The 576,716-nt window shown below is 43.8% G+C and overlaps 1 protein-coding gene across 1 annotated transcript; it reads right to left on the bottom strand.

Annotated features, from left to right (window-relative positions):
• Window positions 1-185,065: 185,065 nt before the first annotated feature.
• Window positions 185,066-479,203, bottom strand: SLC17A6 (solute carrier family 17 member 6). The gene is made up of 12 exons (XM_085643618.1): window positions 477,605-479,203; window positions 473,750-474,002; window positions 471,762-471,880; window positions 345,128-345,242; window positions 314,984-315,071; window positions 314,788-314,874; window positions 279,360-279,502; window positions 265,299-265,448; window positions 225,245-225,377; window positions 223,930-224,040; window positions 192,742-192,869; window positions 185,066-188,212 (listed from the first exon to the last, which is right to left on the bottom strand). Exons 1-12 carry the CDS (start codon window positions 477,688-477,690, stop codon window positions 187,874-187,876), a joined length of 1,752 nt encoding a protein of 583 aa, XP_085499744.1. The 5' UTR covers window positions 477,691-479,203; the 3' UTR covers window positions 185,066-187,873.
• Window positions 479,204-576,716: the final 97,513 nt, after the last annotated feature.

The following is a 576,716-nucleotide window of genomic DNA, read 5'->3' as shown; positions in this document are numbered from 1 at the left end:
CGACATTGTTTAATGAAAGTTGCAGAGCAAGTTTCAAGGAAACAAAGATAAGGTGCACAATATTTTGGAACACTGTATCCTTCAACGTTGAACAAAACCAAACAGCTAATACATAGGACTTTCGTGCTACTCAGCTATGGCAGATATTATCCCTAACCACTCCAGACGTCTTATGGAGTTTTATGAGAAGAGGGTCTCTGAGAAAAGCATGACTGAGTTACTTCAGTATCTAGTGTTAAATTAGTGCCTTACCAAATCATAGGGCGCCATGTAGTGTAGTTCCTATATCCCTGATATGCTCTGCGCATTGGAATAACATACAATATAGATTTGACATAGGACTAAGGTCAGTATGTCTCTATCGAGTATATTAAACGTAATTACTTGTGTGTGCCAGCTAACTCAGAGGTCACTAGAAACTTCTCGAATATAAAAGAAGGGATTAGTCGCTGACAACCGCATAAACATGACAACTTTTTTCCTTTTAGAATCGGAACAGTCTCAGAATCGTGGAAACAATAGATAACAGTTTCACTCAGTCAATCGTGCATGCTTCATTTCTTCAGAGTTGCACAGAAATAGAGAGACGGGCGTTTCAATAAAAGAGTTTATTGAACAGTCTTATTTCTCATGCAAGAGATATGAATTGCTACAATCGTAAGACAGACTGCACAGTACAATATGTACGAGGATAGCAGTAAGATAAAATAATACTGCAATAGCATGGTTTGTAGCTATGACATATATTAATCAAAATACATACATAAATAACATAAGCTAAAATGTGATACTCATCTAATGCTTCTAAATTGTTCTGCCCCAGTGTACCTAACCTAAGTGCAGTACGAGGTTTGAAGTAGGTGCCATTTCTAAAGTATAGGTAGCTATATTTTAGTTTAGCCAAGAGTTGCCAAAGTTTCTCTAAGTTCTTAGTCAGCTCCATTCCTTAGAATGAGAGGGATTGGAATCTCTTTTCTGGACTCGATAGTCTAACCCCCACAAGGGAAGTCAGAGAGCACTGGAGCTGGAACTCGATCTCCTTCTAAACTTGCCGTGGCAAACCGCATAGTCTGGGTTGGATCGAATCCTCCGGGAACTACAATTTGCCAGGGCAAGTGCTGGTATATTTATACCTTGAAGGTGTCTAGGAATACTAGCATTGACGTAAAAGTCAGACAGAGGAACGTCATGAATGAACCCCTAAGGAATAGATGTTCATGCATACTTAATGAGTTCTAAGAGAAATCAATATTCAAGCTGAGGGAAATTCCTAAAGGCTTAAGGGTATGGTTTTCCAAGAATTCGTTGTGACGTGGATGAACGGATGTAGGTGGCCATGCCTGTATTTGGTTTGTATGGACAATGTCTAAATAAGGGGCAGATTTCTATGTCCAAATACGGGCAATGTGAATTGTACCTATAAAAGGGCATAAATCAGGAAACCTATATACGGAATCTAAATCTGCACACAACAATGGGTGCAGAAAGAAGCAGGAGGGATGCAGAAAGAAGTAACGGGGTGCCAAAGAGGCAAGAAAGATGCAGAAAGAAGCAAGTGAAGTGCAGAAAGAGGCAGCAGAGGTGCAGAAAGATGCAAGAGTGGTGCAGAAACAAGCAGTAGAAGTGCAGAAAGAGGCAAGTGAGGTGCAGAAAGAAGCAAGAGCAGTGCAGAAAGAACCAACAGAGGTGCATAAAGAGGCAAGAGGGGTGCAGCAAGAGGTAGGAGAGGTGCACAAAGAGGAAAGAGATGTACAGAAAGAGGCAGGAGGGGTGCAAAAAGAAGGTGGAGAAGTGTAGAAAGAGGCAAGAGAATTGCTGAAAGAAGCAACAGAGGCGTAGAAAGAAGAAAGAGAAGTGCAGAAAGATGCAACAGAGGTTAAAGAAAGAGGCAAAACTGGTACAGAAAGAGGGAAGAGTAGGTGTAGAAAGAGGCAAGAGAGTTGCACAAGTAGGGAAGAGGGGTGCAAAAAGAGGCAGGAGGGGTGAAGAAAAAATTAACAGAGGTGTGGAAAGAGGCAAGAGAGGTGCAGAAAGAAGTAAGAGTGGCTTGCACACCATTAGTACCAATTTAATACCCACATTTAGCAGTAAGTAACAGGTGACCATTCCAGCTTTGCAAAGGGCCTTCCACCATGCTGGATCACTTGTCGCTGCATTTTTGGTAACATTTGATCCATTTGAGCTACAAACAAGGCTTTTATTGTTCAAATCTCCAGATTAGGCAGCAGATGATGAATTAGGTGGCTAATGTGGAAAATGTATAACTGTGCAAAACTTGGTGCAGCCAAACAGTCGCATAGTTCCAGTGGCCCTGCTCATACCTCCAACTAGGTCCAGAAGTGCTCCTCATTGATTCCTTCTTTTTTTGTCTCATTGAGTTCATAGTTTAGCTTCCATTGAAATGAGGAAGACTAAACCTGAGGTTACCACTCTACAACACAGACTACCATACCACATAATTACTCTCAATAACACATAATCCCACTCTACATAATTCCTATAAAATAAATACCACATACTTTCTATCCACATAATTTCCAAGCACAACGTACCACATAATTACACTACACACAACGTACATCCACTCCACTCTGAAAACTATTATTAAAAAACTTTTACATTTACATCACTAATAGCTCTAACTCTCACAAATGCGAAACCTATTACATTGCAAACACTTCTTTAACTAGTAGTTGTGTTTGCAGGGTGGTGGGGAAAGGGTGCTGGGCCTCCTACCAGCGCTCAGGAATTCCGCTGCATAGGACTTATAGGAGGTACCAGGAGGGCTTCTTGGCCCCCAAATTCCCGCAGGAGTAAATTGGACTCATCCCCATCCCGTAGTCTGCCAGGAGGTGCGTTTGCAGAGTGGTAGAGAATGGGGGGGCATGGCCTCTGAAGAAGTCTTAGCAATCCCACTGTGTGGGACTTACTGGAGGTAATAAGAGGGGTAGTTGGCCCCCAAGGACATCCTTGGGGGCCGACTAACCCTACTATTACCTCCAGTAAGTCCCACACAGCAGGACTGCTAAGTTCTCATAGCAGGCCACGCCCCCTTTGCCCACCACTCTGCAAATGCACTCCCTGGCGCGCTCTTGAAAGCAGATTGAAGTCCCCTTTGCTGTTGGGGGTCCTTTTGGGGCCAACTAGCCTACCTCTTTCCTCTAGGAAGTCCCACACAGTGGGATTGCTAAGAGGTGGACACAGGCCACGCCCTCTTCCTCCACCAAACTGCAAATGCGCCTCCTGGCGCACTCTTGGTTGGTTTATGAAGTGCCCTTTCCTCCTGAGGGACCCTGGGGGCCAACTAGCCCTCCTGTTACATCCAGAAAGCCCCATACAGCTAGATTGCTGAGAGTGCTCAAAGGCCATGCCCTCTTTTTACATAAGTCAACAAAACGCGACTCGTGGTGCACTGCTGCTTGGGGGATGAAGTCCACTTGTGTCCTGAGGTCCTCAGGACACAAGAGGACCTCATCGCCTCACCAGCAGTGTGCCAAGAGGCGCGTTTGCAGAGTGGTGTAAGAAGGGGCCTGGCCTCAGACCACCTCTCTGCAATCCAGCTGTGTGGTGCTTACTGGAGGTACCTGGTGGGCTAGTTGACCCCCAGGGACCCTCAGTATTCATGGGGACTTAATTCCCCAATTTAGAACGCACCAGGGGGTGTGTTTGCAGAATTGTGCAGCGAGGGGGAGGGGCCTCCGGCGAGATGCTGGCTTTTTTTTAAAAAACATTTCTTTGTAGGGGGCTGTGGAGCCCCCATTATTTCAATATGTTTTGGGCCCTGGGGGATGCACATTTTAAACAAAAAAAAATGGGAAGAGGGCAATTTCAGGCCCCAGGGACCCCATCCCCCGGGGCATGGCCAGACTTGTTTTTTTAAAATAAATTTGGAGGGGGGCTGTGTGGCCCCATGGCACACAATCCCCGGGGCTTGGCCATTATTTATCTTATTTTAATTTTGAGGAGGGGGGCATGCGGCCCCCTCCACAGGCTGATTTTGGCCCCGGGGACCCTAAGCCCCGTGGCCCGGCCATTCATTTCTTTTTAAAAAGGGAGGGGGCCTGCATGACCCCCCTCTCGGGCCACATCTAGACCCGGGAGCCCCATCCCCCGAGGCCGGCCCTTATCATTGGGGACCGTGCTGGGAGTCCCAATGCCCCCACGGTCCCAGCCAGCTCCCTGCCTCCTGCGGGAGCCGGCATTGCTTTTGCACAAGGGGAGCGGCTGACATGCAGCTCCCCTTGTGCAAAAGCAATTCTGCTTTGCTTTTTGGAACGAGAGGAGGTTTCCTGCTCTTAGATCCAAAAACCAAAGCAGAGTTTGCTATGACAGGGCAGGAGCCACGTATTGTGTAACCCCATTTTTGTAATGGCTACCAGAGCAAACAGCAATGTCCCGGGGTGGGCACCCCGGGACATTTCAGGAGCCGGCCCTTCGAGGTGGCAGTCCCCTGGGCCATCAAGGACTTCAGGAGGGGGGCCACGCGGCCCCCTCCCAACTATTTAAAGTCCTGGGGAAGTGGTAGTCCCCGGGCCCCGCATTTGAATATTTAATGCCCTGGGGAGGTGGAGGCCCCCAGGGCAGAGTGGGGGGGGCAGGAGCCCTCCAGACTTTTCTATTTTAATATAAGCCCCGGGGAGGTGGCGGTCCCCGGTGCAGCATGGGGGGGCAGGAGCCCCCCACTGCGTATTTTATTAAAAGCCCCGGGGAGATGGCGGTCCCCAGGGCTGCGGGGGGGTTGCATGCCTCCTGCGCATAATGAATAAAGTCCTGGGGAGGTGGCAGTCCCCAGGGCTTCGGGGGCCCCCGTGGGCACCCGCTAATTAACTGCACATTGACCCGGGGACCTGACCCATAAGGGGACTTATACAAAACGAAGCGCGAGAGACCGTGGTTCATTTTTTTTTCTTTTTCTCAGAAAATTGCTCTTTTTTGGGCCTGGGGGTCCTTGTGGGACCCCCTGAGCAGGCCTAGGGGGTCAGGGTGTTTCTACCCTACCCCCTTTTCTTGTTTTTCAACCTTTTTTCCACTGTTTTCTTGTGACTTGTTAACTGAGTCACAAGATGGCTGCCAACACTTCCTGGTTTGGAGTGTTGACAACCAATCAGAAGTCAGTCACATGTATACCCCCACTTTTTGCTGGTGTTTCACTGTTTTTCCACTTTAGTCTGGCTGGGACCCTGCTATTCAGGGCCCCAGCCTAGCTGCTTCCTCTCTAAATTGATTACATGTACATTAGGTTCATCACAGATTGGATTCTGGAGTGCTCTTATAAGTCCCTAGTATATGGTATACTATGTACCCAGGGCATAGGTACCCCAGAGGCCTACCAGGGGCTGAAGCATGTATTATGCCACCCCTGGAAAGCCACCCAAAATGACACCACAGGTCTGCTACTGCAGCCTGGGTAAGGTGGTGCATGCACCCCTTACTGTGATATAGCTTACCTATATCACTATATACATACACACATATAAACCTATAAGTCACTGCTATGGCAGGCCTGATCAATCCTTAAGGCAGAGTGCTTGGTTATTATGTGAGAGGGTGCCCCTGCATGAGCAGAGCCCCTTTGCAGCGTTTAGAGACCTTTCTCTGATGCTGTTTGCAATGCAACCTGACCATATACTCGTGCATTAGAACCTTGCGGTAAATGCTAACTTTGGGATGGCTGCACAGAAACATGTCGTGTTTGGTGTCAAACGCATTTGAATCCTAGCCCCCCGCCAGTTCTGGTGGCAGGGGTAGAATTCCACCCTTCTAGAGGGAAAGACATGACAGTACTGGGTTACCCGATAGAAACTTAACAGAGCTCTGGCATCACAAAATGGATGCTGCAGCCACAGACACGGGTCTGGCCTCCTGCTGTTGACCGAATCTCCGGCAGGGGAGGCCTAGACAATAGGTTTCCTGTCACAGGGAGGTGTAACCACCTCCCAGACAGGCTTATGTGTATTGGGGCTGGGTGGGAGCACTCTCTGAGTGCTTTGAAGTCCTGCACTGGGAGCACATTTGGTGTCCCTGTGCATAGTCCAGCTCAAACCGGTTCAGGGGCTTCCAGCCCCTGCTCTGGCATGAAACTGGACAAAGGAAATGGGTGTAGCCACCCCTCTTTCCAAACTCTCCCTTAGGTGGGTCTCCAGAGCTAGTCCAACCTCTTCCTTAGGTATAAGTAAGGAACCTCTGTAACCAGAGCTTTAGATATCCCTGGACGAAACTCTGAAGCTGAATCCTGGAACTTCGATGCGCTACTCAAGACTCGAGGATGGAAGAAATCTCCCTTGGGGTCAAGGAGTGACTCCCCTGCTTGGCAGGCACCAAAAAAGCAATTTGCCGGTCTGCATTATCGAAGCTCACGCCAGACTCCAAAGTATTTGCAGCCCAGGAAGAGGATTTCTAAACGTCCCAGAGGCTGACCCGAGTCCCTGGCAAAGCTGAGACCTGCAGCCCTCGTGAGTAGCTTGGAACCGGAACTCCTGGTCACCGTGCATTTCTTCAAGTGCATCAACTTCTCGACATCTCTTGAAGTCGTGCTTGGGCTGACTTGTAGCCCCCACCTCGAGCACTGAATCCACTGAAGATTGACGGCCTGGTCACTCCGAGTGACCCGTGGGCTACCATTTTGTGTCTCGTCTTGAGGTCCCTTCGCGATCCTTGGTCCGTGGATTGGTGGGTCCCTGAGAGGGTAACTTTGAATTTCCTTGGACTTCCCTGGTTGCTCCAGATGTGCCCCAACTCCTTACCAAGTAGTGAGTCCCACAGACCTTGCTGGTCTGCACCAAAGCATCTTTCTCGTTTCTGCGTGGGTTGCTGTTGCCAAGGCTTATTGTGTCCAATCTGGGCATCTGCCTATCACCTTCCTGGTCACTGGCTAGTGACCCAGATTCTGTCCCCTCTGCTTTCAGGTTCTTATCATCTTCGATCCAGGCTTGGATCTCTTCGGACACTTTGCATCTTCCAGGCAGCAGCACTTCTTCACCAGCTCCCATTGAAATCGACGACGCGACCCGACACCAAAAGACACCTATGCACCCGGCTTCCCTGGGTGAGGTAACACGAATACTCCGGTGCTCCCGTGGGTGTTTCCTTGGGGTCCCAGCAATTCTACAGGCTCTAGGCCTTGTGTCTAGTTAAGTCGTCGTTCTTATACCACTATTTTAGTATATGGTTTGGCTCGCCCCTAGGGCTTGACGTGTATTTGTGCTATTTTACTGTAATAATTGAAGTGTAACTTATGTTTTTTGACCTCTAGTCTCATAAAGAGACTAGGAGGGTGTGTTTAGTAATAAATACATATATTTTATATATATACCTGGTGTGCATATCTTTCATTTAGGCACTCAAGAGATTATAGACTGGTAAAACAAGCTGCTTTTAATTCCTTCAAGACTTAGCCTGAAGGCTGCTCTCCATAGCTACCACTAGGATAGCTTTCAATACAGGTTGTCTTTAACCTATAACCAACAAGGGGTTGTTTGGACTGGTACAGGGTGCCCATTATAACTAGTGTCCAGCATATACCAGGCCAAAATCTCACATTGGGGTGCAGCATGTGGAATTCCAGCTTGCTATTGTTTTACCAGATAATCTTAATTGAGTAACTAGCTGAAAACCACTAAAGGTACCCTAGGTACATATAATTCAAGCTTTATAATAACAGTAAGTTCTACTGAAGGTAGAGTTGTGTGTTAAGGGCTTAGCACATAAGTTGTGTGTTAAGGGCTTAGCACACCCTTTCTACAACTCAAGAGAGTTTATTAGGCCACACTAGAGTAGGTAATGCAATACACCACACCACACTAGTAATGTCTTCAAGGCCAGGAACCAGTAGGTCCCTGCCAGAAGCAAATGGGCTTCTAAATTCCCAGTATGATAACCTCCCATTCATGGAATTGAGAGCATTATGTACAACTAGGAAACTGAAGACAGGCAAAAGTCCAACCACCCAGCATCTCATAGAGGTACTCAGGCTGGATGATCTCAGCAGATCTATAGGATCTGAAGGGGTAGGCAGAGTGGGTGGGACAGCACCTGAGGAAAGGCCTAGGGGTGTGACTCCCCATGACCTGACCTCTGAGGCTGGCCAGGCAGATGACAATGATCTGGACCTGGAAAATTCAATTCCCCTAGACAGTGATGGAGAGGACCATAATGGGCCCCTCTTTGTCCCTCCTGGGAGAGTTGGTGGTGGGCCTAGAAGGTCAAGATCTCCCTCAGTGGAGTCTAACCATTCTAACTCATCTATAGGGACCTCAATCTCCTCTCATGGAGGGAAACCTCTCAAGAGAGAAGGGAGAGACTGCTCAAGTATGAGGAAGCTCATCTTGAAATCAGAAGAAAGCAGGTAGCCCTAGATTAGGAGGCCCTAGAGCTCTACAGAGCTAGGAAAAAGATGGGACTAGAGTCCCATGGTGGCAGCAACATCCCTAGAGAGAGGGAGAGGTCTCATGACCATAGAAACCTGAATAAGATTGTCCCTCCCTACCAGAGTGGGGATGACATCCACAAATGGATAACTGCACTGGAAAGGGCCTGTAAAGTACAAAGGGTCCCCCAGGAGCAGTGGGCAGCAATCTTATGGCTCTCCTTTGCAGACAAAGGTAGAGATAAGTTCCTCACTGTTAGAGAGGAAGATGCTGATGATTATACCAGTCTGAAAAGTGCATTGATTAAAGGGTTTGGCCTAACCACTGAACAATACAGGTTGAATTTCAGAGATACTCAAAAGGCACAGAATCAAGACTGGGTAGACTTTGTAGATTGTGCTACCAAGGCTCTGGAAGGTTGGTTACTTGGCAGAAAAGTGCATGACTTTAAAGGATCGTACAATTTAATTATGAGGGAGCAGATCCTTAATAATTGTCAGAATCAACTGTTGCACCAGTACCTGGTAGACTCAGTTCTGACCTCTAGCCAAGAATTGGCAAAGAAGACAGACAAGTGGGTCAGAACCAGGGTGAGGCAGAAGGTACAGAACCAAGGTGGTGAACTCAAGAAGCAAGATCCTAAAAACTCTGACAACTGTGGGGAGAAGGGTAAAGACCAGAAGTCTTCACAAGGTCCCCCAAAATCTTCTTCAGGTGGGGATTCACAGTCTAACAAGGTAAAAGGCCAAAAGAAACCATGGTGCAAAATCTGTAAGCAGAAAACTCACTGGACCAGTGACTGCACCAAGTGCAAAGAATCTACTCCAGCCACCATTGCCCCTAAGGCAACTGTTCCCCTTAGTACAGCTATAATTGGTGGTGGTAATGTTCAGAATAAGGGTGTGGTAGGGTTGACCCTGGGTTCTGAGATGGACTCTGGCCTAGTCAGAGTTCCAACTCAGGCTGTGCTAGTCTGTGATGGGGGTATGGATATGTCCCCCTTTGTGAGCCATAGTAATTTGGGCAAATATAGACAACAGCCTTTGATAAATGGAAGAGAGGCTTTGGCATTCAGGGACACAGGAGCACGTGTCACAATGGTGACAAAAGATCTTGTGGATCCTGGGCACATTATTCTTGGTGAGATGTACCAAGTGACCAATGCTAGCAATGTCAGAACAGACCATTCTCTGGCAGTTGTAAACTTCTCCTGGGAAGAGGTAACTGGCCTTAAGAAGGTTGTGGTACGTGCAGACCTACCAGTGCAGTGCTTGCTTGGCAACGATCTGGAAACTTCAGCTTGGGCTGAAGTGGAGCTCAGGACACATACAGAAATGTTAGAGATCCCTGATCATGTCTTTGCTGTGACCAGGTCACAGGCCAAAATGTCTTACACTGGACAGGCCCTGGATTCTGGAATAATGGACCAGGTGCCTCCCAAGAGGAGAAGCAGTAGGGTAAAGGCAGTGCGGTCCCCCCTTACTCAGAATGCCGATCAGTCTCCTCAGGGAGATGATCTTGAGCCTGAAGAATGAACTGTCCCAGAGGAGCTTGAACCTGACCAGGTTGAGTTCTTGCGGACAGGGGACCAGTCCAGGTCTGACCTGAGCCAGGAGCAGAAAACCTGCCCCTCTCTTGAACCCCTCAGAAAGCAAGCTGATGATGAGGCTGCTGGGAATGCTAGTGGCACCCATAGGATATATTGGGATGATGGACTCCTTTACTCAGAGAGTAGAGACCCCAAGCCTGGTGCATCCAGGAGGTTGGTTATACCTCTGAAGTTTAGGGGCTTCCTATTGACAATAGCCTATGATATTCCTCTAGCAGGACACCTGGTCCAGAACAAGACTTGGGACAGAATTGTCCCTCACCTTCACTGGCCCCACATGTCTGAAAACACTAAGGAGTTTTGTCGCTACTGTGTGACCTGCCAAGCCAGTGGAAAGGCAGGTGGAACCACAAATGCCCCCCTGATACCACTACCTGTGGTGGGATTTCCCTTCGAGAGCGTTGGGATTGACATTGTTGGTCCCATGGATACTCAGACAGCATCTGGGCACAGGTTTATACTGGTGATGGTGGACCATGCCATCAGGTACCCACAAGCAATTCCCCTAAGGACCACTACAGCACCTGTGGTGGCAAGAGCTCTCTTGGGTGTATTCTCAAGAGTAGGCTTTCTTAAAAAGTTAGTATCCGACAGGGAAGCAAACTTTATGTCTAGTTACTTGACTGCTATGTGGTAGGAGTGTGGAGTGAACTACAAGTTCACCACACCCTATCACCCACAAAGCAATTATTTAGTTGAGAGATTCAACAAAACCTTAAAGGGCATGATTAAACTTCTCCCAGAGAAGCTTAGGCGCAGATGGGACATCCTTTTGCCCTGACTTTTGTTTGCCTACAGGGAGGTGCCACAAAAGGGTATTGGTTACAGCCCTTTTGAACTTTTGTTAGGCCATCCTGTTAGGGGTCCTTTGTGTCTGGTGAAGGAGGGATGGGAGTTACCTCTCAAACCTCCTAAACAGGACATAGTGGACTATGTATTTGGTCTCTGCTCCAGGATGGCTGAGTAGATTATAAAGGCAACTAAAAACTTTGAGGCTAGCCAGGAATTACAAAAGGCCTGGCATGACCAAAAGGCTGTACTGACTGTTTACCAGCCAGGACAGAAAGTGTGGGTGTTGGAGCCTGTGGCCCCAGCAGCCCTCCAGGACAAATGGAGTGGCTCCCATACAAGTGTTGAACAGAAAGGAGAGGTCACCTACTTGGTAGACCTTGGAACCCCTAGGAGTCCCCACAGGTTACTTCATGTCAACAGACTAAAACAATATATTGACAGGGCAGACATGGGACTCCTCATGGCTACTGATGAAGGACAGGAGGAAGAGAGTGACCCACTCCCTGACCTGCTTTCTCAGAACCCTGATGATGGGTCAGTTGATGGTGTAGCCTTGGCAGGCAGCCTCACTGCCCAGCAGCAAACTGACTGCAGAAAACTTCTCAGCCACTTCAGACATAAGTTTTCTCGGACTCCAAGTCAGACCACCTGGTGCACTCATGAAGTGGGCACTGGGGACAGACTGCCTGTGAAGAATCAGATCTACAGGCAACTTGACCATGTCAGGGACTGTATAAGGACAGAAGTCCAAAAGATGTTGGATTTGGGAGTTGTTGAACCCTCAGATAGCCCTTGGGCTAGCCCAGTAGTCCTGGTACCTAAACCTCACACCAAAGATGGCAAGAGAGAGATGAGGTTTTGTGTGGATTACAGGGGTCTCAATGCAGTCACTAGGACGGATGCCCATCCCATCCCCAGGGCAGAAGAGCTAATAGATATTGTGGCCTCAGCCAAGTTTCTAAGCACATTTGACCTGACAGCTGGCTACTGGCAGATCAGACTGGCTGATGATGCAAAACCAAAGACAGAATTTTCTACCCAAAGTGGGCACTATCAATTTGTGGTAATGCCCTTTGGTTTCAAGAATGCACCTGCCACTTTCCAAAGATTGGTGAATCAGGACCTTACAGGCCTGGAAGACTATAGTTCAGCGTATCTAGATGATATTGCTGTCTTTAGCTCCACCTGGGAGGATCACCTGGTCCACCTGAGGAATGTTTTGGAGGCCCTGCAAAAAGCAGGCCTAACTATCAAGGCTACTAAGTGCCAGATAGGGCAGAGTCAGGTTGTATACCTGGGCCACCTTGTAGGTGGAGGCCAGGTTCAACCATTGCCGAGAAAAATCCAGACCATAATGGACTGGGTTGCTCCCACTACCCAAACTCAGGTGAGAGCCTTCTTAGGCTTGACTGGGTACTATAGAAGATTTGTCAAGGGGTATGGATCAATAGTGACACCCCTGAATGACTTGGGGGCATATGTATCAAACTCCCCTTTAGCGAATCTCAATTTGCGAGATTTTGCGATTCGCAAAATCAGATTCGCTAAACGGGATGTATAAAAAAAATCGCTAATCATTTGCGAGTCCTTAAAAATCGCAAATAATTCGCAGAATCCCGTATTGCGATTTCTTAATAGCGAAATTCGCTAAATAAGAAATCGCAAAAACGGGAATCTGCAAGCCTGGTGCAGGCTGATGACATCACAAACAGGAAACTGTAGTGATTGCCTGCACCTGCTCACCTGAGCCACACCCAGAGGCTGCTTGTGGAGTGTGAGGAGGCTTTCCTGGAGACAGCAACCAGCAATGGATCCCAAACAAAACCAGCAGGGCAAAGATGCAGAAAAAAGAAAGAGAAAACACAAGTTTTCAGAAAAGGAGCAGGAGGTCCTCATTGAGGAGATGGTCTGCAGCCATGAGCTCCTGTTTGGGAAGAAGGCACTCAAAGTCCCAGAGGCCAGGAAGAGGAAAATCTGGCTGGAAATACAGAGCAAGGTGAATGCTGTTGGAGTCACCACACGCACCATCGAGGAGCTGCGCAAGCGGTGGTATGATATGCGCCAGAGGTCCAAGGAGAGGGTGGCAGCCAGACTCAAGGATGCCACTCAGACTGGAGGAGGACCATCCACTGCAGAGCAGCCAACCCCCCATGAGGAGCTCGTGGAGTCAACCCTCCTGCCTGAGAGCGTTGGTGGTGTGGCTGCAATCGACAGCTCCGACCCCTCATCCAGCAGACAAGGTAAGATGCATGCCAAATCACCCTGCACTCCTCCCCATCCCTTGCACACTCCCCCAAATGCGCATAGTTAACTCCCAACATGCCAATCCAGCCCAGGTCTTACAGCACACCCAGCAATGCATCATGGTACTCGTAGTACTGTGTCTGACTGTGTGTCCATGACACCATCACAAGTAAATGCAACATATGTGTTTTGGGGATCATTGAATAGAAATGTGTCAGAGGTTAGCCGTCAAAGATTTGTAACTTTATTGAGTGCCACATGCAGACAGTAACACAAACTCATATAGTCCCCCTTACATCCACAGCACCCGCCATGCCACAAGAAGACAGCGCTGAGGGAGAGGAGCCTGCAGACCCTGCGGACTCCAGCGATGAGACAGAGCAGCAGCCAATTCAGCGCAGGAAGCGCGCACATGTGCCCCCACTGCCTCCATTTGAGGATGAAGTCCCAGCAACAGGCGATGACACCGACAGGAGAGAGGGGAGTCAGGGTGTGAAAGACATGCCCCGTCATGACGCACCAACACCAAGGCAAAGGGAACAGGCCATTTCCAGGTCAAGGCCCAGGAGCAGCACTGCAAGAGAAGGAGAAGGCACCGTGTTCTCCGGCTTGGAACAGTGCATGTTGCAGGAACAGCGCCTGCAAAGCAAGGCAATGCGGTCAATGAATCGCCAGCTAGGCCGCCTACATCAGGACAATCGCAACATGGTAGCGGCAATACGAGAGCTCTGTGCCACTTTGAGGGACACCCAAGCTGCCAATGACAGGGCTGGACGACGTGCCAATGCACGGCTACACAATTATACTAAGGCAGTCAACCGCCTCTGCACCACCACCAGCGCACTCACACGCAGAAGCGTAACCATGCAGGTGGACATGGCACATTGCTGCCAGGACATAGCATGAGGGCTGGCGCAGGTGACCACTGCTGTGGAACAGCTGCAGACAGCCAATGCAGGTGGCAGCGCACTAATGGCCTCTGCTGAGAGTGAGGACACATCGAGTCGCAGCAGCATCACTCCAACCTTGCCAGGTGAAAGACGCCGCAGTGGCAGACAGGTAGCAGGCCAAGGGCGCACCATGGGGGTCAACCACCCTGGACGGCACCGACGGAGGTGATCATCTGCGGGGACACTGACTGCAACACGGGTGCATTAACCCGCAAAAGGCTGTTTGCCCTATTTCTTGTGCCTTCTCTGCACTGTGTGTACAACATGTGCTGGGGACAATTACAATTTCTCTCATGTTAAGTGTGATTAAACACTTGACACATCATCAGGCTTTGTAGTCTCATTTCCTCAATACTCACCTAAAAGTAGTTTTGTGTGATCTCAGTCCGTCTCTGGCGTCCAGCAGCTGCCCCAACTCCTGGTGCTGGTCTGGCAGGGGGAGCAGGGCGCTCGTCATCCGATGTGTCTGTATCGGTCACATCAATTGTGGTGCCTTTCCTCATTGCCATGTTATGTAGCATTGCACAGCTTGCCACGATTTTACAGCAGGTCTCAGGGCTGTATTGCAGTGCGCCTCCACTTTTATGCAGGCACCTGAAGCGGCTCTTCAGGATTCCGAAGGTTCGCTCAATGACACAGCATGTAGATCTGTGTGCCCTGTTGTAGCTCCTCTCACTTGCATTTGCAGGATCCAGGTATGGGGTCAGGATGAAGTCGCGCACTGCATAGGCACTGTCACCTGCATGGAAAAAAACACAATAGGTGAGTCAATGTCCCCCCCCTCAACTGATGTAGTGGATGTATTGATGTGTGCAATGTATTTACCGAGCAGGTACCCCTCCCCAAACTCTCCAGCACTCAGACGTCTGTGTATTCCACTGTGTCGGAAGATGAAGGAGTCATGTGTACTGCCGGGGTATTTGGCTACGATGTCGGTGATGTGATACTTAGCGTTGCACACAATCTGTATGTTGAGGGAATGGTAGCATTTCCGATTCCTGTAGACATATTCAGTTTCTGCTGGGGGTGTGATGGCCACATGGGTCCCGTCAATGCAGCCGATGACGTGGGGGAAACGTGCAATCTGGTAGAAGTCCAGTATCATTTGTTGTAATGCCTGTTGGGTGGTGGGGAAGTAAATGTGATGTGGGAGCCTCAGTAGCATTGCATCTAGGAAGGCATGGAAGAAGCGCGAAAGTGCACTCTGTGACACCCCACCAACCTCCGCTATGACCCGTTGAAAACTCCCTGACGCCAGGAGGTGCAGGGAGCACAGGACCTGCACATGTGTGGGAATTGTTTGTGTCCTGCGAGTAGGGTGCTCCAAGTGGGGTTTCAGCTCCTCAATCAGGTCCATTATGGTCTGTGGGTGCAGTCTGTACTTGTCATAGATCTCCTCTTCAGTGTTCTGTAACAGGGTGATGCGCAGCCTGAAGATACGTTCCTGTCTCATTCTCCTGTGTGCAAGGGCCCGAATACGCAGCCTCCTGGCTATCACGTACATTGCAGCCATTGTGGGTGTGTTTGTTGCATTGTGGGCTGGTTTTTGTACCTTGCACCAGTTTACCACCTGCAAGCAATTGGTGTTAATAGCGATTTCTTAATTAGCGAATTTCGTGAAATCGCAATTTGCGATTTTTTCATACATGTGTTTGCGATTTCTTAGCTAGCGATTTCTTGTTAGCGATATTCGCAACGCTAAGGAATCGCAAATTAGGTATTCGCTAGGAAATTCGCAGTTTTCTTGTTTCGCAGCCTAAGAAATCGCTAATTTAGCGATTTCTTATTTTTCAGTTTGGAAGTGTGTCATACATATGAAATAGCGAAAAATTAGTCGCAAACGCTGTTTTTTGCAAATCGCAGCGTTTGCGACTAATTTTTGCTTTCATACATATGCCCCTTAACCTCTAAGAAAATGCCCAAAAATGTTCAGTGGACAGTTAGCTGTCAAAAGGCATTTGATGACCTGAAGCAGGTCATGTGCACTGCTCCCATTCTGCAAAGTCCTGACTACTCCAAAAAGTTCATTATCCAACCAGATGCATCTGAGTTGGGGGTAGGGGCTGTACTGTCACAGTTGAATGATGAAGGTCAGGATCAGCCAGTAGCTTTCATAAGCAGAAGGCTGACCCCCAGAGAGAAACGTTGGTCAGCCATTGAGAGGGAGGCCTTTGCTGTGGTTTTTGCTCTGAAGACGTTGAGGCCATACTTGTTTGGTACTCACTTCATTGTTCAGACAGACCATAAGCCCCTCTTATGGCTAAAACAGATGAAGGGTGAAAACCCTAAACTTCTCAGGTGGTCCATTTCCCTACAGGGGATGGATTATACAGTGGGAAATAGACCTGGGAGTAACCATGCCAATGCAGATGGACTCTCGAGATATTTCCACTTAGAATATGAAGATTCAACTGGTCAAGGTTAGTTTAATGGCCGCGGCAGGACCGGAAGCTGTGCGTGTCGGTGCGGGGCTCCCGTGAGCCGATGGGAGCCCCGGAGCTTATGACACAAGGGAGGGCTGGAGCCCACCCCGCCTCCCAGATCAGGAGAGAGGAGCCCCGGGTCCCAGGAGGGGACCCGGGTGAAGAAAAAGCATCTGTCCAATTACGAGATACGCTGATTCTTTGAGGAGGGCGGGACCACCCAAGCCCGGTCACGTGGTGAGCGTGATTACGCTCATATCCACGAAAAACAACAGTCGCGCTGTTGCGGTGCTGAGTCGACGCCAGACACGGACGCATTTACGGTGGGTCCCGATGCATGATTTTTAAGAAAGGGCACTCGTTTTAATAAAAGGGATGGGAACCCGTGCTAGCACAATTCGAGTGGGAATCCAGGCCACAATGCAACCAACTGGGCAGGCACGAACTTGACAAGAGGAGGCTACTGTAATGGGACAGGGCTCACCCGACCTGACGCCGAGTACTAGTTACACCCAAAGAGGTACACAATAGAAAGGTAGATATATAATAAGATTGAGACACAGGAGTGATAACAACCCATGATACGAGTAGTGGCAGGTATCTGGTAAATGAATTCCCTAAAGTCTCGTGACTCTTATTGTGTATTACAGACTCACGATAGGAGTCGAGTGGATGAGCCTTGAATGAGTGATCGCAGCCACAATGACTCGAGGGTAAAGGTATGCCCATGGTGGGCAATATCCCGGTAAATACGGTGGATGATATGTAATTCGGAATGCAGTACATACTGCATCAGCTTCTTTTTAAACCGGTTGCCAACTAAGTTTGCTATGTGTTGTTTGTCTATCTTTTGTCTCTAACAGAATTGTTTTTAACTGACAAAAACAGTGGTGCAGGGTGGAATGACAATACCCCACGCCCTGAAGAAGTTGCCGTGAGTTTATCCAAAAGGCAATGAAACATGTCGGCATTTTAAATACGAGCAGTCACACAGCATAGAATAAAAAAATGCAAGCCAGTGTGATCTAGCTCAAACTTGTATATAATTGTGGGGCTTAACGTGGTGCACGGATCACTGCACAGTTTTTTGCTCTTTTACCACACACCCTAGCACTTTGCTTTTTGGGTTATTAGCCATTCATTTTCTTCCTACACCTATTTCTTTTTCTGGAGTGTTGGTAGCTGATGATGAGATCTTGAGGTAGCAGGCGAGTACCTTCCTGCTTTATCCTCCTTGGTGTTGCTACCGTGAGGCACCAACACTCCTTTCCACACTTTTTTCACCACATCTGGGTGTTGGAGACACAAGTTTTTAGGCATATAGATAGCTTTCTTGTCTTACCTCGTATGAAAAACACTTGTCTTTTCTTTTCTTTTATTAGTGAGCCACACCAATATGTAGCATAGATGATATAATCACTTGCTCTACAGACTGTCTACAATATATGACAACTGGAATGGATATATGAATTATGTGCTCACTGTGTGAACAGGTCCTTTTTTGTATACTGTGTAAATAGTCCCCTGTAAAATTCTGCCCAGTGCCAGTTGGCACCGTGTAAATTATGTGATTATCATCTAATGTGTTTATTATAATACAAAAGCTATTTTTTATATATAACCTTGTGTGGAGTTTCTTTTGTGGTAGGCCTAGGGTGTTGTTGCTGTGTGCGCGCGCAAACGCTTTACACATTGCCTCCGGGATAAGCCTGACTGCTCGTGCCAAGCTACCAAGGGGGTGAGCAGGGGTTATATTTGGCGTGTAACTCCCCAGCCCTGACTTAGAGTGGTGGTTTCTGCCTGGCTTTGGCGCAAGTCCTAGCCAACCAGAAATCCCATTTCTAACAACGGTGCTTTTAAAATATAAAATGGAATGTTGTATATATGTTATATGCTTGTAAATTAAGTTTTCCCAAATCAGTACTATGTTTAAAAATGGTATATTCTTAAAAATTATTACTAATATAATTGGAAATGGGTTTTTGAACTCCCGTAAGGGTTTGCACCGTTACACCGCGACTCCACTCCGCTACAGGACAAGATTGGGATCTTTTAGAATAGTTTAATAAAGGGTTAATATGAAATATCCCATAGAATTGTTTTTAGATTTTTACAAAATGAAGGGAGTATTTTGATTAGTTTCTTACATTCATTTCTGTGGAAAAGAAAGGAAAAATTTGGCATTACTGGTTTTTCCTTATTGAGAGTGGTCCATCACCTTTATTTTGAGGGAAAGAAAATTATATGAGTTACTGATATTTTCCTGTTCTACAACAGGATTTCAGAGGTAAGTTACAAATGTGTAAGGTGTATGATGTATGGTGTAGGAGTGTTTCAGTGATTGTAATTATATGTTTAACTTTGAGATGCATTATTTCTAAAAGTTGAGAAGCATTACAGAAATGTCTGGTTTAAAACACGTTATATGTTATATGTTATAAAGGGTTTTATACCGCGCTCAAATACTCAAGAGTGTCCTGGCGCGTACAGTTACCAAAGCCCAATAGAGCGGAAAGTATGAGTTGTCTAGTTGAAAAGAAACGTTTTAAGTTCTTTCTTAAAAAGTCTAAAGTCCTGAATGTGCCGTTGTTCCATAGGGAGAGAGTTCCAAGCCATAGCTGCTTTAACAGAGACGGACTGACCTCCCAACCGTGACCTACGGAATCGGGGGATAATCATCAGTCGTTGGGAGGCTGAACGCAAAGATCTGCCGGGGCCATAGAAGGCAAACCGCTTCCTAATGTACGTTGGCCCCAGACCATGCAGGGCTCTGTGAGCCAGCGTGAGAGCTTTAAATTGCACTCTCTGGGCCACAGGAAGCCAGTGCAGGTCTCGTAGATGCTGTCTTACGCTAGATCTTCTAGAGATGTTAAACAGAAGTCTAGCCGCGGCATTCTGTATGGTCTGCAATTTTCTTAGCAAATATCCCAGGATACCAATGTAGAGCGCATTGGCATAATCAATGCGAGAAAGAATGAGTGTGTGGGCAAACATTTCTTTGGCCGGCATGGGAAGCAAGGGGAAGAACCTTCTAAGTGACTTAAGGGTGCCAAAACAGACTCTGGTGAGTTTCTTAATTTGCACCGAAAACCGAAGGTCTTCACCAAACAAAACATGTTACCAAATGCAGGAGCATACGTGTATTATACTCTATATATAATTGTACAGAAATGAAGATTGCTAATAAGTTGTATATACTGATATCTGTGCTTGAAACTAAAAGTGTTTTCTGTGAAATTTTGAATGCTTGACTGGTACCATGTCTCAGGTTTGTTTGTAGTTTTCTGTGTTATTTGACGCATGTCATGCAGGTATTGATTATGATTTAAATGAAATTCGGTATTTCATACCCCTAGACAAATATTGGAAGAGCTACTTTAGGATTCTGTTTCACAAGCAAAGATCAGTTAGGTAGACAGGGTTTATGAAACCAATTTAACACAGTTTCATCTCTGACTGCGCTGTATAGTAAGTAGAAAAAGAGATCCACATAGTTTCTTTTGCAAACATATTTGCACAGCATAATATGTGAAATAGAGGTACTGTTGTATGAATACTATACTTTGCTTGCGTTATCTCATTCTTGAAAGGCATTGAGACAATTATTGGTGTGTCTAGAAACATGGCGACACTAATATGACTCCAATGGGGAGCGATGCTTTTTTCATTCTATTAGCTAGGCTGGTATAATTAAATCAGTTGAACACACATGTTTATGCCTGAGTGCCCTGTGTAATCAGCAGACAGTAATTCATGTAGGTTCTTCTACATATATTTGTAAAGTATGTGGTGTCAAACAGTAGTAGTCTGGTACGTATAGGCTTGTTTGAATGTATTATATGGCCTCTAAAAAGGCACTGACACAGTCATTGAGGTCTGTAGAAAGATGCTGACATTCACAAGAGTGGCATGACAGGAGTCAGCCTTTCATTTTGTCTTAGACCTGGCACTTATCTCTCTGTAATGAAACTGGTAGAGAAAAGTCAGGTTTAAAGCATGGTTCCAGATGCTATATTCTAGTCCATATAAGTCTTTTCATAGTTAAGCTAAGAGGAGTCCATAGATAGTAAGGTCTGTGCTATAAACTGAAAGTGTACACTGTCAAGTTTGAATGTCTGACCTGTACCATGCCTCAGGTGCAGCTGATAAGCCTAATTTAAAAACTATACAGTCTTTTATATCACTGCACAAATCTCTAGGATTGAGCCCCAAAAGCATAGATGTCCTGGCTAGGCAGGTATTAGTTGAACACACACCTTCATACCTGGCTGCTTTCTGTAATGAGTAGAAAATGATTCATACAGCCTTTTGGACAGACATTTAGAAAGTATGCGTTGTAAAATTGAGATAGTGTTTCATCTATAAGCTTCTTTACGTATGTCCTCTCCTCTCTAAAAGGTACACACAAACTCATGAAGGTGTTCAGAAAGATATTGATTTTCACAAGAGTGACATGAAGGAGATGGTGTTCAATTTTGGCTTAGGCCTGGCATTGACAGCTCTAACTCTGTAATGAAAGTAGTAGAGAAAAGTGTCTCAATGCTACCATGTGTCATGTGTGTGTGTACTTCTATGTGTAGTCTGACATGTGTGGCGCAGCTGATGACCCTACCTTAAAAACTATGCAGTCTTTCCGGCACAAATCTTGTCAAAGCTACTTCAGCATTCAGTCCCCGAAGAATGAGACTCACAAGAGTGGCATGACAAGAGTTGGCATTTCATTTTGGTGTAGGCCTGGCATTCTGACCTCTGACTCTCTAACGAAACTGCTAGAGAAAAGTAAGGGTTAAAACATGTTAGCAGATGTATTAATCTGTATCCCAGTCCATATAAGTCTCTGCAAAGGTACTCTCCAAGTAGGCCATAGATAGTGAGGTGTGCTCTGACAAGTTTGAATGTCTGACTGCTACCATATGTCAGGTATGTGTGTACTTCTACGTGTAGTCTGATATGTGTTGTGCAGCTGATGATCCCAACTTATAACAATGCAGTTTATCATACCTCTTTTTTGTAGAAACAAAGAAGAGCCCCTTAAGACCAAAGGAATAGGGCACTATACAGTGGTAAGGGAACAGTATCCTTTGGACTAGTTTCCAATATCCAGTAATCAATCAGTCTACACAATCCATTCAACCTAATTTATACCTTCCATAAAGTCTCATTCACACTTGAGAAGAATGTGCCATATATTTTCCAAAGATAATCAAACCACATAGGTATGCGAAAATATAAATCGATGTATTTGTTAAAAAGTTATAAAATCAAACTCTGGTTTAAAAAAAGAGCAGTGTATCTAAATGACACAGTCCCTAGTGTTACTCCTCAACAGTATTCACAGTAGCCCAATACATAATCACAAAATCCTAACCAAGAATTAATAAACAATTGTATAAAAAACAAATTAAAGAGAGTACAAAAAATAGCAAACACAATATGTCATTTACATGCTACACATCCGTATTACAGCAGTGACATAGGTGTTGATCCTGGTATTATTGGCTTTTTCAAATACTCATTGACCACATCCTCTTTCACAGATTGTGCACTTATTTGAGCGTCAACGCGTTTCGATGGATATATTATGCCACCATCTTTTTCAAGACAAATGTTATGACTCTCTTGAACATAAACTTTAAGCGTTTTGATGATTTAAAAACACCTAATGTTGGCAAAACTAATCGTTCCAGCAATACTGGGCAGACGATTTACGGGGTGATTGATGGTTTTTTATATCCTCTCTTAAGTCCCGAAACCACAGTAGTATATCTGAGTGATCCCTGATTAGGCCCAGATATCTGTATCTGTAACCTTTACTTTAGACAGTTGGCCCATGACATTCCACTGTCAATTGTAAGCGGATTCTTCTACTCATTTGGCACAGACTATTCTGGAACCGTAGATTTTTTTCTTTTTTCTCTCTCTCGGGGGACTAAATCACTGTTTACCCCTAGCAGGTTATTCGGATATAACGTCCTTCATAAATCCACCCTTTGCAATTAGGGTTTAGAATTGCCGCTCGCTTCAGCGTGGTATCATCACCCTGTGGAAAAATGGTTAGTCATACCTCTGCACACATTTTGTCAGAGCTTCTACAGCCTTCAGTCGCAGAAGCACAGATCTCTTACCTAGGTAGGCATCACAGAAGGACTCAAATACAGAGTTCAATACCTGCCTGCTTTGTATAATGGGCAGAAAGTAATCCATACATCTTCTTCTACACACATTTAGAGAGTATGTGGTGTGAAACAGAGGTACTCTAGTACCTATGTGCTTCTTTACATGTGTCATCTCAGCCCAAAAAGGCATGGACACACTCATTGAGATTTTCAGAAAGACGATGAGTCTCACATGAGTGGCATGACGTAGACCTGGCATTGTGAGCTGTCACTCTCTAATGAAACGGCAGGAGAAAAGTGAGGTTTAAAACATATTGACAGATGTATTAATCTATATTCTAGTCCATATGAGTCTCTTGAAAGGTACACTTCAAGTAAGCCATAGATAGTTAGGTGTCTGCTTTAAACTGAATGCGCACTCTGTCAAGTATGAATTTATGACTGCTATCGTGTCTCAGGTATGTCTCTGCGTTTACTTGTAGTTTGCCACTTGTGGTACAGCTGATGACCCTAAGTTTAGAAACTGTGTAGTTTATCATACAGCTGCACAAATAGATACTTTACCTTTCAGTCCCAAAACTATAGATGCGTTAGCTAGGTAGGCATCACAAAAGCACTCCAACGGTTATTTGCATGCCTGCCTGCCCTGTTTTATGACTAGAAAGTGATACATGCAGCTTCTTTTTCAAACATTATACAGAGAATGTGCTGTGAAGCGGAAGTAGTCTAATATATTTAGGCTTCTTTACATGTGTTATCTCACCCCTAAATGCCACAGATATACTTATTGAAGTTTACAAAGATGTTGAGACTCACAAGAGTGGCATGACAAAGGTTGGTCTTTCTTTTTGGCGTAGGCCTGGCATTGTGAGCTCTGAGCCTCTAACAAAACTACTAGATAAAAGTGAAACATGTTGGCAGTTGTATTAACCTATATCATAGTGCATATAAGTCTCTGTAAAGGTACACTCCAAGTAGGCTGCAGGTAGTTTGGTTAGTCCTTTAAAGAGAAAGCATACTCTGTCAAGTTTGAATGTGTGAGTGCTACCTTGTCTTAGGTATGTGTGTACTTCTACGTGTAGTCTGACACGTGTTGTGCAGCTGTTGACCCTATGTTAATAACTATGCAGTTTATCATACCTCTGCACAAATCTTGTCAGAGCTGCTACAGCATTCAGTCGCAGAAGCACAGATACCTCACATAGGCAGGTGGCACAGAAGCACTTCAATACAGAGTTTAATACCTGCATGCCCTGTAAAATGAGTTCAAATTAATCTATACAGACTCTTTTATAAACATTCTGAGAGAATACGGTGCGAACTAGAAGTAAACTACCTATAGACTTCTTTACACGTATCATCTTACTGCTAAAAGGCAGAGACACACTCATTGAGATGTTTTTAAAGATGGTGAGAGTCATAAGAGTGGTTTTAAAAATACAGTGTTCGCTTTATTTTGCTGCCCACATTGATCTCAGGTGTCCCCCCGGTCCGCCGCGGCTTGTGCCTATCGTGCGGAGGGGTAAAACACCCAGCTTACACATACTCACTTCCTGTGAGTTGATCAGGCCAGCTTTCTAGTTGTGGTTGCTGCTGTCGCGGTCCCGCCCACTCCCGGCATATCACGAGTGCGCAGAGCGGACGCGCGCAGCAGAATACCTCCTCAGACCTTCTGAAAATCCAAGTCAATCTCAGCACGATTATTTTAACATTTATTACAACATTTTAGCGTGTTTCTAAAACTGCTTTGTGTGCTTTTTAAAAATACAGTGTTCGCTTTATTTTGCTGCCCACATTGATCTCAGGTGTCCCCCCGGTCCGCCGCGGCTTGTGCCGATCGTGCGGAGGGGTAAAACACCCAGCTTACACATACTCACTTCCTGTGAGTTGATCAGGTCAGCTTTCTAGTTGTGGTTGCTGCTGTCGCGGTCCCGCCCTCTCCCGGCATATCACGAGTGCGCAGAGCGGACGCGCGCAGCGGGCGCACCAAAGGCGCGCCAAAGGCAAGCCCGTCTGCGCCCGTCCGCGCCTGACCGCCGCCAGTCGCCGGGATTGCTGCTTGATTTTACATTTGGTCCTTCTGTAGCTTCTTCTCCATGGCGCTTCTCCAATACTCAAGCTCTGAGCTTCATGCATTGAATACTGCTCGCTCAACCTTCAGCTTACCTGACAATTTTTCCTCCTCCCTTTGTTATTCCCTCTCCAATCAGTCCTTCAACCTCTGCCGTCACCCACTAAAAGTGAGCACTTGCATTACCACCAAATCACTCCCTGAACCCAAGTTTCTAACTTGCCTGTACTGCAATGCTCGATCCCTCCCTAAACATCAATTAGAAATCTGGGCGCTTCTTGATGCAGATAAGCCAGACTTGTGTTTCATTACTGAAACCTGGCTTTCAGACTCTGCATTACCCGACATTGCTGTCGCCCTTCCCCATGAAAACAAAATCTCGAGGCTGGATAGAACGAATAAAAAAGGTGGAGGAATTGCAATCGCCTACAGGTCGAACATCAAACTTCACCTTACTGATTCTCTTCTTGCTGATTGGGGCGAAATTTGTACCTTCACAATTACCCTGGGGAGTAAAGAGTCTTGGAAAGGAGCCCTCCTCTATAGGCCACCTGGAACCAAAACGAGCCTTGTAAATAAACTCACAGAAACTATTGCCTCCCTTGCTCTTTCCTCTGACAACTTCTTTCTCCTAGGAGATTTCAATTATCACGCCGAATCTCTACAGGACCATCACACAAACGAACTCATCACAAGTATGAACACATTAGGCCTAAACCAACTAGTGACCGGCCCCACTCATACTGCCGGTCACACTCTGGATCTCTTATTTACCAAATCCAATAAAATAAAACTGGATCAACTTTTACCGGTCCTCTGGTCCGACCACTACACCATCAAATTCCTGATCCACCTTAACTCAATCCCTTCCCCTCCCAAGAAAAGACTCAGCACAAGTAGACCTTGGAATAAGATTAGTCCGGAAGCCTTTTCCACACATTTTTCCCCTACACCCATTGTACCTCTAACTGATCCTTATCAAGCGGCGACTTATCTTGACCAAGCTATTACCGCAGTTCTAGATACCATTGCCCAAAGTAAACCCAGCAGATGTCCAATTAAACTATCCCCTTGGTTCACCCCTGAACTCAAAATAATGAAATCTGCTGTCAGGGTTCTTGAACGTAAATGGAGGCATTCTAAAAACCCCGACGACAGAATACAATATAAAAATTCCCATCGCCAATACATGAGGGAAATTGCCTCTGCAAAATAGTCTATCTGGGTGCCAGGATAGATCGGGCAGCTAACTCCCATAGAGAACTCTATAAAATAGTCAAAGAATTCTCCAGTCCTGCATCCTGTCTACCTGCCACAGTCGCATCCTATGAATGGGTCAATACTCTCTCTTCATTCTTTTATAACAAAGTAAATGATATTTATAAAGCTTTTGTCAACTCCGCCCCCACTGACCTACCTTGTAAGCAGCCAATAAGCTTAATTCTTCCCACTCCGTCGACCATTTTGAAGGATTTCCACTCATTCACAGAACTTGATGTAACATCTACATTGTCTAGAATTACTTCTGGCTCCCCCACCGATCCGGCATCTTCTTCAATTATTTCCAAAGTTGCCCCCATTCTCATTCCTTACTTGACCAGAACCCTTAATCTTACACTCTCCCAATCGACCGTGCCCTCTCACTGGAAGAAAGCCGTCATCAGACCCATTCTGAAAAAACCATCTGCTGACCCAACTCTGCCTCTAAACTACCGCCCCATTTCCCTCCTTCCCTTGTTTGGAAAGGTCCTGGAATCTCTGGTCAATTCCCAACTCACCAAACACTTAGAAACCAACAAACTGTTGGATCCCTCTCAGTCTGGATTCAGAGCTTTTCACAGCACTGAAACTGCTCTAATTGAAATGGTGGATAACATAAGACTCTCCCTCGATATAAAACAGCCCTCCATCCTGGTTTTACTCGATTTGTCTGCTGCCTTCGACACCATCTCACATAGTATTCTTCTGAAACGCCTTGTGGAGGCGGGTGTCGAAGGCTCAGCTTTAATGTGGATCAAAAGTTTTCTGACTGGACGTAGCTCTAAAGTTCAAGTCGACAGATTCTCCTCTTCGGATCAGGAAGTAGACAAGGGCGTACCACAAGGCTCCATATTAAGCCCCACGCTCTTTAATCTCTATGTGTCTCCCTTGGCTAGATTAATCAAAGCTCACGGTTTTGAAACAGTGTCCTATGCCGATGACACACAAATTCTCATCACACTTGGAACTGATCCCACCAATGTCAAACTCAGATTCCAACAATGTATGATTACAGTAAAAGAATGGATGTCAAATAATTATCTGTTACTTAATGCAGATAAAACAGAGATACTACTTTTCGGAAACACTCACAAATCTTGGAGCGACGACTGGTGGCCTCCAACCTTAGGCCCGTGCCCCCCTCCCAAAACGTCAGCCCGAAATCTTGGGATAGTGTTGGACAACAAACTATCTATGTCTGACCATATTAATAGTATTGTACGCTCCAGTTCCGGGCTTATGCGTAACCTGAAGAAAATTTTCAAATGGATCCCTCTTCCCTCCCGTTTGCCCCTAGTCCAGGGACTAATTATCAGCCGCCTGGACTATGGTAATGCGCTCTTTGCAGCCATTAATGAAAATCTTTTGAACAAACTCCAGGTCCTGCAAAACACTGCTGCTAGGATGGTCCTCGATCTCCCCTCTCGCACCTCCTCGGCCCCCAGTTAGAGGTCGTTACATTGGCTTCCTATAAAAAAGCGTATCAAATTTAAACTCTTTTGCCTGGTTCATAAAACTTTAAACGGCAAAGGCCCTCTATATCTCGCCAACAAGCTCAGAGCCTATCATTCGACTAGAACTCTCAGATCATCCTGCAAGCACCTCCTCTCCGTCCCCGAAGTTCGGACGGTCAGAAACGGAGATAGATCCTTTTCTAAAATAGCCCCGCTGATCTGGAACTCTCTCCCTCTTCCTATGAGACTTGAATCTAACCATTTGAAGTTCCGTAAACTTCTGAAAACCTGGTTATTTTAACATTGTCTGACCACGTGTTCATCTTTGGAGTTTCTGCGGGCGCTTTGAAACCTGCGGGTGATTTACGCGACTTATAAATGCCAATACAAATACAAATACAAATACATAACAGGAGTCGGTCTTTCATTTTGGTGTAGGCCTGGCGTTGTGAGGTCTGACTCTGTAATTAAAGTAGTAGAGAAAATTGAGGGTTAGAACAGGTTGGCAGATGTATTAATCTCTGTTCCAGTCCATATAAGTCTGTGCAAAGGTACATTCATCTAGGCTGTAGATAGTGAAGTGACTGCTTTAAATTGAAAGCATACTCTGTCAAGTTTGAATGTCTTACTGCTACCATGTTACAGGTATATGTGTACCTCTACATGTACTCTCAGACACGTTGTGCACCTGCTGACCCTAACTTAAAAACTATGCAGTTTATCTCACTGTTGCACAAATGTTGTAAGAGCTACTACCGCATTGAGTCATAGAAGCACAGATCTATTATTTAGGTAGACATCACAGAAGCACTCGAATATAGAATAGCGGCTGCACTGTAAAATTACCTTAAAGTAAACCATATAGCTTATTTTACAAGTATTTTGAGAGCATGCGTTGTGAAACAGAGGTAGTGTAATAGCTATAGGCTTCTTTACATGTGTCATCTCACTCCTAAAAGGCGCAGAAACGCTCATTGAAATATTTAGAAAGATTGTGAGAGTCGCAGGAGTGTCAATACAGGAGTTGGGCTTTCATTTTAGTGTAGGCCTGCCATTGTGAGCTCTGACTCTGTCATGAAAGTAGTACAGAAAAGTGAAGTTTGAAACATGTTGGCCGAAGTATTAACATGTATCCCACACTAAATAAGTCTCTCCAGAGGCACACTTGAAGTAGGCCATAGATAGTGAGGAGAGTGATTTAAATTGGCAGCATACTCTCTCAAGTTTGAACATCTAACTGCTACCATGTCTGAGGTATGTGTGCACTTCTATGTGTACCCTGTTATGTGTGGTGCAGCTGATCAGTCTAGCTTAAAAACTTTAGGGACTATTATATCTCTTCACAAATGTTGTCACAGCTACTTCAGCATTTAGTCCCAGAAACACAGATCTCTTAGCTAGGCAGGCATCATAATAACAATTGGACACACATGTTCATACCCAACAGCGCAGTGTAATGAGCAGAAACTGATACATACAGCTTCTTGTACAGACATTTAGAAAGCATGTGGTGTCTAACAGGGGTAGTCTAGTACATACATAGTTGTTAAAATGTTAATTTGCCTCTAGAATGCACTGACACACTCACTGAGGTCTCTATATACATACTGGCATTCATCAGAGTGGTATGACAGGAGTCAGCCTTTTATTTTGGCATAGGCCTAGCATTGTGACTTCTGTCTCTCTACTGAAAGTGATGGAGAAACGTAAGGTGTGAAGCATGTTCCTAGATGTATTAACCTCTATCCTAGTCCATGTAAGTCTCTGCATAGATATTCTGAGAGTAGGCCGCAGATAGTAAAGTGTATACTTTAAACTGATAGCATACTGTGTCATATTTGAATGTGTGACTGCTACCATGTTTCAGGTGTGTCTGCACTTCAACGGTAGTCTGATATGTGTGATGCAGCTTGAGAGATCAACTTAAAAACTATTCAGCCCATTATATGTCTGCACAAATCTTATCAGAGCTACTCAGGGGTGGTTTCTTTATTTGGGAGCGGAGGCATTGCCCCCCTGTTTATTTTGTTGCACCTAGGTCCCATAATTGTTTTGATTCAATATTGGTTTTTTTTAGCTAGCCACAGCAGTGCACTGCTTGTTTTATTGAGGCACAGCGAGTTTCCTTTCAGCATGAGTAAGGAGGGACGTGAATGGTGCTGGGGCTTACTTAAACAGGTTCAGAGAGACAGCTGGGCCTTGGAGTGAAGTGCGCATGTCAGACTGGACAGGTTCCATTGCTGTGCCCAGCCCAACATGAGCACTTGAACCCTCTCCTATTTGTGTAATGTTAGGAACCCGGGGGATTAAAGCCACAGCCCGAATCTCCTGAGGAGTGCTGCGTTCACCTAACCATGCCAATCCTCGGACTGCACCCATGCTACAGCATAAACAGCAAGGGAGCAGCTTCAACATTGGCTCAGAGTCAGGTGATGTGGGGGAGGGACTGGCGGGAGACACCAGAGACCTGAGAATTCAGAGGGATTGTGAAGGGGCAGCATTTTAAGGACAAAAGGCAGCTTGCCAAGTTACCCAAAGAGGAAACATGCCTACAAACAAAAGGAAGTATCATACACACTGCCCAGACCAGAGAACCAAGGGGGAAGCCCAGAAGATTAGAGGTGTTGTGCCCAGATATATAACAGAAAACATGCTCAGCCTCCGAAGCACAGTGGCCGACCTGGTTCATCACAGCAGAACTGGGTAAGTCAAAAGAGAACCTCGATTCCTGGACCATGCTTCAACTTTAGGGAAGTTAAAAAGTTGGCCACTGAGTCCCAGCTTGCCTTTTCTGTGGTGGTACATAGGGTTAAACCTCGCAGCCTCCACGCCCCCCTACCTACTCTTAATGTGCCCACTCCTTCAAGTTTGTAGAGCCTTGGAACGATTAATTTTGAAGCTGACGAGCGTGTGTACATCCACTTACTACAGTGTAATATGTGGAACTGTGCCGGCATACAACAGTGTTTGGGTCCACTTCACCCACGGGGTATCGGGATGTAAATAAAGTATGTGCCACTTGTCTGTCCAGGATTGAGGCCCCTGTCTACAAAGATAATGTGTGTCTTCTTAATTAGAAGTTGCTCCCCAAGCTTTCCGATGTGTCTTCAATCCCTGCTAGCCAAGCGATGTACACAGGATTTCAACCCTTTTTAACAGTTTTTAAAATTTCTTATCTGTAATGTTATGCTTTGTATAATTACTCATTGTGTACAACTTTATATCTACATCACTGATACATTTGATCTGTATGTAAAGAGCTAAGTAATTACCAAAGCAACAAACACTATTGGAAAAATATACAATACAAAAGTTGGTAGTAGAGTTCCCTACAGGGAAAAACCGCACATCAAAGGAAGCAGTGTAGTAAATGACAAATAAACATGTGAAAAGTAATCAAATGCAAAAGTATTGGGGTGCTCGAGTAGCTAAAGCACCTACTACCAAATGGTGCTATCGGCAGGTTACAAGTAACATGGACATGAACATTAAAAAAGAAGCTGTTACTGCACACCCTTATTAATTACAATAAAGCCAAAATAAGCATATTCGATATTTGTTTGTCATAACATATGATGATCAGTCCCTAGAGTCATAAGGCGAGTGTGGTATATTCCAATCTTGTAGGGTCTTCAGAAGTAATCCATGAACACCTTCTGTTGAATAGTTTTTTTTATTGTTGTAAAAGAAATTCCCAGCAATTACTGAAGCCAACACGTGTTTCGTCTGTACATCTCTGTATTCAGACTTTGTCAAGGCTGGAAAAATAAACATTTATATAATCAATAAATTACTATGTCTTACATCGTGATATAGATACTACTATTATCAGTGAGACAAAAAATCCCTCAGCTAAAATTCCAATCGTGTTGTTAATGAAAAAAAGATGGAAAAGACCTTGTGATATAAGGACTAGTAGCCCAAGTGCGAAATTTGCAACTACCATAGTTGTTATCCAGGAGTGAAAGTGCAACACCCAGTGAAAGTCAAAGAATGGAACAACTAAAGCCTGTGAATAGAAGCAGGAAATTATAGAAGAAAGAAAATGAACATAGATAAAGAACCACACCCTACAGTGTAGAGCACGCTATGTGAAAGACTATTGAACACATAAGATTCACAAGAGACCAGGTACGCGAATCATATGGTTGTATGAAAACATGTGTAACCCCGAGTGATCCAAACAACCAAATATTGTAAAAAATGAAAGGGCATTCAACACCCACCGCAAAGGCAATATTGTAGGCCGACGGTCCGCGGCACAACGGATGATCAGTACGGGTGTCGGTCTAATCTGTACTTAAAATGATCCTGAGTTCAGACCGCAATGCTATTGCATAGAAAACAACTGTATAAAGATAATGTAACAATATTGACATCAAGCGTATACATAACATATCATAACACAAGACTTACCAACTTAATGTGTCACTAGACCAGTAGTTTAATAGACCTCCTCACTTCGGATTCATGCAAGCGCTCACAGTCTTATATATAACAATTAGGCCAAACCGTCCATAATTACCTGATGTTATAGGTCATAGATCATACTACATTCTAAAAAAACACCCTGTGGTTCATGCGTTGTTAACTGAAACTGATCCTATGGCAAGATCTCAACTGTATATAGATATTATACAAGCCTAAATATAACCATGTTCAAGACACCAACGTGCATTACTACTCACCGTAAGAAGCAATGGCGAATATACAGCTAAAAACGTCTCCAAATATTAATATCATACCCGTACCCCGTTCATCTTGGCCAACTCAAGCGCAGTCCTACAACAAAAATTTAAACACAATGATGGCCCCTACAGGTTTAGTGGAAACCTTGTGTTGAAATACACAACACGCCAGCAAATTACTCACCCAAAATTCGGTCGCTAATGAAATAAGAACTAATGTAAGTGAACTGCAGTGGCGTACTTACTCAAATATGAATAAGATAATTACTCAAGCACCGGCTCCTGAAATAGTGAAGGAAAATCGAAGAGCCACACCTTGATAAGTCGGTCACCTATATTAAAAACAAATTAACAAAGATGCTGCCGCCCACAGAATATCAGGTAGCAAATACCCCCATAGACCCACCGAGACTCACTTTGCAAGCACTGAAGTAGACTGTACGATAACGAATTTGCGTCGCCATATTGGACGTAAAATATACGCACGGGTGTCTTATGACCCAGGGGACACATGATGTGCTACGCGTTCTATACACAGCATTCTAAAAAGAATAGAACGAAAGAGATCGCCATCTTGGAAATAGCAAACTTCATGAAAAATAAGCGTAAATTAGCTCTCTGCACATGAAAAAAAGTAGAAAACTCTGCCTGATTAAAGCACGAATCAGTTAATCCCAAATGGCATAATAAAATGTGCGGTATTGTTTTTGGATGCAAAAAAAACCCTCATCCTGGGAAAAGCATAGTTACCAATACTGCGGGCAACGTGACTGTCTTCACGTATAAGAAAGTCGAAAACCATGCCCAGATTAAAAACGAGTCCATGTATCTCGTTTGAACATATTTGTGATGTAAGGTAATCCCAAACAAGCGTCTCACACTATGTGTGAGATAATATTAAAACCAAGGATTACTCAAGAAAGCATATGTAATGACACACATTGAAAAGTATAACATGATATCATTTGTCCGCAAGGGCATTGATAGAAGCCTCATTCCCAATAGGGCGGTGATACCAGCCCATTGGGGTGCGCAAAGAACGAGGGCGAGCAACGGCGGCTTAGAGTCACCTAAGGGACCATACTTTGTCACATAATCATAGTGAGTATAGGTAAGTAAACTATGTGAAACACTGAAATGTCATAATCCAAGTTGTAACCATACTTACAACTGAACAAACCTTAGCGAAAAGCTCTAGAATGGGAAAGAGTCGAATCAAATAATCTGTGAAGAAAAAACACAGTGAAGCATAGGAAATTCCAGGAGTCACCACAATATATTAGATACAACCCCATGTTGAAGATAAGTGAAAAAGAAATAAGTATCCTTAAACATATGTCTTAATAATAAAACAATACATATATGGAGGTAATCACGAATAAGATCAGAATCAACTAGATCCAGTTTTATGGACATGTACATAAATAATACCCCCCAAAGGCCCACCGAGACTCACCTTGCAAACACTGAAGTAGACAACACACCGGTCGTTTGTGTAGCTATCCGTAGACTGTACGATAGCGAATTTGTTTTGCCATATTGGATGTAAAATATACACACGGGTGTCATATGACCCAGGGGACACGTGATGTGCTACGCGTTCTATACACAGCATTCTAAGGTGAATAGAACGAAAGACTTCCCGAAAAGTAAGAGTAAATTAGCTCTCGGCACATGAAAAAAAGTAGAAAACCGTGCCTGATTAAAGCACAAATCAGTTAATCCCAAATGGAATAATAAAATGTGCAGTATTGTTTTACAACGTGAAAAAAACCTCATCCTGGGAATAGCATAGTTACCAATACTGCGGGCAACGTGACTGTCTTCACGTATAGGAAAGTCGAAAACCATGCCCAGATTAAAAATGAGTCCATGTATCTCATTTGCACATATGTGTGATGTATGGCAATCCCAAACAACCTGCATTAGAATGACACTAAAGATCCCTAAGTCAACGCCATCAAAGACCTCCTAACCGACCAAGCCCTGACTCAAGCCTGCTCTCTGCCAACCCACTCAAAAGGGGCCATCCTTGACTGGATCATTTCTAAGGAATCCTCAGTCAAGCTTATGTCCATAGACCCCTGTGACTGGTCTGACCACCAGTCCATCTCCTTCATTTTACCTGGGACCAGCAAGACTAAGACACCGCAACCGGTGATTCCCTAATTCTGGACCAGAGACACTAAGAACCTCGACCTTATGGAACAAGAGGCTTGCTGCAAATCTGACCTCCCCCCCCTTCGCACATAACCACGGTCAGCAACCTAAATGAGCATTACTCGTCATCTATATCAATCATTCTGGATGACCTTGCCCCTCTAAAACTAAAAAGAACACAAATCAAAGACAGGAACCCCTAGTTCACTGGTTCCCTCAACATGGAGAGGAGATCCCTGCGGCAATTTGAAAGAAACTGGAGACAACACCCCTCTGCTATGCATCTAAAACTTCTCCGCCAGGCGAGAAACTCCTACAACAAGCACATCCTCAATTCAAAAAAAGAATATTTTAGAACGGAATTGGGGAATGCCAAGAATAGACCACAAATCTCTAATATCGTCAGAGGAATTCTCCTCTTTCTTTGCTGACAAAATCACGGCATTAGGAATTGAACTCAGTACTGCCACCCACTCTCAACCCCTTCCGGACCTGCCCCCTTTTTCTGCACCACCCCCTCTGGCCTCACCTAAAAACAACGCCCGCTGGACTGACTTCGAATATTATGACGAAGACTCCATCTCCAAAATCCTCTCTATCCTAAACCCAAATAACCACTTTAATGACCCGCTACCTTCCAACTGCCTCACTGCTGCCTCCCAATCCATTGTTCCTTGCTGGACTGCAATAATAAATGCCTCTCTCCAGCAGGGCTCGATTCCGGACCCTTTGAAAGCCGGCCAAGTCCTCCCTATTTTAAAAAAACCCATCACTGGATCCAGCCTCCCCCGACAATTTCAGACCTATCTCCAATATCCCACTATTAGCCAAGGTACTGGAGAAGTGTGTACAACAGTGATTCTGGGCAAATCACTTAATCTCCCCGTGCCTAACATATACCTGATTAGATTCGGGTCAGGTTTGCGATATATATAACTCTGCAAAAAAAAAAAAGTCAGCACGTCAACAACTTCCACCTACTTGATGACTTCCAATCTGGATTCAGACCGGGGCATTGCACTGAAACTACTATGCTCCACATCGTGGACGATGCCCTCCAAGCCCTAGACCAAGGCAAAACCTGCCTTCTAATCCTCTTAGATCTATCCTCCGCCTTCGATACGGTCAAGCATGATAAACTACTTGAACGCCTCAATCTCAGGATGGGTCTGGATGGTGTGGTCCCAGAATGGTTCAGGTCCTTCCTCCATAACCGATCTCGGAGATTCCTCGTTAACGGCAACATATCAGCTCCCAACCCGGTCACGGTTGGAGTCCCCCAAGGCTCAACCCTGTCCCTCACCCTCTTTAATCTTTACTTAAAGCCACTCACCGAAGTTCTTCGTACCGCCAACATCTCTTACCATATGTACGCGGACGATACCCAAATATACATCGATATCTCTTCGCTCGAGGAGCTCCTCTCCCTGAACGAGACCCTGAAAATGAATGTCCATTGGCTAGCCGCTAACCAACTCAAACTCAACACAAAGAAAACTGAATTTCTCCTAATCTCCCCTTCAACCCAGAGATTCAGATGTGGATCAAGGCCATCACAGCCCTAAACTGCCCGCCGACCATTGTGGACTCTGCTAAATCCCTGGGCATAATCCTTAACTGTAACCTGAACATGCAAGACTGTATTAACTCGATGGCTAAAGCAGCTAGATTCCACCTGAGCTACCCATGGAAGCTGAAACCTTTCATCGATGCTCCTGACTTAAAAATGGCAGTTCAAGCACTAGCCATCTCTAGACTGGAATATGGATGTTCCACCCTTACTGGTCTACCCAAGATCTCCCTAGCACCTTTAAAAGCTTGCCTCAACGCGCCCGCCAGACTACTCACCGGCACCAGGAAATTCAACCACATCTCTCCTCATATGAAAGCGCTGAACTGGCTCCCTCTAGAGGCCAGAATTCAGTTGAAACTGGCATGCATTACACACAAGGCTCTATACTCAAACTCCCCTGCTTATCTGGCACAGAAACTAGTGGTATTTGGAGGAAGCAGGAACTCCCGGTCCACTAGAAACTTCTTACTCCAACCCGCCTTTTTTCAGAAAAAAAGAACCTACAATAGGGCGTTCACCGGGGCAGCACCAAGAATTTGGAACTCTTTCCCACCCACCATCAGAAGAATCCCTTCTCTAGCACGTTTCAAGAAGGAGGCCAAAACCTTCCTCATGGGTAAATTCCTCATCTAATGCCTGCCCTCACCCACCACACTGTGCCTGATGAATCTAAGACTAGCGCTTCTTCCCCAGATCACCAACTCTCCCCGCAGAGAATATGTGGGGCCTTTGTTTCTACTGACTTTAACTATGATTGCAATCATACATTTTTATCCCCCTTTTACCCCTATATTCTCAACACCCCTGCCCCTCGCAAACCTTTTGTATAGTTTTGTATATTTCTGCACTTTAACCTTTGTTTGTTCACCTTTGTATATCATGTAAAGCGCTCTGATACCCTCACGGGTCAAGTTCGCGAGCTATAAGACACTAAGTAAATAAATATAAATAAATTAATTAATTAATTAATATTGTGGGTGAAACTCAAATTGTATTCATTGTTGTTCAAATACGTAATGTAGTCTTCCAAGTTCTTATTTTCCCCACCCCAAATCATCAAGGTGTCATCGATAAAATGACCCCAATAGACAATATGGTTCATCAAGATAGATGGGCAAGATCTCCGAATGTGTTGTTCCTCATAAAAGCCCATGTAGATGTTGGCAAATGAAGGAGAAAACTTAGCCCCCATAGCTACACCTGAGTGCTGTCTGTACCAGTTTTCATTATGTTTAAAAAATGTATTCTCCAAGCACAATGTGGTGAGTCTAATACCATTTTTGTATGGGTGCAAGGGAAGCTGGCATCAGCTGTTATTAATCCATGTATCATTTTATCAGTCTGGGTGCAGCCATACACATGTCTGCAAGGTGTGATTGGTGTTGTCAGGGCTAGCATCTTTCTGATGGCAAACAGCACCTATATTGTTTGTGACACCTGCACCCCTCTGCCCCATGATGCGCTCACATGAGATTACACTGGGTCGGGCTCTGCTGCAAAGGCATCATTGTGGCGCTATTCCTGGAGTTCTATGATCACCCTCACCCTAGTGGGGCTCCAAGGGTGTCCACTTGAGTCAAATAGTACACACAGTCAATCCTCCCCGTTAGAAGCATTGTGGTTTATTGGTTTGTGAGACTGAAGGGAAGGTGTGGGAGGGAGGTGGGGGCAGCTGCAAGTGAGGGGCCAGCTGCCCAGTGTCTTTGTGTTTCATCAGACATGCACTCGTTTGGAAAAAGTGATGCAGACAGGGTGCTTGGATAACAGTTACAACCTCTGTGCCAGTTGTCAATAGGTGGGTATCTTTGGCAGTTGCAGACTCCAAGCTGATCAGGGCTCCCACTTCTGCGACAATGAGAAATATCCAATGTTTGCAGAGGCAGCACAAGTCTCTGGGCACCCAGGGGAATCAAACATTGGTGTGTAAGTCCAACGGGATAGCAATTCTTTGACACAGAAAGAGTAAGAAACGTATTGCTCAGGAACACGAGTGGCTTGAATTTCTGCTCTGTTCAGGGTCGGATTGGCCTATTGCCAGGGTCACTAGAATTATGCGATTTTGTGGCAGACAGTTAAACCAGATAATATGATTTGCCACATGTTCCCTATTAGCTATCCAATCCAATCCAATCAGCTTTATTCGACAAAAGTCATAAAAGCGATACAGAACAGCACAGGTACAAAATACACAATAAAACAATCTAAAAATGTTACTATTAAAATATGTACATATTTTTAAAAAGCAATTAATATACACAGAAATCATTAAGGGTAACATCCAAGGTATCTAACGCTACTAGCTAGAGCGCTTAAATCTAATTACCCATGCCCACCCCAGGAATTTGGCCAAGGCCACAACAATGACTGGGTCTGTGCAGGTGCGAAGGAGTCTTAAAGCTTCTACACTCCGTCTTGTGCCCAGTAATTTGCAAACGGGTCTCAACCATATGCGCCTCGGGGCCGCATAAGCAGGGCAGGCAAAAAACATATGTGCAAGGGTTTCTACCTGAGATTCACAATAAGAACATAGATTGGTACTTATAGGCTTCCATCTGGCTGAAAAGCACTTTAAGGGCAACACTCCCACCCGCATCTGAAAAAATAATTTTCTATCGAGCACTTTAGTAATAAGATCCCAAAAGTGTTCTAACCTTGGGACTGGTTTAATACTCAGAAATTCATCAGTTAATGAGAGGGATTTAGTTTCATGGAAAACCTTGGCATTTACCAACTCCCAATATTTTTCTTTCATGTGGACTTTAGATGGAAAGGTAGCAGCCAGGGGGTTCTCCCAGAGATCACTCATCCCAAGTGCCACGAGGGATTTTCTAGTCTCGTTGAGCCAAACAATCTTCCGGGAGCCCACCAAAGACATTATATCCAGAAAACCCTCCGCATAATGGGCTAACTCCGGAGTAGTCCACAGGCGACGCCAATATAAAATAGGACGAAGCCTGGCTATATCGGCTATTGAATTTTTCCCAAGGTCGTATCTTAAAGGAACAATGGGCGTGCTCTGGGGGAGGGAGGTAATGCTACGCAAGAACCTGTTTTCCGAGGTAACTAAAGGAGACAGGTTCTCGTAGCCCCACAGCTCAGCTCCGTAGAGGGCCGAGCTCACCGCTTTTGCACTATACACCTGGAGCACTGGTCGGATAGGCTTCGAGGGGGACTTTTTAAATTCGCCAACAAGAGCTCCAGCAATTTGCCTGAGTTTTAAGGTAGACATATCACGCTGTAGTTTCCACGAAAAGTTATTTTGGATGTTAACACCTAAGTAGTTAAAAGCCTGTACTTGTTCAAGTGGATTTTTAGATAAAACAAAACTATTTTTAAAAAGTTTGTGAGGCCTGAATACCATAAGCTTGGTTTTTTTAATGTTCACCTCAAGGCCTCGATCAACACAAAAGGTCTCGAATATATCCAATGAACGCTGAAGGCCGCAGGGTGTTTTAGCAATTAAAAGCGTGTCGTCAGCGAACATTAGGATAGGGACCTTAGTGTTGCCAAGAATGGGTGCGTCTACATGGGCCTCCAAAAGTCGTTCCGCTATGTTGTTAATAAATAATGAAAATAGCGTTGGGGCCATAGCACAACCTTGCCTGACGCCTCTTTGAACGGGGAAATCCTCAGTGGTTATACCCTGCCCTCCCCATCTGATTCTGGCAGAGTTGTCCGCGTGGAGCCTCTGGATCAAGGACAACAAGCCGCCATGTATCCCTAAATCTTTTAATGTCAACCAAAGTTTGGGACGCGGTACCAGATCGAATGCAGCCCTGAGATCCACAAACACCGCATACAAACTCCCCTTGCCCAGAACAACCGTCTTCCAATAGAGGAGTACAAAGCGGAATACTTGGTCGATAGTACTAGTGTACTGACGGAAACCCGCCTGAAAAGAAGATAAGATATTGTTTGACGCCATCCAGAGATGGACACGGTTAAGGATCAACCTACCCGTGATCTTCTGGATGGCGTCAATCAAACTAATAGGCCGGTAATTCTCCGGGAGTGAGCGATCCCCCTTTTTGTACACCGGGATTATTTCCGCGGCTTTCCAAGAATTAGGGATAGGGGCACCGTGAGCCAGCGCATTAGCAATCAGCTGGATGTATCTCCCCCATCTAGGCTTATCATACAGGAAGATATCCGCAGGTACACCATCCGGGCCGGGTGCTTTTCCGGATGCCACCCCCAACAATGCTGTGTTCACCTCAGAACTAGTAAAATCATCCTCATCATTGAACAACTGGTAAGACCCCGGGCTTTCAAGGGGGTCAATGGGTGCAGCATATTGGGGTTTAAAATACTCGACCCATTTTTCTTGGGAAACATTATTTTGAGGGCCCTCTGGATGACCACCGGAACCCCACTTTACAATACTCCAAAACAATTTACAATTGTTCTGGAGGCTTGCTTCAAGGAGGTCCTCCCATTTTTTCCCATCCCAAATGCGTTTGGCTCTAGCTACACAGTTCTTATAAATAATTCTTCTATGGCGAACTAGGGAAACATCCCCGCCTTTCAAAGCGTTCCCCAGTAGAAGTCTAGCTTCCCTACAATCCTTGTTGTACCATGATGCTTGATGGATAACTCCTCTTGATCCTGATCTAGCTTTAGTGAGAAAATGGGACTTCAGATTCGTAAATAAACTATTATGCACAGATGTTACGTCCCATAGATTACCATAGGAGGCTAGAACTGACTCCATAGTAAGAATGGAACCATCTACCTCTTCCTGGATTTGAGCTAGAATAGCTGGGTTTCCCATAAGTCCAGACCATTTCAAACGGCGCATATCATTAGAAGGGACCACCTCAGGGGGGCTCGGCTCCCCAACCCTGTCAGTGCCACTATCAGCCTTCCACCATCTATGCCATAAGCAGAGAGGGTTATGGTCACTCTCCGGGAGAGGAACAATCTTCATATCGACAAGGGAGTGCCATAATTTCATATCGGCCAAAATATAATCTATTCTGCTCCTAGATATTCCATTATCAAAAGTACAAGCACCCTCGCGGTCGCTAGGCATTCTGCCGTTCAGAGCCCTCAAACCTCTATCCATACAAAGGGAATTAAGCTGAATGGCCACTTCCGGCCATCTAGATAGGGTGGATATCTCCAGGGATGGGATACCCCAACTTAACTCTTCAATTTCCTGCTTATCCCATTTATTTTCAAGAAGAGGTTCAAACGTTATATTAAAATCACCTGCTATGATGACAAAGGTATCAGCTGAGTACAAATCCAGCAAGCTAAATAAATCGTCAATGACCTTGGACTTAACACCCCTACAACTTCTTATATACACATTGTAAATATCAATTTTACCTATTGGTCCCAATTCGAGTCTCAACAATTGGATATCACTATTACCCGTATGTAAAAGCTTGGTGGGCAGGGACAAGTGATTTCTTAGCCAAATAGTTAGGCCCCCTGGTGGCCGCCCATGAGATCCCTTAATTGCCGGGATGTGGAAATTTAGATACCCCACACAAAAGCGTGGCTCTAAAAGCCATGTCTCCTGAAATAAACAAATGTCCATTGTATTGATAAATGAGACCCAATCGGCAATAGCCAGCTTCGAGTTTAGCCCAGCAATATTCCAAGAACATAGGGAGCCATGGAGCGAGGCATTGCCAACTGGAACAGGGGTAGTAGGCTGCTCATCTGATAAAAGATCACCAAGGGGTTGGACTGTCCCCTGATTTAGGTCTATAACAGGAGTATGATGGAAAGTATTAGGGGCAAAAATAACAGGGCACACAGGACGGGAATTAGGATCAATACAAGGACCTGCCATACTAGGCAATTGGTCACTGGTCCCGACCCGGGCACCTCTGGTCCACTGGCCAGCTATCCCCTCATCATGAAGTCAGTCTATATTATCCAAGGGAGAATCAGCCACCCCCCTGGTGCTACAAATTCCCCTCTTGGGCCCGCATAGATCGTGCGGAAGGCAACTACGCAATTGAATGGAGGAGCCTTCCGGCGGGCTAGATCTAAACTCCATGAGTAGAAGATTTTCAGCAAGGTAGGTATTACTAAGAGTTAGTTCAATACAATCCACGGAGGCCCTAGGTGTAGAAAGTCTAATGGCTCTAGAAATATCTTCCCTGATGACTGAGCGACAACCCCTGACGTGTCTCAGCCAATGGATCGCTTTGTTAGTAAGTGACTCAGGAGACTCAGTGCCACTAAATGAAGTCAGTTTGGGGACGTTGGTCATAAAGATTTTATTGGATTGATCCATTGCATTGCCCTTGGACTGGGCAGTAGATTGGATAGTATTGTTACCCCGGCCAGCCAAAAATCCCTGGTCTGTTTTAACGGGGTCATTACCCACCCCCAGCCTCTTGGTGCAACTTGACTGCACATGCAGCATACTATTACCATTAGCTATTGAACGGCCTAAAGGTTGCTTCGTTCCAGTCTTAACAGCATTGCTATATAAGTCAATGTCTTGGTGGCGGGAGTTGGGGGGACCCAGACAAACACCCTGGGAACCTACTGGGTCTATTAGAACAGGTAAAGTAGAACTTAATGCGGAGCCAGGGGTAGTAGAAGGAACAGCAAGACTAAGCCCAACTTTACTAGTCAAAGACTCTACCACTGATTTCAATGAGCTAATTTCGTCTCTCAGCGACTTAACCATCTTAATAAGGTCGTGTACAATATTACTAGGTAACTCGGCAGAGTTACCAAAAGGGGTGTTAGAGGAGCTTGACAGGGGGTCGGGTGTAGCCACATAACTATCTTCCTGCTCATGCAGCAATGGAGAAAACCTATTATGGCAAAGTACAGTAGGAACACATTCCCCAGGAGCAACTGCATGAGCTGCATGAAACAATGGGGAGTTATCCTCAACAACCAGAACCTCGGGAACAGACGTTCTGTTTGCACCTAATGAGGGCTTAGGTCGAAACATTTCCGGGACAACAAAAGCTGGCGCAGGAATTACATGCCCAGGGACGATAGAGGGGGATGGGGGAACAACAACCCGGTTATCGGCCACCAAAGGCTGGTTACACTCCAATATTGCCTCACACTCCCCCACCAAATCGTCAATGCGCGACAGAGTCCCTATCGGGTCGGGCTGTTTAGTAGCACGTCGAGACTTCTTAAGTTTCCGTACTTTGGGCAAGGAACCACAACCCCCTGTGCCCCCGGAGTTCTCAACTAGCTTTCTCTTGCCCATATCAACACACGACACACGACCTTTAGGTTAGATGGACAACAGGGCAGAGTCTCTGGGCACGATGTATAGTCACCTTGTAACGCCGAACTGCTCCTTACGGCGACAGACTCCCAGACCAAGAGGGGTGGCCCAGCCCAGCCTCCTCCGGCCCCGGACGGCCACAGACGGTCCCGCCCTTGTCCCGGGCTTCTCCCGCGCGCGTCCCGCGACGCGGAGGGAGCTGCGGGCTTTTAGCGCGCCTCCGGGCGCGTGGATGGCGTCAGACGGGTGCTGGGGCGCCTGGGAAGTGTAGTTTCCTGGTTCTCCGGCCGCTAGATAGAATGGCGGCAGCGAGGGAGACCCGATGTGTAGGAAGCCCAGGAGCCCAGGAGCAGCTGTAGCAGGGCAGGTGATTGCGTGCGCCAGCAGGGACCCAGCAAGCAGATTTCGCAGGTCCGTTTCAAGTTACCCGCTGCCCCGAGGGAGCTGCGGGCTTTTAGCGCGCCTCCGGGCGCGTGGATGGCGTCAGACGGGCGCTGGGGCGCCTGGGAAGTGTAGTTTCCTGGTTCTCCGGCCGCTAGATAGAATGGCGGCAGCGAGGGAGACCCGATGTGTAGGAAGCCCAGGAGCCCAGGAGCAGCTGTAGCAGGGCAGGTGATTGCGTGCGCCAGCAGGGACCCAGCAAGCAGATTTCGCAGGTCCGTTTCAAGTTACCCGCTCCCCCGAGGGAGCTGCGGGCTTTTAGCGCGCCTCCGGGCGCGTGGATGGCGTCAGACGGGCGCTGGGGCGCCTGGGAAGTGTAGTTTCCTGGTTCTCCGGCCGCTAGATAGAATGGCGGCAGCGAGGGAGACCCGATGTGTAGGAAGCCCAGGAGCCCAGGAGCAGCTGTAGCAGGGCAGGTGATTGCGTGCGCCAGCAGGGACCCAGCAAGCAGATTTCGCAGGTCCGTTTCAAGTTACCCGCTCCCCCGAGGGAGCTGCGGGCTTTTAGCGCGCCTCCGGGCGCGTGGATGGCGTCAGACGGGCGCTGGGGCGCCTGGGAAGTGTAGTTTCCTGGTTCTCCGGCCGCTAGATAGAATGGCGGCAGCGAGGGAGACCCGATGTGTAGGAAGCCCAGGAGCCCAGGAGCAGCTGTAGCAGGGCAGGTGATTGCGTGCGCCAGCAGGGACCCAGCAAGCAGATTTCGCAGGTCCGTTTCAAGTTACCCGCTCCCCCGAGGGAGCTGCGGGCTTTTAGCGCGCCTCCGGGCGCGTGGATGGCGTCAGACGGGCGCTGGGGCGCCTGGGAAGTGTAGTTTCCTGGTTCTCCGGCCGCTAGATAGAATGGCGGCAGCGAGGGAGACCCGATGTGTAGGAAGCCCAGGAGCCCAGGAGCAGCTGTAGCAGGGCAGGTGATTGCGTGCGCCAGCAGGGACCCAGCAAGCAGATTTCGCAGGTCCGTTTCAAGTTACCCGCTCCCCCGAGGGAGCTGCGGGCTTTTAGCGCGCCTCCGGGCGCGTGGATGGCGTCAGACGGGCGCTGGGGCGCCTGGGAAGTGTAGTTTCCTGGTTCTCCGGCCGCTAGATAGAATGGCGGCAGCGAGGGAGACCCGATGTGTAGGAAGCCCAGGAGCCCAGGAGCAGCTGTAGCAGGGCAGGTGATTGCGTGCGCCAGCAGGGACCCAGCAAGCAGATTTCGCAGGTCCGTTTCAAGTTACCCGCTCCCCCGAGGGAGCTGCGGGCTTTTAGCGCGCCTCCGGGCGCGTGGATGGCGTCAGACGGGCGCTGGGGCGCCTGGGAAGTGTAGTTTCCTGGTTCTCCGGCCGCTAGATAGAATGGCGGCAGCGAGGGAGACCCGATGTGTAGGAAGCCCAGGAGCCCAGGAGCAGCTGTAGCAGGGCAGGTGATTGCGTGCGCCAGCAGGGACCCAGCAAGCAGATTTCGCAGGTCCGTTTCAAGTTACCCGCTCCCCCGAGGGAGCTGCGGGCTTTTAGCGCGCCTCCGGGCGCGTGGATGGCGCCAGACGGGCGCTGGGGCGCCTGGGAAGTGTAGTTTCCTGGTTCTCCGGCCGCTAGATAGAATGGCGGCAGCGAGGGAGACCCGATGTGTAGGAAGCCCAGGAGCCCAGGAGCAGCTGTAGCAGGACAGGTGATTGCGTGCGCCAGCAGGGACCCAGCAAGCAGATTTCGCAGGTCCGTTTCAAGTTACCCTATTAGCTATCATGTGCTGCATAATCAGCAGATTGAAAACAAAAATTCGAGCTCAAAAGAATAAAGTGACTAAAAACATTGCAACACGTGCTGCCATGCAGTGCCCTTCGCATAGGTTGATTGATGACCTTTCTGTTGCTTATTACTATTGTTGGGTATTAAACTGGTACTAAGAAGGGGAAAACTGGGCCCATTGAGACAAGTGTAAAAATGGCAAAATATGATCACCAAATGTGCAGCATTATGCTGTACATTTTGCTTTTCCTTGCTGCATAATTTAGTCAACCCTGCGCATAATTCTGTAAAAGACTGTCTCAATCTTTCTCCCTCAATGGTGGATAAAATGAGTGCCAATGAGTCGTGGAAATAACACAGATCTGTATGCAGCAGCAGTGATGTTATCGTCCCTCTAATGCATTTTAGTTAGGGGGCTCCTCCTTTTTGTACAGCACCATGCCCTGCCTCCATAATCCCCTAAATCGTATAAGAGGTATTATTCGCTTGTTCCGACCCCTAGTCCTATTCCTTTGAGGAATCCTGGATTTAGGTTTTTATGTTACACCTGCGATGGCTCAAATGAGGGTTTTGTTGTAAAGATGTTAAGGATGAGTGCTGAGGACCACACAGAGGATATGACGCAACAGGTGTAGACTTGCAGGTTCATTTGTCCTGACAGTTTCCCTGATGCCCAGTGTACTTAATGGTCCCTAGTCTTTTTTTTTCTTTACAATTTTATATGGTGCAAACTCAAGTGATGGAGAGCGTTCACCTTTTGCCCACTCTTTTTTTCACTCTCTGCAGATCAGATGGAACAAAATTACAAACTGAAATTACAAACCTCAAAGCAGGTCAAATATCTATTTCAGGAAGAACTTATACAAAACTGCCTGTCATTTTTCATGAAGGAGCTACAATAACATCTGGTCACTACACTGTGTTTTTGAAATGTAAATGCAGATGGGCACATTGCAATTATACCAACTTGAAATTCAAATGTAGATTGTCTCCTCAGCTAGCTAATTCCTATACGTTATTTCTGCAGCCAAAAGTTTGAAAAAAATAATTCGGCCTAAGGGGGGGTGATGTCAATAAAAAACAGAATGGATTGGATTATACCAGTATATATAATTCAGTTATTTTGTCTAATGAATACAGCATTTTCAAGATTAACTTGAAAAAACAAGCAGAATATATATTTCTTTTCAATACTGTACCAGGTAAAATAGCAAACCTGTTTTAAAATCTATTTAAGTTAAGTAGGAGAGTTAATATAGGTGAAACAAATAATAAATTAGTGATTTCTTGTTTTCTTGGTATGTTGTTTTGCGGATTCCTTGGGATTTTTACGATGTACCTGGAGATTTTATCTTATGCCATTCCTTTGTATTTTCCCTTTTGGGTTACACCCATTTGGTACGCTGAAACTCAATAAAATGTGTTGTTTAAAAGACAATTTGTAGTGAGCATAAAGCATAGTTACACACATTTATAATGATGTACTATGCACTTTTTTTATACAATCCATACGGTTGTTTTTTCTCTGTTCAATGATGATACCATGTTCAAATCACCATGTATGGTGAAGTTATGTGAAATCTGAGAACAGTAAAAAAGGGAAGCTGATACTGCTATCTAATTATAATACAATGTCCCTTTTTTGAAAAATGTAGTGTTAATGTTTTTTATTATAACATGCTTATATATTCCATTTTGTTTTTTCTTCTAAATAGCAGTCCCAGAAGCATGGGTCTCTTTCCTAGGCATACCTCATGGAAGCACTTGAACAAATGGTTCAATTCCTCGCTGCTCTGTATAATAAGGAGAAAGTGATCCATGCAGCTTCTTCTACACATATACACCGAGGATATGATGTAAAACAGACATAGTTTAGTACTTATAGGTCACTTTACATGTGTTATTTCATCTGTAAAAGGCACTGACACTCATTGAGGTGTCTAGAAAGATGCTGACACTTCTAAGAGTGGAATGAGAGGAGATAATATTTCATTTTGGGGCATGTCTGGCATTGTGAGTTCCATCTCTCTAATGAAACAGGAGGAAAATGCAAGGTTTAAAACAAGTCGCCTAGTGTATTAACCTATAAACTAGTCCAAATATTTCTTCTCAAAGGCACACCGGAAGCGGGCCACAGATAACGATGTGTTTGCTTGAAACTGAAAGCATATTCTGTCAAGTTTCAATGTGGGAATGCTACCATGTCTCAGGTCTGTTTGTACTTCAACATTTACTCTGACATTTGCCCTGAACCTTATGACCTTATCTTAAACACTATACACTTTATCATTGCGCTGGACAAATATTGTCAGTTACTTCAGCATGCCATCCCAGAAGCACAGAGCCCTTAGCTATACAGGCCTCATAGCAGCACTTGAATACACAGCTTCATACCTCGGTGTTCTGTATAATAAGTAGAAAGTGACACATGCAACTTCTTCTAAACACATTTACAGAGCTTGTGGTCTCAAACAAAGGTAATCTAGTTTATAAAGGTTTCTTTATACGTGTCATGTCACCCTTAAAAGGCACCGCCACACTCAATGAGAACTCTGGAGATATGCTGACAATAATAAAAAAGTCATGACAGGAGCTGCTCATTCGTTTTGGGTTACACCTGCCACTGTCAGCTCTAACTCACTAATTAAAATCATTGACAAATCTGAGGATTAAAAAATGTTCCCAAGTCTATTAACCACTATCATAGTCCATTCAACTGTCTAGAAAGGTACATTGCCAGTAGGCCGTACATAGTGATATGAGTTCTTGAAACTATAAACATATTCTATTAAATTTGCCTGTCTGATTGCTACCATGTCTCATCTATAACTGTACTTCGACATGTAGTCTCAGACGTGTGGCGTAACTGCTGATTCTAAGTTGAAAACTCAATGGTCTATGATACCCCTGAGTAAATAATGACAGAGAAATTCCACCTTTCAGTCCAATCAGAACACATCTTATTTATAATCAACCCTTGTGAAAGCACTCAACCACAAAGCTTCATATACCACTACCCTGGATAATAAACAGAATGTCGTCCATGTAGCTCTTCTAAATACATTTACAGAGCATGTGGTGTGAAATAGAGTTAGTCTACTGCCATTAGACTACTTTTCATGTGTTACCTAACCCCTAAACGACACTGACACACTAATTGAGATCTCTAGAGAGATGCTGACAGTAATAGGAGTGTATGAGAGGAGTCGACCTATCATTTTGAGTTATGCATGACACTGTCAGCTCTGTGTTGCTAATCAGACTCATTGACAAATCTGAGGTTTAAAATATGTTCCCAAGTCTATTAACCACTTTGGTAGTTCATATAATTCTGTAGGAAGGTACAGTGTAAGTAGGTTGTAGTTATATAAAGTCTGACACATGCTGCAGCTAATGAACATAACTTGAAAACTCAATTTTCTATTATAGCCATGGGCAAATATTTACAAAGCTATTTTATCTTTCAATCTAAGAACCACACGACTCTTTTCTAAGGATGTCTCATGAAAAGTACAAAATCATGAAGCTTCCTACTGAGCTGCTGGGTATAACAAGTAGAACGTCATCCATACAGGTTCTTTTACGCACATTTACAGAGAATGCGGTATTAAACAGAGGTAGTCTACTGCCTATAGGCTACTTTACATGAATCATCTCACCTCTAAAAGGCACTGACACACTCTTTTGTGTGTGGAGTGTTATATAACTCGACCTAAACCCGAAGGTATCAGAGCGCTTTACACGAGCACTAGTTACATTACAGACGGACACAGTCATTTTTGTTAGGCACGGGGAGATTAAGTGATTTGCCTAGGATCACAGAATGTTAAGCTTCCCTGCTGAGACTTGAAACAGGTTCCCCAGCTCTGAGGTCGACCTCCCTAGCAGTTAGGTGACATTCTCTCCCCACTCATTGAGATCTCTGGAGACATCCTGACAGTAATAACAGTGGCATGACAGGAGATGGCACTTCCGTTGGGATCACACCTGACACTGTGAGCTCTGTCTCTCAAATCAAACAGGTAGGGAAATATATGATTGAAAACATGCACAGAGCTGTGTTAACGCCTATCCTACTATAGATAAATCTTTGCAAAGGTAGACAACAAATAGGCCATAGATGGCGATGTCTGTGCTTGTAACTGGAAATGTATTCTGTCAAGTCTGAATGTCTGACTACTACCATGAGTTAGGTATGACTGAACTTCTACATCTAATGTAAGACATGTGGTGCACCTACTACCTATTCACTCATCAAATCACCCAGGCAATAGTCATTCAGTAATAGAATTAGCTTAGCACTACTCACATACTCTAACAATCACCCTGCCACTAGTACTGGAGTCATTCCACAACCCATACTCTACTCATGCACTCATCCAATCACCAGTGCACTACTAATGCATTCTTACACTATCGGTCCACTAATGCAATCACCCAGACTGTACCCATGCACTCATATAACCAAATAAGCACAAGCTAATCTTTCTTACAGCCACTCAGACACTATCTATGCAGTTGTACAATCATCCACCAGATTTTATGTAGTTGGAATCACCCAAACACTACTTCTACACTAACTGAATCACCCACAAACTACACATTCTCTTATCCTAACACCAAAAACTACCATTGCAGTCATACAATCAACATGGTACTACACATTCACTAATCCCAAAAAAACAGACACTACCCAAGCAGACATACAATCACCCAGTCAGTACCCATGTATTGATCCAATCACTCAGGCAGTACCCACACACTTGTCCTGTCACATAAATACTTCTTCTCCGATCCTCTTGAGGGCACCTTGCCACGTAGAGAGCAGGTGACTTTCCTCACATTCACCTTTTTCTCACTTACAGGGATATTGAAAAGGTCCAAACAATACTTTCTTTTCATTTTTTTACAGGTTCTTCAACCTCCTCAATGTCTTCCAGCTCTTCTTCTTCTTGCAAATGTGGACATGCCATTTCCTTTTTTGTAAACAAGTTGGTTAAAAACACCAAGAAAGATAAAATATATGTGCAGACAATACAAAAAGATGTCCACAGATGCAGACACACCCAAATGAAGAAAAACGAAACAGGTATTGGATCCTCCTTCTAACAGAATGAAAACATTTTTAAACAATAAAAGCTTTCTTTCTGTGTGACATGACTTCGCGACGGGTTCAGGTCCCTATTGCGTATATATGGTATGCAAGAGACTGGCCTGGTATATGATGCAAACTTATGCAAGTGGGCACCCTGCACCAGTCCAGACAACCCTTGTGGTGATTTTAATGGTCTTAAACATACTTAGAAAGCTCTCTAGGGGATAGCTGTGGAAAGCAGCCTTCATGTTTAGTCCAGAAGGAGCAACTTGTTTTACCAGAACATAATCTTATAGGTATTGATTAAGTGAAAAAGAACCATGCAGTGTATTTATAAAAATATGTATTTATTATAAGACACTAACTAACACATACAGCTATCTCCTAGCTGGAGATATACACAATGCACACAATACTTTACGATAGAAATAGGTAAGTAGCACAGAATACACAGTGGTCACCAGGGGGAGACTAAACCATATACTAAAATAGTGGTATGCAAACCACGACTCGAGTCAAGACTATACCCTGAAGGTGTAGAAGTGATGGGGACCGAAGGAACCACCCAAGGTAAGTAACCAGGAGCCCCACGGAGGCCGTGTGCTGAGTGTGAACACAACCGCGGGATTAATGCAAGTCAATAAGTAAGTTGTGGTTGCAATTTTAAAGAAAGAGGACCCTTCCGAGTGGACCCTGAAGAAACCCCGTGAAAGACAAGAGGTTGGAGAGCCACCCCACCCGTGGATACCTTAAGAACCAGGATACCTGCACCAGGGAAGCCGGGTGCATAGGTGTAAAGTGGCATCGGAAACAGTCGTCAAACTCAATGGGAGACTTCACGAAGATTCCGCTGCTGGAGTAGGTGAAAGTGTCCGGTGGAACCTAAAGGTGGATCCAGGATATGAAGAACCTACAAGCAGAGGAGACAGAGTCTATGCCACTCAGCCGGGACCAGGAGGCATGGAAGACGAATGCCCACAGATGTCGGGTGTTGCATGAGAGCTGACGGTGACCTTGAAACTTCATCTATGTGGACCAGGAGCTGTTCATGAGCTGTCCCACATCGGATGTCGAGAGTTGAGGGGACAGTGTCCGTCGTGAGCATCAACAAGTCTTGGCAACTGCAACCGACAAAGGAATAGAAAAAGGTGCAATGTCGAGACCAGCAAGGTCCAGGATACTCACTACAAGCAGGGGAGTCAGGGCAGGCCCTGAACAATCATGGGAGTCCAAAAGAGTTAAGAGGTGACCGTCAACAGGACCGACAGGCGGGAGGCACTGGAGTCACAGAGCACCTCGAGCAGCTCACCAAAGATGCAAGCCCACGATACAAGGGATATGGTGAGGAGGAAGATCTTAGTCACTGGAGATGCTTGAGGTTAGGGCTACTTGAAGCCCGAAGATCTTGATGGAAGGAAGTCAACAAGCCTTTGCAACGGCAAGTCAAGGAGGTGCACAGGGGTTCGGTTCCCGTGGCTCTGATGAGCGATACTGGCCTCAAACTTGGTGAGAGAACAGGGCAGGCCTTGGGGGATGTGAAGAACTACCACCTGTGTTACTGAGCCCTTCAGAGTCTGTGGGAGCCCAGGATCAGCAAACCGGTCAGCTTAGTTGCAGTGCCTGCAGATGCAGGCAAGTGACTCCTTCACTTCAAGGGAGATTCCTTCAGTTGTCTTCGATGCCCATAGACTTTGGAAGGTTTGCTGTATGGAGCACAGGCATGAAAGTTGCAGCAGACGAGCAGGGCAGGGTGATCAGTAGCAGCAGGATTCTTCCTGGTTGCAGCCTTGATACCTAGAGTGAAGTCCAGCGAAGTCCAGCGAAGTCCTTAGTGCCCAGATGGTCGAAGTTGAAGTGGTGTCTGAATTGGATCGTGTCCCAAAACAAATCTGGGGACCCACCCTGAGGTAAGCCCTTAAGTACCCTAAGGAAAGGGTTGGGACGATCCAAGGGTCTCTCCCTGATGAGGGCCGGACAAGGGGGAGGATACTCCCCTGTTCTTTTGTCCAGTTTCGTGCCAGAGCGGGAGCCAAAGGCTCCCTAAACTGGTTTGAACTGGACTGTGCATGAAGGGCACCAAATGTACCCTGCATGCGGACTATGTGGCGCTGGCAAGTGCTCCCACCCTGTCCCAATACACTAAACCCTGTCTGGGAACTGGTTATACCTCCATGTGATAGGATGCCTATTGTTCTGCCTTCCTCTGCTTGAGGTGGGCTCAGCAGCACTGGGGCAGAATTGTGTCTCTGGTAAGCAGCAGCCATGATGAGCTGTCTGGGTATAGAAGACTGGTACCAGGAGCAGTGCCGGTCTAACAGAGGGCCTTTACAGTGCTTGGAATCATACATCCCACACATATGATTCCAACATGTTTGATACCAGACATGACAGGGTTCGTTACAGCCAGTTTCGAGATGGTCATCTCGTAATGACTCAGTGCCCCTCTATATGTTATATGGCTGTCTCACTTATAACCCGGGAGAATGGACTCCGAAGGCTGTAGGGTTGTCCTGCTCATGCAGGGGCACCCTCACACTTAGACCAGAGAAACACCCTGCCTTCAGGATTACAAAGGCCTGCTGTAGGGGTGACTTATAGACCCACCTATAAGATTATGTTAAGAGCAGTGACCTTAGATATAGGTAAACCTATATCTTTCATAAGTGGTGCTAGCACCAGCTTACACAGGCTGCAATGGCAGGCCTGTAGGGATAGTTTGGATGGTCTCCCATAAGTGGCATAATACATGCTTCAGCCTATGGGGGACCTCTGGGGTACCTATGCCCTGGGTACCTTAGTATAATATACTAGGGACTTATAAGGGTACCCCAGTATCTAATCTGAGAGGTACCTTCGTAATTACCATTACAATTTAGGGAAGAAAGCAGAGAGACTGGGGTCCTGATTAGCAGGATCTCAGTAAGACTAGTCAGAAACAGCATTACATTAAGCAAAAAGTGGGGGTAACCATAGAAACAGATCCTACACAACCCCCCAAACATAAGGAAATGAGACTAACCTTGCCCAGTTGAGTCTTGATTTTCTAAGTGGAAATATCTGGAGAGTTCTTCTGCATTGGTGTGGTTACTCCCAGGTCCATGTTCCACTGTATAGTCCATCCACAGTAAGGAAATTGACCACCTCAACAGTTTGGAATTTTCACTCTTCATCTGTTTAAGCCAAAAGCGAGGCTTGTGGTCTGTCTGAACAATGAAGTGAGTGCCAAACTGGTATGGCCTCAACTTCTTCTGGGCCCAGACCACAACAAAGGCTTCCCTCTCAATGGCTGACCAACGTTTCTTCCTGGGGGTCAACCTCCTGCTGATAAAAGCTACGGGTTGATCCTTGCCCTCTGCATTAATTTGTGATAACACAGCTCCTACCCTATCTCAGGTGCATCCGTCTGGACAATCAAAGTTTTGAAGTAATCATGACTTTGCAGGATGGGAGCAGTGCACATGGCCTGCTTTAGGTCATCAAATGCCTTTTGACAGGTTACTGTCCAATGAACTTTCCTGGGCATTTTTTTATGTCATGTCATTCAGGGAAGTCACAATGGACCCATATCCCTTCATAAATCTTCTGTAGTACACAGTCAGGCCCAAGAAAGTTCTGACCTGAGTCTGGGTAGTAAGAGCAACCCAGTCCAATCTACTTATCATTTCATGGTAAATGCATTACGTGTCAAAGGAATTGCATGATAAAGGATAAGCTGTAAAGGAATGTGTGGTTTTGCATGCGTTGTCATTTCATTCAACTCAATTTTAAAATTCCCTTGTCCTAAACATTTGGTAAAATTCTGACTTCATCAATAATTTGTATTTTGATACCTACTATAAACAGTGGCTTGTCATCCTCTTCTTATTTTATCTGAATATCAGCGTTTCCCATAGAACAGCTACAGCCCTAACAGTGGAAATAGCTTTTGGGGGGTATTCTGTAGGTGCATGCCACCATTAGATTCTTGCATGTGTAATTTTTAAATTCTAGGCACTCTACCTTGTGGGACCTACTTAACTGACTTATTTAACATTTAGAAGTAACGCTGTTTCCTGTCAAAAAGGGTTATTTTGAAAAGTTAGACTGCAGGTCAAAAGCTGCAAGGGTCTTGAAGCCTTTTTTTTGGTATTCTCTTGTGAATGGTACAAAAAGTGCTGCAGTCCACAGATGACACTTGAGATTTCATGCCATTGGCGTATTTTCCTAAACCGTATACTTTGCGCTTGCTTTAAAGTTGAATAAATATATTAATATATGTCAATTGGAGATTATCCATTGTCATCATTTCGTAGGGGTTAAAGCATATATATATGCACTGGTACTTGAGCAGCAGTGACCCTCATGTTCAAGAGTTAAAAAAACAGCAATAGCAGTCAGCAAAGAATATGGGTGCCCTTGCGGAAAGAGGCACTTTTTCACAGTGAGTTATCAATTTTGCTATACTACTGTAATGATCTTGAATTTGACCTTTGCACTTTAGTAATACATTTGTGTAAGTATGTTTATTAATATGGCTATATTAAATAATGTATTATTGAGATTCACTTATTTTCACTACCATGGCATAAACATATTAATGCTTCCATTTAGCAGCTGCACACTCAGGGAGACCACCTTCTTCAATCTGAAGACCGACAACCTCATAAAGGACCTCCTTAATGACAGCCCACCACACACTGCTCCCCATACGGTTTTCACCCCGTTATTTACACCCATCCCATGCCTTTCCCCCCCTAAGGCCTGCCCCAAAAACAAGGCAGCGTGGTCTTCCTTTGAGACGTACACTGAAGACGACCTAGGCAAGATCCTCAACAACCTGAAACCGGCCAATCATTTCACTGACCCCCTCCCGGCTAATGCAGTCAAAGCCCTTTCACCGTGGCTCCTTCCACTCTGGACCAAAATCATTAACAGCTCACTCCAACAAGGCTGCATCCCGGACTCCCTCAAAGTAGGCCAAGTCTCACCTATCCTAAAGAAACTCACTGCGGACCCCTCTGACCTCAACAACTACCGTCCCATTTCCAATATCCCCACTTTGGCCAAATTGCTAGAAAAATGTGTAAACGGGCAACTGACCAATCACATGGATCACTTCAACCTACTAAATAAACACCAATCAGGCTTCAGAGCGGGTCACAGCACTGAATCGGCCATGACACACATTCTTGATGATGCGCTACAAATCCTTGACCAGAATGGTTCGTGCTTACTCATCTTACTAGACCTCTCATCAGCCTTTGATACGGTCAAACACCAGAAACTATTAGATCTCCTGGAGCATAGGATGGGTCTGTCTGGCACAGTGCTAAAATGGTTTACATCCTTCCTGAATAACCGTTCACAAAAATTCAAGGTCAACAACGCGCTCTCCAATGCCTCCCCTGTATCTCTTGGGGTGCCGCAAGGGTCCGCACTCTCACCGTCCTTATTCAACCTGTTCATGGAACCGCTCACTGAAATCCTGCAAACATCCAATGTTCAATTTCATATGTATGCAAACGACACACAACTATACCTCAAGATCAATTCCATAGAGGACATTAATTTGCTCAACTCCACACTCATGATCACCCAGTCTTGGTTATCAGAAAATCACCTCAAACTCAACGCATTAAAAACAGAATTTCTCCTCATAGCACCACCGGCCAAGATCCCTCTAATGCATGACCTGATCAAACAACTCTCCGCGTTCAACGTACAACCAACTATCGTGGATTCTGCAAAATCTTTGGGGATCACTCTCGACAGCAATCTCATGATGCAAAAACACATCAGTAACGCCACAAAGAGAGCTAATTTCCAGATAAGTACCCTAAGGAAGCTGAAACCCTTCCTACCAATCGAGGACCTCAAGTTGGCTGTACAAGCCCTAGTTCTCCCTTGTGTGGATTACGGAAGCGTCTCCCTGTGTGGGCTACCAAAAGCCGCAACAGCGCCCTTAAGAGCGTCTATCAACGCTGCGGCAAGACTCATCACTGGCTCGAAAAGAACTGCACACATTACCCCTGACTTAAAATCCTTGAATTGGCTTCCATTTGAAGCTAGAATCCACCTAAAAGTGGCGTGCATGACTCATAAAGCCTTACACCACAACTCTCCCAGCTACCTCGCGCAGAAACTGACAATCTCTGGTGGTCTACGGACTTCCAGGAGTGCCGAAAACCTTTTACTGAAACCTCAAAGGTTCAACAAAAAGAAAACATATAATCGATCCTTCTCTGGGATGGCGCCCAAAATTTGGAACACTCTTCCCCCCGAAACCAGACGGAATGCCTCCTCCGCCGCTTTCAAAAAAGAAGTCAAAGCGCTTCTCATGGCAAAATTTACTTGAGCTCTTTCCCTTCAGAACTGAGTTCGCTAGTTCCTGTCTTATGTGACAGCACCATGTTGTAATCCCTCTAAACCACTATATTTGCCCTCATCATGGTTTTTATATGTTTGTTCACTTGCTTATCTCTGTTTTTTGTTCCTCTTATAGGCTGCTGTTATGTAAAGCGCTCTGATATCCGCAAGGATCTTGTTCGCGCTCTATAAAACTTTCTAAATAAATAAATAAATAAATAAATGGTGATGATGGTGGCAGACCACTCTCAAATTAAACAGATGAAGTGCCAAACAGTATAAAGGTCATTTCTCAGGCCACATGGGTTTCTCTTGATCTGAGTAGTAGGCAAGCCAACCAGGTGCTGGACCAGCACATTAAAAGCAGGAACAAGGAAAAACAAAACAACACAAAGGTAGCACTGTGAGGGAGTGTACTTACCAGACAGTCACTGTTGAACCCGACCTCCTTTGTGTGGTTGTCCCCCAACTTTATGCCTTCTAGCATAAAGTTGGGGGACAACCCCTGTGTTGCTGACAATATTTTTGCTAGATTTAGTGTTGTTAACCAGTGCAAAAGTGCGTATGCTCTCCGCTTTAAACCTGGTAAAATTGGCTTTGACCCAATTGGCCTATATAATTCACTTGTAAGTCCCTGGTAAAATGGTACTACATGCACCTTGGGCCTGTTAATTAAATGCTAGTGGACCTGCAGCACTTATAGTGCCACCCATTTAAGTCGAACAAAGCAAATACAAGGAGATGAGGGACGGAGCGCTGAAACTTTGCAGACACTCACCCCCAGTCACAGATCTGGGTTGAATCCATCATCATTCTTTAGCTAACTTCACCACCTCAGATCAGACCCAGCTATATGCAAATCAGTCTTGACCCTGTGCCTCAATGGGAACAGTCCAGCCCAAACTGCCAAGCCAGGTCTTCCCTGAACCGGAAACAAGCATCCTGGGACTGGTTTTTGAGTAACACCCTTCATCAGCCAGGCTAACTTGAATCCAGTGGCAAAGTGAGCAAAGGACCCACATCTGGGTGGGCATACCCAGTGACTGGGGGTGAGTGTCTGAAACATTTCAGCGCTCCGTCCATTATCTCCTTGTTTTTGCTTTGTTCACCCATTTAAGTAGCACTTTAAACATACCTCAGGCCTGCCATTGCAGCCTGTGTCTGCAATTTTAAACTGCCATTTAGATGTGGCAAAATACACTTTTTAACAGACCTCTCTGTTCTATAGGTAACCAGTGAAGCTGTCGAAGAAGGTCAGAGGCATGACAATGTTTAGGTAGTGCAAAAAGCGTGTGGGCAGCCGCAGTCTGAGCCCATTGAAGCCGTTTAGTCACAGCTTTGTTCGAGTCAAGTAGTAGCCCACTGCAATAGTCCAAACATGACAGCACGGCAGAAGACCAAAACAGGTACCTGCCACAGCCTTAGCCTGCAGTTCGAATGAAAGGGTGCTGTCCATCAACACTCCCAGTTTCTTAACTACACTTTTTGGCTTGGGAGGGGGCCTAGGGCTTTAGGCCACCATTGATTGCCCCATAGGTGGGTATCGCAACTCACCAAAAGCACTTCTGATTTTGCAGAATTCAGTTGCAAATAGTTATTGGTCATCCATTCAGAGATGGCTGTAAGTTCACCTTGGAATTTTGCCTGGTCTTGTTTAGTATTGCTGGAGAAGGTAAATACCATTTGGGTATCATCGGCGTATGATAACATAGCCATGTTCCGGGCTTTGGCCAGCAGGCCTAGGGGAGGACATAAATGTTAAATAGAGTGGGGCTTAGGGCAGACCCCTGAGGAACATCACAGCCTAGAGGATGGACATTGGAGGTGTAGGGGGCAGAGACCTGAAAGGACCGATCGGTCATTAAGGATGCAAACCAGGCCAAGACCTTGCCATTGACCCCGATCTCCTCTAGCCGATATAGCAAAATCCTATGGGAGACCGTATCGAAGGCCGCACTGAGATCCAGCAGGATCAGTGCCTAGGTTCTACCCTCATCCATAGCAGACCGTAGCTGCTCTGTGACTGGCAGTAGCGCCAATTCTGTACTATGTTTAGGCCGGAAGCCGTTTTGTGACTATTCAAGGATCCGGTTAGCTTCTAAGTATTGTGTTAGGATGGAGTTGACATGAGACTCCATAATTTTAGCAAGGTACGGGAGCAAACATATAGGGCAATCATTTTCAAGCATAGACGCATCCAGTGTTGTTTTTTTTTGCAGGGGATAACTTTGGCATGCTTCCAGGACTTAGGGATCACTGCAGCCGATAGTGACCTGTTGATCAGCTCTTGGCCCTCCGAGAGGAGGCAATCATGAAATTTCCTAAAGAGGTCAGGTTTTAGTGGGTCCTCAGGGAAGCCTGAGTTAACCTTGGCCAATAGGCTCTCCGTATCTTTAGGGGACATGGGCAGATGGTCCTGAAGGAAGTGGGGCATAACTGCCGGGGTAGTATTCCTCTGATTAGCGGAAGAAGCCTTCTCCGCACAGAATGTGCCATAGATGCGATCCACTTTGCTGATAAAATATTTTGCAAGTGTCTCGCATTGCAAGTTGGAGGATATAGCCTTATCATCAGTTAGCGGGGGTTTTACCAATTCCTTTATAAGGGAGAAAATGGATTTGGTTGGTTTGCTGCTGGTGGAAATCATATTAGCATAGAACTTTGCTTCCGTATTTCGGACCAGTTTGAGGTACAATTTACCTGCGATCCTGTAAATAGATTTCATTGTGAGATTATAGGAACTTTAACATGCCCTTTCTAGAATTTAAAAAATTTTCTTTTCTATATTCAGAGACTTGTTGTACCATGCATGGGTTTGAGTACGCTTGGCCTGAGTAATTTTTTTTGGAATGCAACAATCTAGTGCAATATTGACCTAGCCTCTAAAGGCAGCATCCGATGTCTCTATATCTGTAGGCCAGACTGGGTGGTGCGAGTTTAAACAGGTTGTGAAAGTTGTAGGGTTTAGTTTGTGCCATTGGGTGCTTCATAGAAGGCGGACAAGAGAGTTGCAGGTGGGAACCTTATACACAGAGATGCAGAGAGATGAGAGAGTGATCGGTCCAGAGCATCAGAAGGGGAGGATTAGACTCCATAGACTCTAGGTTCGGAAATACGGGGTCAAGAAGGTGGTCAACTACATGGGTTTGCCCCTCGATCAGCTGCCTCAGCTGACATGTGGCCATATCTCCCAGGAAGCTGATCATCTCCTGGGACTCCTGGCAGTCAAGATGTAAGTTAAGGTCTCAGAAAATGCTAACATTTGGCAGTCTCTAATGTTAGCGTGGCTGTGGTATTGGTTAGAGCTTCTTGGAATACTTTTGAGACGCCCGGTGGGCAATATATAAGCAGCCCAGACGGTGTGAAGTTGTGTGTCAGTTCAATCTTAAAAGGAGCACTTTCACAGTCAGGGATATTCTGCGGAATGAGGCTACAGGAGTACCCTGACTTGAGTATGATAGCGCAAGCTTTATAATGGTATAGTCAGATTTTTAGTCACAATTCTGAAAATGCCACTTTTAGAACGTTGGCATTGCCTTGTCCTACCCATTTGGTGTCTGCAGCCTGATCCTGTGTCACATAGCTAGGTGTAGCTTGGAGTTGGTCTTTGGGTATTGCTCCCAGATGGTGAAATAAAGGGAAGCTAGGTGTTGGCAGAATGGACAACTCTGAGTTGATGAGGGGGAGCTGTCACCCACCACACTTGCACACTACTAAGGCTTTGCCTGAGCACTCTCACAAGGTTTTTGACACTAGTCCATTGTGGATCCAGACACTCTGTGGCAGTGAGGAAGGAGATTCCAAACACTTCTGGGTATGGAAACCTCCAGAACCTTCTCCTACTTTAAAGTGGGCTACAGGTATAAATATTGGACTCTTAGACCCAACTCTTCTGTACACATCTGGACCTGTGGGAAAACTCAGAAGAAGGAAAGATGTGCTTGTCTGCAAGAAGGACTGCAACTCTGATGCCTTACTGCCTGCTGCCTAAGTGAAGGACTAGACCTGTTTCTTGAACCCAAGACTACCAGAGTGACTCTAAGGGCTAGTTGGCTGGCCACCTGACTACAGCCTCAGGGACAGAAGGCCCCAAACACTTTGAACCAAGCACCTTGACTCTGCCTGCTATGAGTGCCATCCTCCCAAGTGGTGCCACCCCAGTACTGGATCCTTGGAAGTGGGCCTGAAAGTGCACTGCCAGCCCAAATGTGGTCCCAGCAGAGCTGACGCATTGGAGCCACAGGCTGATAAATCCCAGACCAGAAACTCAGCATTGGAGCAGCTGCATCTGGATTGCTGCGTGGTGTTCCTTCAGGGCAGTCCTTCGCATCCCCGCCTGAAGCCTTCCAGGAACCACCTCTGTGTAATGCTTCCTCGACGCCGGTCTTTGCACCACAAGCCGCTGGTCAATGGCATTCTCAATGACAACACGGGACTCTGCATCCCCAGCCCTGCAGCTTTTTCAGAAGCATATTGTGTGCGATGCATCTTGACACAGAACTCTGTCTCACAAGCCCCTCAATGACGGTATCCTCGATGATGACACTGGACCTCACATTGCAGGAATCACCATTGTGTAACTCATCCTTGACTTAGGACTTCACAAGGCTCCACAATCAAGTTTTAAGAAACTCTTGTTCAGTGGGCCTAACTGCATACTAGTAACCGGCCTGCCTTCCATTGTGATCAACCTCAACTTGTTACTTTGTCATGGTCTGCTGTAACTAGTTAACCACAGTAAGCAGTTTGTGCTTTTTGGCTCTATTTTGCTTAAAACTTTAAAATTGCATATCTACGGTTCTACTAATTGGATTTGTGTTGGGTTATGTTGTGCTTTGATTTTATTACTGTTTGAAGTGCTGCATAAATACTGTGTCTAAGTTAAGCCTGACTGCTTTTGTGACAAACTACCAAATGGTTCAGCACAAGTTAATTCGGGGTTTGCTTGTGACTTCACCCTGACAAGAATTGTGGTTGCTGCTTGAGTAGGGTTTCACCCCCCTCAACTAGTAGCCCAATATCTTATTCACCAATAATATCATCTGCACTTGTAAAAGCTATTTTTTTGGCCAGTCCTCTTCTGGTATGTGGAGGGTAATGCACAGACCAGATACTTTTACAGGAGATTGAAATATTTAAAAAGCACGTTCCCATGTGACATTTTAACCTCCTGAGAAGGCTAACTAGCTCATAAACCAGCAACTTTGGTGTGAGGTTGAAATCTCGTCAGAGCAGGCTTTCTTAATAGTCTCTATCAAGACTTACCAGTTTATGAACTTCTTGATATACTGCAGGGATGGCATGCAACAGCTACCAGAGAAAGAGCTACTTGGAACAACTGATGATGCACAGGGGTATTCTCGAACGAGGGAGTGTGTGAAATGTATAAATGACAAAAGACATTTTGGATTATCATCTAACTCTATTTTTATATTTTTCAAATGAATTAACAGAATAGAGCTATGGCTTTGTGTGTATTAGACTTACTATTACATTCCCATGGAAATTCACTTGATTGATGCTGATCAAATCAAGACTCAAAGACCACCTATTGTAACTTCACAATTCAAGCGATCTTCTAACATGTTTGCTGTCGGGTATACTTTGCCTGTATATTTTATATTGTATAATGTGCTCATATTCATGTATAAATGTGCTTTCCCTATAAAATGCATATCAGGCCTTGCATATGCCTATTGAACCTAGTCATTGTGGTTCACTGACAGAATATCGACACCTAAAATATCCCCATACCACAATATCGAGTTATAAATATCGATGCCAAAAATATTGATCCCCTATATTTATACTGGTAAGTACAGTAATATCGGGGGGGAAATATCGATGTCATAAATATAGTTGTACAAAATATTGTTTTTTTATATATATGAAATAAGATAACAATTAAATATATTAAATAATATAATTAATTTTAAAAAATAATTATATTCAATATACATTTTAACAAATATAACAAATAGACTTAATTTAAAAAAGTTAAACACATATATAATAATTAAGATATATAAAGTTACTTTAAAACAATGAATAAACTATTAATTGTAATATATTTTACAATTATATAAAAATGTAACACATAAATATATATATACATATACCAATAGCATAAAATATATTTTTTTAAACCATTCCATTATAAATTAAGACATTAAACTATTTAAATCTCTTTAAAACTCACATTTCCCCCTCCAGACAGTGCAACAGTAGGGAAAGCGTTGGATAGCAGAGGGGGAACAGAATTACTATTCTCACTCAATTCAGTGCAACAGTAGGGGAGTGTTGGATGGTGAAGAGATAAAATGTACTGCTCCTACTCCAGTCAGTGCAACAGTAGGGAAAGTGCTGGATAGGAGAAGGGTAAAAATTACTATTCCCACTCCAGCGATTGCATCAGCAGAGAAAGTGTTAGATAGCAGAGGGATAAAATGTACTATTCCCACTCCAGTCAATGAAACAGTAGGCAAAGTGTTGTATAGCAGAGGGGTAAAATATACTATTCCCAATCCAGTCAGTGCAACAGTAGGGAAAGTGTTGGATAGCAGAGGGGTAAAAATGACTATTTCCACTCCAGCGAGTGCAACAGTACGGAAAGTGTTGGATAGCGGAGGGATGAAATGTAATATTCCCACTCTAGTCAGTGCAACAGTGGGGAAAGTGTTGGATAGCGGAGGGGTAAAAATTACTATTCTCACTCCAGTGAGTGAAACAGAAGGGAAAGTGTTGGATTGCGGAGAGGTAAAATTTACCATACCCTCTCCAGTCATTTCAAAATTAAAAACAAACAAATTGTCAACAAGAACAAAAATATTTGTAAAAACAAAATAAATGAAATAAAAATATTAATAATTAAAATATATTTAATATTAAATAAATAAAAAATTATAATGTTAAATACATATCACAAATACCTGCAAATAATAAGTAAAATGAAAAATAATTTTCAAACAAATAAATATTTTTATTTAGAAATTATTTATGAACAAAACCATTATTACATAAATGTAGTTTATTTACTTACTATCGTATACACCACACAATTCACAACCCATATCTAATTTGTTTTTAAATGTACTACCATAATTAACATAATTAATTATTGATTAAATAAAAATAAATAACTTCCCACCTTTTACTTTTATAAACCCAAGACCCACACCCAAAAAAAATATAATTAAACAAATCAAATTAATTATTAATGATTTATTGTTAATATCAACTAATTATTACTTGCTTGAAAATAAATTACTCCCCACCATTTACCCCAATAAACTCCACATCCCGTACCTAAAAAGAATTACAAAATTACCATAATTAATTGCCAAATAATGAATATTAATTAAAAACCAATTGATAATTAATTAAAAATAAATTACGTTCCACCTTATACCACTATAAACCACGCAACCCACACATAAAATTTACAAAATAAAAACAGAATTAACACTATAAAATCTGAATTAAATTAATATTAACAAAAAAAATTATCATTAATTTATCATGAATACATTTCTTCCCACTCTATTCCCCTATAAACCCACAACCAGCTACAGAACTAAAAAACACATTTAATTAAAATAAAATTGATTACCACAAAAACTTTAACACATATATGTAAGAGCATAATCAATAATTCTATAAAAAAATACATCACACACATTTAAAATATATACTAAAATGCTTCAAACTAATTTAAAAAATCGATATTTTAAACAAAAATATTTTTGCAACCGATATTAATGACTTCTATATTTTCGAGAACGATCTTTCTTATCTTAAATTCAATATTCTTGACCACGATATTCTTGTTGTCAATATTTTTGTGTCACAATATTTGCAACTCGATATTTGTGTAGGTCAACATTCACAACTCGATATTTTGTCTAAATATCATTCTTTGTAACTGCCACCACCCAGCAAAAACTCTAGAAACCCTGAAATGTGTAACCTCTATATTATCCATGTAACTGCAACCTGATCTATGATACCCATGTAACTACATAGCTATGTCTTCCATTTCTTGTTCTGGAGGGAAGAAACAATAAAGTTGGAAGGTGTTAAACTTCTGGTAAAAGTGTACTTAAACGTACTCTAACTCTAGCTTTTATATGTTCATACTTTAATGAATTATCAAACCTTGGGGGCAAATATACAAAGCATTCAGGCAACTCAGTGCAGGAACCAAAGGTGTTGTGTTGCACTGTCTGAAAGGGAGGGAGAAGGGCAGCACTATGTCGCTCTGCTGGAACATTTTAGGCACCATGGTGAAAAGGTGGTTGCGTGATATAAAGCATAGATTGTCCACTTGAAGTGGGTCTTTGCAGCACAAAATGCTATCCTTTAACATAGTTCAACACTGGTGTACCTTCATATATCTACTGTACAGTACAGCACACATGCAAAATTAGAAAGGCTTGAAAAAAGAAAACTTTTCTCTAAGGTTACGCCAGCCTCGATGAGGCGTAGTTTTATGGCACAAATCCCTGTCTAGAAATGTTAGCAGATAGGGATTTTCATCAATAACTATGAATAGTTGCATGGGAATGCCCATGTACAGTGCCCCCTTGATATGAAATAGCACTAAGTAGCACAGAGAGCTACTTTAATCATTACTTTCGGGCCAATTGCGAAGTAAATCCCAAAATCAATATGTAACGCTGGCTTGCATCACTTTTGTGACACTAACCAAGAGAAAGTGTTGATAAATTTGGGCACTGATTTGTAGGCTCCTTTATGCAGACACTTGTTACATTCCACTGAGAATGACAGACTTCCCAAATGAAAAGAAAACAGCCATTCATACACTTACTCACTCAAACATGTACTCACTCACCCTCTCACACTGATGAAGAAGACACAGTGACACAGGCAGTCGAGGAACACGAAGAAGTCCCCAAAGGCAGATTCTTACAGACATAAGAATGATATCATCTTGTTACCACCAGAGTGCAAGGAAAAAAAGAAAAAATATGAATTTTTTATGTCCACGGCATAGATATGTGGAAAATGACTGCGAACAAGGAGCAACATGGTGAATGAGGCAGAGGTTTTTCCTCATATACTGCTCGGTGTATTTGACCTTGCTTCTTAATATTATGAGCAATATTTATCAAACATTGACGCAACACAATCCCCCAAGCCACCTTGCTGTGCTGCACTGCGTAAAATGGCAGGAATGCACCGTATTTACCATTATAATGTGCATTCCTGTTGTTTCCTATTGCTGGCACACTTTTGGCTGCCTAGCGCTAATGCAGACACTCCTGCGTTGTGTTGCGTTGTAGGCAGGAATGCATCACACCTAGAAAGAGGAAGCAATGAGGAGAAATAAAGATATTTCTCCTTGTTGTGTCTTTGGTGGGTAGGTGTAAAATTCTGACACATTCCTATGTCTACTAATGTTGGTAAATCTGGGAACGTGTCAGAATCCATTGTGGATGTGTGGGAACACCCATGCTGCATCCATGGCAAAGCTCCCTGCCGTGGAGTAACGCCAAGCTGCGATTTGCGCTACCTTGCGTTACTCTAGATTTATCCAGCCATTTAGGGTCACCTCTTGCGTGGATTATTAAATCTCATTTAGGTTTTGCGTAGCCCTTCCTTCCCTTTGCGTGGCACAAGGGTGATGCAAAAGCTTGATAAATAAGCCCCTATATCTTTATGCCCTACAACAGGACGCTGCAGTCATCATTATTTTGCTACTTGTTTGCCTTACGCAGAAGTTTAACTCTTCACATCTTCACCAGAACCATTCTTTTTAAGAATCTTTTTTGTAATAAAACATGCTGGCTTTCTACACACAATAGAAACTATTTAGCTATTCATAACATGTACTTGATTTATTTTTTTTTTAATCAGGCTCTTGCTGTATGTTTTTACAGTGAGTACTTCCCTTTAATTTAACACAATTCTATTTCGGAATATTATATGTTTTAGAGTCCACGAATCTTTGTTCGTGTGTGTGTGCGCGAGCGTGTGCCCCTGCACTGGATGTCGGCTTTAACTCATTTAGTGAGCCATGTGATGCGGGCTTGCCATGGCAACCCTGCTTTTTATTGAAGAGTAGAAATGAAAAGCATTGAAATCCCATAAAACTCAGGGACGCACGTGCATCCACGTGCCCATCGGCCCGCTGCCCGACCCTGTTTCTTTCATTTTAGCCATCTGCCCGCAGTGTGACATGTGCAACCTGCGGTTCACAAGTTCAGGTCGCTGTAAGAGTGAGTCGGGTCGCCATTCTTCTAGAATTCATTGAAGAACAAAATGAATGGCATGCGAAGGTCGGAAATTTCTTGTACACGAAGGACGGACCTTTCGATCTTGATAGAACATATCAACACCAGCAATTTATCATTTATCGAATGGGTTTCGTTGGATATTTTAAATATGTCTTTCCTTATTTTTTATCTCTGTCATACAAGTCAAGAATCTGATATTTCATCAGTTTTTTTCACGATGTCATTTTTGTCAGGGCAACAATGATTAATTGTTAATTAATTATTTTTTATTGGAGGCTAGAATATCTTATCTAAATACGTGTTTAAAATAGGCGCCGTTTAGCGTTGTCACTGTCAGCGATCCTGCGTGAGTGTTCCTTTCATCTTGTAAAAGTGACGTACACCTGCCGTATTTCGTGACGTACACCTGCCGTATTTCGTGACGTACACCTGCCGTATTTCAATGCACGGGCCTCTGCGCAGTGATAACGCAGCACTTCTTCGCCGCGTCTGTTCCCTCATCATATTTGCTGAGTGAGTCGCCTGCAGTAAGTGGATTCCAAAGTGGCATTTTCATCGTTTCCTAATGAGGTAATTCTAGTGTCTGCAGCCCTGCTTCTCACGTGCATTGTGCTCATAATGGCGCCATCTCATTTGAGCTGCCCTCCCCAAGCCGCGCAGCAGCGGGGGGTACCCGTAATCTCATTCACAGCGCATTACTGCCCGTCTTCAAGGGGCATTCGCTGCCCAGCCACTGAAAGCAATCCGTGTCTGCGTGTTTTAAGCACGTGTTAGAGTGCGCTGCAAAATATTGATCCTATCGCTTCACTGATTAAAGACGGAAAAATACAATCTCTAGTGCCGCTCCTATTTGTGGCTCGACGTAGACAGGCCAAAGGGCACGTACAAATATCCAGAACACATGCACAGGAACACTAATGCTTATTTAATAAATAAAACATCAAACCTTGCAAATTAGAAACAGGTTCAGACGTTCAGAAATGCCAATTGTTTTCGCTTCATATCACCTAAGCAGAGTTGTAGTGCGAAATTTGTATTTATGAAGTGTTTAAGTGCATTGCTCATTCCCCAACATAAAATGGTACTTCACTATGTATTATTCGTTTTCACTGCTGATGCACTGTACACATGTTTCTGGCCGTTTTATATTTAAAAGGTTGTCGCTGTGCTAACATTGAGAGTGTGAGTACAAGATTTGAAAATGGCAATTTGGCAATATGAGTAATTGATTAAGGATGTAGAAAGCATCTATTTACAAAAGCCTTCCTGTGCAAAAGTAGACATGGCCCTAAGATAAAGTCAGTGGTTTTTCACAGACAATGTCAAGGCAACATTCTACTGAGCGGTTGCAGGAAGCAGATATGGTCTAAGAAGTCTCAGTACTTTTAAGTTGCATGGGCAGCAGCAGGTGGTGAATAATTTGGTAAAATTATTTAGTTTTTTAAAAGCACGCTTTCTACCAAGTTTGAGCCAGGGTGGACTAATGCGAATATAGGCCATTGCATTTTAACAGGCTGAGAAGTTCTTAGGAACATTTGGGTTGCTTCTAAATACCATTTCCAAATAACAAGCCTGGCACAATATTTGTCTTAATAGCAAAATAGTGCCAACTCGGATCTTTCCATATGTTTCTGGCATAGCTTCTGGCAATGAATGGGGACTTCTTATGATGCATATGCAGTTGTCCCCCAGGGAACTCAGGTTAGAAGGAACAATCTTCTGTTTCCCTTCAAAGCTGAGGGCGTCTCAGATAGTCAGCAATGCTATGAGCAGCATTAAGAATATTATGTTCCCATGGATCAGTCCCGTCTGCACTTTCAGTGATGCCCAGCACTCTTAAATTGTTTCTTCTCAGACGATTTTCTAGATGTTCGAGTTTCCACTGAGTGTCCTTCATCTGGGATTCAAGGACTAAGTTGCCTTTTCACTGCCTGCTGCTTCAGTCTCTGGTGTCCTCACCCTGTTTTCCATCTCTGCAATTCACTCCATAAATTTAGAGCAAGTTATTGCTGCCCTCCGAATCGCTGCTTGTGTCTTTCTATTTGTTGTTTATGCTTTCCAGCTCTTCTAGCGCTTCTCCTCCCTATGAGCCATGATACTCTGATAGATTATTTCCAGTGTTGGGGTATCTGGAAAGGTTGACCCCTCCAATCCCTCTGCATCTTGCCCAGCTTGGTTTTATTCTCTGATGCTCAGTGTGCCTTTATAGCTCTATTGTAAATCACAGGGTGTCTTTTTGCTCACTGTTGTGAGTTCACCTTGTTGAGCTCCCGAGGGACACAGGGATTCTGCTTTATCTAGAGGGGAATTTTCATTACTAGTAACGTTATCTTGAGAATGCCTCCTACCCAAGGAATCTCCAATTGAGTCCAGCTAACTTTCGGGACCATCTGAGTGATCAGAGAGAGAAAAGAAGAGCTCTACTACATCCACACCAGGCCGTGTGCCAAATTGATTGGGCCCGTTCTTACTCAGCTTTTGCAGACCCCCATCATTTGTCTCAATGGTTTTGACATTTTCCTTGAAGGCGCTTTGTTGGTGACTGCTTGAGTCTGGTTCACTGGGTACGGCCTGCTGATTTCCTCGCAGACTCTCATCTTGTGCAACAATCACTTTTTCTCCAGAAGAATTACCACTCTTCTCCATACTCACAGTTTTGTGCCCAATTCCTCTGGAGTTAGACGCCTGATCAGATATTACAGGCTGTGTCTGCTGTGGCACTTCCATAAACAACTGACCTTTTGCCCCACTTGGGCCCACCAGCTTTGTGAGATTTTGTTGCGCCTGTCTCATTTGTGAACATTTGTTGTTTCTCAAATCCTTATCACAAACTGGGATCTCCAATGTTTTTTTTTTTTAAATCCGATACTGCTTCTGCCATTTTTTTGAGCCTCTAGAACCACCGGGTTCCATTGATGTTGTATCTGTTGATTTCTTCAGTGCCTCACTCCGTCTTTGGCCAGCCTTGGCATTGGGTGCATTGACTCCAACCTGAGCTTTGACCCCCTGTATATCCTTAGGTGCCATACTCCCCCTAGGATGTCTTGGAGAGAAGGATACCCAAATAAAGCTCCACTTCTAACTACTCAAACAAGCTGTGCTGTGAATGGCCCACACCAATAGCATGCCCAAGGTCAGAGCCTGCCTTGCCGCACCTCCTTAGCCTCAATGGCCATCCCTTGACTCCTGATCGGTGATGTCGGCAGGGCGCCCAATACATAACAGACACATCCACATCCGACCGCCTTCCTATTTAGGCTGCTGCATAAACCGAACCGCGACTGCAGAGACTGCTCGCAACACACCAGGAGCTGCACCGGCCGCTCACACAGCCGCCTTCTTTTTGACCCCTATTTAAGATGTTTTTTCCGAATTGGCCACCTAGAATTGGGAGAATGACATTCAAAGAGCACACTGATTCCTCGTTAAGCAAAACCCACAATGTTTAAATGAGGGATCCAAACCTAGGACCATATTTGTTTGCTTTGGGAACTTTCTCCTTTACCAAGCAATGTTTGAAGCTGCACGTCCAGATCAGAAACAAACCTTCATTAACTGCTATTTTTTGTAAGACCTTATTTTTGCAACACTACTGTGGAAAGAAGATGGAGATTGAGACAAATGATTCACCCCTTCCAGAACAAGGGGTGACAGTTGTTTATATAGTAAACCCTGCTAAATTGAAGCTGTTAATCCAGGATAAAACCCACTATTTTTCATCAGAAATCAAAGCTTAGGAATTCCTTGAGACTCTCCAATCATTGGGCTAATAGCTAGCCTTTGACCAAAGCAGTGGTTTAGGGAGATGGCTAATGCGATTAGTCTGGGTGGGTCCTTTCTCCCTATATGGAAGGTGATCTACACAGGATTAGGTATATGACAGATGGAATACTATTAGGTTGGTTTTGCTTTGCTGTATGATTTCGATGTTGTGTTTTTTTTTTAATGACAGCGCTGTTTAAACTTTAATGGACCAAGTTGTTCTGTCCCCCTTGATTGGATGGTGGAATGGGGTAGAAGGAGGGGGAGTGGTTGCGTTAGGGGAGAGGGGAAGGGAAAGGGTCACCAACCCAGATGGGAATGGGTTAAAGGCTTTTCATAGTGGTGTGCTGATCAGTTGTTTTGAAGATGTCCTTTTTCGTGGCTTAGTGAATATAGTGATTGTGGTGGAACAATTAAGAATAAGATGGCAAATACGGATTACAGACAATATTGGGGGGTAGTAGGATATGTATAGCTATACTTATTATGTGTGGTTTAAATGACAGAGCCAAGCGATGTAGGGTGGCTTCCGTTTTTAAGACGTGGACATTTGATATCATTTGTCTCCAAGAGACTCATCCCCCCTGGTGTAAACAGAGTGTTTTTTCTGACAATTGATTGGACCTGCTGGATTGCACACAACAGGGGTTAACATCTAGTGGGGTTGTTATTCCAGTGAAAAAATCCTGCTGTGCAGTGCTCCAGAAATGATTGAATAAGAGAGGTATGTGGGTAATTTTAGACTGCAAGGTTGGGGGATGGCATTTTGCGCTGTGCTAAATCTATAGAGGAAACACAGATGAGGTCGATATGCTGGATGTTTTGAATTTCGAATTGTCAAACTGGCTGTCACCACTGATAATCTGTGAAGACTTTAATATTCATCTAGGGGTCGGCAATAGGCTGGATGGATGTCAAACATATGTGTTAGACTTGGCATCTATGGCGTGGTTTCTCATGACTTTTTGCCGCTACCTCCTGTATTTTTGATGCTTTGCCGGATTTTGTTTTTTTGCTGGCTTAGATGCTTTGGGCACTTTGCCACTGCTGATCAGTGGGAAAGTGCTCTCTTTGTACAATGTAATTACAATTGGTTCTCCCGGATTGGCATATTTGACTTACTTGTAAGTCCCTAGTAAAGTGCACTGAAGTGTGCCAGTGACTGCAAATAAAGTGCTACTAGTGGGCCTGGAGCACTGATTGTGCCACCCACATGAGTAGCCCAGAAAAGGTATCTCAGACCTGTCATTGCAGTGTCTGTGCGCAGTTGTTAACCCACATATCGACTTGGTAAGTCCTAATCTTCCCTTTTCCTACATGTAAGGTACCCCATGGTAGGCCCAAGGTACCCCCCTGGGCAGGGTGCAGTGTATGTGAAAGTTAGGACATGTACTGGTGTGTGTGACATGCCCTGATATTGAAATACTGCCAATTTAGTTTTTCTCTATTGAAAGGCTATCTTGCCCCATAGGGTAGAATGGGAAATGCTTTGTAACATCTTCCAACCATAATTTCCCACTGGTACAAGATGGAGAAATAAAGTTTAGGCTCTCTGTGTGTCTCTGCCTGTTTGTGTATTAACTGTCCAGTTTTGGAGTGACAGGGGCTGGGATGTGCATTCACTGTAGACAGTCACTGTGGGGGTTTAGGTATGCCTGACCCTTTCTGGATGACTAACCGGTGAGCTGAATAAGCCATGGCTGAATTTAGAGTAGTAGTAGGAGATTTCCTTGTACCTGAATAGGGCCTGTCTCCCGTGCACAATGCTGTCTTCACCCCTGTGGTCATACTGCACCAGTGAGGACAGAACTGGTTTGGATTTGACTCAGAGACCCTTGCACAAAGAGAACAAAGACATTTTGGGGTATAAGTATTAGACCAAAAACCCCAGAGATTTAGTCTACTTCTGGAATCAAGAGGAAACTTTGTCAAGGAGAAGAGCTGGAGAAACTGGAGGAGTACTGCCCCTTTGCTGTGTGCTGTCTGGGTTTGGCCTGCATAGTTGCTTCTGCCAAGGAAAAGACAAGGACTTTGCTGTGTGATGTGTCCCCCTGCTTGAGGAAGATCTCCAAGGGCTTGAGTGGAGCTTGCCTCCTGTTCTGAAGTCTCAGGGACACAAAGACTTCACCCCAGCTCCCCTGAACTTCCTTGCTGGGAGTTTTGACCTGCCAAGATGTGCCTGTGACTGTGTTGGGCCTCTGGAGGTTGTTCCTGCTGTTGGAAGTTGGAAAACCAATGCAGCTACAAGAAAATTGACACATCGCTCTTCTTGCGGCTGTTTTTCTGATGCGTTACAACAAACAAATGATGGACGGAAGGCTGACAATGCAGACATTCTCCCCCAGTCAAGAGATCTGGGTTAAATCCATCGTTCTTTTGCCCACTACGCCACCCCAGTTCAGACATGGCCATATGCAAATCAGTCTTGACCCTGTGCCTCATGGGAACAGTCCAGTCCGAACTGCCAAACCATGTCTTCCCTGGACCGGAATCAAGCATCCTAGGACCGGTTTCTGGCTATCAGCCGTCATCAGCCAGGATAGCTTGACTCCAGTGGCGTAGTGAGCACGGGTCCCACGTCTGGGAATACCCATCCCACTTAGGGCGAAAAGCGTTACAACAAACAAATGATGGACGGAATGCTGACAATGCAGACATTCTCCCCCAGTCAAGAGATCTGGGTTAAATCCATCGTTCTTTTGCCCACTACGCCACCCCAGTTCAGACATGGCCATATGCAAATCAGTCTTGACCCTGTGCCTCATGGGAACAGTCCAGCCCGAACTGCCAAACCATGTCTTCCCTGGACCGGAATCAAGCATCCTAGGACCGGTTTCTGGCTATCAGCCGTCATCAGCCAGGATAGCTTGACTCCAGTGGCGTAGTGAGCACGGGTCTCACGTCTGGGAATACCCATCCCACTTAGGGCGAAAAGCGTTACAACAAACAAATGATGGACGGAATGCTGACAATGCAGACATTCTCCCCCAGTCAAGAGATCTGGGTTAAATCCATCGATCTTTTGCCCACTACGCCACCCCAGTTCAGACATGGCCATATGCAAATCAGTCTTGACCCTGTGCGTCATGGGAACAGTCCAGCCCGAACTGCCAAACCATGTCTTCCCTGGACCGGAATCAAGCATCCTAGGACTGGTTTCTGGCTATCAGCCGTCATCAGCCAGGATAGCTTGACTCCAGTGGCGTAGTGAGCATGGGTCCCACGTCTGGGAATACCCATCCCACTTAGGGCGAAAAGCGTTACAACAAACAAATGATGGACAGAATGCTGACAATGCAGACATTCTCCCCCAGTCAAGAGATCTGGGTTAAATCCATCGTTCTTTAGCCCACTACGCCACCCCAGTTCAGACATGGCCATATGCAAATCAGTCTTGACCCTGTGCCTCATGGGAACAGTCCAGCCCGAACTGCCAAACCACGTCTTCCCTGGACCGGAATTAAGCATCCTAGGACCGGTTTCTGGCTATCAGCCGTCATCAGCCAGGATAGCTTGACTCCAGTGGCGTAGTGAGCATGGGTCCCACGTCTGGGAATACCCATCCCACTTAGGGCGAAAAGCGTTGCAACAAACAAATGATGGACGGAATGCTGACAATGCAGACATTCTCCCCCAGTCAAGAGATCTGGGTTAAATCCATCGTTCTTTTGCCCACTACGCCACCCCAGTTCAGACATGGCCATATGCAAATCAGTCTTGACCCTGTGCCTCATGGGAACAGTCCAGCCCGAACTGCCAAACCATGTCTTCCCTGGACCGGAATCAAGCATCCTAGGACCGGTTTCTGGCTATCAGCCGTCATCAGCCAGGATAGCTTGACTCCAGTGGCGTAGTGAGCACGGGTCCCACGTCTGGGAATACCCGTCCCACTTAGGGCGAAAAGCGTTACAACAAACAAATGATGGACGGAATGCTGACAATGCAGACATTCTCCCCCAGTCAAGAGATCTGGGTTAAATCCATCGTTCTTTTGCCCACTACGCCACCCCAGTTCAGACATGGCCATATGCAAATCAGTCTTGACCCTGTGCCTCATGGGAACAGTCCAGCCCGAACTGCCAAACCATGTCTTCCCTGGACCGGAATCAAGCATCCTAGGACCGGTTTCTGGCTATCAGCCGTCATCAGCCAGGATAGCTTGACTCCAGTGGCGTAGTGAGCACGGGTCCCACGTCTGGGAATACCCTTCCCACTTAGGGAGAAAAGCGTTACAACAAACAAATGATGGACGGAATGCTGACAATGCAGACATTCTCCCCCAGTCAAGAGATCTGGGTTAAATCCATCGTTCTTTTGCCCACTACGCCACCCCAGTTCAGACATGGCCATATGCAAATCAGTCTTGACCCTGTGCCTCATGGGAACAGTCCAGCCCGAACTGCCAAACCATGTCTTCCCTGGACCGGAATCAAGCATCCTAGGACCGGTTTCTGGCTATCAGCCGTCATCAGCCAGGATAGCTTGACTCCAGTGGCGTAGTGAGCATGGGTCTCACGTCTGGGAATACCCATCCCACTTAGGGCGAAAAGCTTTACAACAAACAAATGATGGACGGAATGCTGACAATGCAGACATTCTCCCCCAGTCGAGAGATCTGGGTTAAATCCATCGTTCTTTTGCCCACTACGCCACCCCAGTTCAGAAATGGCCATATGCAAATCAGTCTTGACCCTGTGCCTCATGGGAACAGTCCAGCCCGAACTGCCAAACCATGTCTTCCCTGGACCGGAATCAAGCATCCTAGGACCGGTTTCTGGCTATCAGCCGTCATCAGCCAGGATAGCTTGACTCCAGTGGCGTAGTGAGCACGGGTCCCACGTCTGGGAATACCCTTCCCACTTAGGGCGAAAAGCGTTACAACAAACAAATGATGGACGGAATGCTGACAATGCAGACATTCTCCCCCAGTCAAGAGATCTGGGTTAAATCCATCGTTCTTTTGCCCACTACGCCACCCCAGTTCAGACATGGCTTGGCAGTTCGGGCTGGACTGTTCCCATGAGGCACAGGGTCAGACTGATTTGCATATGGCCATGTCTGAACTGGGGTGGCAGAGTGGGCTAAAGAACGGTGATGGATTAAACCCAGATCAGTTGACTGGGGGTGAGCGCTTGCAATGTTCAACACTCCGTCCATCATTTCCTTTGGTTTTTGCTTTGTTCGCCATAAGTTGGCAGGGTATGCTCAGACGTGAGTCCCTTGCTCACTTTGCCACTGGATTCAAGCAAGCCTGGCTGAAGACGGCTGAAATGCCAGAAACCGGTCCTAGGAAGCTTGTTTCCGGTCCAGGGAAGACATGGCTTGGCAGTTCGGGCTGGACTGTTCCCATGAGGCACAGGGTCAGACTGATTTGCATATGGCCATGTCTGAACTGGGGTGGCAGAGTGGGCTAAAGAACGGTGATGGATTAAACCCAGATCAGTTGACTGGGGGTGAGTGCTTGCAATGTTCAACACTCCGTCCATCATTTCCTTTGGTTTTTGCTTTGTTTTTCTGATGCAGCACCACTGTGAGAGAAGAATCTCCACTCATCACCCCGCCGCTACTGAAACAGACGCAGCACCTGTCGCAGAGGCATCGAGGGATCACAGCTAAAAAAAATGTCTTAGCCCCACTTGACGCTGCCCTATCGATCGCTGACGCATTCTGGATTTCCACTCATCGTCCCTGTGCGGCAAGTTTTTCTGATGCATCACCCTACTGACCAGAACCCAATCAGAATCGACACATCACTTCCCCCTATAGACCGGATTTGACGCATCACTTCTGCAGCGTGCAGCAGCATGTCGCATTGCCTCCCCATGGTCTCAGGAACTGATGCATCTTTTTGGTTTTTTTACGCTTCCCATCTCTGCGACTTTTTGGCTTTGCGAACTTTGTCGCAATTACAGGAACTTTGAGAGAAATCATGCATCCATAGTATTCTATGGGCCAAGTTTTTTAAGATCATTTAAAAATCATATTCTTATTACATGTATGTTGGATTTTTGTCGTTTTGGTCTTGTTTGAATTTAGATAAAGATACTTTATTTTTCTAAACTGGTATGGTGTCCATTTGTGGCGTTATCACTATATTACTGTGTGTTTTGAGGACAAATACTTTACACATTGCCTTTGGGTAAGTCTGTCTGCTCGTGCCAAGCTACCCAGGGGGTGAGACGGGGGTTATCTAAAGTGTATATCCCCCTTACCCTGACTAGAAGCAGGGGTCCATATTTGGACAAAGGTACCTACCTCTGCCAACTAGAGACCCCATTTCTAACATATGAAGGGAGGAAGCCCTTTCTTTTTAAGGTTTCTCTACTGTCTGGTGAATTATCATGGTTCGGATGATATTTGGGGGAAATGTATAGCTTCTGACCCAGGTTATACCTTTCTCTCATGCACGCACAACAAATTGGTTTGTTTAGATTATTTATTTACTTCCAAGGTACTTAGTAATCAAATTACAATTGAGAGATATCCTAGGATCCTATCAGATCCAATCCCTTTGGCTATAGAGGTCCCAATTGAAGGAGTGTATATAATTAGAGCTAATCGGACGTTTGATAAAAAGCTCTTGTGTAACAAGGAGTATGTAGATCATATGCGGAAATGAATTGTCCAATTTTTAGAGATCAATAGGGGATCAGCCAAAGGGACAGTGGTCTGGAATTAATTAAAGGCCGGGATCAGCAGAGAAACTTTGAGCTATACATTACACCAAGAAAAGAAGAAACATAGAGAGATTCTGATTTTATCTAATGATCTTTCAGCTTTAGAGGAACTCGAGGTCCAGTGATTTCTCATAGATTGAGTAATAATGAGGTTCAGAAGAAAATAGCAGATGTAAGATCTAAAATTACGCAGTATTTTAGTAAGGAGGTTGCTGCCAAGTTCCATACACTGAAAATGGAGTGTTATGAATATGGAGAGAATGTGGGTCTTCGCCTGGCTCTTCGGGCCCAGCACAGGGAGGTGGTAATGGGGTTTGTGGCAATTGAAGATGAGCAGGGATCTAAACAAATTTTACTCAGTGAAATTGTTCACATTTTTAAAGATCTTTATGAGAAACTTTATAAACAGGAAGGTGGACCTTTGGGGGCAGGCTGTAACGAGGTCTTACAAGTAATTGACAAGGTCAAACTTAGCCCAGCGGATCGGATCCTTTTAGATTAACCAAGTTCTGGAGATTAAATCATAGCAGCTCATTAGCTGCTGGGAAGGCAATGGTCCCAATAATATTCCTCTGGATCTGTATAAGGCATTTTATAAAGAACTTGCAGAAGCTATGTTGTCGATTTTTCAAAAAGCGCAGGCAGGGGAGACACCAGCTTAATGGGAGGCAACTCATATGGTTGTATTTAATAAACAAAATAAACCCCCATTGAATCTAGGGTCATTTAGACCAATAACATTAACTGTGACTCCAAAATATATTAAAAATTGTTGGCCAATCAGCTGGGCAGTATTATCTCTATGCTAGTATCATCTAGTCAACACAGATTTATCCCGGGCCGTGGGACATTCATCATATTAAAAAAGTAATCAATCTATTTGACATTGCTAAAACCACCAGTTAAAATATGGATCTGATTTTATCAGACACCAAAAAGGCATTTGACCGGGTGTCATGGACCTTTTTGTGTGCAACATTAGGGAGATATGGATTTGGCCCAGGATTTGCTGGAGCTATTAAATCACTATATGTTGACCCCACAGCCAAATTACGGATTATGGGGATAGAAACGAAAGAACTCTGCATCTCCAGAGGGACAAGATAAGGCTGTCCATGCTCACCACTTCATTTTACCCTGTATATCGACCTTTTTATTACAATGTTGGAAAGGAATCAGCAGAGTAAGCCAATATCTGTAGAGCAAGGAGAATATAGGGTAGGCCTGGGCGGTAAATTCCGTTCCGCTCGTGGAATTCGCTGAATTTTGCGCTCCACGGAGAATGCGGAATTGCCCAAAATTCCGCGATCTGCGGATACGGGGAATTTTTTGCTTGTTCGCACTTTCAAAATGCGTGTTTATGAGATATTTCTCCCCGAGCATGCAAACAGCGTTCGTGAACAGTAAAAAAGCATCACGAAAGGGCGGAACAAGCAATTCCACGTGTTCGCGGAACTTTTGCATGCTCGCGGAGATTTTTTACGGTTTCGCGGAGCTTTGCGTAGCGCGACTACGCAAATTCCACCTACCCCTAATATAGAGTATTAACATATGCAGATGACATAGCAATTTATTACAACACCCTCAGCATGCTTTGGGAGAGAAGTGGAAAAAACAAAGATATTTGGGGCTTCCTCAGGGTATAAATTGAATCCCAAATAGTATGTATTTGCAACACTGGGAGATTTGATATTTGCGTGGTGGAAGAAGCAACCTATTTGGGGATTCGGATTTCATCAGCTGTTAGCATATAGTAGATTTAAACATGACTCCCCAGACACATTCAATTGAACAGGAACTCAGGAGATTGAATCGTTCCCATCTGTCACTGGTGGGAAGGGGAACATTTTAAAAATGACTATTTTACCCAAATTATTATATCTATTCAGGGGAATCACATTGGAATTCAAATTGCAAGTCACTAGGGAAAATCAAGCATGCGTGCTATGGCTTTCTGTGGGGATTCAAAAAAATAATTAGGGCCTCTAAATATATGACTCTTCTCAAGGATCTGGAGGATGGCGTATACCGAATATAGCCCTGTATTATTGGGCATGTATGCTGAAAAATGTGGGATTAATAACTGGAAGTCCATGCACGCTTACACCAGACAAGTCCCCATCAATGTAAGAGCTGATGGTTGAAAAGGCTAAAGGCTATCTCCTAAAAAACGTTGAACCCAGCTATTACAAGAAAACAAAATTAAAAGTTTTGCAAGGGGCATTCCGATTGTGACAGCATCTCAAAAAGAAACAGAAAATTCCCAAACATAATTATTATACTCCTCTTTGGGGGACACCGTCATTACCAATGATATTTCAAGATCTGACGGTTAGGAATTGGAGACAGGGAGAGATTTTAAAATTAGGGGATTTGTTCAATGGAGAACAACTTTTCATGTGGGGATCTTCAGGAGAAATTTGGGCTTACTAAATAGCATTTCATAAAATATCTCCTGATCCGGGACTACATCAGTAAATTGTATGGGATCTCAGGGTCAATTACTAAGATCCCTATCATAGAGGCAATTGATAAGAGGGTTAATATTGGCGCCCTCTATGATTTATTGGTACAAGAATTGTCAGATGATTTGCCAAAATGCCAAGTGGGAGAAGAGGCTAAGTGTGGAGAATCACTGGATATAGGTAGCAAAGTACTCTTAATAGTCGGAATAAAGAGCCAACACTTTAAAACAATTTTTGATCTGTATTATTCCCCAGATACATTATTTAAGTGGGGTAGGAGAGATAACGATTGTTGTCATCACTATGACACTGGACCTGCCGAAATTTTATTCATGTCTGTTATTAAGATCTCTTTATTAGGCCTGGGCTAAAATTCCGTTCCGCTCGCGGAAATTGCGATAATGTGACATTTTCGCATTCTGCAGAGAGCGCGAAAATGTCAAAATTTTCACAATCCGCATTTTACCGGAAATTTTTTGCTTGCTCGCGCTGTAAAATAATACATTCTCACGTGCGCGCGATCGCCGACAAATTTTCCCGAGCCGGTCGCGTTCTCCACGAGATGTTGGATTGTTGGTAGCCATTTGCGCTGTCTCGCGACAGTTTGCGCCCGCAGTAACGTCATTCGTCGCGCGATCATGTCTTTCTTCTTGCGATCATGCACCCCGAGACAAGTGAAAAGAAGATGGCCGCGTCCGTGAGCAACTGCATGAGTAAGTTGGCTAGACGCGACCACGCAGAAAATACCGTGAACGGGCGGGAAAAAAACTTCCGTATCTTCGCGATATTTCCGTGTGTTTGCGGAGATTTTTAACATTTTTGCGATAATTTGCGAAAGTGAATTTAGCAAATTCCGCCCACCCCTACTCATTATCAAGAGACTGATAACATTTTTGAGCAGGTTTCCTGGGGCCAGATCAAAACCAATGTTACATTGGAGGTATTAGGGGTGGTAGAGAACTCGACAGAGAATTGGCTAGACAAAATACAGGAGTATATGGTTTTCATTGCTATGGCAGTTACATGAATGTGTCTTGCTACAAGATAGTTAAATCCTGATCCCCCCACATTTTTGCTATTTACAATATGGAGACCACGCTGTATGAGTGTGAAGGATGAAAAGCGCAGAAATGAGGGGCTCAGATTTGGGGCTCTGTTATAAAATGGATAGAGGGTCTGGCTGATGACCATATGGTTGGGTCCTATCCACAGACAAGGTGATTGGGGTGGAGTGTATGTATTATGATTCTCCATTGGGCTATCCACATTAACTTGCTGAATATGCTAGGGATGTTGCGGCATAAGCCTGATGTTGATGTTTTAGATGGAACTACTCCTTGTAGATAGTAACATTATTATGGAGGTTTTTCATGATTAATTTCTGTAATTACTGTCTGCAGCACCCACACTTTTCTCTCTTTTTGGGATCTCCAATTCTCTGCACTATCGTGTACTGTACTGTTTAATATTTGTAGTCTAGATATACTATACTTTATAACATTTATGTCTAAATTTGTACAGCTGCGAAAAATCCATCTGTTTTATTCCTGAAGAGGAGAATTGATCACTGTTATTTGTGGATTATAATCTATTTGGAGAAATGTTTCACTTGGTGTTAAACCGATTGCTGCTTCAGTGGTGGATTTAAATGTAATAAAATCATTTAAAAAATATATATAAATATATATATAAATATATCAAAAACCATCACTAACATATAAACACATAAGACATCAATAAAAAATCAAATCTTCTTAGTTAATTTCTTTTTGTTGTTATTTATTTTGCTTAAGCAGTCAAAAAGAACATTACAATTAGAATCAAAACAGAATACAACCTAAAATTCAGCATAATAAATATATTTAACAACACACCGATGTGAAATCTATACACATCTATAGAAATACAAATTATATTTCCCTCCATGTTCTCTATACATTCTCCTTTAGGGGCTACAGAAACCTTACAACATCTGGTATTCACAGGCAGTCTCCCATTCAGGTACTAACCAGGCCCGACCCTACTTAACTTCAGAAATCAATTAAGCACATATCTACCTTCTCCACAAGCAGTTAGCCTACCACCTTTTTTCTTTTACAGTACCTATACACCTATTTACCTATTTATTTAAGCAAATATGCTTCAGTTAAAATTTTGAAAAATAAAAGCTCATTTACGTCTGATAGTCTCTTGATTTTGTGTTCTTTTGTCATCTTCTAAAGTTAGCACCTACACTTCCACAAAAATAATTCTATATCGGTGAAAAATTATTTCCATTATTTAAACTCAAGTAAAAACTTCCAATTGGTTTTTCAATATTTCAATATTTTATTATTTAATTCTATAGTTCTCACCTTATAACGATTTTAATCTCCAAGTTCTAAGTTCATCATTGTCAGTATTTCTTAATTTATTGAATTCCCCTTGATAAGGTCTGTGAAAAGTAAATAGAACACTTATAAATTTCCTTTCCTTGGCCTCAACCTTCAATTTTTATTATTAATACACTTATGACAGTTAGTTAACTAGCCACTTAACCCTCTCCTTTATACATTCTATATTAGAGCCAGCGAATATGTCCTTACACTTATAAATCCCTTAAACCTGCAGTTCCCTCCCCAAGGAAATTATATTTTATCAAGTTAGAAAATATGTCATTAAGTTCCTCTATCCTTAAATAGCACCAGTCTCACCATAGTGGATAAGTTATGTCCCTACCCTGTACTTTTACCTCCATTCAGATTGGAAGCCTTCCCGTCCTTCTCATTCTGAATCCTAACGCGTACTGAGCACTTTGCTTTCCTGCCCTTAAATACCCTCTAGATTGTTTTATTATCTGCACCTGTTTGGGCGCGAAATTCAATTATGCGCGTATGTATATTCTTTCTGAGCGTTCATTCCGTGTGTCATTAAAAAAGAGAACGCTGTACCCAGGATGTCTACTTTCTGTAATTTCAAAATTCTACACATTAATTGCCCCTTCTCGTACCCAATCTTTCAAAAAGAAAAAAAGAAAAAAGAGAGAAATATGTTTTTCTTTATGAATGAACCCTGGCATTGCCGGGATTTGAACTCTCAGCACTTGGATAAATATACACTTTCCTTAAGTTATTAAGCTACCGCCTTCTCACGTTGTTGCTAGTATCCAGGATATCTATGTTCTCTAATTGCGAAATTTCTACAAGTTAGTTATTCCTTCTCATGCCTAATTTCCAAATAAAAAGGGAAAAGAATTGCTTGTTTAAAATTATTCATTACGAACCCTGGCATTGCCGAGATTCGAACTCTCAGCACATGAATAGATAAACACTTCCCTTAAGCTATTAAACTATTTCCCTCTCACGTGGTTTCTAATATTTTTAATGGGAACTTAGCGATTACTTACATATTGCCCAATCATAAAACGTAACATTTATCTGTAGATTTTTTTAGAACAAACCTTTGTTTTTTTGTTATATCAGCATTTAGATTATTTTTTTCCAATTGTTTGGTTCTATAACTTAATTAAAATTGTTGCGAACAAAAATAATATAATGAAATTATTAATAGGTTGCATTCTCCAGAATCGAACTCCCATAATGTGAAGACGTTTATCTTATTTAGTGGCTAGTGCTAATTCTCTTAACATAATTATCTTTTTTCTTAAACAGTATAGGTACTCTTTAATATAATCTTCTTAGAGGGGAGAGTATTTTATCTCCTAGTTTTGGTTTCTCAATTTTGAATATGAACTTGTTGAGCCTGCGCTTATCTATACACTGTGGTAATAATTACTTTTCATGATCCGAATGTATAATCTGATTGATATATTCTTCTGAATTCAGTCTATTCTATCAGATTAAAGTATATAAATTGAGATGCATATTGAAGCCATATTGAACAGTACTTAATTTATTGATCCAGGTTTCTCTACTCCTTAGTTTGCCTTCTAGATCAACACCTCACCAGCTAAGGTGACCTGTTCTATTCCAATAAATCTGATTCCTCCAATTTCCGTCAGTGTATGGTTTTCTTTGAAATGTACCGCCATAGGGTATTTCAAATCACAATTCTTAATAGCCCTAATGTGTTCCATCAATCTAATTTTTAACTTCCTTACTGATGACCCTTCATACATTTTGCCACATATGCATGTCATTATATAAACACAATTGTTAGTATTGCAATTTATAAATGAACCAATTTTGAACACTTTCTGATGCCCGCTATCATGAAAAGTTTATGTTTTATCTACTATATGCTTACAGCATATACAGTGATTACATCTGTAAGAACCAGTTGGCAGTACATTACTTATCGTTGCCCTACTGGATACATTCGGGATTTCAAAACTCACTGTGTCACTGGGACTCAATGCATTTCTCAAAGTTGGTGCCTTTTTATATACCATGGTCGATTATTTCTGCACTATTCTCGCTATATCTTTATCTAGGGTTAGTACTTCCCAATGTTTACATAACGTATTGAAAACTCTAGCATTCCCTTCACTGTAGGTAGTGATATACCGTATCAAATCATCAATACCCCCAGAAAGCTTAGTTTTATCCCTTAGTAGTTAATTGCGTGTTACTTTCTGAGCCCTTAATCTTGCTTTCGCTACACAGCCTTTCTCATAACCTCTTCTTAAGAATCTCTCACTGATCTCTTATGTAACACCATCATACTCTCTTTCTTTACTACAATTTCTTTTTGCACGTAAAAATTCCCCATATAGAATATTATCAATTTGTCTTTTCAGGTGTCCTGACCTAGCGTGCAATATCAAATTTACTGATGTAGATTTTCTGTGTAGTGTAGATTCAATGTGACTCTCTGAAACATACATTTCTACATCCAAAAATACAATACTTACTTTGCTGTAGTCTAAAGTTAATGAACAGGTCAGGGAGGGAGGACCTCTGTGCACTTAAAAGGCAAGTCAGTGAGATCCCCCCACTTCAAAGGCACCACTGGGTATAAGGACTGGACCAAAGACACGACCATGACAAAACACTCCTGGTCCCATGGATACTCTGCCAGAAAGAGGGAATGCTGTGCTACTGAAAGGACTGTTACTCTGCTGGACTGCTTCTCTCGAAGAACTGCAGCTCTGCTGTGCTGACCAGCTGCTGTCCTTGCCTGGGTGAGAAGGACTGGACCTGCATCTCTTGAACCCAGAGTGACTACAAGGGCAAGTTGGTTGTCCTCATGATCTGAAGCCTCAGGGACATAATAGTCTTTCAACAAAGTTTTATCTTGACTTTGATATCTGTGAATCTACCCTGCAAAGGTTTTCCACCCCAGTCTTGGACCCTTGGAAGTGGGCCTAAAGTGCTTAGCAGCAGAACCTACGCATGTTCTCTACTGAGCGGTGTGTCCTCGAGCCAAACTGATGCATCTCCTTTGCTGAGTGATGCATCCTTGAGCAAAACCAATGCATCGCTGCTGCTGCATGGATTGGACCTGGAGCAGAAGGTCCACATCAACCTCACAGTCCTCAGAACGGACGCAACACCTAAAGCGTAGCACATCTCCAACCCAGGTCTTTGCATCTCTGGTTGACTTCCGCTCAACGATGGTGTCGGCCTCCTCATCGCTGCCTCACAACTCTTTGGAGCCAATGCATCGGCAACTGCGCCCTGCATCATCGACGTTCGAACTTCGCATGTCAAGCCCCATCACTGGGATCCTTGACATCAACACAATGAAGTACTGGGTATTTTAGTCCCAGCGGTGCAGGGGCACACACCCTAAGACTTCGGGGTTTCACCCTGTTCCGGACCTACAGAAACACAGAGTCTTCTGGGTGAAGTCAAAGAATCGTTTATTGGCTGCAGACCAATGACAGATATCCTAGAAGTACAACAGCGTGTATGTTCTCAGGAGACTGCTGAAAATCATAGGAACGGACTTCATCTTAAATACAAAATATCATGCTCCAGGCATACATTCCTTGGTTTATGATACGGCAATATGCAAGTGTACATTACAAAGAAAAGGCAGAGTCATGATGACCATCCCACATTCCAGTTCGGCCAGCCCACAATGATTTACACCGGAAGGTTCAGATCCCATGTTTGAAGTAAATAGACCCCCCAATAAACATGAGCATCTCCTGTTTTGGGAAACAAGTAATAAAGCAAGAACAAGCAGGTATAGAAGAGATTAGCCGGGGGATTGTGTAGAATGAAAGGGTTTTATGACGGGCCAAGCCCTGATACGAATCACAGGTGGACGGAGGAAGGGGAGCTCGTGAGACCGGTTTGACCCGGGGCAGCAGAGCCAGCTGCCCAGGTCACAGAGAAGTCAGAGGGAAAGCTCATGTACTGTGAGGCCCGTATTTAACTCCATCATAGCCTTATGTGAGGGCAATGACAAGATGGCCACTGCTTCCAAAATGGAACCCGCGTAGTTGAGCAGAATACGTGTACACAGTGCGTTCGTGACTAGAACGACACGCAAAGCACTCGTACGTGCCGCATTTACCATTTGCGGTTCGCTAATATCAAGATAGACAGGGGTAGGGCCCTGTCCCCTACGCGGTTCCCGAATATCAAAGTACGACAGACCCTCCTTTTGCCCTTACATAGGCAATCACTATACTCATCTTAATCCGAGTCTAGGTCAATGTTCCCAAAGTCATGGAGATGTTGCTGTAGCATCATCCTATTACTTAGCTCGTCCCTTGATACAGGTTTCCTTACACATAAGGTAGCACAGAGGCCACATATCGCGGGAGCACACTGTATACACAGACAGAACAGGAAAAGAATGGCTAAGATCATTCCAATGACCATCAGAACTTTCCAACCCCAGGCAGATATCAATTCCCAGAACCATCCCATCAGTGACCAATCTCCCTTATCCACGTGTATGGCTTCAGATATTTTATGGAGTTTGGAGATGGCTTGATACACTGTTGGAGCATTATCTGGTATGAAAATGCAGCAACTGGATTGGATGACTTTGCATACCCCACCGCGGTCTGCAAGAATAACGTCTAGGACCATGCGGTTCTGCAAAGTCATAAGGCGATCCGCTTGGAGCTCAGCTGTCAAATTACTAAGGGCACCAGCCGTTACATTGACGGTGGATTCAACCACACGAGTCAGCTGTCTCAGGTTCCTACTATTGACCATAGGTCCCCAAAACGGCAGGAAACCCAAGAAGAAGTCTCCTGCTTCCTGACCGGCAGTGTCCTCCTTACTGATCACACCTCTCACAACTCTGGTCTTGTGATAATCAGAGGCGGCAGTAAATGTCGGCGGTAGCAAGTTCGCAATATAACATGTGCCCGAGAAATCAGGGGGCAACCATGTATATGCTCGGTCATGACAGATGAAATATGTGCCCTTAGCAGCCAAAAACGCAGGGGAAAACTGTGACGGGAAAGTGTACGTTTCAGTACAGTCACTTCTTCCCAGCTGAGCCCTAGGATTCTGACCATTACCCTGTAAGCAGAACCGACCCATGTGGGGTACAACCCAGATTGGAGATGAGATTTTCCGCTGTCTTTCACCCAGACTGATACTATACCCCGTCGCGTTCCATCCCATATAAGGTCTCAGCTCTTCTTTGGGAATGGATGAGTATGCATTAATATCTCTACTCATGTCGGCAACTCCTTTCATCAAAGCCTTATTATTGGTGATGGGTCTAATGGAACGCGGTTGGCGAGGGGAGTACGTATCTAGAGCATAGAGAAACATGGTTTGGAATGCCCATGACGATCCATTGTAACTGTATGGTAGCACCAGGTAGGGAATACCCTTGTTAATGGTATGTGGCATTAACCCACAGACCCAGCAATTGGTCGTATTCATTACCAGTTGGTGCTGGTGCAAGAGTTGGATAAACGAGTTATTTACGAACTCTGATCGTCGGGTCTGTTCGTGCTCAGGCAAAGGGTGAAAAGAATGAGAGGAGGCAGTAGAAAGAAGTATAGGCTGTTGAGTGGGTGCAATGGGTTTTGGAGCAGAGAAAAACACAGATCCTACAATAAACATTATGATACTACACAGTGTAAAAAGGCACAAAAAGACGAAACATTTACTTTTTACAATTCTACACATCTTGGCTTGAAAGCTCATTTCCTCAATCGGTCTCTCCATCTTACAAAACTCCATCCTCTACTCGGGCCGCTCGCGGTGGATGAGTTTCTTCTGCTAAGGGGCACGCCTGTCAGTCCAGGGAAACGCCCTAGACCAACCAGAACCGTCGACCTAGCGTCTTCGGCCTGTACCCCAAAGTCTTGGCACCGCGACCCTGCGGCAGAACCCGGATGGTGGTTCGAAAAACAAAAATCAAGAAAGTCCTTCAGATGGGAGAGCAAAAAATGTCAAAAGGGAAATAATGAGGGAATCTTTATTTGTCCATGGGTCTAGGTCTCAAATTATAGCGGAGACGGCCAGGTGTTGTTTGGTCTTGAAAAAGAAGTTCAGGCTCAGTGGTGTCCAGTCGATTTGATGGCGGCACAGCTTCCTGCAGAATATTGTCACTCTCTTGGACTGAAGCTGTGTCTTTTATGCGTGCATCACTGAATGGTACAAAACGAGGTATAATGTCTGTCTCTGAGTCGGTGATACCCTCGTTGACCCACTGGTCATATGGCAGAGGCAAGGGGACTACCTTGCAGTGTGTACCATGAATCCAGTGCTTCTTCCCTTTCACTCGCACTGCTGATCTTGTCGAGAGAAGAACAAGATGAGGGCCAATCCAGCGAGGCTCGCCGTTGCCCTTACGCTGGAAATTCCGTACTAGGACCCACGAACCAGGGTTGATGGGGTGTCCAGGAGGTTCAGAGGCTTGGGGAAGAGTATCATGTACCTGTTGGTGCAAAACACGCAGTTTAACAGTCAAATCATACAGGTAATCGAGCAGCACTGGGTGCTCTATCTCACTAAACTTGGTGGGCCTTGGCACACCCCATACATTAGCCGGGCGGCCAAAGACCACCTCGTAGGGACTAAGTCCCACTCGTGAGTGTATCGTCATTCTGGTGGACAAGAGTGCTAGAGGCAGGGCATCAGGCCATTTAAGACCAGTGCTCGCCTGAATTTTGGCCAACTTGAGCTTTAAGGCTCCATTGTAGCGTTCAACCAGTCCAGCTGATTGGGGGTGATTTGCTGCGTGAAACTTCTGCCTTATGCCTAAGCCTTCACATACATTCTTCATCACTTTACCCACAAACTCACTCCCGTTATCACACCACACCATTCTCGGCATCCCAAACCTGGGGAAAAACTCCTTCACAAGGGCTTTGGCAGTGGATAGGGCAGTGTTATCTTTCAGAGGATAAGCCTCTACCCATTTGGAAAAAGCACAAACAACCACCAATACATATTTCAGGTTGTTGCACCTTTCCATGTGAATAAAGTCCAGCTGCAAAACTTCGAATGGACATGATGGGGGTGCAAAGTGACCGGCCGGAGTTGGGATTCCCCTACCAGGGTTGTACTTCAAGCATACCATGCAATTCTTGACCACATTCTCTGCACATTTGGGAATCCCAGCATTCTGCCATACTGGAGCCAACAACTTACAGATACCTTTTGTACTGATATGCGCCATTCCATGCGCCATAGTAACCACTGGAAGCACATATGCATCAGGCAACAACCATCGTCTATGTTCTGTCAGATCAATCCAACAACCATTCTCATCCAACTTACCCATACTCTTTCTCCACTTGCTTAACTCTTCTTCTGTAGCTTCAGCTTGAAGCGACTTCACACTCTCTATTGTGTTCTCACACATTCCCACATCATTAACCCATCTTGCGGGGCCTGCAACATACATTCTAGTCTTCACATTCTGTGCGGTTTCTCTCGCGGTCTCATCAGCAAACGCATTCCCTCGTCCAACATCATCGGTGACTTTCTTGTGCGCACTGCATTTCATGATCGCAACTTGCAACGGTAGAGTCAGTGACTCAAGGAGATCATTCACCAACTTGCCATTCTGAATTTTAGCTCCATGCGACGTCAGGAACCCACGCTCCTTCCACAATCGCCCAAAACTATGAGCCACGCCAAAGGCGTATTGGCTATCTGTGTATATGTTCACTCTCATTCCTTCAGACAACACGCATGCTCTCGTGAGGGCAATCAATTCTGCTGCTTGGGCCGAATTATGTGGCACTCGTGCAGTTTCCACGACCGTATGTAAAGTCGTGATAGCATATGCAGCAGTCGTGTCACCATTAGGGAGCTTGAAACAGGACCCATCTACCCATAAAGTGCCGTCACACTCAGTCAGGGGAGTATCTTTGAGATCTACTCTCCCTTTCGTCTCTTCTTCTGTCCTGAACAGACAATCATGTTGCTCAATCTCATCTGAGTCTGCTGGAATCGGCAATAATGTGGCTGGATTCAGTGTATTGCATCTTCTTATGTGTATGTGATTCGCTAACAGTGTGAGCTCGTAGCCCGATAGGCGTGCACTAGTCAAGTGTTGTGTCTTGGTTCTATTTAATAATGTGTCTACAGCGTGTGGAACCATGACAATCAGTGTGTTGTCCATTACCAGACCAGCAGATTGTCGGATAGACATCGCTGCAGCAGCTGTCGCTCTCAGACAGCTTGGCAATGCCCTCGCTACAGGGTCCAAGGTGGATGAAAAATATGCGCATGGGCGCGGTCTGTCGCCAAAAGGCTGTGTTAACACTGACAACGCACATCCATCTTTCTCGTGAACATACAATGTAAAAGGCTTACTGTAGTCGGGAGTACCCAACACAGGAGCTGAACACAACGCATTGCGCAATTCCACAAAACTTTTCTGGCACTCTTCAGACCATGGGATAGGATTCGGTGTGTCTTTGCATGTTAAGGCTAATAAAGGTTTCGCCAACAAAGAAAAACTAGGGATCCAATGCCTACAGTATGAGGTAATGCCCAAGAAAGCACGCACTTCTCTCTGTGTTTTCGGCACACTCAACTGTGCAATGGCTTGAATTCTCTCTGGGGTCAGTTTCCTTCCCTCCTTCGATAAGAGATGACCTAAGTAGGTCACTTCTTGTCGACAATATTGCAGCTTAGAGAGAGACACTTTGTGATGGTAAGTTGACAAATGGCGCAACAGTGACAATGTGGCGTCTTTACAGATCTTCTCAGTATCCGCGGCGATCAGTAAATCGTCCACGTACTGGATCAGGATAGCGCCACTAGGTAAAACAAGTGCATCAAGCTGCGCTTTCAGAGCTTGACTATATATGGATGGACTCTCACAGTAGCCTTGGGGAGCGCGTTTGAAGCGGAAGCTTCGGCCTCCCAGACTAAAACCAAAAATGTCTCTGCTTTCTTCTGCAATTGGGATACTAAAGAAAGCATTCTTTAGATCGATCACTGAAAACCATGCAGCAGAGGCTGGAATCATCGTTAACAAGGCAGTTATATCGGGGACAACCGGAAACTGAGGCACAACAATCTTATTAACCTCTCTGAGATCAATCACAAATCTGTAAACAGGTGGCTGTGAAGGGTCAGTTCGCTTTAAGACAGGTAAAATCGGGCTATTGCAAACGTTGCCTCTTGTCTCTTCAATCACACCCTTATTAATCAGGTCGCTGACAATGTCTAACAATGCTTTCTGCCCTTCATTAGAGATCTTGTACTGGGGAATACGTGGCAGTCTAACATTAGCTTTTAGAGTCACCACATATGGTGGTATTTCCAAGAGGCCCACATCATTGGGACCAGTAGCCCAAAGGGCATCCGGAAGGGATGACAATTCAGGTGGCATCGTGTTTTTAGACAAATACATTGGGGAAACCACTTTCTTGCCTAATGTAAGTTGTACTCCTGAAGGAGAACAATACAGTGTAGCGTGCAATCTTTTCAACAAATCTAATCCCAGCAAATTCTCACCACAACCTGTTGTCAGGATCAGGGGCGCTTTCAGCTCACAAGGGCCAACAGAAAGTGACATGGGACTGGAAATCGGGTTCCTAACTGGGGCGCCAGAAAAACCTACTGAAACATTTATATCGCCAGACAAAGGTGCGCCAGGGAGTTTGGAATGCATAATTGAACTCTTTGCAGCACCAGTGTCTAGCAGAAAAGGCTCCGTTACATTTGCTGTAGTTACCTCAACATACGGTCCACTCTGATCCACTGGCACTGAAACAACTCCCTCTCTCTGTCTATGGCTGTCCTAGTAACCATTATTCTCTGCATCACCGTCTTCTGCATAATAATCATTAGTGTAATACTGGGCCGTATTACCAGTCGCTTTGGCTTGCTGATCAAAACTATTAATTGCGCTTTGGGGCGGAAGAGGACGCGCATTTTGGGGAACACTTCCACGCCCTCTGCCTCTAGGAGCTTGCTGACCACCTCTACCTCTGGCGCCATACGTATTACCATTCCGTTGCATTAATTTAGGACAACTATATTTAAAATGACCTTCCTCTTTGCAGTATGAACATTGGTTGGGACCTACAGGGACACGTGGTTGATAATACCCGTTCATTTGCTGGTTTGTCTGAAATTGTTGGGGTTGGTGATAGACACCTTGGGGTTGTCTATAATTATTACCACCGCCACGTGGTGGATAGGCCTGCTGTAAAAGAACCTTCGTCTTTAGTTCCTTCGTTTTCTTCTCCGTCCTATCTTTCTCGTCTTTATCTCTGTTTTCATAATACTGTGCAGTAGCCAGTATTTGCGCTGAAGAGGAAACAGCCCAAGAACTCTCTGAATCTTTCAACTTCTTACACAGGTCAGGGAGTAAATTCTGCACAAACTTGTCCACAAACAACCGTTGTCCACCCTCAGTACTCATATCTTGCCCACTGTGATCAATAAACGTTTCCTCAAACCTAGTAAAGAAGTCTGAAACTGTCTCATCTTTCTTTTGCTTGCATGCAGATAACTTGTCCCAATTTACGCGCATCGCAGGCATTATTGTCTTCATATACGTAATGATTCTACCAGGCAATTCAGCTACTAAAGGTTCTGGTTTCGCGCCACCAGTTTGTCTAGCATCAGCAGCAACAATGTTAGCCCATGTATCCCCTAGTTCTGCATTGTGATCTACATTACGAATTGATCCCCATAGAGGCTGTGGAACGACATTACCAAACAACATGTCTATATCGGCCAGATTCATGACACATGACCCTGCCGTCTGTGACAACTCTTTATAATAACCTGCTGGGTTTTTGCGGGGATCAGGCAAGGACTGCTTAAGCGCTAACACCTCAGAGCGCTTCCATGGAACGTGAACCCAAACACGTTGGAAATGCGCTGGCACAGCGGGGTTAGCACCGACAGCTGCAACTGCTTCCTTCCATACCGGGGGAACTTCTCGCATAGGGTATTGTCGCGCTTTCGCCTTACTCCCCACAAGGACCTCATGTTCAAACAATGACTGTTGGAAGTCGTCATTCCTGAAGGACAGTACAATCGCAACTGCTTTATCTACTTCGCGGTCCACAATTACACCAGTTCCAAAATCGTACCTCACTCTACACAATTCCTGCGGATTCGGATTTCTACCACTATCCTCCAATTCTTCACAAAGAATTTCGCACATTTTCTCAAATACGTATCTCTGTTTTGGGGCATCCCATTGATGGAACGTGTTAACAACCGATTCCACATCATACAGTGAAGGAAAAACGATCCATCTGCGCGCCATGTGATCTATTACCTTTTTCTCATCGGGGTTAGGCAATTGGCTGCGCAACTGCTTACGCTGTACACCAGGAGTTGCACCAGATGACCCAAAGAGAGGCGACATTAATGTAGTAACCACATTAGCTAAACGCTGTCGCGCTGAAGGAGAAGCTGAAGCGAGAACAGGGGGAAAAACAGAGGGAAGAAAAGAGGATGTAGAGACAGGTACTGGAGTGGTAGAAGGAAGAGTGTTAGGGGAGGCAGTTACTGGATTAAGCAAAGGCGCAGGAAGTGCGGGGGCAGTTGGAAGCACTACTAGAGGCGCTTGCGAGGACTGCGCTACAGGAACAGGAACTGGATGCAAAGCAACTGGCGGTTGCGGCAAGGCTTGCAGTATATGCGCTGGAGGCGGCATATTTACAAGCTGGGGAGGCGCCGTGGCAGTTTGAGCATACGGGGGTGGCGAACTCAACAAATGTGACATCAAGGGATCTTTCTCCTTCTCTTCTGACTCATCCTGCTTAGAATATGGCAAAGCCGGGTAACATTTGTCAATCCCTAGCTTACGCTGCCTGTGCAATTGCTCATTCATTTGCTCCTCTTCATTGTCTTTAAATTGTACAGCTGCTTGCATTACTGACATACCTCTCTCTCTCTTATTCTTCTTCGCTAACTTAATTTCCTTCTGTTTGGCTTCTTTTCGCCATAAGCGGAAAGAGTCAAACATCGCCGGCCGGGCTTTCTTCTTAAACAATTTAATTTCCAGATTATCTAGAATATCGGTATCAAAACTACCATTTTGGGGCCATTTTAAAACACCGTCTTTCCTGGTGTAGTGGATCCACACTTCGTTATATGCAATGGGGCCTACGCCATGTTTCACATAGAGCTCATAAGTTGGAGTTCCAACCGGAGGAACCGGACATGATTCTTCTAGCTGGAAATCTTTCCCACAACCCAAACAGAATAACTTACCAAATAGTCTAGAACCAGGCATCTTCGCTCACTAGTCTAGATCCAAACGTCAAAGGATTATCGATTACGATATTCTCGTGAATACACGAGTCCTCTGGCTTTGGGGTTTGCAAACACCAAATCACCAATTACCAAACCAAACCAAACGATCCCGAGGGATACCAAAACAAATGGGAGACGCTCCACTTATACTTAACTGAATATTGCTGATCGATGGCGTCACCAGAAGACTCTCTCGATTGTTTCGCTCTCTCAAACTCGTCAAGGGTCCAAAACAGGTCGATTAATCAGGGCAGCAGACCTTCGTAGCCGTCGGGACGCGGAGAACCTCGCAGAAAAGACTTTCGGACCACGTCGACATGCAGGGGTCGATGAAGTGGCGGCCTTCCTCCGGAATTTCCACACGAAGCTCCTCACGAACCTCTGGCTTGGACTGGTACCGCTGAAATCGGCCCGAGTTGGGCGCCAAACTGAAGTACTGGGTATTTTAGTCCCAGCGGTGCAGGGGCACACACCCTAAGACTTCGGGGTTTCACCCTGTTCCGGACCTACAGAAACACAGAGTCTTCTGGGTGAAGTCAAAGAATCGTTTATTGGCTGCAGACCAATGACAGATATCCTAGAAGTACAACAGCGTGTATGTTCTCAGGAGACTGCTGAAAATCATAGGAACGGACTTCATCTTAAATACAAAATATCATGCTCCAGGCATACATTCCTTGGTTTATGATACGGCAATATGCAAGTGTACATTACAAAGAAAAGGCAGAGTCATGATGACCATCCCACATTCCAGTTCGGCCAGCCCACAATGATTTACACCGGAAGGTTCAGATCCCATGTTTGAAGTAAATAGACCCCCCAATAAACATGAGCATCTCCTGTTTTGGGAAACAAGTAATAAACCAAGAACAAGCAGGTATAGAAGAGATTAGCCGGGGGATTGTGTAGAATGAAAGGGTTTTATGACGGGCCAAGCCCTGATACGAATCACAGGTGGACGGAGGAAGGGGAGCTCGTGAGACCGGTTTGACCCGGGGCAGCAGAGCCAGCTGCCCAGGTCACAGAGAAGTCAGAGGGAAAGCTCATGTACTGTGAGGCCCGTATTTAACTCCATCATAGCCTTATGTGAGGGCAATGACAAGATGGCCACTGCTTCCAAAATGGAACCCGCGTAGTTGAGCAGAATACGTGTACACAGTGCGTTCGTGACTAGAACGACACGCAAAGCACTCGTACGTGCCGCATTTACCATTTGCGGTTCGCTAATATCAAGATAGACAGGGGTAGGGCCCTGTCCCCTACGCGGTTCCCGAATATCAAAGTACGACAACAATATGACCTCTCAGCACAGCTCTACCACATCGCGTAACCAACGTATCACTTTGGCTGCACGATGCTTCTTCACCTCAGATCCACGCAACGCTCTGCATCCATGATTTAAGGTACTTTGTTAAGCGGACTAACCTTGGTCTCTATAGCCGACTTGCGCTCCATTGTAGTCTGCCTGAACTTGTGACTTTGACCCGGGCTGGCATGACCATACATCCCTTGTTTGTGCTTTGTGCTTTTTGGTGCTATTTTACCCTAAATCTTCACCTTATCAGATTCTTGTAATTTTGGTCTTGATTTATTTATTAAAATCTACTCCATTTTTCTAAACCTACTATGGGATCTTTTTGTGTCGTGTTCACAATTGTTATACTGTTTGAAGTGTTGCACAAATACTTTACACATTACCTCTAAGATTGGCATGCCTGATCTGTGCCAAGCTACCAGAGGGTGATCCCAGGTTAATTTAGGGTTCACCTGCCTCTTACCCTGACTGGGAGTGTGGATTCTGTTTGACCAGGGCTCATGCACCATTTATCCAGTATCCTCATTTTTAATACTGCTAATGAAGGCTACCAGTTGGTCTAGACCCTTCCCATTTAACTAAGACCACAGAATGCCTCCTTCCTAGCCAGAACCCTGTTGATCAACCTCTAAAAGGTTGCAGGGGACTTCTTCAACCCAAAAGGCATCACCCAAAATTGAAAGTGAGCCTCTGGGTCTGAGAATGAAGACCTTTTTTTGCTCTTGCAATCTGCCAGTACCCTAATGTTAAATCAAAAGTACAGAGAATGTTGCCAGCACCCAGTCTGTTTTTGAGCGTTAGAAACAGGACTTTGCAGATGTCACCATTTTAGACTTATAGATGAAAGTTTATTGACTCTGATAATGGACTGGAACCTGCTAACCAGGTCCCAATGCCAGTGCTCTTTTCCCTAAAAGTGATGTGAATTGCTACACCCAATTGGCAAGGTACTTTGCCCCATTATAAGTCCCTAGTATATGGTACCAATGGTACCCAGGGCAAGGGATGTAAAGGGGTCCCTAGGGCTGCAGCACTGGTTATGCCACCCTGTGTGACTCAAGTAAAATTGTGCCTGCAGGTCTGCCATCGCAGCCCTGCACGAGCAGCCTGTTTTCTTGAGAGTGACTCTGCATGCACCATGTGCTGCAGAGCCACACCACTGCCTTAATGTAAGTAAGTCGACTTTTAAGTTTGGCCTCCTAAGCCCAGGAGGTAGAGTGCATTACATTAAAGGTGTGGATATATATGTTTATAAAGCAAGTGATCGCCTGTCTAGAGTAACATTATGGAGCAACCAAATTGTGTTGTGTTTGGTGTCAAACACTGTGCGTTTTCACCCCAAAACGATTCTCGTGTTGAGTGTGAGCTGGCATGCATTGGGGTGCTAACCTGAGTGGGAGCTCCCCAAGGATACAGTGACACAGTGCCTTGGTGGGCTTTCTCGAGCCATTTGCCACCAAGACTAGAGTCTCCCCTCCTGGTAGGTTGTGCTTGCACTTCCCATGGACAGAGAAAAAGACCTGGGCAGGAAGGAGGTCACACCTCCTTCCTCCCGGGATGGCTAGTGTGTACAGTCATCAAGGCAGTGAGCCTCAAAGGCTGTCATAGCCCTTGATGTGTAATTTCCTGTGCCCCAAAAGAGGACAAAGCCCTTCCCACCCTGTCTAGCCAGACAGGTGGGAAAAATAGTTATTCAGGAGACATACACCTCCAAAAGGCTAACCACACCTTTAGGGTTGGCTAGGAGGTCTGTACAGCCAAAGAAGGATTCTCCCATGTGGGAGGAACCTAAATTAGAGGACTCTGGGTAGAAAGGTGATGTACACCCACAGGATGTTGTCACCTCAGGTGCAGGTTAGCCAGAGGGATCAATAGCCCATTGGCACTGTACCTCATACCCTTAACACCCCATACACTAGGACCTCATTTCTGACTTTGAACCTGAGAAGAAGCACAAAAAAGATGCTGTGACCAACGAATGTATGATGATACAACGCAAACATTTACAATGCACACCTTTACAATGCAGTTTTCACATCGCACCATCCATTTTAACGCAGGATTTTACATGTAATACAATCACAATGCATTTTTGGAAACTACATTTACAACGCATTCCATTACAACGCATACCATTACAAGGCATACCATTACAGCGCATATTACTTTTAGGGCAACAGTAGGGTAAGTGTTGGATAGTGTAGGGGTACAAATTACTATTCCCACTCCAGTGAGTGCAACAGTAGGGTAAGTGTTGGATCGTGTAGGGGTAATAATGACTATTCCCACTCCAGTGAGTGAAACAGTAGAGTAAGTGTTGGATAGGGGAGGGGTAACAATTACTATTCCCCATTACTTACCTTATATTGCGTTGTAATGGCATGCGTTGTAGTGACATGCGTTGTAATGACATGCGTTGTAGTGACTTGCGATGTAATGGCTGCGTTGTAATGGCATGCGATGTAAAAGATGTTGCGTTGTAATGACTGCGTTGTAAAGGTAGTGCGATGTAATGACTGCATTGTAAAGGTTGTTTCCCAAAACCGACAGTAGGACTTTGGACTCTGCTGCAGCGCAAAGACATAGCTACCATATACTGGAACTGTGTGTTTGACGTGTGTCCATGGCAAAAGCTCATTGATCCCAGTAAGAGGGACTCCAGTGGGCTGAAGAAACAGAAGCAGACTCACTTGGATAGGTGGTACCAGTACCCTGCAAGCTGCTGGAAAATCGACGTTCTGTGTGAGAAGAATTGCAACCAGCTGGGCTGGTCGAGAGCGAGCTCAAAGAGAAGTGGTGCCCTTCAAGCCCAGAGTAGTAGCAAAGCTTTCACCAAGTTTCAAGCCACGACTTCGCTCCTGTTGACCTTCAGCCACCAAAGTAACCATGGACTACATTTGCCACAACCAAGGCTTGGTGATCGCCAGTCGGGTGATTGACCCCTTGAGTGACATTTCCAGCCTGAGAGCAACTCACAGTGACTGTGATCGACATAAACAACAAGTTGGAATCGTTGAGTGTGTGGTAAAGCATCTTTGATGGGACCTTCCCCGGTGATTTACAGCTGCCAGCTACCTCTATACCTGGAGCAGCCCAGCAAGTAGAAGAAATCCAACTGTTAAGTGAAGTTTTGTCAAGTGCTGCAAGTATGACAGCTCCTGTGGATCCCGGGCAGCACCAAGGACAGCTAAGTCGACTCTGCATCCGGACCCAGACTCCATGGGTTAGGTAACGCAGTAACAACTGCTGGAGCTTTGTCCAGGGGACCGCATGAGCTTATCCTCAGGTAGGCCTGGACATATAACTCCACTATGCTCATGGAGTTTGTGGAATTTGGGCACTCCGCACTCTGCGAAGGAACACATAGTTCCTGAATTCCGCCTTCCCAGGCGCGAGGCAGAGATTTTTATTTCTGTTTGCGCCCTCGAGATTTGTTTTTGCACTCACTCAGTCACACCACAATATACTCGAGCTGCTAGCAAGTTTGTGCATTACTTTGAGCTTGCAGGTACAGCTTCCGACCACAACAGTGCCAATATAGTGTCGATCACAAACTCACCGCTCTAGCATTTTTTGGGTTCGAGAATCAGCGAGAGGCTATTCGAGTAGATTTTCTTCTCCAACGTTCTGTTTGAGTTGTTTTTCGTGTACTAGAAGCCTTTTCCTTTTTTTTCCCAACAGAAAGGAAGTGCCCCAGAGACTTCAACTTCCCTTTCCTGTCCAGCAGGCTCCACCCAGCGCTTTGTCTATCTCTTGGTCACTTTTCATTTGAATTTGGAGCTGGAAGGATAACTCTCCTTGTCTGTTGCATATATACCATTGAATTCAAGTACGTTGTATTTGAGATTTCACAATAAGCTCAAAAACGTTTGTATAATGATGTTGTTTGTTTGATTGGGGGCATACACCAGGATTTATTTGTATTTTTATATGATTTGTAAGATTTATTGTGAAGGGTGGCCTGCAGTTTCAGTAGGGGTCTAGTTATTTGTTTTGCATTTAATTTTTCTTCTTTTGTGAAGGAAAAATGTTGCACAATTTAGTTTGTTTTCTCCATTTTTCTAAAATAAAGGTTGTTTTAATTCAGTACGTGTTCTAGTCTGCCAACAGTCCTTCTAGGCAGTAGGCCCAGTACTTGTCATGGTTGCATGAAACAACTGTTTCTGTTGTATCTGTTGAATTGAAACATAATTAAATCCATAGATGGCATTGGATTAAATTAAAAAAATTGTATTTTTGGGTTATGTCACGTTTTCTTTTTGCAAACAGTGTACAGTGGGGTACTTATATTTGGTGCCTTTGGAGGATGAGTGTTGTTGTAAAAATGTTTAGCCCAATTAGTTTTTGGCATTGCTGAAATAATGCTGTTTTCCTCTGTTTTACCATGCCTCTTGGCCAGTCTGTGAGTGTGTTTGCCATAGGCCACCATTTGTCTTTGTTCCCCATACCACATGGCCAGATGCCATTTCTTTGTATGGACATGTGTTCTTTGTTTTCCATGCCTCCTGCTTGTTGTTGTTTGACCATGCGGCTGGTGGCCATTTTGTGTAGGCAGCCAGTGTGCATTTGCCATAGGCCTGCATGTGCTCTTTCTTTTCCATACCTACTGGTTGTTGTCTCACCAATGGTTGGTGGCCATTTTGTGTACACACAGCAAGGAGCTTCAGAGGGTAAAAAAGACCAGATCGCCCTCCACTCAATAATCAGCATAAATACAAAAAAGACCTGGTCTATGAAGGTGCCTCTCTTCAGGCTGGAATAATCTATATATAAGTAGAGGTAGGGATCCACAATACTTTTATCCCATATACGCCTCTTTTTTCATTAATGAGATAGTAACTTCCTACTTTTTACCTTCAATTAAAAAAATATATATATTTTACAATTGGAAGTCCCCGTATTTTATTACCCCTGACCAACATACAAGGGGAATAGTGTGAAAGGTGCAACAAATTTAAACATCGCAATAAAAAAAATGTGAAAAGGCAAGATGACCCCTCACGTGCGCACCACCAATCGGGCTTACTGGTTGGTACTCACCAGCTGTGCCCACTTTCATCATCATTGGCAGTTATCTTGCCTTATAAAATAATAAATGTAGTGTCCAAACCAAAAGAGAAATGGTGCAATAAAAAGGGTGAAAAAATCACATCCCACGATGCAACCTTGTGAATCTAAAATTGAAGAAAGTTGCACTTTTCTCTATACCCACTTTATTATTCCTTGTGCACTTTATTCAAAATAAAAACGGTTGCTTCTCATGCATATGAGCCAACATGTTTCATTGCCATAACGCTTTGGGGCAATTTCTTCAGGGCAAACAAGGTCTCCTGGCACCAGTAATGGACACTTCAATGTCTTTTTTTCGGAGACTGCCAAGTGTAAAAACAGAGGAAACTCACACAGCAAACCGTTATTCCCATCCACTCTTTCCCTTAGAAGGTTGCAAAACTATCACTCATAACACACGAGTATGTATATTTACCCTAATCGAGCTAAAGTCCTTCGTACCAGCTCTTTTCCATAGGTCACATAAGAGACTCCACCTGTGAGTCCTCTCTGTCAATTGACACTCAACTGTTATGTCAATCTATAAGGTGATACAAAAACCTTATTAATCACATATCCACTTGAAAAGTTCATATCGTAGTCCTTTCTCACATGTAACCTTCGCATATGCTTGGTAAAGAACAAAACTCGATCTCCACACATCCTCTCAAGGTCACACTCCTCGCATAGACCTCTTAAGAAAGTAATTACAACGCACCTACACAATTTACTGCCTTTCAATGTCATCATTTTGCCGGCGTGTCTCCGTTTTAAAATATATAACCGGATTCACGCTCTTCCCCTCGTATAGGACCCTTATAGATACATGGTAGGATGCGTAAATCAAGATTCAGACAGACTCAAAGGGTTGCAATCCTCGTATGCACCTCTTCAAAAGGTATTTTTCACACTCACACGTGGACCGCTGCCTTTCCTTATTATCATATTGCCAGCGCATTTCCGCTTTCTTTTAAAAAAACGAATCTCCGCTTTTTCTTAGAAAAAAACCAAACAAACCAAAGTGTCTCCGCTTTTAAAACAACACGGGTTTCAAGCTCCTGTCTTACAGCAGGAATACCCTTACCGCCCGGGGCCTCACGGAGCACTTCGTCTCAGCCGTTAAATTCTCTCGGCCGGACGCCTCGTATTTCATGCTCTCGCAAGGCAGTCCGGTCACGTGGGACGTCTGCAATCGGTGCCGCCATCTTAGATAGGGATTATTACAATACAAATTTCTGTTGTTATACTATGTAATGATGAAAACGATTGGGCAGACATCTTTATATGTATCGTTTTGTATGCAACCCAAATCATGCATATATTGCCAATATATATAGTTCTTTTTTATGTGTATGCTTTCTTTTTCATGTATTCTTTTTCTTTTTTCAAATCACAACTTTATCAGCAACCCCAAATAACAAACATAGCTTCTTCTTGTCTGCTCTTATCACCGGGGCACAATAACACAGCGATTCCTCAAACTTAAACTTAAGGGAATTTCAAGTGTATCAACTTGGGTCCTGTATCCATTTGCTTTTTATGCACAATTAGGATGTTATCCTCCTTAATTGTGACAGACTTCCTATTTTTCATTTAATGGGGAGTTTACTACATGGGACACCATATATAATATAGTATTGAGTGCATAATACACACTGTATTCATAAGCAAATCTCATATCATATAGTCAAGAGTCATTTCCCATACTACACTCATGGACATCAAAACCTGATCCTACTGCCAGGTGTATAATGGCATTAATTATTTAACCTTGTTCCATTCAATAAATTCATTTATGCCCATTTGGTTACTTTTCTCTTGAAAAATCCAACGGGCCTCTTTTGAAACAAGCAGGCCCTCAATGTTCTGGGGATCCCTCACTATTTCCTTTAGTACTACCCTGGTAAAAGTATGCTTCTGCTCATAACAATGTTGTACTAGTTTAGTGGTTAATTTCCCTATTCCAATAGTGCTAAGGTGTTCCTGCACTCTGACTTTGATCTTTCTGGTGGTGAGTCCTATATATTGCAGACCACATTGTCACGTCAACCTATAGACCACATTCATGGTATTACAGTTACTAAATCGTGTCAGGTGCCACGTTCTGCCAGAATTCAGGACCACACTTGATGTTTTTTTAGTGAGACCACACACCGAACAAGTCCCGCAGGGATAATGTCCAGATGGAACTGTTGTTTCCTTTGGTTGCTGTGGTGATTTCGCCCTAGTATGGACTAACTTGTCCTTTAGGTTACTCGACTTCTTAAAAGCAAATCTTGGAGGAGGCATCTTGAATTCCTTAGTCGACAATAATGCCCAATGTTTTCGTATCGATTGTCGAATTCGGGTGGCCAAAGGATCGAATTTCATCACCACAGGAAGGCATTCATCTTTCACTCTTTCATTCTTCTCCAGTAATACACTGCGTGGAGTGTTTAAAGCATTTTTCTTAGCCTGTCTAATTATCTTATGGGGGTAATGGCTCTTTTTGAGTTTTTCACACAATTCCTCTGATTGTTCAAGATATGATGCAGTAGAGGAACAATTCCTCCGATACCGTAGGAACTGTCCCACCGGTAAATTATCTCTTAAAGCCCTCGGATGGTATGATTGATACAGCAGGAGTGAGTTCCTATCAGTAGTTTTCTGATAAACACCGGTACACAGTGTATTGCCCTCTACACTAATATCTAGATCTAGATACACCGCCTTTTGGCTACTATATGTCCATGTAAATCTTAAGCTGACGTCTTGTTGGTTAAGCCAATTAACAAACTCCAATAGAGTATTCTCTCCTCCTGACCAGATGCAGAACACATCGTCTATATACCGCTTCCAGAGGCGCAAGTTCCTCTGGAAGGGATTAGACTGATGGTAAATGATGTGTTCTTCAAACTGACCTACATAAATGCAGGCCAGACTGGGCGCCATAGTAGCGCCCATAGATGTTCCTATGATTTGTAAATACAAATCATCTTTATAGCTGAAATAGTTTCAAGTCAGGGCAAGTTCTATGCACTGCAGCATAAAAGACTGCAGAGCGTCATAGAACCACTCTTGTTCCCCCAGGGCCTGAACCGCTGCCACCAGCGCGGCATCCTGGGGTATACAAGTATAAAGTGATTCTATGTCAATTGTGACAAGGAATTCACATTCAGGGTCAAAATGCAAGTTCTCCAAGATGTTTAAAATCTCTGTTGTGTCTTTTACAAAAGATTGTTGCTTTATTACCAATTCTCTCAGGAAAAAAAAGGCAAACTGTGACAGGGGCTCCAAAACTGATTGAATCCCTAACACAATTGGCCAGCCAGGGGGAGGACGTTGCTGCTTATGTATTTTCGGTAGGATATAGAAAGCCGGAGTCCTGGGCTTATTATTAATCAGGAACTCTGCTTCTTTAGCTGATATCCATTTGTTTTCTTTTGCAATTCCTACCATCTTTTTTAGGATTTCTTGTAATTCCTTGACCAGATCGTGGGTAAGGGGGTGGTAGTTATTTTGCATCCCCAGTAATCTAGTCACTTCGGCGTCATAATCAATGGAATTCATCACAACCACCGCCCCACCCTTGTCAGCTGTTTTTATGGTAAGCAGGTGGTTGTTCTGCAGGCTTTTAACTGCATCCCAATCCTCACGACTCATATTGCTGAATTTGTGGGATATATTATTTTGTTCAAAAGTAGCAATATCTTGTAACACCCTATTCTCAAAAACCACAACTTCCGGTCCTATCATTGTTATTGGGGGGCAGAACTGGGAAGGTTTTTTTAGGGAGGTGTTTATTAGCGAAGAACTTTTTCAATTTCACCTTTCGCATTGTCTCATGGAATTCTACTCTACATTTAAAGGCATCGTGAGTTGGTGTGGGGACAAACCCAAGAGCTTTATTCAACACCCTTTCCTCACTTACAGTGAGGATATGGTCTGACAAATTCACCACTATGTTATTCATATCTGATTCCGCCCGCGACTGCTTGTTATCCTGGGAGAATGTGTTTGCCATTTCTGGTTCTGATTGTCACGTCCGCGGCCTCTGCCTGTATGACCACCCCCTCTGTTGCCCCTTTGACCTTGTCCTAAAAAAGATCGAAGTAAGGTACCTAAATCTTCGTTACTTTTCTTTTGTTGATTAAACCTCACTCTACTGTGATTACTCTGCTGGCCATCCTCTTCCTCTTCACTAGAGGTATTATTGAAGGTCCAATTAGTAGGAGTACGTCTGGTTTGTTGTCTTCCACCTCTTGCCCGCCCCACTGAATATTGTTTTTCAGGGCCTGTTTGATAATATTTTTCTTCCACATAGGGGAAAGCCCATTCGTGGGAGAATCAATCAAGCTTACGCTTTAGTCCTTTTATTTTTTGGTTGATCATATAATTCTTGTAATCACTAAGATCTTCTTGAATTCTCAAAATGTGTTCTTTGGTGTCCGTGAGAGTCGTATCTCTTTTAATACTCTCTTCTAAGTCGAGAATTTCTTTAAGTAATTCTTCACTCAACCGCTTTGCGGTATTGATTATGAGGATCAGCCAATCACTTGTGCATTTGTTGGCTACGTAACTCCAATCCAATCTGAATTTTTTATCCTCTAAAAAGATTTTCGGTTCGATCCTCACCAAGAGACTAGCCGGGGCTGCTCCTGCTCTCAAATATTCGGTCATAAGCGCCCCATGGAGTGCTATTCTGACCTGCTTTTTCTTAATCGTACTAAGCTTTTCCCATTCCTCCCTTGCTGATGTAACATTCAATAAAGGGGCATCATTTTTTTTATTGCGATGTTTAAATTTGTTGCACCTTTCACACTATTCCCCTTGTATGTTGGTCAGGGGTAATAAAATACGGGGACTTCCAATTGTAAAATAATTTTTTTTTTAAATTGAAGGTAAAAAGTAGGAGGTTACTATCTCATTAATGAAAAAAGAGGCGTATATGGGAGTACAAGTATTGTGGATCCCTACCTCTACTTATATATAGATGATTTCAGCCTGAAGAGAGGCACCTTCACAGACCAGGTCTTTTTTGTATTTATGCTGGCCATTTTGTGTAGCCAACCAGTTTGTTTTTGCCATAGGCCTACATGTTTTATTTGTTGTAGCCATGCCTCCTTGCTGGTTGTTGTTGTTCACCATGTGGCTGGTGGCCATTTTGTGTGGCCAACCAATATGCCTTTGCCATAGGCTTGCAATAATGGATGAGATATCAGTTTAATAATATGCTTGAGGAGCATTGTAATATGTATATAAAAATATGATTTAGATGAACAATGCTTACATATATTACATGCATTTTTTTGTTTTGCACCTCAAGTAAGTTTTCTTTTCATAATCCCATGTAAACATCGGCAATTATTGATTTATTAATTATTATTTTGTTTTATCTTTATAGTTTTTTTATTTTCAATTCACTTCTTTGTATTTTTGTGTTTGAAATTTTAATTAAGTTTTTTATTCCATCATTCAATCACCGTTGGCTCACAGCCGTGAAATAGCCCTCAGAATTTTTAGGTATATAATTCCATTTTCTGTGGACACCCTGGATGCGGTGCGCTTAGAATAGACATATTAGTATAATTCATTTGTGTAATGATAATTATTCCATTTCCCTCTGGAACACATTGCCTGCCATATGCTAATATGGATATGCTCGCTGTGCAAATTGTGAATATGTTTGGTTATCCATGATTGGCATATTTGATTCACTGGTAAGTCCCTAGTAAAGTCCACTGAGTATGCCAGGCCTGTAAATCAAATGTTACTACTAGTGGGCTTGCAGCACTGGTTGTGCCACCCACATGAGTATCCTTGTAAATGTGGCTCAGATCTACCACTGTAGTGTCTGCGCATCCAGTTTTTAACTGCCATGTGACCTGGCAAGTGTGCTTTCCGGGCCACAGGTTGTACAAAAAGGGGGTGAAACTCAGGGTCAGATGGCATTGAGACTCAGGTTCTGGTGTATTGGAAAGGGGTTTATACGGGGCGGCCCTTATCTCTGGTGGGACCGCCTCCAGCAAGGCTGCGTCACTTTCTTCGTCCGTCTGCACCCACCTCAATCGGGCATCAGAGAAGGGAACGAATCAGGGCACCAACTCTCCTTCCTGGTCAGCAATGCCGGCGAGGACCCATCTATCATACGGAAGCGGGAGAGGCACCTTTTTGATGTTAGTCCCATGGACCCAATGCTTTTGGCCATCAAGCTTCACGAAAGTGCGGGTGGTGAGCAGGACAAGCAGAGGCCCTTTCCACCTCGGCTCCAGGCAGTTCTTCAGTTGAAAATTCTTTGCAAGGACAAAATCCCTGGGCTGTATGTGATGCCCAGTCCCCTCTAGTACTGGTTGCAGCATAGCTTGAATCTGTTGGTGGATAGAACGAAGATCTTTAGACAATTCATACAGATCATCTATCAGCAAGGGGTACTCTATCTCGGAAAAGCACTTGGGTCTTGGGACGCCCCAGACATTGGCAGGGTACCCAAAGACCACCTCATACGTGGACAACCTTCTACTAGAATGTGCTGTCGCCCTGGTAGATAATAAAGCCAAAGGTAACGCATCTGGCCATCACAATCCTGTGCTTTCTTGAATCTTTGCTAGTTTCAATTTGAGAGTACCATTGTACTTCTCAACCAGGCCTGCTGACTGGGGGTGGTTTGCTACATGAAACTTCTGCTTAATATGCAAACCTTTGCACACCAATTCAATGACTTTTGAATGGAAGTGACTTCCGTTGTCACTCCCAATCACACGTGGCAATTGCTAGTGCGGGAAGAACTCATTTAAGAGTGCCTTTGCAGTCACCATAGCCGTAATCTCTTAGGTGGGATAAGCCTCAATCTATCTCCATTTCGATGAAATCCATCTGGAGAACCTCGAAAGGGAAGTAGACGGTGCAAAGTTACCTGCGGGTGTAGGAGTACCTTTCCCAGGATTATGCTTCAAACAAATAATGCAGTGTTTCACTAGGTGTGTGGCTATCTTAGAGATAGTATCGTTCTGCCATACTGGGTCCAGTAGCTTTCATATTCCTTAATGTGTGCTGAACCGTGGGCCATGGTAACAACAGGGAGCACATAAGCGTTGGGCTGCAACCATCTCTGCTTCCCAGACAGATCAGGCCAGCACCCATCATCATCCAAACGCCCCGTACTCTCCTCCCATACTGCCAATTCATCTAGGGTCGCCTCACCCTGAATTTTCCTAACATTTTCCAATGTGTCCTCAAACATGCCATTGTCTGGGACCCACCTAGTGGGACCTGCCACAAACATATTTTTCATCTTTGATTGAGCTGTCTCCTTAGCTGTTTGGTCTGCAAACACATTTCCCCTCTCAACATTGTCTGTGATGGCTTTGTGAGTGCTAGATTGTATTATTGCCAACTTATCAGGAAGTGTCAATGCTGATAACAGTCTATGTATCAATTGAACATGCTAGATTCTCAGCCCATGCGAGGTCAAGAACCCTCTCTCCATTTAGAGGCGCCTGAAATTATGGGCCACCTCAAAGACGGACTGGCTGTTGGCTGTTGGTGTAGACATTGACAGTCAGTCCCTCACTCAACTCACAAGCCCTAAGGAAGGCAACCAATTCTGCAGCTTAGGCTGATTGGTATGGGATACGGGTAGTCTCAACTACAGTGTGTAACGTTGGAATTGCATAAGCTGCAGTGGTAGTGCCATCTGGTAGTTTGAAACAAGAGCCATCGACATATAGTTCCCCTTGGGAGTCAGATAAGGGAACATCAGTCAGGTCTACCTGTCCTTTAATTTTTTCCTCAGTCTGAAATAAACAATAATGGACATCATTGTCCTTTTCTTCTGACGGGAAGGATAGTAGTGTGGCTAGGTTCAGAGTAGAACATCGTTTGATGGTAATGTGTGGAGCAAACAAGGTTAATTCATATCCAGTCAGACGTGCACTAGTAAGGTGCTGCATCTTTGTCTATTTCAATAGCGTATCCACAGCATGAGGTACCACTACTGTGAGATCAGTATCAAGGATGAGCCCTGCCGATTGTCCAATAGAAACTGCCCCCGCCGCAGCAGCTCTCAGGCAGCTCAGGAGACCTCTGGCGATGTTATCGAGAATAGCATAGAAATAAGCGCAGAATCTCTGCTTACCACCGAAACCCTGTGTTAGGTCAGAAAGCGCGCAACCATTCACCTTGTGTACGTAGAGCACAAAAGGCTTCTGGTAATCAGGAGTACCAAGCACAGGAGCAGAGCAAAGCCCAACCTATAATTGCTCCAAAGCTTGCTGGCATGCAGATGTCCAAGACAAGGGTTCATGCACATCTTTTGTGGTTGGGTAAAGGAGGGGTTTTGTTAGTAAGGAATAGTTAGGGATCCAGTGACGACAATTAGAAGTTATACCAATGAACGCGCGTACCTCGCGTTGGGTCTTAGGAACAGGCCTATTAGTAATAGCAGCTATGCGTTCAGGTGTTAGTCTGCGGCCCTACTTCAACAGTAGGTGACCTAAATAGGTGAACTCCTGTCGACAATATTGAAATTTTGAAAGTGACACCTTGCGTCCATGGTGTGCCAAATGTAACAGTAATTTAACTGTGGCCTTTTTACAACTGTCTTTAGTGTCCAGAGCCACAAGGAGGTCATCAATGTACTTCAACAGCACGTTACCAGGGGGACCAGGGGGAAGTTTCAAAGAGTCCAATTGAGCTTTCAAAGCTTGACCATAGATACTAGGACTTTCAGTATAGCCTTGTGAAGCATGGCAGAATCTAAAGCTCCTGCCGGCTATTGCAAATCCAAACAGATGTCTTCTATCTGTATGGATCGGAATGCTGAAAAAAGCATTCTTTAAATCGATCACAGAAAATTATTTTCCTGACGGGGGAATCATTGTCAAAATCGCGGTAAAATCTGGAACCACAGGGTACTGGGAAGCCACTATTTTGTTCACCGCTCTAAGGTCAATTACAAAGCGGTTAACATCAGGGTGGGCATTAGAAGAATCCAAGGGTATATTTTTAAGAACAGGAAGAATAGGGCTATTGCACACTTTCACCACTGTCTCCTCAACCACACCAGACTTAATCAAATCCTGTGTTGTTTGCAATAAGGCCTTTTCTCCTGCTTGAGATATCTTGTACTGAGGAATACGTGGCAATACAGCATCGTCCTTAATCTGTGTTGAGACCGGTGGGATCTGGAGTAACTCCACATCCGTGTCTCCTGTAGCCCATAGGGTACATGGCACATCTTTTTACTCAGCGGGGAGGGGTGCATCCATTGCAAGGCATTGCTTGGAGCGGGCCACCTGCAGTCCAAAGGTCATGCAAACACCGTCCAGAGAACAAAAAATTGTCGCAGGTAAGCTTTTTAACAAATCCAATCCCAACAAATTCTCCCCACAATTTGACGTTAATAAAAATGGTGAATTGACCATAAAGGGGCCAATAGTGAGAGCAAGTGGCTTGGAAATAGGGCTAACAACCGGCGCGCCTGAGAAACCCACTGAAACATTGTTTTGGCCAGACAGAACTGCCCCCGGGACCGGTGAACGAGAAACAGAGCTATTCATAGCCCCTGTATCAACTAAAAATTTCTCTGTCGTACCTTGTAAAACCGCAGTGACATAGGGTCGGTGCTGATCTACAGGCACCGGAACTGGTCCCTTACCCTGTCCCAGGCTTTCTTAGCTATAATACAACCCCGTCACCTCATCCATGTCATAGTCATCGTGATAGTACTGTCGGCCTTGGGGTCGTCAAAATAGTTTCCGCTCTGTTGATTGTGTGATGTGTTCTCTGACTGCATCTCTCCTTGGCCTCCTGCTCCTTGTCCACGTCTTCTAAAACCTCAACCTCTTGGGGCCTCACCTTTCTGCAAAATCTCTGGACACTCGTTCTGCCAATGTCTCTCCTGCTTACAGTACGCACATTGATTGAGCCCAATGGGCGCACTCGCAGCATCACCCCTGTGAGACCTGGGTAGCGGATGGGCCAAACCCGAACCTCTTCCTCTTCTACTTCCCCTCGCAACTTGCTGCGTCAACACCCTTGTCTTCAAATCCTTTGACTTTTTCTAAACCCCTTCCCTGTCCTCATTCTCTCTATGTTCGTAGTACTGTGCCATACTCAATATTACTGACAGCAGGAGGTCGTCCAAGTACTTTCCGAAACCTGCAACCATGTTGCAATCTAGGGTAGCAAGTTAGTGACAAACCTTTCAACAAACAAACAAACACCACCCTCCTGTGACAAGTCCAGACCACTAAAGTCTAAAAAAAAACTTCAAATCTGGTAAAGAAATCCGACACGCTTTCATCCTTCTTCTGACGACACACAGTTAACTTATCCCAATCCACTCACTTCAGCGGGATGAGGGAGTGCATGTAATTGATAATACGCTCCGGCAAAGCTAGTAGCTCCCCTTTCGGGCTTATGCTCCTTATCCCATGCCTTGATCTCATCCCATGTGCCACCAAACTCCAGTGCAATACCCTGAATATGAACCTGCCTCCATATATCCACCGGTACCAACTTGCCGAAAAATAACTCTGTCTCCGCTAATGTCATCACTGCGGAGGAGTCCGCCTCCGTCAATTCTTAATAATATGCAGTAGGATTCTTCCGAGGGTCCGACAGCTGGCTTTTTAGAGATAGAGCCTCACTCCTCTTCCAAGGAGTATAGATCCACTGTTCCTGAAACCGAGTGTTGGCTCGTGGTCTAATTACAGTATCCGTCGAGTCGCGCAGTTCTGGTATTTTAGGATGGTAAATGGGATGGACCTCCCTCATGGGGTGCTGTGTCCCAATCGTTTGAACCTTTTGGAGCAGTCTGCCTCGGTAATCCACTAATGCTGTTACATTGCTAAAAACCTCATTGGGGTCCATACCCGTAGCATATACCCTGTCCCGTATGTCATAGATGATCTGCGGTGCAAAACCCTCAAAACACTGTTCTCACCGTCCTATGTCAGTGTGGCTGACATATGCTTAAGGACATGCTGCTGTATGAAGGGCTCATAATCTTTCATCTCACCCCACACATCTTCCACACCATAGATCGCGTTCTGAGCCCACTGAGCTGCTTGATTAGCCACCATTTGCTTTTCCTCATCACCCACACTAGAACGCACCAACACTTTCTCCAGGCAGTCTTGCCCTGCTGCCTAATTCACTTCATGCATCCCATACACAGTTGTTTTGACATTCAACAGTGTTTGGAGGACCAAATTGCCAGTTGGCCTGGCAGATTGTTTGCAAACACTCTGTGTCTTTTAAAAGGGCCCGCAAACCCACCAAGTGAAAACCAAGACAGCCCAAAAGACCATACCAAGACACAGCCCGTCGGCTCATGCCGTTCATGCAAGGCAGTTCGAAAACTGCACCAAGACAGTCCGGAGACTGTACCAAGACACAGCTCGTAGACTTGTGCCGTTCAAGAATGGCACCATTTTTCCAAGAATCAAATCACTCACCTGGTACACTCAGTTCAAGTAAAGTTATTCTCTACTGCCGACTCTTTGGACCAAACGGTCAACCTCAAGGTTTTGCCTTCTCAGGGCCCCAGCTGGTGACCACTAGACGAGGAGTCACCCGATCAGACAGGCTGGGCAGTTGCTAGAACCAAGCTAGATCATGTGGGGTACCCCCAATCCGCTGAACTGAGTGAACGCATTCCCGACCCTGCAACCCATTTGTGGGTGAGTTGGGTCACCTTGCGGGGTCCCCGTTTGGGCACCAACTGAAGAATGAGGGCCTTAGGGGCCACCCAGGTTACTTACAACCACCTGCTATGCCTTCCCAAGTAATGAAGAGTTGGTCAGACAGTAGAGAATACAAACATACATTTATTAGCAATACTCTGCAGAGGAGTACAATCTGACCTGCACCCTATGATGTCTGCCGAGGGACTGACGCCCCAACAGTCTACAACACAGAATGATTCTTGCCTCCACCCACTCCCAGAGTGGATTGTTACCCGCCTGGGCCGAACATGAACAAAGAGGGCACAGAGGGATGAGCTACCACCCGGCAGATGGGTACATGCTATCTGCAACTCGGCAGAGTCGGGGGTGACCACACTAGGCACTTTCTTCACCAACGGGATTTTAATGAATCACAATGCATTTGTTAGAGAAACGGGAGTGCCGGCCGTGTTATTTCTGCTTTATGCACACATCGCTCGATATGTCCGAACAATATGGGCCCCAGGGGGTGAAAAGCCACCAACACACGCACTTACACACATGCAATATCTGATGGGCAATGGTAGCCCTTTGACAAAATGGATATACCGAGGTATCCATACACACACTTTAGTGTCACTTCAGACGACCCGTGCCAAATGGGACACGGATATTGGTCGAGCGCTCACGATAGGGAGTGGGCATTACTGCTGGAATACCCGCGGGAGATATCAAGGAATCCAAAGCTTAAGTTTATACAGCTAATGATAGTTCACCGTATCTGACTCCGCACAAACTGAGTTTAATGTTTCCGGATGTACCGGATAGCTGCCCCCGCTGTTACTCCTCACATGCGTGTCTACTGCATATGTTATGGGACTGTCTGAGGTTGAACCATTACTGGTTATCGGTGCAAGACATGGTACATGCTGTAGCCCCGATACGGAATATTAGAACACTGGAATATTGTTTACTAGGTTTAGGACCTAAGGGAAAGAAGGGAAGCCCTGCCCACAAATTTGCTAACCTTGCACTGATTTTAGCTAAGAGAAACATTACCAGGAAGTGGAAGGCCACTAGATTGCCCTCAGTAATAGGCTGGTACAATGAGGTGCTCAGATGGGGTGGAGCGGAGGGAGCGGAACTTAAGAGGGAGGAGCACAGGGGGCTGCGAAAGATACCCATTTTACTGGAATGGAACACTATGTTGGAAGAATTTGCGGCCCTAGATTTGAAGACGTAGAAGCGGGACACACACATCAGTGCTCAGGGATGGGTCATAATGGTGGGAAGAATCCAGTACAAGATGACATAAATGTTGCATGTATTGTTCAAGACTGGGACTATAAATGTGCCAATATGCATAATTGAATTGTACTGTGTTGTTGACCGGTGAGCATGTATACTAGCTCTCGACTGGAGGGAGACTTCTTTGTTTGACTTATTATTATTGATAATGTAAGGTAACAGATTATAACCACTGCTTATGTGATTTGTGCAGCTGTGAAAATCAATAAATTTATGTTACAAAAACAAATGCTATCTGCAACTCAAGGTTACCGTGCTGAGCCTCAGCGTCTCCTAACGTGGGAGCAGGACTACACACTTGGATAGGTATGCGAGGGCAGAATGGCCTATTTATTAGTACGTCGAGAAACAGCCTTGAACAGAAGAGAAAATAATAACGAAATACAGTGTTGCGCTGAGGCAAGCAATACGAGTAATGATACCTATTTCAGGCACAGTCTAAGCAGCCTAATAAGGATTACGAAATACAAAATGGAGTCACAGGCACTAACTAAATAATAATAATAATAATAATAATACTGCATTTTATAGAGCGCGAACAGCTACCTCGCTAGGAGGTGTCCCGGCGCTAGGAGAGCACAGTCGACCTAGAGGGCAGAAAGGAAGAGTTAGCGGGGTTGAGTGAAGAGCCACGTTTTTAGCATTTTCTTAAAGCAAGATTCAGAAGGGGCCTGCTGGATTACTTGTGGTAAAGTGTTCCATAAAGAGGTAACATTTGCCGAAAAAGTCCGTCCGCCCAGTAGAGCCTTTTTCGTACGTGGGACGGCCAATTGAACGCAGTGCGCGGGTTTGGGAATATCTCTGGAGGCGGTTTTTCAAGTATTCTGGGCAGGAGCCATGCAAAGATCTGAACGCCAGCGTAAGTGCTTTAAATTTTATTCTGCTAGCAACTGGCAACCAGTGCAGTGATCGAAGATGCGGAGAGACTGACTGCTTGAGAGGGATTCGCAGTAGCAATCTCAAAGCCGCATTTTGAACTACCTGAAGTTTTTGCGTCAGATATTTTGGTAGGCCAAGGTAGAGTCCATTGGCGTAATCTGGCCGTGATGTTACAGTGGCATGAATAACCGTTTTCCGGCAGCTCTCCGGGAGGAGTCTCAAAATTTTACGAAGATTTCTCAGTTTGCTCAAGCAGCAGCCGGCGACTTGTTGGATGTGAGAGGTGAAGGACATACTGTCGTCCCACCTCACTCCAAGATTTTTTGCCGTGCGGCTGGGTGAGGGGGCTAGGCCCATCTCCGTCGGCCACCAGAGTTCCGAGGCGGGGGTAGAGCCTCTGCCAAAGAAGATTACTTCAGACTTATTGGCATTTAATTTTAATTTATTTGTGTTCATCCAATGGGCTATGTCTTGAAGACAGCCTTTGAGGTTCGCAAATGACTCCTCCGTCATCTCAGAGTATGGAAATACCAACTGGGTGTCATCGGCATAGGATATTGCCTTGACACCCCAGTTGGCAATCAACGTAAAGAGAGGAGCGAGGTAGATGTTGAACAAGAGGGGGCTGAGAGCCGACCCTTGCGGAACTCCGCAGGTGAGGGCCTTGGGTGCTGAAGAGATCGACCCTAGTGCCACCTTTTGAGTTCTCTGGGCGAGATAGGAATGTATCCATCCCAGTGCCTTATCCTGGATGCCTATCTCGGCCAGGCGATTGAGTAGTCTGGCATGGTCCACCGTATCGAAGGCGGCCGACAGATCCAGGAGTACCAGCATAGCTGAGTTACCTGCATCCATCGACCACCTTATTGACTCGGCTACCTCAATCCGCGCCGTTTCCGTGCTAAAGCCGGGTCAGAAGCCTGACTGTGTCTCATGGAGTACCTTGTTTATTTCTATAAATTTGCTCAGTTGGCGCTGTATGGCTTTCTCCAACATTTTCCCCGGGGCGGCTAGCAATGATATTGGGCGGAGATTACTAAGGTCTTCAGGATCCCCATTAGGTTTTTTCTTTAGTGGGAGGAGAGTGGCGTGTTTCCAGACGTCCGGGAATATACCCGAAGCGATAGATGAGTTCCAAATGTGTTGTAGTGTGGGGGCTACAAACTCAGCTAGAGAACTCCATAATTTAGCTGGGCACGGGTCGTCTGGGGAGCCGGATTTGCAACGGATAAGTTCTTGTTTTACCTCCCTCAGGGAGATATTCATGAACTGGGTGAGGGTCTCACCTGGCTCGTCTTTAATCGGGAGGTCCTGTTTCAGCGTTTTTATTTCTGGTCTAAAAGATTCATACACCTTTTTGATCTTTTGGTCAAAGAACTCAGAAATGTGCTCGCATAGGGTAGATGACGGCGAAACCTCCCTCTCAATGCACTTGGGTTTAAAAAACGACTGTACCACCTTGAAAATCTGTTTGCTTGACTGTTCTGCCTGTAGAATAGTATCCGCATAAAATTGTTTTTTACTTTTTCTAATTGCTTTCCGTAACTTTTTGGAAGCTTCCTTATATATAGTTCTATCTTCCAGGCCGTAGTTTGCTCTCCATCGTCTTTCCAGCTTTTTACAGGCTGCTTTCTCTTTCCTCAGGTCCTGTGAAAACCAGGGAGCCGAGGGGGAGTCTCTCTTTGATAGTGCCCGTGAGGCCGGAGCTATGGTGGAAACCATCTTACTGACCCACTCATTGAGGAGCTGTGCATCTATATTGGCATTGTCAGTCAAAGAAGGGGTAGTTTGTGCCAAAACAGGGCCCATAGTATCGGGGGTCAGTCTTTTCCATTGTCCATTCCACTAAAGCTTTGCACATTACCGGGATAACTCAGTGGGTTGCATAACGTGAATACAAATGGTGTCTATTCAGCCACACACTGCTAACCTAATATAGCATGAAACAAGTGCATTGCAGGGAAGTGATTTTCAAACCTAACACATATGGTAAAGGTGAAACATCACCAAGAGCTCGCATTGGAAATTTAGCCCATCAATGGCATAAATTCTTCGGAGGCATCCATTATCCATTCAGACTAATTGTTCAAAGGTCCTTAGCCAATTTTATCTTGAGGTTCTTCAGTCTACATATGAATGTCTGGGTCCTGAAGATGGTCTTCTAGATGTTTCACAAGATAAGACCGAAACATCAACATATCGAACCCATTTTCTCAAAAATATAGCAATTAATTTATTCAAGACACAAATGATCTTAGCCCTCTTTCTTTATGTGAATGTTGTTTTGTACCCTTTTTTTCTAAATGATTTACTTACATAAATTTGTTTTAAAAAAGCATACACCTGGAGTTTGTTCTTTTTGATATATTCTTGTGTGATTTCCTTAATTGATTTCAATAATTCATATATCTGAGTCCACTAATTTGGGCTCCCACAATTTGTCTTTGATACCTTAAAGGCAGCACTTCAAATTTAAAAGTAAAACAAACTACTTCAGGCATAAATTTGATAAAATACAATAAGTTTCCCATTTATGTTTTTACAAACATACCTACCCTCTCCACCCACAACAGGCCCTCTCCTCTCGCCAAACAAATCACCTGGTCCCCAACCAATGTCCCCAAAAAATGTCCAAAGAAAATGAGTCTGTTTCCCGATCCATTCCTAATTCCCATCCTCCCTACCCACAACAAGTCCCTCCCACCAAAACAAAAGAATTAAAACAAAGAGTAGAAGAAGGCATTATGTGTTTGGGTCCGGAGCTGGTCCAGGCTCTGCTTCATCTTTGCAAGCCGGCTCTCTATAGTGTCCAGCTGCTGCAGGATGTACAATAGCGGCAATGTGGTTGCAGTAGGCCAGGTCAAAAGTTCGGGCCGACCATGATTGAGCACGGGTCATAACAGTCCTAAATAAGTCTCACTCAAGGTTTTTATTTCTCAAGTTTTGTCCCTAGAGCCCTGTTTGTGTGTAAGAGGATGGCCAGGAGCAAGGAGAGCATCACAGGTGGTGTGCAGTTTGGCATGAAGAGCAGGCCGGACGTTGTGGACGGGCATGCTAAAGCCTAGCATTGGCGGTCCACACAGTCGATTGATGCTTGCTGTGTGAAGAGGTGGATTTGCGGCTGCGCACACTGATTTGTTATGCCAGTGGCACAGCTCCGGTGCAGACGGTCCCGTTCGCGGTCTTGAAGAATCCAAAATCATGAATTTAAGGGCTTGAGAGCCACACAAAGGGCCCGGGATCTGAAAGACGCCTCTTGGGGGTCAGGAACCTGCTAAAGATTGGTCTAAAAGCTGCGCAGGAGCCTGTTATGTCCCTGAGGCTCACATCAGGAGTCCAGTAGACTAGTCCTTTTAGTCACTCTTTGGTCCTGGGCTCAACATGGAGTTTGCAAGAACAGTTCTTCTTTCCCAGGCAAGAGGGCAGCAGATCATCACAGCAAGGCAGCTGCTCTCTCAGAGTAGCAGTCCAATAGTGACAATACTTGTAGCAGCACAGCAGTCCTTCTTCATGGTAGAGTGTCCACAGGTCCAGAAGTGTACTAAAGTGGTGCCGTCTGCGGTTACTGGTTCACTGGTTCTCGAATGTGGGAAGAGCTTCTAGAAAATGGTTTTGAAGTGCTAGGAATTTCTGGCCTCCCCTGTCCTGCCTTCAAGCTAGCCGAGGTGACAATGCAGGGTTGTTTGGCTATTTTGTGAAGACAGGACACAGTCTATTCAGGTGTAAGTGAGGCTGGGTCCAGCTCCCCTTGTGTATGGCTGTCTAGCCCAACTGCCAGCTACACCCAGTCATTTGACCAGAAACAGGCGGCAAGCTCCAAATTGCTAAGGCAAGAAAATGCCAACTTACTAATAGTTGCCTTTTCAGAATTGTACTTTAAAATCCAACTTCACCATATGTTAGGATTTTAAATTAGGATTCCATAGACACCAACCATGAACCAGTTATCTCTTCCCATTTGGAAATACACTTAGAAAATATAATAAGGCAACTCGAATGTTATCCTATGGAAGAAATATGACTTGCAGTAGTTACAAACAAATGTTAGAGTTTTTCACTACTAGGACATGTAAAACTTAAAAGGACATGTCCTACTTATTAGGTACATTGCACCCTGCCCTCTGGGTTGTCAAGGGCCTACTCTAGGGGTGACATATGTATTAAAAAGAAAAGTTTGGGCCTGACAAAAGGTTTATTTTCAAGGTTGAAATGGCAGTTTAAGACTGCATACCCAGGCTCTTCAGTGGCAGGGTCCAGAGGCATGGTTAAAGGGCTCCTTAAGTGGGTGTCACAACCAGTGCTGCAGGCTCACTAGTAGCATTTAATTTACCGGCCCTGGGGATTTGTAGTACCACTTTACTAAGGATATATAAACAAATGAAATATGCCATTTGGGGATTAGCAAATATTACCATGTTTTAAGGATAGAGCCCAGACACTTTAGCACTGGTTAGCAGTGGCAAAGTGCGCAAAGTCCTAATGCTAGCAAAATGTGATCAGAAAAAATGGAAGACAAAGGCAAAAAGTTTGGGAGAAGAGCACCCTATAGCCGACAGGTCTAACACATTGAAAATCGTAGAATTGTCACTCATGATGAGTTTAAACCAGGCTGTTCATTAAGTAGTTAATTAATTAAAGTGATTTAAGGTTGAATATTAATAATATTGTTCATTTTGAGGCTATTAAAGGGAAAATATTTCACATCTCATTAGCAAATAATGATAGTGCATACCATAGCTTATATATTGAAGCCTACATTTTATGTCATCAACCAGGTCTTGGAGTTTTCTATTACATTCTAGTTATGGCAACACTAGCCACCTGCAATATGAAAATAGTATAACTACTCAATTGTAATAACATATCACAGTTGAGTTGTAATGTCACAAAGCCTGCTAGCAGAGTAGGCAGTGTGAAGGGATGACCACAAAGCAGAATCACAACTCATTTTGAAATAATGAAATAGAGAAATGACTTTTCTTCTCCCTTGAAGAACTGGCAATGAGGAGGTGTCAGAAATTGAATATTAATTTGAGAGAGAGGTATCCCTGCCAACTCAATAAACCCACTCTGCCTAAGTCAAAACACAGTTCTGAGGGAATATCTGCTCAACCCTGGGTAGCTATGGCATAGGCAGCAGGGAATCCTTAGAGAAGGGTGTGCTCATTTCAAGCAGTACCAACAATTTTGAAGTACAAAACACAACACAGTAACAATTCCTAATCTATTCACGACCAAGTGGGTCATCCTGATCAAAGATTTTACCTTCTGACTTAATCTTTTTTTACAGAAGTCAAAATATTCTAGTCAGGCAAATTCAGAAAGTGTGGTGGGTGATTGTCTCTTAAATTTAGACATGTGTTTGTCAGGCTCCCTATGGAGCTGTTGGTTTTGGCACCAAAAACTTAGAGCAGGACAAACCTGGATTACACAGCTGGAGAGGTTTCTTCGCAGGTCGAATGGATTTGCTGCCTCAACCTAGTCCAAAGTTTTACCTCCAGACATTTTAAGAAGTTGAACTCCTCTAGCGGGGCAAGGCTAGACTCATTGCTCCACAGGGCATACCTTCACTGTGAAGCCCCGTCGATCTAGTTTTTAGCATGGCAAAAGGCTGCATTCCTTACTATATTCTTGTACTCCCCACACCTCCTTTTGCAGCTCTTCTTCTTCTTTGCCTAACACAGAAAGCACTAATTTAAGATGGCTAAACCAAACTGCAATCAGTCAGTGTTCAATCCACTTTCCTATTCAGAGGTGTCCCCTCCCACCTAGCAAAGTTAAAACTGTTTTCTCCTAGTATTGTGTCTCAAGCCAGGCTCTATGAAAGTATCCTGAGAGTGAAGAGGAGAAGCTGTCCTTGCCATCACCAAGTCTAAAGAGACAGAGCTAAAGCAGCTCAGGGTCCCCTGTGTCTCCCAACAATATGCTCTGCAAAGGTCATCAGTCCTTATTTGCAAGGCTCAAAGGTGTCAATGGAATAAGCAAATCTGTAGCAAATTCTGCAAGGCCTCTGGCACTCCCCTACATTTTTACAGCAGGCTTCTTGATTGGTGGTAAGACAGAGCTGGTTGGTGCTGCTATTCTTAAGGCCTCCTACTTATTTAGGGATGCCTCTGTGTGCACCAACCTTTATGTAAGTGACTTGATAAGCTTGCTAAGTAAAGTGCCTTTGTCTATTATAAAGTTGATCAGTTATCACATTTCCCTTGTTTTGAGGCAGAACACCCCTCAATCAGTGTTGATACCCATATTTCAAGTGTTTGTTTGTTTCTGGCCCCTTCCCTTCCTCTTGATTACCAGCTCATTCAGTTGGGGCTAATATTGCTAGGTGCAAAAGGAGGATGCGGGGATGACACTAGCTGTGCTCATACTTGAATGATCCCCTGCTAAGTAGCAAGCAGTTTCTATGAGCCCTCCTTGGGTAACTCCTTCAATTTCGAGCCTTCACTATGCCGGTTTGATTTCCTTATTCAGCACCCACACAGCCCGGCTATACATTTGTCAATTTTGCTGCTATTGGTATTATACTTAAGTGATTAAAATGAGTTGTAGATGGCTTTGTACTTATCCATTTAATCACAGTTCTTTAAGCATCACACACAGAGATCTTAGATGAAAGAGGAGAGGGTCTGGCACTGATCGAGCGCCTCAGGAGTGCATCATTGTTTTTGTACCACCTTCCCTGCCTCCTCACAAGCCCCAAAGCTGTCTGGATCTTGGAGTCTACAGGAGCTGGGTGTAAAGCGTTTCCTGTGCTGCAGGAGAGCATGAGTGTTTTTGCATCATCTCCTCGCCTTCAAGAAGCCCCAAAGAAGTCTGGACCTTGGGGTTCAAAAGAGCTGATCGCAAAGTGCGTTCTGCGCTGTGGGAGAGCATGAGTATGTTCATAGCATGTGATAAATTGGGTGGTTGCTTAAGGAGAGTGTGAGCCCTTCTAAAGCAACAGCCACAATCCTTGTCAGAGTGAACCACAAATGTCACGAAATTAACCAGTGCTTAACCCTTTGATAGATTGGCACAAAAGCAGTCAGGCTTTACTTAATGGAAATGTGTAAATTGTTTATGCAGCTTCCAAACAGTAATCAAGTGAAAACATAACACAATGAAAAGGTACTTTAAATCCTGGTTGCAGAGCTTTGCGAGATTCAGAGGGATGCAGGTGGTGATGCGCGGTCCTGCTTCGGAGATGTGTGACGCAGCGGTGGTTCTGATGAAGCAGTTGATGCAGCTTGTGATGTGAGATCCTGAGTCATTGACAAAGGGTTACGATGCAAACTCCTGCATCGGAGATGTGTCATGTAGCAGCGGTTCCAAAAAGCTGCAGGTTGTGATGTGAGATACTGCATCAGAGATCTATCACACAGTGGTGTTTCCTATGTGGCCCTGAAAGGAAATGAATTGTGCTTCAGCTGTTCTGCCCAAGCGACCACAGCTGCACTGGTAGAGTACCTTCAAGCCCTCTTCAAATAGTCAAGGACTGGGGTGGCAAGATTCACAGCAGGCAGAGTAAATGTAAATGTGATACTTGCATAGCACACTACTCACCCGCAAGGGTCTCAAGGCACTTGTATGAATACCGCTGTGGAACCCATCCTGGCTTTCCCTGTGAGGCGTCCACTCCTGGGCACCCCCAAGGTGGAGGCCAGGCATCCTTAGCGTTGTGGAGATTAAGCAAGCTATTGCCCAGAGTGGGACTCCATAATTGGAATGGGCACCGAGGCGAGAATTATCAGGTCCGTGGAATTTTTGAGCCCAAGACCCGCCGAGGCGGGGAATTGAACCCTGGTCCCGGGCTAGACCTCTGCATCAGGGTCTGCTGCTCTAATCATTGAGCCACCAGAATCCAGGTACTAGGTTCAAGATGGTTGGAGCTTTTTCTTTCAGAACAACTGGCCCTTGGAGTCACCCTGGTGGTCATGGGTACAAGGTCAGTCCTCCTTCCTCAGGTCAGTCCTTTATGTAGCAGGGTAGCCGAGCAGTCCTTCCAGCAGCAGCGCAGCAAAGCAGTCCTTCTTCTGAGTCTTCCACAGGTCCAGAAGTGAACTGTAGAGTGGGTCTGAGAGCCCCCTTTTTATACCTGGTGCGCACTTTGAAGTGGGAGAAGCTTCTGGAATTCCCCTGACAGAGGTGTCTGTATGTAATTTCATTCCTACTTGCCCTGTTCCCAATCTGTTTGGGGGCACAATAGGCTAATGTGAAGTCCTTTGTGTGTGAGCTGGGCCAGAGCCTATGAAGTGCAAGTATGATAGGTGAAAGCTCCGCCCCCCAATAAGCCAGGATGGCCCATCCGGCCAGCGCCCAGACCCTCTATTGTAATGCTGTCTGGAGGCTCTTTACAATGTCCAGTTACCAACTACACCTAGTCATGTGACCCAGGGATTTTCAAAATTGTGACTTAAAATCTGACTTAACCATAAAAGAGGGTTTTAATTACAATTCTCCAGACATAACTTTTCTAGCATCTCCAAATCAAAGTTATCACTTATTAAATGCAACAAGGTAGCACAATGTCACCTTATTACATAAGGCCTTACAATAGTGAAAAACAAATTTGATAGTTTTTCCTTACCAGTACATGTAAAACTTAAAAGTACATGTTCAGTTATTTTTAATACAATACACCCTGGCCTATAGGCTGTGTAGGACCTACACTATGGGTTACTTATATGTATTAAACAGTAAGGTGGAGATCTGGCAAAAGGTTTACTTTGCCAGGTCGAAGTGGCAGTTTAAAACTGCATACACAAGTTGCAATGGCAGGCCTGAGACATATTTTTAATGAGCTACTTAAGTGTTTGGCACAATAAGTGCTGAAAGTCCACTAGTAGAATTTAATTTACATGTCCTCGGTACATGTAGTAACACTTTGCTAGAGACTTACAACTAAATTAAATGTGCCAATTAGGTTCAAGCTGATTCCATTAATGGAGAGAGCACAAGCACTTTAGCACTGACTAGCAGTGGTAAAGTGCACAGAGCCCTAAAAGCCAGCAAAACGGGTTCAGAAAACAAGGGGGGTGTGAAGTCATAAAGTTTGAGGGTGGCCCTGCAGAGAGGGCCAAGTCCAACATTACACCTCGCCAACTTCCTCACAAACCCCAAACAGTCTGGACCTTGGAGTCCACAGGAGCCCATGAAAGACCGTGTCCCATCTGCGGAAGACCATGAGGTTCTTAAGCGGCACCTCCCTCCCTCCTCACTGGCCCCAAAGCAATCTGGACATTGTAGTCCAGAGGAGTCCACAGGAACTGGTTGCAAAGCATGTCCCACTCTTTGGGAGAGCAAAGGTATTTTTGTAGCAGTTCCCCACCTCTCCAAACCTGTCTGGACCTTGTGATCCACAGGAGTTTGTTGCAAAGCACGTCTCCCGCTTTAGGAGGGCATGAGTGTTTTTGCAGTGCCTCCCCTGCCTCCTCACAAACCCCAGGGTAGTCTGGGCATTGGAGTCTACAGGAGCAGGTTGTGTAGCATATTGAGTTATAGACTATTTTGGTCTAATGTTTTTTTTTGGATGCTTCAGGGTGATCCGAAGTCTGTCAATTGAAATTGATTTAACTGGCGCCATTTTGATCTCGTCCCACAGAGATCAAAGTGCATGATGTGTCATAGTGTAATAATCAAAACATTAACAAGGTTTAAAGAATTGGCACAGTCATTTTTTTTTTATAAATTCCAGAAATATAACAAGAATGTTATTTTGTTGTTTTTTAGCAGTCACTCCTAATCACACTTACGGAAACATTTTAACTGCTAATGCAAAGTGCTTGTTGGTTCAAGTATCTAATAGCCAGTTCGTAAGGCTTGGCGATGACACGCTCATAGTTCAATATGAGAGAGTGTGTGAGGCACACTGCAGTTCAATCTCACGAAGATAAAATACATTTATTTGGTTGGAGAAAATGTCTTTGCTTTGGCACAAACGGCGGTGAGGTTCACTTTTTGTTATACCATAATTAATTCTAAGGCACAATTGTCTCCAGGCCAAAAAGAAGGTAGAGAATCCCACCGCAGCATAAAGGATGCATCTGACAAAGAATCCCACGCTGAGAGCAGCCCTCAATGGTTCAGCTGACTTTGCTCTCCTGGGGAATGTCAGTCGCATCACAGGTTTTGATGATGAAGATAGAAATAAAAATGAAAAGGACGGGTGAGCTAAGAGATGAGATAACCAAGGAAGGGGGCAGCAAAAGAGAAATGAATGGTGAGCAATGCTCACAATGACTGCGGCAAAAGGACCAACATGAAGGCCTTCAGTTCACGAGCAGTGGCTACAATGACCAGCGAAAACAGAATATACACGGCATGATTTAATGATGCTGTCGGATGTTTACATGGGTGGATGGGTTGGATGGTGGAAGGGATGATGGAAGGATGAATAGATGGGTGGATTGGTGGGTAGATGACTGCATGGATGGATACTCAAAAAAACAACAGTTCAAGGGGGAGGGTTCAAGGGACAAATTTAAAGACCACTAAGGATTGAATCCCCTACAAAGCACTGTACAAACCAAGAAATCCTAGGGTCTAATCACAAGTCAATAGTACAAGTGAGCCAAACTTTCACAAAAAAAGAAGAAAAAAGAACAAATGAAAATGTGTGGAAACAGAGTAATGTATGCACTAGAGGGGTTTAACTAAGGGCAGATCCCTTTAAGGACGAAATCCCTCACTCACCAATGGTGACATGCTTCATCATAGGGACTCTCCTCCCAAAGGAAAAACCTAGTCCCTTTGAGGGCTACAACCCCCTCACTGTGAGGGAGGAGCTCAGGGATGTTTTAAGTGGAATGTATTGGGTAACCTAAACCCACCTATGATGAGTGTAATGTGTGAGTGAGGACGCAGCGCAAATGATAATAAAGTGTATGTGAGATGTTAAAACTGACTACTAAGCAGAAAAACAATTTTAATCTATATCTGACTAGTGTCAGGATTAAAAAAGCAGTACACAAACGGCATGGATATCAGCCGCTCAAGTGTAAGGACAATTGGTCGACATGTTTCAGCCGTATCAGGCTTTCATCAGGACCTACGCAAAGATTGCTGCTGCTCAAAAAGGTGAGAAAATAATAATAAGTGACTTCAAAGGATATCAAGAACCAAACTCTGGTCTCTTAGTGAGTAGATTTCTTCAAACCTATGGGAGTGAAAAAATATATATATACAATGAATACCAATATGATATATATTAGTGAAACAATTAAAAGGTCAAGGGACCAGACAAAAGTAAACCCAAACAGTGTAACAAAACTCGTACCCACTATTGCTGGGTATGAGACCTCACCTACGCCTGGCAACCGCTCAGGAAGGCAGCACCGCTCTACAGATAAAGGAAGAGAGGAAAACGAACTAGATTGTAAGTCCCTCCATGTACCGACTATAGCATGCAAGATACTGTTTTATCTCATTGCATGAAAGGGACTACATCATCTAGAAAATAAAAAATCTAAAAAAAAATATTTAAAAAAAATATATAAAAAAAAAAGGAGGAATAACTAACAGGAGAAAAAAGAAGCACCCACAGCATACCACCAACTCAGCCTGGAACAGCATTATATTGACCAAAATGACCTGGACTGGTATAGTGGAAATTAAAACTATGGGTACAAAATAGATAATAACGTTGGAGCTATGATTGTAAAGCCCAAAACTACAATAAAACAGCAATGTGTAAGTCTACATGGCCCAAAAAGGTAAAATCAAAAAACGTAGCTAGAGGCATAGCAGGGGCAGTGATGGCGGTCTTACCTGTCCGTCTGTACTTCTTGGCAGAGAGAGCCTGCTGCCGGAGGTAACCATACGTAACAGGGCCCCGCCTTTTATCCCCGGAGTACGTCGCATTGATTACATACACCTGATGGTGTAATCGAGATGAGCCCAGTGGGCGCGTTAGCGCGCCTGCTCACAACCGAGAGATACGTACCGAGCAGCCTGCGCATGTCCGTAAACGGACACTGATTCTATGCGCATGCGGATTTACGTTAGTATGGCTTAACAAAAGCGTCAGAGTGCGCAGGTTCGGTGTCAAAACCTGAACATGCGCGCATGCGTGGAACCATGTAAGTGATGGTATGAGGATCAGTTTATCTAGGAAAACAACTCCCAGGGGCAAAGTACCACATCGACAAACTAAAGATGTATATCGTCCCCCCCAGACCTAAGGAGGACAAGGCTACCACACCAATAAGGGAGTAGCCAACCAGACATAATTAAAGTATTATGCAGAAAAAAGAAGAAAGAACACAACAACCCGCATCCGTCACAGTGTATCATGACGGGAAGGTATCTAAAGTCATCATAATGAACCCGCCCATGAAAAGGAGTGCCTACCCAATAGCAGTATATGGGTCAGATGAAAATCAACACTAGATACAGGATAGATCACATATGTGCAATTATTAATCATTTGTAGTGTCCAGGACAAACCCAAGTGGGTATTAAAGAGAAACCCAAGGAATATCGTCATTCAGACCAGACTCAAAACAGTTGAGCTTAAATACCCAACGTTGTTCTTTTTTAAAAAGAAAAGCTGAGATGTCAGAGATGTGTGAAGGAATAAAGGGTTGTTCAATTACCGTCCACTGTAATTCTTGGGGTGAGTGCTTTGCTGTGACAAAGTGTTGGGTTAGTCTGGTGGATGTTTTCTTGCATCGGATCGTACTTTTGTGTTCCAATATCCTTGTCTTTACTCGTCTGGTGGTCATCCCCACATACCGGAGGTAGCAAGGGCAGGTAATCATGTAAATTACATTACTGCTGTTACAATTCGTGTGGCTCATAAGGGTCCAAGGTCTGGAGGTCCCTATGTCAATTTCAGTGGTGTGTTTGGTATTCCCACATGCCGCACAATCGCCACAGGGGAAATGGCCACGTATTGGAGGGAGATTCCAAAGTGTGTTCTGTTGATTGACTACAACCTCACGTGGGCGGGTGTGTACCAATCGATCCCTGATATTAAAGCTACGTTTAAATGCAAAGAGGGGACGTTCGAGTGGTATCATGTCAATATTCAAGATCTTCCAATTAGATAGAATACATTTTTTGATCTAGTTGGAAAGAGTACAGAGTGTATTGACACACGTGATTCTTTTAGTGGTTTCTTTAGCCTGTCTGGGTTCCAGTAAGGCAGCCCGATTATTGTTTCCTGCACGTTTCAGAGATTGTTTTATCAGTTTCTTGGGGTAATGTCTTACCAAGAGTTGATCTGCTAGATCCTGTGCATGGTCTTTATATTTGGCCATTGTCGTGCAGTTCCTCTTGATCCGCAAGAACTGTCCAAAAGGCAAGTTCTGGCGTAAAGCCTTTGGATGGAAACTGTCAAACAATAACAAAGAGTTCCTAGACATTGGCTTCCTGTACAATTCAGTACTAAGACCACCACCATCTGCAGGGGAAATAAGAACGTCAAGAAACGGCAGGCATGACTTACTGAACTCACAAGTAAAACGAAGAAAGGCATTCTGATTGTTAAGCCAAGTCTTGAACTCATTAATGGAAGCATCAGTACCTGACCAAACCACCAGCACATCGTCGATATAGCGCTTACAACAACGTATATGATGTCTGAATGGATTGAGGGCGCCGAAGATGTGTTCTTGTTCGAACCTATGCATATAGAGGTTGGCCAAGCTGGGGGCAAAGACACTCCCCATTGAGGTCCCGGACACTTGTAAGAAAAGCTGGTCCTCAAATCTGAATTTTTTTTCTTTCATAGCAATCCGGGCACAATTAACAATGAAAGAGATGGGTGTAATGGAATCAGGTACTTTCTCATGTAACAGTGTCTCCACTGTCGCAAGGGTCTCATCTTGTGGAATACAGGTGTAAAGTGATTCCACATCGAATGAGACCAAAAAATCATCCTCTCTATTAAATTCCAAAGTCTCAATTAGATTAAGGGCATCCTTAGTGTCTCTCAAGTATGTGGGCATCTCCAATACCAAAGGATGTAAGAAATGGTCCACAAAAGTAGATAGGGGTTCAAGGAGAGACCCAATCCCAGATATGATGGGACGCCCAGGGGGTGGTCTCAGTGTTTTGTGTACCTTGGGTAGCGTGTAAAAGTAAGGGGTGACAGGATGACTTTTGACTAGATAGCTGGCTTCTTGTCCGGTAATCCAACCATTGGACAAGGCTTCCTCAATCATGGTTTTAATCTCCTTCTCCAATCTTGGAGTGGGATCCTCACGTAGAGGTGTGTAAAATTGAGTATTGTCTAGTTGTTTCATGCATTCTGCACGGTATTGTGAGGTATCCATAACCACAATAGCTCCGCCCTTGTCTGCCGGTTTGATCGTGATGGAGGGATCTGACGCAAGGGACTGCATAGCAGCTTGTTCTTTCTTGTTGAGATTCTGATATTGTCTGGTTCCAATGGTGCACATGTTGGAAACCTGTGAGGTGACTGCTTTTTCAAATGTCAGAACCTGAGGGGGGACCTGACTGGCCAACGGGCAGAACGTGGATTTGTTCTTAAGACCAGTGTTACTGGTGAATCCTTCGTTAGCCTCCAGAGGTTTGTCCCTGAAGAAAAACTCAAGTTGGATCTTGCGAAAGAACTGTGCTAGTTCTGTCCTAATCTGAAAGGCATCACCATTGAAAGTGGGAACGAACCCTAAACCTTTGCTCAAAAGTGCTTCTTGATCTGTGTTGAGATTCTGACTACTCAGATTGATCACTATAGTGTCTCGTTGGTGGAGTTCGTTTCCGTCACGCTCCTGGTTGAGTGGGCCGGTGGATTGTCTGCCCAGTGAACTGTTGTTCTCTGGTTCCGACGTTTTTCTCTTGATCTGGTGCGGCCTGAGCCTAAAAAAGGCTGATTAGTGAAAAATTGAGGCTGGGACTGAAACGGGAACATAGGTCCCTGCGGAGGTAAGCCAGGGTAGTTATAAGGTCCAGGGGTCCACCATGGTGGTAATGGTGGTCCTGGAGGAAAAGGGCCTCCTCTATATCCTCTCCTTTGGCCTTTATTACGGTTGGAGAAACCTCTTGATGAAGGTAAGCCATAATTAGAATTATCAGAGTCAATGGAACCCTCATCACTCCCAGAAGTGGAGTAATTAGACCCATATCGCCTCCCTTGTCGGCTAAACAAAGGGGGCACATAGTCTGTGCTGGTGTAGGGGTAAATTGTCTCCATCGAGAACCGTGCTAAATCTTTTTTGAATTTGTTGATCTTTGTCATTAAGATAGAATCCTTAAATTCCTTGTTGTTTTTGTTACTTTCTTCATTTTGTTTCTTGAATTGTGCACTTGACAAAGTGACCTTGATCTGGGATTCCAAGGATTGGATCTCCACCAGAATCAAATCAGCTACTCGTTTGGCCGTGTTGATAATAAGAATTAGCCAATCACGAGTGCAGCGCCACGCTATCAAGGACCAATCTTTGAGGAAAAGTTTATCCTCAAGAAAAAGCCGAGGATCATTAGTTACTATGAGCCCAGTGGGTGCACTGTTGCCCCTTAAATATTCGGTCATTATGGCACCGCGTATAAATACCCATGAGTGTGATTTCTTGAGTGTCAATAACTTAGACCAATCGTCTCCATGTGATGTGGTACCAGCCTGAAAGGTATCTATAATGCTAGGAGCTGTCAAGATTAATTGGGCCAACTCATCATCAAAGGATAAGCCTGGTCTCTCTGCCATGATGTGACGGAAGAGTCACACAATAGTAAATGATGTAAAAAGTGGTTGCTAATGTATCTCAGCAGTCAATAGAACTCCTTTTTTTATTTTAAAAAAATGTATATATAGGACACCTATTGCAGTACCTATTGAAGAACAAGAAGTGAACCCGCAGCCAGAGCTGCTCAAAGTACTCAAAAAAACAACAGTTCAAGGGGGAGGGTTCAAGGGACAAATTTAAAGACCACTAAGGATTGAATCCCCTACAAAGCACTGTACAAACCAAGAAATCCTAGGGTCTAATCACAAGTCAATAGTACAAGTGAGCCAAACTTTCACAAAAAAAGAAGAAAAAAGAACAAAGGAAAATGTGTGGAAACAGAGTAATGTATGCACTAGAGGGGTTTAACTAAGGGCAGATCCCTTTAAGGACGAAATCCCTCAATCACCAATGGTGACATGCTTCATCATAGGGACTCTCCTCCCAAAGGAAAAACCTAGTTCCTTTGAGGGCTACAACCCCCTCACTGTGAGGGAGGAGCTCAGGGATGTTTTAAGTGGAATGTATTGGGTAACCTAAACCCACCTATGATGAGTGTAATGTGTGAGTGAGGACGCAGCGCAAATGATAATAAAGTGTATGTGAGATGTTAAAACTGACTACTAAGCAGAAAAACAATTTTAATCTATATCTGACTAGTGTCAGGATTAAAAAAGCAGTACACAAACGGCATGGATATCAGCCGCTCAAGTGTAATGACAATTGGTCGACATGTTTCAGCCGTATCAGGCTTTCATCAGGACCTACGCAAAGATTGCTGCTGCTCAAAAAGGTGAGAAAATAATAATAAGTGACTTCAAAGGATATCAAGAACCAAACTCTGGTCTCTTAGTGAGTAGATTTCTTCAAACCTATGGGAGTGAAAAAATATATATATACAATGAATACCAATATGATATATATTAGTGAAACAATTAAAAGGTCAAGGGACCAGACAAAAGTAAACCCAAACAGTGTAACAAAACTCTTACCCGCTATTGCTGGGTATGAGACCTCACCTACGCCTGGCAACCGCTCAGGAAGGGAGCACCGCTCTACACATAAAGGAAGAGAGGAAAATGAACTAGATTGTAAGTCCCTACATGTACCGACTATAGCATGCAAGATACTGTTTTATCTCATTGCATGAAAGGGACTACATCATCTAGAAAATAAAAAATATAAAAAAAAATATTTAAAAAAAATATATATAAAAAAAAAAAAAGGAGCAATAACTAACAGGAGAAAAAAGCACCCACAGCATACCACCAACTCAGCCGTGTGACGTGAGGCTATGTTGATAAAGCCCAAAGGTCTCATGAAACAGCATTATATTGACCAAAATGACCTGGACTGGTATAGTGGAAATAAAAACTATGGGTACAAAATAGAAAATAACGTTGGAGCTATGATTGTAAAGCCCAAAACTACAATAAAACAGCAATGTGTAAGTCTACATGGCCCAAAAAGGTAAAATCAAAAAACGAAGCTAGAGGCATAGCAGGGGCAGTGATGGCGGTCCTACCTGTCTGTCGGTACTTCTTGGCAGAGAGAGCCTGCTGCCGGAGGTAACCAGACGTAACAGGGCCCCGCCTTTTATCCCCGGAGTACGTCGCATTGATTACATACACCTGATGGTGTAATCGAGATGAGCCCAGTGGGCGCGTTAGCGCGCCTGCTCACAACCGAGAGATACGTACCGAGCAGCCTGCGCATGTCCGTAAACGGACACTGATTCTATGCGCATGCGGATTTACGTTAGTGTGGCTTAACAAAAGCGTCAGAGTGCACAGGTTCGGTGTCAAAACCTGAACATGCGCGCATGCGTGGAACCATGTAAGTGATGGTATGAGGATCAGTTTATCTAGGAAAACAACTCCCAGGGGCAAAGTACCACATCGATAAACTAAAGATGTATATCGTCCCCCCAGACCTAAGGAGGACAAGGCTACCACACCAATAAGGGAGTAGCCAACCAGACATAATTAAAGTATTATGCAGAAAAAAGAAGAAAGAACACAACAACCCGCATCCGTCACAGTGTATCATGACGGGACGGTATCTAAAGTCATCATAATGAACCCGCCCATGAAAAGGAGTGCCTACCCAATAGCAGTATATGGGTCAGATGAAAATCAACACTAGATACAGGATAGATCACATATGTGCAATTATTAATCATTTGTAGTGTCCAGGACAAACCCAAGTGGGTATTAAAGAGAAACCCAAGGAATATCGTCATTCAGACCAGACTCAAAACAGTTGAGCTTAAATACCCAACGTTGTTCTTTTTTAAAAAGAAAAGCTGAGATGTCAGAGATGTGTGAAGGAATAAAGGGTTGTTCAATTACCGTCCACTGTAATTCTTGGGGTGAGTGCTTTGCTGTGACAAAGTGTTGGGTTAGTCTGGTGGATGTTTTCTTGCATCGGATCGTACTTTTGTGTTCCAATATCCTTGTCTTTACTCGTCTGGTGGTCATCCCCACATACCGGAGGGAGCAAGGGCAGGTAATCATGTAAATTACATTACTGCTGTTACAATTCGTGTGGCTCATAAGGGTCCAAGGTCTGGAGGTCCCTATGTCAATTTCAGTGGTGTGTTTGGTATTCCCACATGCCGCACAATCGCCACAGGGGAAATGGCCACGTATTGGAGGGAGATTCCAAAGTGTGTTCTGTTGATTGACTACAACCTCACGTGGGCGGGTGTGTACCAATCGATCCCTGATATTAAAGCTACGTTTAAATGCAAAGAGGGAACGTTCCAGTGGTATCATGTCAATATTCAAGATCTTCCAATTAGATAGAATACATTTTTTGATCTAGTTGGAAAGAGTACAGAATGTATTGACACACGTGATTCTTTTAGTGGTTTCTTTAGCCTGTCTGGGTTCCAGTAAGGCAGCCCGATTATTGTTTCCTGCACGTTTCAGAGATTGTTTTATCAGTTTCTTGGGGTAATGTCTTACCAAGAGTTGATCTGCTAGATCCTGTGCATGGTCTTTATATTTGGCCATTGTCGTGCAGTTCCTCTTGATCCGCAAGAACTGTCCAAAAGGCAAGTTCTGGCGTAAAGCCTTTGGATGGAAACTGTCAAACAATAACAAAGAGTTCCTAGACATTGGCTTCCTGTACAATTCAGTACTAAGACCACCACCATCTGCAGGGGAAATAAGAACGTCAAGAAACGGCAGGCATGACTTACTGAACTCACAAGTAAAACGAAGAAAGGCATTCTGATTGTTAAGCCAAGTCTTGAACTCATTAATGGAAGCATCAGTACCTGACCAAACCACCAGCACATCGTCGATATAGCGCTTCCAACAACGTATATGATGTCTGAATGGATTGAGGGCGCCGAAGATGTGTTCTTGTTCGAACCTATGCATATAGAGGTTGGCCAAGCTGGGGGCAAAGACACTCCCCATTGAGGTCCCGGACACTTGTAAGAAAAGCTGGTCCTCAAATCTGAAATTTTTTCTTTCATACCAATCCGGGCACAATTAACAATGAAAGAGATGGGTGTAATGGAATCAGGTACTTTCTCATGTAACAGTGTCTCCACTGTCGCAAGGGTCTCATCCTGTGGAATACATGTGTAAAGTGATTCCACATCGAATGAGACAAAAAATCATCCTCTCTATTAAATTCCAAAGTCTCAATTAGATTAAGGGCATCCTTAGTGTCTTTCAAGTATGTGGGCATCTCCAATACCAGAGGATGTAAGAAATGGTCCACAAAAGTAGATAGGGGTTCAAGGAGAGACCCAATCCCAGATATGATGGGACGCCCAGGGGGTGGTCTCTGTGTTTTGTGTACCTTGGGTAGCGTGTAAAAGTAAGGGGTGACAGGATGACTTTTGACTAGATAGCTGGCTTCTTGTCCGGTAATCCAACCATTGGACAAGGCTTCCTCAATCATGGTTTTAATCTCCTTCTCCAATCTTGGAGTGGGATCCTCGCGTAGAGGTGTGTAAAATTGAGTATTGTCTAGTTGTTTCATGCATTCTGCACGGTATTGTGAGGTATCCATAACCACAATAGCTCCGCCCTTGTCTGCCGGTTTGATCGTGATGGAGGGATCTGACGCAAGGGACTGCATAGCAGCTTGTTCTTTCTTGTTGAGATTCTGATATTGTCTGGTTCCAATGGTGCACATGTTGGAAACCTGTGAGGTGACTGCTTTTTCAAATGTCAGAACCTGAGGGGGGACCTGACTGGCCAACGGGCAGAACGTGGATTTGCTCTTAGGACCAGTGTTACTGGTGAATCCTTCGTTAGCCTCCAGAGGTTTGTCCCTGAAGAAAAACTCAAGTCGGATCTTGCGAAAGAACTGTGCTAGTTCTGTCCTAATCTTAAAGGCATCACCATTGAAAGTGGGAACGAACCCTAAACCTTTGCTCAAAAGTGCTTCTTGATCTGTGTTGAGATTCTGACTACTCAGATTGATCACTATAGTGTCTCGTTGGTGGAGTTCGTTTCCGTCACGCTCCTGGTTGAGTGGGCCGGTGGATTGTCTGCCCAGTGAAGTGTTGTTCTCTGGTTCCGACGTTTTCCTCTTGATCTGGTGCGGCCTGAGCCTAAAAAAGGCTGATTAGTGAAAAATTGAGGCTGGGACTGAAACGGGAACATAGGTCCCTGCGTAGGTAAGCCAGGGTAGTTATAAGGTCCAGGGGTCCACCATGGTGGTAATGGTGGTCCTGGAGGAAAAGGGCCTCCTCTATATCCTCTCCTTTGGCCTTTATTACGGTTGGAGAAACCTCTTGATGAAGGTAAGCCATAATTAGAATTATCAGAGTCAATGGAACCCTCATCACTCCCAGAAGTGGAGTAATTAGACCCATATCGGCTCCCTTGTCGGCTAAACACAGGGGGCACGTAGTCTGTGCTGGTGTAGGGGTAAATTGTCTCCATCGAGAACCGTGCTAAATCTTTTTGAATTTGTTGATCTTTGTCATTAAGATAGAATCCTTAAATTCCTTGTTGTTTTTGTTACTTTCTTCATTTTGTTTCTTGAATTGTGCACTTGACAAAGTGACCTTGATCTGGGATTCCAAGGATTGGATCTCCACCAGAATCAAATCAGCTACTCGTTTGGCCGTGTTGATAATAAGAATTAGCCAATCACGAGTGCAGCGCCACGCTATCAAGGACCAATCTTTGAGGAAAAGTTTATCCTCAAGAAAACCCGAGGGGCATTAGTTACTATGAGCCCAGTGGGTGCACAGTTGCCCCTTAAATATTCGGTCATTATGGCACCGTGTATAAAAACCTGTGAGTTTGATTTCTTGAGTGTCAATAACTTAGACCAATCGTCTCCATGTGATGTGGTACCAGCCTGAAAGGTATCTATAATGCTAGGAGCTGTCAAGATTAATTGGGCCATCTCATCATCAAAGGATAAGCCTGGTCTCTCGGCCATGATGTGACGGAAGAGTCACACAATAGTAAATGATGTAAAAAGTGGTTGCTAATGTATCTCAGCAGTCAACAGAACTCCTTTTTTTTATTTAAAAAAACATGTATATATAGGACACCTATTGCAGTACCTATTGAAGAACAAGAAGTGAACCCGCAGCCAGAGCTGCTCAAAGTACTCAAAAAAACAACAGTTCAAGGGGGAGGGTTCAAGGGACAAATTTAAAGACCACTAAGGATTGAATCCCCTACAAAGCACTGTACAAACCAAGAAATCCTAGGGTCTAATCACAAGTCAATAGTACAAGTGAGCCAAACTTTCACAAAAAAAGAAGAAAAAAGAACAAAGGAAAATGTGTGGAAACAGAGTAATGTATGCACTAGATGGGTTTAACTAAGGGCAGATCCCTTTAAGGACGAAATCCCTCAATCACCAATGGTGACATGCTTCATCATAGGGACTCTCCTCCCAAAGGAAAAACCTAGTTCCTTTGAGGGCTACAACCCCCTCACTGTGAGGGAGGAGCTCAGGGATGTTTTAAGTGGAATGTATTGGGTAACCTAAACCCACCTATGATGAGTGTAATGTGTGAGTGAGGATGCAGCGCAAATGATAATAAAGTGTATGTGAGATGTTAAAACTGACTACTAAGCAGAAAAACAATTTTAATCTATATCTGACTAGTATCAGGATTAAAAAAGCAGTACACAAACGGCATGGATATCAGCCCGCTCAAGTGTAATGACAATTGGTCGACATGTTTCAGCCGTATCAGGCTTTCATCAGGACCTACGCAAAGATTGCTGCTGCTCAAAAAGGTGAGAAAATAATAATAAGTGACTTCAAAGGATATCAAGAACCAAACTCTGGTCTCTTAGTGAGTAGATTTCTTCAAACCTATGGGAGTGAAAAAATATATATATACAATGAATACCAATATGATATATATTAGTGAAACAATTAAAAGGTCAAGGGACCAGACAAAAGTAAACCCACACAGTGTAACAAAACTCTTACCCGCTATTGCTGGGTATGAGACCTCACCTACGCCTGGCAACCGCTCAGGAAGGGAGCACCGCTCTACAGATAAAGGAAGAGAGGAAAACGAACTAGATTGTAAGTCCCTACATGTACCGACTATAGCATGCAAGATACTGTTTTATCTCATTGCATGAAAGGGACTACATCATCTAGAAAATAAAAAATATTTAAAAAAGGAGGAATAACTAACAGGAGAAAAAAGCACCCAGAGCATACCACCAACTCAGCCGTGTGACGTGAGGCTATGTTGATAAAGCCCAAAGGTCTCATGGAACAGCATTATATTGACCAAAATGACCTGGACTGGTATAGTGGAAATTAAAACTATGGGTACAAAATAGATAATAACGTTGGAGCTATGATTGTAAAGCCCAAAACTACAATAAAACAGCAATGTGTAAGTCTACATGGCCCAAAAAGGTAAAATCAAAAAACGAAGCTAGAGGCATAGCAGGGGCAGTGATGGCGGTCTTACCTGTCCGTCAGTACTTCTTGGCAGAGAGAGCCTGCTGCCGGAGGTAACCAGACATAACAGGGCCCCGCCTTTTATCCCCGGAGTACGTCGCATTGATTACATACACCTGATGGTGTAATCGAGATGAGCCCAGTGGGCGCGTTAGCGCGCCTGCTCACAACCGAGAGATACGTACCGAGCAGCCTGCGCATGTCCGTAAACGGACACTGATTCTATGCGCATGCGGATTTACGTTAGTATGGCTTAACAAAAGCGTCAGAGTGCGCAGGTTCGGTGTCAAAACCTGAACATGCGCGCATGCGTGGAACCATGTAAGTGATGGTATGAGGATCAGTTTATCTAGGAAAACAACTCCCAGGGGCAAAGTACCACATCGACAAACTAAAGATGTATATCGTCCCCCCAGACCTATGGAGGACAAGGCTACCACACCAATAAGGGAGTAGCCAACCAGACATAATTAAAGTATTATGCAGAAAAAAGAAGAAAGAACACAACAACCCGCATCCGTCACAGTGTATCATGACGGGAAGGTATCTAAAGTCATCATAATGAACCCGCCCATGAAAAGGAGTGCCTACCCAATAGCAGTATATGGGTCAGATGAAAATCAACACTAGATACAGGATAGATCACATATGTGCAATTATTAATCATTTGTAGTGTCCAGGACAAACCCAAGTGGGTATTAAAGAGAAACCCAAGGAATATCGTCATTCAGACCAGACTCAAAACAGTTGAGCTTAAATACCCAACGTTGTTCTTTTTTAAAAAGAAAAGCTGAGATGTCAGAGATGTGTGAAGGAATAAAGGGTTGTTCAATTACCGTCCACTGTAATTCTTGGGGTGAGTGCTTTGCTGTGACAAAGTGTTGGGTTAGTCTGGTGGATGTTTTCTTGCATCGGATCGTACTTTTGTGTGCATGGATGGATCGTACTTTTGTGTGCATGGATGGATACCCATTGGTGGGGATTAAATCAGGTGAAGGATGAGGTGAATATAGATGGGCTGAGAGAGAGTTCAGAGCGAAGATTCGAATAGGGGATAGATAGACAGACAGATAGATAGATAGATAGATAGATAGATAGATAGATAGATAGATAGATAGATAGATAGATAGATAGATAGATAGATAGATAGATAGATAGATAGATAGATAGATAGATAGATAGATAGATTAAAAATGATGAGTGGGTAGTACATTTATAGACAGTTGAAAATATCGTATTGTATGTTGCATAATTCGGATGCTTCAACGAATGTAACATGCTTCAGAGTAGAAGATGATTTTCTTTTTCTTTTTGCCATTTTTCACTTGCAGCACACCTTGATACATAAAAATGTACATCTCTGCTTCCACTGATTAGGAATGCTACCCGGAGTATTAACTTATTATTCATGTTGGAAAGCAGCAATTGCTGAAAAACGATTCTACTTAACGGGAATTGAATATGTAATGTAACTATTATTTTGTTAACGAGACGCCAAGAATTGTGCCTTTCCAAGTCACCACTGAACATAAATATAGTGCTATTTTGATATGTACAAATAATAGTGATCATTTTTTAAGTGCAAAATAAGTTCAATACATCACAGGAAAGCATTATTCCTACAGTGTTTGGTATTCGATGTGTAAAGAATGTACCCGAAACATTTGCAAAGGGGTCTCGACTCAATCAATAAATCACGCTCTTGCGTCCTCTTACTCTTCTCTGGCAATCAGAGGCTAAATTAAGGACACGTGCAGGCAGATGAAAAGAACGGCCCCCTGTCTGCTCCCAAGGGGGCAGCATCACAGCAACACAAATGACAAAGCATCTCCCCGGCTCACGTCCAGCAGCCTCGCGAGGCCCAGCATATTAAATGCAATCTGCCGCGACTTCAGACCTCTCTCTGCTGTGGGATATTGCCTATAGATTTTCAATCTCAGGAGCTTTCACATAAATAATAAAACCTACATTTCAATCTGTTCTGATGACCTTTCTGTTAAAGCCAAAATATGCAAACATGTGTCTGTCCCTGTGCTATTAGCAGCATCGCTGCGCTATCTGTCCGACTCAATTAGGCCTATGAGTTGGCAAGATTCTCTTTCTGCTGTTCTAGGGACTATTACGGTTACAACCTGCATGTGGATTTTAACATTTATATTAAGACTTTTTTGCGTCTTGGAGGTGCTAGGCGACGCAAAAGATGGCTAAAACCTATACAGTTTTGAATTCGCATGCAGTATGGTTTTAGAGGCATTACATTGTGTCACGGCGTAACCATAGTAACAGTGTGAACTACGGCAACCAAATAGGTGGGGTCTCGTGAGACTTCGCTTGCATAATACATATATTGGCCTTTAAATCAAGATTGGGTGCAAACTTCAAATTTCTGTAAAACTAGTATTCAAGTTGAGTTACGTACAATATAGGTTTTTGCCACCCTCAATTTTTGACATGTCTATACAATCCCTCTTGTTGAGTAGTTGATCTTCCTCCCAGGAAAATCCCCAATAATCTTTTCCATTTTCAGCAGAGCTATCACCGTGGCTTTAACTTCTGTATCTGATTTATGTTACTAACATTCTCTCTCTGAGATATTACTCGGCCTCGGTCCTTGCTATGGGATGGTGGCTGTGTGCATACTCTTTCGTTTGAGAAGCAGGTTGCCTAACAATATGCAGTAACTGTCTTATCCACACCTGTAGCGAGCTTTGCTTAAGACTTGTGATCACGTGATCAGTGCTGCAATTCTCCAGCTCAGCATACTAGGCAAAAAGACTAGATGGTTGTTCAGGCACTGACCGTCGCCGCAGTTGTGAGCAGCCTGGTTAAAAGGATGGATAGAATCCTACACTCATTCCTCGTAAATCAAGCCAAAGATGATTATGGACAGTATCAAATGCTGGCTAGAATTTAGTAAACTCCATAAAGGGCACCCCTTTTTTTAGAGTATATTTCTTTTACCACATATTGTTAGTCTCAGGCTATGGGTGTTTGCAACCAATTTCCGTCCTGATGCCAGCTTTACAGATTACATGATATCGACATCTACGGTAAATAATTTTATAATCAATCATCCATACTAGCCTATAATTACTCGTCAGTGAATCATCACCCTTCTTGATGATTGGTACAATCACAGCGTAAGTCATCATAGAAGGGATCTTTCCCGTGGTTGATCTAAAGCTAACACTGGTACCCACATCTAAGGCTGTACGTGATCAAGAGAGCCGGATCACCGGTCTTATCTTTATGTTAGGTAAGGCATGACCTGCTTCCTCCATTGTAAATGAAGGAACCAGGCAGAGGAACAAGTCGCAGCATTGAGAAATGGGTTTAGAACGATAGGCCGTACTGTGGGATTCAGCAACACATCTGTACAAAATCAGGCAACCAGCTTGTTCCTTTGACATTTATGCGTCATGCTGCTATGGACCTAAAATGTCTTCAATTGCAAGATTTTGTAGCTACTTAAGGTCTTTCCAGGCTCATTGTGCACTGTTTTAGTTTCTCCAAAATTAATTGTTCATATGTAAATATTAACTGCACATTTTCTTCATAGTCCATATAAGCGGTGTCACAAAAACCACAGTCTATTGAGATTTCTCTTGGCAAATCCATATTTCTTGTCAAACCAGAGCTAGTCATAATTAGTACCAGCAGAGAAAAAGGAGAGCTAGTTACATTTTAAAACTGTCTACCAGTGTATGATAAAACATAAAGATGCTCAACTGTTGGACATTTATGGACAAGAATATCAAAACCATTGGTAACACACTTCACACAATCATCAAAAGATCGAAACTCGTGTCAGTTTAGCTCACCCCAAAGCTGTAACATTACATTCCATTATATAATTCTTTGTACATTGTTAGACCTGTCTGCCTTAGCCAACTTTTTGTCTCCCTCCTCCACTATTAAAAAAAGTGTTATAGTTTTACTGAAAGAGGCTGGAAAATACCACACATCGACAAACAATCAGTCAAAAAACATTTTTGTAATAAAATGAAAACTAGTCATGTCAACAGTTGAGAAAACAGGAAATTCCCAGTAACAATATATCATCAAAGCAAACTGGAAATACAAAAAGGAGAACTGAGTGAGGGGGGGGGGGGATAAATGAATAGATTACATCATGGAGAGAAGAAACAGTGCCTAGGTATAACAATGTGCATTTGAGAAAGATAAAAGAAATGCTACTGTAATACATAATAAAGATCAGAGAGTATAATTCAGGGTGGTTTTGTAACTTCCTCCATTGAAATATCTTCAGATAAAAAGCTGAAATTAGTCAAAAATAAAGTAACTGGAGACCCATAAAGGATGTCATTTAACAACAAGTGAAATAGGATAAACATAAGCATTGTCTAATCTATGATTATATTATTCTGAATTCCACCAGTATTTGAAATTAATATCTTTAGCAGAATTCCAAATCATGGAAATTTGTTGAAATGCAATGGAAACGAGAAGGTCAATTAATATATTACCTTGAGCATAGGAAATCCACTATTGAGCACAACAACCCAGGAAGATATTTGTCAGAGAAAACAGAATCACGTCATTAAAAATATCTATTATTTGGGACTAACCCTTCTTCCAAAAATTGCATTCATAAAGACATATTAAAAGCATATGATAAATATCACAATGTTGTTCTTCACAAGACCTACATTTCGATGGGAGGTCAGGATTAAATTGAGATGAAGATCTAGGTGTAATAAGTAGGGGCCAGATGTAGGTAAATCTGAAATACCGATTTCTTACTAGCGAATTTTACCGATTCGCTATAAAGAATTCGGTATTTCCTATGTAAGTAAAGATTCGGTAAAAAATACTGAATCCTTAATATTCCTTATTACCGAATCGGTAATTGTGATTCGGTAATAAGGAATACCTACCCATTCATTTCTATGGGCTAGGAGGCCCATAGGAATGAATGTGAAGACATTCACTATTAGCGATTCGGTATTACCGAATCGCTAATAGCGGAAGCACTTTCAAGGGTGCCAGGGTGTCAAAAGGACAACCTGTTGCACCCCTGAAATGTGCATGTGTGCAGGTGTGACGCACATACATGCCCTAAGGGCATGAATGTGTGCCACATGGCACTTAACAAAAAACAAAAAAGTGATTTTTTAAAGGAAATCGGTAACTACCACTAACTTGAAGTTGGGGGTAATAACCGATTTCTTAAGGCTCAAAAGCACTCTTTAATGTGCTTCCTACATTGCATCTAAGGAATCAGTATTACCGATTCCTTAAATGGCAGAGCAATAAGGAATCGGTATTTACTGATTTCTTATTTACAGATTCCTTACCTACATTAGGAATAGCTAAATACCGGTCATTAACGCTGAAATTTACCGAATTCTGGTGTTACCGACCGGTATTTAGCCACCTACATCTGGCCCAAGGTGTTATAAATAAAATACATTTTTTGTGTAGTATTTACTCCACACAAAGATTTAAATATTCGTAACCAAATTGTGTTCCAACATTCAATGGAAAAAGAAGTGTGAAACTCATATTTTTGTACTAAGTTCTATAAGGGTTTGGAGGTTTTAATGTTTAGTAAATTATTGATGCCTTGGGTGTTAGCTAACAATAAAGGATGTAGTGGGGAAGAATGACGAGAAGAGAGAGAAGTGAGAGTAGAATAGTGTTGGAAAATAGAAGTAATGATTTCTCAAATAAGTTAGATAATTGAAAATGAAATTGAGCTTGGGGAAGTCTACATAGGATTCATTTAATATAATTGATGAACCCATATTATTGCTTTATTTTTCAAGGTTTTCCAAAAATAGTGTTATTATTAATTGTAATATCTTTATTATACCAGATGGAAGATGTAAAAAAACATCTTTTTTATTCTGGATTTGGGAAAAGATCAAAGGCTGTAGTAGTTTACAAGTGTTGGCTATGGTTGCAGTTTTTAGTCTTGCAGGATGTGATGTTAAAAAGATGCACTCATTAGAAGAAAATCAGGAAGTAAAATACAATTCCATATCTATCCATAAAGAAGAATGAGGAGTTAATTGGGAATGAAGCCTGAAAGAAGCTTGTCTTAAATAATATGCGGAATGATATTTTCTAAAATCAGGAAAATTTACACCATGTTCATGTTTACATTTCCTAAGAGAGGAAATAGCTTGTCTAGATATAAAAACGTTAGTAAAACTGAATCAATTTTCTTAAAATACATTCCTGGAATAGGCACGGGAATCATGGAAATCATATATAAAATTATAGATGTAAGAACAGTTTTTATAGAATCTAATCTACCCCACCAAGAAAGGCAAAGAGGGTGCCACTGAGAAGTAAGAGTTGTTAACTTGTGATGAAGTTCTTCAGATCTTTTTTTATGGATTTTAATACTGATTTTTTAAAACAAAATGTTTTATTTTAGAAGGATTAAATGAGAAATGTGAAGATTCAAATGAGTGTACGGTAAAAAATTCTTGTTAAGAGGTAAGATTTCTGCTTTGTCAGAATTAAGTTTGTAGCCAGACAATATGGAACATCACTCCACCTTCTCCAAAACGGAAGGCATAGAAGATTCTGGATTAGACATGTATAAAAGTTTATCATCAGCATATATTGACATCTTAATCTGTTTATCACCAAAACCAGAAAAAGTTTAATTTTGTCTAATTCTATATAAAAAAAATTCTAAGGCAAGGATAAAAAGCAAGGGATAAAGGGGCAACCTTGTCTATGGTTTAAAAATAAACAGAAATGCAATAATTAAAAAAAACACACTATTGGGTGACAAGAAGAAAATAGAAATTATATTAAGCATCATAGGCCCAAAAACCATTGTAAAGTTTAAAAAATAAATTGCCAACCAATTCTATAAAATGCTTTTTCAGCATCAAGGGTCACTGCCACCATTGAGTATGGGAGATCAGCTGCTTTACTGAGAATATTAAGACTCTAGAGGACATCCGACCTTTTAAAAATCCATTCTGCTCTTTACCAATCAAGGATTGTAATAAAGGGTCAACCCATATATCTAGAACATTAGCAGATATTTTATAATCCATTTTTACTAGTGAAATTAGTCTATAATTTTTACATAGTGTCAAGTCTATATTTTCCTTGGGTATAAGACAGATCAATGCATTCTGAAAAGACCCATGAGCAGCCTGAAAAGACCTAAACTAGTGAAACAAGGTCAACAGTTAAAAAATAAAACTTTTGAGAAATGGGAATACAATTCAACAGAACAACCATCAGGACCAGGTGCCTTACACGTTTTTAATAATTGACCTGCTGAGACATTTCATTTTGGGAAATAGGGACTTCCAGGGAATCCAAATTAACAATATTTGATTTCGGAAGGGCTATAAAAGTCGAATGAGTGGCAATATCAAAATCCAAGGGTGGGAGTTCGGTGAATATAGTTGTTTATAAAACAAAGCAAATTCCTTTAACATATCAGTGTCCTTAAATAAAGAAGAACCTTGGTCAGAAATTATAGATTCATTTTCGATTCGTTCTACATTCGGTTTGAAATAGTTAGCCAATAGTTCCTAGATGGTTTTTTTTTACCCCCATAATATATGGCATTACGTTGTAAAATATACGCTGAGACATCCTCCGCAGAAAGAGTATAAAAATTGAGTTTAGCTTAAGCCTATATAATATATTCATCAGATTTACAATAATAAAAAGAATACTCCAGTTTTCCTTTAGTGACGTTATATTCAATGATAATACAGTTAGCTGATGCTCAGAAGGCATCCCACACAATATAAAAAAGGGTGTCCTGAGGATTATTAAGAGGGAAAATCTGTAAATGTTAAGAACTTAGAAGTAAAAGTGGGATCTAAAGACAGAAAATTATTAAAACACCATAGAAAATTATTAAAACATCATTGCTTGTGATGATGTGAATAGGGGTGTAAATCAGAATCAGAAATTACTGGAGCATGGTCAGAGATAGGAATGCAACCGATTTCAGCATGGAGTATGTCTTGTGATAGAGCTTTAGAATTAAATATGTAATCAATGCAAGATTTGGGAATGATGAACGAGTGAGAAGAAGCTGTATTCTCTCAAATTAGTTTAATTAATCTCCAAGAGTCAATATAAGCATGCTTAGAAATTGTAGACTGGAATTGCTTTTGCATGCTATTGGGAATATAATTCAGTCTGGAGTTTCTATCTAGGATAGAGCAATAATTTGATTGCAATCCCCACCCATAAATAAATAATCAGTAGTATATGACATTAGTTTCTTTGATACATCAGACCAAAAGGAATTATTAACCAAGGTAGGACCATAAACATTAAAAATTGCAATAGAGATTTGGTTAATAATTAAAACAACCACTACTCAGCATCACTCTTAATCAGTTTCATGAGAGTTAACTATTACATTTAGTGCTTTATTACACAGAATAATATTAACATTTTTCTTGTGGTGTGCTGGGGATATAAAGAGCGAGCCCACCCAAGCTCTTTTAAGTTTCGATGCTTTGATCTAGGTTGGATGAGACTCTTGTATTATTACTATATCCACTTTAAGTTTGTCTTAATGTGGAAGTTTTTCCTGTCATTTTGTAGGATGACCTAAACCTTAACATTCCATGAACAACTCTGAATGTAGAAGGAATATAGAACATTATAAAGATGCATAACCAAATAAACATCTCTCAAGTAAATGAAAACAAGCACTATATAAAACAGAAGATACAATAAGATATCTGGAAACATCCATGACATTAATTAATTGGATGAAAGCAAAGAGAGAAAGGAGGGAGCATAAGTATGAAAAGGAAGGTGAAGAAAAGAAAGAAACAGGAGAAAGAGAAAAGAAGTAATAGCATAAAAAAGGCAGTACATGACAAGAAAATAATGACTGTAAAATATACCTAAGCAAATAGAAAACATCCAAGGAGTGGGGAAACCACAAAATTGAAAATAGCACATTGTGAATTCCAGAAAAAGAATTATAGCTCCTCTATGTTTTGCAGAAAGTTTATAACCTAGACAATAGCTGCACTGAATATTGAGTAAGGTGGTAGAAGGAATGTCTAAAACCTCTGGTATGGCAGACTTAAATAATGGAACAGGATTAATGCCTTCTATATTTTCTGGGAGTCCATAGATTTGTAAATTCTTCCAGTGGTGTCTATTTATCAAGTCTTTAGTGCGACATTTGAGCGCTACAATGTCCGTTTATAATGATTACATTTCTGATAATGCATCTTATAGATCAGTTAATCACTGCTCAACTTCCAGAAGTCTCTTGTCTAATCAGTACCACTTTTTGTCAAGAGTTTATAAGGTCTAGAAAACTGATTTACTCTACTGAAAGCTCCATTGAGACAAGTGATAAAGGTTTCACTGTAGAGGGTGAGTCCTTCTTAAGTCTATTGTTACTTGCTAATTGTATTTTCACTTTATGCAGGATTTTTAGAAATCACCACAGGTAAGGAAGTACATTTATTGTCATCTATGACAAGACCAATAGTTTCAGTACATTTCTAGGTAAACTCTAGATCAGACACAGAAGAAGTATTTAAGAGCTCTGATTTATTTGTTTTGCCCAAAGGAGCATAGGTATTAATGGAATATGAGTTATAGACCACTATATGAGAGTCAGATATGAGGACAAACCCACATCAATGGCTTTGGCCAGTGAGAAATATAGTCATGAAAAACCAAAGTATAGCAGAGCCAAGAGATATGGGACTCCACACGATAAAAGAGTCAGGGGTAATGGTCACATTATATATAGAGTGGAGGGGGGTGGTAAACTCCGCTCTGCCGACAGAGTTCACTGAGATGTTGTCACTCTGCACTCCACTTGGAGGGTGGAGTTTACCGGCACCCACCACTAATCAGTACCATTATTGCACTTTATCACAAACTATGTTATCATATATCACTGTCATATTAATGGTAGGGAAAGTCAAAGAGGAGCACCTTGTCAACTCAGAGGAATAGATGATTGGTCAGGCTCCCTGGTTGCTTTGGGCAGCTGTTTTAATCTTTCATAGTGGTAGTCGCAATGACTATTGCTAAGTAAATCAATGCTTAGATCAAGAATACTAACCCCTCGGAACCCTGGTCACATGCAATGGACCCTTGCCGGACTCAGTCCCTTCGCTGGCTAGCCCATTCCAGCATGGTGACATGCTTCACTCAATGCTGTCCTCTTTCTATGTCTATGCTCAGCCTGTCCCTCCTGCCTGCACATTGGACGCTCACATTCTTTCAGGAAGGTGGTGATGACTGATACCTAACTTTAACTACCTACTGGCAATTGCCAGTAGGTAAATATATAGATATATATGTATGTTTTCCGAGTGGGGTCAAATAAGAGATGTGTACTGTGAAGATTAGAAGGTTAATTCTGAAATAAATATTAAAATCTTGTGAGACACCTGCAGAATTGTGAAAAGTAGGAAAGTGCCGATGATGTTTGCATACACTCTGGTATGAACACTTGTAACTGTAGGAAGGAGTCTTACTGGAGATAGTGTTTATCAGAGTATAATATTTATGCACATCGCCTTGGTAAGAGTGGTGAGTAGAGTGAAGACACCCTACTATGCACACCATCATCAAAGAGAGGGGTTGTAGTGGGGAGGACAGTCCCTGGACAAAGCATACTATGCATACCTATATATATCTGCATTAATTGCCACACATAAATAAAATTAATTAGACAATAAACAAGGTTTACCACTGAAGGAAAAGCTCATTATTAATGTTTAAAGAATGTTATATATAATAATATGCAAATGCTTTTTTATGTGTACTTAAATTAACGGATACACCAATGTGAGAAAGTGTATTATTGGTTGGGTATGGATAGTAATCCACCACAAGTAATAATTATAGTATTTGTGTTAGGTCTAGTAAAAGTTTTAGTAATTAAAACCTGAGCTCAACTGCTAGTCACAATGGCACAGAGCAAGCAGTTTTAACTTAAGAAAATGTGTAGAGCATTTACAAGTACCAAACCAGTTAAAAGGCGATAACACAACACAATGAAAACCCTCTTTTATTTTCTGCTTGAATCTCCTTCGATACTGTTAGACAGACTCCAACGAGTCCAGTCGGCAGCAGCCAAACTGGCCCTTGGATGGACCAGGAGATCCTCGGCCACCGCTGCCTTGGCCGAGTTGCATTGGCTTCCCTTGAAGCAACGAATTGCCTTCAAGGCCCTTTGCTTGGTCTTCAAGGCACTACACGGTTCAGGACCAAGACCTCTTCAACATCTGTTCTCTTGGTACATCCCTACCAGAACGAAACGATCCGCGACCGCCTGCCTTGTGAAAGTACCCAGATTTAAGAAGGCCAGGATCGGGGGAAGATCTTTCAGAGTAGCTGCCGCCAAGCTCTGGAACAGTCTGCCTGCCGACATTCGCCAAATTCCACAGCTCCTACCTTTCAGGAAACGAATAAAATCATGGCTCTTCCCCCAGCCTTCCACCCCCGCGCCCCCTTAATCAATTCCCATCGCTTCTAACCCAGGAGTAAGCTACCAGCGCCAGGATACCTGCCAGGTGACAGCCGCGCTCTATAAATGTTTTAAATAAATAAATTAAATAAATAATATAGCGTATACTCTGAGTTTTATTCAGCGTATACTTGACCCGAATGTATCAGATATCAGAACTCTTTACATGAGCACCAGTTTTGTCATAGACAGACACATTCATTTTTGGCACGGGGAGATTACGTGATTTTCCCAGAATCACAGGATGTTGAGCACCGTTGCCAATACTGTAGGAGAGTAGGATCTGCTTCACATGTGTACCCCTACTTTGCTGGTGTTTCACTGTTTTTCGACTTTAGTCCGGCTGGGACCCTGCTATTCAGGGCCCCAGCCTAGCTGCTTCCTCACTAAATTGATTACATGTTCTTTAGGTACACTCCTGATTGGATTCTGGGGTACCCTTGTGAGTCCCTAGTATATGGTATACTATGTACCCAGGGCATAGGTACCCCCGAGGTCTACCAGGGGCTGAAGCATGTATTATGCCACCCCTGGGAAGCCCTCCAAAAGGACACCACAGGTCTGCTACTGCAGCCTGGGTAAGGTGGTGCATGTACCCCTTCCTGAGGTATAGGTTCACTATACCTCACCTATTCATATCGTAACTTATCAGTCACCCCTATGGCAGGCCTTATCAATCCTGAAGGTAGGGTGCTTTGTTATATGTGAGAGAGTGCCCAGGCATGAGGTGAGCCCCTCTGCAGCCTTCAGAATCTCTTCTCCGGGGTTGTCAGTGGTGCAGCCTAACCATATACTCTTAAGTGCATTATATCTAAAACGGTTAATGCTAACTTTGGATTGGCTGCACAGAAACATGACGTGTTTGGTGTCAAACACCTTGGAATCATACCCCCACATCAATTCCTGATGTGAGAATATGATCCCACCCTTCTAGAGGGAGAGAAATGGCAGTACTAGTATACCCGGTAGAAACTTAACAGAGCCCTGGCATCACAAAATGGATGCTGCAGCCACAGACACCGGTCTGGCCTCCTGCTGCAGACCGAAAAATCGGCAGGAGAGGCCTGGACAATAGGTTTCCTGTCACAGGGAGGTGTAACCACCTCCCAGTCAGGCTTATGGGTATTGGGGCTGGGTTGGAGCACTCTCTGAGTGCTTTGAAGTCCTGCACTGGGGGGCATATTTGGTGTCCCTGTGCATAGTTCAGCTGAAACCGGTTCAGGGGCTTCCAGCCCCTGCTCTGGCGTGAAACTGGACAAAGGAAATGGGTGTAGCCACCCCTCTTTTCAAACCCTCCCATAGGTGGATCTCTAGAGCTAGTCCAACTCCTTCCTTAGGTATAAGTAAGGACCCTCTGTAACTAGAACATTAGATATCCCTGGACGAAACTCTGAAGCTGAATCCTGGAACTTCAACACGCTATTAAAGACTAGAGGACTGAAGAAATCTCCCTTGGGGTCAAGGAGTGACTCCTCTGCTTGGCAGGCACCAGTGAAGCAATTTTCCGGTCTGCATCTCCGAAGCTCCCACCGGACTCTTGAGTATTTGCAGCCCAGGAAGAGGATTTGCAGACATCTCAAAGGCCGACCCGAGTCCCCAGCAAAGCTGAGACCCACAGCCCTCGTGAGTAGCGTCAAACCGGAACTCCTGGTCACTGTGCACTTTTGCAAGTGCATTGACTTCTCGACATCTCTTGAAGTCTTGCTTGGGGTTACTTGGAACCCCCACCTCAAGCAGAGGATCCACTGAAGATTGTCAGCCTAGACACCCCAAGTGACCCGTGGACCGCCATTTTGTGCGCTCCTTCACGATCTCTGGTCTGTCAACTGGTGGGTCCCTGTGAAGGCAACTTTGATTTTCCTTGGGCTTCCCTGGTTGCTCCAGACATGCCCTGACTCCCTATCAAGTGGTGAGTGCCTTAGACCTTGCTGGTCTGCACCGAAGCATCTTTCTTCTTTTGCGTGGGTTGCTGTTACAAAGGCTTGTTGTGTCCAATCCGGGCACCGATCCTGCAGCACTCATCATCCTTCGTGGGACAGCTCGAATCCAGCTCATGGTTGTCCTCGGTGCCTCCTGGTCCTCGTTGCTGAAGAGTCAAGCTTCACCTTCTTCACCTGAAATCACCCGACATCGATGGGCATACACCTATCATCCTCCTGGTCACTGGCCAATGACCCAGACTCTGTCCCCTCTGCTTTCAGGTTTTTCTCGACTTTGATCCAGGCTTAGATCTCTTCGGATACTTCGCATCTTCCCGGCAGCAGCACTTCTTTGCCAGCTCCCATTGAAATCGACGACGCGACCCAACAGCATTTGACACCTATGCACCCGGCTTCCCTGGGTGAGGTAACTCAAGTACTCCAGTGCTCCCATGGGTGTTGACCCTAGAACTTCCTAAGTCCCAAAGGGTTTGGTCCTGACTCGTTTCTAAGTGTCCCTAATCTTAAAAATCTCACCGCGACTTTCCCCATAGAAGCTAACAGGAGCTCGCGGCTGTGTTCTCACCCTGCACACGGCCCCCGTGGGTCCCCTGTGTCACTACCTTGGGTGGTTCCTTGGGGTCCCAGCAATTCTACAGGCTCTAGGTCTTGTGTCTAGTTAAGTCGTGGTTCTTATACCACTATTTTAGTTTATGGTTTGGCTCGCCCCTAGGGCCTGACGTGTATTTGTGCTATTTTACTGTAATATTTGAAGTGTAACTTATGTGTTTTGACCTCTAGCCTCATAAAGAGACTAGGAAGGTGTGTTTAGAAATAAATACATATATTTTATATATATACCTGATGTGGTTGTCTTTCATTTAGCCATTCAAGAGATTATAGACTGGTAAAACAAGCTGCTTTACATTCCTTCAAGACTGAGCCTGAAGGCTGCTCTCCATAGCTACCACTAGGATAGCATTCAATAAAAGTTGTCTTTAACCTATCATCAATAAGGGGTTGTTTGGACTGGTACAGGGTGCCCACTATAACTAGTGGACAGCATATCCCAGGCCAACTTCTCACAGATACTCGAACCCGATTCCCCAGAATGGAGACATGATTTATTTAATAGTTTTACATGAAAATAGCATCAAAGAGAGTTGAGGGCCAACTACGATCTTCTGGTTGTGTTTCACTGGCACTTAGGCAAAATTTAAGGCTGACTGCGATGAAGTGACCAGATTTGTCCCATTGAAAACGTTACATTTGTACTAAGAAATATTCTTGGAAGTCGAAAGTCCTCAGCAGGTGCCTGAGCATCGTTCAGTCAAAAGTACCTCAGCAGGAAGTGGGCTGTCTTCGGCACTGGTTTGGTGTTGATGGATGTTCAGACTTTTTCTTGGAGCTCTGATTTCCACAACGTGGCACGGCTGCAGTTTGCAGCCAAAACATCAGTGGATTCCGGCATCGAAGTCTTGGTGAAGCACCTTTTGCAAATCGGCTTGGTAGGTTGGTCAAGGTCCCACACTGGTTTTCAGAGCAAAACGTTGGCAAAATGTTTCTAAGTCCAAAGTTTCCCAGGATGTAAGGAGGAGTAAATGTTGACTCAACCACAGGTCCAGGACCTAAGGAACAGAACTTGGGGGTCACAAAGTACTTAAGCAGAAGCCATCAGCATGGTCCAAGTCAGGTCCAGTTGGAAACTGTCATCTGGGCTCTTCAGGAAAAGAGATTCCAGCATCTTGTTTTATTTCTATAGTTTAATAGGAGGTTAACCAAAGGACCCTTGGAGTCTACTTCTTTGTCCTGCGTACAAGTGTGAATAGATACAGGCTTTCAGGTCTACTCACAGTTCAAGTATACAAAATGCAGTCCTTCATCTGTCTTCCACAGGTCTAATAGTGTTCTGATGAGGGTGCTCACGAGTGCTATTTTTATGCCTATCACTAGCCTGTGAGTAGGGGTGACTGCTGGTCCATCCCTAACCAATAGAGAAAAGGTTCCCAGGGGTACCTCTACCCACTTTTGCAGTGGTTCCTATGTGCTCTACTGCAAACAATCCAATGTTGCCCCTCTCTAACTACATCTAACATTGCAGAACCATTCTTCCCCTGTGAAGAGTAAATGCGCCTACCCTAGATGTGTGGCCAGAGAAATGATCCCTGATATTCATCAAAAATAGTACTGGTATCAGCTCTTCTGCCACTGGCTATGGTGGCTGGCCGACTAGAGGGACAAAAGAGGGGGCAGTCCCAGGTGTTAGGTATATCAACCTATGATAGGGTAGGACTCTTTGAAGTTAATTAAATTCCTGGGTGCTGCCCCGATGGTCCTCGTTTTAGAGGAACAGAGCACCTACCCACACCCAAGGCCTTTGTCTCAGCTCTGGGAGTCAGTTCACCTCTCATCAAATTCAGCTCCTGGGTGACAGTAGGAAATTCAGACAAATACAGGTAAATGGTGAATTTTTAAAAGTACCTTTTATAAAATATTTAGTACAAATCCAACTTTACCAGTGAATTGTGCTTGTAATAAATATTTTAAAAAGTCAAAGAATTAATCTTGTGGCTGGTTTCTGGGTGGAGATAACTTTGTAAATTCTAATTATGTTTCCCAATACCCTCCTGTGGAACAGCTAACCGTGCTACAGTGAAAATATTTTTGGGCCTTGTCAATGCAAGGTGATGCTTAACATTTTGGGGGTCATTATGATGTGGGGCGTAATCACTTCCGCCTGACACCTCATCAGTTGAGTTTTGATGCAAATTTCTAGCTACTAAAAAGATAGATAGGGCTTTGGCCCAAAAGATCATGTATTCTTGAGACAGCCATAACATTTGATAAAAGTTCCCTTTTCTCAAAACGTTTTTAATTTTGCATCTGTGTCGAAATGTACAATAGGTTTAAACTGGGTATAAACATAGTATTTTTTTACTGGAAGAGTACCCTTCCAGTACGAAATCCATGCTCAACATCATAGGCATTCCCTTGCACTATGGTGCAAGGGTGTGTGTAGCGCAAGGCAGCCTAAAGTGCACCAGTGCAGTGATGACAGCAGCCGCACCATAACTTAGTGGATATCGCACTGCCCGCATTCCTTCAATTCACACAACACAATGCAGCAGCTTTGATTGCTGGGCACCATTCTGTCCTTTCTAACTGAGGCCCAGATTTATAAACACTTTGCAGGTGTGTGTTACTTTTTTAATACAAATCTGTTGTACAAAGGGTTGTGATAAGATATACAATCCAAGGCGTATCGTGATTTGCATTAGATTGTAGCCCAAAATAACGCAAAGCTAGCATTACTTTGCGTCAAGGGGGCATTCCATGGGTGGTGAATAGACGTTCTCAAGGCAGATGTAATGAGGGGAAAAAAATCAGTTTCTCCTTATATTTCCCACTTTGCAGATGTGTGCATGGAACACCACACATTCAAAGTGGGAAACACCTTAAAGCATGTTTTTATACTGGAAGGGACCCCTTTAAACACAAAATGTGAACGATGGCGCGAGGGTGTCTGCATGGGGGCACTGCAGCCTAAAGTACACCAGCACTGGGAGAGAGAAGAACAGAGCCACATCTTAGCAGATATGGCGCTGTACTTCTCTCTCCCTTTCGCATAAAGAAGCACAGCAGCTTTATTTGCTGCTCTGCGTTGCGTGCATCAAACCTAATTCTGGGCCTCAATCTGCCCCGCAGAGTTTAATCTGCCCACTTCCACTTCATGAGCGGTTGCCACCTGCCCTCAACAGTAACGTAGCCATGTTTTGTGACGAAAGCAGCAGCTACAATGCATCTGTGCATTCTATTGCAGATTGCAAGAGGGGAATCCGACTCACAAGGGATTGCAATGTGTCCGCTGCAATTCGCAGGATCACGTATGAATGGCAAAACGTACTTGTAAATTGCATATTGGTAATTTGCAAAGGCAATATAACCCGTTATGGGTTTGTGAATGAACGTACAGAAGTTGTGTTAATCAGGCTGTTGAAAAGTGGATTATTGGTAGGGGCATTTGTAGGTCTGCCACTGGCAATAAGGCCACTAACACATGATAGGACTCAGCATAGGTCTTAGAAAATTACTCCCATGCTCAACCCTTGGTAACGTGGCTGCAAGAAGACAGGCTTAACCTCAAAGACAGGTATGTAAAGCATTTAAAAACACCATTTCATTAAATAATTAAGACACAACACATAATAAAAATCCAACATCAACTTAACCCCTTCGCTGCTGCGGACATTCCGCTGCAGCGCTGGGGGGGGCAGGGGGGCAGCGCGGCGGGCCTGTGCTCATGACGGAGCCGCTCCGTCATGAGCCACAGTTGAGCTGTGCTCATGACGGAACGGTTCCGTCATGACTCCGCCCATTTGCGTTGTCGCCCCGCACAGGCGGGGAAACAGCGCCGCGCAGGCGGAGCGGCCGCCGGCAGGATTGTCATGACGGAACCGTTCGTCATGAGCACACGACAACCGTGGCTCATGACGGAACGGTTCCGTCATGAGCAGAGAAGGGGTTAAAAACATAGGAAATATTTTTATCTTCAAAATGACACCAAAACGACAAAAATCCAATGTAGGGAACAGGAGAAATGAATTTTCAAAGATGTAATAAAATATAGCACTTAGAAGATTATAGCACCATATTGTGATACCTGCTTGCGATAGACAGGGCCAAAGTCAAAGTTTCAGGCCGGGCGCGATGGAGCCCTGAGCGGCTACAGCTTGCGACAGGTCCCGGTCTCGGTTTCTACTTTCACCCTTAGAAACTTTTCTGGAACTTTTCTTCCCAAGGGCCCTCAAAGCTACCAGCCAGTCCAGATCCGGAGGGGGTTCGCTGGCTTCACTTGTGACGAGGTCCTGGTCAGCTTCCCTAGAGCGGACGTAGAAAATTTCTCAAGATCGCTTCAGCGGGGCAACCCAGGAATCCAGGCCGGCACGCGTTGGAAGGCAAGCTCTCATGGTTGCTCCCGGTCACCATTTCTATGAGCAGACTTAGAAACTTTTCTGGAGCTTTTTCTCGTGGGGTCTCTCGATGCTCCTCATGTAGCCGGATCCGGTGAGGGTTCGCTGGCTTCAGTTTTCTTCTAGTCCCAGTCAAACTCTGGAAGTTGGACCGATGGAGCTTTTAGCAGGACGAACCTAGATGGTTTGGCCGGCTCGCGGTTGAAGGCCGGCGGCCTAGCTGGCCAGGTTGAGTTGGTCCCTCTATGGAGCTTTTTTTCAAAGTTGCTCCAAAGTTCTCCAAAGTTCTCCAAACTTCTTGAACTTCTTCCTGAAGTTCCTCAAGGGGTTCCAGAGTGTCTCAAACTTACTTCAAGGGTCTGGAATCTCCAAGATGGTCCTTGAAAGTTGAGGACGTCAGTTCCCACAATCCCCTGGTACAAAGCCTTACAAATTCACTGATGGTTCTCCAAGGTGTAGATTTAGTTGGTGATGTTCCAGATGAGTTCTTTTAACCTGTAGCTTTCAGGTCATTCTTTTTCAGCAAGATAATCCACAGGGCCTTAGTTTCAGATGGTGCAGTCTTCAGAGGTCAGGCACAGCAAAACTTCTCAACAGGGCACTTCTTGCTTCAGTAAGTTTCAAGCAGCAAATCTGGAGGGCTGTGCCCCTCTCAAATACTTATTCCTAGTTCTCTGGGTCAAGCAGGAGGTCACCTTTGACCAATGGGAGCAGGGTAACTCCTCCAATATATGACCACATCCTGTAGAGTGTGGCATTTTTGTTTGTCCCAGAGTGCATCAAATCTTCCAAATCCATAATGGCTGATTTTTCAGCAAGGTGGTAAGAGCTGGTTAAACACACCCCTAGGATGGCTAATTTACTTAGACTCTCACCCCTGCATCTGCTCATACCTTCCTTAATCCTACCATCTGCCTAACGTGGGAAGTTCAGAGCTGTAAATGACACTGGTCTCTACTCTCCTCTTTGAAAAACATAGTTTACGACTCCTCCCCCTGGCCTGGCATTCCTATGGAACAGCACACTGCCCTGCCAGCAGAGATGGTTAACCCCGTGGGCTCTTTATCACCTCTTCAAGGCAGCCTGGCTAATCCACTTAACACTGACCAATCAGGGCAGACCACTGGAAGGCTGAACTTGGACTTACAAACAAGAACGGCTTATAACTTCTTGTATGTACACTTTAGGAGAAATTCAACAATATGATATTGTTGGATTTATCAATACCATTCTGGGAAAGTCGTTGAACGGCATTTCTAGCCCTCTCCTATCAAGAGTTATTAATCAATAACTTCCTACCATGTTAACCTATGTAACAGGGGATTTGCAATGGGAAAAATGACTTGGGCCATTTTTCCAGCACCAGGACTTACAAAAACATATTTTATAAGTACTTGTGTTATTTCTACAGGACCCCCACCCCTTATGCAACTAGGGGGACTTTAGGGGTTCTGAATCTGTAGAAATATTGCACATCCTCCCTCCACAGTGCTCCTAGCATCAAAGTCGAATTTGAGCAGCACTTTTCCACAATGTGGGAAGTGAAATGTAAAATTTCACTTTACCTAGGCATATACAAACTCATTTTATACGGGTGTACCTTCTAAATACCTGACCCCCACCCCTGGAATACCTAGGGGAGACCCTGGGGGTCCCTAATATGCTAAAACATTGTAGGTTATCCATTTTTAAGTGCCCCAAACACCAAAGTCGAGTTTGGGCACAATTTATCTTTTAAAAGCAGTCCTGGCACCCAGGGCTGTTTTTAAACTGACCTCAGGCTTCAGCAGTGCACACATGAAGGTGCAGAAAAAGGCTGCTGGCATCTAAACTGCCATGCCCCAGGGTACTGGGTACTTCTAGGTAGTTTCAATCTGCCTGTCCTATTATATACTAGGGGACTATAGGGGAGGTCATACCAATCACAGGGGTACCCCTCCATACCCTTGTGTACCCTAGTGCATGTATGTGTTTTAACTGTATTCTAATTTGTCTCTTTCAGCATAGCACTGGCCCTGGGTCAGTCAGAGTCAGTTACCACCAGTACCATTCAGGAAAAAGGTAGGGGGTGCCCAGGACACAGGATGACTTTGCAACACAGGCTCAGTGTGCTTATTTCAACATCAACTGGTTTAAGAGGGAGGAGTTTTTTCTTTGTTAAAGCTGTGCTGCCAGGACTGTCTAAACATTTTAAATCCAATTAGGCAGTAATTGTCCCTGCCTCTATCAGTCTACTAAATTGGTGTAAGCACTGGTTTCACTTCCACAGCTGAGATTTATCTGACCTGAGGGACTGGGAATTCCCTTGTTCATGTCTTTATTCCTCAATGAATTACAACGTCAGAAATGCACAGAAGATTTGCATCTTTTGTCGGCTCTTTTGAAGGGTGTATGGACAGAATGTGTACAGTAATTTAACCGATGAACAACTGGTGATCCGCGGGGTTGCAAATTCCAAACGGGTTGCACAGCCTGATACACTTTAGTGTTAATTAACACTCTTAAACCAAGGTAATCCAATGTATGTCCATTTTATTTCTCACGTTGTTTATCAAAACTAATCCATCACGTCAAAGGTATGAGATTTCATTAAACTTTTGCGTATTTATTTATCCCAGAATTGCCCATCCAGGCCTACTCATGGACACTGAGAAATCTCAGATTCTCCCAATCATCACGAACATATAGCACCCAATGCATTTCGGTTCTTAAATAATCTTCGTCAGGGGTATCTGCAATTTTATAAAAGACACATCTATCAGTCATATATTATACAGTTAACCCACCCAAATCACAGCCTAACAAGTCAGCCCTCCCTTAACCAGAAACATAAGTAAGCAAAACGATAAACCTCCTTCATACTCCTCTATTAACTACTCCAAAATAACCTGTGCCAAGTGAAACGGAAACGTGATAACGTACTATGTTGAACTCCCTCCTCACCAAATCTCCTTTCCCATTGAGTCAAGCACATATGCTGCTTTACAGCGATGTATTATCTTCAGCATTCAAACTCTCCCCAGTTATTACGCCGTTTTAACTTAAGTGCCCTTAATTCCACAACCTACCCTCCGCAACCTCACCCTTTCGGATTTATCTGTTCCTATTTCTCCCTCATGCATACCTGCTATATCAGTTTCACCAAACACAATCCTCCCCGAGTGTGCGCTGTAAGTCTCACCCGCCCAAAATAAACAAAGTGAATTTAAATAAATAGCCCGCCCCTCCCGTGAACCCAACGTAATACATCACATGTTCTAATGATCCACCCCTTTTGATCACCTGACCTCGTCTTCATTACAAACAATATTGCTACTCCAAACTGAATTTAAAATAAACCCCGTACGTTCTAATACATGTTATTATCATAACGGCAAAGAAAAAATTACAAAGAAAAAATTATTCCAATGAGTGATAAATGTGCGTTCTTCCGTGTTCGTGAATTATGGTCCATTGCCTTTGACGTGAACTCATATTCTCCAATTTTAATTATTTTTATCGTCGGGGTGCTAACAGAGTTGGAACGGTGTAGTATAAATTGCAAAGTCAATGATCTGAAGCACACCCTCGTTTTAAACTTTTACGGTTGCTTTTGTCATTTCCTCAAATTTGGCGTGCAGCACCCAAAAGTGCTCCAATCATTTAGCACTTGAATATGTAACAAATTAACAACTGGTGATCCGCGGGGTTGCGAATTCCAAACGGGTTGCACAGCCTGATACACTTTAGTGTTCATTAACACTCTTAAACCATGGTAATCCAATTTTTGTCCATTTTATTTCTCACGTTGTTTATCCAAATTAATCCATCACGTCAAAGGTATGAGATTTCAATAAACTTTTGCTTATTTATTTATCCCAGAATTGCCCATCCAGGCCTTCTCATGGACATTGAGAAAGGAACCGTAAAAGTTTAAAACGAGGGTGTGCTTCAGATCATTGACTTTGCAGTATTTTAACCGGACAGATCACGGAGAGCAAACACCCCTCAGACCTCATGACCATAGACAGATCTTTTTAAAACTCTTAAAACTCTGTCACATAAAATTTAGTATTTTGATAGTATATCAGAATTAATGCACAGGATTTCTTTTTCAAAAGTGTTTTCAGTCAATAATTAAGGGCACTTTAATGTATGTAGTGTCAGTCAGATTTCTTATTTACTTGCATTCATTTAGAGCTATTTATTGGATTGTCGCTAGTAAAAACAAAACTGGAATATTGTCACCATTTTAAAACGGCGACTCCCATGACCCCACCGTGGCACAGGCAATGGGGAGCATGTTCACAGTTGAATTTCCTATAACTTATAGGCGCAGCTCCCCATTTTCATTTTTTCAGGTTTATATAGCATGACCTCGACCCGAAGTTATTGGAGCACTTTAAATCAGCACCAGTTACAATAAACAAGGACACGTTTTTTTTGTACTTAGGCACGAGGAAATTAAATGATTTGCTGGGTTCTCCAGTTCCAAAGTCGGTAGCTCTGGTTACATTCTCTGCTTATTGAACAGTTCAAATTATGAAATTCATCTAAGTGGTGATCAACAATATTTGCCCCTAAACCTAATGGTACACAATTGCTGCATATTGTGTCCCCAGAATACATAGCCATGATATGTAATCATAAGCGGAACTGGTATACATTAAGGTGTATACCAGTTCCCGCTGAAAGGACCGCGCAAATTCAACATTATTCAGATATGTTCATTATTTTGTATGAATGCCACATCTCATGCGAAAATATACCTTTCACAGTGAAGGAACTTCTCAAACGAGATGCAGATAATGGACACAAAGGGGCAAAGTAAAATACACAGCAATAACTAACCACAAGAACATATACCAACATAATCCAGAGGGAACACTGCAGACAAAAGCAGGAATCCCCAAACCAGAATGCTTCAATGTCCTTCCTTAGGACAGAATGATTGGAGTGTGTCAAGAGCACCTCTTTGCATTCATCTCATTAGGGTCATTCTTATAATAGAGTCGTACGAGTCGCAATTTATGCTAGTAACCGGAAGCTTAAAGTGTACAGACCTACTAGGTACTTGTCAACTCACCCGAAGTTTTGCTTCTGACTCAGGTTTAGATAATTGCTTACAATGCATCTACCAGGGTCCTAGTGAAAAGCTCTACTTCTCACTTCCTTAACTGAACATCTTCTCTTAGAGACCCTTCCTTGCTTAGGGAACATACTCAAGCTTAACACGTATGGACTTGCTGTCCCTGCTAATTTCCAATATACTATCACTGTTTTTAACTGGTGGTTTGACAGCATAGACAGTTTTGACATTTTAAGGATATGTTAGATATGCTAATAAGGAGAATAATACAACAGATAGTATTACGTCCTTTCTGCACACTATAAAGATATATAGCAGAGTGCACCCGTCTTTCACTCAAGGAGAGGGCTCTGTGAAGTGTAAAGAAGTTAGAACTGAAGACTGCAGTGGTGCAGCTATCTTGACTGAAAGGAATTGCAGCTTTACTGCCATAGAGATAAACGTTTATTCAGAATAGGCCTATTTTTAGGTCGAGCCTAGAGTCAGCGCAAAAACGCTGCTCTGCAAGACGTGTTGTCTTGGAGAATGAAATAGAAGTCCCACCCACTCCACACCCAAATTTGTCATTGGCTTGTGTCATTGTCCTTCGTAAATGTTGGCTTATGATTCGTAAATAGGCTTGTTAACCTCCCATGGCAACTAGCTCTTTTACTTCGGATTTTACACGGTACGTGTTCTTAAGTCTGTGAGCACTATTTTCTTTATTGAGCTTCTCCACCTGCGTGACGTGCTTTGCTTACATTCACCATACTTCAAGCGGTTATAAAGTCAACCACTCTGTTATAGTCCAGTGGGGCGGGAGCAGAAACTCTCATGTGACAATCTCCAGAAATGAGAGTTTCTGCTCCCGCCCGGTTTTATTTTGTCTACCCAAAATCTAAAAAGGTCACATTTTCAGAATAAAATACCAAACTCTTAGTATTTGTTTACAACTATACAAGTACTCTGTAACAGTCTTCATATTTACGTGACATACAACCTCTGCACCAAGCAGAATTCTGCCTAAAATTGGTAACAATTCCGAGCACGGTCTAACTGTCTTGGCAAAGCCCGAACTCGCTGCATGCAGCTCAACAGGTTTTGTGCAGCGCCCCCCGTCGCCCCTCTTCCGACCCGACTGCCAGCTGTTCTCCTCTCCCCTCAGGCTCCGCCTTTCTCCTGGCTTTGCTTCTCTCCTCCCGGGCTCCCCCTCTCTCCATTCCCTTCATCTTTCTATGAAGACATCCACCACCTTTTTCCTCGCCTGGTGACCATTGTCCCAATTTTATGCTTCGGCAGAAGCCATTGGTTTGTGTGGAGCCCAGACACTTTGTTGTTGTGGTGTGTATATCTTTTCACCTTGGATGCCCACAAACCTTGAATCCTACAACTAAAATATAAGAAAAATATATAAGTATATCAATTCCATATTTACATTTCAATTATATAATTCATTTACAAATAATATTTAATAATGAATCGTTACTTAGTTAAATTCCCACCCTATCCCCCTACAAACCTAGCAGCCCCAACTAAAATATAAGTGAAATAAATCAGTATTCCATAATTTAAATACGTAAGAATAAATTAAATAATGAATATTAAATTGTTAATCACTTAATTACCTTCTCACCCTAGACCCTTACAAACCTAGCTGCCTGCAACTAACCTAAAACTAAAATAAATATGTATTCCATAAATTACATAATTAAAAAACTATTAAATAATTAATTAACTATTGATAATTAATAGTTAATTAAGTATTACTTAATTAACTTTCCGCCCTAATATCACTACAAACTTAACATCCTGCACATTACATATAATAAAAATAGATGAGTATTACATCATTTATATAAGAAATATCAACCATCTAATTAAATAAAATGTATTAAATAATTCATAATTATTACTTAATTCACTTTTCAACCCTAATCTCCCTACAAACTCAACAACCCGCTCCAACACTAAAAGCTACTATTAATAATTAAATAAAAAGTTCTGAATCATTCGAAATTACAAGCTGTAATGTAAAACATTTATAACATTTATAGAAATACAAGTAACAATTCTTTTTTATATATCAACTAAAACATAATAAAATAACTACAGACGATATTTTTAACTACTATATTCCAGGAAACAATATTTAAAACATCGATATACTTTAAAACGATATTACTTACCTCACACAATGATATTCCGATATCTAAGTATCATGATATTTGTGACACTATATTTTATTTCTGATATTTGTCTCCCGATATTTTAAACTCGATATTTTGACTACACTGCCTTTTTCTCTATCTCACATTCTCCTATTTCTCTGTCTCCCTTTAACATATTGTTTAATACTGTTTGGGGCTTGAATTAGCAGAAAATGGGTAATAAAGTAAACAGTTGTTCTGCCCAGGACCTTCTGATGTATATCTTGTCCAAGGACCCCAAAAAGCTGAAGATGACAGCAGTCTAGATGAGTTACCCAAACCTTACATGGCACAGCTTGAGGATCCTTTAAACCTACCAACAGCACAGCAAGTACATTGTGCAGCACAAAACATTTTGGAAACTCCCTGGAGTCATAGTAAATTAAAACATTTGAAGACCGGAATCCTGGATGCAAAAACACACACATTCCAGTCCTTTAAATAAAGTGAGGCACCTACCAGCAATATTCACATAGCTTTACCCTGCACCATATCCAATGTGTAGTGTCCAGTTACAATCAGCGCAATTTCTCACTTACCTAGGGGCATATCTACAACGCGGCGATAGAAAATTATCGCCGCTTTTGCGGCCGTTTTCGACCGAAAAGCGGTGATAATTTTATCGCCTAATTAGCAAGCTCGCGCTAACGCGTGAAACCTTGCGTTAGCGCAGGAATTCCTAACGCCCAGCTTTGCATCTCTAATGAGATGCAAAGTGGGCGTTCCTGACCTGACAGGACAGGAGAAATGTCGCTAAGCGACATTTCTCCTATCATCAAGCCCCACGCCATGAAGCATAGCGGCAAGAAAAGTAGCGATAACCCCTGTTATTGCTACTTTCCTTACTCCTGCTTCAGGACTGACTTACCCATGATATCCTATGGAAGGTGGATATCATGGCTACGTTGGTGAGGTCCTATCAACAAGCTAACGCCACATTTCGTGAGATTATCGCAGGGTTTCCAGCAATAATCTCACGTTAGGCAGTTAGCGCTAGGATTTTTATCGGTCTTGAGATAAGCGTTGCTAATAGCACACTATCTCAGTGATAAAAATCGACGCTAGCCGGCGATAATTATCCTAGCGCTAAGTGCGCTTAGCGATAATTTTCGCCGGTTGTTGCTGATATGCCCCCTACATTTTTAGAACCCCACACACCTAACCAAATGAAAGATCATGAAACAGTCCCTATCAGCCTTCTGTAAGCATGCTTTATTCACTTACAGTAAGCTACACACATGCAGGGATAATTCTTGAAGTCACTCCTCCGCCATCCCGGTCACATTCAGAGTCCTCCACCAAAAGAGTAGCTGCCAAAAGCGACTGACGGAGGTGTTTAAATGATAACTGTGTCCCATAAATTAAAACTTTGCTATCCGTCCTCATAGCCATGGTGCTTAAACCTTCACACTTGACCTGGGAGTTTCAAACCTACGAAAGGGGATAGCAGATCTCACTTTTTCACCTTGATCTTTCACCATGACTCTGATGTTGCAAAGCTTCATTTACATGCTGTTCCATAAGGATGACGAGCCTCCACGTCGCAGACATAACAGAAGCTTGCTTATTTATGTTTTATTTTTCATAACATGCCCCATTCTGAAATGCGATGTTTTTCCTTAAACACTCATATTTTCTCAATGTCTTTTCTCTGGACATATATAAATGTGTTTTGTAACTAGACCCTTTATAATTTAAACATTTGCTGTAAACAACCTGATATATACTTCCCATCATACATCCCTTACTTCATTGTAATATTGCCACATGCCTCTGTCAATATCACTGAAGCTCACACCAAATAAGCAATGTATATTATACTTTTAAATTACTGCCAAAGTACATTTCTAACCATTTCACATTAACTAGCATATGGTAAAATACTTAAATATGTTTGTATTGATATTTTTTTATACTTGTCAAACATATTCTATTGTAGGTAATCATTCTTATTTTGGCCCTTTCTTTCCTTTGTGTGTTTGCAGTTATGAAAATCATGTTTTTCTTATTAATGCAACATCTTATGAGATCTCAATATATGTAAAAGGATATACATGAAAGAATCATGTTAACTTTGCCAATATTCTATATGTTTTAGCTATTACTGTAAAGAAACAAATTATATTTTTACATTGTATGATAAACAGAAACCACACAATGGGCCCATTACGATGTCAGATGGACCGCACCAGACCTGCCGTTGGTTTCGGTACCCTACATCTGACATTGCGGTCCACCCGCCACATTACGATGCAGTGGGCAGAAGCATCGGTCGGAGGGACCGTCCATGGTGCTTCTGAAAGGCTCAAGGAGCCCGTTGGTGCATCGGAAAACACCATAATACCCTAATGACGGCGGAGCTAGGCTTGGCTCCACTGTCGGGATTATAATGAAGGTTTCCGACAGCCCTTTTATGTTGACCATGTGCCTGCCACATGGTGCAGGGATGTTTCAAACTTAAGACAAACTTAAGACAGACTTAAGACAGACTTAAGACAAACTTAAGACAAACTTAAGACAGACTTAAGACAAACTTAAGACAGACATAAGACAGACGTAAGACAGACTTAAGTTAGGATTTTGTCTAAAGTTTGTTTTAAGATTGTCTCAAGTCTGTCTTAAGTCTGTCTTAAGTTTGTGTTAAGTCTGTCTTAAGTCTGTCTTAAGTTTGTCTTAAGTCTGTCTTAAATTTGTCTTAAGACAAACTTAAGACAAAATCCTAACTTCTGTGAATACCAAAAGTAGTAAGTTTAGGATTTTGTCTTAAGTTAGTTCTGTGAATCGGCCCCTACAACTTACTACCATTTTGGTATTCACAGAAGGCACTTACTCATTTCGGTATTCACAGAAGTTAGGACTCCTAACTTTAGGACTCCTAAATGCCTTCTGTGAATAACAAAAGTCTTAAAGTTAGGATTTTTCTCAGTTTAGGAGTAGTAAAGTTAGGACTCCTAACTTTAGTACTCCTAAACTGAGAAAAATCCTAACTTTAAGACTTTCGGTATTCACAGAAGTCATTTAGGAGTCCTAAAGTTAGGAGTCCTAACTTTACTACTCCAAAACTGAGAAAAATCCTAACTTTAAGATTTCGGTATTCACAGAAGTCATTTAGGAGTCCTAAAGTTAGGAGTCCTAACTTTACTACTCCAAAACTGAGAAAAATCCTAACTTAAGACCTCTGCATCAGGGTCTGCCGCTCTAACCATTGAGCCACACTTCTCCACATCAACCTTATACTACCCCTGGTCTAACTACTGGGGTCCCCGTGTTCTGTAAACATACACACACACAAAGGCACACACATTTCCTTGGCCTAAAGAGGGAACATTTGACACTAATGCAATTAAGCATACTAAAACATGTGCTCCATCGCCTCCACCTGGGACAGCTCCAGGTGGCCCGCAGATCGAGGATTCCGCCCACACCCACAGACCAGGCTCAAAACCTTGGCATCAACCTGGACTCCTCGCTCACCATAAACCACCAGATCAATGATGTCTCATCATCCTGCTTCCACACGCTTCGCTTTCTCCGAAAGATCTTTAAGTGGATCCCCATTGAGTCCAAAAATACGGTCACCCATGCACTCATCAGCAGCATACTTGACTACAGCAATACACTCTATGCCAGCATCACCCACAAATTCCTCAAGAAACTGCATATTATTAATAATGCCTCCAAGAGACTCATCCTCAATATCCCCCACCGCAGCCTCATCACCGGCCACCTGAGAGACCTCCTCTGGCTACCAGCCAACAAAAGAATCACCTTCTAACTCCTCACACATCCCTACAAATCCATACACGGTGCAGGACCTGCGTACCGCAACCACTGCCTCACATTCCACGCACCCACCAGAGGACCTCCGCTCAGCCCAACTGGCCCTGGCCGCCATCCCACATATCTGCAAGACCTCAGCTGTAGGAAAATCCTTCTCCTTCCTCACAGCAAAGACCTGGAACACACGGCCTCTCCACCTCAGGCAATCACCGTCACTGCCTCAATTCAGTAAGGACCTGAAGACCTCTACGACTGAAACACAGTGCCTTCGACGGATCAGTAGTCCCCCACACCAGTACCTTGAGACCCTTATGGGTGAGTAGTTGCACTTTACAAGTCACTTGATTGATTGATTGATTGATTGTTTGTATAGCCCTTTATGGCTCCCAGGACACTATTTCTGTGATAGAGCTATCCTGATTGGGTGGAGTTGGCACCGAATTTCATATTCTTTAGTCTAAAAGGAGTTCTCAGTGTTACTAGTTTCTTAACACTGTTGGTATCTGAAAGTAGTGAGATGCGTTGGTCGCTGAGACTGCTGGGTGTGACACAGATGGTACTCTTGGACCCTGGGTATGATACACAATGAGATAAGAACATTTAGACAAAAATGATTTGGAAAACTAGGTGTAACTTGCATGTGGCCAAGAGGGGCTTGTGGTTCTCAAGTTACTCCTTTTTCTGTATATATTACCATTACCTTTGTCCCGGAGCCGATATAGACAGACTATTAGGCTCACTTTGCACTGTGTACAGCACAGAGCTTTAGCTGGTTACAGGATAGCCTGTTCTAGACGCGGCCTAAAAGTTTTTGGATAAAGCAATCATTTTTACTATCTGTTTTTTGTTGAGTTGGTGTAATGTACATATGATATGATGGTGCTACTATTTATTGCAGACTGTATTTAGTACAAGAATTGATACCATGCAGATACAGTCCTGATGTTTCATGCTTTTTCGCCTATGTTGGATTAATTGATTAATTCCCCTGACGATACCGGTTCGCTCCGGTTCACCCTGCTGACTTCAGCTGTGATAATCAAATTTACGACTGCACACGCCAGTCAAGAGGGGCTTCGCCCGAATTACAACGGGTTGCAACAATTACCCTCCGGCCCCATGTGGGTCCCTAAATCGCCGGCACAAGAGAGGCACACTGTCTAAACCAGAAGCCTCTATTAGGATATTAGCTGTCCGAATTACCACGGGTCCTTGCGCCTTGTGCAACTAATACAACTCGACTTGTTCCTTAGCAACGCACCCGCTTTCGAGCTTCGCCCACTTCCCGGGCATCCTGAGCACTCTCGTCCTGATGATGATCTCAATTCTTTGAGATCGAAACGCCGTCGACACGCTCCAACAAAAACGTCATTATTACACTCATTTTATTGCGGAGTTTTGATAATCACTGTTGTTGTTTTTCAATGCGATTTAATTTTAAAATATCACCAGCACTTCCCCACTTCACGCACTTTCACTTCTTGTGTGAGCACTAGAACTACTGTTTAAGTATATGATATTCCATTTATGCAGATATTAAATGTGTTGTTATTTCAAAAACCTTGCGTCCAAATATATATTAAGTACCAAAGTCCCTCCTGGACTTCCTTGCACTAGTTCATCTGATTAATTACTTTTCTGAAATCATCAGTAGCCCAGGCTACCTGAGGACACTTTTGGCCTCTACTAGACCTTTGTTCTACAAATCAACCTTATACTACCCCTGGTCTAACTACTGGGGTCCCATTGTTCTTTAAACATACACACACACAAAGGCACACACATTTCCTTGGCCTAAAGAGGGAACATTTGACACTAATGCAATTAAGCATACTAGAACATGCATACAAACTAAATACACCGGTCAAAGGAGAGACAGGAGAGAGGCCTTACTAGAGCAATGGGCCATCATCAAAGAGGGACAGAATTTAATGAGAGGCTTTTGACAGGGATCAGAGCTTCAACACTTAGTTGATGAGGGGCTGACCAAGAAAAAAGAGACCAAGGCAGCTTGGCACTAACTTAACCAAGACCTTTGGGTGCGCACGAGGGGAGCAAAAACGAGAATGTGCTCTGCTCCACACGAGTGCACAACAAAGGAGAGTTACTCCCAAGGTAGATAGTAGCAAGAGAGGAAGGTGAGATCTTTGTGTACCTCTTTTGCTACCTATTAGCCTGCTGAACTGAAGAAAAGGACAATATGATAGACCTTGGCTGGAGTAAGGATCGTTTGAGCCAGAGGACATGGCTATAGCTGAGAATTGCATTTGGCACAGAGGAAAGGCCAATTGGGACTTTCCCTACATGCAGGAATGCCTCAAAAGATGGGAATGCCATGTCAGGGAGAAACACGTAGAATCACCTGAAGTAAGAATGCACCCTAGAGAAGGGCACGTTGGGGATCATGTATGTGCCATGGACTCAGTTGGATAAAGAGGGGTTAAGGACAAAATTGCCATCATTGCTGGATGGACCAGGGAAATGGATCTCATGTCTGAAGCAGAACACCGTAGGAATCAAGCTAGCGATAGGTGACATTAAGAGCCTGTTAAGTAACCTTATTGGGGAACAGACCAATGTGGTGTTCACCAGATTCCAAATCCCAGCAATCACAGTAATAGATACCCAGCATGATGGGGCCGCATTCAGTTCACACAGGCACCGGATATCAATAGCACTGAGAGATATGGTCCCTGATCACCCAGATGTAAGAGGGATAATGGCAGAGACTATGAAGCCATGGGAGAGCATAACCTATTTCTTGGATAGAATGAGTGAACAATGGGGACAAGAGACAGGACAACCATGGATCGAAAGAGGCTTACAGGTCACATTCTTATACAATATTCTAAAACAAAAGGGTTACCCAACGAGATACATAGCGGGCTGGACAGCGTGGTTTGGTTAGATACCAAACCCTGGCAGGAGATTCAAGCCCACTTATTGTATTACCACAAAAAGAAGTAAGAAAAAGATAGTGAAAACCAGGTGCCCAGAAAGACGCTGCTAAATTGGTCCAACGCAAATTGCAAAAGACCACCATTGAGGGGGCTGCATTGTCTGCCAACATGCAAATGACACCAGTCTTCAGGGGAACTCCACCGCAGAACTCCACAGGGTTCCAACCCAGATATGGCAGTAGAGACCAGGGAGGTTGGCAACAGCCAGACCCTAGGGAGTGTTACTATTGCACAGGCTGGGCCACTTGGCAGACAGATGCCGGGTAGAGGCCTACCATGAGCAGAGTGGATGGGCATAGGCCAGACACCCCAAAACCCCAAGAATGTCCATCCCCAAAATCAAGCCCAAGGGAATCAAAATGCACTCTGTGTTCACTCTCACAGAGGTCCACCATCAACTACAGCCACGCAGTAGGGATCAGGTAGTTGGACAAACACTTGATAGCAACAACCAAAGACAGAAAACTCAGCACATCTGGGGCCACAGCCCCTGCAGGGAAGGGTAAGAGTATGGGGAGTTAGCACCCTCACGCAACCTCAGAACCAAAACTCACAATAGACTAGACAAGTAATAACAATACCACCAACAAAACCCTAGCAGACATCCAATAGCCCCCTCCTTTTGAAAAAAAGAGAGAAACCCTACAGCAATAGGAATCCATAGATTTTATCTTATAGTTCAGGAGCTTTGGGCCGCTATATGTGTTCTGTCGATCATGTATCCTCACTAGTGTTCAACATCAGAGGTGCGTCCGGGAGCTAGGCCTCCACTTTGCTGCTGATCCCCTAGGGCAGGGTTGGCTGGCCAAACCCTAGGGGGTGGGCAGGCTGAAGAAGGGGTGGGGTAGCTCCCAGAAAAAGTATTTAAAAAGCAGACACTCAGATCCCTGCGCCGAAAGTCAATAGGGATGGGATCCTCTCACTCCCTAATCCAGTGTAGTGACTAACAAACGCTCCAAACCATGCATGCACCATCCAGGGAAAGCAGTCGGCCTGACTTCGGGCACCACAAGAGGACATATGTCGGGGTGAAAAGGGCACCACAATCCCTTCACACACATGACAAAGGAGACAGTAGATCATGCAAAACTTAGGCAAGTGCCCAAAACTAAAGGAAAAACAGCCCAAAGTTAGACCAAAAAGAGGTTTCAGGGAAAATGGGGGCTGAGATACCTGGCACCACCAAAGGAGGGTCATGTAGCATGCCACATACCTGGAACTGAGAGATACATACACACATGAATCTTGGGGCACGTTGCAACCACCAGCATGCATGTAGACCAAAAAGATGAAATTAACACCAACAGTGCATCCCTGCACACACCAAGCGAGACACGTCCCTGGAAGAACGAGTAATGCCCATAGAATTCCCGATAAAGCATGGTGTTCTCCATCCCTACACCTCTGAAGAACACATCACAAATATCTTGCACTAATTGAGTCATCCATGTAGGGATAGAAAAGGAGGGAGGGGCTATATGGTTCACAAATGAGACTAAACTGCCTGGATAACAAATAATCTCCCTTTTTCTTCCAGAACTATTCGGTGCCTCACAAAATAGCAACTAGTGGAGTGTGGAAGACACACCCCATGGAAAGAAAAACATTAACCCAGGCAAACCATAAATTACGGCAAACCTGTAATGGTTTTTGAGTTAACAATGAACCAGGTTCTTATCCAAACAGGTCAACCACTGAATCTTCAAGTGCATCAACATCTATATGCGACAGCAAACACCTTAGCCCGTACAAGAAGTTTGCATTTGGCAAGTTGAACTAACACCACAAATTTTTCGTTTGAAATAATAAGGGAAACCACATCCACTGGAGGGACACAGACACCTGCCAGAGGACCCATACCAAGACCTGCAATGTCCAATTAAAAGTTATGTATTATTGTATTGGTATACACCCCCTGCCTATTATGGATGCTACTACAACTATTCACTTCCAAGGAACTGGAGTATATTCAAAAAGTTTGAATGACATGCTTGCATAGGGACCTCTCCCATGTTACCTACATTTACACTATGCAGAACACCAGCATCCCACATGCACTGCACAGCGCCCTCTTGCACAACACATGGTACCAGCACATTACCGCAGTTGGCTCCCATGTTATGTAACTTCACTGATCCCGCATGCAGTAGGCACAGACAGGCTTTACTTATCCCAAGAGGTAGCCCCCAAGAAAGTAAAATGTCTTATGCAATCAGGATAAGGGCTAAGATCCAACACAACAAGGTGGAAATATACAGGGTAGTAGTAAATTTCACCCGATGCGAAACCCACTCAACTGCATTATCCCTCTTCACTGAGCCTAGTAACATCCAAACTGAACTAGATAGTATGTGCAGAAAGGGCACCATATGAGAGGATACTGTTTGGTCTGACGACTTCTCAGAGAAGAGATTCTTGGGGGTAGCAAAACCCCCAAGTCAATCCACAAGCACATGGGCTCCTGCATCCATTAGTGGACCAAGGGTGGCAATTAATGTATCTGGGGCAGTCTTCTTTAGCAACAATTGGTCCCTGCCATGGATTTCTTGTGTAAGGCCTCCCACCTTGAGGATAGGAAGGGGTATCAGGGTATGAGAGCATGTCAATCCCCTGTCAGGATATCTGGGACACCGAGGTGGGTGGATACACTAGAAGCTAGAAGAGAAGGGGCAACCCCCAATTGCACTAACCCCTAATTCTTGTTTTAGAGGTAAAGGAACAGTTCCAAAGGGCAACAATTATAACTGTGGCACAATCATGCATATTTCAGATATGGAATGGGGCACCTCTAAACTGATGGATTTCTGCTGGCAGTGCGGTTTGTTTGCAGACAAATGCAAGAACAGGAAGCTCTAGATCAATCCCACAGAAAGGTGTGCCACACTACAATGGTCCAGGGAGTTTGCCCCGAATAAAGCACCGAGGGGTACGCACTTTCACAAAAACACCGTAAAGGCAGACGCCACATGAGTTAGGAATATATAGCCATTTAGGACACAGCACAAGCAGTGATCATGCTCTCCCCATGTAGGACATCTGGACACGTTACCCAATGACTACATTTTGGTCCAGGCCCACCTGTACTTTCCATTAAGCAATTAATTTATGACTCCAAAGGCATCAACTTACATTCCCTACCATAAATTGACCTCCAGAAATACTTTATTATTTCCGATCAACTCTATAAAAAAAGAGGCCGCAGAGCGATTGTATATTGAGACAGTCCTCAGGCCCTGCACCTGTAACTGTTCTCTTGACCTCTCTGTATAATTGAACTAACTGTTCCTGTTTTGCTGCACACCTCTTGCCTTTTGTTTTATCTAGGTAATTCATGTTCAAGCAACATTTGCTTTGTAAATTAAACAACATCGTTCTGGTCACCTGATGCACCATTGGTATTACATAAACTTACCTCTTCAGGAACTATCGCCGACTTAACGGCACTTTATCACAGCCAAAGTTGCGATAAACTTATCGCCCCAATCACAACCTGGTGTTAACAGCCTACAGCACCAGTTTACCCGTGATAGCAGCCGCAAAAACATTGCCACGGATGACCCCCGCAACTATCGCTAATGAGATGCAGAGTAGGCGTTCCCGTGTCAAAAGCCGCGACAACACCACTCCACAACATTCACAACAAACAGCCAGAACTGCGATAAGAACACAAAACAGGCGATAAGGCGCATTAGCAGCAGGAAAATAACACCTGCTCTGACCTGGTGCTAAGTCGGACCAAAGCCTGTGCCACAAACGGGAGCCTAGCCCACAGCCACATTGGAAGGGCAGCAGATGGCATGGAGCCACTGGTCATGTGGCCCGGACACCCAAGAGGGCCACAACACCCACCGCCACCACCCCAAGACCCCATACAGCACCTGGAACACCCCCTGTGGACAACCACCCAGCAGGACTGACAAAGACAGCGGACCCCCAGTAAACTCACCAGCCTCACAGACCCAACACCTGATAATGTCATTGCCCACTACAGGCTCAAAAGGACAACCATCGCATGCATCATGACCAACAACGCCCAAAAGGCCGACGGCACCAACACAGCGGACAACCAACATTCCACCCCACACAAAGCTGCTTGCTGTGCTGCACCTGTTGGCCCCTGGTATCCCCCAACCGACACCCTCCAGAGTCAGAGGAGTCACACAGCCTGCCACATCCCAGTCCCTCACACCTGTCCTGGACATCACCATCAGCCTGGTACCCCAGTCCCCATACGTCTGACATAATGCGCGGGATCCGCTGGAGACCAAGCAAGGACCATACACAATAGCTGGATGCACGCACATGTTGGGGGCAATCCACAGCACACATGTCCTACCTGTGCCCACTGGTGACACAGCACACAATCACCGCAACAGAAAGCACACATCTAACATCAATGTGCGGGCAACAACCGAACACCGTGGAACCTCCACCGATGTCGCCTACAAATTCCCCGCCAGTGTGCATGATACCTTCATCCTCCGACAGTCCATCAGCACCCAGCGTTACCAGGATGGCACCAAGGGAAATGCAGAGTCCCTTGGCAAGTACAAAATGAACACCTCACCCACCTCAACTCCACAACCATGCAACTCACAACACTGGCAATGCACGTGACACAAAATCACAACCAACATGCAAAACAATATGCCCACCCACCAGACATATCAGAACAACTCACAACGGTAACCTGGGTAAGCCATGAACATGAGCCATCAACGGCATGGCGCCTCAGCCACACAATAGCTGAATGTGGGGAGAGGTGGTAACCAGGCATGTGTGGAGGAGGCAAGTGACCCATGAATGGGAAAGTACACAATGCCAAGTGTGGCAGAGATGTGATGGACAGACTGCAGCATGCAGAACACACCCATGTCCATTGCGACATACACCGCTGGTGTATGGAGTGTAGTGGACAGTGGACGCAACCATGTCACCCCAGCCAGTGGGGGAGCTCGTGGAAACGTTGCCTGTTACGTCCCCCCCGTAAGCGTGAAAGGAGTGGGTTGGCCCAGCATAGGGGTGTGGATAAAAAGCACATAGCCCTGGGCGTGGTTCTCTTCCAGAAAGCCCAACGTCTCTGCCAGGGCGGCGCCACTCACCACGCCACGAGGCCGATGCCATCCTCATGAGCGGAGTTGCCTGAGATCCTGTGTGCATGCCGTACACCCGCCCGCTGGACCCAGAAGCTGTCAGGCCCACCCCTACGCAGCCAGGCCACACTGCTCACCTTCTGACACCGGCGTGTGTCAAGGAGGGCCCACCACGTGCCTGCTCAAGCTCCAAGCCTGAGGGCCGTGTCCTTGGCAGCCTCTCACACCATCACGGCCTCCATGACACAGGCCGGCTGCAGTCCTTTCACATTGACGTACTCTACTGCTGCCTCAGGCCTACACCACGGTCAAGTAGGTCACACATTTGGGACTGAGTCTTGATTACATGATGGCAGAGTACATATGTTCATTGCAGAGTTTACATCAGTGTACTCCCTTCGTCGTGGTGCCACCAACTCATACATAGCATCACAACCACACGTGTCTGTGGGCCTACGCAGATTTTTGCCCTCGGCCTACGCTGTGCGCGAGTAGGTCGAAGAATTGGAACTGAACATTGATTTTTCAACTGCAGATTACATATCTTCGCATGCAAGGAGAGGTGTCAGAGGATGACGCATTGCAGCCCGGAGGTAATAGGCTCATTGTTACGGAGGTGATCGAACACTACCGACAACTGCCCTGTTGCCACTAACTCTGTGCATCGCGAGCCAGCGACAGGTGGCTGTGGGCCCTTGCTGACCGCTGCCCCTGGCCTACACTGCGGTCTAATAGGTCACACACACCTTCGAATTCAGCCTCGATTTATTTATGGAAGACTTCATGTCTTTGTACAGGCCTCATCGCAGACTGCATCCCCTTTCAGCCCCGGTGCCAAGATGTCTATTCCCCGAGACCCATGGGCACTTTCCGGTTGGACTTTGGGGGCGACCGAGTCCATGGACTTGGGGTTTTCGTCAACATCATGGCGGTCATACTGACTTCATGGTGAAAACGATGCCGTGGCATTCCACCCCACCATTTGCTTCTCTCGGATAACGTCAGACCTTTCGCCTCATGCACTGGAGAACACCTTTCACTGTCCTCCACAACACTCCGCAACATACACCTAGGACATCAATGAGGACCCGCTCAGGTCGCATGGCCGAACTGACTGCACCACAAGTCACCGTCCTGTGGCAGGGTGCCTATGTTGGCCGCTGTGCATCCGGGGCCACTAACTCTGTGCTGGTCATGTCCGGGACCCCTTCTTCTGGGGTATTGGATGGCCTCTGAGACGATGGCCTTAGTGTCATCAATGCATTGTGTCTGTGGCCTCTGCACTGTCCCCTGCCTCCGGCCTCATCTGCGGTCCACCAGGGCTCAGACATGAAATCGAGTCCTGACCGGCCCGGACATCGCATCATCGCAGGAGGAACACGCCACCTCCTCCAGGACAACCTCCAGCCGCCATCTGCCAGAGTCGAAATGGTGGTCCTGACAAACCTGCGGAGTTGCAAAACACCTGTCGTGGATGCCATCATCAGACTGATGCCCTGATCATTACTCCAGGTGCCACTGACTCAGTGCCCAGCAAGCCATAGTCCGTTACTGTTTGTGTTTTTTGCTGTGGAGAGGCTACGCAGCAATGTCATCTCAAGCAGTGTGGGAGTCCTGGGACATTGTTGAGGAAGCTGATGCAGGTCTAATATACCACACTGCATCTGCATCAGGAATATCTCAAAGGGACACAATCCAAGACATTTTCTTCACATGAGCTCTCTCATCTCTAGTGCCCCAAACACAGTGCACTGCAACTCATGGACACTTCGGTTTGCATGTTGTGTGTCCTCTGGACTTTCTCCATCTCCGTCCATGTTGCTCAGCAGTTGACTCTGTTATGCAGGTGTTTTCAGTTTCCGTTGCACTGGTGTCCACTGTGTCTGTGCACGCTGGCTTACACTCAACCCACAGGCATCCAGCACAGGCATCACTGTACATGTGGCCCTGCCAATAAAGGGGACGGGCGCACGTGCCTGTAGCCAGTCCAACATGATATCTGCGTGTGTCCCTGTGGTCTTGTTGTATGCATGAGGGTCCTGGGCCCTACGACATTACATTGTGCTGTGTACAGCGGATGCAGACATGCCACCGCAGGCAGCGGGTGGGAGCTGGGAGCTTGGACATGTAGTTTTGTCGTCACTCACTCAATTCGTAAGGAGAGTGGGCTGGGCCGTCGTAGGCAGAGCTGACGTGGGTGTGTGACTGCTATTTGCGTGCCCCAGGGCGTGGTTCTGTACTGTGAATGTGCATCTGCATGTGTCTCTATGGCTGTGTGGGTCTCCTTTTTGGGGTGTGGGTGATCCCTGAAGTTTAATGGACACAAACGTATGTGATCTAGTTCGCCTTCCATGTGTTCGGACCCCAACCATGCCTGTTCGGCCACCTCCTTTTGGCATGCTGACACATGGCAATGGGATGCCATGTATGGGTGGGTGAAGTGTCGTGAGCCAGATGTGCTTGCGGGTGCTTCCTGCTGTGTGGTCTGTTGTAGGCTCTGTGTCCTCCTCCGAGTAGCTTGGCTGCCCGGGTCAAGGTGGTGGGTTGCGTGGGATGTCTATGGTCTGTTGTAGGGCGTCGTTGTTGGAGGTGTGGTGGGCCTCTCCGGCATCACAGATGTGTTGTCTTGTGTGCTCTGCTGGAGGTGTTGTGTGCCCCTATGCAATGTGAAGGGGAGATGCATGTTGACATTGTGTTGACATATATATGTTTGCGCATTGTTCTGGTCTTCATGCAGACTGTATGACAATGTACATTGTGACTGTTTGTGAGGTGCTGAATTCTGCTGTGGGACAGTGTACATTTGGACTACATGACAGGTGTGAGGTCGTACGCGTACATTTCCATTTCACAGTTTCCTGCTTTGTCAGATGTAGTAGGCATGTTTCTGTGCATGTGAGAAGCCAGTTGTGTCCTCTGTTCTGCAGTGTCGGCTATGCGCATTGTACCACATTGGCGTCAATGTGGATGTGCTGTTCTTGCTATGTGTGTGTGCTGCAGTGTGCCAAGGGGATCAGGGACATGATCCTTGGTAATTGTGGGTGTGCAGTGTGCTATGCCTCGTTGTGCATGTGTGCCATTGTGCCCATCTCCCTCGTACCCCTGTCTCTGTTGGTTACTCTCCCTGTTGATGTTGTGTCAGGTCCTCTCGAGCTGTGTCTGTACTCCCTTTTCCTTGCACCATCTCCACACTGATGACTGGGGCCTCGGTTTCCTCCAGCTCCTCCTGTAGCACAGGACTGCCATCTCCTGTCGCCGTTGCTGCCTTCCTGTTGGCAGCGGGTTTGTGCCTGGTTTCGGTTGTCACGTCATGCCGGCGCCTCTTGGCCTCCTGAATTTGGCCTCCTCAGCACTCCGACTGCATTCCAGGTGGTCTGCTTGTGGGTCAGTTGCTGGTAGTGTTCTGTCACCTCCGTGACGCTGGGCTTGTTTTCCTGCTGTCTGCACACCGTCTTCCTTTCCCTCTTCTCCTTGACCTTCCCCGACTCCGTTGTTCCTTGCTGGTGGTCTGTGGGGGTTGTGGGATTTGCGTTGGCCTCTGCGCTGGGTCAGGTTACATTCATGTTGCTACGTGCTTTGGTTTGTTTCTGTTGTATTGTTTCTGTGTTTTTTATGGTGCATTGTCCCGCCAGACGCGTGGTATTTGCAGGTCTGTGGCATTTGCATTTTTGCGGCGTGGCGTTGGAATTTGCGCGGCCATTTGACGCGTTGTCTGGTGACTTTCGCATGCTACCGCCCCATTGTGAATACTTGGTTGGCACGGTGTAATTTTCCCACGTTGGGCTGCGATGTTGAGATTTGCGTTAGGCTACTCTTGCAGTAGTTATCACACATTCTTGTGAATATACCTCTAAGTTGGTTAATCATAAAAGTAAAAGTAATTAAAAGTAGAGGAAATGTGCTTTAATAGGCCTCCTTCTATATTTGAAAAGATTTCTGAGTTTTTATTGATTCACAAACAGCATCACAAGTCATCGTTAAGATCTACAACAGTTAGAGACTTCTATGAGTAATTTTACTAAATTTTTAGGTGGAAACTGGTATTAGCAAGTAAAGAAAAATATGAATTTGCATATTATAGATTTTTCTCGTTGTATACATTTGGAGGAATTCATTGCTACACATCCCTTTGCAATTTTCCTGGTTATTCCTTCCTATTCCAGGGTTGAAATTGCCATACAGAGTGTTTGTATATACACAGAAGCTTCTAGGTTTGCCATTATAGCCCTAAATAGAATGTTGGAAAATCCACCAAGTTTCCAAATGCACTAAACTATTCTTCAATTACACGTATGACTAAAGGTAGACCTTCTGAATCACAAATGTTTATATGTAGTTGCTATACTTGAAAAACAACATTTTACTGCAAAGTATTACTATTACCACAATGGAAACGCCAATATAACAAGTTATCATATATGGATTTTGTTTATATTCTCAAGACAATGCACTACACTACATAGTATTACCTATAAAAAGTAAAATGCATGCTTAAATCTGAGATAATTCTTGCTAAAGGTAGTGCTTTCTGCTCAAGATCTAAATCTTTGTAACTGCTCTGTAGAATGAATCATTAAAACTTCCCATTAGTGAAAGTAAACATGATCTCATCCAAGCAAAGCTCCTAGAACCAATATCACTAAATATCTGTAATGGTAACATACTGCCAAAAATAAAATTGACAAGAACAGTATGCATCTTCAGAGACAAGTACATCCACCTGAATCGATGTTTCTACATATCAGACAGACGGTAATCTTAGGAAGACATGTTAAAAGTAACAGCGTGCAAGTAAAAAGACACATTGAAATTTTGGGCAAAGCACCAACTTAGGGGCAGATTTACAAGAAAGTGATGCATCTGTAGAGATGCGTCACTTTCCCTGCGCCAACATGCCAAATCCTTGCGCCACCATGGATGCGCCGTATTTACAATACGGCGCACCATGGCGCAAGGATTGACAGATGCGTCAGAAATTCTGACGCATCTGTTGACAGAAAAGTCACGCATTGCTGGAGTCGTGTCGGAAGCACGACGCAACTCCAGCAATGCTCAGGGGCGCCCTATGCCTAACATGCTGCGCCACTCCTTACGCCTGCTTCAAGCAGGCGCAGGATTTTGACGCAGCATGGACGTAAAAGTGACTCCGTGAAATCTTGTAGATTTCACTGCGTCACTTTTACAGGGATTCCTGCGACGGAACGCCTACCCTGCATACATTAAACCTGACGCAGCTTTAATGTGGCGCAGAGCTTCACAAAGTGACGCATCTCCCTAGATGCGTCACGTTGTAAATGGGCCGCAAACTTTTACGCTGACGCTGTGTCACAAAAGTGACGCAACGACAGTGCAAAAGTGACGCAAGGGGCTTGTAAATCTGCCCCTGAATGTCTTTATTCATTTTATGCTGCTGTGAAACCAGTAAGCAAAATTTAAAGAAGTCTCACTGATCTGATATTATATGAGAAATGGCTGCTTCAGTATTGTTAGACCTGGAACGCTTGGTGTGGTTTCCTCTGACTTTTTGCCACCTGACCTCCTGTTTTGCTGACTTTGTTTTTGCTGGCTTTAGGATTCTGGATACTTAACCACTGCAAACAAGTGCTAAAATGCACATACTCTCTTCTTAAAACATGGTAACAGTAGCTTATCCATGATTGGCATATTTAATTTACGTGTAAGTCCCTAGTAAAGTGCCCTATATGTGCCCAGGGCCTATAAATTGAATGCTACTAGTAGGCCAGCAGCACTGATTGTGCCACCCACCTAGAATCCCTTTAAACATGGCTCATGCCTGCAATTGCAGAGCCTTGTGTGCAGTTTAAACTTCCATTTTGATCTGGCAAGTTAACCTACTTTCTGGACCTTAACCATCCTTTTTAAGTCTTGCCTGAGCCAGCGCATGCGCTGCTCTGGCGAGAAATTTAATGAGCTAGCTTTAAAAAGCCGACCATAGCTTTTTGTGTGGCCTAGAGCGTTCGGTTACGCGCACAGTTACGAGCAGAGGCGCCATCTGGCTTTCCTCCCTCATCATGGCTCATTAAGTGCATCGCTCGCAGGCACCCTTACAGCCCACGATCGCGATCACTTTTACTTTAACGGCCGCACGGCCGCATCACTTTCACAGCCGCGCGGCCAATGCTTGTTACTCATGTACTTTTGCCCACATTAACACAAACTAACACTTTACCATACCGCACCTACTGATTCCTCCCTCCCTGCCTCCCTCTTTCTTAAGCCCCTTCTGCTTTAGCTACATGCCACTCCTATTTGCTTGCCATCTTCCGCGCTCCTAACCCTCCCTTTTCCATCAAACCCTGTTATTGTAATAATACGCTATACCATTTGCACACCAGACTACCTTACTCTTACCCAACTGCTACTCCCTAGTTCTCTCCCTGCCTGTCTCTGTCTAGTACAGCTTTCATTTTAATATAACAATTTGGCACTTTACTGCAACTTTTGTATTTGTGCTACTTGCCGTTATTGGTTAATTGTTTTTAAATGTTTTTACCATGCTGCATTGTTCGTTATTCCTGTTAAACAATACTACTACGAATAAAACAATTCTTCATTTTCCCTCTACGGATATGCTCACATTTTTTAGCCTGCCATAATTTTACTATCAACATCTTGCCGCTCTATACCTCTTTTGCCACCCCACACTCTTCCTTATCCGTACTCTGCCATTCACCCATACAATCTTCCTTCACACACACAATACTTTTTATATACCATTCTCACATGTTATGTTTTAGCACTCCATACTAACAAGCATTTTTGCTGCATACTCCCACAGCCCGTCGCAGTTTAAACTCACACGTGCTATAAAACTCCATATTGTATTAAAGTAGCAAAGCACTCGCCAGCTGCAATTAACCTCCTCATCTAAGTGCTCCCCTCGCTCCCCAACAACAGTAACTCAGCAAACTCCCTACACGGCCCTCCAATGTGCCGGCGGACTCTTTCTGCTTTGCGCCTCACCTATAACACTCACCACTAACAAACAATTAAATCCTTCGCCATCCTGCAAATACATCACTAGATGTCCCCCTTACCCCGCATGCCCCCTCAACACTCACCCCCTCCATGCTCCTAGCTACCTCTCATAACAATATGCTACCTGGAATCAGTCACCTTTCTCCCTTGCTCTCAGTTCCTAGCACAGCCATTATCAAGCTGTCCCATGCCGCAAGTGTTAAACTAATAAAACAAACTCATCGTTCCTTCTCATTTTTAGCTTAAATGTGCGAGCCACTGCCAAAGTTACTGACAATGTTCAAAGTAGCAACGTTCAAGTACAAACTGTAACCTCACTTGCACACTCAAAGCCGCCCCCCTAACCAACGCCACTTCACTATAAAAACTCAGCAACACCGCTTATCCAACTGCCAAAACAAAAAACTCCACTGCGCATTAACGCAAGCCCCAAAACTCTGCACGCCACGTGTCACACACTTACTCATAATGCTTTACCAAGGACTTACCGTTTTTTAAACTGCTACTCCAATGCTGCTCAGCTTCTCGCCACCTGCCCAAAATTAGTGCACACCTACAAACAACAGCAGTTGTGCACGTGTATAACTCTGTTAGCAGAACTCACAGGACAGGATATGTGCACGCGTACGGCACGCGCCACATTAACACGCCCCTCTTTCTTCCTCGCACAAGTGCAGCGGCGTTAGCAAAACTCAAAGCACAAAAAAAAATGCACCGTCATTGGATCCTTTTTCAAATATATATATACACGTGTGCGGCGCACCTCCATCATCACATTTCTTGCTCGCTCCCTGGCTCTCTGCCACCCCTCTTGTATTATGGTTCAGCTCTACAATCCTGTAATACTAAGTTTACTGTTTACACGTACAGCGGCGTTAACCACCAAAAACACGAAAATATATGCGCCCGTCCTGGAATACCTATTAGATATAAAACGTGTCCTGCGCAAGGCATCATAACACTTCCTACTCGCTCGCTCCCTAGCTCTGTGCCATCCCTTATGTGTTATAGTTAGCTTTCATAGCTGCTAAAGTATCGGATTGCTATATGTGACATCTTCTTAATTTCAAGGTAATTATCACTGACATTTCAAGGACTATCACTGATACTTTCTCGTGAGCAAACTTAAGCAGCGAACATTGGGAACACATTAATATCAAAATGTAATACATATAAACAATAAGGAACTCTAATACAAGTCACATCAGAAGCCACAACCTGTATTACTTTGTTGTCTGCCCCGGTCGTGCATGCTGCCCACTACCTGCAAAGTGCCACCATCATACCAACCGCAGCCTCTCACACAAAGCTACACAACAGGCTCTTCTGACTCAATAATGCTTGGTGCTCTCAAATGTTTTGTTAACAAGCACCAATGTAGCTCTCACAGTCACCTGACCCAAAACAAGTTAGTGCAAGCAACTACTAACACAGCTTACTGTCAATAAGAACACACACTGATGTGTTCGGGGCTGTAACAGGGTAGACAGAGCAGCTCAGAAGATGATAATAACTGTGGCACAACAACAACAAGCCTTGTCATAGCCAATAGGTCTCGCTTTTGGTACCTTATAAGTATTTAGTTATGTAGCACAATATCCTTGGTGCAACAACATCAACTGTTGCATGGCTAAACACTTATGAGGTCCCAAAGGCGAGACCTATTGGCTATGCCAGTGCTTGTTATCCATGCAAGTCAACTCTGAGGTAGGCCCTATGTAGCCCCATGGGCAGGGTGCAGTGTATTTGAAACGTAGGACATGCACTTTTAATTTTTACATGTCCTGGTAGTGAAACTCTCTTAAATTCATTTCTAACTGCTGCAAGGCCTATCTCACTCATAGGTTAACATTGGGATTGCCGTAAACATATTTTAAGTGTAATTTACATTTGGGAGCAGACAGAATTTTTGGAGTTTAGTGTCTCCAAACTCGCAATTTAGAAACACATCTTTAGTAAAGTCAGTTTTTAAATTGCAGGTCTGCAAATGCCACTCTTACAAAGTTGTTATTTTCTTACTTTAACCATTCTGTGCTCTGCCTGTCTCTGAATACACATCTTGGTTAGGGTGACAGCTGGGCCTTGTGCATTCCCTCTAGACAGTCACACAAAGAGAGCTGGGGTATGACTCTAGCATCCTGATGGCCCATCACCAGGCTGATGTACCTTCCTTTGGTAGATTGGGAGGGAGGGCTGACACAGGCCGCATGAATAGAGCTGTGACTGTCTCCACACAAAGGGCTGTGGCCCCCCGTAGTGTGTCTGGAGCCAGGGCAGGACAGGCATGGACCTTGTGATCTTCAAAGGCCTGTTTGTGGTCTCCCCCACTTTAAAGTCATAAATGGGTATATGAAATGGAGCCCTGACACCACAAAATCAGAACTCAACTGGAAGCAAGGTCATTCTGCCAGGAAGAAGAGCTACTGTGATGCAGAAGGGACTGATACTTTGCTGCTTACTCAGCTGTGTTGGCCTGCTACCAGTTATTGCTGTGCTGTAGGAGGGACTGCCACATTGCAACTTGCTATGCTTTGTTGGTCTGCTGGCTGCTGCTCCTTGCCTGGGAATGAGAGGGACTGGTGCTGCTCTCTACATCCTTGAACCCAAGATTCTCCTAGGGCTTGCTGGCTTGCCTCGTGTTCTGCTGGTGCTGCTGGACTCTGCTATCTGTGAGTGCTCCCCTTTCCTGAGCTACCCCCTCAAGTTCTGGGCCCCAGAAGGGGGTTGCCTGCACTACAACACTTTAAAATCAAACCTTTGGGCTCTTCATAACCACGAACAGACCCATTCACTCTTGTCCCGGTCACTTTTGCCTGAAGGATCAGCTCGAGCGGACGCCAGTTCGTCTCTTTGTACCGCAACCTCGCTAATCCTGACTCCGAGGCCCTAGCTCATCTGTCCGCTACGCCTGTGGCTCTTTGCGCCCAATCACCAGTGATGCTCACCATGCTCCTAGCGACAGAGTGCATACTTCTCTGCCAACTAGAGACCCCATTTCTAACAAGTATAAACACAAATAGAATATGGTCTAGAATTACTGTCTTCGTCCTTGTGACTAAAAGAAACAGAGTGAGTAAAATGTGTACAGATGTATAGGATACAGAAATGCCATTAAAAAGTAAAATATTTGAAAGTAAGCAGCTATTATTGCCCTTTGGTTTTACACTCCCTGCTGGCTCTAGTTCCTCTCAATGTTTACTCTGCTTTGCATTCACCTTGTAGTAACAAATTAGATCATTACATTTGATTTGCAGCAGTTACTAACTATCTAAGCTAACGATTTCATTTTAATGTCCATTTTAAACTTTTGCATTGCCAGAACCCTGTTAAAACATTATATTTGTTCAATGTGATTACGCATTGGTGAAGGGAGTCTAAACTACTGACAAGCAGCTCCCACTCAATGAGAAGCAATGAAACACAAATTGTACTATGGCATGTGGTGAATTTCTTGTTTATAATAGACAAAAGACATGAGGAGACACCTGTGTGTACATTTTATTGATTTGTTGAGGTAAATAACTAAATACTGAAAGTTCCTTTAGAAACAAAACTGCTCTTTCACTGATGGGCACACAAGACTTCTTGGTAGATTTAAAATAAATGATCAAATAAAGAACCTTGTTTTTATAAAAGGATAAATATAGCATTTTATTAACACTTTTTGCAGAAACAAAGTGACACAGTCCACATCTTTTCATTAAACACAGCAAAAGCTATGATCACATTTGACATCACTTTGAGGCACAAAGCAAATATTTTAATGGTTTTCCTTAAGGTAATCTATGAATTACATTTGATTTTCAGTCCTCAGGTTGTGTATTGCATTGGCAGGGCCTTTGTCGCCTAGCACAGTACAAAGAACTGCGTAGAAATCCAGAAGGAATCACATACATACATTGATAATGATCCAATTTTCGTTGTGATATGCATTTTATCAGAGAATTGTTCATATTAAGAAAATATGTCCACTATGGATAACTTTTTTTGTCCCAGCATTCGTAAACATCTACAACAAGCTAAATGAAAATAATGTAACAATGCATGAACTTATTGCTTGATACACAAATGTTGCAATTTTTATTGAGTTATTTCAGCCCCTGATGGAGAATGCTAAATAGAAGTAATAAGATTCCTCAATAAACATATTTTGACCACTGAATTATTGTGATGGTTTCAGGAACTCATTTGGCTTCTGCAATGGAGACCATTTACGCTGAACATTTATTATAATTTTCTATCCATTTTACAGAAATCCAAAATATTTCATTATCAAGGGATTCTACAAGGAAGGTACAACAATTCGTACTTTATGAGATTTTGGTATTGCACTAATTCAAAAATTCTGTTGTTTCTATGAAAACAATACACTGAAAAACCTAAATTTGTGGCAACTTGCAAACTTTGCAAAATCATTTAATCATATACTAATTTGCTAGGGAATTGTCCAGCAAGCTGTTCAACATATTCGGTCAGGAACCTGAGGTGGTAAAAATAGTCTGAGAGGATTTTACCCTTGGATTTAAAATTACAGTGCAAAGAATGAAGCATGACTCATATTTTTCTTTATTGATTTGCATGCTGTTTCTTCCATTATTTTGGGAGGTTCGAGAAGTCGGATATACCAAACGTACCTACATGTGTATAAATGTTTAAAACGTCTGGTAATAGCTTTAGGGTACATTTTCACTAGTATCACACAGATTTAAGTGAGCATGTTTATATTACTAAAATCCATTTTGGTAACGCTAGACGGAAATCAATAAAATATAATTTGTAGGAAGATATGAATATTATTTGAACCTAATATTTGGGGTTACATTTCTGATAATGTAATTCTTCTTGATCATATAATGTACTACTACTAGCTCTATCCACAAAGAAAGAACAAATAAATTCCCATACATTTGTTTTTTCCAGGAGGCAAACACTTTTTTTGCGGAGAAACTCTTTTGTCTACATACCCACCGATTCCCATCCGCTTTACCAGCTAGAAACAGAAGTAAATATCAATATCATTTTCAATGTTATAAACTATATGCAGTTGAGTCAATGAATTTCCACAAACATTTGTGTTTTAGTTAAAAATAAGATTTTGCAAGTTTTTGCTGGAACTTGAAAACCCACACCTCTGGGATTTGCCAAGACACAAAAATGCACTATAGAGGTGGTATTTTAAAAGAGCAAATACATATCTGAGTTCAAATTCAAGCTGAATTTGCAATTGTATATGGTGCTATTTGAGCACTGAAGTGATGATTTGATGCACCTTTAGTGCATAAACAGCTTTACAAAGTGGGACAATAAAATAAAGGTATATGGCTCTACAGTCGCTTACGTTTCAATTGTACTGTCAATAAAAATCTGTTATTTAAAATGTTATCAAACAAAAGATAAGTTAACATTTGAAACTACTTACAATGTCTTTCATACTGGAATGCACAACAAATGCATAATAAAAAGTGATATATGGCTGAGATGCATTTTATATACTGTTGGAGCATTGCTGTATTGGCAAATCCACATATGGATATTTGTTCTTGATCAGCTGATGTCAATCAGAAGCTAAGTACATATTTCAAATATGTGTTGCATCAGGGTTTGCTTTTATAAAAATGTAACCAAAACCAATTGTATGTTTTTGCCACATATACTATTTAAGTGTATATATCTTGCCGTAATGACTACAGACGACTTGATGAAAGGAAAAGAACACTTGGAGTCAAATACAATTTAAAAGAAACATCTTTTTTGTACTGCATTACATATATTTACCTTTACCCCAATATATTCATCAAAATTTGCATTGTGGTTATAATAATATTCTTCCATAAATGAGGAGGAAGCATTACTCCCTGAATGAAGTGCTGACTTGATGCTAAATCTACTGTTTAAATCCCTTCTAAAATAAATGCATACATTGACCACAACCAGCTGTCCATAGTTTCCGAAACAGTGTAACAAACGAATAAGTGCAATATCAATTGTTAAGTAGTTTCATTTGGCTACCACTGGCAGCATAATGACATTTTGTTCATTGTGCTTTCATTATTTTAGCTGCTTGTATAAATGTAGGCAGCCATTCCGTACTACAAGTTAAATCAGGATGCTTTGAAATAGCTAATGTTTCAAAGAATATACTTGATTGGAGATGGGAATGTTTACAAATTGTACAGATTGCACTCAATGTTCACATTTTCTGATTCCATTTTTGATAGTATACTCTGGTTCTTAATGTGTTTAATGTTTACTCCACATTTTTGTGCAAACAGTCACAATGGGTTTAATCACAAACACTACAAAATATAGATATATATATATACTATTTAGCTTTGTTAAGAATAGTCCTCTCCTTCCTTATATTGGTACGGTTCTTGTGCTTCTTCTTGTACAAATTCTTCTCGTTTGTCCCATCCACTAGGCCATCCCCCATTGGCTTGGTTTGTAGTAGCACCATAAGACTTTGTTGTACCATAATTTATATAACTTTGAGAAATGTCCCCTGTCTCTTCAGCAAGTTCATCCTCATGTATGAAGCCACACTTTTCATCACTTGTTTGTTCTGGATCAGCCCAGGGCTGCTTATCACCTGAGGCAAATATTCCATAGAATATAACACCTCCATAATGAACTAGTGCAGCAATCAGGAAGACGTACTGCCACTCTTCGCGAGTCTGAAAAAGAAAACAATCACAATAGAGCATGAAAACAGATTGTAGATGGCTCTGGTTTAACCAGAATATTTGTGCACTACAAAGATCTAATGAGAATGTATAACTTAGTGAAAGATAGAAATTGTTCACCAGCCATACACCCTAACCTTGAAATGAATAGCAGTTGAGATTATCTAAATTAATTTCCACAATGAAGCATCATAATACTATGTTCTTGACATAGCATATTGTCAATGGCAACAAAGTCCAGAATATGATGGATACAGGATTATTTGTGTAACTGCCATGTTTCATTGTCTCTTTCATAAGGTGTAGTGTCTAAATGTCTCATGCAATTGACACTCAACTTTTCTAGAAAATTCATGAAACCATGTGTTACGTTGCACATGAACAGCATATTTTACTGTTAATATTAAGATAGCCATATTATATAGTTTTCATGCACAGCTAATACCTATGACCCATGTTTTTTAGATATTGATAACATGAATATCTAACTTGGAAACAGACTTATAGTTATCATTTTCCATCACAAAGTAAGCTATATACACCTCACAGACAGGGTGATGACCCCAAAAAATGTTGGCTACACGAGTTTCTAATATTATGTTTTAAAAAATGAATTTTCCAAACTAAAAGTGTTAATACATCATTATATATCTTACAACACATTAGTAACTTCTTGGATACACACACTTTAACAGCACAATTTTTTATTTAATGATTGCTTTGACTGTGTTTGATCTTCTTGAGCGTACAAGTAGTTCGTCATCACCCCAACACACTTTGTATTTTTTTAGCTTATAAATTCAAAGAGAGTTTTAACCTCTTCGGTGCCCGTGACGAGCTGGACTCGTCATGGGCCGCGGTGGCGCTGTGCCCATGACAAGTCCAGCTCGTCACAAACCCCGCCCGCTAATGTAACGGCCGGCACAGGGCGGGGAAAGGGGCGGGCACCGAAGGGGTTAAGAACAATTGCAAAATCTCCCTGTGACATTTTCATTATCAACACTGGAAACCTCAAAATCAGAGCATGAAACATCTAAAAAAAAAAAAGGATTGTCTACCAGACTGTATCGAGGGAGCATCCAAGCATTTAATCTATCAGTGAACTCTAAAGCCTCATTTATTCACACTCTCTGATACTAATTTGATATTTGTAGCCTTCCCAAGCTCCCTACTAGACACATCACAATGGGGCCTAGAAAAAAGGGGTGTCCGAAATGTAAAATATCCTTATATTTTCCATAGACTTCTTTAAACCATGTTATAGCAAAAACTGCTAAATGGAATTACATCAAATTCGGCAGGAAGCTAGATCTTGGCCCTCAGATTGTGCATTTTGTGATTTGGTGTAGATCTGTTAAGTCTTTTTTGAGATATTAAGGGTCAAAAATAATTGTGTATTCTGGCAGTTGGGCTCATGAGAGTCTCGCAGGTGTCCTGTGAGAGCAAATATTTATAAATGAAGGCCTGTGATTGGTCGAGAGCCAATTTTTCCCATGGGCCTTCACGCTCACTCCTTGCGAGTCTTGCAAGAGTGAACACTCTGATTGGTTGCCTGTTGGAAATTTAGAAATGAAATGGCCGCCATTACTTTGAAAAATTAGAGATGTTTTGGAAATTAAGTAGCAAAAGTCTATATAGGGGGCAGCCGAAAGGCATTCTGTTCCTCTAGATGTAGAGAGGAGTTGTCTAAGGGATGCTAAGTGTCTACTGTGAAAATAATACATGTATGTTGTTTTTGGCTCCCTTGGGATCGTGAATAGTAAAAAGTAGTAAAAGAGTTCAGGATACACTCTACTAGTAGAAACACATAGTATGGTCCTTGTTTTTGAGAGGAAGTGTGTTGAGATAAGTACTGTGATGATTAAAAGGTTAAATCTGTTTTTTTTCTAAATGTTACAATCTCGTGAGACTCTTACAAGAACATGAAAAGTAGGGAGGAGTAGGAAATGTTTGAATACACTCTGGTATGCACACTTGTTACTGACGATAGTGTTTATGAGACTCTACGATTTATTCTCATTGCTTTGAGAAGAGCTGTGAGTAGAGTTAAGGTCATCCAAACACCCTACTATGCTCATCCATCATCTGAGATCGAGATCTGAAAGGAGAGGGCAGTCCCTCCTCACACCCTACTATGCACAGTTATCATTACAGAGGGAGGTCTCAGCAGCGAGGCCAGGCCCTTCACACACCCTGCTATGCACACCTGTCATCTGAAAGAGAGGTTTGAAAGGAGAGGGCAGTCCGTCCCCACACCCTACAATGCACACCTGTCATCTGAGAGAGAGGTCTGAAAGGAGAAGCCAGTCCCTCCACACACCCTACTACACACACCCATAATTGCGAGAATAATAACCCCTAAAAAAAAGTGCTGGTGACATGTATTGATATCAGAGTTACAATAACTGAGCAAATAAACAATTTCTATTGAATATTTATCTTATCTTTAGCACCCTATTTGAGTAAAGAATTTGCATATGGGAAATATGTTTTGGGACCTTGCCCTTTTTTCAGCCTCACTCGATAGATCCTCCCAAAACTTTCCAGGAAGGAGCTGGGATAAATTAATTTTTGGGGGAAAGTTTCGTGAAAATTGGTCAAATGGCTCCAAAGTTATTAGCAATACAAATGCGCTCTTCCAATGGAAATTCTGACCTTACTATTGGCAACTGCCACTGTGTAACACACACACACGCACACACGCATGCACACACACACACCCACACACACACATATACACACACAAAAACAGCTTCCCACTTCAGTGAAAGAGGAGGCAGTAGAAGTAAATCAAATATGTTTAATGGTCAATCAGAACTTAAAGACTCTGTTAGAAAAGCAGACATTTGAGGTGAGCAAATTTAGAGTGTCGCTGGTGTTGAGAGTGCTCTATACTGCCTAAAAAAGATATATATATATATTTCTGTATATTATATATATATTTATATTACAACCACAAAATAACTTCAGCAATAGGGGCTCCAGACCCTAGCAGGGCAGCTCGGCATCACTGGAACAAAGCCACCCATGTATACATAACCACATATACCTCTCTCTGCAGCAGAAAAGAAGTACGCCAAATCCCAGTTACACAGCTTTGAAGTGCTTTATTCACCTCAGAGATATGTTGTATGTTACTCACTAACCCAATGTGTTTCTACTCTCCTGAGCCTTGATCATGGGTGAGCTCTGGATTTTGAAACTGACTACATGTTATAAAGACCGCAGCCGTATTTGTCCATTAGAGTGTGCATGGTGAAAATTACAGTAATTTCAATTTTAGTAAACAGCTTGTTTTTCAATTCAAATTTGCTGTCATAGTAATTATTTCATATTCTTACCAATGCACAAATGTCTCTTGCTATACCTGCTTTTACTTCTGCGCATTTGCGCTCTGCCCAAGTAGAACACTTTCATCTAGCTTCCCTTGCTGGCTTCCACTTCGAATTTCATTGGGCAAAGTCCTGTTATTGTTTCAGCAAGGGCTGGCAGGTCAGGCTCCCTTCATTCATTCTAACCACCAAGTAACTTAGTCAATAGAAGCCTAGTCAGTTCAATTTCAGAGAACAGTTCGTTTTTCAATTCAAATTCAGTGTCTAAAAGCTGTTGTGGTAGTAATTTCATATTCTTACCAATGCACAAATGTCTCAGTCCACAACCCAAACCATCCACTAAATAAGAAAAAATAATTTTTTATACCAGGATCTCACTAACAGAAAGAGATGAGCTGCATACTAAGCTATGAAAGGCAGATATTCAGGTAAGCATCAGAGCAAGAGGAGTCCAAGGAGGTTCGACTTATTACAGATCAAGACTGTGCTTTGATTCCTCTGTTTAGATTTAACTGCAAATCTCATAGGGGAAGGTCAATTTAAGTGCTTAGTTCACAACTTTGCAACTCTTTGTACAAGGATCTCAGAAATCTGAGAGTTTTCAATAAAATAGAAACTTAAATGAGGCTTTCCCTCCCTGTCAAGATACCTCTGGTACTAAACCCCCATCATAAAAGACAGGACACCAAAGAGTACAGCTGGTCCTCACCAAGACGAGCAGTTGGGCTTACATCATGAGCTCTGTGACCCACCACATAACAGATAACACATCTCCAATTGACTTTAAAATAATTTAGCTATTACAAGCACTGCCTCACCAGAACCATTAGTGCTGTGAAGTGCGAGACAACCAAACTGTTAAAAAAGTAATACAATATAAGGTGGCTTTAATGGAGGTTCTAGAAATTAAGGGAATGAGTTAAACAGTTTCTAGGTTGGGCAGCATGTCCAGCCGTCAGGTCCTTAGTGAATTCCACCAAGAGATAGCTATATGTGGAGGAAATGCTTGATCCTTGTTTTCAGCAAGAAGGCTTCCTACAATAAGCTGTAGCGCGACGCAACACAACATTGGTCACATGACTAGCGTGGTGGTTTCAATGAGGTGACAGATTTCTGGGCTATTTCAAGAGTGAGGGAAGAAAAACTTATAATTCAGTATTTATAGATAGTGTAACCCCCAACACATACCTTGTGCTTTGTCATAGCTCCAACAATTATCGGGCACACCATCCCAGATAATGTCCCAACTCCATTAGAAATTCCCATTAGAATGCTGGCATATCTTGGTGCAATATCCAAGTGATTGACATTGAATCCTACAATGAAAGCAATAAATAGCTTAGGTTAGAAATATTACACCAATTTGAATCTAATAAAATGATGTTTATGGCACAATAAAACTGCTTTTGAATTTTGTGTGCTTTCCCATAAATAATACGGGCTATTCATCAATAAGTTCATCACAATTCTAAATGAATAAACTGTCATATGAATAAAAAACATTGCTATTTTAGAATAACAAAATTACAAAGAAAAAATATATGCTCTGATGACCCTAAGAACGTTGGTGTCAATATAACTTCAAACAGATAGATACATGTTTTGAAAAGTGATTCGAGCATGCTGTTATCCTAAAACACTAAATGACCAGAATCCAAATTGCAAAAACATGTTCAATGAAATATTCCATGGCCATACATGCAGATACTTAAAATATTGACCTTTCCTTTCCATGTAACACATGTATTAATGCTGTTCCTTTGATTGACTACAGTATACCTTGGGGTTGGCCTCAAATTGTCTTCTTTTTTTCTAGATGGTCTCTCCTAAACTTCATCTCCTCTTCATTTACCTCTACCACACAAGATTTTTAATGGAAGTGCCACAAGGTACACCCATAAACCCCATGGATTTAATGTATGCATGCAGACACTTGCCCATCTATTTCAATTATTTGGATATTTCGCTTTAGCCGTAACCTGTGCTGAATATATTCCGATTGATATTAGGCTGGACATAGCTCTGCTTTATACTTTCATGGAGCATGGGGGCCATCTAAAAAATACAGGGGCATATTAACAAGTGCTTTATCTCTGCTTTTTTGGCTTTAAAAGCCAAAGAAGCGGAGATAAAAATATCACCCTATCAACAACAGGGTGCTAACATGCAAAATCGCATGTTAGCACCCTTTTTCACTACGCTTCCCTTTGCATCTCTAATGAGATGCAAAGTGGGCGTTCCAGAGCAAAATAATAGGAGAAATGTCACTAAGTGACATTTCTCCTATTAGCAAGCTTCACGCTAACCCTGTTAGAGACAATAAAAGCAGCGCTTACCAAGGTTAACGCTGCTTTTTTACGTCTGCTAATTTTCAGACTTAGCCATGTAATCCAATGGAAGGTGGATTACATGGCTAAGTCCACCATGGGCTATCAACAAGGATATCCCTATCCTTGTAGTTTTATCGCTGCATTACCAGCGATAACCTCCCAAAATGCCGCTATCGCTGGATTTTTTTATCACCTAGGCGGTTAGCGTTGTTAATAACGCGATAACCAGGCAATAATATCCAGCGATAGCGGGGCGTTAAAAAAATTAACGCTAGGCGCCCTTAGCGTTAATTTTCCCTGTTCCTTGTTAATATGCCCCATAGTTTCACTAAACATAACTCTAATAAAGGAAGGTTAGTCTAAGACAGAAATGAGTACATTTGTAGCGGTAGGTGTATGTTGCAATCCATGATATTCCTGCTCAAGTCAATGTGTTAAAATCACTAGGAGCCAGTTTCACAAACATTGAACTCAACACAGTTCAGCAAGCAAAGTAGCTGCACTGTGTTGGGTGAAAGGGAGAGAGTAGAACTGTGGAATATTTGGAAAGAAATGGCGCAGTTCTGGTCATAACCAAGGGGTGCTTGCGTTAATGATCAAGATAGTTTTTGTGCAGGAAACGAGCACCTTCTGCATCAAAAAATGTCCTTTGTGGTTTTTTTCTCTTTGTATGTGTGCTGCAGAATCAACATTTGTGTTGCTTTCTAATTACCAAAAAGGTTTGCGTCTTGTGTGCATCAAAAAAGTGATGCAAACCCAACACAAAGTCTTTGCAAATCTGGGCATAGATGAGGTCCTTGATGGTAGCAGTCTATTCATCCTTTTTCTCTTTCAACTGCAGCTGCTTAGCAAAATGGTACCATTCCTCAATGAAAAGCCTGCATACATTTCAGACTGTATAATGGCCATGGACACCAATTAGGGGTCACCAGAAGTAGCAGCTTAACCTCTGCGACCCCTGTACTGACCTAGCGACCTAGCCAGCTGTGTTGCATGGGTTACCAGCTTTCATCAAGAGCAAAAAGCACATACTGCTCCCCAAGAGCAGTGTTTCCAACCTATAGTTACCACCTCCTCTGCCTCAGCCCTTTAGAGGTAAGTCAGAGGATGTTGAGGGAATAAAGGTCAGCAAAAGGACTGACCTTTCAATCCATTACTTGTCACCTAGTCCCTTGACAGCCACCTATTTCCTGCCGAAGATCTAGAGGGGGGGGGGGCAGTGTGTTTATTTGGCTCAATATGCAAATAACCAGTTCATGCAGAGTAAGGAAAAGTCTGAAAATGACACATGTTGCTTCTGGCCATAACAAAATGGTGAGCTGACATAGTCTTTGCTTCTGGTGAAGTATTCAAAGCTACCAAGTGGGTATATGCACTGTAGAGTGCCACTTGGCCCCTACTGACGAAAGGGTTAAGCACACACCTCGACGCAGTGCGCAGCTGAAAGGGAGAAATGAACATGTAGTGGACTGCTTGAGGCCACACCCAGACAGTGATCATGAGTGCCTGGTGTGAGATGGTGTTCTCCAGTCCATGGCCCACTTGACCCAAGGACCTGGATCATTACACTGGCAACAAGGATGGCTATTTGTGTCACCCTGCTGGCTCATAGTCACCTGAAGCCTGCCCATCTTCCATCTGAGTGCCTTTGACTCCCACCCGCCTCCGCAGGTCCAACCAGCCAACTGGGATGCTCCTCGCGGAGCACAACGTCCTCCATCTGTACCCGCTGGTCCTTCTGTTGCCCGAGTGTGCCGGTTCATCTGGTGCAGACCCATTGTCATACCTGCACTCCCTCACTAACTTCAGGTGCCACCTTCAAATGTTTGAGTCCCTGGCAAGCCTGATCCTGGACCTCATCCTTCCAGGCCCACACTCCACCTGCTAGCCACTAAGTCTCACTGCACCTGCATCCAGAGGAGTTAGCCGCCTACCCAGGCCTCAACAGAGACTATCCTGTGTGATCCTCTCACAAGCATCCCACCTGCTAGCAGCTGCCTTGAGCACCAACTTTACAGCATCTTCTGCTACTAGGGAAGACGTGAGTGTACCACCTGACTACAACCAGCACATGGTTCCATGCCAGGGTGGATAAACAGCATGCAGGAGCTACCGGTCCCCCAGCACCACATGGTCACAGTCCCCTCACGTTGGTGCATATTTTACTGCTGTAAAGCACCCTGGCGGACCTGGCCACAGCCGCACCCAGAAGCACATATGTGTGGGAAGGTTTAACAACTATTTCCGTGCCAGGTGTGAAACAGATGACACAGTGAAGAGGTACCATCTCCTACTCTATGGGGGACAGAAAATCTACAAACCCTTTGAAACCCTGCCACTCACGGTGGCCGAGGACGATTATGACACAGCTGTACGGGCCCTTGATGCATACTTTGACCTGCAGCTCAACCCAGACTGAAAACACCTCACCAGCATGTGTCAATGATGTTCAACCCAATGAAGTGCACACCCAGCTCATCCAAGGCTCCAGGCACACCATCCTTGTGGAAATTTAGCTTGTAACTGAACATTATCTGCGCCATCTTGCCTCTCCCCAGCGCCACACAAAGCGAAACGCACGGCCGCCATTTTAGGCACCCCACTCTCTCCCCGCTCATTCTCGATCGCCAGCGCTTTCCCCTGGCGCTGCGAGCATCCCCTGCGCGCCGGCCACCCCGCTCTCTCATACATGGGCCATAAACCCCCTCATTCTGCGCGACCCTGCCATGGAACCACATCCCACGCCTGACCGACATCCCATACATGGTCGTGCCTCTCTTTGATAACCCCCTTCCTCTGCGCCCCATTGTCCGAACCGATCCCAGGCCATCACCTAGCCCTGCGGATGCAGTTTATTGCCCCTACTGTAAGGGAAACACCCCACATCAAAGGGATTACAGTGGATCAAAGCCCCTACCCCCTGAGACCCGGCCGGTTGCACACACCCCCGGGAATTGGCGGAATGTCTAGCTGCGTGATAGCCATCTCCTACTGTAGATGGGGTGGGGACTTCCACTGTAGATATGTGTGGGAACGAGTTCGAAGTGGGGATTCCGAAGACGTTCTTTTATACATCAAAGTAATCTCAAGAATGTGCCATGTACAATAAACCTGCAATAAAGTCATAAACCTGTGTATAAGAGGCCAGGCCTCAGAGATGCAGTTATAGCACCTCGTGACGATACCTTGCTGTCTGATCTGATGTGTTCTGCTCCGACGGAATAAAACTTTGTTTCCTGCCTTCCAGTCTCCGGCGCCTGCCTCTTTCATTGGTAAATTATCGAATGGTATGAGAGGCGATTACCGCCGGGCAATACTTGAAGGGTTATCGACTGAAACTGCCGCTACCATTTAACATCCTGAGGAAACTCATTCTATGACAAACTGGCATATCACTGGACATCATCCTAGTTCTGGCCTGCTCATGCAATCTCTCCATCAGTCAGGCGGAGGAGATGAAACTGGCCTTCAATCAGATGCCCCATGACCTGGGCACATTAGAACTAGGATCCCTGAGTGTCAAGATGGAGAGGATCAGTGCAGTATATAAAGGGGCCGGCAGACCCCCGACGGTGGCCACACCGACAGCTACCCTGTTCAAGTGTGGAAACAATGGCATGGACAAACAAAAAGCCCCAATTCCAGTGCAAGAGGCCGGCCACATTGAAGTACCTCACGCTGGACAACAACACATCCCATAGGAGCAGCAGTGGGTCCCACTCTATCTCGGGGGACCCCAAAAGTGAAGGTGACGACATCTTCACCTCCCACCTGGAAAACGATTACAAGAAGCCGGCCCCATGTGCACCATCATGGATGGAAATGTGGCGGTGCCTGCCCTGATTGACACAGGGGGCATCTGTTAATATCATGGACTATAGCCAGTACAAGAAGCGTCCTCAGTTGGGAGACCCCAAACCTAAGATCTTTGTATAAAGCAGAACGTGTCCAAAGCGGTTAGTGGGGTCTTCGAGCTGGTCAACACTGGTCATCGAGCAAGGTGACCAAAAACTACAGACCTGCTTCCACTTCACCGAGATATGGACCGGTACGCTCCAGGGATGCCGCACTTCGTTGAACCTGGGAATTGTCTTTTTCGCGGGGCACATACCCACTGATCAAGCAAGCATGATCATGAAGGAATTTCTTAGCCTCTTCCTAGAACTTGATCATCTACTAAACACACAAGTGAGGCTCTACATCGACTTGAGGTGCTGCACCACCAAAGTGTCCTCTTTCACCTTCACACTGAAGTGGAAAAAATGCTGAGGAATCTGGAACAGCTGGTTGTATCTCCCAAGCCAAGACAGAGCTAGTGCACCTCTGTATTGTCATCTGCCTCGTGAACAAGGCGATAGACCATGAGAGACATTTAACTCCGAGAAAGGACAACATCATCTCAGATCTCGACGTGACACAATGGTTCTCCAAGCTAGACCTCAATGCTGGGTATCTCCAGGTCAAACATGACCCCACATGCTGGTATATCACCACATTCTCCACCATTCTCAGCCTCAGAAGGTATGAATGCCTCAATTTTGGCATCTGGTCCGGGGCTGAGGTGTTCCAGATCACCACCAGGGAGGTGCTGTACAGCCTCTCGGGCATACTTAACACTAGCATGCTCATATATTCAACATACTGGAGGAGCATCACAAGTGTCTCCACACCACCCTAGCCCGCTTGACAGAGCACAATCTGACTTTACACAAGGAGAAGTGCTTCTTCTTTGAACAATCAATCAAATTCTTTCAATATATCTTCTACAAAGAAGGAATGCAAATTGAACTGAGGAAGGCAGCAGCCATCCACACTACACCAATGCCCAGAACTGCAAGAGAAGTATGGAGCTTTCTTGGGCCAGCCACATATTGCAGCCGATTCACCCCAAACTTGGCAACCTTGTTGGAACCCCTAAAGGCCCTCACATAGATAAATGTCAAATGGGAATGGACTAACTGGGCGGAGGAGGCCTTCTGACATATAAAAGAAGTGCTCTTGAACGACACCACAATGGCATACTATGACCCCAAATGGAACACAGAGTTGATTTTTGATGCCCCCCTCATTAAGCTAGGGGATGCCCTCATGCAGGTGTCAAGACACAAGATGTGGTTCCTGATTGCATGTACTATTAGAGCGCTCACAGGGACAGAGTCCAGGTAAGTACAGATCGAGAGGGAGGCCATCCAGTGGGGGTTGCCGTCACTGCCATCTGTACTCTTGCAATCACTGCTTCCAGGTCATCACAGACCACAAGTCACTGGTCCCCCTCTTCACTAGCACATCACACAACACGCCTCCCAGGATTGAGCAATGGAAAGTACAGCTATAGATTTACAACTTCACTGTCGTATACAGGCCTGGAGCACCCAACCCTGCAGACTTCTTGTTGAGGTGAGGATGACAAGGACGAGTACAAATGGGCAGAAGAATTTGTTAATGTGGTCATTCAAGAGGCCTGTCCGAGGGTGAGGACATCTGAGAGCATCTGGACAGCAGCCAGCATGGACCCCATTCTCCAGAGGTTGGTGGATGCCTTTTTCAACCTGAAATGAAACAACTTTCTGGATGAGGCAAAGGAATGAAATGCAGAAGATATAGCTGTCCTCACTCAACTATGATGCGTCCACAACGAGCTTAGCTACACCATGGATGGGCTCATGTTTAGAGGCATCTGAATTGTAACTGCAAGATCAATTGTGGTCCACAGTGGCTTACAAGGACCCCAGGCAAGGCCAAGATCAAGGTCAGACTAAGGAGAAACAGTTGGCTCCCTGGTATGAATGTGCTGGTAATTGAGGTAGTTAGCAAGTGTGTCCCATGACAAATCACCACAGGGGGACCTGCACATGCACGAGGGGCCACAGAGGACAGTCTTTGAAGGCTGTGGACCCTCCTCAGCATGGACTTTGGGACATTCCCCAATATGAGATTCACTACTGTCATCATGGATGCCACTCCAAATACCTGGTGGTAGCGGCAACTCAATCTACAGCATTCAATTCTGTGCTCCCAGTGCTCGAGAAAACATTTGCACTGTTCAGACTGCCTCATAGGATCATAACCGACAATGGACTGCCATTACATTGCCTAAACTTCACAAACTATCTCCAAAACCTTGGGGTACACCACAGAAAGGTCACCCTAACGTGGTCCTAGGCCACGGAGACGTGGAATGCTTTCTTGAGAACCCTCAATAAGGCTTTAAGGATAGGAGTAAATCAGGGAGAGTTCCTTGAAGCATTCCTCCAAAACTTCCTGCCTGCAAACCCCCCGCAGCACAACCAGATGTACGCCTGTGGATATCCTCTTAAAGTGACCTGCCAGGGACTGAGTTTAGATGAGGATGCCATGCAGGAGAAGTGTCGTCGGACCAACGCGAAAGCCAGCTGAGTTCAATGGGCTTGTAGACTATCTCTCAGGATGGGGCACATGGGGTTCATTAAAGACCGACAACCTGGGCAAATGTCCCGGACTCCTCTCGAAAGACGCCCATGGCAATCACCTGGATGCAAGGGACCATGGTCACAATGTAACGCTAAGTGGGAAACCGTGACCAGGAACAAGTCCTGATTTAAAAAAAGAACACTAGCAGCATGGCCAGGAATTACTGACCCTCGTCAGCCCCCCTCTGAAGAGAATTGGAGTTGGGACGAAGATGAGCTGCCAGGTCCAGGGATCTGACCACAAACACAGAAAGTTGAACAAGGAACTCGCAGGGTGCTTCCCTGTGCCCTGCTGGGAGCCAAGCACTTTAGTTGGAGGGAAGCAAGGTTTCGGGGGGCACTCGGAGGGCCTAGAACAAATCCACACTATTTTACCACTTAAGGCCAAACACCAAACAAAGCAGGTTCCTCAAAGACTATGTGTGGCGCGATCAAGAGCTGAATGGAGAGCCACTGGGTGACAGAGACATGGCTAAGGACTAATGTGGGGAGGTATGTAGAGTTCCACCTGGCCTTTACTAAGGAAAGGATTAGTCACACACCTGAAGGTTGGGCACAGTCAAAAGGGAAAAATAAATGGGATGTGGACTGCTTCAGGCCATGTCCAAACAGTGAATGTGTCTCATACTATGCACCGGGAGAGGGAGCGCCATTTTCAGCGGCAGGGAATTTACACCATTATCAGCCACAGAAACATATTGTGCATTTGACTAATAATCACCTACCACCATATATATGTACATGGTGCATCGCTTTTGCACCACACATCAGAGTGCATGCGTGACACAACCCTAAAATGAATAACATTTATCAAGCCTCACAGGGCCGCCGTCCATGGCCCTGAGTTGCTTGATAAATCCAGAGTAACGCAATGCAGTGCAAATCGTTGGGTTGTGTTACCCTGCCCCAGGTGGCATTCCATGGTTGGTGCAACACTCATGGATTTTGATGCATTCCCAGATTTACCATTACTGGTAGACCTAGGAATGCACCAAAATGCTATGCCTTCCCAGGGAATGTATAATGAGGACAAATATCTTTATGTCTCCTTGTTTGCTCTTATTTCTTTGTGTGCTGCCTCAAGAGATTGTTTTCTGCAGGTAGGTGTCTCTTCCTGCACAAAAACAATCCTGCTTACAATGCAAGCACCCTTCCACCATGGTGCAAGAGTGCCTGCGTTGGAGCAAGGCAGCAGATTCTGCGCCAGCACTGGGAATATACAGGAATGTGCTGTATTGTGTTAAATGCAGGGCATTCCTGCCCATTCCCTGTCACGCAGCCTAGTGCAGCAGGGTGACTTGCTGTGCTGAGCTACATGACTTCTACCTAAATTTGCCCCCAATGTGTTTTTTTACATTGCAATCCAAAAAGAAACTATAGGGCATATTTATGACATTGTTGGCGCTGGGCAGCTCAGCAAGACACCTTGCTGCGCTGCCATGCATCACAGGGAAAGGGCAGGAATGTGCTGTATTTATCCTATATGGCACATTCCTGTCCTATCCCCTTGCCGTGTTGCCAGTTTATGCAGCCTAGTGCGAATGAAGGCACCCTTGCACCATGTAAGGGTGCCTGTGCTATACGCAGGATTGTTTTTGTGCAGGTAGGAGCACCTTCCTGCACAAAAACAATCCTGAGAGGCTTTTTCCTCAAAGAAAGAGGAAACAATTAGGCAAAAAAAATATTTCTCCTCGGTACGCCTCACCTGGGGAGGCACATCTTTTTGGCGCATTCCAAGGTCTATTCGTTTTATCAGATCGTGGAATGCATCAAAAACCATGGAAGTTAGTTGGTAACACCCCCCACATTGGCCATGGAGCGCCTCCTTTGCGCAGAGTAATGCAACGCAGAAATCTGTGCTGCGTTGCATTACTCCATAAAGTAACTTTGCGTTGCTGCAAAAATATGGTTTAGAAGTTTGAATCATGCATGTTGTTAGACCTGGCATCCTTGGCGTGGTTTCCCCTGACTTTGGTTTTGCTGGCTTAGATGCTTTGGGCACTTTGCCACTGCTGATCAGTGCCAAAGTGCAAGTGCTCCCTGTGTACATTGTTATCGTCATTGGTTATCCATGATTGGCATATTTGCCTTACCAGTAGGTCCCTAGTAAAGTGCACTAAGTGTGCCAGGGCTGGTAATTCAAATGATACTAGTGGGCTTGCAGCACTGATTGTGCCAACCACATGAGCAGCCTTGAAAAGAGGTCTCAGGCCTGCCACCGCAGTGTCTGTGCTCAGTTTGCTAACTGCCATGTTGACCTGGCCAGTGTACCCACTTGCCAGGCTTTACCCTTCCCTTCTCTTACACATAGGGCACCCCTATGGTAAGTCGAACGGTACCCCCCTGGGCAGGGTGCAGTGTATGTAAAAGGTATGACATGTACTGGTGTGTGTACCATGTCCTGAAATACTGCCAATTTCGTTTTTCACTATTGAAAGGCTATCTTGCAGATAAGGACAGAATGGGGAATACTGTGTAACATGGTTACCTGCATATCTTCCCATAGGAGTGAGATAGAAAATTAGAGTCTGGTATCCCTAATCTCAGAATTTAATACCACATCTTTTAGTAAAGATGTTTTTTAAATTCTGTGTTTGAAAATAGCACAATAGCGCCTCCTTTGCGCAGAGTAATGCAACGCAGAAATCTGTGCTGCGTTGCATTACTCCATAAAGTAACTTTGCGTTGCTGCAAAAATATGGTTTAGAAGTTTGAATCATGCATGTTGTTAGACCTGGCATCCTTGGCGTGGTTTCCCCTGACTTTGGTTTTGCTGGCTTAGATGCTTTGGGCACTTTGCCACTGCTGATCAGTGCCAAAGTGCAAGTGCTCCCTGTGTACATTGTTATCGTCATTGGTTATCCATGATTGGCATATTTGCCTTACCAGTAGGTCCCTAGTAAAGTGCACTAAGTGTGCCAGGGCTGGTAATTCAAATGATACTAGTGGGCTTGCAGCACTGATTGTGCCAACCACATGAGCAGCCTTAAAAAGAGGTCTCAGGCCTGCCACCGCAGTGTCTGTGCTCAGTTTGCTAACTGCCATGTTGACCTGGCCAGTGTACCCACTTGCCAGGCTTTACCCTTCCCTTCTCTTACACATAGGGCACCCCTATGGTAAGTCGAACGGTACCCCCCTGGGCAGGGTGCAGTGTATGTAAAAGGTATGACATGTACTGGTGTGTGTACCATGTCCTGAAATACTGCCAATTTCGTTTTTCACTATTGAAAGGCTATCTTGCAGATAAGGACAGAATGGGGAATACTGTGTAACATGGTTACCTGCATATCTTCCCATAGGAGTGAGATAGAAAATTAGAGTCTGGTATCCCTAATCTCAGAATTTAATACCACATCTTTTAGTAAAGATGTTTTTTAAATTCTGTGTTTGAAAATAGCACAATTAGAAAGTGTCTATTTTCTTGTTCGGCCTTTCTCTGTGTCTCTGCCTGTTTGTGGATTGACTGTCTGGCTTTAGAGTGACAGGGGCTGGGGTGGCTCCAAGAGTCTGGGTGAGTCAGCACTAGGCTGAGTAGACCTATCTGCATTTGGAGTGGTGGGAGGAGTAGCACCTGGGCCTGAATAGGGCTGTGCCTGCCTTCGACAATGCTGGCTCCACCTCCTGCGGTGCGTCTGAAGACCCTGGCCCACAATCACAAAGGAAGAAGTTGTGCACGGGCAGTGTGAACCAAGAACTGGCTTGAACTGGGTCCAGGACCCCTAACACATAGAGAACAAAGACTTTTGGGTTATAAAAGTAAGAGCTGAAACCCCTGTAAAATTAGACTACTTTGTGATCAAGAGGATCCTGTTGCCAAAGAGGACAGCTGAAGAGACTGGGGAGAAGTACTGACCTTTCTGTGTGTCTGGGGTTGGCCTGCAGTTTGCTGTTTCTATTGAGGAGAGGACAAAGGGACTTTGCTGTGTGCTGTGTCCCCTTTCTGAAGAAGGACTTTGCTGTGTGCTGTGTCCATCTGAAGAAAAGTCTCCAAGGGCCTGAGAAGAGCTGGCCTCCGATTCTTGAAGTCCCAGAAACAAAAGACTTCACCCTCAGCTTCCTTGCTGGGAGTTCTGACCTGCCAGAAGGTGCCTGTAACTGTGTTTGAGGCCTTTGCTGTTGGAAGCTGGAAGCATGACGCAACGAGGGAGAAGCGTGACGCCGCCGCAGCCAGAGCGCCAGAGGAATCGACGCATCGCCTTCTCTGCGACCCTTTTGTTTGTTTTGCGTTACGCATCCAAGGTACTTTGAGAGTAAAGTGTCGCATTTATCATCTACAAGCTTATTTTTGCAAAAACCTTTTAAACACATTCTACTGAGTATCTGTATGTTGGATTTTTGTTGTTTTGGTCTTGTGTAGTTTAGGTAAAGATATTTTATTTTTCTAAACTGGTGTGGTGTCCATTTGTGTATTTTTCACTGTGTTACTGTGAGTGTTGGTACAAATACTTTACACATTGCCTTTGGGATTAGCCTATCTGCTCGTGCCAAGCTACCAAGGGGGTGAGCAGGGGTTATCTAAAGTGTGTATCGCCCTTACCCTGACTAGAAGCAAGGGTCCTTATTTGGTCAAAGGTACCTACCTCTGCCAACTAGTGACCCCCAGTTCTAATGTACCATGTTACTAGGTGCAAGTATGACTCAAAGCTCTCATAAATATGCCCCTATGAGACTAAAATCCACAGGGTTTAGCTGTTGGAGCCACTCTATGGCTTAGATCCCAGTAACTTAGTGCATGAATTGTACCGCCACATTATATCATTCATCTTCTTACCAGGGCAATGGGAAATGGGAATTTCCAATTTCACAGACAGATAAATCTGAAAAGATAAATGATTGCACAACATGTACAGAAAGGTGTCCTATAAGCTCCTAGTGTTCGTTTTATGCATCGGTGCTTTCACGACTTTTAAACATGCATACCTTTCCCTGAATCCTGAAGGTTGCCTGCAGGCAGTGAGTGATCATAGTGAGGCAGGGCGGAGAAGGGTGCTGAGGAGCAGAAATGGTTAGTATAGTTGAAGAAGAAAAGCATGGTTAAAGAAGGGAGGAAAGAAGGAAAGGATGTCATAGAGGGAAATGAAACGATGAGATGAAGAGGCTGAAAAAAAGCAGAGAGACTGATATCTGTCATTATTCCAAATCAGATGTGAGCGACCCATCCAGCACTACTTTCTCTTTGCATTCTGGTATTTGTAGTTATCCATTTTGAGCTATAATACCAAACTACAAGTACCAAACACAAGAAAAACTGGGCGGATGAACTACTTACAGCAGACATGTTTAGAGACTGGGCAGAGGAACAGAAAAAAACAAGGTAAAAAGGGACTGAGTTTGGGAGAAATGGAAGGTAGAACTGGGACTGCAAATAGAGTAAATAGCAGACAGAAGAAAAGGTAGAAATACAGTTAGGTGGGGAAACGTAATGAGGAATGAAGACAGAGTGAGTAGAGGCAGCAAGCGAATCCCCAGCTTGTTTCTGTTCATGTCCAGTAGCACCAAATCCCTGATGCTATTTTGAGTGATCGCGCAGACATGGCTGGGGTGATTAGTTTCCGTGAGGCTATGCAAAGCTCAAATGTTTATTTATTTGCCGTATCCATATCCTGAAGTGAAGAGTATTTTCATTTGCATCCCACAGAAGGGACATTTTCATTACCGTGGTTGATGTCGGAGGTCACAGCATAGGAATTAAGGATGGGCGGAATTTGCGAAATTGACTTTCTCCAATTAACGCGAAATTGCGCAAAATCTCCGCGAAGATGCAGAGATTACTTTTCCCGCCCGTTCGCGATGTGTTTTTGCATGCTGGCGGGGAAATATATCTCCAACTTGCCCATGCGGTCGCTAATGGGCGCGGCCATCTTGCTCGCGATGCTTATTTCCTGTTCGCGATTGCAATGACGTGTTCGCGATCGCAAACTCTCGCGACCGGCTACCAACAATCCAACATCTTATGGCGCTCGCGAACGTATAGAAAAACTCGTCGGCGAACGCAGGGACCCGGTAAGTCACGACCGCACACGCGAGAATGCATTTTTAAAGCGCAAACAAGAAAAATACTTCCGTTTCGCGGCAGGTTGCGAAAGTTTTGACATTTTCTCGCTCTCCACAGAACGTGAAAATGTCAAAATATCGCAAATTCCGCGAGCGGAACAAAATTTACCACCCAGGTCTAATAGGAATAGCTCTGCTCTTCGAGCTTGTGCGTCCTCCCAAGCCCAAGAAGTAGCTCTGATGTCTGGTTTATCAGGAAGCTGCGGTTTGCTGTTTGGCATCTAACATCTTAAAAACCTTGCAGCCAGGTGTATAGCGCTGCTAGGCCACAGTACAAAGCTTATACGATGTCATTTTAAGCGTTGTCATTGATGTGCTAATGACTAATTTTGAAACCTAACAAATCCTAACTCTTGTTAGTCCCAGAAGGTTGGCAGTGTTGCTAGAGTTGAGGGGGTGATGAGCCTGTGTATGTATTGTGCAGCACCTGTCAATCTTTGCAGTAAGTTCTAAGGGCGAGCAGGTGCATTATATGCATGGACGAGGACCCTCCACGAGCCCTCCCCTGTTGTCATGGTGCCTGCTGATTGTGTGACCTGGAACTTGCTGTAAAATGCTGAATCTGAATTATCAGTTATGACACTGCTATGCACTTTCTAATTTTACCTGGGCCTAGTTACCAGAACGCCTTGCCACGTTATGTAGAGCCAGCACAACTGATCTCGAGAGTATTTCAAAGAGATATTGCCCATGTTAACATAGTTTTACATTCATAAATGTTTCAGTGTTTTCTGTCAAATATTAGCCTTGTACTTACTTGGGGGCATATTTACAAACGCCACTTTGTAAATATTGTCCCCTTTCACACAGGTATCTGCGTGAAAAGGGCGTGCAAAGGGTGTTGCTGTGGGCATTCAACTGCAACACCCATTGCTTTTTTAACGCTGCCCCAGATTTACAAGGATGTGTAAATCTGAGGTAATACCAAAAACTAGCACTACTAAATAGCAGGCGTTGGATTGGCGCAACAAGGAGAAATACATTTATTTCTCCTCATTTTTGCTCTTCCTATATGTGCTGCATTCTGCAGCACACATAGATAGAGTTGTACATAATTTGACAACCGCAGACTGTGGCTGACTTCGGTGGCCAATGTTCCCTCCCTCATTCATCCGGAGACATCTCATTACCAGATGCTTCAATGCCAGATAGCCTAGCAAATCCATTCCCTGGCGGTGCGCATAGACACGCACTCCCATGTCCTCAGCAGTTTATCTTTATCCTTGACGTGCCATCTTGCTACTCTTGCCAGATTAAATCACTGTTCTTTACCCTCACTAAGCGCCCGGCTGGGCCCCATGTGAGCAAAATACCCTTCATTTTCCTCACTTGGTTGGTGTGCACTTCACCATTCTGACTCTAAATTGCTGAAACACTTCAGATGTCCCATATTTTTAGGTCCTGATGAGACCCCCTATTATTTGTGGGGTTGAAATATCGTAAAACCATATCCAGTTCCTGTAAAATAACAAGAAGGCTGGTAAAAACAGGGGCACAGATTTACAAGCCCCTTGCGTGACTTTTGCGCTGCCATTTTTTGACGCAACAGCGGCGCAAACAATGCGGCCTATTTACAACGTGACGCATCTAGGGAGATGCGTCACGTTGTAAAGCCCTGCGTCACATTATACCTGCGTCAGGTATAATGAATGCAGGGTGGGTGTTCACACGCAAGAAGGCCTCGTAAAAGTGACTCCGTGAAATCTACAAGATTTCACTGTGCCACTTTTAGGACGCCACTGCGTCAAAACCTTACGCCTGCTTCAAGCAGGCGTAAGTAGTGATGTAGTGTAGTGGGAATAGGCCTCAACATGCATTGCTGGAGTTGCGTTGTGCTTGCGACACAACTCCAGCAATACGTGACTTTTCCGCCAACAGATGCGTCAGAAATTCTGACACATCTGTCAATCCTTGCGCCATAGTGCGCCGTATTGTAAATACGGCGCATCTATGGTGGCGCAAGGGTTTCTAAGGGTGGCGCAGGGAAAGTGACGCATCTGTACAGATGCGTCACTTTCTTGTAAATCTACCCCATGGTGTATTTCATAATGGTTGTTTCTATGCATTAAGTATTTGATCTCTTAATTGAGTTCAATATGATTGTTTCTCTTTCGGCATCCTTGTGCCAATATTATTTTCCATTTTGCATAGCTATTATCAAGTATATTTTGCATTATCTACAAGAACTACTGTTTCTTTCATATACATTTAGAAAGATGGTATTTTCATGTTCTTAGCATTTTTGTGCCTGTAGCCTATCTTGAGTCACATGACTGGGTGAAGCTAACAGTTAGACTTTGTGAATTCCTCCCAGTCACAAAACAGATGGGTTAGGTGTGCCTGCCTGGGCCATCCAATGGCAGGACGGAGAGGGCGGAGCTGAGCACAGCCCCACTTAGACCTGAATAGCCTGTGTCCTATCTCCACACAAAGGGCCTATTGACCCTGCATTGTCACTTCAACCAGCTTGGTGCCAGGGCTGGGGAGAATGTAAATTTCATGTACTTCAAAGCCACTGTCTAGAAGCTGCTCCCACCATCCTGAATCACGGCACCTGGGTAAAAAAGTAGGACCTCAGACACCAACTCTTCAGTACACTTCTGGACATGTGCATACTCTGATAGGAAGAAGGACTGCTACAAGGACTACCACTCTGCTGAACTGCTGCCCTGCTGTGCTGACCTGATGCCTGCTGCCCTCTGGCCTGCAGAAGAAGAACTGGACCTGCAACTTCATCTTGAACCCAGGGCCCCTGAGTGACTCGAAGGGCTAGATTGATGGCCTCCTCATCTGAGCCTCAGGGACCTAAAAGGGTCCCTATCCCGCTCCTGGACCCAGTTGCACCGAGTTTCAGACCACCAGTTTGTGCCCCTCAGGACCTGGACCCTTGGTGTGGCTCAGTGAGGTTAAATCAAGCTTTTGCATTCTTCATGACTGTGAACAGGGCTGTGCGCACCGAAGACTGCAGAATTCACTTGCACAAAAAACCAGCACAAACCTCTGCCAGCATGTCTCTTCACACTGCAGCATCGAGTGCTTGTGGAGGACCATCAGCATCCACGACGCCTATCCTGCTCTACGCATCACATCATTAGCCTTCCACGATGCTCTCCTTGCTTCTTGCGTACCACTCCAACACAAACAAGACTCTTGGCAAAAAACCTGAGAAGGTAAAACTTCAGTGGGACTAATCTAGAACTGTATCCAACCTGGCCTCCATTGCAGCCGACGTGAACTTTTGACTTTGACCCGGTGCAGTGCGACCAGATAGCACGGTTGGCATGTAATGCCTTTAGATGCTATTTTTACACATTACTCTTTAAAATTCATAAATCCAGTTCTACTGATTGGATTTTTGTTGTTTTTGTCTTGTTTTATGTCTCACATTTTGCTCTACTTTTGTAAAGTGGTGTGTGGTCTTTTTGTGTTCTGTTTTCACTGTTTTACTGTTTGAAGTGTTGCACAAATTCGTTACACAATGCCTCTAAATTAAGCCTGACAAATCTGCCAATTTACTAGGGGTTGAGCACAGGTTAATTTCAAGTTTGTGCCTTACCCTGACAAGGATTGTGGTTGCTTCTTAACCAGGACTCATACCCCAGTCAACCAGAAACCAAATTTCTTATAAAGGCCTACCCTAAAGTTGACTTATATGTATTAAAAAGGAAGATTTAGGATTGGCAAAAGGTTTATTGTGCCTGGTCAAAATAGGAGCTGGAAACGGCACAACAGGCTACAATGGCATGTTTAAAAGGGCTACTTAAGTGGGTGGCAAAATCAGTGCTGCAGACCCACTAGTACCATTTAAGTTTCAGGCCCTGGGTACATGCAGCACCCATTTACTAAGGGACTTGCCAGTAAATTAGATGTGCCATTTGGGTGAAAGCCAATTTTACCATGTTTAAAGGAGAGCGCATGCACGCTACAGCACTGCTTAGCAGTGGTAAAGTGCACAGAGTCCTTAGGCACGCAAAACCAAAATCAGCAAAAATGGAGGAGTAAGGCAAAAAGTTTGGGGGAGAACACCCTAAGGCTGACAGGTCTAACAAATTTCAATACCACCAGCTGGCACTGGGCCCATTTGAGTATCAATCGCTAGCTACTTCACAGCTGCAGCATAAATCAAAGCAAGATCTTGCTGACTTTCTTAACTAGCTGCTTATCCTAGAGACTGGTCACTGCTTATTTAAAGCTTCCATGTCTTTCTTTCTGTTCCTCTCAGCTCAATGTATTGTACATACTTCTATCGCCTTCTGGTAAGTTATAGCTTTACTCCCTTTCATCTTTCCTGTTTTCCCATTCCAACCTTTTTAAGGTCAGTTCATTGCCAGTGACGCTCATTGCATATGTCATGCTGTTGACACAGGAGGGTGCATGAGTACAATGAAGGCTCCAGGTCCTAATTTTGATATGGGGTTTCATATACTCCTTATTCTTGAATTGTTATTCATGAGTCTTCTATCTGGGTTTTGAGACACCCTCCAAGGCTCCATAACACCATCTATTCAATGACGGTCCCTGTTTAGTTCCATTTATGTGAAATATGTATTCTTTCATCCAGTACAATAGTGTAGTTTAAGAATTCCATAATGTTAGTCTGACTCTTTAAATGGTTGTCAGGTGGAACGTTGATTTAGGTATCATCAGCATACATATGGTGCTGTATCTGAGGATGTTCTTGCTTGTGCATCAGTGGATCACTTAAATGTCAATTTTTAATTTCCTCATTGTCTTCATTGATTCCAAAAGGTCTTTTAGCAGGGTGAATTTGAGGTTCTATTGGCTTTTGCTCACAATGCATGGTTTACCCCCATTTTCTTTGAAGATGTTGATCTATTTTATTCAGCCAGAACTAGCATTCCAGGCATTGCTTATTAGCAATGGTCTCTGCAGAGAGCTATCAGACAGGATTGCTTTCAGCCCCTCTGTGCTTAGTATTCTAACTCTTATGCTCCATGTTAGAAACAGGGTTTCTAGTTGGGTAGGGTAGGCACCTGGGCCAGGCAGAACACACCACTCTAGTCAGGGCAAGTAAGTTACACACCAAAGATAACCTGTGCTCACCCTCTGGTAGCTTGATGCAGAGCAGTCAATCATAAGAGGTAATGTATAAAGCATTTGTGCAACACACACACACACACACCAGAAACACAATAAATACACCACAAAAGAGACTCCACACAGATAATATATAAACATATAGACTGTATATTGTACATAAGAAATAGACCAAAATGATATGAATTATAGATACTGTGCATCCCTTGTAATTACTCTGATAATACTCATTGTCCTGGACAATGCAAGGTAAAAACAAAATATATCAGGAAATAATTAGGCAGGTAATACAACTAGAAATGCTTTGCAAATGATACAGGACTAGTAGGTCATCTTAAGGTCTTATGCATTTGTTTACATGCATGAGACAGGTACCCCCCCAAGGATCGCAGTATCTATTTATCTTGGTCCCCAGAACAAGATGTAAAGATAGAGGGTTTTGGTAGGAACACCCATGCCTCGGGGGCTATGCTCGGTCACTGTCAAAGTGCAGCACAGAGCCCCCGCCCCTACCGAGGCTTCTTCTGGAGGCGGGTGAAATGAAGAATGGCAGGAGATTTAAGGCGGGCACAACAGACTCGAGTGTGGCCAAAATTAGTGATGACCGTACTCCCAGCACAACAAAACCAGTGGGCCAATTAGCACACTGTAAACAGCTGGACTGCACCGGTCCAAAGTCAGCAATGTTAGACCGTGGGACATGGTGCTTGTGGTCCATGAATCTCTGCCGCTGATATCGCACTAAGGCTCCTCAGGTTGGGGCTTCGTATTGATGGGGTTGCGAGATGCAGCCATGAGATGTCCCCAGCTGTGATGGCAGAAGGAAGGGGCCCACACTGAGGGAGGCTTCTGCAGTGTGGAGGCTTGGCGCAGCAATGCACCTCTGGATCACCACTGGGGGCAGGGAGGCGGTATCAGTTTTTGCAGGGCAGTTTCCTGGGTTTCTCCCAGCAACATTTCCGCACTCAGAAGCAGCTTACAGTCCAGTGGAGCACCGAACACGCAGTTACCTCGCTGCAAGGGCAATGCTTGTGGGGTGGAAATGCGAGCGGGGTTGCTGCTGTGGGAGGCCGAGAGCGCAGCTCGGTGAGAAGTTGCACGCAAAGACACCAAATTGTAGAGTCTGAGTGCAGCTAGTAGTGAAGGGGTGTAGGAAAGCCCAAATCATGGCGAGTGGGTTGCAGGGAGTGCTCGGACTGAACACTGATGTTGGAAGCTGGTTCTTTATATGGTATACCAAAAAGAAGTATACAGAGCAAAGAGGCTTGGCATTCCCTTACAAGTGGACAGGGGCTTGCTCTACAATCCCAAGGTGCTCTTCTGGGGGTAGTGTATTTGAGCAGCCTTATGCTTATCAGAGGGTAGTGTTAGACATCTTTTGCACACACATAGCCAATAAATGATACACACGAATCAATAAAAAGATCCACATCATTTTATTAAAATAACACTTATCTTTATATAACTTTAGGCACCATGATAATCAAAATCAGGTAAGTACTTTTTAAAATAGCAGGTTTGAAGAAAACAGGTTTTTGATACTTTAAATCATACTTGAACCACTTTGCGGTAATATTAACCTATGGAGGAAAAACATCTATTGCATGCGGGCACTCAACAGCGACTTACGGAACCAATATATAGGACTTAAGGTATGAGGTACGGTCCAAGGCAGCACCAACAGTTCACTTTGGGCAACACTGGGGCAGCTGGGTACAGAGGTGACGTGCCTTACAGTGTTGGGTGCCCCATTCAAGTCTATGGAGATTGGTCCATCGGAAAGGAGGGTGCAGGCTCAGACTTGGGGACCAACAAGGGGGCTCAGGCCTCAGGCCTCACAATGCTTAGGGAATTGGGCACACTGTTGGCTGTTTTCCGCAGGCCAGGGGTGATGGTGCAGAGGTGTCCTTAGGCGTTGAGTTTTCCTCACTGGAAGCAGTCACGATGGAGGGGCCCTGGGAACGGAGGCTGCAGGCGGAATCGGGGAGGCCACAGTGGGCAAGTCCAAGGAAGGCTTGTCTCTGGAGGGCCGGGGGGCACTGTGGTTCCATTGGCCCACTTCAGCTCGGGCTATGAAGAACGGGTGCAGTAGTGCTTTGCTGCACTGGTCTTTTGTGGTTCAAGATTCTCATAGTCTTCTTTCGGTTGACTGCAGGATGGAGGTGTCCCTAGTTCTTTCCTGAAGGCAGGCCTCCCAGGATTTGGTGGCACAGTAGCTGCAGGACAAGACGACTTTTGGTGCACTCTGATGAGAACAGCAGACACGCTGGTGTGGCTGGAACTGGGTCATCTGCTTCTTCCACTGTCTGTACTTTTGAGGCTCTTAAGTGTCCTTCTACATAGGTCAGCAGGAATCTGGTTTCCTGGTGCCAGGGCTCCCCACAATGCTGAATTTAGGGGTGTTAGGGGAATGAAGGGTAGTAGCCAATGGGCTACTTACTGCTGGGGTCACTACACCCCCTATATGACTATTGGAAGAAAAGGGCATAACCGTGTCCCAGAGATCCTAAATTTGCCATCACCAAGATGGTTACTTCTAACACGTTGTATCCACTTTAGGTAAGCCCAGTTCAGGGGTGGTACTTGCCTGATGGTGGACATGCCTGTCTTGCCTAGCTAATTTCCCCACCTGTCCAGGTGCCAAAGGGCTCTGGACAAAGGGGGCCGGCTTCCTCTCATGTGAGAAAAGCCAGATTTGCATACGAAAGACAGTGGGCCTCGTTGAAGCTCCCCAGCCTTGGAATGCTAATCCACAGGTTGGACTGGGGGAAGAAGGGGAGGCTGGCAGTGCAAAGCACCCTCTACTAGAGCAGACTTGTTTTATGGCCACTGGAGAGCAAACAATCTCACCCTTGGGGGTCAGAAACCCATCTCTAGTGGCAGGCAAGCGAAATCCTGTCAGCCAGCACACCAGTAACTGGTAGGTTTTCAGGGGGAACTTCTAAGGGGCCCTCTGTGTGCATGTATTGCTAAATCCAACGCTGGTGTTAGTGTGGGTTTATTAATAGGAGATGTTTGCTACCAAATATCTCAACTTTCAGTGAAGCCATCATGTATCTGGGGAACTAGTTTTCACCAGTGTCCAGCACATGCTTTAACATGGCTTCCGTGATAACTTGTACTAGCAGTAATGGACCTGACCAGCTCGGGGTCATATCTGCTCCTGCAGTTATGCCCTCACATGTAGTATAGAGCACCCTGTCTTAGGGCAGTAAGGCCTGCTGTAGGGGTGACTTCCCTATACTGTATGCAGTGCCTGTTGGCAAGATACACAGGATGTGTGCCATGTGTTTTCAATTTTGTCCTCATCAAGCCACGCTGCCTACAGTGCCAGTTTGCATGAGCTTGGTCAGGGATCCCTTAAAATGGTAACATTTCTGCTGCAGCTCTTAGGGATCCTCTATAGTGCTCAGGCCCTAGGTACCTGGCGCAATATTTACTAGAGACTTACAGAGGGTACTAAGGGTATCGCTAATTGGGTAAACAATTGCACATGTTTGGGAAAGAGATCTGGCACTGAAGACCTGGTCAGAAGGAATCCAGTGCACTACCAGTGGAACTCACATCATATTATAGGCAAAAAACAGGTGTAAACATGTCAAAAAGGGTACTTTCCTACAAATGAGAAGTCTTTTGTGGCCATGACATGTCTAACAGGAGTCAATCTGTACAAGCCCTCAGAGTTCCTGGAGGTAACTGGAGGTAGAAGGTAGGCTTCTTCCTGCCTCAGTGCAGAGGTAGTAGGCAGCAGGCCAACACAGTAGAGCACTATTCAAAGTGGCAGTCCCTCGCTGCAACACATCAGTCAGCTGGTAGTAGGCCAAAACAGCAGAGCAGTGGCAAAGTAGCAGTCCCTCCTGGCAGCGTAGCTCCTCTTAATTGCAAAAGCTCCTCAGGACCCCAGAATATGCTAAAACTTGGAGTCAGAGCCCCTGTACTTAACCTCCAAAATATCTTTGTTCTAGAGGAGACTTCAAAAGAATCCTTAGAAGTGCACACATTCCCTTTCAACTTAGCCCTGGCTCCAGCCATCAGTAGGAGATAAATCAGCCCTTTGTGTGAGGGCAGGACACAGTCTATACAAATGCAGGTATCCCCCGCCTCCCTTTCTCTCAGCCCAGGAATACTATCAGTATGCAGATGAATGCAGATGTAACCCTGTCACACCGAGCCCTTCCTGTGTTGTGGCTGTATGAAAAGTATGTACAAAGTGTAGCTGACAACCAGGCCCAGGCATGGGTTGGAGTCAGGTTGCAAAGCACAAAGAGTCATAAGCACAGATAAATGCTCACTTTCTAAAAGTGCCATTTCTTAAATAGTAATGCAAAATCCAACTACAACAGTAAGCAGGATTTATCACTACCATTCTGAACATACCAAGCATGGCAACACTACTCCTTTCAGATCAGAAATTACGACTTGAACAATTATAAGGGATTTTTCAATGCTAGTCTATGTGAGGAATAGGCCTCACAGTAGTGAGAAACAAAATAGGCTGTTCATCACTACCACGACATGACACACAATAAAGGCACATGCACCTTTTACCTACACAGCACCCTGCCCATAGGGCTACCTACGACTTACCTTAGGGTGACCCATATATAGAAAAAGGTGAGTTTTAGGCTTGACAAGTAGGTTTAAATGCCTCATCAATATGGCAGTAAACTGTTCATGCAATCTCTGCAGTGGCAGGCCTGAGACAGGTTTGAAAGGCTACATCAGTGAGTGTCAAAAGCAGTGCTTCGGGCCCACTAGTAGCATTTAATTTACAGGCCATGTAGATATGGTATACCACTATATATAAGACTTACAAGTAAATTAAATATGCAAAACAGGTGTACACCAATCATACCATGTTTAAAGGAGAGAGCACATGCTCTTATGCATTGTTTAGCAGTGGTAACGTGCCCAGAGTCCTAAAACCAACAGAAAGAGAGTCCGGAAAATAGGAGCAATGAGACAAAAACTTTGGAGATAACCCTGCAAAAAGGGCCAGGTCCAACACTCCATTTATCTATAATGAGGCTTTCGCCATGAGGTGATTCACCTCGTCCCAATGTCATTCCTATAAGCCTTTAACACTAAAACCTATTATGAATATCAGTCAGTAATTGTGCCCCTTGCACCACTATTCTCACTTTATTGAAAAATTCGTAAAACATATTCTGAAGTGTACTTGAATAATATCGAACATTTTGACACTCATTTTGAAAGGAATATTATAGATATCCTACTCTGCTATAGGAACTCTATTAGCTGCTTTCTGTTGTAGGGTCACCTTTGAACCTTGCCCTATTGGAATATAATTATAATGGATTTTTTGTGTATTGCGCTACATACTACGCATCTGCACTTTCTAAGTAGTGCAAATAACAAGTGCTACGATTTCCCAATTTAATTACACACATGTTAACAAATTCAGAAAGAGGGATAGGTTGGATTTATCTTACTCAGATCCTAAATGGTGACCAGAATATCAGATTTTAGAGTAAGTGCAGCATGGATTGGCATTAAAGTGCTCATTTTACTGCCGATCCTGCAAAAATCACCTTAAAACACATTATAAAGTGGCAGTCAAAATAGGAGGAAGTCAATTTGTCTTGTTTTAGAAGGAAATCATTAATGGTGAAAGGCACAATTTCCATCTGATCCTGTCTTGAATTCTGAACAATCGAGGCTATTTCCCAGTGGTCAATGCTTCGGTTTATTAAAATTGTTTGACCCCTCTCAAGCTTCTTTAAAAATAGTTATTGTTAACACCACCTTGTGTTTAAAGCCATGAACGATAGACAGATGTCACAAATATAAATTGGCAAAAAAATAAAAGTGCTTGTTAATTGATTGCACGTTTGTAGATAGTTGAGTGGATCAATGTGAGGTTGAATTATTGGTTGATGGATGGATACAGGGATGAGTGCATGAATGGGTAGAAAGATGAATATGAGTGATTATTGCATTGATGCTGGTTGAATGGATGCATGAATACACAAATGAATGGATGTGTGCATGTTTATATGAAGAGGCAAGGACAATGTGTATGTCTAGTATACGCTGGTGAGGCTGGGGTCGTGAGGTGAGTCCATGGGTAAATTACCAGATGGATAGATGAGTAGACAAATGGTTAAAGGAGGAAACACTACTGTGTGAGTGCCAGGTGGCTTGGGTAGTGGGGATGGTACTGTGGGAAAATTGGCAGTGCATGCAGTACTGACAGTTAATGGGTTAGTGACTGAGAACATGGATGAAAGAGTGAGTGCATGGAGTATGATTAAATGGATGATTGCATAGATTGATGACTAGGTCGTGGGTGAGGGCATGACGGTATAAATGGAGCACGTGCAGTTTGTGGCACACGAACAGCGTGTGGTACAGGGTAGGGTGGGGAATCTGTAGCAAGGAAGATAGCATTTTGACAAGAAAAGATTGTATATGGGGTAGGAATGCGAAATTGGTGACTTATGGGTGCAACAGTGAAAGAGTAAGTGAATGCAAGGATCAGTGAGTGAGTGCATTGATTAATGAATGAACGTTAGTATGTATGAATGAATGGGCAATAGAGTTGGACTAAATGAAAAAATAATTATTTGTAAAAAAACCTTTACACAGCATTGAGATGTGGCTTTCCATTAGCAGAATAAGATGTAAAAGCTATTTCACAATCTGTGAAAAATTATTTCAATTCATCATCCATTGAGTTTCTTGCACGTATGTGCCAGTGCATGTGGATATACACCCAGAATATGTGAAGCAATGGTTCCACAATAACCAGGCAAGCGATATGGCAGAATAAAGCACAATCCTGCTATGGGTGCTATGCCATGAGCAGGTACCCAAAGTCCATCTTGCAGTTTAACCCTAAGATATGTTTTATCACATATGGAAGACTCACCCTGGTGTTTGCAGTTGTATAGCGGTTCACACCTCTAACTTTTCTGTTATAGGCGATCTTAACCTACATTTAGAAAGTGTTTCAGATCCTAATGTGCTATCCTTTCTGGCTGACCTGGCTGCTTGTCAGCTCGAGCAACGAGTTTCAGGCCCCACAAATTTGGCTGGACATTTACTCGATCCTGTTTTTACTAATATATCTTCCCTTGTGGTGCAAGCTCCTGTTCCTATGGATTGGTCCGATCACTACTTAGTCTCTATGGTGATTGATGACATTTTGCCAGTACGCAAGTTAGTTAGCACCTCGTCTTTTAAGCGCCCTTGGCACAAATTGAGCTGGGAACATCTTCAAAGCCATCTTGCGGCTACCTCCCCGGCTATTTCAGTTTACCCTAACGAGGTCTACTCTGCTTTTTCCGATTGGATCACTCGGCCTCTGGATGCTCTTATTCCTGTTAGGTTGTCTAGGAACCGGCGCAATAAACCCAACCCTTGGTATAATGTGAAACTAGTTGCCCTATGTAAGATATGTAAGACGTTGGAGAGAGCCTGGCGGTGGGATTTAGATCCTTCTTCCAAGGCTCTCTATTGCGCTGCCATTAAGCGCTATCATAGGGCCCTCCATGTTGAGCTTGCCACATTTTATGCTGAGCAGATCAGAGGGAGTTCAAATCCGGCTTAGATTATTTTTACTATAGTGACGGAGATTAAAATTCAGAAGGATGCTGTAAATTCAGTGATTACCTCTGATTCGCAGTGCGAAGATCTGGCTAATTTTTTTATCAAAAAGGTTGAGGACATTTATAAAAGCTTCCCTATGGTTCCCATAGGTCCTCCTGAGACCTCTTGTAACCTCGTTGATGGTGTCCTTGAAGCCTTTCCCCCTATAACGCAAGAGGTTTTATTGACACTTTGCTCCAAGGTAAAGTCGGGCTCTCCTGCCGATCCTTTGAAACCGGACCAATTAAAAAAATTGCTATCTACTATCATTCACCCTTTGGAAATGGTGATCAATGGGTCTCTGAGCACAGCGGTTGTGCCCAGGTCCTGGAAGCAGGCCAGGGTACTGCCACTGCTCAAGAAACCATCTTTAGACCCCTATAAACTCGAAAGTTTTCACCCCATTTCGCTTGGATCGCGAAGATCACCGAGGCCTATATCAATTCCCTTCTTATGGATTTTTTTACTGTAAACCAGAGGTTTGATCCCTCTCAAAACGGTTTTCGGCCTGGCCACTGCACTGAGTCAGTGCTTTTGGCCGTGACTGAACATCTGTGGATGGCCTTGGACGCGAGGCAGACGTCGGCACTGATCCTTTTGAATCTTAGTGCCGCGTTTGACACTGTGTCTCATGCCATTTTGCTGAATTGTTTATCTAAGGCGGGAGTTACTGGCCTAGCTCTTGGGTGGCTGTCCTCCTTTCTTGCTGATAAGACGTATCAGGTGGTTGCTCCCCCTTTTTCTTCTGGTGTCTTTCCTATTGGCCAGGGGGTCCCACAGGGCTCGTCCTTGAGACCCTTGCTCTTTAACCATTATGTTCAACCTCTAGCGGATGTTGCCAGGAGCAGAGGGCAGACCATGGTTTCCTATGCCGACAACACTCAGTTGGTGGTGGCTCTCTCGAGTTACCCCGAGCAGGATGCCAGGAAATTTCAGTGTGACCTCTCAGCGATCGCCAAGTGGATGACTGCCAACTGCCTTCAACTGAATACCAACAATGCAGAGGTGTTGTTGGTGGGAAGGAACCATGACTGCTGGAGTGAACTGTGGTGGCCCAAGAGTTTGGGTGCGGCCCCTACCCCAAAGCCTGTAGTGAAGAACCTGGGGTTTTGTATGGACAACTCACTTAACTTCCAGATTCAGACGAAAAGGGTGGCAGGAACCTGTTTCGGTCTATTGTGCGGGCTTAAACCTATTCTGGCCTTTTTTGATGTTTTGACCTGCCAGATTATTATTCAGGCCCTGATTTTGTCCAGGCTGGATTATGCCTGCTCGCTGTACCTGGGAGCGAATAAATCTGAAATTCAGAGGCTACAGAGAGTCCAGAATGCGGCTGTAAGATCTCTTTAGGGCTTGCGCAGAACTTGTTCAGTGACCAGTGCAATTCGCTTCCTCCACTGGTTGCCTGTAAGCAGGCGAATTGAGTTTAAGGCATTGTGTATTGCCTTTAAAATTCTGAAATTGGCATCTCCCCAAATTCTGTCTGACCTTCTTCTACCTTACACTCCTACGCGATCTCTTCGATCTACGGGACAATGTTTGGTAGTGATCCCCGGGTGAGAAGAGTCTGTGCTGGCAGTAGCTCTTTTCGCAATCGAGCTTCCATTCTGTGGAATTCTTTGCCGGCCCGCAATTGTGGGATTACTAATTATTTTCATTTTAGGAGAGCCATTAAGATATTTCTGTTCCCCTCCCTGTAAGCCTTCAGTGTTTTATGCGTACGACTCTTGTGTTGCTTAGCGCCGGGACGCCTCTTAGCTGAGGCAGCTGTCGTGCTCTATAAACCTGTTAACATAACATAACATAAGAAATTGTGCAAGGGGGAATAACAGTACAGACCAATATCAATAAAGATATGGAGCTGCTGTTGTCGCTCAAGTTGCCTGGAGCTATGCACATACCTTTGCACTATATTACAAAGGTGTGTGAGTGGTGTAGCATGGGTTTTTTACTGGACAACTACCCTTCATGGGCAAAAAGCGATTCTAAGAAATAGGGCCCCATTACGAGTTTGGCATATATCCCATGGTACTTGTAATACGGTGGACAGGATATCCGTCACGTTTTTGATGGAGTATCCCATCCGCCAAACTCATAACCAGACCCATAGTTTTCAAACATTGTATATGTGTGGGCAGTGCAGCACACATGCAAATTTCGAAAAGTTTCGAGAAATAAAAACATTTCTCCAAATTAAGACTTGCCTCGAAGAGGTGTTATATTTTTGGGCATAAAACCCCAATCAGCAAATATTACTTGATAATGGTTTGAGTCAGAAATCATGGGTGGTAGCATGTACCAACTATTTGACGCCCTCTTTATTCAAAGTAGTGCAAACCTCACTTTTGTGTTACTTATAGGCAAAGTTGTGCACTGAAAGTAAATAAAAAATCAGAACGTTGAACCTTTTTTCCGTCACTATTTGTTACTAAGCACCCTTCCAAAATGTTGCTAAATCTGCCCCTTCATATCCTCAAGTTACAATTACATTGAGGAATATGAGGAATAATGGCTGAATGAATACATTTTTACATAGCTCAGTAACAATGTTATTGTTGTCACTGCAAACATGAATATAATTAAGATATGTATTGAGTGATTGATATGCTAGTGATTCAGAATCGTAGCTTACAATATGTGCATAATACAATTTTTTATTTAATATGAAAAGATTTCAAAAATACATTTATGGGCATAACTATTGAGTTCCAATGTACCATTGATTTGTGAATAATAGACTTGAAAATCATGTTTGTCTAATTATATATGTTGGCTGTGGTCATTTGATTTTAAATATGGGCAAATAAAAACTGATGAAAATTTTATAAATTGGACTTTAGAATGACTTTTGTCAATGTTATGATGAACTAATATACATGGGACCTTTCAGTGCTGAAAACCTCTTCTTTGGCCTAATTTTGGTTGAGACAATAGTGGGGTGATCTGACTGCATGGTATATTTTCACGCAAATTTACTGTTACTGTTTGGTCAATTCGCCCTAGCACTCTGTAATTATAAGTAAATCCCCATGGAATGGAGAGTTACCATGTTGGTCTGATTTTCCGAACACAAAACCCAGACAGTTTGCCATTCCATGGGGGTTTTACACATACATTTACCAATTGCTCTGAGCTCGTGGTAAATGTATTCAGGAGGTGGTGAATTGGGCGGGCGGGGAGACGACTTGGGGGCTGTAGAGGAGGCAAGTGGAGGTTTTTCCCAACAGGGATAAGCATTGTACGCTTCCACGTTAGATTACACTGGAATGAGTCTTGGCTGCTTCTGCAGCCAAGTCCAGCCTTTTCCCTTTTCCCTGGTCCCTGATTTTTTCATCCCCAAATGCGTTAGGATTCTCAAATAGGTCTTTATGTTTTGACTGATAAATATTATACACAACTGTAAAACCAGTGTTTTTCTAGACTGTTTGGTGTGTGATTAACGTATATGTAGATCCCAAACAAACTAACATAAGTCATTGGAGAGAGGCGATCCTATATAAATTATTGCAAATCTTTATAATCAACTTTCAGAGGTATACTTCAAACCACTTCAAAATGTATGGAACCCAACATTCCATCTGAATACAAGGATGATGCTTACATACATTCATTGGTATCTCTGGCCAAGAGGAGCCAGTTTATAACATGCCTTATCTCCAGTTTATAACATGCCTTATCTCCAGTTATAACATGCCTTATCTCCAGTTTATAACATGCCTTATCTCCAGTTATAACATGGCTTATGTCCAGTTTATAACATGCCTTATCTCCAGTTTATAATATGCCTTATCTCCAGTTTATAACATGCCTTATCTCCAGTTATAACGTGCCTTATGTCCAGTTTATAATATGCCTTATCTCCAGTTTATAACATGCCTTATCTCCAGTTATAACATGCCTTATGTCCAGTTTATAACATGCCTTATCTCCAGTTTATAACATGCCTTATCTCCAGTTTATAACATGCCTTATCTCCAGTTATAACGTGCCTTATGTCCAGTTTATAACATGCCTTATCTCCAGTTTATAACATGCCTTATCTCCAGTTATAACGTGCCTTATGTCCAGTTTATAACATGCCTTATCTCCAGTTTATAACATGCCTTATCTCCAGTTATAACATGCCTTATGTGCAGTTTATAACATGCCGTATCTCCCGTTTATAACATGCCTTATGTCCAGTTTATAACATGCCTTATCTCCAGTTTATAACATGCCTTATCTCCAGTTTATAACATGCCTTATCTCCAGTTATAACATGCCTTATGTCCAGTTTACAACATGCCTTATCTCCAATTTATAACATGCCTTATGTCCAGTTTATAACATGCCTTATCTCCAGTTTATAACATGCCTTATCTCCAGTTTATAACATGCCTTATCTCCAGTTATAACATGCCTTATGTCCAGTTTACAACATGACTTATCTCCAATTTATAACATGCCTTATCTCCAGTTTATAACATGCCTTATCTCTGAATGCTACTGGGTTCAGGATCTTCAATACTGACGTCATAAATGCCTTCATTAGTAGTGATGACAAGTAATAGGTACTGTAGTCTGAATCCCTACAAAATTGCAAGTGCAGAGCCGGAAGTCTTCTGCTTGCCTTGGAAGGAGTTAACCTGTGGAATAAGATTCAGCTCCAATTGTGACAATAAAGGAATCTCCTTTCTTACAAAGTGTTAGAAAACATCATTTATATTACAGTAATTGTATCTTTTCCTAGGTTTTGAGCCACAATCTGTCTTCAGGTATTCACTCTATGTTTTGCTTGACAGCAGGCTCATAGTTTATACTATTATAATAACACACAACATGACATAGGATACACGCTGTGTGTAATACACTAATGGCCAGCACTACTTGTTTACCTGATATGGCAAATCCACTGAAACCTACGGCAAGAATCAAGAACGAAATAGCTACTCCTCTGCTGTGAGAGTACCCCACGACCAGGAGAAGAGTTGCTTCCATGCCAAACCCTAAAAGACAGAGAAAAGAAAACTGAGAGCAGCAACTACATTTATAACACATGAATGTGCCATGAACACAGTGCCATTTTTGAACAGGGCACTGTCAAATTGAATAACAAACTCTACCATACACTTATGATTCCATTAAATGCGTGTATAGCTGTAGCACGCAGCTGCACCAGCAACAATAAAGACAGACCAAATCATGGGTTCTCTAAAAAAATATAAATGTGACATTTACTTTCACATACATTTGGATAATATCTGCTGTGCCCGACATGTATTACTAAAGGTCTGACCTGATGAGAGGAGAAATGTTCGATAATCACACAAGTTAAATCAATATATAGTGTGTCAGCTGCGGTCCGTGCAGGTAACCGCGGTGGGGCAGTGGAGCCGTGTAAGGTGGGATTTCGAGACACGATGCTTAGGAGAAGTTAAATAAATAATTCATTTTCCCTTGGCATCGTACCTCGAAATCCCCCCTTCCACCGCCCCACCGCGATTATCTGCATGGACCGCGGCTGCAGTGTGTCCTAACGGGAATTATTGAGACAGTCTAAGGATATTCCTACTTGGTGAATAAGTGGTAGTGTCACAGATACCTTCATAAAAAGATGAATGCACTGTGAATCTAAATGAGAATGTAGATATTTGGCGATGATGCCGAAAGGCTGACATGCCTTTGGGCCATGTTCTAACACTGGTCTGGGTCATGCTTAGCTGCTGTTATCAGAAGCCTGAGGATGTCTTTGGGAGGGAACGGAGATTTCATGTTGACCCACTGTGCACGCACCAGACCCGGTCACAGCTTAGGAGCGAAAGGCGGCCTTCCAGTAAAGTGGACTGCAGTTAGGGTTAAACTGGTCAGCTATAGGTTGGATCTTCTAAAGTATAATTAGTTCAGACAATGAAGTTGTTATTTTACCTCAACAATCCCAGTGTCACCTTTAATGGATTGACAGCTAATACTATTTGAGTCTGGCCTCATTTTTTTAAAGCAATTGGAACTATTATGTTTTCATTATTTTTCACAATAGTCCTAATGATTCTCGTTGACAAATATTTGGTACCCTTGATTTACCGACTTCTTCACTGTGCATCAGTGATAATCGTCACCAGATGTTGAGATAAGGGATAATGTTGTGCTGATAAGATGCTGAAACTATGGTCTAACTTTCATTACACACATACAATGCAGAGATTGCCTTACCTCCACAGTTCATCATTTTTCTTACAGTGGTGGTTGAAAGGATTTCTTTTCTGCGCAGGAAGTCTGCAATTTGTCCCCCAATAGGCACGATAATTGTCATCACTAAATGTGGCAAGGCAGATAACATACCCACCTAATGAAAGGAAATGGCAAGACACAGGGCTTGACAAATGAGAATGTGAGAAGTCATCCAAGGTTAACACTGAAAAGTATTTGTTTTGTCGGATGCGCATGTACATAACATAACATTGATGTTTGCATTTTAGGAAAAATAATTACAGGGGTAGGTTTGGCTTAATCAGAATTCAACTGCATGTCCAAAATCAATAACTGCTTGCCAGTGGAATAGTACTAGGGTAGGATATCTGGGGGAGCATTACAGAAAGTGTTCCGGGGGCGCAATGGCCATGGGTGCCAGATTTGTGCACCCCAAGGGTACTTTGTATTACAGAAGCGGTCACAGACACTTATGCAGCCCTTTCTGTACTACAGATAGCACCGGCGCACATAAACAGACATATACAAGACTTAATTATTATATAAATGTATCATCAATTATCTTTGTATATTACATTTACAAAATGTCCATGGGGGGTGCTTTCTACACAACTTACAATTTTGCAGCGCTTAGTATGAATCCGCCTCGACCTCTTTCACATTTCTCACTTATGTGTAATTTTCGTACATTCCATGAAGTATCCTTTGTAATCTATGCAAGTTACGAGTAGTCACACATGTCACGTGCAGCATTATCAACAATTTACGATTTTGGATACTGCACAAAATTGCTGGAGCGTTTGAGTGGAAACATATTTTTTCTCAATAAAGATTGTGAATTAGACCTTAAATTGTACATACAGTTTACTACTTACTCGAGCCTTTATATGAGGCAGAATAACCCTCCCATGGGTATATGTAGTATTTACAAAACATAACTATGACAATATTTTGCCCACCTTCTCTTCGGTGAAGTCAAGGTTGGGAGTATTTTAATGGCTGTCTGTGTTTATGGCTGTTATTCTCATTGTAGAGTGTATTGCAGGCTGTAAGATTGTGACTGTTCCCTTGATTACTTAGTCGCCAGTTACGAGTTGGGTGGTGTGCAATTCCCGTCTGGAGTTCTGCTTTCACACGATCATAACTGGTCCATTGTTTCCTTGCCCTTTTGTCCTGGGGTCCAGGATCAATGGATCTAGACCTGATAGTCAGTGGCGGCTGGTGAAATGTTAAAGTGGATGGGCTTAAGTCAAATAAATGAAATTTGGTGAGTAAGCAAAGCAAAGAAGCTTGGTTTTTTCACTGGGGTTTTAGGAGGTTTTCTTCTTGAGAATATTTTATACCTTTGGGAGCAATGGACCACTTTCTAGGACAATGTTTAAAAATATCTTTCTGGTCGCTAAATTGGATAATTGGGTTTTGTTAAAGCAAGAAACCTATCATTAATCCAGTCTGCCCCAGACCAAATTATGGGATCCAAGGCAATTGCCTTATTTCACTAGGCTTCTTTGTCCTTTATCATCACACTGTGTGATCCTAGGCAATTAATTTACTGCACCAAATGTGATGATAAAGGACAGAGAGGCACAGTGAAAGAAAGGGACTTGACTACGGTCACACCATTTGGCCAAGTGGGAAGCGTTGACAAATAGAGCATCTTAAAATACTTCAGTATGGGTTCTAGGCTGAAACCTAATAGACTACAATACTGCACCATCTAGCATCGCAACCCAAGCCAAATGTAAGGAGCACATGATAAATAACTTGTCTTTCTCTGGTTACTGGCATCGTCATCAGGTTGGTGTGGTGAGAGGCTGCCAATTCTAATAAATATACAATCTAATGCACTAAACTGAAATGTTTTGCATGTTAAAGAAGTGCAGTATTTCTTTATCGTGCCGAAGCATTTTATTTTAGTGCATTAACTTGTTACGTTGGTAGTGGCAGCAATGTAATAATTTAAAGCACTACACTTATTTGCTTCAATATGTTAAAGAAATACTGCATTTCTTTAACATGCAAAAGTGTTCCAGTTTAATGCATTAAATTGTTACTCTAGCAGTGGCTTCAGTGTAATAATTTAATAAACTAAACAGAAACAATACCGCATGATAAAGGAAGAGGGCAGAATGCATGCAGGCGCGAGGGCCCGGAGCATGCATCCTGTGCTGGATCATGCGCAGTTAGGCAGTGTTAACTGCACGTGACCCCAGCGTCAGAGACAGGGAGGATTGGCATGCAGCCCGAGCAGGACAGGGCTTAACCCAAGGCGCTGCAAGGAAAGATGCGTGACTCAATTTTGCCCTTGCGCCTCCTCAGATACACTGCGTTTACAATGTGGTGCAAGGATAAACAGATGCATGTCGCATCTGCCGGCGTAAGGTTGGCGCCGTCCTGGAGATGTGTCACGGGCACGACGCAACTCCAGCACTGTTCCAACCCAGCCTATCCTCAACATGGTGCGTCACGCCTTACGCCTGCTTCAAGCAGGCGCGAAGTTTTGACGCAGCGGCGTTGGAAAAGTGACTGAGTGAAATCTTGTAGATTTCACTCAGGCACTTTTCCGAGGCGTTCCTGCGATGGAACGCCCCCCCCCCCGCGCCGGACCGCCCACATGAAACCTGACACAGGCTTCATGTGGCGCAGGGCTTTACAATGTGACGCATCTCCCTAGATGCGTCCCGTTATTAATAGGGCGCAACGTGGCGCATGGTTTACGCCGCCGCTGTGTCACAGAAGTGACGCAACGGCGGCGCAAATGTGGTGTATGGAGCTCGAAAAATGTGCCCCTTTGCTTTTAAGAATAACTGCCATCTTGGAGGAGGAGAAAATTGCCAGTGAGAGTTATCTGACCCAAAGAAAACTCTCAAAATATTTTGCTGACATATCATTGTAGTGAAAGGTATGTGGGTCACATTCAAGTAAATTATTAATTTTTTATTGATACCCTCCAATTGGTTACAAGTTTGACACTTCATGTTGCCCTTGCTGGACCAAATCACTTAAGACACATGCCTTGTATGCAAAGAGAAGATGAGTCCTCGACTGGAAGAGCATTTTTGATTTGACTTTACTTTTGCTTTGAGACTCTGTTGGGCCAGGATTTTATCCCACTGTCATAGAAGCTATCTTCCCAATTTAACTTACTGTCCATTTGGAGTCTTGTGGTTGCTATATTTCTGCACAGTTATGTTATCCTGACAAGAATTTCCTCTGGCCCTTCCTTGGAGATTGGGGCATGATGATGGAACATGTTGCATGATATGAGGTAACACCAAGTAGCTCCACTGAACTCAGTACTGCTACCATCGCACTCATGCAAAGTGATGAAAATCTGAGGTGAGAAGCATCAGAGAACAAACAAAAACTTTATGTAAACAACATGAGCTACTCAGCTCGGAAGAAATCACAGACTCTATTCACTCTGTAAGTTTATGACCAAATGTATCTTTATTACATCTGCAAAGAAAATTCCAAGGCGTTCCTCACAGGTTTAAATGTATTTACTGGTGTGGATTTCTGCATCAGGATTCTAGAGAAATATGCAGTAGTTTATTTCACTCAAAAAGTGGGAAGCGGACATTCCAGAGCATGCTTTGACCTGGAAGTGTCAGCATTCCGACAAATATGTGCATTGTGGGCACTCCAACCTGCTCTCTGACATCTTCTCACCCTGTAAATTATCAGACGGTGTGAGTAACTCTCCTTCCAGAATGTGAAGGGGAACGGGTCACCCCCAAATGTGCTTGGGTGTGTAGAAGAAGAGCTTTCTGAAGAGGGCCCAAAGGATTTCCATGCAGATATGGTCAGAGGTCTTTGACTACCAATGGATAGAGTAACCCCCCTTCCAGAATGTGAAGGGGAACGGGAATGTGCTTGGGTGTGTAGAAGAAGAGCTTTCTGAAGAGGGACAAAGGATTTCCATGCAGATATGGTCAGAGGTCTTTGACTACCAATGGATAGAGTAACCCCCCTTCCAGAATGGGAATTGGAATGAACGATCCCAAGATTTGCTTGCGATGTAAGGGAAGGCCTTTCTTCACATGGAAAAAACGTTTACCTGCAATGTGCATGTTTGGGAATACAAAAAACAGGACCCTCAGGTGGAGGTGTACATTTTCACCAAAACAATTGCAATGGCATAGAGAGCTGCCTTATTCATCAGAGCTACAAAAATGTGGAATATTAGCCCTGAGTAAGCACAAGTAGCTTTCCACGGTTAAACAACGTTGATGCAAAAATGGTTGCACAAATGAGTTGGACTTGCCTTGAGTGTATGAGTAGGGAGTGTTGGATGAAGCTCTGAGTCTCAAGGTAAATCCTCTACCAGGCTCATTACTTGCTCTGTTCAGCTGCAGGCACTTGACAACACTAGGATTCCCTTGAGGTCTTTACCATCCCTATTCATTTCTGATTGAATGGTGGATGTTTTTCAGTTTGTTGTTTTTGGTTCAGTTTGTGGTTTATGCCCATTTTTTAAAGCTTGCATTAGACCTCTTAGTTCAATATTGATAAAGCGTGGTTGTGCCCTAGACTGGCTTACCTCTGAGAGATTTCTCAGACAGAGTACACATTAGGGCCTAGATTTACTATGTGCTGTGCAGGTACTAATGTGGCTCTGTGCAGTTTTGTTGCTATGCCCATGGGTAAGTATATTTGTCATGTATTGTGATGTTTGTTATTAATAATAATATTAGTAGTAGTAGTTGTAGTAGTACAATCATCATTAACATTATTTTTTATTATAATAGTAATATTAATAATGCTAATAATAACAATATTAAAAATAGTTATTGTTGTCGTTATTATTAGTAGTATTATCATTATTATTTCACCAAGAATGGGATAAGGGCTGACTATCCAATCAGAAAGCTTCCCTTTTGAGCAATGTCTACTGGAACAGGCTGGTTCCAAAGGTGTTTTTAGGCTTCCAACTTCTTATCCTTTTTAAGGTGATGCGACCGCTGTCAGTGAAGGTGATGCGACCGCTGTCAGTGAAGGTGATGTGACCGCTGTCAGTGTTTTGCAGATCAGTACATCTGGAGTCATGCTTTGCAGCAACTATATCAGGAATAGCAATATCAAGAGCACCTTCACTACTTCAAATCCTAGCACGTACGTTTTATAACTGGATATATATGTATACATCTATATCTATCTATATCTATCTATTACCTACTGGCGGTCGCCAGTAGGTAGTTATAGTTAGGACCCCTTTTCCATAGGAAATCCGCAACATTCTATTTTGAATAACTTTGGCGCCGGTCGATGAATCCTCGCGAATTTCTCAAAATAGGTGGGGCGCTACGCTCCGCTCCTACCCTGAAAGTCTCGGGGGGATTCGTCAAGCGGGGGCTGAGATAAAAGGGGGGTCCCAAAACGCGTTTTTCCCATGCATTTTTCCATAGGACCTTTAGAACGAGCTACAGCCCGAACGGCTGAACAGAATTACTAGAAATTTGGCAGAGAGGTAGCCATAAGGTCAAGGAAGTGCCTTTTGCAGGTCTGGTGTAAATCTGTTCAGTATTTCCTGAGTAAATAGCATTTAAAAGCATATATATATGTGGGCGGAGCCTAACCACACATCTCATCCTGAGATCTGATTGGCTGTCAGCACTTCATCCAAGAAGTGTTGGCAGCCATCTTGGGACAAATATACATGATAGCACCTCATTAAAAAGCATTGCAGTTAATAGAAGGTTTTAAGACTTTAGTTACATTATAAATCATTTGTTGATGGTACCATACTCATTTTAGGAATTGTGGTATGTTCTAAGGTGATTTCACCATGTGAAAAAGCCTTCTGCTGGGATATCATGATTGAGAGAAAAATATTTTCTCATGCTTTTACCACAGAGGTTTGGAAGGTGATCTATAGGCTAAACTGAGAGCTTATTTTCTGTAAATTCACATTATCTTTCTCAGTCATGTGAGAATGAAGTCTGATATTCTCAGTAAAACATGTACATCCAACAAGGGCAGAGACTGTCAGTTGATTCCTTTGTGTTCTACTGCAGCTTCCCAGAGTGTTCCAAAGAACTACTAGAGCGCTAACAGTCCTACTTATGATAAACGTATGGCACACCTGAAGCCATCTTGCTTGGATTAAAGTGGTAACTCTTAAAACATTTAATTTAAAAAGGAACAAAATGAGGGGGTTCATTTTTCCATAAAAAGTATGATTAGTGCTGCAGAAAGAAAAATGAGGGCACATTTTGAGTGACTTCTCAAATCCTCTTCTATTTCATTAAAAAATTCTGACATGCAGACTGAAACATGCCCTTTCAATACATACCAGCAGCAGTTTTCCCTGGTGAGCAGTAGCTTTACTACAGTGATCTAATGAGCAAAAAGAGTGCTAACATTCTGAATTTATGGCAAATGTGTGACACATCTGAATGCCTTCTTGATGGAATCAAAGTAAAAAACTGAAAGTATTTCCTACTGAGGAGACTGCAGTAAATGAGGAAATTAGGAAACTTCATAACAAATAAGTCTCCCAAGATGGCCACCAGAGACAAAAGAGCCCAAATGTAGCCCAAATATCACCCAGATGTAGCCCAAGTATAGCCCAATGACAGAATGTCCCAGAATGTTCTTAAAAACAACTAGAGCGCTTACTGTCTTCATTATGACAAAAGTATGGCACACCTGAAGCCATCTTGATTGGAATAAACTGGTAACACTTAAAACATTTAATTTAAAAAGGAACACAATGAGGAGGTTCATTTTGCCATAGAAATTATGATTAATACTGAAGAAAGAAAATGAGGGCACATTTTGAGTGACTTCTCAAATCCTCTTCTATTTCATTAAAAAATTCTGACATGCAGACTGAAACATGCACTTTTAATACCAGGAGCAGACTTCCATGGTGGAGTAGTTTTACTACAGTGATCTAATGAGCAACTAGAGTGCTAACATTCAGAATTTATGGCAAATGTGTGACATATCTGAATACCTTCATGATTGAATCAAAGTAAAAAACTGAAAGCATTTCCTACTGAGGAGACTGCAGTACATGAGGAAATTAGGAAACTTCATAACAAATAAATCTCCCAAGATGGCCACCGGAGACAAAAGAGCCCAAATGTAGCCCAAAATCAACCAGATGTAGCCCAAATATAGCCCAATGACAGAAGTGTGCAAAACACTTATTATTTTGTGTTTTTGCAGTGTTATATAGTGCAGACTTGTCAGGTATTGGAGTGCTTTACATGAGCATTGGTTACATCACACAAGAACAAATTCATTTTGGTTGTAGACATGGGGAGACTAAGTGATTTGACCAGAATCACAGAATGTCGAGCTGAAGCAGAAACTTCAACCTGGTTCCCCAGTTGCAAAGTCTGCAGTTCTGGAAGTAACACCACATCCTCTCCCCTAAGTGCAACATTTAATCAAGTGGTCAACTGGATAAAAAAACATAAAGATAACAAATAATTTAAAAGTGCTTTGTCGCTATTTGAAAACTCAGAAAATATGTCCTTATTTTAGTCTTTTAGAGCACTAACCATAATGTTGATGCCAATAAGACCCTCTCATATATGTAATTTCTAAAGGAAATGCTCTAGGTATTACAGTTTTGATTACATCAAGATGATGTCAGGCGTTCCACACTTTTGTAATAAATATAGAATGTTAGCAATCTAGTTGTTCATTAGGATACTGTTGAGAGGCAGAGGCCAGGGGCACGGACTCTGAAAATTGAAGGCAGGTAGGAGGGTGCAAAGGCAACAATTTAACCACACTGAGCAGGCAGGAAGGGCCGTGGAAGCACAACAGACTATGGAGGGCAGTGGAAAGGGGGGCAGGGGCAACAAACCAACAATACAGGACTTGCAAGAGAGGCTGTTGGAGGGAAAATCTATTACGGGTCAAGGAAGCTAGGGGCGGTCCCCAGATCCCCGGGAGCCACCACAGAACTGAGCAGGAGAGTGAGTCAGGGACAAAAGGGGCACCTTAATTTGAGCCGGGGTGCCTAGGAACGCTTGCTCCAAAAATGAAGAAAACAGACATATGAGACATGGAATTGGAGGCAGAATACAATGGCAGTTTAATGAGAAGATGCAACTTCAAAGAAACCGCAGAATAGAGACATAAAGTACAAAAAACAGAATCCAGATAATCATACAGCTGTCATAATATTCTCTGTATCTCAATTAATGTACTGACAGAGAGAGAGAGAAAACACATCTATAAATGCATCATGAGAAACAAGTTACACCAAGGAAAATGTTACCTAGGAACACTCACGTTTACTCTTAGAGCAAGCATTCCTGCAATTACAATACAAAATCTTTTAAATGCAAAAGTAAAGAGAACAATGGTTAAACATAACATGACATTTCATATAGGTAAAATAGAATAAGATACTTCAAGCAAAGCAGAGCAAGACATTTTAAGCAAAGGAAGACAAGAGCTCCCAGCTCTTGGGGAAAACCTGCACTGCCTGTTAACCTACATACAGACGGCGAGGTAGTCCGTCGATATCTGTGGGTGCTCCCTTTTTATATCATTTTGTGGGCTCCTTTGCACGCTACATCTACCTACGTATGCTACCCAAAAGCTTCGACTGCAGATTTTACCAGACATTTCGTCATTTACCCACTTAATGCTGACAATGGACTGGGTGAAAAGGTCAGTCTCTCAGGCCAATCGCTTATCGTAAGTTCCATAGAGCAAGCAGAAAATAATGGGTATTGTACGGGAATTCAATATATTCATGTATAAAATCTCCTCAGTTCTCCTAACTTGACGCTCTGCGGTTGCCACTTCCTTAAAAGCGGGAAACCTGCCCAGGAAGCAAGTACCAGTCCAGGATGCAGCCTACTGTATGTCGACAGCTTCAGGGGGATGTTGAACTTTGATACCGAGCACGGAGCACTCGGGTAGGGTGGGGGCTACTAGTTTGGATCAGAAGGCCTCGCAGACCTGCCTTCAGACTGCTATACACTAAAATTGCAGAGCTATGGTCAATTTAACAAAGAGGCCTACATATTGAACAGAAGGGCCTACACAGGGGTTTTATGCTGGCTGAGTGGTAAGGATGTCTCAGGATAATTATATAGCAATACAGGACCCGCTGGTCAATTTAATACGGCCTACAAATGCAGCTGGCAGGGCAAGGACAAGGGTCTCATACTTCAGGTGTGGACAGAACGGGCCAGGGGCCCCCTGTGATACAAAATCTACCCTCCTTCAAGGCTGTGGCAATGTAATAGACCATTGTGGGCAGAAGGAAGAGGCAATGGTAGTACAACCATACATGCCAACAGACCCGATTCAGCCAGGAAACGTCCAATGTTTTTAAGCTCAAATGGGCTTTATTTGATCTGTCTCCTGTCTACAATATCCTCTTTTTCAATGTAACTCAAAGGGGAAAATCAATACCCCAGTTTTTTTTCAAAATCTCCCTCTTACCAAGTTCAAAATGTTCGCAAGTATGGTACATTGGATCATGGAAGGAAATGGGATAGGGACATGGACTTGGATAACAGAGGACAGGAGGGACATGGAGAGGTGCACCAAACTGACCCTGCAGGGCAGGCATCAGGGTTTGCAGCAGCACAATACACCACACAGGGCATGCAGGACGGGAGTGCAGCACAACAATCCATAGAAAGCAAGAGGGAGGGGACAGGACCATGCACATGGACAACAGAGAACAGAGGGGCAAGAGGCAATGGTAGCTAGCTGACCATAATGGACAGACAGGAGAGAATGCTGCAGCATAACAGACCATAAAGGGCAGGAGGGACGGATCAGGGGCATTACAATGGAACAGACAAGCCAGGAGGGAGGGAGTAGGGCTGGGGGCAAGGGGGCAGGGCAGGAGCAGCAAGATAGCCATGGAGGTCAGGCAGGATGGGCACTAGAAGCAAGACACACCATGAAGAGCAACAGTGAGACTGTGATGGCATACACACAGACCATGGAGGGAAGGTGGGAGGGGGTCAGGGGCAGCTAACTGACCACACAGGGAAGGTGGGAGGGGCCATGGCAGCACAGAAGACCATGCATGGCAAGTGGGAGGGTTAGTGGCAGCACAATGGCTATGATGGGCAAGAAGGAGGGTGGAGGGGCATGCACAAAGGACAATGGAGGATAGAAGGGAGGGTCAGGACCTGTGCACAGACAAGAAAGTTCAGGGGAAGGGACCTCACAACAGACCACACGGGGCAGGCAGGAGGAGCAGTTGCAGCACAACAGACCAGGGAGGGCAGAAGGGTGTGGCAGTACAATGGACCATGTAGGACAGGAGGAAGAGGATAGGGGCATGGCATGTGGACAGGCAGGGTGGAGGTGGCAGGGACAGGTTACAGTCATCTGACAATGCTAGGCAGGTGGGAGGGGAGTGGCAGCTCAACAGAACACTCAGAGTAGATAGGAGTGGCAGGTCCATGGGACATGGTGGGCAAAAAGGATGGAGCAGGGGCATGCACAAAGACATCGGAGGGCAGGGGGAAGGAGAATAGGGGCAGCAAGCTAAGCACAGAGTTTAAGCAGGAGGTCAATGATGGGGCATAGAATAGGGCAATGGAGGGCAGGAGGACTGGACTGGTACATCATACTAAATTGAGGGCAGTGGCAGCACATCAGACCATGCATGGCAGGAGGGAGGAGGCTAGTCCATGGATTCACACAACAGAGGATAGGGAGGAAGGGGATGGGGCAGCAAGCTAACTGTTCAGAGAAGGCGGGTATTAGGAACTTTATTGTTTTTAAAACATTGTGTCTGTGCGAACTACTTAAAATATGAACAAGTATGCAGCATAATCTCACTTTTATTCAGGAAGAAGAGGACGTTTGTGACTGTGACTCCGGGCTCACTTGGCAGAAACACCCCCTGACCCTCCACCCCCTATCGCAAAATGTAATGCCCGTGAAAAGGGTAGGTGAACACAGTGTTATATAGAACATAGTCCTGAGAGCACGATTGAAAATGAAAACTAGATATAGTGTATGGTATAAACTATGCACCAAAAAGTGTGATATAAGATGAACCGGGCGTGAAATATAATTTGCAATACATTGTGCGCAATGACAGATTCATTGGAGAGCGCGAGATAGCACAGGCACTAGCGCGTGCTATGCGATATGCGCCTTGGAGTGTAATATGCACAGGGCAGTGTTGTGTAACCTAACTAGTCTCTAAAGTTGTAATATAAAATATGTGCTGGGGAGTGTAACGTTGCATATGCACTGTGACAAATATATGGATCCCAGATTGTAATATGTATGGCATAGCACTGTGCGTTATAACATAGGCATCGAGAAAGGCACGTTAGATGGGGCAATATAACCCGTGCGAAGACAAGTGTGGCATGACATATTCACGGGGTGGTGTTACAGTGCACATGGGCTAGAGAGTGTCATAGCATATGCACTAGCTAGTGGAATACAACACAGAGGTGTGTGGCACTCGGCAGGCAATGGTGGGTGTAACACAGCATTGGGCTCTGTCAGGAGCACGCTGTGACTCTCAAGTGATGTTCGTCCCCTTTCCAGAGAGTAAAATAAAAAGTATTACACATCCGGCAGTGGATGTGTGTTTTATTAACCGTGAGGGGGGTTTCTTGCATAGTTTTGGTCGAATTTTTGTCGAATCCCCTTTGAATGGCTTGGTGTGCATGTGTATTAAATGTGCCCGTCAATAGCTACCCATGTTTGTATAAATAAACGACAAGGGTGTCTACCAGGATTAGGCACGGTAGGGCATCAGACATGTCAGAGCTTCACTAGTGGTGTAAATACATTCCACATGGATTCATTGCATGCATAGTCGCCTTTTAACCCCTTCCATGCTCATGACGGAACGGTTCCGTCATGAGCCACGGTTGAGCTGTGCTCATGACGGAACCGTTCCGTCATGGTCCCGCCCGCGCTCGAACCCTTCAGCACCGCGGCGGAATTCGCCCAGCGCTGAAGGGGTTAATGAATATCACGCAAATCGTCAAGGTGATAGGTACGTACGGTTTGTCCAGCATGTCCTAGATGTGTCTAAAAATATATATTTTTTAAAAATAATAAAAAACAGTGGCCGGCCCTGGGGATTGGGGTCAAAAAAATATAATTAGGAGACTGGCCCTGGGGGATGGGGTCATCAGGGCCAATAAATTAGAATAAGAAGGGGAACCAAACAGCCCCCCTTCTTAAAAAACTAAAATAAATAAAAGACTGGCATCGTGCCGGAGGCCATGCCCCCTCCGTGCAGCACTCTGCAAACGCGCCCCCAACAGGCATCTCCAGTATGCGCCAGGGAGCTGCGCTGCAGCCAGGTGTTCTGAGGCCAAGCCCCTTTTTACACCTCTCTGCAACGCAGCTCTGTGGCGCTTACTGGAGGTACCTAGTGGTCTAGTTTGACCCTAGGGACCCTTAGGATTCAGGGGGACTCTCAACTTAGAACAGCCACAGGGCGCGTTTACACAGTGGTGAAGGGAGGGGACGGGGCCTGAGGTGACGTGTGCAAACACGCACTATGGCATGTTTTAAATTGGTGATATAATTTCCCTTCAATACTGAGGGCCCCTGGGGGCTAACTAGCCCACCAAGTGCTTCCAGTAAGCGCCACTGAGCTGCATTGCAGAGAGGTGGTCCAGGCCGTGCCACTTTTTACACCTCTCTGCAGCGCAGCTCTGTGGCACTTACTGGAGGTACCTAGTGGGCTAGTTGGACCCTAGGGACCCTCAGGATTCAAATGAACTTAATCTCCCAACTAAAAATGGACACAGGGCGTGTTTACACAGTGGTGAAGGGAGGGGACGGGGCCTGAGTTAATGTGTGCAAAAACGCCCTGTGGCCTGTTTTAAGAGGTAGTTTTAATCCCCATGCCCTATTATACACTAGGGGCTTACAGAGGAGGTCATGCTAATCACAGGGGGACCCCAACGCATAATGTTCCCTAGTGTATGTAGGTGTTTTCACTGTATTCTAAGTGTCTTTTAACATAGCACTGGCTCTAGGACTGGTTAGTCAGACTCAGTTACCACCAGTATCCGTCTGAAAAAGTTGAGGGTACAGGATGATTTTGCAACAAGGCTTCTTTCTGCTCTTCTTTTTGTTCTTTCTGCACGTTATCCTTCTTCCTGCACTTATCTTCGTATTTGAGGACTTCTGTTGCTTCTTTCTGCACTTCTTTTGTTTCTTTCTGTGCATTTTTTCTTCTTTCTTCACATGTCCTATCTCTGTAGGCATAGTTAGAAATTAGCATTTAAAAAACCTTTGAAATTCACTGAAAAAACCATGGGTTTCACACACGTTATAGTTAGGAATTAGCATTTAAAAAACCTTAGAAATTCAATGAAAAAACCAAAGGTTTCACACATGTTATAGTTAGCTGGACATTTCACTCGTAAAAAACCATTGAAATTCCCCCGTTATAGTTAGTTCAGCTAACTATAACTCGCGCGCCCGCAATGCACTACTGATGACGTCACATATTACATCACTCATGACATGGTCACTGACATCACTCATGACATCACTGATGACATCTCAAATGACATCACTGATGACATCACTGATGACATCATCCAGTGATTGTGTGTTTTTATGAAAATTATATATTTTTTATATTTATGTATATCTCAAGGTCAAAGGAAGAGTAAATGGGTATATAAGTGTCTAAATGGATACTTTTTTTGGGAATTTTTTTTGTGTAACTGACTGTTTAAGTGTATCATAGTGAATACATGGCTTACTGAGTAATCTTTAAATATTTAAATATCTGTATCAGTTTCTTACTTTGTGTATAAGTGGCTGCATGGGTTGGTGAGTAGCTACATGCGTGTCTATATAGGTTATTAGTTGGTTTTTTATCACTATGAGTGTCTGAGTTTCTGTATGGTTCGGTGGGGGGTATTACTTAGTGCATAGGTGCATGAATGAGTGACTCACTGTTTGTATGTGTTGAATACAGCATGTGTGCAGGACTGTATGGGTGGATGAGTGTGTGCATGGGTGTGTTAGTGAGTGAATGACTGTCTCAATAGTGTCTTTATGAGTAACTACATATGTTTTAAACTAGTATATGTGACTATTGGTGTATATAAGTGAGTATATGTGAGAGTGAGAGATTGGAAGAGTTCCTGTATGAATAAGTATGTGTTTCTATAAGTGATTGTTTAAAAGAGTAAGTATATGTAAGTTTCTGTAGAAGTAAGTGTGGTGGTGTGTGTATAACTGTATATGCAAGTAAATGGATGATTGATTCTTTATTAGCATGAGTGACTATGTGTGTGAGTTACTCTATGGATGAGTGGCATTGTGTAACGGGATGTACAGGTGTATGAGTACATATGATGAGTGAGTACATGTATGAGTGACTGTAGAGGACTGTTGGTGAATTACTGTATGTGTATGTGGTTCTTAGGATTACTGAATAGGTTGTTGTAACTGATATTGATATGTTCATTATTTTGAACATTTTAGTTTCTATTTTTGAATGTGTGTTTCAATGGTTATATTAGGGGGAGAGGAGGTCTGCCACTCTATCACAAGGATGATGTCATCAGTGATGTCATCAGTGATGTCATTTGAGATGTCATCAGTGATGTCATGAGTGATGTCAGTGACCATGTCATGAGTGATGTAATATGTGACGTCATCAGTAGTGCATTGCGGGCGCGCGAGTTATAGTTAGCTGAACTAACTATAACGGGGGAATTTCAATGGTTTTTTACGAGTGAAATGTCCAGCTAACTATAACATGTGTGAAACCTTTGGTTTTTTCATTGAATATATATATATATATTCACTGAAAAAACCATAGGTTTCACACACGTTATAGTTAGGAATTAGCATTTAAAAAACCTTGCAAATTCACTGAAAAAACCATAGGTTTCACACATGTTATAGTTAGCTGGACATTTTACTGATAAAAAACCAATGAAATTCCCCCGTTATAGTTACTGTAGGCAACTATAACTCACGCGACCATAATCCTCTGCTGATGCTAATACTGTATTTAGACACTTATTTGCCCATGTCTTCTTCCATTAAATTTTAGCTATACATATATTACAAATATTTTTATTTCATAAAGACACATATGTCATCAGCAGAGGATTACGGTCGCGTGAGTTATAGTTGCCTACAGTAACTATAACGGGGGAATTTCATTGGTTTTTTATCAGTAAAATGTCCAGCTAACTATAACATGTGTGAAACCTATGGTTTTTTCAGTGAATTTGCAAGGTTTTTTAAATGCTAATTCCTAACTATAACGTGTGTGAAACCTATGGTTTTTTCAGTGAATTTGTACGTTTTTTTAAATGCTAAGTTACTTTACGCCATTTGTGGCGTGCGCGCCCACTTAACGCAGTGCACTTCGCGCACCGTGCGCGCACAGTGTGCGCGCACAGTGAGCACGCGGTGCGCTTCGCGCACCGCGTGCCCACGTTACGCTACATGGGCCATGAACGCACGATGCGCTTCGCGCACCGTGCGCACATGGAGGAAATATGATGAGCATCGCTGTGACAGGTAAAATATGTGTTAGGTTTAGCTGTAATATGCCATGCACAAAAGGTGCACTTCGGGCACCTTTTGCACACGGGGTGGGGAGAATGTGGATATTTTTTTTTTTTTTTTTTTATTTATTACCGTACGCGTAATCGGCGAAATTTTCGAAAAAATTAAAATTGCCTTTTTTCCCTTGGGGGATCGTTGGGGACTCCCTGGACATGGCTAGGTGCTTGGGAGCTGTCTAAACAGCCCCTTTACATGTTTTGGGGCTTTGTTTTTCAACCCCCTGTCAGAGTGCGAGAGAGAAAATGGCGGCCGCCGCTTCCTGGTTTCGACCGATTCGAATGTTTACTAAGATCTAAGGGCCAATCAGAATCGCGCTCGCGCACTTCACCGTACGCGTACGGTAAGCGCACCGTAAGCGCACCGTAAGCTGGCTCAGATATATATATTGATTTAAAGGCTATTTTCTCAGAATCTACTGAACAGATTTACACCAAACCTACAAAAGGCACTTCCTTGACCTGAGGACTACCTCTCTGCCAAATTTCAAGTAATTCTGTTCAGCCGTTCGGGCTGTAGCTGTGTCTAAAGGTCCTATGGAAAAATGCATGGGAAAAACGCGTTTTGGGACCCCCCTTTTATCTCAGCCCCCGCTTGACGAATCCCCCCGAGACTTTCAGGGTAGGAGCGGAGCGTAGCGCCCCACCTATTTTGAAAAATTTGCGAGGATTCGTCAACCGGCGCCAAAGTTATTCAAAATAGAATGTTGCGGATTTCCTATGGAAACGTGGTCCTAACTATAACTATCTACTGGCGACCGCCAGTAGATAATATATATAAATATATCTATATTCAAAACCAAGGAAGATCCTCCTAGAGCAAAGACACGGTGAGCGTGATGCCTGTAGAGCGTGTCGACGGGTCAATGGAATCAACACGAACAAACCGATCCCCCAGGACACGGATAGGAGGTTGAAATTATCTCTTTCTTCTTTCTCATTTTGTCTGAGTTGGGAGGGTCAATGTACATGCCTCTGTACGCAGGGGCATCTTAAGGACTTTGGAGGCCCCTGCTTGGAACAGATTTTAATGTATGATCTAATTTCAACAATTTCAAGCCATGCCACCAACAATGCACAGGCACAGTGGTCCAAATTCGAAATGTAGAGCTAGTGATGTGTGTTTTGAATATTGTTACACCACAGCAGCAGCTCACTAATATTACTGCAAATAATCTGTGACACCCCCCCCCCCCTTCCTCTTATGTGAGGTCCTCTTTTGACCTGAAATAATCTTTTTTATGGATGCTGCATTAAACATAAACATAACATTTCTCTGCAAAATGTTTGTGATAGACTTACACACATCACCCACATTAACATATATAAAGGGAAAACGGTTATTTAAACAATCTGTTTAGGAATTATTCAAGGACATGAGGGCAAGACTCTGCAGAACAGAGCTGACTCTACCATGGGCCCCTGAAAGGCAAGGGCCCTGGGCCAGTAGCCACTTTGCCCATGCCTTAAAACATCTTTGTCTGTACGATGGGTTTAGTGGCGCAGCAAGGGGTTGTGGGGATGCGGTCCGCCTTGGGCGGCACGAGTTTATGGGGCAGCGCTCCCCCTCTTCTCTTACCTGCCGCAGTCACAATTGCTCGTCGAGGAAATCGGCAACACCCCTCCCCGCTCTTACCCACGGCTGCAAGGCAGCAAATTCAGGGGTGGCCATAGGTCTAGCTAGGTTGCTGGATGGGTGCGCAATACGGGTTTGTGCTATTTCTTTGTGGAAATGACATCCTATTGAAAACATGCTGATTCTGCAGATCCCTTTCTATTGGGTGTCTCTTCCTGCACCGCAAACATTTCCCCCTCTTTCGTCATTGTTCCTCCCTCTTCTCTTCCTTCCTGTCCTCCATGCTAAAAGAAGGGTCTGCGCATAGCACCAATGGGGCCCTTCACAAACTCATACAAATTTCCAAAAAGATCACCTGCAGCATGTAGTCATGTTTGTCCTGTAGCACTGGCAGGTTGCTGATAGTTTTATTGTCCTCAGCATCTTGTGTTGAAAACTCTCACTAACTACAGTTGTTTGTCTGCTTTGTAAGTTTAAATTCAGTCAAAGTGTGCGACAGGGACATAATCGAAGAGGAATAGATCGCCCGCTTCTCTGCCTGCACCACTATAGATAATAACACCGATAAGAATGACAGAATGGCACCAGTGCTGGTGGGCAGCAGTAAGTAGCACTGGAAGTTCTGGCAGTAGTATTACATTCAGTGGCAGTGTGTCCCACTGCCCACCTCTGACAGTGAGTTTTCTTGTCTCACTGTTATGTGTTCTGGTCATTGCCTACATTCTAAAAGTAGTCACACGTTTTTACAGACTTTACAACATGTAAATTAATTATATTAAAATGTTGTGTTAGGTGAACACTTACCTGTTAACAGAAATCTTCTGCTATCCTAACGGCTATTAACAAAGAACGTGCCTTTGTTATCATGCAGAGAAGGTATAACCTTTTTTTTACCATGTTTTACTGTCAAATGAAATGTGAAATGAGTGAAGTCAAAACATTACAAATGTAAAATGCCTTTATAAAATGTGTGTAATATTTGTGACACCATCTGTGGTGCACAAAATATAACCAGCTGCGGGAAGAAAAATCATTTTTGTTCTGGCTCGGTTTAATGTAAACACTTGAGAGAGCTGAAGGAAACAAAGCTGGGGCACGGATGGGCCGCGTCTCTCGGGGCTACACAGCCCCTTCTAAATGCAATTCATTAAAAGAATATCAGGGAACATTCTCGAAGGCTGCCTGCGTCTCAGTCATTGTTTGGTGCAACCTTTTCATTATGTTTCCCTGTGACTGACATGGTGAGAGATGTCTCCTCGCATCCTCGCTGCATAGAATTCATTTGCTTTTTCCCACTTCAGACGCGCGGCTCGGGCGATGGCTCCGCCGTCGCTGGCTGCGGGACGAGGCAGCGCTGTTACTGTTCAAAGCCACATATGTGGCGAGTGCACACAAAGAGCGGGCCCGGGAAAACACAATATGCGCTTCAAGCTGCTAAGTGTTTCATCGGAGGAGAGCATATGCGCAGAGCTACTGCCGCACACGAGCACTGTCAGCCTCCACATGCAGATGGGTAGAGTATCTCCGGCATTGCACTGTCTCAGGCCTCGCAGCGAGTTCTGATAACGACAGGGACTGGTTGTAATTGAGACTGATGGGAGGCGGAGAATGATACCTGCCTGGTCATTGAATCCCAGCAAGTAAGGGAGTGGATGATTAATTGGGGTGGGTGGGAGTGCACTACAAGGTAACAGACAGCTCCAATAATGTGAACCTAGGCCCAACCTCATGGTAGCTGTGACACAAAGCATACAGGCTTCATTCAGGGGAATGGGTAGGGTTTACAGCAGAGACAAAAGAGTTTGCAAGTCAATTACAGATCATTCAGGCAACATCCTTTCCAATGCACTGAATCCTGGCTCCTCATGGGCAACCACCCCTTTTAGCGGGCTTTGATCCTAATTGGAGATGTCGCCACAGTCCGTATGAGACCCTAATATCGAGTATGGATTGAAATGTTATCAACAAAGAGGTGTAAAAAACAAACCGATCATGGAATTATTGGTTCATGGGCTATTTGAGAAATTCAGCTGGTAGTTTGTTATCAGCTCTTAGGCCCCTTTTTGTACTTTTGATTCTTATATGTTTGCTGTATATTGTGTTGGGACTGGCTTTGCACTTGGGTCATATTGCACTACTCTGGTTTTCTTTTTACTGCAAAAATTCCTTTTATAAACCGATGCAACAAAACTGTTTTATTTAAATCATGGTGTACTTTTGTGAGTTCATTGTCACTAAAGTGTTCATTGCCTGAGGTTTTTCAGCTCCAAGTATTCATGTCTTTTTCTGAATGACACCAATGAGAACCACTGTTGCTTATAAAATAATAGAAATCAGACTCTAAGTCTGTGTTTTTTATTGAGCTTTAAATTATCCAGCCGTTCAAGCCTGGAGCTGAATCTGATGAAGTCCACTCAAAATCAGGCAATTTTGCTGCAAGGTTCTGCTGACAATCCGGAGGCCCTGGAAGTCCAAAGAATTTCCATCTTGTTTCAGAGTTAGTGGAGCAGCTCCTCATGGTTGATTCTGAGGGATAGCACGTAGAGGCCAGGACTCAATCCAGCAGAGGCCAATTCAGGTTCAGCTTCTACTGGTCGGCGGGTACTTTAGGAGAAAGCCTTCATGCAGCTTGTTTTGGCCCTGTAGCCCCACAGGCAGTGCTTACTTTAAGCCAGTGGTTGCCAATGGGAGCCACCGGCTCTCATTTTTGGGGACTGCCACTTATTTTTCCGCATCCAAGAGTAAAAGAGGGAAAACACACACAAAACTGAAAAACGGAGGCAGAGAAAGACCCGAAAACTGTCACAATGGGAGAATGTAATTAGATGAACAGGCAGGGAGTGTCTGGTAGTGGATTAAAGAGGCACGTAGTAAGGACTACGTAGCCTTGGTTTACAGTGTGTCCACATTCAGTTGCATCAGCTGCAGGCTTCTGAGCAGCGTTTTCATCACTGACTCTCTTTCTTTAACAGGTTAAGCACTGAACACAGGAGCTCAGCTAACTGTCCCTTTGAGTCCACTTCTTGATCATGTGTACAAGTGGGACCAGGTCCAATCCTTTAGATCTCCATACAAGTTTCAAAGAGCAAGTCCAGTCTTCTTCTATTCATCCACAGGCCCAGAGAGGATTCTCATGAGCTATGTCCAAGGTGCCACTTCTGTAGGATTCACAAGCCATTGGGTGGAGTTACTCCCTGATCCTCCGTAACTAATGAATAAGGTTCCCAAGAGCAAACCTTCACATTTTTGCAGCACATCCTGTTTGTCGTTCCACAAATGATTTCACTGTGCACAATTTTAAGTGAAATACAAGATGGCACATCTTTTCTGTCCTTGGAGGTGGCTTGTGTACAGCAAAGGGCATGTTTTGGGAAATGAGATATCTACTCCACCTCAGCTACACCTAACTGGTTCTGAGAAAAGTCTCCTTCTCACATGGTTGATGCCAAGATGGCTACAGATAGCCCAGGGAGCAAAAGTCTTCTTTTCTCTTTTGCACTTAACTATTTATGGGTAGGCTTCACCAAAGGCCTAAGGCATGATTTTTGCTCTGCAAGCAATTTTCTCATCTCGTGAAGGAAGAGTATTGGCAGGCAAGCTGCTGTCAGGCTAATAGTTATTAGCCTACTGGAGGTTCAGGCAGACAACCTACCTATAACTTTAACTTTGAAAAGTACTGCGATAAACAGGTGACATATAACATTTCCATGCCTGTGGTGTGTTTTCCTACGGTATTTGGACATAGTATCGATTTAGAAATATCGAGCTACAGAAATATTGAGTTTTAAGAATCGTGACATAAATATCATGATGCAGAAATATCATAGACAAGAAAAATGTTTTTTTTAAGTAAGTGATATTGTTTTCAGGATTTCCTATTTTGTTAATATCGTTTTTAATAATATATTTTTTAATAATCTTGATGTGTTTTAGATCATATATCAATTTTATATATTAAATACTGTTTGTATAATTGTTGACAATATTTTTAAATATAGTTTGTAATTTTAAGTGATTTATAACTGTTATTTTAATTGTTAATAGAAATTTACAGCGCCATAGTGGGTTGTGAGGTTTGTAGGGGTACAGGATGGGTAGTTAATTAAGTATAATTAATTATAATTCATTATTACATTAATTAATAATTATTCAATGAATAATTAATTATGTAAACTGTGTAATTGTTATATTTTTTAAGTTATATTTTAGTTGCAGGTTTTTGGGTTTGTAGGGGTATAGCGTGGGAAGTTAATTGAGAAATAATTGATTATTAATTAATTAATTTAGTATTAATTATTTGATTGTTAAATATGTCAATTGTGCAATTAATATATTTTTCAAGTTATATTTTAGGTGCAGGTTTTTGGGTTTGTAGGGGTAGATTGTGGGACGTTTATTAAGTAATAATTGATTAATAAATAATCATTAATTAATTCTTCATTATTTAATTGAATATGTAATATGTTAATTGTGTTGTACTTCTTTATTTTAATTATATTTCAAGTGTGGACTGCTAGGTTTGTGAGAGTATGGTGTGTGAACTTTAATAAATAATACTTTAATACAATTTTTTAATAAAAAAAATAATTATTAACATTTTTATTCATGTAAATTGTTTAATCGGTGTTTCAATCTTATATAAATACATTTTATATTAAGAGTTTTTTTATTTTGATCAACTCATAGGATTATTAAAATATGTTATTTCTTTGAGGTACTTTCCCTACTATTGCACAGACTGGAGTAGGAACAGTAAATTTCACTTCTTTGTAGTCCAACGCTTTTCCTACTGTTGCACAGACTGGAGTGGGAATAGTAAATTTAACCCCTTCGAAGTCCAATGTCATCCCTACTGACGGACAGACTGGGGTTGCAATGGTACATTTTACCTCTCCAAAGTCCACCGCTTTTCCTACTGTTTCAAAGACTTTAGTGGGAATAGTGAAATTTTACCCCTCGAAAGCCAAAAGCTTTCCCTATGGTTGCACAGACTGCAGGTGGAATAGTACATTTAACCCCTCTGAAGTTCAGCGCTTTTTTGTTCAATTTCATTTTGTGTTTTTATATAAGATTTTCTAATTTTTGTAATATTTTTAATAATAGTTTTTAGTTTATAGTGTTTTATATTTAATTAATTTGGTGATTTATTTTCGTGTTTTGTTTTTGTGTTTTCATATCTTTTATGTTTATTTAAATATATATTTATATATTTTCATGCCTTTTATAATAGTAGATTAGAGAAACAATAATTTAGAAAATATAACACAAAATTAAATATATCTTTTTATTAATACCGTTACAATATATATGTATATATAAACATGTACATATGTGTGTTTTTTTATGAGTCTATATTTATACTTATTTTTAAATATTTTAAATTATGTGTTTTACATTATATTGTTATATGTTAAAATAATTTAGATTTACTATTTTATACTACATATATACTGAAAATAAAATACTTTTGTATTCTTTTTATATTAGTATCAACTATACTTTTCTTCCGATTATTTTGTACTTATCATATAAGTATAGGTAGACAATATTTCTGTCATCAATATTTTTGTCTCCATATTTGTGTAGCACGATATTTGTTATTCCAATATTCTGTCAGACATGCTTTTCCTACACCATATACAATGGTCTCTCAATAAATTGAAGAAGGACAAGTAAGAGGTAGCCAGGTTTACTATGCTTTAAGGATCTGAACACATACAGCAGTACCCCAGTGTGCAGAGTTTAAAAAACACATCAATACAAGTCAGTAGAAAATTGTGGTGATGACGCAGAGTGGCACTTTCTCACACAGCAGCAATTCAGTAACAGGCTTAATATGTTTTTACAACTGTTCTTGGGCATAGCGCCTGTTGTGAACTAAACACAATTTGTGCTAACTGACTTTTTGACAGTGTTGTTATTAACAGCACACATAAAGAGGGGGGCAGAAATGCAAAAATATACCCATAACAGACATAAATATATTTGCATGCATTTGTAGAAACCAGGCATAGGTTGACTCCACTTATTATTATGAATCAACCTAAATTTAAGCACAGCACGTGCCTTCTAGAAACACTGGCAGTAATTTACTGAGGGTTGTGAAGGAACTCTCGTGCCACTGCTGAGTTTGACACTGCACTCATAGAATGTTTTAATCATATGTAAATCTATGCAAATGTTTTGTCATTTTGCAACACCTTCCTGCACTCGAGCACCTGAACAAAAAACATTATTAAATATCCCTCTGCTTCTTCACCAGTGCCCGGCAGCAGAGCTCTGATTGCACTTGGGAACTACAGCTTGTTAGAACCCTCTTCGCCTCTCCCAGTCCCTGTGCTTCCGGTCTGGGTGACCATAGACACGCATATTGGAAGTATCACCAACCAAGCATCAAGGAATGTGGGGTAGGATGAGACACTTCTTGCATCTATGTAAACCAGATGAAAAAAATTCATCCAATGGCGAGGGTACATGGGATTCGCATCTAGGAGTTTTTGTGACCTATATTTGATGACATTAATACATTTATATATCACAACACTTAAATGCAACACAAATGCTTGAGTCGGCACACATCTCAAGTACCCTTCGACCAGCATTTTATTATTTAGAATCTTCATTATGCCCCCAAGGAAATGGAACTGCTCTATGCAAGGCCAACTGGAAAGGAGTCAGCTTAAATTGCTCATCAATGTACACTGGGCACAGATTGACAAGCTCCCCCAGATGAGATTCTGCCTCGATATCTCTGCTAGTGAGGTGTAGCTTGACTGAGTCCCTATACGTTAACAGTAAGCAGTGAGTAAGCTATCCAAAAGTAGATTTACTTAATCTGGAGTTTGCAATTAGATGGCAACAGGGACTTCCTCATAGGCCAGATAACAAGATGCACAGCACTGGCAGAGTGCAAACCAACACCCATAAGAATGGTTACGAGTCAGCCCCATGGAATGGAGAATATGAGGCCCATTAGGATGGCGGGTGGACCCTGGCGGTGCTGGGACCGGCTACCAGTGCTGCGTTAGTACTACACCGTCGTTTAGGATGCCACCGCCACAGTGGCGGTGGCATCCTCCATTTCCAGCATTGTGGCGGGCGGGCGGTGCTGTGAGCACCGCCCGCCACAATGCTGGGAATGCACTGCGTGCATTGTCATCCGCGAGGTGCCTGCCACCATGTCCATGACAATGAAGGGGGATACCATAGGTACTCCCCGTGTGCACCCCCAATACCCTGGGGGTCCTCAATGGGCCACCGGAAGAGAATTCCACATGCCTTTCCGTGGCAGCGTTTCGCCCCCATGCTAAACACCGCCACCATATGAAATCCTTTTCCGCCCGGTCGACTTGTCGACCGGGTGGAAAAGCGGCAGATGGTCTTCCCGTCCGCCACGGTACCCCCGCCATACTAATATGGCGGGGATAGATGGGTGGCGGGCAGGGAAGAATGTAGGGCGGATTGCCTCCGCCATGCGGGCGGTGGCAATCAGCCCTACTTCCTAATGGACCCCTAAGTGTGCAGAAAATGTCTTACCAGCCGAAATTCAGCATAGAATTCCTAATTCTGTAGGTTTTAACACACACTTTTACTCTTACACTGAGCTGTTGGTATATGTGTGCAGAGATTTCCGTGCAGGATAAGTGGCGGGAGGGGACTGAAGAGGGTGGGTTAGGAAGGGAAGATATGGCTTTGCTGGGGGAGCATTGTCTTAGAAGAAGGTCTAGGGACTACTGAACAGGTTTTGAAAACAATTTTATCGACCAGAAAATCCAGGCGTGGGAACACTTGGCCAGACTTGATCAGGTGGAGCGGTATTCTTCATATGAATTGAGTTCTGACAAACTAATATCTGGACTTTCGTGGAGTCATATATTTTTTAATTGCTGTTAATTTTCTATCCATATTACTTATCTATATAACCTCTGTGCCACCCCATGTATGGTTAGAGCAGGTTACTGCAATATTGTTTGAACATACATTTCCTTGATTATGTCAAATGTTTAGTAATAAAATACAATAAACATAACCATCCACTTGACCAGACCTATAACTTTATCAACAAGAGATGTGTAGTTCCTGCAGGACAGGAAGTCGACAGGGAATAAAGTATTCCAATTCAGACTTCAACCTAACGAAAGAAAGTGCACAAGGGAAGGGAATCCCTTCAGGGTGGAACTAAAACCCTCACACACCCAGCAAGCTAGGTGTCATGCTTCATCATCTGGGTTCTGCTCCTCGTCGGGTCGGCGGTGCAATACCCGACGGGCACCCATACAGGGGCTCTTTGTCGGAGATCTTTTGTTCCCTGCCGTATGGTGCATGCGTGTGAGGGCCCGGGAGTGTAGATGTAGGTGATTAAAAAGGTTGGTTAATCTGAAATTGAAGTTTATTGGCTCAGTCAACCACCTAGTTAAAAAAGGGGAGTGAGTGGCGTAAAAGCTATATATGCTCACAACGGATGAGTGGCTAGCTACGCTCGACTCTTATGGTCAACATGTTTCGCGCGCATTGAGTCAGGAGGATCTCGTGGCGCTTCGTCAGGACCTATAATGAAGTGAAGTGTGCTCGAAAAAAACTATCTACAGTGTGGTGAGAAAAACAAGGGTGAGAACAAATATGTTGGTCAACCCTTAATAGGCGCCCCTACCTTATGTATTGATTTAAGAGGGGGTCACCAATTCATGTTAAAAAGAGCTCCTCATCAGGTGCATGGCGCGTCCACAGGGGGAGAAACACATTCGTTCCTATACAGACATCCCCTGGAGGTTATTCAACCTGCCCGGGTTCGGCCAACATATTTGTTCTCACCCTTGTTTTTCTCACCACACTGTAGATAGTTTTTTTCCGAGCACACTTCACTTCATTATAGGTCCTGACGAAGCGCCACGAGATCCTCCTGACTCAATGCGCGCGAAACATGTTGACCATAAGAGTCGAGCGTAGCTAGCCACTCATCCGTTGTGAGCATATATAGCTTTTACGCCACTCACTCCCCTTTTTTAACTAGGTGGTTGACTGAGCCAATAAACTTCAATTTCAGATTAACCAACCTTTTTAATCACCTACATCTACACTCCCGGGCCCTCACACGCATGCACCATACGGCAGGGAACAAAAGATCTCCGACAAAGAGCCCCTGTATGGGTGCCCGTCGGGTATTGCACCGCCGACCCGACGAGGAGCAGAACCCAGATGATGAAGCATGACACCTAGCTTGCTGGGTGTGTGAGGGTTTTAGTTCCACCCTGAAGGGATTCCCTTCCCTTGTGCACTTTCTTTCGTTAGGTTGAAGTCTGAATTGGAATACTTTATTCCCTGTCGACTTCCTGTCCTGCAGGAACTACACATCTCTTGTTGATACAGTTACTTAGGGCCTATGTGTAGGACCTCGTTAAAAATAGCCCACCTTTCACTCTCCTTCCTTTTGTTGAACAGACCTATAACTTCCCAGATATATCAAGTTTTTGGTTGGGTGGGGGGATCAACATATGTCCACTCCTGCCACTCATGTTGTAAACAATGTTGCAATGTGTGTCTTGTGCTCCATGTTGTAAATTGTAAATGGATTTATATAAAGCTTACCACCTCTGATGAGGAATTGAAGCACGTTTTTCATCGAGTAGCATGCTACGTCAGAACCCAAGATTAGTAGTTAGTAGTTTAGTACAATTATTTTCCTATTCATTAGTAGTGTTAGGCGTGTGCTCTTGATTTCATGGGTGTTTAGTAGAGTTTGGAGTATGGATAAAATTATAGTAATGGATTTGAAAAGGGGAAGTTTGGAGTAGGGGTAGAATGTTAGGAATGGAATTGAAACGGGGAAGTGGTAAGTGTTTTTTAGGTAGTGGTCATATGTTTTTGTTAGTTGGGTGTCATGGCTAAGAAGGGGAGGGTGAGAGTTTAGAAAATATGTTTGACAGTTCATAGCAGTCAGAAACAGAGGGTGGAGGGGTGGGAAGGACAGAAGGTTTTTCTTTTAGATAGTAAAATGTAAATACGGTGTACATACATAAATATAAACATGATATTTGGTAACATTATGTTTGCTTGATTAAACCCCTCTATATAAATACCTATATTACAGTGAAGAGGCAATATTTAAATGATTTGCTGTCCACATTTATCTTGTGGTACATTTTTGGTGGTTTTATATAAATAAATATACACATGCCACTTCTTTTAGGTATTAGTAGCAGGCATAACCATCTATATGTACATAGAAGCAACAATTGCTTTAATTGATTCATTTATTCTGTTTCTGTAATTTAGTAACAACTTGATCTTCCTGCGATACTGTTCTACACAAGAAATTTAAGTCTGCAAAGATCCAGTTACTGTAACAATGTTTTCTGCAAAGTACCCTACCGTTCTTGGGAAGAATTCTAGACTGCACCAAGATCACTAGGAATAGCAAAGTAATTTTTTTCGCCTCTTGATCCTAATCCCGTTCCTTCCATTCAGATACCTGTGTACAAAACCTTTGTGAGATCCAAACTCTTACATTCACACATCTAGAGCTCCAGTCCCTTAGAGCCAACCCCTCAGCTCTTGAATTCCATAAGATACTGATTTGTAAGGTGTGGGCTCCTCATTGTAGGTAAAGATAAATCATTCCCTCAATCTATGCACTAGGGTCAATGAGGCACTCTGAGCATAACTGTGGCCACAATAAATTCTCAACATATTATTCAAAAGTTGAAATGAGAGCAGCAAATTTTTGCATATTAGGAAGAAATACACTGTATTCCGTGTGCAGAATTCTTAGTGACATTTGGTCAATGTGACCTAGAAACACTCGTTTGTTGCTGAAATCAGCAGAATATTCAATAAATGATGTTTTCTGCAACAAACGTCACATACACAATTATATGGAAAACAGTATGGGAGGGCATTGTACGGCCTCTTGAACTGTGAATTTGGCAGAAACACAACTGCTCCATACCACTAGGCAGCCAGCTTTTCAGATGTGGTCAGAGATGTAAAAAAGAATGAGTAGGAAGGCAGATCTGATTCAATCTGTTTAGACTCGGTCAAGCATCGAGTATCAGTAGGAGTCAGAGTTAGGTTTCAAGAACGATTTAGTGACACTGCAGAGAATAACTACATTTGGCTGAAACAGGAATGCCTCGTTGGTATAAACAGGGGCAATTTGTAAATGAATAGGATTTTTAGATCAACTTACGGAAGGTCAGCAATTATGTTGAGTGCATTTTTAAACTCACAGAAAACTTGTTCCATTGCAGCATCCCAACAGAGTTGGACTTGCATAAGAGTTAAAAGCAGCACATTGTCCAAATATAGATTTTATCTCAAATTGGTTAACCATGCGCTCAAAAATGATATGAACTCGTGTTCACATTTTGGGAACTTACTTGCATTTTTCGGGATATGTCCGTACGAGGTGCCAGGCACTGCTGGCATGCGATTTTGTCAGATTAAATTGGCGAGGGCTAGATCTTTTATGGTGGTGTTTTTGCCACTCTATGAAACATATAGCCAAACCATGGTTCTTAGTGCTTGCTGCCACACTAGCGGTGCTTGAATGGACAGTGAGTTGTGTGAGTACTTTTTACCTTTCTTTTGATAGGGGTACACCATATTTTCACCAATACCACAGGAGATTGCCACAATCAAGGTTACAGAAAGCAACAAATAATAGTCCTACCCATCACACATACGTTGATTTCTTGGAGAATGTTTTCTAGAGAAGCTCAGCCTCCAGTTCTTTCTTGATTTCCAGGAAGTTTGCTGGACTGCAAGAGAGCAGTTTCAGCTTATAACAGAGCTGAGCACGATAGGCATTCAAGCTCCTATTAACATGGGTATTTCATCTCACCTTCTATAAGGTAGACTGATCTTAGGCGCCTAGCCAGAACACAGTGAGGAACCGGTTTCTGAAGACCATAGTAGTCATTCTCGTCAAGTTGAGAACGGATGGTCCACAGGACTCCATGGCGATTTGTTATTCTCTACCACAAACCTTGAAAGGGCTTTTAGAGAAGGAGTCAAATGGTTCAATTCTACAACAATGAAAGCCAGCTTTGATCTGCATCCTGTAAGGTTTCCAGACATGCCTCTTTGGTGACCTGTAGAGATGTTAGTGCAATAGTCCAATGATTGAAGGATTAGAGCACTGACAAGATCTATGTTTGAATGCAAAAAAGAGCAGCAGGTTGAACTGGTGATTTATGTCCTTTTCTGAGTGTTGCTATGAGGGAGAAAACTCAGACTCAAAACTCTTCTCATTATTTGTGATAGAGAAGAGGAATTCCTTAAAAAAATATGGTCATTTTAGCTGCAGGTGGATATTCAGTAAACCTCAGACTAGGGCTATCTATCTTGCTCCCACTTAAGCATAGAAAGCTAATATTTATCCTAAGACATATCTTCAAGCAAAGCTGATATCACATAACCTTGGAAGAGGTGTGGCGCAGCGGCCAGGGTGCCTGACTCCGGACCATGGGGTTCACGGTTCGATCCCTGGCGCTGGCGGTAGGTCAGCCCAGCACCATGTGACTCTGGGCAATAGCTCGCTTAATCTTCCCGGGGGCCCCCAGCGCCGGGAAACCACTTCAGAGGTAGCTGTGCGCTTTACAAATTCAAGATTCTTCTAACCTTACAGTGAAGCACCCCTGAACTATTTTAACACGCTTAAGGTGAGTGGCCATTTTGATGGCTGAGTGCCTGCTTTACCAGTATGTATAAACGATAGGTAAACTGCGCAGCCTTTCCTTCCTCCAGAAAGGCAGGGAAAGGATGACCATAGCAGAAATTAACCATAATCCACAAAATGGCACGTTATAACTGAATTTCATGAATTATGATTATTCTAAATACATACATATTATCATATGGGGCAAAATTTCCAAAACGATGTCGGTGTGCGCAGCTAGAAGCTAACTTGAATGCAGGGTAATTTAACCACTTCCTCCTTCTCATCTTATATATGAATATTTGAAAGACCTTTTGTTAAAAATTGGGTTACTGGTTGAGGGGATGAAACCCTGCTCAAGCAGCAACCACAATCCTTATCAGGGTGACGTCACAAGTAAACTTCAAATTAAACGTGCTCAACCTTCTGGCAGCTTGGCACAGAGCAGTCAGTTATAACTTAGAGGCAATATGTAAAGTATTTGTGCAACACTTCAAACAGTAATAACGGAACAACACAACACTAGAAAAATTCCACACCAAATTAGAAAAACAGAGTACATTTTAATAAATGAATCAAGACCAAACTAACAAAAATGCAATCAGTAGAACTGGACATACGCAAGATTAAAGATTACAGTGAAAATAGCACCAAAAAGACAAAGTGCCTACTGTGGTTATCTGGTTGTACCGGACCAGGGCAAAGTCACAATTCAGGCCATTTGTGATGGAGCACGAGCCAACTACAGGGACCCACTTAGGCCCACTGAACACAATACCTTAATCCTGGCTGTGGAGACGTGCTGAGTCCAGCATCGAGGATGCATCACACAGCAGAGATGAGGGGAGGTCCGGACGAGGGGAGATGTGTCATTGAGTGGCAGTTCCGTGGAGCTGCAAAGTGTGATGCATTGTTCTTGGGTGGAGATGCGTTTCAACGTCCTTGCATTGGCGAAGTCTATGCAGCAGAGGCAATGTGTTGGTTCAGAGGGCGATGCATCGAGCATCAGAGGGAATGTACCGGTTCTGCCGGATATGCACCATGCTGTGGAGGAGAGGCATCAGTTCGGCTGAATACACAAAAGGGCTGGTACAGCACCTCCTTCAGGCCTATATCCAAGGATGCAGGACTGGTGTGGCATCACTTGGGAAGGCAGGACTCACAGATGGCAGAGCCCAGGTGCTGGGCTCAAGGTGGTTGGAAGCCTTTTCTGTCCCTGAGGCTTCTGATTAGGAGGCCAGCCAACCAGTCCTTTGAGTCACTCTGGGGTCCTGGGCTCAGAGATGCAGGTCTAGTCCTTCACACCCAGGCAAGAGGGCTGCAGAGCAGCAGGTCAGCACAGCAGAGCAGCAGTCCCTCGGGGAAGTGGTCCAGCACAGTGTCAGTCCTTTCAGCAGAACAGCAGTACTTCTTCCTGGCAGAGTCCACAGGGTCAGAAGTGTGCTGAAGAGTTGGGTCTGAGGGTCCGATATTTATAACAGGTACCTTTGAAGTTGAGGAAGCTTCTAGAGGTTTCTACCTCCTTGAGTTTCAAGGCAGCCCCTTCTTCCCTGCACTCGCCCCACCTATCTTCCCTTTGTCTCACTGTCTGGGAGCAATACACAAGGACCAACTGCCAGCTATACCTAGTCATGTGACCAGGAACAGGCTGCAGGCACCAAATAGTTATTTTCATGAATGGGTTTGGGGTTTGCTTTATGGGAGTGTTGGGTGGGATTGTAGTAGAGTGGAACACTGAGAGTTGTAGTTTTATTTAAAATGCATTTTATACAGATAGTTTGCACTGAGCAGGTGATTGAGATGTTTCTTTTTAAACTTTCAGTTACTCCTGACGAAGGGCCGTTAGGCCCGAAATGCTTCGGGTGGAGAGCATATGGAATCACCTGAATACATTTTATATGAATAGTTTATCACATGTCGCTGTGTAAGGCCCGGATGGGCGCCCAGACGATATTTGAAAATGAGAAATAAAAGAACCATGGTGGAATCAAGCCATCCTCGTTGTGTTCGAAAGTGTTTGGTTTATTTGAAAAGTTTTGACAAGAACATTTGTTAACAAAGGATTAAGATTGGAGTAATACATGTGCAGTTTTCTATGGAGAATGACAATCTCAAATTTCGCAGTGCGACAGCTGAGGTCGTAAATCACGTGCCTCTTTTGGATGATTATAATCTTTTTTAAAGGGTCTTTTTTTAAATTGTGACAAAACATCCGACTTTACTATTAAAGAGGGCTTTTAATGACATTCTTTAGACACCAAGCTCGGCATCTCTACCTGCTCCCAATTAGAAGTTAGTGCTTATTAAATGTAATAAGGTAACTCCAATGTTATCTTATGGGAAAGGTAGGCCTTCAGTAGTGAAAAGTGAATTAAACAGTTTTTCACTACCTGGGAATGTAAAACTTAAAAGTGCATTCCTACTTTTTAAATACACCACACCCTGCTCTCTGGGCTGTTCAGGGCCTACTCTAGGTGTGACTTGTATGTACTAAACAGGAAGGATTGGGTCTGGTAAAAAGGTTTATTTCACCAGTTCAAAATGGCAGTTTAAAACTGCACACACAGGCTGCAATGGCAGGCCAGAGGCATGTTTAAAGGGCTACATAAGTGGGTGGCACAATTAGTGCTGCAGGCCCACCAGTAGAATTAAATTTAAAGACTCTGGGTACATGCAGAACCACTTAACTAGGGCCTTATCGTTAAATGAAATAGGCTAGTTGGGTGTATGTCATTGCTATCATGTTTAGAGGAGAGAGCACAAGCAGTTTAGTACTGGGTAGCTGTTGTAAAGTATGTTTTATTTTTTGTTTGTGCTTTCTTTACATTATGCAGTAGAAATGAAAAATAAAAAAATAAAGGTTTTTAACAAAAAACAACAAAGTGTGCAGAGTCCTAAAGCCAGTAGAAACAAAGTCAGCAAAGCAGGAGGGTTGAAGGCAAACTTTTAGGGGAGAACCATGCCAAGGATGCTAGGGCTAGCACTTTCCATTCTACTGGAAGTGTTATATGTGGCAAAGTAGCAGTAGATACAATTGTTAGTGGTGGAGCTGTTGTCACAAGGTATGCAAGTAATTGGAGCAGATTTAACAATCTTATGTTTTTTGAGACTATCTGCAAGGTACCTGTTTACATAGGTGGAGGTCACAATAGATGGTAGACAAAACATTTACTGGACTGTGTTCTCAATGCCTATGAGTGGGACTTGAGTGAGTATTTAAAATGAAGGAGGGGTTGGGATCAATTACTGTAGGAATAATATTCCCTAAAAGGAGTACTATCAGTTTAAAGTAGTGAAACCTGGAGACTGCAAAGAGTTGCATGTTGGCTGTGGTTTACAGGACCACTGTACACATTGTAAATTCACCCTGATATTTTGCTTAGCTAATTGTGCATGACAGTACATGATTAGATGTAAATACTTTTCAGAGCTTTGCATTAGGCCTTGTGCATAACAGGGAGCAATCTTGCCTGATGGAATGAGGGAGACAGGTTGTTAAGTTGTTGCAGTAATGCAGCTTGCTCAGAGTGTTAAGGAATGATTTTACATTCTTGAAGGGACGGTAGAAATAGGTATTTTTAATGTTAAGCATTTGGGTTATGTGGGTAATGTGAATTCCACATCTTGAAGCTAGCATTCCAGGTTGAGTGTCAGTGGTGACAGTGGGAGAAGAATGTAACCATACCAGCCTTCCTGTAAACCAGGTTCTAGTACTCAAATAAGATAGCCATTGCTATTAGGAGGTTGTGAATCTCAGGCCTGTATCTGATGGTTACAGAGAGTCATAGGCTGTATTTCCATGGGCATGTATTCATGTTCTAATAGACACAGAGCACAGGTGAGAAGCGTAAATGTAGTTTTGAAAGTTAGGGAACCCTAAATCTGTATATCAATGTCTTAAAAGAAAGTATTTTTGATGCTGTAGATGCTTTACCACTCTATTTGGAGACCAACAACTGTTTGGGATCTCTGTTATCATAGGTTTAGGAAGCCTGAGCGGCAATGTATACCTCATGTATAAAAGGCATGGTACAACCATTTTTTGCCAGTCCTTGTCATGTCTAGTTTACTATAGGAAAGGACCTCTTTTTCTATGCCCCCCCCCCCCAAACAAGTTTTTGGACTGATGCTGATGGTTTTTAGATGATGTAGCACACTGGATCCTGCTGTCCAGGCCACAGTGCCTGTGCTTGACATGCAAATTATGTGTACAATTAGCTAATACCTGACTGGTCTATTTAACTTACCTATAAGTCCTTAGTATATGTTAAATGAGGTACTAATGCCAGTGCGTAAATTTGTTTTAAAAAAGCGTGCATGAGCCATCATCACTGCAGCTTGCTTTGTCCTTTGCCCTAGCCATAGCACCAACACAGCTACTAACTATCGCACTCTTACAAGTGTGACATTCAGAATATTGTATGCTCCCAAAACTATAATATTGGCTTGGGTGACAGGTATTAGTCATTGTTAATGTATAATGGATTAGTAAACAGCTGTTGGTGTGCAGATACCTAAATTAGGCTGAGGTCAGCAGACCACCATGCCTGTGATTGCTTTTTGATAAAGTCAGCTTTGTATTTTCTTAAATGCAGTCTGTCCTTAAAGGAAAATGGGATGCATTTAAAAAGGAAAAAAAGAAACTTTGGGGCATATCAGCAAGGGCCGGCGATAATTATCGCTCAGCGCTCTTAGCGTGAGGATAATTACCGCCAGCCAACTCTAAATTTTATCGCGGAGATAGCGTGCTATTAGCAACGCTTATCTCCAAAGCGATAAAATTCAGAGCTCAAGCTGCCAAATGTGCGATTATCGCTGGAAATCCAGCGATAATCACACAACTTTTGGCGATAGCTTGCTGATAGGGCTTCACATACTTAGCCATGATATCCACCTTCCATAGGATATCATGGCTAAGTCAGTTTCAAAGCAGGTGTAAGGAAAGTAGCGATAACAGAGGTTATTGCTACGTTTCTTGTCACTATGCTGCTTTGCGTGAGGCTTGATAATAGGAGAAATGTCACTTAGCGACATTTCTCCCGTTATCCTGGGGAGGAACGCCCACTTTGCATCTGATTAGTGATGCAAAGATGGGCGTTAAGGGAAATGGCGATAAGGCAAGGTTTTACGCGATAGCGTGAACTTGCTGATAAAGGCGATAAAATTATCGTCCGAAAATGGACGCAAAAGAGGCGATATTTTTTATCGCCTGCTTGCTGATATGCCCCGAAGTAGGTTAATTTTTTAAGATTAGGCAGTGGTCCATGGGAATAGTACCTTCTCTTCACAAATATGTGTAATTTCATTCTCATTCTCAAAGGGAAAGTGGCCCTTTGGGACCTGTTCCTCTTTGTGAATGGTTACTATCAGTTTTAAACTGGTGTATAGTATTACCGTTTTGTGACTGGAATTCTGTCGTTAATCAGGAATACATACCATACCGATGCAGTATTTGGACGGGACTTCCTAAACACACCCCTTCTAAATACAGTGTAGCATTTGCAAAATGCGATTCAGAAACAAGTTACCAAATTCCATTTTGCATTTTGTACATTTAAAATAGGGATTTTCGGATTGCTGGGAATTAGGCCATTTGCGACCCAAAAATTGCTTTGTACATCTTATGCTTAGGTCTTGTGATTGCAATCACTATTTTGCATGTAAAATCAAAAGTTAATGCAAACCATCAAACGTCCTTTCTTGAAAACTATCTATAAGGCTGACAGATTCTGAAATAATCTCTGATAACTGCATTTTGTGCTAATTTAATTTTAATAAATGTATTGCTTGAGAGCAGCCAGAACACTTCACAAAGCCATCATTAGTCTGAATCAAGCAGAACAGTTAGTGCTGGAGTCCAGACTGGTCATCCTACCAGGAGAGCCTGACAACCCGAGAGAGACAGACGTGGCTCTCCACTCCACTTTTAAAATTTTACATAAACCCAGGAAGGGGGGCAAAGGAGGAGGGGTGGGACTAATCTACAGGGAGGAACTTCGGCTCACCCTGTTATAGGTGGACGAGTTGGAGGGAATTGAAGTGATGGGCTTCTCTTTTCATGCAGCTAGAGGTAATCTACTCACAGGTCTGCTTTGCTATCGCTCCCCAGGGAGTAATACTCCTCTGAAGCCTCTCTTGAACACTATTACTAACCTATCTCTATCACACTCCAAAATGGTCATTCTGGGCGATTTCAATTGGTGGGAGAATGTCAGCACGAAAAACCAGTTAAGGGACCTGACGTATACTTGTAATAGCCTTGGCCTCCAACAATTAGTCACCTCCTCCACCCATCGGGGAGGTCACATACTTGATCTCCTCTTTGCAAACGAGTCTGAGGTTGAACTTTTAAATATTTTGCCTCAAATTTGGAACGACCATTACCTTATTCATTTTAATTTACAGTTCGTTGACACTCCAGCCCAAGCTAAAACCGCAGTATTGTATCGGAAAGGCAGAAACTGGATCAAATTGGCAAGAACGGGCGCCCTTTTAACTCCTCCCACAGTAAGCCTTTTCCAGTCCTCTAGTACGGTGGAGATGAATTATAACGCCTACCATGAGTTTATTACTGCTGACCTAGACCACATAATTCCGATGAAAAAGATAAGAATTAGGAATAAAACGTCTACTCCCTGGTACGATGAAGACCTGAGAACGTTAAGACAACACTGTAGACGGGCCGAAAGGAAATGGAGGAAGGCATATCTGGACAGGGACAAGCTGACGTTAAAATCAGCACAGAGCAGGTATAAGCTGCTCATTATGGAGCGTAAGGCTAATTTCTATGCCAACTCTATAGTGCAAGCTTCAAATGGGGCTAAGGAATTGTTCAAAATCGTAAGAACCATTTCGGCCCCGCGCTGCCTAGAGAATAAAGCAGTAGCATCACAAAAGCTGTGTAACGAGATCGCTACTCATTTCAAGGATAAAGTGGCAAAGATAGTTGATCTCTTTAAGGGCAACGATGTAGCTGGTCAGGATTCAGATAAGGAGGTGGCCAGCGAGAGGTCGGGCCGCCATTGCTCCCTGACCACTTCCCCTCTTTCACGGCTCTGTCGTTTGTTACAACGGCTCACATTATCTCCTCTGGTTCACCCCTTGACCCCCTGCCCCAGAGGGCGTGGAAGTCCTATGGCCACCTGACCTTCCCTTGGTTGTGCCAGATCTGCAACCAGTCTTTGGAAGTGGGTCTGGTTCCAGAGGGTTGGAAACAGGCGGTGGTCTCTCCCCTTATTAAAAAAACAACTTTGGATCCAACTATTCCAGCTAATTTCCGGCCTATTTCTCTCCTTCCTTTTGCTATTAAAATCTTAGAAAAGGTCGTGAGTAGGTCCCTCTCAGACTACTTAGAGGAACACCATCTACTGGACAGGGACCAGTTTGGCTTCCGTCCCGGTCACGGAACGGAGTCAGCCCTGGTCACCATGCTGGATAACATGCGAATGCGGGCTGACAACGGGAGCACCGCTGTTTTGGTGCTCCTGGATATGTCAGCCGCATTCGATACAGTGAGTCATTCAATCCTGTTGGAGCGTCTGGAGGAGTTTTGGGTGAGGGGTCGGGCACTACAGTGGCTCCGTTCCTATCTGGCGGGAAGACATCAAGTGGTGACTCTGGGGCCTTTCTCTTCTGAAAAAACTCCCGTAGCTTTTGGAGTTCCGCAGGGTTCCAGCATCAGCCCCATCCTATTTAATATATATTTACAGCCGCTATTCCCGATCATCAAGGCGTTTGGGGTGGAGGTAATCAACTACGCAACTGGTTTTCTCACTGGAAGGAAAACAGGCGATCCCCCTTGAGAAATTCCAAAGTTGCATGAGGCTGACTATCGACTGGCTACAGAGAAATTGCCTGCAGTTTAATGGAGATAAAACTGAGCTATTGTACTACTCGCCGTTAAGGCAGATTCAACATCTACCAGTGGACCTCAGGCTTGTTCCGGATGAGGTTCCACTGGTTCCAGCCAGCACAATACGGAATCTCGGTTTTTTATTCGACAGCAATCTCCAGTTCGACTCGCAGGCACATAAGACAGCCAGCGTATGCTTTGGGTTACTATGGCTCTTATGCCGAATCCTTCCACTTCTGCCCGAAGACTCTCGTAGCACGGTCGTAAGGAGTACGGTGCTAAGCAGAATGGATTATTGCAACTCCTTGTACTTAGGAGCCCCCCGATACATTCTGCAGGGGCTACAGAGAGTTCAGTCAGCTGCAGCGAAGCGGGCGTCAAATCGCAAGCATGACTCTTCCTCTACTCAGGCGCTACATGAACTTCATTGGTTGCCAGTTAGAGAAAGGGTTCTTTTTAAGTCCCTCTGCTTAGTCCATAAAGCAATTCACGGGATGGGCCCGGTCCCTCTCCAGGAAAGACTTGCATGCTATTCCCCCTCAAGACAGCTGCGATCCTCTAATGCCAGCCTGTTGGCACAACCCAGGTTTAAACGATCAAGGAGGGCGTGAGGGCCTTCAATGTGGTGGGAGCTCGGATGTGGAACGCCTCCCACAGGGGATTAGACAGACAAACTCGTTAATGGAATTTAGAAAGAGCCTTAAGACCTGGCCCTTTCCAGCAGCCTGATGGCCCCTGACCGACCCTCCCCCTCAGCACAAGTGATTCCGTTCTGTCAGAGCGCCTGGATACCCGTAGGGTCACAGTTGCGCTATACAAATACTAATCCAATACAATACAATACAATACTGTACTGTGATCAGTCTGTCTTGTTCTTGCATCACCCAATTTAGGAAGTCTGTATTTTTGTTCAACTACCCCTCCCCAAACTACAGTGACACTAAAACCGTAGGCCTTAATAGAGAGTAATTCCTCCATGTAATATCTGGTATGAGGGCAATAACTAAAGCATGTCAATCTCACCATGGAATCAATAGGGAGCTACGTGCAGAAAGGGAATTGACTTCAGGCCACATCCTCATTTGACATGTCAACAGGTATTATTAGGACAGTCCCCCACTTATTTCCTAGCCCTATGTTCAACAGACTTCGGCAGTGCTTTATTTGCAAAAAAAGAGTGTCATTGCCTGGAGCTCTGGTCAGAATCCCCCATGCCGGTGCAACTAAACGTCAGCACACCAAATGCCAATGTTGATAGTCACAAATCCACCTCATGCCTCTATTATCCACTGCCAGACATTCCTTGCCCCTTCGTTTCACTCTTGCAGGTTCCTGCTTTCATCCTCTGCGATGGTTTTGCTGTCCCTCCCTTCCCCCGTCCTCTTGATCTGTGTGTGTTTCCCTCTCTTGCACTCGGTAAATGTCTGATGAGCAACAATAAGTGCCGGCCCGAAGAAATAGGTGGCGGTGGCCCCCACAGGCAACCACCGGCTCAAATTAAGCACTGGACATAGGGCATCATTTGGACACCAGCGAGCCCTGCAGTCGCCTACAGTGCTGCAGCCCATCCACCAAACTGTGGGGTGTTTCAGGTGAAGAATCATTGTGAGAGCCTCGATGTCATGGGAGCTCTCTCTCCAACGTTTATGTTTTTAGAAGCAAAAGCTCAAAGTCGATGTTTAATTCTGAGACACGCACAAAAAAGTCTTAACAAGCAGGACATTTTACCCAATCCATCAGGAATATTCATTTTTTTCTGCCTTGGACTGCCACACCTTGATGCCAAATATAGGGCAGACCTTCCGGGATTAATTAACCAGCAGCTCTTGGCAGATAGTTGGGTGGCTCAAGGTAAGTGACAGTGGTGCCGGCTAAGGATCCACCAATGGAAATAGGGTAGTTTCCCTACCTCAAAATGGGGGAGGGGGAGAGCTACCGATTTATGACAAATCTCCTATCCATCAAACATGAAAGGGGCCTTCTCAAACCTTTAGCAACACCAAAGAATGATAAAAAGTGAGACACTGTCTCGTTTGCACATTCACGTGCTTACTTTGTCAGTGCTTAATCACAATCAACCCCAATGCTTCTCTTTTTCATGACTTGCTTGATTGAGCTGCTTTCAGGAGATGCAGGCAGGGCTTACAATAGGATTTCCATAGTTTATTATTGTGGGCAGTGGGGCTACATTATGCTCTGGATAATGCTGTGCTTCAGTTGAGTATGTAATGATTCATAGCAGTTTGAGAAACTTCACAATCTTAAAAAATGGCACAGAACTAATAAAAGCACATGAATATATAGTTAACACTTTAAATGTAAGAAAACAAGAAGAATGCAGCTTGAATATGGCAACGTGGATTATGGCTTTACTATAACAGGGCTACGCATTTTCTTAGATATAAATACAATGATTTGCTGATATTTAAGAAAAATCCACCTACCTTGCTGATTTCAAATCCAAACACCTCTTCAAAATATGCAGGCTGGCTAATAAGCAGGAGGTAAAACGTCCAACTTCTACAGAAATTCGCAACTATTATTGCATAGACTGGCATTGAAGTAAAAAATTTCCTCCATGGAGTCTTGTATTTCTGTAAGGCCAAAACAAATTAAATCTGAACATTTTCACTCCCTTTAGGACTCAAAACACATCCGCACACCTCATATTCTCAATGAATCAGCACTAACAGAAGAAAATGGAAATTTACTTTCTCTCCAAGGTCTTCCTAAAAACCCTGCTTATCTGCTAAGCACAATACTGATGTCAGCAGTGCTTCTGGCCTGGTAGTCAGTGGGTAGTAGATTGCTGTTTTTCTAGTTTTTTCCCTAGACTTTTGGATTGCATATACACTCCTTACAAATCTATCAGAGGATGCAAATTCATATAATGCAAAAACTACTCAGCACTATTACTGAATTTCTACGTGACTCACATTCACATATGTGTGGTTAGTCCAATTATCTAACAATGTTTGCTGATGTAATTATATGAATTAATTCAATTGTCTTGGATTCAACACAATGGACCAGTATTACAAATATTTGACTTACTCTTATAGTACTCTTGAGTTCCAGGAGTAAGTCAGGAGTGTTCCTTGGTATCCTCACAAAATTCATGAGTAAGGTAGGATTAAAGCAAGTACAACAAGAGTAAATTGCCTGTACTCGTAAACCAATCTTTGTGAATTGGGCCAAATATTTCCTTACTAATTATGAGGCCTTCTTATTGATCAGTTGGTCAAGTCATGTACATTCAGAGGTACCAGGGCCTGGATCACATATTGAGAAGATATTAGACAAGATTACACAGTATAAATTTCCAGGTACATTGCAGTGGCATGAACCTATCACTTCACCACTTCTTTTCACTGATGGCTCTCTGGTAAATTTAAATTCTGCTTTCAATGTAATCTTAATATTGATGTCAATGTAGGCAATGATATGTACAAAAATTAAATCAAATCACTGTCCCGATATGACCTCGTTATCAACCCTGAGGCTACTGATTGACAGGTCACAGGTGGGGGTGGCAGGTAACCAGCAGTACAAACACAGGAACAGGAAAAACCTGTATTAGACCCATAGATAGGCAGCAACACCACAATGGTCCTGGGCGAATGGCCCAAATAAAACATACATGGCTGAAGGGGAGAGTGTGCTTGAAACACCATAAAGTTAGATGCCACATGAAGTTAGGTGCAAAAACAACAGTTGATGGACAGAATGCAGAACAATGTCATACATTCACCCAAGTACAGAGATCTGGGCCTAAATCCAACGTTTATTTGCTCACCATGCCATTCCAGTTTGAACCCAGCCGTATGCAAATCAGTCTTGACCCTGTGCCTCATGGGAACCGTCCAGCCCGAAGTGCCAAGCCAGGTCCTCCCTGGACTGGAAACAAGCATCCTAGGACGGGTTTCGGGGTTTCACCCCTCTTCAGCCAGGATAGCTTGATTCCAGTGGCATGGAGAGCACGGGACTCACGTCTGAGAATACCCGTCCCACTCGGGGTGACAAATGCAAAAACAACAGTTGATGGACAGAATGCAGAACAATGTCATACATTCACCCCAGTACAGAGATCTGGGCCTAAATCCGTAGTTTTTTTGCTCACCATGCCATTCCAGTTTGAACCCAGCCGTATGCAAATCAGTCTTGACCCTGTGCACGGGACTCACGTCTGAGCATACCCGTCCCACTCGGGGTGACAAATGCAAAAACAACAGTTGATGGACAAGCTATCCTGGCTGAAGATGGGTGAAATCCCGAAACCGGTCCTAGGATGCTTGTTTCCAGTCCAGGGCGGACCTGGCTTGGCAGTTCAGGCTTTCTGTTCCCATGAGGCACAGGGTCAAGACTGATTTGCATATGGCTGGGTTCAAACTGGCATGGCATGGTGAGCAAAAAAACGATGGATTTAGGCCCTGATCTCTGTACTGGGGTGAATGTATGACATTGTTCTGCATTCTGTCCATCAATTGCACATGAAGTTAGGAACACTCAGCCAATCAGGACACAGATCACACAACCAAAGCAGTGATCACGGGCTCCCCATGGCGGACATCTGGACATGTTGCTCACTGACCCTCATTGTTCCTACGAAAGGTCGAGATCGACCTGCATTTTTCATCAGGTGGGAGGATTTTATGGCTTCATGGCTAGGCTCACATTCCACTCCCAAAACAGGATACATGAATTGTTGTATGATGCTTTGGGAAATGTATAAAAGACATTAAAAACGATTGTACTGTGAGACAGTCCTCAGACCCCGACTCTCTAACTGTGCTCCCAGCAATAGTGTTTGATTAAACCAGCTATTTCTGTTTCGTCAAACACCTCTTGTCTTTGCTTTTTCAAGGTAAATTCATATCCGAGTAACATTTTGGTGAGCCAGATAGGAGAGATTGGTGCTTCAAACCTGACTGCAGCTGAAGGAAAGGACCCAGCTCTGACAAATTCAAATCAGAGCAGCAAGGAAGGTGAGCAGACGCTGCAATTGTTTGAAATCTCAGCTGAATCCACGAGGCAAAGATCCATCCTGAAGCCGCCATCAGTTGGGTAAAAGACTACGTCTGATCCTTAGACCCAGCATTTGGCATATGGCAAACTAGGAAGAAACACAAAAATGTAACCTGAGCGCCCTGCCACTGACAGAAATCTGGCATATTGCCCACTTCATGTGTCCAAACAGAGTAGTCGCAAGGCGGCCTCGGAGACAATTCCAATGAGATCACCTTTTTTGATAGCCAACACTCTAGGAAAAGTGAAGGTTGTTTGTCGATTGGAGTGCTGGGCATACCACAGTCGATACCCTTATACCCTCAGTGTCATACAGTGGCCAGGCCTCACCGATCGGACGGCTGGGGGTGAAACAGACGATACGCATATGCCTTGGATGGGATGTAGTGTCAGCACCTTGAACTTATTTTTTAGTCTGAAAGGTTTTCTCAGTACTATCTGACACTCCTGTTATCTGAAAGAAGTGAGAGGTGTTATTTGATTGGAATGCTGGGCATGATACAAATACTATGCATGACCTCTAGGTGTGAAATCAGTTGTAATTTAGATATTAGGGAAAATATGGACATTGGAGATTAGTTGTAGCTTGTGCATTGGCCAAGGAGGGCCTGTGGTTGTCAAGTTGTTCCTCGTTTCCATGTAAATTGTTGTTATCTTTGTCTTGAAGCCGATATTGACAGAGTGTCAGGCTCACTTAGTCCTTTGTACTGCACAAACCCTCCCCTCGTCATCAGGTGGCATGCGCTAAGTCGCAGGCTAAGTTTTCTTTTTTTTTGACAAGATCATCATGTTATGACTGTCATTTTTTTCTCTTCTCTCTTTCTCCATTCTGATTATTAAATGCTATATTCTTGATGTTGTGGTGCTGGTAAATTGTTGCAATTGCACAACTTGTCTTGAGTGTTGTGTTTTGTTTATGGCTTAATGTGCTTATTAAGGCACCCGTAATTCTTACAATCGTTTTTCCATATCTGCTCTTTTTCTGCTGGATTCACAGATTTTGAACTATCCATTACACTTGTTTCCAGGTTGTGATCCTTTATATGCATTTTTTGTTTGTGTTTAAGGTCTATCCTGATGCATTTATGTAAATATTATTGAGCTCGTAGAAGTAGTTGAAACCAAGTGTTCCCTGTGTATTTATTTCCCCAGCAGTCAGAGTAGATTCCAATATTAATTTATCCCGAGAAGCTAGAGCGTATCAGTCCCTCAAAAAAATTTCCAGCTATCATGGAGTTGCTGCTAAAGCACATGGAAATGGAAACTAGGGTCCCCACACAGATCAAAAAACATAGCAAGTATTGAATGGAACACACCAAGGTACATGCGTTCCCCTCACCAGAGGGGGAACCTCCTGACTAACATAATCAAATATACAAGAATACACATTCAGACAAAATATGTAGGACAAAAGAAGACCAGGAGAAAGGCACTGCTAGAACTATGGGCCGTCCTTAAGGACGGCCCAATGCTATCCTAGAACCTGCAAGCAAGGTATCCGAGCCTCCCCCACCTTATATAGGAATGGAGGTGCTCTCTCCTATGCCTGAAATCTCTTCAATAGGTTATACCAATCCACCAGTGGAGGTAGCCGGAATGCCTCACTGAACAACAAACTACTAGATCTAGATGAGGGAGACCGACAGGCAACTAGGTCCCGGAAATCCCAGCATCACCCCAGTCCTGTGCTAGAGCTCCCCGTAGCTCAACCCCCTATCCATCGCACTTGACCTATTGAATCCCAGTGACACGGAGAACATTAACTCCCACACGTCTGGGTGAAGGCTCTCGGGTGACCGGAAGATTCAAAGCAGTACTGGACAGCAATACAACCAGTGGGGGTAAAGAGAGGGGTCCCTGTATTCTGGGATTAGACAATGAGGTGGGCGCTGCAGGGTATGTTCAGGTAGCCGAAGGGACAACAGAAAGTGAGTTTGAGGGTAAATTCCTACCCAGAAAAAGAGTGGCTAGCTCAGAACAAAGTAGAGTTAGCGGTGAGGTATGAATTAATGCTGGAGAGAGAGAGAGCTCTCATCCAGGAAACTCAACGAGAGACTAGAGCATCACGCCCTCCACTTGTGTAGGGCAGAGTAGGTATAGAGCATTGCTCCGAGAGGAGTCTGAGGCAGAACTAGAAGGAAGGCTTCTGCCTGGGGCTTGACCCTCACCAGATCATCAGCATAGGTGAGGGACCAACAAGGTAAACAGGGATCAAGGTAGCCTGGCACAGACTCACTTAAGATGTAGGAGAAGCAAAATGGCACCTTTATGTGCGCATGAGAAGAGCATCAACGTCCACTGCTCCCCCCAAATGGTCGGTATAGACAAACTGACCCCAAGGGAGATAGTGACCAGGGAGGATGGCGAGAGCTTCATACAATCATTTTGCCACCTGCTAACTTGCTGGACTGAAAGGGATGGCCAGTGTGATAGACTGTGACCAAAGGAAGTAGCCTTATGAACCAAATGACATGTCCCCTCTCAAGGGAAGGAAGGATATTAGAAATCCAGCAACATCCCTAAAATGTTAGTTAAATAATCCAGACCATCCACAAGCTCACGAAAACCGCCCCTAATCAAACTATATCCTTTCCTGTATTGATAAGAGGGGGCGATGACCTGTGAGCAAGAATTAAGGTGATCCACATATAAACACCTGTTGTCTCCAATAAAGTAGACACCCTGATCGGAGTCCACTTTCCGGTGCCCCACCAAAATTAAGACACATGAATGTAATAGCATTCCCCTATAAAAGCAAGGCACACTAATCCCCAATAATGATTGGTGATGATATATAAGGATGCAAATGTTTTCTAAAACTTAACCAACAAATAAGTGCATTGTCCAAAAGGTCGGCAATTAAGCCACGTCAGTGCACCCCCCTTACACCGAGCCACCATTTCTCCCGCAACCACTCTAATAATCCTAATAAAGACGCAAGCGTGCAAGTCCAAGACTTCAAACTTTTATCAAACTTATACACCAAACTCTTTCAAACTTCTCAAGAGTAAATAAATCTTCCAATCACAGGAGGACCACAGACATCTTTCATGAATTCATCCCCAAGTTCTGCAATGTTCCACAAGATATGTATTGTTGTACAATTGTATACTGTCTGTTTACTATGAGTTACCATATGTTACCTAAGATCTGCCTAGTCAAATGAAGTCCACCCCGACATTTGCTTGCATAGAGACCTCTCCCATGTCACCTATATTTGCACTGAACACAACACTAGTATTCCACATGCACTATACAGCGCACACTTACACAACACATCTAATTAGCACATAACTGTCATGGGCACCCAGATGTCAGCCAGGTCACGCTATGTCTGTTCACTGATACCACATGCAGTAGGCGCAGAAAGGCTTAACTTATCCCAAGAGATAGTCCCCGAAAAAACAAAATGCTTTCTCCACCTGTTCCTATGTAGGATTAGCGCCAAGATACAACCCAACCGAGTAGAACCCCATAGAGTAGTAGTGAACGTAACAAATTATGAGACCAATCCACACCACCGCTTCACTGATCCAAGCGAGATATGATGTGCAGATGGGGCACGATTGGGCAGGATAATGTTTGGCCCTGAGACTTTACGGAAAAAAAATTCTTGGAGGTAGCAAAGTCACAGCACCAGTGCACAAACACCTCCGCTCCCGCTTCTGCCTGTTGTCCCTGCATGGCCATCAGCATGACTGGTACAGTCATGCTGTACCAGACATGCTGGCAAATATATGCCAGACATGCAGTTCCAGTGTAGGGCCGTCCACCTCAACAATACAAAGAGAAATAAGTCTTGAATGCAAGAGTGAAATACCAGCATAGATAACCCATGTAAGGAAATATGGGACACTGAGATGGATAGGTTCACATAGTTGGAAGGGAAGGGGTAACTCCTAATTGTACGGAAACTTACACTGTATTCCTTGTGTTCCAGAGATAAAGTAATTATTCTTCTCAACACTAATGAGAAGTGTGGCTCAATACTGTACATACTAGACATGCAATTGGCCACCTCCACGTTGATGGATACCTACTGGCAATGTAGTGAATTTGCCCACACCCAGCTTGTCCCTGAATGGCTCCCTGATCACCATACACGCCCCTACCCTGGTCATTTCTAGAGAAGATCTGTCAGAGTTGTACCAACATCCGCTACAGAAGAAAACAGCTCTATTGCATCAGGCTCAAGAAAAAATAACTGCTGATTATGTTGACTGGGCTCAGTACAAGGACATTTCAGAAGAACTCAGACTGTTTTCTAACACACATGTCAATGCAGGAGGGTCCATACCCTTCTCAACAGTGCAGATGAAATCAAAGGCCTGCTGGTTGCAAATAACCAGATGGGCGATGATGAAAAGGATGAATAGTACTGAACTTGTCTTAACGCAATCAAAGTAGAATTAATAGTCATCCCCCTCATGGTGATGCAACATCGGTATGTGTTGGACTTAATGACCCCAATTGAGCGCGGAGTGTGTGCAAAGCTAGTGCATCCTGTTGCACGTACATCCCAGGCAATGACATGAACAATGGGACTCTGACTCTTGCCATCCAAGCACTGCATCGTTTACAAACTGACATGCATAATGAGGGAGGTGCCCCTGAGCAGGACTGTTCCATCGACTGTTTTTACTGGCTCCCCCAGTGGGTGACAGGACTGTGCACGTCATCAATGCCTATTCTCGTATTTGTAATGTTTTCGTGTGGTTTTCTACAAGTTGAGGTTCCCTGCTGTAAACATTGAGTCCACAAATTAGGTAGAATTCAAGTAACTAGGGAAGTAGTAATAGTTAAAACTGAAACAAAACAAGCCCCTAACAAATTGACAGTCAAGAAGGTTGGGGTAAATGAAGTATTTAAAAAATCAACTAGAGAGCGGAATTTTGACATTGATGTCAATGTTTGCAAAGATATGTGTGCCTATAAAAACCAAATCAAATCACTGTTGTCGAAATCTCCTGAAATGACCTCTCCATCAACCCCAAGTAAGAAATACGTGGTCAGGCAGACCCTAAGCCCTAGGCACACTTATGGCTTCACGACTAGGCCCACATTCCAATCCCAAAACAGGATCCGTTTATTGTTTTGTGATGCTTTGAGAAGTGTATAGAAAGATGTTCAAAATTATTGTACTTTCAGTCAGTCCTCAGACTCTAACTCTGTAACTGTGCTCACGGCTGTAGTGTTTGCTTAAACCAGCTGTTTGTGTTTTGCCAAATGCCTCTTGTCTTTATTTTTTTAAAGTAATCATATTCGAGCAACAGTTTCCTGTACTACAGTAGTTATCCTGTGGGTATGAGTTGAGAAATGCAATAGGAAATAAGGGTTAATAAGGGTTGGGAATTATGTAAAAGCAATAGAATCAAATTATCTAAAATAGACTAAGCTAAACTATGGTTTAGGTTCTGTTTGAATTATAGTTCCAATTCATATCAGATGGTTGCACCATGTAGTCTTAGCTGTTAGTGTTGAGTGGTGACTCGTTGGGGACTTGAATGGTGTTAAATTCACAACGAGACAGCTCAAAGGGTCCAAGATGCACATTATAGCAATTGAAGTTCTGCTTAAAGAAGTTAATAGGTTGAGTTGCATTGCAAGAAACTGAAGAGCAACTGTAATTTAAGGATTGCTGTGCATTCTGCTCGAGCAGCTTGAATGTAGTAAAGCTCCACTAAGGAAATGTCAGACAATGAGTTAAACTGGAGGGACAGTAGGCCCAGGGAGCATGCAAACAACCATAAACCTTCTGACCAAAAATAAATATAATTAAGCTATTCTCCCACTTCTTTGATGAAAAATGACCTCTTTCATTCCCACACAATGACATAATATGAGATGTATCACTCTGTGCAAAGGACTGACATCTTTAAAAGAAATAACTCAGAATGTTCTTTTTGCATACCATCATAGATCTCAGACCAATCTCATATATTGTGGATCCTTTTCAAGCCAATGTTGTAAAAACCATTAGTTCCTCCTTTAGACCTTAGTCATTATTTGACAAATGTGATAAACACATCTCTGATACAATGACTAGTCACTTAAAATTAGGGCAGTCCCAACTTTACTTACAAAAACTAGTTAAGATCCTCAAGATGAAACAACTTTGGCTTTGCTCTGGAACTCTGTTTTTCAAAGCAGTTAGTACAATTAAAAAAAAAGAAACTCTTTGTTGAATTTCGGTTGGGCTCTACCTCTGGAAGCACTAAGCACTTTAGGCAAAGTTGTATTGAATTTTCTCATTATTTGTGACTATCAGTAGTCAACCATGCCTCTCTTCTAAAAATCAGGGATGAATTGATGGGGATCAGTCATACAGTTCTTAGATGTGTTTTTCCTATATTGACAATTTTGGCTATCTTGAGAACCGCTCTCAGCTATTAAATTTGTCCAACTGTCTCACAGCACCAATCTCCTGCATTAAGTAGTTCTACAAGATTCCATCAGTTCCCCAATGATTTTCAATTTAGGAGAGACAATTCAGTTCCCTCATAAGGCAGTCAAACTTCTCCTATCATCTTTACACTAATGAAACTCAGTGGCTAATGAAAGATTTATTCACAGAGGACATATCTGACCTTGCGCTGGCACGCAGGTCCTCCCTTCACTCTTATATCTCAAATTGAACCCAGAGGAAACAGAATGTATTTCTTTTGATCTCCGCCATCATTTCTCAATACTTCTAGAATCCTTAATAAATCAGCCCAACTGCAATCCATCCTTTGCATAAAGTGCTAAATTATTGCATGTCAATTCAAGACAACATCTGAATCAGCTTACCAGCATAGACATTTTAACAAGAGTAGATCCATATTAAGCCAGACTCCTCTTTGGAATAAAATCACCATCCCAGCAGAAGTTTTTAAAAGGTGGTACAATTCCTAGTTCCTTTTAGCTTTTTTCTTGGGGATTTTTTAAGGATGTGGTTCCCTACAGTCCACCATACCATTTAAAAACAGCCCTTCAGAGTACCCAATCACAACAAACCCCACCATTCTTTACCACTCCCAAGTGGCTTTCTATAGAGGACAGAAGTTTATTCACAGACCTACTCATATATTGGCAACCAACTACCTATTGTGTAAAGTGATTATGTCTGGATGTTCTTGCTCATTCTGATATACAGACTCTCTCTTAAAACTCTAATATTCAGGAAAGCAAGACTTTCAAAACAGGCTTCCTCAAGGAGTGTATCCTTCATGCTGTAATAATGAGTCTCTACTTATTTACTTTGGAATAGAGCTTCAAAACCCATTTTTCCAACTTTACTTTCAACTGTGACCTGTCGCAATACCAATGGTATGGGCTATAAAGCTGAAATTATTCAGAAAGAAATATGGAATTACACTTGACTAGGTGTCTTCTGGTCATATGCAGAATTTGTGAGTCTAAACTCTATTTATTCTATTACGCTTGCTGTAAAACTATACATAGTATATTTCTTTATGTACTGCATGTGCATCTCCAAATGATATGAGGCAATTTGTTGCTCAGATGGCTGTTTGTTTTGATTAAGTTCAAGAAATGATGTTGAATATTTCCTTGTCTAAATGTTAATTCTAAGTATAACATATTATTTTATGTATTACAGTTGACAAACTGTAGCTATGTAAAGCACTATGGTACCCTTATGGACCTAGTTTGTGCTGTATAATACTGCAAAACTAAATACGGTGGGCCCGATTCACAGAACTAACTTAAGACAAAATCCTAAACTTACTACCATTTTCGTATTCACAGAAGGCACTTACTCATTTTGGTATTCACAGAAGACACTTACTCACTTCGGTATTCACAGAAGTTAGGAGTCCTAACTTTAGGACTCCTAAATGCCTTCTGTGAATAACAAAAGTCTTAAAATTAGGATTTTTCTCAGTTTAGGAGTCCTAAAGTTAGGACTCCTAACTTTACTACTACTAAACTGAGAAAAATCCTAATTTTAAGGCTTTCGGTATTCACAGAAGGCAATTGGGAGTGCTAAAGTTAGGAGTCCTAACTTTACTACTACTAAATTGAGAAAAATCCTAATTTTAAGACTTTCGGTATTCACAGAAGGCATTTAAGAGTCCTAAAGTTAGGACTCCTAACTATACTACTACTAAACTGAGAAAAATCCTAATTTTAAGACTTTCGGTATTCACAGAAGGCATTTAGGAGCCCTAAAGTTAGGACTCCTAACTTCTGTGAATACCGAAATGAGTAAGTGCCTTCTGTGAATACCAAAACGAATAAATGCCTTCTGTGAATACCAAAATGGTAGTAAGTTTAGGATTTTGTCTTAAGTTAGTTCTGTGAATCGGGCCCGGTGTACGCAGGTTGCATTGACTTCCAGTCTCCCAGCCTGTGGATTTAAAATATTTTATTAGCCAGATCAGTTATTTTATGGAAATGGGACTGATTTTTTCTAATTAACAAAACTTCCAATTTTAAATCCAACATGTCACTCATATTTTACTCTTGAATATAACAGAGATAAGCAGAGCTCATCTAAGGACATCTACAAATCTCTTACTTCATATTTTATATAGTAAATTGAAACATATCTATTCATCTTTTAACAACCAAGTCGATATGGATATTTCAGCCAATATCCTTATGCACAGTTATTTCCTATGAGTACAGAGAATGCTTGCAAAACCATTTATATTAGCTACCAAATTTGACACTCTCCTTGATCATTGTCCTCCTTGTGTTGTTCAACTGGCAAGTGATGCTTTTACCCCGCTATTTATTCTATCATTATTTCATCTTTCACTTGTGGTAGTGTTCATGCTTGTTGGAAGCAGGCTTTTGTGGTGCCACTTCTCAAGAAACTGTAAATCCTATGGCTGCCATCAAGCTTTAACCAATTTCTATTACTCCATTGATGGGGAAAGTCATAATGTGAAAGCCAAAAGACAATAAATAGGTTTCCTAAAATCTAATGCCATTCATGGATTCCGCCAAGGCTCCTTTTGACACAGTGTCTCACTTAGTCTTGATTGTTCGACGGTATGTGGTCATGGTCATTCATAAGATGTTTGAATAGATTAGACTGTTTTTATCTGGCTGATTTTAAGGCATCGCCATTCATCTCTACGAGTCCCCTTTTGGGGATCTTTCCTGTAGAGTTCCATAGTTTTCGCAGCTAAGTACCTCACTAATATATATGTAGACCCAATTACTATGCTGATAAGGCACATTGTTCTTGAGGTCATGGTTTATGCTGAAGATACCATGGTCATCCTAAAGCTTGATGGAGACTTATTGGCTGCACACTCTAACTTTCAGTTCTACATTACCTCCGTTGCTGCTTGGATAATGACAACTGTCTGAAGCTCAACTGTCATATGACAGTAGTCTTGATCATCGGAGGGTGCTGTCTCTTTTGTCCTCAGGTTGGTGTCCTAGTAACTTGGGCTCTTACCCGGCCCGAGTTCAGCAAGCCTGTACCTTGCATTGTACTTTTTATGTCCGTTTGTATTGCTTACATCAAATTTTTAAGCTGACCTACACCTCTTTTCTTTCAGCTGAGGGATATACAAAAATCCTTCTAGTTCTACCTTCACACTGTTGCCTGATTATAGCAAAAGCACTTTATCAGTCCTTGCTTAAGTATCAGATCACAGATACTTCAGACAATTGATGTTCTCTTTTTTAGAAGTCAGAATATTTTTATCCCATAGGCACTCTGCCACGCTCATATTGCTTAACCTTTTAGTGGCATTAAACATCATATCCCATCCTATCAAGTGCAACACTCGTCCTATATTAAGGATCTTTATTGGTTGCCTATCCTACCTACCAGACAATGTTCTAACTTCTTAGTCTTATGCCTCATCTATAGACCTTTCTGTGAAACAATCCTATTTATATAAGCAAAACCTATTGACCTTACCTTGCTGCTCGCAGTCTCTGCTCCTCCTCAGCTAACCTTATTTTGGTCACTTGTTTTAAGAAATCTCACCTAGGAGGCTCCTCCATCTCCCACAGTGCATCCAAGCTTTGGCGTTCTCAGCCTCTAGCCCTAAAATCCATATGTCATCAATTGGACTCCAGTTCCTTTGGTCTGGTTAGCTTTCAACCCCTTTCCTCAGCACCAGGAACCCCTTCCGGGTATTTGCTAGATTCCAGAAATTCCATAATAATAATAATAATAATAATAATAATAATAATAATAATAATAATAATAATAATTCTAAACCTCACAGGTTGCTGTTGAGGTGAACTTCACAGCTCATCCATTTTTCTTTATCTTACGGAACTACACTGGCTGCCTGGCTAAGGACACTAAATTTAAGTGAATGTAATTTTCATCATTAGGTCATTTGTGACACTACCCCCATATTTTTGGCCATGCTATTACTTAATATAATTCAGCAAAGTCCTTTACGGCCAGCATCTTCTTGCATTTTGTTCTACCTAGTATCTGTGAATCTATGATTTGTGGACCATCCTTTGCATTTTCCATTGCTATGTTTTTTTAACTCTCTCCCAGTCATAATCACCTAATTTGTAACCCCCTTGTTTTCAGTCATGCCATTAGGACCTGGCTAATCTGAGATTAGTTCTTCAGCATTGTGTTTAGTTCCAGTTTATGGTGGTTCATCTTTCTGCTATGCTCATTATTATTATTGCCAAACTACCTGAGCTGGGTTATGCATGCATTCTACAATAAACTTCAAATTAAATAAATTAATTAAAGTATGAATATTTTTGCTTTTCTATGTTATTCAGAATATGATGAGACAGCGCTCACTAACTGAAAGCTGACATAGTTTTGCTGTCAAAATGTTTTACTGCCAGTGTGGTGGAGTTACTGCAATGGACATTATGCCAAATTTTGAGTTCTATCCATGAGCGTCTGAGGTTTCTTCACCAAAGTTCCTGACTCCATCATGTGTAGAGTCACTGGGCACTGAAATGCTTGGTGGAAATACTACTAATTCATATGACAATGGGGAGAATTTTAGCGCCATCATCTTGGGTCATTATAAATGTACCTCCAAAGTGGAAGTGCATTGTCAGCACCAGCATGGCTAGTGCTACAATCTAGCTCGAGGGCTTCCTGCCATGTGAGTGAAGCTCTCCTAAAGTTTCGATGCATTCCCCACCCCCTTTCCCGTGGTGGACCTTAATCGAGTTTGCTCTGCTGTAGAGATTATTAGAGAAGTATGAAACCTATGGAAGTACCAAGTTATCAGGGAAAGAAGAAAGCTGTACCAGAAAATAAATATCAAGACAATTTAGATGAGCTAAATTACAATAATGAGTTATTGAAAATTATAGTGGCACATTCATTAATATTGCATATTTACTGAAACACAACTATTATTTCATTGTAAAAGCACATCCATAAACAGACTGTCACTTGTATTTACTGACACACTTAACTATTATTTCATTGTAAAAATACACCCATAAAACAGATTGTCACTTGTGGCAGCAGCAGTTTTTAAATGTGGAAACATGCACATAAGTAAAAGTCTTACTTCTAAAGCACCCGAAAGGCTTGCACTCTCCCCGATGCTTTCTTCTATGTATCTACGCTCTTCATCTGTGATAGTGGGATGTGTTGCTGGACTCTCATAGGACACCAACAGCCAGAACATGTACCAGACTATTCCAAAGCTTCCTATACAAAAAAGGGAAAAAGGAAACTTTGCAAACAGCCAATTGGAGTACAGCATGAGTAGGGTCAGGCCCACCACTCACTGAAGAATAACACCCAGTCAGGCTTCAAGATATTTACATTGACGTTGTGGTAGCCACATGGAGGGATAATGAACTTTAGTGGAGACTTATTTTAAAAAATTTTTGGTCTGTGAATTATACAATTCAATAGGTCAAGAGTCCAACTTTCGGTGTGCATATAATTTTAATATTTAAAAAAAGCTCTCTGTGGTCAGAACCAAAAGCTTAGCCCTTGGCAGTTTTGAGGAGACGGTTACAGCAGTAATTAACGCCATTATTCCGGAAAAAATATATAAACCACGTATGGCACATAAACAAGAAATTTGGTTCTCGGAAGAACTTAGATCTTTGAAGCAAAAAACTAGGAAAAGGGAAAAAATATGGAGACACTCCCAGAAACCACAGGACAAAGAACAACATAGAACCTCTCTCAAAATATACCATAAGGCCATTAGAATGGCCCGAAAAAACCATATTGCAGCACAATTATTAGCGGCTGGGAAAGACTCTAGGGCATTATATAATATTTTGCAGACTTTTTCCAAGCCAGTGGCCTGTGAGACCGCAGAGGTCACGTCACAGGATCTCTGCGATGAGATCTCTATATTTTTTATGAAGAAAATAGACGGGATCTATGACAGGATTATGGCCTCAAATATGAGTGCTGTAGGAAGAAGCAACATTATCCCTCACGTGAGTACACAACAGGTACAATCTACTCAGTGCCTCACAAGTTTCCCCCCTATCTCCTTAGAAGAGGTAATCTCTCTGATTGCTCAAATTAAAAGTGGTAGCCCTTTAGACTCCATCCCAGCACGAATTATGCCTATGCTTGCAGACGTTCTGGGACCCCAAATTCAGAACTTGATTAATATCTCTTTGAGTACAGGGATGGTTCCTTTAGATTGGAAAAGGGCTTTGGTAAGACCATTGAGGAAAAACACTGCAATCCCCTGGACGGAACTGTCTAATCTAAGACCCATTTCACTTCTCCCCTTTTTGGGTAAAATAATAGAAAAATTTGTAAACCGACATCTATCAAATTATATTGAAACAACAGATGGGTTGGACCCCTCCCAGTCTGGTTTTAGACCAAGACACAGCACAGAGACCACCTTGCTGTCCGTCGCGGACGATCTCCACATGTTCCAGGATAAAGGCTATTCTGTTATCCTGGTCCTGTTAGATCTGTCCGCGGCGTTTGATACTGTGTCACATAACATCATGACCACCAGGCTAGTTAACATCGGCTTGAAAGATAAGGCTTTAGCCTGGTTGAGGAGTTTCCTGACAGACCGTACACAAAGGGTCATTTTGGGTACATATCGATCTGAGGAGAGGGAGATCTCCAAGGGGGTGCCACAGGGCTCTTGTTTGAGCCCTACTCTTTTTAACATCTATGTGGCCCCCCTAGCAAACATCATGAGATCTTATGGTTTTACTCCAGTGTCATACGCAGATGACACCCAACTCCTCTTCCCTTTTAAAACCCTCACGGTCAAAGTTAGAAATGACTTCGCCCAGGGGATGAAAGCAGTGGCTCACTGGATGGCATCTAACTTCCTGCAATGTAATGTGGCAAAGACGGAAGTGATGCTGTTCGGGGAAGCCAAACTCCTGTGGACTCCTGACTGGTGGCCTCAAGACCTTGGCCCAGTCCCTGAACCCAGACAGGTTGTAAAAAATTTAGGGGTCCGACTGGACCAGGAGCTTTCTCTAAAACACCACGGCAATCAAGTGGTGGGCTCCTGTTTCCACATTATTGGGTTGTTACGGAGAGTCTTCCCTTTGCTGCCAGACTCAACTAGAAAGACTCTGATACAGGCTCTGGTACTAAGTAGGCTGGATTATTGTAATGGACTACTGTTGGCGGCAAATGAAGGAGTTATCTCCAGATTGCAAGTGGTCCAGAACACTGCTGCCCGCCTTGTCCTAAACCAGCCTCCCCGCACTCCCTCTAGACCCTTACTCAATAAGCTACATTGGTTATCCATCAAACAGAGGGTGAAGTTTAAAATTTGCTGTACTATACATAAATGCCTACATGGGAGAGGCCCTGTATACCTAACTAAGAAATTTTGCCCCTACATACCCAGCCGCTCTCTGAGATCCAGTGAGCAGGCTCTGTTATGTGTACCAAGGGCAAAAAAGGCTAGACAGGGAGACAGAGCCCTATCAATTGCTGGTCCTACATTATGGAACAGTCTCCCTACATCTCTGCGACTATGTGACGATCACTTTCCCTTCAGGAGACAGTTGAAAACCTTCCTATTTCAGAATTAATAAGATATATTGTCCGATCCTCCTCTTCTGTTTGCAGTATGGTAGTCCAATGGCGCGGAGATACTCCTTCGGGAGTCGAGTCCAGCGCGATACAAACCCATAAATAAATAAATAAATAAATAAATTCGTAATGAACAGCCAAATTCGAATTAACTTTGGGTATGCTTTACTATGAAATATAGAAAGTTAGGTGCTTATAATGAGGTTAGCAGTCTTCTTCTGGGACCGCCACCGCGGCAGTCGCAGAAAAACCACCAAGCCCACGGTTCACCGGCCAACTGGATTAAGAGTTTAATCCAGGCAGGCAGGCAGGCAGTGCTGCGGTGGTGTCACAGCAGCAAGAATGTTAGGCACATAGGAGAGCCTATACAACATACCGCCGCCATGACAGAGCCTGCTGCAAGACGTGCACTGTGTGGCATGCACCATGTCATGCATGCCATACAGTGCACACACAAAAGTTCAATTGTAGGGGGGCACAACATGTGCCCTCCTGCACGCACCCACATGGGTAGATTCACCCAGGGACCCTGTTAAGACACCCTTGCAAGTATTTTGCCACCCTTTTCATTGCGGGGTCCGGGTCATGAAATGGGAGGTGGAAATGCAAGTCATATTTTGCTCAGCACTGCCATTACTGCTGTGGGAACCCTTGATCCGGCAGCAGAGGCGGTCTGTGGGTATCCAACTGCCACCATCATAATACAGTGGTCAGACCGCCAAGGTAGTGGTGGTCAGACCAAGACCATGAGTACGGTTGTCCTTAAGGACATCCATACTCGTGATAATGCCCTAAGTATGGATTAAAACAAAAAACAGCCATTTTGTTTCTAGTAAGAATTATAAAAATGTTAACTCAGATTTGGGATTTACAACCATTTAAATAGATTTTTAAATCTACTATTCCTATTTTAGAACTGAATAAACATTTGCCAACTCCTAACATGAGATTGTAGCCCGTATCATTTTGGTATTTGTAAGGGATGTGATGGATGCGTCCCTGCCAAATACTGGATTGGCATCAAATGTATCAATGTTTTGCTACCATAACATGTTTCACAACCCATTGAAAAATTGCTGACCTTCAAATTAGAGTGGTACTGCACATCTCATTTCTAAATGTCAAAAGAAAATATGTTTGGGAGTGCACAGTGGTCCACGCGACTTAACAAATAAACTTATTGCAAGAAAACAAAAATGTGCTGTTTGCTTTAAAAAAAAAAGGGGGCTATATTTAATAAAAGTTTCTTTATTGAAAGGCAATTACAGACATGGTGGACTGCTGACTCTAGCAGGCTACCATCCCTGTCATAGTCTTCAATCGAAGTTAGTTGTGATTTGCATCCTACCTAATTAAAATTCAAAAGGTAAGTTGGGTTGGGACCCATTCCATATAGGTATTTTATGAATTGATATATTATTACATAGATTGGTTCATAAAATGATTTACTGTCACAAAAACGATAGCAACAAATTGTGGCCATATTTTTATGACCACTTCTTTGTGCATCTGGCCTGGACTACAGATTGCTGCTTGTTTCTTTCCAAACCAATACACGACAAGGCAAATACTTTATAGCAATCTAGGCATAAGCAATACAAAAGCTGATGAATATACTCAAATTGGGTCAAAAAGTAAGCCCTGTTGTAGGGAGGACATGTGTTCCACTTCTGCCTACTGGACATCGATTGGCTCATTTACGTTATGATGAATTAACTGAAAGATAACACAACAGATATTCCTTTTTCACTCCTAAAAATATATATTATATATATATATATCAAAGGTTTTTCATAATCAAAAGGGGCAGAAAAAAACGGAACAAATAACCAATCCTGTTCGAAAACAAGTGAAAATAAACATGCAGCAATGTAAATCAAGAACATTTTGAACATAAAACAAAATTATATACTGATAATTGTTTTTAAAAAAAATGTTGTCAGTAAAAAAGATATTAATTACTGTCACAATATGTTAATTCTATTGGTCACAATATCCCAGCTCTATGGTGCCTGCATTGCAGGGATGATTGTTTTTGTGCAGGAAGGAAGACCATCCTGCACACAAACAATCACAGGACTCCTTTTCCTCTCTCGATGTGTGCTGCTGCCACACATAGAAAATACATAAGAAATACATAAATATTGTCAACATCATAAACATAAATGGACTATAACATGTACATATTTATACTGTCGCTATTCATTGATTACAACCTTGACCATCAGATCTAGTTATCACAATTTCTATTTTATTTGGTACTACCCTGACTCTCTTATGCTTTTGAGTTGATTAACTGAAAGATAGACATGCCTCCTCATAAATAATACCATTACTAAATAAACACTTAATTTGATGATTAATTGACAGTTTATGAAATAGGCTCTGTTGACCTAATCCTTTAGCAATTGAGACAAGATCCCAAGCCTTTCAAATGTTGAGCTTGTTTTTTATGTTTGGGGCAATTTCTGTTTAAGCCTTCATAACTTCCTTCCTACAAAAGGCATCCCGGTCAAATGTGTGCCCCTTATTGCCCACATGCTGGGAAATCTTAAGATAAACACGATTTGTGGATTTCCTGGAGGGATTCAAGGAAATACCCAAAATATCACTTAAAATTGAGTTTTTTCCTTTGAAAAAATGGAAAAAAAGTTGTTGTGCAAGAAAGAATATTTTTTTCTAAAAAATAGCATCAAGAAAAAGTTTGCTGTGCAAAGATCACCATCTTTCAACCACTCCTCCAATCACTCAGGAAAAGGCTGAGAAATCATTTGTATTCAGAGTTTTTGTATTTTCTCATGGTTTCTACCAACTTGTAGTTTGTAGATAAACAGGTGTGTAACACATTAATAAACCAACAAATTTCTGAAAAGAGAAAAACATTCCAAGTCAGCAATGGATCATTTGTGTAGACCACACAGAATAAATATGCATATGTTATGGTGTGGTTAGTGTATAACCCCTTGGGTGCTCATGACGAGCCCAGCTCATCATAAGGCACAGTGGAGCTGTGCTCATGACGAGCTGGGCTCGTCATAACGGTCGGGCCTCTCCCACGCGTAATTGATTCCACGCCTGTGTGGGAGAATCAATTAGTGGGCGGAGTCGTCACGAGCACAGCGCCGCCGCAGCCACCCCCCCCCGCGGCGAAGGGGTTAAAGGTAGAGAGGGAGTTGGGGGGTTCAGAGTGGGTAGTATGCAGGGGTAGTACGTTTTTTATGGTTCAGGGATTGCTAGTGTATACCTTTGCTGATCATCATAATTACTGTGCGAATGATCTCCAGTATAGCAGTCTCAAGTTCCTAAACCTGAGGCAACCCAGTGCCACTGCGACCTTACTACAGTGACTGGCTCATGATGTACCCCTGGCAGGACATCTGGAGGAAGACAAGAACTTTGCAAGGCTTGTTATCCACTTCTATATGCGGTTGACCTCGGATAGATTCTGCAGGTCTTGTCCTACCTGCCAGACCAGTGGGAGGACAGAGAAAGGTGAAAGGCTCCCCTGGTTCCCCTTCCTGTCATAAGCACTCCCTTTGAGAAGGTGGGCATCAACTCTGTTGGCCCCTAGAAACCAAGACAGATACATCCTGGTCTTGGTGGACCATGCCAATCAGTAAGTTGAGACCATACCTCTGACAGCAGTAACTGTACCTGCAGTATCCAGGGCACTGATGGGGATCTTTACCTGGGTGGGATTCCCTCAAGAGGTGATGTCATATCTAGCTACCAGCTTTATCTCCATGAACATGAAGGTAATGTGGTATGAATGTGGAGTAACCTACTAGTTCTCCACACCCAACCATCCCCAGGAGAATGGGCTTGTTAAGAGGTTCAATAAGTCCCTCAAAGGCATGATCATGGGCCTGTCAGAGTCCTTGAGACGGAAGTGGGACATCTTTTTTCAATGCCTATTGGTGGCTTACTGGCTTTCTCTTATCTCACTCCCAGAGCCTAGAACACTCCGTCCATGCAAATCAGAGCCACCTCCTCAGTTCCTGAATTCTGCAAGAAACTGTAGACATGGCTCTTCACTTAGGCCAGGCTCATCTCTGCCCAGGCTGCTACTGATTTTTCAGTGCCAGGATACCTTCCTGGGAGAATTGCACACTTTACAAGTATGTATTACATAACTTAAAGAGAGGGTCAGCAGCATGCAAGCTATTTACCGGACAAATGCCATATGTGGATTCTGGTTTAAGTGAGAGTAACATCTTTTAAGTTTGGCAGTATTGGACTGGACAAATAACTACAGTCTCACTAACTGCATGCAAGTTTCACTTTTTGGAGCACATTTTCACTTTTTATTTGTAGACATCATTTCTTGAAGCAGTCTCACTAATCATTTGTATGTCTTATTTCTTGAAGAATACTTGACGTATTTGCTGCAAGTCCCAAGCCATGGTGCAAAATCTCACATATTAGATTTGGGTCTTAACAAAACTGTACTGTCACTATGTTGGTGTATGATCCACACCTTTAAGAACTGTGTCTCTCACTGGCTATGAGTGCCACCCTTACATGCACAGTTTCTTTCTAAGGGTGCAGGTTATAAACCTTGGTGCACAATCTCAATCTTTTTGTCAGAATAATACACCTTTCACTAGCATGGTTTGAATCATATGTGTTAGAGCTCTGCCTGAGTCTTCCACATTCTCAATGGTTCCACTGACCTTAACTTGAATTGTGCATCATGCATCAAGGAATTTAATCCGAACCTACTCAGATCTTACTCCTGTGGACTCTTGGCTTGAGGCCTCTGTTGATCTGTTTCTCAGGGTCCAGGTGCTAGTGTTTTTACTTATGGTGTGGGGGGAGTCAAGCAGGTAAAGAGCTAGAACTCATATTTTAAAAGACAATTCTTCTGGAAGTAATCAAAGCATAACTGTGCATTGTCTGTTGATAAAATGTGTGTAACAATGCCATCAGCAAATGGACTGCTTATCACTAGAGTAAGAACTCCTGATTACTGTGATAGAGGGGAGAATAATGAAAAGAGACCGTAAGGGAATGAAGAAAACTGTAGGGGATGAGTGTGAACCAGGATAAATTACTGTCCATAACGATCAACTACAACCTATACAATAGGGGCACGAAAAACCTATGGGGTTGCTGCAAAGTAGCAGATGTCATATGAAGACAGGAGTGAGGACAGGAAGCATACTAAAAACAGACCATCAGTGTTGACATCGCATCATGTCTTTCATGTGCAGGAAATGTAAGGGATTGAGTGCCACATAAAGGGTGGTGGAAGAACAGGAGCACAGAAATTAAAAAACGAGCAGCCCTTGTCACCACATAGTGAATGCATTGTGCAGGAAGAGGCAACGAGTAAGCATGGCCTATGAATAGGAAGCTGAGAGGCATAATGGGTGGGTGACAGCAGAGACAGTGAAATAGAATAAAAGTGTGCCTGCAGATGTAAGACAACAGCTCCAGTATGCAGGAAATGGGCTTGAAAGGCCTAAAGGTGGTGCCAGGTCCAGGGACAATTGAGCATAAGCAGAGTGATTGCAATGTAAAAGCAGAAGTCAGGAGTGACACCATTGATACAGCATCCCCAGCATACAAATCACCTGGATGCTGGGAGGGAGAGGAAGAACAAAGGACCGGGAGGTAGTACCAGGTAAACAAACCTTTGCCAGGCCTCAAGTATTAACTTTGTTTTTGTTGCAGCATAAATACACATTTCTTATAAAATCCTTGCAGGAAGTTTTGGTATTTAATGGCAGCTTTTGCATTTCACTGTATAGTTTAGGAGCCATTTGGATAATATAATAAACTGAACTATAGGCTAGTTACGGTTATACATATTTAGACAGACTTCAACAAGCATACCACAGTCTTCTGCTATTTAAACTATCAGAATCTGGGATGAAAGAAACCACCCAAAGGGCCAAACCCCCTCACCCTACATATTCATTATCTATGTCACAGATCTCCTTTGTATCATCAGCAACTTTGGTTGTTCATTTTATTTGTATGTAAATGATACTCAACTTATTTTTAGGCTTTTTGACTGAGATTGTTCCATAAAAGCTTTGTCAGACTGCCTAAACATCAAATGCTGGATGGACATAAACTGACTGATAATAAATATGAATGAAACTGAGATCTAATTGTCGGTATAGTTCTTGCTTCCTGGCATGCAGTTCCATAACCCACTTTCTTAGGTCGTCTTGCTCAACCTCAACCCTATGTAAAAAGTCACAGTTTTAAACTTGATTCTAAGTTGAGACTTTATAGTAAAGATTCTTCAGTTGTCTCTTATTGTTTCATAATTTTTCCTATGTTATATCCTATACTTTCTCTTTTGTAAATGTAAATCCAGTGTTTGTAAAGCGCACGGCTAAACCGTAGGCATCCCGGCGCTGGGGGCCGTTGGGAAGATTTAGCGAGCTATTGCCCAGAGTCACATGGTGCTGGGCTGACCTGCCACCGGTGATCGAACCGTGATCCCCAGCATCCGGCGTCAGTCGCCCTGGCCGCTGCGCCACACCTCTTACCTTTTGTCAATAAGTGCCAGCATGACAATTGTTGCAGCAACTATTGGATCTCAGCTTGATTACTGAAACTCTATGTACCTTGGAATTTCTAAATACCAGAATACACAGAAACAAACAGTGCAAAATTAAGCTGCATGAGCTATTTTAAAAACCTCCCACAATACTTCCGAATAACAGATTCTGCATAATCAAAAAAGGGTCATTTTATAATCCCTTTGTCAGACACATTAACTCCTAACTTTCTGAAATCTAGAATTTTTCAATACACATCCTCGTGTCACCTAAATTCTTCTTACACAAATCTCTTTCTGGTATCTCTCTTTAGAAAAACATTCATGTACCTGGAGAATATTTTGGACAGCAATTTAAGTTGAAAAGCATATCAATAAAACACTGCAGAAGCTCTGTGAAATGCCATCCTCAGATTTCATTACAAGACCGGAGGCTATCATTATGCATTAATCCTTTTAATGCAGATCACAAACAGCCGCTGCATCATAAAGGTAAAACAGTTCTAGAATGCGGTGAGCAGAAGTAACAAAAGGCATGAGAGACAAACAGACTGCCTCTTTTAAATGCGGCTCACAAGCAGATAAGTCTATCCTTTACTTGCTCATCTATTTTTTTCAGAATGCCTTAATCATTGTACCATTATTTGCCATTATTTGCCTTTATTTGCCATTTAAGAGATATTTGCCATTATTTGCCAATTAAGAGATATTTTCTTAACTTTTCTCGTATCTGGCGCTTGTTTTTCCCCCTCGCCCCCATGGGTGACCATGTTCTCCCCTTCCCCGTCACCCCTCCTCACATGACTTCCTATTTAGGTCGTCGCTTTCCTCCTCATCCTATCCTACCTTTATCCTCAACTTTCTTCGTTTGACTCCGTGTGCGCTTTGGCTGCCGATCTCGCTCTTGCGGCTAACGCGCTCGTCTCTCCAACCCCCTGACACCTTCATCTGGCCAGCGCCTTCCTCGCCCTTGAAATCCTAATTTTCAGGCATTTTCGGGACGCGCTCGCTTCTCCCCTCGCGAGCGCGTCGCTAGAGCTAAGGAAAGAACCTTGGCAACGGCGCGCAAACGTGAGGCTCCCTCCCACGGCCTTTTCTCTCCACCGGCAGCAGCTGATCTCGAGCGAAGTTTTTTCAGTTACTTCGCTTTCTCGATCAGCTGCTGCTGGACCAACTCAACCGCTACCAGTTTCCTTACAATAAATAGGGTCCAAAACCCAAGGTCAAGGTGCTACTTCTACCCCCTTTTTATACATAAAAAAAAGAGGGGATATTTAATCTTAATATATATACTTACCAAAAATAAAACAATAAAAAATATATATATATATAATTTAAAGGAGAGTGTTTTATCAGCCTTAGGTTTACCCCTCTTTTCTCCCCATTATGTCTGACTTAGACTCAGATGAGGCTACCGCAACTCTCCTATTCACGACGATGACTCCTTTAAAATCTTTCTTCAAAAAGAAATGGGATCCTGTATGCTCTCTACCTTCAAGGAAGTTATGTGCTCAAAAAGATCTCTCTCCCCTTCCCAATTCTGACCCTGCAGACGATCCCAGTGTTCATCGCAAAAAAAGTAAAAAATCTAAAATCTGCGATTATCCCTCTGATTGCAATTTGGGAGGTCAAAGCACCTCAAATGATATGGGAGGTCATAGTGCCTCATTTATGATGGGAGGCCTTCGCGCCAGAGACATCTTAAGGATTTTGGGGGCCCTGGGCCAAACATATTTTGGGGGCCCCTGTGCAGAACAGCTTTGAATTTATGATACAAATTGAGCCCCTGTTTCCCACGCAGATTCCGCTTCCTCAGCTGCGTTAGCGATCTAGTTTGCATCATGGGCATTAGGCTATATTTTCCCCGATGTAAACAGATGCGCGCAGCTGACAGCGGTAGGATTTAGTGTTCCCTGCCCTGCTACTAGGTTTTTAATACTTTTTAACTTGTATATATGTGGCTGAATTACTCTGTGCTTTTTAACAATTTCTCCTACCTATGCGCACTTGCACTTTACTTGATTTTGCTTGCCTACACCTCCTTAGCTGCTCCGATTCGCATCTCGCTTTTCCTCCAGTCCTTGTCCGCCGCGGCTGATACACCGATTGAGCGGAGGGCTGGGGCTACTATTGGGCCCCTCACTTCCGCCATCACAGTTTCCGCTTCCTCAGCTGCATTAGCGATCCAGTTTGCATCATAGGCATTAGCCTAAATTTTCCCGATGCACACAGACGCCCGTCAGCATCCTGGAGGCGTCCGGCACCAGCCATGCTGCCCAGTTCCCCCCCAGTGAGTTTCTTCCACTATATTACATTAGGGAAAAACCGCTTAGCCTTAGGCGGCTACCATTATGTCAGTGTACAGCGGCTGATCCGAGCTTGGAGGTAGACTTTCAACGCAATAAGTGCAACTGGTCTCCTCCAGCCAAGGAAACGTGTACCCAAGATCCTCCCACGCAACAATAAGTGTAAAAACAATAAGAAAACAGAGGACTTAAAGGCCACACTTTTAAATTGTAGCTCCATGCAAATGCATGAACCACACATTTATGACCTACTTTTAGATGAACAGCCTTATCTCTGATTTCTCACTGCGACCTGGCTGTCTGAAGCCACCAACCCTACCATCACCTCCGCCATCCCTACGGGTTATAAAATCCTTAGGAGGGAACGACCGAGTGGGAAGGGGGGCGGTGTCCCCATAATTTACAATAAAAAACTCGACTGCTCTCCCATCCCGATGGAAAACATTGAGGGCGCAGAGTCCTTAGGCTTCCGCTCAACCTTATCCCCCCATCATAGCATAGCTGGTTTTCTGATTTACAGACCTCCCAGTGCAATTGGAAATGTTATTACTACGCTTAATACATCCACCACCTCCCTGGCCTTAAAATACAACAACTGCCTTGTTGTGGGAGATCTCAATATACATATGGATAATAGAAAAGACCCTCAAACAATTTCCCTTATTGGAGACGCTGCAGGCCTGCAACATGTTTCCATGTATTTCTTCAGCCACCCATGAGAAGGTCCATACCCTCGACCACATTTTTCACAACTTTGACAGATCAGTAAGCTTACTTCTTCTCATTACCTGGTCTGACCACCACCTATTAAAATTCATCATTCCCAACTCTGCCACTGCCCCTCGGGCTAACGCAGGGCAGAGGGTCCCTAATTACAGGACATTCCATAAAATATCCATCCCAATGTTAGCAGACGCCCTCAGTTATTCCTCACCTGAGCTGTCTGGCTGCCCCGACTCGGACGCCCTCTCAATAGATTCATGGCTCTGAACCAACATCGGTGCAGCGGTATCGGTGGTTTCCCACTCCTCAAAGAGGTGGGCCCCACCAGCTCCATAGTTTTACGGTTCCCTTAGATGTAGCAAAAACAATTGTAGAAAAATGGAACGGAAATGGCGTAAATCCTATGCACCTTAGGACAGGAAGGTGTATAAAGACACCTTAAAAGCTCATTACATTCTCGTGAAGTCAGCCAAGAAAAACTTCTTTCAAACCAAGATAGAAAATGCCCAAAATAAGAGTAAGGAAATCTTTAGCATAGTTAAATCCTTTACCGCCCCGAAAGCCGGGACAAAGGAAGGGCCATGCACAGAAGAATGGTCTAAGCAAATAGCTCAATTCTTCCACAAAAAGCTCTGTCGTGATCAAACAAGCATTCACTAACATCTCAGAGGAAGAACTGACCTTCTACCTTAGTTCTAATAACAAATTTCACCTCTTGGATCCTCCATCTTTACTAGCTTTCCCTGAGTTTCAGCTTGAAGAATCACTGACCCTTCTCCAAAGCATTAAGTCTGGCTCTCCTATCGACCCATGTCCAGCGAATATCCTGAACCTATTAGCTCCCACCATGAACCTCATGGTAAACCAGCTCTTTAATGCTTCCCTCTCCTCAGGGAACATGCTGAAATTACGGAAGAATGCTAAGATTCTTATACTGATAAAAAAGGCTAACGCCAAACTGACGGACCCTGACAACTACAGGCCAATCTCCCTTCTTCCTGCTCTCTCCAAAGTATTAGAGCAGCATGTAAACAAGGCCCTCCAAAAACACATTGAAGATGGGAAGCTCCTTCCTGAGTCCCACTCCGGTTTTAGGGCTATTTACAGTACGGAGTCCGCTTTGCTGGAAGTGACTGAATTTCTCAAGGGTAAGCTGGACCAGGGAGGCAAGGCTGTTCTGATACTGCTCGATCTGTCGGCGGCCTTCAATACAGTCCCACATGAGAGGCTCCTGGAGAGACTTGCTAGCATCGGCCTGGGGGGACCGCCTTAACATGGATGTCATCCTTCTTGGCAAATAGATCTCAGGACATCTGGCTCCCCCCTTTCTTATCCCCAGTTCCGGCCATGAATGTAGGTGTCTCTCAGGGCTCCATTCTCAGTCCTACCCTTTTTAATATATAACTATCCCCCCTTGAGTTTCTGGTAGAGGAAGAGGGCGTCAAAATAGTTTCCTGTGCTGATGACACTCAGCTGAGTTTTACATGTGAAAAAGGAACCAACTTTGACGGGCAATGATTAGGACTTTCCTCACAAAGGTTTTTAACTGGCTTAAGATCAATCAGCTGAAGTGCAATCCTGACAAAACTGAAGTTGTTTTCTTTGGTAATCCAGAAACGCTCTTGGTGACAAAAAGATCAGCCACCCCCGCCCGCAGAAAAGGAGAAAGTCAAAAACTTACGCTTGCTTTGGCATGCTCCGGATGTCAACAAAATTCCTGCCACTGTTACCGCTTGAGAGTAGAAAGATTGTGGAGCAGGCTCTGATTACATCAAAGCTTGACTATGTCATCAGCTTGTACCTCGGTCTTCCCAAATCCATAATACAGCGCCTACAAGTGGTACAAAATGCGGCAACCAGAGCCATCCTGAGACCTAAACCCAGATCTAGTATGACCCCTATTCTTAAGTCTCTACACTGGCTCCGCATAAAGAACAGATCGACTTCATAGCGATGACCATCTTCTTTAAAGCTTTCCATGGCTTAAGAGCCAGCTAACTAAATAAGCGCGCTAATCGCTACACAACATCTAGACCCCTAAGATCTTCCAATGCCAACCTGGCCATCATGCCTAAAATATGCCATGCCTGCACTGGAGGCAGATTCCTCGCCTTTCTAGGCGCAAAATTGTGGAAAAGACTCCCTGAGTTTCTGAGACTAACCACAGACCTACTCTCTTTCAGGAAGAACTTAAAAACCTGGCTTTTTAATAACTGATGGGTCTTTCATGAATGTTTTCCTCCTACTGTCACTTTTTGTGACGCACCGGCAGCGTAAAAAATGTGCTTATTGCACACTATTTACAAAGTAACGCATCTAGGCAGATGCGTCACTTTGTAAACCCCTGCACCGCATTATACCTGCGCCAGGTATAATGTATGCAGGGTGGGTGTTACCCCGCAAGAAGCCTTGCAGAAGTGGCGCATTGAAATCTATAAGAACTCAGTGCGCCGCTTCTTGGACCCCATTGCGTCAATATCTTACCCCTGCCTCACGGCAGGTGTAAGACTGATGCATTCTCTTTCACGTGGGGCTGTCCCATGTGAAAAGACACATCGCTGGATTTGTTTCTATTTTCAAACACACCCCAGCAATGCATCACTGTTGCGCTTACAGATAGGTCAGAAATACTGACGTATCTGTAACTCCTTGCGACATGATGCGTCATACAGTAACTATGATGCATCCATCATGTCGCAAGGAGGGCGCACTAAGAATTGACGCATCCCTGTTTTCACACAGCGATACATCACTTCTCATAAATAAGGCCCTAAATGTGTTTACAGCCAATATTCAGGGATAGTTATGTGTGTTTTAAATATTGTACCACACCAGCAGCTCACCAATATTACTGCAAATAATCCCTGTGATGCCCTCCCATTTCTTATATGTTAGGCCTTGTTTGATATAAAAGAAACATTTTTTTATGTATATTGAATGAAACATAAACACAACATTTCTCTGCAAAATGGCTGTACTAGACTCTCACACACCAGCTACATAAAAAATAAAGTAAAGGAAAACAGTATTTAAAACAATCTGTTTAAGAAATTTGCAAGGACATGAGGGCAAAAGTCTGGAGAATGGAGATGACTGCCAGGGGGCCCCCTGAAAGGCTGGGGCCTGGGGCCAGAGCCCACTTGGCCCATGCATTAAAACGTCTCTGCTTCGCGCCTCAAATGACTATGATGTCCCTTGCGGCACAAATGTGATGGGTGCCTCCAGCGGCACGAATCTGATGGGTGTCCCTCGCGGCACAAACTATATTTCAAAGCAATCTGACGCAGTCTCCGACTCTGAAGAAGAGGAAGAAAATTTTAATAATCCCTACGATGAATTCGTTTTAGACTTGGATGACCAAGACCTTGAATTTAATAACACCCCTGACCTTGATTCCCCTTCCTCAAAAAACGTTATCCTTAACCCTCTCGGAGAGGAAATGTTCTCCCCCCTTAATATCTCACACCCTAATAGCTCAAAATGGTTTCCACAAGAACATGTGTCTAAATTTATCACTAGGTGGCTGAGAAACTATCTTGAAAGAGAGACACGAAACACCCTGAGATCAGAGTGCCCTAGACCCTCTATCCAAGATAAGGTTTCTCAAACCCCCAACCTCGACCCTGACCTTATTAAATTTTTATTTAAATTGGGAAAGGACCCTAGAAAAGGTCTAGAGAGAGCCCTCACAGGTTGCCAAGACCGCCTACTCGACATCCTTGGTCCACTCACAAGGATCCTCGACCTTGCCGAGGAATCGCATATTTCCAATATCCCCCTTGATGTTAACCTCATTCGAGGCTGGAGCCAAAGGGCGATAGTTCTCCTGGGCAACGCCAACTCTAGCCTCAACATAGAAAGAAGGAGAACTATCCTCACCAAGATCAACCCGAAGCTGGGTGATCTGGCGGAAAAAGAACCCTCTGAGAACCCCAAAGGGCTCCTCTTCGGAGAGGACATGATTAAATCTATTGGAAAGTACGTTGCTACTTTTACCGCCCTGGACAGGGCTCAATCCAATATGAAAAGAGTCTTCAACGCAAACCTTTTTGGACAGGCCGGAAGAAGAGGGCGTTCTTTCGGCCGTGGTATCCAAAGGCCCTTCTCATCGTTCAGGGGTACCGGAAGAGGGTTCTTCCCATCTAACCAGCAATTCTTCCCACAACGAAGCAGAGGTCCACGTAACAGAGGCTTCAGGTCCAGAGGAAACCCCAACAACTCCAATCCTCAAAGTAAGTCTCCCTTTTTCTTTCGTTCCTTCCCAAGTAGGGGGTAGACTAAAATACTTCTACCACATATGGGAATCTATAACTCAAGATCCATGGGTTCTCGAGACCGTGCAGGGTTTCAAAATAGATTTTATAGATATCCCTCTTCAAACAATTCCCCCTCAACCGCTAACACTTTCGGAAGAACACCAAAAGATTGTGCAAGAGGAAATTTCTTCTATGCTTCAAAAAGGAGCTATCGTTCAAGTGCCATGGCCACTAAAAACCTTTGTCAGCACTCTTTTCCTTGTACAAAAAAAGAAAAAGGTTGGAGACCAGTTATAAACCTTCGAGAAGTGAACAAATACCTAGTTTACAGACACTTCAAAATGGAAGGCATCCACCTTCTCAGGGATCTTCTCCTCAAAGGAGATTGGTTAGTCAAACTAGATTTAAAAGACGTATACTTTACCATCCCTATGGCCTTAGAACATCAACCCTACCTCCAATTTATATGGAAGAATCGCCTCTTTCAATTCAAGGCTCTTCCCTTCGGGCTTTCTTCTGCCCCTTGGTGCTTTACCAAGATCATGAGGACTATCGTCTCTCTTCTGAGAGAAAGGGGTATTCGTCTCATCATCTACCTAGACGATATCCTCATTATGTCCCAGCTCCACTCCCAACTTTTAAAAGACCTCAATTCTACAATGAATCTCATCGAAAGTCTTGGTTTCATTATAAACAGGGAAAAATCTATCCTAACTCCCTCAAAATCCCTAGAATTCCTAGGGTTCACTGTAGATACCTCGAACTGCCTTCTCCTTCTCCCTTCCAAGAAAATTGCGAAAATTCGAAAAGAGATCAGATATGTCTTGAAACAAGAATCTCTAACACTCAGGGAATTAGCCAGACTACTAGGCTTACTTTCCTCTTCCATCCAGGCTATTTTTCCGGGCCCTCTGAATTACCGTGCACTTCAGAGAATAAAAGCCAAGGCTCTCAAGCTTGGCCTCTGGTACGGAGATTCAGTGACCTTAGACCTGGAAGCCAAATCCGAGCACTCATGGTGGCTAGAGAACTTGGATGCATGGAATGGCAAGGCTATTTTCGGTTCTTCACCGGAATTTATCCTGGAATCGGACGCCAGCCTTCACGGTTGGGGTGCTCGCTTCCTCGACCAAAACACTGGTGGCGCTTGGTCCCTCGAGGAATCTTCCCGTCACATAAATTTCCTAGAGCTTACTGCAGGTATGTACGCTCTAATGAGTTTCAAACACTCTCTTCAAGGGAGATCTGTCCTTCTGAAGATGGACAACATCTCCGCTGTTTCTTATATCAACCGACTCGGCGGTACCAAATCTGCAGACCTTTCCGCCTTAGCCAAGAAACTCTGGATGTTCTGTTTAGAACACAAGATCTCTCTCAGGGCGAAATACCTTCCTGGAATGTCGAACCTTTCGGCGGACTGGAACTCAAGATTCCTTTCAGACCCTATCGATTGGAAACTCAACGTGGATGTTTTCAATCTTATCTTTCACCTTTGGGGTCCACTGGATGTGGACTTGTTCGCCAGCAGACTAACCTTCCAACTTCCCAAATATTTCAGCTGGATGCCGGACCCTGGAGCTCTAGCGGTGAATGCCTTCCTCCAATGCTGGTCGAACCTTCAGGGCTACGCCTTTCCCCCCTTTGCCATGATCCAAAGAGTCCTACAGAAGGTCAGAATAGACCAATGCACTCTGGTTCTGATAACTCCCTTTTGGCCTTCTCAAGCATGGTTCCCGACATCTCTGGAACTGTCCTGCGACATCCCCTTCCTCATCCCAGCGAGCCAAGGTCTGATTTCCAACGCAGACGGAGAAGATCATCACCTAATCACTTCAGGAATTTGAACCTTCTTGCTTGGAAAGTGTCAGGCAATCCAACGAATTGTCTGGACTTTCGTCATCAGCTCTCACTCTCCTCGGTGAATCATGGGCACCTGGAACGCACTATAGGTACAATAACATCTGGAAAAGATGGGTTTGTTGGTGCATGGAGAGGAACCTGGATCCCGTGGAAGCTCCTATCGTCAATGTAGTTAATTTTCTTGTCGAACAATTCGATAGAGGATTAGCCTATAGATCTATCAATTGCTACAGATCAGCAATTTCCGCTGGACATTCCCTTGTCAACAATAAAACGGTAGGTAAAAATGTTATCATTTGTAGAGTCATGAAAAGCATGAGACTCAAAAGACCTCCTAGACCTAAATATCAGACTATTTGGGATGTTAAAGCTATCTTTGACCTTTTCTCTGCTTGGCCTGATAATGTTTTTCTCAACAGGAAATGTCTTTCGCTCAAACTTGCTACTCTCTTATGTCTAATTTCTTGTCGCAGAGTTTCTGATGTGAAATGCTTAGATATTTCTTATAGACAATATGATATGTTTGGAGTTAAGTTTGATATTTTTAGAAGAACTAAAACTATGTCAGACTCTATTTTTTATCCTCGTTTTGATCTCTGCAAAAAATTGTGTGTTGTCGACTGTATGAAAGAATATGATCAGAGATTTAAAGACCTTCGCCCCTTAAATGCTAATCAACTCCTTATCTCTTTTGTTAAGCCTTTTAAACCTGTTTCTTCCTCGTCCATTGCTAGATGGGTCAAGTCGGTTATGAAACTAGCTGGTATTGACCTTTCTAGATTCCAAGCACACTCTCTTAGAGGTGCCATGGCTAGCAAATCATTCTGGTCTGGTGGTAAGTTGAATGATATCCTTAAAGTTGCTGATTGGTCGAATGCTTCTACCTTTGCCAATCACTACTGTAAACCTATCGAGCACATGTCTGATGTTGTCCTTCAGGGCTACCAACATGCATAATGTAGCCTCCGGTCTTGTAATGAAATTGCGATTCTCATATTAACATGACTAGAGAATCTAGATTTCATTAAAGACACGGAGGCTATCATTATCCCTCCCGTCCCTCCCTTGGACGGAGCTGCATTTGAACTATTGTACTTGGCTTTTTTTGTATTTACATGTGCTTGTATTTCTTTATCTCTACCTTTTAGTGTATTTACGTTTCCTCTTTCATTTCAGACCACTCTGCATGATGTCCTGCTTCACTTCTTATCCAGGTTCAGACGTCTCTTCAGTCTCAAGTTCAAGTTCGATTTCTTCTTTGGACTTCCGCTGTTTCGCTTCATTTAAAAGAGGCAGTCTGTTTGTCTCTCATGCCTTTTGTTACTTCTGCTCACCGCATTCTAGAACTGTTTTACCTTTATGATGCAGCGGCTGTTTGTGATCTGCATTAAAAGGATTAATGCATAATGATAGCCTCCGTGTCTTTAATGAAATCTAGATTCTCTAGTCATGTTAATATGAGAATCGCAATTTACATGCACTCATGGACATATGCTCTTGTAGATTACACAAGTTAAATGGTAAGTCATACCTATGGGATCAGTCCGATCATTTTAACGCCTTCGCCTGGTCAAAATGTATACTTTCAGACTTAGGACCAGATTTAGAATTTGACAGATGGGTGCTCCATCACAAACATGAGCAACTACACACCTGTCATACTCCAAAACAGGCTCTTTGTCTTTTTCCAGTGGGGGAAAGACCAGGTCTAGTCTCGGCCCCTCGTTCTGCCTTCGGAAAAACAAATTGTTGGTCAGAGATTTTCATTTTTGATTTGTGTTTTTGTATCATTAGAGAAGTAATATAGCTTGGGCAAAATTTTTCAGGATGACATTTATAAAAATCCCAGATGTGTTGCAGTGATGATGTAATATTTCAGAAACCATGAGACCTATATATTTCATTTTGGTGTCAAAACATAGGTTTTGGTGGTCTAGTGGTCTTATAGAGACAGAAAAAAATTCTGAAATGGCAACTCTGTAATGATGTGTTTTAGTCATCATATTGTTAGTTTATTTTAAAATTGTTTTTGTTTCAGGTTTTCCATTGAGTCAAATTCATAAACATGAGCAACACAGGTGGTAGCAGAGGAACTTTACCTCCTGACAGAGTCTTGCTTACTACAAAATCTGAGGACTTCTTCAACAAAGTAAAATGTATCATATGCCAAACTAAACATGAACTGCGGTTGGACAGAAGAGAGTTTGAGATGATGCAGAAATACGTCAAGAGGAAGTTCACAAAAAAATTGAAACTGATGGGTGTAGAGGATCAAATATTTTATCATTGTAAAAGCAAGTGCTACAAGTCATATACAATTGGAAAAGTCTAGAAAGAATTTGTAAAAAAAAAAAAGCAGAAACCAGTGAATCACAACAAGAATTCTAGTCTTCGGAGAAAGTGACAATAACCAAACACAATGCCAATCCACTTAGATCGATGGCTACCCCTCATCCACCTCCAACAACTGAGCAGAAAGCAGAGAATCTTCAATGTGTTATCTGTGGTTTAGCTAGAACAAGGGTCAAACAGATTGACAAAACAACAAAGTACAGAGTATGTAAGTCTCAAAGGGCAAACATGTTTTTATCTTCAGCTAGCTTCTTCCAAGATTACGTTTTCAGCTGAGTAGCTGATATAAACAGCGAGGTGAATACATTTGCAGCTGATTTGTATGCCGACCCGAACTCCATGCATGCATACATTCGAAAATATGAATGTACAATGAGCTCCCAGCAGCAACGTAACCGCCAGCCTTCAATTATATTTGCAGTCTTTGAAAAAGCAAATGAAGTTTTAAAGCCACTTTTGAGTGCTGGCTAGGGGATCAGATAAATAATGGTCAACATTGATGAAACGGCATTGATCCATATTAATGAAATTATGATTTTTTGGGAGAGAATGTACAATGATAGAATTCATTTTTGTCACTCTAACAAAAAGAATGAGCCAATTATGGTGTTCTCGGATGCTTTGACTCCTAAAGTTCTTACTGCCAAAATAAGATCACAGGATACAGTAAAATCAGCAGCAACCATTTTAAGAAATGTCATGAAAGATTTAGATTTTGGACGTAATGACAAAGTCTGTGATGCCCCAGAGCTCCGTAAATCATGGGAGTCAACATGAATGCCTGATGTTGTTTTAACATTTTTTGCATCATTGTTTAATATCAACAAAGCAAAACTGTTACAAACTAAAGTTCTTGAGTTTGGAACAGAAGCCGGCAACATTGATGATGGCTTTGAAGATATAATCGAAGCAGTGGAAGACAATCCCATAAACCAACAGGCTTCTGTTGTACAAATGTGTTGTCTTTTCCAAATCATGTTTTATAAATTACATCACAGCAAAAAGAAAACTCCGCTACACATGAGTATCCTACAATTTTCCTGCATTCCACTGTGTCGCCAACAATTATGTCAATTCAGTTGTCATCAGCGATATTATCAATGATATCATGGAGTATGTTATGAGTGTTGCAATATGTGAGGTCATAAGCAGTGCGTGGCAAGGGTGGAAGTTATAGTTTATTGAGTTGACTACAACTGGTGAATTACAGTGGATTTTATTCGTTTAAAATGCTTAACCTGACATTTTAAGCTAACTATACCTTCATCTTACCAATGGAATTTGTAGTGAATTTTAAAGGTTTTTGATTTGTGAAGTAAGATATTATTACCATACCTAACTATAACATCACTTAAAGCTTTGTTTTTTATAGGGAACTTCTAGGGGTTTTTCAATGTGAAGTCAACTTTTATTTCCATAAATAACTATATCAGTCCCCCACCATGTAATGCACAATCTGAGGTTGTACGCAGGGCCTGGCCTTTAGCCTAACACCTCACAGACTGCCAACACCTTGCTGCACATGACTGGCAGGAAAGTAAAGTTGATTTCTAGTCAAAAAGAGAAAAGTAATAGAAAAAGGCTCATGACTAAAAATTACCCCCATTAGAGATTTCAGTTACCTTTCTCCTGGTTTCTGCTATGCCTTCTCCTGAAGATTTTGAGTTCCAGATGCCTAGTGGAATTCAAATTTGGCCTCTGCAACCTTCAATTTGTTCAGTGCGCTACGCAACCTGCAAGCCCTCAATAGACTTTTAAATATCATCGCACCTGCACAAAGCTTGTGTGGCGCACTTCTACTGAATTCGTTGCCTGGAGAGCAGCGTTTCAACTTCACACCTGATTTCTCCTTCTGCAAATTTTGGTCCGAAAACTCCTCCCTCATAGCCTGTCCACTAAAAGCCTCGTGGGACACCAGAGGGATTTTTTTACCTCTCAATCTTTCAGACCGTTAGTTCACCTTAATGAAGCCATGATGAAGAATTCTTCAGAGAAAAAAGAATACATTTGGTGAGTTGTCAACTTCCACCTCCTCGGGGCTTAATATTTGTTGAAGAGGGCCTCCCTCATGGAGTTGTAGATGGCTCTAGGGACCACCACCTGCCAAGGACATTGCAGTCTGCTATGGCTTCAAAGCCATAGAAAACACTGCTCTGCTTCATGGAAGTGAAAGCTTTGGGAATACTCTTGCTTCCATGAAGCTGAGCAGAATTGCTTTTGGACAGAGGGAGCAGCATGTTTGGAGCTCCCTCCGTCCAAAAGCAATGCCGGATCCCACAGGAAGTGGTGAGCCTGCAGGGACCGCAAGAGCGTTGAAGCTCCCCCCAAGGTCCCCAACATGGTGGCAATGCCCCAGGCTTGGGGTCACTGGGGCAATATAAGCACGCTCCCCCATTGTATTTTGAAAAATGATGAAGGCCTGGCCATGGGTGATGGGTTCCCTGGGCCTGAAATAGACCTGGGCCCCATCCCTTTTTTAAAAATAACATAAATAAAGACATGGCCCCAGGAATGGGGTCCTCGGGTCGAAATTGGCCACAGGAGGGGGGCACGCAGCCCCCTACCTTTTTAGAAAAGAAAAGAAAGGCCAGGCCCTGAGGATGGTGTCTCCAGGGCTGAATTCGGCTTAGGGAAGGGGGGCTACTCTGACCCCCTCTTCTAAAAAAACAAATATTTAATTTTAAAAAATCCGGCAAGTCGCCTGAAGCCACGTCTCCTTCATCTTCACTCTGCAAACGCGCCTCCTGGTGCAGTGGTGGTTGGGAAATGAAATCCCTTGAATGATGAGGGTCTTTGGTGGACAACAAGCCCTCTTAAATCCAGGAAGTCCCAGACAGCGGGATTGCTGAGAGGACTTCAAGGCCACACCCCCTTTCTCTACCACTCTGCAAATGCGACTCCTGGCGTGCTTATGGTTGAGGAATGAATTCCACTTTACTCCTAACCTCAGGACTAAAGTGGACTATTTCCCCCAACCAGTAGTGCATCAGGAGGCACGTTTTCAGAGTGGTGGAGAAAGGGGGCATGGCCTCTGACAACCTCACAGCAATCCAGCTGTGTGGGTTTTACTGGAGGTGGCAGGAGGGGTAGTTGGCCCCATAGGACCCTCAACTAGTAGTGCGCCAGGGGGCGAGTGGTGGAGAAAGGGGGCATGGCCACTGAACACCTCTCAGTAAACCCACTGTGTGGGACTTACTGGACTTACTAGGAGGGGTAGGTGGCCCCAAGGACCCACAATGTCCAAGGGGACTTCATTCCCATACTAGTAGTAAGCCAGGAGGTGCGTTTGCATAGTGGTGGACAAAAGGGGTGTGGCACCTACCTGGTCTCAGCATTCTTACTGTGTGGGACTTACTAGAGGTAAGAGGAGGGGTAGTTTGCTCCCAAGGACTTCCTGGGGTCCAACTACCTCTCCTGTTATCTCCAGTCAGTCCCACACCACAGGATTTCTAAGAGGTCTTCGGAGGACATGCTACCTTTCTTCAGTACTCTGAAAACACAGCTTATGGTGCACTACTTGTTGGGAGATGAAGTCCACCATACTCCTGAGGGACTTTGTGGGTCAGGAAGCACTCCTGGTACCTCCTGAAAGTCCTATGCAGTGGGATTCCTGAGAACTGGCCGGTTGCCCAGCCCCCTTTCTCCATCACTCTGCAAACGTGACTGCTAGTTAAAAAGCCTTAAAATATTCACTGAAAAAATCAAAGGTTACAGGGATGTTATAGTTAGGAATTAGCATTAAAAAATCTTAGACATTCACTGAAAAAACACAAGGTTACAGAGATGTTATAGTTATGGGCAAATTTTATTCATGCAAAACAAGAGGAATTCAGCAGTTATAGTCAGCTGAACTAACTATAACTTGCACACCCCTGCAATGCGCTGCTTATGACCTCACATACTACATCACACATGACATGGACAGTGACATCACTGATGACATCTCAAATGACATGACTGATGACAGAATGTTTTGGGAAGATTCCCAAAGTTATTAGAAAACCAAAAAATCTATTTCCCATGTTAAGTAGGTCCTAGTTTAATTGCGATATATAAGGTTCATTAAATATTGATATTATGTTGAAGTATGCTTTTATGGTTTTATACATATGTATGTGTGTGTGTGTCTCATGTCATGAGTGATGTAATATCTGAGGTCATAAGCAGTGACTGATGGGGGCACACGTTATACTTAGTTCACTAAACTATAACTGGTGGATTCCAGTGATTTTGGTTTTTTTAGCTTTTGCTTGTGTCTCATGCTAACACTAACTATAACATAACTTTTACCATTGTTTTTGCAATAAGTTATATATATAGATATAGTCACAGAAAAAAAGAAAGGATAGAGTAACTTTATCCTTAAGTGAACATTTCAGTTACAACGTAATATTTTAAACTCAAACAATCACTGAAATTTCACCAGTTATAGCTGTCTCAAGTAACTACAACTCATGCCCCCACCATGCACAGTTTTTTCATCAATTATGTCATTTCAAATGTTGCAGTGATGTTATCAATGATGTTCAAGAGCATGTCATGAGTGATGTAATATATGGGGAAAAGTGCTTTGTATGAAGAGGGTGTGAGCTATAGTTGCCATAGAGCACAAGTTCGTTTTAATGTTGCTGGGGGGCTGCTTCACTTCCTGCAGCCCCCTCAAAATATAAAACAAATGCTTGGTGGTGCCTCTGCCTATTCTAGGGGCATCACCAAGTTTAAAAATGTAACAAGCAAAAAAGCCCTTGTGGGGTAATATGGGGCACTCCTAGAACAAGCAGGGGAGAATAAGTGAGTGGCTCCTGACACTGGTTTATTTAGCATTTTGGGTCCAGTATCCATCTGAAACACCTTTTTTCAAAATGATTATTGGGGAAGAGAGTGTGAAGCCACTCCCCAAGCCTCTTCAGGCCATGGGGACCTCATCTATTAAGGCCTTTAATTTTTTAAGAGGAGTGGAAGCAGCCTCTTTCAAAGCCACTTTGGGCCCCTGAGACTCCATCTCCCAAAGCCTTTAAAGATTTTAATGGGAGGGCAGCCTCCCTGAGCCAATAGTGGCCCATGAACCCCATCCCCAATAGTTTTCGGTAGGTGCCCCGGTGCCCACGCGGGACACCCACAAAAAATGATACTGAGGTTCATGGGGAAAGCCCTAAGGCCCTCTGGCTCAAGCCGGCTCCTCAACCTACACAGTACTGGGTGCTGTCAGGAGCCAGTACCTTTCCTTTGCACCCACCCAGGCAGGAGTAGCATTTTTTCACTGCTTCCACCAGGTGGGAGCAAAAAAGAATTTCCTGCCCTGTAGAGTGTGGGTCAGGTTAGGTATGCCCACAGTGTCTTGAGGGTATGCTACCGAGGACTCTGTGTAGTATCATGCCCTGGGATATGGACTCCCCTAGGAAATTACCAGCACAGAGTGGGGATGCATGGCCCCACTGTCCATCTATAAGGAATTTAACCCCATGGGATGGAGTTCCTGGGGCCCAAAAGTGGTTTAGGGAGAGTAGCTCCACAACTCTCTTCTCTTTTTAAAAAATCATCCTGGGGCTGGGGTCCCTGGGGAAAAATGGTGGCCCCCATCAGTGTCATCAGTGATGTCATCAATGATGTCATAGAACATGTCATGAGTGATGTAATACAAGAGGTTATTAGCAGTGCATGGCAGGGGTGCAAGGTATAGTTAGCTCTGCTAATTATAAACTGTGAATTTCTGTGGGTTTTTTGAGTTCATGTATGTATATATGTATATGTGCATGTAGGGATAATGCAAACCTCTGAGAGAGTGCACAGAGCAAAGGGTGAACGGAGACCTCTGAGATAGTGCACAGAGCAGAGGGTGCACAGAGACCTCCGAGATAGTGAGCAGAGCAGAAGATGAAGAAAGACCCCAGAGAGAGTGCACAGAGGATAAAGAGAAACCACTGCTAGAGTGCACAGAGCGGAGGGTGAATGGAGACCTCTGAGGGTGCACAGAGAAGACAATGCACAGAGACCTTTGAGAGAGTGTACCAAGCAGACGATGAATGGAGTCCTCTGAGAGAGTGCACGGAGCAGGAGATGAATGGAGACCTCTGAGGGAGTGCACAGAGCAGAGTCACCCTCTGCTCTGTCCTGGGCTTGTTCTCTTTTCCTACTCTAATTTTTCAACAATGCTTAGAAATAGTAAATTCCCCAATCCACTATCTTATCATTTTAGACGCAGGATCTCTACCTCTCAATAACACAAAATGCCTGTGTCTGTGATGGGAGTAGTGTGTGCAGCCCATATAATTTCCTTAATTCTTCCTTACAGTTCAAACCAATAGCTCTCGCTAACTGTGTGTTGTCTTTTTAAACTCTGTTGGTACTTTCAACAAGACCGTTACTCATCGGATGGTATAAAGAAGTCTTAGTGTGCTTGATTCTAGTAAAACTCAAAAACTCAGAAAATTATGAAGATGTTAATTCCTGGTGGTGAACTCCACTCCGCCAGTGGAGTTTGAGAGTTTTGCCAACTCTTCGCTGCTTTGGGAATGAGGAGTTCAGGCAAAAACTCTGACTCAGTGGCGGAGCGAAGTTAGCCCCTACACCCATGCCTAAAAAAGAATAGGAAATAAACACTTACCTGCTCTTTTGTCTCCGAGCTGCTCTCCTCCTCGCAGTTTGAACGTCTTGGGAGGACTGCACATGCGCGCACAAACTAGGGTTTGTGACCGGCAAAGATGTTGAGGAGGAGTCCGCGGTGAGGAGGCAGGCAGCCTGGACATGCCAGAGCCGGTAAGTGTTAATTTACTACTTTTTACATTTTTATTGTAGGTGGAGGGGAGTGGAGCGGAGTTCCACTGAGTTTTTTTCAACTACGTGGAAATCCACGTAGTGGCACTCCACCAACTCCGCCCACCCTTAGAAGATGTAAACTGACAGCCATTGTCCAAAATAATTTCTTCGTGCATACCTTACTTGTCAAAAATATATTTCAAAAATTCAATGACATATAACTGTTGGGAGATTGCACAAATTTGACTTCTTGCCAACGGCTGTAAAAATCCACAACAACATTACCGTACTCCAACACACCAGAAAGAAACATAGGACCAATTATATCTATGGCCAATTTGCTCCACTCTTTATTTGGAACTCCTTTGGCTTCCAGAGGACTAGGAACCGTGACTTGAGATTTTTCTCTACTGGCAGAACTGATACAATCCCTCACACATTGCTCTACACTCCTGTCCAGTCATTGCCACCAAATGTTCTCCCTTATCCATCTTTTCATCTCTCGCATTCCTAGGTGCCCCTCAGGAGCTAAAACCATAATTCTGTTTCTTATTCTTTCAGGCACAACTAACACACTTGACCAGAACAAAGCCCATTGACAAAGGACAATTCTTCAAAAACGTGCTTTGTAAACATCACTTTTTACTCCATCTGATTTCCATTGTGACCAACCTTGGAGAATACTCTCTCTAGCTTCCTTCATTTGTTAGCCCAAATCACTCTCCGATATGGCACTGTCACAATGGCGGATCTAGTGACATTCAGTAGCATACCCTAGATCCGCATGTACCTCCACATTGCTCAGGATTTCACCATTATCACTCTGCTCACAAGCAGAAAGACGAGACATGCAATCCGGCAACACATTTTTAGCTCTGGGTAAATATTCCAATCTATAATCGCATTCCTGAAACCTATACTGCCATTTGGCAATTCTGGGTGTGACACGTTCCATACCGTTGGTGGTAAAAGGTTGAACTTAGGCCTTGTGATCAACACAAACAGTGAAACGTGAGCCCCATTGGCACATTTTGAAATGAACAATGCCCCACCAACATGCTAAAGACTCTCTCTCAATTACTGAATAAGATGACTCAGCACCCTTCAAACTCCTAGAGGCGAAAGCTACCACTTCATCTCTGACATCTCCGTGATGCATAGGAACAGCACCTAGACGCATACGGCTTGCATCCATCATGATTATGGTATCATCTCGTGTCTCAAAAGGTTTGAAGGGTATCGCATGCATGATATCCTTTTTAATGAGCTCAAATTCTTGGTTGCACGCCTCACACCATACAATCTCACACTCAGTAAATTTCAAATTTTATATGTTTTTCTGCACATTTGGGAATAAATCATGTATAAAATTTAATCAGACCCAAGAAAGATCTTAATTGGTCCTTATAATCTGGAGGTCTAAAATCATCAATTGCATTTACTAAGTTAGATTTCGGTTCTGCACAACTTGCTGATAACTTGTATCCCAAATAATCAATGATGAGAGTGTTGAAATTGCATTTCTCCACACTGAGTGTCACCCCCCTTTCTCCCAAACCGGACAACACTTGAAGCACTGAACTATCATGCTGGTCTTGCTCCTTGCCAAATACTAGAACATCATCCTGGAATGCAATAACTCCATCTAAGCCCTGAACAAACTTTCTACAACACTCTGGACTATGGAAGAGGAACCAAATGGCATTAGTTTGAACCAGAATAAGCCCTCCGGAGTTATGAAAGATGCTAAATGTCTGGAACTAGGATGCAAAATAATTTGATGATATGTGAAAGTCAAGTCAAACAAACTGGAAATGTTGCCCCCCTTCAAAGTGGTCACCATTTCTGTGCAGATGGGAAGAGGGTGCTGATCAATCCAAATTTGATGATTGAGGTTGCGTAAGTCCACACACATGTGAACCGATCCTTTAGCCTTGCATGCTAAGACAATGGAAACAACCCAATCTGAACACTCCATGGGTTTAATGACTCCTTGCTCACATACTTTATTTACCTTCTCCTTTAACTCGGCTCAAAGGCACCCTCCTAACAATGTGAGCTACCGGGCATGCATCATCCTTCATTCCTATTTTATGCATGAAACCCTTCAGTATGCCCAGCTTCCCTTGAAATACTTCGGAATACTCCTTTTCTCATGCATTGTTTCCCCTTACCAAAAAATGGGTAAATAGTCATCCCTTAGTACAACTTGAGCTGGGTTGTTTGGATCTAGCAATATTCCAAAGTTCTTTTGATCATACCAACCCAAGAAACATGCACTCATCATAAATGTTTGGTACTTAAATTCTGCTTTAAATTCTCCCACAATTTCAATGTATTTTCCACCGTACCCAACCAGATGAATTTTAAAATCTCTCAATTGAATTCCCTTAAAATCGTTTTGCCAAACTTTCTCACTCAACATTGTGAAAGGGTATTCTGAGTCCGCCATAACTTTTATATCGACACCGTTGATATTAAGAGTGCAGTCAGGTCCTATTAAAGTGTTCTCCGAAACCCCACAAACAACTTCACTATTTACATCTAAAGATGCTTCCTTGACCATCAGCATCTCTCCTTCATCACTTGTGGAACAATCATCCTCACCAACCTTGTTAGCACACACCTCATGATGCTTGCTTTGTTGCACTCTGCCTGAAGATCTACTAACACTGTTAAAATGCCCTTTACGCATACACTTAGCACATGTGTGCTTCCTTGCAGGATACATAGTAGCATTACCTAGGTGAGATGTGCTACTACATCTATAACACTCTAACTGTCTAAATGACTGTTTTTTGTTGGACTTGTCAGATGCTTTGTCCTCCTTGACTTTTCCTTTCCTATATTTAGACTTCACAGCTAACACGTCTTGAGGTTGGGACTTCCCTTCTGATACAGTCATTTGATCCATGAAGGAAGTTGTACTCTCTATCGTAGACGCTATTTCCACTGCCTTCTCTAATGTTAGATTGGATTTGGACAACAATGCTTCTTGAATCTTTTTATTGTTCATTTTCTCAACCAGCTGATCTCGTATCTTTTCTTCCTCAAAATCCCTGTATTCACACGAGGCCACTAGAATTCTCGGAGCTCCAACATAACTTGCAGGCAAATCACCGAAAATTTGGGCCCTCTTTTAAAACGTATGTCTCTCCATAATAATATTTTTCAGTGCATTAAATCTTACCTCCAGGGATTTTATGGCTGTTGCATATTTACCAATGACACCATCACCCTCACCATCTATAGTCATAACTGCATCACTGGGAATGTGTTTTAATATTTTCCGACCTTTAGAACCTAAACAGTGACACAGGCTGGCAAATTTATTTTTTGTGGGTGAATGAATTTCCTTCTAAAGCATCTAAATACGCTGCAAAAGCTTCCTTCCATTGTTCCCAATCCAACTCAGGGGTTGTCGGGCTTGGAGAAAGATCTGGAGGAGGAACTAATGAGTGCTGTATTCTAATAATAATATAAAAAGTTCTCAATACCTTGGCAGTATTGTCATGAATGGATAAAGACAAAGTTCTAGAGTAAATTGACAATATAACACACATTTTGAAGGGATTCCCAGAGGCAAGCAACCTGTGTAAAAACTGTTACACAAAGAAAACTGATGCTGGTAATTCACAGGTGCAAAAATACCTTTTCGAATGGTGTGCCTGTATGGCAGGCAGAGAACAACAGTACTGCAACATTGGGCTACAGAGTCTAGTGCCTTGAAGATATGGTGAGGCTGTCAACATCATGCAGGCCGAGAAGAACAATGAAAAGAAAAGCAAGGAGCCTCAAGCTCTTATAAAGAAATGCAAAGAGTGTAGAGCACTGAAATGCAAAGAGCCTCGAGCGCTGGCCACAGATTGAGGGTGCGTGTCACTAGCAAAATGGCATGCAATTGACAAGAGAGACAAGTGTGCGCATCACTGAACGTGCAGCTATAAACACCAGATACTAGGGGCCGAACGCTGAGGGAATGGATTTGCATCATCGCGCACACACGACCATGTACCCAGACCCAAAATGACCGCGCTAAAAGGGAGGAGTGGAATTGCATTACTGCGTAAGCTGCTGTGGCATATGCCCTGGGCAGAAGTCACACAATTGGCTTCCTGTAGTCTTCACGAGATGTATGATGGAGATCCACCTGTGCATCTTATGGAGCGCACACCTCAACCGTACTGACACCAATGCTTAAATTTGCAAATAATGAGATTGCACAGAACCTTGAATAGCACAGAGTGCTATGTTTTGCTCACAATGTCAACTTGAAGATGCCAAAACAATCGGTGGCACAGAAAAAGTTCACCCAGAAAAACGGTGAAATGATAACGAAACCTGACACATGGCTGAATTTACCCTGTCGATAACTTCAACTCATCGTCACTACAAAGACGCACACCTTAAGGTAAGGTATTCTTTATTCAAGATATTACCAACAGCAGGACGAATGTACACCTTCAGTATCATCGCCCTTCTTCCACCTGACACCCAAGATCTTAACATTCTCTTCTCATGGATACCGCCACATTCCAAGTAAGAATGTTTAGACTCAACAATGTACTTATGCAGATGTTTCTTTCTTGAACAATTTTTAGCCCATATATAAAATATATGATGGCTTGAATGACTAAAACCCATATCTCATCTCACATTTTTAACCCACTGGTTTCATGCATGCATTAACATCTTGGTGCTCATTTACTTGCTTTTCAAGCTCCTATTTCTACAAAATGCCATTCAGGTGTGCTTTGCTTTGCTTTTGCCTTGAATAAAAGATGTTAGCACTCTCCTTGTTTATTATAACACTGTGGATACACTTCAGTTGATTACTAGAGACTCAACTGTTACTGGTACTGGTGTTGAAGTACATGTTTCTCTCTGCATTTCAGACTGTTTTACTGAATGGATAAAAACGATATTTGAGAACTCATTGATAATGTGTCCTCATTTTAGTTTTCAGAGCACTAACCATAATTCCTATGACAAAAAGAGATCTGTCACTTTAATAATTTCTGAAGAAAATGTATTTTGTTTGACATCTTTGAATCCATCAAGGTGGATTTAGCAGTGCCACACTTTTGTCATAAATACAGAATGTCAGTGCTCTAGTTGTGGAAAGCAGCAGTAGAACACTGGGAAGTTAATTGACCAGCTGCTGCCGGTGTTGAAAGTATGTTTCATTCTGCATGTCAGAATGTTTATCTGACATGGATGAGAAAGATATTTGAGAAATCATAGAAAACAAGTCCTCATTTTAACTTCATAGAGCACTAATGATATTACTTATGACAAAAAGAACCCTCTCATTTTGTTAATTTCTAAAGGAAATGCTTTACGTTTTACAGCTTTGATTTCATCAAAATGGCTTTAGCGCTCTATTTGCTCATTAGAACAATGAGGCAATCTGCAGTGGATCACTAGGGAATCCGCTGGCTGCTGCTGCTGTTGAACGCACATATTTTACTTTAAAAATATCAGACTTTATTGTCACATGACTGAGAAAGATAGTCTGATCTGATAGAAAATGTGACCCCATTTTAGCTTCTGGAGCCCCTCCTATAACCTTTATGAGAAAACCATAGAGAAAACAGTTTTTCTCAACCGTGGTTCATCAAATTCCGGCACGTGGTCAGCATTTTTCACAGGGCAAATTCACCTGAGAACTCACCAGGATTCCTAAAATGAGAATAACACTACTAACAAATAATTTATTTTGTGACCAAAATCTGTTATCACCCTTTATATGTGGTTTTTAGTGACCCTCAAAACCTGCCATTCACTACAGTGCAATTCAATAAGGACCATGACTTTGAGTCCTCGAATAGCTCAAGCCAGAAGAGAACGGAGTTCCTTGTAGCTTTGTATTAAGCCACTAAATGTGTGTACTCTAGGTGGTAAGGAGGTGGGGAATACCTCCTTTCGGATCTAGGACCCTCTTGTAATGGCTGCCACAACATGTTGTTCAGGACATGGCCAGACAATCAAGGGGGTTCCTATGAGACCCCCGCACATGCCTCTGGGGATCTGGGCATGGTTACCCTACTCCCCTTATATGTTTCTGTTTTTCATTTGCTTTCAGGACACAGGGACTGTGTTCCCAAATCCTGTAATGGCTGCCACAAAATATCGTTCAAGTTGTGGCCAGCCAATCAGGATTTACTTGTCTCCTTTAAAGTTTCCAATAAGAGCATATTTGCCATCAAGAGGTTCTGGTAAAATTTTCAAACCACGAAACGGAAAACCGTGTAGTTTATTTTTAAATTTCATGTGAACAGTGTGAGGGTAACATAGGACCATATTACAGAAGTTACTTGTTATGTATGTTTTATATTACATGTTTTATTAAGGGATTTTAGGACTCCTTTGAAAGATTTAGATAATTTGAGTCATCTGTTTAGTTTAACTGAAACTGCAGAAGTCTGGCTATGTTTTGAAAAATGTGGGTTTTGTTGGGAGTATGTGGTAATATTTAAAATGTTTTGAATGTAAGACTGTGTATTATTATGATCACATTTTAAATGCAAAGCACATTGTAAGAAAATTATAAACATGTATTGTAAAATGTGTTTTTTGTAGTGTATTAACATTATTGATTATGTTTATCAAGACATACATAAAGAAAGGGCATACAGTGCAGCATGAGGCAGTCACTTATTGCTGACAGGGTTCTGCATTTACAATGTTTACTTTCACATACTATGGAGGAACAATAGCTGCTTACATCAAGGATGGGTCAGCAAGTGTGGGCCTGTCAGTTGTGCTGATTATTGGTCTAATACCAGCATTGTCATTGTGAATGTATTTGTGTTTTTACCAGCACTGAAAGAAATAGGAAATTGTGTGTTTAACTTTTTATGTGCTTAGAAAACTACATATGCTGCAACTTAATTCAGAACAATGTATTATAGAAAATGTTTCACAATTAGACCAATGTACTGTGAAACATGAGCTTTGACACCACTGAGAAATAGTCAATGAGAAGGCTTACCCATTTAATGTATGTATAAGCGTTCTTACTGAATGTCTACCAGTGGTTTCAAAGTCTGCATTTCACAGAAAATCAGTAGACAGAGATGTAGGTAAATGAGGGATAGATGGCTAGAGATAGAGAGACACACACACACACACAGATTTACTCTTTGCAGGTGTTCACAAAAGCACCTGCCTAATTCATGTCAACTATTTGCCCGCGCAGTTTCCTGCAAATACATAGATAGTGGACTGCAAGGGACTGCTCCCGAATGGGATTTTTTAATGAAGCCTATGTCCCCCGGACTACAGCCTGAACCTCTGTGGCAGCTCAACATAATTCCCAAAGGATAAGCTGTCCCATGGACAAAGCTTCACCTTTGAAATTCCATTCCCACTCTACCTTTGGAGTCAGAAACATTTCAATGCAGTCATACACCATTGATACATTTAATTAATACCTGCAATTACTAGGGGATACTTTCCCTTTCTAATTGTGATTCATAATGAGTAAAATAATACCCTTGATACATTTCCTCATTAAGGATCACAATTAGGAAAGTATACCACTTTCACATCCCCTCCTAATTGTGATTCACAATGAGTCACAAAAGCCTTTGATTAATTTCTTTTACAGTTGCAAAACCTGTGATTTTGGGAACTGCATACCTTGCTACTGTAAAATCCATAGATAAATCAGCACCTAGTTCTGTACAGTATGATCCTCCATCCACAAGGTTTGTCACACACCCCAAAAACTGACCCTACTTGAAGATAGCAGGAAATTGTTCTACAAATTCTTACTCTTCTCATTATACGAGGCCCTCGGTTGGTCAAACAACCAATAAAACAATAAATTAGCATGAGTCACAATCAATTTTTGTATTGCTCTGGCTTCCCCTTAAGACTCCATTGACTATTTATCCCCCAGAGAGATTCGACATTTGCATTTTACGTCAGTGTCCACTCGTCCCTCCAATATCACTTTAATTTAAATTTACTGATAGTCATAAAAACTTTGCTCAATAACATTACTTTATTACTGTATTATAAATGTTATAAACTATTTAATGAATTGGTCCATTTTCAGTAGCTAGTAAAGCAAAGCCAATTAATCGTAAATGAGAAGAGAAACAACAATACCTTTATTATCAAGGTAAGCTTTTGCACACTGGAGTGCTAAAAATTAATTCTTACCATAGAGGTAAAAAACAGATGACCACCCGGTATATTGCACTAAAATTCCAGCTAATGGCATTGCAATAACAGCTCCTGCATAAGAGCCTGAAGAAGATACAAAAAACGGGAGTTAACGCACCTTTGTGAAAAACTATTTTTCATAGAATGGCATTCTTTAAAAACAATTGCAAAATACTACTGTATGACTACTTACCACAAAAAGATGTAGTTACTAGACGACTCCGCTCTAAAGGAGGGGCCCATTTACTCCACATTCCGTGGCACGCAGGATAGGTGACACCCTACAAAGAATGAACAAATGAAATTACAATCTGAAACACACAAACGTGCAATTTTTCTGTCAATCTTTTACATGAAATAAACACAGATGAAAAGTTGAAGCTAAATTGTATTAAATTATTTAACAGTTCACTGAGAACACTTTGAGGACCAACACCAATAAACAATAACTCCACTGAAATGCACATGCAGCATTTAAAAATTGCTTAAGAGGTGGACAAATTGAGGCATATTACTCTGGTATGCAGAGAATATCACCATGTTCTAGCAGCTCACAATCTAGCTACATTTGTGATCACAGATTGACCCTGGACAGTTCAACATACCCTTTGGTTAAGAGCCTGTTTACGAGTACGGTGGTCCATAGGACTCACAGTGGAGGTGTTGTGCAGGTCGGGGACCGCCGCACCAGGCTGTCTGACTACTGAATTACAAGTTTGACGGTTGGAGCCCTGGTGGCAATCAGGGAAAACAATTTGCTTGGTGGTGGCACTGCAGCCTATTACAACTTTCCCCACTGCCAGCCTTATCATGGCGGTGAGTCCACCATGAAAAGTGTGTTGATGGGGAAAGAAAGGAGGACCTGGGGCCCCTGTTGCCCCTGTGCATGGGGCTGCATGCTGGGGGCACATTTGTGCCCCCCTGTATGCATGCACCCCCCAGTATCTGCACGGCATGTACTGGCCAGATCATCCCGAGCATGTACGGGCTGTGGTGCTCCCACTGCAGTGCCTATTGAAAGGCACCACCATGGGACCGCCATGCCGACCGCCTGCCAGACTATAAAACAACTCATAATTTGGCAGGCAGCCGGCGGTCAACTTTGGCGGTCTGGGAGCGGGGTGCTGGCCTGGTGGCCCACTCCCAGACTGCTAAGTCATAATCCGGCCCTAAGTTTGCTTTATTCAAATGTCACATACACATTTACTCACATACATTTTGGGAATCTGACTTAGTTAAAATGTTAGTATTACAAACTATGTTTAAAGAAATTCTGTATCTGCTAAATGATCACAGACAGTTAATTTGGATCTGAATATTTAATGCAAAGCAATTCATTATGTTCAATTATTTGGTATGTTTACCTTTTGAGTAGTAACCTATTTCTAGTAGAAATCCCAACATTTCATGACCTTAACTATTTTCTATGTGGATAATACATGAATTTAAATTCTACAGCAAGAGGCCTATTTACCTGGCACATATTTGAAAAACCTCACTAACAGAATGGGAGGCCTGCACTAGGCCTGCACAAGTAATAGGCCCACAATTATCACTTCGTGGGTAACAAGCACCCCAAAGTAATGCTTGACTCTCTCAGGGTAGCATAGCAGAGCAGTCCAACGCCTACTCAGGGGAGTTGGTGGCAGCTAGTAATCACAATTCGCTGGCATGCAGTAATAGCACTCAATAAATGTTTGCCTAGTCTGGTCTTTTATTTCTAAAAAATGAAAAGTACATTTATTACAAATGCAATAATCAATACTATGCACTAATTAGTGACATTCTGGAATCACATGTGACCTCTAATGGACCATAACCACCAAAATTCACATAAGCCCCTCATCCCCACCGCTGGCAGACAGCACATTTCAACATAGGGTGATGTGACTTTAAATACAGCAGGCCTATTGGCTTTGGGAAGAGGGTGACCACATAAAAATACCAATTGCCACATGTTGAAAATCACCATTTTATCACTGAAAGCAGTGACCTTGTTTTACATGCAATGAGTTTTGCCCAAAAATCATTGCGTTGTTTATCAAAACATTTTCAGCAATATATTTTTAAATAAAGCATTTTTAAACAACATATCTTGTGTCTGTGTCTTTCTTGAACCACTTTAGGCCACATAAGCCACATAAATTCAGCCATTGGACCAACCACTAGAGGTCCCTATACTCCCAAGCTGTAGAACCAATGTTCCAGCCATTGGAGAGCTCTATAAAATGATGGAAAATCTCCCCAGGTCACTTTTCCTGTGACCTGACAGACATAGGGGTAATTTTCCAAAATCCCCTGGGAGTGGTGGGATGTGGTGCTCCTGCAGCCCCTAAACACATCTAAAATAGCATTGGTGGTGCCCCTGTTCTCCTGGGGACACCTTGAGAACACCTTAACCACCTAAAATCGGGCTCTCCTCAGGATGTTGCCCCCCGGACGGTTCTCAAGCAGGTTTCTGAAACAGTATGCCCGGTGATAATGCAGGTCATCAATGCCTCTTTAGCTACAGGAGTAGTACCCCCCAATTGGAAGAAGGCAAAGGTTCGTGCCCTATTAAAAAAACCTAATTTAGACCCGGAAGATCTGGCGAATTACAGGCCTATCTCACTTCTCCCGAGCCTTAGCAAAATAGCCGAAAAACACGTCAACCAGGTTCTTTCCTCATTTGTTGAGTCTTCTGGTGCATTACACTCATCCCAGACTGGTTTCAGAGCCAAGCAAGGAACAGAAACTTCACTGGTGGCGGTAGTGGAGGCGACCAGGGCTATTGTGGATGCTGGAGGCTGCGCTGCGGTGGTCCTATTGGATCTCAGCGCAGCCTTCGACACTGTAAATCACTCTCTTCTGCTGCATAGGCTTCGCCATGCAGGGATCTCCGGATTGGCTCTTAAATGGCTTCACTCCTTTCTATCGGATAGATATTTCTCCGTCTTTGAGGATGAGGTGTCATCAAGCCAGCTGCAACTGAGTCACGGCGTTCCCCAGGGATCATCCTTCAGCCCCACTTTGTTTAACATCTATATGAGACCTTTGGCTGAGGTGGTGCTTCCTTGGGGAATTCAGCTTGTCACCTATGCCGATGACACGCAGCTGGTTGTTTCCTTGGTGAGGGACGATACCTTACATCAGGGGATTAACAATCTTACCCCATGCCTCTCCAATGTCCTTGACTGGATGACCTTGTCTTGTTTAAAGCTAAATGGAGCCAAAACGGACATCATGCTGCTGGGCTATAAAGCCCCAATCAATTTGGACCCTTGGTGGCCGCATTGTCTTGGACCCCCTCCAAAGCCTAAGACCTAAATAAAAAGTTTGGGGGTCTGGTTGGACTCTGCCCTGAACTTCCAATATCAGGCTAACAAAGTAGCCGCGACCTGTTATGGGTTGATGAGAGTTCTTAAAAAAGTCCTAGAACTCCTTCCTTTTGAAGCCAGACGTATATTAGTCCAGTCGCTGGTTCCCTCGCGACTGGACTATGCTAATGCTATCTATTTGGGGACCTCAGCAACTACAACAAAAACTTTGCAAGCTGTACAGAACTGCGCAGCTCGCTTACTTATGAAAGTCCCCAAACGGTCATCAGCAAAGCCCTCAATTCGATTGCTCCATTGGCTCCCAATCCACGAAAGAATTGTGTTTAAGACTATGTGTTTGGCACATAAGTCTATTCACAACCTGGGCCCTCCCATTTTGGATCCTTTCTTTCGTCGTTATCATTCGGTTAGATCTCTTAGATCTAACCAACGCAATCTGCTTGTTGTGTCAAAGGTCAGGCTGGCCCGTATGGGTGGTCGTCGACTCTCGGTCCTAGCAGCTAAAGAATGGAATAAACTCCCTGACAACATCAGGCATGAATCAAATTATATCGCCTTCAGGAAGCAACTAAAGACATTTTTGTTTAATAACATCCTCTAATGCTTGATAATGTCCTTGGGTCTGACAGCGCTGGGATGCTCTAGGGTAGCCATGCGCTATATAAGAAGGTATTCATTCATTCATTCATGTCATGGGTAAAACAAGCTGTGCCATGCTTCCCAGGATGGAAGCAGTGAACATTTAGATAGAAGCTCCAACCCCTTTGTGTATTTGCTTGTAATGTGGCATCAAGCAGCTTTTCTTAGTTTTTGTATCGTTAACAGGGGTGCCTGGTCCTACCTGTAACACCCCCGAGACAGGTTTTGCAGTGAAGGCCGCAAGAAGAGCCCCAAGGCCCACACAACCTTAGCCAGCTTCCTGCCTGGCCAGCACTTCAGAGGGCTTGTCCTTCCAGATACCCATGGTGTTGCCACTGTCCAAGTCCATGGTCTAACTTTGTGTCTCTCTCTTGAGCAAGAGTTTTTATGTGTAGGTGGGAAGTTCTAGATGCCAAGCACTTCTGGCGTATCTTAGGCTGCCATATATGCCTTCCACCCCCTCCCAACACTCCTGCACCACATTATGGCACAATCCAATAATGCTCTGTCAAGTGGTCTATGTGCACATCTCCTCTGGGGGCCTCAGCTCCATCCCTAGTTGGAAATCACTACCAGGGACTTTCCCACCAAAACCTCAAAGGGGAGCCCCTCCTGTGTTGATTCCAGATGTCTGGGCTTCTTCCTTTGTTTAGCGGGACTGGGCTGTCTCATCCCTGGTACAGTGTGACAGCTGATTGTCAGATGCAAATTTTCTTTCCCACCCCATCCACCATAAAATTTGAGTGAAGCACTGATAATTAGTCCTTTTGTGTGGGGAGACCTTTGTTCCCATTGGTTTGGAGCAGACTAATAACTTGGTGCAGCAGGGTGCCAAAAGACCTGGAATCTGATCCTGAGCTGAGCCAGTAAATATGACAACTCTGGATGACCCATAAGGTGTACATGTATGTTCTTGGGACCTGCATATTCAAATTCAGTGTGTATGTTTCACCCCAATTTGATCCCTAATTAGACTGTGTAAACCTATGGGAAACAAACCTGCAATTTAAGGCAGATTCCACCATGTGTATAATACAGTAAAACTGCAGTTAATCCAGTAAATACTCACCTTACCTCCCTTCTAATACTATAACGTATACCCTCACCGCAACACCTGCAGAGTCCCCTCTGTGCCAGGATCCCTGTATGCAATTACTGGGCACCAACGATGGTAGTCTCACACATGCAGCCCACACACTTGCAAACCTGTGTGAGCACATGTTTTTGGGCAACCAGCCCAGTGCATCCTACCCTAGCTGCATCATAGTGCCTTATCTTAAAAAACTAACACTGGCGGTAAACATGTGCTGTCCAATTAGTATGTGATTAAACTTACCCTAGGTGACACTCACCCACAGTAAGCACCCAAAAACCAGGTGATCACAAGTGAAAAATCTGGTGGATGAAATGGGCACAACTTTATTTGCAACATTTATCAAATATTAAAGGATTAATGAATGGCGCAATGAAAGTTACATCATGCCAAACATGTAGTGTTAGATTCATAAAGCAGTTATTACATCTACACCTGCAAGTTTACTGACTCAAAAAGATGCAGATTTACTTTCGCAATTCACATATCTATTTAGGTTTGCACCTGGTAAGCTGTGTTTGATGAATTCTTGTATATAATTTTAAGTTTGCGTTTCTCCCTTTTAATGTACATCATGTAAAATTACACCTGGTGAAATTCCAGCAGCTTTGTGCAATGCCCTATACTTTTAGGTCTTGTCTACTAACAAGCACATGCACTGTCTTTTGTGAGTTGTTGTGTTTGGCTTGAGGGTATTGTTGGAAATGGGTTGGAGCTATTAGTTTTTGTTGTTGTTTAAATAGTTTAAGTAGGCTTCCAACATAGTTGATTAGATGTGTACTGGTTAGCCAGAGTGTCACAAAAATGTGAGAAACTGGATTGGTAAATTCTGCGAATTTTGGCTTGTGAAATTCAGTGATTATTTTATAGAGTTTTCATTGTTACACTTTACATTGTGGATTTGGTTTGAATAGTATAGATTTTGTTTGCTTTATTGATTGTTGACTTGAACATTCCGTTGTGTCTGTGTAAGCAATGTAAGGAATCTTAAGGGTTGTTTGGTTTGAGGCCGTTGAGTTGAATGTCAGACTTTTGTTGTTTAATCTTTTATAATTATGCATTTATCCAAAACGCATAATTTATTTTGTTATGCTTGAGTTTTTGCAGAGGACTTAAGAATTCAAAAGCTCTCTGTTTGTACAGAATTGTAGGTGACCTGATCTGTTTTGGAGCTAAGCAGATTTACTATTTCCTCCCAATTCAGCTTGTTCCATGGTCAGTATGTGGTTGTGCGTAGGATCGTTTTAGTTATGGTGGGTTTTGGTGTCTTGTGTTGGAAGGCAACAAGGAAGTGGTCTGACCACTTGAGAGGAGTAATTCTTTGGTGTGTAGCATAAATCATATCTAATGTGTGTCCAGTGATGTGTTTGGGATTAGGAATGAGTTTCTGTAGGTTGTGTATATATATTTCAATGAGGATTGTTCTTAGGTGTGGCATATTCTGTCACAACATGTGTCAAGGTCACCAAGGATGCAAAGGTTTGAGTATATTGTAAGACGGTTAGAAGTTGTGGGTCTTATTATGAGTTTGGCAGTTTGGGAACCACCTTGGCCATGGTCGCGGTCCGACCATTATTAACTTGGCAGTCTGACCTTGTTATTACAAGAATGTGGGATTGCTTTTGCAAAGACCGCAGTCTAACCGCTGACACCGCCAGCCATCGGCAGACCGCTGCAGCTGCGGTTGGGGAAATTCAGCTGCCACAGGGCAGTACAGAGTATTCTCACCACTGTACATATAATGAGTTGGCATTCCAATAAACTAAAGGTCGGTGGATACACGGCGATACACAGGTTAATTGCTCTTTGTACCATAATACTCTTTGTACCATCTACCCATTGCCTGGACTGCCCACATATGGGTCGTACTCCTGCAATGGGTAGGTGGTATTTTTCTACACGTATCATGCATATTTGTGCATTCGACGCAGTTGCAGTAGAATTGCTCTCACAGGCATCGATATGTATGGGAAACTAGTCACCATCGCTGCAAGACCGCTAAACCACAGGCATTGCGGATACTGTGGTCAACTCATAACAGGCACTTCGGTCTTCTAGAGAATGCGGCCACGGTCTTTGGGTGGTGGGACCTGTATTTAGGCCCTGTTTCTAGCAATGTGTCTGGGAATGTTGTATTACTAGGTGGTAGTCTGTAACAATTGAAATAGTAACATGAAAATGTTGGTCTACGGCTGCATTTGACAAAGAAGGTCTCACAACCTTGTAAAGAAACATTCTCAGCTTTGGAGAGATTTGTTATTTCTTTAAATATGATGGCTAAACTGCCTCTTCATTTGACAGTGACAGATCTAAACTCCTATTTTGTGGCCAAATCATGAGTGTTGTAATATTGTTTTCGCCTGAAGAGGTCCTCCAGAATAATATGGCAAAATATAGTAAGCCAAACTGATTTTCTCACCTGTACTGAAAACTGTGCACCTGTAGTCAATGCATCTGATAAACATACAATCCTTCTAGTTTTTAAGAGACACGGTGTATTATGCGATAGCCACAGTAATTTGCTTTGTAACATGTAAGGTAAAAATGTGACTATGGTTTCCTTATTTAAGTAGCTGTCTAAATGACCTCAGTGGTCAAACATAGGTGTCCATTTTTAGACCACACCCAGCTCTAAATTAAACTGTCAGTCTGCGGAAGTTCAACAGTCTGTTTGAATCAGGAAAAGGCAAATTAAAACAATTCCAAAAGTAAATATTTTTCCATTTATTTAACAAACAAAATGAATGCCCATCTTTGATTTGATCGCATTCTCCTAATGATCCATTTAAATGCATTTAAATATTTAAATGTCAACCCTTTTTGTTGTCTCGAGTTCCTGAAATAGGAAACCCAGTAGTAGTTCTAAAACAAAGCTCATATCAAAATATCTGTGTACTAGTCACTGTCTGGTATATGGAAGCGAAAAACTGAAATATTGACTGCCCATCCAGCAGCTGTAAATACTTTTCTTCCATTAAGACTGCAGGTTGCGGCTTTTAATTGCAGATAGATCATTCAAGTCAATTCATCCATTTATTATTTTGTGTGAGTCTAGACCTGGATTACATTGCCAGGAAGTAATGTGTTAGATGTAGAATGATACAAATATTGGATGTGAAGCTGTTATAAATGTTTGTGGTCTGCGTTACGTTCTTGAGCGTCTGCTCCATGCCATTAAATAACATCTCTCAGTTTAGTATTAACTTTATATTCAACAATGGTGCTACAGGCGGGAATGTTGTTATTATATTGATGCAGGAATATATGTAATTCAGTTTTTATTATAAAATTAAATCCTTAAAGACTGGGCCTTCTTATGTTTTGCCGAATGGTCAGTGGGTTTTGTAAATATTTTTAAAATTATACTCTTTCGATCTCTTGTCAGAGTTACTTAAAACTATTTTTCTATTTACACTTTATCTTCATTTTTGGTGCTGGTTTGAGTTGGCAAAAGATTGGGTTGCAACCGCATCGGCGGAGTCAAACTGTGGTATGCCTCAATGGTCTCTTAAACTAACTATAACAATGCCCACAATATGTCAAGAATGGTTATCATTGTGGCAGGGCAATAGATATCCATAATTGATTAAAGAATGCCCACAGCATATTAAGGATGAGCACCATTAGGCAATATACACTGTCATGCTAAGAAATATACAATCATGTCAAGAATTACCACAGTATCTCGGAGAAGACCACCATTATTCTTTGACAACCATTTTAAGAAGAATAACCAAAGGCATGCCAAGAATGCCCATAATATACCTTGAATGTGAACCATTATGCCTGAGATACCATAACGCCAAAGATAGCCATAATCATTTTAAAGGTACCCTCAGTGGGCCAATAAATGTGCACTATTAGGCTCTAATTACAAGTTTCGGGTGCTGGGGACCACCAGACTCAGGGGGCCGTGGCAGTGGTGGTCCAGCTAACGCCTCAATGGGGGTTCGACCACCCTATTATGAGTTGGGCGGTTGGACAGCCCTGGGACCTGCCGCTCTCTGGAAGTGGTATGGGGGTCAAGAGACCACAATGTTTGGCGGAACTGCCGCAGTACCGCTAAGCATGTGACGAGTTCTCTCTCCCCCACGGTTTACATGGAGGATCTTACTCCATGTAAACCCTGGAGAAGAGGAAACAAAGGGGTCCCTACAGGGCCCCCTGTGCCTCTCATGATTTTGAATGGTGACCACCACGCCGCTCGTGAGTCTCTGAGGTGCCAGGCACGGCGGTGGCATACTGCCACCCTCCACCGCCTAAACTCATAATCAGGCCCTTGGTCAGGCCCATCAATATGTCAGAAATAGCTGCAATTAAGTCCAGAATTTTCACAGATGTCTAAAAAAGGGCACCATTTGGCCCTGGCCACCCTTATGTTAGGGATTTCTGTGTTAATCTTTACAGTGCCAAAAATATGCTAGTGATGCAAAGATGCAGCTTATGCTAGTGCAAACATTATGCAAGAGAACTTCTCTCCTACAATGACACACAAACACTGCACGTACTTCATTCACACCATTTACTAAAATGCACCCAAATAAACATGTGAGTGCACACAAAAGCAGATTCTCACACAGGCCCTAAATAAGAGTACAGTATTACATAAGAGCGCCGTACCCATGCTGGCAGTCTGACGACTGCCGCACTGCTGGACCACCTGCAGTATTCCGATTTTGCCGGTGGGACCCGGTCGAGGACCGCCAGTCTTGTGGGGCGTGGCAGTGGTGGCCCTGCCAACGTCACAATGGGGGACCAGGATCCCGGGGGGGCTGGAGGTCTTTCAATGGCAGGAATATGCTGGAACAACCGGCAATACTGAGCATATACTGAAACTGTCGCTCTTAGTCCGCAGCAGGACTGCCCACCAGACCAGAAAAAAACTCCTGATCTGGCGGGTGGTCTCACAATGGGTTTGGTGGTCCCACAGCGGACGGTGCATTGCACCATCCACTGTGGGACCACCAAACTCGGAATTAAACACAAAATCATGCAGACAAAAAGTCTCTTTACTTCCTACACATCACGCCTACCTTCCAGGTTGCAGCAGAGCTACAGGTTATTCACAGTCTTCTACCATGATCTAGAAGTAGTGCAGCTAGAAAAGGAAGAGTCTGTCATGATAACGCATCTGCTTAGCCTTACCTGGTCTCTACCTCCTCGATGTAGGACTGAAACTTGCATATAGTCTCAGCCAATATGCAGGGGAGGTAGGGAATCTGTAGAGGTGTTTGCTAGCGTGAGTGCTGTTGTGTACACCTACTTTTAAGATGTTACACGTAGGCCTTTGCTTTCCCAACCCAGCAGTCTTAAGACAGCTGAGTTAGTAAAGCAAAGGCCTCCAGTGCACTTGTGAGTGCAGTTAGAGGCCACTCCCACCAATCCTCTGGGTGCTCTCATTCTGCATAAGAGCAGCACCAGCATTGGCTTTGGAGTTGGGAGCCTACCAGCTTCCTGCCTCGAGGAGAGAAGGTCCGAGGAGAACGCCGCATTTGTAGAAAAGGTAAGTTACTTTTATTTTTTTATTTTTTATTGTATTGTAATTTTATTTTTTTATGTGCCACCCTGCAGTCATTAGCATGAGACCCAAAAGACTAGATTATTTTGCTAATTTAGAAGGTAAAATAAATGTTGAATGTAAATGATTAAATGAAGGGATAAACAGGGTCAAAGCAAAACCAAGGAGAGTAGTTAGAAGTTGCTGACTCAAATCCAAATAGAGACTAATGAGCAAACAAGGTGAGGATAGTGAACGGATCCTGATGATAAACATTGTCTAAAAACGATATACATATTTCAGGATGAATGAAAAGCAGAAATCAAAAGAATGAAGGGGCATATTATCAAGGTCCGGCGATAAATATCGCAAAGCGCGCTTAGCGCCTGTATATTTATCGCCGGCTATCTCTGGAATTTATCGCCCGGTCAGGGCGTTATCAATAACGCGCATCGCCGAGGCAATACAAATTCCAGAGATAGTTGGGATATCGCTGTTTTCCATGGTGGAAAACGGCAATATGCTAGATGATAGGGGCCTGTGGTCTTAGCCACACAATCCACCCCCCATGTTAAGTATGCCTTAGTCAGGAATTTAACAGACGTTCCATTCCTGCGTTAAGGCATACTTAACTCGATTTAAAAAATAGCTCACCTTCCTTGATAATATCATGAAGCTGCCTTCGCGATATTTCCCCTGGTTGGTTTCACAGCCACGCCTACTTTGCATCTCATTAGCGATGCCAAGTTAGGCGTGCTGGAAACAGGGGTAAATCTGCAAAACACGCGATAGGCTATGAAATTATCGAAAACGGCCGCAAAAGCGGCAGTAATTTCACTGCGCCGCATTGATGATATGCCCCGAATATGTTTAAAATGCTCTCCCCAACAAATTGAGTAAATAGGGATAAATGAAATGGCTGTAGAGGTTCACATCAAACATCCCGTAGGAACAGAGTCACATGACCATCAAGCGGCGGTCATGAATCCTTGAATAAAGTCTCCCTACTACCATTTGCTAGGTGGCCATTTTACCAATGGCAAATAAAGAAGAATGAACAAATTAATAGATTGTAGTGTTGATAAATGTACGCTAATTCAAGGTCATGGGACAAGCAAAGTCATCAGTGACAATTCAAGATGCCTTTTTCTTTAGCCAACGGTTCAAGTTCATTTATTCACTAAAGATCCCATCCATCCATAAGCAGCTCTTCCACCAGCTGTCACATCTCTTCCTTGGAGTTACATTCCTTCCACATGGAAACCCACAGCATGTGACATCATAGTGACACCCACAGTTGTGCCTTGGCAAGGCACAGCTGTGATTACCAATGCAGCAGACAATAGAAGAGCATAACACACTATCTTAATTTAACCCCTTCAGTGCCCGCCCCTTTCCCCGCCCTGTGCCGGCCGTTGCATTAGCGGGCGGGGTCTATGACGAGCTGGACTCGTCATGGGCACAGCGCAACCGCGGCCCATGACGAGTCCAGCTCGTCATGGGCACTGAAGGGGTTAAGATAGCAAATAACTTACTGAAAGAGGCCTTACAGACAAGTTTATAGGTCCTCCTTGAAATTTGATGAGTATATGGATAGCATAATTCCCCATTACGCGAAAATAATACATTAAATTTAGATCATGGATTGTGTCCATTAATATTTCCAGTGCTGACTGGTTTATGGGGAGCATGGTCTCTGATTGCTGCGCATTTAGATGACTGAATCAGAAAATGCGGGGCATTTTCTGGTTTTCTGCCCAGTTTATTTACCAACAAAGGGAAAATGGTTTGACAGATAGGCTTGAATCTTGGTCTGAGGTATTTTCAAATTGCATTAAGGATTTTAAACTCGGACACTCAAGGTGTCATTGTTTATGGATTCAGTGATTTTTTTTTTACCAGGCCTGGGGTCTGAGGAAAGGAACTTGGAATCTCCAATTGTGATAGAGACCTCAGTGACTTGTAAGACTTTTACTTTTGTATGTGAACTATGTACCCTAATTATCGTATATTTTTGTACTGTTTTAACTGCTAAGTATTTTAATATTGTGTGGGTTTTATGGGTGAATACCCCGAAATAAACTTGAAATTGATTGAAATTCAATTAAGTAAGTGCACAATCGTGACCCAATACAATCAAAGATAGAAAAATTCTCCATTAGCAGAATGATCAGAAAAACAAGACACAATCATAGTGAGCATTTGATACTCGGACCCCATCACAACTGAAGTTAACCCAAAAAATAGGGATAGATATACAGCTCCATATATTTCTAGCCTAGCCAAAACAACATGAATAAATCATCATGACAGAAACCTTTGTGACAAAGAGTAAGTAAATTGTAAATTACCTCTCAATATCGGAAGAACCTCGCAGTAAACTTCATGACTAATTTTCAAACTGTTGGAGGAAACATGGAACCTCACCCCAAGAAGGTGACCAAATGGGTTTAAAATAAAATGTTGAGAGACATGCATCTGCTGTGGATGATGACCAAGACTAAGCCAACTTTTTGTTTGGATAAAAGCTTGGGAGATTTAATAATTTTGTGTTACTCTAATTTCATTACATTTTATATGAGTTTCTGAGTTAGAAATGTCATATGATTTTGGCATATGGGAGACTGGTTCAAGCAGATAGTGTCTTGAAAGAACATTAGACACATGGTCTCCTTGAACTAGTCTCCGGCCATTATCTCTTATAGCTTTTGAAGGAAATGTATTGCTTGTGTTCAACTTTGATGTGAGATGACAGCAAGTACATTTACATAATTTCACATATTATTCACAAAATTTTAGGAAAAAAACAACATTGCTGTACTGCCCACTTCTTATCTCAACCCAAACAAAACATGACATGACCTGGCCAAGGTGCAAGTACCAGTAGTATCACTAAACAGTAAGGGTCTGCTTACAACAAAAAATATTATGTACTTTTTTTACAAAACATTGGCTTCCAGAAATATTGATTGTATCATTCTGAATGTGGTTGACCACAAATCTTATGAAATTTCTGGTCAATTTAGAAATCTAAGCCATTTCTGAGTCATGGACAGTCAGCCAGTTAAAAATTACTCACATAAACTCTAAAATGCCACTGTAAATGAAAGGACCAGAAAGATGGTACAGTCACAAATAGGTTACAGTTCATGGAAGATTGTTCAATTATGGTACAAGATCTGGCCATGCCCAGATGGTGGACCTACAACTGTGGGAGGGTACCAACTTGAGGGCTGTAATATTTATGACACTAAGGGATACTGACTGAAACCAATGAGATTGGGTAAAGTATCTGTGAAACTTTGCTTTGGATGTTTAGTCCAACAGGTATTGGTATTCAGTGGCTGTTTGGGGGGCTAGTGTAGGTGGGGGAGGGACTACTGTAACAGTGTCAACCAAATTCATAGCTAACATTGAAACACTAGCAATGTTAAGCATAGTACTTGCAAACCACACTTGAAAAGCATTATGTTCCTGGAAATGGGAAATGGTTTTACATTTCTCAATTGATTCTATCTGCGAATCATGGGCCACCAACCTAATAGGACTCAGGCTATTTAGTTCCTAAAATTGAATGTCCACAACTTCAACAGCCCTAGGAAGGCCAGAGCTGTGCTGGCATATCTTGAGAGCCTCAAAATTGACATAGCCCTCCTGCAGGAGACACACATAAGTGTGCAAAGACCCTTGACATTTGCCACATGATGTAGTAGCCATACTTCATTTGCCAACTACTAAGCCTATACACGAAGCACAGCCCTCTTGGTCCATTACGGCTCCCCTTCACCTTCCTGCAGGAGGAAAACAAACTGCGTGGCAGGTACAATTTGGTGCAAGCCTGGCTGGGCAATAAACATGTGAACATCATCAACACTTATGGTGCCAAAATTGATAATCCCGATTTCTTTAGGTTGGTTTGGCAAACATGTATGGCCCTCTAGTGCAACATGATATTGTGGACAAATACACTGACAGTTCATGCATCCAGATACGCACACACCATGCTGCAGCAACAACTCTACATGAAATTATGAACACACATAATCTAGTGGACCTATGGCAGCACCACCACCCTGATATTAGGAAAGGCACCCATATCTCAACAGACAATGATTCCTGGGCTAGGTTTGACTACTAGCTTTTGCTCACTAGACATTTGTAGCTAGAGTAAATGTATAGCACATCACCCATGTACACTCTCAGATCTCTACCCGTTAATCTTAACAATCAAAACACCTGCGTCCAAGCATATGGCTTGTATCTGGCGCCTTCCCCCTTAGCACTGCTTAATCATACCTTCTAAAGGAAGTCAATAGAAGTGATCCAGATCTTTCTATGGATCACTGAATTATCAGTCCAATCCCTGTGCCTCTTCCTGCAGACATTTAAAACAAAGTTAAGGGGGGATGAATATCAAAACAGCACTCTATCTGCAAAGCTCTTTGAGACAGGTTAAATAATTTGGAGCTAGATATCTGCCTTCTTGAACAAGAATACATGAATGGGCTAAATACAATATTGGCGGACATTCGACCATACTCTCTGAATTTAAAGAGAATGTTGAGCTGGGACTTAAGCATCTACATGAACATGCCATCATAAGATCATATGGAGAAGCAGATTGACTAAGAAGAATGCTTGCATTCATGATGCACGCTCCACTATCCAACTAGACCATCACAGGCCTGAACGACTCAGGAGACACTCTCTATGACTTGGACGACATACCGTCAAGCACTACAAAACACTAAACACCACAGACACAGACTGCATGGAAGCAGAATGTACAGTGTACCAAGACCGTGTGTCCCTAGCCTGGATCAAGGGACCCTAAAGACAATTTCTTGCAGAACTCATCATAATAGACACAATCACTTTAGCTGTCTCTGGTATCCCCACTTTCAAAATTCATGGCTAAGATGAATTTCCCTCTGAATTTTTCAAGAGTTTTGCTTCCATTTTGACACTGAGGTTCCTTGGGGTCTTTGAGGAGGCCCTACAGGGATCCCTCCCTTCATGCTTCAGGGAGACCACAACTGTCATGCTCCTAAAACCCTGTAATCCACCCACACAGCATGACTACTGCAGACCACTTTCCTTAATAAACATCAATGCCAAAATGTTTGACAAATACTAGCTAATAGATTAATACTATAAGATCCTCAACAGGTCCTTCCAGAGCAATCTGGCTTTATTCCAGGAAGGTCAACATCACACAACCCCAGGGGGGGAAACATCATTTAAAACGCAGTTCAAAACAGGATGCAATTTTACAACGAAGTATTAAACATGCTTTAGTCTATACCACTCAGGTTTTTACAGCTCCTTAGGGCCTAATTATGAGTCTGGTCGTCCGCAGACCACCAGACTCATGATGGTGTGGCGGTGACAATCCAGCCCCTGCTGCACCAGCAGTCCGACTGCCCTATTATGAGTTGGGTGATCGGATTATGAAATTACTTTTAAAATGGTGGGTGGCAGCGGCTCTTGGCAGTATGGGATGCGGCAGTGGCGGGCCACCTGCCCACACACAGCCAAAAGCCATAATCAGGCACTATGTATTTACCACTAGTGTCATTACCACTCATGAGTTTTCACAATTTTTTAGATGTAGATATTTAGCACACATGTATGTACCATTACTCTCATTACTACCCATTTATTTACCACTAGTGCCATTACTAGTATGTGTTTTACCTCTAGTGTCATTACTACAAGTATCTTTACAACGCATCAATAGCTAATTATATGCGTAAGTATATTAGTAAGTATATTTTATAGGTAGTTGGCAAATAGTTTTATAATTTTTTGTTTTTTTTATGATAAGTTTTAATACTCAGGTATTTATGTATATATATCTTTGAAATTATAATCAGGTTTAGAGACTAAATGCAAGGAATATAGGGTATTGGATGGGGAAGTGTATTAATGCTCAGGTATATATAATACTTTAGTATTAGAATTTATGAATTGTAATTGTTGCAAATTAATGATATTTATAAATTGTAAATTAATTTCTAAAATTGCAAAATTAGTATTTAGGGGTGGGATGCAAGTGGTATGGGGTATTTTTGTGTGGAAGTGTATTAATACTCAGGTATTAATACTTTAGAATGAGTTTTTATGAACTGTAATTGTTGTAAATTAATAAAAAAAAATTAAACATCTTTTTATCTTTTTATTAACAGAAATAAAAGCTTTCCATGTAATGAGACAATATACATAGCAGTGGGTCAGCCGAGCAGTCATAGTACAGTATTCATCATATGCAATACCCTTAGGTCATTAATCGTCCATGGCACATCCAGTGGACTCCCAAAACCCCCCGGCACCCTTGCGAACCATACCCCTCAGTCAGTTAATAAATCCTCCCCGGCAAGCCATCCAATTAATAATAATTTTAAACTTTACATTATTTTATAAAAATGCAATATTACTATTTAGGGATGGGATGCAAAGGATATAGGAATATTGGGTGGGAAGTCAGGCATTGACTGCAATATTTTAGTATTCATATTTATGAATTGTAATTGTAAATTAATAATAATGTAAAATGTTTAATTATTTTATAAAATTGTTAAAATTAGTATTTGGGGATGGGATGCAAGGGATATGGGGTTCTGGGTGGAAACAGGCAGAAGTCAATTAAATATTATTTGTAATTAAATGAAAATCTATATTATCTAAATATTAAAATATTATTTATTAATTTAAAAACAAAAAATTACATTTTAACACATTATATGGAAACAAAATGAAATGAATAAAAAGATCTAATATTTATTTAGATATAGTATAAAAAATAAAAACAAATAAATAGTTAATCATATAACATTTTACATAAATATAAAACACGTTGTTTCACTTTTTTTTTTACATTTTATCTTTAGTTTCTTCCCTATGATTTACCATTAGATTCAATGGCAAATATTGTCCATTTTCTGTTTTTAGTTTTGTGCTTGACGCTCACGGTTGTACATATGTTTCTACAGCCAGTGGAGTGTCGTGGTCAAGATAGGAAGCAAGGAAGAGCTGCGGTCAGGTAAGAACAATTTACTTTATATTTCTAAGTATATAGGTGACATCGTTTATTTTTAAGGTACAGCGGGGATTGTTAGATTGTAGATAGAAATGCGTGGTATCTTTTAGTCATTTTTATCTATTTTCCATTCCCATGTAGGTTGTGTTCATCTGCTTACGTAGGGATGGTTGGTTTTCTTCAAAGTAAGTGTAGGAAAGTTAAAAGATAACATTTTAATCTTTTTGAAAACTTATATGAAATAAAAGCAACATTTTCACTTTTTAGGCTATGTGTTTTTAGAATATTTGGAGTCTTCTGGAACAAAGATCATGTGGCTGCAGGAAGAAGATGGATGTATTTAATCCAGTTCTAAAGCGTTATTTTGGGGATATTTCGATTTGGAAACTGTCAATTTTTTCAGGGTTATGTTTTTATAAGAGTTTCCGGTATGGATGTTGCTTTTTCCTATTGCTTTCATCCACATTTCTGTATTCCTACTGTTTTTTTGGGAAATCATTTTGTTTTTTGAGAACATATTTTTTTCTGGCTATTGTTACAAAAATTATTTTTTACTGCTTTTGCATTTTGAAAGTGCATTTATTTTTTAGACTCACAATCCATATATTTGTAAGAGTTGCAGGTGATGGTTTTGCATTTAAAAGAATGCTTGTTTGGATTTTTTTGTCTGTTAATGTTAATTTGTACCTATATAGATTATTGGAGTACTGTTGACTTTTGGTGCCACGTTGTTTGAAAAAGTCACCAAGAAAAAATGACAACTACAGGTAGGAACTCAAAATTATTTTAATTTGGTAAAATTAAAATTAAAAATGCCAACTGAATTTTATACAGTTGTTAAAACAGGCACGTATTTTAGGGAACTATTGGTGAGCATTAGTAATGTAATATGCATACAATACTGTCCAGGTATTCTGAAGACACCATAAATGAAATATGTTGAATTTAACCAAATATTCTCTCAGAGATTACTTTACTCTTTTTGGATGTACATGGGTTCAGACTACCTCACAGTAATTGTGCAACTCTCATTTCTAGGAAACCTTGGCCCTGATTTTGATGGTGGTAGGTCAGACTGCTGCCCTCTGTGCAGCGGTTTTCCCCCAACCACAGTGGATCCAACCACCTGGATTGTAATCCAGCAGTCGGACAGAAGAGCTGTCGACGGTTAGACTGCCACCGATAGTCCCTTGTGTACTGTCTGACCGCCATTGAAATGAGGCACTTTGTTCTTTCTTCAAAATATGCCCCAAAAAATGATACAGGATTGGGTAAAGTTTGCCAATTGATTTACTGTTAGTCTTTGCACTTCCCTCTAAGCAGGTCGTCTTGGCTTCCTCCTGTGACCTGACATGCTTAGATAGCCAATCAAATTATCTTTTGAATAATTTAGTGGTGGTGCCAAATTGCTCTTCATTTTGTGTAAAATATTGTGATCAGCAAGTGCTGTGTAGTACTTGTCTACACTGTTCGGAGGTGGAAAGCATAAGGCAGGTAGTTTTCTTTTATTCAAAATGAAGCTTACTGTTTGATAAGTAATCCTCAACTAAAGTGGAGTTTTGGATTTTACACCAATATGCCTGAAAAAAGTGAAAACAACATTCTTGAATTTGGGTGGTATGGTACATTTTGGTAATTGTATTAATAATTGATAATTCAAAGTAAATTTTTACTTTTCTAGGACTTTTATTCATTGTTTATAACTTAAAAATTCAGTGTATATTGAGGATTGCTTGTCAAGGAGTAAATTATGGACTAATGGGACAGTTAAATTATTTATGTAAGCATGAATAGTGTAAATTTGGGGAAATGGATGGGGTGTTGATTTAAAAGTACCATCCATCATCCAAATTTCACTATTTTCAAGTGTTAAAAATGTATGGTTCATGCTAAAACTTAGTATTCTTTTTGAGTGTTTTCATTTTCATGCAGTTGAAAAGGTTCTTCAGAGAAAGTGCTAGTTACTTCAGGGGGACTATTAATGTCAGAATAAGTATGTGGTACTATTCACTGGGGATTCTATGCCTGTTTTTGTCTGTGTACCATTCTCATAATTTTGGAAACTGTGGGCATACTATTTGCTATACGCATGGGAATGGTTTCAGATAACTGTTTCAAAATTCACCCACATGGCTCCTTGGAGGTGGATGGAAGTTCTTTAAAGATGTGAATGTTTTCACGTACTACTATCTCCATTGCATGGGCAGAGTAGTTATGCTCAGTTGCCCTAACTACGGAGTCTTCCAGAGTAACCGTTCTGCCTGTGCAATGGGATGAAAAGTACTCAATGCATCTTCAATGGCACCTGTGCTCACACAATCTATCCTTACATTAAAGATAATCAGCATACTTTAGCAGTCTTGCCTCTCTGGGATTTTCACATAGTTGGCCTGATTAGCTGATGACATTGATGTTGGTTCTGTTAAAAAAGAGAAATTGAAAGTGTAAAATTATGTTTTTGCTGTTTTAATATATTTTTGTTTTTCTTTATTTGCCTGCCCAAAAATAAAAAAATTAAATATTTTGCTAATTTTTTTTTTTACATGTCTGTGGAGAGAAAAAGAAAATGTAGATACTCTGTTGAAAAATAATATTTATTGTTAGTTATTATTATTCACCTTGGAAAAAAGATTTGGCTATGTTTGAAAAAAATTGTTTACCTGAAAATTGGTAAGTTCTTTGTTTTTTACGGACATTATTGGTAGCAGATGTTTCTACTCTGAAGTGTTATTTTTTCCAAAAAGAAAAACACAATTTATTATTCATTGATGATATTTGAGTTTTATGATGTTTTTCTTTCCATTTACGGATTTACTGTTGATATTTACAGTACTTACATGAATATTTCTATTATTCTGGTTTAGGATATGTCCCCGAAACATCGTCTCACTCTAAGCAGACGACATCACATTGTATCCCTATGAACTGACCGAAGATTTCTCTTCACTGATTGAGATTTCACCCAAAGCTGGGGAATCAGGTTCATAATTGGATCAGAGTCTATCTCTGAATGGTAAAATTGCATTGATGAAGATAGCCTTCCTGCTGAAACTATTCTATGTGTTTACCAATATCCTAATCCTCATCCCGAAACACTTCTTCAACAGACTGAAAGCATTGGTTTGGGCAGAGAAGCAGCCTTCCATATTATGGGAAATGATAACACACCCACATGAACAAGAAGGCCTGACAGCACCTGATTTTGGGTCAAATTATTACTGCATTCAATCACATTTTGTGCATTAATGATTGCAAAGCATTCCCCCTTCATGAGCCATTTAGCAGTCAAACATGACTTCGCTCACCCAACATGCTAGGATCTTTGATTAGCCAACCTCCACTCCCAAACATCCCAAACCGCAAAGAGATCAACACAGAGGCCTACAATCAGAGGGCCTGGGATGGCATGAGACAGCGACAGGGGTAACCCATTCTATACGCACCCGAACAATCTCTTACACATTTCTCATTAATGCAAATCGCATGTGATGCAGGCATCTTCCCACACCTGCAAAGTGGGACATCAAAAAAGTGTGCAATCTATTCCTGATCTCCAACTTTATGTCTACTGCATTGGTTCTACTGATTGAACCTTTATAGTATTGGTTTTATTTTATTTATTAAATTCACCTCTATGTTTCTAACCTGGCGTGGGATACTTTTTGTGTGGTGTTTCCACTATTTTAGTGTTTGAAGTGTTGCACAAATCTTTAAACATTTCCTCTGAGTTAAGCCTGACTGCTTTGTGCCAAGCTACCATGGGTGAGCACAGGTTAATTTGGGGTTTGTTGGTGCCTTACCCTGACAAGGATTGTGGATGCTGCTTGAACAGAGCTTACATCTCAATCAATCAACTAGCTGATTTCTCACAGACACACTAAGTAGACATTGAGGCATTAGGATTTGCACAGTTTTATGATGCATTATGCCACATAACTTGCCTTTTGCTGCTGCATAGTTTTGTCAACACTGTCACATAATTTGTTCATCCACTGCCACATAATGCCAGTGGTCCTGTCAATATATGAGTTGGAAGCAACTCTGCCATGCATGAATTACAGGGTAGCCAAGGAGTTTTTTGTCCTTTTTGACTTTTACCTTCTAATCTGGACCTTTTTGACACCTTTTGCATGCACTATTCTGTGAAGAAGCACAGAGGCTACAGGAGGAGTCACCCTTTCCTTGGGCACTCTCAGGGGCATATTCTCAAGGAGCTAACGTCAAGTTATCGGCACTTTAGCACAGCCAAAGTCGCTTTAAAATGACCACCCTATTCACAAGCTGGTGCCAACAACCGATACCACCAGATTTTCGGTGATAGCATCCTCCAAAAACATCGACACAGATGACTATCGCTAATGAGATGCAGAGTAGACGTTCCCGAGGAAAAAGCCGCGACAACACCACACCTCAACATTCTCAACGACCGGCCAGATCCTCGAGAAGATCACAAAACAGGCAATAAGGCGCGGTAGCAGCAGGAAATTAACACCTGCTCTGACCTGGTGTAAAGTCGGACGACAGCCTGCACCAGAAAAGGGAGCCCAGGCCAGAGCCACACCTGAAGAACAACAGATGCCATGGAGCAAACGATCATGCAGCTCGGAGCCCCAACTGGGCCACAACACCCTCCGCCACCACCCCCAGGACCCCCCTGGCTTACCCACCCCTCTCCCGGACCAACACTGAGGCAGCGCAAATAAAGACAGCGACCTCCTGAAAACGCACCAACCTCACAGACCCAACACCAGGGAATCTCATTGCCCACCACAGGCTCAAAAGGACAACCATCCTACGCTTCCTGACCACCATTACCCACAGGCTGACGGTACCAACACAGCGGACAACCATCATCCCTCCGCAGACAAAGCTCCTGGCTGTGCGGCACCTTTTGGCCCTGGGACCTTCCAATCAACAAATGCCAGAGTCGGAGGAGTCTCACAGCCAGCACAAACCAAGTCCATGACAACTGTCCCAGATGCCATCATCAGCCTGGTACCCCAGTACCCATACTCCCCCCACCCTGCGCATGAACAGTTGGAGACCAAGCAAGGTATCTATGCCATAGCTGCCTTTCCGCACATGTCAGGGGGCAATTGACTGCACACATGTCCCACTTGTGCCCCCTGGCAACACTGCACACAAGATCCGCTACCGAAAGTACACACATTCCATCACTGCAGGCAATAGTGGACCACCGGGGAATCTCCACCAACGTCGACACCAACCACCCATGCAGAGTGCATGACTCCTACATCTTCCAAAACTTCATCAGCAACCAGTGCTTCCAGGCTGGCACCTACGGAAATGCGCTGCTCGTTGGAAATTACCAAATGAACACACCACACACCTCAACTCCACAATCATGCAACTCACAACACTGGGAATGCACATGTCACAAACTCACTTACGACATGCCAAACAACATGCCTACCCACCAGACACAACTGCACAACTTACTGTGGCAATCAGAGCCAGCCATGCACATAAGCCATCAACGGCATGGCACCTCAGCCACTCGATAGCAGATTGTGGGAAGAGGTGGGGACCAGGCATGTGCGAAGGAGGCAAGTGACCGATGAATGAGACTGTACACAATGCCAAGTGTGGCATGGATGCGATGACCAGACTACAGTATGCAAACCACACACATATCCATGTCGACATACACGCTGGTGAATGGAGTGTAGTGGACAGTGGACGCAACCATGTCAGCCCAGCCAGTGGGGAAGATCCCAGAAATGTAGCTTGTTACGTCCCCCCTATAAGCGTGAGCGGAGTGGGCTGGCCCGGCATACGCCAGGCCAGCATAGGGGTGTGAATAAAAAGCACATAGCTCTGAGCGTGGTTCTCTTCCAGAATGCCCAACGTCCCTGCCAGGGTATCGCCTCTTATACCACCAAGAGGCTGACTCTGTCGCCGTGAGCCGTGGTGCCTGCGATTCTATGTGCCTGCTGCACCCCGGGCAGCTGGTCCCCGTAGCAGTCCTGCCAGGCACTGCACACCCAGGCCTCAATGCACACCTGCCTACATCGGCGTGTGTCGAAGAGGGCCCACCACATGCCAGTGCAAGCTCCAAGCCCGAATGCCGTGACCCTGACGACCTCCTTAAACCATCACGGCCTCCACGACACAGGCCCGCATTACTCCTTTCCCACTGACGTAGTCCACCAGCATATACAGCGGACTAGTAGGTCACACATTTGGAACTGAGTGTTGATTACACCATGGCAGAGAACATTAATTATGGCTGATTTTTTGTCACTATACTCCCTTCGATGTGGTGACACCAAGTCTGTGTATAGCATTCCAACCACACGTGTCTGTGGGTCCACGCGGACTACTGCCCTCGGGCCACACTGCGCTGGAGTAGGTCACACATTTGGAACTGAGTCTTGATTTTTCAATGGCCGAGTACATATCATTGCACGCAAAGAGAGGTGTGAGGGGATGACGTGTTTTAGTAAGGAGAAAAAAAGGATCATCGTTACGAAGGTGATCGAACACTACCGACAACTGCCCTGGTGTCACTAACTCTGTGCATCGCAAGCCAAAGACACGTGGCTGTGGGCCCCTGCTGACTGATGCCTCTGACCTACACTGTGGTTGAGTAGGTCACACATTTGGAACTGAGTCTTGATCATACAATGTCAGAGTACACACATTTATGCAGCGTTTACATCACTGTACTGCCTTCGATTTGGTGACACCAAGTTTTTGCATAGCATCCCAACCACACATGTCTGTGGGCCCTTGATGACTATGCCGTCGGCCTACGCTGCGGTCCAGCAGGCCTCACGCCAATCCAGTCCGTACCAGGCAGGACACGTCATCATTACTGACTGAACACCGGCTCATCTCTGGTGATTTTACCTCCGTCAACCACGAGTCACCCCCAAATGCCATGTCAACGGTGTGTATTAGTGTTCCAGGAGGAGCACGCTGGACCTCGTCTGGCCCGCGCTGACCTCTGCCTCGGGCCAACACTGCGGTCGAGTAGGTCACACATTTCGGATTCAGTCTTGATTTATTTTTGGCCGACTTGATGTAATTGTACAGGCCTCATTGCAGACTGCATCCCCTTTCAGCTCCTGTGCCACTAAGTCTGTTCCCCGAGGTCCATAGACACTTTCTCGTTGAACCTTGGTGGCGACTGAGTCCTTGGACTGGGGGTTGTCATCACCGCCATGTCAGTGATACTGACTTTGTGGGAAAAACCAGGCAGTAGCATTCCATTCCTCCATTTGCTGCTTCCGGACGGCTTACACCCTCTGCATCATGCCCTGGAGGACACCTTCCACTGTCCCCCGCAACCCTCTGCCACATTCACCCCGGACATCGATGAGTATCCGCTCAGCTCGTGTGGCTCATCTCACTGCACCGCAAGTCACTGTTCTGTGGCGGTGTGCCTGTGCCGGCTGCAGTACATCCGGGGCCACTAACTGTGCAGCTCAAGTCAGGGACCCTGGCTCCTGAGGTATTGGAAGGCCTCTGAGACGATGGCTTGGGGTCATCAATGCCATGTGTATGTGGCCCTGCGCTGTCCGCATCCTCCGTACTCAACTGCGTTACACCATGGCTCACACATCAAATCGAGTCCTGACTGGCCCGGACGATGCATCACTGCAGGATGCACACGCCACCACCGCCAGGTCCACCTCCAAATGCCAACTGCAAGAGGCGAAACAGTCGTACGGCAGACTGACTGAGTTGCTGTCACCTGTGGTGGATGCCATCATCTGCCTGATACCCTGCTTGGCACTCCAGGTGCCCCAACCCCAGTGCACTGCAACTCACGGACACTTCTGTAGGCATTTTGGGTGACCTCTGTACTAGCTCCGGCTACCTCCATGATGCTCCGCAGTTGTCTCTGTTATGCTGGTGATATCTGTTTCCGTTTTACTGCTGTTCACTGTTCAAGATTTTGCCAGCACCAACCACTCTTTGCAGGCTGGCTTACACTCACCCCCACACATTCAGCACGGGCGTCACTGTACATGTGGCCCTGCCAATAAAGTGGCCGGGTGCAAGTGCCCGTGGCCAGTTTCACGAAATATATGCGTGTTTCCTTGTGGTCATTATGTATGCATTACATTGTGTTGTGCACAGTGGACGCCAACATGTCACCGCAGGCAGCATTTTAGACCTTGGACATCTAGCTTTTTTTTGTCACCCACTCAATACGTTAGAGGAGTGGGCTGGGCTGTCGTATGCAGGTCCAGCGTGGGTGTGTGAATGATAATTGCGTGCCTCTAGGCATGGTTCAGCACTGGAAATGTGCAAATTCATGTGTCTCTGTGGCAGTGAGGGTCTCCTTTGTGTGGTGTAGGTAGTCCCTGAGGGGAATTAGACACCCACGCATGTGATCCAGTTCGTATTCCATGGGTTTGGTTGCCACCCGCACCTGTTCGGCCACCTCCGTTTGGCACCGTGAAATCTGGCATTGGAATGCCATGTGTAGCTCTGTGAGGTGTTGGGAGCCAGCCGTGCTGGCGGGTGCTTCCTGCTGTGTGATCTGTACAGGGGCTGGGGTCTCCTCTATGTAGCTTGGCTGCCCTGGTCCTGGTGGTGAGTTGCCTGGGATGTCCATGAGCTATTGTGGGGTGGCGGTGTCGAAGGTGTGGTGGTCCTCTCCAGCATCACTGGTGTGTTGTCTGGTCTGCTCTGCTGGAGGTGTTGTTTGTCCCTCTGCAATGTGAAGGGGAGATGCATGTTGACATTGTGTTGACATGTATGTTGGTGCATTGTTCTTGTTTACAGGCAGACTGTATGACTATGTACATTGTGACTGTTTGGGAGGTTCTGGATTTTGATGCGGGACAGTGGACATTGGACTACATGACGGATGTGAGGTTGTACGTGTACATTCCCTTCTCACAGTTTCCTGCTCTGTTAGATGTGGTTGGCCCGTTTCAGTGCATGAGCGCAGCCAGTTGTGTCCTCTGTTCTGCAGTGTGGGTGTTGCACTTTGTGCCACATTGTCATCAATGTGGATGTGCTGTTATTACTATGTGTGTGTGCTGCAGTGTGCCACGGGATGAGGGACATGATACAGGGTCATTGTGGGTGTGCAGTGTGCTACACATCTTTGTGCATGTGTGCCATTGTGCCATATCTCTCCCCCCCCAGTCCCTGGTCGTTAATCACCCTGTTGATGTTGTGTCAGGTCCTCTCGAGCTGTGTTCTGACTCCCACCTCCTTGCAGCATCTCCACACTGATGACTGTGGCCCCGTTTCCTCCTGCCCCTCCTGTGGCGCAGGACTCCCATCTCCTGTCGACGTTGCTGCCTTCCTGTTGGTAGTGGGTTTGTGCTTGGTTTGGCTTTTCACATCATGACAGCACCTCGTGGCCTCCTCCATTGCCCTCCTCATCACTCTGACTGCACGTGGTCTAATTGAGTGTCAGTTGATGGTGGTGTTCTGTCACCTCCGTGACGCTGATCTGCTTTTCCTGTGGACTGCAACCCGTCTTCTTCTCACTCATCTCCTTGACCTTCACTGACCCCATTGTTCCTTGCTGGTGGTCTGTGGGGCTTGTGGGGTTTGCGTTGGCCTCTGCACTGGGTCCGGATGCATCCATGGTGCTCCGCAGTTGCTTTTTTTCTCCCTTTTATTTTTTTTTGCTTTTATATTGCATTTTCCCACATGACGCGTGGGATTTGCAGGCCTGTGGCTGGTTTTCGCTGGTTTTTGTATCGCGATTGGCCTTATCGCAACTTTTTTTGCATTCGTTGACTGCATCACGGACATTTGACGTGTTATTGTGGGCCTTTCACATGGTGCCGCTGGCTTGGGAATACCACGTTACCACGGTGTTATTTTCCCGCGATAGACTGCGATGTGAAGAACTGCATTAAGCAACATTTGCGGTAGTTTTCACACGTTTTTTAGAATATCCCCCCAGTGTCCAGTCCTTCACAGATGCCACAATACTGTGGCTCACTTCCCTAGAAAAACTGTGAGGGCATCAGGGAGCTGACTCAGAATAGCTTAACAAGACTCTCACGATGTTGTGAGAGTGGATGCTCGAAGCATTATGCCACAGCTCATTCCCTTTCCACCTCTTGGCGATGCTTGCCTGCTGGGTGTTGCCCCGACTTACATGCTGCTCTGCTCTTCTGCCCCATGCAGGGCTTCGAGAGGCTGTGAATCAGAGCAAAGGAATAGCCCAGTGTAGTGATGTGGAGACAAGCCTATTGTGTATTATCATTTAAACGCATGGATCGGTGCAGGGTAAGGGCCTATGTCTTGGGGGGATGCTTACACATGACACCAGTGGTGGCTGGCACAGATAAGAACGGTGAGGTGGTGAGGCGGGGCAGGTTGGGGGGCAGTCGACATATGACGGGGTAGGTAAAATTAAATAAATATATAAAACTACTTACCTTGCGCTCGCTTCGTCCCTGAGTCGGCGATACGGCTAGCGCAAGGTAAGTGGTTTTATTTATTTTTTTATTTAATTTTACCTACCCTGTCGTCTGCTGACTTCTTCCTGACCCCACCCTGTCCCGCTCCGCTCCGCTTCACCGCTGCAACCCTCTTACCTTTACCGGCTGCCACTACATGACACCGGAGCTCTAACTAGTTGAGTCCAGAGCACTGATGGCTGAGGGTGCATGCAGGAGATCCCATCTTGGTCTGAAGCTGTGCGCAGCATTCCCCTGCAGGCATTCTTATCTAGCTTAGGGACACTTTAATTAACAAGACTGCTATGCTGCAGTCTAGTGTCTTGAAAGCAAACAGTAACAAAGGTTACCTGCTGGCAGTTATGTTGTATGGAAAAACGCCCCCCATGCAATATAAACTGCTAAGTAAATATAATTGCACTTGAAATTAAATGAAAGAATTTGATATAGCGCAAACAGCTACTCCAGCTAGAGTGTCCTGGCGCTAAGATGGACATCAGTGCTAAGGAGGACTTAGTTGCAGGATAACAAGCTAAGACTAATTCTTGAAAAAACAGGTTTTAAGTTGTTTTCTGAACGTTGCCAGGTCAGCTGAGGCTCTCAAAGAGACGGGTAGGCTGTTCCATGTTTGTGCATTCAGAAACCCAAAGGAACTCCTGCTATGCGCGCTCAGCGTATTTTGGGGATGTGTGCAAGGTCTGCAGTAGAGGATCTTAAGGTCCTATTTGGAATGTAGCGGATAACACACTTCTTAAAGTAGTTAGCGCCTAGGCTGTGGAATGCTTTAAAGAATATCACCATGGCTTTAAACTTAATTCTTTTTTTCATTCGGAGCCAGTGCAGATATATGAGTATAGGAGTCATGTGAGATCTAGGCTTTGGTCTAAGGATCGCTCTGGCCGCTGAGGTCTGCACGACCTGTAGACACTGAATGAGATAGTCAGGTAGGCCTAGGTACAGGCTATTAGCGTAATCCAATTTTGAAGTCACGAAAGCCTGAACCATGATCTTCCTAGTGTCCGCTGACAACAGAGGGAGAATTTTTTTTAGCATGCAGAGTATACCAAAACAGGAGCCAATCCGTGTTTGAAGTCACCACCTCACACCTTCACTTTACCCTTCTACAAAGACGTCTAAAACCCTAACATACATGTGAATCTATTTCAAGAGTTTGCCTGTAACTGATGAGATGCTGGGAAGGTAGGTCATTTGAGCAATACATGTATTTCCTCGCCCCTGACAACGCGAACAATAGGTGAGACCGGGTAGGATTGATGAATCTCCAAGGCCTTCAGTGGTCCATGGCTTGCAGCGCCGGAGCATCTCACTGGACCGATGCCTCATAGAGTGTTTGTCTCGCCTTGGACCAAAAAAAAATGTTACCACAAATTCACAATCCACTTCTTCTGCATGGTTGTAACCTGAGACCCCAGCAAAATGCAACGTAACAAAAATAAAGGGATTATATGGGTAACTGATCTCATATAAAGGGGTGTGACATTCATTCAGTGTCTTTTCTGCGCTACATAGAAATACAGATAACTAAATAGAAATAATTAACTCTAACGTGCATTTCTGCAAAGCAGACAGATGACACAGCTGTGTGGTGAGAGGCGTGGCCCCTGTCTGTGCAAGAAGCAACGCTGTGTGTGTTTGTTGTCTTCTCCAAACCACAAATAGGTTATTTTTGTTTATTCAAGGCCTCGCTTACAAACATTATGCAGATTATTGTGTATCTTACATGCTGCTCTACCTCTGTACTGCATTGTGTTACTATATTATAGATGGGGAAGAAAGTGTGACGTGACCGTGGCCATGCCAAATGCAAGAAACACCTACAAAGTCCAAACATATCTTTCATTTCCCACCAAGAAAAAAACACCCAACTGCAAGAAAGTATCAGATTCGTGGAGGTTTGGGGGAAAAGGGCTCTCAGCTTAGGAGGTGATGAAAAAACCCCAAAATGAAGGTTTTCTGTCAGAAAGACCAAATCCAGGCGTTCGTTGTGAGAACTCTCAGAAGCATATGAAATGAAATAAAGCATCCATGCATTCCTGTGCTTAGTACCATCATCAAGGCACACGTCTCGCAAGCTGCAGGCGTTTGATTATTATTCAGATATTTCTGTCATACAACTGAAATGTATTCATTTTAACCTTATAGCATAATCTCACCTACACTTTCCTAAGTGTACTCAGATACCCCTGCAGTGGACTTACACAGCGATGAAGACTCGTCGGACTCACTTCTGGATTTAGTCACGAGCGCGAACGTCCATTTCACGTGGTATGAAGATTACATGACCATATTTTTAAATTTGTAATTAGAATTCTTTCAGTACATTACCTCCACAAGTCCTTGCAGGATTCTGACAAAGATGACACATCCGAAGTGCACCTTGGCTGCAGAGGGGATCAGCATATTGAGCGTGGCGGTGAGTAATATCGCAGCCCCGAACACCCTGCAATGAAAGCCAGATCTGTGTTATTACTGCATTACCATGAGCAGTCACCGGAACTCATTGAAAAACATTTGATTATCTTGACTGTGTCTGGGACTGTACATCTATGGATAACAAGGACATCTCATAGACACTGAAATTAGTTTTAAAAAGTAGAATCCCGGCAAGATCAGAAAACATTAGACACGTTTAAGCAAAAGGTACCAATAGCTTTGTTTGTGTGTGTCTGTGCGTTGCTTGTGCAGATCAGCCTGTTTTTCTGTGTGTCTGTCGGCTACACTCTCTAATTGTCTCCCTTCCTCCATCACTCTTTGCATGGCCTCTATCCATCTCTTTATCCCTGTAGGGATTAGGGTAGACATATTTTATAAGGAAAATTGTTCAAAGAAGAGGGGTAGTAGTGTTCCTAGAAGGGAAAAAAACGCACATCAATATAGAAATGAGTGTAAGGGAAAAGTTATTGGCGCGTAGCAATCAAATAGAGAACTATTATGTATCTAGCGGGGTGCTTGGCTAGCAGAAAGCACCCACCACCCAAGAGTGGTTATTAGGCAGATATAAGGACAATCTGCCAATTGTAGATTTTGCTGTATATTTTATAAGGACTCTTCCCATCATCATAGTAGAATAGCCGTCTCCAACAATTTAAAACTGGGCTCCGTTTGAAAAATATATTTTGGTCCATTCAAAACTAAGGGGTGCCCCCATTAGGGGGCTAAACTCCTTAGTGGCGCTGCCATGACGATGTCCAGTGATGTATGTGCCTAGCTCAGCCAGCGAAACAGTGAAAATAAACTGCCTGGCAGTAAATGTAATGTTAATGTTACGTTACTTATGTTACGTTATGTTATGTTCTATAATGTCTTGTTTAGCTGTGTTATGTTGTGTTATGTTGAAAAAGCATTAGAGCTATAAACAATAATTAAGCAAAAAAGTGGGAGAAATCATTAAAAAGGAGAACATAACTTGCACATCCTTAGTATTCAGAGCAGAACAGAGACAGAACACTACCGACCAAACATCAGTGAGCAGGTGGCATTAGACTGTGGCAAGGTATCCGGATATATAAGACTATAGCACACATGTTATTGAAGTATTATCCTATCACTGCTCCAGATTTTCCTGTGACTACTTCTAAAATGTTTCTCGGTCAGGGCCGGATTGGACGTAGCAGGCACCAGACGTTTCCCCGGTGGTTTGGAAGGGTAGGAGCTGGTTTTAGACCGGTGGGGGCTGTTTTTTGTTACTGGGGGCCGGTTTTGCAGCAGCAGTGTTCACGCCAGCGCCCATCCCTGCCCCACACACCCCCTGGGCTAGACGGGCATAATTGCCAGGGCTGGGTTGCGATCCCTGATCTCGGTATCGACATTTCTTGCAATATGCAAGAAGTATTAAAGCTTTTCTCTCTAAAACTATTGCACTGACAAAACTTTGTCCTCAGCTGCCCTCATCTCTCATCCATAGATGGAATATTACTAAATCGGAGTGCCCCCGAAGTTTCTCTATTTGTACCATGCTATGCCACTCCGCATTCCCAATTCTTGTTTGAGGCGGTTGTACTCTCCAATTAGTAGCTTGCTGTGGGGTATCAGAGAGCCACACAAGTCATTAAACGGCCAAAAAAATCAAAAGAGGAGGGTAGAGGGGCCCTCCTTGATGTCCAACCGTAATTGCAGGCTGCCTTTGCGGAACGTATTCACTGCTTGGTATCACAAAAGTGTGAAAATGAAGTACTCCACATTAAATATCAGGTTTGGGACAGAAGCATGAGCTTGCTTTTCCAGATTTGATCATCATCATTTCAAGAGGGTCCCATGTGAGGTGGTGTGGGACGCCTGGTCCATTTGAATGGATTGAGGCAAAAAATACCACTTTGGCAAATTCACCCTTATACATTCCTTTACAAAAATCACTTCTTTCTGCTTATTTTCCATTATTTCATTTATCGGTTATCGCATAATCTGGGTTTAAAAGCTGTCAGAGAATGCCACTAATCTAAAACAACCAGCTCCTTCTCTAATTTACAAGGTGAATTTAAACTCCCTACTAAAAGTTGTTTCACATCTCTCCACATACGTCATTTCTTAATTCGCCATTAAATTAGTATAGCCGGGCGGGCATAAATTATTGGATTTAATCTTTAAGGCAGAAGACCGGATTCGCATTCAGAGATTATACAGCTGCTTTAATGAGTTCAGGGAAAGCGATGAGGAGACACTGGCTGCAGAATTGTCTCCCAGAGTTGGGCAAGTCATAGATTGCTCAAGGATCACCCTTGGCCTTTACTATATCCTCCACATATGTAATATTCGCTGGGTTGAAGTTATAATAATATAACACTATTGGAATGCTCCATTATGTACCAGAGCATCTGGAGAAATGGGTGTGGGAGGATTCGGGCAGTGTTTGCTGTCCCAGATACGGCCTGTTGGCTGCAAACAGTGCCCGTATGCTTGTGATATGCCCCAGAATTCAAGCTTAATGCGGTGAAATTTGCTGTTGATTGTCTGACAAATTTGGAGTTAAGGTGAAAATAGATAGCTTGAATATTACGCTTTCCATCACTCTAAGCATATCTTGCAGAAACATGTTGGCTGTTCTTTTCTCCATTAAAATCGCCAGGGTTTGTATTGCACACGAAGAGAGAAGAGAAGTGAGTCTTCACCGACTGTTGACTCCCGGCTTGTTACAAGCACCACTACTTCAAGTTGAAATCTGCTGCCCTGAACATTGAAGGGGACAGGGGATATCTAAGGCTTTCTCCTACTTGAGGATCAATATTTCAGTGTGAATAATGTATTTATCTATGTCCTCTATGGAGGCAATGGTATTTCTAGGGAGAATTCTTTGTTTCCTCTTTTTCCTTCATATTAGATTGTCTCCCTCTTTGGCTGTTGTGTTGTGTGCATTTGTATAGCACACAACTCCCCGAGGAGGGTATCCTGGCGCTGAAGCAGGAGCTGTATGGGCTGAGCCAGGGTTGGGGCTAGGGGAAGAGCCAGGACTTCAGTTTCTTCCAGAATTCAAGAACTGAGGAGGAGGCTCTGATGTGCAGGGCAGGTCATTCCAGGATTTAGTATCCACCTAGGAGAAGGCCGCTGGATCTGGTTCTGCGTATGGGAGGAGGGTGCAAATAGGAGTACGGCTGAGCAGAGAACTCTGTTAGGTTTGTTGAAATGCAGCGCAGGAGGGAGCTGTGAAATGTTGACAACATACCGGGCACCTACATCATTAAGCTGCAGTGAAAATGATTGCGTCAGATACACACAAGGCAGTGACATCTTAAGGATTTCTGGGGTACTGTGCAAGAGGTATATGGAGGGCGCTTGTTCAGAACAACTTTGAATTTATTACCCATAATTCCAAACCACTTAATGCCAAATAATATTGGCATATCAGTTAAACTTCCAGAAACTGGGCATGCAAAAACAGGCAATGCATCTAACAAAAACAGGCACCTGATATTTAAATAATAAAGACAAAACTTGATCAAACATTGATGAGTTCATTTCTTTTTGTGCTTGGATCTCAATTTTGTCAGTCTTGAAACATGTTGAACACCATTTTGTTTGCGTAATTCTGTATCCAATAAGCATGCTTCCCACATTGTAGGAATGCACCACATAAGTATGACTGGGAAGATGGTTAGTGGACTATTGTGCAATATTAACGCACAACAGATGCACCTAGTACATGAATTTGTAGCTTAAATTGTCAGACATTCGTAGACACAAATAAATCCCAAAGACATGCATAATCATAAATAAATCAGCATTTACAGTTGCCATTCTCATAGCAACAGTGAAAATCAAAACGCTCCTCTGAGAATTTTCGCATTCCCATTGGTGACATTTCCTAATTTTCTTCTTAATTCCTTAACCCTGTTTTGTCCCACCTCTTCTTTCTGTGTGCAAAATTATATGGCTTGCCTGCTCTGTTCAGTAAGAGAAATAGAAGGGATCTGGAGATAAGAGAATGACAGATTGGTGAAGAGTACAGTAAGACAGGTGACATAATGGGAGAGGAGAGATGAGGTAGAGCAAGATAGTGATGTAGGAGAGAAAAAGTTGTGGTAGGGAAAGGTGAGGTAGGTGGTAAGCAAGCTATAAGGATTTGGGAGGAGATAGGCAGAGAAAGACAGGAAGAGAGGTACGATTTTATATTGAGGCGCATAGTGAAAAACAGGGGGAACTAAATGTAGAGAAAGGGAGAGGTGTGTGGTAGAAAGAAGGGTGAGATAGTAAGAGAGGTTAGCTAGAAAGAGAATTGTTTTAGACGAAGAGAGTGGCATTGGTAATCAGCTGGAAAGGTGAGGTAGTGTAAGATGTGTAGCAATTTATACGGTAGAGACAGGGCAGGCAGAACAGTAGTGAAGCAGAGAGAAAGGTAGAGAGGAGGTGAATGGAAGAAGATGTATGAGGTGTAGACAGAACAGATAGGAAGTAAAGAGGAAGCAGCGACATTAGGAAGAAGATGAGAGGCAGATAAAGAGTTAGAAAGAGGTTAGTTACAGAAAAGTGGAGAGTAAGAAAGAGGTGGAAAGTTAGAGGAACATAATAAGAAAGACCGGTTCAGGGAGAGAGGTGAGGTGGAGAGAGTAGAATGAAATGGAGCAGGAGGTACAAAGATTGAGACAGAGCAGTAGAGAGATGCGGTAGTAAAAGAGAAAATTAAGTGAATCAGTGTTCTGTGAATTATTTGTGCTTTACTGGCCCAGGTGTGAAAACAGTTTTCTCCCACTCTAAGGGGCATATCAGCAACAACCGGCGATAATTATCGCTAAGCGCTCTTAGCTCTAGGATAATTATCGCCGGCTAACGTGGATTTTTATCGCTGAGATAGCGTGCTATTAGCGACGCTTATCTCAAAAGCGATAAAAATCCTAGCGCTAACTGCCTAACGTGAGATTATCGCTGGAAATCCAGCGATAATCTCACAAAAGGTGGCGTTAGCTTGTTGATAGGGCCTCACAAACTTAGCCATGATATCCACCTTCCATAAGATATCATGGCTAAGTCAGTCCTGAAGCAGGCGTAAGGAAAGTAGCGATAACAGGGGTTATCGCTACTTTTCTTGCCGCTATGCTTCATAGCGTGGGGCTTGATGATAGGAGAAATGTCGCTTAGCGACATTTCTCCTGTCATGTCAGGTCAGGAACGCCCACTTTGCATCTCATTAGAGATGCAAAGCTGGGCGTTAAAAATACGTGACCAAGCAACAAACAGAGAAAACTCTACCCTTGCAATTTAGTGATGTACAGTGTATCATACATAAGGTAAAACGGAGAATGACACCCAGGTCAGATTGAAGTATTATGGCATACAAATACTTGAGAACACCCAACTGAATAATTCAACTCTTTTATTTATTTCATTTGTTAGTGTCACTTTTTATAGTACATAAATAGAATTTGTTAATTTTTTATACAAAAATGGTCACAGTGAACAAAAACTATAAGGTGCATTGTAACAAAATATAAATGAATAAAGGTGTTGAACACACACAGTTAATATCAGAATTTTATACAAAAAGGAATATACCACAGGGAGTAATACAAACAACAGGTTCCCAGACGGGGGAGAAAGGTAAAGGAATATTCTTTGATCAGAACTGCATACACTCAAATTCAAACAGCTCACATTCATACAAAATTACAAAATTCATCCAACAACAGACCAAAAGACTCTTGTGGGCCCAACTCAAAGCAGTTACATCAGTGATCCCACGATATTCCGATGGTTTTTCTGGATAAATGTCGAAACACTTATCTAGGATACATAATCAGTGAGGATGGAGAGGGCCCAGCTAAACAACGCCGACGCGCGTTTCGGTGAGACAACTCCAGCTCTGGAGTACCACCTTCTTCAGGGCATAAGAAAAACAAAACCCACACAGAGTGGGATCTGTTGAAAAATAAGGATAAACATAGACATAAAGGTATAATGAACCTGGACAAAAAGATGAATCAGGGATATATACAAAGACACAAAAATGTATGCCATATAGCGACCAAAGAGTGATGAGCTTCAACATGGGTGTCAGATCCTTGAGGATAAATACATAAACTAATTTATTTAATACTATTTCAATTAGAGAGTGATAAACAGGCACCAGAGCGGTAGTTGAAAGAATGGAGAACAGTTAAATCAATGGATGGAAGAGAAAAGAAAGAAAAGATAAAGGAAGAAAAAAACACTAAAAAAAGACGAATCCAGAGGCATCTATCTAAGTTCTATATAAACAAACTATACAGACTGATGGATAGAAATAAATTGGCGCAGGAATATAAATACACATAGGGGCTTACCTGCGTAGGATTGGAAAAAGGAGCTAAATGTTCTAGGAGTGGCTCAATCAGGCAGAAATAGGCATATAGGCTGTAGGTCCTTAATTAACTGTCGATGAAATAGAGTTGATTCTACATCAAGGCAAGTCTACAAAGAATGAAAAAGGGAACAAAGCAATTCACTGGAGAGTGATTTGTACGATTCGTAATTGGACACAGGACTGATACATACAAGGAGTTTCTAATTTAAAACCAAAAAAGGTTAGCCTGATGGACGAAAGAGCGGCTCACCTGAACCCAGATGGCTGTTCCGCGAGCCCGCTTAAAGGTGCAAACAATGACAAGGTTCAAACGGCGTTTTCAAGGAAGCAGGGTCATACCGGTCCACGGGCCCGTTTCGAAGGGCAAACAGTAGCGAGATGCAAGTGGCGTTTTCAAAATACCAAGACCATAAGTATCTTTTAACTGAAAAATTCAAACAGAGGAAAAGCGGAAAACAGAAATAAGACAAAGCCAAAAAAGGATCCCAAACTAATTCGCAAAAGGAGCAGTCAAGCTATAAGAGTGGAACTAACCCAGAGGGCCGCACTCGAAGAAAAACTCCTGTCAGTATATTTACACAGAAAATACCTTGATAGTAAAGTCCAGAGTCGGAGCTCGATCCGCCGTACACCAAAAGATGCGACCCCCAAAAAAAGGATGGTTGCGAGGGAGAGTCCATCGCCGAAGTCGCATTTAAATTCTCCAGGTGAGCCCCACCCACATCGTTAGCGAATCAAGGAAGAAGGCGTTACAGGTAACACGAATAACGCAAAAAAGGTAGCGAGGGAGACTCTATCACAGAAGCCAAATTCGAGTTCTCCCGATAGGCCCCTCCCACATCTTTAGCTAATCAAGGTGGAAGACGTAACAGATAGGACCCGTGAGCAAAGAGAAAATATACCAATAATAAAGCAAATAAGCAGACTGATAACGAAGAAGAGTAAGGAGAAATCAATAAGAATAGACAGGCCTACGTGGTTTAACTCGATCGTCATGTACCAAAGGATCCAAAAAACAAAATTAAAAAATATATGGCTAATCTGAAAATAAAACGGAAAAATCTAAGGGAAAAACAATAACAAGGGACCAGAATCGCAGACCAAAAAATAGAGGGGTTAGAGACATAAAATAAAGAACTACTGGATAGAAAAGACAACGTCAAAGTAAAACAAATAATCGAGGTCAAAGAAATCAAAGGAGAAGGTATGAAAAGGGAATATGATAAGAGAAAAGGCAGAAAAATAATAAATATAAAATTATAAACTGAGAAAGTCATATACAAAATATGAAGTCAAAAATCATGAAAATTCTTATAGAATAGCATTTTCCCATGGAAGGGATTCGTTGAGGCCTCTGTTCTTAGAATCAAGGACAAAAATTCAGAAAACTTCGCGTTTTCTACGCAGGTTGTCCGAGTTGGTGCCTTTTTGGACATGCATTTTTTCCAAAATAGTCCATCTTAGATCTTCCTCCTTATGATCCTTCTCTGCCCAATGGCCCACCAGAGGAGCCGCATGCTTGAGCCGTCTGATGTTAGATTTATGCTCACCAATCCGAATTCTAACCTCTCTCGAGGTTTCGCCGACATAGGTGAGCGGACAGGGACATTGGATCGCATAGATACAATTAGATGTCCTGCAGTTGGTCATCTCTTTAAGGACCGCAGTGAAGCCATTCACGCAGAATGAAATACCAATTATGGCATTGGCACAGGCATGGCATGTGCCACATTTATGGTTGCCCCTCACCGGTGATGTTCCTTCAATCGACTTTTGCAGCCATGTTTTCTGGTCAGAGATCTTCGCTTTAACCAGTAAATTTCTGAGGTTCTTGTTTCTGCGGAAGGCAAAAACTGGTTTGGGCAGGGCCAATGATTGTTCGCCCAGATTCAGAAGGTGCCACTCAGAGATTACAATCTGTCTGATCTTATTATTGAAGGGAGAATGTCTGGTGACACAGACAAGTTTATCCTCCGATTTCTGACATTTGCTCTGAAACATGGAGTCTCGATTGTAGAAGAATACGTGCACTAATGCAAGGTTTCACGCGCTAGCATGACCTTGCTAATTAGGCGTTAAAATTATCGCCGAAAACGGCCGCAAAAGCGGCGATAATTATCTATCGCCGCCTTGTAAATATGCCCCTAAATAGTTTGGTGGGTAAAGCACTGACCATTTACATAGTGCTCCAAATCCACCAAAATTCTAATGACCCCTTTTGTCATTCTTAAACCACTGATGACTCTATCCTGGATATACAATTAACCAGTTGCAACATTCATAAACATTGGCTACATTGCAGTTTGTGTTAGTGAAGGACATGCCCCTCTCTCAATAAGCAGCTAGGATGTCGTCTTAAAGAGATAAAGTGGTGATTTCAAAGCTGTAATCGTGCAATAAATCATCTAAATACGGGTACCAAGGAGGCTGAAGGGCCACATTCAGAGGCGCAAGCCATGAGGAGACAACACGTTCGAGTCCAGCATATGACTTCACAATTGCCCCATGTTTTCTCAACCAATGGGATGACTTTTGGAAGAACTGCATAAAGGTTATTGAACAGGAAAAATTATGTCTAAAAGCGATTCAAAATATGGAGTAAAGTACTAAGTGAAAATAATACACTTATAAGCCATTGGGTTTTTGCCATTTCACATGCATTTCCTTAGGATACATGTATAAATTGTTATGGCTTAAGTTGCTCATGAAGCTCATTAGCGCCGCCTGTAAAAGCCACAAATCAGGGAATCACATATGGACAAGTGAAGGTAAAAAAGAAAAGGGAACTTTTTTCATGAAGTTATATAGTTAAAAAAATTCAAATTCCTGGTTAAAGTCAGGATAAACCAGTGGTACTTCAAAACCTAAAGACTCATCAACAATAATTTGGAACGTTCTTCTGTTATTGGTGTATGTCACTATTTTAATTGCCTAACCTTTGCCATGTCCATGGACATTTTCCTGGATACCCTAATTTATTATGCACATACTTTAATTACACTACGTTTGTGACTCAGGCATAGAAATCAAAAATAATTAGGAGAGCAATTTTCTTTATATTTTTAGATCATCACATTTCTATGCAATATTATCCAAGGATGTGGGCATTCTCAGGTAGTTATTGATTTGTGTGGAATAAGAGGGTCTGAGGTACTGCTGAGGATTCTTCATGACCTCTGTCAATAACTATCTGTGATTGCCTTCCTCCTTGTGATAATCTTGCTATTGCAATTCAGACCCATACATTTGTGGTGCCACTCACAAAACAATTTATGATATAATGTGTTTTTCATGGATCTATTTAGGCGGAAGGTCAAAAGTAGGTTTTTGGGTTGATAAGACTCGGACATTCTTTTCCCACTGAAAGGCATTGTTGCACTCCATTCTTCTCAGTCTGTTTTCTCTCCATGCTTTGTCACTGTTAGACCTTCAGCCTTACGGTGGTCTTCCCCCAGACATTTTGCGTTTTCCCTACGCTTTTTGATGAATTTTGTTTTTTGTTAGACTTTGGACTCTGTGCATATTACCATAGATAACCAGTGCTAAAGTGCTTGAGCTGTCTCCTTCAAACATTGTAAATTGACTTACACCGATTGGCATATTTAATTTACTTATAAGTTCTTATATAAATTCAACTGCAAACTACACCAGGTCATGTGACCTAAGGCAAGCTGCACACAACAAATAGTTTAGGTCAGGAAAATGCCAGCTTTCAAAAAGTATCATTTTCAAAATTATAACTTAAAATCCGACTTTACCATTAAAGAGGATTCCAGTCTATCAGACACTAAACATGAAGTGCTCATCTGTTCCTCATCAAAGGTTAGCACTTATAAAATGTTTTAAGGCAACTCAATGTTATCCTATGGGAGAGGTAGGCCTCAAGGTAGTGGAAAACGTATTTAAGGGGTTTTCACTACCAGCACACTACCATGGTGTTGCCATAGTCCAGCCTATTGCTGATGAATGCTTGCATGACGGACCATCTGGTGTTCTGAGGCATCCTTTTGGGAAAAAATTTGCACCGTGGAAGCAGAACGTGTACACTGCGTTGACTTGAGCCATCATGTTGAGCTTGCTATCTATGATGTTTCTTAAATTTCTTGCATGATCTGTGGTTGTTGGTTCTAGGTCCTATGGCCACCACGTGAAGTCCCATTGGGTGGTCTTGTTGCTGAAGACCTGTACTTCAGTCTTTTGTGGGTTGCATTGTAGGAAGTTGGTTTGCATCCAGTCTGCTACCATGGTCATGTCGTTGGTGAAGTTTGTTCTGGTAGTAGTTGTTTCGTACATCAGGGAGAGGATGAGTTGGGTGTAGAAGACAGTCATGTCATGCGACCGGATGATGTTGGTGAGTGGTGCCATGAATATGTTGAATTAGATGGGGCCGAGGGATTATACCTGTGGGACACAGCATATCAATTTCTTGGTCTCGGATGTGGAGGGTGGCAGCCTGACCCTTTGGGTTCTTCATGTGGGAAAGGAACACACCCATTTGAGAGCGTATCCTTGTATGTCAATCTTGTGGAGTCTTCTGATGAGGGTGTTATGGGAGACAGTGTTGAATGCCAAAGAGAGATCAAGCAGGATGAGGGTCGCTATTTCTCCTCAGTCTAGGATGATTCAGTGATTCTTTTTGAATCCTTATTGAGTGTTGTCTTGAAGATGGTATGGTATGAGGTGGGTTATGAGTTGCTTGTTGATGGCCCGGAGATGCCAGGTGCATTGCTACTCAGTAGGTCCCATATTTTGGTTGTGTGTTTGCTGAGTGATCGTGTGTTGAGAAGCATACATGTAAGTGGGTGTTGATGTGCAGGTTTGCTGTGGCAAGTGGTGTAGGGTGGAGGTGAAGGTGTTGTTGGGGCTTGTGCTGCATGTGTGCTGGGAGGGGGTGTTGTTAGTATTTGCACAGGGTGTGGGGTTGTGGCTGCTTGAGAACCAGCAGTGGCTAATGGTGAAAGCTTCTACCATGGTGTGGAGTACGGCACTAGTTGGGGGAACAGCGTCCACGGTCTAGCAACCTAAGGAGTACAGTGGAGTATCGCTGGGGGGTGATCAGACCAGGGTTCCTGACAGCGAACATGGTCCAGGCGCAGACGGATTCAATCAGGCTCGTCTTTGATGTGTCAAACGCAAGCCAGCGGCTCACCCGCTGTGCCTATCCGCTGCCCCTCTGTTTTGCAGTGCTCATTAAGTAGTTCCTGGGAGGGTGGAGGAGTGAAGGATGCCATGAAGTTCATTCCAGTGCTCTAAAGATAACTGTACTATGTAACTAGGACCCTCTGAAGGTAAGTGCACCGTGAAAGGTTTACAGCATATTGTTTTTAATTATTTGAAAATAATCTAACATATTCCAATTTGAAAGTATTTCAGTATATTTAACAGTACTAATTAAAAGTAAATCAAATATGTAAAAAAAATAAGGAACAGTCAAGCAAAGAATATAGCATTAATCAAGGAAAGATCTCAATATTTGCATAGTTCTCATGGAAGCAGGGAGAAATTTACACTATAAAGATCTCCTGTCAACATCCTTGATCTTTCTGATGTAGGATACACCATATTTTGCCAAGGAGGGGTTGAGAGTATGGTGGCATTTAAGGTACCTGTCTGATGTTTTGTGTTGAACTAGGTTTGTTAGTGCTATGGCCTGGAACCTCGCAGATATTTACATGCTGGGATTCTTTGATAGCACTTGCAGGACCTGTGTAAATGGCTTATTCTTTAATGGCAAATCACAGGCAATATAAAATGCCAATATTCAAGTGAAGCCTAATTTTTCTTTCAAAGGGAGAAAGCGTACACCAATAACATATGGTTGTGGCTGTCAATCACTCAATGAACTTTAGTTTGATCGCTTAGGATCATAAACGTATAACACAAAACACATCACATGCACAAAAAGGAAGCAACGCTTATAAATTACGCAGAATATACATGAATTTACAGCAATTAATCTTTTTTCTTTAAAATATTTCCCATCAGATAACATAGCAGCATATGAAAAGATAAAATTCCTCTATAAAAATGTAAAATTTCATTTTGTTAAAAAACTTAAAATAACATATGTGATAAAACAACTATTCCACAAGCGATTACAAAGAATCTATCAACAGTGAAACATAATAGCAAAGTGTAAATAAAGCAGATTTATACATGCTTTACGTGCCTGATCCACATTGCCAGGCAAAAGACGATAATCTGACTTGTGTCGCTTCCTGGCACTTCCTTTTACCTAGGTTTGTACAGAGAGAAACAATCCACTTTGTAATTGATATTTTTAAGATGGGCAAAAAAAAATACATGGATTAGAAGGATTAAACCTGCAACAAAGTAAGGAACCAGGGAAAAATGCCTGGGGACAGTTGGGACGAACTGGGAATAGACAAGTGGAAAATACAAATAACAAACAAGGGTTCAATGACCTTGTGGAAACTACTCCACGAGGTAAGGCCAGTAAGTCCTCCTCACTTGGGAACATTAGGAGATCATCTCCTAGTCCGGCAATAAGACCGTCCCACAACATGGAAGCCATAGAATTAGGGTTAACAACAAGGTGGAAGCAGCCACCGTAGAAAGTGCATATGTGAACCAGCCAAGGTTAGCTACCTTTGGAAAGGAACAGGTCCCCAAGAGAAATGACCTCGCCTTAACTGGGAAAGAGATCAGCCAGACTAGTAGGCCACCACTAATAATTACAATACATGACATCGAAAATAGCAATAAGCCCAATGGTGTCAACCGGAGAATAAAAACATCTGCAGTGGAGGGAACAGATCAAGAAGTCAGCACTATAAGTTCCACAGGGCAGTACGGACAACAATCCCAACAAATACTATTAACACCAGAGTACGAGTCTCTGGGGTGGTACGACACCTTAAACAGGGGCAACATACTCAAATTGATATCATGTATCCCAGGGCTAAAACATTTACAGTCGGATCATTTACTCTCTGTGGAATTCTGCCAGGCAGGACACTGTAACTCTAATGAGCAAACACTCACAACCTGGCAAACGGAGAAAGTCGCCTAACTAATCATGTCCTTTACACAACAATTTGACACATGGGGCATTAAACTTTCAAAACCGGCCAAACCACGCCACCCAGGCCCATTAAGGGAAAAATCCAGAGAGAAGCGAAATGTAGGGCATAGCATGGCAAAAAAGGAACAGGTTTATTCAGTCTTACAGAATGCAAGGGGGAACAGTTCACCAACAACAAGCTGCAATGTGGGCCAGCCCGAGGAAAAAGCAATCTTGGAACCAGCTACGGACCACTGGAGTTGGATTGCAGGTACGCTGAACAAAATGAAACCTAACTGACCTCTACAGAAACACACAACAAACAATAGCCAAGACACTCTACACCTCATCTCATGGAACATAGCCAGAGCCAACAAATGGCTAGAAGATGGCCGGCCCTTCCAAAGCTGGGAGTCATGTGACATTATCGCCCTACAGGAGACTTGGGCATTAGAGGAGTTGCAGCTCATCGGAATTAAACACATTTTAGCACTCTGGCAGAGAAAAATAAGAGGCATGGTCGCCCAAAGGGAGGGTTAGCAGTCTACGTTTCGACTGAAATTGATCTCAAATAAGAGCAAATAGCTCCTTATGAACCAAACGTGCAACTAATAAAACTCTCTCCACCACATAAAGAGGCACCTATATTACTAATCAACACCTCCATACATCCATCGGAAAAAGAGAAGAAAGTCCCACATTCATTTGTTAACATCTATAATCAATGACATACGTGCCGTGGAAATGGGGCCCCAGGTCCGAATGGTATCCCCCCAATAATCTTCAAATCAGCCCCCGACTTCTGGAGCAGAAGACTAAAAAACCTATTTGAGGAGGTGGAGAAAGAAAAACAAATTCCTTTAAGTTGGCAAGGCGCAGTAATTATACCAATCTTCAAAGGAGGCAACAGAATATCCGCGTCCAACTATAGGTTAATAGCACTTCTGGACGTGGACGCAAAGTATTACACCTCGCTACAACTGGAAGAACTGACGATCTGGTCTGACACTTTAAAACTGAGACCACTCAATCAAACAGGGTTCAGAAAAGGGTGTGGGACAATCACAAATATCCTGTCACTCTTGATGTTCGTCGACAAATATATTCAGAGGAAACAACAGCTTCACCTCTGTTTTGTCGACTTAAAGGCGGTGTTTGACAGCCTCGACCGTCACATCTTATGGGGAAAACTGCGTAAGGGGAATATCCCGGAAAAATACTCAGAGGAATACTGCTTCTATAGTCTAACACATGGATGAGAGTAAAGCTAGGAGACGGCTCAAGGCTATCAAGAAAGGTTATAACCACCAAAGGGCTGAAACAAGGATGTGTTCTGGCCCTGCATCTTTTTAACCTCTTTATGGCAGACCCGGCACCAAAACTTAACATGATCATATTTCATCTACCCAAATTAGGCTCCTTATCATTATCACACTCATCATATGTGGACGACGTTGTTCTGATGAGCCTAACTAAGATTGGCCTACAAAGATCACTTGTAGGAATGCTGGCATACATAGCCGACAACAGGCTAGAGATAAACACCTCAAAAAGCAAAACACTGTTGATCAGTAAACATTGGACGGCCAATCAGCAATTCCACCTAGAGGGCAAAAAACCAGAAGCCGTATCTAATTACAAGTACCTGGGTTTTTACATCGACAACAGGAACAATCACCAGGATCAAAAAGCATACATGACCCAGAGGCCAAATGCCTTATCGTTCGCTTTCAGGTCACTAGCAAAAAAACTGAAGGGGCCATCATTTAAACCCCTATTAGCAGTAATAAAAGCCAAAATGCTACCAACACTATCATATGGCAGCACTGCACTACACGGGAAAGACGCCGACCTGCTAAACAAATCTCAAGTTTTAATTTATAAAAGAGTTTTTCAAATCCATCAGGCCGCATCTCCAGTGCAGGTAAGGCTAGAATTTGGAGTAACTAATGAAACGCTGTGGAGAATTTATGCAACCATTAAACAATGGTATAGCCTGCAGCAAAATGCAGCAGATTCAGAACTAAACAAAGCGTTGTGGGAGAAATTAGAGAAAGATGAAAAGTCCCCATACAACCGTTACCTAAAAAAAAGCATTATCAGAAACTGGTACATGTGAGTTCTGGGAAATCAATTTGTCCTATTCATCCTTCAAGCAAGCTATAAATAAATCAGCAACATTTTACTCTTTGCTAGTGGACAAAAATATCCTCTGTAAGAGAAAACACGCCTGGATGGTAATTACCAATTATGAGACACTTACCCCAGCTTACCCCAGCACCGTACTTAAACATCACATTTTCGGCCTATCGGAAGTTACAACTAACGGCCCTGCGCCTAGGCAAACTGCCGTCCATCACAGATCAGTCAACATGGGCACACCAAGGGCCGAAAGAATGCAGACTATGCAGGAGTAGCAAAGAGGACTTCGTTCACCTAGTCTGCATTTGTCCTAAACTATCACAAGCATGAACCCCCTTCTTAAAACATGCTATGAACACCAGAGGTATAAAGACATTCAGATCCGCTAATATAGCCGGCTTGGGCCCAACAGATACCCCACTGAACTGTCAACTAATAAAGTTCCTCTCTGTACACACGAATATATTAAAAACAAATAATTATAAATTAAGATGATCCCTGAGCATTGTACCTTAACATCAAATAAGACTGACTGGTCCTGACCCAGAATTTGCATTTTTAAAATAATTGAAGATTTGGGCAAGAACGTCTGTAGAAACATTCTCCCTTGTGCAGTTGATTAGGTATTAATTAATGCTTTGGTCTAATCAGCTGTTAACCACGAACATTTGAAAACCCTTTGTACATTACTAAGAGATTGATTAACTGATTGATGATATCTTATACAGAGTTGAGAGCTGATAATTGTCAAACAAAAGATGTTTTAAGACGGTTTTATGATTTATATAATAATAACTTTTTACTACAGTTCACTAATTTATTAGAAAATGTATTTTTATGGTTTTAATTAACGTAAAAAATAAAAATATTATAAGAGTTTCTGGATCCATATGACAACCCGTACAAAGGTCATCAACCGTGGCAGTTTCTTTTTGCTACAGCTTAGTAAACTCTTTTATAGGTAAGGATCCATACCTTATTTGAAGATATAGCTTCCTTGCTAGTGGGGGGACAATTTTATCAATAGGATTCTCATACAGAGCCCTGGGTTTAAAAATGACGTAGGCAACATATAACAATCTGCATTGTAGAATGTTGCTTGTTGTGACATTTTACTAAAAAATGGCTCTGAATCTAGCCTTTAAGATAGAACTCAGGGTCTCAGGTGGGACCCAATATGTATTAAGGCTCAACCTCTGAAGTAATGCCCTTATTTTACAAAGCCATGGGATCTTACATACACATTGTGGGGTCATAAGATCTTTATGTCCCAACCGATATGATTGTGGTGCTGTAGTGGACCAGAGCCGATACCACAAAAAAAAAGAAGTCTATATTCAATCTTGTGAGCAATTTTCTTTTGTGCCAAATCTGGGTAGAGAGGGGTCAGTGGAGTACTCGCAGAAAGATTTATTAAAGATCTTAAAAACTTGTGTTCCACTATAGACAGACTCTTAATTTTTTAAGTACCCCATAGTTCCACACCATACATAACTCATCGTAGTGCCTTGGCACGATAGATCTCCAGAGCAGGGGCCACCCTTCTGGGTATAGTTTTTCTGTGAATTTTTCCTAAATTGGCAGTGTGTTAAACCAGGGACAACTGTATGTTACCCAGCATATGTTTTATGTAGGTTTTATGCCTAGATAGTCTAATTCCTCCACCGCATCTAAGGGGGTATCCGTTTCTTACATAATGTTGTCTTCTTTCAGAAAAATATCATACATTTGGTCTTGGAACTATTAAGCTCCAAACCCCAATCAGCACAAATCAGGTGGAAGGCATTCAAAAGCTGTTGAAGTCCCTGTGGTGATTTTGAAATCAACAAGGTATCATCTGCAAAAGGAGGGCAGGGGCTCTCCTCCCTCCTATTGTGGGTGCATCATACCCATCTTTGTTCAGGTACTCAACTACGCCATTAATATATAAGGTACACAGCTTTGGTGCCAAGACACACCCTTGTCCTACTCCCCAATCAATATGAATGGGAAGAGTCAGAGCCCCTTTCTCCCCCATCTCACCTGGGCAAGAGTATCAGTGTAAAAGGCCGGAACACCCATTTCCTCAAGCAACCGCCATAGCTTATCTCATGGGCCCATATCAAAAGCTGATAGGAGATCAATAAAGGCAAAAAAAAGTTTGCCCTTGCTGATGATCACCTCCTTCCAGTAAATACAAACAAAATAAAAATCCTGGTCTATAGTGCTCACATTAGATCAAAAACCCGCCTGCCAGTCTGATAACACACTCTCTTCTCTGATCCAGTCTTATAAATGCCCCAATACCTGCGTACAAAAGATTTTCTGAATAGAATCATTCAGGCTAATGGGCCTATATTTGCATGGTTTGGCCCGATCAACCTTCCTTAAGATTGTAACAATTTCAGCTAGTTTCCGTGAGGAAGGGCAATTCATACCAGCTAAGATGGTGTTGGAAAGCAAATTTATGTACGGCTCCCAGATTTCCGGATTCTCTTTATACAGGTCATTGGGTATCCTATCTGGTCAAAGGGCATGTCCTGAAGTGCAAGAGTTAATACAATTTATTGTTTCATTTAGTGAGAACTTCATGCAACTGGTAATGAATGGAGCTCTACTGCCTGACAACCTATCATGATCCTTTTGACGTTGTGGCTTTCGTTAATGTCAAATAGAATCCCATGCACCTTAGGGTTCTCTTGTTGACCTGGGCCTCCTGCAGGGTCAGCCCCAAACTGTTTGTCTTCACTCTCCTGTTTTCCGAACCCGTTTTCTTTTGGTTTTTTATGACTTCTTGCACTATACCACTGCTAATCAGCACCAAAGTGCTTGCACGCTTTCCTTCAAACATAGTAACATTGGCTGACACCAAATTGGCATATTTAATTTACCTGTAAGTCCCTAGTAAAGTGGCACTACATGTACACAGGGTCTGTAAATTAAATGCTACTAGTGGTTCTGCAGCACTCATTGCACCACCCACTTAAAGAGTAATTTAAACATGTTTCAAGCCTGCCATTGCAGCCTGTGTGTGCAATTTTAAACTGTCATTTTGACCAGGCAAAATAAACCTTTTGCCACACCTAAACTTTCCTTTTGAACACATATATGTCACCACTAAGGTAGGCCTTAAACAGCAATAATGCAGGGTGCAGAGTATTTAAAAAGTTGGACATGTACTGTCAGGTTTTACATGTTCTGGTAGTAAATAGCTTTTAAATTCATTTTTCACTACTGCAAGGTCTGCCTCTCTCATCTGATGAATTGCAATGAAAAATTCTATTTCATGGTAAAGTCAGATTTTGAGTTACAATTTTAAAATGCTACATTTAAGTTGCCATTTTCCTGCCCTAACTATTTGGTGCCGGCTACCACTTCCTGGGTCACATGACTGGGTGTAGTTGGCAGTTGAAGTGTGTTTATCCCTGCCAGACACCTGCACAATAGAGGGAATAGGTATGCCTGGATGAGCCATCAACTGGCAGGATGGGAGGGGGAGCTCTGCCTTCACACAAAGGACTTGTCATCACTGCATTGTTCATGTAGCCAGCTTGGAGCCATGGCAGGGGACACAGGAAACTTCAGGAACGGCAAAAGGAATTCTCTAGAAACATCTCCAACATCAAATAAGTTACCAGGTTTGAAAATAGGATCCTCATACCCACTCTTCCCTACATAGCTGTACACATCTGGACCAGTGGAAGACTCAAATGAAGGACTGCTGTGCTGCTTTGCTGCAAGAAGGACTGCCACTCTCCTGTCCTGCTGTGCTGCACTGATGCCTTCCTGCCTGAGAGAGAAGGACTCGACCTGCATATTGAACCCAGGAACACCAGAGTGATGCCAAGGGCTAGTTGGCTGGCCTCCTGATCAGAGCCTCAGGGACAGAACAGTCTCTAACAGCCTTGAACCCAGCACTGGACTCTGCCAGTTGTGAACCCTGCCCTCCCACATGGTGCCACCTCAGTCCTGGACCCTTGGAAGTGGGCCTGCAGGTTCTTTTGAACCACTGTGTAACACATCCCCAATGCAGAACTTCACATGATAGCCCCACTGCTCATTGGAACCGTTGCTGCATGACTCATCATCTCGAAAGGACCTCACATCCCCTACCAGCTTCTCAGAATGCAAGGACCTCACATTGCCACTACAGCTTCTCAAAACTGCTGTTGCATAACACATCTCCATGCAAGGACCTCATATCGCAGCTCCCCAAAACTCCCACTTCTATCCATGCAAGATCCTGGTATCTCCTGTGCATTGCTCCACAACCAGGATATAAGGTACTCTTGCTCAGTAGGCCTAACTTGATCCCTGTATGCAGCCCATGCTCCATCACAATCAGCCTGAACTTGTGATATCGTCCCAGTCTGGTAGTACTAGATACCCACAGTTGGCTTTCTGTGCATGTAGGCACTGTTTTTACTTGAAACATTGAAATTGCATATCTCTGGTTGTATTGATTGGATTTTTGTTGTTTTAGTCTCAAATAATGTTTTCTATGTACTCTATTTTTTTTAATTGGTGTGAGATTTTTCTTGTGCTATGCTTCCACTTTATTACAGTAAGTGCTGCATAAATACTTTACGCGTTGTTATGCCTGACTGCTTTCATGCCAACCTACCAGTTGATTAAGAGTAGGTTAATTTGAGGTTTGCTTGTATTTCACACTGACAGAGATTGTGGTTGCTGCATGAGTAAGGTTTCACTCCCCTCAACCAGTAATCCAGTTTTCAATATATGGGGATTCACAGTTCTCATTCAGACCAAATAAAGCATTCCATAGCTCATAGACAGGAAGCACAGCTATATAGTTTTGCTCTGTGCATATAACCCCTCCTCTCATTCACTGATGTCTCATTCAGTGATGGAAGATCGGTCCACCAAAGAGTGAGTACAACCAGGTACTGACCTACCTTTCTGGAAACCATCAGTCTCTCTAAGGTTTAATGAGCATGTTGCACACACTGATGGAGCAGTGGATGGACAGGTGTTTTGACAGTCAATTTAGTTAATTTGTTTCGATTTTAACTGTAATATTATTTATGTGAATATTCTGTAGCTCTATCTTTATGTAATCCTAAAATATATTTTATATAAAACACAATTTCCTTTAAATACTGTAAAAGCTTACACTACTTAAACCACATCCATAGCAGTTTATTTCTCACAACGTGGGCCCTCTTTCGAACCTCAGGTGAATTGCAGTGCAGTACGTTTGCTCCACTGTAAATCCATTACCACACCTCGCAGGTGTAAACTGGGGCCCAATTACCAAATGTTTTGTAAGGTTGTTTTCTAAGTCCAAAGTTTCAAAGTTAAGGTATCAATGATAGCTTGAGGAAAGGTGCTTACATCTTCAAGACTGGCAACTAAGATTCCAGCTCACTTTGCCAAAATATATGAATATTCACTGTTATATGTGATAGCCCTTAGTGTGGTCTTCCCCCAAACATTTCTCCCCTCCTGTTTTCTGAACCAGATTTTAGTTTGCTTGTATTACTCTGTGTACTTTACGACTGCTAACCAGTGCAAAAGTGCTTATGCTCTCTCCTTTATATATAGTGAAATTGACTTACACCCAATTGGCACATTTAGTTTACCTATGAGTCTATAGTAAAGTGGTAAAGCATGCACCCAGCGCCTGTAAATGAATACGACTAGTGTAGCTGCAGCACTTATTGTGCCACCCACTTAAGTAGCCTTCTAAATAATATCTCAGCTCTGCCACTGCAGCGTGTGTGAAGTTTTAAACCATTTGCCAGGCCTTTACATTCCATTTTAATACATATGTCACTCCTAGTGTACGTCCTCAATGGCCCATACGGCAGGGTGCATTATATTTAAAATGTTGGGCATGTACCTTTAAGTGATACATGTGATGGTAGTGAAAAACTGCTGAATTTGTTTTTCACTACTGTGAGGCCTACCTCTCCCCGTGTTTTAAAATTTTTAAAACCCACTTTAATGGAAAAGTTAGATTTTAAGTCACAATTCTTAAAATGCCATTTTTAGAAGCTTTTAATTTCCTTTTTCAAACCATTTGGTGCCTGCAGCTTGTGTCCTGGGTAACATGACTGTGATTAGCATGACAGCTGGCCTTTGTTTATGCCTCCCAAACAGTGAGACAAAGGGTGACTAGATGTTAGCAGGATGGGTCATGGTGCCAGGATGAGTGGGGCAGAGCTGTTCCCTGCCACACTTAAATTTCAAGGGAGCTGCCTCACAAAGGACACCCACAAAGAACTTCACACCAGTCTTTTAGCATCCAGACCTCTTGGAGCCTGGTCAGGGAGAAAGGAAATTCTAGAACCATCTGTGGGAATAAACCTCTAGAGGTATCTTCCACTTCACAGCTGGCACCAGGTATAAAAATAATAGACCCATTCTTCAGTTCACTCCTAGACCTGTGGAGGACCCCCGGAAGGACTCCCTGTACTTCAGTTGACTGCCCTGTTGCTTGAGGCCTGCTTTGTACTTCAGATGACTGCATTGCTGCTACCAGAGGACTGTCCTGCTACTTGAAGCCTGCTGTGTACCCTCAGAGCTCTGCCCTGCTGCTTGAGGCCTGTCTTGCTGCTTCATTATAGGACTTTCAGAGTTACTCCGATGGGGTAGTTGGCTGTCCTCCTGTTCTGAACTTTATGGCAATAAACAGCTCCAACAAACTTGAACCTGCACCAGAACCCTACCTGAAGTGAGTTCTGCCTGTTCTCCAAGTGGGTCCCACCCAACCCTGTACCTGCAGGAGTGGTGCTAAAGGTGCCCAAACAGCCAGGAACCAAACCATGGAACTTTTCCATCAAAAAGTGCTCTGAGAACTGACCGGAGACCAGGACAGACCTGCTTGCTGATCTGCCCAAGGTGCATAGCTGATTGGCCTGACTCACTCCTGTTATTATCTTCTCCGCAGCAGCAAATTGTGTTCAGCTGCTCCTCTTCAAAAGGGTATTTGGCCCCCTGGAGCCCTCGTTGGCTACAGCCGGCAGCCTTGTCCTGCTGTAGATTTTTGCTTGCTAAAAATGCAGGAATCTTCACCACGACTTCGCCCAGCGGCTTCCTGTTGCCGATGTCTCTTCCTTAGATTCCGCCGGCCGCCTTGCCCCTGATATTTACCTCCTCAGAAAAGTTTCTTCCAAAATTCTTGTAAGTCTGAAGGTAAGCAGTGACTGGGTCTAATCCACCTTTTGCATCCGAATCATGCTGCATCATGGACAGTCATAACTTTCGTCTTTTTCCCGGTCTCACTTGCCTAGATGTCCGGGGTTGGTGCTTTGATCGCTTCGCTTAGGCGCTAGTTTTTACTAAAAACGTAAACATTTCCCAACTACAATTATACTAATTGCATTTTTGTCGTTCTAGTGTCAAATTATTTACCAAACTTTTCCCTATTTTTCTAAATTGGTATGGGGTTTTCCAGTGTTGTGTTTTCACTTTATTACTGTCTGAGTGCTGCATGAATACTTAACACCATTCCTCCAAGTTAAGCCTGACTGCTTGTGTGCCAAGCTACAAAAGGATGAATTACAGGGTAATTTAGTGACTTTCTCACAACCCTGAATTCAGCTTTAGCAGAAATGTTCAGTTCCTTCTTGTCCTCTGAACATTTTCCAATACTTCTGCACCCTCGGTTTAATAAAGGGAAGTTCTACAGAGGCCTTCTCTGGCAGGAACCAACCCTCTTTAGCCTGGTAGATAGCAAACGATTGGTGCAATTAGTCCTGGTGGAAAATGCTGGAAAATAGAAAGATGAAGAACCTGGAAATTACCTTTCCCAATACTATGGTGGGCATGCAGGAGCTCCTAATGCAGCAGATAAGAGAAACCTTTTCTTCTTCAGACTCTAGCAAAGATTTAGATGTGTGTTTGGAAATAGGTATAGACATTTGTATATCATAAACATTGCTTGTATGATTCATGGTCAGAAAAAAGCCTGTAATCAAAATCCATATGCATGTGCATTTAAGGCAGATGTGACAAAATGTATTTATGCTTTTGACCATCAATTTCTGAAGAAAAGGCTTTAAAACAAATTTACAATAAGATGAGAGAACTCAGTAGGGAATTTAGACTGACTGCCAAATTACGTGGAGAGATGGCATGCACATCGATTTAAGATATAGACTACATCTCACTTGAATTATGTTTTTCATGATGAATGCTTAGGTAAATCTTTTCCTTTATCATAATTGTGACCCACTACCCTCTACATTCTTATCAGTTGACATTTTCAACTAAAATTATGCCTTAAAACAATTGCCACAGAAGTCATATTAAGTAGAGACGTTAATTGGGATTGATAGTCCAAGAACAAACAAGAGTCAGCCCTAATTGAGAAGCTAATCCAGAGGAATTTGAAGCCCTTGAAAGTGTGTTCTATCTCACACATATGCCACGCCTAATAACTACCAACCTCTCAAAGAAATCCCTGATGTGGACATGCTATTAGCTAATCAGTATCTTGCTTTCAAACATGAACTAAAGTGCCACTCAAAGCTGATTAAATTCAGGGTGATCAATAAAGTGAGCAAATCAAAGTTTTCATTGATGTCATTGTGCGTGTAAAGATGCTTTAATCCCAGGCCGAGCTGCCAGAAGCAATCCACCTCATAAGAAATATGAAATTAAATCACAAACTCTTCAGAAATTACATATTTTTGTTGTTGTCCTCCAATCTTTCCTTCCTGATTTTGCTGGTGCCCTTTCCCAGTGCTAAACAATGGTAAAGCACCTATGTTTCCCATAAAACAATAAGCTGTGAATTGGAACTCCCTCTTTGGTCTATTTAACGTTCATTTAAGTCCATTGTATATAGTGCTAAAAATGTGCCTATGGCATGGAAGGTTAAATGTCATATGTTGACTGTGTTTTACATTTAAATCACCCACACATATGGCATGTGTCTTCCAGTAGCACCAATGTGTTCAGGATGAACTGCAATTTAAAGCCACTGCAGTAAAACACAGCAAGGAAAAATGCCTTGCAGTGACTGAAGACCTAGAGGCCATTTCACTGTGTAGGTTCAGTTTCATATTACTTATGACAGGACTGGGGTTGATATAAAGTTTAATTATACATTTCTGCTGGTATAAATGCTGGAAAAGTCATTCAAATGTATCCCCCATTTAATTTTCAAAATATGATTTAATGGTGACATCGTATTTTTGATAACTTGAGTTGAGGGGAAAGTAACTTTATAAAAAGTGCTTTAGTCTGGAATACTGTATTGACAATCTTGACACTTGCAGAGCAGGAATACATATTCTAGGGTTGGGGATTTGATTACTTTAACTCGTAAGAAAATAACCTGCCTCTGAGCCAAAGAGGAGCAAATGGATGATACCTGATAAACACTTAGGGGCTGATTAAGATGTCACTCGGAAACTGTTCCAACTGAATCGTTTCCGACCGAATTTGGTTCTGCGAGTCTGAACGACTGACTACGATACTTTCAAGCATTGTTCGGTAGGTCTTGCATTGACTTCAGTGGTAGCCTGTGTTTCAAATAAGAACATAGGCTCACATTGAGAAAAGGGGTGGTTGGGGAAAACCCTGCACCCTGTGATGGGTACCACATGGTGCCTGCCACACTGTGCATGGTTGTAAAGAGGAATCCCATGGGTACCCCCACGGTCCCCAACCAGAGGCCTTTGGGTGAAGGGTGGCCTACTACAGCCCCCCAAAGTCAGACTCTGACAGCCTTTTCGTGTCGGACAAACCAATTCAGAATGGCTGTCAGAATCAGATATCGTAATCACTTGGTCAGAAACAGTGTCCATAGAGCTGTACATTTCGGCTCTGAACAACTCGGGCTGTCCGAATGCCGATTGAAAAGCAAATCAGACAGCCCGAACAGTTTCCTTGCATCGTAATCGGTCGGTCGGAAATGTATCTGATTCAGTCGGAAATAAAGGTTCCGAATTGGATTCTCCGAATCCGAATCCAGTTCAGAGCCTTTCTGATCAACATCGTAAAAGGACCCTTAGTAGGCATTAGCTATTTGGGAGTGGAAAGGAACAGTTGACAGAACAAACAACAACCTTAGCACTGACTCTTTTGACATGAAAATGCCAGATAGGGCTTTTTCTATTGATCCCCAGGACCATCCTAGACAGCCAGGCTCCAGTCTCCAGGCTTCAGTCACAGTGAAAGAGAAATTCAGGTTGGACCCGTGGACACGGCGACTGACTCTGGAATCTGGGGATCACGGTTCGATCCCCGGAGCCGGTGGCAGATTAGCCCAGCACCACGTGACTCAGGACAAGAGCTTGCTTAATCTTCCCGACAGCCCCCAGCACCTAGAGACCCTAATGGGCGATTGTTCGCGCTTTACAAATGTGGATTATTATTATTATTAGATTGGAGGGTAATTCATGCATTTAGACAGGTGGCCAGGTACATTCCTAGGAAGGCTTTACCTAAAAAAGGAGACCCTGCTGGAAAAAGACTCCTCACTCCTAACTTCTTGCTCATGCTAGAAGAAGAGGACTCACTAAAAGAATCGTGAAATAATGACTCCTGATGGCATCCAGGGATTCAAACTTATCTCTCGGGCCCACGTGGTTGTCCTTCTTTTTGCCTGGTCATTGATATCTGAACCCTGACTGAAGACATAGCTGGTACCTGTCCAGAGGATCTGGGAGTTGAAGGACTGAGTAGAAGGAACATTCCTAACATTCCAAAAAAACGAATTCTTGAAATGTTTACACCTCTGGAGAATCAGGCTTGCCCCAGGAAGATGCACAGTTGTCGGATAAGAAAAACAGGTTTGTCCTGCTCACAGGCCTCTGGTTCAAAGGGCGCTCTCAGTAATTGTATCCAACTTTGTAGAACCCTCCTCAGCAACTGCTTCCAGACTTGCGTCACTGCAGGATTTTGAGCAACAGAAAAGTGACTAAGAGCCTGATGTGCTAAGATACTTATGACAAAAAATGGTCTTAAATTCTCCACCGGTTCCTTGTGACGTTATCTGATTTATGAGAACTGACCTATGTCCTTGTTAGACTTGGCATCTTTTGGCGTGTTTCCCCTGAGTTTTTGCTTTCTGCACTCCCGGTTTTTGCTGGTGTAATGATTCTGCGCACTTTTCTCACTGCTGTCCAGTGGTAAAGTCCAAGTGCTCCTGTTATTAAATGTGTTATGGATTGGTGTTTCCATGATTGGCCTATTTGATTTATGTGTCAGTCCCTAGTAAAGTGACCTGCGAGTGCCAGGGCCTATAAATCAAATGCTGTTGGTGGGCTGCAGCACTGGATTGTGCCACCCATGCAAACAGCCCGTAAAGAGTAACTCTGGCCTGCCATTGCAGAGCCAGTGTGCAGCCTGGGGCTGCCATGTCGACTTGGCAAGTGCACACACTTGCCAGTCCCTAAACCTTCCCTTTTCTACATGTTAGTCACCCCTAAGGTAGGCCCAAGGTACTCCTGTGGGCAGGGTGCATTGTATGTGAAAGGTAGGACATGCCCTGGTGTGTGTCGCATGTCCTGATAGTGAATTACAGCCTACTTCATTTTTCACTATTGCAAGGCTACCTGTTCCCCAAAGGCCGGACAGGGCAGTTTGATTATAACATCCTATAATCCTAACTGACCCAGTGAACATGGTAAAAATTCGAGTTTAGTATGCCTGGACTCAGAGTGATAAAATACATCTTTTAGTGAAGTAGGTTTTAAACATTCTGTGTTGGAAAATACCACTTCTAGAAAGTAGGTATATTCTTACCTAACCATCCAGCCTGCCTCTGCTTGCTTATGTATTGTCTGTCTGGTTTGTGAGTGACAGGGGCTGGGGGAGACTCCAGGAGACTGGGTGAGATAGCACGGGGCTGAATAGACCTATCTACGTATAGATGGGTGGGAGGAATAGCACCTGGGTCTGAATAGGGATGTGCCTGCCTTCCACAATGCTGGCTCCACCTCATGTGGTGCGTCTGATGATCCTGGCCCACACTGACAAAGGAAGAAGGAGCATAGTGGCAGAATGCACCCAGAACTGGTTTGAACTAGGTACAGGATCCTCTGCCTGCAAAGGACAAAGGATTTGCGATTATAAATATTGGGGCCCAGACCCCAAGATTTCAGAACTCTTTTGGATCAAGAAGACTCCCAAGAAGAAGAGCTGGAGAAGCTGTGAGGAGGAACTACCACTTTTCTGTGTGCTTTGCTTTGTTGACCTTCAGTGGCTGCTTCTGTCTTGGGCAGTGAAAGGACTGGACTGAACTTTCTGCAATCTACTTTTGTGAGTATCTCCAAGGGCTTGAGGTAGAGCTTGCCCCCTGTTCAAGAAGTCTCAAAAACAGCAAAGACTTCAAGCTCGACACCGTCTATGGCGCCGCTGCCGACTCCGTGTCCTGAAGGCACCGCAGAGGGCACTGCCATGATGCCACACCGCGACCCTGGTCTCACCAGCGATGCCTGCTGACGCCGCCACTGAGCCGCTGCTAGCACCGCGACCCGTGGGCACCGCACTCCACACCGTCTCGCTTCATGACAATACCTTGGTATCCCCGACGACGACGCTCCACGCCGGAATCGACGCCGCTGCTTGCACCGTGGTTCAAGGGCTCCGCTCGTAAAGTTACACGACGCACCGTCCTCATTCCGCACCGCAGCCTTGGCCTTCCGACTCCGGTGTCATCGACTCCAGTTCATCAGCCGACGACAGCGATTCAGCAACGACGACGACGCTGCTTGCACCGTGACCTGCCAGCACCGTGATGAGCACCACCTTCATCTCACACCGCAACCCTGGTCTTACCGCCGCCGCCATCTGATGCCGCCACCGAGCCGCTGCTCACACCGCGCCCTGAGGGCACCACACGCCGCACCGCTGCACTTTCCACCGCAGCACCCGATGCCGGCCGACGCTAGCGCTCCTGACTTCAGCAAAGAGGAATTCGATCAGCAATGCATGTGACTTTAAGGGCCCCGACGACTCCTGCATCGACTTCTGGAACCAATGCCGACCGATGCCATGTGTTCGGAAGCTCAAGGAGAGGTCATTGATGCCCTGCATTTCTGAAAGGTACTGTTTGCGGGTCTTCCTGATGCCGTAGCTGGCCCGCGACGCCGCTGTCAGCCAGAACAGTTTGTATTTGTTTGCTCACGATGTCGTGAGAGCCCCAGACGGAGCTATTGACATCAAGGAACTGTTTTACAAGGTTTTTTTGATAACTGAAGATCTTTAAGTACTGTATTGTGGATTTTTATCGTTTTGGTCGTGTCGTAAGTATATAAAAATATTGGATATTTTTCTAAACTGGGGTGGTGTCCGTTTGTAGTGTTTACACTGTATTACTGTTGGTTATGTGCAAATGCTTTACACACTGCCTCTAAGATAAGCCTGACTGCTCATGCCAAGCTACCAAGTGTAACTCCCTTACCCTGACTGGGAAGAAGGGTCCCTTTTTGGATGAAGGTGCAAGCGCTTGCCAACTAGAGTCCTATAAAGACGTTTACCTAAATACCAATCCATAGGGAGTCACAGAATGACCAGCCTATTCAATAATAATTAGTTATGTCAAAATGTTGCTGTTAAGGCGAGTGTATAAGACATGTTTTACAGTGAAGCACCAAATTATGCGTTGCTCCCATTGACTTGGAAAAATTAAAACATGTAAAAAACTATTTGTTAACAATTGTTTAAGACATTCACTATGACCTTCGGCTGCACCTCGATTTGTTCACTGGATTTGGCCTTTTTCTTAAAGACTAATTAAATTTAACCAGAATCTGGTTACTCACTGTGCACCCTAAAAAGAACAGCACTACAGGGATTCCCATACTACAAATTCCAATATATTTAATCTTTAGTTTCATTTTTATTGTCTTAATGAGTTATCTTAATTTTGTGTAAGTTTATCCTTGATTGACAATAACTATAAAACCAATAAATAGGAGTCTATATTATGAATTTACACCATATGGACGCTTAAATTAAGATTTATCTGTGGGGCTAAAATAATATATCCAACAAAACGTAATGGTGTCAACTAATGCCAACAATTGAGATTTCCCGTTAAAATCAACCCATATAATGAACCCTTTCCTTTTTCCACAATGTTGGAATACATAATAATAATAATACTGGAGCTTATAAAGCGCGATAGCTACCCCAAACAGGGGTGTCCCGGCGCTGAAGCAGCATATCAAATACATATAAAATTATAGTCTGTTCAGCAGGCAGGATGAAGAAATTGATTGAACACAAATGAAATAAAAATGAACTGAAAAATAGTTTGTACATTTCAGTGAAGCTGATTGAAGGTGGTGTGGTGCATAAGTGTCAATGGGAAACTAATGGATCACCCAATCCAATGTCAATAAAAAATTGCAAGCAAAGCATCCCCTGCAAAGTGAAACAAATACAAGATTCAAATGGGGGCACCCAGTGTTGTGGCTAAGAGATACAGCTGTTGACATGTTGTTCGTTCTCCCACAAATTATTTCTGGGTGACCTACGTCTTTGTCCTGCGCATGCATTTCCAGAGTGATGCATTCTGCGTGCAATCACACGAGCTTGGTCTAAAAATGAATATATTGTGCCCTTTTGTTCGACCATGGAGAATGAATTGTATATAAGATCCACAGACGTCTAACCTAATAAAACACGGCTGCCAGTCATTATCGTCACACACCTGAGGCCCACTTTTATTAAGGCGAATCCCAGAGTGAGTTATTAAGCTGCAGACGATGACTTCATTATTGGCAGCAAGAATTAGAAGCCGACGTGAGCATATGGCAAACAACAACTCTCAGCATGTCAGACCCAAAGATAATTTGCAGTTGCAAGCCATCAATTGCCGTTTGCAGGTTGCTCTTTGCTGGTGCATGGGAACCACCTGGGATTTCATTGGGGCCAGCAAAATCCTTAGTTTAGGGGAAAACAGACACAATCTGACTTTTCCCTAATCCGACATTGCCTAAAGTAATTCAGTATTCCACAAACGGTGTTCGGGTTTTTACATGTTAAATGGAGAGAGGTGGTGTTTTTTTTTTTTTTTTACATGCGGGGAGTGTTTTGTTTTGCCTTGTATTAGCAGGCTAACATTTTCCATGTCCAAATGTGCTTGCTTGCTGGATTTTTCATCTTGCCTTGAGATTAATCATGGGGGTTAGATTTGTCAATGTCACCTTGAACAGTATTCTGTTTGGAACTCGGCTTGTATGAATATTGCATTCTCAGAACAATACGGTTGTCTTTTACAGCATTTTCTCCATTCTGTTTTTTTTCTAATTTTAGATGCCATTTTGACATTTCTCCTTTAAATACAGAAATCGGCTAGAAATGTAAAGCAGATGCGAATAATAAGTCAGAAAAGCAAGTTCTGAGAATCAGATTGATTAACTATTGTAGCATCTGCAATCCTTTCCCATCAATAGTTAGTTATGTTTCCCGCTTCTAAATAGATGTTCGATATAGATCAAATGAGCCGACTGTTCATTATGTTAATTTTAAATCTAATAATAATCATTCCGACTCAATTCACAAACTCATTTGCACAACTATCTTTTGTTCAGCGTGAAAATGAACAGCATGTTCAGAAAACATGATGGGACTCGCAAGGCAATGTGCTTATATGCAATATTACACCAGCATGGTGCAATATTACGTGTGAGGATATAGGGTAGGAGTGAGCATGCCAGGGTAGACAAGACTTGCTAACTTGAGTGACAGTGACACCCACATAATACGGAGTTTCGGGTTATTCACCATCATTTACAAAGTACATTCCCACCCAGGATGCGTTTCCAGATTTACTCGTGTCTAGGGCATGAACAAGGATGTTTTCGGGGTGGCAACAAGTAGGGAATACTGCCCAGCAAATAGGGGGTGGCGTTTTTCCATGGGGAAAAATATCTTTGTCATTAAAGAGAAAGGTTTTAAAACTGAACAGGATGTTTGTGGCATATATAAAAAGTACAACATTACCAGGGATATCTATGCACGTTTTTTCCACTCTGGGGAAGCCAAACAACATTGGAAAATTTCAGCCTGTGAGTAGTTAGCAGAGTTATCCAACTTTGCCTAACCAAGCAAGACATAGTTACCCTCTACTCCATTCTATAAACATTTCCTGCACCTGAGTGGGATATCTCGGACTAGTAAATGCTTCTCGTGAAGGCTGCCACCTCCTGGCATTAAGGGCAATGTATGTGGACAAGACCACGCTGGGTGTCAGTGGACCATCAAAGGTGTGGGAAGAGTCACAGAAGGTGTTTGGGTTGGGGGTCAGATGGGCCAGCAGTGAAACTTTATGCATAAATGCAGGGGGCCTAGAGCAGGAAACACTTTGAGTAGCTGCCTAGACCCGCCAGTTCTTCCATTGTCCTTAGTGGCCCCTATCAGCAGTGGGAATGCTTTGGTTTAAACATAAATATGTGGCTTTGCAAGCCTTGCACACCCCAAAAATGCACACCAAGTACGTTTAGACATGCAAGAGAGGTGGTAAAGCATGCATATGATGTGATACTTGTAAAAAGAATTTCAAATGTACACCTGGGAGACAGCCACAAGGACCCCAAGATCCTGCTGCTGCCCAAGGAACCAGAGGTGAGAGGTGATCTTCGTTGGGAAGCAGTTTGATTATTCAAGCAACAGGCTCAGGTGCTCGAATTCACTCCATCCACATCCATCTCCTCCTCCAGGGGTTGGGGCTGAAGCAAGCGGCCCGAGACTCTTACACCTGTGCCTGACCGTAGAGGTCCTGAGCAGCCCCTGGGTCGTTTCCAGGCCTTCCAGGGGGATGGTGATCCCCTCATACTAATTCCCACATAGAGGTGCCTCTCCAGCCTAAATGGGAGGCCAGGGACATTTTAAGTTGCAGCCGCCCAGAGACAACCAACTAGAAGCCCTCACAGTATGCTAGTGAGGAGGCTCTTCCCCTCTCTTCCAGTCACTGCAAAGCTTCAGCTCCGTATCATAGCACTAGTGCTCGCTAGTTCAACCTCTCCTAGCCTGAGACATAATCCCGGACTGCCAACCAAGGAAAGGGAAGGACAAAGAGCTCAGCACTCATGGTCAGACTAAGATAGATACATTTACCATGCAGTCATCCAATGTGGTGGAAACACAGACAGTAGGCACACAGACAGAACAGCAACCTTCATCTAGTGATCTGGAGACTATCTTACAGGCCATCCAAGCCAAGAGTAGTGGTTGAAACCAAGATAGGGGAAGTAGGTATTAATATCTCAGTCCTTCATCAAGACCGCCACAATGTGGTCCACCGGGTGTCTGAAGCTGAAGGTAGGGTATCTACCTTGTAGATGAAGAGGTCTCACTTAAGTACTCATTGCCCAAACTCCTCTCCATCACGACCATCTTAGAAAACCATGGAAAAGATGTGGAAATCAGGTCCAGAAGAATTTATTTACGTTTTGTTGGATTTCCAGAGAACATTTAAGACCCCTGCTTGGAGCAAAATCTAGAAAAAGGGCTGGAATCCTGGGTAGCAAAGGAGGAGCTGTTGTCCCTGGGTTTCACTATCAAAAGGGTGCACTGCTCTCTGACTCAGCACCCCACCAGGGTGCTTTGCCTCTCTAACTTGCTTTTTGAACTATACAGAAAGGGATGCAATCGTTTGTGTAGCCCATCAGTCAGTGCCCTGTCTTTCGAATCTACAAAGATTATGATCTTCCCCGACTACACTAAGGTTGTCCAGCAGTGGAGAAAGTTGTATGAGAAGGTCAAATAGAAGTTTTGGAATATTTATATACAATACATAATCATATTTCCTTCCAAGCTCAAAACGTACTTTGAAACCCAGTGTAAAAGCTTGGAGGTGGGCAACCAAAAATCTGGACCTTCGCAATAAATTGCTCCTGAGCGACCTTCTACCCCTTAACCATAACTGGCAGCCACATTCAGGTCCCGGAGAAGGACACACTCAAGGATAGACTGGAAACACACCTGGAGTTCATCAGAATCCCAGGCCCAGAGAGGGCATGATCTCAGAACAATGATAGCACCTGAGGAAGCCAGAAAGCGCATGGCCTGGACCTCAATTGGCGGTCTGGGTGCAACTCCATGAACAAGAGCCGACCATGATGATCTAATGCGATATAGACACAGGTAGGTGTGCCTCCCCTCGGAGGATGTCAGTGCCATACTGGTACCGGCACACAAACCTAAACTGCATTTGATTAACCCAATGTATCCTAAGAGGAGTATCCACGCTGTAGTACTTCCCACATTGTTTACAAAGGTTTACTGTTCAGAGAGTTACTGGGCGACAGATTTGGCTTTTATACTTGTGTTCGAGTCTCAATCAGATTTGCCTCTGACCCACCTTCCCCAGCACACAAGTTTGCCATCTGTCTTCTCGACCAGATTAAGCGGTCAATGATCCTGCACTCTGCCAAAAGATATATGCCTGCCCTACTACTGCTATAGGAAGACACAACTGTTTGGGTACACACTGTCTCCTGAAAAAAACAGCTCAGGTAATGTGTAGCATTAATGGTACGTAAGGGGAGCACGGGGATGTCAATCCTCTTCCAAAAGTCCTTTCCACTGGTGGTGACTTCCACCATTGTGTATACCCAAGGCCATTTTATAGGAGCAGAGAGACTTCTTGGAAGCCACCAATATAAGTTTCTGAGCACAAATATATCACCACAGATGCCTGCACCAGCGCTGAAAGCAATAGAGAACACCATCCTTGCATTCCCACAGGGAACCACGATAATAGGAGGAGACTTTAATGCCTTTTCATACCCCACCCTTGATTTCTCCGACACCCCTCCCAAGGGCCAATTATCTTGTGCTAAGGATTTCCTGACCTGGATGGAATCTTTAGGCCTATGTGAATCATGGAGGGTTTGACATCCTGGCACCCAAGAATATACACACGTCTGAGGCACATTGGACATTATCCAATATTGATCTAATCCTCCTCCCTGCCTAAAACCTCCTACAGTTGATAGGGCTGCAATCCACCCACAAGGCATCTCTGACCACTCACTCATTGTTGGCCAGTTCGGGACAACGAACATTACCCAGCGCGCCATCTGGTGCCTCAACGCCTGGCACCTTGTCAATGTTGTGAATACCTTGGTTTTTTTGGCAGCAAAAATGTGCGCAGATTTTGAACACAATACCGGGTACAGTCTCCTCAGACAGGACTTATTTTAGGCATCCAGGAAAGCTACAGCTAAAGGACTAGTGCGGGGGTATCTTAAGTGCTGGGAGAAGCATAAACTTAGGCAGATAAAAGCATTGCAGCATCAAATATTAGATTTAAAATGGCAGACTGTGCTTACCCCGACTGAAACACCCAAATGACAACTCCATATCTCTGAGACGTCACTGAAACAAATCTCGGTTGAAGAGTCCAGACAAAGTTGGATGGCCTCTGTACAGCGAGTCTAAGAGTGGGGAGACGAAATTGGGAAACTGTTGTACTGGCTTGCCACCAAAGATTTGACCTCTGGGATAGTCCCTGAGATTGTGGCAGCGTCCTGAGTCCATAAGCAGGCACCTGTGATCATCACAGCGCCATTCGTGGAGTACTAGCAAACGCTTCACAACCGCTGCCATCAGCCACAAGAGGAATGGGACAATCCCATCCTTCATGACATTTCCCTCCTGTGACTCCCAGCAACTCTTCATGCTGGCCTGGAGGAGCCCATATCACTTGATGAAATTAGTGATGCCATCTCAGAAAGGAAAACAGGGAATACACCAGAACCCAATGGCCTCCCCACAGAACGCTACAGAAAATTACGAGATTTGATTGGGCACCCTCTTCTTGACTTATACAGGAAGGCTGTAGAAATCAAACAGTTCCATGCTTAACTTGACATGGCCATGATAGCGGTCCTCCCAAAGGCAATTGCCCACCCAATGTTCATCCTACAGCCCAACCTCTCTAATCAATGCGGAGGTCAAAATCTACGCTAAGATATTGTCCAACTGGCTTCAGATAGTCCTCAGCCTGGTCCACCCAGATCAATGGGGCTTCATGCCTACTAAAATTACCAGCTACTGTATATGCTGTGTGCAGGCAGCCCTAGCCTAGGTCCAACCCTGCAAGACCCGAGGAGCCTCCACTTAATAAACTTCTAAAAGGTCTTTGATTCACTAGATCGGTCCTTTTTGCTCAAGATCCTGGAAGAAGTGGGATTTGATCCCAAATTTAGAGTTTATATTCCGCTGTTGTACAACCACCCAAGTACAGGTCAATGGGCAAATGTTAGATACTTTCTCGATTCGAAGGGGCACTAGGCAGGTATGCCCCCTATCTCCGCTTCTTTTCGTTCCTGTCATAGAGCTACTAGCTCAACTTTTCCAATTGATGCGCGGATCCAGGGTGGTGGTTTGAATGGGCAGACAAAGGATAAAATTGCTCTATATGCGGATGACATTATCCTTTGACTATCTAACCCCCACCTCTCAGGTCCCCGCGCCATGGAGATACCCTGTATAGGACTGCTTCCAAACTCCGTGTGAAATGGCACAAATCCCTCATAGACCCCATCAAAGGGGAATAAAGCACAGTAGACTGGCAATCATCCATTACCAATCATTTGCTGAGCTTCCTCTACCTAGGTGTACAAATCTCCAGCTATTCAGAGCTGGCCTGGGCTCTCAAACTTAACCCTACTTATCACTATAATGAAACAGGACTTCCAGAAATATGAGCGACACCCACTGAATTTACTGGGAGAAGTCGCCCTCTTCAAGATGATGATACTACCTAGGTTCCTCAGAACCTTCAACACTTTCCATTCACATTCCCAACCGCTGGGTCCAGAAAGTTAATGTATTTACCTGGCGATTTCTATGGGCAAGCGGTCCACCATGCATAGCACCTGACAAGTGGTCAGTATTCAATGGGAAATTAGGGATGTCAAATGTTAAACTGTACTACTGGGTGGGCCAAATGATGGTAATCAATAAGTGTTTGACCAGAAGGTGGGACGACCCCCACGTATTGGCTGAAGCTTTCCCGCCTGTGCCTAAATGCCGTTATGGGTCTGATCTAATGCAACACAATCACTAATCATCACCCCGAACTGACGGCAACACCTATTAAGACCTAGCACGTGGCCCTGCTCTTCATGGGGTGGTATAACAAGCTCACACAACTAATCCTGCTGTGGGAGGGAGAGAGTGTATAGCACGCTGCTCACCTTGAACACTTTCGGCAATGGGACCACATGGGGATCACCACACTGAGACACGTCTTGTATGTGAACCACCTACATTCCTTCCAGGAACTACAACAACAGTTCTTGTTAACACATACACAATTTCTACAACTATGCCATGCCCTATCCTAACTCGTGCAAATCCAGACCACTCTATCGGAATACAACCCGCTTGAAGCCAAACTTCTGATGGGGTACCTCTGTAAGGGAGCAATATTGTTGATATTTTGCATACTTGTTAACAATGCCCTAGAGACAGTCTTGCCCTCTGATATAAACCAGCGGGTTGGCTAGGATCACTGGAGGATGAGGGCTGGTGAGACACCCATACGGCTTCCTGTGAAATAGCTATCTCCTCTAGAATGTGACTGCTCCAACTATATTATTTCCACACTGGCTACTTTGCATTCCGATGCTTATGGAAGTCTGAGACTTTTGCTCCAGCCAACCTGTTTTCGGTGCACGCAAACAGATGTGGATTTTTACCGTATGGGGGGCCTTTACCCAGATAGTGGGCTTTTGGTAGGGTATATGGAAGGCATTATCTCAGATTTTGGATAGGATGGTGAGATCTAACCCTGTTGAACGTGTTGGAATAATGGAGGTTCTGGGTGGCCCCCTTTATGAACGGAGAGTGGTAGGGGTTGCCACATTGGTGGCCAAAGGCAACATTTCTCCCAAGTGGAAATCCTTTAAAACCCCACCCAGGTTAAGTAGTGCATGGAAGTACACTGGTGTGGCAAGATGGAACAACCAATGTATCTTGCTAGGGGTTGCCTGGCAAAACATGACAAAATATGGGGCAAGTGGTGGTCTTATTATGGGCTTGGTGGCTTTGTGTGGCTTCATAAATTGGATTGAAAGCCCTGAGTCACACAAGTACCACTTTACATGGTGCAAATCTGATGGGGGGCTCTCGTAAATAAGCCCCAAATGTCTAGGATCCCAATTCAACCTAGCCACCTCTGAAAGTTACCCCATGCCATATACCCTTAACCATTAAAAATCCCAACAACCTTTTACAAAGGGCATAGAGAGTGCTCATCAACCACTTCTACAGTTTCTAAGCTGTGTAAATTAATATTACTCTATGGTCTTTGTTGCTACTGCCTCACAAACCCGTTTCCCGTATATAAGCATGCCCTATGGTTGAAACTTCATGAGCATATCTCACATAATGTTGGACTAAGACACAGCAACTCAGAATTAAGCTTTTTAGAATAAGGCCTAGATATTTAGAAGTAATTTAATTGTAAACATATTTTAATCTTGGAAATACATCAGTAAATCTTGCCTAAGCCTGAGCCAAGAAACGATTAGTTATTGAAAAATGTTTGTGACCTGGCCCTGAATGAGCTGGCCAACAATCCTGGTCTCTCAAATTTACCTCTGATCGTTCTGAATTTACTGTCCAAGCATACTTTCCTTTTCCTCTGGTGCTGTTTCTCTAAAAGAGTGGGACCAGATGGTATGATAGAACCTGCTGAGAATGATTGCAAATGAAATGAGCAAGATTACAAAATCTTCCCTCTCCTTGTTGGCCCTGATCATCCAATACTCGATCCTGCATCAGCCCCTGTTCTTGATAGTATTTCAAATCCTACAGAAGCCCCTACATTTCCCTTACTGATCAGTGCCACAGATCCCACAACCCCAACACCTAATTGGGACAAATGGCAATGAGAAGTCTGAGTGGAGAGTGTTAGAAATTGGGTTTTGGTTGACTAGGGTGTAAACCTTAGCCAAACAGCAACCACAATCCTAGTCAGGGTAAGTGCAAGGAAAACCCTAAATTAACCTTGTCTGACCCTCTGGTAGCTTGGCACAGAGCAGCCATGCTTAACTTAGTGGCAATGTGTAAAGTATTTGTGCAACACTTCAAACAATAAAGCAGCAAATGCACCACACAAAAAGATACCACACCAAGTTAAAAATAGAATCTGCCTTTAATAAACAAAACAAGACCAAAACGTTAAAATCCAATATGTAGAACTTGAGATATTGATTTTTAAAGGTTTTAAGTAAAAATAGAGCTAAGAAGAGTAAAGTGCTGAAATGGGATATCTGGTCGCACCGGACCAGGACAAAGTCAAAGGTTCAAGCTGACCACGATGAAGGGCAGGCCAGATACAGGGACCCAGTTGGGTCAGCTGACCAAAAGTACCTTGATTCTTTGTTGCAGAGCATTGAGTGGGTTCGGGTCACGGATGCCACAGCAGAGGCAATGCTACAGTTCCGAACTGCGCCGAGGCTGCATTGTGGGATCCTGATGCGTCGATGTCAAGGATCCTCTTGATGGGACTTGCGATGTGAATACCGGTGTCAAGGATGCGTTGTGCAAGTGAGGTAATGTGTCAGTTCCAAGGAGCGGAAAATCTGCAATGCGGAGTTTTGACATAATAATCCAGGCAGCCATCGACGGCGAAGTGAGGACCTTGTGTCAGGAAGAGCGTGGAGCGATGGTAGTTCCGAAGGTGATGCACTGAGTCAGAAAAAGCAGCAGTGGTGATCTGTCATTTCCAATCCACACAGTAGCTGCGAATTACTGGTTTGGATACAGGCATTGACAGAGATGTGTCGGTTCAACAGTGGGTGCATTGGTTCCACTGGCTCAAACACCTTAGGTCACTTCCAGAGGCCCAGGACTGGGGTGGCATCACTTACCAGACCAGAGCAGATTCACAGATAGCAGAGTCCAGGTGCAGAAGCTGGGTGGTTGGAATTCTTTTATGTCTCTGAAACTTCAGATCAGGATACAGTCAGCTAGCCCTCGAAGTCACTCTGAGTTCAAGTGATGCAGGCCCAGTCCTTCTCACCTAAGCAGGAGAACAGCAGGTATCAGGGCAGCAAAGCAAGGCAGGGGTGCAGCAAAGCCGCAGTCCAGCAGAGTCACAGTCCTTCAGCAGCACAGCAGTCCTTCTTTCTTGAGAAGTAGGCACAGGTTCAGAAGTGCACTCAAGAGGTGGTGTCTGAGGTCCAGTACTTATACCCAGTGGTGCCTTTGCAGGGCAGAATAATTAAAAGACATGTCTTTCTCTGCCCTTTTTGCCCTGGCTCCAGACTCATTACAGGGGGGTATGCAGCCCTTTGTGTGGAAACCGAACACAGCCTATTCATGTATAAGTGAGGCTGGGTCAAGCTCCCCTCTTCTATCTGGCTAGGATGGCCCATCAAATCACACCTAAGCTCTCTTTGTGTGTGGCTGTCTAGGGAGAATACACAAAGCCCAACTGTCACTCAACCCAGAAATGATAGGAGACGGGCAGAAGGCACCAATTGACTAAATGTAAGAAAATGCCAACTTTCTTAAAGTGTCACTTTCAGAGCTGAAACTTTAAATCCGACTTCATCATAAGTTGTGATTTTAAATTGTGATTCCAAAGACACCAATCTTGAAAAGTGTACCTCTTCCAGATTGTGAAGTACACATATAAGAAGAAATAAGGTAATCCCAATGTTATCCTACGGGAGAAATAGGCCTGGCAGTAGTGAAAAACAACTTGGGAATTTTTCACTACCAGGACATGTATGATTTAAAAGTACGAATCTTTCCTTTCAAATACACTGAACCTTGCCATATAGGCTGTCCAGGGCCTACCTTAGAGGTGATATGTATTAAATGGGATGGCATAGACCAGGCAAAAGGGTTATCTTGCCAGGTCAACATGGCAGTTTAAAACTACACACTTTCAGGCTCTGCACTGGCAGGCCTCAGACATGGTTAGAGGACTTATTAAGTGGGGGGCACAATCAATGCTGCAGGCCCAATAGTACCCTTTAATTTACTGGCCCTGGGCACTTGTAGTGCACTTTACTAAAGACCTATAAGAAAATTAAATATGCCAATTTGGGATGAGCCTATATTATCAAGTTTAGCGGAGAGAGCACCATCACTTTAGCACTGGTTAGCAGTGGTAAAGTGGCAATGAAGCCTTAAAGGCTGCAAAATCTAGGTCAGGAAAGTGGAGGAGGTAGGGAAAATGTAGGAGGGGAGACTACCTTATGGCTGCCAGGTCTAACAGGGAGAATGAGGAGGAGGTGATCATGATAGCCAGTGCTGCTTTGAATGTAAAGTCTGTGTGATATTTGGCTTGGCAATTGTGCCTTCCAGACTGAGGTAAAGGTAGAGAACTCTACACACTGAAACTTTGTAAAACTGGTACAGCAATGGTAAGTTGCATACTCGGAGATGGTATAGGTATGCAGTGAATATGTACATACTTTGGCAATATGAACTATTTCATGAATTGTGAGCATTGTTTATTAGACTATAAGAATTCTGCTGTTAAGTGGGAGATTAGTTGATTGTCTACCAAGTATGGGAAATATTGTTTCTTTTTCAGATACAGTGGTCTAAATTAACTCAGCTAGCTTAGGAAGTTCATGTTAGATCACAGCAGCGTCTCATTAGCTAGATGCTTATGGGGCACATTTATTAAACTTACATGCAATGCAGGGCAGTTATTAAAGTTGCTGTGCTGTGTTGTGTGAAAGGGAGAGAGTGGAAATGCTTCATATTGATAAAGATATGGAGCATTTCTACTCTCTCCTTGCACTGGTGCACTGTATACAGCCTAGCACCAAGGCAGGCACCATAGTGCAAGGTGGCCTGTGTTAAAGACAGAATTTGTTTTCTGCAGGAATGGACACCATCCTGTATAATATCACTCCTTATATGTGTTTTCCTCTGCAAAATGCAGCACATATGTAAAGAGAAAATACCAAGGAGAAATGAAGATATTTCTCCTCATTACACCTCACTTGGGAAGGAGTAGCATTTTAGCACATTACCAGGTGTATAAGTTTTTGTAAATCTGAGAATGCACCAAAATCCATGGATGGATGCATGGGTATGCCCATGCTACACCCATGGAATGCCTTCGAAGTTGAAATGTAACATAACACAGCGCAAGCAGCTGCCTTTTATTACATTTCTTTACAAAGCCATGCAAGGGGAGACAAATCAGTCCTTGTTTGGCTTTATAAATATTACTGAAGTCAGGACAATACAAAGGCTTCCTAAATATGGGCCTTAATTGCTATTAGTGCCCACAGTGCTGAGATATACCAATTGGTTCCTGATTTTAATATAAACATCATAGCAGTAACAGGAGGACAGTTTAATTAAGAAGACAGGCCCACTCCGAGTAGGGGATTTGGAGGATTATTACATCTTGAAAGTTAATAGAACTTCAACTGCAGCTTCAGTTGTCAGACAAAGAGTCAATAATGTAAGCCACAGTGATCTCCAGAAAGATGAAACAAAGGGGCATATTATCAAGACAGGCGATAAAATTATCGCCGCTTTAGCGGCAGAAAACTGCCGCTAAAATGGCGATAATGGGCTTGATAACATGCTCTATGGAATTCCAATTGAAGCACAGGTTAAATGTGAAGGACATCTAACATGGGCTTCAATTGGAATTCCATAGAGCATATTATCAAGCCCATTATCGCCGTTTAAGGGGCAGTTTTCTGCCGCTAATGCGGCGATAATTTTATCGCCTGGCTTGATAATATGCCCCATTGTAACTAAGCCAACCTACTTATTTTCACATTCACGTTTTCCGTAAATCAGAGGACAATTCTCAGCCCATTATGCCTGAACATGAATAGATGGAGGTAAAGTTGTAAGTCAGGATATAGTTAGCAACAATATCTTCTGACAGATATGTAGTGTTTTAAGTATTGTTCACTGTTTACTAAAGAATCACCGCACTGGGTGAAGATTTTCTATTAGTATTAGCTCCAAAAGGGTGATATTTTGTAAACAATATATAGAGCACTACATTTCTCTGAGGCAGTATTTTGGTGTCAATATTCTCGTACCATACTGGAGCTAAACCAAGATAGCATTTGTAAAGATGTTAGTCGGTGAGAACTTTATGTCCTTCTGGAAACACAATTTGACTCTTAATTAGACCAACTGCATAAATATTGTAATAATGTACCCTTCTATTATATGTTACAGATAGAAAGCCTGTTGAGTCATGCGTGGGTCACCTGTAAAATGAAGATTGTAATCAGACCATTGAGCAATTACCTAATTACTGAGTTTTTTCCAGAGTTTTTGATCAAATAGGAAAATCATAGAGGTGATTTTAATGTTTTAGCACAATCTGGAACTCAAGCAAGATGGCCTAGTTTCGAATAGCTGATCAACATCCAAGTGCTGTTTTTATAAAACAGGGGGCTCTGCATTTCACGCCCCCTTGAGACCCACCATAATGGCGTACGATAGAATATTAGTGGTGTAATATATGTTTTATATTCTATCATGAGTGGTCTCAGGGAGTCGTGTAAATATTTATGACATTTAAGGAAGTTATTTATTAAGGGCCCGATTCACAGAACTAACTTAAGACAAAATCCTAAACTTACTACTTTTGGTATTCACAGAAGTTAGGATTTTGTCTTAAGTTTGTCTTAAGACAAACTTAAGACAAACTTAAGACAAACTTAAGACAGACTTAAGACAGACTTAAGACAAACTTAAGTCTGTCTTAAGTTTGTCTTAAGTTTGTCTTAAGTCTGTCTTAAGTCTGTCTTAAGTTTGTCTTAAGTCAAACTTAAGACAAAATCCTAACTTCTGTGAATACCAAAAGTAGTAAGTTTAGGATTTTGTCTTAAGTTAGTTCTGTGAATCGGCCCCTAAGGCTTTAAACTAGGCCCTCTTTCACTAGCTGGTTTGTTTTGCCCAGTCTCTTTATATTTTTAGCCTCTTGTGCCTGACTTCATGGATCACCTCGCTTCCTGCTGCATTGCCCACTTCTTCTTCACGATGGGCTATTAAATACACACTCTAGCACATCTACACTCAGATTCCAGCTTGTGAGCATTATTACCTAACCTTATTAGGGAGGTGCCCGGCACTGATTATTTGAATTCTCTGCAGGATCAACATTACATAATATTTTAATTGCTTGTATTTCTCATTCACAGCTTGTGCCTGACTACCTGACTTCCTGTGCTCACTTGGCTTCATGCTGCCCCACCCATTACTTACTCATGGTGGGCTATCTAATGCACCCTGCAGCACATCTGCACAGCTGGGGCACTGTCAGTGGGCCAAAGCCATGCCAAAGTCAACTATCCTGCTCCTGTATGCACCTGAGGGTGGCTGAGGCCAGGAATGTTACCAGTTTGGAGTCACACTGCCTAAATAAGTTTTCTATCAATACCTATCACCTTTTAAAGTGATGACTTTCTGTTGCAGCTTTCTACTAATAAAATAACATTAAAGCTGAATATTCTGATGGCTAAAAGAATTACAACACATGAAACTTAATAACCTTAAATCTCAAATACAAAACCTCTGACGTCAACATAGCTAAATTCACTCATTATTCCTCTGAAGCCAACAGCGCTAAATCTACTCATTCTAGGAAACAGTAACTGTTCAAATTAGTTCTATTAATTTTATTTTCACTATCCTTTCACACTCATTGCATTATTGAATTGATTAGTGACTTAGATTTGGATGTACTTGTGACCACACAAACACATTTTAAAGATCGGGGGTAGTCCGGCTGTAACTAATACTACCCACAAAGGATATTGGGCCGACTGTTTAACCGCCCAGTTAAAAAGCACGGTGAAGGGCAATCTGCAATTTCAATTGGAAGGGCAATTCTCTCCACTCTTACCACTGGACTCGCTTTTTACCACGGTTGGCCTGCCTTCACCAAGTCTTTTATTGAATTGATTGCCTGCTGCTATCTTGGATTATTATACTAATGTGTACCTTTTGCAGCAGTGTGAGAAAAGATTGATCCTCTGACACACATAAATATATAATTTGTGTCTAAATTTGCTCCCTGGTTTAATGAGAAACTTCAACATCTAAAAGAAAGAAGGAAAAAGTCAGAAAACCAATGGAGAACAAAATACAATGAACAGGCATTTTTATTTAGAAATCTACCCTTAATATATGCATGTAGTAAGAAACTGAAAAAATTAATTTGAGAGTAGACGACCCCTACCAACTTAATAACAAAACGTGGTAAGGGAAAATATTCTTCTTAGAGAATTTCTATTCCACCCCGATACACCTTGTGAGGCAACTTTAAGGCAGTACCAACAATTTTAAAGTAAAGTAAACAACACAAAATAAAAATCACCCAGTTTCCTAGGTCCAAAATATTCTGAAGAGGTGGTGGTGGTGTGCCAGTCTTATCCTGTGCACTAGACAATGATTGGAGAAGGTTACCTGTCCAATAATGTCTACATTCTCACCATATGTTCACCTCCTTTGCAACACTTCCTCTTCGCCTTTCTGTAAAATTGCAGAAGCCATCTGCCACAAGACAAGCCTTTCTTCAGCTCTTTAGTCATTCCTCTAGTTGGACAATGATGGCCTGCCAAATTGTTTTCCTCCTCACTTTGACTGGAGACAGGTTCTCTAGGTGGGTCCTGGCCAGGAATAAGAGAGGCCCTTTCTGACATCTCCAACTGAAAAAGTTGTAAGGCGCTCTTTGTTTTCTTAGCAGTACCACAGCACTATCAGTAATTATCACCCTCCTGTCTTTCCTGGGCTCAGGGGCAGGCAATTGTCTTCAGAGCCAGGGTCATTCACAAGTTTGGGCACCTGGACCCTAAATTATAGTTTTATAGTTACTTTTCCACTAAAGTTAATACATTCTGACTTCACCGATATGTCAGATTTTGAGAGTTTAGTAGAAAATAAATTTTAATGATTTTTCTAGCCTTTTTCAGTTGAAGAAGTAGAATTAAATATTTTTATCTCATCTAAGCCTGTTTTTGTTTTTTAACTGTAACAGAAGCTATACACTGAATATTGCTTTTGGCCTTCAGTCGCTGTGAGACAGTTTCTAAATATATACAGTAACACTTTTTTTTAATATGCTAGGCAATCTGCATTTTGGGGTTACAAGGCATAATTTGGGGGTGACTTATTAATATATATAAAATGTACTTGAATGTGTTACTGTGGCAGCTGTACACAGCCAGCACAAAACGGTGCTCCTATGGGTGGCAAAAAAAGAGATACTGAAGCACACATATGACAATAACAGCTATGCCATTGATGCATTTTCTGCAGCATCTACCATGTCTTTAAAGAACATTTAAATAGACAGATTAGGAAAGTAACACATTTACCAACATCATTTTAGTGCCAGAACACACACACTTTGGAACATAATAGCAGTCACAGGGGAGAGAGTTCTAATACCAGCAAAAAGGGGTACAAAAAAGGTAAAAAATATGGAGTGATGATGCTGAAAAGTGGACTGTGCTAAACATGCTCAATTCCAGTGTTTCCCAAATTGTGGTCATTACCTACTAATGGATCAGGAGCCGATTGTTGGTTAGTCGCAAATGTCCAAGCAATAAAATAATCATTCTGTATTCTGTATTTATCTTATTACATTTACTGTGCTTCAAATACAGAGGTCAAATATAAGCTAAAGCCTCCTGCTGCTTATTTATTAACACGAGGACTGGTGTTTGCAAACTACTCTAACTTCACAGTCAGAGAAAGAAAAATAAAATGAATTATGTGCCAAACTTTCTGGAGTACATGAAGTGTGAAATGAAAGGTTGCATGTTTTTATTTTTTCATAACATGGACAAAATGTAAACACTAGTCAATAGCCTGTACATAATCAGCAGTTAGGAAAGCAAAAATAAAGCAATTTTGTTTTGTAATTCTGAAATGCGATGGAAACAAAGATTTTAATAGCATTAGAACAAATCAAGACATTTTACTTGGTGATGCAGAAATATTAAAAAATCATTGACACCCATTTTCCTCACATTATCATTTGTAAATTGTCAGAAATTGGGTTGTTGGGTGAGCCCTTCTCCAGCAACAGCCACAATCCTTGACAGGGTGAACCACAAAAGTCGCTAACATTACCTGTGCTAAATCGTCTGGTAGCTTGGCACAAAAGCAGACAGACTTAATTTAAAGGAAATATGTAAAGTATTTAAACAGTACTCAAACAGCAATAAAGTAAAACACCACACAAGAAAAATCTCACACAAATTAAAAAAAATAGAGTACATTTTAATAAATTATTTGAGTCTGATCATCAGAACCTGAGATATGCAGTTTCAAAGATTTAAGGTAAGCATAGCCTAGAACTAGCAGCACAAAGTGCTACTTAAAGTTATCTGGTCATGCAAGACCGGGTGAAAGTCACAAGATCATGCCAACCGCAATGAAGTTTGGGTCAGACACAGGGACCAGGTTAGTCCTACCAAAAAGTTACCTTCTAAATTCCAACACAAAAAGTTGTGTTCACGGTGAAGGAGGCTGCGAGGAGTAGGGAGAGCATCGCAGATTATATGTTGTGTTACCTTATATTGATTTGTATAGAACATTAATCACCCTTGAGGGTATCTAAAAACGTTGGCAGGTGTGTAGGTGTGTGGTCCCCCAAGTGCCTATACAAAGAGCCAAGTCTTCAGCTACTTGTAGAACTCTGATGTGCTGAGGGAGGTCATTCCATGCCTTTGGTACGATGTAAGAAAATTAGCAACCTTCAGTTTTGCTTTTGTCGATACAGGGAATGTGTGCAAGTGAGAGTGAGGCACAGCAGAGGTGTCTGGTGGGTTGCTGCTGCTCAGGTATTCTGGTACTGCATTGTGCAGGGCGTTTTAGAGACGTTTGAATTTGATGCGCATGTGAATGTGGAGCCAGTCAAGCTTCTTGATGTGCAGTGTGATGTGGGTGCACTGTGGGAGGTCAAGTATAAGTCTTGCAGCAGCGTTCTGAATCGTTCAAAGTCTGTGTATGAGTTCTTTGAAGATTCCAGCATAGAGAGTGTTGCCATAGTCCTGCCAGCTGGTGATGAGTGTTTGTGTTACGGTCTGTCTGGTGTTCTGAGGCAACCATTTGAAGATATTTCGTAGCATGCGTAGGATGTGGAAGAAGAAGGTGCACACTGCATTGATTTGAGCCATCATGTTGAGCTTGTTGTCTAGGATGATCCCTAGATTCTTGCAGTGTCTGTGGGTGTGGGTATTTGTCCTAGCTCAGATGGCCACGAGGCTCACGGGGAGGTCTTGTTGTCAAAGACCAGTACTTTCATCTTGTTGGACTTGAGCTGCAGGTTGCTGGTTTGCATCCATTCTGCTACCTTGGTCATGTAGTTGGTGAAATTGGTACTGGTGGTGATTGTCTTGTTCCTCAAGAAGAGGATGAGTTGAGTGTCATTAGTGATGTCTTGTGATCGGATGATGTTGGTGAGCGGTGTCATGTATATGTTAAAAAGGGTGGGGATGTAGGATGATTCCTGTGGCCCTCCGCATATCATTCTCTTTGTCTCTGATGTGAAGGATGGTATCCTGGCCATTTGGGTTGTTCCCGTGTGGGAGTTACAGATCTATTTCAGAACAGATATTTGTATGCCAATCTCGTGGAGTCCTCTAGATAGGGTGTCATGGGAGACAGTGTCGAAGGCTGCAGAGAGGTCGAGCAGGATGAGGGCGGCTATTTCTTCTCAGTCCAGGATGATTTGAATGTCGTTGGTGGCCAAGATGAGTGCTGTTTCTGTGCTGCAGTTCTTTCTGAATCCTGATTTAGCATTGTCTAGAAGATGATGAAGTTTGAGGACGATTGTGAGTTGCTTGTTAATGGCCTTCTCTATCACTTTGGTTGATAAGGAAGCAGTGAGATGGGTCGGGCGTTGTTCAGTTGATTTGGGTCGACTGTGGGCTTCTTGAGGAGGGTGTTGGTTTCTGCAAGTTTCCATTTATCCAGAAAAGTGGTGGATGTGATGGAGATATGGATGATGTGAATCAGGGTGGTGCTGATTGATGATACTCCCACGTTGTAGATGTAGTGGGGGCATGGGTTTATTGGGTCAGCTGAAAGGATGATCTTCATGAGTGCCACAATGCCATTTCTGGTGAGGGTTGTTCATTTGGTCAGGAGGCTATCTTGGTTGGTAGTGAATAGGTCAGCAACGAGTTCTCTGAGGTTGGGTTTGTGTGCAAAGTTGCTGTATATGTGCAAGAAGTGGGATAAGTTGTCGCAGAGTTGCTGGGAGGCAGCAATGTTGTTGAAAGTGGCTAAGGGCAAGGAGAAATCCTTATCAAGAAAATTTCCTTGCAGCTGTTGGAGCTTCCTTTGATGTGATCCACAAGTGCTTTTTTTCTCAGTATCACTTATTTGCTTGTGATAGTTTCTGAGTGCAGCCTTGTAGGTAGTTCTTTCTGTGGTGTCATGACTAGCTCTCCATTTCCTTTCTAGCTGTTTACAGTGTTGTTTGGTGTCTTGGGGATCTTCTGTGCACCAGCTGGCCTGCTTGTTTGATCTACTATGCTTGTTGGGTTTGATGGGTGCGGGGGAGTCTGTGCAGTTCTTTCTCCAGTTGATGAAGTTGTTGACATCTTTGTTGAGGTTGCTTGTGGGCTAGGTTGATCAATGCTGAGAGAGCTGAACTAGTCTGCTTCTGCGAGTAGCCTCAGCTGCGGCTTGGAACATTCACCCAGGGCAGGGTAGTGACTTGAGGTGTGTTGATTTGGAAGTGGAAGATGAAGTGGTCGGTCCATGTGAGTAGTGTCAGGAAGTTGTATTTGATGCTCTCGCTTGTGGTGAAGATGGGGTCCAGTTTGTGTCCTGGGGTGTGTGTTGGCTCTAGGATGAGCTTGGTGAGTCCGATGTTGCTCAAGCTTTCGAGGAGTGTTGTGGAGCAGGGATCATTTGGTCTTCTAGGTGAAAGTTGAAGTCACCGAGGAGAAAGTAGGCTCTGGAGTCAATGGTAAGCAGAGTGATGAAGTTGGTGATGAGGCTGGTAAAGGTGGATCGCCGTCCACGTAGTTGGTAGGCAAGGGTTCCGTTCAGGGTGAATTTTCAGAGATTTGCGTTTGAAGTGCAGGTTTTCTATGAATGAGGTGGCTTTCTTTATGGATGTATGTATTTGATGGATTCTGTGTGGATGTTAGTGAGTCCTCCTCCTGGCTTGTGAAGTCAGTCCTGTTGAGTGATCTTGTAGCTTGCTTGGATTGCCGTGGCATCATCAGGAGCCAGTGAGGAGTTGATCCAGGTCTCTGTCATGAAAAGGATGTCAGTTGCATTGCTACTCAGCAGGTCACATATTTGGTTTTTATGTTTTCTGAGTGAACATGTGTTGAGAAGCATGCAGGCGAGGGGGTGTTGACGTGTGGGTTTGCTGTGGCGTGTGTTGTATGGTGGGGTATAGGCATTGTTGGTGCTTGTGTGTTGGGGGTGGGTGTTGAGGGCATTGTTACTAGTTTCGTCGGGGTTATGGGTGGGTGACTGGTGAAGAACCGGCACTGGGTGCAGGTGAAAGCTCCTACCATGGTGTGAGGCATCACTCAACAGCAGTTGGTGGAACGATGTCTGGGGTCTAGTGTCCTAGGGAGTGCTGTGGAGTAATGCTGGGCAGTTACCAAACCAGGGCTCCTGGCACTGGACACGGTCCAAGAACAGATGGGCACAGACAAGCTCTCCTTTGGCACACCTTTGGCGCACAGAGTCATGTCCGTGTTGCAGCTGCCATTAAGTAGGTCCTGGGAGGGGAGAGAAGTGCAGGATATCATGATGTCATTTCATAGATGGTCGTGGCAGTAGCGTGAAGAGTAGGCCAGGTGCTGTAGATTGCAGTTTGATGTAGTCCAACGATCCTGTTGGGCGTCATGGACAGTCATTGCTGATGCTTTGCATTGGCAACCATCACGGGTGGTTGATGCTTAAGCACAAAGCACTCTTCTTGCATTGCTGGACATTACTGGTGGGCGCAGTAGCGTGAAGAGTCAGGTTCACAGGAGCTTTGATTTTGTAGTCAGAGTGGGAAGATCTTGGAGTGAGATGGCCCATTAGCAGTGCAAACAGTCCAAAACTTCATGATTTCTCCTTTTCTTCTAAGAGGAGTGCAACCGAAGCCACACCAAGGGTCCAGGACCTGGGAGATACCTCTGTGGGATCAGAAAATCACTACAGCAGAGGCCAGCACGGCTCAGACAAGTCCAGTTGCAAGTCCAAACAGGGCCAGAGCAGCAGGTCAGCTGGACAGTTGCAGGGAGACCTTTAGAGCTTGTTGTGTCCCTGTAACTCAGAACAGGAGGCCAGCTAACTAGCACTTGGAGTCACTGAGGTAGTCTAGAATGAAGGTTGCAGATCTAGTCTTCCTTCTCAATCAGCAGGGTAGTCCTTTGGCACCAAAGCTGTGGTTCTTCTGGAGTATCCACAGGTCCAGGAGTGTACTGAAGAGTGGGTCTGAGGGTTTATTTTTATACCTGGTGTCCCCTTTGAAGTGTGAAACATTTCTGTAGTTTTCCCCTTACAGGATTCTCTGGAATTTCCTTCCTCCCAGACTGTTTGGAGTCACAATGGGTTAGTGTGAAATGCTATGTGTGTGACCTGAGGAAGTATCTTTGAAGTACAATTGTGACAAGTGACACCTCTACCCTTCTCATCAAGAAAGGATAGCCCACCCTGCCAACAACCAGGCCCTCTATTGTGTGGCTGTGTGCGCAAAATACACAAAGGCCAACTACTAACTACATCTAGTCATGTGAACCAGGAAAAAGACAGCAGGAAACAAATGGTTAGGACAAGAAAATGCTAACTTTCTAAAAGTGGCTTATCAGAATTCTGATTTAAAATACGATGTTCCCATTAAAGAGGAAGGGTTGGGCATGGCAAAAGGTTTATTTTGCTAGGTCGAAATTGCAGTTTAAACTGCATACAGGCTGCAATAGAAGACCTCAGACTTGTTTGCAAAGGCTACTTAAGTGGGTGGAACAATATGTGCCACTAGTTCACTAGTGGCATTTCATTTACATGCCCTAGGTACATGTAGTACCACTCACATTTGCCAATCGGGTCTAAGCGAAAGCACAAGCACTATAACACTGGTTAGCCATGGTACACTCCACAAAGTCCTAAAAGTCAACAGAGAACAGTAGGGTGAAAGCAAAACCTTTAGGGTTGACCCTGCAGAGAGGGCTATGTCCAACATGTGCAATATATTTTTGTTGGAAAGTAGTTTTTTAGTAGGTGTAGGTAGGAACCTACCTCTAGTAATATGGCCACAATCACAAGATAAGGTCCAGTCAAGGTCTCAATAAATGATTGCCTTGCTCAACCCTTGGTAGCTGGCAACGAGCAGGTAGACTTAACTTAGGAGACAGGTGTGCAAAGCATTTAAAAACACCAATACATTAAATAAGTAAGACACAACACATAATAAAAATTTCAACCTCAACTTATAAAATAGGAAATATTTGTATCTTTAAAATTACGCAGAATCAACAAAAATCGAAAGTAGGGGACCGGCTGTGTGAATTTTTAAAGAAGAAACACTTTCTAGTGACTAAAAGCCCAAAGCATCATGTTGGGACATCTGGTCATGCTTGACCGAGACAAAGTCAAAATTTGAGGCTAACCAACCAAACCAAACTTTGAACCCTGGTCAAATACACTAAGCGGAAGGCCCCAGTAAACTTTTTACCTTCGTACTTATTCGTTTTTCTGGATCTTTTTCTCTCAACAGTGAGCAAGGCTTATTGTCAGGCCGGATTTTGAGTCGATGACAGCAGAGCGAGGCCTCAGTGAAATATTTTCTTGAGCTCTGGAGCATTCAGTGGGACGAAACTGAAATCTAGGCCAGGTTGAGGATTTACGTTGGCAGCTTTTCTCTCGTCAACGAGTCGGTCACCTTATAGGGCTGTTTACAAAACCTGCTCCAAACTTCTGGAACTTCTTCCCGAAGTTCCTCTTGTGGGTTAACAGTATCCAAAATACCAATCCACGGAGCCAGAAGCTCTGAGATGGTCCTTGGGATGTTGGGACTGCGGTTCACAGACTGCACCTGACCAACTCATTAAAAGTTCCCAGGACACCTTCCAGATGGGTCCTTCTTGGTGGAGCTGATGGAAGTGGAGCTCTTTTAACCTGTTGCTTTCAGGGAGTCCACTCCTTCATTTCTTAAAGGAAGACAAAGTCCTTAGGGCTGTAGTTCCACAGTGTGCAGCAGGTACAGTCATTCAGAGTGTTACAGTAGGGCAGTCCTTCTCCACCATGTAGTTTCAGGCAGGTATCTGATTTGCTAGGCAGCTCTTCCATTTTTATTCAGTATTAATGGGCGACAAGCAGAGGGGCACCCCAGACCAATGTGGAGCAGGGTGCCACCCTCAGGTATGGCAACTTCCTCCAAGTGGTGCACATTCTTGACCCAGAAAGCATTATTCTTCCAAAAACTGGATAAACTCTCTCCTGGAGGTTAAACTCTGGCTACGCCATCCCACTGGTGTGGCTAAGTTTCCCTAATACTCCCCTTCAAGCCCCTCTGCTTATCTAATTATCGGGGCTCCTGGCTGGCTGGGGTGGCAGAATGTGGGGGTGAGCCTGTGTCCTGTTTCAATTGTAATTCCCTCTTTTAAGATCAGTTTGGCTACTGAGCCCCTTCCTGCCTTTTGGTCTGCAGCTTGCAGATCTCCTCCTCCAGAGGCTTCCTTCGTCCCATCTCTGGCCACTTAACATCGAATTAAGACAGCTTGGTTCAGCCTGGCAGAGACTGGCCAATCAGAGAAGGACTGCTGGAAGCTGGATTTGGCTTTTCAGAAAAGCAAGTTCTATAACTCCTTTTCTGTGATAGTTATAATAATTCAGTGGTAAGTTGTTTGATTTATTCTATCATTTTGATACTTTAAAGTTTCTTTTTGCTCCTTTCTTTTGAGAGTTATTGTTAGACCTGGCATCCTTGGCGTTGTTTTTCCCTATATTTTTTGCCTCTGTCTCCTGTGTTTTTGCTGTGTCCTGGACTTCGTTTTTGCTGGTCTAGATTCTTTGGGCACTTTGCCACTGCTGAACAGTGCCAAAGTTCAAGTGCTCCCTATGTAAATTGTGAATATGGATTGGTGTTTCCATGATTGGTTTGTTTGACTTACTACTAAGTCCCAAGTACAGTGCAATGTTTGTGCCCAGGGCCTGTAAGCCAAATGCTGTGAGTGGGCTTGCAGCACTGATTGTGCCACCCACACAAGCAGCCTTGCAAAAGGTTCTCAGACCTGCCACTGCAGTGTCTGTGTACAGTTTGGTACTTCCATGTCGTCCTGATAAGTGCACCCACTTGCCAGGCACTAACCTTCCCTTTTCTTACATGTGAGTCACCCCTAAGATAGGCCCAAGGTACCCCAGTGGGCAGGGTGCAGTGTATGTGAAAGGTAGGGCATGTCCTGATGTGTGTAACATGTCCTGATAGTGAATTACAATGAATTTTGTTTTTCACTATTGAAAGGCTATCTGTCCCATAGGATAGAATGGGAGTTTATCTATAACATCTTATAAGTATAACTTTCCATTGGGACAATATTCAAAGTTGGAGTTTAGTATGCCTCAACTCAGAATATAAAAATGTATCTTTTAGTAAAGATGATTTTTATATTGTGTGTTTGAAAATACCACTTTTAAAAAGTTTTCTTGCTTAGCCATCCTGTGTGCCTCTGTTGGTTTAAAGATTGACTGTCTGGCTTCGGAGTGACAGGGGCTCGGGATGTGCATTTGTTAGACAGCCACTGGAGGGATTGAGGTGTGTGTCCTGCCTTCCCTGGATGAGTCAGGGCTGGGCTGAATAGACCTGAGCTGCAATTAGAGTAAGGGGAGGATATTTCCTTTCACCTGAATTGGGCCTGGTCTGCCTTACACAATGCTATCTCCACCTCCTGCCAAGGAAACTGGACCAGAGCAGACAGAACTGGTTTTGTCTGAGCACCGAGACTCTCTGCCAACAGAGAACAAAGGAAAATACTGTATAAATGTTTGGGTCCAGACCCCAGAACTTTAGAATGCTTCTGGACTCAAGAGAAACCTCTATCACGAAAAAGAGCTGGGATAGCTGAAAGAGAAGTACTGCCTTTTTGCTATGTGCGGTCTGGAGTTGTCCTGCAGTGGCTGTTTTTTGCACAGGAGAGGATGAAGACTTTGCTGTGTGCTGTATATCCTGCTTGTAGAAGATTTCCAAGGGCTTGAAGTAGAGCTTGCCTCCTGTTCTACGATCTCAGGGATGCAAACACTTCACCACCAGCTCCCCTGAACTTTTTTGCTTGGAGTTCTGACCTGCCAAGAGGTGCCTGTTCCTGTGTCGTGCTTCTGAAAGTTGTTTCTGCTGCTGGGAGCTGTAAAAGAGATGCAATGAAGAGAAGCGTGACACATCCGAACTCGTTTCCGATGCATTGCTGCTGTGCCGCTGAAGAAACCGATGCAGCGCCTGCCCGTTGCTGGAGAAATCGCTGCACGCCGAATCGCGTGCACCGATCTCCGAAGTATGAGGTCACGGCACTGATTACGACGCAGGTCCTGCTGTGTGGCTGCAAGAACAAATGCATCATGGGACTGTGGCTGGAGAGACCAATGCAGTGCCGTTGCTGATGCTAATGCATCCCGATCCCCACGCATCGCACCGGGGCGCCAAGTCGACAACAATGCATCACCTCCATGCACAGTAAGAAACCGACGCATCACCTCCTCTGCGTGGTAGTAAGGAACCGACGCATCACCTCCCCGGGTGTAAGGAACCGATGCATCACTTTACCTGAGGCTGTTTTTATTTATGATTGTGATGCATCCATGGTACTTTGTGTTGATAGTGTCGCATCTATAGTTTGCTATGGACGGGACTGTTTTTCCTTCTAAGTATTACATTTTGATTATTGTAATGTGGATTTGTATCATTTTGGTCATTTTTGGTTTAGATAAAGATTACTTATTTTTCTAAACTGGTGTGGTGTTCATTTGTAGTGTTTTCACTGTATTACTGTATGTGTGAACAAACACTGCCTCTGAGATAAGCCTGTCTGCTCGTGTCAAGCTACCAAGGGGTTGAGCAAGGGTTATTTTAGAAGTGCATCGCCCTTACCCTGACTAGGAAGAAGGGTCCCTACTTCAACAAAGGTACAAACCATTGCCAACTAAAGACCCCAATTTCTAACAGTTATGCTTTAAACAGTAATCCCATGTTAGCCTATAGAGCCATTGTGCTGCAATTGGGGAAAACGAAATTGGCAGTTTTTTCCTCACTAGGGCTTATAAAAGAATCTTTTATAATGTCCCTGCTTATAGTTACAAGGCACCCTACCCCTGGGGCATCTAGGTGAGACCTTTAGGATGCCTTATATGTAAAAATAAGGTAGTTTGGGACTTTGGAATATTGTTTAATTCCAAAGTCGAATTTGCATATAATTTAAGTGTAATGGGGTGGCTTTTAAAATGACAGCAGGCACAACAGTAGTGCGCACTTAACTGCATTAAATCTACTGGGGCTCTAGACCTTCATGCCCTACCAAGTACTAGCGGCTTACGGGTAAGGCAATCATGCCTATTGTAATTACACCTAATTACCATATACCTGTTAAAAAAGCACTGGCCCTGGGTCTGGCTAGAAGAGCTCAGGGCAATCGGAGTCAGAAACCACCAGTATCAGTCAAATCATGGGGATGATTAGGGCAAAAAGTATGACTCTCTCACAATTTTTATCAGTAAAGCTGTATGTCTGTGCAAATCTAGTGACCATTTCAATGGAAAATGTGCTGGTTGTTAATGACAATTCACTACCACATGATGCTTTAGTTTCATTAAAATATTGCCTGCCTCATGTCCAATAAAGCTAGGTGGATCACAAAGAATTATTATTGTACAAAAAATTGGGTTGTGGTTCTAAAACGTTTGGGAATCAGTCCTCTATTCTGTACAAAATAGAATTAGGGCCCGATTCACATTGAGCCTCCGCACTTGCGGTGGAGACCCCGCAGTTATTCAGTAGGGTTGCTTTTTGATTTTGCTAGCCTAGTAGAAATAAAGGGCCTTATCCACACTCATGGTGGAGGCCCCGCAGTTGTGGCAGTGGGCCTGTACTCATGGGTGGACCTCTGCATTGCAGTTTCTCATTGGGGAGGTCCCGCCATGAGTGCAGGCCCCCAGCCACGAGTGCGGGGCCTCCACCATGAGTGTGGATAAGGCCGTTTATTTCTACTAGGATAGCAAAATCAAAGAGCAATCCTACTGAACCCTGCTCCGTCACTTGCAAGGCTTCTGCGACCAATTTTCTTTCTACTTCAGAAGCAAAGTTATGTCTGTTAGGAATGACACCGAAGCTTGTTACAGAGCTAAATAATGTGTAAGTACACTCATCTTATACAATTGTCCAATGCAAATAGATAGATAGATAGATAGATAGATAGATAGATAGATAGATAGATAGATAGATAGATAGATAGATAGATAGATAGATAGATAGATAGATAGATAGATAGATAGATAGATAGATAGATAGATAGATAGATAGATAGATTTTATTTATCATTGCCATAATTGGATTAAAACATTGTCATACATATACATGCATACAATATAAAAAGGTTTAATACTAATTGGTGGGAAACTGCAACCATAAGAAGCCCCAGACAGCAGTCCAGAGCCTCAAGTAATGAGCATAAAGTCCGCTTTCCTACTCAGGTCTATTTTTCTGCATTAAATCATAGCCGATCACTAAGATGTGGTAGGCAAGTCAGAATGTAGCACTGAGCAGGGAAAAACAAAAAGGTAGGAATTTATGTGAAAAGACTGGGTGAAGAAAAAAAACATTAAAACGTATTACAGCATAAGACATAAAACACTGTAAAGTTAAAATGTAAAATTCTTCAAGGCCATTAAATACATAAGGCCTTATTACGATGTTGGTGCAACCCAAACCAATAGGCCTTCGGTGGCCGTCCACCGACAGAAAGTCTTTCAGTCCGACCACCACATAATGATGCAGGCAGTCAGACCGTTGTCAGACGGGGATAGACCGCCACCTCCGACAGGATCAACTGATGTGAGCGGGGAAGCAGTCGGAATCACAACACCAATGACAGCGGTACCGCGGCAGGCACTGCCGTCTGAATTACGTTGTCCCTTTCCAACAGCCTATTCACGGCAGTCCGACCACCATGAAAAAGCTGTTGGAAATTTACTTTTAGGGCCCAAAACAGGACCCTGTCCCCAGTGGGCCACTTTAAAGTGCCCTTGGGGCACATGTAGTGCCCCCACACACATCCATGCACTGTGTGCCTGGCACTATGTGCAGAAAGTGCTTTTTAACACAGCACCTTGTGCTGCATCCCTTTTCCTGGGCCACAGCACAAGTCACAGTGTTAAAGTGCACTTTCCGACTGCCAGCACAAGAGACGCATCATGATTCGGGGGTCTGCCATCTGACTGCTTGTCAGGCTGTCTCCTAACCGCCGTGATAGCTGTTAGTGGTCCGACCGCCAACATCATAATAAGGCCCATGATTTGTAATATTAAAACTGAGGCCCAATCTACCAGTTAATTGACCAAAGGGTCAAGGTTTTTCAAGCAATACCACAGTCATTTAGATCCTAACTGTATCATTCAAAAAGTTGATTATTATCACAAAGGTCCAGGATATTTATTACAGCCATCAGGAATGCCAAGATTCTTAATGACAGTAGCATGGGTTCTCCCTTTAGACAGTTTGAGGATTCTAAACATCAGCCTTAACCAAACTTTTCTGTTTGGAGAATGCTTTTCGAAGATACACACAATCTGCATTAGTGATTCTGTAAGATAATAAAATAATCAATGGAATCTAGTAACCTTACACGCAGCTACTGGACAGACTAGACAGAGACTCACTCAATGATCTTATAATCAAATGCAAGTCTGCATCTCCTCTCAATTGATACTTAAAAGCATTATATCTCCATGCAGTAGTTTTGAGCCTTATATACTGAGCATTTTAAATTCCTCTTTATTATCAGGTACTCTCTGTTCTAATCTTTAGACTGATAATATTATTTCTTTGCTGAAGAAATCAGAACTAAGTATCTCCATTACAGTGAACAATTGATCTGTAACTCTCCTCACTGCAGTTTTTAAAATCACATGTGGGCCAATTGGGAGAACAACGGCTTGCTTGATGGTGCTCAAGCAGGCCTTGGTCCCATAGGGGAACTGAGCTGGTGATGGTAGCTGCCCTGGATGAACTGCACATGGTGACAGTGTCTGTTCAATGCACCTATTAAATCTGTTAGAGCAAGATCTGTTACTGTAAGATTTTCCTCAATAAAATGGGAGTGGCTGACATTCAGGGAACAGTACATCTGTGTTTCAACTACTTCCTGTTCAGTCGCTAGCAAAGAGTAATATAATGACCCTCATGCACTGCATTTTGGGATTCCTCAGGGCTACTTCGTAACCCTTGACCCATTCAATTGCTTTCCTACCATTTTTGTAATTAGTATGTTCATTTGGTGTCTACCTGTTCACTTATGCCATTGAGACACAGATCATATTTTGACTTATTTCTGAAAATGACGTGATTTCACTTTAAAGAACCGCACTGCAGGTATGGATAACTATTATTTGAAATGATACCTTGAAAAGATGTAAATATTAGGTACAGGTGACCGCTGCTCACTTTGGAACGATTTCTAAGGGACATCATCTATGGATACATCCCAGGCCCTCCCTGTTACCTCATCCTGAGGCCAGATGTACAAACAAGTCAGTTTGCAATTTCCGAATTGCAAAATTTTGCAATTCTTAATTAGGAAATCGCTAAAACCTATGTACAAATGTTTCTTGTGATTCCCAGTGGGTTGCAATTAGACTTTCGGCATTAATATTCATGAGGTAGGTCTTGCTTTGCGACCCATTGGAAATGTCCTGCACTCACAGGTATGGTGGCCTGCTGGGGTCAGGAGATCGCCATGTCTGTGATTGCTTTTTAAATAAAGTAAGCTTTTTTTGTAATGCAGCCCGTTTTCCTTAAAAGAAAACAGGCTGCTTTACAAAAATAAAAATGAAAAGCTACCTTCGATGGGACCACTGCCTGCTCTTAAAAAATGCTGACACCCGGGGGCGTGGCTTGCGCGCCGCGGCGAGATGGCGGTTCGCGCTTGAGCTCCGAGAAGAGCGAGGGCTGACGGAGACTTTGCCGACGCTGAGGATTGCCCCGCTCAGCGCCGAAGATGGAATATTACATGGGAAACTGCCGTGTATCCTACGAGGGAGTTTTCTAGAGGTGGAAAGTGGCCAGAGTTCACTTTTTGGCATTCTAAGGTTGCGCTTCATGTTTCACGAGCGGCCGCCATTTTGTTTCTTCTGTGAGGGAGTTCTATTTGCGCTTCTACACGACGACGCTGCTGGATTATCCTGTCAGGAGTGGAGGCATACAGGAGCTGGTGACGTTTTTTTTTCACCTTTATTGAGTTTATTTTGTTTTTTCCTGCCGCCTATTGCAGTGCTGCCCCTTGTGTGAACTTGTTGAGGTTTTTGCTACCATATTATCCGTCAGACGCACTGCCACTTCCTTATGTGAGGCTTTTTTGCTCTGAGCTTTATTTTGGCTATTTTCGTAGTCGGTGAGGGCCTACTTTCGCCTGCAGCACATGGTTTTTTTTTTGTGAGGTGGTTTTTCTGACTGGGTTCGCCTGCCATATTCTCTGTTCGGCGTTTTTTGATGCAAGTACATTATCTCTTCCTGTCCATTTTTCATCTTGCACATTGAGTGTTTTGCAGCCCCTGGCATTTCTTGCTATCACTAAGCTGAGGAGGGGTATTTTGTTCCTATTGAGGTGGCTTGCCCTATGGCTGAGAACATGGCCCCTTCACCGAATGCTAAGGACGTTAAGGAATCTAAAGCATCTCTTAAGAGGTCCAAACAGGTTTCCCCAACACCTGAGCCTGCTTCTAAAGACACTAATTCGACTCTTGAGTCCATCCTGACGCGCCTTAATGAGGTCTATGAAATTGCGCAGTCTACCAAGACTAATACAGATTTATTGCAGGTGGAGGTGTTAGCTATCAGGAATGATTTCAAGGCCCTTTCCCTTCGTGTTTCAGGTACAGAAGCACGGATTAGTGGCGCAGAGGATACCATGCAAAAGCATTCTAGATCTCTCACGCAGATAGAGCGTTCCATGGCAGCATTGAGGAAAGACCTCACTGAACAAGAGGATCGTAATCGTAGATCTAATCTGCGAATTTTTGGTCTTCCAGAGGATGTTGAGAAAGAGGCATCTTCCATGATTGAGTTTCTTTATCAATGGATTCCATCTACACTACAAATTTCTTTTCATAAAGATTTTGAACTGGAACGGGCACACCGTGTCCCCTCCTTTCGCCCCAAGTCTGCTACGCAACCAAGAGCGATAATTTTTAAACCGCTGCGTCATCAACATACAGAGCAGATTTTGGCCCATATGCGGAAGGTTAGAGCTGTCTCTTGGAATGGTCATCGTATCTCAATTTCTCAAGACTTTGCCAGGGACACGGTGATAAGGAGGAAGGGCTTCCTTAATCTTCGGAAGCGTTTGTCTGAGATGAATATCCCCTTCTCCTTTGCTGGTCCCTCAAAATTCCGCATTACTTTCAAAGGTCGTGTCAGAATTTTCGACGAACCTGCGGACTTGGCCTCGTTTTTGGATAATCAAATGGAGTTGCAGATGGAGCTTCAAACAGGGGCTTCACATGTTCCTGGTTCTTCTGGCACCTGATGCGGCTATACATAATCCATTGTTTTTTTGTCTTTGTCAGATCTATTAGTCTAGCTGCTTTTAGATCTGCGTGGTGGTCTTTTTGTCCATTGGTTTTGACGTATTTCTGTCGCCTCTTGGTGCTCCCCTATTATCGTTATGGTGTTTTGGTCTTTAGTGTTGTTAGTTTTATTGTATAAACCCCTTAATTTTTTGTCGTAGCATCTCATGTTGGCTTGCCTTCACTCCTGGTCGCGTGTCGTCCTGTTAATCCTTGCCTCCCCAGTTTGTTTCTCGACGTATTAGGTCTTGGTCCTTTTCCTTTCCCGTTGTTTGTCTTTGGTATGTGCGTCGACTTTTGTGGTGAATTTTGGTTATCCTATCCTTTTGTGGTCGGTCTTTTTGCTTCATGGTTGTTTTCTGTTATCTCGTATTTTTTGGAGTTGGTCATTGTCTTTTTATTTGCGTTATTAACGTGTTGCTGTATGGTTTGTCTAGGTGTTTTAATTATATCTGTTTACTAGGTATTTATTTATGACTATATTTAGAGTTAATATAGGTCATTCATATAGTTGTTAGTTATACCTTCTTTATTGATTTTTTCATTGAGTGATTTTAGTACATTGTGTTATTAATTGTCTTTTTTGAGTAGGCTAGTTTTTTATAGATGCTTTGTAAATTGATAGATCTATGCCTCTCTTGCCTACATGTCCACCTACTTAGGCAAGCCTACTTATTTTGCCAGTTTTGGTGTATATGGCTTTATTTACTCATGGCCAGTTGTCTATAAATTTGTATATAGATTTTACATATTTATATGTAGTATTAGTTCTCTTATTTAGCTGCCATAGGGATTTACGGACTTCTATATTGACAGGAGGTTATATACCGTTTTTAGTATGTTTCACCTATTGTTTCATATTGTATCATATAGTATGCTTTAGATTGTATTTCTTCTTTTCTCTGCATTATGGTCCTCTTTCTCCTGATGGAGTCCGTTTTGGGCTGGTTCTACCTAATAGTAATGTTATCTTTTAGTTCACTTTCCATCAGCTCTTATTGCCTGAACGTGCTTCCTTTTTCTCTCTCTGCTGCTTTTACCGCTCTCTATGATTCATTTTAATTGTTATACATATATTAATTTGGTCAAACATGTTGCCTTTATAGTCTCTCATTTCGCTTATTTTCTAAGCTATAATTGATTCCAGCTCTTAGTTTTTAGATAGTTTTTCCTTTAAAATGTATAATCAACTATGCACTGTTCTGGGGCTTTTTATGCTGTTGTTGTTATTTCTCCTGTTGGCCCCTCGCTCTTTTTCCCATGTCCCCCCTTGTATGAATTTGGTCTTTTTCAGACCTGCCGGATTGGCCCTTCTCTCTCTCTTTTTCTGTTTTCCTTCGCTTTCTTTTTCCTCCTCTTTCCTTTTTTCTTTTCGGATTTCCTCTTTGGTCTCACCCTGTTTTGTGTTGGCTGTTGAGGTCTGCTGCTTAGCTCTCCTGGTTGTTACGCTCCATTTGTCACATAGGGAATATCTTTTTTTCCTGATAATGGTTCTATGTCTGGAATGAATATACTCTCCCTTAATGTTAAAGGGTTAAATCATCCAGTCAAAAGGTCAAAGATTTTGGACTATTGTAAATCTCTTTCTTCGGATCTCGTCCTTTTTCAGGAAACAAAGCTCTCTGCCAAGGAGGCGTTGTTTCTGAAGAAAGAGTGGGTCTCTGATGTTGCTTGTTCGGATGCTTGTGGTAAAAGGAATGGGGTAATTACCTTAGTTTCTAAACACTCTGGGTTATCTATCGTTTCCTCTGAACAGGATACAGAGGGACGTTGGTTACTATCTAAGGTGTCCAATGGTAATGCGGTCTTATTTGTCATGAATATTTATGCCCCCAACAAGGATGACCCGTCCTTTTGGATTGCGATCGCCAAAAAGCTCGAAGATACCCCTCACTCTGGCAATCTTATTGTAGGTGGTGATTTTAACTTGCCAATGGACCTCATCCTGGATAGGCATTCTGCCTTTAACTTTCGTCCCCCTAAAGCCCACAAACAAATGACTAATATGTGCTCTCTTACCCATCTTCAGGATGTTTGGCGTCTTCATAATCCCACTGGTAGTGACTTTTCCTTTTTTTCTTCCCCTCATTCGTCCTTTTCACGCATTGATTATCTTTTGGTTCACTCTTCTCTGGTTCAATTTTCTTCCTCCCCGCTTATTCACCCCATTTTAGTTTCCGATCACGCCGCAGTGACATTTACTCTTACGTCCTTTGTCCCTAGGGCACGAGCTCGTTCGTGGAGACTCAACACCGAAATTTTACATGATGAGTCCTTGGTGCGAGAGTTTTCCAATGACATTGAGACTTTTTTTACTGAGAATGTTGGGTCAGTCAGTTCCCCTGTTGTTCTCTGGGACTCTTTTAAGTGTACTTTCCGGGGTCAGGTCATTAAGTGTATGTCAGGGAGGAATGCAGCCATTAAGAAGGAACTCACGGACCTAGCAGATGAGATCAAACGGCAGGAATCCCTTTTTCGTCACTCTCAGGACAAGACCTGCCTCCAGTCTATTAAGAACTTAAAGTATTCATACAATACTATAGTCACTAAGAGAGCTCATATTGGCCTGCAGGCTCAGAAATCTAAGAGATTGCTGTTAAAAAATCGTGCGGGCAAGATTCTTGCAGCCACTTTAAAGTTCCAGGAATCTTCTTGTAATACCTTCCAAATTTCTTCTATTACGGACCAGTCTGGTATGAAAAAATTTCAAACTGCAGAAATCCTTGAGGTTTTCCGTGATTTCTATAATAATTTATATACCCCTTCGGCCCAAGCTTCTTTTGAACAATGTCAGGAGTTCTTGAAGTCGGTTCCTTTGAAAGTCGTTTCGGAGGAAGATAATCAATCATTAAATTGCCCGATTACTTCTGATGAAATCATTTCCGCGATTAAAGCTACTCGGTCTGGTAAAGCTCCTGGTCCTGATGGATATCCTATTGCGTTTTATAAAACCTTTATTCCCGTGCTTGTCCCGAAACTCCAATCCGTTTTTGATGCTTTTATTAAGGATGGTTCTGTGTCTGGTTCCGCGGCTGATGCTACTATTGTAGTTATCCCCAAAGAAGGGAAGGATCACGCAGATCCCAAAAATTTCCGTCCCATTTCCCTTCTTAACATGGAAGCCAAGATCTTTGCTAAAATTTTAGCTAAACGCTTAGAGTCCTTTATTCCTCAATTGGTTCATCCCTCCCAAACAGGTTTCGTAAAAGGACGACTTGCACGGGATAATATTCGTACTTTTTGTCATATTCTTGGGGCCGCTAAGCGATCTAATCTTCCGGCGGCGGCCTTGGCCCTTGACGCTGAAAAGGCCTTTGATAAGGTATCTTGGCCTTTTCTAAGAGCTGTTCTATGTGCACATAATCTTGGGGATTCCTTTATTCGTATGGTTATGTCTCTTTATTCCCGACCTAGGGCTAATATACGGGTGAATGGAGCTACGTCTTCTTTTTTTAACCTTTGTCAGGGCACTAGACAAGGGTGTCCTTTGTCCCCTCTCTTATTTTTGTTGTCCATTGATCCTCTCCTTAGAATGATTGACTCGCATCCAGATATTAAGGGTTTCTCTTTTGGGTCTCATCAGTTAAAAACAGCTGCATATGCAGATGATGTTCTCATTTTTTCTGATGATATTGAACTGGCCATCCCTGCTATTTCGGATACGATTGCTCGTTTTTCAAAAGTTTCAGGTTATACTCTGAACAAAGATAAGACGGAGATGTTTCCTTTAAATGCTTACTGCTTCTCCTCTCATATGGGTTCGGTTGGCTTTAAATGGCAATCTAAACAGCTAAAATATCTGGGCATCTTCTTTTGTTCCACCCTATATGCTACGGCTACTTATAACGAAGCCCAAACTATTCTTAAGGTGAGACGTCTCTTAGAAAATTGGTCTCCGAAACATATTTCTTGGTGGGGCCGTATGCAGACTCTTAAAATGATGATCACTCCTATTATTAATTTTGTTTCCTCTATGCTTCCAGTAAGGCTTTCTGATTCCTTCTTTCATGATCTTGATTTGATTACTTCTAAATTTTTATGGAATGATAGAAGGGCTAGGATGGCTTATAAATTTTTACGGAAATCTTATGATATGGGAGGCTGTAATTTTCCTGATTGGGGGAAGTATCAAACTGCTTTTCTTGCGTCCCAGGGTGCCCTTTGGTTTTCTTCTCCAGGTATTCATGTTCCAGCTTGGTTGACAATAGAACAGGAATTGGCCTCCCCACTGCCGACTGCATCGTTTTTAACTACAAACACCCTTTCTATTCCATTCTCTCGCTCTATTATTTTAGACACTATTGCTGCGGTTCGTAAGGTGGATAAGAGAGTAGCGATTCCATTACATAAAACTAGGTGGTCGTCTATTTGGCGTAATTCTAAAATCAAAATTAATATTGACTCTGAGTTGATGTCTTACTGGGCTGGGAAAGGTGTCTCACTTGTTAAGCATCTCTATGATTCCAACAATGCTCCTTCCCCTTTCTCATCCCTTGCTCAACAATTCTCTCTATCTAATTTGGATTTTTATACTTTTCTTAAGATTAAGGGTGCACTTGCTAAAGTCCACCTTCATCCTTCTTCCCCTATGATTACGCTCTTTCAGCTTTGGATCAGATCTGGTCATGTTGCGTCGCGGATTTACAAATTTTTATCGTCCTCTACACTCCCTTCTCAAACTGTCACACAACAAAAATGGATACATCATTTTGATCATAGTGTTACTGCTCATATCTCTTCTGATACCTGGCAAGATATTGGTAAATTGTCTCTTCGTAACAAAATTGCCCCTTCTCTAACACAGTCTAAATTTTTCTCTATTAATCTTCTTCATTGGACTCCCATTCGTCTATATTCACTCAATCTCAAAGAAGACAACTTGTGCTGGAGCTGTGGGCTTCTACCAGGCGATTTTCAACATATGTTCCTTGATTGTTCCCTTCTCCACCCCTTCTGGGATTTAGTTCACAAACACCTCATGCTCATCTTTAACATCAAATTCCACCTGTCTTTTCCATTAGTTCTTTTGGGTCCGTTGGCGGCCCCAGTCCCTTTGCCCTTAGATCCCATGGAGTTACAGTTGTTGGACCTCTTGTTAACTATTGCAGTCAAAGTAATTCTCATGGAGTGGAAATCTTTTTCGTCCGTCTCTTACCATACGTGGTGGGCTTGGGTTTCCTTTCTACGAAGTGCTCATACGTCAGTGGACCATGCTCATCTCTCTCCTTCTATTTCCTCTGGTGTTTGGAAAGCCTTAGACTCGTACATGGAGTTGGCATCTGAAGGGTTGATGGAGCAATATCCCTTTGATTTGTCTGGTTAGTGTTGTCCTGTGTGTTGGGTGATTCCTCTGGAAATCCTCTCCTCTTTCTTTTCTTCTCTCTGTCTCTTTTTTTCTTTCCTCCTCTCTTTCTTATTCTTTCCGTCTTTTCTTTTTTCCTTTCTTCTCTTTCCTCTTCTCCCTAATTTGCCATCTGTGGGTGATACTTTTGATATATATCTTTGCCAGTTATCATTTTGGGTCTACCCTTCTTAAGTAATTTATTTATCGGATGTCTGTAAATTAATGTATGACAATGAGTTGCTCTCCTATTTATTAATTCTACATTAATGTATCTATTACCTTATTGTCCGATATCAATTGTATCACTTTGGCTTGTATCTTATGCTTCATATTTGCGCTTTTAAAATAATAAAATTCTTTTGAAATCAAAAAAAAAAAATGCTGACACCCACATTCACAAAGGAGAAGAGGTGCCTTAGGGACCACTTACAGTTTGCGAATGGGCTACCACCAACTTGAAGTTGACGCTAACTGCACAATCCTGGTCGCAAAACATTCCTACATACCAGTGCGAATCACTATTAGGAAGGGATGCCCTTAACAAGTCCCTTCCTCATAGCAACTCGCAAACACTATTGTGCGAGTCGGTTACCACCTTGCAAAATGGGGATGGCACATGGCAAAAGCATTTTACTTGTCGCAAACGGCCAATTGCCAGCGTTAAAATAATGTACCATCTCCCAGAGATCTTCGCACATCTGGCCCCTTGTTTCTTCCAAGACACGGTATCCTTCCCTGATCTAAGATGATCCCACTGGTCAGTAGAAATATAGCTGTTCCCACTTTAGTTCAAGACTGGACAACTGCAGCTGAATCTATCTAGCCATGAAGCCTCCCTGCTGCACGGCTTCCAAATTACCCAGAACCAAGTAGCCCACATGGAAGGTTTCATGAGAAGAAATACTGACAATAATTGATGCTCTCTGCATTTCTGCAAGTTCTGCAGCACATCTCCTGAAAGCTTTTATGCCAGATACACAGGCCCACCTTTGGCAATCTTCCAGCTTGTCTTTGCCGGAATATTTTATGGTTTTATCCCTCTCGAACTCTTCGATTTTCTGATAAACTTCTCGATACCCTGTTGTAAAACCTCTAGACGAGGCAGCAAAACCTTCTCTGCCCAAGCCCCCTATTTATGGAATGCTTTTCACCTAGAAATGTAATTCCTTTCATTCTAAGCGTTTGTAAAAAGTCTATCCTTAGTGCCAAGAGACCTCTTTGAGGTGAGACCCCACGTAACATAAGATAACATAACATAGATGGTTGTTAAAAAGGCAATCCAACCGTAGAAAACCTCTGAAACAACTGGTAATGTACCATCTCCCAGAGATCAAACCACGTTTGACCTGGAAGTTCTAAACACCATCATTTTCTATTTGAGGAATCTCATTGTGAAGAGATTGTCTTAACTTTATATTTCTAAAGTGTTTAAACGACGTCTCTTTCCTTCAAGGTCCATGACAACATCATGAAAAGTGCTAGTTCTGAAAGTGCCCGCACTTTTAAGATAAAGACTGCCAATTGTCACTTTAAAGTATAAGTCAGCTAAAACGTTCAGGAGGAGACCAGCAAGCAACTCCGTTTGACAGTTCTTTATGTGGATATGCTGACTGTTTGATTAGCAGCCTTTTTGATTAAAACAATGTTTTTTCCCAATTTCGCGAGTTTGAGGCATACATTTGTTCTATTGATGTAGTGATGGCATGAAGTGCGAACTCCTGGCCAATGAAGTCACAATAGTGACGGGATGAAGGGGACATTTTCTCCAGGGCAGACTTTGTCAAATTATTCAGAATCAGGCACTTGGTCATGGTATATTCATTTGGGAAATATCCAGTGTCCACCACATTGAAATGCTTCAAAGGGTTTTGATTTTATCCAATAAGGAATATTGATAATTGTGGTTGCAAATATTACACACGGTTTTTATACAAGTCCTGGTGGTCTCAAGCCTTTTGGTAGCAGGCACCCATAAAAAGCAAATGTTAAATTTCAATTATTTTGTATTATTCATGCAAATTGTGGTGAGCAGGCCACTCCCATATCTACTTCGATGTACCCAAGTCCTAAAGGTTTTATGACAGACAACACGATTCAAAGATTCAACAACTCCCTGCACCTTGGGTAGTTAGCACTGAACACATCATTTACCTACTACACCCCTTTGTGATGAACAGAAATACTAATGGACACCCTAATGCACAGAGCACCTGCTGTGCACTGAAACTGCACCACATGCACTGGCTACCAGGCACATCAGCATGTTGTTGGATCCGTGTGGCCATGACCTCCCAAAATATAATTATTTTAAGTCATCTAAGCAGCTGTAACTCGCAGAAGAGGTCTTATTTAATGGCATCACTTCTAAGGAGCCCTACACCGCTGAGGTGGTCTCTGGGTTCAAAGGGTGTCAATGAAGAGTACCAAACGACACAACTCGTGAATATGAAGTCAGAACTTTTAGGTTTTCCAAATATTTTATACATGTGTAGAAATATGAAATCAACATACGAAACACACTATTTCTCTTTGATAGTACATTTCTAAGTTGAGCATTCGAGACCTCTTGTATATACTCTAGTATATACTTATATGTGTATGTACTTTGTGGGCTCTGGAGATCAGCCCTAGGATTTGTCTACTTCCGCTTAGGGACTTTTTTTCTGTTCAACTGTCTCTATTTAACTGTCTTTATAGAAAACGACCAGCAGAGGTCAGTAAAATACCAGAATCACTTTAGCATTCCCTAGATTCCAGTCCATAGAAATTGTCTTCCACGAGCACCCATACACAATTTTATTTTTATCAAATCTTGTATTTTTAGTGATATGACCACCGACAGCCCTGATTTTATATTAAAAACAGAGCTTTGGACTATACCATTTCCCGCTGAAAGGCAATATTTCTCTCCATGTGTTCCCATACCTGGTGTGTCAGGCAGTTTGGTGCTTACTTCCCCTCCATGTTAAAGAACAGTAGATGTTTCAGCACCCAGGCTATTGTGCTGCATAGCTAAATACATATAAGGTCTCAAAGGCGAGACCGATTGCATTGTAAATGCTTGTTCTATTTATCATCGAAATAAAATGATTGTGCCATTTTAAGTTAATAGGCACTTCAATTAAACACACTGATAAACAGATTTAAATATGAGCTGACAAAGATTAAATAAGATAAGATGATTTTAAAAAAAGTTGAAAACAGAGGAAAAGATAAATAAACAAATAGTATTAGACCAACAAGTCTTGACAAAGGCAATAGGTCTCACCTTGAATGCTATTCAGAATCGGAAAAATAAAGAAATAAAATGGGTTTTGAACATGCTGACGAGCAGCACCAAAAATCAAAGCACAAAGAAGTATATGCAAACATACATCTTTGCACACGGGAACATATGCATCATGGCATGATGGTTATCTCAGTAGGATGAAATATGTGCACAGATTAACAACACATGCACATGTGTATTATGATGCTTCAGAGTCCCTTTTCTAAGGTCAAGCCTAGAGCCAGCGTGCATGCACTGCTCTGTGAGACTTGTTGTGGTGGAGTAGCGAATAGAAGCCCCACCCACTGCCGGCCATATTTGCCATTGGCTTGTGTCATTTTCTGTCCTAAATGCTGGCTTCTGATTCGAAAATAGGCTTGTTAGTCCCTCATTAGTACCACCTCCTCTTCATTTGTCACATCCTATGACGACTGGCCCCTTTACTTCAGTTGTTACATGGTACGTGTTATTTAGACTGTGAGCACTATTTTCTTTATTCACTTTCTTTTAGTGCAGGCACGCCGTGCTTTGGCGCCTTCTTTAACCCCCCATCTCCCTCCCTCCCATTGTCGTGCCTTGTTTATCCCCCGCCCTCCCTCTCATTGTCCGTGCCTTCTCCCTCCCCGTCACCCCCGCCCACACGCTGTACGTGCCTTCTACCTTCTCGTCCTCGACTGCCCGCCCTCCCATTGTCCGTGATGCCTTGCATTTGCAATGCAATAGGTCTCACATTTACGCGAGTTGAGCTATTGGCATTATAAATGGCAATGCCTTTTATTTATATTTTGTTTTTTAAAATATAAATAAAACGCATTGTCATTTACAATGCCAATAGCTTAAACTCGTGTAAATGCGAGACCTATTGTATTGCAAATGATTGTTCTTTTTTGTTTACCCTTCCAAAATGGCAGACACCCATCTTGAAATGGCAAACCAAAAATATATAAAGTGACGGTACCTTATTTAGAAAAGAAAAGCATGTTAGCAAACTGCAGCTGACAGATCTACCAAAAAAGAAATAAATGTTAAAAAGGAAAGCTATTAGGAGGGGCAGGTGAGCAGTGGTGGAGCAGGTAGAGACTAGGGGGTGCAAGGAAATGCTGTTGAGTAGTGGGTGCAAATGGCATAGTGTAAGGGCAATGGAGCAACAGAGGAGCTGGATGGATGGAACTTTTAAACAAGCAGCAAAAAAGCAGATCTGTATCGAAAGGGAAGCAACAGATGAGGTTGGAGGGAAACACCACAGAGAGCACGGGGGCAGGGACCATGGAATGCTGAAAGAAAAAGAATATCATTGGCTCCCTGATGAGGAAGTATGTAAGTTATTCTATCCAAAGCATAGAAAAACAGCTATGTTCCAGGGAAGGGCAAGCACAGGAGGCAAAACAAGCAAATAAGAAGCAGAAAAATTAGATTGACAAGGAAATCACCAAATCATAAGCAAAAGGCTGGCTCAAAGCACATTCTAAGCACTGGTATTGCACACAATAAGCCTTCGACAGCAAATAGCTAAAAACTGTCTGTAAGCAACGCATACAAATAGAATGCGAGACTAACAAATACAAAGGCCAGATAGACGACAAAAACAGAAAGACAGGAAAATAGATGGAGGGAAAATAGAAGGTATGAGAATAGTCCAAAAGAAAAATGAACAGAAAAGGCAAAAAGGTCGACTGTGCAATGAGTCAGCCAATTGACCAAAAATAAGTAACTTAGGAGGAAAAATTACACATGGATATTAAGGCAGAAAAATAAGCAGATAAAGAATGCTATCAAAAAGAGAAGAAAAGAAATATAGAAGAACCTGTATGGAAAATATGATGGCTAGTTAGACAGAAAGCGGACAATGAAACAAGGAGCTGATTTAAAAGAGTACTATAACAGGATGTATGCCAAAAGAATGGCAGAAGTCCTGTGTGTCCTATCCAGCAATCTGTCACATTTTTATAAGGTTAGTGAAAAGCACTCTTTTTGATGGTAAATCTTCCACTAGAGCTGCCATCATAAAAGACTTTTTGTGGAAGAAAACCTCAATACTATGGCGGCCATTTTGAAATACAGAAAACTGTCTTCCTCCCAGTGGCAGCTGATAGGGGATGGGGAGGAGGTGAGAGGGATAGAAAATTTAAAAAAAGAAAGAAAACGTACTTGTGGTCAGGTCGGAGCCGCCACCTCTCCTCCATTGCAGGAAGCACACGGGCTCCCCGAGGCTATTCACAATGCTGCAATGCAGCATTGTGATTGGTTCCCCAAAGCCAATCACAACGCTGCAATACAGCACTGTGATTGGTCTGAGCACCGTAGTTCGGCGCTCAGATGGGGCCAGGGAGCCTGTGCATATTCCTCACCAGGCTGTGCATTGCAGCCTGGTGGGGAAGATGCAAGGTGCACATGAACTGTGTGGTCGGCCCAAAAGCACTGGCCAAACAGTTCATGCTCACTGAGGAAGTGAAAACCACTCCTCTCCCTGGCCCCTGCTCTGGCCAGCCCTGCCCATCCCTGAGCCTAGGAATGGAAAAATAAAATGATAATAACGTTCAGTTATTATAATTTTATTTTTACTCTGCACTTCTCTCAATGTAGTGGGGCGATGCTCCTCTGCCTTAGCGGAGGAGCTGCCACTGCTTCCTCCATTGTGTCATAGACAGCTACTCCACTGCAATTGCACCAAGGACATCTGCCAAAGGTACGTTACATCAGGCCTAATTAAGATATGTTAAACCTGTCAGCTTTAGGGTGGTCTTCTCCCAAACCTTTTGCTTTCACACTCCTATATTACTGAATTCATTTTGTTGGCTTTAGGACTCTGTGCACTTTACCACTGCTAATCAGTACTACAGCGCTTGTGCTCTCTCCCTAAAACCTGGTAAAATTGGCCTTCATCTAATTGGCTTATTGAATTTGCTTACATGTCCCTAGTAACGTTTTATACCATATACCCAGAGTCTGTAGATCTAATGCTACTATTGTGCCTGCAGCACTCATTGTGCCACTTACTTAAGTAGCTCTTTAAAACATGTCCCAGGTCTGCCATAGCAGCCTAAATGCAGTTTTAAACTGCCAATTCTATTTGGAATTGTATAACCCACTTTCCAAGCCTAAACTCACCTTTTATTGCATATGTCACCCCTAAGAATGCCCTGGGTAGCATATAGGACAGGGTGCATTGTAATTAAGAGTTTGGACATGCACTTTTAAGTATTACAAGTCATGGTAGTGAAAACTTCCTAAATGTGCTTTTCCCCACTGTGAGGCCTACCTGTCCAATGGATAACTTTAGGTTGCCTTATTACATTTAATAAGTGCTAACGTTTGATTCAGAACAGATATGCATTTCATATTTGGTGTTTCAGAAATTATTAAAAATCATCTTTAATGGTAAAGTCAGATTTTAAGTTACAATGTTGAAAATGACACGTTTAGAAGGTTGTCATTTTCCTGCCCAAACTATTTGCTGCCTGCAGCCTATTACTGGATCACATACCTGGGTGTAGCTGACAGTTGGACTTTGTTTATCCATCTTAGACAGCCACAAAATAGAGGCATTAGATGGGCCTGGATGACTATCAATTGGCAGGATGGGGGAGCGGAGCTGGACATAGCCCCACTTGCAACTGAATAGGCTGTGCTCTGACTTCACACAAGGGACTAGTCACCCCTACATTGTTCATGCAGCCAGATTGTATCTAGGGCAGGGGAAGCAGAAAACTGCAAGCACTTCAAAGGGAATTCTCTAGAAAGTTATCTTACTTCAAAGGGGGCACCCGGTATAAAAATGGGATTCTCACACCCACTCTTTAGTTCACTTTCTGGAACTGAGGAAGGAATCTCAGACAATGCTTGCTGCTGTAACCTGCTGTTTACTGTTCTACAGCTGAACCGAGGACCACCAGAGTGATTCCAAGGGCCAATTGTCTGGCCTCCTGATCAGAGCCTCAGGGACAGAAAAGGCTCCAACCATTTTGAACCTAAACCTGGCCCCAGTCTGCATGAGCCCTAATCCCCCAAGTGGTGCCCTGCCAGTCCTGTACCCTGGGCGTTGGTATTTAGGGGGCCCAGATAGCCAAAATATAAAACGTGGTACTTAATCTATCTAAGGTGCATCTCCGGTCGGCCTGAATTTGTAGCAGCTCCCTCAACATTCTTCTCTACAGCAGCAAATCCTGTTCAGCTGCCTTTCATCAAAGTGGTATCTGGCCTCAGGGAACTATCACCAGGTACAGCCTCCAGCCTTGTCCTGCTGGAGATTGTCAATTTCCACAAAAGTGACTAAGGGCCTGAATATGAGTTTGGCGGTCTTGGAGTGGGCATGACCTGGGGGTGCATGCATATAGGGGGGCACACCATATGCCTCCCTGCATGCATCCCCTGGTCCTGAAGCAACAGGGGGCCCTGCAGGGCCCCCTTTGTTTCCTCACTGCAACAGTTTTCATGGCAGGCTCACCAACATGAAAACATGTGGTAGTGTGGAAACTCGTAATATGCTTGGCGGAGCTGCAGTAGCACAGCCAAGCATATTGCAGACCTCAGACCACTGCAGGGGATCTGGGATCCCCGGCAGTTGCAGTGGTAATTTGGAGGTCCAACCACCAAACTTGCAGTAAGGTGGTCTCACCATTGGTTTGTCGGTGCTGGAACCACCACCGCAGCTACAGCATAGTAATCAGCACCTAAGTCTGAATGAAGAAATCTGAATATAGATATATATAAAGATATATTTTACCTACTGGCAGTTCCCTTTAGATAGTTAGGTAGTTATAGTAAGGACCATTTTTCCATAGGAAAAGCACTTTCTGACTTGCCTATATCTTTAGTGCCGTTTGACGAAACTTCACAAAGTTTTCAAAAAAAGGGCCCAGGTGACTGTTGTTGTGCATGAAAGGCTTCAAAGCAATCCATCAAGCAGGGACAGAGAAAAAGGGGGGTCAAAGTAAGGGCCTTTCCCATGTTAATTCCCATAGACTCTTTAGACATACCTGCAGCCCGAACCGCTGAACGGACTTACACCAAATTTCACCTTTAGTCTGAATATTGTGCTTTTTGTTCTTTGGTGTAAATCCATTCAGTAGTTGTTGAGGAAATTAAGGATATCTAAATTTGTATATCTGTGGTTGTGACGACGAAAATAAAGATGAGCTCATGCAGAGATATGCAGAGCTCTGATTGGCTGCCAACACTTCATCCAGGAAGTGTTGGCAGCTATAAAAACTGCAAAAAAAGTGAAACAGGCCCAGGGTAGGAGTACCCTGACCCCCAAGCATTCTCATTGTGAAATTTGCATATATTTCTGAATATTGCATGAACTGAAAAAAGCAACCAGCCCCCTCCAAGGGCTTGTGAATGCTCCAGGGATCACCGCCCTAGGCCATAAACGGCCCCAGAGAATACAAGCTTCCTGTGCAGATCAAATAAGAGGGGACCATGTGGCCCCCTCCTGGAACCATTAATGGCCCTGGGGACTGCCACACCCCCAGGTGTGGCTCCTGCTATGGCCTGGGGTGTCGACCCATGGTCCATAGCTGCATGCTTTTTGCTTGGCTGGAGCTGACAGCTTCTGCCAAGTAAAAGCAAACGTTTCCAGCAAGGGGGAACTGTCAAAGTGCTCCTGCTTGCTGGAAAATGAGGTTTCAGATGTTTCCCTGTCTGCAGGTATGCATACGGGCAGGGAAATAGATGAAACTATTGCTCTTGCACACGGGGAGCTGCATTTCCAGCAACTCCCTGTGTGCAATAGCAATGCTGGCTCCCACAGCAGGCGGGGAGCTGCTGGGACCGTTGGTGCCTTAAGGTTTCATCCATGGTGCCATAGCACACAGGGTGCCCTGGTTGGGACCAGGACACCCAGGGATAAATGGCTGAGCCCTGGGGAATGGGGTCCCAGGTGCTGAAATCAGCCCACGTTCCGGGACTACACAGCCTTCCTCTCCCATTGAGGTAGATATGAATGTCATTTGAGATGTAATCAGTGATTTCACTGACCATGTCATCAGTGATGTAATATGTGAGGTCATAAGCAGTGCATCCCACATTCCGGGACTACACAGCCTTCCTCTCCCATTGAGGTATATATGAATGTCATTTGAGATGTAATCAGTGATTTCACTGACCATGTCATCAGTGATGTAATATGTGAGGTCATAAGCAGTGCATCGCGGGGGCGTAATATATAGTTGGATCAGATAAGTGTAACTACTGAATTTCAATGGCTTTGTTGTCCTCCCTCTCTCTCTCTCTCTCTCTCTCTCTCTCTCTAGGGAGGAGTGATAATATAATAAATATGTATATATATATACAGATGTATATATACAGATGTATATATATATATACACACACATAAATAAATATATATATTGCGAGAGAGAGAGAGAAAGCGAGAGAGAGGAGAGAGAAATAAAAAATTAAGAAAGAAAGAGATAAAGACTTCTTAGAAAGAAAAACCAATGGTGAGGGTGAAAGCCAAAGAGGGTGGAAGGTGAGAGACATATATAGATTGTGGAATTAACAAGTGAGAAAGAGAATGAGAGAGAAGCAGACAGAGTGGTAGACCGTCTGAACGTCAGACAAGCTTATGGCTTTAAGAAAGCAGGCAGACAAGCACATTGCCAGACAGCAGATTGCCAGCCTGATAGATACAGATTGATGTGGATAAGCAGAAAGATGGATTTAACCACAAGCAAAAACACAGATAAACAACATGAATAAAAGCCAGACGTAGTGTGGGGTAGCCGAGAGAGAGAATGAGAGAATTGTCGAGAAGGGTATGTTGAGAAATACAATAAACAATAGAAGGAATGGACTATATGGAATGTATTTATATATATATTATCTACTGGCGGTCGCCAGTAGATAGTTATAGTTAGGACCGTGTTTCCATAGGAAATCTCAACATTCTATTTTGAATAACTTTGGCGCCGGTTGACGAATCCTCGCGAAATTTTCAAAACTAATGGGGCGCTCCGCTCAGCTCCTACCCTGAAAGTCTCGGGGTGATTCGTCAAGCGGGGGCCGAGAAAAAAGGGGGGTCCCAAAACATGTTTTCCCCATGCATTTTCCCATAGGACCTTTAGTCGAAGGTACAGCCCGAACGGCTGAACAGAATTACTTGAAATTTGGCAAAGAGGTAGTCCTCAGGTCAGGGATGTGCCTTTTGCATATATGGAGTCAATCTGTTCAGTAGTTCCTGAGAAAATTGCAGTTAAAGTACATAAATATCTTGGAGGTTACATGTCAGTCAACGTTCCAATCGTTCGAAATCAGGAAGTGTCGGCCGCCATTTTGTTTGTTTTGAGTGCAAGAGTGAAAAAGGAAGGTGGCGAATGTGAAAAGGGGGCAGGGTAGAGAGTTCCTGACCCCCTAGCCTTTGTCAGGGGGTCCCTGAAGGACCACGAAGGCAGAAAAAAACATTTAATTATTATTATTTTTTTCAAATCGCGGGGTGCGCGCAAGGTGAAAAACCATTAAAAAAATAAAATAATTTTTAATACGTAGTTTATTGTAAAATAAATATATTAAAAATATAATAATAAATACATAACTTAGCATTTAAAAAAACATACAAATTCACTGAAAAAACCATAAGTTTCACACACGTTATAGTTAGGAATTAGCATTTAAAAAACCTTGCAAATTCACTTAAAAAACCATAGGTTTCACACATGTTATAGTTAGGTGGACATTTCACTCGTAAAAAACCAATGAAATTCACCCGTGATAGTTAGTTCAGATAACTATAACTCGCGCGACCGCCACTCTATCAAAAGGATGATGTCATCAGTGATGTCATGAGTGATGCCACTGACCATGTTAGTGGCATCACTCAGATAACTATATATGATTTCCTGTGGGTGGAGTATTGAAACTGCAGAAGCAAAAGGCAGGAAGGGGGTCAAGGATCCAAACTGGTCCAAATGAGAGAATGACAATTTGGACAGAAAACAGCCTGACCTCTGCATCCTGCACCTCCAGTCAGTCAGGAGCCCCAGTATTTAGAATAGTGAGGGGATTGGAAGAGGAGTGTTGGGCAATCATAGCCACTCCAGTGGATTTGCTTAGCCACATCTAACTCTTCAGAAAAGATTTTCTACATTTTGGAAGAATAGAGGTTTCTGGGGTAACACTAAGCCACATTTTAGATAAGGTGGTCATACACTTGGGTGGCACCCTGTATCCCATTGGTCAGGGGTGCCCCCCTGCTTGACGCCCAGGAACACTGAATAAATATGGGAGAGTAGCCAAGCAACTCAGGTCTACGACCTGAAACAACAAGGAGAAGAAGGACTGCCCAGCTGGAACGCTGATCAGCACCCAAAGGACTGCACTCTGACGTACTGCACCTGCTGCACAATCCGGTAATACAGCTCTAAGGACTTTCACAAGGATTAAGGAGTGGATAGGCTAAAGGCTACAGGTTAAAAGAGCCCAATTGCATCATCCTCACCAAGAACTCTGCAGCCTGGACTGGGTCCAGTGGATTTTTACAATTTTGGCCAGGTGCATTGTGAAAAAATGTAGTCCCAACATCCCAAGGCCCATCTCAACGCTCCTAGACCCTTGGACGGGACACTTTAAACCCACAAGAGGAAACTCAGTAACAAGTTCCAGGAGTTTGGAGCAACTTTTGCAAAAAGATCCGTAAGTTGACCAGGTGCATTGTTGGAGTTATGGTCCCAGACCCAAAGAGGCAAACCATAGCTTCTGAATCCTTGGCTGGTGTTGTGGACCACTTTCCTGCATCAAGAAGCACTTCCGGAAGTAAGTGTAAAGAATTTTTGACTTTGTTCCGAACCAGTAAGACCTTTTTTTACCCAATGAGTGCAATTCACTTCTGTGCACTAGTTTCACTTTCAATTTTTTTAATTCATATCTCTGGTTCCCTACACTGGATTTTTGTAATTTTGGTGTCATTTTAATCATAAACATATAAACTACTTTAATAAATTGGCGTTGGATCTTTATGGTGTACTGTGTCTTACTTATTTAATGTATTGGTGTTTTAAATGCTTCACACCTGTCTCCTAAGTTAAGTCTGCCTGCTCGTTGCCATCTACCAAGGGTTGAGCAAGGGAACAATGTATTGAGTCCTTGACTGAACCTTTTATGGTGATTGTGGCATTGTTACTAGTGGTAACTCCCTACTTATCCCTACTAATAAATAGGCCTGGGCAGTAAATTCCGTTCAGCTCGGGGAATTTGTGGAATTTGAGTAATTATGCGTTCCGCAGAGACCGCGGAATTGCCAATAATTCCACGATCCGCGGCTTTGCGGAATTTTTGGCTTGTTTGCACTTTCGAAATGCGTGTTCGGGAGATATTTCCCCCCAAGCACGCAAACCACGTTCGTGAACAGGAAAAAAGCATCGAAAAACAGGCGGAACAAGCAATTCCTCGTGTTCGTGGAACTCTGCGTGCTCGCGGAGATTTTTAACTGTTTTGCGGAGCTTTGCGTAGCGCGACTACGTAATAAAACCCCTTTCCAACATGCACTTTTTACAAAGTCCAGACGACCCTTATTGGCTTACAATGCTAAAATTAATAATCACAATGCTGTCTTTGTGGTAATGTGGGCAAGCCATTTAGGTTTATCAGAGGGTAGTGTTAAACATTTGTTGAACACATATCAATGACTCTATCAGGGGTTTATAGAGCGCAGCTACTCACCCGTGAGGGTCTCAAGGCGCTTAGGTGGGGAAGGGAGGTCAATAAATGAGACACACACTCACGAAGAAACTTGAGACCAATTAAAAAAAAATAATAGATATTTCTATATATTTTTGAACACCAAGAACTTAGTACTTGATAAGTACTTTTTGAGGTGTTAATTTTTACAGGTAAATTAAAATGTCACGGATGTGTTTTTACGTGGTATTTTTTCCTTTGGAGAAAGAAATATATACTGCTTACATGTACTTCTAGACATATTTTGGGAGACTTGATTAGGACTTAAGGTGCTAGTGGGTCAAGGACACAACATCCACCAGCAGTTCAGGTTTACCTGCCCTGGAGTGGCTTGGTGCAGAGGTGCTGGACAGGTTGGTAGCATTGCTTGCTACACTGTAGGCAAAGAGGAGGGCCCCCAAGACACAGGCTGCAGAGGGGGACTTGATGACAAGCCCTGGATCTCCCAATTGAGGGCTCAGTTCATGAGGATCTTGGGAGCAAGAGGGCACCATCGATCTTCATAGACCCAGGCTGGGAGCTCGGTGTAGACGTTTTTTTGGGGGCTGTTCCCATATATCGTAGGCGCTCAGGGTCCTCGAACAAAACAGGACAGCTGGGCCACTCTCAGGGCTGGCCTCAGCAATGCTGATGTCCCTTGTTAGCCGGTCAGTCTTTGCGTTGTTGGAGTCTGGAATTCAGACAAGCATTGGTTGCTGTAAGGGTTTTGGTAGCACAGGTATTGGTGCAGTGCGGAACCTGAAGGTCCAGGAGTCTCTAATCTTGGTGGAGAGATGGATCTGAAGTCTGGAAGAAAAATGACCTCCTCATGGTTGGCTGCTAAATCGGTGGACCCGGTGGTCAGCAGAATGGTGAACCAGACATTGTAGTCAGTGCCTGCAGGTTGCAGGGAAATGCCTCCTCCACTTCAAAGAAGAGTCTGATGGCTTGGTGGAGTGCTGATGGCCCTATAAGGATTTTGGGTGATGGGTAGCTGTAGAACAATTCGGGTTGTTGGGATTGTCGTGACAGGAGCAGGCATGCAGGGTTTGTACCAAAGTCAACCGGTGATGGACAGTTCTTGCTTCTTTGGCTCTTCTTTGTCAGGTGAATCTGAGTTCCTGGTGTCAGAGAGCCACCTAAATACTGCATTTAGGTGTGTTAAGGGAAATGAAGGGTAGTAGGCATTAGGCTACTTACCATTGGGGTCACTATAACACCTATATGACCATTTCCTGTGGTGAGTGGGCATAACCCTGTCCCAGAGTTCTTAATTCTATGAAAATCAAGATGGTGGAATTCTCCTTTTGTGGAACACATCAGGCAGCCCACCTTAGGAGTGGTACTAGCCTGGTGGCAGAACACGCCTACTGGCATATGTAATTTCCTGCCTGTCCTGGTACCAAATGGGCCTTAAGACACTGGGTAGCATTTCCCAAGTCTGGGGGTCGCAAATCAAAGGTGGCAGAGGTTTTGAAGCATTACAACAAACAAATGATGGACGGAATGCTGACAATGCAGACATTCTCCCCCAGTCAAGAGACCTGGGTTAAAAAATGACCTCCTCATGGTTGGCTGCTAAATCGGTGGACCCGGTGGTCAGCAGAATGGTGAACCAGACATTGTAGTCAGTGCCTGCAGGTTGCAGGGAAATGCCTCCTCCACTTCAAAGAAGAGTCTGATGGCTTGGTGGAGTGCTGATGGCCCTATAAGGATTTTGGGTGATGGGTAGCTGTAGAACAATTCGGGTTGTTGGGATTGTCGTGACAGGAGCAGGCATGCAGGGTTTGTACCAAAGTCAACCGGTGATGGACAGTTCTTGCTTCTTTGGCTCTTCTTTGTCAGGTGAATCTGAGTTCCTGGTGTCAGAGAGCCACCTAAATACTGCATTTAGGTGTGTTAAGGGAAATGAAGGGTAGTAGGCATTAGGCTACTTACCATTGGGGTCACTATAACACCTATATGACCATTTCCTGTGGTGAGTGGGCATAACCCTGTCCCAGAGTTCTTAATTCTATGAAAATCAAGATGGTGGAATTCTCCTTTTGTGGAACACATCAGGCAGCCCACCTTAGGAGTGGTACTAGCCTGGTGGCAGAACACGCCTACTGGCATATGTAATTTCCTGCCTGTCCTGGTACCAAATGGGCCTTAAGACACTGGGTAGCATTTCCCAAGTCTGGGGGTCGCAAATCAAAGGTGGCAGAGGTTTTGAAGCATTACAACAAACAAATGATGGACGGAATGCTGACAATGCAGACATTCTCCCCCAGTCAAGAGACCTGGGTTAAATCCATCGTTCTTTTGCCCACTACGCCACCCCAGTTCAGACATGGCCATATGCAAATCAGTCTTGACCCTGTGCCTCATGGGAACAGTCCAGCCCGAACTGCCAAGCCATGTCTTCCCTGGACCGGAATCAAGCATCCTAGGACCGGTTTCTGGCTATCAGCCGTCATCAGCCAGGATAGCTTGACTCCAGTGGCGTAGTGAGCACGGGTCCCACGTCTGGGAATACCCATCCCACTTAGGGCATAAAGCGTTACAACAAACAAATGATGGACGGAATGCTGACAATGCAGACATTCTCCCCCAGTCAAGAGATCTGGGTTAAATCCATCGTTCTTTTGCCCACTACGCCACCCCAGTTCAGACATGGCCATATGCAAATCAGTCTTGACCCTGTGCCTCATGGGAACAGTCCAGCCCGAACTGCCAAGCCATGTCTTCCCTGGACCGGAATCAAGCATCCTAGGACCAGTTTCTGGCTATCAGCCGTCATCAGCCAGGATAGCTTGACTCCAGTGGCGTAGTGAGCACGGGTCCCACGACTGGGAATACCCATCCCACTTAGGGCGTAAAGCGTTACAACAAACAAATGATGGACGGAATGCTGACAATGCAGACATTCTCCCCCAGTCAAGAGATCTGGGTTAAATCCATCGTTCTTTTGCCCAGTACGCCACCCCAGTTCAGACATGGCCATATGCAAATCAGTCTTGACCCTGTGCCTCATGGGAACAGTCCAGCCCGAACTGCCAAGCCATGTCTTCCCTGGACCGGAATCAAGCATCCTAGGACCGGTTTCTGGCTATCAGCCGTCATCAGCCAGGATAGCTTGACTCCAGTGGCGTAGTGAGCACGGGTCCCACGTCTGGGAATACCCATCCCACTTAGGGCGTAAAGCGTTACAACAAACAAATGATGGACGGAATGCTGACAATGCAGACATTCTCCCCCAGTCAAGAGATCTGGGTTAAATCCATCGTTCTTTTGCCCACTACGCCACCCCAGTTCAGACATGGCCATATGCAAATCAGTCTTGACCCTGTGCCTCATGGGAACAGTCCAGCCCGAACTGCCAAGCCATGTCTTCCCTGGACCGGAATCAAGCATCCTAGGACCGGTTTCTGGCTATCAGCCGTCATCAGCCAGGATAGCTTGACTCCAGTGGCGTAGTGAGCACGGGTCCCACGTCTGGGAATACCCATCCCACTTAGGGCGTAAAGCTTTACAACAAACAAATGATGGACGGAATGCTGACAATGCAGACATTCTCCTCCAGTCAAGAGATCTGGGTTAAATCCATCGTTCTTTTGCCCACTACGCCACCCCAGTTCAGACATGGCCATATGCAAATCAGTCTTGATCCTGTGCCTCATGGGAACAGTCCAGCCCGAACTGCCAAGCCATGTCTTCCCTGGACCGGAATCAAGCATCCTAGGACCGGTTTCTGGCTATCAGCCGTCATCAGCCAGGATAGCTTGACTCCAGTGGCGTAGTGAGCACGGGTCCCACGTCTGGGAATACCCATCCCACTTAGGGCGTAAAGCGTTACAACAAACAAATGATGGACGGAATGCTGACAATGCAGACATTCTCCCCCAGTCAAGAGATCTGGGTTAAATCCATCGTTCATTTGCCCACTACGCCACCCCAGTTCAGACATGGCCATATGCAAATCAGTCTTGACCCTGTGCCTCATGGGAACAGTCCAGCCCAAACTGCCAAGCCATGTCTTCCCTGGACCGGAATCAAGCATCCTAGGACCGGTTTCTGGCTATCAGCCGTCATCAGCCAGGATAGCTTGACTCCAGTGGCGTAGTGAGCACGGGTCCCACGTCTGGGAATACCCATCCCACTTAGGGCGTAAAGCGTTACAACAAACAAATGATGGACGGAATGCTGACAATGCAGACATTCTCCCCCAGTCAAGAGATCTGGGTTAAATCCATCGTTCTTTTGCCCACTACGCCACCCCAGTTCAGACATGGCCATATGCAAATCAGTCTTGACCCTGTGCCTCATGGGAACAGTCCAGCCCGAACTGCCAAGCCATGTCTTCCCTGGACCGGAATCAAGCATCCTAGGACCGGTTTCTGGCTATCAGCCGTCATCAGCCAGGATAGCTTGACTCCAGTGGCGTAGTGAGCACGGGTCCCACGTCTGGGAATACCCATCCCACTTAGGGCGTAAAGCGTTACAACAAACAAATGATGGACGGAATGCTGACAATGCAGATATTCTCCCCCAGTCAAGAGATCTGGGTTAAATCCATTGTTCTTTTGCCCACTACGCCACCCCAGTTCAGACATGGCCATATGCAAATCAGTCTTGACCCTGTGCCTCATGGGAACAGTCCAGCCCGAACTGCCAAGCCATGTCTTCCCTGGACCGGAATCAAGCATCCTAGGACCGGTTTCTGGCTATCAGCCGTCATCAGCCAGGATAGCTTGACTCCAGTGGCGTAGTGAGCACGGGTCTCACGTCTGGGAATACCCATCCCACTTAGGGCGTAAAGCGTTACAACAAACAAATGATGGACGGAATGCTGACTATGCAGACATTCTCCCCCAGTCAAGAGATCTGGGTTAAATCCATCGTTCTTTTGCCCAGTACGCCACCCCAGTTCAGACATGGCCATATGCAAATCAGTCTTGACCCTGTGCCTCATGGGAACAGTCCAGCCCGAACTGCCAAGCCATGTCTTCCCTGGACCGGAATCAAGCATCCTAGGACCGGTTTCTGGCTATCAGCCGTCATCAGCCAGGATAGCTTGACTCCAGTGGCGTAGTGAGCACGGGTCCCACGTCTGGGAACACCCATCCCACTTAGGGCGTAAAGCGTTACAACAAACAAATGATGGACGGAATGCTGACAATGCAGACATTCTCCCCCAGTCAAGAGATCTGGGTTAAATCCATCGTTCTTTTGCCCACTACGCCACCCCAGTTCAGACATGGCCATATGCAAATCAGTCTTGACCCTGTGCCTCATGGGAACAGTCCAGCCCGAACTGCCAAGCCATGTCTTCCCTGGACCGGAATCAAGCATCCTAGGACCGGTTTCTGGCTATCAGCCGTCATCAGCCAGGATAGCTTGACTCCAGCGGCGTAGTGAGCACGGGTCCCACGTCTGGGAATACCCATCCCACTTAGGGCGTAAAGCGTTACAACAAACAAATGATGGACGGAATGCTGACAATGCAGACATTCTCCTCCAGTCAAGAGATCTGGGTTAAATCCATCGTTCTTTTGCCCACTACGCCACCCCAGTTCAGACATGGCCATATGCAAATCAGTCTTGACCCTGTGCCTCATGGGAACAGTCCAGCCCGAACTGCCAAGCCATGTCTTCCCTGGACCGGAATCAAGCATCCTAGGACCGGTTTCTGGCTATCAGCCGTCATCAGCCAGGATAGCTTGACTCCAGTGGCGTAGTGAGCACAGGTCCCACGTCTGGGAATACCCATCCCACTTAGGGCGTAAAGCGTTACAACAAACAAATGATGGACGGAATGCTGACAATGCAGACATTCTCCCCCAGTCAAGAGATCTGGGTTAAATCCATCGTTCATTTGCCCACTACGCCACCCCAGTTCAGACATGGCAATATGCAAATCAGTCTTGACCCTGTGCCTCATGGGAACAGTCCAGCCCGAACTGCCAAGCCATGTCTTCCCTGGACCGGAATCAAGCATCCTAGGACCGGTTTCTGGCTATCAGCCATCATCAGCCAGGATAGCTTGACTCCAGTGGCGTAGTGAGCACGGGTCCCACGTCTGGGAATACCCATCCCACTTAGGGCGTAAAGCGTTACAACAAACAAATGATGGACGAAATGCTGACAATGCAGACATTCTCCCCCAGTCAAGAGATCTGGGTTAAATCCATCGTTCATTTGCCCACTACGCCACCCCAGTTCAGACATGGCCATATGCAAATCAGTCTTGACCCTGTGCCTCATGGAAACAGTCCAGCCCGAACTGCCAAGCCATGTCTTCCCTGGACCGGAATCAAGCATCCTAGGACCGGGTTCTGGCTATCAGCCATCATCAGCCAGGATAGCTTGACTCCAGTGGCGTAGTGAGCACGGGTCCCACGTCTGGGAATACCCATCCCACTTAGGGCGTAAAGCGTTACAACAAACAAATGATGGACGGAATGCTGACAATGCAGACATTCTCCCCCAGTCAAGAGATCTGGGTTAAATCCATCGTTCTTTTGCCCAGTACGCCACCCCAGTTCAGACATGGCCATATGCAAATCAGTCTTGACCCTGTGCCTCATGGGAACAGTCCAGCCCGAACTGCCAAGCCATGTCTTCCCTGGACCGGAATCAAGCATCCTAGGACCGGTTTCTGGCTATCAGCCGTCATCAGCCAGGATAGCTTGACTCCAGTGGCGTAGTGAGCACGGGTCCCACGTCTGGGAATACCCATCCCACTTAGGGCGTAAAGCGTTACAACAAACAAATGATGGACGGAATGCTGACAATGCAGACATTCTCCCCCAGTCAAGAGATCTGGGTTAAATCCATCGTTCTTTTGCCCACTACGCCACCCCAGTTCAGACATGGCCATATGAAAATCAGTCTTGACCCTGTGCCTCATGGGAACAGTCCAGCCCGAACTGCCAAGCCATGTCTTCCCTGGACCGGAATCAAGCATCCTAGGACCGGTTTCTGGCTATCAGCCGTCATCAGCAAGGATAGCTTGACTCCAGTGGCGTAGTGAGCACGGGTCCCACGTCTGGGAATACCCATCCCACTTAGGGCGTAAAGCGTTACAACAAACAAATGATGGACGTAATGCTGACAATGCAGATATTCTCCCCCAGTCAAGAGATCTGGGTTAAATCCATTGTTCTTTTGCCCACTACGCCACCCCAGTTCAGACATGGCCATATGCAAATCAGTCTTGACCCTGTGCCTCATGGGAACAGTCCAGCCCGAACTGCCAAGCCATGTCTTCCCTGGACCGGAATCAAGCATCCTAGGACCGGTTTCTGGCTATCAGCCGTCATCAGCCAGCATAGCTTGACTCCGGTGGCGTAGTGAGCACGGGTCCCACGTATGGGAATACCCATCCCACTTAGGGCGTAAAGCGTTACAACAAACAAATGATGGACGGAATGCTGACAATGCAGACATTCTCCCCCAGTCAAGAGATCTGGGTTAAATCCATCGTTCTTTTGCCCACTACGCCACCCCAGTTCAGACATGGCCATATGCAAATCAGTCTTGACCCTGTGCCTCATGGGAACAATCCAGCCCGAACTGAGGCACAGGGTCAAGACTGATTTGCATATGGCCATGTCTGAACTGGGGTGGCGTAGTGGGCAAAAGAACGATGGATTTAACCCAGATCTCTTGACTGGGGGAGAATGTCTGCATTGTCAGCATTCCGTCCTTCATTTGTTTGTTGTAACGCTTTTCGCCCTAAGTGGGATGGGTATTCCCAGACGTGGGACCCGTGCTCACTACGCCACTGGAGTCAAGCTATCCTGGCTGATGACGGCTGAGAGACAGAAACCGGTCCTAGGATGCTTGATTCCGGTCCAGGGAAGACATGGCTTGGCAGTTCGGGCTGGACTGTTCCCATGAGGCACAGGGTCAAGACTGATTTGCATATGGCCATGTCTGAACTGGGGTGGCGTAGTGGGCAAAAGAACGATGGATTTAACCCAGATCTCTTGACTGGGGGAGAATGTCTGCATTGTCAGCATTCCGTCAATCATTTGTTTGTTGTAACGCTTTACGCCCTAAGTGGGTTGGGTATTCCCAGACGTGGGACCCGTGCTCACTACGCCACTGGAGTCAAGCTATCCTGGCTGATGACGGCTGATAACCAGAAACCGGTCCTAGGATGCTTGATTCCGGTCCAGGGAAGACATGGCTTGGCAGTTCGGGCTGGACTGTTCCCATGAGGCACAGGGTCAAGACTGATTTGCATATGGCCATGTCTGAACTGGGGTGGCGTAGTGGGCAAAAGAACGATGGATTTAACCCAGATCTCTTGACTGGGGGAGAATGTCTGCATTGTCAGCATTCCGTCCTTCATTTGTTTGTTGTAGAGGTTTTGAAGCATGCAGATTCACTAGCTATCCTGCTGAATGAGGTGTAAACACCTCCTGCCAGAGCAGGCATAGTTCATGATCTCCAAGAGCACTGTCTTTCACCTCCAGGGGGTCAGGAAACCATCTGTGGTGGCATGCTGGAAGATGCCAGTCAGCCAACACACTAAGAGGTAGGTAGGTTTTTGGGGGGCACCCCTATGGTGCCCTCTGGGTGCATATTTTATTAAATCCACTAATGTCATCAGTATGGTTTATTAAGACAAATTATTTGATACCAAACACCATGGGTTTCACTGAATCTATAATGTAGCTGGAGAACTCGTAATGGCCAGTGCCCAGATGGCTTCCCTGTTCACTTGTGCTATCTAGCAATTGAACTAGACAGCACAGGGTCATATCTACTCATGTGGATATGTCCTGACATATAATATAATGCACCCTGCCTTAGGGCTATGAGGCATGCTGTACTGGTAACATATATATTGCAATGAGTGTTTGTGGGCATGGCACACAGTGTGTGTGCCACATCGTGTTTTCACATCTGCGCTATGTCAAGCACGCTGCAATCGCAGTCTGCATGAGTTTAGTGATGGGTCGCTTAGGGGGGCACAATACATGCTTTAGCCCTTAGGGACCCTCTTTAGTACCCATGCCTTAGTTAGCAGAAGTACCATTTACTAGGGACTTACGGAGGTGCTACAGGTCTTGCCAATTGGGAAGTAATTGAGAAGTTACCTTGTTTTGCGGAAAGAGCACTAGGACTGGGGACCTGGTTAGCAGGAACCAAGTGCACTTCAGTCAAAATTACATCAAATACCAGGCAAAACGTGGGGGTGACCTTCTCAAAAAAAGGCACTTTCCTGCAGTTCAAATTAGCAACTGTAATATTGCTTCTAAAAAACCCTCCTAAAATCCCAAAGATCTGGATAACTATCTCACAACTGCCATATTTTTCAGAGATATTAGAGCAAGAGATCTTTCTCCAGACAGAAGTCATTGTGCATCAAAAGAACCCACTCGACTCAGCACAATATGGTTTCAGTGTGGTTAGGAGCATGGAAACAGTAGTAGATGTGCTGATCAATCATTTCCTGTGTAAAAACCAAGAGGCACATTTACAATAGAATGGATAAAGTGCAGCGTTATGCTAAAATTGCTAACGCCGCACCATTCTGAAAACACAGGGATGCACTGTATTTACAATGATACGGCGCACCCCTGCATTTTCCCTAGCGCTTGCGCTACAGTTAGCTACTTAGTGTCAATGCAGGCACCCTTGCACCATAGTGCAAAGGTGCCTGCGTTGAGGGAATTATTGTTTATGTGCAGGAAGGTGCCTCTTCCTGCACATAAACAATCACTAATGGTAGCAGGCCTTGACCCTGTTTCAGGCCAGGCCGCTCCCCCGCCGCATCAGCACACCCTGCTGGTGCCGTGTCCCTGTCCCTCGCTACTGCTGCTGGAAGTTCGAGGCCCTCCTCCACCCACAGGCCCCCGCCTGCGCCTCATCCCTGGTGGCCCAGTGGTGGGCTGTAAGTATTGTAAGTATTGCTCTGCCTGTTTCTGTCTGCTTTCTCTCTTTTTTTGCTCATTTGTGCTTTCTCTGTCCATCCGATTGTGTTCTATCTGCTTTCACTCTCTCTGCTCATCTGTGCTTGTTTTCTGTCCATCTGATTGCGTTGTGTCCCTTTCTACCTCGCATTTTTTTCATTTTCCGTGATCCCCCGTTGTGCTGCCTCTGCTCCCCTATGCTTCCCCCCCTGAGTGAATAAAGTTGCTTCCTTGTCTTTTTTGCTTTTTTCGCCGTCCTTTCCTTCTTTCCCCACCGCCCGCTTCCCGCTCTTTCCCGCCGCTGTATCCCCTGTGGCCCCGTCCCCCTCCCTCCCATTGGCTCCCGCTACCCGCCTCCCAGCTGCTCCTCCCTACCTCCACCCCTTCTTAATGCAGGCTGCTCTGCTGCGCGGCGAGGGAGCAGCCCTCGACCCTGTTTCAGGCCAAGCACACCCTGCTGGTGCCGTGTCCCTGCCCCTCGCTACTGCTGGAAGTTCGAGGCCCTCCTCCACCCGCAGGCTCCTGCCTGTGCCTCATCCCTGGTGGCCCAGTGGTGGGCTGTAAGTATTGTAAGTATTGCTCTGCCTGTTTCTGTCTGCTTTCTCTCTTTTTTTGGTCATTTGTGCTTGCTCTGTCCATCCGATTGTGTTCTGTCTGCTTTCACTCTCTCTGCTCATCTGTGCTTGTTTTCTGTCCATCTGATTGCGTTGTGTCCCTGTCTACCTCGCTTTCTTTCCGTTTTATGTGATCCCCCGTTGTGCTGCCTCTGCTCCCCTCTGCTTCCCCCCCGAGTGAATAAAGTTGCCTCCTTGTCTTTTTTGCTTTTTTCGCCGACCGTTCCTCCTTTCCCCGCCACCCGATTCTCGCTCTTTCCCGCCCGCTGCGTCCCCTGCGGCCCGCCCCCCTCCCTCCCATTGGCTTCCGCTACCCACCTCCCAGCTGCTCCTCCTCCCCTCCACCCCTTCTTAATGCAGGCTGCTGGGCGGCCGCTGCGCGGCCGCGCGCAGCGGGCGCGTCGGAGGCAAGCCCGTCTGCGCCCATTCGCGTCTGGACCGTGCCCAGCGCCACAACCCCTGGCCCCCCGACAGGCTCACCACGCACGACGGACCTTCGATGCCGCCACCCTCCTCGCACTCAACACCGGCCGCTCGACTGCCTGCTACCAAGCCACCCCGAAGCGCACTCACGGACCATTCTCCTGCTGAAACTGCTGCTACACCAGGACCCGAACCACCGCCTCCCACACCAGCCCAGGAAACAACAACGACCTCAAGTGCATCCTACTGAACACCCGCTCCGTACACAAGCACGCCATCGAACTCTGGGACCTCCTCGACTCAACAGCCCCGGACGTCGCGTTCCTGACGGAAATCTGGATGAACGCCTCCTCGGCCCTTGACATCGCCATTGCCATCCCGGACGGCTACAAAATCATCCGGAGGGACCGTACCAACAAGCCCGGAGGAGGAATCGCCATCGTCCACAGGAACACCCTCAGAGTCACGTCCAGCACCGAAGAAACTCTCAGCACCGCCGAGCACCTACACTTCCCTATCCACACCGACCCCAAGACCACCCTCAGAGGAACACTCATCTACAGACCACCGGGTCCACGCCCACAATTCAATGAATCCATCGCCGACTTCATCAGCACGCACGCCCTCGCCACCAGAGACTACATCCTCCTGGGGGACCTGAACTTCCACCTGGAGAACAACAACGACAACAACACCACCAACCTGCTTGACAACCTCTCCAACTTCGGACTGAAGCAACTAGTGAACACCCCGACCCACCACGCAGGCCACACGCTGGACCCCATCTTCTCCGCCAGCACCAATGTCACGGTCAGCCACACCACCACTCTCCACTGGACCGACCACTGATGCATCCACTTCTACTACAAGAAACTCACCGCACACATCTAACTGCCACAGATCCCCTGAAGATGCTGGAGCAAAGTCACCACTGACCAGCTGACCGCCGCCCTTGCCCAGGGCCCCCCGGCCAACACCTCGGACACCAACACCGCCGCCCAAAACATCACACAGTGGATCAGCAACTTCGCCGACACCCTCGCCCCTATCAAGAACCCTCCGAACAAGCACAAAAGCAGGAGAACCACCTGGTTCACCACAGACCTCAAGGACTCAAAAAAAACCCGCCGAACTCTAAAGAAAGCCTGGCGCCAAGAACGGACTGCGGAAAACCTTGAGGCCCTTAAGACCGCCACACGCAAACACCATCAGCTCATCCACATCGCCAAGAGAACGGCCTTCAGAGAGCGCATAGACAACAACGCACACAACAGCAAGGAGCTCTTCAGCATCGTGAAGGAACTCTCCAACCCAAGCTCCAACTCCAACGACATCCCCCCCTCACAGTACCTCTGCGACTCCCTCTCGACCTTCTTCCACCGCAAGATCGCCGACATACATGACAGCTTCACAAACCAGATGCCTCCACCAGCCACAGAACCAACGCCCACCACCGCCCTCCTCAGTCGCTGGACCCCCGTCAACACCGAAGACGTCACCCAGATCATGAACACCATCCACTCCGGCTCTCCATCCGACCCCTGCCCTCACCACATCTTCAACAAAGCAGACACCATCATCGCACCCCACCTCCGAGACATCATCAACAGCTCCTTCGAATCTGACACCTTCCCTGAGAGTTGGAAACCCGCTGAAATCAACGCCCTGCTTAAGAAGCCGACAGCAGACCCCAAGGACCTCAAGAATTTCCGGCCCATCTCCCTGCTCCCCTTCCCAGCGAAAGTCACCGAGAAAGCAGTCAACAAGCAACTGACCAACTTCCTCGAAACCAACGGCTCCCTCGACCCATCCCAGTCTGGCTTCCGCAGCAACCACAGCACCGAGACCGCCCTCATCGCCGCCACCCACGACATCAGAACCCTGCTCGACAACGGAGAAACCGCAGCCCTCATCCTCCTAGACCTCTCAGCTGCCTTCGACACGGTCTGCCACCGCACCCTAAAAACACGTCTCCACAACACAGGGATCCAGGGAAAGGCCCTGGACTGGATCTCCTCCTTCCTCACCGACAGAACCCAGAGAGTCCGCCTACCCCCGTTCCACTCAGAGGCCACCAAGATCATCTGCGGCGTACCCCAAGGCTCATCACTCAGCCCGACGCTCTTCAACATCTACATGACACCCTCGCCGACATCGTCCGCGCACACAACCTCAACATCATCTCCTATGCCAACGACACCCAGCTGATCCTCTCCCTGACCCAGTCACCGCCAAATCCAACTTCCAAGAAGGAATGAGGGCCGTCGCCAAATGGATGAAGATCAGTCACCTGAAACTGAACACAGACAAGACGGAGGTCCTCATCCTTGGACCATCCCCCTCCGCCTGGAACGACTCCTGGTGGCCCGCCGCCCTGGGCACTGCACCGACACCCACCGACCACGCACGCAACATAGGGTTCGTCCTGGGCTCATCGCTCACTATGACCAAGCAAGTCAACGCCATCTCCTCCTCCTACTTCAACACCCTCCGCATGCTACGAAAGATCTTCAAATGGATCCCCACGGAAACAAGAAAGAACTGTCACCCAAGCCCTCGTCACAAGCCGGCTCGACTATGGCAACGCACTCTATGCAGGGACAACGGCCAAGCTACAGAAAAGACTGCAACGCATACAGAATGCCTCCGCACGCCTCATCCTGGACATCCTTCCACAGCAACATCACCGCCCACCTGAGAGAACTGCACTGGCTCCCCGTCAACAAGAGGATCACGTTCCATCTCCTCACCCACGCACACAAAGCACTCCACAACGCCGGACCCAAATACCTCAACAAACGACTCTCGTTCTACGCCCCGACTCACCAACTCCGCTCAGCCAGCCTCGCCCTCGCCACCGTACCACGCACCAGAAGAACAACAACAGGCGGCAGATCTTTCTCCTACCTCGCCGCCAAGACCTTGAACTCCCTCCCCACCCACCTCCGACTGACCCAAGACCTTCTCACCTTCAGGAGACACCTCAAGACCTGGCTGTTCGAACAGTAGCAGCACCCCACCCCACCGTCAGCGCCTTGAAACCCTCGCGTGTGAGTAGTGCGCTCTATAAATGTACTGATTGATTGATTGATTGATTGATTGATTGATTTGTAACTCCTATGTGTGCTGCAGTGAGAAGCACACATAGAAGTTACACATTGTCATTGTTAATGATTGTTAATGTGCAGGAAGGGACACCTTACTGCACAAAAACAATCATTCATGGTGATTAGCTGTATAGAAACAGCAAAAACTGAAGAAATTGATAATTTCTCCTGATTTTGCCATGTTAAAAAAACAGGTTCCTTTCACATTAAGTGTAACGTGAAAGGGGGTCTTATTTACAAGGCAGCGTTAAGCCATGTTAAGTGGCGTTCCTGTGGTACTAAGCCCTTGTAAATATGCCCCTAAATTACTCCAGCTGCATTGACCCTATTGAATCTATCCACAGCCTTCTAAAGTGTCAATCACCTGATTGTATCCTTTCAGGGAGATTGGTATCCAGTGCTGGGCATGGGAATGGTCAAAAGCTCCCTCTTGGACAAAGCTTTTTATGTCATTATATGTTGCCACTCCTTTCAAGTCGGGGTGCCACTTTGTGTAATCGCGCAGGTCAGAATATCATTGCCTGTATGTTTCTTTCCTTATATGACCCCACTTGCCGATCTGATTTAAGTTCAGGGCTTTGATCTGTATATGTATGCTAAAAAATATTTTTAAAATCTCTAAAGATCTGAGAGAGGCATCAGCCATTCTCTATAAGTGTCTGTGCCAAGTTGAGCAGTGCATGTTCAAGCACTATTTAACCCTAAGTGGAAATAAAACTGAGATTCTTTATCCTAAGAGAATATCCCATACTGGAGCCTCTGTTTTTGGCTAGACTCAACAGGGCCCAATTCAGCGTCTGTCTCTCTAGTTAAAAATCTGTGAGTCAAGACTTGAGTCAGCTTTAACTCTACACATCAGAGGATTTCCGTCGTGAAGGCATGCTAACTTCAGCTGCGGGCCTTACTCTTCCATCTGATTTCAAAATGTTGGCATGTAGGCACATGGACCAAGATGACAATGCATTTAGCTTTAAAAACATCTTTTCCCGCACCAATATTATTATTGATTGTGTAACATTGTCCTTTCATATGATCTTGTGTTTTTGGGAAATTCGGAGTCCACCTATTTATGAGGTCCTTTTTAGCACTATGATGCTCTAGATAAGGTAATAGCCTGTTCTTCATAAGTCCTAAATAAATAAATACTTATTTTAAAAATATGGACACTGAGATTCTGAAAGACCATCACCGCGAATGAAGAGACAAGGAACTGAATATGTGATTGTCTCCATTCCATAGTGGGAAGTATTACTAATCAAGTTATCCCCACTTTGTCACCATCGAACAGTTATATTATATGTCACTATGTGAAGGTCAAGAATATCGACATACCAAAGTTTGCATCCACTTTATCCCCTAACACTACGTAGTCAAGGTTAGTATATATTTACTATTCATAAAATGCACACCTACTTACCTTGACAGCTGAATGGTAGTTGAGGTAGTGAATGCAACATTTTTGTCATGTAATGTGTTGCATGCGACAAAGACATCTGCCTCCAACAGTAACACAAATAGACTGACCTGCAAACATTGCATTAGTCACTTCATGACAATGTTGTTTGTGTGCAATATAAATATTAGTACAAATCTGCAATAGACCAGATTTGCACAATGTAACCTGGTTTATTTTATGTTAGCAAAGAACAATACCATCAAAATGAAGAAAAACGTGAGAGAATGTGATATCAGCCAGGAAACAATAAGCCCATCTGTTCTAAAGGGTGCACATATGTCTGATTTCATGGTCTGTCTTGACAGTGCTGTTGCAACCAAACAATTATGTGAGAATCACCAGGAGAGGGGCTTTGGCTCCACCCACATGTTAGGAACCAGGAGAACATGTTCTCTTTTGAAAGTTGTCTGCTTCCACACAAAAAAGTGCTTGCCCTCCATACAGCTGTGACTATTTGTTTATGTATTCAGCTGCCTGAGCTTGAGTTTTCAGGGGCACACAAATGACATTGTTCTGCTATTTAATGTGTCTTGCATAACTAGATAATTTATGGTGTTTTTCTTTGGCATCAGCACTGACCGGAGGAGGGCAATCATTAACCTACATGGATTTATAGGTCTGGCTAAACAGTGCAACTATCGCTTAACCTTTTATCATACACCAATGTTATTTTACTGTCCTTTGCTTCTACATATATACATATCCATCCCATGTTATCTACTTTTAATGATTCATATTACTATACAGCATTCCTTTAAAGCCAGACCTAGTGTCATTGCTAAAAAAAAATTAAACAATGCTTCCTGTGATGGATTTAGCTTTAAGCCTGCTGTAAGGAGAATTGTTATGTGTCTATCTTATTTGAAAATACTGAACATTAAAGTAACATAAGGAAAATGGCCCTGCAAAAGCACTATCTCTGATAGTTATTCACTTCTAAAAATATATCTTTGATTCAATTAATTCGGGATCGGAATGCACAGTGGATTTCGAAAACCCATTTAAAGATGGCTGACACATTTATACACGTTCCGTGATTTTCTGGTTCTCCCCTTTGTGTGTGGTTGTGTATTTCACATTGGCGAAGGTATGTGCTTTAAAAAACAAATGCTTATCCAAGAACAAACGGTGGCAAACCATTATGTCCGATTTCCTTAAAAGATTGATGGAAATTAAAATTACGTAAAGACAAGACTCTAAGGGGCATATTCTTAAGCCCCTATCGCCACAGGAACGTCACTTTTTTTTACGTTCCCGTGGCGATAGGGCCATCGCCCTATTCTCAAGGCAGCGTTAACCCACTTAACGTGGCTTAAAACCATGTTAAGTGGCTTAACGTTAACGCTGCCTTGAGAATAGGGCCCCTTTGACTCTAAACTTAGCGTAAAAGGGGGCATGCAGTGGGTGTTGCGGTGGGCGTACCACCGCAACACCCATTGAATTCGACGCTGCCACCTATTATCGCCTATTATCAAGGGCGGTGATAATAGGTTGCAGCGCCGAACTTAAGACCAGAAAAATCCTGGTCTTAAGGTGGCGAAATGAGGAGAAATGCTTAATTTCTCCTCGTTTTTGCTATTTCCATGTGTGCTGCACAAGTCAGGAAATAGCAAAATGCCATGGTTTGTTTATGTACAGGAAGGTATCCTTCCTGTACATAAACAAACCTTTTTAAAAATGCTGTTTTGTAACTTACATGTGTGGTGCATGAAGCAGCACACATGTAAGTTACTAAACAGCATTTTAGGTTTGTTTATGTGCAGGAAGGGACACCTTCCTGTACATAAACAAACCTCCCTGCTCGCAGACACCCTTGCACTCCTTGACCTCCCTTAACTTCAGATGCGCATGGTTTGTGTATCCTGCACACAACAACAACAGCTTGTGATAAAAGGCAGCAGCGTGTGTTTTTACTACAGAGCAGCAGAATGAGAAACCTAAGCCCTGTGCAAACCACCACTTGTCCTTGCAAAACTCTGGTGTGCAAGTTCACTTTTTTACAGGTTAGAGGCTCAAGATAGCAAAAGCAAAAAGACAGCAAAAACACAATGTACATAGCACATTACATTATACACTAACTACAGCTATCCCTTGATACATTCCAAATTCATATTTATTTTTAATAAGAGGCAGAGGAAAACTCCAAAGTATTCAAGTACAGCTCTGTTAAAATAGATAAATCGGTAGGAGATGCAACAAATGCCCAAGCTAAGAACCATTTCCAAACACAAACGTTGGCAAAGACTGTAAGACTCGCCTTTTCGTCCTATTGAATTTGCCAATACTTTCTGTTAAATGTTAATGCAGCACCAGCTAAAATAAAGTAAAAAGGCGCAATTATATGTTTGGAAGCATTCACGCTTATGTGTCATAACACTGTTGGCAGGCGAGTCATTGTGTATGCGCGTGCATGTGCGATGACATATGCTTGCACACGTCAACGGAATGGCGTGGGAGCCATTCTTTTAGATTTTTATTTACCATTCCAAAATGGCAAACACTACTCGGTGCAGTAAAATGTCTACTTGCACAAAAAACTTTTTTTTTTAAACAGAGCGGCCTGGCAGCAAATGCCAGCAGTTCGGTTCTCCAAAAACATTCAAAAAATGTATTTCAAGGGCTGCAAGGATTAGGAGAGTAACTAAGGAGCAGATGGGGAAGTGGGTGGAGAGGCAGGGGCATAGCTTCGGGTGGGGTGTTACACCCTCCTATTTTCTGCTAAATAGTTGGGTATAGGTGCTTTCACTCGGGTATGGTGAGGTTTCTGTTGGATTTCAACAGGAATATTTCCAGTAGCAGTCCGTGGAGGGAGTTCGGTGGGGCAGAGAGGCGGGGCAGGGGAGGGGCTGGGTGGGTAAATGTAAACACCGGAATATGGATGAACGGAGGTAAGTACACATTTAAATAAATAAAACAAATTCCTTTGCGCGCGCTGCATCGCAAAATGCGAAGCAGGGTGCGCAACGAAATACGTTTTATTTATTTAAATGTGTACTTACCTCCGTTCATCCATATTCCGGTCTTTACATTAACCCACCCTGCCCCTCCCCCGCCCCGCCTCACTGCCCCACCGAACTCCCCACACGGACCGCTAATGAATATTTCCCTACACACAGACAAAAAACATGCGCACACTTTTCCCTCTCTATTTTGAAAGTCTTCAACAATTTTGTTATTTTACAAAATAATGTGTTTTCTCTCACTTAGTACCCCTACCAATCCGAATTTGTCTCCCCTTCCATTGCTCCTTTAGACTGTCTCATGCACCCTGCTTGTAATTTAATGTATTTTAACATTAAATGCCAGTGCCATTGTTGGAAAATCTGAAGCTCACCTCCCCCAATCTTACTGACCAAGCTACGCCTCTGTTGGGGACTCACTGGAGAGTGGGCAGAGGGAGCAATGGAAGAGCTTGATGGTGATGCGGATAAGAATTACATTTACAAAAATTGAAACAACCAGGATAGGAGAATCAGTAGATGGAGCAGGAGAGAAGATTTCAACACAGAGCACATGGGATGGGGATAAGTAATTGAATGGAGATACCCAATGCAAAAAGAAAACACACTGGGTAGAAAGCAACTAACATGTGATCTCACATGGACTTCTGCTAGCACAAGAAAACATAGTTCACTGAATGTGAGCAGCGGGTGAATACAAGTTGTCCAATGAGCAGTATGGTAAAGAAGCTGTACTGCAGGTGAGGGACAATCAGAAGAAGAAACCTAGTTGATTAAGAAGTAAGCAAATGAGAGTCACAAGAAAGCCAACAAATGGTAGGCAATGAGCTGCACAAAACCCACTGTACGTTTCTAGTATGGTTCTCAAGAAACCTTTCAGAAACAGATAGCTAAAAGTGTCTTTAGGTCAGATGTACACAATCCATCTGGCTACACACACCAACAGCAAACTTAAGACACTTTTCAGTTGGCAGCAGAACAGACAACAGAGAGCCGTGCATAGTGCCATGAAAAATAGAGGCAAAGAGCAGCAACCGCAAGTCTGCACACAATAACAGCAGTTTTGAAATACTGAATATAACACTCTTCAACTCACAAAATAATAACAGAAGCCCTTTTTCGATGGCTTCTGCAGAGTGGAGACACCAGATGCCCACAATCGATATCTTTGAAAAATAAACTCAGACAACATGATTACTCAAATCAAAACACTAAGTACACCCTTGTGATAAGCGTTAGTTGTATTTAAGTGTATAATGGTGGCACGAGTACAGACACACAATATTACAAAACAAGCACTGGCAATACTAATAGTTCTCTTTGTTTGTCAATCTTTGTTTGTAAAGAATTGTTTAAACATAAATAAAAGAAATACATTTTCGAAACAGTAAAGAAAAAGCAAACACACACCTTAATATATCTCAAAACTGCATATTGAATTTAATATTTTGAATCTTTATAACTGGCATGGGTTATTTTTAAAATACTTTTCATTCCGGAAACTCTGAAAATAATTTAAAGTAATAAGATAGTGTCAGGAAGTAAAGGAAATGCTTGCCAAGGTCTAATTTCCTTTCTACAGAAACCAGAATGGAGATAAATGTTCCAGTCATTTGGTCCCCAGGAGTAGTGCTAGAATCAGGTTTATGGGCCTGCAGGAGAGAGACATCTCCCTTTCGGTCATGCTAACTACACCTTCAGCCTCAAGTGTCAGCTGAGTGAGTGCAGCAACTGACCCCTTCTCCAGTAAGATCAAAGACTTTGTGTGTGTGCTTGAACGCAATATGCAGAATACAGGAGATAAAAACAAAAACAACCCTTAATGTCTTCTCTTTAGTCATGACACAGCAACATATACCTGTTGCTGTGCTTTTACAGACAAGCCGGGGTGGGTGGGCAGTAGGCTCACTTGAAATGTGTGTTATATCGGCAAAATTAGTGTGTTTAGTAGAATTTGACATTACTCTTGTTCCTGAATTTGCAAAATTCACAAAATTATGCTATTATGCCATGATAAGTTACTACATCCCATTTTTGGCATAAAATTACTCTGAAGGCGCTGTTCACTGTAAAATCTATCACACATCCACAGTGTAAGAAATTGGGTTATTAGTTGCGATGGATGGGGGTCCTTCCCAAGCAATATGACTGCAGTCTTTTTAATAGGGACCAAGTACCCATTGTAGAATTTGGCTATATCAGGGTAACGAAGCAGAGAAATCGAAAGCCTCCTTAGGGAAGGTGGTGTGGGCTGGAAACCCTGGTTCACTGGTACACAACAAAATCAATCAATGAATTGATATCATATTTATCTTTATTTGGTCAATTGACCATTAAAGCACAATAAACAACATATACAGAGAATCCATACTTCAATAAAAATGTAATGGTATCATATTTAAGCTTAAATACTTTCACTCTTTAAAATTATACGTTAAATTAATACAAAGCCCTAGGGAATTGATCGTACACAAATTTTAAATTACCTATAGGAATCCCTTAATACCAACTAAATTCATACTAAGCAATCAAGAGGAACCTTTATCAAAGTCAAAAACATAGATCATAATGCATATTTTTTCCATAATCTCAATGAATGAATTATTATCCAGTCCATGCTCTTTCTTTAAAAAAATTAAACATACATTTATTACACAAACACTACACAAAATGATACATTAAATTACATTTATATACAATCAAATAGATGGACATACCTTTGGTGACACCCTCATATCATGTTACACCCGTAACCACAAAAACCCCACCTATACTAAATGCAATATCACAATATAAGGGTGTGTTATTACCAATTTGGCAGGAGTACTTGCTTTGTCAGGGTATAACCACATCAAATGCTCAAAAGCAGCCACATGTTATAAGTCGCCAATTCAACAGCATTGAAGATACTGTGGAAAGTACCCACACGTAATACATATTATGACCCTCAATTGAAGTCATTGGAGGTAGTACAAACATTCAACAAAATTCATTATTCTGCTAAACCTTGCATTGTCAACCTTCACATTATCAATGAAGCATTATCTTAAAAAATGTGTCTCAGAGTCTTTCTTTCAATTTTATTCACTGCTATAGCTATTTTAGGACCGGTCATGTGAGGCCCCTATGCTCCCTGCACATGTACAAACTTACAAAACTACAAGTACAATACAAGTACAAAATTAGAGACTCAGGGAGAGCTTAAAAACTGAACAGTTACCTCCCTTGGTCAACTATTGCGATCTGGGAGACCTAGAATGTTTTTTGGTGGGGAACAATCTGGGGGCTATACCACTCCTGACAGTTCCCCAAACACTGAACAAATGCATTGGTGGCACCCTTGCCCCTCCTGGGCCCACCAAAAGAAGTCATCCCTGCATCGACTCTGACGCAGTCATGGAGGCTATTTCCTGCGCCTCGGCCAAGGGTGCAGTACGTGGAGCACACAAAGCACCGCCCAACGCCGACTGATGCCTCCCACACACCACCAAGGAGCCGATAATCGATGTGTGTGACTGCCCAACACTGCATGTCATAAGGAACTGACACGCCTCTGCCAACGCACATCACCACAAGGAACCCACGCCTCACCACCCCACAACAGTAAGGAACCGACAGCTCAACTTCCCTGCGTAGCAGTAATTAACTGACCCCCTCCCTCTTCCCCCCATGGCAGTAAGGAACTGACGCTGCTCGGCACTGTATCAACTCCCCGACATCGTGCAACACCGTTGTTTGGATCATCACAAAAGGTACTATTTCTCTGGGAGTCCACATGACTCCGTGGCCGGTCCACACACCTTGAGATAGCCCCAGTTGGATCTATTGTCTTCTATGAGCTATATTTTTACAAGAAACCTTTTATATGTGATATTTTTCGTTCCGTATGTTGGATTTATGTCGTTTTGCTCTTGTTTCGTTTAGATAATGATATTTTACTTTTTCTAAATTGGTGTGGTGTCCATTTGTATTGTTGCTGTGTGTTATATACAAATGCTTTACACATTGCCTCTGTAGTTTAGCCTGACTGCTCTGTGCCAAGCTACCAGAGAGTGAGCACTGGAACTTAGGTATGTACTTTACTCATCCTGACTATAAGGAAGGGTCTGTACTTGGACAAGGTGCAAGCCACTGCCAACTACAGACCCCCATTTACAGCAGCCAACTTCCTAAATGTATCATTTTTAGAATTGCAGTTTAAAATCCGACTTCACCATGTTAGGATTTTAAACTATGATTCCAGAGACTAAAACATGAATTGCTTATCTCTTTTGGAAGTTATGCTTATAAAATTTAAACAGGCAACACCAATGTTTTCTTACGGGAGAGAGAAATATTGCAGTAGTGAAAAACAAATTTGAGAGCATTTCACTACCAGTACATATAAAACATAAAAGTACACATCCTACATTGCATTCGGACTTTGACTGTCCAGGGCCTACTCTAAGGGTGACTTATATGTATTAAAAATGAAGGTATGGGTCTTGCAAAAGTTTATTTTCCAGGTCGAAATAGCAGCTTAAACTGTATGCATAGGCTCTGCAATGGCAGGCCTGAGACATATTTTAAGGACTACTTAAGTGGGTGGCACAATCACTGCTGCAGATCCACTAGTTATTATAAAGGAACATTGGTCCCTCACAACATAAGTTAAAGACTGTAGTGTCCACAGATATACAATGATGTCTATGTTATTGAAATCCCAGTAGAAACTGTAATTTTATTTAATCAAAAACAAAGAAACCATGAAAAGTGGGACAGTATTCAGCGAGATAAAGAGTTTCCGAACACAGGCATAGCAACGTATGGCGGAAATACAATCAATACTTTGGCCATAGACATGTAAGTAGCAACAATGCACATACTTACAGTAAGTAAATAAGTAAGTAAATAAACAAGTGAGTGTCAAGGTATTGAGGTCGACAAAGTTTTGATCCCATAACATAATAATGGGATCATCATCAGGACACAAGTAAGGTCTGAGAAAAATGCCAGCTGGAAGACGAAAAAAGGAGAGTAAGAAAGAAAAGAAAGGTTTTTACACATGTAGAAATATCTGAGATGCTGTACATGAATAATGAACCATGCAGAAGGAGCCCAAGGGACCAATGACATTGTACAGGCATAACAATAGGTTCCGCTTGTGAGTTACAAAGAATTATACTAGGGGCCAGTGAAACAACCAAAGTAAATGGGAGACAGCCAGACCAAGGCTAATAGTTGGATAAACTAACCATGTCGCAGTGGGCAAAATGGTGCCAAGCTATCACTGTATACAAAATCAGATCAAGGCTCAACCTAAGATAAAAAGGGTTACAATTAATGTAAAAGTAATTACATTTGGTACTAAGAGCCCAAGGAAAAGCTCAACAACTGACCTAGATAGGGAATGCGTACCATATATCAAATGAGCGAATCCGGGTGTGCAGATAGAATGAAAGGTAATGGACGCTGGGAAATAGGACCGGAACAGGATCTATATAGTAATAAGTAATATCAATGAATTACATGTTAAATACAACCAGGTGGCAAAGGTTGTGAAGCACCAGCATGGGGTACCATGCAAAAAGTAAACATGCACATTAACTAGATAAAATTTACAAATGGCAATGGTGGTTCAATTGGTAGCACATCTGTTCTCTTTGTGCATTAGATAAAACATAAAGGTGTTGGTGCCCCTCGAGATTAGAATAACTGCACCCCACTGCCTAAGGTGCCAAAACACCGGAGCCCAATTGGACCTAGTGAAGACGTGAAAACAAAACTATAAACCTCGGCACTCTTATTCAGTCCTCTATTAACTCATACATTTTTTCAGAATGTTAGCTCCAAATATCAACACAACATGGGTATAATTCTTGCTGAGTCCTTTTAATATAACAAAATCCAAAGTCACAAAGTTAAAAAACAGTAGCAATATAGTCAGGATTAGACAGCTTGATGTGGCAATCCATACGCTGAACTGGCAGCCGACATGTGTTTCGTTTCTTTAAACTTTTTCAAGGCTTTAATCGGTATTCGCATAAGCAACCAAGTAACTTTGGACTGAATAAGAGTGCCGAGGTTTATAGTTTTGTTTTCAAGACAAGGTGTGTGTCTCCAATGTGTTTTCAATCTGTCAAAAGTTAATAAAATTGGGACTTAGTACCCTTAAGGTCGGGATCCGACAAATAAGACTCACAAACACTTACTGGGAAATGAATCATGCGGAGACAAAATCCAAACTGTACGGTTGCCATATCACAGAGACATGAGGGCGGAGGGAAGCTGAAGTAGGATATGCCATAGGAGTGATGACATACAAGTAAGCGCGGGCGCTAGAGATGATGTGACGGTGATGAAGAGCGAGAGAAATTAAAGGAAGAGAGACACAGAGTTGAAGGCATGTCTTGGTGGCCACTTTGGAATTGTCATGAATAAGGCCTATGGCAATGAAAAAGGTAATTAGTTGCCAGTGATTATAGTCCAGCCATATAAAATTGGGCATGAGAAGATAAATGTAATAAAGAAGCAGTAATAAGCACCCAGATAAAATGAAGTTAGTAACCATATGAAAAGGGGTGTTAATCTTTGTTCAGGGCTAGTTGAGATCATCTCCTAAATCAATTGATATTTGACCAGAATACACATAATTAATACATGTGAAAACCTGAGGAACACCAATTAAGACAACAAGAGGCATACAAGGATTAATAGTAATCATGCAAAACATTATTTAGCCAAAAGAAATTCATATATGGCCGTATTAAATCAGTATACACCGCCTGTAACAGGAGTGATTCTCAATTCTTAACAATTAGCAGAGTACAGGTGCGGATTCAGACCAAGGAGGTCCAGTCCTTAATCAAACCAGTGTATAGAAAATAGGTACGAAGTATCCATTTAAGTTCCTCCTTGTTGAGTGTGGTACTTATGGCAATGCATCTTGGCGGTGGTTTGACCATATTAATCACTTGCAATTGAATATTGTTCTCCGTATGTCACTTTTCTGTAAAGTGGCTGAACAGGGGTGCATTGGGTACCTTGCAGCGGAGACGACTTTAGTGCTGGCTGATACTAATCCATATTTTCTGTGTCGTTCGACCAATGTAGATTTGGTTGCAGGGCAAATAATGGTGTTGAAAACATTTCCAGTATTGCAGTTAAAAAACTGATTTAAAGCAATCTTAATGTTACCAAATACAAAATTCTTGCTTTCAATCGTAAATTGGCAAACACAATTGCCACATTTGGAGTGTCCATCCAGGGGAGTATACCCTATAAATCAGTAAGAGTCTGGGTTGTGTATTTTGGCTGGAAGGCTAGCTCTGACTAAATGGTCTCTAATGTTTCTGTTTTTCCGAAAAGCAAAAAGAGGATGCTCAAAATTAAGGCCTCCGGCATTAAGTATTGGCTGGTGTTTCAGAATACATTTTTTAACCTGATTAGAAATAGGTGAGAAGGTAGTAACACAAACTAGCGGTCATTGGTTTCTTTAGTTTTGGGTGTAAGTAGTGTATCTCTCAGACAATACCACGCCCTTTTAATGGATTTATGGACTAGTTTGCGAGGGTACCCACTAGTAGCATTTCATTTATAGGTCCTGGGTGCAAGTAATGATCCAGGTCATTCTCTCAAAATATGAGGTATTCTCCAGAGGTGTCACCAGCTGTCTGGGCTTTGGCTTGCTGCTTCAGGCCTTCAAGGGTTGGGCCCTCTTTCTGTGCCTTGCTGAACTCCTCCCTAGTGGGCCCTCTTTCCCTTCCACTAGCCATTCAGCAAGTTCAAGCAGATTACTATGGGAGGCAATATACCCCCAAGTAGCCTCCAAGGCGGTCTCATTGAGTGCCCCATCTACCTGTTCTGGTGACATTCATGAACTGACATTCAGGAACTGCCTTCCCACTCCTCTTGCCTTTCCCTTTCTTGGCAGCTCTCTGGGCCATTCTTCCAGGTTCCAGGTCTTTTTGACTCCCTTTCTGGGCAGCCATGGACTTGAAAGTCGCACAGATCAACTCAGGCAACCCTAGCATTTCCTGGTGTGACCTGAGTACCACTTCCCCCCAGGCTGTGTGCTTGACATAATTCCCTAAATCAGGATCCATGGGCATAGCAGGGCTCACAGCAACTTTCGGGAAATACCTGAGACCTCCCTCCCACCCCCACTCAGGGGTTAGTGGCTCTCCTGGTTTTCTGCTACCACAACCTCCTGAAATGTATTGGTATCACCTGTGCTGAGGATACCAGCTGACACATGCCAGTAGTCATACTGGATCCTGTGTCCCACCACTGGGGTGGTTCCCTCTTGGAGCACTTGGCATCTCCTTTCATATGCCCATACTCATAGGACTTAGGGACACACTTTCTAGTTTTCTAATCTGTGAAGCCTTTCCTTTGATGGCCAGAATGGGAGTGGGACCCATTCCCCTGTGAACTGTTTTGGGGGCTTGAGAGAACTGCTTGGTTTTATCTTTATATCCCCCTCTTTCTTCCGTTGAAAAGCATGACCTAGTGGTCTGTCTCCTCAGGAAGCTTACTGGAATCATTAAGCTTGCTACTAACTGAATGTTGCTGCAGCACTGAAAAACAAGTACTGAACACGTGCTCTCTCAGAATTAGGTACTACAGCCCAGTAAAATCATCCACTTTGCTGCCCCTCACCCATTCCTTCAGTGCCTTGCTGCCATAATCTATGAAATCCACCCAGGACTGATTTAGGAGCTGTGGCTATCCCTGAACCTCTGATAGTACTTCTAAGTTGTCAACCCAAACTTAGCAACAAGGATTGCCTTCATGGGGGCATAGCTGACCTGTTCATCTGAGTTTAGTGTCAGGAGCATATCCCTTCCCACTGTGACCATGTGTTTTCACAGGCTACACCCCCAGTACTCCTCTGTGACCTTATGTACCCTATGTGCAACTTCATAAGCAGCAAACTATTTGTCTCTATTATCTTGCACCACATAGGTATGCACCAGCTCCTGGGGTATTCGGACACTCACCTCTCCAGCAGATACTGTTGGTACATTGCCGCCATGACTGTTCAATCCAGTAAGTTGACTTCCCTTTAGCTCCAGCTCCAGCTCCCTCATTCTCTTTTCAAACTGCTTATCTTTTCCCTCTTGGTAATTACATTTATAAAATAGAACATGGCAACTCCTAGGTTATCATATTGAGGAGATAGGCCTTGCAGTAGTGAAAAATGAATTTAAGAGTTTTTTACTACCAGGACTCGTAAAATTTTAAAGTACATGTCCTGCTTGTTAAATACATTGCACCTTGCCCTTTGGACCATCCAGGGCCTATCCTATGGGTGACTAGCATGTATTAAAAAGGGTGGTGTGGGCTTGACAAAAGATTTATTATGCCAGGGTAAAATGGCAGTTTAAAACTGCATATACTGGTGCTGCATTGGCAGGCCTTGGACATGTTTTGAGGGCTACTTAAGTGGGAGGCACACTCAGTGCTGCAGACCCACTGGTAGCATTTACTTTACAGGCCCTGAACACAGGTGGTACCACGTTACTAAGGACTTGTGAGTAAATTAAATATGTCTGTAGGGTATAAGCAATTGATACTGTTAGACTTGGCACCATTGGCATGAGTTTCCCTTCCACTTTTTGCTGTTGCCTCGTCTGATTTTGCTGGTCTAGATGCTTTGGGCACTTTGCAACTGCTGTTCAGTGCCAAAGTGCAAGTGCTCCCTATTGTAAATTGTTGTTATGGATTAGTGATTCCATGATTGGTTATTTGATTTACTTGTCAGTCCCTGGTACAGTGCACCATGTGTTCCCAGGGCCTGTAAATCAAATGCTGCTGGTGGGCTTGCGGCACTGATTGTGCCACCCACAGAAGCAGCTTGTAAAATGTGGCTCAGGCCTGCCATTGCAGAGCCGGTGTGCAGTCTGGTACTGCCATGTCCACTTGACAAGTGCACCCACTTGCCAGTCCCTAAACCTTCCCTTTTCTGCATGTTAGTCACCCCTAAGGTAGGCCCAAGGTACCCCTGTGGGCAGGGTGCATTGTATGTGAAAGGTAGGACATGCCCTGGTGTGTGTGGCATGTCCTGATAGTGAAATACTGCAAATTTCGTTTTTCACCATTGCAAGGCTATCTGTTCCCGTAGGCCAAAAAGGGCAGTTTGATTATAACATCGTATAAACATAACTGACCCAGGGAACAAGATTGGAAAATAAAGTTTAGTATGCCTAAACTTAGAATGGTAAATTGCATCTTTAAGTGTGGGTGATTTTAACATTCTTTGTTGAAAATACTTCTTTTAGAAAGTAGGTATTTTATTGCCTAACCGTCCATTATGCCTTTGCTAGGTTTGTGTATTGCATGTCTAGCTTGTGAGTGACAGGAGCTGGGAGAGGGCAGCGGCTCCAGCAGTCTGATGAGTCAGGGCTGGGCTGAATGGGACCTGGGATGAATTTAGAGTAGGGGAAGGAGATTTCCTTTCACCTGCCTGGGCCAGGTCTGCTTTCAACCATGTCATCTCCACCTCCTGCCAGGAAGCTGCACCAGTGAGGACAGAACTAGTTTTGGCTGGGTACAGACACTCTCTGCCTTCAGAGACAAAGGATTTGTGTGTATAAAAAGGGGGACCCAGACCTCAGAACTTTAGATCACTTCTGGGAAATCAAGAGGAACCTTTGCCAAGGAGAAGAACTGGAGAAGCTGAAGGAAGATTACTGCCCCTGTGCTGTTTGCTGTTTTGGGGTTGGCCTGCAGTGGTTACTTGTTGTTTTTTACTGTTTTGCTTGTGGGTGTTACAGTTTAAAAATTCTTATTTTAACCTGCCCGTGATTGCACAATTTCCACCTGTTTTGTGTTGAAACTTGTGGTTTTTACTTGCCCCGTTTTCATTTAACCTGTTGAATTGTGCGATTTGCATTCCAAAATCTGTAGCGTTTTCCCTCTCATTCCCTGTGACTATCTGTTTTTCCCTCCTAATGTCTGCCTTGCTCTTTGCACAGACCTGTGTGTTCAGCAATCCACCCCAGCTCCCATTTTGTGTTAGCAAGTGAGTGAAACCAGACCCCCCCCCCTTTACCTCCCCTAGCAACAGGGATTTTTCTACATCAGAGAGTGAACAGAGGATGCTCTGAGACAGCAGTAATCTGCTGTGAGCTGTTTAAGCTGTGTTTGTAGGGGTTGTGCACTCATTCTTTGGCTAGTGAGCAAAGTTTTATGCAAACAGTATTGCTAGGCAATTACCTGCAGAAGTCCAAAGTGTAGATTGAGCATGTCTGTCTCCTAGGAATAGAGGAGCAGCTTCCAACTCCCTGGCCAGCAAACCTTGTCAGAGGTCGCTGGGACCTTATATAGTCTGCTATTGGATGGTACATGTGTGCACTGATTGGTGGTTGTATCCGGTGTTTCTATTGGATTCGGGTTAGTGTTCTCATAGGTTGGGTATATGAGGATTCGGATTGGTTCCTGGGTCAGTGATTCAATTAATGTAGGGTTGGGATTAGGGACTAGGGACTCGAGTTAGGTTTGATATTGGTAGTAGGAAATAGTGTTTCCTGTGTGATTGGTTGCTGGGACAAGGGTTGGGACTAGGGCTAAGGTTAGGCTTTCTATTGGAAGTAGGGATAAGAGTTTTGTTTGTGATTGGTTGCTGTGACTAGGGTTGGGGCTAGGATTAGTCTTTCTATTGGAAGTAGGGATTAGGGTTTCCTGTGTGATTGGTTGCTGGACTAGGTGTGGGACTAGGGCTAGGGTTCGTCTTTGTATTGGACGTAGGCATTGGGGCTTTGTGCCTGATTGAGTACTTGGACTAGGGCTATGACTACCTGTAAGGTTTTGATCTCCTATTGGTTCTAGAGTTTAGGACTAGTGTTGCGATTGTTTAGGTCGAAGGGTTCCCATTGGCCGAAGGGGTCACCTGATTACTAGGGCTATAAAAGGCCAAGGTTCAGGGCGTCTCAGCCCAGGCATCGAGGCTAAGGGCGGAGAGGAAAAGGGCAGTTGCCTGTTTGAGCCTGTTTGAGACTGGTGGGGACTAGGGCCAGAAATGCCCATTTTCCGATACATCAGCACACACCCCACCCCATCCATGACCAGAGTAACACACTCACACCAAATGTACTCCACACATTTATTACAAACCAACCCTATGCACAAATCAATGTACCAGCACACACTACAAAAATACACAAACCACACCTATAAACCCTTCTATCTCAGCTACCACACATTTGCACCAGCACCTACAAACACTATGCAACTCAATCCTATACCAACCTATCCACTCATCACTAACACAACCAAAATCTATACCATACTTTTTCTACAACCCATCCAGACACACACTCTCCACTCTACTCCTAACAGACCCCGTTTTATCACTAATAAACCTATACTCAGCCTTCCATTTGTCCGACAAACACCCTCCTCTTCTTTCTACCACAATAAGAAAATAACACAACACTTACACTCCACAGCTCCACACATTTTAACTCTTGCAGCAACCAAGTCTAAGACAAACATTCTTAACTCTACTACATTCCCTCCTACACACAACATACACTCTACTCACAAAGACATCCCCACCCCCTTTACCTTAGTACTTCCTCTTACAAACAATATCATACAAACAACTTCATCTCATAAAACAAATACATCTGCACCTCTTTTCACTACTCCTCAAAAACAAAACATATCACGCACACCAGCACAACAAAATCACTCAAGCGCAACACATCTTAATACTTAGTCACAAAATACAATCATACACCCACCTTTCAAACTACACAAATAAACAAACTACAATGTCAAACTTTCTCTCTTCCACCACATGTAGCAACACAGCAACTCTCTTCTAACTGCCTTTCATCCATCGGACAATTTAGAACCTTACTGCATGACCCACATGCTGCACCACCACTTCTAACTCATACACATTCCGCCATAAACAAACGCAAACAATATAAGCAACATGCCACACATCACAACTTTGCTTCTCCATGTCTACTGCACAACAAGGTTACGCCAATACACCAAAAAAACAACACAGCGCACCAACTTACTCTCAGACACCGTCCCCACCACCTAAGCAGGCAGACCCATCAAAATGCCTTCTTAGCCTGCTGGATGAGGACCACATTACAGAACAGCTACATGTCTATGTGTCTATGTATTGGTTTTTGTAAGGCGCGTATATCACCCGAAGGTCTCATAGCGCCGGCAGATGTTCAGATGGTTAGGTAGGAGACATGCAGAATTAAAATAGCCATGTTTTCAGAAGTTTGCGGAATCTCTGATCGCTAGGTTCAAGTCTTATGTGTAGAGGAAGAGTATTCCAGCTTTCTGGGGCAATTTTGGAGAAGGATCTATCTCCATTTCTGACGGTTCGTACTTTGGGGACCGCTAAAAGGTGAAGGCTGGAAGATCTAAGTGTTCTAGCAGGGCGGTAGTTCGTCAGTTTGTTTGCTAGGTAGGTTAACACTAGCACTAAAACAAAAAACCTGCTACAAACCCGCACAATACTGATCACTCTTCTACAAAACAAAGTCTCACTGTCACCAAAGCACATTCTCTAAACTGTCTACTAATAAATGCTTGATCGCTCTTTAAAAACAAACATCACATCTACGACCTTCTCACTGATGCAAAACCAGACATACTATTCATAACTGAATCGTGGTTGGGAGAGGATATGGCTCTAGTCCTGCACGAAGCCGTTCCTCTAGGCTATCCAATGATCACCCAAAATTGTATACACAAAAAAGGAGGTGGCCTAGCTGTTGTGTTCAGGCAAACATTACATATCACTAAAGTTGACGACATCTCCATAAAGAATTGTGAGGTTCTTTTCACCATATGCAATCCTATACCATCTTCCTCATGTAACTTCCTGCTCCTTTACAGACCTACACCTAGCAAGGCGACATTCCCAGAAACACTTCTAGACACAGTTTCAAACCTGATAACAATACACTCCAAGCTATGCATTCTGGGTGACCTCAACATTTGGTTTGGCAAACCCAATACGGCCCATCCTAAAACAATAATCACTGGCCTAGATGCACTCAACCTGCATCAGATCATCCACAAATCCACACACATCGATGGACAAATCCTAGATGTCGAAATACAGAGACTGGGAGAGGCATTGTAATGAGAACACAAGTTCATAAGGTTCAAAATCCCACAAATAATGCAACAAAACGATGACAGAAATGCCGAATCTTTCACTTTTTGGTTTTGAAGATCCTTTTATTCTTTATTGTACATACAACAGCCAACGAGTTTCACCCTTGTGGGCTTCGTCAGGGCAAAAAAATAGTCCACACAATCCAAGAACTGTAATCCATATGATGCGAGCTCAAGTCGAGTGGCACTATCTCAAATGCTTTAAATTTAGTTGCAGAGTCTGCAAACACATATTTATCCCATAAGCAATGGTCCTAGGTCACTGTTCCATTCTGGGAACAGACTGTACAGGGTATTATGCGCCCAATCGATGGCCTCTTCTCACGGCTATCCGATGGAATCGTATCACTTCAAATGTTTCAGGCAAAAGAATTGTGAGACTCATCTCACCAGATGCAATCCTACACCATCTTCCTCATGTAATTTCCTGCTCCTTTACAGACCTCCACCAGGCAAGGTAACATTCCCAGACACACTTCTAGACACAGTTTCAAACCTGATAACAATACACTCCAAACTATGTGTTCTGGGTGACCTCAACATTTGGTTTGGCAAACCCAATGTGGCCCATCCAAAATCAATAATCACTGGCCTAGATGCACTGAACCTGCATCAGATCTTCCACAAACCCACACACATCGATGGACACTTCCTAGATGTCATTTTTGTGAATACCAAACTAGTTACCTTTCAAACTATAACTCTGGTCACATGGCCAGACCACCAGTTGCTTGCTTTCCAACATAAAACAACACTAAGCAACTCACCTAAAACCACCTTACATGCGAATGCGAATATCGACCGTGGAACAAACTCAATTTCGAACACTTAGAAACACAACTAACATCCAGTACAGATCTGGAAACAATAAATTCTGTTAAAAAAATATGAGTGGCTAGAAGAAGCTATTGATATCCTGATACCACTCAAAACCACACAACAGAACAAAAGAAAAAAAAGCACCTTGGAGAAATACAGTGATAAAAGACAAAAAAAATCAATGAATTAGAAAACTGCAACATGCCGGGCTCAAACACAAACGCCAAACAAGACAAACTTCGCCTACAGAAATTTAGCAGATTATACAAGTCAGCTATCAAAAAAGCAAAGAAAAGGTACTATTCAGACAGAATCAAAATGCTAAATGTGCAAATAAAGAATTCTATAAAATACTCAATGAATTTCGTAAACCAGATTGCCTAGAAGGAACTCATCCCGTTACTCAACATTTCACAGACAAACTGGCAAATTATTACACAGACAAAGGAGACACGTTAGACTCATACTTTAAAACAGAGACAAAGCACCAGCACTAACCCTTTTACAGGACAACAATCCAAGAATACTCTAACCCAGCCTCTCCAATCCTTCTGACACATTTCACACGATGAGTTTATGGACCTGGTCAAAGCAAGCAGGCCTGCTGGCAGCCCTTCTGACCTGTGTCCCCTGCAAACTTTCAAGACAATTCTTCTAACAATCTCTGCTGCCACTCCAGTAACAAGAATCATCAACGATTCCCTAACTACCGGAACATTTCCAGAAGAACTCAAAAAGTCATACATACGCCCTGTACTGATAAAAACAAACTTGGACCCGCTGAACCCTGACAACTACAGACCCATTACAAATGGACCTTTCCTGGGTAAACTGATAGAAAGTGCAGCATTCGTCAGGATGTCACAATTCATAGAAGAGAATGCCATACTTACAGACTTCCAAACAAGATTCTGCCAAGGAAGAGCCACAGAATCTGCCCTCCTTGCCATCAGGGATGACCTGAAGAACACAGTTGACTGCAACGGGGTTGCTGCACTACTCCTTTTGGACCTCTCGGCTGCCTTTGACACTGTTGACCATGACACTCTGATACAAAGACTCTACGAAGCCAGCATAGAGGGGACTGCTCTAGACTGGTTCACGTCCTACCTTCACAGAACTAATGTCATCCATACCCCACCTTTCTCGTCCAAACAGTACTCCACAAAAGCAAGAGTCCCTCAAAGCTCTATCATCTCACCCATGTTTTCAACATCTACATGAAGTCATTACCGGTGCTGATCAATCAATTTCACCTCACATGCTATAACTATGCAGATGATGCGCAAATACTCCTTCAACTGGAATGCCCCAAAGAAGTTGGAAACTCACCAATTTTCAGTTGTATCAGAGCCGTGGATCAATAGATGACTTGGAGCCATCTCAAATTAAATGCTTCCAAAACAGAAATACTCACGTTTGGTGATTGGAAACATTATAACTCGCTTGCCGCCTGGCCTGATGAACTGGGATCTCCGCCTAAAGTATCGAATGATGTAAGAAACCTCAGAATGACCATGGAGTCCAAGCTATCGATGAATGCCAAAGTAGACAAACTAGCAAGTTCAAGCTTTGTTACTAAAAGAACTCTGCGACTAATCTTTCCCCATTTGGGATTTCCACACAAGGTCCAAGCTACCATCTCCCTTGTTCTGTCCAAACTCGATTACGCCAATAGCCTCTACCACGGATCACCTTTAATGACCATGAAAAGACTACAACAGATTCAGAATTCGGCTGCCAGACTTCTCATGCATATTAAACGGCGAGACCACGTCTCCCCTACCTTGAAAGCCCTTCATTGGTTGCCGATTGGCAGAAGATCCACGTTCAAGCTGCTTTGTATCACCCACAAAGCGATACATGGAATGGGACCGCTCTTCATCAGGAATAAAATCACAAAACACATTCAACAGAGGAACCTCCACTCTAGAGTGGCACCACGCCTCAAAATCCCAAGATACAAGAAAAATACCATCGGTGGCTCATCCTTCTCTGTTCAAGTAGCCACCTTATCTTCAGAAAACTACTCAAGAATTGGCTCTTCCCCACATAAGCACCATACACAAGCAGAAATATACAGCATATCACTCTGTATATAAGCATGTATTTGTATTATAAATATGTATCTGTATATGTGTATTGATTTGTATAAACATGTAAAATAATTGGGTTTTTTAAATAAGTAAATCATTTTTTAAGTACAATACTGGAAACCTAGAGTTTTTCTAATACATCTTTAATCTACATATACTTACCTACTTTATGCATCAACATACCTACCATGTACTTGGATCTTTATATTTATTATTTTTCTCCTAAAAAAGCATACAATGCAATACCCTATTTCTCACCCTATACCTCTCTCAATATATCCTCAACCTCAACTCTCTGACTCATCTCAAACCTCTATCTACAACTCTTTCCAATGCACTACCCTATCTCTCACCCTATACCTATATCAATGTATCCTCTACATCCACTCTCTGATTGAGCCCAAACCCCATACCACTACTATGATCCCCAAAATAACCCTTTCTAGACTCTCACCTACTCTACCAACACTGCATCATCTGACACCTCTTTACTATACCGATCCCCCAAAACAAGCCTTTCTAAACTCTTCCCTCTGACTCTTCCCTTTCACATCCCTTTTTATTCATCCAAAGCCTCCTCCTACTGCTATGACCTCCAAAACAAAAAAACAAAACAAAAAAAATTATTTCAATCTTCTATCCCTCCATTATCCTTTTAATCAAAAATAACAGACTAACATGTCCACTTCTCAAATTTCATATTTGCTATACTAATTCATCACTAATCCTCTATGGGTCCCAGAGTAGTTTGCGACTCGCTGAAAAAGCAGTTCAACGCCCCATCAGGGGCAACAAGAGCTATATAAATACACACCTTTTTCCCTCTTTTACCCGTCCGCTATCCTTCCCAATCCAAATAACCAACTAATATCCACCACTCAAATTACTTTCATATTTCACTATACTAATTCACCACTAATCCTTTATGGGTGCCGGAGTAGTGTGCTACTCGCCAAATAAGTACATTAACACCCCATCAGGGGTAACCAGCACTATATAAATGCAAACCTTTTTTTCCCTTTTCTATCCCTCCGCTACCCTTCTCAATCAAAATAACTGACTAACATATCCACCACTCAAATTACTTTCATATTTCACTATACTAATTCAACACTAATCCTCTATGGGTTCCGGAGTAGCGTGCTACTCTCCAAAAAAGCGCTTCAACACCCCATCAGGGGCAACAAGCACTATATAAATGCAAACCTTTTTCCCTCTTCTATCCCTCCGCTATCCTTCTCAATCCAAATGACTGACATATCCACCACTCAAATTACTTTCATATTTCACTATTCTAATTCAACACTAATCCTTTAGGGGTTCCGGAGTAGCGTGCTACTTGCCGAAAAAGCACGTTGATGCCTCATCTGGGGTAGTAAGCGCTATATAAATGCAATTACAATACAATACAATATACCATTCATCAAATGATGCATGTGAGCCTTCTTTCTCTCAACTTATTTTTTAGGTAGAAATGTATTCCTCTGAATAACTGAGTTTTAGTGTTCAGTCATGCACAGAATAATACTACCAGCGAGGGTCTTCAGCTGGATCCTGACAGGTACATGTCTGTGTTTAATATAATTGGCTAGGTTATTAAAGGGGCTTCGTGTCCTATTTACTATCATGTGTCAATTGTCAAAGAAGCTATAGAGCTAAGAATACAGACCATTACTAATAATATTACATCTGTCAAGACTTTGAATGCCAAAGCGGTGGTACTCCTCGTTATTTTTAAAAACTAACCAGGCATCCTCAAACAAAGGACATTTCGAAGAAGCTGAACTTAACCAGACATCAGGAAACATAGGACATTCTGAAACAGAAAACCCAAACCGGCATAGTCAAACAAAGGCACAGCCTGGATCCCAAACCTTAAACAGATATTATCCAGCAAACACCACTTTGTAATCCACAACCAAGAAAGACATCATCAAAGAAAAGTCATTCTAAGAATCCAAAATCTAACCATATATCATTAAACACGGGATACTGTCGAGCGCAAACCTAAATAATTATTATCTAACAAAGCTCACTTTGAAATCAAAAACCTAACCAAACATCATGAAATGTAGGACATTCTAAAACCCTGAATTAAATAGTTAATATCTAACAAAGGTCACTTTTGAATCCATACCCTAACAAGACAGTTTCAAACAAAGGACTATTTAAGAATGCAAAATCTCATAAACAATTCACTGTGTACTTAAATAAATGAGAGCACAATGGCAAAATTCAGAACATGGTAAGAGGTGGTCAGGGAAGACTTAACACTGAGAACTTGCCCAATTGGTGATTCAAATACAAACAGTTGTTATGATATTCAAATTTGTATCATCAAATGACACAAACAAGCAATATGAACAATCCCCCATAAAAATCCCAAGAATTACATACAAAAACACCACCATGTACAATAATACATGCAAACAAAAGAACAAGGGTTTCCAACACAAAAAAACAAATGACCTCAAATTAATTTACATAGAAATCTCACAGAAATCCTTCCAGTCAAAGGACTGGATATTATAGTTTGTTTGATATTGTCGATGATGTTTCAACCCACTATGGCAGGGATACTCATAGTACGGCCCGCGGGCCGGCAGCGGCCCGGCAAGCCTTTCTTGGCGGCCCGCGGACCTTGCAGACCCATTTAGGCGGGAGACTACCGATATCATGGCTAGTCCCCCGCCTCCCGATCCCTGCAAGCAAAAACCCGATTCCTCCGGTTTCAGCAGACAGGGCGTGGTATTGTGTAACGGGCTGATTCTTCCAGCAATAGCCAGAATTGCGATGCAGGGGCTCTAGAAGAGGTGAAAACCCAACAAAGCCTCATTAACAAGGGAATGATCTGTGAAGTACTGGGGGGGGGGGCGGGAGTGCGGCGGCTGTGTGTGTGCCCGAAGCTGTTTCAGCCCGGGCTGACGGGGGAGGGGTGTATGCAATGTAATATTCAAATATGGGTTCAAATTCACCCAGTGCTGACATGGACAAAGTGACCAACTTTGTGCCCAAAACGCGTTAGTCTTTCTATTGCAAACGTGTTTCTTGCTGTGGCAAGTGTTGCTTCTGCTAAAGTATTTTACTTATGCACATCATTGCTTGGAAAAGGCCTCCTCTGCTGATCTGTAGAGTTTCACCGTATACTGGCATGTTTGTTTAAGAGGACTTTAGTCATTCTGTGGCTAACCCGTTTCTTTCAGTAGTTAAAAGTATTGTTATGCCTAAAAGCATTTCCTTTATGTGTTTTGCAGTTGAAGAAATAGCCACTTCAATAGCCAGGCCAGTGCAAACTCTTGCATCCCCCTCTTTCTCTGCCTGCCATTGCGCCTCCATGCTTCTGAAAGGTGATAAAAAACACGTGAATGTGCTTTCTAATGTCGGATCCTGCAGCAGCACACTTCCAAAGTCCATACATGACAGAACCCCGATTCAAGGCCCCATTCTCCCCGATTATTTTTCAGGGAGGGAGACGGAGGAGAGAGAGAGACGGAGGAGGGAGGGAGACGGAGGACAGAGGGAGAGAGAGGGAGACGGAGAACGGAGGGAGATGGAGAGAGACGGAGAGGGAAGGAGAGGGAGAGAGGGAGAGAGGGAGGGAGAGAGACGGAGGGGGGAGGGAGGGAGGGTAGGAGAGGGAGAGAGAGAGGGGGAGAGAGAGGGAGGGAGACAGGGAGGGAGGGAGACAGAGAGGGAGGGGACAGAGAGGGTGGGGGACAGAGAGGGAGGGGGATAGAGAGCGAGGGAGACAGAGAGGGAGGGAGACGGAGGACAGAGGGAGAGGGAGGGAGACGGAGGACGTAGGGAGACGGAGGACGTAGGGAGACGGAGGGAGATGGAGGGGGAAGGAGAGGGAGGGAGGGAGAGAGAGAGGGAGGGAGAGGGAGGAGGAAGGGAGATGGAGGAGGGAGGGAGACGGATGAGGGAGGGTGACGGAGGAGGGAGAGAGGGGGAGAGAGAGGGAGGAGACAGGGAGGGAGGGAGACCGATGTTTTGAAAGGTTTTTTTTTTACTCTAGCTCCGCCCCCCACTGATCGCGCCCCCACTGACTCCACCCCTACCAGTGCGGCCCTCGACCACTAACCACACTGTAATTTTGGCCCCCGACAGAAAGTTTGTGAGTACCCCTGCACTATGGAATATGGAGTCTCGTCAGGACTAAAAAGTGTGAGGGACACCTAGTGAGGAGAACATAAAAAAATTATTACAAAAATACTTAGTGTCATGAACTCAAGATGAGGACCAAGGTATAGTATACACATGAATAAGCATACCAGGAATTTTTTATGTTCCCCTGACTAGGTTAATGTGAGGTTGTTTGTCGTTTGCAGTTGGAAACCTTTGTTCTTTTATTTGTATTGTATTATTGCACATGGTGGTGTTTTTGTATTTAATTTTTGGGTTCTGTTATGTGGGACAGTTCGTATTGCTTGTTTGTGTCGTTTGATAATACAAATTTGAATATCATTACATCGGCTTGTTTGTGTTTTTTGCCATTGTGCTTTTATTTATTTAAGTGCACAGTGAATTGTTCTAAAGGAACGGCATGTTTTTTTTAGATGATTTAAAGCCCAGGTTCTTTTTGAGTAGGCCTGCCTTTGTGTTAGTTTATCAACCGCTGGTGGAGTCGGCGGAATTTTTGCCATTCCATGTTACGCTTGTAACGCAACGTTCTATCCAAATTCTACCAACCGTCACATGGTGGAGTTTTTTCTCATGTGCAGCTCACCAACAGTATGTTGACAAAGCAGGATTTGGATGATTTTCAGTTGCTAGGAGAGCACCCGGCGAGATTTCTACAGCAGAGGCAGTCGCGGGCGTTCTTGACTATTCTTGGTCAGAAAGCTGCCGCTCGAGTAGAAAATCTACTCGAGTGTTAGCAAAACTAACTTGAGAAGCAGCACCATCTAGTGCGCTGTGTAGTGGCATTCATGCTGATTTTTTCAGTATGTGATGTTCTCTTGGCACTAAAAATCAGGTTGAGCAGCACATGGTGCCTATTTCTGACAATGTTAATGTGAGGTTGTTTGTCGTTTGCAGTTGGAAGGCTTTGTTCTTTTATTTGTATATTATTATTGTACATGGTGGTGTTTTTGTATTTAATTTCTGGGTTCTGTTTTATGTGGGACAATTTGTATTGCCTGTTTGTGTTGTTTGATAATACAAATTTGAATATCATTACATCGGCTTGTTTATGTTTGAATCACCAGTTGTGCAAATTCTCAGTGTTAATTCTTCCCTGACCACTTCCTATCATGTTCTGAATTTTATGGCATGACACGGAGGCCAACATTATGAAAATCTCCTTTATTGCCACAGCTCAGCAGTTACAATGAAGAGAATATAGAACTCAAACAACATTCCAATACAGTATAGAGTGCGTGAGCACACATCCATCTTCCTTCTTTGTTGCTGCTGCTCAACAAGATAAGTACCCTCATTTTATTTGCGCTTATGCAATTTAGTTTATATGTCTACTAACCTATATTTATTTATCACATAACTGGGTCCTATTGACCCTACTATGTGATATCTCTTGTCTAATATGTCTCTTTCAGACCCTTTTAGTATAGATATTATTTGTGTATTTTTCACTTTTCTTTCCTTTTACTCTGGGTCTCTTACACCCTTCAAATTCTGCCTTTCTTGACCCCTATTCCCGCTTGTGTCACGCCGATATATTTTTGTGAGCCTTACCACTCACTTTTATCCATGCGTTCTTTGAAATAGACGCAAGCGCTTGAGGTTGCCTGGCAGCGCTTTGAGCGTGAGCCAGGACTCTTGTCTGAAACTCCTTAGACGTGAGCGCTTCACGTTACCTGGCAATGCCTTGAACTCGAGCCAGGCCTGTCACCTGAGGCGCGTCTCGCTCCCCTGCTTCTTTTCCCCAAGCATAACACTTTGTCTTGCCACTGCAACGGGCTTACCCTCAAATTCCTTAAGAGTATTTTTAGCAATTCAAAAAGATGGTGTCCATTCGGGTCAGATCTTTTCGCGGACAGGCTGAATACTCAGTTGAAGAGCTTAAACAACTGGAAGCCGGATCCTCAAGCTTCAGGGGTGGATGCCTTCCTCCAGGACTGGCGGGGCTTGAAGCCATATGCCTTCCCGCCATTTGTCATGCACCCATGCCTTTTCTTTCATGCCCGTCATTACGCACAAAACATGGTAGTGATAACCTCTCTTTGGAGGTCGCAAGCATGGTTCCCAGTCATTCTAGAGATATCTGTAGACTTCCGAATTCTGATACCGCCTTTCAGGAAAATTCTTCTGGGTCCCGAGGGCGAATCTCATCCTCTCATAGACCAAGGCCTATTGGTTCTGACAGTATGGAAGATTTCAGGCGACAATGGAAAATCCCAGGACTTTCGCAGAATGCTTTCCACCTCAAATCTGAGTCTTGGGCTTCTGGAACTAGAAAGGCATATCGACTAGCGTGGGATAAATGGGTTCGCTGGTGTATTCAACTACACTACGATCCCGTTTCAACTGATTTAGTTCACCTAGTTAACTTTCTATCGGAACTCTTCGCCTCTGGCCTATCTTACAGAACAGTTAATGTCTATAGATCAGCAATAGCTGCCGTGTCATTTTTTAGTTGATGGTGTCTCAGTGGGACAAAACCTTTTGACAAAGAAAATTATGAGGAGTATGAGGGTCCTTAATCCTCCAACTCCTAAATATACGGCCTTATGGGACGTAAGAAATGTTTTACAACTCTTATCCTCATGGGGTGATAACGTTAACCTCTCTCTTAAACATATCTCTTATAAGCTTACTGTCTTACTTTGCGTAGTTTCTTTTAGATGAACATCTGATGTTAAGGCTTTGGACGTTACTCGCAGAGCTTATCAACCTGAAGAAGTTTGCTTTTATTTTTTTTTAAAAAGGACCAAAACTGTGTTATCTTCTATCTTCTACCCTTCTTTCTCTTTGAATGAAAGTCTATGTGTTGTCAGGTGCCTAAAGGAGTATGAAAAAAGGACTGCCCCTTTGAGAGGTATTGAAAGTCAACTTCTGATCTAACACAGATCCCCTCATAAAGCTGTCTCATCTCCCACGCTTGCAAGATGGGTGAAAGAAGTGATGAATGAGAGTGGTATAGATGTGTCTATCTTCGGTGCACACTCCCTCAGAGGTGCTTTGGCTTCTAAAGCCTTTATGTTAGGTAGAAGGCTCCAAGATATTCTTAGAGCTGCTGATTGGTCAAATGAAAGTATGTTTAAAAAATGTTATTTCAGACCAATCAATAATGTGATTGATAATGTGCTTAATTCACTTTAAACTTGCATAATGTTGGCCTCCGTGTCATGCCATAAAATTTAGATTTTTAAAACCTCGTTGGGCTGAAAATCTTGGATTTTATTAGGGACACGGAGGCTAAGATTATCCCACCTCTTATTAACCCACCCTGGGTTTATTCTTTTTGACCTATTGTGTCTCCTTTCTTTCAGAATAAGCCACCTTTTGATGTTGATTACTTTAAGAAAATTCTTCACGTCATTTCAAGTTATGTTCCTTGTTCGCAGCTCTAATCTAACAAAGAAAGAAGATGGATGTGTGCTCACGCACTATATACTGTATTGGAAAGTTGTTTGAGTTCTATATTCTCTTCTTTGTTACTGCTGAGCTGTGGCAATAAAGGAGATTTGCATAATCTTAGCCTCCGTGTCTTTAATAAAATACAGATTTTCTGCCCACCAGGCTGTGAAAAATCAACATTTTGCCATTGTGCTTTTATTTATTTAAGTGCACAGTGAATTGTTCGAAAGGAATGGCATGTTTTTTTTATATGATTATATGACATGTCCCGAGACGACAGTGGACATGGCTGCAATGGTCTGGACTCATGATCCATGCGGGGACAACCAATGTAGGTTGGAACCAGCCGCGGCCCGTGGAGGGAGTTCCGTGGGACGGTAAGGCGGGGCGGGGGAGGGGCAGGGTGGGGGGTTCTAAAAACCGGAATATGGATAATTACAGGTAAGTAAACAATTAAATAAATAAAACGAATTTCGTAGGGCGCGCTGCATCGCATTTTGCGATGCAGCGCGCACTACGAAATTCATTTCATTTATTTAATTGTTTACTTACCTGCAATCATCCATATTCCGGTTTTTAGAACCCCCCCACCATGCCCCTCCACCCGCCCCGCCTTACCGCCCCACGGAACACCCTCCACGGGCCGCGGCTGGTTGGAACTGACTTGTGTTGGTCAGGGACTTCCCTGAGGTGGACATGGGCACTTTCCTATGTTCCTCATTCAGACATGCTGCTGCATTTGTCTGCATATCATGGCATTTGGCCGTACTGACACGCACTTGTTGATAAAGTTTCCGCACTTTCACTTGTCTCCAAATGTGTTTTGTCTTGATTTGTATGCCAATGTGTGTGTCACAGACTCTCTGGCTCCCTGCCATACGAGTATTGCTACCCCATCAGGACTGTGTGTTTGTACTTATGCATTCTCATGTCCCTGTTCCGTGCTTTGTCAGATGCTTATGGCCGTTTGTGTGTGTGCTGCATTGTGTGTGAGATTTCCCTTCAGCTCTGATTTGGCTCACCCTTCTCCCTTTCAGGCAGTGTGGTTTTCACTTCTGTGCTTGTTCAGTGGTGTGATATTGCCGGGTTGTGTGACTTGTGCTCTGGTTGGTGTTGTTACTCTTGGGCATGGTTTGTCTGCAGTTGTGCTGTGCTTAATTTTGCGTGTGTGCCACTGTGCCCATCTCCCCCCGTCCCTCCAGTTCCTGCTGGTTCCTCTCCCTATTGCTGTTGTGTCTGTTGTTTTAGGCAGATGCCAGTCCCCGAGTCCTGCCACCATCTCCAGACTGATGTGGTGGACAGGTTTCCTCCATGTCATCCAGCTCCTGGTGTGGCGCTGGACTCTCACCTCCGGTGTGTGTTGCTGCCTTCTTGTTGTTGGCATGTTTCTGCTTGTTTGTACCTTTTGCATCATTCCGGAAGTTCTGGTTTTCTGCCATTATCCTCCTCCCCTCTCAGGCTGCATTCACCTTGTCCAAGATGGCCTGCCATGTACAATGTTTTGTTGCCAATGGGGCTGGTGGGGTTGTCTGCTGACTTGGGTTGCCTCCCTTGCGGTTGGCTGTTTTTTTCTGTTTGGTTTGTCTTTCTTTTTCTGGCTTTTGTTGTGCTTATTCCTGCCTGCCATGTGTTTCGCGGGCCTGGCGGTGCTTAGCCCTGCTTTCCTCATTGCGAATGGGCTCATCGCACGTTTTCTGGTGTTGTGGTTTGTGTTTTTATGTCCGTCGAGGTGGTTGTATCGCAGACATTGGCCGCGTTTTCAGCAGACTATTGCATGCTACCGCCATGTTGTGAATTCCACGTTAACGTGGGGTTATTTTCCCTCGATAGGCTGCGATGTGTAAAGTTGCATTAGCATTTTTTGGTGATGTTTAGCACACGTTCTTGTGAATATACCCCTTACTGTGTTGTCTAATCCCAAACATGAGCCCCAGTCTGAAGTGGGGGAGGGGCACTAGGACTCTGCCCTCATGTAGTCTTGCTATGCCACCCCTAGAAGTGTGGCTGTGAATCATGCAGTAGGTGACACCAGGACCTCCTAATGTCCCCCTTGTGTTGCTGTTGACAGTGCCAAGAGAGATGCACGACCTTGGTCCTGGTGTGAGGGCCCCAAGTGCACACTCCTGGGACTTGCCGGTCTCTAAACGCCTGAAGCTGCATTCTGCAGTACATGGTGGCAATACGGCCCCGCCCCTCCTTGGGCCCATTTGTAGACTCTGACTTGGCAAACTTGGGGCTGAGGTGAGGTGAGGGGGGGGGGGGCACTGGGAACCCCGCCCCTCCCTCAGCCTCTTCCGTCTTTCAATACCCTCCACTTTCCTTAAAATAAGTGTGGCTCATAAGAACCCTTTCTGCGATGCACCCTTGACTGTCGCTTAATTAACATATTTCCGGATTCCCGTTTCCAATATCAGCAGCGCCCTTCTGATAGCTAACATAGCATGTTAACTATTCGTTTTAGATGTAACTGGGTTTATTTCTTGTTCATTTTTTTTTTTTTTTGGACTTGTTACTACACAATTTGTTGATTTTGTATTAATATTAACGGAACTGCTAGTATGTTTTATATAGTTGTATGTTTCAACGTTGCAAGGCTCATTTTGACTTACTTCGAGCTTTATAAAAACACGTAAATAAATAAATACAAATTATCCCCAAACAGCGTCTCCTCCTCCCTGCGCCTCTTTGTCATCCTGCTTGCAGCGCCGCAGAGCCTCGAGGTGCAGCCCGTAGCAGGAGGCGCTAAGACCGCGCCTCCTCCTGCACGCGCGCAGCCTCCGGCATTAAGGGAGGATCAGAGGGCTCTATCCGTGCCCAATTCCCGGCGGATCTAATTAACAGGTGGAATCACACCCCGGCGCTGGAAATATCGCTCAAAACCATAGAAACGGAGGCGCGCGCCGAGTCTGGGCCCCATCTGCGCCCGGACGCTCATTAGCGCGAGGAGCGTGCCAGGAAGGCTCTGTCTGAACTAAAGCAGGGCTCGCGCACAGGCGCATCCATAGGTGCAGCATCACGCCCTACGATCCGTGGGCTCCATTGAAAGAGGACTAACGAGGAACAAAATGGAGCCCAGTTCACAAGGAACATCCTCGTGTCGACTGCGGCACGTTCACTCTCCGACACCCGGCGTGGAAGGCGCACTGCCACAGAAAGAACACCACGGGATTTAAAAACATGCGAACTGGACTTTTAAAACATGCACGACTTAAAATGTCGCCTCCCATCTTATATGTACGAATTATTATTATACTGTCTGAAACTCACGGTTTAAATCGTGTATTTAACGCGTATATGTTTATAGACCCATAAGCGTGTCAAAATTACAGCAATAATATCACATTTAATATTTCTGTTAAAAATATGGGACACATAAATGTAATAAACATAAACGTACGTCTTTCTATTTATATTATGATAGATAGATTATTGTAAAATATGATAACGTGATATATATATATATATATAGAGAGAGAGAGAGAGAGAGAGAGAGAATGCACGAAAGAGCGGAAGATACGAATATCTCTATAGTCATATAATCATATTTCCCTATTTCAAGATTAAAAAAATACATTTTCCAAAACTATACATATATAATTCATATTTGAGGCCTTTAGTTGGACTAGTACAAATAATTTGCCTCAGTCAATCGTGTTTCCTGACTCCACTTCGTTGATGAGCGCCTAGAAACAACAGTCAGTGTGTATGAGTTTGTTTTTTGTGCCCGATGTCTGTTACAGGATTCCCCCTCGTGTTTCTACGTATTTTCGACGCATCTATAACTCACAGGGTGGGGCAGCGTGTGCTGCTATGACCAATTCATGGGTAAATATAGAGGACTCCCAGGCTGTACAGCGCTCCGCAGCCTTTTCAGCAAGGCCAGCGCTATACAAACACAACATACATGTACAGGCCCGGCCCCACCCGGACGAGCGGCCTCATCTCATTTCTGAGCCGGGGAGTTTGTTCATAGTTCCCTGATGACACTTCGTTGGATTCAGGGCACGTGTGAGGAAGCCGCCCTTACCTGTTCGCCGCCAGCCGAGATGAAATGTACCCTCCGGGGATCTGGGTGACGATGTAACCCCAAAAGAAGGATCCGTGAATCATCCCCACGGTCTCCGGGTCCCAGTTAAATTTGGCTTTCTTTGTGTGTGAGGAAGGGAGACAAGCAAGAAAGCAACGTTAGAAATAACGAATGGATAAAGGAAAAAGAACACATAACGAATTACAACCGATATTTGAAGTATCAGGTATTGTAACTTGGGGGTGGCATGGAATGCAGGACGGCATTAGGGGCGGGGTAGAAATAAACGAGACCAAGTACAAAGGAAACATGCAATGTTTTTCAGACACAAACACGTTTATTTTATAAGAATTGTGGCTCGCTTCACAGATGCGATAATGTACGAGCCTTCCAGTTGAAAGGGGCTTGTTTTACAAACACCACTACTTAAACTATACATATCTCATCGTATTAATACACAAGGTCGGGTTACACACCGCCATCGTATTTATTTCATTATAACACTGCAGACAAGTCTCCTGACTTGTGATCGACAAACACGAGGCAGTGGCGCCAGATATGTGAGGACTGAGGGGCAGATTTACAAGCCACTTGCGCCACTTTTCCGTCACGTTTCCCATGTTAAAAGTGATGCAAAAGTGGCGCAAGGGGCTTGTAAATCTGCCCCTGGGTGTTTTCACTTGACCTGCATGTTGCAATCATAACCAAGGCTGTGACGGGTGTCTTGTTTTTAATTGTGTATTTGTCTGTGGTCGTTTTTCCCATATTGAGGGAACAATGTAGGATGTGTTTCACCGAGCGCTCCAAACCTTTCAACCCGCTAGATGAACGGCCAAGAACATGGAGATATCTCTCTCTCTGTCTCATACGTCTGTCTGTTAGACCCAAGCATACATCCAAGCACATCAGATCGCAACAGCCGCACACCCCGGTCAATTCATCTCAAATAACCCCGACCCCGGATCCCTTGGCTCAAAGACAACGGTATGTGTGAGAGGAGAAGCCCGGACTCTGTCCGCTGAAGGAAGCCTTGAACCCGGGCCCAGGCCATGAAGACCATTCAGAGAGTGAATTAACATGCGCGTGCGCGTGCTCCCCGTGCAGTCTGTCTCCAGAGGGTCGGTGTATTTGATGGGAAATCCAGGCTCCTGACCAATCGGAGAGAGGGACTGTCACCTCAATGGACGAGACACGCCCCCTGGCGGCACCACCTCTGACAGCAGAGAGTATTATACCCGGAGCCTCTCGGGATGATGTGCGCACAAACTCCGCAGCTCAACCACAAACCATTCATCAACTGAACACACACGGGCTGCCTTCAACAACGAACGACTCTTCGATTATTACATTGACCGTAAAACGTCACTTGGTTTGAAATCTACATTTTAAGATAATCGAGAGAAGAGAGATATGTGATCATCAGCTTGAAAGAACATATCTATCTATCTGTCTGTCTGTCTCATTCACCCACCTATGTGCCTGCACCATTTATTTGTCTTGTCTTGCTGTCTGTCTGTAAATCTCTCTCAATAATATGTCTGAGGGATAGACAGACAGAGAGATAGAGAGATAGATAGATAGATAGATAGATAGATAGATTAGATAGATAGATAGATAGATAGATAGATAGATAGATAGATAGATAGATAGATAGATAGATAGATAGATAGATAGATAGATAGATAGATAGATAGATAGATAGATAGATAGATAGATAGACAGACAGACAGACAGACACTATGGTACAGGGAATGATTGATGGATGGTTAATGGGTGGCTGGGTGGAGGAGTATTGATGAGTATGTGGGAAGATAACTGGATGAATGAATGAATTGACGAATTGATTAACAGCTGTCGTCTGTCTGGTCCCATATAGCGTACAGTCATCTTATTCACGACTTTATGACCGGGTGAGCGCCTGGCCGTGTGTTGCCCCGTTTGATGGAAGCGGAGCTCTCTGTTGCCATTGGCGGCCTCGGGGCGCTCACCTCTTTAATGATCCTGTCCCCGTCATGTCTGGTGCTGTTGTTCACCATGTCCACAATGGCCACGCCCAGGTTGCAGCGGATGCCGAAGGAGATGCAGAACCCCAGGCCGCTCATGATGGCGATGATGTATCTGCGGGGCAGCCCGAAGCAGGAGCAGTCGCACATGGGGGGCTTCTTCTCGGGCACCTCCAGGGGCTTCCCATCCTCCGTCAGCTCGATGGTCTCCCCGGCCTTCGGCTTCTTCTCTAGCACCCTGTGACCAAAAAGACAAGAAGGCAAAATCAACGTCTGCAACCAGGGTCCCTGCCCGAGATCCCCCGCGAGCCTGGCGCTAACGTAAATGTCAGGCCTCCCTGGCCCGGACACCTGTGCGCGCCGCCATCTTGGCAGACTTGTACCAACAGAAGGCCGCGAGGCCGTGAAGGGGGCACCCAGCACATTCATTCACATGCATCTCTTCGAAGCTGAATATGCACATTTATCACAACACTTCACTCCTTTATGGGGTAACACGTTCGTGAAATAGTCTTCACACAGTGGCAGGCATGGCCACCACGTGCCCCTTCCTGCTTCCACCGCTTCTTTCCGCCCTCTATAACGCATACTAGCGCGACCTACTGCCACATGACCTCATTATATGACGTAACATAACTTAACAACATCGCATAAAGGACTAATAGATCCTGCCAATATCTCCATGGGCCCCTGCTGCAACTGTTGCTTCCTCGTAGCTCTTTCATGGCTCTATCCAATAAAAGGATACAACATAAGGTGATATTACAAACCGACATAACACACAAGACCATGTGTTCACGCCATTCGTGCCCAGTAAAACCTGTATTGTCAACCTGTGCTATCTGCTGTGTCCGCACTCCGTCCATGTCACTTCCACACAACATATCAACATGTTACATGACATAGCAACATAACATATAGAGCCACAGGTGCAGAAATTCACTCCACATGAGATCATGGCAGCCTTGCTTATTACCACCATTCCTGACACCCTGTGCCCCCTGTTGCGCCCGCCACTGTGTTCATATCCTGACATGACATAGCATAACCTAACATGTAGGAATATTTCATCAGAAATTCAGCCATGTGAAATCCTAGCATCTCCCCCATCACCAGCTGTCCTGCTATCCTAAGCCCCGCTGCATGTACCAGTTCCTTTAACTTTTTATACCATGTCACGACATATCACAACATAACATAGCATAGTATGGTGGGTCTCTTGTGTGTCTACAGATAATGTTTGAGTTCTTCTAATGCCGACAAAGATTCAGCGCACCTGAGACGATGGATGGCATTCTTGGCTAATATGCCAATCCCAAAGCCCAGATTGCTCCACATTGTAGCAGCTGGTATGACATATATTTACCAGATTCTACAAATAAATTCACATTAAAAAAGGGTTCGTATGGCTCAAACGAAATACACGGAGGAAGAAAAGCTTTTATTCGCGCTCACGGACTAGTGTCAATAATTTACTTTTATTTGATGTTTTAGAAATGTGTTTGTTGCCACCAACAGAAGAAAACATTACTACTGTTGGTAAATTCTCATAAGTAACATTGCCGTCGATATTATTCGAATATTAATTCGAGGACTAGCGTTCTGCGCTTGTATAGCATTATTACTATAATGTACTTTCCGAAGATAATATGTCGGCACTACTAGGATATATTTCTATTTAAATGTCTTCTATATAGATGCACACAGCAACAAATGGATTGTACAGAAACCCAACGACGTGAGCTGCAACGACCTCTCCTCCAAACAATATTATATTATAAGGTGATCAGTCGATGGCAGTAATGCAGGTAAGGGGTATTGCATTCGATTTGTGAAATAAGAGAATTATTGGCATTTGGAAATATTTATGAAAGACCAAGTCAATGTAGCTTAACTTTACAAGGAACCTATAATGTTTTACACACTGAATATGATTAAGGAAGGCAGACTGTGCTTAAGAACGTATTATTCTTACTAGTATCCGTTTATCTTTCTAACAAATTAAGTTTTACAAGTTTCCTGCCTAATAGTTATCAAAAACTGTTTAATGTCGTCTCGTCTTATGTGCGTAAGAGGATGCCGAATATATAAACCGTCGGAAAGGTCATTGGGGAATATGTCCCGTGTAATATAAGTATTCATCTTTTGGGTTATGAATATATATATATATATATATCTACACACACACATACACACACACATATATATATATATATATATATATATATATATATATATATATATATATATATATATATATATATGTATATATATATATATGTATGTATGTGTGTGAGCATACGCACACATATATACGCATATATGTCACATGTTGCAATCCACGTTTATATTGCATATGACTCTGGGTCCATAATGCAATAAAATATGATTCCGACAATTTATACACACAAGCTCCTATGTTGTATACATTTCTATCCAAAATAATCAATTTGGCAGATTTTTTTTATGACGCTGAATTCACCCATGCTGCTTTTATGTTTCTAATCCTAAAATAAATCGAATGAGGAGGTAAGTGTCAAGGGAACACGGTTTGATGTATTTTTAGTACAGTGTGGTGTGATAACACAAAATATAACCCGAGTGTAAGGCTCGTTAAAATGTCTTATAAGAGCCCGACACCGCACCACCAGAGCCCGCACTCTTCACTAGCACCCCACGTTCCATTGACAAGGCTAGATAGAACATGGGGCGTTTGAGTTTGCAAACCATTGCATGCATTATCCCAAAATGAATACTCTTATCAACTGACAGCTTGCTCCAAAAATCTTACAAACATTTAAAAAAATAAAATTAGCAATAAATACAGAGTTTAATACTATAAAGGCCCATCATTACCGAATAATAATGAAGATATATTATATTGAGCAATAAATACTGCCGGGGGAGGCAGTAAATGATGTTTCGGTAACTTTTAAACGTCATTTTAACACTAAAATCCTGTAGTGCGCATTACTCCGTTCAATCCACTTCAAGTCCACACTAGAGGGTTCGCTCTGGTGTACTACGGCTGCTTAGGGCAAAAGGCACGAGTCCGCCATGTCTACTCACCTACGTCACACTACTCTTAAATATGTGCTACTTAACGGATTACCGGGCTTCAAAACGTATCACAAGTAAGCTTGCACCCAGGCATCTCAAGGGGGCTATATATATCGCAAGAGCTATAATTAAGTCGAGTCTGCACATTGAATGTCATGTTTTATTAATAAAAGCAACATGGCCGCCCATATAGAGCCCATGCTACACAGGTGTGTCTGTGATTCAGACGTTCCAGAGCATCTGTTTAAAATTCATCTCCCCTGTGTGCGCCGGGGCATTATGGGAATGTAAAACGTCCTCTTGGAAAGTGATTAATTATTCACGAGGACTGAATGCGTTGCGGTCTTACAAAAGCAGAATGAGTGACTCTGACTGAGCGAGTTAGAGTGCACGATTGAGCTACTGTGAGCACCTCTAAGTATGCCAGGGTATTTTAACACCGTACAGCACCCCGAAGACAGATCTTTCGGAAAATTAACTCTGTCTCTTTGTTCCCAGTTTTAAAAAACACTGTTTCCAATGTTCCCTAATATATTTGAATTATTAAACAATAAACCGGTGTTTTATTACCTATTTGGTGGCAAGAATATTTACACTTATTGAGCACAGTGGGCGAAATGCAACCCGTCTCTGAGCATGCAGTATTTTATTCTTAGGTTTGGAATGCGAGGTGTGCACAGAGTCCGTGCACGTAGCGTCCAGACATTCGCGGGCATGCACCACACACACCGCCTTGCCGCATCGCCGTCACCTGCATGAGGAAAGTGGACTGCCCCTTACCTGTAGAGCTTGCCGAGCGATTTCCCTGCTAAATTCTTCATCTCCGTCTTCCCGGTTTCCAAAATCCGTTGCTTCACAGCCTTCATCTTTGTGGCTGGCGGGGCTGTCTGTCGCGGTCTGTGCAGCTGCTTGTGTTTTTAAAAAAATGATTCAGGTTTGAGACGCTACAAACAGGCACAGGTGCTCATGTTGGTTGTAAGCGCGAGCTCCTTGCAGGGGTCCACCGCCGAGCACCTCCAGAGGCAGACAGGCAGGGGGAGTGTGACGAGAGAGACCTGCCCGTCTGCATGCAGCCCACGGATTCCCTGCTCGCAAAAGGCTGTTCAGAGGCGCAGTTCGAAAGAGGTGCGCGCAGCGCAGGCGGCTCCCACTGCAGGCGCAGGTAGGCTCATCCCTGCCAGACCCCTGCTTGTCAGACAGCTGCGCATTTACACATCCGGTTTAGAGAGATCCTTATTCCTCCGTGGAAAGTCAATCGTGACTGCAAAGACAAGTAAGGGTTGAAAAAGAATACTGCCACAAAAGTATTTTCGAGCTCCGTGTTGTTTCCAGACAGAAATGCATTCACAGAAGCAAAGCCTGCAGCAGACCGGAAATGGTACTGCCTGTTATGAATTCATTAGTTTAATATTCCTTGGGTGGGTGGGTCGCACACTTGGGAAAGCCTAGAATAATGAACAGCAGCTCACTGCAAACACTACCTAGCATGGCAGCCACGCAGCAGTTCAGCACCAAGGAAAGCGCACCTCGAGACCGGCGTAGACTCCTTTGCGCTTACTGGGCAGAGAAATGAAGCGAGACATTCAGCACCACGGACAGCGCTCTGCGAGAAGCTCCTCGGCGCCTCACTGGCAGGGCATTCGATTGTGTGTTGACACTACAACTCGAACTACTATAGGCTTGGGCTTCACAGCGCTTCACAGCTAGGCACTGGGCAACCTTTCGACGCTATGGACTCTGCACTGAGAGGCTGAGGCGCCTCCAGCGTCACAGGTCGGGCAATGGGCAGTGTCTCTTTACTATTGACAGCTCAGGAAGTCTGCGCTCCTCAGCGCGTTGCAGGTTAGGCAGTAGGCTGTGTTTCGGCCATATGGACTGCGCACCGAGGGGCTGGGCTCCTCCGAGAGTCACAGGTTGGGCACTGAACTGTGTTTCGGCAGTATGGACTGCGCACTGAGAGGCATGGGTTCCTCGGGGCTTTACAGGGAGACCAATGGGCCGTGCTCCAGCACTATCTACTTCGCATTGGTTGGCTGTGGCTCTTCCGCGCGTCACAGGCAGGGCACAGGGCCCTGTTTCTTCACTATGGACTGCGCACCGAGAGGCTGGGGCTTCTCCGCGCGTCACAAGCAGGGTACCGGGCTCTATTGCTTTACTACTACACAGTGAGAAGCTGGTGCTCCTACGCGCGTCAAAGGCCCTGTTCCGACACTATAGACTGAGGGTCTGGGCTTGTCCGCGCTTCACAGATTGGGCATTGGGCCGTGTTTCGCCACTCTAGCCTGGGCACTGAGAGGCGGAGGTTCCTCAGGTGCTCACAGGTTTGTTATTCGGCCGTGTTTCGCCTCTATATACTACGCACTAGTTGGCTTCGGCTCCTCGCGCATCTCAGACGGGGCACTGGGCCGTGTTTCAGTACTGCTGCACTGAGAGACAGGGGCTTGTCTGCGTGTCATAGGAAGGTCACTGGGCCGTGTTTCGGCAGTATGGATTGCGCACTGATGGCTGGGGCTCGACCGCACGTCACAGGTAGGGACGCATTGGGCCGTGTTTCGGCACTATGGACTGTGCACCGACAAGCTTGGGCTCCACCGCTCGCCACAGGCTGGGCATTGGACCTTGTTTCGGCACATTGAACTGAACGTTAAAAGAAGTTCGTGTCACTAGAGCAAATATCTCAGAACCACGGACAGATCGATACTCGGTCCTCATTGGGCGTTTCCTTTATATGGACAGAGAAGTTCTCTGAAAAGGAGTCGGCCCTCTCTGCATCGCTGGAGCCTGTCTAAAACCAGCGGCCTCGTGCACTCTCTTGTTCACAGTGCAGATAATTCCCAGCGTGTGCAGAAGCAGCGTGCGCCATCCACCAGCTGGAGAGTACTTCGCCTGCCCTGGTTTCCACCACGCACAACTTTCTCTGGGACTTGGGCGGTTCGCCCTGCACGGAAAAGGTTGATCAGCTCGCCCTGCACGGAAAAGGTTGATCAGCTGAGCTCCCGTGCGTGGGTGCTATGGCAACCAGAGGAAGGAAGACATCGCCCCTCCCAGATTTCCCTGAGTTTGCAAAGTGCCGAACGCTGGAGTTATTAAAAATGGACACGTTTTGGTCTACCTCCTTCTATCCTCCCCACCCCACCCCCCCTAACCCCTCCCCCCCAGCTCTGACGCAAACACTGACCTTGTTCTTACAGAAGAGGGTATAGAGTACATTACACTCACGTTTTGCCGCATTGGGGAAACACGGTTAGCTTCGTTGCCGCAAAGGTGCAAAACAGCGCGAAATGTCGGATGGGAACGCTGGAAAACAAATAACCATATACTAGGACTTATTTACAAGCTCCTTGCGCCGCCTGTACGTCATTTTTTCCCCATTCAAAAATCGACGTACCTGTGGCGCAAGGGACTTGAAAATAAGCCTCAGAGCGTTTTAAAGAAGGAATGCGCGCGATTCAAACTAAAACATGCAGGTTGTGGCTACTTTGTTATCAGTCCAGCAACAATCAGCCACGTACAATCTACTCTTTAGTATTGTGCTGCATTTGGGCCCGTGCACCGATCGGATTCTTGACACCTCAAGACGACATTCTACAAGCATTGCGTCATTTGTCTGTTAAAATAGCCTACGTCATTATACAATCAGCCAGTCGATTCGACATGTGCAAGGGTCCCCTGCGAATAGGACTTTTACGGACCACTCTTTGGCCCCCATCCTACGAAGCTCGGCCTGGCTTAAGCATCTCATTATGTTTTGTCCAGCTGTGAAATCTCAGATGGTCATTTCTCACATCGAGGCGGAGGCTCCCCTAAACGGGGGCGTGATGGCCTCCCTGCACCCGAGGGTCTGCAAGGGCCCCGTGACAACCTGCGGACCGCCCCAGTGCCACGTAACACACAGGACACGAACGAACGGGATATCTTTATTGGAAAGCAAACAGGCGCAGGCCATCTTCGACTACAAATTCGCAAATCACTCTGTACAAATGATGCTGAAAACAGCTTTAGATTAACCTCAGAGCAGCGGCATGGTTCTAAAACCCGTTCGACTTCTCTACAAACCACATACAAGCAAGCTTGGTTGACCCGTGCGATGGACTTCGTTGTCTCGCTTAACAGCGCCCAGCCGACATGAAGAGATAACATCTTGCGAAGGTTGCCACCTAGTGAAAATTCCAAGGAGTCTGCAGGTGGCCGCCTGGTGAAAGGAAGCCTTTAGAGCCTAACATGAATCTCTTTCCTGTGGTTGGCGGCAACGAAAACTCAGAACGGGGCAATACTTAAGATGCGCACACCAAACTAACAGACAGGCAGATGCAAAATCACACACGAGGACACACATACATAAGGACACTCAAACCCCAACATAAACTCACAAGTACATGCGCGTACACACTCGAAAACATTTTTAAAGAGCTCATAAAAAAAGTTTACCCCACCTTCCCAAAATCATATTATTCCAGATGCATAACTCACTTGTCTTACCAATAGTGGATTTATAACAACTCATTTCTACCATAAAACGGGAATGAGAATGAGAGAAAGTTAATTATTAACCTCAGTGGCGGTTCCCTGGTGCGTCGCCCCACTGCTGCCTTGCAGCAGTAAAAGAAAGGGGAAATAAAATGATAATAACGTGATGGTGTTATCAATTTTTTCTTCCCTGCTGTGGCAGCACGAGGGCGGGGCTGCTCTGCTGACAGAGCAGGGGAGGAGTGGTGGGCACAGTAAGGTGCACATGATGCTTTGACCGGCCCTCTCGGCCACACAGTCATATGCATTTAAACGTGCTCTCCATGCATTACAGCCTGCGTGGAGAACATGCCCAGACACCCAGTCCCTGTCTGAGCCGTAAACCACGGCGCTCAGGCCAATCACAGCACTGCATTGCAACATTGTGATTGGTTTAGGGGAACCAATTACAACGCTGCATTGAGGTTGGCTCAGGGGAGCTTACTGATCGGTGGAAGAGCTGTGATTGGTGACGACCAATCACAGCACGGCATTACAGCAATGCAGCATTGTGATTGATGTTGTGATTGGCTCAGGGGAGCCTGGCTGCTTCCTGTTCGGCGGAGGACAGACGACAAGGGACAGAGCGGCGAGGAGGTAAGTGAATTGTTCTCTTTTGATGCAAACACTTACCTTTTGCTTACAGAAGAGGGTGCAGAGTACATTACACTAACGTTTTGCCACATTGGGGAAACACGGTCAGCTTCTCCGTTGCCGCAAAGGTGCAAAACAGCGTGTGCTCTTAGCCTCTCTCAGCGGCGGGCTTGATTGAGGGCACGAACCTCCAATATACACAATCCAAATGTCGATAGTCAAAAAGTTCATCAAGCCCAGGTCCATGAAAGAGTGAAAACTTTATTCAAACAAAAGGCAAGTAAACGCCCGACGCGTTTCAGTGCAGCCGCACCTTGGTCCCCCTTGATGAACTTTTTGTCTATCGTCATTTGGATTGTGTGTGTATATATATATATATAGCAGGATCAAACAAAAAGCAACAGAGGACACAACCGAGGAAATATTGGAAGAAATAGAATTTACAACTTTAAATGAATCCAGTGAGACAACTGTAATAAACTTAACGGATCTGACTCTCAATAGGGCTGAAACACAACTACTGGCCTTAGGACTCTCTTTCTGTCCAGAAAGTTCCTTTAACTATGCAAAATCTCGAGTAGATGTCTATAAAAGTGTTAGGAAACTTAAATTAATGAAATTCCATGAGCAATCAAACAAATCTTTGAAAGGGGTAGCATTGACTACACAAACACCTACAGAAAAGCCGTCAAATGAAAATGAGATGATACAAGACTCACAGGAATTAGTTGATACTCTTTATTAATTACCGCAAGAGAGTGATCTAACCAGTGAAGCAACAACGTCAAGTGGAACACAAACGAACACAGAGCGAGTCGTGAAATGCCAAACCCCTTTCAAGCCACCGTCTACGTTCTACCCTCTATCTATTAAAGACACAATCGATAGCTTCCCGGAGCAAGTGATTGTTGATCTAAAAAATCTTAATAAATCAACTTACAAGGTAACTAAGGCCAGAAAAAATACTAAGGAACTGCAGTACCACCAACTAATGACAAAAATCAAAAATACCAAAGAAATAGTAGTCTGCAATGCAGACAAAGGCGGAAATGTAGTCTTACTAAAAAGAGAAAACTACTTGAAAGAAGCCATGAGCCACTTGGATGATAAATCATGCTATGGGACATGCAACAGAGTAATTTGGAACTCAATAAATTCAACATACCGAGTAAAACTAATGGCCTGGCGAGAGATGGGCTTGTTAACAACAGAAGAATATAAATATTTGTGGACCCAAAAGCCTGTAATCCCCATCATGTACTTTATACCAAAGATCCACAAAGATAAAATCAATCCGCCTGGGAGGCCGATCATATCAGCACGTAACAGCATATTTGAAAAAACGTCCAAATACGTAGATTTCTTTTTACAAGACTTTGTTCAGAATCTGGCTTCATATATTAAGGACACGCGTGACTTTCTAATTAAAATAAGAAATCTTGAATGGCATGAGAACTTTCTTTTGATTGCTTTGGATGTAACCTCGCTATACACATCAATCAAACATAGTGACGGATTACGAGCACTGAAATATTACCTAGCAAGAAGAGGAACCACCTATGCGGAGCATAATAAAATGTTGATGAACATGGTTGAGCTGTGTTTAACTAACAATATATTTATGTTTCAGGACGTGCTGTACCAACAATTACGTGGGTGGCAATGGGTGCAAGCTTCTCTCCCAGCTACGCATGTTTACACATGGGTTGGTGGGAGGAGCTTGTACTCATGACCAAATATAAGGAGATTTTTGAAAATAACATTCAATGTTGGTTTAGGTTCATTGATGACCTTTTTTTGGTTTGGAAAGGAACAGAACAAGGAGCTAGGGATTTTATCGATCAGCTCAACATCAACGACCTAAACCTCAAATTTACTTCCAACATCAGCAAAACGAGGGTAATATTTCTTGATGTAGAGGTGTATATAGAACATGGGAGAGTGGAAACAAAATTACATAGAAAACCAACGGCAGGGAACTCAATTCTACATGCCAGCAGCTCCCACCCCAAGCATCTCATTCAAAGCATTCCTTATGGGGAACTACTACGAATCAAACGTATTTGTAGTGCTAGTGGATCCCTGAAAATAACCCATCAGGAATGCATTGACCGTTTTAAGGTACAAGGTTACAGCAACAAATGCTTACAAAAAGCCTTAGCCAAATGCAATCAGGTTGACAGAAGGACTCTGATTAGTCAAACCCCAAAACACGATGCCCCTGGAGACGGGTCAACCAATAACTTCAGATTTATTTTTGAATATAACCGCCTAGAGGGAGCAGTAAGGAAGATTATCAATAATTTTGCACACGCATTCACTGTGATAGCCGGAGAGTCAGAACGTACCTGGGGTTCCGCCTGCTGCACCTGGGTCACCAACGCTGTTTGTCTCCCTGCCGCCACTCTGACATCCTCGGCCGCAGCGTAGAGACTACAGATCCCAGGTTGCAGAGCGGCACTAGGACACTTCCGCCCGCCATCGCGCCCGGAGGCGCAGAAAAACGAGAGGCTCCCTCGGTGGAGCGGGGGCATTTTGCACAAGCATTCACTGTGATAGCCGGAGAGTCAGAACGGACCTGGGGTTCCGCGTGCTGCACCTGGCCCACCAATGCTGTTTGTCTCCCTGCCGCCGCTCTGACATCCTCGGCCGCAGCGTAGAGACTACAGATCCCAGGTTGCAGAGCGGCACTAGGACACTTCCGCCCGCCATCACGCCCGGAGGCGCAGAAAAACGAGAGGCTCCCTCCGCGTCGTGGGATGCGCGCTGGCTGCGCCGGGAGAATCCCGGGACAAGGGCGGGGCTGTCTTAGGCCGTCAGGGGCCGGAGGAGGCCGGGTCGGGCCCCCCCTCTGAGATCCATCCAAATTGAAGGAAAACAGTGTGAATGTTCATAATTGGTGTGTGACATGGCGAAAGGGAAAGGCTCCAAAGCAAAAAAACAATTGGAGCCGGTGCTGGTGCTACATTGGATTCATTCCTCATCAGGACTGCAAACTTACTAGCCCATGAAATTGAATTAACTGAAAGGAGATTGTCTTTGGAACCTGGTTATGCACCATTGAGATGCCAAGGTTTGCCTGCCCCCCTAACTCCTCAAATAACCAATCAAGCCTCCCCAGGTATTCCACGAGACCTACTTGGAATCGAAGACTCACCAACACAACTGACCCCAAGTATTGGAGAAACTAACTCAGCAACGGGTATCCAATCAAGCCCATCATCTTTTATCGAGGTCATAACATCACCACCCAAGCCGAGAGAGACTAGAGCTAGGAACACGTTGGCTGTTCATAAACCTATGGCCGCTAAAACGGCTTGTGCCACGAAAAAGAAAGTACCTTTAAACAAACCTACTAAAAAGCTTCCTCAGCCTAAAGCAACCCTTGCAACATCTAACCTTGCTGTCCCTCATGTCATTAACCAGGCTTCAATATGGGACGATTTACTAAAGAAATTGGATTCCATTATAGACCCGATAATTGATAAACTGGCTACTATCGAATCAAGGATTACCAAGTTGGAGACTCAATTTGACAATTTTTCTGTACAGGTTCGGGGTAACCATATATCCGATGGTCCCTCACACTGTTCTCAGCCAACTTTAATCGGAAATTCTCCTACGTTAAGGGTACAGGCAGCCCAACCCCTGGCTACAACAGCTCTACCTGTAGAGCACACGGGAACTATGAGGAGTTTAGAGTATCCTAATGCTCCCTCACATAGAGCAGACGGCCCTTATGCGCCCGACCAGCTGAAAACACCAAAAATGATACCCACAACGAATAATACAGCTCAAACGCAATTAACGTTTCACCTATCTCCTTCAGCGGCTCCCTTGGTGCTGATTTTGGCACAGGTACCTCCGTTAGAAGCTAACCAAAGAGAGCCTACCATCCATTTAATGGACAAATGTGCACATTGGATCGCTTCAAATGTTAATGCTCCTGATTGGGTATGCCACTCGCTTGTGAACGAGATCATTATGGCGAGAAGAGTTCATTGGGTGGGCACCCAGGAAAAGAAGCTAAAGGGGGACTGTGTGATTGTACATTTTTCGAATAGTAAAGTTTTGCCTGTTCTCCTTAGAAATTTCTTTCCCCCACAAAGGAGATCATATGAAATAGTGCCTCTATCATTTGACTACTTTTATATTAAACGTTATTTCAAAAAGACAAGATCAGCCAGGGTAAACAGCACCATAGCACAGTCTAGCGCGTTAATCACGGCTAATCAATCTTGTGGCAATACGATACCGCTCTCCAATAGATTTGAAGTATTTTCGAACCTAGAAGAGTGCGATTGACTAGGGAGAAACTTTTTACCCATAAAACAAATCCCTACCCAACACAAGAAAGAAAATGTTAATGCCAGTGGGTCTCGTTTTAATATAGTTAGTTCAAACCATTTGTCAACTCATCTCGCATTGTCTAGTTTGAAAGAACCAGCTCCAAGGGAAGAAATCACATACGCACCCAATGTGGAGACTCCTCGTACCAAATTTCAAACCATTACCGCCCCTTGCTCAGACCTTAAAATCAGGATTCTATCTTGGAACATTGCTGGTATAAAAACGAAGTTAGATAATCCAGAGTGGTCCAAGTTTATATCAAAGTGCGATGTTGTATTGTTCCAGGAGACCTGGTCAGTCGAGCCCATATTGTTCCCAGGGTTTTCGGTTTACAATGTAGCAGCAACCAAAGGAAAGAGGGGCAGACCTTATGGAGGGCTCTCTCTATGGGTTGCGACTTATTTAGATTGTACCATCTCTGAACTAGATTTTTTCTCATTGGATCTTCAAGGTCTGGTTCTTTCTTTTAAATCCAATTTTAAACTAATTTTTATCAATGTTTATTCACGTCCAATGAGTCTCTCTCAGGAATCCCCGATTTTTGATTTATTATCTACCTGTATCGTAGATCTACCCAAATATGATAGATTAATAATTGCGGGTGATTTTAACTGCCAATATGAACCGCTTGTTGATCTCCCATATATACTATCTAACGAGGAGGACATTTGTAGTTTAATACCAGATCCCCAGATTCAGAAGGTAAGGGCCTGGACTCCATTGGTTATGCAAATTAATGCATTTGTTCTTATGCATTCGTTGAGGGCCTGTAACGGGCGTCTAAAATCAGATCAGCCAGGGAAACCTACTTTTATTAGGATCAGTCACTCTTCCCTAATAGACTATATTTTGGTGGAAGTATCCTCTTGGAACTGCATCGTTGACTTTTCTGTCATTTCTAGATTTGACAGTGATCATGATGCATTGCTGTTCGAGGTATTAATTCCTGTTCCTCAAGTATCTCCCACTACAGGCCCAATGGTTGATCAGAACCTCCTTCTTGATAACAACAAAAGAAGAATTAGATGGGACACAGTAAAACGTACCCCGGAAAAAATGTTAGAACTTTATGGGTTGATTCTTCCTGCGCTTCTTGAAATAGAAAGGCTATTTACCCCACTTTCGAGTGTCTGGGATCTACAAGCGGTAGAATCTATTTATTTCCATCTTACCTCGGTCCTCAAAACTTTTTTTAATCCTCCCTCAAGTAAATCTAGGCCAAAATATTCTTCTAACTTGTGGTATACCAAAACATGCAGACAGGCTAAATCTGCTCTCATTAATGCAATTAAATAAAAAAATAAGGCTACATTGAACTCCTCTAGGAGGACCTACAATGAGACTATTAAAAAGGCAAAAAAAGCATTGGAACTTGAAAATGGGAGGCCCTGAAAATAGCTCTTTCCAATAAGGATATGAGGGGCTTTTGGAAAATTGTCTCTAATACAGGTAACAAGGACGAACGATCCCCGATTCTCCCAAACATTGCAGCATCTGTTTGGGAAGCCCATTTTAAGACTCTGTACTCTATAGGAGATGATTCGATAGCTGTGGAGGGTCCCCTCCCATTAGTCCAATCTAAATCCATTGAGGAAATAACAGCTTCAGAAATAGAGGGTGCCATTAAAACTCTTTCCACGTCTAAAGCACCTGGGCTCGACAAGATCCCTGGGGATCTATACAAAGAAGAACCTTCTATATGGGTACCATACTTATGGACCATATTTAATGCCATCACGAAAGGTATGAGTATCCCAGACACGTGGCTAGGAGCTGAAATATTTCCCATATTTAAAAAAGTATCACCATTGCTCCCTGTAAATTATAGGCCAATTAGCCTAATAGATGTTGCCCAAAAGTTGTTTGCAAGAATATTACTTAACCGTCTGCATTTATGGATGGAAAAGATGAACGTTTTGAGTGATCTTCAGGCAGTATTTAGGAAAAGGGTGTCAACTGTGGACCAACTTTTAAGGCTGCAATTATTATTTTGGAAGACAGCCTCAGTGGAGGGTGGCAGTCTCTATCTGATATTCGTCGACCTGAAATCAGCATTCGACATGGTTCCGAGAGCTAAACTTCGGGCTGTACTACATGAGATGTGAGTCCCCTTAGAGCTACTAGCTATGATCACTAGATTGCACACTGCCAACTATGCACAGGTCAGATATGGGAAGGCAGGTCAATTAACTGCGCGCTTTCCAGTCGACATAGGTGTCAGACAGGGCTGCGTATTAGCTCCTACCCTGTTCTGCCTATATGTTAATGCACTGGTATTTCACACCAACAAGACGGAAAATGGCGACTCCCCCAGACTCAATGGTAGAAAGGTACCAGTTATGCTTTTTGCAGATGACACTTTATTGTTATCTAAATCCCCGATGGGTGTTCAACGTGTCTTAGATAGCTTTTCCGTATTCTGTATAGATCATGGGCTCGAAATAAACATTTCGAAAACCAAATATATGGTTTTTAACCCAGTTAACTCAACTCGACCTAATCCTACACTTAACGGAACAACCCTAGAAAAGTTGTCACTGTTTGAATACTTGGGAATTACACTTTCCAAGTCTTTTTCCTGGGCTCCCCAACTAGATAAAGCAGCTATGCGGCTTGCCCAACTATCTGGCGCGATTTTAAGAACTTCCAAGCACACCACATACAAGGCTCCTGGCCCTGCTGCAGAAATTTATAAAGTACAAGTGAGAAACGCAGCTTTATACGGGGCAGAATTGTGGGGCCATTGCCAGATGAAAAGTCTTTCTCTAATTGAGAATAAGTTTATCAGACTTTTATTGGGACTACCGCAAAGTACCCCTCTAATCCCATTACGTTTTGATCTGGCAATTCGACCAATAGAAGAAGAAGCAGGTTTATGTCCTTTAACGTACTGGCGAAGAGTGTGGCTCACTGAGGAGCTAAGATCTTATTGCCGTGACCTTAGCTCAATACTAGCACTATGCACTTTCAAGAAGTTTCCTTGGCTTGTTTATATTGAGGAAATATGTTATAAGATTGGTTTGCCTGAACTTTGGACTAATCCCGAGGCATTTTCTTTGATTCTTCCTTGTGTAAAACTGGTTCAGGCAAATAGACAGACTGCAAGATGGCGGCGACACGGGAGCGCGAACCCGAGTGTAGGAGACGGCAGTGAGCGGGCAACTGTTGGGTACTATTGGAATCAAATGATGTCATCGCCGCTCGCTGAAATTGACATCGGGTTACCTTGGAGCCGGTGTCTGCCCTGCTTTGCTCACCGACCTGAGGGGAAGCTGCGCTGTCTGTGGAAGGGCCGTTGCGGAGGCTGTGAATCCGGGACTGCGAGGACCAGGGTGCCTTCTGATCAACTTACTCGGCACACCTGGTGACTCTTCCCGGCCCCGCCCCCATCGACTACATAACTCCTCGCGGCCCCCGCTTCGCGGGAGCCGCTCGCTGAAATTGACATCGGGTTACCTTGGAGCCGGTTTCTGCCCTGCTTTGCTCACCGACCTGAGGGGAAGCTGCGCTGTCTGTGGAAGGGCCGTTGCGGAGGCTGTGAATCCGGGACTGCGAGGACCAGGGTGCCTTCTGATCAACTTACTCGGCACACCTGGTGACTCTTCCCGGCCCCGCCCCCATCGACTACATCACTCCTCGCGGCCCCCGCTTCGCGGGAGCCGCTCGCTGAAATTGACATCGGGTTACCTTGGAGCCGGTTTCTTCCCTGCTTTGCTCACCGACCTGAGGGGAAGCTGCGCTGTCTGTGGAAGGGCCGTTGCGGAGGCTGTGAATCCGGGACTGCGAGGACCAGGGTGCCTTCTGATCAACTTACTCGGCACACCTGGTGACTCTTCCCGGCTCGCCCCCCTTTCGGACTCCACCCTTAGCTTAAGCTTATCGCCCATACGCGCCAGCGGAACGCGCCCGGGACGCAGCCCGGGGCGAAGACCGGGCAAAGAGCGGGCCGTTTGAGGCCGTTCGAGTACGGGCGAGGTAGGGTGTGGGGCACCTCAGGCTGTCTGCAATCCTCTACACATCAGGAGCTGTTCGTGACACTATGACTACGAGAGAAACTAGGAGTAAGACTGCTATGGTGACAGGGAGGCCAACAGGAACACTGGATACGTACTTTGCTAAAGCTGGGTCTCTTCTTGTTGATGAGATCTCCATCCTTGAAAGACGCATCTCCCAAGAAATTGACTGGGTGAGGAGATCTTCTTTGGGACCCATTGCACACGTTACCACCCCCGTTAAGTCACCAAATTGCACATCATTTCCTGAAGGGGGGGTAGATGGTTTGTCTGTTGCACCAATTTCATCGGATACCAACTGCTCCATTACCTCTTCTATTGATTGTGACAACTCTGAGCATGTAGAGCTTAGTATACTACCTCTTCCAACTTGCAAGGTCCCCATACCACAAACCATTGCTGAGGTAGTTGCCACTGATTTGAATATAAGCATTAACAAGGAATTGATGCGCCCAACACAGGGGGAGAAGGAGGGAGCCATCTCAAAAATGAAAAAAAGGGCTTACACGGCAAGGGGGGATAAACTTAAAGCCCCTAAACCCAACTCTAGGCCTAGGGGAACACAACAGGATACAGCTAGCAAAGGGCTAGTTCCATCACGTAAACCCGAAATCCTGCATCAACAAATTCCGGCAAAAAATTTGCCTAGCCAAGAAAATGCTGCTGGAATGCATGACCCTATGATTACTGGTTTACGCACCCTATTGAGGGTATTGCTTACTCCCCTGGAAGACCGCTTGGCCAATATAGAAACTTGTTTAATAGATCTGCGCAAGGGACTGTTAGGTCTAGTTGCAGACCAAAGAGCAGGTACGCATGTAGTAGCTGGGGACTCTATAGGGACCTCTAATTTACCCATAAACCCTACTACCTTGCTTCCTGCGCCTTCTATAGCCACCCCATTGAAAAATACTTTCTCAGTACCCTTGTCAAAATCTGTTCCTGCAATACCCTGTAGCCAACAACCCCTCATAGGACCTACCAGTAGGCCGAATTTACTTGGCTCGGCCTCTGGCTCTGGCCAGGAAAAACTATTAAATGATGCAAGGAACCTTCCAATTAGGTAAGACAGCCACCAAAACTGGCGCAAAGTAATAAATCTGCCCCCCGAGGCTGCAGCTTATTCTGTTGTTCTGAAGGGAGTACCCACGCTTCAGGGAAGTGTGGTGGAACCTCACGATTCCCTACACAACAAGGTTATCAGCTGGCTAAATATCCACAGGCCATTACCTCCTAATCTCAATGGAGAAATTCTTATGGTAAGAAGAGTCCCATGGATCGGTTATACTGATAAGAAATGTGTAGGCGATTGCATAATTGTAAACTTCAGGAACCCCAAAATTGTGTCCTATCTTTGCAATTGGATTGGGAACTTAGGAACTACATCTATCGAAGTGGTACCCTTGTCATACTTTTATCCTAACATCTATAATTCAATTTTGAATAATGACAATGGTTGGACCCGGGTCGGTTCTGCTGCCGTCGACCATAGAGTCAGGCCCACTTGTAGTGTTCCCACCACTAACTTTGGTAATTTTTTACATCTTAATAGATACAGCTGTCTTGAACAGGTAGATTGAATTTATAAGGGACAGGGGTACGGTAGACGTGAAATAGATATCGCCACTCAAGAACATGGTGCCCCTCGACACCTATTAACCCCCATGGTCAAGATACTGATCCATCCAAGACTATACAACGTTGTACTAATAAGAAGTTAAAACCGATAGTCTCTACACTTCCTAAAATAGACCCTATAGATCCATTAACTCCGGAATCACCCTCGCCTATGTCTTTGGCTCCATTGACGGAAGCTGTGCCGCTGAAAATTGGTGGTTATGATCTAGAACCATCTGACTCTTTAAAGGTTCTTTCCTGGAATGTCGCTGGTATCGCCAATAAACTTGATACGAGCGACTTGGACTCCCTAATAGGCAACAGTGATATTTGCCTTTTTAAAGAGACATGGGCAAGGGAACCACTAAGTAGAGTGGGCTACGCAGTGTTTGAAATAAATGCGATTTGGTCCGGTAGAGGGAGGCCTTCAGGAGGATTGGCGATTTGGGTAGCTAGTCACATTGGGTGTAACGCGGAGAGTCTACCGACCCTCTCGCAGGACATTCAGTGTGTTCTACTCAAGTGGCCTAATGGTTTAAACTTAGCAATATTCAATGTGTATTCCCGCCCTACTAAGTTGGCTATGGAATCCCCCACACTAGATGATCTTATTTGTTTTCTGGCTAGTCTCCCTAATGATTTTAAGATAGTCTTGGGATTCGACCTGAACTGCCACTTTGAGACCCTGGAAGGCCTAAAGGAAGGAGCCCTCGCAGCTGAAGATGACTTTTGGGGTGTTCCTCCCTGTCAATCTCCATATGTTAAAATCTGGTCCCCCTTAGTAGTACAAATCTTGTCCTTAACGTTAAATTTCTCCTTAAGGGCATGCAATGGTCGCAGTACTTCTGATACTCCCTCTGCATGCACTTTTAATAGGATGAATCATGAATCTAGGTTAGACTATATTTTTGTAGATATTAGTCTCTGGCCTAAGATTCAGGATTTTAGAATGATAGCAAGAACGGACAGTGATCATAATGCACTTGTAATGTACATGGTGCACCCTAAAGGTGCTGCCCGATCACTCACCGCCGCGCCCAGTCAAGATCCTGGGAACCTGCTAATTAGTTCTAATAGGCGTAGGATCAAATGGGGGAAATTGGCGAGCTCAGAAGAGTACCTAAGTAAAATTTATCGGCTAGCACTCCCGAAGCTAATGGAAATGGACCCCTTAATCATGCAGCCAAGAAATTTGGAATTTAATGAGAAACTAGCCCTAATCCATGAAGAACTGGTGGCCCTTCTAGGCGAGGTCTTTTATCCAGTGTTACCTTTAAGGAAAAAAAAAACTCGAACCCCAACCTGGTATAATTCATCTTGCAAAAAGATTAAGCCCGAACTACTAAATTGTGTTAAAAAAGGTTTGGACAAGTGTAAACTTGCTGAGCTTAGACGGAACTATAAGAAAGCTATGGCAGTGGCGCGAGCAGACTGGGACTGGAACAAATGGCAGGACCTAACATCAGCATTAGAAGCAAAAGACCTGAGAAAATTCTGGTCCCTGGTAAATACTGGCCTGGCAGATCCCAAAGTTGCAATAGAGCCAAACATTGCAGCATCTGTTTGGGAGGCCCATTTTGGCCAACTTTATCAAGAACCACCCCAAAATGTCGGTGGGGGGGACATGGTTTTTACTGCTGCCCCTGCCCCAGCAACAGTCTTGGAATTCACTCTTCCTGAGGTGGATAGTGCCATTGTAGCCTTGGCGAGAGGGAAGGCCCCTGGTCTCGATAGGTTGCCTGGCGATCTTTTTCGATTACACCCAGAAATATGGGGCCCTTATCTTCTCACCCTTTTTAATGCCATTCTGGGTGGGATGGAGATCCCTTGTACTTGGCTGGGGGCTGAGATAGTGCCTATTTTTAAAAAGGGCTCTCCTCTTCTCCCAGCCAACTACAGGCCAATAAGTCTCATAGATGTCCCCCAAAAAATGTACTCTCGCCTACTCTTAAACCATCTTACGGAGTGGATGGAGGAAAATAAAATTCTTAGCCCCCTACAAGCTGGCTTCAGGAAAAAAAGTCCACCATGGACCAGATCTTCCGCCTCGTTCTCCTATATTGGAAAACTGTGAGTATCGAGAGGGGAAGGCTGTACATGGTGTTCGTGGACCTGAGGTCAGCTTTTGACCTGGTCCCCAGGAAGAAACTATGGGAGACGCTAATGGAGCTGGGTGTCCCGCTCCAATTATTAAATGCCATTATTAGGCTCCACGAAAACAACTTTGCACAGGTCAGGTATGGGAGGACGGGAGCGTTGACATCTAAATTTCCAGTTCTCAGAGGGGTCAGACAGGGCTGTGTCCTAGCCCCAACCCTGTTCTGCCTCTATGTTAATAATGTCATTGCACATCTGGACACTGTTCATGATAATGATGCCCCATCCTTGGCCGGCAGGAGGGTACCGGCCATCATGTTTGCGGACGATACCCTCCTGCTGTCTAAATCTCCGATGGGGATCCAACGGATTTTAGATGGTTTTGGCCTTTTCTGTAGCCAACATGGCCTGGAAATAAACACAGGGAAGACCAAGTTTATGATATTTAATCCCTCAGCCAAAACTAGACACAACCCATCCCTGAGTTCAGTAACACTGGAGAGGGTAAAAACCTTTCAGTACTTAGGGGTAATGCTGCATGAGAACCTATCTTGGGAACCTCATGTAGCAACCAGTCGCTTAAAGCTCTCTCAACTGTCGGGGGGAATTTTGAAGGTGGCAAATTCCTCTACTTACAAACCAATTAGCCCGGCAGTTGAAATGTACAAGTCTCAAGCCAAAGCAGCTGCATCCTACGGTGGAGAACTCTGGGGATACAAGGCGGGCACAGGAATTATTAATGTACAAAACAATTTTTAAGGCGTCTCCTGGCCCTCCCTCGAGGTACACCCCTCCTCCCCCTAAGACTAGACATGGGCTTACCCTCCATAAAAGATGACCTGGAACTTATGCCACTAAGGTTCTGGCATAGGCTCTGGTCTACTGCTGAGCTTTCACATTATAGACAAGAGCTTGTACATGTTATGAATATGAACCTTTGCGATAAAATCCCATGGCTAGCCTCTATAAAGAAAGAACTTTATCGGCTGGGACTCCCTGAATTATGGGAGTCTCCTGAGCAAGGCTGTCATGGGGTTCCTCGCAAACGCCTCGTGGGTATATATAGGGAGAAACGATTTGCTTCCCTGGTCTCTGCGCCTAACAAAGGGACCCTGACTGATCGATTCTTGAATTTTAAGGATTGTTATCAGTTTGAAGGTTTTATGGACATTATTTCCCCTGTTTTATCTAGAAAACTGTTCATACAATGGAGGCTAGGGACTCTCCCTATCAAAAGTTTTACCCATAACTGGTCAAAAAAGAATGATAAAATATGTCCAGGCTGTTGTATTCATGATGAGGAAGAAACTCACATTGTGTTTTTTTGCCCAGCTTATAATAGACCAAGAAAATATTGGCTAGTTCCCCTATGCAGAAACCTGGGCATAAGGCTATGTGGCAGATAAGGTCTAAACTAATTAATGACTGCTCTGCTTAATGAATTTCATTGGTTTATTATGTCCATAATTCTCTGCACACTGGTTTTATTGATTCTTTTAATTGTTTTTATTTCAAGTGACTGTTTTATATGATATTGCATGATTGTATCTTTTATGGCCTAATCGGCCGATATAAAGAAAATTTGAATTGAATAGAGAGTACAGGCTAAGCGTACTACAAGGAACCAAAACTCTCGGCAGTCTTTCAAGACAATTTTTATCAATTAAAGACCAGTACACCTTTGAGCCATTCCTGAATGAATTGTGCCCACCATTGGCGAGGAAATTATATATTCAATTTAGGTTGGGCACCTTACCACTCAGGGATTTCACTAAGAACTGGTCAAAACACACGGAAATAACTTGCCCAGCTTGCGGAAGGTCGACTGAGTCATTAATTCATGTATTATTTCTTTGTGTCGCATATAGAGACCCTAGGAAATATTGGCTCATCCCTCTATGTAAAAGTTTTGGATTCACCAGATGCACTGAAGCCTATCGTATTTTAGCTAGTGACACAAGAACTGTTGTAGTCTTCGCTGTTTCACGTTTTTTACATGCAATGTGGATCAAGCGTCTTAGTTTTAAATAATGTCTTGCTGCTATATACATTCTGTCTTGGTCCTTTTTAAATTATTTGATTTTCAATGGTTTTTATTCATAGTTGTTTAAATGTATTTTTATGCGACTTTTATGATCTTTTGATCGAAATAAAGTTTACAAATGGTAAATGGATTATCAATAAAAATTGGTACCTTATAAGACAGGACCCCATAATCGGTAAAATGATCCCCAAATGCCCAGCGATCACATATAGAAGAGGAGTATCTATGAAGGATATGTTGGTGGATAATGACCCTTGTGGGGTGGAAACCAAGGGATCTTGGCTGTCACAAAGACGGGGATTCTTCAAATGTAAGGTGTGTAAGGCCTGCCAATATGGGGTCTCTACAACAAACTACACTACACCATTTGGGGGCCCCAATAATGAAATTACCAAATCGTTGAGCTGTAAGACGGATCATGTGATATATGTGTTGGAGTGCCCATGTAAATTAAGGTATATTGGGAGTACCATCTTACCAGGGCACAAAAGAATACTCCAACACATTCGTGCAATCAAAAACCATGACCAGGCGTATCCAGTGGCGCGTCATTTCCAGGCGAAACATGAGGGTAACCCAAAAGATTTAAGTTACTTCCTCATTGACTCTGTCCCTAAAAACAAAAGAGGGGGGGGGAAGAGAAAAAACACTCAGAATATTGGAAATGTACTATATTTTAAATCTAGATAGTAAGCACCCAAATGGACTAAATAGCTCGAAGGAGCTTCACGCCAGTCTGTAACGGTCACGCTAATGCAAAGGTATCAAATCATAACATATACATATACATACATGTATATAAAAAGAAAAAAAAATCCTTGCTGTATCCCTGTTCCAATCATTAATATTAATTATTTGCTTGTACTAATTTTAAGCTCCAGCAGTATTTTACTATTTATATATCGCCCGATATTATAGTAACTACTGGACTACTATGACATCTAGACTTCCTTTTTTTATACATATATATATTTACTTTTTTTATATATATATATTCTCTCTTTTTTTACCAGCACCTATCACTTTTTTATCTAGTAGTTTTAAATTGAAGCACATTTTGCACATCTATATCTCTAGACCTATATAGATATTAATAAACAGAAAAATCATTAAAAATTAAACAATCTATAAAAAATGCTTTGGGCGAGGTTTGCCTGGAATCATCTTCCAGTAGGCAACCTGATGTGTCTTTTCCCTGTTTTCCCTTTCAAGATACGGAACCTCAGTGAACTATTGTTCCAAGTATGCTAACTCCAACTAATTACCGGAAGTAACTTCAGTTCCAACCACGTAGTTATTAGGTAATGAACCAACTGTTTAGGAGCAAACATTAAAACAGAGTATGATTATCTCAATACACACATAAAATAAATCCATAATAATAAATCATTGCGCAATACCCTAGTAAGGATTTATCCTATTATTCCCTGTAGGGAGCAGTTGGGAGGGCGACCTTGGATTTTGCTATTACATACAAAACGATGATTTTATTACATTTAAGTATTGAGGACTGTTTTTATGGTTATATTTATGAAAATTGTGTATTATTACTAAACTTTTACACAGATTTTTATATATGTGTGGTTTCTTTTATGTATTTATATATTTATATATTTATACATGGTTTTATCTTGGGCATTTAGATGCCAGGTATGTATTTATAAATTTATGGATTAATCTATTTATTTATATATTTATTGTTGATTGGTGAAATACAATCTGTTTATTTGAACCTGGCTCAATATACATAAGCACAATCACTTATGAGACATTATACATGAATGATTGTATTGCTTCAGTTTGAGGTTCTGTATTGATATTTATATCTGATTAAATGAGGCATAAGGATGTCTAAATTGATAGAAAAAAATATACAGTGAAAAGACAATCTGTAAAGAAAAAAACATGTTGTTATCAAAGGTTTAAAAAAAGCTGTTGAACAAACAGTGCCCAACCCCTTTAAAAGTGTAACACTATTGGTGGGTCAGTGTCATGTGATCAAGTCCCCATGCAGGGATGAAACGCGTAACGGCTGCTGTGTTGTCGATGCAACCTACAGGACAATAAAACCTATCGGCACTTGAAGAATCGTGGTCCGTGCTCTTTTTCCGTGGCTGGTGGAAGAATCGCGGAGTGGAAGAGTGCTTGACGATATATATATATATATATATATATATACATATATATATTCACTGAAAAAACCATAGGTTTCACACATGTTATAGTTAGCTGGACATTTTACTGATAAAAAACCAATGAAATTCCCCCGTTATAGTTAGTGCAGGCAACTATAACTCACGCGACCGCAATCCTCTGCTGATGACATATGTGTCTTTATGAAAAAAAAATATTTGTAATATATGTATAGCTAAAATTTAATGGAAGAAGACATGGGCAAATAAGTGTCTAAATACAGTATTAGCATCAGCAGAGGATTGCGGTCGCGTGAGGTATAGTTGCCTGCACTAACTATAACGGGGGAATTTCATTGGTTTTTTATCAGTAAAATGTCCAGCTAACTATAACATGTTGATGAATACAGGCCCCAGCTAGGCCCGCAGGACACAAGGGTTCGCTCTCCTGTAATGGAATCTACAAGGAAGTTGGCACGGAAACTGCAAAGTACAAAGACAAAGTTTATTAACCCTTAAGGGTGGTTCTACAATCCATACAACACCCTTCGGTATTGCATAGAGTAGCACACAGAACTTGCGAACACAGTCCCCTTTTATACACAACAGAGGGGCTCATAAGTGGGTGGATACAACATGAGGTGAAGAACATTACCTTTTATGGACATTTTCGATACAGAATCAATATGTGGGCGGAGTTAACACATCTCTAAGCCCGCGAAAACATGGTCAAGCGAGGATTAACTGATAACAGATGTGGTCAAGCCTGGGCATGCGCCAGACGGACAAAGGAGCTATTTATAGACTGTTACTAGGAAGATTACAAGAGCAACTAACACGAAGATAGGACTCTTCTCGTGCTGAGCACGTGGAGACATGACAATACAAAATGGAGTCCAGACTTTAGTCAACATAACGAAAGAAACTCGGTCCTAAAGGGGAATTTATGTCTTTAGTGAATGCTTAATCACATCGTTGTTTCAATTTTCAACAGACGACCCTTTCAGCATTTACTGAAGACATCCGGTTCATTAGAATAATCATCGTATATGTCAATTTTCATCATTTCTTCTATTTCTTTAGTTAAATGTTTCTGGTAAGTAACGTTGGCAATAGCTTTCTTATCAGGAATACAAAGTGACATACATAGGGAACAGAGTAAAGGACCACATTGGATACAAATGCAACAGGAAAACAGAATTGCTACGATAATACAGAGACCAGTTAAAACCTTCCACCCCCATGTGGTGATCAATGCCCAAAACCATCCAGAAAAGGTCCAAGTGCCGTTTTCTGTATGGATTTCAGCTGCAATTTTATGCAACTTGGTAATAGCATTATAGACTGATGGCGTGTGGTCAGGAATAAACACACAACAACTACTTCCGATAATTTTACATGCTCCACCTCGGTCAGCTAACATAACATCTAACACCATACGATTCTGCAATGCAACAATTCTAGTGATTTGTAATTCTTCCGTAAGATTCCCAAGAGCAGCAGCGTTTTGATTTGTCACAGCCTCTACAACTCTTGTTAACCTTCGAACTTTCCTACTATTTAGGGCAGCTCCAACAAAGAAGAACAATCCTAAATTAAAATCAATATACTGCTGCAGACTAGTATCGGTCTGCTCAACATCATCAATAGATAGAGTACGTTTATACCTATTTACAGTCACATTATTCAACAACTTCAAATATTTATGATAAGATGCAGGTGCCAAGAATACAGGAGGTAATAGGAATGCTACGTAACATACTCCAGACCAACCGGCTGGCAAACGATAATAACCTTTATTTCCACATACGAAGTATGTATTATGGGATGCTAAGAAGGTACTGTTATTCAACCCGTCGATGTTCAGGATAGTGATACAGTCACTAACACCAACAGGAATATAACCCACACTCTGGACACACAGGTCCGCTTGAGTTTGTGCCACTTGAATCACGAATCGGTCTTTCCCCACAGTGTCCCCAGTGTTCGTGAAAATATAGGGAATCGATTCATTGTCTGGTCGATACTCTTCCCATTCCCAAATTGTCCCATTCGCTTGTGGATAACCATCTTTATCTTGATGACATTCCCTATTAAGTCTGAAGAGTAACCGTCCCACTGTAGGTTTCCGAGTGGCAAAAAGCAAAGTGTACCATGCTCTACAAGAGCCATTATGAGAAAAAGGAAGAGGTATAAACGGAGTTCCTCCTTTCTTCTGGTGAGCTGGCATCATGTCACATATCCAACAGTTTGTAGCATTAGTGGCAACATGGGTATGATGCAACATCTGGATGAAAGTGTTATTTAAATAAGACTGGCGATGCTTCAACTCTTGATACGGAAGGGTATAAAAGTAGTGCTCCTCAGCCACTGGAGTAGTCAAAACAAGCAACTCTCGAGCAGGAGTCACATCCTCAACAAACCATGTGGTTATCTCAACAATAGCTACTGTAAGAATAAAACCTGTTGCACAAAGGATTTTCTTTTTCTCCATTTTAGAATGAAAAATCAATATCTTCCTGAAACTAAAAGGTTGTCAGAACTCTTCCCCTTAGGCAGCGGTTGATTTCTTCACCAGCGGGCCAAGACGGGTGTCGCTACACTAATGCAGGGCTGATCCCCCCCCCTTGCCACATTGGCTCTCCGTTTCACTAACCTAAGGGCCGTTCTGACAACTTGTCCTGATACTGAAGAATTCCCTTCCTTGGTCTGAGATGATATCGTCTTCCTCCAGGAATCACGTGGTCCGGAAAGAGCTCCTCAGTGTCGTTCGGTTCCACAGCACGGCCTTTCTCTGCAGTCAGAATTTCTCGATGGTCGGTCAATACAGCAGGCTCCACCAATCCAGGCGGCACTTTACGACAGTGCAAGGAATGGATCCAGTTCTTTCGGTTGGAAACCCGCACAGCCGTCCTCGTTGCAAGTAAGACTTGCTCAGGACCAACCCATCTCGGCTCCAAGCTGTTCGTCGTTTCAAAAATCTTCAGCATAACATAGTCTCCAGGTCGGAGACTATGACCTTCGCCTGTGGACCGATCAGGGAGCGCCTCTCGGACCTGTTGATGAATAGAAACCAAGTTATCCGTTAACTGTGCCAGATAATCATTCATCATTACACAAGGTACATCATACACAGCCTTAGGCCTTGGTGGACCCCAAATATTCATTGGGCGTCCAAAAACGATCTCATAAGGCGTGAGACCGGTTCGAGAATGTGGTATCGATCTAATTGACAATAATGCCAGCGGTAAAGCATCTGGCCAAGTCAAAGAAGTCGAAGCTTGGATCTTAGCGATCTTGAGCTTCAGCGTACCATTATACTTCTCAACCAGTCCTGCAGACTGAGGGTGAAACACTGCATGAAACTTCTGGGTAATGCCTAGACCCTTCAGAACATACTTTATAACATCCGCTATAAAGTGAGGTCCGTTATCACTCCACAGCAGTCTACAAACGCCATATCGAGGGAAGAACTCCTTCAATAGCATCTTGGCTGTAGTCATTGCAGTATTATCTTTCGTAGGGTATGCCTCAACCCATTTACTGAAGGCACAAACCACTACTAGAACATACTTCAAATTGTTACAGCGTTCAAGCTGGATGTAATCCATCTGCAAAACCTCAAAGGGTGCAGTAGGTGTCACAAATCCTCCTGCTGGAGTTCTAGTACCCTTTCCTGGGTTATACCTCAGACAAATCATACAGGTCTGCACTACCCTCTTTGCCGTGCTAGCAATCTCTGGATGCTCCCAGACTTCAGTAAGCAATTTTACAATTGCGGAAGCTCCAACATGTGCTAGCCCATGTGCCATCTGAACCATAGGTTGTACAAAAGCTGTGGGTAACTTCCATCTATCCATCTGCTTATTTCTCCAACAACCCTCATTGGACCATTGCTCCCGTTCTTTGTCAGAAGCGGTCCTCTGTATTTCCAGCACTTCTCTCTTTGCATCGTGCCATCTTTCTACCTGCGACTTCACTACGTACATGGCAGTAGCACCAGGCTGCATTGCAGTCTCCCGTGCCACCCGGTCTGCCAAAGCATTCCCTTCTCCAACTTTATCAACCACTTTCTTATGGGCACTACATTTAATTATAGCAATCTTCTTCGGATATGTCAATGCGGTCAAAAGGTTGTGAACTAACTCTCCATGCATTATCTGTACTCCATGCGACGTTAGAAACCCTCTCTCCTTCCAGAGTAGGCCGAAATCATGCGCTACTCCGAAGGCATAGCGACTATCTGTATAAACATTCACACACAATCCTGTACTGAGCTCACATGCTCGTGTTAATGCTATAAGTTCCGCTGCTTGAACTGATTTCTGTGGTATGCGTGCTGTCTCCACTATTGTTTGCAGTGTGGTAATTGCATACGCTGCTGAAGTCGTACCATCTGGTAGCTTCAGGCATGATCCGTCCACCCACAATTCTCCATCAACATCTGGAAAGGGCGTATCTTGGAGATCAATACGACCCTTTGTCTGTTCCTCAGTCACAAGAATACAATCATGTGCTTTTCGCGCTTCAGACTGAGTTTCCGGAAACGGCAACAATGTAGCCGGATTTAACGTTACACACCTCTTTAACGTAATATGAGGAGCCAAAAGCGTCAACTCATATCCCGTTAAACGGGCACTGGTCAAATGCTGCGTTTTTGTCTGATTAAGCAGGGCATCAACAGCATGGGGGACTAATACCAACAGTTTGTGAGATAACACAATTCCCTCGCTTTGGCGTATTGACACAGCTGTCGCCGCCACCGAGCGAAAACAACCAGGCAATGCTCGGGCAACAGGATCAAGTACAGCCGAAAAATATGCACAAGGGCGCTGCTTGCCGCCGTGCATCTGCACTAAAACTGATAATGCACATCCATCTTTCTCATGCACATACAGCGAAAAGGGTTTTGTATAATCAGGTGTCCCTAACACTGGTGCTGAACAAAGGGCCTGTCGCAATTGCTGGAAGGCAATGTCACACTCATTTGACCAGGGAAGCAGAATAGGTGTGTCTTTTGTCAAAAGGGCTAATAATGGCTTGGCTATGTGTGAAAACCCTAATATCCATTGCCTACAAAAAGAAACAAGACCCAAAAATGCACGCACGTCCTTCTGTGTGGAAGGCACCGGCGTGTCCAAAATTGCTTGAATACAATCTGGTGTGAGTGCACGCCCCTCCTTAGACAAAAGGTGACCCAAATAAGTCACCTTTGGTCTACAGAATTGCAATTTCTTCCTCGATACTTTGTGATTGTGAAATGCCAAAAAGGAAAGCAAGGATAACGTACTCTTCTCACACAGCTCCGGAGTGTCAGCCGCCAACAAGATGTCATCGACATATTGTATAAGGGCGACACCCTCAGGCAGAACAAAAGAATCCAATTGCCTTTTCAATGCTTGACTGTAAATGCTAGGGCTTTCTGTGTAGCCCTGAGGAACTCTACAAAATCGATAAGACCTATTATTCAGAGTGAAGCCAAAAAGGTATCGGCTATCAGGATGAATAGGGATCGAAAAGAAGGCATTTTTCAAATCAATAACCGAAAACGTGGTCGCCGTTGGCGGGACCAAAGTGAGCAACGTCGTGATATCAGAAACCACTGGATACTGAGGTATCACGATCTTGTTCACCTCCCTCAAATCAATAATAAACCGATAAACTTTGGCATCCGTATCTTTCTTTAAGATGGGTAAAATCGGACTGTTACAGACATTGTAGGGAACTTCCTCCACTACTCCCACCTTAATCAAATCCCGCACAATCTGTATAAGGGCCTCCTCCCCCTCCTGGGAAATACGATACTGAGGGAGGCGTGGTAACACCGCCCCCTCCTGGACACTAATATGGACAGGCGGAATCACCATCTGTCCCACATCAGTATCCGAAATGGCCCACAAAGTACGAGGGAGAGAAGCTAACACAGTCTCCTCTGCAACCACACACATCCGTTCTGTCAGAGGGTGATTATCGTTTAATATCACACGTACTCCAGCGGGGGAGCAGCGGATCGTAGCTCTGAAGTGCTTGAGCATATCAAGACCCATAATGTTGTCAGGCGTGTTCGGGGCAAGCAAAAATGGACAGGGTGCAGAAAAGGGATCAACCTGGAATGCAAGGGGTCGAGAAAGAGGGCTTCGAGAGAGTGTACCATCAAACCCTACCGATGTAACCATTAAGCCAGATGGGGGAGCCCTCGGAACCAATTGTTTAGACAGCGTGCTACGAGTCGCTCCTGTATCTACGAGGAACCGATTAGTAGAACCCAAAACCTTCGCTGAGACATAAGGACCCTTCTGATCAACCGGCACTTCAACTGATTCTAACCCCCATCCAACGCATTCCTATGCATGCTGCGAATCATGGTACCCAGAGCGGTCCGTCCCTGACACTTGGTACTGGTGCTGTCGATCAAAGACATTAGGTCTATCTCGCTGCTGCACGGTAGGTTCAAAGCGAGCACGATCATTAGAATTCCCTCCGAGATTCGGGAAACCCCCTCTACCTCTCGGTGGACCTTGAGTATGCCCCTGGCGAGATGCATACAACGCCGGACAATCTCTGGCCCAATGACCCGACTGTTTACAATACGCACATTGATTCCTATTTAAATCTGATCGACCCGAAGGGGAACCATAGAATCCTCCCCTACCTCTATTAACACCCCGACGAGGCGGACCATACACTTGCGCTAACATCACCTTCGTTTTTAAATCTTTCGATTTCTTCTCCTCCTGCCCCTTCGCTTCTTGTTCCTGACGCTCATAATACTGAGCTATAGTCAGGAGGGATGTCGGAGACGCGGTGGACCAAGAACTTTCACTCGCTTTTAAACGAGCTGCTATTTCCGGTAATAAATTCGCCACATATTTATCAGCAAAAAGGTGTCGACCCGTATCATCCATAAGTGACTGACCACTAAAATCATGAAATGTCTCCTCAAAGCGCATAAAGAAATCTGCAACTGATTCATCAACTTTCTGTTTACACGAGGCTAACATGTTCCAGTCAATCTTTTTAGGGGGAATAATTGTTTTCAACTTGGTCAAAATAGCAGCGGGGAGATCTAAGATAATCTGAGGCGGTTTCTGCGCGGGCTTCCTCTCCCTATCCTCATCCTCAATCTCAGACCACCTAGCCTTAAAAGCGGCTTGATCATCCACCTTCCGTACAGATCGCCACATATCCGGTGGTAAGATAAGCCCAAAGAACAGATCTAGTACAAGAATTCAAGGCCCCTTTGACTTCTTCGTAAAAGGCCGCTGGATTCTTGCGGGGGTCAGGCAATGCATTCTTTAATGCCATAACATCAGCCCTATGCCAGGGAGTATAAACCCAATTGTACACAAAATATCCCTTAGCATCGGCAGAAGTAATATCCGCACTAGTTCCCGCTCCTTTAGGAGGAACATACAAAGGTGCCACCTCTCGCATGGGTTTAGCATGCACTAGTTCGTCTTTATCTGACTGGGAGGAAGACGGCTGCTGGTCGTCCGCCTGCAAGGTCAAGCTCTCCTCCTCCTTGTTCTGGCGCGCTTTGTCCCGCAGCTGAAGCATCTCATCCCGTAGCGCAAACAGACGTCGGACCGCATCAGGCACCTGAGAGGGAGAGAAAGTACCATTACGCAGTGCTCTAGAATCCGACACTATCTCCTGTGGCTCAAAAACATCAGAATATTTTCGAAAGGCAGCAACCACTTCATCAGAGAAAATGTCAGCAAAATACAATTTCTCCCTATCCTGCCATCCTTCCAGAACCGGTAATAACTCTGCAGAAGACATCTTATTTGAAACTGCACGATAAGAAAGTTTCCGAAGCTCACCCGAGCGTTCAAGAGATAACATGGATCGCGTGTCTATCTTATCTTTACCCGATCCAGAATCCTGAACTGTCGGAGCAGACGCACCCACATAAGGTGGCGGGGAACGATCTAATAGAAAAAAATCATCATCAAGATTAGTAAGGACAGGATAAAGAGGCTGCCGAACAGCATATTGACCCGACACTTGCAGCCTACGCTCTTTCTCTTGTCTCTCCGTCTGTTCTCTTTCCTCCCGACGCTTCGCTTCCTGCGCTCGCACATGATCATTCTTCCGTTGCTCTTTATCAAACAGCGCTTTCTCACGTTTTTCTCGCTCACGCACTTCCTTCACCCATAATCGCACACACTCAAACATATCTTGACGAGCACGCCGTTTACACATACACTGTTCCACATACTCAATCTTACGCATATGAAATGATCCATACAAAGGCCAGCGCAACTCAGGATCCTTTTTGGTGTATTTCCTCCATACTGTGCTGTACATTATGGAAGAAAGACCATGCTTCACATACATATCCCTATTAGGAGTCCCCTCTGGGGGGGCTGGAGCAGATTCCTCGAGGTTTAACCGGTTTCCAAAGCAGCAGCACCACTTACGGAGTGCGCTAAAAGCAGGCATGCTCAAAAATAATGCAAAATATGCAGTATTATCAAAAAAATGGCACTTAAACTTTGCGCCGTTCAAATTTACACAGCTCCGGAGAAATATCTCCACATTACCTGCCTATATGTGTTGCAACGCATATATTCTCACAGTAATCAATACAAGATATGACCGGTCATCACAAATCAAACTCAAATAGCCAACCCAGGCTTCAAAAACTCGGAGCAAGTACCGTACAACGGTTCTTACCAATCAAGAGTGTCCAGATTCCAACTGCCAAGCTCCAAAATTCGCCCAAACGGCTATCACGGCAGAACCGACAGAAAAGGTCTCAGTCGAGGACCGGCGCCACCCAGATGGTCAGTTCGGAAGGGAAGGAAGAAAACCTTGGGATGCCAGGACTAAAATGCCTCTGGCAGTGATCACATCCCCGGCCAAATTCCTCACCTTCGTCACGGCCAATCCTTCGAGCATCCGAGTCGCCGATGAGCCCCACGTGACGGGCGCCAATTGATGAATACAGGCCCCAGCTAGGCCCGCAGGACACAAGGGTTCGCTCTCCTGTAATGGAATCTACAAGGAAGTTGGCACGGAAACTGCAAAGTACAAAGACAAAGTTTATTAACCCTTAAGGGTGGTCCTACAATCCATACAACACCCTTCGGTATTGCATAGAGTAGCACACAGAACTTGCGAACACAGTCCCCTTTTATACACAACAGAGGGGCTCATAAGTGGGTGGATACAACATGAGGCGAAGAACATTACCTTTTATGGACATTTTCGATACAGAATCAATATGTGGGCGGAGTTAACACATCTCTAAGCCCGCAAAACATGGTCAAGCGAGGATTAACTGATAACAGATGTGGTCAAGCCTGGGCATGCGCCAGACGGACAAAGGAGCTATTTATAGACTGTTACTAGGAAGATTACAAGAGCAACTAACACGAAGATAGGACTCTTCTCGTGCTGAGCACGTGGAGACATGACAATACAAAATGGAGTCCAGACTTTAGTCAACATAACGAAAGAAACTCGGTCCTAAAGGGGAATTTATGTCTTTAGTGAATGCTTAATCACATCGTTGTTTCAATTTTCAACAATGTGTGAAACCTATGGTTTTTTCAGTGAATTTGCAAGGTTTTTTAAATGCTAATTCCTAACTATAACGTGTGTGAAACCTATGGTTTTTTCAGTGAATTTGTACGGTTTTTTAAATGCTAAGTTACTTTACGCCATTCGTGGCGTGCGCGCCCACTTAACGCAGTTCGTTCCGTGCGCGCACGGTGCGCTTTGCGCACCGTGCGCGCACAGTGAGCATGCGGTGCGCTTCACGCCCCGCGCGCCCACTTTACGCAGTTAGTGCCGTGCACACACGGTGGGCACGCGGTGCGCTACGCGCACCGTGTGCCCACGTTACGCTGGATGGGCCATGTACGCACGATGCGCTTCGCGCACCGTGCGCACATGGAGGACATATTATGCGCTTCGTTGTGAAAGGTAATCTTTTAATTTTTCATTAATTGAATATGCCTTGCACAAATGGTGCACCTCGGGCACCATTTGCACACGGGGTGGGGAGAGTGTGGGTAATCTTATAAATTTTCATTCACGCACGCACGGTGGGCACGCGGTGCGCTATGCGCACCGCGTGCCCACGTTACGCTGGATGGGCCATGTACGTACGATGCGCTTCGCGCACCGTGCGCACATGGAGGACATATTATGCGCTTCGTTGTGAAAGGTAATCTTTTAAATTTTCATTCCGTAGTTATACACCATGCACAAATGGTGCCCTTCGGGCGCCAATTGCACAGGGAGTGGGTAGAGTGTGGATAATCTTTTAAATTTTCATTCATAAGAATATGCCATGCACCAATGGTGCCATTCGGGCACCATTTGCACACGGGGTGTGGAGAGTGTGGCTAATTTTTTTTTTTTAAATAATTTTTACCGTACGCGTACGGTAAGCGTAATCGGCGATTTAAATAAAAATAAATAATTGACTTTGTGGCCTTGGGGGTTCTTTGGGGACACCTTCATCAAGGCTAGGTGGTTTGGAGCTGTCTAAACAGCCCCTTTACATGTTTTTTGCCTTTGTTTTTCCTCCCCCCCTCAGAGTGCGAGAGAGAAAATGGCAGCCGCCGCTTCCTGGTTTCGACCGATTCGAATGTTTACTAAGATCTAACAGCCAATCAGAATCGCGCACGTCACCGTACGCGTACGGTAAGCTTACCGTAAGCGCACGGTAAGCGCACCGTAAGCTGGCTCAGATATATATATTGATTTAAATGCTATTTTCTCAGGATCTACTGAACAGATTTACACCAGACCTACAAAAGGCACTTCCTTGACCTGAGGACTACCTCTCTGCCAAATTTCAAGTAACTCTGTTCGGCCGTTCGGGCTGTAGCTGTGTCTAAAGGTCCTATGGAAAAATGCATGGGAAAAACGCGTTTTGGGACCCCCCTTTCTTCTCAGCCCCCGCTTGACGAATCCCCCCGAGACTTTCAGGGTAGGAGCGGAGCGTAGCGCCCCACCTATTTTGAAAATTTCGCGAGGATTCGTCGACCGGCGCCAAAGTGTTTCCAAATAGAATGTTGCGGATTTCCTATGGAAACAGGGTCCTAACTATAACTACCTACTGGCGACCGCCAGTAGATAATATATATATATATATATATATATATATATATATATATATATATATATATATATATATATATATATATATATATATATATATATATATATATATATATATATATATATATATATATATATATATATATATATATATATATATGTATATATATATATATATATCTCAAAATACTTTGTCCCTTTCTATCTCAGCGTGGATAGCACTTTGCTAATCCTGCACTTAAGACTTTGATAGAAAAGCAGACATTTAAGATGAGCAAATTTAGAGTGTTGCCGGTGTTGAGGGTCGTGCTCTATACATGAGGTGCTTTCCACCTAAACTTGAGAACCACCCAGAGTTCTCTGCTTCTTTTTTTCATTATATATGTGTGTATGTGTGTGTTATGTTAAATGTACTTATAACGTGTAAAGGTTAGCCCAGGTTGTCCTGGCGCTAGCTCAAAATATCTATGGAAAAAATGAGGGATAGGAGTAAGATTGGTCTAGTTCTTAAAAAGCAATTTTTTCAGTGCCTTCCTGAAGGAGATCAAATCCGGACAGGATTGAATGTGAAGAGGAAGTTGATTCCAAACCTTGGCGGTTCAGTTGACAAAGCTGCTGCCCCAGGTAGCTCATTTAAATGTAGGACCTGCCACCATCTTCGTTCCCAAGGAGCAAAGGATTCTGTTAGGAATATACCATCTGAAACTCTGTCTGAGATGACATGGGCCACAGCCCTGTAGTGCCTTGAATGCAGTGCAAAGAGCTTTAAATCTAATGTGTTGACTAATTGAAAGTCAGTAGAGCTTTCTGATTTCATTTTGTACAGACTTAAGCTTAGGTATGCCTGTTAGAAGGCTGGCTGCTGCATTTCACAAGAGTTGCAATTTATTCAGATGTTATTGCTGCATATTAATTAGGGTTCCCAGTTTTACAGTATTTTTGTTTGACAATTCCATCTGTATTTATCATATTTATTTGTTGTCAGCTTTATCTGTATTTATCCATATTTTTTTTAATAAAAATTTTTGTGAAACAAATAAAGCTGAAACTGGTATAGCGCCACATTTATTTAACCAATAAATATGCAGTCATGCTTGAATGCCAGCCAGGTTTCAGTGATATGAACACCCATAGAAGATACATCAATGCACCTATATGAAAATAGGCACATTTCAGTATCAGCCTTGTGCATATATACTGCTGTTAAGCCTCTTTTCTAAAATTCCTTTTTTTACCCCCCTTGCCTATCAAACCACACAGTTATTGGCCTGGCAATGTATTTAGAATCACACAAGAAGCACCCAATATCTGTTTTTATCCACATTTAAAACTAAACACAGACAAGAAAATAAATAGTTTTCTGTCTGTATTTATCTGTAAACATCAGTAAAAATGGAAAAAAGTGAGCCTTAATATTGACATATAGACCAATACAATAGTAACGTTTTGACAGGATGAGGGAGGTTACTACTATTTTGTAACATTCGTGGAGTAGTAGGTGTAATATCTTTATAATCATCCTTAGTGTCAAAAAAGTGGATGATGTCACTGCATTTACCTGATCCCCAAAGATGAGTCTGTCGTCTATTAGTACTCCTAAGTGTTTTGCTTTTTTACTGTCTTCAGTATGGACCCTTATTCATCTGGCTGCCATCTAGGAGAGCAAAGTTGGTGTTATTTCCAAAAATGATCACCTCGATCTTAGCCAAGTTCAACTTTATGCAATTTTCACTGATCCAAGTGCTTACTGACCGCATAGTTGTGAAATTTGTCACCTATTTCTCGTTCCTGATTTGGTGAAAAAGGCACAACTGTTTGTGTATCATCAGCATAAGATGTTAGATGGAAGCCAAGAGATCTAATTAATTGCACCGAGGAAGATGCACACACATTAAATAGCATAGGGCTAAGCGATGATCCCTGAGGGACACCGCATGGAAGAGAGTAAGCTTTTGAGACAAAGTAGTCTAGGCCCACAGATTGCTTCTTCTCAGAGAGGAAGGAGCATAAAAGATTCCAAGCAGTACATTGGACTCTATTTTTCTGTCAAATTGTCCATCAAAAGATCATGATGGACCGTATCGAAAATTGCAGAGAGGTCTAACATTATCACAGCGGCATTGCCCCTGGCATCCAGGGCATCTCTAATTTCTACAGAGGACTTGATAGGGGCTGATTCTGTACTATGGCCTCCTCAGAAGCCATATTGTGTGGGATCTAATAGTTTGTGATCATAAATAAATATGGTTAGCTGAGAGTTCCTGGCCCTTTCTACTAATTTTGCAGGGAAGGGATGCTGTGAGATGGGTCGAAAGTTGTTTGGGTCCATAGGATCTAGAGTATTTATTTTTAGAAGGGGAAGCATGGATGCCTCCTTTCACATTTTTGGAAAGAGCCCAGATTTGAACTTAGAGGGGCATATGTACAAGCCCCTATCGCCACGGGAACGTCACTTTTTGTGACATTTCTGTGGCGATAGGGGCTTCGCCTTATTTACAAGGCAGCTCTAAGCCACTTAATGTGGTTTTACACTGCCTTGTAAATAAGTCCCCTTTCACACTATGCTTAGCGTGACAGGGGTGGGCAGTGGGTGTTGCTGTGGGCGTTGCACCGCAGCACCCATTGATTTTGATGCTGCTCCCAATTTTCAAGGGCAGCGTAAATAGGAGGCAGTGTCAAAATTAAGACCAGGGAAAACCTGGTATTAAGTTGTCTAAATGAGAAGAAATGCTTTATTTCTCCTCGTATTTGTTAAGCAAATAGCCTTGGATTGTTTATGTATAGGAAGGTGACCCTTCCTGCACACAAACAATCTTTTTAAAAAAAGACTTTTTGTGACTTCCATGTGTTCTGCATTAAGCAGCACACATAGAAGTAACAACATGGCATTTAAAGATTGTTTATGTGGAGGAAGGGACATCTTCCTACACGTAAACAATCTTCCCCTGCACATAGACACCATTGCACTATGGTTCAAGGGTGCCTGCATTGGCGCTACACCGCTAAGTGTAACGCCAGCGCAGGGGGAAACGTAAGGCTGCTCCAGATTCTCATAAATATGTTGCAGCCTTGAGTTTCTGAAGTGGCGGAGTGAGGCGTAAAGCCATGACGGCTAACGCCTCACTCTGCCACTTCTGTTGTACATATCCCCCAGAGTATAATATTGAAGTGAGTATTTCGGCTATTGGTTACAGAGCCATTTTGATCACTGCTACATGACAAGGATCAAGGGGGAACCTGATTTAAGGAGTTGGAATAAGTCTATGGTTTGTTTCAGTAGAGCAGAGCTAATTCAGTAAAGGCAGACGAAAGCACCAGTGGGCAAGATATCGCTTGTGTGCTTTCATTATCTGGCACAGGTAGGGTCTTATTTATAGCAACTGTAGAGTGATTAAAAGTGTTGAACATGTGTTCCACATTGTTTAGAAAAAAAGACGTAACCTCATTACATAAGAGTTTGGCTGCTGGGAACCTTCAGTGTTCAGGGAGAGGCAATTTTAGATACCGTCCTAAAAAGTTCTTTGGTGGAGTGTTTTTCAGCGGTTATTTGATTAGAATAAAAATCTGTCTTTGTTTTGATTATCAGTACTTTACATGAGGAGAGACAATGTTTGTATTTCTCCTTCTCTGAGCTATTGTAGCTCTTTCTCCAGCTGTCCTCCTGGCACATGCAGATGAGTTTCGGCTCCCCCGAGGTCCTCGGAGTACCAACCAGCGGTAGGATAAGGGCGCTTGGGTTGAGTGGTTTTTTAAGATGCCATGAGGCTGCACTCTGAATGAATCCAATCAGTGTACCATGCTGTGGCTGATTCAATGTCATTGGGTAATGGTGAAAGGGAGGTATAAAGCTGTTTATATAGTATGGCCCACTCGATTTTATTCCAGGCACGAGTGGTTAGTGGACTGTTGGGAATAGAGCAAGCTTGATACATAGATGGAAAAGATAGTTAAAATAGGATTGGTGAATGATCTGACCAAGTAAGTGGTAAGTAGCCTGTATGTACTAGATGAGGATGGTTTGAATAAATGGCATCCAGTGTATGGCCTGCTTCTAATTGTAGGGCCATGCACTAATTGTGTTAGCCCCGTACTGTTCCCGATATCCATGAGGCCTACCATTTCCAAGTCCATGGAAGACTCTAGAAAGAAATTAAAATTACAAAGCATGGTGAAATTATTTGTACAAAGGCCATCTTCTAATAAAAGACCTACATTTGCAACTAAAGCGCTTTTTGGGGCCGAGGTCTATAAAGTAGAATTCCCTTACAGGAGAAGTGTTTAGAATATTGAAAACTAAAGGAAACAGCTTCACAAGTAGTAGCAGGAACAGTGATAAGGGTAGTTGTTAGAATCCGGGTTCTCTGGTTGGCACAGGTAGGTACTTGTGACAAGCAGGGAACCTTTCCTGTAGTCAGGGTAAGGGGTTACACTACTAAAACAACCCCTGCTCACCCTCTAGGTAGCTTGGCGCGAGCAGACAAGGCTTATCTCAGAGCGTTATAGGTTCAGCATTTGTGAACACATACAGTAACCAAGTGACAACACTACAAATGGACACCACACAAGTATTTATATTAAAAATAAGGATTCTTTATATAGGATTATCACAAGACCATTAAACGATTAAAAATACACAATACGGTTGCTTAGTTGGTAGAAGATTGCATAGTTTCTCTTAAGTTCTTAAATGCGACACGCCGGGCAACGAAAGTGTTGCGGCGATGCAGATGCGTGGAAGTTCTTGGTGCAAAAGAAATAAAGACGGGATCTTCCAGATGCGTTACGCTTCTCCGATGTTGGGAGACGACTCGACTCGATGCGTCAGCTACAGCGGCGTCACCTTTGGCGAGATGCGACGACAGCGGCCTTGGCAGCGGCACTCTTCTCCGACGTTGCGAGATGCTTCCGCTCGATGCGATGCTGCAGTGGTGACACCCCTTCTGCAAGATGCGATGACAGCGGCTCCGACGGCGGCACGCTTCTCCGTGGATGCGAGGCGCTTTTCTGGATGGGGTGCAATGCCTTGAAAACAAGGAGAGGGGACTCTCAGAGCCAAAAGGCTGGAGCACCCAGGAATACAAGTATAAGAATATGTGTACCTCTTGGCTATTGATCAAAGATTGTTATCCTTTCAATCATCAAACAAGCTCATATTTCCACTTCATTTTCCCCTCAATTCTGAATCTGTAAGAAGCACTTGTCATGAAACAAAAAAGGTAAAATATATCTGTGTTTTAATAATCAATGTAAATTCATCCAAAGAATCTTTTGTATAACACAATAAATCATCCACAAAAATCATACACAATTTAAAATGATAAAATCGCAAAAACGTTTTTTTGCAGTTTTTTTTAGAATTTTCTTTTTACATGCCATAAAAAGGAGAACAATAATAGACAAGCAATGTGGCATACATATGTCAATTTGGATTTACCAAAGGCAGTGTCAGACATGAGTCACTGATCCCTGCACCAAATTTAACACATTAAAAAAACAGGCGTCGACGCGTTTCGGTGGTGAAAACTCCACATAGGACCACCTTCCTCAGGACCCAAAATATTTTCTCCTTGTGTATATATGTGTTCAACTACGATGTCGAATTCACCTATTAGAAAAACATACACTATAAGATCCAGACTGGCAATCTAAAATTTTCACAGTGGTTAATTTACACAGGTTACCCATACAGATGTATAATCCCCCTACACATGTTCAATTTTATAATAAACAACATATTTTTTAAAAAAACTCTTCTAAAAGTGTATAGAAATGTTCAAAACATAAGTGCTTCATACAATTCGGTGGACCTTTCCATTCCTTGTGGGAATATATATTTCTCACTACATGAGCCGTTCAACTCTCATTCATCACCTTCACTTTCACTCAACTCTATTATACAATTTAATTCAGCATTACGACAACTACGATGGCTGCGATGGTGACACGCTTCCTCCTCGATGCGAGACTCTTCTCTCGATGCGGTGCAATGCGACAGCTACGATGGCTAAGATGGCGACACGCTTCTTCGGCGTTGCGAGACACTTCCGGAATGATGCGAGACGCTTCCGCTCGATGTGATGCTGCAGCGGCGACACTCTCTGCGAGATGCGACGGCAACAGCTCCGACGGCGGCACGCTTCTCTTCCTTGCGTCGCGCTTCCAGCTCCTTGTGACGAGCAGTCCCTCAGAAGGCCCAACAACAGCAGCAGTCACTTCCAAAAGACTCTGGGGAGCTGGGGGTGAAGTCCACTGGTCCTGGGACTTCGTTCAGGGGGCAAGCTCAGTTCAAGCCCTTGGAGATCTTTTTAAAGCACAAGTTGAAGCAAAGTCTTTAGTAGTCTTTCTCCTCTCCTTCAGCAGCAAGGCACCCACTGCAGGCCAATCCCCCAGGTCAGGGACAGTACTCCTCCTACAGCTTTCCCAGTTCCTTCTCCTCTGGCAGAGGTTCTTCTTGTTTCAGCAGGATCTAATTTCTTGGGAGCAGGGTCCCAATACTTATACCCCTAATTCCTTTGGTCCTCTGGGGTAGAGTGGCCTTTGCCCAGTCCAAACCAGTTCTTGAGCACTCTGCTGACATAACTCTGCCTTTCTATTCAGGGTGCAGGGCAGAGACATCAGCCGCTCCGCAGGAGGTGGAGCCAGCATTGTAGTATCAGAGCACAACCCTATTCAGAGCCCAGGTGTACTCCTCCCACCCATCTGACTACCAATCTTCCTATTCACCACCAGGCTACCTAGCCCTGCCCCTCTGGGTTTCCCCAGCCCTGTCACTCACACAACCAGACAGGCAGATACACATCATAGCAGAGGCGGGCTGAAATGGTCAAGCAAGCTAATACCATCTTTCTAAAAGTGGTATTTGCAAACACGGAATATTAAAATAACCTTTACTAAAAGATGTATTTTATTATTCTGAGTTCAGGCATACTAAACTCGAATTTCTACCATGTTCCCTGGGTCTGTTAGGATCATAGGATGTAACAATTCTAACAGCCCATTCTGGCCTATGGAGAACAGGTAGCCTTACAATAGTGAAAAACGAAAATGGCTGTAATTCACCATTAGGACATGCCACACACATCAAGGCTTGTCCTACCTTATGATTTCAATTCACCCTGCCCTTGGGCCTACCATAGGGGTGACTAATATGAAGTTAAGGGAAGGTTTAGGGACTGGGAAGTGGGTGCACTTGCTCAGTCAGCATGACAGTACCAGACTGCACGCAGGTTCTGCAATGGCAGACCTTAGATATATTTTACCAGGCCGCTTCTGTGGGTGGCACAACCAGTGCTGCAAGCCCACCAGCAGCATTTGTATTTACAAGCCCTGGCACTCCTGGTGCACTTTACTGGGGTCTGACAGTAAACCAAATAAGCCAATCATGGAATCCAACCAACATATACATTTTACAGTAGGGAGAGCATATGCACTTTAGCACTGAACAGCAGTGGTAAAGTGCCCAGAGTCATAAAACAGCCAACAACAGGTCATAAAAAATGCAGGAGGAAGGCAAAAAGTTTAGGGATGACCCTGCAAAAAGGGCCAAGTCCAACAGTAGTCTTTAGGGAGTAATGATAAATGACTGCCAACCCCCCACCCCTCTTAAGAGGTCTATTGAGGGTGTGACAAATGACTACTTTAAGGTCCACAAAAGGGGAGAGGCAGTCCTGGTCAAAAGTCAGCATTCCTCAAAGTCCTCTTGGTGCTGGCAGCTGTCTAGCTAATACTGAGCTACCAGTTGCCAGTTTTGTGGTCACGGGCCAATCCTTCCTGGGTTGATAACTTATCCTCTGGAGGTCCCATAGGCATTCCAACAACACTCCTGGGATCAGCGAACTCAGAAGGAACTTTGTGCCTTGTGTCCTGGTCCCTAGTGCTGCACGGCAGTCGTTTACAGTGATTTGAACACTTTGCCTACAAACCTGCTCCCACAGACTTCCCAACTGTTGTGCCCTGATGTTATGAACAGGAGGCCAGCTTACTGACCCTTGGAGTCACTTGGCTTTGGCTGGGCTCTGTAGACAACTTCTACTTGAGCAGGACACAGCAGGTACAGTCTCTCGCTTTTCTTGCCAACAGGTTCAGCAGGTGCAGTCCATGCCGGTATAGCCTCTCGTTGCCAGTTCCACAGTGTAGCAGGGCACTTCTTCTTTGGTCCCCCTTACAGTCTAGTAGGTGCCCTACTTATGCTCAGAAAATGCCCTCAGGGCAGGATGTGGTTGGTAGTCAGTGTGCTACCAGGTTCCTTGCTGATGAATACAAGCCCCAGCTAGGCCCGCAGGACACAAGGGTTCGCTCTCCTGTAATGGAATCTATAAGGAAGTTGGCACGGAAACTGCAAAGTACAAAGACAGCATTTATTAACCCTTAAGGGTGGTCCTACAATCCACACAACACTCTTCAGTATTGCATAGAGTAGCACAAAGAACTTACGTACATGGTCCCCTTTTATACACAATAGAGGGGCTCATAAGTGGGTGGATACAACATGAGGCCGAAGAACATTACCATTTATGGTCATTTTCGATACTGAATCAATATGTGGGCGGAGCTAACACACTCCTTGAGCCCGCGAAAACATGGTCAAGCAAGGCTAACTGATAACAGATGTGGTCAAGTCTGGGCATGTGCCAGATGGACAAAGGAGCTATTTATAGACTGTTACTAGGCAGATTACAAGAGCAACTAACACAGAGGTTGGACTCTTCTCGTGGGGAACACGTGGAAGCATAACAATACAAAATGGAGTCCGAGCTTCGGTCAACATAACGGAGAAAACATGATCTAGAGAAGGGAATTAATGTCTTTAGTAAATGCTTAATCACATCGTTGTTTCAATTTACAACAGACGACCCTTTCAGCATTTACTGAAGACATCCGGTTTGTTAGGATAATCATCATATATGTCAATTGTCATCATTTCTTCAACTTCTTTAGCTAAACGTTTCTGGTGAGCAACATCGGCAATAGCTTTCTTATCAGGGACACAGAATGATACACATAATGAGCAGAGCAAGGGACCACATTGAACACAGATACAGCACGAAAACAGAACCGCTACAATAATGCAGAGACCAGTTAGAACCTTCCATCCCCAGGCAGTAATTAACGCCCAAAACCATCCAGAAAAGGACCAAGTGCCGTTTTCTGTATGGATCTCAGCTGCAATTTTATGCAGTTTATTGATGGCATTATAAACTGATGGCGTATGATCAGGGATAAACACACAACAGCTACTTCCAATAATTTTACATGCTCCTCCTCTGTCAGCTAGCATAACATCTAATACCATACGATTCTGTAATGCAACAATTCTAGTAATTTGCAATTCCTCCGTAAGATTCCCAAGAGCAGCAGCAGTCTGATTTGTCACAGCTTCTACCACTCTTGTTAATCTTCGGATCTTCCTACTGTTCAGGGCAGCTCCAACAAAGAAAAACAGTCCTAAGTTAAAATCAATATACTGCTGCAGACTGGTATCAGTCTGATCTACATCGTCAATTGATAAAGTACGTTTATACCTATTTACAGTCACATTATTCAATAATTTCAGATCCTTATGATAAGATGCGGGAGCTAGGAATACAGGAGGTAATAGAAATGATACATAGCATACCCCAGACCACCCAGCCGGCAGACGGTAATAACCTTTATTTCCACACACAAAGTACGTATTATGGGAGGCTAGAAAGGTACTATTGTTCAACCCATCAATGTTCAGAACAGTAATACAATCACTAACACCAACAGGGATAAAACCCACACTCTGGACACACAGGTCCGCTTGAGCTTGTGCTACTTGAATCACAAATTTGTCCTTTCCCATAGTGTCTCTTGTGTTCGTGAAGATGTAGGGAATGGATTCATTGTCTGGTCGGTACTCTTCCCACTCCCAAATTGTCCCATTCGCTTGTGGATACCCATTTTTATCTTGATGGCATTCTTTATTGAGTCTGAAGAGCAATCGTCCCACTGTCGGTTTCCGAGTGGCAAAAAGCAAAGTATACCATGCTCTACAAGAGCCATTATGAGAGAAAGGAAGTGGTATAAATGGCGTTCCTCCTTTCTTCTGATGAGCTGGCATCATCCCACATATCCAACAGTTCGTAGCATTCGTAGCAACGTGGGTATGATGCAGCATCTGGATGAAAGTGTTGTTCAAGTAAGACTGTCGATGCTTCAACTCTTGATACGGTAATGTATAAAAGTAGTGCTCCTCAGGCACCGGAGTTGTCAACACAAGAATCTTCCGAGCGGGAGTTACATCCTCCACGAACCATGTGGTTATCCCAACAATGGCTACTGTCAACATGAACCCTAATGCACAAAGGATTTTCTTTTTCTCCATGTCAAAGTAAAAAATAAGACCCAATATCTTCCTGAAACTAAAAGTCTGTCAGAACTCTTCCCCTTGGGCAGCGGTTGATTTCTTCACCAGCGGGCCAAGACGGGTGTCGCTACACTAATGCAGGGCTGATCCCCCCCCCTTGCCTCATCGGCTCTCCGTTTCACTAACCCAAGGGCCGTTCTGACAGTATGTCCCGGTACTGGAAAACTCACTTCCTTGGTCGAAGATGATATCGCCTTCCTCCAGGAGTCGCGTGGTCCGGAAAGAGCTCCTCAGTGGCGTTTGGCTCCGCAGCACGGCCGGTCTCTGCAGCCAAGATTTCGCGTTGGTCGGTCAGCACGGCAGGTTCCACCAATCCGGGCGGCACCTTCCTACAGTGCAGGGAATGGATCCAATTCTTTCTGTTGGAGACTCGCACAGCCGTCCTCGTTGCGAGGAGGACCTGCTCAGGACCCACCCATCTCGGTTCCAAGCTGTTTGTTCTGTCAAATATTTTCACCATCACGTGGTCACCAGGTCGGAGACCATGTCCTTCACCGGTAGACCGATCAGGGAGCGCCTCTCGGACCTGTTGATGAATAGAAACCAAGTTATCCGTTAACTGTGCCAGATAATCGTTCATCATTACACAAGGTACATCATACACAGCCTTAGGTTTTGGTGGACCCCAAATATTCATTGGGCGTCCGAAGACAATCTCGTACGGTGTAAGGCCAGTTCGAGAGTGCGGTACCGATCTAATTGACAATAACGCCAGTGGCAGAGCGTCTGGCCAAGTCAAGGACGTCGACGCTTTAATTTTAGCGATCTTGAGCTTCAGTGTACCATTATACTTCTCGACTAGTCCTGCAGACTGAGGGTGGAATACCGCGTGAAACTTCTGGGTGATGCCCAGGCCCTTCAAGACGTACTTTATAACATCCGCTACAAAGTGAGGCCCATTATCACTCCACAGAAGTCTACAGACGCCATATCGAGGGAAGAACTCTTTCAGCAGCAACTTCGCAGTAGTCATTGCAGTATTGTCTTTCGTAGGGTACGCTTCAACCCATTTGCTGAAAGCGCAGACCACTACTAGAACATACTTCAGATTGTTACAGCGCTCAAGCTGGATGTAATCCATCTGCAAAACCTCGAAGGGTGCAGTAGGTGTCACAAATCCTCCTGCCGGAGTTCGAGTACCTTTTCCTGGGTTATACCTCAGGCAGATCATACAGGTCTGCACCACCCTCTTCGCTGTGCTAGCAATCTCTAGATGCTCCCAGACTTGGGTAAGCAATTTCACAATTGCGGAAGCTCCAACATGTGCTAGCCCATGTGCCATCTGAACCATAGGTTGTACAAAAGCTGTGGGTAATTTCCATCTATCCATCTGCTTATTTCTCCAGCAGCCCTCGTCATCCAGTTCTCACTCACTAGCCCATTGTTCCCGCTCTTTGTCAGAAGCGGTCCGTTGCATTTCCCGCACTTCCTCCTTCGCATCATGCCATCTTTCCACCTGTGACTTTACTACATACACGGCAGTAGTACCGGGCTGCATCGCAGTCTCCCGTGCTACTCGATCCGCTAACGCATTCCCTTCTCCAACTTTATCAACTACTTTCCTATGGGCGCTATACTTAACGATGGCAATTTTCTTTGGGTATGTCAATGCGGTTAAAAGATTGTGAACTAACTCTCCATGCATTATCTGTACTCCATGTGACGTCAAAAACCCTCTCTCCTTCCAGAGTAGGCCGAAGTCGTGCGCTACTCCGAAGGCATAGCGGCTATCTGTATAAACATTCACACATAGTCCTGTACTGAGCTCACATGCTCGTGTTAATGCTATCAGTTCCGCTGCTTGAGCTGATTTCTGTGGTATGCGTGCTGTCTCCACTATCGTTTGCAATGTGGTAATTGCATACGCTGCTGAAGTCGTACCATCTGGTAGCTTCAGGCATGATCCATCCACCCACAGTTCTCCATCTACATCTGAAAAGGGCGTATCCTGGAGATCAATACGACCCTTTGTTTGTTCCTCAGTCACGAGAATACAATCATGCGCTTTCCGCGCCTCAGGCTGGGTTTCGGGGTATGGCAACAATGTTGCCGGGTTTAACGTTACGCACCTTTTTAACGTAATGTGAGGAGCCAAAAGCGTCAACTCATATCCCGTTAAACGGGCGCTGGTCAAATGCTGCGTCTTCGTTTGATTGAGCAGGGCATCGACAGCATGGGGGACTAATACCAACAACTTATGAGATAACACAATTCCCTCACTTTGGCGTATTGACACAGCTGTCGCCGCAACCGAGCGAAAACACCCTGGTAATGCTCGGGCGACAGGATCAAGTACAGCCGAAAAATATGCACAAGGGCGCTGCTTATCGCCGTGCATCTGCACTAAAACTGACAATGCACATCCATCTTTCTCATGCACATACAACGAAAAGGGTTTTGCATAATCAGGGGTCCCTAACACTGGTGCTGAACAAAGGGCCTGTCGTAGTTGCTGAAAAGCAGTATCACACTCATCTGACCAAGGGATTGGGATAGGCGTGTCCTTTGTCAAGAGGGCTAACAATGGCTTAGCTATGTGCGAAAACCCCAATATCCACTGTCTACAAAAAGAAACAAGGCCCAGAAATGCACGCACATCCTTCTGTGTGGACGGTCTCGGTGTGTCCAAAATTACTTGAATACGTGTGAGTGCACGTCCCTCCTTAGACAAAAGGTGACCCAAATAAGTCACCTTTGGTCTACAGAATTGCAATTTCTTCCTAGATACCTTATGATTGTGGGATGCTAAAAAGGAAAGTAAGGATAACGTACTTTTTTCACACAACTCCAGGGTGTCAGCCGCCAGCAAGATGTCATCGACATATTGAATGAGGGCGACCCCCTCGAGCAGAACAAAGGAATCCAATTGTCTTTTCAAAGCCTGACTGTAAATGCTAGGGCTTTCTGTGTAGCCCTGGGGGATCCTACAAAAACGATAAGATCTATTATTTAATGTAAACCCAAAAAGATATCGGCTATCAGGGTGAATGGGAATAGAAAAGAAGGCATTCTTCAAATCGATCACAGAGAACATAGTCGCCGTAGGTGGGACCAAAGTAAGCAACGTCGTGATATCGGAAACCACTGGGTACTGAGGTATCACGATCTTGTTCACTTCTCTCAAATCAATTATAAACCGATAAACTCTGGCATCCGTATCCTTTTTCAGTATGGGAAGAATCGGACTGTTACAAATGTTGTAGGGGACTTCCTCCACTACCCCTACCGCCATTAAATCCTGCACTATCTGTATGAGAGCCTCCTCACCCTCCTGGGAAATACAGTACTGTGGGAGGCGTGGTAACACCGCCCCCTCCTGGATGCTAATGTGGACCGGTGGAATCACCATTTGTCCCACATCAGTATCCGAAGTTGCCCACAAAGCACGAGGGAGGGTAGCTAACAGCGCGTCCTCCGAAATCGCACACATCCGTTCAGACCGAGGGTAATTATCGTTCAATATTACCCGCACACCGGCAGGGGAGCAGCGGATCGTAGCCCTAAAATGCTTTAACATATCAAGACCCATAATGTTGTCCGGTGTGTACGGGGCAAGCAGAAACGGACAGGGTGCAGAAAAAGAATCAACTTTAAACATGAGGGGCTGCGAAAGAGGGCTTCGGGAGAGTGTACCGTCAAACCCTACCGATGTGACCATTAAGCCGGATGGGGGAGCCCCCGGAACCAATTGCTTAGACAGTGCACTACGTGTCGCTCCTGTATCTACTAGGAACTGATCCGTAGAGCCCAAAACCTCAGCCGATACATAAGGACCCTTCTGATCGACCGGCACCTCAACTGATTCTAACCCCCATCCAACGCATCCCTATGCATGCTGAGAGTCATGGTACCCCGACCGGTCAATCCCCGACACTTGATACTGATGCTGGCGATCGAAAACATTTGATCTGTCTCGGTGCTGCCCAGCAGAGTCAAAACGAGCCTGTTCGTTAGAATTCCCTCGAAAGTTCGAGAAACCCCCTCTACCTCGCGGGCCACCGTGGGTATGCCCCTGACGCGATGCATGCAACACCGGGCAGTCCCTAGCCCAATGACCCGAGTGCTTACAATACGCACATTGGTTCCTATTCAAATCAGATCGGCCCGAGGGAGGACCATAAGATCCTCCCCTACCTCTATTACTACCCCGTCGGGGCGGGCCATAGACTTGTGCCAACATCACCTTTGTTTTCAAATCTTTCGATTTCTTTTCCTCCTGGCCCTGTGCTTCTTGCTCCTGACGCTCATAATACTGGGCGATAGTCAGGAGGGCCGTCGGTGTAGCGGAAGACCAAGAACTTTCACTCGCTTTTAAACGGGCCGCAACTGCCGGCAGCAGATTAGCCACATATTTATCCGCAAAAAGGTGGCGTCCCGTATCGTCGGTAAGCGACTGGCCACTAAAATCATGAAACGTCTCCTCAAAGCGCGTAAAGAAGTCCGCAACTGACTCGTCAACTTTCTGTTTACATGCAGCTAACATACTCCAGTCAATCTTTTTAGGGGGAATAATTGTCTTCAACTTAGCCACAATAGCAGCAGGGAGATCTAAAATACTCTGGGGCGGTTTCTGCGCGGGCTTCCGCTCCCTATCCTCATCCTCAAGGTCAGACCACCGGGCCTTAAAGGCAACTATATCATCTACCTTTCGGACAGATCGCCACATATCCGGTGGTAGAATAAGGCCAAAGAACAGGTCTATATCTGCTAAAGTCATAACGCAAGAATTCAAGGCCCCCTCGACTTCTTCGTAGAAGGCCGCTGGATTCTTGCGGGGGTCAGGCAGCGCATTCTTTAATGCCATAACATCAGCTCTATGCCACGGAGTATAAACCCAATTATACACAAAATATCCCTTAGCATCGGCGGAGGTAATGTCCGAGCTAGTCCCCGCTCCTTTAGGAGGAACATACAAAGGCGCCGCCTCGCGCATTGGCTTAGCATGCACTAGATCGCTCTTATCTGATTGAGAGGTGGATGAGTGGCCTTCTGCGGTACACGAATCCGACTGCGTCTCCTCCCCTGCTCGTTGGCGCGCTTTTTCTTTATGGGCCAGCACCGCGTCCCGCAAGGCGAATAGCCGCCGAGCCGTATCAGGAGCCTTAGAGGGAGAAAAAACACCATCATGCAATGCTTTAGCATCCAATGTCACTTCTTCAGGCTCAAAGACACTAGAATATTTCCGAAAAGCAGCAATCACTTCCTCAGCGAAATGACTCAAAAAATACAATCTCTCTCTATCCTGCCACGACCCCCAAGTATGCAACAATTCATCCACGGACACCTTGGCCTTAAGTGCACGGAAGGAAATTTGCCGAAGCTCAGCCATATGCTCAGCCGATAACATGGACCGCGTATCTACCTTACCCGGACCCGGGACAGAATCTTGTGGCCTCGGAGCAGATGCGCCAACATAAGGGGGAGGAGAGCGATCTAGTAAATAAAAATCATCATCAAGATTATTAAGGACAGGATAAAGTGGCTGCCGAACAGCATATTGACCCGAGACTTGCAGCCTACGCTCTTTCTCTTGTCTCTCCGTTTGTTCTCTGTCCTCCCGACGCCTCGCTTCCTGTGCCCGCACATGATCATTCTTCCGTTGTTCTTTATCGAACAGCGCTTTCTCACGCTTCTCTCGCTCACGCACCTCCTTCACCCACAACCACACACACTCAAACATATCCTGACGAGCACGCCGCTTACACATACACTGTTCCACATACTCAATCTTACGTATATCAAACGATCCATACAAAGGCCATCGTAACTCAGGATCTTTTTTAGTATATTTCCTCCATACCGTGCTGTACATTATGGAAGAAAGACCATGCTTCACATACATATCCCTATTAGGAGTCCCCTCTGGGGGAGCTGGAGCAGATTCCTCGAGGTTCAACCGGTTTCCAAAACAGCAACACCACTTACGGAGTGCGCTAAAAGCAGGCATGCTCAGGAATAATGCAAAATATGCAATATTATAGAGAAAATGGCACTTAATCGTTGCGCCGTTCAAAGTTACACAGCTCCGGAGAAATCTCTCCACATTACTTGCCTATATGTGTTGCAACGCATATATTTTCACAAAGACAAATACAAAATATGACTAGTCATCACAAATCAAACTCAAATAGCCGGACCAGGCTTCAAAAACTCGGAGCAAGTACCGTACACCGGTTCTTACCAATCAAGAGTCCAGATTCCAACTGCCAAGCTCCACAATCGCCCAAACGGCTTTCACGGCAGGACCGACAGAAGAGGTCTCAGTCGAGGACCGGCGCCACCCAGACGGTCAGCTCGGAAGGAAAGGAAGAAAAAGCTCGGGATGCCAGGGCTAAGACGCCGCTGGCAGTGATCACGTCCCCGGCCAAATTCCTCACCTTCGTCGCGACCAGTCCTTCGAGCATCCGAGTCGCCGATGAGCCCCACGTGACGGGCGCCAATTGATGAATACAAGCCCCAGCTAGGCCCGCAGGACACAAGGGTTCGCTCTCCTGTAATGGAATCTATAAGGAAGTTGGCACGGAAACTGCAAAGTACAAAGACAGCATTTATTAACCCTTAAGGGTGGTCCTACAATCCACACAACACTCTTCAGTATTGCATAGAGTAGCACAAAGAACTTACGTACATGGTCCCCTTTTATACACAATAGAGGGGCTCATAAGTGGGTGGATACAACATGAGGCCGAAGAACATTACCATTTATGGTCATTTTCGATACTGAATCAATATGTGGGCGGAGCTAACACACTCCTTGAGCCCGCGAAAACATGGTCAAGCAAGGCTAACTGATAACAGATGTGGTCAAGTCTGGGCATGTGCCAGATGGACAAAGGAGCTATTTATAGACTGTTACTAGGCAGATTACAAGAGCAACTAACACAGAGGTTGGACTCTTCTCGTGGGGAACACGTGGAAGCATAACAATACAAAATGGAGTCCGAGCTTCGGTCAACATAACGGAGAAAACATGATCTAGAGAAGGGAATTGATGTCTTTAGTAAATGCTTAATCACATCGTTGTTTCAATTTACAACATTGCAACATGATGACTACTTCCATCGAAGTATGGTATCTGGGCATCCCAGGATGGACCACTCTACCCACTTCCAATATAGCAGGACCCATCTCCCAGCATGTGGAGATCCCTATCTTAACCCAGAGATGTGGCTACGAAGGGGGCTGCATGCCCCAGGAAAATAGCTTCAGCAACTGGTGCCCTCTCACTTGTCCCAAATGCCAGCCACTCTGCCTGAACAATGCAGCATTCCCTCTCCCAAGTGTTACCCATTTCTACTTTAGCGGAGGCTTCTCATTTGAAGCTCACCTTTTGGGTCAACTCCCATGTGGCTATCTGCAGGAGGGTGGTGGCATTTCCTTCCAAAGCAGGCCCCTATTGCTTCCTGGGACTCGTTAGCATGTCTCCCCAGGAGGGCAGAAAGATGTTTCAGTGACTGGACCCCGTGTGCAATCAATGTAGGCACAGGGAACAAAAGGTAACAAAGTGGCAACCTTGCTAAAGTTACACACTGCAATGTGTTACATTAATTTTCACCTAATTAGCAAGTCGAGCTTAATGTAACAAGTTGTCTGATACCTTGGATGACCTACTTTGGCCACATCGTTCCAGAGTTAGCACAACTAAGGGGTCAGCATGTAACTGCGAACTCACCAATTGGGCGACCATGCTTTTGCAGAGTGAAAACAACAGTTTAGCATTGTTTCTATCAGAACATGTAAAATTACATTTTCTGCCCGTGGGATATGTGGCCCTGCCTTAGGACTCGATAGGCCTGCTATAGGGGTGGCATACACATATACTCAAAATGGACCACCAGACCAACTCCGTCACGTCCTCCTGCTTCCACACTCTACGAGTCCTAGTTAAGACCTTCAAATGGATACCCCTCGAACACAGAAAGACCGTCACTCATGCCCTGGTCACCAGCAGACTCGACTACGAAAATGCACTCTGTGCCAAAGTAAACAAAAACCTCACCCACAAGCTACAGAACATCCAAAACGCCGCCGCAAGACTGGTCCTCAACCTGTCAAGACACTGCCACATCTCTCAGCACCTGCGCACACTCCACTGGCTCCCCATCCAAGCTAGAGTCACCTTCAAGATACAAACCCACGCTCACAATGCCTTCCACGACACCGGACCAGCATACCTGAATAGCGGACTCAAATTCCACGCAACCCAAAGGACCCTATGATCAGCCCAGCTCTCCTACGCCGTGGGCCCCTGAACCAGAAAGACCAGATCGGGAGACCGCTCCTTCTCCTTCCGCGTGGCCAGAGCAGGGAACGACCTTCCGCTCCACCTAAGACAGATAACATTGCACCCCATCTTCATAAGAAACCTCAAAACCTGGCTCTTCGACAGACCACCTCCTTGATGGGCTGGAACCTGCGAACCCCCTTCCCCTCCCTCAGCGCTTTGAGAGTCTTACGGATGAGTAGCCACGCTTAACAAACACCTGATTTGATTTGCTTTGATATACGAAGGGTAAGTCTGGCTTTGACATTGCTTTAAATGGCAAATGGCTAGCAGCTTAAACTGATTTGCCAGTTGGAAAATTGTTGGCTGAGTGTCTCGTTTTACTTGTGTCACACCGAGGGTGGCACAACTAGTGCTGCAGGCCCTGGGGTGACCCTCTAAATTACTTGCCCTGGCTACGCTGGCTACCATTTACTAGGGAATTATAGGCAACAGCCGCGGTCTGTAGTAGGAGTAACTGTAGGGCGGTGACGTTGGGAGGGGGAGGGGCGGGGTGGGGGGTAGTAAACTATGGATTACAGAGGTTTACAGGTAAGTTAATATATAAATTAATAAAACAAATTTTGTTGCGTGCACTGCATCCCCAAATGTGAAAGTCGCTGAGGCCCAGAGAAAACAAGTCACCAAGATCAGATTCAGAGGAGGATTCTGTTCAGGAACACATGGGACAGCGCCTGCAGAGATCGAGTGATAACATTACTACCGAACATTCAGAGAAAGAAGATTCAGCGGACGAAGACAGTGAACGCCCACTGCTTGAGAACATTCAGCGGCTAGAAGCTTCAGACCCAATCCTGCTCGATGCCGAGACACAGCAGCTGCAGGCATCCAGCAATGGCGAAGAGGACTGAATTGCGAGGCCAGACGGCCGACAAGAGACAGTAAGACAACCCGAGGGCCCTTTAGACATTGCAGATACTTTGCCTGAGAAAGGGAAGTATACTGTGTATAACCACTATCACCTGTTGTAGTTAATTGAAGTGGGGGGTAGGGAGGGTTACAGACCTCTTAGTGGATTACCTGTGCCAGTGTGGTCATGTTGACGAATTGGGGGGCGGCCTGGGTGCCTGAAGAGTTTAGGGTGGAGGGTAGGCCTGGGCGTAGGCGAAGCTACGCAAAGTGAAGTTCGCACTACGCGAGCTACGCGTAGCACTTCGCGAACTGCGTAGTACCTTGTTCGCACTGTGCCAGATGTCGTTTTCAATGATTGCACAGTGCGGAAAAGCAACCGGCACTGTGCAATCATTGAAAATGGCATCTTGCACAGTGCGAGCTGTAGTTTTCTGCTGCTCGAGTAGATTTTTACTCGAGCTTCAGCTTTCTCAACGTGAACTGGTAGTTTCTCATCGTGAGCGGTCGCGAGCATACGCGACCACTCGCAATGAGAAACCTGACCTCCTCGCGTTGGGAATCTCGCCGGGAGGTTTATTTTCCATGCTCGCGATCGCCAACTTGAAGTTGCTGATCGCGAACAAGGAAAAAGTCTCGCCGGGATGTCATTTTGCTTGCTCGCGGTCGCCAACTTGACGTTGAGGACCGCGAGCAAGCAGAAAATGACCGCAGCACTACGCAACACTACGCTACGCGTGTTCGCACTGTGCTACGTGCAGTTCGCGTAGTGCGAAGTAGCGCGAACTTCGCAAACTACGCAAGCGTAGCGTAGTGCTTTGCCCAGGCTTAGTGGAGGGTATGTTATTTGTGGTCAACTGTTGTGAGATGTGTTTAATACGGGGGGGATTGTTTTTTTTTTGTTCATTCACATGAGTGCTGAGGCTGAGGGAGATGGGACAGATGAGGGCACTCCTCTGAGAGAGGACTGGCAGCGTGATGACTCACTAGACATGTAGCAATGACTGAGGAAGGATTCACGGCATTGACGTGGAACGTCAATGGGTTAGGAAATAAAATCAAACAGGGCCTAGTCTCCAATTATCTAAAAAGTCTTAAACCCTACATAATATTTCTACAGGAGACACATCTGCTGGGTTTAAGTTGTTCTTTCCAGGGAAGGGGACAATACATCATCCTGGTGCATGCGGGCTTCACTAAAGGTTTGAGAGGAGTGGCAATTCTAATTAAAAACTCTCCCCCCTTTCAGGTTACTCAACAATGGGTGGAACCTGATGGGACTTAAGTTGTTCTTCCTTCTTAGTGCCTACGCTTCTCCACGACTGCAGCAATGCACATTAGATAAACTGACATTGCTCTTACTGCAATCCAGGCCCGCCACACATATTATAAGAGGGGATGTTAATGATGTGCTTGAACCTTCAATCGATTGAACGCAGACAGGACCGGGACCTCAGGGTCCCACACCTTTGGCAAAGTTCCGAGAAAACCTCGGATTGACTGATTTATGGCTCTGACAACATCCAACCATGAATGCCTACTCCTATTTCTAGGGGGCTCACATGGTGTTCTTGAGATAGGACTACCTCTTTGCTCCGGCAGGCGAGATCATGAAGGTGGAAAAGGTAGAATACTTGACTAGGGGCATTTTGGACCATTGACCGCTCCTATTAATGGTGGGAAGGAGGGGGGGCAATCAGATAGCAAATTGGCGATTGAGCTCTTGGGTTTTGATAGATATCAGAGTAGCAAAAGAGCTCAAGGTGGATTCGGAGCTTTATTTTAAAGAAAACACTGGCTCTGTATCATCGGCGGTCACTTTATGGGAGGCTTACAAGGCGGTACTCAGGGATAGAGCACAGAATATGTTCGCCCATAAAAAAGGAAAAACTCAAGAGATGGCGGCCCTAGAAGGCAAACTGTTACGGTTAGAAAGAAAGGGTACTAAATATCCATACACTGCGTCAACTCAAAATAACCAAAAGGGAATACCAGGCGCTAGCGGCTTGGGAGATTTGGCCCAGCAACTGGAAGTCCAGCACCGGCTGTACGAAACAGGTGACAGGGCAGGAAAACTGCTTGCGTGGTTGGGTAGGAAGGAAATGGATGCGAGATGGGTACTGTCCATCCGAGAACACCAACACACGTGCACTACACCTACACACATTGGCGGGGCCTGCGCCCGATACTACAAAGACCTATATGCAGCTAAAACGCAGACGAGTGAGGGGCAAATTACCCAATACTTAGATACAGTTACGTTGCCCTCGCTCTCCCAAGAAGATAGAGATAGGCTGGAGGAAGACCTAACCCTCAAAGAAGTGACAAAGGCCATTGGCAGCCAAAGGACGGGGAAAACCCCGGGCCCAAATGGACTCCTGGGAGAATGTTTTAAATTAAATAGTAACCTACTATCCCCACACTTACTGCAGATGTTCCTGACGTCAAATGAACAAGGCATTCTACCACAAGATCTCAGAATGGCCACAGTAGTGGTAATTCATAAATTAGGGAAACCACTGGAAGACTGTGGATCCTATCGGCCCATATCGCTGCTCAACATCGAAACAAAGATTCTGGCCACTATTCTTGCAACATGCCTCTTGACAGTCATTGCCCCCTGATACATAAGGACCAATGCGGTTTTATGCCAAAACGAGCCACGCGATTTAACTTACGGCGACTGGCTAATTAGATGGACACGTCCAGGGCCGAGATAGCCCCCACTTGCTCCTTTCCCTCGACGCTGAGAAGGCTTTCGATACCATTCATTGGCACTTTATGAGATACACCCTAGAAAGATTTGGATTTAGTCCTAAATTTAGGGAATTGTTGACACTTCTCTATTAGGCGTCCGAGGCTAGAATCCGAGTCAATGGGGCGATATCAACGAGTTGGCCAATTCAACGAGGTACCAGGCAGGGTTGTCTCTTTTCTCCCCTTCTATTTCCCCTCATACTGGAACCCCTGGCCTGTGTAGTTCATATCTGCCAAGGACTGGGTGGTTTCATAGATGAATTCCGCTATTTAGAGCTGCCTAAGACTCTCCCTGGAAGGGTTTACATATCTTGGACTTTATATTACTACTAACATAGCAACCAACTCAGATCGTAATGTTAGGCGAATCCTCTCAAATTTTCAAGAAGACGTTAAGAGGTGGAGGAAACTCTCCCTAATGATCATGGGACGGGCTACTATGTGTAAAATGATCACACTCCCACAGCTGCTATATATTTTGCAAAACTCGTACTGCAAAATAAAGAGAATGTGTTCACAACCCTCAATAGCGAACCGCGCTTGCTTCTGTGGGACGGGGTCTAACCATGTATAGTGCTACAAACACTACAGCGAAACCCATACAATGGAGGTCTGGCCCTGCCAGATATTAGGGCCTACTACAGAGTGGCCCATCTCATTATAATTAATGAGTGGAACCATGCACCAAGAGATCAACCTACCTATATGTTGGAGCGACTGCAATTCAGAGACCACACATAAATACACTACCTTTACGGCGGTAAAGGCTGTAGTCGACTCCTCCCAGCTACCCAACAAACAATAGAGGCATGTAAAAGCGCAGAGAAGCAAATGAAATGGCATAAGAAACCTACAAGAGAAACCCCGCTATGGGAGGGAACCAGACTGAAGGAAATTGGAAAACTGAGGGGCTTTAAACAATGGGATTTAATAGGAATCTCCAAACTAGGAGATGTTATCGAGAAAGGCACAATGGCCCTCTTCACCTCACTTCAAGCCACTTATCAACTACACAATACTCAATCATATGTTTACCTTCGGCTGAAACATGCCTGGCACACTGAAGGATTGGATGGGGAAACACTCCCAGAATATGCCCCATTAGAAGGAAGGCTCCTACAGGAAGAGATCCCGACTCAATCCATCTCCTTAACATATGAAACGCTAATTAACAATATGCCTGACAAACTAGGTCCACTTCGAGCTAAATGGGCGCTCACTACTGGCCCGGTAGAGGACGTGGACTGGGAAGCCACCCTTATGCACCCACGTGAAGTGGCGATTAATTTAAGACTGCAGGTTGTTCAATATAAAATCCTACACAGGACTTACTTCGATAGAGCACAACGGCACACTATGGGTAGGACAGAACACCCATACTGCCTTAGATGCCACGTAGAATGTGGTACATTCATACACACCCTCTGGGAATGCAACAGGATCCAAATATATTGGAATAAGGTAGTGAAGGAACTAAACAATATACTGGGGGCTCAAAGTGAAATGGACCCTTGATACCTCCTACTGGGAATCCCCACAGAGGTAGCTCTCCCACGCCATAAACTTATGCTGGTTAACTTGGGATTGGTAGTAGCCAAGAGGGACATAGCATGATATTGGGATGCACACCAACTCCCTACCCTTAAGGAATGGAGAAACTGTCTAAATTTAGATATGGTTGCGGAGAAAGTGACATACACAGCAAGGGGTTGTCCCCGTAAGTTCCGAAAGATATGGACTCCTTGGATGCAATATTATGGTTTGGAACTAGGATCAGAGGGGGAGGGACTAGACCTGATACTAGAAGAATCGGGAAAAGAACCTTGAAACGTATACTATCTGACCTATTGTTGAAAATGATGGTTGACCCTGATGGGATCCTCAGCACATGCATATATGTAACACCGCAAATTCAGCCGTGTTCTCTTTTGTGTGAAGTGTTATATTTTTTGTCTTACGTCGACTGTCAATGCCCGTTGGTCGCCTGGTATCTTGTACTCATGTTTTCATTGTTTGTATGTTCCAATTATCAAAAGCAAATAAAAAAATATATTTTATTTAAAAAAAGACTAATTTTCTTACACTCTCAATGCATTTTTTCATCAATACATTGATCTGTTATCCATGTCTGTATCAGACTATCAGTCTGTCTGCCTGTCAAAAAACATACACTCCATGTCACCCATAATCCAGTTACCATATATGCACGTTCTAAATCTTTCAAAGGACTTGGATTGAATGTCATGCTGTAAGAGTGGGGGTGTAAACATAATCATCACAATCCTTGTCAGGGTAAACCTCAAAAGTCGCTATATTATCCTGTGCTTACCCACTGGTAGCTTGACACTTAGCAGGCAGGCTTAGCTTAGAGGCAATGTGAAAATATATTTATGTAGCATGAAAACACAAATTAAGAATGCAAAAAAATAAAACTTTCAAAACAAAATATAATCAATATGACAAAAATCCAATAAGAGGAACTAGAGTTACGATAAGTGAAAATAGCACTAAGGTGCTCAAAGTGCCAATAATAGTCAATGGTCGTGTTAGAACAGGACCTAGATGCAATTTAACGCTGTCCACAAGAGAGCACAAGTCAAATACACCAACCAGGTTTTCCCTGGTCAAAGATTTTCCCTTCTGACCTTTGGTTCTTTAAGTATCAATCCACCACCGGAATGCACTCCTCAGGGAAGGCACTTAGAGACTCACAGGACGGCAGGAAGTGGCCACAGCAGGTTCCAGTCTTGTTCAGCTGGGCATTGTTGTGTGTCTATAGATTTAAAAGGAAGTCAACTGTATGAACCTTGGAGTCCAACTTATTTATTCTGGCTATAAGAGGGAGAACAGGTCCAGTTGTCAAGGTTCTTCTCAGGCCAAAAAGAGCAGGTCCAGTCCTCTTCTGTTCTTCCATAGGTCCTGAAGTTATCTGTGGAGAGTACAGAGGATGCCATTTTTATGCATGGTGACAGCTTGTGGGTGGGGGAATCTTCTTGTCACTCCCTAACCAATAGGGTAAATGTTCCCAGGGTGGTCCTACTCACTTTTCCAGCCCTTCCTGTGTGTTTTACTGTAAACTATCCCACAGTGCCATTCACTACCTAAATCTAACATGGCAGAGCCTTTCTTCCTTTGACAGAGCCACCTGGACCCACCCAGAGGTGTGGCTATGATAATGGGCATACCCTTCTTTGTAGTCAATCTAAACCATTTCCGGGGCATCCTCCCCTCACCCTCAATGGGTTTTGAGCCAGGCTGACTAAGATGACAAAGGGGCATATTTACAAGGTTATTGTGCCACCAGAATGTCACCTTTACTGACGTTCCAGTGGTGCAATGCCATGCTCTGTTTTTACAAATTGACACTAAGCCACTTTGCGCGGCTTAACACCGCTTTGTAAATATGGTACCCTTAATTCGCAGATTTCTGCATGAAAGGGGCGTTCAATGGGTGTTGCTGTGGGTGTTCAACTGTAGCACCCATTGATTTCCGATGCTGCCTCAGATTTACAAGGATTTGCAAATCTGAAGCAGCAGCAAAAACTAATGCCATACAAAAGCAGATGTTAGATTGGCGTAACGAGGAGAAATACTTTTACTTCTCCTTGTTTTTGCACTTTCTATGTGTGCTGCACTCTGCAGCACAAAAAGAAAGAACAAAACACAGTTAAAGATTGTGTATGTGAAGGAAGGTGTCCCTTCCTGCACATAAACAATCACTCCCTGCAACACAGACACAATTGCACCATAGTACAAGGGTGCCTATGTTGCAGGGATTCTGCACATACACAGAACTATGCGCAGGAATATGGGACCTCGATGTATAGGGGCTAAGCCTTCCCAGCACCTTAGTTTCCATGAGCCCAGTACCGACTAGCTATAGTGTCTGACTTGCTCTCCTACTCTCTCACCGAGAAGCAAATGATTAGACACCCCAGAACACAACACTCCCAGATCTCTCAGGAATAGCGGTAACAAGACACACCCTTTCACTCTCACTCTTGTACTCGTCCACAATAGGTTCTGACAGAGTCACAAAATAGTTTAAAATATTTATTTTAACTAACGTGCCCTAACATGCAGTATACATGCCACAACAAGCAGGAAAATGTATAATACAAATATAGTCAGCATTGCAGCTAGTCCATAATTCATGAAGGGAGATGTCATCATTCAAAAGACAGTGGAGACTATCCTCCCTCCCCTTGCTTTGAAGCAGTATTATTATATATTAGAAGAACTCTGGGATTTGTCAGCAGACCCCATACCTTAGTGCCTAGATGGTATATCTACATCATAGGAACCTCATTTCTCTTCTCTCTAGAAAGCTCCCTCTCCAAGTATGTGTTACCTAAACATGCAGCCCCATAATATCAGAGTATGAGTTTCCAGCAGCAGCTGCATTACCATATTTTGTCTAGGTGATAGGGACTGACCAGAACAGAATAACAAGGGGCATTGTCTATCGACCTTGCTCACAGTGTTCAGATTAAACTCCAGGAACAGGCAGAGAATGAACAAAACAGACGGTTCTCAAGTGAAAGGGTAAACAGAGTCCTGTAAAAATAAAGCCATGTAGTAACGTGTGCAAAAGCAGCATCATGGCTGCTAGGCTCATGCTAGCTTAGCAATGTCGACAATTTCCCTATCGGCCACATGACACCCTCCCATTGGTAAGGATGTAGTATATATAAAAACAGAATGCAACGGTAAGCAGAATAAAAAAAAGCTGGTAAAAAATGCCAAATCGTCTAAATGCAAAAAATCTAGTTTAAAATGTTTTTTAGGCGATTCTAGAAAATTCACCAGATTATGTGAACTGTGGAATGCAAGCTGATCCAAAAAGTCATCGCTGTCTTTCAAAGCAAAGAGGGATGCCATCCAGTTGAGTAGATCACACATGCTCCTCATATCCGGAAGCTGCTAGGAGCATGTCAGGACAACCTATGGTAAGTTCGATGAGGCGCTGCACATGGGCGCAGGTACTCAAGTCTGCCGCTGGTCCAAGTAGAGGATTGAACAATAGGCGCCTACCCAGGGCACATGTCTGATCATGGGCCTTCAACGGACCTAATAGCATATCGTAATCCAGGGCAGCGTGCACGGTATTGGAGAGGAAGACATCCAGGGCCCACTGAAAAGGGCACCGGAGGCAGTGGAACACAGGTTGCACACAGGTGAAATAGGCATAACAGAAAGTCAGCCAGTAGTCGATGGCAATGGATGTCACTGGCATAGGACTAAAAAGATGCTACATTCGATCACGGTACAGATACAGCTGGACCGGGTTTGGCAACTCCACAAATCAAGCATCCATTGCGAAGCAATAATAGGAGAAAAAGCATCCCGCAAAACAACAGGAGCACTAGGGGAAAGGCACTGGAAACAATAGAATGGATAAATGCTGGTATTGCTCCAAAAATAGTCTGAAATGAAGAAACCAGGCCCGATCCCATGAGTTTAAAAAAGGGGGCAAGGCTCTCTGTATCAGACACATTAAATATTTGATGTATTAATTCTCCAAAATGGAGTGGGAGATTCGTGTTCAGTAGCGTGTGTATGTCACCTGTGGTTCTCGCTACCTGCAATTCGAAGGTCTCCACCGCTGATGTGAGAGCCACTTCTTGTTGAAAGAACAGCGCTTTGACTCTGCTTAGTTTATTGAAATCTCTTTACAAAGTTGGAATGGAAGGTCAAAGTGAACTATCTACAAACCCATGCGAGGGTGGAAAAAGGACATTGCTGCAACATGTAATCCTTTGCAAAACTGTTACAATATATGGGATGCTGACCCTCAAGCCGCACCAGTCGTGGTTATTCAAAATTAGGGATGGGCGGTATTTGCGTAGTCGCACTACGAAAAGCTCCGCAAATCGATAAAAAATCTCTGCAAGCACGCAAGTTCCGCAAACACGCGGAATTGCTTTTTCTGCCCGTTCGCGATGCTTTTTTCCTGTTCGCGAACGCTATTTGCGTGCTCGGGGAGAAATATCTCGCAAACACGCATTTTGAAAGCGCGAACAAGCAAAAAATTCTGTGAATCCACGGATCGCAGAATTTTTGGCAATTCCGTGTTCTCCACGGAACGCAAAATAACCCTAATTCTGCAAATTACATGAGCGGAACGGAATTTACCACCCAGGCCTATTCAAAATAAGATAATTGCGATTCAAAAGCAAAGTTAATACGGGAATAATAGCTGGGACTGGCGTACTTTTTAAAAAACAAGTCATACTAGGGGCCGACACATTGTAGGCACCATGCAATTTAACTTGTTTGGAAACTAGGGAATGTCCTACTGTGGAATCGCAATCCTACCCTGTTAGGAAAACTACCTTATCAGTGCGTTGACATCTGCAGGTAAAAGGTAATAACCACAATTGATGAATAAAAGCACTTCCCAGGTGCTCAAAGCACCCAACCGGAAAGTGTTTCATGAAAGATGTAAACTGAAATAGTGAGAAGGGCAGTAAAATAACGCCATGTATTAACCACACAGCTGAATCATTCTCTACTACAGAAAAAGATAACTGTTCTAATTGTTCAACGTGTAAGTTGTGTCCTTCATGGACATACATTTCTGTTTGTCAGTCAAATTAAAGGGTAAAAAAGTGCAGAAGTATTCAAATAATCCCATGGAACTTTTCCCATTTTGAGCGTTTGTAACGTCCATGCAAATTGCATGACAAAGCGCAATTGATTTTGACCATGATACAACACAGATACATCATTCTGTACAATATCAATAACAGAGGAAACAATATTATCTAAGGTGTAAAACGGTGTAAAACGGGAAGACAATGTATTAATACTGTTATGTACCACTACAAGAATTTCTTCCAAATTAGCTTGGTCAATTTGGCGGAGGCGCACCACAGCCTCCATCAGCGATAGTTTCCACAATTTATTATATGCTTCATAAATAAATCGTTTTGATCGAGGTGATTTTGGACCGAAAATAAAATCTGCCAAATCGGTGTTACCCGACACAAGGGACAGGTGTTGTTTCACTGATGACAGTGTGGAGTGTCCCAACCATTGCTGACACAATTTACCAACCGAATACGTGGTGACTGAATGAGAATGTGGGAAACGTGGATCTGGTCTGCTTTGTGTGAAACCTGGCGTTGCATTAAGAAAATGCAGTTGACATGCACTTGAACTAGTTGGCCACAGTAACCACCCCAGGGGGTCGACATCAGAAACATTTATACTAGCATTCTTGAACAGGGCAAGCAATACATCAATTGTATGTTTGGTGTGTGTAAGCCACATATCATACTCACCTAATGAGGGAATAGAAGGAACATTCAAATTTATGGCCGTAGCCAAACCAAAACAAGTAGTCTGTTGCACTGTGTCATTTAAAAATAAAATTTGAGTCGGAATCAAACATGCACGATGCAGTGCCCCGTACCTGCCGATGTTTATTACTTTATTTTTATTTATAAAGTTTAATACAGCGCAAACAAGACTCAGGCGGGTATCAGAGCGCTTCACAATTTGGATGGGTAGAAAATAATAGGGGGAAAGAACCATTGTTACTTATAAATGCAAACATAAGCAGGTTCCCATAGGGTATCAGAGTACATCACATTTAGAGTAAGACATGTACCGTACTGGTAGAAAAACATACATTACTTAAAAGCGTATGCGAGGCGAAGCTGGAATTAACAGGTGAACACCAACTAATAAACAGGCTGGACAATTTTATACCAGATGAACTCTTTAAAGTCAAAATAAAAAAGTTATTTTTCTACAACTACTTGCCTTTTGGACTCTCTCAGCTGTGCACACCCATCAATTCAAAATTTCTTTTGATCTGGAACACAGTGACGCCTCTCAACGGCTGGCGTTGGGGTTGATTGCACAGTCAATTCAATTATTGGAACTGGTGTGAGGTGCGGCAAGAAAGGCCCGCCGTTGTTGCAATTGGACTATTACCAACTAATAAACACTCCGGGAATGGTGGGTAAGGAGTGGAGCCATGGCCATTTTAGGCAAGAACTTTTTCAGTAGGATTATTTTAACTTCCTTTTTGAAGGAAGCCATGGAAGAGATTCGGCAGACTTCCAAAGGAAGAGAGTTCCAGATCTTCAGAGCAGACCCTGAGAAAGCTCTGTGGCTCTTTTGTGGAAAATCTGAGGTTTCAGAAGCAGTGGACTTGCACTATGTGACGGTCTCCCCCCTCCAGATAGATAAAGCTTTTGAGCCAGAATACATTGAGTCTTAAAATGGAGGGCTTTGTGAGTCAAGCAGGCAATCTTTAGCTGAATTCTTGGTTCGTAAGACAACTCATTTAGAGATTTTAGGACTGGAGATATGTGAGTGTTTCTTTTTGTACCAGTTATCAAACTTGCTGCGGCATTCAAGGAGGCCCTTAGTGGGGCCAAGGTATATTTGGGAAAGCCACAGAGCGTCACACTCCCGTAGTCTAGCCTAGGCAGTACAAGCCCTTGAAGTCATCTTGTGGAAGGAATGGTTTGAGATTCCTTAAAATACTCATCTGGTGTTTAGCGCTCTTGCTTATATTGCCAATATGATTCTGCATATTCAAGTGCATGTCAAGTGTATTTACGAGGGATTTAGCGGATTCAATAATGTGGGGGGAGCAGTTGAAGGCTGGGAGGTGTTTCAACCAAAGGTCGATCTTGGGGGTGTGATTAGGAGGCGAGATGAAAAGGAATTCTGTTTTGGAGATGTTGAGCAAGTGGTTATTCTCAGTTAGCCAGCTTTGAGTATTCGTCAGGGTAGCGTTGAGTGAAGTGAGGTCTTCAGGGGAGGAGATTTTCAGACAGAGTTGAGTGTCATCCGCGTACATATGAAAAAGAATGTTCGTGGAATTTAGTGCATTTGCTAAAGATTGCAAGAATAAATTGAAGAGGATGGGTGATAAGGCAGACTCTTGTGGCACCCCCATGGATACTGTAGCGGGTTGAGATAGAGAATGATTCACCTTGACTCTTTGGGATCTGTTGTGGAGGAAGGAAGTAAACCATTGCAATTCCAGTCCTGATAGGCCCATCCTTTGTTCTAGAATGGATAAGAAGTTGTTGTGATTGATAGTGTCAAATGATGAAGAAAGGTCGAGGAGGATCAGGAGGCAGGATTATTTTTGGTCTATCATTTTTAAAATGTCATCGAAAATGTGAGTGAGAGCAGATTCCATGCTGTGACCTCTCAGAAATCCAGACTGATGTTGATCCAGAAGTTGGAAATTCTCTATGTGTACGCGAAGTTGAGATTTTAAAATGTTTCTAGTAGTTTAGCTTAAGTGGGGATGTTGGAAATAGGACGGAAGTTATTAAGATCAGATCTGTCGGCTTTAGTTTTTTTTTAAAGAAAGGGGGATACCTGACCAGCTTTTAAGCAGTCAGGGATCGTGCTTTGTGACAGTGAGGCGTTGACAATCTTTGTCCAAAGGGGGATGATAGCGTCTCTGATTTCTTTGAAGCTAGGTGGAGGTAGAGGGTTGATGAAGTGGTTAGATGGGTTGATCATAAGGAGCATTTTGTAAATGTCTTTTTCGCTGAAAGGAGTAAAGGTATTCCAAGTGGCATTGTTCTTGGTTCTAAGTCTAACGGGATCGAGCCTCTCATGCTTGGCAAGAGGAGAAGCAATCCCGTAGAATGAAAGAAGAGCCCTTTTAGAATCCAGGTGACTACTAATGATTTTTGTTTTCCCGATAAAGAAGACAGCCAAATCTTCACAAATGGATTACAAATCAATGGTTTCTCTCCAATGGTCATAACCATGTAAGGCCAAATCAGTCCTAAAGGAATCAGAATAAATCAATTTAGTGTGAGTCAATATGAATTTAGATTGAGATGGCAATTTTAACCTATAGACATAAGACTCTGGATTGGGCATATTATAATCGGAAAGGTATGTGAGCTGTTGAGTATTAGAACTCCCCTGTAAAGGAGTTGGACAATGTTCCCACTGTGTAAAATAAAAAATCTGTCTTAGCGTGTTTGTTTTATGCAAGAAATGATGGCCATAATGATGGTAACAGAATAAATCTGCATACTTGGCCGAATTCAAATATAAATCTTCAGCATCAAAAGCAGCATAATATTTTAAATCATAAAACAATGAATGAATGGCCTGAACATCCCAGTTGTCTGAGTCTATGTCCGGTGATACCTCATCTCCTAATGAAACGCGGAACGTGGAATATTCAGGACCTCCATTGGACCATGAATATTTAATGCAACTTTATCCCAAACGATGCCATCAGCAAAAGGAAAGGCTGAAATGTTCACGAGGGCTTGATCTCTTTTCATTATATGGGATGATGTATGGGGAGCTAGAACTCCATCACCAAATTTCATAGCAGAGCGTTCAGGCAAATAATAACCATTGATGAGTAAGAAGAACACTGTTACAAACCCAATCCACATGAAAAGGAATATAAGCATGAGTACCATCCACATGTATGTCTAGGGTAGGATCAGGTATGTCTTCTTGAACCAGGCAATGAAAAGACGTGTATGAGTCGGAGGGGTCGTCACAGATGAGTAAAGAAGATGAGTCCAACGAAAAACTGGTACGATCCATATTAGAACCACTCGCTCCCAACCGAAACAATGAAGGCTGTGCAGCATCAGACGGATTATGTATAGTACTGTCAGGAATGTCAATGATGACCTCAATTGGAGGAGAATCATGCTCGATGTCTGCATTAGTGGAAGTAGAAGTTACAACAGGCAAGAAATCAATAGAAGTCTCCAACTCCCCCTCCATTATGCAGGAAGCTAAAACCATCGGATTCAGTAAGAGATCTCGTTTTGAATTCTTGGAGTCATACTATTCAGTATCTGCCATATGGTGTAGCTTGACATTGTCAATTGAAACAAATCTATTTTTCTTGCGGCCTGCAAAGGAGGCAAAATCACTGTACGAGTACCCTTCAGACCAAGAACTGGGACAGGAGCACGATAAGAGGGATCAAAATTCTTTTTTGTTCTCCAGCTTTTCTCATACCAGATCACCAACTTTAGGAAGCCAGCCAGTAACAGGAATCAGCACCGCTGCGTCAGTGGACGAGGGCGAATGATCTTTAGCCAGTGAGTCATGGGTCTTTTGTAATTCCTGCAACATAGTAGAATGGTTATCTACATCAAATGTCGCGGCAGTCGCCACAACGTCCAGACCATCAAGGTCTGGCAAAATCATTTGAATGCGAAAGAGCATTTCGTACGGTGTCCGCCCACCCACAGATCTTCTTGGGAGATTATTTAGTATACCTTGAACCCGAAGCAAATGAGTCAGCCAACCCCTGCCAGTACCTAAGACTCTCGCTGTCAACGATTGCTTTAAATCACGGTTCTTTCGCTCCACAACTTAATTCTCCTCAGGCCGATATGGAGATGACTATTGCACTTGTACCCCCAGGGACTTCACCGCATCACTGTAAGCCTTAAAGGCAAATGCAGGCAGACGTCCTGACAAAGACACACAAATCCTTAATGAAAGTTTTAGCGTCAGCACTACGCTGTGGCTAAACCCAAAGTAATCTCATGCATGAATCGACTATAACCAAAATGTGTTTGAAAGCATTGTCTGAACATAAATGACCGCAGTGATCAAGATAGATGCAACCAAATGGTTGATTTCAAATGTATATTTGAGTGTGTGGTGTACGGGCAACAGTGGAAGGCTTAATCTGTTGACAAATGTCACAAGAAGGAACCTATTTACGCGTCTGCTGATATAAACCCCGCCACCAGAAACATTGCTGTGAAAGGGACACTGTTGCTGTCACTCCGACATGTTCAGAAGTTACGCCTTCATGAGTGGCAACAATCAAAAATAAGTCTGCTGTCCTCGTTGGGAATCAGCCGATCCCCAACAGATAGATTTGTTGCAAATGGACATGTGATATGTATAACATGAAGGAAAACCGTGGGGAAGCTCTGTTCCCTTCCTCGTTGCAGTGATTGCTGCCAGAATATCATCGTCAATTTTAGTCATGGACCTAGTGACTGCTGCTAATGAACATATGGCTACTGCAGATTTGGCTGCTTCATCAGCCAGAGAATTACCAACAGCGTGTGCTCCCACACGTTGATGGCCCAAAATATGGATAACATGTGTGAGTGGCAGACATTCCTTAAGAGCAGCCGCAGCCACTCAAACCGAAGTGTTTTGTGCTTAATTGCTCTACCTTTAGAATCACAGAAATCATTTTGTTTCCAAAAGAACAAGTTATCATTGAATGATTGTACACAGTAAAAAGAGACACAAACGATAGGCATAGGAACCTCCGCATCAGCAAATTCAAGAGCCAAAAGCAAAGCGTGTACCTCCACCAATTGAGCTGTGCAATCACCAAGAGACTGTGTATGCACTAGAGAGGATTTTAAATCTCCATCAACTATCTGCCCTGCCACTATAGCGCAGGCTGCCGAATAAGCATGTTTAGAACCTACTGCCGGTTTTGCAGAACCGTCAGAGTAAATAATACATGTGGACAACAGGATTTGGGAGCACACCGCTGACCTCTCAGGCAAGGTTCACCCCTGGCATTCTGGGTAATGCAGTCTATTGTAGATCGCTCTGATATTTTCTAGTGTTTCGCCAAGGTTGGCACAGATAGTGCTGATGAGCTCGTGGATGCAGCACCTGCGCGCCAGGGAGAGGTACTGGACCTGATGTAATGATTGGCAGCCTACTCAGCAAACCCCAAATATTGGCTGTATTCTCTACTGATGACGATTAATAAACCAGAAACAAGTGTCTAGAGATCAGCACTATCTGTGCCAACCTTCGCGAAACACTCGAAAACATCGGAAGAAACGGCATTTCCCAGAATGCCAGGGGCGAACCTTGCCTGAGAGGTCAGCGGTGTGCTCCCACATCATATTGTCTATTTAATTAATACATGTGTATTGATCCAGGGGAAGCAAAGATAAAGGTGGAGGATGGACGTTTTCACATTGCAAAAAGTCCTGTGTCTGAAGAGAAGGGTCGAAGACAAAAGTGACATCAGCCGACGTCGAGGAACTAGCGCATTGTATCCATCGTGGATGCAAGTCTTTGGAGTTTGGAACACTAGCCTTCATAATTGCTTCCAAGGCAGGTACAGGTGAAACAAACAAAAATGTGTTTACCCTGAGTCAAAGAGCGTTCCTTCAGGATCGCCATCTGGACCGCCATCAAAATTCTTTCTGTAGGTGAGAAACACACCTCAGTAGAAGTGTACAAATGCAACTTCTAAGCAAGGGGGATCGTTTCCCCCTCATTGAATGGCAAGTAAGTGGAACCCAACACACCTGGTATCATTCTTATCACCAAATTAATTTGAATTATCATGTGTCAACAAGAAATTAGACTCAAGCAGATCAGACTGCAAAGGCAGAACAATCGCAGTATGTTCCAGAAGCCAACAGGCAGCTGAATAAGTAGGTTGTATCAAAGAGAAAAGAGGTTTGATACGCTGGGCATAATCAGGAGCATATGTCCTCCAGAAATTAAAAAAACCCAGCAAAGATTGCAATTTTTTGAGAGTAGAAGGAGGCTGCAATTGTGCACATTTCTCCAGAAAGTGGGGGTGGCCAAGCCCCTACCTTCATTGTTAAGCTCGTATCTGAGAAAAACGACTGCCAAAAAGGCAATGTGTGACTTGGCAAAGTTAAATTTGTAACCAAAATCAGCAAAAGTCTTTATGATGCGGTCCACACGTACAAGAGGTGGTACCAATTCATCATCCATCAAATAGATGTCATCGACGTGCGAGAAAGCATCATGGTCAATCTCATGCAAAAGGGACACTATACGTGCTGCAAATGCACCGGGCTAGTCTTATATCCCATAGGCAAACAAGTATACCTTTTGTGATTGCCAAGGGTGCTAAATGCTGTCTAGTTACGGCTCTCAGGGGCCAAATTGTGACTGTAGAAACCATTAGATATATCAAGAGTCGTTTTATATTTTTTACGAACTAGAGGGCATATGTATGAAACTATTTCGTGATCGCAAACACTGCGAATTGCAAAAAAACAGTGTTTGCGATCGCGAAATAGATATGATGTATGAGACATTTTCGCATCGCAAAATAAAAAATCGCAATTTTAGCGATTTCTTATTTTGCGAGGCCCTATGTCTGCGAATTTCTGTGCAAATTCGTAGTCTGCGATACGCAGTCTGTGAAAATAGCAAATAGAGAAATCGCAGTTTGAGGATTCGCAAAGCAATATATGAAAAAGTTGCAAATTGCGAATTTTCGAAAAATCGCAAATTTGCCCATCAATTTTACCACAAAGTCAATCCAGGTGGTAACCAGGTGCAAGCTATATAAACAGGCCCACAATGCAACAGGGAATTACACAATGGCAGCGCTATATGTGATACCCAGAAGGCTGCGAATTCGGGCAGCAGCACAGAGGAGGAGGCGACAGGAACGGATCTTCAAGCGTGCGCATCACTCTGTTCCAGCAGACTGAGGAGGAGATCCTTGAGAAGTACAGGCTGACTCAAAGACCATTTTAGACCTGATAGAGGATCTGAAACCCCATCTGGAACACCCAACACACAGGACCCAAACCATTCCTACCCATGTGCAGGTCCTTTGCTCACTGGCCTCAGGGAGTTTTCAAGGGGTTATAGCAGTGGCAGGTGGGGTCTCCCAGAGTGGCCTGTCGCGCTTCTTCCATGCATTCCTAGATGAAATGGTACAACATCACATACATTTCCCCAGCACACAATAGGCATTACAGCAAACAAAACTGGACTTCTATCAGATTGCTCAATTCCCGCATGTAATTGGCTGCATAGATGGGACCCATGTGGTCCTCACACCCCCATCAACCAATGACTATGTGTTCAGAAACCGTAAATCATACATTCCCTGAACATACAGGTCATCTGCAATGCAAAACATATCATCAATGACATTGTAGCTAAATAGCCAGGCAGTACTCACAACTCTTTCATCTTTAGACATAGTGGGATATACAGATGTTTCAATGCTGGCGACTTTGGTGAGGGCTACCTGCTAGGTAAATGCTTGTCAAACATCCCAACATACAGTACATCTTTGGGGTGTGGGGCATTGACTCACCTCTTGTTTCCATTCCTGCAGGCGACAGTGCATATTCAGTGCGGGACTTCATCCTGACACCGTACCGAAATCCAGCCAATGCAAGGGAGAGGAGATACAACCATGCACATAAATCTACACACTGTGTATTTGAGCGGACATTTGGGATTCTGACAAGCCGGTTCCACTGCCTGCATAAAAGAGGAGGAGCACTCCAATACAGCCCAGAGACCTGCTGCAAGATTGTAGCTACCTGTGCAATGCTCCACAACATAGCTATGAACAAAGGCATCCCAATCGAACTGACTGATACTGATACTTCTGATGATAAAGGCCCAGGTACCCCTGGCAGATCAGCAGTTGGAGTTGGGGCAGCTGCCGTACGACAGAGACGGGATGAGATCACACAGAACTACTTCTAGGTGAGTAATAATGACATGATGCAAAAGATATTTTGTAGCATGTCTGTGTTTATTCAAACCCTTATCTGCAGGATAATATTTTGTCACACAGCCTGACCGACTCAATGAGTGTCGCTGTACGTAGCACATGTTAGGTCCACAGTGCAGGTATGCATGCAAGTCTGCAGTCCTGTAGGAATGGGTTGCCTCACCCATTTGCGTGACTCAGTGTTGCCAGTTCATCTCCTTCTGGGACGGACTACTGCTGCCCGTTCTGGGTGCTGACTGCCCTCCCTTGAGTCCATAGGTGTTACACCCTGTGTCCCACTGCGCCTTCTTGGATCGGGCACTGGTGGGGTGATGCTGCTCCTGCTGGATACCTCCTCACTCTCCCCTTAGCCCAGAAGTGCTGTGCCACCTGTCTTTGCTGTCTGCAGTTGTTCCACAGCAGTGGTGACCTGCGCCAGACCTTTCGCCACATCCTGGCAGCAGTGGGACATCTCCACTTGCATGCTGATGGTACGACGTGTCATCTGGCTAGCGACAGTGCACAGGTGGTTCACTGCCTTGGTGTAGCTGTTTAAACGGCTGTCGGTATGTTGGCTCACCCTGCGCCTGGTTGCCTGGTCCCTCTTTAATGTTGCACACAGTTCACGAATGGCACCTGCCATGTCCATGATGCTCTCCCCCATATAGCGTAGGCTTTTGTTGACTGTGAACAGCTGCCGGTTGATGGATCTCACTGATTTATGTTGCAGGCGCTGTATCTGCAGCATGCTGCCCTCCAATCCTGCAAACACTGTGGCCTCTTCATCTGTGGCAAAGCTGGTGCTCGCCCTTGGACTGCATCTCACTGCTCCTTGCTCCCTATGTTGGAGTGTGTGCTGTTCCAGCACCTGTGTCACACACTGCCCTGACTCTGCCTGAGCATCATCCTACCCTGTGGACTGTGTGTCAACCTCCAGTGGTAGCAGTGGTGCCACAATGGTGCGCTTTCTCTGTGGGACCGGTGTGGTCTCTGTGGTATTGTCGAAGTCCCCCTGCCCTGCCTGCTCATCCATATGTTCAACCTCCTCGGCTCCTGCACTGTCATCCTGTGTCCTAGGTTGTGCTGTGGATGGAAAGGGAAATTTTGATTTTGTGACATTGTCTGCATTTCTCACTCAATACAGTTTTCTCAATTTGTATTGGCTAACTGCTATCTATTGCTTTTTCCCTTCTCAGGAATTCACATACTGCTTCAACATTGCTGTGTCTCATTGCCCCACTGTTATGCATCTGACTACGTCTCCCATGATGCATTGCTGTGTGTGCTGGAAAAAGTGGACCGCAGTTCCATGTGTAGTTTGTGTTTGGTGCATTCCTGACTGTGTGAATGGGATGGTGATGTGTGCGGCTGCATTTGGCATGCATCTAACCTTGGCTGGTGGTTGCAGGGTCAGAGCTGTCTATGTCAGCCACACCACTGATGCTCTCGGGCAGGAGGGTGGATTCCACCAACTCTTCATGGGGTATTGAGTCGGTTGCAGTTGATGTTCCACCCTCGGACTTCTTGGCCTCCGCCAGCCTGGCTGCCACCTTCTCCTTGGACCTTTGGCGCATGTCAGACCATTTCTTCCTTAGCTCCTCGACCGTGCGCTGGGTCACACTGACAGCATTGACCTTCACCTGTATACCCAGCCAGATCTTCCCCTTTCTGGACTCAGGTACACGGAGTGCCTTTTTGTGCTTTTTCTTTCTCCCAGCCCCCTCCTTGTCTTTCTGTTTGTCCTGTGACTCCATTGTAGCTGTTTGGTAATGCTGTGCTCACTCCTCTGCCTCTCCTCATGCTCTCAGACTCTGCCTCAGGCAATCAGGTGCAGCATGTCACTCCCACTTCCTGGGTGTGATGTCATCAAGCTGCACCTGAATTGCAGATTCCCTAAATTTGCGATTTTTTTATTTGCGAATTTTGCAAATAAGGAATCACACAAACAGGATTCGCAGTATATTCTGTGATTTTTTAGAAATCGCAATATGATTTATTTTGGGAAACGCAAATGGTTTTTTGCTACATAAGCCCCTAGGTTATCAACCAACACAGAGCTGTGAGTGTTCTGTACTGCAAAGGTACGAACATGACTGTGCAAATGACGGTAATCCAAAACTATGCGATATGAACCATCCGGTTTCAATATCGGAAAAAGAGGATTATTCATGGACGAGACACAGGGTTCAACCACACCCTGATACTCTGAAACTGGGTAAGAATTTCACTAACAGATGCTTTTGCTTCATGTTTAATCGGGTATTGTGGTTGTGGCTTTGGCATAGAGTGCAAAGGAATTTCATGTTCCGAGGAATCCTTCTCCCAACCAACGTGATTACGATAAACTGTTGGAGCAAGGGCCAATGCCCATTCCGAAGCATAAGCTTGTTTACCCTCTTCAGAGACGCAATGGGAAAAACTTTGGAGTATCACGTACTCCGCTCAGGAAGAAGTTAAAATAAATGGAAGGTGCCAATCCACCTCCACCAACAAAATGTCATAAGAGGAGGTAAGGTTGTCCCAAAAGACAGCCTTAATTGTCCGTTTTAGATCACCTTCAATTTGGAGGACTATCTCATAAAGCCTATCAGGGGTGCAACTCATGTATCTGCTGTTTCCACTGTAATAAAAGTATCAGTTGCTCTCCCCTCCAGACAAGGATGGAGTGCCTCCCACACTATGGTAACTTCCACCGCACTTTCGAGGAGTGTCACCGCCCATTTGCAATTGAGGGGCAGGTTTCTCACCGTCTGAGGCATACTTCGCAGTTAAAGCGGCAACTTCCTTCTTCTGAAATGGGGCTCGCAAAGGGGGTTGTCCCTCCAGTTTGGCTTTTACGTCAAACTGGCATGGCGGATCACGTAGTTGCTGAGTGGTCTCGCCTTGTCTGCGATCTTGTCGCTACCCACCATCGAACTGTGGATCTGATGATCCCTGAAAGGAATGAGGAGAGCTCGGATCAGGAACTTGAAACCACTCTGGTGTCCTAATTTTAGAGTGGTCCCGCAAATCATATCTACGTTAGAGCGGTCCCGCAAATCATATCTACATTTAGAAGCATCAGGTGTCGGTGAACCCGCATGCGAACCTTGCTTCTGCTGTTGCTGCCACTGACCTCTATTCCAGGCGGGGCTTATTCTGCGTTTGAGTAAAAGGTCTAATTCCCAGATTATTGTGAATCAAGGATTATATACGTTCGTATTAATCTTTGGCAATTCACGTTGTTGATCCACATCAGCAACTGCCTCTAGGCGCTGACTCACCTGTATGCTAACTGCTTCCCCCTTGACGTTAGCAAGGATCATGTCGGAGACAATAGGGAACACTCCCACCAATCTCATCCCCAACTCCAGGGCAGCCTTTGCCCCATGTTCATTTTGAACCTTCTTAAGAACTGTTGGAAGCACGTTCATGGAGGGAGTGCCAAAGCACAGCGAATAAACAGCCGCAAACACATTCCCCCAAGTGGTGCAATCAGCCAGATTGGAAATAAGGCCTTTAGGTAAGACCATTGTAAGTATCCTGGGCCCGATTCATAAAAGTAATCTGAGACAAAATCCTAACTTTACGAGTTTCGGTTCTCACAAAAGGCATTTAGGAGTAGTAAAGTTAGGATTCCTAACTTTACTACTCCTAAACTGAGAAAAATCCCACCTTTACGACTTTTGGTATTCACAAAAGGCATTTAAGAGCAGTAAAGAATTCCTGCTGGGCTCATGCTAACTTAGCGATGTCGACAATGTCCCTATCGGCCACATGGCACCTGCATTGCAGGGATGCTTCTCTGCAATGTAGGCACCCTTGCACTATGGTGCAAGAGTGCCTGCATAGCAGGAAATCATCCCTGCAATGCAGGTATCCTTAAATTATGGTGCAAGTTTGTCTACGTTGGCACTAGGTAGCTTTTTTTAGAGCCAGCGCAAGGGAAAACACAGGGGTGCACCGTATTCTTGTAAATACGGTGCATCTCTGCATTTTTTAATTGATGTGGTGCTGCAGAATTGCTCACAGCACAGTACTGCATCATTTCATTGTAAATATACCCCAAGGTGGGCTTAGGTGTGAGCTACCTCTCCAAGTGACAGGGTAGGTGCTCTTTGAAGCTCAGGAAGGGGCTGGACACAACTCCCAGGCCATCCTGCTCAAGGAAGAAAACCACCTCTCCGTACCCAAGCCTTTTGTCCTCTGTCTGGGAGAAATTCACATCTCACCACAGGGGTGCCATTCCCAAGTCATGTGACAATAGAAACTGGCAGAAAGGCACATTTGCCTTAAGCAGGGAAATGCTAATTTTCTAAAAGTGTAATTTTCAAAATAGAAACATAAATTCTGACTTTATCATGAACTTGGATTTTAAATTACAGTTAAAATGAGTCCTTGAATAATTTTTCTAGCTGTGCCCTAATTGAAATGAAGCAATATAAGTTATTACAATGCAACCCAGTGTTTTTGCACCAGGAAGCCTGGCATTGCCACAGTAAAAAATGGCTTTGAAGAGTTTTCATATTCAGGACAAGTAAAACATTACACATACATGTCCTACTTTTTAAATACCATGCAACATGCCATGCCGGCATTTAGGGCCTATGGCGGGGAGGTGACTCATAGATACTCAAAAGTAAGGTTCAGACCTGGGAGAAGGTTTATTTTGCCAGGTCAAAATAACAGTTTAAAAACTGCACACACAGGCTGCAGGGGCAGGTTGCAGGACATGTTTTACTGTGTTACTTTAGTGGGTGGTACAATGAGTGTTGCGGCCTACTTGTAGCATTTAGGTGCATATTCTGTGACGTTGTGATGGCGATAGGAGCTTTGCCTTATTTACAAAGCAGCGTTAAGTCACTTAACGTGGCTTAACGCTGCCTTGTAAATAAGGCAGCCTTTACACTACACTTAGTGTGAAAGGGGCGGGTAATAGGTGTTGTGGTTATCTTTTCACCGCAACACCCATTGATTTTGACGCTGCCCCCTATTTACAAGAGCAGCGTAAATAGGAGGCAGCGCCAAAATTAAGACCAGGGAAAACCTGGTCTTAAACAGAACAAGGAGAAATGCTCTATTTCTCCTCATTGTTGCTGTTTCCATGTGTGCTGTCTTTGGTCGGTTGTTGGAATCTGACTTTGGGGGCCCGTAGCAGGCCCCCCATCACCCGGGGTCTTCCGAATACGGCCAATGGGGGCACCCATGGGTCTCCCCTGTAGAACCCATGCACAGTGTGGCAGGCACCATGGGGTGTCCGCCAAAAGGTGCACGATTTTCCCCACCCCTTTTTTCAATGGGAGCCTGTGGTGTTGTTCAGAACACAGGCTCCCATTGAAGTCAATGCGAGTCCGACCAAACAATGTTCGGAAGCATCGTAATCGGTTGGTCAGACTCACAGAACCCGATTTGGTCGGAAACGATTCCAAAACCATTTTGGTTGGAAGAGTTTCCAACCGACATCATAATCGGCCCATTAGTCTGTTTTCATGCTTTCATACTACTCCAGTGGGCAGCGCAGGAGGGTCTAGTCAGTGATGCACCATTCGTCCGTCTAATGCTGATTCTCTAAGAAGTGTCATGATTAGCTGGTGGTAAGGTGCCTTTTTATCTAATGCACTAGACTTTGATTAGAGACATTTCCTGGACCATTTCCACTATCAGCCATGACACTTTTGCAGCTCTTTCTGCTTTACTTGACTGTAAACTACCCCAGAAGCCTCTGTTCAAAATGGGACAGGTCAGCATCTCCTCTTCAGCACTCCTAGTTCCCTCCCAGTTACATCACCATGACCCCCCCTCTATCTGATCTGGAATCAGATTTCTTTCCTACCACCAACAGAGATAGAATGTCTGAAAGATCTCCTATGATGGAAGGGCTTACTTGCCTTTCGTTTTGACATCATAATGTCAAAAGCGAGGTCTCATCCTGGGCCCTTTGTGTGGTCACATGTTCTTACTCACTCCCAAGTAGCGCACAACCTGAGAAGTACTCAGCAATATTCAGCCCTGGTCCTCATGCATCTAGAAGCAGTCCTATTATTATAATAGTAGAGACTCCTCAAGGCTTAATCACAGTCAAAACGGATGTCCAGCAGACCTGATTGGATTATTACTGGACTTTAAAGCAGCACAACGTATAGCTTATAAAAGTTACTTTCCTAATATAGTTTAGTACAAAAATGTACATTTCTCAGGGAACTAGATGTTCAATAAACCTTAAAAAAGGAACCTGAATTAAAAAATGTAGTGTTTTCTTGGCTATGGGAATAACTTCTTTTTTTCATCACGAGATCCCTTGTCTGCGAATCTTTAACAATGAATGGTGATTATTGATTATTGATTTATAAAAAGCATTTATCAAGGTGTATGAGTTTTAATGGTGGAAGTATTTACATATGGTAGAAAATAAGATCTGTAACTATGTACAATTTGAAATGTTTGATTAATGTTAATAGAAAATAATGCTTTCCTAACTATAGCTAAGCTGTAATTTTAGGGTTTTTCTGAAAATGTGAACGGTTTTGTTAATGTGATGGCTTTTTACACATTGCTTTTTATTTCCCTTTAATATAGAGCTACAGTAGTAGTGTTTGTGCTATATTTAGGCTAGTTCCACAGTTCAAAAGGAAATTCACTTTCATTTCTGTAACATGTATGTATTATTGCATAGTGTGTATGAAAGAGTGTGTTTTATTTGTAATCATTTCGCAATAATCTGTTTTTAGAAGGGTCGAGGTTATTCCATTTTTTTGTTGCATTTTGTCAGTGCCACAGTACCTCCTACATACTGATGCAGAAGAACTGCGGTACTTGCTGTTTTGGAAAACTTATTCTGATTGACTGTAGAGAGTGGTGATTCGACCAAACAGGAAGTTGGTACCTCTTTCTCAGAATTTATAGTGAAAGATTAAAGAGGGAGGCGTGTTTTCCCAGTGGCTGCCAGGAACATCCTGATGTGGAGCAGGAGAACGTACAAGAGGAGCAGGCATTACAGTTGATAAAGGAAGAGGGTATGAGGTGCAAAAACTTAAAAGAATCTGTTGTGTGGCAGTTTGTTAGTATATCTGCAGGCGAGAAGAAGGTGAACGCACCTCTTGTAACATGCCACCTTTGCAAAAAGGTCATTTCATGGGGTACTAGACAACAGTACTCATTTGGTACCTCTGGTATGTGAAAGCAATTTCAGTCAATGCACTCCAGCAGATTTGCACTTTCTGGGAGAAGGCAAGAGGATGAGTTTGGAGGAGGCCACTGCTGGACCATCTGTAGTGGCTACCACTTCTGAATCAGACAGTGCGTCAGCGTTAGGAGTATCAGCTCACCCTGCAGCTTCATCCACTACCTTGGCTACAGCATCAATACCAGCTCCTGGTAGAATTGTCCAGGTACAGCATCTACACCATGATCGTATGATATGTGACCAGTGTTCCGTACAGCCACATACTGCCTACTGCCCACACAGTTGTTGTGGCTGGTGAAAAGAATTTTAACATTCACCGGCAAGAGGTGACGCCGAACTAATGTCCCCTACAACAGCCTGAGTTATTTTTTTCACCATGTTTTCTTTCACTTCCTAGATCGATTGTGCTTATGGAAATTATTTTTTTTGTTATTAATGCTGTTGTTCTGTTTGCATAACAATAATAAAAAGAAAATCATAACAAAACAACAAAAGAAGGAAAAATCAGTTCTTATATGAACTATCCACGTATTTCAAACAATAAATAGCTATTGTTCATGTTAGTAATTTTTTCTACAGGTTACTTCATAATACAATAGAAAATTATGTACTAATAGAAGACTATATACTAATAAAAGGTAAGTGTAAGGTAGAAAATGAAATGTGTGAAGTAGAGTGAGAGCATCAGTTAATAAAGGTGTGTGAAAGATTTGCATAATTCATATGTTGCTCTATTACTTTTTCATTGATGGTAAGTAGAGAAGCACATTTACAATATCATTGCTATAACAATAAATCCCATTTTGATTCTCAAACTGAAGCCCCGCAATGTCTATATTTACAATGAATGATTAGAGTAGGTTTGCAATGACATATTAAACATCCATTAGTCCCTTGAACTCAAACTTTACCAGTGTTGAAATCTTCAGGTACATTATTTCTATATGTGTATGTTAGAGCTATTAGAATTAGGGTGGTTTCCCCCCAAATGTTTTGCCTACTTACCTCCATTTCTGTGCTAAAATTTGTTTTTGGTGGTCTTTACCACCACTAACCAGGGCTAAAGTATTTGTGCCCACTTATCTCAACATTGTTCGATTGGCTTACATCTGATTGGCATATTTAATTTACTTATAAGTCCCTTGTAGAGAGATATGTTATATACCCAAGGCCTCTAAATTAAATGCTACTAGTGGGCTTGTAGCGTGTGTCACCTATTTAAGCAGCGCCTTAACACATGTCCCAGGCCTGCCATTGCAGCTTGAATGTAGTTTTAAACTGCCAAATCACCTTGTCAAACCTTAAACTCCCCTTTTATTGCATATGAGTCACCCCTACGCTAGACCCTAGGTAGCCCATATGGCAGGGTGCATTGTAATTAAAAGGTTGGACCGTGAGGCTTACCTGTCCCATAGGATACCATTGGGTTGCCTTATTACATTTAATATGTGCTAAGATTCAATTGGGATCAGATGGCCAGTTTATGTATGGTATCTATGACATTTTGATGAAGAATTCTCTTTAATGTTAAGGTCGGATTTTTAATTACAATTTTAAAAATGCCACTTTTAGAAAGTTATTAGTTATGAAAAGGGATGGGCTCTATATCACACAGCTAGATTGGGCCAGTAAATGGAAATAAACGAAATATCTAGCTGACCATTTATTGGGCTGTCAACTATTTAAGCAGACTCAGACCAAAATCATGAATAAGATGGTCTACATCATTTAACAATTCGTTGTTTTCGCCGTATTGTGGTTTCTGATGACTGCGGGCGCATACAAGATGTTTTCTTTCACTTCTCAAGCGGTCATCGGTCAAACTCTTCGGCTTCCGTCTGCTTTCTACTTTACATTAAGTGCAACTGAGAGAAATAATGTGCTCAAAATGTATATGCTCTGTTTGCGTGAAATGTTTTACCCCCATTGGTTGGTAACCCTAGCCTGTTTCACAAAAATTGCTATTGATTGAAATGTGGGTTACCTTATTGTTGTTCTCTCCCGACTGGTAATACTTTATATTGATTGTCATTCGCAATTTGTTCTGATGTTTTCATTTTTTTAGTTTTGTCTTTATTTTATGTAATTGTGACGTGTCATCCATATCGTTATACTGTACTCACAAAAAGAATAATAATGGAAAACAGCGAATAATTAAATGATGTAGAGCATCTTATTCATGATTTTGGTCTGAGTCTGCTTAAATAGTTGGCAGCCCAATAAATGGTCAGCTAGATATTTTGTTTATTTTCACTTTTTAGAAAGTTGGCAATTTCCTTTCCTTAGCCTTTTTGTGCCTGCAGCCTGCTTTGGGTCACATGACTAGGTGTAACTGACAGAATTTGTGAATTCCTCCCAGATAGTCACACAGTACAGGGATTAGGTGTGCCTGAATGTGTCATCTGCTGGCAGGATGGGGGCAGAGCAGAGCACAGCCCCACTAGTAACTGAATAGGCTTCGCTCTACCTTGAGACAAAGGACATATCCCCTCCTTATTGTCACTTCAGCCAGCTTGTAGCCAGGGCAAGATGTTCAGGGATTTCCATACACTGCAAAGGAAGTTTCGAGAAGCTTCCCCACCCTCTAGAGGAAGGCCACCAGGTATAAAAATAGTTGCCTTGGACCCATTCTTCAGTTTACTCCTGTACATGTGGAAGGACTCTCAGAGGACGGCCCGCTATTGTGGCCTGCTGTGACTCTGAAAGACTGCTTTGCTGTACCTGGAAGGACTGCTTTAGTGTATGCAGCCTGCCTTGAACCCTCAAAAGCCAGCCCTGCTACTGAGCCATGCATCTTCACCTGCATCCAGTACTACCAGAGTGACTACAATGGCTAGTTTACTGGCCTCCTGTTCAGAGCCACAGGGAATCTCCCACCATTCTTGAACCCGCACCTGGACCCAGCCTCAGTGATTCCTGTACCCCCATGTGGTGTCCACCAATCGCGAACCCTCGGATGTATTGATAAATGTGCCCAGATAACCAAGATCCCAAACAGAGGGTTTATTTTTGGGCTAAACACTGCTCTTAAAAGCAAGAGGAGACCGAGACCAACCTTCTCATCTATCTGCCCCAGGACCAACACCAGGTGGTCTGATTTCATGGCTGCTCCTGCTCCATTATTTGCAGCTGCAAATCCTGAGCAACGGTCCTTCGCCAAAGGGGTCTCCGAGGCCCTGGAACTGTCTTTGGCTACAGCCTCATCCCGCCGAAGATTTTTGACTTCCAAAAAAGAGATTAAGTCTAAACATAGAAATCTTCGCCATGACTTCGATCCAAGACTCCCTGATGATGAAGCTCCCTCCTCAGACACCGCATGCAGGCTTGCCCCATCAAACTTTACATTCTCAGAACATTTTTCTCTAAAGTTATTGTAAGTCCGAAGGTAAGGGCTGACTGGCGCCCATCCACTTCTTATATTTGAACTGTGCTCCATTGCCGTCGGACGGTCTTGCGCCACTGGATATTCGCTGTAGGCACTTTGATCATTTAGGTGCTAGTTTAGAGTACAAAATGTTACAAATCATAACTCCGGCTCTACTGATTAAATTCTTATTGATTTGGTATCAAACAATCTATTACAATCTACTCTATTTTTCTAAATTGGTGTGGGATTTATATTGTGTTGTGTTATCACTCTATTACTATTTGTGTGCTGCATAAATATTTTGCACATTACCGCTAAGTTAAGCTTGTGCTACCCCGTGTTAAGCACAGGTTAATTTGGTGACTTTTTGTGGTTCACCCTGAAAGGGATTGTGGCTGTTGCATGACCAGGGATCACACCCCAGTCATCCAACAACCCAATTTCTCACTTTGGTGTCCAGCAGTATGGATCAGGACTTGTGTTTCGGCAGTACCATACAGTGATTTATGTTACACAAAAATGCAGACTAAATAATTTGACACCAGAGTTGACCTATTGTTAAATTCTTCCTAGTTTTCTATTGGCAATTTTCTCCCATTTCTAAATTTAAGTGGCCTACCTTCCTTTTTGCACCATTGAGATTGACCTGTGCAACTTTGATACCCTCGGCAGGGCTGAGCTGCTGAAGCTCTGCAAGCAGAAGGGTCTGAACACAGACTCAAGGGCTACAATACTGGATCTCCAGGTAGCTCTCAGAGCCTGAGAGGGGGTGCAGATGTTCAAGTCTACCACAGGAGATGATGATGGTGATGACAATGAGGAGGAGGGAACAATAAAAGAGGATGAGAGGATGGAGGAAGCAGTCAAAGGTACTGTGCTACAAGTAAAGCTCAAGTCAACCCCAGTGGATAACCAAGATGTCCAGAATGCCTGGGATGGAGCAGGGAGCAGTGTGTCTGCCAGGGATCTGGCCCTAGAGGAGCTGAAGGTCAGAAAGGCAGAGAGGGAACTCAAATTACAGCTAAAAAAGCCCAAGATGGAATCTGAGGAATGAATGGTAAGAGAGAAGGCGGAGAGAGCATTGAAGGAGAAGCCACTGGCCATGGAGGAGAGGAGAATGGCCTATAAGCTCATTCTCAAAGAGCTGAACATAAAAGCCAAGCAAGTGGAGTCTAGAAATATTGGTAGTGTCCACTGGAGAAGTGAGTGCCCAAATATCCAAGGAGCTGGTGCCACCTTATGTCGTGGGAGATGAGATACATAAATGTCTTTCTATGTGTGCGATAGCTCTATGGTCCCAGAGGAGTACGGGGGTAGCCTGTGGAGGTACATGCCTACAGTGTTGAGGGAGACACTTTTTAGACTTGAGGTAGAGGATCAGATCAAGTATGTCCCCATGCAGACCATCCTTCATTCCGAATTTGGGTAGACCCTTGAGAAGTACTGCCAGAGGTTGAGGGACAACCACAAACTTCCACAACAGTCCTGGGTGGACTTCTTAGACTATTCCAGCAAGGCAGGCAAGGGATGGGTGAGGGGAAGCAAAATGGAGGTTTTTGTTAGGCTGTACAACCTGATTCTGAAGGAGCACATGCTCAATACCTGTTTTACAGAGCTGCACCAACCCCTGGTAGATAGCAAGCTGACTGATTACAGGAAACTTGCTGAAGTGGTGAACTTCTGGGTCACCACCAGAGTGCCCAAGAAGGCACCTGGGGGAACTCCCAAAATGGCGATCAGGGTTTCCACCAGAGGAAATAGGAGGGAGATAAAAGCACGAAATAGTTCTCACAAGGCTTTCAAAATATTTCTCAGGGGAAGGGTCCCAATCTCAATCTGGCCACCAGAGAAAAGGCTTTGTAGCTAACTACACCAGTAAATTTGTCCCCAAGTGCTATGAGTGTTACCAGTATGAGCACACCAAAGGTGGTCCCATGTGTCCCAAGAGAGCAGAGCACCCCACTCCCCAGTGGTGGTTGGACCTCTGAATTGGCTAATTTAGCGCTTTGGGAGGAGATGGCCCCAGCTGGTGTGGGAGAGGCAACAAGGTTACCCTAGTGTCTCTGGTTGAACAGGAATTAATGTTGTGGTCTTGAATCCTCAGGATCGTATGTTGCTAAATATGGTCCACCTCCTGATAGCCCCAAGGTCTGAAAATCTATATATACAGACCTAATGGAGTGATCAAGTGCGGGAAGGAAAGGATGGGACCAGCAGGGAAGTAGACCTGCAATGAAAACAACAACCTTTGAGAACACAACACATCAATATTAAAACAACCGTACCCTTCCTATAATTCCTTAACAGGTTTCTACCTGTAAACTAAAATAATTCCGCTTCCAGACAGGAAACCCGTGAAGGAGGAAATTGTATGATCTATAATAAATGAACAAACCAGTCTAAAACTATTTCTAGGGTTGATGTATGCACGTATTATCCACATCGCCTAAGAGAAGGAACATACCCATGGGGTTCATAGAGATAACTGTAACAGGAGAGGAGAGCTGCCTTCCTGGAATGCTCGATCAACCCCTGCTATGGAAAACAATAGAGACAAGTCCAGACAACAGTAGGGGTTAGGAGAAACACGTAGTGGCTGGCTTAATCCTATTGCAGAATGCCAGTAGAATAACCCAATTCCTCTTGGGTTGTAATTTGTTTCTATAATCCCTTCAATTTGTCACAAGCAAAGTAAATCCAATATCCAAAGCTTTACACCACAAGTCAAATCGCAATAACAACTGTTATCTCATCCTCTCTGAAATACCTCCTGACTGATACTCAGAATACTGTTTTCCCAATATCTCCTTGGGAACTTGTAAGGCAGTCAAAGTTACAAATGCTAGTTAACGAGGTATAGCGTTGTATAGGTTTTGCTTGTTCCCGCTGCATGAGCTAAAGTATTAACTCGCCAACACGGGAGAACAGATTACTGCCAGTAATCAACAGAACACTCCTGCAACCCCACAGTGCGTGTTGCGAGTATTCAACAGAAAAGGCAACACAGCAGCCGCGCAAGAAACAGAAAAGCGAAATTGCCAGCTGCGCTTCCGGCGCAGGTCTGCCTGGGGGGGGGGTTGCCAGGCTCTACTGAAACCCTGCTAGGCTAAATGCAGGTCCAGAGATGAGCAGGGACTTGGAAGTCCCAATTACCAGTCCTGCTCCTATTCCCATGTAGCCGGAACTCTGACGTGCATCAAAGGGGAAAACAGAAGCATAATGAAAACCAACAAAGACAGGCCTCAAAGAAGCACAATATGGCGTGAGGTGAATGGGGTAGAACAGACGTTGCATCTGCACCATTACCGGACCTCCTCTCCACAAATGCTCTGCTCCAGGCATGGAGTAAATGATACCCGACTGGCGCCCCAGAAACTCTTTTGTTCTCTGGCTTCCTGGAACGCGGGTGCGTCCGCTACGGCAAATGCCCCAGGGATTCTGAGTATTGTAGTTCTTCTTGTGCGATCTGACTAACCCATGACTTTACAGTGTTCTACGGATGCCTCTGCTATGCGATGCAACAGTACATCTCTCTCCTGAAGAACACTGACGAAGACATGGCTTCCTAGGAATACGAGCATGAAACCGGGCAATGAATCGAGGAGCATGAACCCCTACAGCTGGTTTCAAAGAATTCTCGTTGTTTACATACCCCTTCCAAGCTATCAGATACCATAATTTTATCCGACAGATTTTCGAATCAATGATACCCTTTAACTCATGCTCAACCTCGTTGTCCACCAAAACTGGTACCGGACCTTTCTTAACCAGTGAATGGGTGGGTTTGAGCAATGAGACATGGAATGCCGGGTGTATTCTTAAGCTAGAGGGCAAGGCCAGTTTTACCACCACTGGGTTGATAAGCTTGATCACTTTATAAGGGCCGATATACTTGGGATTAAATATGCAGCATCGTTTGAATCTGATGTTTTTTGTGAATAGCCAAACATAATTGCCTTCTTTGTACACTGGGCCAGGGCGTCTGTGTTTATTGACGTATGCTTTATACTGACACTTAGCTTCCCGCAACCTTTTCTGAGCTGCTTTCAAGGTGTTCTGAATGTGTGTAATCCTACCCTGCACTTCGGGTATCTGTGTAGGGCGTAAAGGGGTCCTAAAGGGAATGAAGCTAGGGTGAAAACCATAAGAACAATAGAAAAGAGAATGTTTGGTAGACCTATGGGTAGCGCTGTTGTGTGCTATTTCTGCCAACCATATATTGTCTATCCAAGCTTCTGAGGTGCTATCGACATATCACCTGAGATATTGCTTTAAGCCTTGATTTACTCATTCTGTTTGGCCGTCAGTTTGGGGGTGGAAGCCAGTGGACATATTGGCAGAGATCCGTAAGGCAGAACACCACACCTTCCAGAACTTGGCTGTGAACTGGGATCCCCGGTCAGAAACAATGACCTTTGGTAGCCAGTGTAATCTTATTATGCGTAGTAAAAGCAGATGAGCTAACTGACCCGCTGTAGGTATTTGTTTACAGGCAATGAAGTGGGCCATTTTGGTTAAGGGGTCCACGACAACCAGAATGACAGTATATCCCTTGTCAGGAGGCATTCCCACCACGAAATCCATGGAGATGTGTTCCCAGGGCTGTTCTGGAGTGGAGAGTGGTTGTAGCAATCCAGCCTGATGAGCATGGGGGTTTTTCATCTGGCTGCATATCACGCACTCTTCCACCCAATTGCGTATCTCTTTTTTGATGGTAGGCCACCAAAATTGACACAGCACTCTTTCAATGTTTTTTTCTGTGCCTTTGTGGCCAGCACTGGGTGAAGTGTGACACCAGTTAAACACCTGTTTCCTTAGCGAACAGACAGGTATCAAAAGCTGAGTTTCTCGTACTGGTAGGCCATTCCTCACCTTACAATCTTTGTTCCTCTCCAACGATGCCTTCCATTTTTCAGATAGTATACTGTTTGCAACGCTTTTTATGAAGGCATCCATATAGGTAGCGCAAATGATGTTCTGCGGATTCACAATAGCATACTCAGGATTTTCTTCAAGAGCCACAGGTGTGGTTTGGCGTGTTAAGGAGTTGGCTTTCTTGTTCTCGCTTCCTCGCCTGTAAGTCACCAGGAACTTGAATTCCGCGAAAAACAACATCCATCGCAAATGACTGGGTGTTAGATGTCTTGCGAATGTCATGAACTGGAGATTGCGATGGTCGGTGAACAATGTGCTTGGCACCCATCAGGAAATGTCTCCAATCCAGGAAGGCATCTTTGATGGCCAACAGTTCTTTCTCTGCAATTGTGTAGTTACGGAAGCAGGGTTGAGCTTTCTTGACATATAGGCCACCGGGTGTAGTTGGCCTGTAGTTAAATGACGCTGAGAAAGTTGTCAGGGAACAGGCATCGCACGCCTGCATTGACTACATGTCCCAGACTGCCCGGGGAGAGAGCGGGAGGAGCCGCAACCATAAAAGGGCGGGGACACGCTCAGAACGTGGTGCGTAATTCCTGATTGTCGATTTCGTTGGTTCCAGAAACCGCTCCGAGGACGAGCGGAGCCGCGCCGTTGGTGCTCTTGTCCTCCGTTTGTGAAGGGGGCCCTGCTGGGTAAAGACTCACCACCCGCCTCCTGATACCTTTTTCCCGTCGACTAACTGCAGCTTCAGCGAAGGTCGAAGTGCCCGTTCTACCTTCAGTGAAGAACCGGGCGTTCCCGTACCCGGACCGCACCTGTCAGGTATTTGGTGTCGGTACCTCTCCCACAAGGGAGAGAAGAGTAACTTGATCAGGGCGCGCTGCTGCTCGCCTAAGGCTATGGCGAAGCAGCTAGCGCGGTGAAGGGGTTTTTCCCCCTTATTTCCGAAAGAGCCTCCATTGGGGTATTTGTGTGTGAACAAAAACACGGTCCGCAATAGGTATCCTTTGCCCCTTATTCCAGTTCTACTGGACCAAGTACGTGAGGCCAAGATTTATACAAGATTAGATCTTAGAGATTAGATTGGTGCGCATACGCCAAGGGGACGAGTGGAAGACGGCCTTTAAGACCCTCTATTGACTTTTTGAGTATCTGGTAATGCCGTTCAGGTTGTGTAACGCACCGGCGGCATTCCAGTACTTTTTGAACGATGTGCTGAAAGACTACGTTGACAGAACCGTTGTAGTGTACATAGGTGATATTTTGGTTTATTCGGAGTCAGCAAGTCAACACACAGAACATGTGGTACAGGTACTAAAAGCCTTGCAGAGGCACCGCTTGTTTTGCAAGCTGAGCAAGTGCGAATTTGGGGTGCATGAAGTGGAGTTTTTGGGGGTGATCCTCCGTCCGGAGGGATTGAGTATGGCAGAGCGTAAGATACAGGCAGTGCAGGACTGGCCGATTCCCAGCAATGTACGGGAAGTACAGTGCTTCCTGGGTTTTTCCAACTACTACAGATGGTTCATACAAGGGTTCTCACAAAAAGCCCTACCGATCACCCGTCTTCTCAGAAAGGGAGTGCCTTTCGCATGGACCCCCGACGCAGAAGCAGGCTTCGAATTCCTAAAAAGGGTGTTTACATCAGCACCAGTGTTGCACCACCCACTGCTCGATACCCCTTTCATAGTAGAAGCTGATGCTTCTAACGATGCGATCGGGGCTATATTGTCGCAACGAGACAAAGACACAGGGCAGCTTCACCCAGTGGCATACCTCTCCAGGAAGCTTCTCCCGGCGGAAAGGAATTACAAAATAGTCGAGAAAGAGCTGTTATCAATCAAAAGGGCCTTTCAGGAGTGGCGTCCTTATTTATGGGGGGCTAGATTTCCCATCACCGTATATTCCGACCATCGGAACTTGCAGTATATCCGAGGCTTGGAGTAGATAGGCAACGAAAGAACCGGAGAGACAAATACGGCATGGACTGCCATTTCAGCGCAATAAATTGTTTCTGCCTACCTCAGCTCTTAGGAAAAGGGCTTTTGCTTGGTGTCATGCATGCATGCAAAAGACGACCATCTTGGTGCAACGGTATTTCTGGTGGGTCTCCCTAGTCCCAGACGTTAGAAACTGGGTTTCTGAGTGTGAGGACTGCGCCAGGGGAAAGACAGACACCTCAACAAGGAAAGTCAAACTTGTTCCTTTGCCCACCCCACAGTCCCCGTGCCAGACCATTAGTCTGGATTTCCTCACGGGTCTCCCGGTAGAGCAGGGTTGTTCAGCCATCCTGGTGGTAATCGACAGCTTAACAAAGATGGGTCACTTCATCCCTTGCAAGACGCTACCTACAGCTGGACAAATGGCTCAACTGCTACTGCAACACCTGGTGACGATACATGGCATTCCGCAGGTTATTGTGTCAGATAGGGGGCCTCAGTTCATAGCCCGCTTTTGGAAGGGGTGGTGTCGTTCTCTGCACATTGAGTCAGCAGTATCCTATAGTTTCCATCCACAGACCGATGGTCAAACAGAACGACTGAATCAAACTATCAAGAAATACTTGAGGTGTTATGCAGAAGAAGCCCGGGACTCATGGGTGGCAATGTTATGGATGGCCGAATTGGCGTACAACAATGCAACACATAGCTCCATAGGGGTCTCTCCCTTTTTAGCCAACTACGGCTATAACGCCCGGATTTTGACTCTCACCCTGCCGCTACGCAAAGACAATCAGCCATCGGTGCAAGCCCACATGCGAGCCGTACGTCAAGGGCACACACAAGTAAGGAAACACCTAATAAAGGTCAAGTTGACATATAAAAGCTGGGCGGATAGACATCGAGTAGATGGACCTCAGTACAAGGAAGGAGACCAAGTGTGGCTGTCCACCAAGAACCTCCGCTTCAAGTTACGTAGCGTGTTCCACCCCAGGTATATAGGTCCCTATCGAGTGGCGAAGCAAATCAACCCTGTGGCTTATAAACTACGCCTGCCTGGATCCCTTCGAATCCACCTGGTTTTCCACTGTAGCCTGCTGAAACCCGCCAAGGGAGGGCTGAGAAGACCACCACCGGCGGTGTCCACCGAAGACGGCCAGGAATATGAGGTGTAATGCATCATGGATTCCAAGTACCGGTGGACTAAACTGTGGTACTTGATATCCTGGAAAGGATATACATGTGAAGAGGATTTGTGGGTAGCCAGTGACTGTGTGCACGCTCCGGCCAGGGTAAGGGCGTTCTACCGTCGGCATCCCGATAAGCCTGGTTCTAGGAGGCGCCGGAACGGGGAGCTACTGTCAGGGAACAGGTATCGCGTGCCTGCATTGACTACATGTCCCAGACTGCCCGGGGAGAGAGCGGGAGGAGCCGCAACCATAAAAGGGCAGGGACGCGGACAGGACATGGCGCGTAATTCCTGATTGTCGATTTCGCTGGTTCCAGAAACCGCTCCGAGGACGAGCGGAGCCGCGCCGTTGGTGCTCTTGTCCTCCGTTTGTGAAGGGGGCCCTGCTGGGTAAATACTCACCACCCGCCTCCTGATACCTTTTTCCCGTCGACTAACTGAAGCTGCAGCGAAGGTCGAAGTGCCCGTTCTATCTTCAGTGATGAACCGGGCGTTCCCGTACCCGAACCGCACCCGTGAGGTATTTGGTGTAGGTACCTCTCCCACGAGGGAGAGAAGAGTAACTTGATCAGGGCGCGCTGCTGCTCGCCTAAGGCTACGGCAAAGCAGCTAGCGCGGTGACGGGGTTTTTTCCCCGTATTTCCGAAAGAGCCTCCATTGGGGTATTTGTGTGTGAACATTTGGACAACGAGCAGGGGTTGTCACAACGGTGCAGTAACCGTTTTGAACGTTTAAACCCAGAACTGTCGTACTTGGGGATATGCTGGTTAAAGACCGGTCTCAACCAGGGGCTCTGAGTGGGATTAGTTACCAGAAGTTCCGGTATGTTGAATAGTGCTCGGGGCAAGTATATCGAGACATTTGGTTTTGACCTCTTAGTGTGAGGGGGTTAAGGCACAGTGGAAAGGTCTCTCAGACTATGAACAACCGCTCATCCTTCTTTTCCAAAAAAGGGGGCCTCAGCCACTACAGTGTAAAACAATGCTGCCAGTCTGTGTATTTGTATGTCAGTGAAGTGTCTGGACGGTGTTCTGCTCTAGTTGTTGGTCAGGAATACTGTGCATCACATGTGCTAACACTAAGTAACGACAGGAACCAGTAGGCAAACAGATAATAAGGATTTGATACTCTAAGCGAGAATTTATGAGCATAGCATTACGTGTATTGTTTGTGTTTCTTTCTTTACAGGTTCTACTCCCCGCTGTTCCCTTCCTTCCCTTTCCTCGCTTGATTGCTCCAACCTTCTGTGCCTTTAGTGCAGGAGTTGGGGACGTCGAGAGGTGGACCCCCTATGGCATCACTCGAATCCTGAGGAGTCGTGGACCTAGGACGGAATCGTCACAAAAGTACTGCACCTACTGCCACATCCGAGGCATCTACTTCCACTATATATGGTCGATCCGGATCTGCATGCATCAATACAGGGGCGGACACAAAAGCAGTTTTCAGGGTGTCAAACCCTTTTTGCGCCTCCTCAGTCCATTGAAATACAGCATTTTTTCATAGCAGACGCGTGAGGAGTGCTGCTAGGTTAGAGAACTGATCAATGAACCGTTGATAAAACAATTGGCTAACCCGAGGAAACACTGGATGTCTCTGAGGTTCACCGGTGCAGGCCAATCCTTTACTGGAGTTATTTTTTGTTTTGACATTTCATGTCCCCGCTGGGGTTTTAGAATGACTCCAAGGAATTCAACCGTAGTGATGCTGAACTCGCATTTTCTGATCTTACAGAATAAATGTTGCTCTTGCAAAGTCATTAATATGGTATGCACATGATTTTTGTGGATCTCTACATCGGGTGAAGAAATCTGGATGTCGTCTATGTACACCATGATGAACTGGTCCAGGTACTCCCATAGGACATCGTTAAGGAAAAACTGAAATGCAGCGGGAGCGTTGCAAAGGCCGAAAGGCATCACTAGATACTCGTAGAGACCATAGCGTGTTTTGAAGGCAGTCTTCCACTCATCACCATCACGCATACGGACCAGGTGGCATGCTCCTTTCAAATCTAGACAAGTTTACATCACGGCCCTTTTTACTTGCTCCAACAAGACACTAATCAGGGGTAATGGGTATCGATTCTTGACTGATGGTGTTCAGTGATCTATAATCGATACAGGTGTGGAGATCCCCATTAGCCTTGGGTATAAAAAATAAAGGAGAAGCTGCTGGGGATTTGGAGTTGCGTATGAACCCCAACGCCAGGTACTTATCCAAATAAGCGCGGAGGTGGATGTTTTCAGGTTCGTTTAAAGCTTATACCCTCCCAGATGGTATAACTGCACCAGGTACCAGGTCAATCTGGCAATTATATTGCCGATGTGTTGGGAGAACTTCAGCCTTTATCTCATTGAATACTTCCGCATACTCCCGCTAGTCATCGGGTAAAACAACACTGTGTTCTGCTGCCGTAGCAATGTGATGACAAAGGGCCAAAGCCTTTGCCAGACTAGTACGTGGTTGGGTACAATGATCCAGGCAGTATTCCTAGGTAAATAGAAGGGTTTTCTCCACCCAATCCACCTGGGGATTGTGTATCCTCAACTAAGGCAATCCTAGAATGACTGAATATGTGCCAATGTGCACACAGTTTGATCATAAATTTAACTAAATTATAGAATTTTCAATTGTGTGCTTCAAACGCCATGGCGCCTGTTCAGTGGCGTCAACAGGGTAACATCCAAACGAAAGTGCAAGAAGAAAAATTCCTTCTGCTGGAGTGAGCACTATTATGTAAGCAAGTAAAATGATGTCTTCCAATTAATCTTGTAGAATTATATAATACAATTCTTAAATCAAATAATCAGTAGTCTTCAATAGATTTATTCCAATCTGGGTGCATTTAACTCCATGCAAAATAAATTCTTGGCAATCTGAAAATGTATCATCCGATACATTAGGTCTGTTTGTACAATGGATAAAGCGGCTATAACATATTCTAAGGGAGCCATACTCAACTTTCGACCGGGAGAATTACAATTCGTGGGCAGTTTACTCTGTCGTGGCCTTGAATACTCAGGTTCGTATGTTGCTATATATGGATCACCTCCTGCTGGCTCCAAGGCCTGAATATATATTTATATACAGACTTAATGGAGTGATCAAGTGGGGGAAGGGAAGCATGGGAACAGCAGGGAAGGTTGTGAGAACACAACACATCAATATTAAAACAACTGTACCCTCCCTATAATTTCTTAAGAGGTTTCTACCTGTAAAGTAAAATAATTCAGCTTCCAGCAGGAAACCTGTGAAGGATGAAATTGTATGATCTATAATAAATGAACAAACCAGTCAAGAACTATTTCTAAGGTTGATGTATGCACGTATTATCCACATCGCTTAAGAGAAGGAACATACCAGTATGGTTCATAGAGATAACTGTAACAGGGGAGGAGAGCTGCCTTCCTGGAATGCTCGATTAACCCCTGCTATGGAAAACAAAAGAGAGAAGTCCAGACAACAGCAGGGGTTAGTAGAAAACACGTAGTGGCTGGCTTAATCCTATTGCAGAATGCCAGTAGAATAACCCAATACCTCTTGGGTTGTAATTTGTTTCTATAATCCCTTTAATTTGTCACAAGCAAAGTAAATCCAATATCCAAAGCTTTACACCACAATTCAATTCGCAATACCGACTGTTAATGCATCCTCTGTGAAATACCTCCTGACTGACACTCAGAATACTGTTTTCCCAATATCTCCTTGGGAACTCGTAAAGTGGTCAAAGTTACAAATGCTAGTTAATGAGGTGTACAGTTGTATAGGTTTTGCTTGTTCTCCCTGCAAGAGCTGAAGTATCAACTTGCCAACACAGGAGAACAGATTACTGCCAGTAATCAGCAGAACACCCCTGCAAACGCACAGTCCGTGTTGCGAGAATTAAACAGAAAAGGCAACCCGGCAGCCGCACACCATGCACGTGTTGCCGGAAAAATAAAAGCAACATTTCTAGCTGCGCTTCCAGCGCAGGTCTGCCTGGGGGGTTGCCAGGCACTAATGAAACCCTGCTAGGCTAAATGTGGGTCCAGAGATGAGCAGGAACTTGGAAGTCCTAATGACCAGTCCTGCTCATTTTCCCACATAGCCGGAACTCCGGCATGCACCAAGGAGGAAAACAGAAGCACAACAAAAACCAACAAAGACAGGCCACAGAGAAGCACACTATAGCGTGAGGTGAATGGGGGTAGAACAGATGGTGCATCTGCACCCTTATCGGACCGCCTCTCCACAAATGCTCTGCTCCAGGCATGGAGTAAATGGCACCCGACTGGCGCCCCGGAAGCTCTTTTGTTCTCTGGCTTCCTGGAACGTGGGTGCGTACGCTACGGCGAACGACCCTAGGATTCTGGGTATTGTAGTTCATCTTATGCGATCTGACGAACCCATGACTTTACAGCATTCTACAGATGCCTCCTCTGTGCGTTGCGACACATAGTGCCCAGAGGTCACATTCCTTCAAATACATCCCATTATAGGTAGTGGGTCACCAGCAATGGCATCGAGTGGAGGATCTGAGAGACACAGGAGCTATGACTACTCTCCGGTGTAATCTGGTGTCCTCACAGCATGTGATTCCCAATACATTCCACCAGGCCATAGTAGCAGACAGTAGCAGAGGCTCTGATTCCCTTTGAATGGGAAGGGGGTCTCTGGTCTTCTGACATTTGCGGTGAGCTCAGCCATGCCTGTGGACTGTCTGTTAGGGAATGGTCTGGAGCAAACTGCCTGGAAGGAAGTGGAGCTCAGGTCACACCTGGAAATGTTGGGTTGCCTGTGTGTGTCTGTGTGACCACCAGGTCCATGGCTGCCCAATGAGGGGAGTTAAGGAGGTGTTGAGTCTGTTAAAATACCTAGACAGCTAATAAGAGAGGAAAAGAGGCGTGGGAAGCCAGCCTGTGAATGTCCACCGAATGGGTGAATGGGCCGCCTACGAAGGAGGACAATGCCACCCTTGGTGACTTGCCTGAGCTTGCTGGATGGCAAGCAGAAGGGGGGCCATCAAGGAGGAGTTCTGCAAAGTACAGGAGGAGGGCATGAGGTAGCAAACTGAAACCCAGACAGCTGGTGATACCTCTGGAGATCACCTCATATATTGAAAGAATGAACTCCTGTGTAGTGAGCCTAAGGCCCCTGTGCATGGAGCAAACCGAGGATTGGCAGTCCCCTATTGCTACTGGCCTTCCTACTGGGGCTTGCTCATGTAATTCCCCAGCAGGACATGTGGGGCAGGACAAGACCTTTGCTAGGCTTTCTCCCACTTATTTTGGCCCAGGATGAGGATATACGCAGATGTCTCATCTGCTAGGCCAGTGGGAAGACAGGTAAAAGCTAGAAGCTCCACTGAATTTCTTACCTGTAAATTACACCCCCTTTGAAAGGGTGGGCTTAAACATTGTATGACCCTTGGACCCCAAGACAGCCTTAGGCAACAGGTTTATCCTGGTCTTGGTGGAACATGCCACTAGATACCGAGAGGCCATACCTCTGAGGACTGTGACTGTCCGTGAGGTGTCTAGGGCCCTGATGGGAATTTTCACCCAAGTGGGGTTCCCCAAAAAAGAGGTGTCTGACAGGGGCACCAACTTTCATGTGTGCATACATGCATTAATGTGGAAGGAGTTTGGGGTAACCTACAAGCTCTCTACATCCTACCACCCACAAACCAATAGGTTTGATTATGTAATTAATTATTAATAATAATTGATTAATTAATTAATAATAATAGTAATAATAATTGATTAATTAATACATTGATTGATTTTTGGCCATGATTAAGGACCTGCCTGACCTGCCTGAGCCCCTGCGCGGTAGTGGGATGTCCTCTTACCATGCTCTTTGCCTAAAAGGAGGTGCCACAGAAGAGGGTTTGATTTAGGCCTTTGAACATCTATATGGTCACCCTGTTAGGGGACCTCTCAGTCTGGTCAAGGAGGGGTGGGAGCAAGCTTCTACGAAACCCCCACAGGATGTGAGTAGCTACATGTTAGCCCTCAGGGACCAGATGGGCAATATCTGGAAGAAAGCTTTTGAGAACTTGGAGGATTGCAAGAAAGTTATGGAGCAGTGGTATGATTGGTCGGCGACCTCTTTTGAATTTCATACTGGATTGAAAGTGTGGTTAATGGAGCCAGTAGAGCCCAGGGCCCTCCATACCATGGGACTGGGCCCTATGAAGTAATTGAGAGGAAGGGAAAAGCCACCTACTTATTGGATCTCAAGAACCCCAGAAACCTCTTAGGGGTACTCCATATCAACTGCCTCAAATTCCACTTTGAAAGGACTGATGTCACCATGCTATTGGTGATAGATGGCGAAGAGGAGGAGGAGTGTGAACCTCTCCCTGATCTCCTGTCATCAAAAAGAAAGATGGGTCAGTGGAGGGTGTCAACCTCTCCCCTACCCTGACCCCAGAGCAGCAAAGGTACTGTCACTAGTTACTGGGCCAGTTTGCCTCACTGTTTTCCATAACTCTTGGGCTTCTACATCAGTGTACCCTTGACATTGATACTGGAGAAAGTCCCAATGTCAAAAATAAATTCTACAATCTGTCTGACATGGTGAGGGCCAACATCAAAGAGAAGGTCCCTAAGATGTTGAAACTAGGGATGATTGAGTACTCCATTAACCCCTCGTCCAGCTCAGAGGTACTGGTACTAGAAGTAGGGGTGGGCGGAATTTGCGGAATTGCGTTACGCAAATCTCCGCGAAACGGTAAAAAATCTCCGCGAACACGCAGAAATTCCGCGAAGACGCGGAATTGCTTGTTCGCGATGCTTTTTTCCTGTTCGCAATAGCTGTTTGCGTGCTCGAGGAGAAATATCTCGCGAACATGCATTTTGAGAACGCGAACAAGCAAAAATTTCGCGAAATCCCGGAAAGCAGACTTTTGAGTAATTTCGCGTTCTCCGCGGAACATGAAATTACGCAAATTCCGCAAATTCAGCGAGCGGAATGGAATTTGCCGCCCAGGCCTAACTAGAAGGTGCCCCATCGGGTACCGCCACATAACTCTGGCTCAGTGTGAACTACAGGGGGCGCAACCTAGTCCCTAAAACTGAGAGATAATCCCATCCCATGAGGTGATGAGCCCATTGACACATTAAGGGCTGCCAAGTTCCTGAGCACATTTGACTTGACTTCAGGATACTAGCAGATTGCCTTAACTGAGGGGGCTAAAGAGAGGTTAGCCTTTTCCATCCCAGAGGGCCTCTTTCAATTTAAGGAGATGCCCTTGACATCGTTCAGAGGCTGGTGAACCAGGTCTTGGCTGGTATGAGGCCTTCAGTGCTATTACTTGGATGACATAGCTGTCTTAAGGAACACACCAGCCACTGAGCTGTTGAGCGTGTCCCCGCACCGCAGGCTATTCAGCACCTCCCGGTCACGCCACTGTGGACAACATCTTTCTCATCTATTCCTGACTAATCAGGAGCCCATTCCCTCCTTCCTTAATCAACATTCCGGCTAATACCTCCGGACCTCCGTCGCAGATTGACTTTCAGGAAACCACTCTACCCCAACACTCCGGGAACGATTTCCCTATCCCGTAATTGCCGGCTGCCCTGCTCATACCACCAACACAATTGCGGCTATGAGCTTCATCCTTACTTACCCTTGAAGCACACTGCCACCAGACTTCTGCCAAAGCCCGGCTATCTCTTAGTTGTCAGCAACCCTCATCTGGCATATTTATCTCAGGCATGCATTAATGTTGTCCTGATGATGATCCTAATATTTTGACAAATGGATCGAAACGTCGTCGACTTGCATTACGCCGTATACATTGCTTAATTTGTAATATTAGTGTTACGGTGTTTGTTTTCCAATTGCTTCTTCCACTATTATTATTGCATACAAGCCTGTTTGCCTTGCCTGAATGTTTTTGCTTGTTTCCTTCTGTTAAAAGTACTGTGTAGGATGCAGGATTGTGTCCCACTTTATTTTTGTTACTTACATTTGTTACTCAACTCATTAAAAATCTTACTGTCTGGCTGGACAGAAGGAATATAGTACTGATCCTAGTCTATATTGATTCTACTCCTATACCAAACCCTTGTCAAGGGCCACTGTTCCTATAAACATAGATGCCCAAGGTCCTTGGTTACCTTTGTGGGTCTCCTTGTTGTACAGAAATAGTAGCAGCTGGGAGGACTACTTCTTTGACCTGTAGGACATGCTTCAGGCTCTGCAGCAGTCAGACCCAGCTATCAAGACCAGTAAATGCTAGATAGGGCAGGGTTCTGTGGTGATCTTGGGAGACCTTGTGGGTGAGGAGTAAGGAGTCCCCCTCTGGGCCAAAATAAAAACTATTCTGGCTTGAGAGCCCTCAAAAACCCAGACTGAAGTGAGGGCCTTTCTGGGCCTCACTGGATTTTACAGGAGGTTTGGCAAGGGGTGTTGCACCAATGTTGCACCCTTGATTGCAATTCTAAGTAGTGCAAAACATATTATACAGATTAACCATTGAACTCATCCTATGCGTTCTCTTCGATCAAATCATCAGGGTTTAATTTCTTTTTCATCAATAATATGAATTTTATAAATGCAGAGTACAAACCTATGGGGCACATGCATCATTCAAAATACTGATTGCAAAGGGGCAGATTCGTTTGCAACCGGTATTTTTGCCTTTGGGATGCACCGACCCAAAAGGCAAATATGCAATTTAAGTAATCCCAAAATTTGTGATTAATTAAATTGCGATTGCATTTAGGGGCTCTCAAATTGCGGTCTCCTAAATGCAATGCATAATGCAATTTTAAATTGTGATTTCGCAATTAGGGATCACAAATTACCATCAATTTAAACTTGATGGTAATTTTCAAAAACTTTAAAACATGCACTAAAGTGCATTTTTCAAAGTTCCATGTTACACACACACATGCCCTTAGGGCATGTGTGCGCAACATGTGGTCACATGGCAATTTTAGGGTGTATCAGGGTGTTCTTTTGGCACCCTTAAAACTGCATGCACAATTTGCACATGCGATTCCCATTCATTCCTTCGGGCCTCTAGGTTCATAGGAATGAATGGCAAGCTATTCCTTAGTTGCGATTCGCAAGTGCGAGTCACAATTAAGGAATGTGTAGGAATCACAATTTATTATGCGATTCCTACATGCATAAGGAATTGCGATTCCTAAATTGTGATTTCTTAAAAACCACAATTTAGAAATCGCAGTTACTTACCTTGATGCATGTGGGGCTATGTCATTTGATTTTAGATTGTACAAGTGCTTATCTGCAAGTCGGAATTCCACAGGTATTAAAGGGCCACTTAAGTGTCATTCTTCGTTCTTCCTTCAATTTTGGACACATGCAAAGCAAATGGATAATATTCTCTTCTTCTGTTTTACACAATCTGCAGGGTATTCATTCTACTGTACGCAGCCATGGCATAAAGTGACATAATCCTGGGAAAAGGCCAAATCATGCTTTAAAAAAAATATTTTTCAACTTTAATGACCATGGACTTTCTAGATATGGCTGTGCCTTAATGGATTTGTACTCATTCATTAGTGGCCATGCATGCATCCTTTTTGCAAGGTATTCTTTATCTTTATGCAAAGATAATTGTTTTGTTATTTTATTAATCTTTTTTAGAAAGATTCCATAGTTATAGGCATATCCCATATTGCATGTGCTGATTATTCATCTAGGTCAAGTTGTAAGTATTTCCACGATTGAGATTTCCGATTTGTTTGTATATCCTCCCAGAAAAATGTGCACAATTGGTTAGAGTTGTCAGTTTTAATTCTTCTCCACACTTTTATAAATTAGCCTTTCATGGTAGTTAGCTGGTTCAATAACCCAAATTGTAATCTTATATTAGCAGAAGATGCATTATGTGGAAGGTGGAAGAGTGATTTGAAGATTTTAGTCACTGCGTTACTCATGGTTATAGCATCTTTACCACACAGTGCTTCACTACCATAGGTCAGACTTGGCAATAGTTTTGCAGATATCACTTTTAGTAGCGGGAGATAACTAGGCCCCCGTAAGGACTTTTGCAAGGTTCGAAATGCTGTCATCAAGGTAGTAGTTCTCCTTTGCATATCAACCTTGTATTGATTAAATGATCCCTTGTCATCGAACAGTACTCCCCTGTATTTATATGATGTTACTTGCTCTAATTGGCAGCCTTGAAGAAACCATTTATGCCTATACTTTGTCACTGTGACTTTACTAACTTCTATTATTTGTCTTAGTCTCACTTATAACCATGACATTTGTTAGTGAGTAATTTGATATCCTATTAATCAGATGTTGTAACCCTACCTTATTTTGACTTAATCGGATAACATCATCTGCATATAGTAAATTTGATACTTGACTGCCGGCTAATTTCGGTGGATAAGCATTTACCTCATCCATAGTTTGTGATAGATCTGATAAAAATAGGTTAAAAAGACACGGGGCAAGTACACACCTCTGCTTTAATCCCGTGGTCATCGGAATTTATTTTGAGACACATAAACCCTTACGTAATCGTACTCTAACCCAAGTATTGGAATATAGGAGCTGAATCAGTTGCAGAAGGGAGGGTGGTATTCCTTGCTTCTTCAGCTTTTCCGAGAGTAGCTGCCTGTTCACACAATTAAACGCCACTTTAAGGTTGACAAAACACAGATATAATGGTTGCTTCTTTACTAGATATTTATCTACTATAACTGAGAGGACTAATATATTTGTCGCAGTTCCCAGTCCTTGCATACAACCAGTTTTATTAGGCGGAATTACCTGCTTCTCAGAGGCCCATGTAGATCGCCTAGATAGTAAAACTCCTGCAAATAATTTAGCATCTGTGTCTTGCAAAGTAATTAATCGATAATTACCGGGTAGGGCCCAATCGCCTTTTTGATATATTGGGAATATTATTGAGCCACTCCATGCTTCTGGTATTGATGATGATTCAATGGCATTGTTAAAAACTTTTGAGAGATATTCTGCCCAAAGCGCAGCATTTTCTTTGTATAAGACAAATAGAATCCCGTTAGGGCCCGGAGCACCGTCTTTTTGTTTTAGGATAAGTTCACATACTTAATTTTCAGTTATATCTAGTTTATTTTCCAAGTTCATTTTTTCCATTCCTATACCATTAAACATGTTGGACTCCTAACTTTACTACTCCTAAACTGAGAACAATCCTAACTTTAAGACTTTCGGTAT

Source organism: Triturus cristatus, chromosome 3_1, assembly GCF_964204655.1.
Source record: "Triturus cristatus chromosome 3_1, aTriCri1.1, whole genome shotgun sequence".
NCBI classification, from domain to species: Eukaryota; Metazoa; Chordata; class Amphibia; order Caudata; family Salamandridae; genus Triturus; species Triturus cristatus.
This window is presented reverse-complemented; position numbering and strand designations above follow the sequence as displayed.

What these genes read in the sequence shown, in the direction of transcription:
- SLC17A6 (XM_085643618.1), bottom strand. Translation starts at nt 477,690, where the DNA reads ATGAAGGCTGTGAAGCAACGGATTTTGGAAACCGGGAAGACGGAGATG. An exon ending in TCGCTCGGCAAGCTCTACAG is followed by an intron (nt 474,003 to 477,604) that starts GTAAGGGGCAGT and finishes TTTTGGTCACAG; the next exon opens with GGTGCTAGAGAAGAAGCCGA. An exon ending in AAAAATGATGAACTGTGGAG is followed by an intron (nt 224,041 to 225,244) that starts GTAAGGCAATCT and finishes TCTGTCTTTTAG; the next exon opens with GGTTTGGCATGGAAGCAACT.